The sequence below is a fragment of the Prenolepis imparis genome, unplaced genomic scaffold (assembly GCF_030444845.1).
Source record: "Prenolepis imparis isolate NDT839.2.m4 unplaced genomic scaffold, iyPreImpa1.0 SCAF_8, whole genome shotgun sequence".
NCBI classification, from domain to species: Eukaryota; Metazoa; Arthropoda; class Insecta; order Hymenoptera; family Formicidae; genus Prenolepis; species Prenolepis imparis.
In genome coordinates this window covers 13,090,792-13,667,507 of record NW_028141166.1, presented here as the reverse complement: position 1 = coordinate 13,667,507, position 576,716 = coordinate 13,090,792, and the positions used below count along the sequence as shown (strand labels likewise).

Below are 576,716 nucleotides of genomic sequence, written 5' to 3'. Positions count from 1 at the left end.
CGGCTCGTGTGGAGAAAAGAGACAAAAAGAAGAAGAAAGCGGTAGAGTGCTAGAAAAGCGTCTCGGTACTTCATTCAGCATTTGCTCTAAATATACATGAAGCGCGATAAAAAAATTCTTATATTTTATACGTGCTTCTGAGTTTGAACCTTCCTCTCCCTCTCCGCCCCTTTTCTTCCATTCGAAAAATTGAGTCACGTAGCGCAGAGCTGCGACACGAAGTGCTTTTCTCCGGCCAAACCAATATAAAAAATAATAGCAGATCCGAGACCGCAAATATTTTTTTTTACTGATAAAGTTGCAACTGCATATCGTTGTTTCTCATATAGAACTTTTTGCGTATCAAAATGTCGGCAAGTTTTAGTAAAAAATATAATAATGCAATTTCGAGAATTTCATTAAAAAAGTATTGAAAAATAAAATTGATAAATTGGTTATATAATAATGTATTTATATACGCGCACTAATAACCTCAGAAATAAAGTAAACAACAATGAAACACGTTCAATTAGTAAGATTCAACGAAACTACATAATGTATATAAATGATGAGAAAGCAAATCGGGATGGATGGAACTGTGCGGAGGAGGCGGACAGACGTCACCTGATAGCCTCACAAAAACGATCTGCCAAATCGAGAACCCGACTGGTACCACACCCAGCCATTGTTAACGAGGACACAATGTCACGCTGTATAATGCACAATGCACTCTCGCATTAATGCGCAATGATGCGCGCGCGTTCGCATCCACATTGCGGAACCTTTTTGTTTCGTTGTCCCTTAGTCATCATGCCGAAAAAAAATAGCAATGTATATTAAAACGCTATTATCGGCTGTAATAATCGCTTATCTTAATTAACACACCGCGTGCTTCATCTCCAGTCTCTTAAATAGAGATCCTTGATGATCTATACAATTATTTTACCTTATTAATAATTTTTCATATTTTATAATTATCAAAAACAATTTAAACGATATCTGACAAATAAAAATGATCAACGAGCAATCAGCTGTTATTAGAAGCTCTATATTCACAAGTTTTAATATTTGAGTAGCTGCTGTCATATTTGTCAAATATTATTTATTCTCCACACACTATCTTTTATCTCTCCCTCCTTTCTTCTATCTCTATCTCTCTTTCTTTATTTAAATATAATATTAGAAACTGTGGCTTCAACATAGTAGGCACTTAACCGCTCAAATATTTATTTTACTATCAAACTCGTGTATTCACAGATCATCGGTACGTTTCGATCGTTCATTGTGTGATACAACATCGCTATCTATATATATCTTCCTTTTTTTCCCTCTGAAACAATATTACCGGACAGCATTTAATTTCCTGACCGCTGTACATCGCCGACTCGCGCCAATCTCCTCCGGTAATTTCAACCGCGCGACAGCGTTTCGCCGTGCCGGCTCGCCGACAGAGAATCGAACGTGCGAGAGCTGAACCGGCGCCCGAATGTGACATTATCTCGCGACGCCGACGCCGGTCGTCGTCCCCTCGTCGAGATTCCACGCGGTAACGTGCACGAGGCGCATGTTCGCCCGATAAGCACATTGTCGGGGAACTTCCTGACTGGTGATAACGCGTGCGACACGACGTCTCGATTTCGCAGCTGTTCGCGCAGCAGTAAAGATCCCGAATATTATTCCCATTACGCATTTAACGCTAAATATGATCTCGATGCACTGTTAAATCATCTATCCGAATAATATTTCTCACACGTACTTTACATTTTTTTTTTAATTATGCAATTATTTTATACGAATAATCGAAACACTCGGTATGATCAAAAAGGGGGAAAAAATAAAGGACTGTTGGCGGCAAGAAAAATTCACATCGAACTCTATTTGCCGTCGAGAGACCTTAATCGCGACGAAACAATGAAACGTTCGAAGTGAAGGAAGGAAGGGAGCCCGGTGATTTAAAAAGAATGAGAACAGACTCGTATTTCCTGTCGTGTTTATACCGATGAGGAATGAACAGAAAACCACATCATACTGTCGTTTCGTGCAACAAAACAATGCGGTCTGAAATGCAGACACCGTGACGCCGAAAATGCATTACGTTTCGTATGCCCTCATCTTGTCCAATTAATCACGGACTTAAAGATATGGAGTTTCCGGTACCCTTCTTCTTCGAGAAAGAGGATAAAGACAAAGAGATTCGAGATAGCGGAGAGAACGAGAGTATATAACGTCTGTGTTTTATTTATGTATTATTTAATATTGCGAATGTGCAACGAATTCATTGTCTTGCGTAAGTAAGTCTATAAAGTTTTAAAAAAAAGTTGCAATATTTTTAGATATGCATGAGGAAAATGGGCAAATTGAAATTTGTATCCTTTTTATAAACTTTATGCGATATTTAGTACGATTATTTTTATGGTTATAGAAGAGAATTAACGCTGGAGAAAAAAATGCTCCCGTCATGCTGAATTTAATATTTTATAAAGCCCATCATCCGGCGGAATAAAAACGGAAGACACGCAAGAACGTACCATGCGCAGTAGAAAAATGGACAATGAAGAAAGAACGGGGGAAAGAATGCAGACATGTAAAAAGTGGCGATTGTTAATTAAATCCGGTAAGCCGCGGGGGAACCTGGTCCCGACCACTCGCCATCATCCGTTCTTTTTTCGTATTTGTCTTGCGGCTCGAAATGTTTATTCTGCCGCCGCGCCGGTGCATACATATAAGACGAATAAATCCTATTAAAAGAAAGCTTTTATTCACTGCTACGTGCATACTATCGTAGTTACAATTTCATTCGAATTATAAATTGATTAAATCATTTTTCAAAACTAATTTTTTTATAAAAAAATATTCAGATTTAAAGAAGCTTTCATTTTACTTTAATATATATTATTTTTTTATATTTTACTTGTTAATATATTTTTATATAGCAGAAATTTTTTTCTTATATGTAATATAATATTGTGTGCATAATTTTTGCAGCAAAATAAATATAAAATAAGAGGGGATTAATAATATCTTTTACAATCAAAAACGCAGCAGACATAATCTCTTATTTTTACTCGTAATTTTTATAGAAATTTCAAGTCTTTTGTATCTCTCTTATTTGAGAAAATTATTTCCAATAAATTGAGCATTAATAAAAAAAAAAAATTAACGCGTGCCATTAATATCGAAGATTGTTATACTATTAAATACATAGTTTTGTGTTCGATTAATCAATCCCTTATCCTTATAATAACGAACTTGCTGCTTCAAAGAGCAGAGTCGTTCTCGATAAAAGTTTCGCGCGATTATCGGGTTGACTAGTGCAAGTCCTCGCACAAAGACGTAAGAATGGGAGAAAAGAGCCAGTTGGTCCCCCTTCAGTTCTGCGGATTGAATTACCGTTGTATTCCTCGTTGATTTCACGAAGTGGAAGTGGGAAACAGGACGAGCAGGGATGAAAGCCAAGGGAGAAGGACATAGCAAAAGGCCGGCAATGGACTTCGTTAATTGGACGGATAATGCCACTAAATCCTGAGAACCTAGGAAGGCAGCAACCACCGAGGGTGAAGAGTCGGAGGCGTTTTATCAGAAATTAGAGGGAAAGGAGCGGGGAAAAACGCGTCACAACCGAGACGTCCTGCAAATGCGAGCCTGAGAAAGCGGCGGTGTCAAAGATTGACATTCCCGAAGGGGATCAAAAAAAGTTAATCATGATACTATTTAGAAGAGGCAAAGTTGAAAAAATTAATGTAACATAAATAAATGATTTGCAATGGTTTAAATGTAACTCCTAATAACTTGTAAGATATCTCTCTTACAATATATTTTTTCATCCATTTGATTTAGCGAGATATTTGTAATAATAAAATTGTTTAAAACATATCAAAAATATAAAAATGTAATTGATAACTCAGACTCAAATTAAAAAATTGTTTATATATATATATATATATATATATATATTTGTCCAAAAATTAAAAAAGAATGAATAAATTTTTTGTCGCAAATATATGATAATATATAGTAATAATAATTAATGCGTTAAAAAATATCATATATATTGCTCTTTATATTTAACTTAATCTACTTTGCTTGCAGATATAAACCATATATTTCACACACACAGCATATCAAAATAATATAAAATACAAACCGTATCTGTGTGTATGACGTACTTTCTTAAATTACATTGGTGATACAATAATAAGTATAGTACAGGATTAACTTATGTTTTGTGCGCTTTCATATCTCGTCCGACACAAATTACTTTATTACGATTAACGTGCATTAAAGTGAGTGTATATGTGTGAGTGAGTGATTCTTTGTGGGTGATCAGTGCTCGTTAATATACATATATCAATACTTTTAAATTGCCGCCGATTATTTTTTCCGCTCGCTCCCCTATCTAAACGTGATGTCTATCGGTTGCTTTCGATAGTAATAGATTATAATAAAAATATTATTCTATTACATGAATTTTGCAAATCACACGATATCGTTGATAATAAATACACATAATTTTGTAATTAAAAATCGTATCGACATCTCAATTTTAGACATAGAAAAAGCGATGCAACAACAGAACTACGGAGATTAAATAGAAATCATTAATTTTTTAATAATATATATATGTACAATTTTTTATTATAGTTAACAAATATTATTATATATATATATATATATATATATATATATTAAGATAAAAATAAATTTTAATTATTTAAATAAAACTTCGCGGTTCTTTGTTAAATGCATTTGTAACGGAATGTGCATGTGCTACATTTTTTCATTACGCGATTATTTTGACACTCGACGCGATAATCTTCCGACTGTTGCGAAACAAGCGAACAATAAACATTTTGTCGTTACGCCAATTGAGCGATAAGAGACCAATAAAATTCCCCACAACTAACACCCTCGTAAAAGCGGCGACAATGACCTCATCATATCTAGATTCACACTCCGTGTTCAAAAGATCAAACTATTACTTGCAAAAATTTATAATACGAAATAAAAAGTATTTATCTCTTTTCATCAATACATTAATTCTCTACAAAATAATATATTAAATCAATTTGCACATTTACGTCACAATATTTTGAAAAATGTAAATTGCTAAAGGCAGAAAGTGTGTATCGCGTTAATCGGCTATCTAATTTTTATATTATTTGTATTCGCACATTTTTCATTGAAAAACCTTTATATAATCTGCATTTTGCATTACTCTATATTATTATTTATACTAAATTAAAAAATTTATATCAATCTAGACAATTTATAATTCCCTTATTTTAGTCTACTATTATCACATACTTCGAATTAAAGTATTTCGTGGAAAGAAAAATTCTACGAACTCGTCACGCAAGGGTCCTAACATCAATTTGGTATAGCATATCCAATTCTCCAAATTCTATTACCGCGCATTATCCTAATTAAAACGATGGCGACATTACTTTGTTGAATAAATTCCAAGGAATTCGTAGATTTGAAAATTCGAGGAAAAACAATAAAACGAATGTAGTACCACGTTTACAGCGACTGTAAATAATAATTGTACCGATTGCTTGCAATAATTTCCTACAAAATGTCATTTAAAATAAACGAAATATTCCCATAGCACGCGCCTTCGTCTAATTTGTTACCGCGACGCTTTCAGAGGAAATTTTCCGGACGATTTTCGCGAGCAATTTCATCTTCCCGTCCTAATTGCCGAAAAATGAACGCGGCAAAGCTCCTCTCTAAGCGTGAAGATTGTCGTTGGAATTTCGTAGGGAAGAGATCTCTCCTCTCTTCCTCTTCCTTTGAAGATATCTTTCCTAGCTTTCTTTCTCCTTCTCTCCTCTTCTCCCGCCTCACTCCTGGACCACACACAACGTACACGAAAATGCCGCTTTTCCGAGGAGGCCAGGCGTTTCCTCTCGCCGTGCGAAGCGCACGCCGCGCCAAGAAAACAGAGTAAAAAGAGATAAAAGCACAGGAAGGCACTAGAGAAGAGAGATCTGACCGAGCGCCAACCGCACGAAAATAGACGCGTCACTGAGGATACCGAGCTAAATTTTCACCGGGCCCACCACCGGTGCGGTAGTGAAATTTTCGTTCCGAATTGCCTCGCATACCTCGCACATGCACGGAATGTGCAAATTGGCAAATTAAAATAGCAAATATGCGATAAACAGTTATAAAGCGCTTTTAAACGCCTGCAAATATTCTAGATCAATGGTAAAGTATTTAAAAATAAAAAATTAGCTGAATTAAAATGTGCAACTTCGAGTTTCATTTTTTAAAATAATTGTTGCCTTCAGATTGTTGGCAACTATGAAATATCTTGTAAATATTTCGTCAAATATATAAACGATGAGTTCTAATTTCATCTAGCTTTCAATAAATGAATGTCTTCTCAGAGAAAAGATCATCCGACAAAGTCTGGGTGTGTGAAGTTGGCACCCCTATGTTATGCTATCATAGTTCTGTTAAGAGTTCTGAGTTATTTAGAACCATAGGAAGAGTTCTTGATAATTTTTAGAAATAGTTCCGGTCATTGCGATAACGAAAATCAGTTTCAAAAAATAGGGCTGCCAACTTCACATTTTTTTACACATCGAGTTCTAATAGTTTTGAGCAGAGTTTTAAGGTTCTTTTAAATAGTTACATAGTTGCTGATTTTATTTTTTGAAAGAGTTTTGCAATTTTTATAGAGATAGAAAAACATACTTTTAATATCGAAGATATTTTAGAAATATCTTCGATATTGAAGGTACGTTTTTTTATCTAAAAATTGCAGAACTCTTTCAAAAAATAATCAGGAACTATATAACTATTTAAAAGAACCTTAAAACTCTGCTCAAAACTATTGGAACTCGATGTGTAAAAAAATGTGAAGTTGGCAGCCCTATTTTTTGAAACTGATTTTCGTTATCGTAATGACCGGAACTATTTCTAAAAATTATCAAGAACTCTTCCTATGGTTCTAAATAACTCAGAACTCTTAACAGAACTATGATAGCATAACATAGGGGTGCCAACTTCACACATCCACAAAGTCTCTTATAAAATTTAAAATTTAAAAATTAAAATTAAAAACAGCTTTTACAAAATTAATTTAATTTGCCTAAAACATTCAATTTATTTATATTTAGTAATATCAAATAGTGCTCTTTCAAAAATAATTTGAAATAATTCTACGAGTATAGAAATATTCTTAAAGTATTTTTTAATCTCGTTTAAAACAATCTCCTACAATCAATTTTTTAATAGCTAAAATTGTGTTAGTGTTCATCTCTTAACTTTCGGATTATGCAAGAAAAGACGTAATGAAATAAAACATTTTTTCCTCATCGCGATAGGCGATAAACCACTAGCTACTTTTCCTAGATAGCGGCTCATTCCGACGATAATAGCGCCGTTTCAGCAATAATTCAACGCGAGGTGTAAATTACCCATAAATTTTTCCACATAAGGTGCAATTAGTTCCTCGGGATTCGTAAAACACCGCGTCAAAGCGATGCACCGCAACGACTTCTTATACATATATGCAAAGATATAACGAGGACTATGACACCAAAGACGAAACGACAAAATTGCGATAATGTTCTCTTGCAACTCGACATTTTCTCCAACGCAACAAAAAGACTCGAGATTAAAGTCTTGATCGACGTTTAAGTATTTCCGCACAAATAATCGGATGATGTTGCAGAATTTATAAAAAATAAATATTAAAAATTGAAGCAGAAATAATTGTCTTATAATATTGAAATATCGATAGTTTTTGAGTTAAAATTATCGTATCTAAAAATTAAAGAAATTTATGTAAAAAGATTGTAAACAGATGAAGGGGAATCTTATTCTTTCATTAACTTCGAATATATTTTAAAAGACATAGTCTTCATTTGAGAAACTTTTAGTTAACATCTATTCAAATCTAATCAAAGAATTTGCAATGCAAACAAAATGCGTTATTCATGCGTTATATTTTGTATGGATCTCGTAAATCGAGAAACGAGAGAAATTTGTGCAATGCTCCCTCTTCTCCTCTTCCCTGCTCTCTGCTGAATGTGTGTCTCTTCGTCAAACGTTGAAATGTTGTCCTAGCTGCGCAAATATGTAGATATACTTATTCCGTCACTGAACAAACGCAACGACGATCGCACATCTTATCGAGGATCTTTCTCTCCGCAGCCACACGCGATTTATGCCGGGAAAATGACAAGTCGCGAAAGTGTCGTATGCACATAATGTCAACGAGATGGATTTTTATTGAAGTGAGAGAAAGAGAGAGAGAGAGAAAGACGACCCCCTTTTTTTCACGGTTGTGAACCCCCTTCGCCGACGCGTAAAGCAAGCAAGGTTTACGCCCGTCCGTTTATGATAGTCGGGCCCCAAGGTCGGAGTAAAGTAGCGCAATAAATTAACGCGCACGTCGCGCAATTGCGGGGGTGTTGCGAGCAGTTGACTCGATTGATTGGTAGAACGAGCTTCAGCCTAGTTGGCCGAACTCTCATCGACGCCGTTGATGGTCGCCTCGGATAAAGATAGGAGAAAAGAGAGAGAAAGAGGGGGATGGGGGATGGGGGATGAGGGAGGATGGAGAACGCGAGCGGGAACGAGCGACATGATTATTGCAAGATTTATTGCTTCTCTTTCGTTTCGTTTCGTCTTCGTCGAACGAAGAGCGCGCGATTCGCGAGGCTTACACGGACACAAGGAGGTGCTCCGTTTTCCACGAGTTAACGAGTGCACTTTCTTTTCCTCTCTTCCTCCCCCACCCCCGGAGAGATCGTTATTGTCCGTCTAGACTCTCTGGTCTTCTTTTTGCATCCGCCGCCCCTTTCGCGGTATTGCGCATTACCGCTTCGATATTTTTAGATTGACGCAGACGTGACTCGTCATCCGACTCTGCCCGTCCGCGAATTACATCCTCGGAAATGGAACAATCAATTTAATTCCACGGGATGCGAAGTGGAAAAAAAAAAGATAATTGTGTAGTCAAACATATAATACACAACAATTGATTTTTAAAGCACACATTTTGAGATTAAAGTTTCAATGAAGCACAGTTGATTAGCGTTCGTCTCGTGGATCATTTGACATTAGATTCGTAAACTTGAAAAAAATGTACCAAGAGAATTCAATACCCTGTAATTAAAAAAAAAAAGAAAAACTTCAAAAGGACAGTAATGGCTCACTAAACTTATTGTGAATCGAAAGCAGCTCGTGGTCATTATTTAATTCGAGAAGCTTCCATCGCGCAAACACAAAGCTACGTAGCTATGAGAAGCCCAAATACTCGGGAAATCTGGGAAAAAGACAAATGTTAATTGCAAGCGGGGAGGAGAGTCCTTTTCGATTGAGAAATTGTGAAAACTGTCCAGGGCAGGTAGATTGGAGCCGACGTTAATTAGTCGGCGGAAAGAAAGAGAAAGAAAGAGAAAAAAAGAGAGGAAGAGAGAGAAGAAGGCAATTATATCCTCTCGATATCCGAAACGAAGCCAACGACAGACCTGTGTAGGTGACAGCCGATTATTCTCCGCGAAAAACAAACATGCGGAGCGAGAGAGTTGTTGCAACCCAGCTTGCGTAATCGTCTCGGCTTCGGTAACGGTACCAATAATGAAGGCGCGGCAAATAAATGCAAAAAGAGACTGCTGAATTAATACACGTCATTGATTTCTCGCGTCATTGTGCGTTTCTAAATATAAAAATTCCGCATTAATACTTTGGAATTACGTATCACACGAGGAACTTATTGCAAAAGTGGGCGTGATTATGCAGAAGATCAATTACCAATGCAAAGAAACTTCCATTGTCCTCTAGATCGACCATTGTTATTAAAACGTTTGTGAAAATCAAATGCAATAGTGTGTACATCGAAAGAGAAAAAAAAGAAACAAAATAATATAATATTTGCTAGAGATACATACGTTCATATTTGATTTATTCTATAATCGTCTTTAGATAATTATCTATTTTTGCTCAAAATTATAAATCACATATAATTGTGGCCATCGCGTTTATAATTATTCTATATACTTTATTATATAATTGAATTATTGATTGAAAATTAGGTAATCTTTTTTTACTTTTTTCGGATGAATTTTATCACACAAGAGCTTCGAATCCATGCATCTAATCAAATACCTCGTAAAACGATGAAAGTAGAATAATCGACGTAATAAAACACGAGTTCAACTCCTCCGTGCCTTTATTGATTTCTGGAAAGTTGCCGGATTAATAAAGATCTCAAAGGAGTCAAAGCACAAAGAAGACTCCTTGTGACGATATCCTGGCAATCTATTCGGGATTATTGACACCGGCGAGACAGGCTCTGTGTCCTCTCTTCTTCCGTATGTCTCTCTCTCTCTCTCCCTTTTCTTTTCTCCTAACATAGTCCCAATGACGCGCGCCGCGCCTTCCGATCAATCACGAGTCTGTCTTGTCTTGTCCCATCGCTACAATGAATGCCATTGTACGCTCTTCCCTGCTCTCATCGCTACCCCGATATCTCGATGCGAGTATCGAGACACGAAGATGTCAAAATAGCTCGATGTACAATAAAGTATGATTTAAAAACGTTAATTGAAAAAGTTAGAAATATTTTTCGATCTTCAAAATTTTTCTTTAACAAAGTCAGTACTTAGAGAAACAAGTCAAATTAATTGCCACGTTAATTATTCTGTTAATAGATTGTCTGGAAAAATGACGCAACCGTTAAATATATTTTAATCAAAATCGTGTCTTTATATACGGTTTTGATAACAGCGATATATTAAATATATGTATATATATGCGTGTCGGTGGGGGACGTGACGAACACGACGAACAGTAATGACCCAGACGAGCTGCATCCTTGTGCCACATAAGCGATTCGTGTGCATGGCGACGACTCACGGCCGGGCCCGTGCATAATGCACGCGTGAGCGTACTTCTGCGACCGAAGAGATCGCGCGTCGGAGATTGATTCTCCTGCCTCTCTCAGCGCGGAATGAGAGGAACGACGAAAACATCAACGCGAAGGGTTTCTCCCCCTTCTTGCGTTGTCGATTTTGTCGTCGACATTGTTGCGACGAAGATGTCTTGTGAAGCGCGAAGTTCCGTTCTAAATGATCTACCATCAAATACTTCGCACGTCTCATCGTTTCCGCACCATTATTATTGGCTTGACGGAATAACATTTCAAACGACATGCGACATGATTCAACTCGGAATTGCGCTCGTAAGATTAAGTTTAAGCGATTTGTCCATCGTTTCTACACGATATACATGTATTTGTATTTCATTATATATTTCAAAATGTGGCTAAGAAATTTAAATTAATTAAAAAATGTAAATAATTAAAGAGAAAAGTTATAATTTATATTTAATTTTTTTATACTTTTTTCAAACACTCATCGCATTAAGCGATAAATGTATAAATTTTATTCGCGTAATAATAGATGTATATTTACGTCAGTTTTTTAATAAAAATATAATACTATTTTTTCTATATAATTTCATTTTAATATTAAAGATCCGCGTTAATAAATAATTTATTGAATGAAATCGATGTCTCTCTTATATGTAATACACCTTAAATTACAATTTATTTTTTATTCGACTGCAAACTCGAATCGTGCGCCGTTTATTTGAAGTGTGAATTAATAAACAGGAAAGGAGCCGTGTTTATCCCGTATTTTTCGCGAGACTTTCCACGTGAAACGTTGGAATTTTTCGGAAACACGTCAGCGAACCGAAAATACACGGCGATTAAACGAACTCCGCTGAGCGAAAACGCATCCCTCCCGATCGAGAGAGAGACTCGCGGATCCTATCGAGGGAAAAAGAGGAACATAAGAGGCGAAGAAACTGGCAAGTTAAGAGACGAGAGCGGAGAGAGAACGAGAGACGGAGGCACTTCGGTATATAACGCGAGATGTATGTCTCCTACAGCCATAAAAGCAGAGGGGCATAAATAATGCGTTCTCCGTTTCTTTCCACGAGAGCTGCTGACTGGATGCGAGATTATATACACGCGTCGAGAGAAAAGGGGGCCGCGAGATGAGAGAACGTCGTTCCCCTCTTTTTCCTGTCTTTTCTTGCGACCGAGGCGTCCGTCATTCGGATTGCAACAAGAACGACAATAAATCAATCCCAATATCGCGAGATACTCATGATGCCGATGCACCATTAGTCGCGCGACCGCGATTTTCTTAAATTATTTCGTTCCAAATAAGATAATACGATATATAATTTTTATCGGTGAAATTTTCCGATAAAAATAGCTACTCGATATAAAAAGATCGAAATAAATATAAACGAAGAAAGATTTGATGAATTTCGAGCGAAAGACTAATGGGACCATTTCGCATACTTCAAATCCAGACATTTCTTTCGCTCGGCTCGACTTAACCTTCGCAAATTGCGCTTGGTTATTATTTTCCCGTAGTCCAAATTTCAACGGGACTATGAGTTACAGCGCGTTCGTGGCAAGATTTATGATTGCGTAAATTAGCCGCAACAGAACCTCCTCCACGGCACCGTAACCTTCTCAGACACGAGTAAGAATCGCGCGCTCTTCCCCCTTTGTTTCTTTTTCGCGCAACTCGCAGCTAACAGACACCCTTCTCGGGGAAAAATCAGCAAAGGAGAGAATAAGAAAAGAAGATATCGGGAAGAGAAAGAAGGTTAAACTTGCGCGCTCGTTTTCGCCCGCGTCTCTCGAGAAACGAGGCAATTTGTCCTTCGACAAATTAATTTCTTAAAATATGCAGGCCTGTTGTTGCAGGCAGTTTTATTGCACGAATGTTTTACGGCCGCGTATTTTTTTTCCTCGCCCTTCACCGTACTTCAACATCCTGCGCGCACAAACCCCATCTCCCTCTTCCTCTATATACGTTTCCTCTTGTCCCGACACCGTAGCGCGTAATTAAAAGCGACCCGACATCTGCGAGAATATTTTATCCGAGCAGGAAACGGACATTGCGAGACACGTCGGAAATTTTAGCCGCTAATTTGGAAAACGTGCGTCCTAACTGGAAGACCGACGCATTAATCTAATGATACACGCGTCGGGGGTTAATCGGTAGACCGTCATTAATCATTGCCGCGAGAGCAAAGCAGTCAGCTTTTATCACGATCATCTTTTGCGATCGTCGTCGGGCGATGGAATAGCTTGTCGCAATTCGTTGACAATACATGAGAGAATAAATGGTGCGATGGTGATAGCGAAATAATTGAGATATGTCGAAATGCGCCCGGGAGAGTAAAGTGCGTTTAATGGTGCGCGATGCAATTGCCCCTTCTGTTGTACTATAGCAATGTGTTTCCTGTCCGAGAGAGTCACTTCCTTCTGTACCTTTGGCTGCAGCTCGATTGCCTTGCCATCAACCATTGGAAAAGAGCGTCAGAAAATTTAACAACGAAATATTTATAAAGCGGTCATTATTATTCTCTTGCTAAATATCGTTGTGCGTGAAAATAATGTTATTCTAGGCAGATGGAGAACGCGCGAGAGTAAACAAGATTTTCGAAACGTTAAGTATATAAATAACGCACAATCTGCATATAAAGCACGCTTGCATCGCGAGACTACTTCCTATATTCTTTCTTACTATTACGACGAAAAATAATTGTACGTCGTATTTTCCTTCTGGTAGTGTAGCTTTTTTTCTCGAATAAAGAACAGTCGGGGAATATTGAATTTGAGCGCGCGACGAGAGTCTCTCGCAAATTGCGCCAACTGCACGCGAATATATATCCTACATCCGCCAGTTTCGCGCGGCAATCAATTTTCTCGAGAGAGCAAAAATCTGTCGTCTGATACATTTTACTGCCTCGGGGATCGGAAAGTTCTAGATCACTCCGACGACGAACGCGCGGACAAGACCGGTTTACGTCGAAGATCGAAATCAGGCGAATCGGACCCCATCGTCGCCATCGTCCTCGTAGTCTCGTAAAGGGAATCGGAAAAAAAAGAGGCAGAGAGAAGAAACAGAGAGAAAGAGAGAGCTCGTTTTACCGGATGGCGCGAATCACTGTTGTATCGGCAACGGTACAAGCCGGAGGCTGCCCTTATGAAGCAGATGCACACATACATATATGCGTTACGTGCAATTGGGTCGTATAGAGATATTGCGCACCGTTCGTTCGGAACGAAAACAAATTTGCGTGCCAAACGAGCGTGTTCTGTCGCGCCATTTCATCTATCAATCGTTTGTTTACCCAATATGACGTGGAAGCTAGAGATTAATAATACATTACGCAAATTGACAGAAGCTTTGCTTGCAATATATACGATTTTTTTTATCTTGTTGACTTTAGTAATATATTAAAAATAGTATATATATATATATATATATATCAAAATTTTCTTTTCTCTCTCTGATAAATGATTGTTAATACTATATATATGCGTTAATGTGTAATTTTTCGTAAGAGCTCTCTACAAATGAAAAATATTCGCTCTACATGTAACTTTATATGCGTTCCATAGTCCGTAATATATACGTACATGATTCCACTAGGTTGATTGCCTTGATAAATGGCGCAGTAAGCACCCTCGTTGGAATATTAAAATCCATCATCATGATCGCGCGCGATATAAAGCGAGTATGCACGCATTTCACTGTCGTCGACTTGATTAATATTAATCATTCCAAATATATTTGTCACTGCTAACATAAATTGCGTTACTCGAATCCAACAAGCTGTTACACACCAATTGATCGAACGCATATTTTTTTATATAATAAGAAAGACGAGATAAATGCGATAAAGCCACATCTCGTAGCATAGAAATATATGTAGGCGTGTCATGAATTTTGCATTTAATATGATAAGAGTCGCGCTGCAATCTGAATAAATTTTACTTGTTAACGAAACAAGCGACAAGGCAGGATGTTATTAGTCGCAAAATCAAAAGAGTGGGAGAAGAATGTGAAAAAAGCCAAAGAGTCCCCCCAGGAAAACAAAGACTACCATTGACGAGATGTAGCAATAACATGCACGTCGAGCGTATAACACTTGTAGCTTTCAAAGAGAAAAAGATTTTGAAGATGCAAATTTGATGACGCTCTTCCTTCCCTTCTCTCCTCATTCATGTTCTCTCACCTTAAGAAAACTTTACTTCGATTTACAGTTATTCACGACGCTTGAATACAATTCGTATTATGCATTTTATCGCGACATCAAGTGCTATTACTCGCATACGTGAATGCAAATACAGCTTCGTCATAGTATCAAGCGGGACACAGTTTGCACGCAAATTACGAGAGGATACGAATATATTTATATCCACGCATATATTATACATGTAAAGAAAACGCGTAGGCGGCTGAAGGATATACATAATAACGCGATCATCGATCGTTCTATTTAAAGACTTTGATTCTAAGTTTCTCTTTTTTTCGTTTTTTCCGATAATTTCAAGCGTAAATCAATCGCGGCACCTCCTCTTGTTTTTCGAGATAAAGAAAGCGTCGTTGACTGCACGTCACATTCTTCAAATGCAAAAGCAAAATACATACTTCGGTGAAAATAACCTTCGCAGATTCGAACTCGAGCCGAAGGCAGAGGCGGTGGGTCCCGATCGGAAAAGAAGGGAGAAAAAAAAAAGAAAAAAAAATACAAGAGAAAAAGATGCGAGGGTATACATGCAATACAGCATAGGCGATAGTGCACGCAACGCCCATTGAATTCACGTAGAGAGTGGCTTCTTTTTATTCCATCTCGGCTCGACGATAAAGGAATCGCGCGCGAGGAGGCGAACAGCGAGCTCCATTGACATCGCCTTCTCTTTCTCGCGACCGATCTCGCGCGGTTATAGAGAGGAGAGCTGCACGATAGCAGCTGCACGCGATAACGCATACGTGCGCGCACGAGAGAGAGTACATGCGTAATACATCGAGAGCTGCGAGATACGCGCGTTTATTTCTGCGGTCAATTTATTTATGGAGCCGATGATATACCGGACACACGACGATATCGGACCACATGAACGAGAGCAAAGTTTCCACAGAAGTGCATATACATATGTAAACGAGCGCTCATTACGTTCACAAGGCATTGTAGGAATTCGCGATAAATAGATATTCTACGAGTATGGTTGAATCGTTACCTATAAATTTAGATGGAAAGAAAAAGAAATTGTGTTAAGAGAAATTGATTGACGGCGTGCGCTACATATCTGACATATCACTGACGTTTCAGTCACGATCAGCTGTTCTGGAGAGAATTATACGTAACATCAATTAGATAACGAGATAACGCTTATGTTTTGCAAATATATTTCTGTTTTTCGTCGTAATATTTCATATTCAAGTTTAGATAAAGTTAATAAAATCTCGACTTTTACTTTAGATTTATGTCACTCATGACACCTCGATATAATCGCTACATAAAACGAAACGATCGATATTGATCCAAAGGCACTCGCAATTACGAGCCGCTCTCTCCGAGTCGGGCGAGGAGGCCGGACAAAAAAAAGGGAGTCTCGCGGCTCTCTTTTCGGCTTCTCGGCTCGGGTCGTGCGAGCTGTCGCTGCGAACAAACGAGCGGGCAAGTCGGCATCGGCACCGCGATACCACGCGAAGAGAGAGGCCGTTGGCCTTACGGTGCGATGGTGCAGTGTGCAATCTTTCCGACGTGGAGAGGGAGGACGCGAACGCGCGAGCGCACGCATGCGAGAGTGCGGGCTCACGCGAGTTCTGCGCGAGCGTGTATCGTCCGCCAAGTCATCCGCGTGCGGGGGCACGAGAGCATACGAGAGCCTTGAAGTGCGGATTGCGTGTTCGTCGCGATGCGACGAGAGAGAAAGAGAAGGGTTAAAGTGCGAAACAAAGAGAGAAAGATAGAATGTGCGGGTGCATCAGTCGCGTCTCTGTAAAATATTTATAAAACTGAAATTAAGCTCGCGAATATATTGACAGAATTGACGTAAATGTTTATCCGAGAATTAAGGAAATATCGGGAAATTTAACTTGTCGCCACATTGAAGCCCCTTTAAACGCTCTCCCTCTTTCTCTTTCTCTTTCGTAAAATCTTTCAATAATGAAATAGAGAACAAAATCCGATAAGAGATATTCGATTCGAGAGAGTAAGTTATTTTATCTTGCAAAATTTTCAATTTTTGGAAGAATTTTTGTGGAAAAAAAAAAGATAAAATTTTTCGAATTATTATTTTTCAAAAAATTAATCAAAAGACTATTTCTCTTTCAGATTGGACAGATATCAAAAGAATAAAAATGCGAATCGACAAATAACATGTTACTATTACAGTAGTACGTAGTACAAAATGTCATAATGCAGACATCACATTCTGGAATCGAATTTGCACGTTTTCATAAGCAAGCATGGAAAGAGAGATCGATTCGATGTAACAATTTCCTGACGAAAACCTACATTCCATTCACGATATTTACAGGAGATAAAATGAGAGAGAAGAAAGACAGAGAGCAGTTGTTCTCGATCAAGCGAGGAACGACACGACGGACTGAATATTGGTTTGATTCGGGAAAATGATGGCGAGGTCTCGACATAAAGAACCGGCGCCGTAGGGCACGAGACAGTCATCCTCTCCTTCGCGTTCCCGAGGAACGAGAGAGATGTACGTGAGAAACACACGTAGCCGATATGTGTTCCGGCTGCTGCCAATTTCCTACGAGTCGACCGGGGCCACTCTACGCGCGCGACAATGCTTTCTATTTATTTATTTCCCGTCTGCGACAACTTCTCCGCGGAAAATGCCGCGGGGTTCAAGACACCAGACACGGGAGACCAGATGGGGACCGCGATGTCTCGATATCGTTTATTGCCTTGTTATTCGTTTATTGACAACGTTGTATAGCTTTCTTCTTCTTCTTGGCGCGGAAGGAAAACCTAACTCATCGACGCGTTCGCAATTTTTTTTTTTTACTTATTTTGATCGATATTTATCCGCTTTCCAGACAGCAATTTAAGTTTTATGTTGTAAGCGATTTTATCCACGTCCCATTCAAATATGTGTGTCACTTAAAAATATGAATACTTTAAGATAAACGCACGACTTGATGATAGAGATATCGCATCATCGATTAAAAGTGAAAGTTCCAATTTAAGATCGCCATCATGTCCCCCAACATGTCGAGAACAAACTGACACACATCAACCTTTAAAATTAAATTACGTTGCATTTATATGCCATTCATACGTCCATCTCTCGCAAATAATTTGCCGAGAACGACGGTAATCAAACTCGCAGCCATTATGTTCGACAAATTTAATACGTCAGGAATGGATGGAAAGTCATCTCGAAACGGTCTGGTATCACGACGTTATATATAATAACGATACCGAATGCGATAACCGAAAGATTGGTCGGAAAAAAGCGTGTCGAAAACCGAACGTCACGGTTCTCGATCGCATGAACATCCGTGATTTCTCTTCTCTCCGGGATTATTTCTCCCGTGGGTTCGCATCGGCGGGCAACGCCGCAAGAAAAGTCTGGCTTCTTCTCACGAGAATAAAGAACCGCGCCTGGGTCTCGCGAAAAACTTGTCTGGTGTCTTCCCGCCCCGTCCCCGTTCACACCCTTACCCTAACCGTCTTCCTTTCTTCTTGCCCTTCTCGCACGCACGGTTTCGATTTTACACACGAAATTTAATCGGTGACGGAAACGACCGAGCCCCGCCCCGCACACGACGTCGCATATGTTCGCCCACGTCACCTTCCTCTCGTGCGAAAACGCGAATATGCACCGCGTAAATATTGCACATTGATCGAACACTGATAACAGACACATAGAACGTTGCTTCATCGAGGGATCGTCGCGGGAATCTTGGGAGATCATGTTCGTAATCTCACAGCAAGGATAATCTTGTTTAGGGATAAACACTAGGAGATCACTTTAATCCCCCATTGAGATGTAAAAGACAGATAACTGACATATTTGCATTAATCTTAGTTACAAGGATTAATTCGCTAAATCTACGAAATCGTTATAAAGATGAAGACGACGCGAGACTGCACACTAAGGTCGAAAAAATAAAAAGGAATGCACATTTTTGCGCGAATTCAGATATTCCGATCGGAGGGTGGATCTACATTTCTGTCGCTTACACAAAAAATCTACGGAACGTGTAACCGCATAATACAGAAAAATTTCGAGTAGGCGGTGGCCTTCTTTCCTTTTCTCCTCTACTACCGGATGCCTCTGCCAAACAGGAATGTAACGCGGAGTTGCTGCACCCGGTGCTCAAGAGATCTGTATGGCAGCATTCATTATTAGTGCGGCGACACTCTGCGCGCGACGCTCCGGCACGACGCTTCATAAATATAAATTCGAATGCATAATCGATGAAAGCGAGCCATCGTCGTCTACCGAACGACGGCAGCTGCATGACAAATGGGCACGTCCAAGTCATCATCATCGAGTTGACATCGAAGGAGAAGAGAGAACCCCTTCTCCCGTGACCGCGTATTTTAAAGGAAAAAAAAACCATTATGGCAAAGTAAAAAATCGTGGCTACAATCAATCTTCGAAATATAATTATAACGTATAACGAGCGATAAATGTTCGCTTTTCATTTTTAACGCGTTGTAAAAGATTGATGACTCGTGAATATCACGTTCGTTTTATAATGAGAAGTAGGCGTCCCCTCCCTCTCGTTTTTGTAAAATCGATGGTAATTCAGTTGAAATAATTATATCCGATTTTATTCATCGGTCGACAATTATTTTATTCATGGTCACATATTTATTTTCCCACGCAAATACATCGGGGACAAATAATAATTCACGAATGATGTAAATAAAAAAATTTAAATTAAATTTTTTCGATTAAATAAAATGTGACGGAGGAAAGAGGGGGAGCGGCGCGACACCATTGTTACGAAATTCCAAACGATTCGGCCAAGGCCATACGCGTGCAATGACTGCTCACGATGCGTATCGTTGCACGTATAGCGCTGCATACAATATCGCGGTTCAAGTTTAGCCCCGACACATCCTCCGCGCGTATCCATTGGTCTCGTTCGCCGCTTTTATCGCGCGTCCCACTTCCCGTCAGGAATTCGCTTTTATCTGGGAATTATATTTTAGCAGAAATTATATACGCCCACGACAGTTATTTCAGCGAAGCATCTTGTCAAATTACCGTTCGAGGAAAGTGTTAAATGCCGATTGTATAATTAAAATTATTAATAAACCTTCTTAACGAAACTTTAGTATTTCTCTCAGATATAAATGTAAATAAAAAATATATAGGTAAGCTCTTAAGCTGTTATTAAAATATATTTTTATATATAATATCTCGCAATCTAAATTATTATCAGTAAATAATACAAAGATGCAAGATGCTGCTTGTTTATAGCATTTATCTAGCTTCTGAAATCTATCAGCAATGTATAGATAAAATAATAGTCTCAAAGTGAATAATATCCAATCAAATTGTGTGACGAAAAAAACATGATCGATTTCGCGTCATCTCATCTTTATTCATCTTTCGTAATAAAATTTTTCTACCTGTTTCTGGGAAAAGAAGATTAATTATTGCTCTCCGTACTTCATTTCGAAAAAATTATTTATCCCACTCCATATTAGGCATTGTTCTCGAGTGATAATGTATGTGTCCCATATGCTTGTTGAATTTCCGTAAAAGTTTTAGCCTTGGTCTCGACCATGCAAAAGATCACGAAGAACACGCTCAGAGCGCATACCAGGGCGAAGAAGAAAAGCACCGTGGAACTGCCAAGCGTATCAACTGCGCTTGGAAAAGATATCGTAACTATAAAGGCCAGTATCCAATTGAAGCAAGCCGCGCTGGTTGACGCTGCGCCCTTTAAACGCGTAGGGAAAATCTCGCCCATGTAAGCCCAGGGAATTGGACCTAAATATAAATTAAATCGGCTCGGTAAAGTTTTCTCGTTAACGCTCGCTTTTAAGCCGATTGCTATTAAAAACCTATCAAGAAAGCAATTTCGCTTATTTCATAAAGGAGAAACAAATTTAAACGTAAAGATTTTCTTTCTCTCTTCGTAGACAGAGAAATTCAATTTTAAAAAATATGCGCGAAAAATATATGTAATGGTTTTCGGTATCTAAATAAAAAAAAGAGGATACAATAGATGGATTTTCGCGATTTTCTGAGAGATCGATTTGTAGGAGGAATCTGAATTCGCTCCTCGAGTATCCATCACTAACCCGCTCCGAAGCAGAAGGCAAGTATGTAGACGCACACCGACGTCAATGGCAGCCAATGGATCAAATCTGCTCGGTCCGGATCATAGGTCTTCAAGATGAAGAAACCCGCCAGGGCTGATAGGCAGATACACATTACCGCCTCGGAAATCACCATGAGTAACTTGCGTCCCAGCTGCGAACGTTTTGATCGCAGCCGTAATGCTATCCGGCTAATAGATAAATTATAGATCGCGCGATCTGTGAAACACGATTCGATATCACGGTAATCTCTTTAAAATTAACCTTGTCAATCAAGAGCGCCGCCATCGCGCAAGCTACCACCTGGACGACGCCAAAAATGACTAGTTCGATCAACGACTCCATACGGTCGCCCGTCGACTTGAGAATCGGCACACCATAGAATATTATGGCATTGATGCCGCTGAATTGCTGGGCGAACATCAGGCCGTAGGCCACGGCCAGTGTCTTCAACACGGGCGTGTTCGTGAAGGCCGAGAAACTTAATCTTTGAAGCCTGCTGATTTCCACTTGTTCCTGTTTCCGTCCCGTTTATGAAAACATGGATTAATATCCCGCCATTACACGCGTTATTTTATTTTAAAAAAATTTATATTTATAAATTGTTTTATTTTATTACGAATTTATATATTTTTTATACGTTTTAAGATCACGAAGAAAAATGTCAATTTATTTACTGATGAAACTAAAAAATCTAGATTATAAGACAGAGACAAAATTATAAGGACGTTTTGCAAAAATATATAATTAACCTTAAACACATCCATCTCCGGTTCGATATCGAAATCTGTGCCGCGAAAGAATCGCATGGACTTTCGCGCTTCTTCTTCCTTATTTTTGGTCAAGTAGAACAACGGGCTTTCCGGCATAAAGATCATCGTTATGGCGAACACGATCGGCGGGATGCAACAGAGGCTGGATATCGCGACCACATCTCCCGTGAAACCGGTACAATACGCGTACAGTATACCGAGCACGAGCAACAACTGGAAGAAGACACCGGTCATCCCTGTTACGAGAAAGGAAGAATCGCATAATGAAGTCTGCTACTTCTTGCCTCTCTTCGCGCGCCTAGAGCATTAGCGATGCAAGAAGAATGAGCTCGTGTGATGAACGACGATAGCCGCTAATAACCTCGCTCGCTAAGCTATCTTATTTTCTACCCCGATTATATCCACGATTATATCTCGATCATTATGTTACAGTACACATCATTATTACTGTTGAATTATCTTTTCATCTTACGCAAAAAAATGCATATATCACTATTTCAATATATTTTTTTATACGAATAACATGTTTCAAAAAATGTGCTTATGTCAGACAGCATTTCGAAGTCAATAAAAATAATGATATATTTTTAAAATCATTTTCCAGATACACCCGAAATCGTAAAGAACGACGGAGCCATATCAGTTATTCGTTTAAGAGTTCAGAGATTAATTGCCAGATCCAATATACCTCTGATCTGTTTCTCGGAGATCTCTGCGGAATACATGGGCGCCAGGACACAAAACATGCCGCCGCAGGCGCCAGTCACTATCCTGCCCAAAATGAAGAGCGGCACCAACGAGCCCGCGCAGATGAGCAGGATCCAGCCGCCGACGAAAGCCGGAATCAAGACCATCATCGTCCACTTCCGGCCGATCCTGTCGATCAGCAGGGGCACGACGAGCGTGCCGAGGGTCGCGCCTATCAGAAACACCGAAGCGATCACGTCCGTCGAGAAATCGTCAAAGTTATAGCTGCTGCTCTTCAATATTTGGACGCAAGGCGCGCTCCAACCGAGACCACATCCTAACGAGAATCCACCTATGCAGGCTGCGCGAGGAAAGGAAGTTCGTTGATTCGCAATTTGTAACGACGATAATTCTGTATTTAATATCCGCCCCCTTTTCGACACTTTTTTTTCTCGCTGAATGTTCATTATGACACACGAATTTAATATTTTCAATATATATTCACCGATCTGTCCGTTGCGTTTTCTTTTTCTCAGCTGCTCGTCGTCGCGACGACGCGATTGAGAGAGTGGTCGTAATCATTATTAACCCTTTGACTCTCAACGTCGTGCCTGATGCACCCATGCAGGCGCATGTGTCGCAATATCACGCGCGTACGTAATGTCGCGAATGTCGCGCGGACGAGTTTTTCGAAGATTTATCCCGGAGAGAATTTATCGCGCAGCTCCCGTGAAACCGACTATCTTACGTAAATGGGGAAACCTGTAGCAGCGCCGACGTATTGGCGACTCCTCCTTCGAAACACACAGACGGCAGAATCCCGTTCGTTCTCTGTCATTTTTATTCGGGATCTTGAATGACGATTGTCTCAAGTCTCAAAGCATTCGGTCGAGAAAATGACTGCACCCTCCCTTTTTTGCTTTGCTTCATCGCGCGACGTTCATTTTTTCTTTAACTTTTCTGCTGCATTCGTTCGTAATAATACACGGTGTTCTATTAATTTTATTATTATGTTTCAATATTATTAATTTCATAAATTTCATTAATAATATTGAAATCTAATAATAAAATTAATAGTTTTAATTAATAAAATTAATAATATTAAAATGTATATAAATATTTTATAACAGCATAATCTTTTGGAGTGGCAGAATGATAACGTCGTGCTAAATTATACGTACGGAAGTAAATGTTTCTTATTGTATTATATTATATCAATATATTGAAAAGACGACGAATAACGGCAGTCTTTAAAATTAAAAATAATATTCTTTTTTTTTCGATCTCTCTCTCGCTATGTTTATTTCTTACAATCATGCACATGGTGCTCCATCATTCCGACGTTGCAGTTAAGCGCATTGCACAATTGAGAGCACGTGAGGAATAGAAAATTGATTAATCGTAAACTAGTCGTGTAACTTACTCACGGCCAGGAAGCCTTTTCCATTCTCTCCATTTATATTCTTCCTCGCATTCCCCGTGCATAGTGCAATTTTACTCAAGTGCTATTGCGAGTCAACTTATACAGTCGTTTTGTTGTAAGATCGCTGTGAATTATTGTAACACCGGATACTCTGAATTAGAATAAAAACTTTGCACGAAGAAATCATTCGCACGGTCGAATTTTTGCTAAGTAACAGACAAGAGAAAATGTGCATTCGTATCCTTTTACATGTTCGAATGACTTTCCATACGATTATAAACTACACTACTTTTTTATTTTAATTATAGAAAGTACAAAAGTACACTATGTATCTGTCAAACTCTTCAATCCGCGAGGTGTGGATTCAGAATCAAGAACAAAAAAAAACAAGCGTTTGGAAAAAAATAATATATGCCTAAAATTATTCTTCAACATTTTTAGATATACAGCACATTATTCAGAAATTACGTTAAATTAAGTAATCGTCCTTGCGAGTGCAAGACGAGAGCTAACAACGAAGCAGCATAATGGACATGCTAATTACGGCACCGTGTCCTTGTAAGCTCACAAACAAGCGTACATCGATCCCAAACTACCAAGGGACACGATCGACGACGAAGCTCGCGCATTTTCGTGCTCCAATAAACTCAGCGACTCGTATACACTGTAGGGCGAGGCTATACGACATCGCGGTAATAGGGATAACGTCCCTTCCTTACGCCCGGTTACTTCGGCTAACGACATTCAAATTCCATTAAGGCATCGCGATGTGCGCTTGACAACTTTTGGATTGCAGATCTCTCTTCGGCCAAGGACTCTCTCGGCGATAAAACAGCCGATAAAGATGAAAACAAGAACGAAGACGTTCGCGTGTTAGCGCACGTCAATTGCATTGGTAATTGCATTCATCTACATATCTAGAATTTTTTTCTCCCTCAAATATAAAAAAAATCCTGCAGGTAGATTATGAAATTTATGGAAAACCGTGATGCCATTGTAAAATCCCAAATGCAATATCGATACGTGTCATTAAAAAGCCGTGGCAACATCCATTTACCGAATATTCAATTAACACGCTCGATGCCGTGACGATATAACAGATAACAGGCATTATAATACAGGTGTATCTCATTAATATGCAACTCATTGTAGAAAATTACTGTCAGTAGAAGACAGATTAAACGAGATAACGAAGATATTAATACAAAAATATTACAACGTCACACCATAAAATATATAAATTGTAATGAGATTTTTGCGAAATTATAATCTGCATTTAGTTTGAAATAAAATGATAGAAATTAAATAGATATCGATAAGTATAAGGATGCAATTATAGATTTCTCGATATTGCTTTATAATTGTATGTAAAAGGAGATATTAATCTCTTCTATCAAACATAATAAAAAAATTATAAACTCTGATATTGATTCCACGCAAAAAAAAACTATTTTGATGCAAAATTCAATATATATTTAATTCAAGATTATCATGTTATTCCTATTCTCATTAATTAAAATGTCCGATTATGCATTAGAAATAATACATGGTGTCGATTTAATTCTCAATTAACATTTCTAATTCGTTTAATAAATAAGTAGTTAGAAATGCAACGTTTGTAGTTAGAAAAACATGTTTTCTAGATTTTAATATCGCAACGATCAATTTAGCAAATTTAGCAATTTCCATTTATGTCAGTTAAATGGGGGAAAAAATGCATAGTAAAAAATCTAATTCCCATATTCTTTTTTTGGCGGATGACAATGATTGAGCGAAGAGCGAAGAGAAAGCAAGATAACCAATAAAGATATAAGAACCGGCCGTTGTATGTATGAGTTTTGATCGGCCAGCTCGTACAATGAACATATCATGGCGCGAGGAAGAAAAAAGCACGATGTCTCCAAATGGAATTCCCCTAACGTGAAACGATAAGGGTCGTCGCAATATGTGCCTGGAGAAAAATTCTCCGTAACGTAACTCGAGAGCATATTGTTCCCCCGACGTATGAAGAATTCACCCCGTTACTACTTGCCGCCCTCGTGAATTCATCTATAATAGGGCGATAGTCGTTCAAAAGCCTATGCAGTCACTTTTCTTTCAAGCTTTTCGAGCATCTAAACGATGGAACAAATCTACAAAAAGGAGAATATCGCGTTTCCCTACGTCATAAAGTGTCACATGCGCACGTCGCGCTATTCATATTTAAAGTAGCGTTTCGATTATTTCGTTCCTAACTTGCGTTAAATTGTTAGGTGTTGATAAATTTTAATTTAATTAAAAAAAAAAAGAGTTCGATATCGCGATTTAATTAAAATGGTCTTTAAGGATGCGACACGGTCTGTCATACATATAATTATTCTCACTAAAATTTCCGGAAGCCGCAATTTGCAATTTTATTTAATTGCGCAAGACGCATCTTGCTTTATCGCGGACGATGCATTAATTGTCTTCCGGTATCGCGTGCCGACTGCTTTTTCCCGACGTACAGAGAATAACGCAGAGAGAGAACCGAGCACGTCGCGTTCATCGGCAACGCTGGGGCGTCCCGGGTCTTCCTCTCTCTCGTCGCAGGAAAAGCTCATTTGCATATAAATATAAGTAAAAAGTGCATTTGCATTTAAATGTCCAACCTGGGTACTCCCGCTCTTCATCGTCGTCGTTCTCTCGATCGAAAGTTAACGGCGAATAGACCGTGAGAATAATGATACACGAGGCTCAATAAAGATCTCCGTAATGAAAACGAATGACTGTATCAATTCTTCGAAATAATTATTTCTCATTAAAAACTGTTATCACAAAGGAACTATCACAGTAAAAAAAAGTGAATGATCCATATTCATATATATAGTTTCCTCATTCTGTCTTTAAGTCAAACAAATTTAAAACGTAATTCTTAGAAAAAAGTCGATATTCAGCAACCGCAATTAAATCACACATGACATATATATATATTATACAATTCTTAAAGAATGTATGTACTTACATTTCGTTCTTGCCCATTTTAACCGAGAAGATAAGTATAAAGATGTTGCTTACCTGTAACAAAAAAGTAAAGAAAGAATATTAGTGACGAAAAACGAAAAATATCAGAAAAGAAATTATAAGCCGTAATAAATTCCAGGCTAAAGGATCTCAGATGATTTCTCATAAGTTCTGTTTATATCGTAGTAACATAGCGAAAAGAAACGTAACGCGCGGCTAATACCTTTGATATTCAAAACCGTAAAGTAACACACTCTGAGCAAGGTTCATTCAGATTGCAAATATTTTCTCTACATGGAATCGCATCCGGTTCGCGTTACTTTGATGGCTCAGCCGTTTTAACTCGGCCATCATAAAACTAACGGTTCAAAGAATTCATGCTTTGCAGTTGTTATGTTGTACTATGTTTACTACTGCTATCATTGAGAAAAGAAATATTAATCTTTAATTATAATAAATGTACACGATCGAATCTATTCGTATACAAGAGATGTGTATAAGACATGTACACTTTGCGGAGCGTATAAAATGTTATATATATAAGAGATATAGGAAAAGATTAATTATATTATATGTTCCTCCGATCGATAATTATGACAAATTAACAAAAAAAAACCTGTAAAAATAACCGCAGAAATCTTTTATAAAAATTATTTCGTCAATATATTCGAAAATCGTAAATCTCTCTACAGACTGTAACAAGAATTTGGAATTTAAAATAAAAATGCTGAATTGAAAGGATACTACTAATTGTAAGTCGCGAATTGTCAAAGCGTGTCCAAGCGCGATTGATAGATCGATCATTTCCCTTTTTTCCATTCTAGCAAGCGAAAAGAACGAACAAACGACCCTTTTTGATATCTTTTATAACTACACCTGTCCCAGTTAGGGATCTGCCCTTCTTTCAAAAGAAAACGTCACTGCCCCGCCCGTTCGTCGAATAGAGTAATCTTTAATTACTATGCTTCGATCACAACATAAGTCGTCCCAGTTGATTTTTTCTTTTAAAAACTTACTCGAAGCTTAGAGAATTATTTACCGTCTTTATCTCGTAATCGTTACATTATCTTACAAAAAGGTCTCACATCATAATACTAGTTAATTATGGTTAATACATTTTTCAATCTGTGTTATAATCTAAATGAATATACTCTTCTATAATAAAATTGAGAAAGGGGAATAAGTTTTATAAATATAGTTGCTAATATATAAGTCATTCTCTTATTGATTTTATATTAATATTTTAAAAATAATTATATTTAATTTTTGAAGTCTGTCTTTGGCTCGACATTTAATGTCTATCAATATTAACATAATTATTAAATATATCCCATGTCTCTCTAATTAGTCTCTTTCAAAATTAATAAAGTTTCAATTTAGCATTTGCTGTCGATTTTAATCGAAACAAAATTAATAAATGTCATTATACAAAATTAGATAAAATTATTATAATAAATTATTATAAATACTTTCTTTTCTTTTATTCCAACACCAAATAAAAATAAATACTGCTTAATGATATTATCACAAAATTGTTAGATATTTTATTCAAATAAGATTTTTCGATCATAAACAAAGAATGATTCGATACTGCAATGTTTTCCGATATTCAATCATATCATAGAATTTCGAGAAATAGGAGTATTTCGAGAATAATAAGTGCATCTTTGCATCTTTGCGGTATAGTAGACCGAGACGTTCCGCAACCGATTGAAACGTTATCGTGTTTCTCGTACCGAGACGCGATGCTTTATACTCTGCAAGTCGCGGTGAACGTTTCTCGTCTTACAGCTTCTCGATTCGCGCGACCGTATTAGCTAGCATGTCTCGCTTCTTCTCGCTGACTGTAACCTACAGGGATCCGCTTTCAAGATCTCTCGCCGATCGCGGTTAACGTCGACACGCATGCCTATAATTGTTCGAATCTCTCGAAAGAGAAGTTCGAGCCAGCGTGATTATCTACAATCATCGAATTTTGAACGATTACCTGTGATTACTTTCAATTACCGCGGATATTACCGCGTCGTATTCAGCGACGCATCACAAATCATCTGTATATAAAAATGAGGACCAATCAGAATATAACGATATTTAATGTCGTAACAATTTAAAATTTTAAGTTGGTTGAATTGCAACAGGTCGCACTACTAGTCCATGGAATGTCGATTGAAACTTTAATATCGAGACTTCGGTATGTCGAAAGAAAGAGCAGTTTAACTCTATTTCTATTGACGCCAAAACGTGTTTCGATCATGTAGCGACGTTTAAATGCATTAAATTATATTTCTAATGTAAGACACAGAAAAAAAAATATAAGCAAGTGGTCAAGGAAAATAAATACTCGATCGATTTGTGCCGAATTTAATAATCTTAGCTCTTATAGACTGTATGCACTCGCGCGAGAACTCGTTTATCGCGAATGTCGCGTGCCATGATTGGCAATCGTGAGCGGCAAACCTTCGACACGTATGTCGATGGGAGACAGCGGCAACGACCGACTTCAAGGTAGCTAAGCCGCTTATATAAGTTGTTTGGAAGTCGTTTATGACTGCTGAAAACAGAGGGAGAGAGAATTAAATGTATTCGCTTCTTCTTAGCGGCTTCATTAGCACGTATTCGAGATTACGTTTAAGAAGTTTTAGCGATTATTCTCGAAGTTCGATTACATAATAAATTGGGCCCGGATTTTGGTGCTGCTGATGAATATACCCGGATTATTGGAAGGTTTCAAAGTTTCACAGATTCACAATTGATTCTAATGAGATGTGTCTTATATCGATCTTTTATACATCACAAAGTTACGCGCAATTATTTATAAGCCGATAATTACGTCATTTTTATCGGTGATAATGAGCGGAGAAATAACTTGAATTTTATTTTACGTCGCATATTTGAACGCCCGTCGATTTTTGTTTATCAACGAGAATCGGAGTAACTGTGATTTAAGCGAAGTCGAAGCTCTTAAAAGTTGCAATCTCTCGTTTCGATGAACGAGAAAAGCGAATATTAAATATTTAAGAATAAACCGCCATTAAAGACATCTCGGCATTCGATATGCAGCATGAAAATCAGGAAACACTAGAGCGACACGAAAAATCATTCTCGCGTATTCCGTCGCACGGAAGCGGAGTGAGAGATCTCGTTTCCTTTGTTCTTATGCCTTAAAGCGAACGCGGCGAGGACTCCAGAAGTACGGAATGCAGATTTTTGACAGGAGCGCCCAGAGGTGCGGAAATAGGGTGTACGGAGGGACGTGCGACGACATAAAAGAAGGGAAACGAGAATGGAAAGACGTAAAAGAAGACGCCTCGTGAGACAGCTGTCGGCGTATTTCGCGAGTTTAGCTTCCAGGCAAGAAGCATATAAGAGAAAGTGAGGATGTGCATCGAAATTTTCTCTTGACATTTCTGCTGTTTTTTTAATGACAAATTTATATGACAGTAAATTAATCTAAATGAATATATTCATCTATTTATATATTTTGTTGTCTCTCGATTGGATAAATTTACATTAAAATCTTCAAATTACAATTTTTTTAATTTAACCTTTAAGCAATTTCAGCGAAATAATATATTCAATATTTTTATAAATTAGATAAATTCTTATGTAAAGAGATAGAGAGAGAAATTATCTTTGTTCATCTTTCTTCATCTCTCTCATCATCCAAGATATGTCAGCAGATACGATATATGTATGTGTTGACAAATCCGTTTCCTCGTCCTGCCAACCTTGCTTCCCATTTTTGCTTCCATCTTCGTTGTCTCCCCTTATCTTTCCCGTTCGATCACTTCTCGTTGACTCTCGAGTTTCCATCCTCGCCATGAGGTACATTAGCGATCCTTCGATCGTCCAGGGACCATACTATACTGCTTTCCTCGTGCCTTTCCAATTTCACGAAACGAAGGGACGCGGCCAACATAAAAGTACAGGAGAAGCATTTCCCGAGTCCCACTAGAAACTCGTCTCGAATTACTTTTCAGGAAAAGGGAGAAGAAAGGCGACACATTCGAGGAATCCGAAGAAAAGTACGAGGGTGTTCTTTTTCTTCCTGCAATTTGCATATGGTCCCATTTTTTTCACCATAAAAATCTATAGAAAATCACTCGCCATCGATTTAGCAAAATTATCGATGCTTGGATTTCCCCGCTAAAATCACGCGTATAATTCTCGAAGGCTACTAGATTATTCTCCCGCGTCAGAAAAAAAACAAGATATTAATCATTCGTAGTCTATTTTAATTTCTTAAATTATCAAGTCTATTCTGCCAATTTACTCTCTTCATTTATGTGTATGATTGCATAAATTTGCAAGAATTCTTATACAATTTAATATTTTCAATTTATATCAAACTGTTGTATAATATATGCCGCATCATAGTGTAAAAAATTATATATTATAAATTAACTTCCTTAACAATTCTTCTACAACACATACATAAGAAATAATTAATAATAAAATTATTCGAAACTCTCCGCGATATTCCGTCCGGAAAGTATTATCTGATCATAATCATATCCGAAATAATCAATAACGTTTTACCAGAATAGCTTTGTTCCTCAAGACTTCAAGCCGGTGAAATGACAGGAATGTTAGAACAAAGAGCGTGGCACGGATAAAGCGGTTAGAGAAACGACGACGTCGGGGAAGTTTCGCAGTTACGAAAGTGAATAGAGAGAAGCGAGAGAGTTCTCTTTCAATCGTGTCTCTTTTATCAGTTTCGGTTTCTCTCTGTCGTTCTTATCGATACCAGTTCACCCTTTCTCCCATTTGTCCCCGTACAAACGAATCACGAGAAAACTTTGCTATTAATCAAACACTTGTTCGTTCGTTCGTTTGTTAGAGAAAGGAAGAGATGTATCTTTTCTTCTATCATTCAATTATACAAAAGTGAGATTAAGATAAAGATATGATATATACTTTAAACAAATATGCACATGATAGTATGTTTTAAAAATATATATTGTTTTATGCAACCGAACGATTTTATTAATTTCGATCGAGCAATTATCGAATACAATAAGTATCAGCTCGACGCGACACTTAACGACCGACTAAATAACGAGAGGCGCGAATAATTTCAATTGACGCTCGCGATTTTCGTCTTGCAAAACACATCGATATGAAAATCCACCCTCTTTCGTCTAAATTCTCGAAGGGACGCGAACCGGAAAGAGAGAGATATAGCCACTCATACACACACAATTTTCATTCCTCGAGGACAAAGGGACGTCCCGCGAAGGGAAGATTATGACCGATGAAATACCGCATTAAGGGTCCCGGTACACTCTCAATTCTAGAGACGGGCGCACCTGCCACTCGTCCATCCTCAATCCGGGACTTTTTTATCCTCCTGAATGTCGGGCAGAATGGGATTGTTTCTCTCGTTCTCTTATTTCATTCGCCCCCTCCTCACCCCGCGATGTGAGCATTGGTCACGAATTTCATCTCTCGAGAGAGTAGACAAGCGTATCCGATAGTCGCTTATTGGATTTAGCAAGGAAGTAGTATTTCCCTCCGTCGTATGATGACGGAGGGGTGGATTCTTCGTTAAGGAGATTACCAGAAGAGATAGCGCGCGCGTGGAACGACCGCTTCGATAGGATCGTTCGATGGACATTAATGTGCATTAGAGATGTACATCAAATCAAATGCACAATTTAATTAAGTAATATCGAATGCGAGAGAGAGAGAGAGCGTAAGTCTCGATCGAAATAATTCAGCGATACGAGATCAAAGCAATTGAGTTGCTCTAAAGCGGGGACGTTTTTTTAACACGAGAAATTCTTCATTTAATTATTCCTTTAATAACAACGTAATTGGATATCTATTCCACATAAAAAAATTATCTTGATCGCTTCCTTTATTTCCTTTTATGCTAGTTCTATGTTTGAAAAAGATACTGTTAATCTTAATTCTTGTACTATTGTGTTCGTCAAAATAATTACCGTCTGTTCTTGTTTCGCATTTAGCGCCCTACAGTGTGTTTAATCGCTAGAAATCCATCGTTATTTGACGGATTTTTAAAAATCCAGTTATAGAAGTTTATACACCGATTATGTTACGTTATAGAACGCGATCGCCTTTATCCCCTGCGCCACATGTCCCATTGTAGTCAAAATAAAATATCCGAAAGACCAACGAGCCAGCTGCCAGAAAATACTATGACGAATAAAATACTACACGCAGAAATAGTTGCAATACGTTAACGAGACAAAGAATCGAATGAGATGGATTCTACAAAATTATTTTCGTAGATTGTAATTGACAATATATGTTTACTATAGGTTAATGCAAATTCCCGATGATAGAAACAATCGCAATAAAGCTATTTTTTTTAGCAATTAATTCTTGAAAAGAAAAAAGAAGCAATTATAATATCAAACAATATAAATACACTAAAAAAATTTAATATCATTATAAATACAGATATAGCGCAAAAGAAAGAAAAAAATTAATTTTCAAGAAAGAAAATTTATTGCTTAACTTGTCTAAATTCTTATTCTTGCTAATGAGATAACAATAACATAATAATAAATTATTTTCTTTAAATCACAAATAGACATGCAATGTAAGAGATCATCGTGATCATATTTCATCTAATTGACTGTGAATAAAAAATATATGAATGCAGATAACATACTTATGTTTTTTTTTCTTTTATTATAAGCATATTTCAACAAAAAATATATTATTTATTAGTATTTGAAATATTAATTTTATTTGAATCAACGAATGTTGTAAACAGACTTCCAAAGACGTGAAACAGCACAAATGTATATTCTATATGTGCGTGTATAAGAACAGATTAACTAAATATAAGAATGATCAAAACAAGCTTATTTCATACTCATCATTGTACAAATACAGCAATCGACACACATCTGCGTGACACGTGCGCTGTATTGACTTTCAAGAAAAGAAAGTACAAATATTTTCTTACTCCCAAAATAATATATATAGGAAATCAAATATAAATACTAATGAGATATTATTTAAATCACAAGTAAAAATGTAATTAAAAAATATTGTCATAGCTGTAAATAAAACCGAATCAATAGCAATGAATGACAAATAATGACCTCATTTAAATCACAAATAAATATGCAAGATAAAAGTCACATCATGACTATATTTCAGCTGTATGAATGGAAAATTCTTGTACACAACACGCACATATTTAAAATTATAAATTATGAATGTGCTTTAATAAAATAAATAATATATTTTGTCATAACAATATTCGAAAAAGTTTAATTTTATTTGTACCATTTTTAAATGCAATTTAAAATGTATAAAATATTTTGCATAAATTTCTGTTATAACATTGCAATACAATACTACTTTTTTGTTTCCTACTTTAAATTTTATTCTTATTTCATAATTTATATATATATTCAGTATTTTAATATCTTTACGTCCAATCATTGTTTTTGTAATATATTCTCTATGTTATCTTACATAAAAATCGATATATTTTTGAGTAATCAAGTACAAAAATAATTTGTTTTATTTCTTTTATAGCTGTCAAGACTTTTCCACCAGAGCATTGCGAGTCGCCACCACTTCCTCCTTGTCCATCAAAAAACGGAACATCCCACCCCCATCAAGATGCCCCCCAATGAGATGTACAAGATGTGTGAAACCCCCTGCCAACCATCTTGCAGGAACCCTGATCCAATATGCACGAAGGTGAATAATCTCTTGCTTCATCAATTACTTTAAATACTTTAAATATTTAATAAGTTCTGAGAGAACCTATTCCTTATGTGTCTGTGCGAAGAAGCTTATTCAAAATTAAAACTTAAATCAGAGTTTTTAACAAACTTTTTATATTTTCATTTTCACCTTTTTCAGCAATGCATCAGAGGCTGTTTCTGCGGAGCCATTAAGAAACAAGTGAGGTAAATGCGTTAAGCCTTGCGACTATTAATCGTGATGTTACATTGAGCATTGACTTATATTACAATTTACTGATATTTTTATTTATGTGTATGCTATTAATATCTCGACTACGAAAATAATAAATCATGCAATTTTGAGGAATAAAAAATCCGTCTCAAGCTGATTTCCGAGAAAATTCGCGTTCACCAAAATTCAATGAATCTAGAAAGTTTTCGAAACCGGTCACTCGGATGGCCAGTCCGGCAAAATCAACCCCTCGCTGTATTTATATGACATCACGACCGTCACCACCCTACTACGGGCATCGAAGGGTAAATCAGCGCAGTCGTGTGCTGACGTATTCGCTCGCATTACCGACGTGACCCGCACACGCTTGAGAAATGGTCTGAAAGCTCACGTCGCACGCTCCTCAAACGAGAAAATCCCCGGTCCTCCTAGAATCCCTTTGAACCTGTCGATTCTGCTAAGGAAAGGGAGAAAAAGAGGGGCAAATGCCCCGCTCGCACCCTCGTTGTACCTCCCGACACGTCGACGATTGCCAGGGCGCTCTCTACGTCTCTTCCTTTCCTTTTTTTTCCCCTCCCTCTGTCTGTCTCCTTCTTCTTTCAAAACCCATGAAATCGCGTCACATTCGTACGCAATCAAGCAGTAGTTTCCACCCAGGGGTCTAACTCCTGCGAGACCGGGCCTACGCTATTTTCTCTGTCTCTCTTTCGTCTCGCTCCGTTACCCTCCGGTCGTCAAATCGAATTCATCGTGGCGCATTAACAGCTGTCGCGGCTGATCGTGAATCGTTACCGTTTCTCGCTGGCAATCCCGAAATCTGAACAGCTCGGCAGAAGAGCGGGTGTCACCCGGGACACGGTGAGCATAAGAGAGAAACACGACGTGTACCTACGAGAGCAACGTCGACCGTCCCTTTATCCGTCAACAATACGACGAAATGGCAGAGGCGGTGGGGTATTCGATTTATCCAAAGAATGACGAGATAGAAAAACGGTTAGGTGATGGCGGATAATGGTCGGCTGATTTGCCGGCCGTCAAACGCGCTTCGGCCGCTGACAGACCCCGCAGGCTGAGAAAAAAGCGACAGCCTCAATTGAAAATTAATCACCATTGTAAAACGATCCGATGGTAAAAGGGGGAGCTATTAAACGACGGGATCTTCGTCGACGTTGAAGGTTTGCGAGCTATTCCATTAGTTAGAAGCATGAGCCTGTATATTCGGTATCGCAACGATTCGATTGCCTGAAAGCGACGTCGATTCGTCGGACGGATTAAGATTTCGCGAGCAAGTTTTAATTTGGTGGATAAAACATCATTTATCTCATATCTAGCCAAATCGAATTGAAGATCGATTTTTATTTCCTTTATATTTTCACAAGCCAGCGATCTCGTTTATCGAGCGATAATTTCCAACTGTGAATATGCACATGTATTTTTATAATAAAAAATATTTTTTCTTCACAAAATATTTTTCCATGCTATTTCACACTTTGTTGTTGTCTTTAATAAAGAGTCATCGCGATTAAATGCTGCTCGAGTAGAATTCGCCCAATTATTGCGCAATATAACACACGTATATAAGCTGGTCGCATTTGCTGGTGGACCGGTTCTCTTCGTCTCTTGGCTTGCAAACAACTTACATAATACCGTATATTTATCCGGCGAGAGAGATGCGAGTTTACTGTACTATACTACCGAGAATATCGCGGCTCCTTATTCACTGATGCGATGCGCGTTCGTGTTCGCTCGCTGCGCCGATGGAGAACGTACTCATTATGCGCACTTAGTGTCGGAATCTCATTAAGAAACATCTAACTAATTGATACGAGCCTTAACACCTCGCTGAGAGCATAACGTAATAAAACTATTATTAAGACTAGGTCATACGGCAAATGGTTTACTTATCGATGTATCTCGTCCGTAAATACACGATTCTTTTAATTATTCTCGTCGATAATATCACGTTTTCACACAGAACACGACGCTGAGAAGCGCGGCTTTTAACTCGTTAAAAGGTCAATTCGCAATATATACTTGAGAGTTATTTATTCTCACGAGAATATTCTCAGAGATGTCATTTGTTATAAATATTGTAAGCAGAATTATTATGTTAATATATTTATAATATATGTATATAAAACATATTTTTTAACTTACTTGAAAGTGATTCTTTAAAAAAAAACTTTGCAAATTAATTTATTCCGTAACAAAAAAAATTGTATCGTGTCATGCCAATTATCATTTATAATAATTATAATCTGCATTTTTTTTCTATCTGTTATTGCCTGTTACAAGATATATGTATTGAGAAGAAAAAAGTTCGCGAGTACATATAGCATGTATGTAAATTACATTTGAAAACATTGCTGACGAATTATATAAAATTATCTAGATGTCACGTGAATTGCTAATGTTTTTCTCCGCTTTTGCAATTTAAATATTAATACATCGCGTGTTGTTTATGATATAATTTTACGTATTCAAATTTAATGAACAGATATAAAAGATTATAATAAGAGACTATTTCTCTTTTTTTTTCTTCTCACGAGAATTTTAAATAAAATCTCAACCGCGTGTGCCACGCGATTGTTTCTATTTGCTGTACGCTGCATATAATGCGCATCACGATGACAATGTATTAAGTGCAACAAGAATGCGTGTGTGTAAGAATAGAATCAGCGGCGCCAACGAACGGAACTACTAACCTAGGTCAACAAAGGCCCGAGCATAGTCATCTCGTGCATGTTACAGAGCAGAGCCACGCACTAACTACTCGAAAGATCCCCGGCGATTGACCGACCTCCGTAAGCCGCGCGATCGATTTGTCTTACGAAGAAGTGTCAGCATTCCGAGGACATATCAATTAGTTCACGCGAGAAACTCGTTATCCAATTTGAACATATCAGAATTTATGATATAACCTACTAGTCTGGGATAAATTCAATTTTCTCATTTGCAGCTTCCGTCTCGTCTTTATAATTTGTTCCTCTATAATTCGCGATAAAAGCGCGGTGAAAATATTTTGCTTCATATATTCGAAAATTGATATTCTCGTACGGAGAAAAAAATAAAATCACTCTACTGATCCACGAAGCCGAAAAAAGAGTTCAATTATTAAATTATTATTAAAGATGAAGTTTAATTTTAGCTCTGCTAAAACAGCAAACTGTCTTTCTCGGCGGCAGTATTTTCGAAAATTCATAAAAAAATTAACACATTACAAATACACGTCTTCGCCAGAGGAATAACACTGCATAATTCTATTATAGAAATTATCGCTCGAGCTTAAAATATATATATCGTTTAGACTAGTAGAATTAATTGCACAAACACGTGTAAACATACATATTAAATTGATTTTTAGTAGAGTGTCGTTATAGCAAATTATTTACACCGATTATGCCACTTTAGATCGGATCAGTCAGAACGTATAAGTCAGAAATGATTATGGTTAATGAAATGAATCGACCAACCTGTCGGTTAACCGCGCCTAAATCTCGCAACGCGTTGAACATTGACTTGCGTCACAATCCAGTTTCAGGATCGCGTTTCCTCTCGCAACATTGTAGCGATATATACGGGGCGACGTGGTATGAGAGCGCAGCTTCCCCGCTGGTCCAGCCATCGGAGGTTGCGTGGGCTTCGTAGAGCGTGAAGCGAATACATATAACACACGCCGCATAAGAGATGGAATTACTAACCTACCACGAAAACGTTGCCCGTGTTGCCTGTGCAACAACGCCTGGCAACAGAACCGGATGGCCTTTCAAACGACAGATAACACTTGGCTACACAGTGTGATTACGATACATACGCGAGATACGCAGGCGGTAGATTTTTCGCACGGTAGGATCAAGGTAGCGACAACCGACGCGAAGTTTAATCACACGTTGTTACGAGTCGATATCGGTCGATCGAACCAATTAATCAGACATATGTATACATACGACAGGATAATTATAGTCATCATCGCTAAGCAAGTCGCGCTAACTACGCAATAAAGTCCTTACGTGGCATTTTCACGATTAAATCGATCGGCGAATACGGCTAATCTGAATATAATAGTAAAGCTGTACGTTAAACTTGCGTTAAGATCCACGTTCAGAATCAGATCAAGAAATATATATGATTTTATCTATCCCTATTTGTATTATTAAAATTACTATGTAAAATATATTACGTAATAATTGGAAAACATTTTTTGTTTGGAAAATTTGAATCATCGATGATTGGATTAAAGGTACATATGACACACTTGAATAACGCATCGATAATTTTTTTTCAATAATAAATTTCTCTTTCAATACCACTACTGATCATATTAGCAAAGAAGAAAAAGCGAACTTGATATTAAAATTAAACAATATTACGATGCTTAGACGCACGCACACACTGATCGGATGCCTATTTCTCGTCGGGTATGCTGACGTGTATAAGAATAGAGCTGGTAAATAGCTCTAGCACAGAGAGAGAGGCGATATTACTCATACCTACCTCGACGGCACGTTGCCGAGTCGACCCTGACGCTAAAGTAGCAGCGCGTTTAGCCTAGCGCGGTCGTTGACTGATTATGCGTGTTCGATGCAAGTGCACGCGGAGCCGGCACATTTATCGGTCGCTCTTTACCAACGAGACGCGTGCATTAAGAACGGTACCTCGTTCGACGTGCCTCGAAAAATGTGTCGTAGAAAACGAGAAAAGCATTTCGCCATAAATCTTATCGATTTCGAGATGTAAGGAATGTTATTTTCTCTCTCTTCTCAAGCTACGTGCGTGTAGAAATCTTACATAGAAACGAGAGAAATACGCAGTTTGTACTCGCCAATGTTAAAAGCAGCGTGAAAAAAAATCTCACGGAATTAAAATAATTCTGTAAAATGCTTGATAAAAATATTCGTATATGTTTCTCCTGCGCATATTGAAAAATTAAACGCAATATACTTAACTGTAGACGCAATATACTTGTCTACTACCGCGACATAATACATTCCGTAACGAGATATCCGCGCATAAAGAAACCTTACGTCATGCTATGAAGATTAAACCTATTTCAATGTAAGCGCCTATTATTGCACGTGACGCACCCAACTCTTCAGCTTCAACGATATGATTTATGCATCGCAATATAATTACTCTCCGTTACGTTAAATTCGATCGTACGAATTGATTTAATTTATACAGAGAGAATTTTCTCTTAGAATTTACCCCCTTAAAATCATGGTAATTGTGGGACAATATGGTATGGAAAAAATTTTATGAGAATTTCTCTGATTAATATTTATCACAATAAAAATAATAATATCTATCACAATAAAATATAAAATGTTTGATTAATTTTACTAAATTTTACTGCATAGTAAAATTAATAAAATATATTTTATAATTTATTATGATATTATTTTTATTGTAATAAATATTAATCAGAGAAATTCTCATAAAATTTTTTCCATATAATATTGTCCTATAATTACCATGATTTTTAGGGTAAATTCCAAGAGAAAATTCTCTCAGTGCAATACATTTTATATTTTAATATTTATATATACATATATATTTATTTTTATATTTATAATATTTATATATTTTATATTTTTATTTATATATTTTTTAAATAGCTTTACTTAATAGCTTTATAAGTTAAAGGGAAGGCTGATATTTTATCAGATTTCTCGCCACATGTGCAGTTTTAAATCAGCAAACGCCACCATTAACATTTAATCGTGATTTGCGCGCATGTTCCTTCAGGAAAACCTCCGACGAGAGAGGTCGAGAGAATAGAATAACCGTTGATAAGTAATCCTTTTCTTCCAAGAAACACGCGAGATTCCCGAGGATTTCTTTCGCGCGTTGTATAATGCACTCTCATGCTCCGATACGTGCAAACGTGCGCAAGGTTGCAACTATGCGTTGCAGCTTCGTTCATGATACTGTTCTTATCGCGATCGCCGCCGTTATCGACGCGATATCACGAGAGCACCGAGATTGTTACACGACGAGGTATGAAGATCGGCGTGCGATGAAGAGCTATTTTCCCGACGAGCCTTCACACTTCTTATTGAAGTTACCTGTTGCTTATACAAATAAAATACACACATCGTGTGTACGTACATACATACATGTGTACTACTTGTCTCGAGGTTACGCGTTAAGCGTGTAATTAAATTAATCGGACTGGAGGCTCTACCTTGTGTATAATCGTAATTACACCACGACGAACCTAATTGCTTGCCGACCTCGACTTCATCACGCTTTTATCGCGCTCTCGTCTCTATATTATTTCAACAGATCGCAACTCCGCCTTATTGTAACGGATGTGTAAGAAGATGTAGGAAAACCGATTTATCAGCGACTGGTGGAAATTACTCTTCCTCCCCAAGACTTGTCCAAGTGAAAATGCGCGATTTCCAAGTTCCGTCTAAAATTGCGACGACGACTTTTCCGAGGCACGAAGCGAAAACGGAATTCTAATTCGGGAACGTTGCGGTCTCCTCTTCTCGAGGAAGTTCACCACCCTCGTGGTAATTTATATGTGGGACTGGCACTCAGTGGGACGACGTCTCTCCGTCGTTTTCCTCTCGTAACCGCAAGTCCATCCGTACTCGGGGGGGGCCCCGAGTCGGGGCATCGTCGGGTAATTAATAGAGAGCGAACTCGGTCATTTCTCTATGCGCGAACTTGTATTCGAGACAGTAATCGCTACACACGACGCGACATCAAAGCCCGGCGCTATTGCGATATTAATAATTAAATAGGATTTAATAGAATAATTAATGTGTCCCTGACACTTACGGGTGAATTCACATTACAATTTACAAATGTGCCAAATAGAGATATGTAAGAGAATTGCATATCTCTCTTTCTCTGAATCCATCTATATCAGACACGTTTTATAAAATGGAAAAAAATTAAATATCAATAAATTAAATAACGATGGATTAAATAATAATGATAAAACCTCGATGCTGTACGTCGAATGAAATAAACCTATTGTTTGAAGAAAATTAAGCGATAAGATTTAAACATCTCGGCTAAAAAGTTTAGGCATCTTCGCGGATCGCGTTAACCGCGTTTCGCGAATTACCTTTGCGTTTGGCACGCTTTTGCATAGTAAGTCCTTTAAGCCGGGCGGTAAAGCGCCGCCGTCGACTCGACCGACGATTTATATAGCTCGCACGGACGCGTATATAGCCCGGTAATTAACGAAACCATTGAAACTTTCGCCGGTGGAGGTATAACTTTTCAATGGGAAAACAGTGTAGGCCGCGTAAATTCGTGCGATAGAATGCGAGCGTGGGAGGAGGGAGAATTTTCATCGACCATTGTGCGAGGATCCGCAAATCCAGCAGATACGTCGAAAGTTTGAAATTACCAAGGCGGATGTATAGCTCGGCTTTAACCGAGCCGCAAGAGCGGTTTACTGCAATGAACGTCGTATAACATCCGCTGCTCTTTGCGAGAGGTCGGACAACACGCGCGCGTGCAGCTAAAGTCGAAACAAATTCCGACTAAGTACGGCGAAAAGTTTTAATGGCCCCGCGGTATTTACGTAAAGGCGCGAGAGAGTCCTCTCTTCCTTTAATCAGGGGGGATTTATGAGTCCCCGCGTTGTGTCTCTTGTTGCACGAAATCTTGCGCGCGTCTGGAAAGCGGAAGTTTCGTAATATCGCACTTATATTCATAGTGTTTTGTATAATTATTGTATTGTCGGTCGTCTCGGAGATATGCAAAGAGCGAGGAATATATATTCTTCTCTCTCTGGAAAATATTGTACATTTTCTCGGTAAAGTGAATTTTCTAATCACGACGAGAAGAAGCGGAACGCATTATGCAAAATATTTTTCTCTGCCTCTCTCTCTCCAGACGCGGCAGACGCGCACTTTTACGTAATTTCCATAAAACTGGACCCTCCCTGTATACGAGAGCTTTTTAAAAATAAATATCAAGATCTCGAGACGTGAAACACAAGCGCGCGCTAAACATTTTTAAGTACCCCGGCGCGATATCGGAAGATAAAAGATAACGGGAAACTTGGCGCGTTTGGAAAATATTTCCGAGACACGTTTGCTTTAGTATCGTCCGCGAAACACGGTATTTCGAACATGGATCTCGGTCGAGAGAGAGAAAGAAAAGGAGGTCCGATAAAACGCGTAACTCTCGTCCATGAAGGAACCAAAGCCGTCAGTTAAACGTAATTGAATAGCCCCCCCGAGCCTTAGGTGGCACGTTCCTTCCGTCTGTCGTATCGCGATTGTCCCAGGCAATATGCTCGTACAGCCCACGAGAGGCTTATAGCTTATCGCGTAAGTAAGAAATATAGGGTACGAAAATCTAGATAAATATCTCTCGATAACCAACTGCACCTGGGATCAGAAGAACCCAATATGTATTTCTATACTTTTATTGTATAATTATATAGACCGTCTCGCACGCGTGCGCGCAACTGCTTCCTGTTCGCGATAGACGTTAATGGTGAGTGGTTAAGAATTTTAAAAAATGAATGGCATCAATATTCTCTTGGAAGATATTACGACGTAATATACGTCATCGTCAACCTTAAATATATGACTACTTCATACTAGTAAAATTATTGCCTGAAGGTGTGGAATTGAGAGATATTCCATGTATGTAGCTTCTTTTCTTTTCTTTATTCTATAGAATGCTCTTGATATACGCTACGCTATATTAATGAGTTGAATTTTAAAATCGCAAATCGACATAAAACATTGACGTATATGTTTGTATATATATATTTTTTTGTATTCTTTTTATTTTTTATATTATTACTGTTATTTATAACATAAAAAATAAAAAAAATAAAATAACGAGAATAAATATTGATATCTAATACAGGAGTCAACGATATATTTTAATCCTTTCTTGCGTCTTTATGTCATTGAAACTAAAATTGCTTCCGGATTCGAAACTATGCGTATACTTACGCGAAACGCGATATTAAACGAAGGATAAAGTTTCCATATGCTAATTATACTCGGCAATATTCCATGTGAGATAGCAATATCTCAGCAAGAAACCTAAGGCGAAGTATTCGTACGTGCCTGGCAGACACCGAACAATTCCTTGGCAGTGAACGTGCCCGGCCGTGATTCATGTCGCGTCTGACTGACCTGCGACAATGTTTCCGGCCACGCGACTCTAAAATACATACACTTCGCCAATATATGGTACGGTAGGTGCGTAAGAGAGCATGTCGTGTCGAATATCTCGACGACAGAGTCGCGACACGAATCCACTCTTCTCTTAAAATATGAGAAATTTTTAATGTATCAAAATGGATCATTGCAAGTTTCTTCGATTAACACTTATTATTGATTAATATATATATCTGCTTTTTATCTCTCTAATGCATATATATAACTTTGATCATAAGTCCGATAAATGACTGTTTTTTTAAATATATCACATAAAAACTAATATTATAGATGTTATAAATAGAATTCATGATTGTAATCATCTATAATCTAAATAAAGGCTGTAATTTATATAATATAATTTAGATATATTTATATAATTATATTATATGTATATATAAATATATATATAAAAATCCATAATATAATCCATGATTGTTATATAGGGATAAGAAATATATATATCCTTTAGTAGATTATAGATTACAATCATGAATTAAAAACTATATCATGGATTATATATATTTTCCCTTTTTTCCCTCCTTTATCCATTTTTCATATATACTTTTGCGCGGAATTACCACCTTTCTGTCACGAAAACAAATGAGATCACCAGTGAAGCCCTACTTTAGCGCAAAAAGCGCCCTGCCGCGCGCTCGTTTATATGCGTGTGTCCCGCTACGCACACTCACGTATGGTAACTTCTCTATACCCATCAAGCAGCAACCGCGGTATTTCATCTCTGTACCCCAAGTTCCTTTGAGCCTCTCGCTCTCCTCGTTTCAACGACGTAAAAGTGACAAAACGCCACGATTACCGAGCGGCTATCTCGCGGGAGCGCATCGCTGGATAGCTGATGACACGACCGGGACCTCTTTGGAATTAAGTACCATAGTGAGAGCCGTTTTTCAACCTGACCGTAGGAGAGAGCTCGCTACGCTTTAATATCCGCCTTTTTTCCCCTCCACGTGGAGACGCGAAGAATTCCATCTGTGAGGAACGTTTACATCGTAGAAGAGGAGCACCCTTTAAACCCGTAAGCTAAATTCGGATAGATAACGAAACTTTATTTGTCATTTATCACGAAGTGAATTTCGCTGTAATAGAATTTCAGAGTTTTCGTCCTGGTTGTACAAAGACATAAAATATTGAAGAGAGATGTTAATTTAACTCTTTATGAAAAAATAGTTAATTCATATAATCTATATAATAAATATTTGCACAACGATGCAAACTTTTAACCAAGCATGCGTTATACGTTCTATAAACATTTGTTTTAACATTTATGAAAAATTACGTGATTTATCGTCGGGGGTTTATTTAGACAATTGTAACTTTTAATATAAATATATCACGTATTCTCCACCAACTACGATCAAAAATGCTTCTCTTGAACATGTCCGATTATGTTGGAGGACCCCGAGACCTAACACCGGTGCGATTTCTCGCCGATAATGATAATCCATATCCGAGATTACTCCGCGCAATTACTTAACGCCTTAAGACCCGGAAAGGCGACGTCGTCGTCCTCGCCGTTTGCATATAAAGCAGGCGATACGCACCGCTTCTTCTTCCTTCTCCGTCAGCGGGATTGCCCGGCGACCTACGTGCTACGTGCCACGGCATTCCCCCTTCGACTTACACGGCCTGAGAACTCGATTAAAAGCGACTTAAAGCACGACTTATGCCGTGAAAGCGGGAGCCGATCCCCGAGATTATCTCTCGCGCCGGAGATATCCGCGCATCTCTCGCGCGAGTCACCGGACAAAGGGGGTGATTATTATCGCGATTATCTAAGACGCGCGTGTAAGAAAACGGAGCTCCCCGTAAGCAGATAAGCTGCAGCGATCCTCGATGGATTCTCATCCGAGAGATCTGGCTCGCGGATACACCTACATACGTTTTCGTCGGCTTTATATTCGTTACATCGCTGTTCCGTGATTTTATTCATTCCATTCAGAGTCACGAAGTAAAGATCGACCGATATCTCAAGGTACGAAACACACGAATATGATAGAATTATAAAATTCGAAAACTTGTATACGTAAAAAAATGTATAAATTGTAATAAAATGTATTAATGTATAAATTCTAATAAAAATATGTAATACATTGTAGTAAATTGATAATAAATCAATACGTCTAAATTTATCACCGTAAAGATTCGTTTAACGTTACCGACGTAAACTCAGTACGAAACTCAATTACGATCGACAGTAAATGTTTTCCGTCTTGCGAACGAGATAAATGTGCAGGAAAGATGTGGCCGCGCGATCCATTCTCGAGAAGTTTCATTCGGGACAGTGGTGCGGATGAAGTACCGTAGAAGGACTTAGCGGACAATAACCGCGTCTAGGCCGGATACGAGCCCATCCGATAATGGAAATTTATGTCGTCCGCGTTGTTGGAAGAACACGGTGAGACCTCTTGGAGGATCCACGACGCGATCGTGAAATTCAATAGCGAGCGAGATCTAATCGTCGTAGACGAAAACACGCCGTGTTGTCATTGTCACTCGATTCGCGATTCGTGAAATATCCCGGCCCTGACGATAACGGTAATAAAAATCCATGCCGAGGTATCGATTGTTCCACATCGCTTATTACACAAGCTACGGCCATAAATCTCTCCCTTTTTTTAAAACAAGCTCTCGAGAGAGAAAGCTACTTTAATTTTACTATAAACGCGTCGAAGTTTCTTTTTATTACGAAACTGTCAGTTCTTCCAACGAAAATCCTATTTATTTATTTTTATTTTATACTTAATTTCTTTTCTCTAAATGTGGGATCTTACAGTTCTGATCATAAATTACATAATCTTCTTGTCTGAATAATTATTAAATGTATGTCTGAAAATAAATAATTTAAGTATGCATGTGCAAAATAATATTGTATAAAGACAAATTTAGATTTCATTTTCCATAGATTTATCTTGTAATGTATTATTATCCTATAATTATCATTCATAGAATAATGTAAGCACGTAATATAAAAAAACAAAAAGATTACATAATAGAATAATCTGATGATCTCGCGTCAAACATAGTGTTTAAATGATTCAAAGGATATATAATCACATTATGTCTTTTGTTTCTTGAATCCCATTGCTACTGTTAATTGCGAGAAACTGATGCTATCGGATAATAATTCAGAATAACATCTCATAGAAGCAAGAAACGTGTCTACTAATTTTAAACGAGAAAAATGTCTTCGCTCACGTAATATCTCAGGTTATTTACTACGTGTGCGAGAGATCGTATCTTGCAGTACAATAATGCACCATCTCGGCGGATGCGGACGTTTATCCCGAAACGCCGGAGGTTAAGAATAAAGAGATATATACACGAAGAGATGGACCAGACGGTTCTTCTAGGGGAAGAAAGGCGAGGAGAAACGACGCAGACGAAGTATTTTAATATGACACAATCCTCTTACTACGTTCTATAAAAAGTTTAATATACTCGGTGCTGTCCTGCGGTCTCGTTCCTCTCCGCGACCCCGTTTCCCATAGGACGTCGAGAGAGAGAGGCGGTGAAGAGGAGATACAGTGCTTAAAACCTCGGAAACTTTTGGAGAACGGCAATAAGCCATGTCGATGATCCGCCATCCTCCCTCTATCTCTCTCTCCTCTCTGTAAGCTCCCTATAAATCTTCATTACGGTATGCCAAGAAAACGCGATAGAGGCGGATCGGATAAAGTCAACGGAGCTCGCCCGATGATAGATCGACGAATTTGAGGAAGGAGAAGAAGACCGTTCTACGTCGCGTGGTAGAGATGGTGGAATTTGGCGGCGGATCGAAACGTCGAGACGAAAAGCAGGGCAACGTCTCGCTACTTCGGTACAAAGCCGTCGAGCCGAACGAGATTTCCGAACTAGAAGCTCTGCTCCTCTCGGTAAAGTGGCGAAAAAAAACGCACCCGTTCTCCACGCATGATATGTCTTTCCTTCGCGCCACCACCTTTCGTCTCGTATCAATTTGAAATCTGTCGGCAGCAACGCGCGAACGAAAAAGATTTATATTTTGCAAGATTTACTCTTAAATATAATGTGCATTAAAATCGCCAAAATTATCATTATTAATTTTAAAAATTAGAAATATATATATATGCATATATATTTACTTTCCCCAATTAATAATATTGTACATATCATGTTATATATATGTGTAATATAAATCAATAATAAAAATATTAATTTATAATAAATGTATTTTTTAAATCTAATTTTACGTAATTTGTCCCATTTTTCATGATGGTTAGTGGTCATAAAAAAATCATGAAAGAAAGGAAAACAGCAATTTTTCAATTCAATTATATTTAATTCCGCTGGATTGCTAGCGAACATGCGAGGCGAAAATGGAATATCTATCCAGAAAACACCCTAAGTCACCCTATGCTATCTGTTCGGACTTTATTTAGGAGATGCTGCAGCCGTCCGGGAGAGAATTCGGTAACGTCGCGTGTGTGATCGGCGATCCCGGAGAGCCGCCGAAATCCCAAGACAATCCTTCTACTCGTCTAGTCTCTCGGACGTGACGCTTCTTTCCACTCAATTCGAAACGGCCGGCTCGTTCATGCAAGGTACAACATGCTCAGAATCCAAAACGAGGACGGAGAGAAGAGAACGATTACCTCCTCTCTCCCGGCTCTTTTACGAAAAACGAAAATCCGATTTCTCATATATATGCTACATGACAACCCTCGAACGACCTTCACTGATCACCGTCGCGCACATTTCCCTGGATACTAATTTTAAGAAAAAAACCTTTACGATTTTTCATCCGAGAGAACAAGGTTTAACAACTTTAGACACGAAATTCCACACTAAAGAGAATTTATCGAACAAAGCATCATTATTCGTTTAATTACGATTTATACTCAATGACGTTACGTTTTGTTATTTTTTCTTTTCTTATATTTTATTTATTATAAATTTTAATATCCGTAATATATAAATCGAGAAATTTCTTGCGCCAATATTTAATGACATCTCTGATAAGCGACGAGATATTCCTTTTGCACGATTTATGCCGACACGTGTGTATTCGCGCGTGTCTACGTGGTAGTCTATCTTCCATCAAACACCGTCGTACATCAAGGGACACGACCCTCCCCGTTTGTCGTTTTCCATCTCTCATATGCGCGCGCGCTCTCGCACGACGGAGACCGTCGCTGATGAGCTGGGGAAGATTAGCTTCGGTCTCTGTTTGGGGAGCTGATTAGCCGGCGGCTCTTTGATGCGAAGCCCGGTCGTAACTCTTGCAAATGGCGATTCTCACCGACGATTCTCGCTGTTTTTATAAGACGCGCACGTGGCACAGCGGAAACTCTTTACGGGCGTAAGATTAGAGTGTAAGCGACTGAAAGCCCCTCTCTCTCTCTCTTTTCGCAACTTCCGTGCATATAAATTTTAATAAGACCTACATTAGATGGAATTAACTTTCTATATCTCATTAAAGAATCTTCGAAAGGCAATGTTCAGGAAGAAATAATAAGAATTATTTCACAGTCAATTACGCGATCGTTTCCTATTCCCGTTATATTTGTTCTTTGAGGAAGATAATCGTATTATTCCTAAAGATTTTATTTGTGAATGTCAGAGAATGTAAATATCTATGTAAAAAAATCAATCTTTTTAATTGATCATATCTTTATAAGAAGCTAACTATAAAAGAAACTAAGTAGCTGTATATAAAATATAAGTATATAAAATGTATATGAATGTAATACGATAAATTAGCTACACAATTTTTTGAAACATGAAAAAAATAGCTGAAAGTGTTTAAAAATAAAAAAACGTAAAGTTTCTCGGATAGTGAGATTTTATTTAATCGCTCTTATTAATTAAGAGTATCGAAAAAATTCTAAATATCTCTTTCCCACCCCAAATGCTTATCAGCTATTGACGATTCATCGACAGTTCTCGAGAGCATTATCCGTGATGGGAGAAGGGTAGATGTGAACTTTCTCGGGGCTTTTCCCTCGGTCGAACGCCGTAAACGGAGGCCATCAGCCAGACAGTGTCTCGGGTCTGGGAGCTCATACATCAACTTAATGCGTGGTTGACGTCTCGCAGTCGCGCGCCACAACATTCCCCCGATACAAGCCGGTAACAAACCGAGACAGAGAGACCAGCCGCACAATGGCTTCCGGTACTCCGCAGAGGAGAACGACATTGTTGGAGTGCAAGAGAGGAACCCGTCGTGTTGCTTCACCGCGAATAGGAGTATAGGTGCGCGCCTGTGCTTAGATGTGTTGGTGGATGCACCGAGGTATGTCCCCGGAGGAGCAACGCGCGGTAATCGAGAGGTATAGGGGAAACGGGAGAGGAACATTGTGCTCTAATCACGCTATTGTCTGCCCGATGATAGCGACAGTCCTTGGCGTCGAGAGCGACGAGGATGACGAGAGTCGTCGTTAGTCGGCGCGAAAGACGAGACAGGAACATCGTCGTCGTCGACGTCGACGGCGACGGCGACGGCGATTAACGTTGGCTGTCTGATTTTCGCGTGGATGGAGCGTTTACCTACAAAGAGGTAAAATTGCTGGGAGGGCTGCCCTTGATTACAGCATGCGTCACGCCGTGAAATCGTTGTCGACGACGACTCAATGAGAAAGATAGTTATATATGTATGTATGGATATAAATTCGAATGTGAAAATTCTGATTAAAAAAAAATAAATAATAAAAGTACGTATCGATTACTCATCTCTTTCTTTACTTCAAGTTTGCAAAATAAAAATAAAGAAATGGTAGAAAAATATTAGAAATAAAATATATATTTCTTTTCCAAGGCCGATACTGATTGTCCCTATAGACATCGGAGGTTCGTCGCGTATAAAACTCAGTGTTAAAACGATAGATCATAACGCTCGAAGAGACCCGAATAAAGAGAAGACGAGCGCGCGCGGAAAGGAATCGTTATTTCTCCTTCCGCAAGATTGCGTAACGATACAGGGAGAGAAGGTCTGTGCGAGGCAGCCTCGTGTAAAACGCGATAGGACCGCCTGCGTCTCCCTCGCGTCTCCCTCGAGTTTACTTAAAATGCGCGCGTGTCGAGAAAGAAGATCTGTCGTAAAATACACCTTTTCCCTAGCATTCTCCTCTCCCCCTTCCTCCCCCCGGTTTCCTGTCCCTTGCCACACCCTTCGATTACGGTCGTCGCGTGCGTCAAAAACGCACAAAGCGCGTGGGTGGTGTCGTAAGCGTGTTGAAACGAGAGGGAGACGAGAGATCTTAAGTCGGGGGCCACCGCGTCGAAGAGCTTTAGGTTTCGCCTGTACCCTCGGGCAAAATCCTCACCCTCCCGTCTTGGCTCGACCCAAGTTCAAAGACTGTTTCAGCGTCTCCGTCTCTTTCTGCGAGATACCTCATCATAATCCAGTATATTTCGCCGTTTCAAAGGTTACGACGACTTCTCCCCTTTCTCTCCTTCTCGCCGCGCGTACCATTTTTCCAACTTTCATTTTCTTCACCTGCCGCAACGAGACGAAACGCCGCGAGATAGATAAAGCGATTTATCATGCTACAGACGCGTAAGAAACTGCGCCAGGTTGAAAGAGAGAAAGTACTATATATAGCTATCAGTGTAAAGTTAATATAACAGCGTAGACGAAGTAACTATTAATCTTTTATCGCGACGGACACGAAATCAATTTCGTGTGAGAATTAATTATGTGTACGGTCCGGTTCGTTCACTTTCCTCCGTCAGGGTCGATTTCGCTGAATTTGTTCATTTGTTTTCGTTTGCACTGTATCTTTTTTCTGTATCACAGTCGTGATTAAAAAGAAATACGAAATGACTCGGATTGATTACCATGAGTAATGCTGTAGATCCTTCGCCTTGAAATTTATTTAATTTGATAAATTTTACAAAACGCATACGCAATCGTTATTGCATATATAATTTATAATGTAATGTATTATATATTATATATGATACATATATATATACATAATATATACATATATATAATTTACTATATATTATATATGAAGATTTTCTCGCGTGCAAAAATTATCATTAAAAGAAAAGTTAAGTTGTTATATACAAATGTCGTGCAGAAACTGTTGCTTTAATCGGCATTTCATTCGCGCATTTCCGGTCTCTAAAACGCTAAAACTATGAAACGCGATGTAGGCACGATCTTTCGGTAAGATGCCGTTTCTTCTTCGAGTGTAAAATGGGTTATGAGTATCACAGGCAATCCCATGGCACTAGGGTGTTAAGTACCCGGCGAAAGAGAATCCGGAGGAAAAAGGAGAGAGCGAGGAAGCGAGAAGAGGGAGAGAGGGAGAGAGAGAGAGAGAGGTCGCCGGGTCGTCTGGCGATGTCGCCGGGGTGTCTACCCCGATGGTGGATCATCGGGGAAAGTTGGCGAGCGCAGAGTCAAGGCCGCAGCGCTGCAAGCGCCACCGTCGCCGGTGCCGCAGCCACCGCTTCGTTTCCATCCCCCGCGTCTCCTCTCGACCGTCACCATCCCCGAGGAGAACCACCCACCCCCGCGTCCCGGTATAGAGATCAGCCTGGCCCTGGTAAAGTTGGAAGGGGTAGGCCGTGTCTGTGCTGCAGCGACGGTCGATAGAATTGTCTGCGCGCACGCGCAACCGAACGCTCGTCAGCTGCGCCATTGATTCCCACCCACCCCTTTTCACCCCCAACCACCCGCACCCCATCCGACAGACTTAAAGAGAAGAGGACCGTATAAAGATCGCTAATTTGTGTGACGGAGCGCCTTGGCCAAAGAACATCCCGTGGACGAAAGGCAAGGCAGGGGGAACGCAAGAAGAGGGCGACAAGAAGGAACCCACGGCTTCGATTGAGGGTCGACATTTGGATTTTCCAGACTTTCGAAGATGGGTGAGAGAATGACCAAGTTCGTCGTCTCCCATAAAAGAGTACTTTTATAGGTTCGGGGAGATTTCTTCCAAAATCAAGAGAGCATCGAGAACAAAGAGGGGGAGAGAGAGACAATGATTTTGATAAAGATATTATCCGTCCGAGACTCGTATATTATTCGAATTTATGACGCTATTTGAATATTAATATAGAATAAGGAAGCAAGTTTAATTCGAATTTATGTTGCATGTGAATTTTGAGCAGGATCAACATTCATAAATTTTAAAGCTTCGAGAGTCTCTAGAAAAATTTTATGATTGTAAAGACGCAAGTGCCATAAAATTGGATCGAACGGAATATCTTGAGAAAGAGAGAAAAAAGATAATGAAGAAAAAGAACAAGAATTAAATGTGCTAATTAATTATCTATTAAATGATCTCTTCCAAGGACGAATGAAAAAAGGTCACTTCCGGCCTTTTAGTTAGTTCAGCGAGAAAAGAGCGTTGGCTTTAATATAGACCGCCACGCCCGGAAACGACATAATGTCGAACGGAGCGCACGTCAAAAATAAGAAAAAATAGTCAACGGACCGACGATCAGGAAATTGAAATTAAGATCCGAGAAAAGAAATCGGGCAGATCCAGCAGAGGCAAGACAAAAGTGAGAAAAAAAGAATCTTTATACGGCACGCGTCGGTTTAAGATCGAATGAAGGACCGCCGGACACTAAGGGAGAGACGAGTGATACCGGATACGGTCAATGATTTCATGACCATTGTTGGGAACGACGCGGTATTGATCCGCGGTTGCAAACATTCCTCGCCTCCGTCGCGCGCCGCAGTTCCTCCTCTTTCGTGTAGCTGCGGAACCTGAACCTTCCGAATTTCTATTGCGTAGCGCCGTCTTTTTCTATTTCTCGCTTTTGAATGCTTACGGTTGCTGACCATATAGGAGAAGAAAAATAAGATTTTATTTGGAATTCATGGCGAATCCAACGAACACGAATACAACTCTGGTTCTGGGAAAAGTTTGTTGAGAAAAAAAAATTACGCCAATATTTTTTCACGCCAATAATTTGAGAAAAATTAAATAATATTCGTTATATTATTTTACGAAAAATAAATCAAGTCGCTTTTCTATTGCTATATTTCTGGTAACTACGTCGCTCAATGTTTAACGAGTCTACGTGTTCTTTAGAGCGATGAATACGAAAGTTTTCTCAAAGTTGTGCTCAGAATGTCTGATGTTGTTTGGAATGAATGACGGACGTGCGAAAGATGCGTCCGGGAGAGGAGCGACGCGAAACAAACTCGGTGAACTTAAGCTAACGAGCGAGTCACTCACTTCGAGCGGTACCTTTCTCCGGCATTTATCCTCGCGGCAGTCACTTCACACTTGTTGTCAGGCTTCTCTCGGAAGCAGCGTTGCGTATAGCAGCGAATAAACGACCATCTATTTCACCTTAAAATCCAAAAGTTTTCCTCACGAGTAGATACGCTCGCTCAAACTTCTCACGGAACTTCTGATGCTGACGTGGCAAGAATTTACTAGTCGTAAACGCTAAGAGCATCTCTCGGAGAATGAAAACAGCTGTTGGCGTCAACGTTATGTCAAAATTATTTCGAATTATTTTCGAAATTACTTATCTTCGAATTATTTATTTTCGCGATATTCAAAACTGCATTTATCTAACGAAACGATAATAAATTTTAATTTTGTTTTAACTTTGTCACGATTACCGCTACTAATACAAATTGTCGCCGATCACGTCGCGATGTGACAGTTTGCATTTCCACGACTGTATCAATGGCAACGGAACACTAGTCCGGGGACGAAAGCCACGGTTTTGACATTCCGCTGCCATCAACCTGCCAAGGGTTGCGGCTAATGTCGTTGATATTCAGGACTCAAAGTGCGAGGGTCGCGTTAATGTCACGGGAGAGGGTTCGGTGTCCAAGAGGACTGTGCGGTATCCATCCGGACGTCTCGGTCTACCGAGGGACGAGGGAAAGCGCCGGGGATTGCCCGGGACCGCCCTGGTTCGAGCCCGTGCGAACCGCAACGGATAACCGAAAGGGTTACCATACGGACGTTTGCTGGACGTTGTTCCACGACAGATCGAGCCGTCGTCCCAGACATTCGCACTTAGGTATAACAAAAAGAAAAAAAAAAAAGAAAAGTCTCGTCTGCCGCCGCAAATTCACCCCGCTTTCGAGCCCACCCTCAAGATGGAACGAGACTGATATCTCGCTGTTAAACGGAGCGAGAGGAGGCACGGCGAGAGATTTGGCCGTACTAAAGTTCGCACGAGTGCCTGCCCCTTTTTTTGCGATTCTCAAGCAGCCGATGTAATCTATCGGGGAATGTGTGGAAACTACGTGAGAAAATATATGTGAAAAGAAAATGAGAGCGTCTTGGTTGTGGATGAAACGTTCTTTTTACTGCACGATCTTTTCAGGATTATGGAAGAAATTGGACGAAACGGTTATGGGCTCTTAGGACTGTGCTTCCGATTATCATTTCCAAAAGAAAGAGAGAAAAAGAAAATATATCGTTAATTATATTTCACTAATAACTTTCGTAACTCAATTAAAAGTTGTTCTATGCGTGCTCGCAATATAAAAAAAATCGTTAATTTAAATCTAAAAAATTCTCTGCACACAACACACAGCTACGAGGAGAGAAGTGTTTTCTCACCAATTTGAATTTTAAAACTAGTTTCCTAATCTTCGAGTAGAAAACCGAGCGCAACACAGATAACGGCCGAGTATCATTGTGCGAGAAGAATTCGTTCAATACTAAAATCGTCGTGGGCAATCGTAAATTTGGCTGATCCTGGCTGATTCCAATATCGAACATCGCCATCGCGTCATCCCCTGGCCCGCTCGCTCGCACCCACAAACCGCCAGCCACCACCCCTTGCCCTTGACATTCAGCGCTACGAACGATTACGAGACCGAACTTTCATCCCTTGTAACGACATCGTTTAAAGTTTAAATTACACCCTTGCTAAAGCGTATCATCGTATCGCGAGTATAACAAATATTTTCCGTCTCGTCGCACGATATATACATATTATATTTAATATTATATAACCAAATAAATTAAATTAAAAAACTGTATATCCAAAATAATTTAAAAACTCAGTCCGAATTATTTCTTTTATGTATAAATATCTAAAAAAAATCCTATTAAAATAAAATCCTTTCAATTTTGCTATTTTATAAATAAAAACAGAAATTATATTAAGCAATAACAAATATCTCTATTTGGAGAAAAAATGAACGATATTTAAAAATTCTCAATCAAAAGTTCAATAAATTCCATAATTCATGAATCCCCGATAAATTAATAATTAAAAGGCGGAATAAAACAGCTCTAGCATTCAGACAGTTTATCGAGGCAAATCTAAAATTTCTCTGCGTTTCGGTAGAATACCCACGGTATTTCACCAACGAGAAATATCTATGTCCAGATGTACGAGTCGCGCGAGTATACGATGCGCATACCTGAAACACCGTGCTTCCTGCCCTCCAACTATCTCTGGCACTTCAACCGGGAGAGGATCGGCCTCTATCTTGGTGACTTTAATAGGATGCCATTCTCTGGCTCGGACAATGCGCAATACCATCCGGCGAACTTTCAAGTTTGCTATCGTCATCGCAATCGTCTCACCGTACGAAAGTAATGAAAATTCGACGGTAATTTAGCCCCGCTGCGCTTAATGCATAATTACATACAAGTCCCAAAATTACGATTCCGAAATCCGATTTCAAAAACTTTACGCGAAATCTTACAATTTTTCGGCGAATTAATACTTTTTTTTTTAAGAAATCTAATATAGTCATGTATACAAAGCTGTTATTTGAAGCAGTAACAGAATGAAGAAATGATTGATGTAAATACTTTCTTAATTTTATTGTATTCGATATATTACGATAGACTATAATGTGATAAATGATGATATTAATGCTATTAGAAAAATGTCTGACAATATACCGCGTGTACGTACGGCTAAACTTTCTCACGATCATTCGCTAACAATTAACGACTTTGGCCTTTTCCTTTAGTTAGATTTCCCGGGAACGCATCTTACGCTCCGAATCGCGCGAGTTACAGTCGCAGTTACAGCGAGTTGCGCAGTTAAATGCTAAGTCCGATGATCTACAGCGACTTTTACGACGAAGTTGAAGCTGAAATCTTTCCAAGTCACGTAAATTGCTATGCGAATAATCGCGGTGTGAGGTACTCGATATCTCGCATACCAAGTATATAATTGTTCAACGATATTTCATCAGGGATAGTGCCGAGAGTTTTTTCTTCCCTTGCGCAATAATAGATTCGCAGCTCTCCGTTCACTTGTCGCGAGCAATGTTCATCGACGATTGTAAGGTACATACACTTCACAGTTTACCGATTGTGAACAGATGCACTTACTTAGATACACCATGAGCATTTAGTCCATTCAACGAAGTCGAAGTTAACCGCTCACGCAGAGAAATCGAAAGGTCGACGCGCCTTCATCTCGTGGGAACGCGTTCGTCGAAATGATTTTCTTCTCGCGGACAGTGCGTGCGCCTGAAAGGGAAAGCCGCGTCTCGTTCCTGACCGAACGTTATATTGACCTCCCGCAGGCAAATTTCGGCGTTCTCTCACCCATAAGCGTTCCTTTCCCGACCCGGCCCCCCTATCAACCTCGGTAATAGCATAATAAATCTACCAACTTTTCGCGGTATTCCCCTTACAACCGCAGCCGATGCTTCGAGGTCGTTTCACGCGAGCGACCTCGCGCCGAGCAACGCCAACCCCGGCGAACACGTTAGGGCATTTTCGGGGACACTATTTCACTAGGAAAATTTATATCTTAATTACCGGTACACTCCCGCTGCCAGTAGATACTTCGGCCTTTAATCAGTTCCGCCCAACGGAAATGTGAACTTTCTGCATCAATCATCCCGCTGCTATTGCTCGGTTATCAGCTGTTAAATACCTCCCCCGATTATATTAATCCGCTAACGACGGATATGGCGAATAAATGCGATAAATAGATTTAAAATATTATTATTTGCGTATTAGTAATGCAATATTTGCAACGAGGATAAATCACAAGGAAAATTTTCTCGATGCGAATATATAATATACAAGAACAAGTTTTAAAAACTCCGGCGCGTCACTGGAGGTTTACACGAAGAACGCAGACAGATCGATCCATTGTGCACAAGAACCAAATCACCGCGCGTAACGCCTCGTATTCCAACTATTTCTCTATCAGGGTCTCCCCTTGCTCGGTCTCCCTGTGGGAGACAGCGGGGAAAAAGCCGACGCGCACAGATCTCCGCTTGAACAAAGACGAACCCGAAGTAAATGGAGAGAAGAAATTGGAGAGAAGGAAAAATGTGCTATCAGCTACACACACGCACACATATATACGAAAAGAATGTCCATCGTAATACGTTTCTGCTCACTTCATTCTATTCTGTATTAATTACTCGAGAATAATACCGACAAATTCTGCAAATATCGAGAAATTGTACAGAAATGATCGAAGTACACGATTAAAAAATTCTATAAAAAATTAATATTGTATTCTAATTATAAGAAATCAATGGGGATGTTAAAAATGTATGATATCTTGATTTTTAATTGTTTAAAGCTAGACGAGCATAAACATATAATTAATTTTATATAAAAATGTCAATATTTTATATATCCTATAGGTATTATTTTATTTATTACATTTTCCTTAATTATCATTGATGTCTACTGATATTTCGTTATTCGTTCAAGTTTTAAAAATTGTTTCCAATAAATACGCAATTACAGGTTTTATTTATATTTTGACTTAATTATTCTTTTCGCGCAGTGTTCTTATCTTTGCATCATCACTTTATCTCTTTGGAACGTCGGCCGCATAATTCCAGCATTTTTCTTTGACTGCGAATAAAGAAGCATCCAGCAGCTCGAGAGGGTAAAGAGATTTTCTCGCGATATTGTAGCCGCAATGCGCTTCGCGCATTTTAATATCTCACCCGGCGGCAGTCCTCCTAAGTCTCGACATCGCATACGGTCGATGCGCCGATTCGGGCAAAATTTAGTCCCCGTATTCCATCTCAAACGAGATTACGGAGTCTCCGCTCCGAAATCCAAACATAGGCCACGCGTATTAATCGGCATAGAGAAAATACCGGTTCTAAGAAATTCCCGGGAAAGAAAAACGTGCGCGAGAAGCATTTCTCGTTTAAGGAGAGGAGAAAAACCGGTCGTCGGACACAGGGAAACCCGTTAAAGGCACCCCGAGAAGCGTTTCGCCGCGGCTAAAGCGCGTTTCGCAACGAGAGAACGGAAGCGAGCATCGCCGTCCACCGCCATTATTTTTCGCCCACGAACAGACGTGTCCGGAACGACGTCGTCGTGGTCTCCCCTTATCCCTTTCGCCGAGAAGCTTATATGCGGCTTCACCTTTTTACTCTTAGGCGACATGTCAGGCCAACGACGCGACCGCAGAAGGAGGAGAAACGACATTTGTCTCGCCGATTATGACGTGCTCGTTTCTTTCCTTCTTTCTTCCCCCTCGACGTCGGACTTTCTCACCTCATCCCCTTTCCTCCACGAGAATGCTTGACCGCTCATTGTTTCAGTCACGACGAGGGCGCTTTGTTTCGCGAAACCACGATTTGTCAGAACGCGATGCACGACAGGAAGTGAGTTCCCGTTCCCAAAATATATGGCTGACCGCGACAATGAAAAAGATAATGATTTCGAAGAAAATGTATTCAATATATCCTACGCTTAATAATATATTTTTTTATTATATAATATTAATTATTTTCCATCAACTATGTATTTCGTAATTTATTCATAATCTCTCTCTCTCGAGATTGTATGATTATAAAAATAAAAGTGTGCAACGTATACGTTTAACAGGAAAAAATAATACCGCTTCTTTGAACAGCCTGCAATTATTTGAGCGTGGAATAACACGCCTGACAATTGCTTTAATTTCCGTGACTCTTCAGCTTAATGAGCATGAGAAGGAAGGAGGAATCGTTCCTCACATTATCATTCATAATCCTGTTCGTCAAAGAGAGGTCATCGGTTATTCGTCTCTGTAATGATGATGAAGATGAGGAGAAAGCACGCATCGGCCATTTCAAATCTCTTATTTCCTCTTCGTCATTATTAAAAAAGGATTACTCACGAGAAAGTGACTTTTAAAGACATTTAAAAAAACTCACTATCTCTTTAAATGGCTTTTACGTTTTGATAGATTATATTATTGTAATTACTTATTTACAATCTTATCTTATAATAAATTTATACGAAAATGAGAGAGCATGAAAAAGATAAAAACTTCTTATTTTCGTAATTTTTTTTTCTATTTTTTAGTTCGATACAGAGAGAAAAAAAATTGATCATTTTATACGTCTATTATTCAATTGCTAAACCATGTGAATAAAACATGCACCAACTGTCTAGCCGACCGCGCTCTCTTTTTTTCGTCGTCGAAAAAATTGTCCGTGTATATATCAAGTTCACGGACAAAAATACTAGTGTGCGCGTGACGTGGGGCGAGAGAAGCAGAGCTATCTTGCATCGATCCGATTGAGGTAGGTCGGGTTCTCAAGGGAACCACGACTCTTATCCCAGTTCAGGGATAAATTCAAGGACAAGTCCAGCTGTCTATAATACGATCAAAAGTCCGCATTGACGAGAGCCATGAACTCGCATTATCGTGACGAAAGATAAAAGCGCCTTTCCAAACTATTAATAATTACGATGGAATGATAAATGATGAGAATTAATGTTTAATCGCCAGTGAGAATAAAAATAAATATATATAAAATTCTTATTTTCGACCAATAACTGGCTTAAGTTGCTGATGTTCCTTTATTAATTAAAAAAAGTTATTGGTCGAAAATAAGAATTTTATATATATTTATAAATATGATAAATGTTTCAATAAAACGACAATGATAAGCCAAATAAATATCGCGTGAATAACTGAACCAGAAATAGAACTCGGATCTTTCATTCGCTGAGCAAAAGAAATGGAGATGTTTCATTAATATTCTAAACTTCTGGAAAGAAATTATCTAAAAAATTGAAAAAAAAAAAAGTTTATAATATTATTTCGCATTGTTAATCTTGTTAATCACTTTGACTTTTATTAATCGTAATTAACAAGAATTTTGATCAATGTAAGGATAATCAAAATCTCTAATCTATCAAATCTAGTATATTCATATTTTGATAAAACAAAAATAAATAATATCTATATCTTGAAAATTGATGTTCGTAAAAAATAATTAAAATAAAAAATTTAGAAAATATTTGTTAATCTCAAATATAAATATTGTAATAAAGAGAACTGGGAGAAAAAAACAATAGCAAACATTAAATCAATGTCAAATTAATAATTCGCGTAATTATTTTGCGTTCAAGTACTCTCTTTTTCATTCCCTCTCTCTCTTTCTCATGTCAGTCTCGCGAATATCAGCACGTTGAATTGCACACGAGTTGCGCAACAGGAAGACGAACGTTTAAGCTAATGACCTTTAATGCAAACCTCCATTGTATGCGAAGAGTGTCAAGACTGCAATGAGGTAACGTACAAAATGCGTTCAACAAATAAAAAAGAGAGAGAGAGAGAAATTGTGGAGAAAGATTTTTAAAGAGTACCTATAGAGAAATGAGAAATACGTGAACATATACATAATTCTTTATAAATAACTTTTTCCCATTTAAAATAAATGTACGGAATAATCCTCTTTTATACTCTTAATAATTTCTTATCGATAAATTTTAATTGTATTATCGACTTATGTAACATTGTTATACTTTAGGAAAAATAAATAAGTACAAAGAGAAAGAAGTGACTTTCAACTTTCTAAACGTTAAAAAATTTTAAATTTTAAAACTTGAGAACGCAAAAATGAGAAGCTTCTCCTTCTTCTCTCGTTCTTTTAAAAAACTAATCAAAGTTTAGTAAAAGCTAATGAGATGTGCGAATACTTCTCGTAGTCGCGGCTACCACTTTCTCGTTTACGTTGTAATGAAATTAGTACGGCCCGACTTGAGAAACACCGTTCGAAACTCAAGCCACCAAACTTCCGTTCCACCATTTCGTACTGCCTCTGAATTTAATCAACGCAAGCAACGAGGAGCAGGAAGATTACGTTACTTAGAGAACTACTTTAGAATGACGTGATTGTTCTCGCACCGTCTTGACCACGGAGGGTCAATGGGTTTCACATTACTGCCAACGCGACAAAGATACGATCCGATAATCAATAGTTGACAACACGTGATATGAAATCTACAAGATATGAGTTTTTTACACTAACAATTAATATTGCACGATGATAATGGAAATAAAAAAAATTCTCGTGCGAAAAAAATACTCCAATCTATTTTTCTCTCTCTCTCTCTCTCTCTCTCACTCACTGATATTCATATATATATTTTATAAAAATTTTCTATACGACAAAGAGAGGATAAATATATTTTGCTTTTCGTTATCAAGTATCTATCTTGAAATCAAAAGTCTCGGTGTGTACTAAAGTTTTTATCTCGAAAGTAGCGGAAAGTACCGACCACGACGACACACGGTACATAATAAATCCACACGAACGTTTTCCATTAACTCGAGGTGATCGGAAGCGGTCGTCGTACATCAGCGTCAAGCTCATTGGGAATCAATGTCTATCGAATCGACGAGCGAGACGACGCGATGCGGGGAGACTCGCGAAACACGAGAGAATGCTGAAGAAAGGAAGACCTCGCTGCTTTTCATCTTTTCTAGGACGACTGAATTACGAGAAAAGCTTTTCGACGTCGTTCTTACGAGCGGTCCTTTTAATTAATCTCTGCCCCCTCGAACACGAGTATCATTCAAAGCTCTAGCGCCACTCAGCGTAGACCAACCAAGGGTTCCCCGCGCAATCCTCGAGAAAATTACGCGGTCCATCCCTTGCGAGATCGCTCTCGTCTCTATGACATGGGTCTGTACAGTTTTTATAGTCCTCTTTTGCTTTCTTTGTTTCACGGATTCGTGTGAATGACATAAATATGAATGAAAGAAAAAACATACTGGGAGAAGTTTTATAGACGTTATTCAATATATTAGAAAATTCTTTAGAAGCTCTGTCACCATCAATTAATTAATTCGTCTAATTAATTAATTAAAGCACCTTTACATAATTTTAGCGAAAGAAAAAATTAAGCAACAATCCGAAACAATGCTCGACGGCAATTTACATTTCACATGTATGTCCTTGTCAAAAAAAGCGTAGTCCGCGAATGTTTGATAACAGAACACTCTCTTATCAAAACCGAGATAATAAGACCAACATAATGTGTTCCGCGGCGAAATATAACGCTCGGCATAAGTGTTGACTCTGGTGAGGCACTTGATTCGCGTTCAAAATTTATGTCAAGAGAGAATCTTACTATTTTGTCTAAAATAATAATTGTATATTACGTTGTCTAAAAGGTAAATATATAGCAAGTGCGCGAGTGTAGTCTCTTTCTAATTATTTAAATTTTATTATTATTTAATTGTATTATTATTATTGCATAAATTATTATTTATATTTTAATCTCTCTATTTTATTTCTGCAAAAAAAGGTAGAAGAAACAGAGTATTGTGTACTTGACATTTTGCTCGCTCAGTATTTTTTACAAGCTGACGTCGCTGACATTCGATGCATTTATCTTCGTCACACAGCGCTCAAGAAACAATATTTATCGAGTCGCGAGATAAAGAACCGCAGTTCGCGTTCTGCGGACTGCAATAATAAACTATCGTGCCAATGTAACGCTTAACGTATCGAGTATTCGACGAAATGATAATATTCGGGTCGTTCAACCGCTTCCACACTTGGGAAGAGAAGAGGGAGTTCACGAAGCTACGTAAAAATAAATTACCGCGCGATATTTACATTAAAACAGTGATGTTTCAATTACATAGTTACAACGCTAAAATAAGGAACAATAGAATTTATGATGTTATTTTCGTAAGCGTCAGTTACCGTAATGTGCGCCGCATTGTTAGTTACATTATTATATATTTAGAGTTACAATTTAGATTATATTAGAGTTACGAACATTATTAATATTAGTTTACATATTATATATCTTGATATTCGTAACTCTAATATAATCTTAGTGATAACGTTAAATATAATGTAACTAACAATGTGGCGGCGCTATTAATTTATAAATGTTCGTCGCTTTCGTTCCGAGCGGAGATAGATAAAATCCAGCGCGACGAGACTATGTATAAAACGCATGCAAGCCACTCCTAGTTTCAGTGTCTATATAAGCCACGCGTGTCGAGTTACTGTTACTGCATCGCGACACGCCACTTTCCCATTTTCCCATTGCTCCTCCTGTCCGATTTATCGTCAGACGTAACCCGCGAGGTCGTTGACACGAAATTCGCGAGTTTGTCACGATTTGCACATGCATGAGGTTTAAAAAAAATTATTTTATATATTTTTGAATCTTACAACTCTTTATAAATATTATTCCTGCGGAATCTGCGACTAAAGCAGAAGGATAAAAATCGCGAAAGGATTCGAAACGACGATAGGTCGGTTTTTCCCTCGCCTCGATGGCGACGGAGGGTCTTAACGGAGGTGTTATCGCCATGACTTCCAATTCAGGGCGACAATCCCCCCGGTCTTAAGTGACTCCGGGGATTGTTCGGCGGTGGTGCACATCGGTATTCAGCGCGCAAAAGGCAAACCTTGCATTTTGCAATTCGCATCGCGCAACGACGCAGAAAGGGGTAATCCACCCTCGATACGAGAGAGGGTTACACGAGGAAGAGAACGAAACGATTGCTGCGGGGACGCGGTTGCCATGGGAGGATTTCGCTGCTGGGTGTGTTTCGAGGGTTTTCAACGGAGGGTTTATGACGATGCCCTGGTTCTCTTCATAGTCCCTCCTCCCCGTCCTTCTCTACGAAACCTTCTCTGCTACTGCACAACGCGATGCGTGCACACACATTCGTCGCACACGCGAGATCGATCTCCCTCGAGTTACCTAACGGCTCTCGTTAGGCCGGCGAGGCCGAGAGAGAACCGGTATTATTGAAAAACTGGAATCAGCAGCGTAGCAGCGACCGGTTCGTCGGCAGAACAGGCGCTCGAGAACGGCTACGGAAAGTCTCATTGCGCAATACTCGTCGACGAAAGAATGCAAACGCACCCTGCGTTTATTTTTCTAATGTCACGGTATAAAGCGCGAATGTATCAGAAAAATTTTCGACCAGTCGCTAATTTATTGCGCGAGATATTTCGATATTATTAATGATGGCAAAGTATTAAATATCGTAATTTTTTAATAATAACGGGGATATATTTAGGCAGATTTTTCACAAGCAGTGCCACGTGTTAATGCCGTTTCTGCGAGGCAATTCTCGCTGCGGGATATAAACGCCATGTCGAACTGTAATAAAGCGCGTCGTCGGTAAATCCGAAAAAAAATAATCGAGGGAAGAGTATGTACACACACGTGATTTCTAATAAAATTACCAGGATGGATTTTATGAACGCGTCGCAATGAGCGCGGTGCCGCGCGTAAAGTCGCGGGAAAAATTATTGCTCTTATTTCCGCCATATGTCGATAATAATAGTAACGACAACAAATAATAACGTAACAGATGTAGCGATGTCGGGTTGTTGGGTTGCAGCGTACCGCGTAAAGAATGCATCGCTTCCAAGCTTCGACAGCGCTAATTAATCGCGTCGTTAACTTCTTAAACTTTGACAATTGCTCGCCGGCAGGTCCTAACAAAAATACAGCTCGGGTATTTCTATCGAGACAAGTTGGAACCCCGCGCGAGAGTATGTACCCTAATTCAGAGGGGAACAGCAGCCAGCTGCGGCTGCTGTACTAGTCATCCTTTCTTTCTCCGTTCCCGCAAACAAGCGCCGAAATGGCAGGCAATTTGAAGGTCGAGGTCGGATCGTAGGTCAAAGTTTGTTAAGTATTATGGAACGGGAGTTGGGGCGTGCATCACATATATATAGATCTCCCTTCTTCCACAAGAAAGCTACTTTGTTTCTACTCCATATGATAGATCAAAGATAAACGCAGCATTTTATATGCGCGAAACATTAAAAGCTCGATTCATCGCATCATCGAATCATAATTTCAAAATATAGCATATATTGATATTATCTTTCACAATTCATTTACTATAAAATTTTCTACGCGAAGTCTTACATAATTTATTAAACTCGTCAATAATGCATGTTTTACAGAAGTTTCGCTTACATCTGCATTTGCAATATTTTGTCATAATTTGATACGCATTTTAATTAAATAAATATAATATAGATATATTTATAGATATATTATCAGATCATATTTATAATCACGGAATATCGAAATCGATATTACGTTGCCTCTTCTACTATACTGCAATATGAGAGACGACTAAAGAAGTGTCCATTAATTATAATCCCCGATTAACGATATTCTCCATTTCTTTCTGGATTATAGCGCTATTTGCGATAATAAGCCAATTAATCGGTCAGTTAATAGATAAATAAGTCAATTTAATCGTTAACCGACATCAGTGCAAACTTTGGACAGCGCGAGTTGCACAGGTCAAGGCAAAAGTCGTAGGCGAGTAAAAGTATTCTTTAATACCGACGCGCGTATGTAAACGTACGTGCGTGCGCAAAGAGAGAACACATGCATGCTACTCGGTCGGGTATTGATTTCCCCTCGTATTTAGGGTAGGACGACAGTGTTACAGGACGAGATGCGAAAGGATTCGCCCGGGGGCGTAGCTTATGCCTGATTTACGCATGTGGAAAGGACGGTCTCTCGGCCGAGATTAATTTCACGAGCTACGACGCGATTAAAGCTGGTCACCAATATCAGCTTAATCCTCCATCTATCAAGCTATTTTTTGTACCTTTTGTACATATGGAAATTCGCGTTTAATTATATGCCAGTTATTACGGACCCATCATATAGCCAGTATACAATAAAAACATTTTTTTTATAAAAAGTATAAGGCCCTGCGCACAATGGAGAAAATATTAGGAATAAATATAAAATATTTTTATTCCTAATATTTTCTCTATTCCTAAGGCCCTGCGCACAATAGGAAAAATATTAGGAATAAATATTAAATATTACGAATAAGAATTATTTTAATCGGAAAAACTCTAATATAAAAATACAAATTCGGGTATAAAGGACTCTTTAGTAGTTTATTAGCCCTTACTAGTCCTTTATACTCGAATTTGTATTTTTATATTAAGAGTTTTTCCGATTAAAATAATTCTTATTCCTAATATTTAATATTTATTCCTAATATTTTTCCTATTGTGCGCAGGGCCTAAGACCACAAAATAATTAATTTCTTTCATAATTTTGAATTAAAAGAGATAATTTATTTTCGGCAATACTTCTTTCCTAGTATTTTGTTTTGATTGCTACTTTTGGGCGATATATCATTGTAATCGCCAACGATTCATTTCACGTCAGTTCATTCCGTTAACAAAGCAATGCATCGTAAATTCATACACCTCGTAAGCGAAACTTCCGTTATGTCAAAAAGTAGAGAGATAATTAATTACTCACCTTGATGTGGTAGGAGTTAAGTTTGGTGCGGGGCAGACTGTTGAAAGCGCTGAAGTCTAGACGACGGGAGAAGATGCCATTGGCGCCGCAGCTTTGTCTGCAAGCAGGCAAAACAACAAAATTATTTAGACGATATTAAAAAGACACAAAGAAAAAAGATAAAAAAACAATTATATGTTATGTACATTATTATTTATATTTCTCGCGCGCATTCTATTTCTATATTCGCATCTATTTTCGAAAATTGACACTTGTCATGTTGAATTTATACGAACATTGACATTGATATCAAACGACATGGGTCGCTAAACAAACCCTTTAAAGGGCTTCCAACGGAAAAGTTGACGTTCCAGTGAATTTTTCGCGATTCATAATAACTCCCGGACCCTCGGCCTCTCGCTTGACAACTTTCTCCCCCAAGGATGCCAGTGTATGACTTCGTCGTGCAAGGCAAGCTTCCTTTATACATATGCGATGATAAAAGCGAAACATCTCTAATTGTAAGCGCGTATTCGCACGTATGTGTGCTGCTTTTTATTCAAGTTTATTATGAATCGTCATAGAAAAAAAATCGAAAGTAAAGTTTCCCGAACAGAAAAACTCTATCTCGACAAAAACATTATAGATCGATTACATAATATATGTATATATATATAAGATTCATTGAATAAAATATTGATTTATTTCAAAGAATCCAAGAGCTTTCAATTCCTTTTGCCAGGTTTATTTTTAGATAAATAAAAAAGTTATATTTTTGCAATAAAATCAAAATTAATCCGAGCACGAAATAAATCTTTTTCTTTCTTGTATCATTTAAATTGTATGTAGTTACAAAGATAATATTCAATGTTTCATATTACAGATTTCGTAACAGTTCATAGATTAAGATTAGCGCTCGACAGTATAAATCAATAATTATTTATAGTTGTGTATATTTCTGATGTGCTGTCACGAATAAACACTGGTTTGTTTCTAGTTGCGCAACGCTCGACGTAACGCGAGTCAACGAGACGTTTTTGCCTCGATAGATGTAGAAGAGATTCCCGCTATAGACACGGCAAATTAAAACGATAAAATAGAACGAGAACAGGCGCCAGCGAGGTGGCTCCAGGATACCCAGCGGAACGGGAATTACAACAATGAAGACCATAATAGTCGGTTCGAGCTGTGCAACATAGTTGTGTCACCAGGAAGACGAGCGATAGGCGTCAACATAGTAGCAAAAACCAGGGTGGGGAGACCACGACCTTGGCCTCCACTCTAGCGTCCCTCTATCGCCGCTTGTATTGGTTATGTTTGGCAATGTCAGTCCAGGGTCACGAAAATATTGCGCACTGTCGAAGGCAGGCGATCGTTTTTCACGGAGAAAACATTCGCTTGCATTATGCAACGTACCATTTATTGGATTTCTAGGCCTGCTATCGGAGGGAATTGCATTTTCCTTTGTTGCATTCGTTTTCTTTTTTTTTACTTTTCCTCAATGAAAGTACTTTTGCGAAAATAAATTCAGAGCTGATTTTAATGTCAATAAAGTTATTCTTTTTTATTGAGAGAGACGCCGTAATTGTGACCAGAAGTTGTTGAATATTAATCTTTTAATAAGTACGAAAGCACAAAATGAGTGTCTCTATATACAAAAATATGTATATATTAATTATTAAAAGTTAAAATTGATTTAATTAAATTAAATAATAAAATAATAAAATATTAAATTATCAATTATAATAAAAATATTCTTAGATTAAAGTTTACTCCAAGCATATTATTTAAAAACTCCATATTACAGAAAAATGAAGTTTATTTTCCGTTTCGCCGTTATATAAATAATTATCGGTGGCAGATATTATAATTCTTTTAACCGTCACAACAAAGTGTAGCTAACACAACGCGTTTAAATTTAACAGTCTATTTTAGAATGTATCGATATATGTATAAGTTCGATAAGTATAATATACCCGCACATTATGAGAATTGTTGAGTATTTTTTTCCGCATTCGGTTTATCGCATCGAGCTCAATATTTTCTACTGTGCGCATCATGATGGAATTTAAGCTCTTCATTAGATCCAATGATAGAATTTACATTGGTTGGCTGTGTGTATTAGATTAACGTCGATGACTAACGATGAAAAACACGTTATGTAACATGTTGTTACGAAAACCTGGTTGCGGCAGAGACGTGTAGTGGTAACATCGCACGCACACGCACGCACGTACATATATGCGAAACGTTCACACGAAGTAAATAGCGTTGTTTACTTCGTATTACTGCGATTAGTCAACAATGTAGACAAGAACCGATAAACGCAAAGAAGGCGCCGCGGTGCCGCTTCTTTTTTTTTGCGTTGCCACTTGGCAGCTCGCGACTCACAACACGTTGAAAATACACGTGAATAGTCGTGCGAATCGTCCGAGGAAGTTGTCAACACGTATCACGTCATATACATATAGAGTACCAGCTAAAGTTGAACTGGATAAAAATATCCAGAAAATTGATGGTAAAAAAAAAATGGTTATATATATAATTATAAAAACTTGATAAGAAAATGAGTGTTTCTCTGGCTCGATTGCATGAAATTTTCAAACATAATAATCTAGAAATGTTTCTCATCTACAATTTACATTTTTTTATTTTTATTTATATCTTAGATTTATACATTTTTTTCAACCTTTCCCATGAATTATTAATATCGAGAGTAGTACGTTGAACTAAATAGGCCTTAAAAATATGTAGGAAGTTAATGGCCAACGGCAAACTTTCGTTTTTGGTGAAACATTCTTCGTATTCGATTGGGAGGACGGCCGTAAAAAAAAACCGCGCTGGAACTCCGGAATAAAAATAAGAACCCGGCGGTACACGTGAAAGCCATTAAGTTGGACGTAACGGCGGGAAAAAAAATAGTAGCCCGCAGTCCAATTTAGTGCGCACTAACCGGTTTCCATAGTTAGCATATGCACACACATTCGCCGCGCTATCTGAGAATGGTATCTTGCCGCGTGCGCTGATGCAAGAAAGTTATTATCTAACCTTGACGCGGACTCCAATACAACTCGGACGACTGACTCATATACGGGCCTCCGAATTCTTCTTCGCGAGCGCTAAATTGCAAAACTATCGTGAAATCCTAGTTGTTATCATCATCGGCCGCGATGACGCAAAAGAAAAAAACCGCAGCAGAACTGACGCATTATTATTAACGCTAACATAACCGCGCGAAATAGTTTCAAGCACGTTTATAGATACGTAAAGCGAAACGATTAATCGCCTACTTGACTAACGCCATTGGCGAACCGTAAAATACGTCTTAATCTCGCTCGATTAATCGCAGCGCCGAACTGTTTATGCGCACGAATCAGTTTTTGTAACGATAGTGCTTGACGAAGAGAGGCGTATATCAAATGTTATTGCACGATATCAATGTTTTGCGGTCGTCAGGATTAATCGCGAGATAATTTCTAAGAAAATATATATATTAATATTAAATACGTATACAATAAAATAAAAATACATATACAAGATATAATAGATAATGATTCCCCAGATAACACGGCGTAAAATTCCGATAATGCTTACATAGTTAGCGCGGTCATTTTGCAAGACTATAACAAATATTGTATCTATTTTATGTGTCTGTTATTAGACATATATTAATAAACATTCGAAAGAACCGAGATCAATATCCAAGATCGATTTGCACCTGCCTCGTATACTTGAAATGCTTCATAGAGCGAGAAATAAACATCCAACATAAGTTATAGTTGCAAACATCTGGCTTAGTTAAAGCGGAGAACGTCATATAATATCGTCGCAGTAATGGGACATCGTAAAATGTATGATTTGCATGTCGCGCGTTCAACGCCGCGGGACTTGGATCTAACATTGTTGCGCAAGCAACAAACAGGGGCGTCATATGCGGACGAACGGATAAGTTTTCGTAATCGAACACCGGTGTGTATATATCGAGTGCGGTCGGTAGATTATACAGTGACGGATTACGTTCCTAGGAAGTGTTTTGCACCTCTCTCTCTCTTTCCTCCTCTCGTCATGAATGATTACGCTATCAAGGCGCGCTTATAAAAGAGGTCCACCGGCGGGCATCACTTTGCGCTCTCCTCCGGTCTCTCTCCTCTCTTATCCAACGTTTCCAAGCCGGCCGGCGGCGAATCATTCGCGATTTATTATGTCGGCCGCCGACCGAGAGCCGAGAGTTAGTCAGCGATTCCGAGAATCGCGCCGTCCGTTCGCGGTAATATCGCAGAGGCGTGTTCCCGCTTCGCTGAAAATAGCGCGAAGCGAGCGAACCGCGAGAGCTAATACCGGTCGCGCTTGGGTATCTCTATCTGACTCTTTATCTCCGGCAAAAGCACGGCAGTGCGCGTGCGGCCGCGATAACGATTATTGACGAATGATATTATGTATGAAACTTCGCGAATGTATGGAACTTTGTTATTGTCGAGAAAATATAATCTATGAGGCGCGACAACGCGTGTTTTTTTTTTGTGCGCGTCCGCGACGCAGATTGTTGTACGTGCTGCTCGTGCATGCCGCCGCTGCGGTTATGCAACTCGTCACGTTTTATCGTCGACCGCTCGACATCCATCCTGACCTATCGTAACACGTCGATTGCGCCTCGCCAATTCGTTATCGCAGAATATCGCGGATTCGATATATGTATAAGTTGCGCATCAAGCGCTCGAAGGGGCATCCCTTTAACAAGAACGATTCTTTATTCGAATTTTTATTTTTTTATTATTATTTTTTTTCAGCGAAACGCGAACATATAGAGACGTTGCCGCGAGAACGCGAGATCGATGATGATATCATCGGAAATGTATATAGCAGTAGATGCACGGAAAAGCCACGACAGTTATATTGCAAGGGAATATCATGCGAGATTATTTCAAGCGACTTACGTCAGCGCTCTTTATCGAATGCCTGACCTAGGTCGTGATACCTATTCTACGAAGAGGAAAAGTTAACTTGGGGGAGCCGCATGGCAAGATAAAATCCCTATTTCGGGGAATCTAAATATAAAATAAAATCTAAGGACTATCCTTAAAATGTTTTTCTGAGGTTGTAATTATTTTATTTATATTTTAAAATACGTACACACAGATATATTATATAATAAAAAATCATATCTGTGTGATATTATTGATAAATTCTATATAAAAAAATTTAATGTTATATTAATTTATGTAAAATTGTAATAAAAATTTGTAGTTTTTAGATATATATTTTGTGAAATATTATTTTCTATATATAGACAAAATAAATTCGTGCAAGTATTGTTAATACTTTTCTCCGTCTTACGAAGAACATATGTGGCAAGTTCAAGAACATGTAAAACTACTTTCACGAAACGTTGTTTGAGTCATCGAAAAATTTAGCAACACACATTGAGAAACCCGATAGCAGATTTTTAAACAGGAAACTTCTATTAAATCATCATCTAAACACGAACATGTTATTTACGCCTTCATCATATTCTGTCGCGACGCTGACAAATCTGTTTCTATCGCGTGAGAAATTTGAAAAACAAAAAATCGAATTTTCTGCAAACTTTTATAAAAAGACATCGAAAGAGCAACGTTAGAGAAAGGCTAATTTTTCATCGCTTTAACTTCAACTTCGCTGCAATCTTTTATTCATATTCAAGATCAATCTGTATATTTATGTAAAATCTGTATGATTCATTGATTCGCGTGTTGTATATCGCAAATTAAAATATTCTCTAATGTTTCTGCATTCATAATTTATTACCAACTATGACTGCTTGATATTACGTTTTATTTATCTAGTAAAAATAAAAGTAAAGTCACTCGATGTTATCGTGAACCGAGTGTCACATTCAAGGATAAATGTGAAGTATGAGTACGTGACTTTGTCTATAAACAAGTTAGAGATTGAAATGCTATCATTCCAAGTGTCTATTGATAGATCGACTCGGTTGAGTTTACGTTAATTGGCCGGTTTGGCAACAAGACAATGAAATACATGTATACAAATTTGTATAAACACGAAATATTTTCTTGTAATCTCTTTGTATTTATGCGCAAATATATCAATATATATTTTATATACATATACAGGGTGTCCGGTGGTTCGCGTTTCACCTGTCGTGGGCAGATAGATAGAGTGGGTTAAACCGAATAGAAAAGTCCTGTACCATTTTGCGAAATTCGCAATAGTTAATAAGAAATTAATTAAAAAAGATCGGCCAATTCGCGCGCCTACAAGCACGCGGCGAGAAGAGACAGCCACTGTTTCTTTTCGCCGCGTACTTAGTAACCAGGACTGGGCTGTCTCTTCTCGCTGCGTGCTTGTAGGGCGCGCGAATTGGCCAATCTTTTTAAATTAATTTCTCATTAATTATTGCGAATTTTGCAAAATGGTAAAGGACTTTTCTATCCGGTTTCACCCACTCTACCTGCCCACGACAGGTGAAACGCGAACCACCGGACACCCTATATAATAAAAGTATGTGACTCTATATATATTTTTTTATTGTCCGTATCTAATTATTTTTAGTCTCTTATCTAACAGTTCCAATTTAACGAAGAAGCGACAAAATTTGGGAACAGTTTTTGTGTATAGGCATTTCTCCAAGTGGGAGACGTCTTGTTTACGCTTACCAGTTTGTAATTTACGAGCCCAAAGGTCTAAAAAAAAAAGCCGAAAACTAAAAGTGAAACCTTGGCGCGTTAGCTCTCAACGATATTTTTCTCGCTAGAAGTTTCAGCACATTTTTGCGCAGTTAAGCGATAACACGCTCGTGAGATGCCCTCTTCCGTCACCAGCTTCGCACACAACTATGACATCCGGTGCACACACCTACATAATACATCAGCAAACGAATTACGCGAACGAAACTAAGCAAGCGCCACTGAGTGATCGCGAATGACACACTCTCACATACGCGTATCTTATGTCTGTATGCGTATCTCTTTTATACGTGTGTATATATGTACATGTGTCCTTTTATAAATCGGGCCATGTTATTCGTGCCGGAATGCAGAGCCACGGTAAAATAAAGACCTCGTACGACCGCGAAGAAGCCGATCCGATAAGACTTCGCCGAAGATCTCCAAGGATGCTGATAAATTCCGCGAATTCTTTAATATTCAAGAGCCAAGCAGGATAAAATTATGTATATTTTCCTAGCAAGTAAGTCGAGCGTATTATTGATTTACGATGCATTAAGGCAGATAAGGTTAATGCATCGTTCGATGATTGTTTGATCAATGAAACTCGATTGTAACAAGTAATAAAGGCAAATTAAAAACAAGCCACTTATTAATTGACAAGTGGCTCGCAAAGTCAAAGCGTAAAAATATTAAAGATAAATACTACAATATAAAATAGCCTTATATCGGCTATTATCCACTCTACCACAAAGTAGCGGCATCATTAATTTTCTCCGCTTATAAAACTTGTCTTGTAAGCTGTCGAAGTATAAATTAGAAATGTTTTCGATGTTGTGTGAGTAACAAGATAAGGTCAGTAGTATAATTCTAGGAATTAAGCAACACGAGATATAAAAAAAAACTCGCATATACAACATTGCTAATGTTGCACGTTATTTTAAATTGATATCGATGGTTATTTATTCTCACTCAAACAATAAAATTTTATAAATTCTTTCCACAGACTTATTTCAATAAAATATTTCATAATTAAAATTTTTGTTTTCTAAATCATCTCTTGAGTGTATAATCTTATTATTTGTAATGTAAAGTTGATTTACAGTTAATGCGAATTATTTGTCGCGCGTTGACAAAATATACTATTTTCGCGTTTGTGTTTGTCGAATCCCGAACACGCAGATTGACGAAGTGTTTGAATTACAGAGAGATCAAAGCACGCACAAAGTTCATTGTTAACATGCGAGAGAGGATAGAATGGGCACGCGGATGGTTATCTGTAAGCCGAAAGCGTTCATAAGGGATTGCCGGGTAACGAGATAGCGTCAGAAAAGAGAGAGAGGGAGAGGATCGACGTATGAATAAATAGGTTCGGTGTCTTGCATCCCTGCGATGTCCTTGAGCGTGGCGGATGAGACTCGAATTCGCTTCACCAATTACTTACGAAGCACGTGAGGATCTTACTAAAGACGGAGCCAGCCAGCTGTCACGTGCAATTTCCACGGACGACAACGACGATGATGACACGACGCGTCTCTTACATACGTATACGTGAGCCTATCTATATAGTGGTACAACGAAAAGGAATCTTCTGCGGCTCGGGAACTTAAAATCCCCCTAAAGCGGGTCGCAGGTGTGCGTTAATGAGTCGAGAAACGATAATGGAAACGACGGTACGGCTAACTAAGCGTTAGACACAATGGATCGACCAACCCAAGCCCGACCGGCCAGTTTCTAGCCAGTCGATGTCGCGTGAAAATTTGTACAAGCTGCTTCTTATTCTTTAACACTTAACCCATCCTGGGAAACTTACTTCGCGCGGACAAAGTAAACTCATTTCAATCACGTGCGTTTCTTTCCCACATTCTCGAATGCTGCCGCAATAATCCCTCCGAAAATGAGAGAAAAAAATACACGATAAAAGAAATATCGCACGTATTCCCGAATTTCATTTTACAATTTTATATATGTATTCGTAAACTTCTTTTATTTAAATTTTGCAGTCAAAATTAATTTCAGAATATTAATTCCGCTTTTTGCATATCAAGTCCGCATTACAATATTATTACAATATACAGCATTCTAAATATAGTCTTTTCTTCATTAAAGATAAATTCTTGATAAAAAATGTCATTTCCCTGCCAAAAGTGACATTGGAACATAAAGTCAGAAGCAAAAAAAAAGAAAAAATCGGGGACCGGTTTCGCGCCGCGATTTCTATCTATTAATAGACGGCATAAACACGACAGAATGGCGATACGCAGAGGCTTGCGCGACGAAGAAAAACAAGCTTCACGGATGACAGCCACGAGACATTGATGGCCGCCGGTTGTCGGTTACGTGCGTCGAATCACGATGCAGAATCCCCCCCGGTGCATTCGTTCGCGAGAGCGCCTGCATGTTCCCGATTTAATTGTATGCTAATGCCGCGAGCTCGATCCAAGCGTGAAAGCCGTAACTGCTCCGCCGTGGAGCCTCCCCCTCTCCTCCCCCCACCGTTTGTTAATTAAACGAGGATGATCGAGAGAGGTGGAGACTCAATCTGCGATTCGTTATCGCGGAGATCTAATCTCGCCAAATATTCATTAATCCATATTACAAGTTATTCGGCGCGGCAAAAAAAATATGAGTATAAATCACTCTGTTGACCCTCGAAAGCGACAGACGACATTAGCTGGTTTTTTTTTTTTTTTTTGGACGTGTGAATTTTTGTTCTCTCGAGCAGCTGTAAGATATTGAAACTTTCACTATCGTCGCGCGAGATGTTACTTTCGCCGTTATCAATCTATGTCATACAGTAGCGACACGCGGCAACAACAAGTTGCAAACAAGTTCGCGATATCAGTCGTAATATATTATTTTCTTTCTCTCTCGTCGAGAACTACTAATTTCCCTCATCCCACACGATGTATCGTTACGTGACCCTGTGTGTGCACAAAGCCTGTCATCCCTCGCAGCTATCAAATTATCAAAACGAGAATATCTCAGGTTCTCGAGCGGTACCAGGACAAGAAAACGTCGCGCAAAGTACCGGACTGTTTATATATCGAGGAAAGGATCCGTCAAATACGCCCATCCGCAAACACGAGAGAACCGACTACTCTCCAGTCTCTCTATCCCTTTCTCGCTCTCTATGTTTCGTTAAATCCTGTCCGGGACCAAAACGAAGCTTTTGTTGCCGACACGAGCCGTCTTTGAGAGTCAATGTCAGCGACACACTGTCGATGGCGAGAGCCTAGTGGACGATGTTTGGAAGGGTACGATTTCGGGTGTCATGTTCAGGAACGCGTCTCCCTCTCTCTCTCTCTCTAAATTATTTCGAGAGAGGGGGCCGGGGGGGATATCGCTGAATTGTTGCCATGCTTTGTGCGACATGCACTCGACTGACTCGTCACCAAAGCCGTCAACGGCGAATCAGGGGAGAAAAGCGAACGCGACAATCGTGGGAGACTGCGTCTATGAAAAATATAACTAGTTATGCGGTAAATTGCCATTATTCGCATACAAAGCTACACAGAGAGAAGTTTCTTTTAGAATTTACCCTGAAAATCATGATAATCGTGGGACAATATGGTATGGAAAAAATATGAGAATTTCTCTGATTAATATTTATCACATTTTACTATGCAGTTTAGTAAAATTAATCAAACATGTTTTATATTCTATTGTGATAGATATTATTATTTTCATTGTGATAAATATTAATCAGACAAATTCTCATAAAAAAATTAAATTCTTTCCATACCATATTGTCCCACGATTACCATGATATTTTTAGGGTAAATAAGAGAAAATTCGCTCAGTGTATCAATTAATAGAACTGATATTTTACGAAATAAATTATTTTATGTACGATAAATTTTTTTCATATCTGACGTATTTTATAATAAAATTTACGAAAAGTGTGCATTTTCAGTATTTTATATATATAAATCGACGGCTAAAAAAAAGTTCGATACGGATTTGATTTTATGGCACGTGTGTAATCGCGAAATATATCGGTTCCTCAAACTGCACTTGGATTTAACCAGACTGAGAAAATCGTATTACCCAGTGGCGAGTATCGATGGAAGCTGCACCGGGAGAATCGAGGCAAAAAAACTGTCGAGGACGAGAGCCATCCAATAAACCGAAATAGAGTCGACGGATAAGAAGCTTTTTTTCTCGCCATGGCACGTACGCGCGTGAGAAAAAGGAAGTCGAACGGTCGTGTAAGGAGGTCCTTGTAAGCGGACTTATCCCCGACGCGATAACGGACCTCGAATGAATCTCGCCAAAGAGAGAGGATTACCTGAGAACTCGTCTAAAGGTTAATCCCCTCCCCTCCTTGGATCCCTTCCCTTCTTCTTGTACGTAGTTATATAACGCAGGGAACTACCATCCCGGGATTATATGCTCACGTGCTCCAGAAAGCACAAATTCCTGCCAGATTTTCAAGAGACAGAAACACAAGTACTTCCCAAGCTTCCCGTAGTCACATTTCATCGCGAATATTTGAAATTCTCATTAGTTTGTACCCCTTGTCGGACTTAACGCGTATACATCGTTGAAAATAATGTGGAGATGGTCGCAAATTTTAATAGTATTAAAAAAATACTTAAATCAATTATTTAATACCAAAAATTTTCAAGTTTTATATGTCTAACGCATTGTTCTCAAATTGATTATAATAATGTGCAAAATACAGCAATGAAAAAAATTATTCCGAGATATATCTTATCGAATATATCAAAAACACATTAAATATCTCAAATACATTGCACTCAATTGCACAATCTATTATATACACATGTGATAAATATTGTATAGCTAATTTATGTATATGTGACAAAAGTGTAGGATATTTAAGTTCCAATAATAGGTGAGTAATAGAAAAACAGAAGAAGAAAAACACACAAGAGAGATTCCGTTACCATAATTAATAGTGACTTGCAAATTTTTCTGGCAAACTTTCCCAGCGCGCGTACTCGCAAAAATACATACGAGCGCGGTTGTTGATCATTGTTCAACGAATTATTACGTGTTATGTATTATCAAGCATCTCTAAATATAAACACCGCGTGGAACACACACCCGAGTCGCTTTTTATCGCGAATTATTGTACACACCAGAAGAGAGAGAGAGAAAGAGAATGAGAGAGATACACATACATATATATACAGAAAAGGAAAACGTTTTCGCCGCTATAATTAAATGTGGCTGGTAAAAGTTTCCCCTATTTTCCGACGCGCGTACTCGCAAACTGCATACGCGAACGTCGTATAGGTACGAATAATATAGTGTTATCATGCACGCGAGGAAAACCGAGATGCGTGTCTCTCTTTCATTCTTGAACGAGACGAACACGACGTTAACAAACCAATTAGCAGTAAACCACCCCCAGGCCCGCAATAATTTACACACTCGTGCGCAGAGTTAATACATACGTATATGCGAGAGGATACGCGGCGGCGAATCTTTCTCGTCTCGTTTCTCCTCTTCTGCTCGTTCTCCTCCTTAACTCTCTCGCCTCCGACAAGACGTGGCGAGACGACGGGATGAGAGAAGCGGAAGAGGGCGACCGAGGATAACGGGATCGCGTAAATAAGGATCCCGCCGACCCTGTAGAGTCCGACAAGGCTCTGGCGTTTTTTAGACCGGTGATTTAGCCGACGAATCGTTGCACGGACGCAATACAATGTCTAGCGAGCGTGTTTGCGACAACATCTCCCTCCCTTTTGTCGCATTCGCCGCTGGCTAAGGCGGACGTCTCGTGAAAAGGAAGATATAAAAGACTCGCGAAAAAAAAAAAAAAAAAAAAAACGGATGAGGAAGAGAATAGAGAGGCACAACATTGAGATTTAACCGAAGTCGGGAATAGTTTCTGCGAAAGGAGCTTCTTCGCGCCATCGAGAAAGCTTTAGAATATACAAGACTGCTTTCTTTTTCTCTCGGGAAACGGATGCAATGCAATACGTTTCACTGTGATTGTCAATTTCGATGACGCGCATGTCTATATTCACCAGGGAATATGATCTCGGGGAGATTTCGATTAGCACGTTCGAAATATGTGCGCGATTGTAATATTATTTTACGGTTCATTTTATAGCATTCGACATTTCCGATTTAATAATTTCAATTAAAATCTTTAGGAGAGCTTTAATAAATATAGTTTAATATATCGTAAAATTCTAATCTCATTTCTCTCGATTTTTTTTTCAAATTATATTATATTCGATAAAGCAAATTGAGACATATAAATTATATTATTATGTATAATCGTAAGTGAACAGTACATATTGAATCAGATTCTAACTTGAAAAAATTAAAGGTTGTTTTTTTAATTTTTCAAATTCCATAAAAATATCGTGCAACATATAGTATATCCATGAGTAAAAAAAGATTGTGATATATCCCTGACAGTTGGACGAGAAGTTAGCGTGACACATTCTTAACGCAATCTATGTTCGCGAAAGTTAAGATAATTATATCGCGAGAGGTGGCTACCTTTTGACACTTGACACATATTCCTTACTGACTTAGAAAAAACAGTATATTCCGATATCGAATTACGTATTCCGTAACGCGCGCTCATGTAACGTTATAATATCGCAAAGTCTCCCCTCTGTTCTCCTGCCGAGACAATGAGAGGGTCTGAAGCAATCTTCCATGAGAAATTCGAGCCCGGATCGAGTCACGACGATCGGCACGAATTATGATCGTCGAAAAAACGACCGTTGGAAAGTTTTGCCGATGCGAAAACGATTTCTGTCGGTCATAATGGATAAAATATCCATTCGCTTTTAATCCGTACATATCCATCTTTTCTACTTATCACATTCAATATATTATGATGATGTATTCTGCTTTTAGCACGAAAAACAACTGTTTTATTCTCCTCTATCACGCGTTTATGTATCAAACATAATTATCTAAAATTATATCCGAATTATTTAATAATTGCACAATTTTAATATCGACCGTGTATTTCTACATCAAAAGCGATTTTTAAATGAAGCAGATATTAATATATTCGGTAACATAGTTTTAAAGAAAATCTGCTATTTTCGTGAAAGAAATTATATCGAATGTTATAATAAAAAAAGAAAGTTTTAATGACAAATATTTAACGCTAAATGTAAAGCATTAGCTGTAGTATTAAAATTAACGCTAAATTAAAATATTAAAATCGTGCAACAATTATAAAAAATTGTAAAAAAGCCAAAATTATAAAAAATATATAAGTAATAAATTTTTGTTTGAAATTCACGTTTTCATTAACGCTGCAGCGTGCAATCAAAGATGCGATCGCGAGCCCGACTGATTCTCTTCGTGCGCTAATTATTATTAAGTTTTAAGAAGCGCGTCTCACGCAAAGCGAAATGCAATTCCCTTAATTATTGCAATTTAGCGAGCAGACCGAAAATGTGACGCCGCCCGTCACACATCGCGCAAATTTAACGTAATTAAACTCGCTCGGAGAATGTAATTTTTAAGTCATCACAGTCTTTCTCCGAAAGTCGCGAGCGTGTGAAACTTTCCCCCCCAAGGGACCACGATTATTCGGCTTATCACCTTATTAAATTCCAGTAGAAATTTTACACTAGTTTTCACGGCTAAGCGCTAATTCTGTCAGAACATAACGAATTCGTGTGAAATGTGTTAAATTTCCACATTTAAAAAAACTGTCAAATATGCGAGATTATATAAATTTAAATATAATAATTGCGTTACATGTTCAAATGCATTTCCTCAAATAAATTAAATTAAGATTTATTATTTGTCCACAGCACAGTTATTACATTTTTTAAATAATTCTCTACAATAATTTCTGAAACATTAATATGTGCAATTATTAATTGAATTAACTTATTTAAAACGAATAAACACGAATTTAAATCCACATTGCAAATTGTTTCTTTTCTTCTTTTATTTATTCTTGAAACACTCTCCGACTTTAATAAAAGTCGACTGAGTCAGATTATATGTATATATGAATAAACAGAACTGTCGAAAAAAATCAGATACTGTCGTCATTCGCACAATCGACGAATCGTAATACTTAAAAAGTATTGTATCTATTGTATTTAAAAATAAAACCTCGATTTTTCTAACGCAATTTGTATTCATGGCAATCTTATTGCGGGCTTTCAACATGCAAGCGAGCTCGTCGACGCGATAAAATTTCGCCTTCACGAAAAACTGCGTCGAAAATGCGGAGTATAATAGAAAACCGCGCGAAAAAGAGACCAACGAAAGAAGTACAAAGAGAAGAAGAACCCAGAATAGCTCGATTGCAGTTCATGAATGTTAATGACGTACGAGTAGGCGCGTTCTTCTCTCCCTCCCAACCACCTCGTCGTACAATCCATACGCATATTTGCATGAATTTGGCAAACAGCTCGTTACGAATGCGACGAATGCCATATACGCGTGCATATATAAACGTGAGCGCGCGCGTAAAACGCGTGTGTTTAGGTCAACGTGTGAAGGTCGTTCGGCGCGAAACGGAATTTATTTTTTGACTCGTAATTACCACGCCTTGTCACGGAGCCTCGCTTGAAAATCGTTGACTAGATTCATTATATTATATCTCGACCTTCGCAACTTCGCACCGATTATCTCACATGCCGGAAAAAAGAAAAAAAATATTCCGTACATTACATCATTCGAGCCAAACGCTCTGCTTAACATCCTGTAACGATAAATATCAATGCGAATACTAAAGTACAATGTCGACGACCAAGCGCGGTGAATAAAATTAAATTCATCTCTTAAATTTTATCTCAGTTTTTTTTTCTTTTACATGAACTTTGCCTTGTTGAGGCAGAAGCTTGTTTAGCGAAACATGTGCTTTTAATAATTTCGTATTATTATTAACGCGCTACACCGAGGGAGGGATAAAAGTTTCAAACTTCGGTGGTCCACCGCGGATATTGAACGTAATGAAGTCTAATCCCTTTATAAACTTGCGTCCTTCTCCTATCTACGCCAGAACGGTAAAGAACACGTCTTAGTTTAACAAAAAGTTATTTCAACGCGAGCCGCGCGGAAATTACTTATCGCGTTATCTGTAAAAAAAAAAAGATAAAATAGAAAGCACGTCCTTTTCATCTCGCGTGGCTTTGCGTACAATTGCCGCTTGCAATTACGAATGACAAAACTTTCCGAATATCGAGTAATATTCGAGAATTCTTCCACGATTTTCTTCTATTATCAAACATTTATGAAAAGATATGCATCTCTGAGAAACATTTGTTTTTTGAATCTTATTCGATATTAATTACAGTATGCAAGTTCGAGATAAATGCGAAGGCAGGTAATAATAAAATCCCTAAAATAAAAAAGAACATAAAGAGATATTGAGAAATGAATTGACGATGCTGCTAAAGGAATATCGACATGTTTCTAACCAATTACACATCGATATTTCCGGAATATCGATATTATCTTGACGCCTCTCGTTAGCCGCGCTGCTTTTCTTTAATTGGAATATCCACGGGGCCCCGTCGTTGTGCGCGGAATGTCTTATTCGGGGGAAAAATGAGAAAAAAAAAAAGCGCGACCGATAATAACGCGAGAATTCTGTTGGATTTGTCGACGAGGCGGGGACGAGAGAGTGTATCCCCCTCGGAGAGAATTTAATTAAGAGCAACTTCCACCTTTTCAAAAAGAAACGCGCGCGCGAGAGAGGGAAGAACATCTCGCCCCATCATCTTTAAGGCATCCTTGGGGCGTTCTCGGCCTCAGGGTCGGGGTTCAGGGTCAATCCCCAAACTCGTTGCTTCTCTCTCTCTCTCTCTCGATTCCCCCTGCTGTCGCGTCCTGCCGGCTTACTTCTACCATTACTTCGCGATTCTTTACAGGAGATATCGTCTCCTGTTGCAGGCGGATGCGATTACGAGCGCGAATGACGCAATTTCCTTATAGAAGCATTCCGCGTTAATTGACATATAAATCAACAGCGACATTATGTACATTAAAGAGATTAACTTTAATCGCTTTTAAATACTCATTACTTATCGTGTGAAAAATTGGATCATTTGATCGGGAGAGAAATGCATATATACTTCGTATTATATCAATAAAGCTATATAATAAGAATCATTAAACACAACCTGAATATGAATAATACTTGTGATGTTATGCGTCAAATTTTTCTGCGGACATACGTTTTCCCTAATTTTACGCCAGTCAACGTATAACGATGCTTATTGATATCGATACGTGTGATATATCGCTATAAATTGCACGGACGTGATCGTATGAACGATTATCAGCGTTCGTAATGTATATAAGCGCGACGCGAACAGGCAATTCGTTTGCGAGCGTTAATCCATATACGCGTCCGCTGCAAGCTTGCAATTATAGATAGATTAATCACGATCACGTACGTGCGATCAACAGCTCTGCAATTTGACTACTCCTCCTCTTCGCCCTGTTCCCACTCACTTTCGAATGATACAAATAATATAACGGAACTAATTGCTCGACAATTTCAAATGCAAATTTTCTTGCATACCACACGCGATAATAATTCCGAATATACTTCAATTTTAACTAAATTTCTGCGTAATCGCAATTAGCGCGATATACCTACGTATATGTACATCTGCGTGCTTGAATAGATCTGCGCCTCTTTGCGCAAAACTGAATATCGAGGAAGATATATTTATAAAGGGGCGCGATCGCAAAACCCACATTATTCAATGTAGCGAAAGAAGAATTATCTAAAAAATTATCGGTTACACATTTTTCCGAGAAGTGCAATCCTGTACTTGCCGCTATCCCGATTTAACTGCCACGGACGCAATTTAAGAGATACCTTATCGTTATCTGGTAAACCTAGACTCGTGAACGTACTTGAGAAAGAGCACACATACATATAAACCTAGGAGATACGTCCGCGAGATGAATGCGACGTATAAATTCGCGGTATTATTTTTTTCGCAATGCGTTTCACGCAAATAACACTCGCAAATTCAATGCAAGCTTTGTCGGAGAAACTTTGCAATATATATATCTAACAAGATTAAACGCAAGAACTAGAAACTGTGCACACAAATTAAATTGAAATCAATTTGGAAAATGTGCTTGAAAAAAATTTAATTTTAATTAAAACGATTTTAATTCTTTTTGCATTGTTCATATTTTCTTCGAGTGGAAACTCTGGTCCAACTTGGAAAAGAATCATTCTAAATTTTTAATTTATTTACGAACATTTTGAAATTTTTCTCTCGCAACAAATATGTCTCTCTCTTTCTTTCTCTCTCTGCAGTTTATATATGAAACTTCGTATACTTGTATATTAAATATAGAAGCTATTAGATTATTACGAGGGGAGACTCGAAATATTAGATCCCTTACGACCTTATTAATAGTTTACGAGTGTTCATGCATCTCTGTCTAGACTGGATCGTGGCGACAAAGAGAAGCAAAATACAGATGAAATTTATAAGGCCGCAAAAACTGCCCGATATACGCCCCCCAATAAATATTTACGCATAAAAGATGTCGTACGAAAGAAACATTTCGAGGGGAGAGTAAACGTCTACGAATGGCCGCGTGGAACCTTTTTCGTTCGCGATTTATTCTCGGTTAAAATCCGAGTCCCTCTCGTCGTCGCGCATCAGCTACGGCGGCAATTTATAGAGAGATCGCGCGCCGGTCTTTCACAAAGATGTCCGTAATAGTGGAAGCAGGAGATGAGAAACGAAAGTTCGAAAATAGAGGGAGGAACCGTTATCGTGTATGTATGTATGTATAAATTGGCGGAACGCATTCCCGAGAATAGCGTCTTGATATTGCGCAATGAACGGAAGGGGCGGAGAAGAAAAACACGTTCCTTCTCGCTTCTGCATTGCGTTATACTCATAACGATCCTCAGAATTCGCAATCAACGTCCGTGCGGCCGCGATATCATATCTCTGCTCGAACGAGGCCCCCATACTGCGAGAAGCGAGAACCGGATGTAAGATTTTTTTAGAACAAAGATGAACTTGCGCTTGCAAAGCTGCAGCAGCATTGATAACAATTTCAAATGTGTTTACGCACCGTGCAAATGCATATTAAGCTTTATGCATCGTTCGTAAACTCCTCCTTTTAATTGTAGAAACATGAAACGCGGTGAATGTGTCAGGAGGATCCGGGGATAAGTGGTTTCCGGAATAAAGAAAATTGCGTTATGCGTTCGCTAAATTTTACGCCTTTGCGCTAATGGCATAATTATATTGGAAATAAGAGCGTTAAATGTATGTCGAGATTGTATCGGTACACCGTCTCGTATTATCTTCTTCCAACTTTTAAAATGTAAATAAATGCTCTATCGAAATATAAAGTGTGAAAAATCGTTGCCTAACAAACATTGTTTACTTAATAATGCGATTATTCGTAAAAATATCTTCTCCTCAGAAACACAACTTAATCCAAAAATTTCAGTAAAATATAAATGATTTTTTTTTTAATCTTGTGTGCCAAATGACTCAATCTCGAAAGATACAAGTATAAAAAAAAAGACAGATCAATTAAATCCTTCATAAAAAAAAAGAAAATACAAGCTAGATACCCGAGAAAAATATTCGAAGGAATCTACAAGCCGTCTTTCTTATGCAGCCGAATGCAGGGGCTAACAGAGATTTTTTTCGATGACGCCGAGGGAACACAAATGTAACCGAGCGCCGGTTTTTAGTGGCATCCTCTCGACGTTTCTCTACCTCTTTAAATGCATGGTAGCGTGATTCCATGCAGTTGGCCTTGGAAGCTGCTAGAGCGTTCAGGCTCCTCCTCGCTCGGTGGCCCTGAGAAGGTGGCCACGGTCAAGGTTACAACAAGCATCCTCCCCGTCCCTTCTCTCCCTCGCTCACTGCTGCTTCTTCTCGTCGACCAATGTTAGCAATCACGCGGGTACCACACATATACACACACACGCAACAAACTCGAGAACGGATCCCGTCGTGTTACTCGAGCGCGAGGAGCCTAAACTCGCCGTCGTATCTTGGTGCATGTGCACTCGCCCTGAGCTATCATCCGGTTGCGGTCAGAACGAAAATGAAACCGAGCCACAAAATCCTGAACCTACTAACCGTTGTAATCGAACAATCTTAAATGTACGATTTGAATAACACAAGCGACATTGTACATGCTTCCCATAATAATGATTTATTAGTATTCTGTATTCAAAAGACTTCTGACAATAGACTGTCATATCAAAAGTGATTTTAATATTAATGAAAAGTGATATTGATATTAATATTCATATTAATATAATAGTAATATTATTAGTATTATATATGAAGAATTTAGAGCAAAAGAATTGAATCCACGAATTGTAAAAATGATTCGAGAGACTTTGGAGAGAGCCTTTAAATTTAAATTAAATATAATATTATAATATTATAAAAATTTAATTAATATTATAATTAAATTATAATAGATTTAATATTCTTTTTGTCAAGCTTAATGTGACAGCTCACTATAATAAATTTGTACTTTTAAAAAAGCAAGCAAATGAGAAATTACTGTTTTACAAAGTCAAGATTGTCTGAAAATGTTTTGAAGAATTAGAAAGAAGAAAACACACTTTTGAAGCTCTATTTTGCATTTGTCACGTTTGCATTTGCTCGTAGACCGTACAGGCCTTAGCAAGATATCTCGCATTCGTCGCGAGCGAACTCTTAATCGAACAAACAGACAGCTGAGGTCAGAAGTCTGGAAAAATTCAACGCGTTCAACGACGACCGAAGAAGGTCCATGAGGGTTCCCGACCCATCGAACTGGAGGAATATAAACAGAAATAGGACAGGTTTCCAAGGCTGCCATCTATATATAGGATACACACCACACGGGCAGTGCAAGCGTACTATGGGTGGAGCGCGCTGTCGTAATCGTCGTGGTGCTCTCTCGTTGCCCTTCGTCTTCTCGCTCTCTACCGGAGGTCTAGAGCATATGTATACACGACCCGACAATACATACGTATATATGTATATCTATACACACTTCTACAGCGACGCGCGCCGCCGTGAAGAAAACGGACCAGCGGCGTTCATTCATGTCCTCCTCTTGAAAGCTCGTCTCTAAAGTCGCTTTACGAGACACAGCGGACGCGAACGATCGAGTTCGTTTTCTCTGACGAGATACCGCCCTCATTATTTCTTTCGTACAGTATACACGTCGACGTAAATCTCGTTGCGTTAAAAAAATTATAATTTGACAATTTGCGACGTGTCAAAAACAATGAGAAAATATATTTAAAAATCCATGCTTAAAATCTTTTATAAATATCTTCTTTTTTATTTAATTTATATATTTTTTTATTTAATTATTTTTGTAGATAGATATTCCGAATTTTTGCACGATTTTCTTTTATTATAAAATTTTGACAGAACGATCGACTTTGTTTTCTCTGACGAGATACCGCTCTCATTATTTCTTTCGTACAGCATACACGTCGACGTAAATCGTTGCGTTAAAAAAATTATAATTTGACAATTCACGACGTGTCAAAAGCAATGACAAAATATATTTTAAAAATCTATGTTTGAAATCTTATATAAATATTTTTTATTTTTTATTTAATTTATATATATTTTTATTTAATTATTTTTGTAGATAGATATTCCGAATTATTGCACGTTTTTCTTGTATTATAAAATTTTGATAGAACAAGTAATTATCTAAACAGTATTCATAAAATTTGATTTTGCAAAGAATTGTCAAATTTAAGATTTTAGTACCAAAATGCACAAGCATGCATATCAGTGCAATTCTTATATTAATGGATACAACTTGTGCATTTTAGCTAAAAATCTTAAGTTTGACAAATTTTATGAATACTTTTTAGTTAATTAGCGTGTTCTGTCAAAATTTTATAATAAAAGAAAAACATGCAACAATTCGAAATATCTGTTAACAAAACTAATTAAATAAAAATATATATAAATTAAATAAATAAAAAATATTTATAAAGATTTTAAACGTAGATTTTTTTCTTGATTCGTATCTCTATATACGTTATATAGATTGTAACTATAGGTATACAAACTCTTTCAAAGAAACAAAGTTCCGATAAATTTTGAACACTTTTAAACTTTGGTTTCTCGCAAACTTTCTATCCGCAATAAGACTTCCTTTTTCCTTTGAGATGTATATGCTCTCGAAAAATGCCGCGATCAGGGCGCATATTTCAGAACTTGGATGAGCGCACGAACCGGTTCCACGCCCCTTTTTACGAAACCAGCGAGCAACGATTAATATTAAAAGTCAGTAGAGCGAATTAACCAGGCGATCGGGAGCGCTATCGAAACTTGCACAAAATTTGGCGTCGCGTTTTTGCGGCCTCCTTGAAAAATCCTCGGTGTCGAATTTCACGGGGCAACGAATCGGAATGGATTCGCTTCGAAGAGAAAAAAAAAACCCGAACATTGCCGTATTTCGTATTCTCGCGAGATATCTTGTTAGCAAACCACATTCATCGTTTCTCGGAAAATCCTCGGAGTCGAATTCCACGAAGCGACTCGAACTCGGACTCGATTTATTTTTCAGTCGAGTATTATCGTTTCTTCCGTCTCGTGATCTCACGAAATATCTTTGGCGAATATAATCGAGCGAATGTCAACGGCGATACAGAATTTCGGTCGGGACTCTTTAACTTCCCTTTTTTGTCTCTTTAAAGCTTCCGCCTTGTCCCTAGTTTCGAGAATCGAGCGTATCTTTCGAGAATCTTCGCCGTCATTTGGACACCATCTACCACGACAAAAATCGCGCGCAGTATGTTTTTTTTAATCTAAATATTTGGAGATCATAAAACGCGGTAAGCGACAAACACATAAAGGAAACGGTTGGATTAACTGTTTCGTTGGGATGCGGTTATGTAAGAGAGAACATGTGAAGTAAAATCCAGTTTTGCTGCTTATATATGTATTTAAGAGTGGGATGTGATTTATTCTTATGTTCCGCGCTTAATACGATATATATGCATATTTATTCATATAGATAGAAAATATTCCCAAGTTCTTGAATTTGAGATTATTGATTAGAGATTTATATAGAAGTTGCATGAGAGAACTTTGCTCGTAGCTAAAAAAAAAAAAAAAAAGAAACGTTTAATCTTCGGAAGAAAAAATAATTTTACCTTCGGTTCTTCTTTAAATAGCCACGCCCAGTTTTTACGTCACAAGCACCGATATATTGCAATGAATATCTCGCGTACGTATTTTAAATTCCAATCTCTCTTCTCTCTCTCTCTACATAGTTTCGCTTTTGCCGTGTTTTTCTTTTTTTTATACATCGCGTCGAAAGTCCCGATAGCGTCTTTACGATTTTCATTCTCGCGCGTCTGCTTTAAGGTGCCGTCTTCCCCGGAAGATATACCCACAACGACACGCGACGAAGGTTCTCGCGATGGGAAAACGACTCCCGACACGGTCCTTGTCATTTATCATTCTTATCCGAAGATTCAGTTTCTCTTTTTATAGCGAGATTCCTTCCGAGGATTTGCATGAAACGAGTTTCGATGCATCCTCTCTCTCGCTATCTCGCAACGCAGAATTTTCGTCGAGGAATATATCCACAGTGTCTTTGTTTAAACTCTTACCAATAGCTTCTATTATATCGATTGAAGTAAATAATTAAAGACCATCTCGTTCGACAGAATTTCAAAGTATTTTTATCGATTAAAATAAAATTCGAGCATCGAGACTCATAAAATTAAATTTTATCTGTAAATATTGCGTTTCTAAACCAAAAAAAAAACAAAACAAAACAAAAATATCGGGCAATCGCGAGCTATTCTGATTCATTACAAACACGATAAGGCGATCTCAAAACATTGCAAGTGTCGTATAAAAAAGAAGCGTCGTTTCTCGACAATTAATAATTCCTCGCGATTCCTTATCAGTGAACGTATAAAGAGAACGATAAGAGGACTCACCTCGCGCGATCGCTGAAAAAGTCGACCTTGCTCTTCTTCTTCATGATGGCCTGGGGCTGATGGAGCGGGCTGACGCTGGGCTCGCTGGTGGCCGGCGGTGAGCTGGAACCGGTGCTGGATGACAGGGAACCGGCCCTGCCGCGGCCCGACTCGATCATCTGAGCCTCGCTGGTGCCGCGCCCGTTGGCGGTGACGACGTGATTGCCGTGATTGGGCGGCCCGGCCGACACGGACAGGCTCGGTCGGGTGTTCTGCCGGTTGCGGCGTTTCTTCTTCTTGGCTTCGTTCTCGTCGGGGCGATTGCCGGGAACGTTGCCGAAGCCGGGCGGCAGCCAGTCGAGATCCTTCTTCAGGTGGCCGCGGCCGCAGCGGCAGCCGCACGCCTTGAACGCGAGATCGTAGCCCTTCTTGGTCCAGAGATTCTGATGACGCTGACGCTCGGACCAGCTGCGTGCGCGACCGCAGCTCTTGAGGTACGTGAGTACCGTTTGCTCCCAGGCGTCGAAGCACTCGCGATGCATGAACTGGCCGACCGGGCAGTTGTCGTTGTTACAGCTGACCTTGACCGTGTCGTGTAGAGCGTTGTAGCGGATGAGAGCATCGCCGCGCAGGCACTCGCCGGTCGGCGTGCAGCATCGCGTCGTCTGTGTCGGGTTACCCAGAAGATTGTCCATGGGATCGTTGATGCCGCCACCGGCACAGGCCCCGTTTTCCAGGAGGCCGCCGCCCCCGTGGCCGCCGTTGGCGTGACGCCGCGGTGCCATGGATGCCAGGATTTAGTCAAGGTTGCGCGTGCTTCCTGTACCCTACTCCTCCAACTGCGTCGTTTCTCGATCAACAAGCGCGGCGATATTAGGCGTCTGAAGTTGGCGGATGTCACGGATGATGACCGGCGCGGACGAACGCTCTGCGATTACGACGCGCGATCGGTGTCTACTCCTTCATTTTCGATCGCCACATCTCACGCGATACACCGAAATACGACGAGAGAGGAAAGAAAAGAAACAGCGAAAATCGATCCGGCGTCCGAGCGACTCGACGAGATCAAAAGGCGCCGCCTATCCGTTAGAGTCAAGGTCATTCGTTGTTGCGCGTCACACACTCGCCGGCCGCGCGACAGACACACGCCGTATAAAACTCGAAAAAAACACCGCTCGGAATATGGCGTGACGCCTCCTGCCGCATCCAAGTCAAGGTCACTGCGTACTAGACACAGTAGACACGAAAAAGTCGCGAGTTCCGGCCCGAATTACGTCGCACTACTTCGTTTACACGGGCGATGCGAGATATCACTGCGCGTCCACTACTACGTCACACTGTTCTTCCGCGTTTTCTCGTTCGTACGTTGGTACATATGTACGTGACGTACATACATACGCGTTCGTTCGTTTGTTGGTTCGTTCACCGCCGTCGACTTGGCATAACACAGAACGCGACGATGTTGCTCCTGCGCGCACAAGACGACGAATGTGTCTCGGCTGCCGGCTTCTCGAATGTCAGGGTCACCGGCGCCGGTACGCGTCGCCGGCGTGCGACGCAATTTCCGACGATGTTGGGCGCGCGCGCGCGCACGTCGCGTTTCGCCGACAAACCGTCGCGATTCAAAATCTAAGTACACTTAACGAGCGACGTAGATATATCTTAAACGGTCTATGAGAAAAGGGCGCACAACATACGTTACGACACACAACACACCGACACTGGTTTGTCCCTCTGTCTCTTCCTTTTTTTTCTCTTGCTGCTCTCCCGAGACGAGACGGACGACGCTCAAAACACTCGCTCGCACCTATGGTATACCAGTCACTGAGAGAAGCCGGCGACGACAGCGTGCTAGCTGCCGTAGCGCCGAACGCGGGCGAGCGCGAAAGTGAGGCCCCATTGGGTGAAAGCGAAAGCCATGGTGGGGGTCACGGCTAGCGCGCCAATCGATGCGCGCCGTTCTCGAGTCCCTGCTGCTCCGCGGTCGCGACGTCGCTCCGTCTCTGTCTCGCGCACGACGCCGCTCCCTGATGAAGTTGGCGTGCCTTCTCTCTCTCTCTCTCTCTCTCTCTCTCTCTCTCTCTCTCTCTCTTTCGCGCGACGCGACAGTACCTCGTTGAGTCTATCCTCTTCTGTTTTCCACGTTCCGTGCCTCTCTGTCTTTCACACATTTGCACGTCGTACATGCACGTTTTACTTTTCGAACGAACCCGGCCGGTCGGCCGGCCGAGCGGCGAAATATAATTCGAGATTGTTGCTTGTATATATCGCGTATGTGTATATATCGTGTGCGTGTGCGTGTGCGCCCGGCGAATTTAGCGAGAAATCGTACGAAGGTAAGATACGCCAGAATTTGTGTCTCGTATTTGTTTCGTACCCGGAATCTTTCTCTCCGTCTCTCTCCGCTCTCTCCTCTCTCTCTCTTTCTCACGCGCCAGCTATTGCATTTTAAATAGATACAAAGTAATATATCGCGAGGAGCTCAATGTGATTCTTTCGCCACGAATTATCGAGTTAGTAGAACTAGTTTCTTTTCTAAATTTAAGAGATGTGCTACTATCTTTACATTGCAATTTTCTTGGAGTAAAAAATTGTATCATAACCTCGCATCTACATGATCAATGACTATAGTCGATAGCCGATAGTTTCAAGGCGTCGCGTCGATATTAATAGTAACAGTTTTCGATTCAAAAGAAACTGCAAATAACGTTGCATAGCGAGTATCAAAAGGATTGAGCATAAATATTGACGATTATAAGAATATTACTGTTGAGTAAGTATGGAAATATTTGTGTTGCATAAAGTCTATATAAATAATAATATACCATTTTATTACTCGATACACATTCCAGTTCAAAATAAGCTGAATATTCAATTAGTCAGTAATGTCAAGTTTAACCTATATTTATGTATTTGCCCAAATAGCTTATAATTTGATTATTATTACGTTAAAGTTAGACTCTTTGAACATGTTTGGTAAAAAACTTCCTCAACTTTATTCACATTCTTTTAATATTGACTTATTTCTGTGTCTCTTATTGCCAACAACATAACCACAATATTCAGTATTAGACTTTAATATTTTCAATATTTTCAATTTTTATAAAGAAAAAATTGTTTGATTTATCTCTTTTAAATGTAATAAAAACTGAATACAAAAATGCATATCTAATGTTGCATCTCTTTAAAATTATGATTACCTATTTATTAAACAATTTATTTATTATAATTAAGTTGTTAATTATTATATATTTTAAATACACAAATTAATATAGATATGTTATGCGCAATATCTTTTAATCTAATTATAATCATGATTTACGATTACGATAGTTGTTGACATTATTTCGTGTTTCTTCGATTTTTCACTATATCATTTTCATTATCAATATATGATGTAATGTAACCGCAGCTTATTTATGTCTACGCGACTCTCGAGTCGGGTGTACGTGAACAATTTCACGTTCTCCGCTCCGACGAATGATTCACGATGGACGCGTTAACAGAAATTACAAGTAATAGTTTCCACTAAAACGTCTATAGAAGTCGTTTTTTTCTGCTACACGTCTGTGTGCCATTAAATCTCGCGAAATGTACATCGTAAATTCGCGAAATGCCATGACCATGGATATCTATGAGATCGTACTACGCAATTATACTACGCAAAAAATGAAACGGTCATGTTTAAAACCGAGAAAAATCAGCCGACGAGATTTAAATAAAGCCATAAAAACACTCTTTTTATATAACACGTTTTTTATATTAAAAATATTATCTCTTTCTCTCTCTCAATAAATTTCACTATAAAATTATCAAATGATTTATAGTGTACACTACTTTTTCTTCTATTTTCGTAATTATTTAAAATTATATAAAATAACCCAAACATTTTATTACAGATTTCATGCTGACAACTTCGACGAGGCTTGATGCAGTTTTCGACAATTATGGTGCATTCACGACTGTGGCAGAGATATTTATGCACGGGAAATTGCAGCTCATATCCAAGTAAGTCTCGACAAAATTGTTTCCCGCCTATTTATCTAGGCAAAATCTTTTCCACAGGAATTTTGATTTATGCTAATTGCGCATTATAAAAACTCGCACAAGACATTGACATGATTAGACAAATAAACCAAGCAAATTTTATCGATGCAAATTTTAGTTAAAACTATCGTAAAAATTTATCTTTTGAATATTATTTATTAACGAGAATCTTTCGTTGATTCTTGAAATTTAAAGCCGAAGACATTAAAAATAATATATGATTAGAAACGCCAATATCTTATATTTTATTTTTATTCGATAGAGTTATACAGTTATGACAACAACTAGGCACAAATATAGAACTAAATAAATAAAATGTGTATCGCATATTGATAAAATACACTTGTTTTCGAGATACCAAAGTTATATCTAATATTTGTCGAGAAATTTTTATATCTACAAATTTTTATATCTACAAATATTGCTATTAAAGCAATTTATCGATGATAAATCGAAGGAGCGTTTTATTCGTCACTTCTCGATTCACTTTTGCGAACTTGTGTTATCGCAAGTGTCAGCGGAAAGAGTTGCACAAACAACGTTCTGATTTGACATGTAAATGTTACGAATTATCGAGCATTTAACTTATCTATAAAAGAGAGCATCATTAACAGTAAAGATTTTTTTAATGATTATTTTGTGCTGAATAACATATTTGTAATTGCATACAAAGTGCATGCATCAGCGAATTTTCTTTCCAATTGCTGATATTTTGTCCAACTTGACGATATTTTTACTTTAATCGAAAAAATTATATGCTGGATAACAGCAATCTTTCACAAATTGCTCAATTCTCTTTCTAACAATAAGTTACTTTTTAAATGTGTGAAACTATAATATATGAATTGTACAATATATTAATAACAGGAATGCAACTGAAGAAAGAGATATTTGTGATATTTATAAAAGATATATTTTTTAAAAATTCTGATAAAAAATTAATTACTTTTACAGATAAATTATTTCTTTTATTATATTTGATATCAGCATATCTTATTTAATAGCAAGATAATATTTAATAAAATTCGTGAACAAAAGTAATTTACACATAATATTTTATCACATTATTATATGTAGCCATTTGAAACTTTATAAAACTATGAAACTTGAAAAATATTTTTTACACATCTGCTTTATTTACTCTTGTGACTTCTCAATTATATATATACATATGTATATATGTTTCAATTATATATAAATCATATAAAGTTTGTTCAAATATGATGCTAAATAGTATTCTTCATAACATTCCTACATGGTTCAGTCATGTGGAATCAATCGTAAAAAAAGAGTCGATTCTATTTACCCGAATATAACTTCGCGTGTTTTGGACCGAAACTACGCATCGAGCCGGCTTCACAACGGCAAAGCGAAACGAGATACGTATTAGATTACGTTGCATAATTTTATCGGCGATCGTAAAGCTGTTAGGAAACTTGATACCGCCCAATTCACATGCGACATGAATCCATAAATTGCGGATGTTGATAAAAATAGCGCATAAAAATTTTCGATACTAAAATCATAAATAACATGAAATTTTTATGCTGCTCTACACATAGCATCGCGATCCTTTTCCCAAATATTCGTGTGATTATAAATTGAATCGATCTATCAGATTCGTCTTTGTGATGTCACTTTTTCAGCGATTAATAATAATCAAATTATTTATTCTAAAATTATTATCATCTAAAATTATAGTTAAATTATTTATTTGAATAAATTATTTTCCAATAGAGAGATTAGTATAAATAATGCGTTAAATTTTATCATGATTCATCTAAACGGAACCCTATCAAATTTACGTTTGACAAATCTATTCGACACATTGCGAAGATTTTTTTCAAGGGCGCAGACAAACAATGGGGTTTGTGAACGGCAGATGAATATGTCGAATCACGACGAGAATATTCCGTTCACGCGTGAATTTTCCTGCAATAAATATCCAGGTATAACGATAAATAACAAAAGCCGAGAGTGAACTATATATCACACTCGAGCACATTGTATACGTGACGTCAGAGAGACGAATTTGATTCGCCGGCATGGTGAAGACTCGCCATTTGTATCGGCTCGTGTAAATATTGTACAAGAGCTGAGTGAGTCCCGGCGCGGCGGAAATCCAGGTCAGTTGGTTCCCGAATTTCGCCCGGTCGATGGTTAGACGCGAGGGAACCGACCGTTTGCCGCTGCCTACGGGGTACCCGAGAAAGGATAATCCAGCGTTCTCTCGAGAGGGCTCCCCGTGAAAAAGCTGTTTTGATCGGTTCAGGTTTCTAGGATGGTGACCGTGAATGAGGCTTTAAGCCGGTACATACGACGCTATACATCATAGGGAAGAGCGGAACCGGAGAGGGAGGTGCAGGCAGACGAGTTTACGTATATATAAAGACGAGTTCGGATATATATAAGGAACCAGATGTCACACTGAAAAGAACACGCGTATACCCCTGTCCCCCCATTCGCGCATTAAGAAGTACCCGGGGCGCGCTATTAAAAATCCGCCCTTCTTCGAGGGTGAGTCGGAAGAAGTAGGCCGATAGGAAAATCGTGACAATTTCGCGTCGGGAAGAAAATTTCACCGGCTTTCTCCTTTCTCCTATTTGCTGCGACGATAAAAATATTCGCGCGATGACGTTTGCGCATGATACGGTAAAAAAACTTTGCATTTTAATTTGAATACTCCTCCCTATCGACCGTGTCGCGGTTGCAAATTCGAGCGATAAAATTGTAATGCTTGAACCTCGCTCTCAAGTCACCGTCGACGAAAGTTGCTAGTCATAGACGACGTATAGGTAGAAAAAGACACGCAGATATACGATAATGCATGTTAAATGTCACGCCGGTCGTAAGTACACATAAATTAGGGAAGCACGTTAATTACTCGCGGTAGCGAAAGTCGCGAGAGTCGCATGCAGACGATGCATCTACATCTCGCGATCTCAATTTTTACAAATTCTCATCAGCAATATAAAATTGGATGCATAAAGAGAAAAATAGATTAAAAAAACACGACGAACACAAGGCTCTCCTATTATCGAATCCACGGCATTGCATTAACATCTATTCTCGTCGGAAATGCAATAAAGCGCGTAATCCAAGTCGTCATTGTTACACTAGCTGTGCATTCATTTTTTATTCTTCCCTTCCTCCCCCCTCGTACACGCGTGTCCTGGAGGACGCGGATGATTTTCCTGGGAGCCTCGCTTGCAGCTACACGATGGAACGAACGGCGTTGGGCAGGGGAGTTAGCTGGCTCGGGGTGGGTAGGAAAAGCAACGAGGGGAGAGTGGCGCCCAGTTAGAGGTTGGAGTTTGAAGGTTAGGGGCACCGGGTTGATCGGGTTGGGGTGCCAGAGAAGAGAGAGAGAGAATGAGAGAAGAAGAGAGCGGGGGTGTAGGTCTAGGTTCAGGGGCGGCATTGCCCCGGGTGGGCGTGCACTTTCGGTTTCACTTTCGGCTGCGCATGCTCGTTGCACTCGCAGGCCACCAGGGTTTCTACCCCCTCGGCTGCTTTGGCATCGGTAGCAGGGGTCGTATGTGCCCCCACTTCTTCCCTCTCGCGAAGCTTTTACCCCGTGTAAAGTCCACCACCACTACCCCCGTTTCCACTGCCAGCAGCAGCGGCTTCACCACCACCATCACCACCCCCCGTCGACCATCACCATTACCACCGTTACCGGGCCACCATCGTGTTCTACCCCATGCTCGCCGTGTCCCGGCTACGTCGGGATTGGAAATTACAGGGCGCGTCGTCACTCGCCGAAGAGAACGCGACGCTCTGCTCTCCTTCCCGGATTTCAACCCTAAAACCATCCACGCGTTTCCACGCGAACGTTCTACTTTCCGCGTTCGACATGAACGGGCCCCTTGAAAGCCGCTCGCCGAGCTGTCCCGCCCTCCACGGTCGGATTCATTCTCTCCTCTACGATCGATACCGCTATCTACCTAAATAAGGCGTCATAATCATCATCGCGCTCTAACTGCGATGCGTCACGTATCGAATGGCCCACTGACAATGAATGGTCTTTAAACATGCCGGCTGGTAGCCACACTCTCCAAAAAGGAAAGATGATTTATATCTGCTTATATCTCACTTATATCTGCTAGATCTTTAACTTATAAAATAGTCTACGTGTTTTGATAAAAAGAAAATAATAATAATAATAGTAATTCTGTTATAATAAAACGTGATATTTTGTCCATTTGGATTTACTCGTTTCAATGTTGATTTTTAATACTTGCATTGATTGCGACACGAAATAAGCGAATAGACGACGATAATGGACTACGCAAAGTACAATGTTGCTATTTCCTTCGAACAAGAAAAACGACTTAGCCAATGTATTTTTATACTTCAATCGTTCCTTACAAAGCGCGCTCGAAGTTGTATTCCATGTGTGTCATATAAACAAAAATCATCGAACAAATTGTGAAAAAATTTGCTTTCGTAAAGCAATCGTGGAATTAAGCAAAATATGCAAGAATTTACGTATATATCTTATTACAAAAAGCTTTAATTATGATCCTTTAATGGACATCGTCGCGTTAAAATTGTATAACAGCGATAAAATTGTGAAAAAATTTATTTGGATTAAAATATTATCATCTCTTAAGAAAAATTATTTGTTTACAGAGATAAGTCCTTCATCACGGTCTAAAAATTTAATATATCTAAATCGATTCTTGTGTACAATATTATACGCACAATCTTTATAAATGAATTAAAAATATCGCAAAGAGTATGAAAATACATTGAGATATAAATAAAAGCGAAACAATATAATTCTCTTATCTCTAAGTCAAGATTAATTAAAGTGTGTGGTCTCTTAATCGAAAAGATATAGACGTACATACAAGAGATAGAGATCATAATGTTTATCGTAGATATATCATCGCGCTTTGTAAACTCGATAATCCGTCGATTGAGTGGTTTACAAGTAACACGTCGCGACGCAAAAATAGAATTTTCTTACGCGTCTATAGGAAGCCGAGTGCGTCGACTTGTTCGCGGTAAAGTTGGTTTACGGCCGTCGCTCGCTGGCAGAGCTATTCATAGCATACCGACATGCAATTGCATAAAGCCAGTGGATACGTTGACCCTAAGTGTTACGTAACTCGCGTCTAGTGCCAGCTATCAGCGAAACGATAACGCCGCGGCTTCGATAGTCGGTCTACCGCTGTATATCTATGAGAACGTTTGCGCACAGATCGTCATATTATTCGCAATCACACATCCCCCTCCTGTGTCTTATCTCCCAACTACGTTCACCGACTTTCGAAATAGACATTTGGCTTACGTGGAAGTTAATACCGCGAATAGACCTCTCATGTCCCGCAGACTCGATACATCGCGCGTTATACGTGGGAAAATGGTGCAGTTTGCGGGAAACTAACGATATCAATGATAATGATTTTCGCAACAACACAAGAATTGTTCCAATCGTCTCTCCCTCTCTTCTCCCGAATGCTACAAATTTAAGATAAAGAATTATAAACAGGAGATGATAAATGACGGTCTGATAAGGAATCGTTTGTTGAATCAAGTTTAGCATATAGGTTTATTATCTTTGATATCTCTATCGTAAAACTTTTACAATCTGTAGTGATATCAATTAATTTTTCAAATATAAGTAACGTCAATATTATTGCGATGTAGAGCATAAGATTATTTTCGCGGATAGAAAACAATTTTGAAATTACATTATCCTTTAACATTTACCCTCTCCTGCATTACTCTCGAAATGATTCGATATAGATAAAAGTATAATCTCTCTGTTAAAAAATTATATATCTAATTTTCTTTCTTTTTATTCTTATATTGATCGTACAAGAGAAACGATAGTCTCTACACACACACTTTTGCAATATATGTATATATATATATGTTGCAAAAGGATAACTTATGTTATTTAAATTATTCCTGTTTACGTCAATATTGATTTAGCAGAAAATGCTAGTTTCACGACGGATCCAAAGTTTATACCAATGTATCGCGAGAGCGAGGATATTCGTGATAATTTCTCGTTCGTGCCGTCATCGTCCCAAGATACTTGGCGTGCCGTACGGTAACGAGCAAACGCTATCGCGGGTTCAAGTTGTAGGATAATCTGGTTTGCGCTTGATAGCGTGTTGCGTGAAGTTGGATGGATGATGCTTGGCGTGCGGGCGCGCGTCGACGCGAGCGGAGTTTCTAACAAAGCCCTCGCCGTCGATTCGTCGCCTCCGGCATTTCTCGTCGACGAGAAGCGAAACTAGGTTACCGCGGCAGCGGTTCCTAGCTTTATATACGAAATAAACCGAGAGATCCGCTTGCGCGCGCGACAAAGATGCCACGCCGACGAAGGGATTCATTGTCGTGGCGCAACATTCGGAAGAGCTGCACAGAATAAGAGATACGTGTCCAATCTGGGAGCCTTTTGTGTCGCGCATCTGCGAGATCGCGCGGTGTGTCTCTGTTGTCGCGTTCTTTCAATTCAAAAAACTGCGGAGGGTAAACGCGAATCAATAGGTACTTCAATAGGCTAAAGCTAAATCCTCAAACTGATCTGACGTTAGGATTATCAGCTGTGACAATTTCGCCGAGTACAATGCTTTCCGTGTCACGTCGGGGACCGTCTGACGTTTGTCTCGTGAAACGGTAGCAAGTGCGAAAACATGCACCGGTCGCCACATCTTCAAATAATTCACGCTGTCAGGAGAATACAATACGACAGGGAGAGATGCAGTTTATTCACTGTATTCTAAATATATTAAATAATGATATTAGATAACGCGATGAAATATTTCTTGTCCATTGAAAATCGATTTCACCGCGTTCTGAATAAAAGAATAATTATACATTTTTTATCATCCAATGATTCCCTATACATTTCTAAAGCGATATATTTTTATCTATCAATAAGTTTAATTTACAAAGCAGCATTGCGAGTGTAAAGTTTTCGTTATCCCATATAAATGTTCTAAATGATATGGTTAGTTTTCTAACGCTTTAATTATTCATTGATCGATGGACCTAACTATCAGTCTTTGTTCCGGTTTCAATTTTTTAAAATATATTTATAATGAATCTCCATACAGTGTGCAATACACGCCACAATCGCGTTTTACGCGCGTTAAATGCGCAATATGATTCACGCTCGCGACTAGCATGAAGAAAAGTGATGGTGTGTGCTTTAATTACAAAGCGAACGGATTTATGTACGCTAACGTCCGCGTATCCCGCCGTGACGCGGATTTAATTACAGCCGCGGCTCCCGCGGTGCGCGCACACCATTAATTAAGAAATTCGGTTACCAGCCGATTTAATCGCAACTGAGCTCGTTTCGCTAAAATGTTCCAGAATTCTGACGCTCGTTACGTGTCGTCGTTGTAACGATGCGAAACTACCCGCAGTCGCGTAATGATACGTTACGCCGATAACGTTACGTCAAAATGTTTATTCGCGAATGCGATGCTCGATAATTAATCGGCTGAAAATTTTCCTCGACGTCGCAATTAATCACAAAAATTTTGTCAAAAATTCTACCGCATATCTTGCTCCTGACCAATAGAATTACTCCAGGAAAATCGTATAAAATAGGGCATATAAGCCAAATAAGAAAATAAAGTTTTCATACGCTGTAAGGGTCATTCCACAATAGGTTGCAAATACCCCCGTTGCCAGTTGACAGTTGCGGATTGACCAATTAGCTGACAAGTTGCTTTGCTCTGATTGGTCAATTCGCAATTGTCAACTGGCAACGAGGACATTTGCAACCTATTGTGGAATGACCCTTAGAGTTTCCCTCATCTCGTCGGCTAAGTCGTAAAGAACTTGTTCCGATCAGCACTATCAAAATCTGGATGGCGATATATTGCTCCTCCATCTGCTCTCTTCCGGACATATATATCAGCGTATACGCAGTCAAAGTTGAAACGGTTTCCATGCTCTACTCGTATCGCGTATTTCATGTACCCTCTGATTCACGGTCCGTATTCGTATTTCATTGCTCACATTCATCTTAGCCGCGGTATAAAGCAGTCGCGTATCCAGAATTTTTCAAAGAAAAATACCAAGACGCGGCGCGTGACCGCGCAAGAAAAAAGATATATATTAGTTTTGTTTTTGCCTCTGCACAACCGGATGCATAAAGAATGAAAGATAAAAAATGGACCTAAGATGATCCGAATGAAACAAACGCGGTCTTTTTATTCTGAATCCGTTCGTTCTCTCTGTGTGGCGTATCTTATAATATTAATCTTCATGCAAGATGTATAAGTGACAGCTCTCAATCTTATGTTTGAATTGTGTATCATTTAAAAATCTTTTTTAATTATATACGTATACAGGTTGGCGCGCGTAAGACGCTACTGCATTTCTTGATCCGCGTCCAACATCCATCGTCTCGATAAAGACCTCTCTTAGGTCGAAGCTTACAATTATCGTCGGCGCAGCCGTATCGAGCCGTGCAAAATTCGCGAAAACGTGATCTGGGATCTTATCTGCGGACAGCAATGATTTACGATACGTCCGGATATACATCTCTGGCGATAAACAGCCGGAGCTTCGGCCGCGGAACTTCATGCCGCGAGAGAGAGCCGCAAGTGTCGGCCGATCGCCGATAACGGCGGTCATGAAAGAGCTCTCCTAAGATCTCTCGGCAGGGTCAGAGGGCGAGGTACAACGACGTTTTACAGCATATTATGGATAGAACGATTCGGAGGATGATTAAGGGAGGGGGATTAAATCTTCGCTCGATTATGCCGTATCCATAGCATCGGCGGCGGAAACGAGAGAAAAGACATCCGGGCCCCTATTTCGCGAGATTGGATTTGCCGAGATCTTATTTATCGTATTAGCCGGGGAATTCCACGAACGGACGCGCGCCTCGTACGCCCAGAAAATCGTCTCAATGACTCGTAATTAGGGAATTCGATTCCACGAATGGATTTTAGCCTCGCCTCTCCCGACGAAGTTAAACTACTCTTCGGCCGGTTGGTTGCGTCCTTCGTCGCGCGCATCGCGTATTTATTTCCTCGGACATTCGAATACGGCGTAGTTAACGAGACTTAAAAATATTTGTTCCTCATGCACGCGTAGCTTATTCGCTTTTACGGATTTAAGCACGTTCGTGTATGCCTGGCGAACACAAATATCGACGAGAGCGTGAGTCACGGGAATATATTAGTTATATGTGCGAGATTATTATCCTCTGGAACATAGAAATATAATTGCGGTGATTCGTAAATATCAGTGATTTTAATTAATTATGGCAAAGCTATATACGTTCTTCCATATCCCCATTCTTTTATTAAGGAAATTAATATCACGCCTCTTGTTTAATTTTCCATTTGCCTTTTATAACGTATTCTTTTGTTTTACATTGATAACGTTAATCATAATATATGCTTACAATTCTTTTACTCATTCTTCATTATATCGTGGCGCGCTTTTATCCCTTCCATTCCTCGTATACATTATTAGTAGATCGTTTCTTCTCTCGTAATCTTACAGTTTTATCGCGACGAGAGAAAAAATGAAGTAGAAACCCTTTAATAGGCGTGGACCGCATCGAAAGGGAATCGCTTTTCTCCCACACATTGACTTTTATGATTAGATATCGAGGAACGCTCAACGACTTGCTCCTAACCACCAGTGGCGATTAGATAGGACAGTAATTGCGGAACAATGACCGCCGGTCGGTCGTTAGCACCGTTGCATTTCGTTGCATTGCCACCGAGAGATCGTTGCAAATTGTCTCCGCGAATCGATACGCCGCGTTCCCCACACGTTGATAATTCCACGATAATAAAATACATACTTCCATATTCCCCCATATTGGATACAGTCACGTGTATGTTTTTCTCTTATTGAACCGCATTTCAATTCGCCTCGAAGCAATCGCGAATTCGCGACTAGCTCGCAATGTTATTTGAAAATATATATATGTATATAAAGAATTATATATAAATATAATTTTTTAAACATTTTTGTTATAAGGAAGATTTTTTTTCGAGAAACGTTAATCCGAGGGACCAAAAATATAGTAGAGATTTCTTTGTGAAAGGAGAAACGGTCTGCCTTCTTACTTTTATTCCTTGATTCAGAATTGACCCCTTTTTTTTAATGAAAAGCATCTAATCTGCATATCGGATTAAGGAATTTGAAAGCCGTCGCGCTCTAATGATGGATGATGAATGATATACATTGCGACGCACAAAAGCCTCGTAAAATGTTTTCTATTGCACAGAGGTACGCAAACGCGCCTGCCACGCTGTTAGCGTTTTATAAGCGAATGAGTTTTGCTCGTAAACGGATATGTAGGTACTCGCTTCCAGTGCGTGTACCGGCGTACATTATATACACATACACACACAAACATAATATCCAATATCGACCAGCGTTGGCGGTGGCTGGTAATAGATTGAAAAGTGAAGCAGACAGTTACGGTTGGATGGCGCGTAACAGTCGTTGCATTAATGACCGACTGGAGAGAAAGAGTGAAAAAGAGAGAAAAAGAGAGAAAGAGAGAGACAAAATAATCGAGCTTGCGAGCAATAATCAGTATTACACGACGGATGGATAATCGAATAGATTCCATTAAACGGAACAATGTATTTTTCGCATTGCTTACTTCCAACCAAAACTCGGAATCCATTACGGATATTAAATTGAAATTGCCTAAATCCAAACTTTCGTGCAATCTGTATAATAAATTGCAAATATATGAGAATAAAAATAGGAATTAAATTACTTTTTAGAATTGCCAAAATTCAGCGTATATCTATATACTTGTTTGTTTAATGCTTTTAATCGATAAAAGTGCACACACACAAAAACAGAAAAAAATAATATATATATCAACAGTTCACTTCAACTAATACATCTGCTATATAATCATATAAAATAATTAATTTTTTAATAATAATATAGGAAATATATCAACTATAAATCGAATTCTTTTTTGCATTCTTATAGAGTATCTCAAATACATGTATCTTTTATAATCTTAATTCATTGAATTATTATAATTATTATTATAGAATGTAGATGTAACGAATATATTTATTTAAAAAATAATCAATTAATTTTCATTAATCCATTTAATATGTAAAATGATTTAATTTCTAATTAACGTATACGTTCTATCGGTTCGATAAATTCAATTAATTTATTGAGATGTCTTATTTCACGAATTAGTATAAATTGTTCATTTATCCATAACCGTGAAGGTTGTAGTACTGTTTATTTCTGGATACAATCGAATGAAGAGATTTTTAAAGAAGCGATTCAATTTAATCAAATAATCCAGCACATGTGCGGATAAAGGCTAACAAAAGAATAATTTGTCGGCACGAGTACGATCGTCGAGAATCTATTATATCGAAATAGCATCTCTCCAGACGGTCGACCATGGAGCGACGTTACTCGCGTTCCTCGCGATGGCACATAATTCCACGTCACGGATGTACTCGCGATCGATCCGCGGTCAACCCTTATATCTACAACCCTCGTCGTGGCGGAAATCCGAGTTGCTGCTCGGGAACGTCCCGTGCCGTCATGAAATGGTAAGTGGACGTCACACCACGTCGTATTCTCGAACATTGAATTAGTGAAAAGGAGATTCCTGGGAACGCGCATGAACTACGTATCTATCTACAATCTCGCGGCGTGGTATGTCTGACTGATTTCGTGCCGTGATTCGTGAAAATGTTCCTGGGAATATGGGGGGAAGAGGAGGAAATATCGATGAAATCGGCCATTTCTACAGAGGAGGGAACAGCTGATCGATTCTTTCCGTAGGCGGTCTTTTTTTGCGCGCGAACGGTGAATTTATTATGACTCACGCGTGGTGTCACGTTTCCTTTCGGTAGATCGATGTGCATAATTCTCGATGGATCGATATAACTGTATAAAACGGACGCATGTACGAATACGAATGATAATGCGAGTGTTGCCGCGCACAGCTCGTTTTTTGTTGGACGACGACGACGACGTAAATTATAGCGTTATAGCATCATTTTCGCTTTATGGCAAACAGCTGGCGGAAGAATACGTCGATTTTGCCGCATCGAGACTGCAAAATAGCGCACTCAATCGAAGTGTAACACAAAATTTACACAGCTGGCTAAATGAGTTTCTAAGATCGACATCATTTAAACATTAGAACACTCGCGGGTCGACCGTTAATTTTTTAATAACCCATAAATCCTATATTCTTTTTTAAATTTTAATTAATGACAGTTGGCCAAAATAATTCCAATAAATAATTTTTCTTACAATGAGGTATTGTGACTTTTAATCGTCGTATATAATTTACATGCGGCGCTTCAGACCGCAATATCTTTTGCGCATATTTCGCTGAACAAACATTTCTTTGAGACCTCTTTGAGGATGTGAAATGTTCTCTCTTTCTCTCTCTCTCTCTCTCTCTCGCGTAGAGCGGTTATAAAATTCCAGGGCAAAGAATAGCGAAGTGATATGTATCTCGTGCGAAAATCGTCAAGCTGCTCTCGTGTCCCCGTTCCCTCCCCCTTTCCTCCCTTTCTCCTCAGAATTCATCCCCGGGCTCGTTAAATCACGCACCGGCCGATTTTTCAATCGCGCGCGCGTGTCATCACTTCGATCTCGCGCAGATAAAGAAAATGCGTCGTTTTACGAGCTCGTAAAACACCCGCCGCATCAGTGAGAGCCGCGAGAGGGTTGGTCCCAGAAGTCGTTTTCGGGGGTGCGAGCTGCAATCGGCTGTTCTCTCGGGAGAGAAAGCTCTCGCGATTATTCTCGCTCGCGAATTTCTTGCGCGTCTTTCTTGGCCGGTTCGATGGACCCGCGCTTAACATCGGCCAGTCTCAATCAGGCGGGGCCCCCGGAGAGGTTTGTTTTGGATTTAAAACTAGGCCGACGGGTCGACGACCTCTCCTCCTTTCCTCCCCGGAGCTCTTCGACTGTCTTTTCTGCCACGTCCCCCCTCCGCGTCGCGACTCCTTTCCCTCCTGCCTCTTGCCCGTGTAGCTCTTCGGTTACGCGAACCCATATCGGTTAACTTACGCTACGCGAGCTGATCTCGCTCGCGTTGCGTGACCCACACAATCGCACGTGAGAGAACGCACGCTTTTGTGGCACGCAGGGACGTCGGTAGTTTCGAGGACAAAGGCGGTGGTCGGTATTTCGGTACGTTTGATGTTTCTCTCAGAGTTGCGGCTTGTGTTTCGCCACGGGCGATGGATGAACTACTTCCTTTACGGGGAATTGGTTTATGAAAGAGGGAATACACATTTTTATATATATTATTAATAGATATTATACTTGCCCACATTAAATCTCTTTTTTTTTCTCTTTCTCTCGTTCTTTTTCTTTAAGTAAGAGATATGAATAATAAAAATGATCATCAATTATATTTTATGCTAAAATGATATCTATGGAGTACCTACATATATTTCATTAAAAAATTATATTTTAGATAGATGAAAGAAATGTGGCTGTCATTTAAAAATTGAAACAGACCCATAATATATATGTAAAAAATGCATAAGCAAATGCATAACAAAAATATAATAATAAAATCTAAGTATTAATACTTTGATTTATAATCTGTTATTTATAAAATGTGTAGTTTATAATCCGCTTTTTGAACACGCTTTTTGTAACAGCATAAATAAGAGACGAGAAACAAATTTGTAACGCGTACCGATTTAACGGCGTATTATTCATTAAGAACCAAAATTTCGGGGACGAAAAAACTCTGATCCCTCGGCTCCACCCATCTTTTGTTGGCGTAACGCGTATTGCCGATTGAACGAAACAATTTGAGTCGCTTCGACAACCCCGTGTGTGCCACGTCTTTGTTGTATCAACAGAACTCTGTTTCTCCCGAGCCCCTAACGTGGAACAGCTTTGGCATGCGTTGCGCTATCGCGTCACATATACATATATACACACGCACCAATACACATGACGCATTGGCACACCATCGCTTGGAGCTGACATTTATAAACACTGTGTTGTAGCCGAGGTACACAGAGGCTTTCATTCAACCGGAGCTTGATTACACGAGTTGTGCGAGTTATCGGGGAGAAAAGGGGATTGCGAAATCTCTCTCGGACGCGCACGGGTTTCTCAGGAGAAAGAAGTGCGAGCGCGACAGCTGGACGGAAATTTTTAGGGCTCTAAGAAAAAAGAAACACACTAATTATACGAACAGACCATATGAATAGAATCGCTTCTTTAACGAAGAGAGTGAATAAATTCAGAATCATCTACAAGGCTTTATATTGTATACATAAGATATGTAGTCGCACGTTCTTTCTTTTAAAATGTAGGCAAAGTAATAAAAAAGGTAATTTCTCTCCGAGTGGTGACTCTTAATTCAAATAAGGTGGTCTTAAAGTTGACTAGGCGTTGAATATTCTCAGAATGGATTTTTTTCGAAATAACGAGTATGGACAGCCAATCGTCAAAAGGCGCGAGCGAAAGTATCCGGTTCTATAAAACACGATAGAGATCTCGACCGACATTCTTGCCGGAGTAGTAATGCCCGGCGGAAATCTATTCTCTGCTGAATTTAGATGCGCATGCGGGTATAATTTTACCGATTACGTGGGTCTGCTCGCTCATCGAGGCGTACCGATACGTCGTTGTTTACAGCCTTTTTCATGGTCGACATAATCGAGCTCTTTCCGCGCGAGACAAATTACGACTCGAAGAAAATCAGGCTAAGAAATTGCGTGGGCGTACGCTTTTATATCGTTCTTCGTCTCCGGCTGTGCAAAAGTATATCGATATCGACGTTAAAATACCGCTAGATATCGATCTAACTGTAAATTATCCTCGATAAACTATAATTACGTTTGAGACCGAGAATTAATTAACATATAGGCGCGTTCTCTCTCTTTCACGGAGAGAAAGACATTGGCAATAAACTACATCACGTTGCGTCGATCTTATTGCTGTACGTGCACCTTTTTTCGTTTCCAACTGTCCGCAACACAGCGCCAATATTTATGTAACCACTTTTTATATCTCGGGACTATTTTTATCTTGTTGACATTTATAATGCGCAGCTAAATTCATTGCACGCAAATTCTCCGCGGAAGTTGTGGTCAAAGTAGTGTTGACTCAACAACTCGGTGCCAGTGCAACGCGCGTGTCGCACATTTATTTTGATGACGTTTAATGACGTAGAAAAGTTTCTTCCTTCTGCGAATTAAAAACATTTTTTTAAAAATATATTTCTCAAGCTAAGCGCAGTCTTGCGGGTATTTTTTGCAGCAAGTCGAAGGATGATAATCTCATGATTAACGGAAATTAGCAGTTCTCTTTCTTTCGTCGAAAAGAAAATATTTTCGCAACGAGGAAAGGAAAAACGTCGTAGTTTTCCTACGATTCTTCAAATATTTTTCTTCGTCACAGCGAACGTCTTTCGCACTTAATTATATCGTATGACGATAAAAGCGCGCTAATCGCATTAGCGACTACGAAGTGCAGCGAACGCCGCGCTTGAAACGCAGTCTTTGAATAAGTTTTTCCCTCGATGGAAGAAGGCACACATCTCCACGCGCGCGAAACCGATGTTAACGCTGCTCGGGACCATCGGGGGCCCGCCTTATGTAGGTCCCGTCGTCGCGGTCCCTCTTTTTCGCAGTAGTGACGTCATCGAGGTCGGAATGCAAATAACGGTTGGACCACCTACCAGGTTCCCCTCTTAAATCGTTCTGCATCTTAATGTGTCAAAGGTTGCACACGGCGCGCGTGTACCACGTTTTGCAAACGTATAGCGCTGCAGGAGAAAAATCCATTTACCTCTTCGAGTTTCCGTCTCTGTCCTTCGTGCGAGACGCATCGGATTGATCCATTTTTCTAATTGATTCAACGGCATCGTTATGATGGATGATGGCACTCGGAGTAGCCGGCAGATGATAGGATCCAGTCGAAGCACCATGAAAACCAGTCATTGGCGTTGAATCGAAGCCAAGGTCTAGCCTCATTACTCAAACTGGATCCGCGAGACGTGCAGCGGGCTGACGATTCGCGTCACTCACTCGTGAAAAAAAAATTCAGGCCGTTTGATCTGCGCTTACCGTTAGGCGATGTTAAATCGCTCGCTGATGATCGTGTAATAAAGTATATTTGTATTTTCTTCTTTTTTTATTTCTATAACGCGAATCGATTTTTTCAGGTATCGTATATTCGTCATAAAACAGCTCCAAACGATAGCTAATTTAACGAAAAATCTTTCGCGACATCATTAACTGTTCGAGTGAACTTTTCGAGCTAACAAACGCCATCATTTTTCCTTGCCCCTTTCGCGGCATCTTCTGTCTTGGTACTTCTGTTGAATAAGGGTACGCTCGGAAAAAAAGTTAGGTTTCGTGTGGCTACTTAAATGTACGATTTACCGATAAATGAATTCGTACCGATGAAATGATTGTGTCGTGTACCTTTGCCGAAGAGGTAGGAATAAATCCATTCACAAGTCCCAAATTCGGTGCGTCGTGGTAATCTTGTGCAATCGTCGACGACGTCGCCGCGAGTTTCCTTCTATGGATCGCTTTTACATAATCACGATACGAAAACAGGTATCGTATGCGTTGCGGGAATTTAACGTGAGAGAGAAGGAAGAATCGAAAATACACATTACGGTTATATATATTCGCCGATCGCTTTTTTCGGCCCATTATATAATCCGAAATACGCCACACCGGTTGAACCGAATAAAATCAGACAGTATTATTATTTTATACGAGAAAAAATAAATTGTCTTCAACCATTTCGACCGGGCACATTTCAATTAATTTCAAGGACTCCTTCTTGCCCGAAAGAATACGCTCATCTTTATTTCACAAAATAAGAGAGTCTATCGTTTCTAAAATGTCGTCCAGTCGAAGATTACAACGATTTATGCGATTCGTTATGGAGATTTTATGCGAAGCTTTCTTATGATTTCGTTAATAAAAAAAAATAGCAGAATATATATCTCTCCTCTCTTTTATAAGAATTATTATATTTATCACCCTAACATCAAAATTTTTTATCAACGTAAATGAATGTAATAAAAACGAATAGTTTTTGTAACATAAAGAAATTTATTCAATTTTTTCAATTATTTTATATATGATAATTAAATAACAATTATTTAAATATTTTTCAGAGATCGTTTTCTTCCGAAACGTACGTGGTTTTTTAATCGTTGACTAATCGTGTGAGAATAAAATGTAAAAACATATATCGATGTTTCTCGTATGTAAAAGAATGATCATGACTGAGAAACTAAAAAAGCGATCCGTTTCCGTGAGAAACATGTCTCCTTTGTGCCATCTGTTCTCGCAGAAGTCGAGCACAATCTTGTGTAAGGCCTGCGTCTGTCTGTCGTCCAGTTCTTGTCACGGATGCCTTGCGTCTGACATATTTATGATAGAGAATGCGACATTACGTGAGAAGATGCAGGCAACAGCTCTTATTATCCGAGCACTCGACTCTAGCTTACAATTAGTATAACTGTAAACAGATTATTACCAATAATGTGTATCCAACATCCTCTCTAATCACTGTCTCAAGTGTTAATGAAATCATGCTACGCGCAGCGGTATGTAAATAATGCCGTTAAAAAATATCTCCGAGTTTTTATTAAATTCATTTACGATAAACAATTTTGATTTTAAGATGATAAATATTTTATTCATTTTATCTCTTACCCTCTACTTTTTCAATTCAATTTATTATATAATAACTTATTATTAATTATTAATAATAATTTTTAATAATAATTATTAATAACAATTTATTATATAATAACTTATTATTATTAATAATAAGTTATTATATTGCAAATGTAATCATATTGCTATTCTATAATAATTCTATAATATAATATAATATTCTATAATAATTATGTAAAATAATGTTGGAATTGAAAGGACACGTAAAATTAATGAATACATAAATAGAACATGTGTAGATGTGAGCTTTTAGATTGTTCTAAAGTGACACACACGTATAAATTGCTCCGAAATCTGTAGCGCTCACGATGGACGTTCTTTGTTCTCGGGTCCTCCGACTTATCGATCGTTCGGAAGGGAATCGCCTCGTCGCATATAGACGAAATTTGAAGGCTGCTGCGAGCGACGTCTAAATGGTTTTCTTCTTCGCGGTAAAAGGGACTGCGACAGTCGATACCTAGCGCAAACACTATAATTTCTTCCGACCGTGTTCTTATCTTTTGACATTTGTGCGCTGGGACGCGGGTGTCACACGCTCGCCAGGGCAGGAACGTGTTCGAGATTCTGTCACTCGCGATTAGGACACCCACTATTAAAGCTTTCCGATCGAGGGCTGGAAGAAGAACGGCCGGATTTATCCGTATCACTTATACCATCAATGTGTTTCTCGTATTTTTTAGAAGAATTTATCAATATTGTTTTTGTAATTCTTATCTCTTTCTCTCTCTCTTTTACTTTCAAATATTTTTACATCTTTGTTGCTTGACTTTTCACTTTAACTTGACTCGTATAAGATAGAGAAATCATATAAATACTCGCAAGTTTTTATCTAAAATCAAAGAAACGCGGTTTTCCCAGACATGTTTTTCACTCATATTTTTGTGTTACGTAAAATTTTATTAATAAATCATGATTTTATATATTCTGCGAAGATAATACGCGCTCGCGTATAGGAGAGGATTGAATTGCGTTTTTTTTAGAAAGAATTTCCTTTTTTTACTATTGGAACGAATTGCTAACGTATACTATTTTTAATTACGATGATAAAACATTTATAATTCAGTACGTCTTGAGAGAGTGGCTGAATTTTGAGCTATGTTACTGGTTCGCAATAATCCATTTCAACGCTCGAACGTACTGATATCTTCCCTCTCTTTTATCTGACCCTTCCGTGCGATGCAATTCCCCTTCCCGTACGTTGCAGTTGATCTCTCGTCTTGTGCTTCAGACGGTCGTTTTTTTTTTTCCATTTTTCTTTCTTCCTTTTCGTCCTCTCGCCAACTCCTGGCATATGTACCGGTTGCATCGTTGAGACGCAATTCAAGTCTGACCTTCATCATGTATATTATTCCCTGCCATAGGCTCCACCGCTCCCACCCACGAGCAAAATGATTATTATGATTCGATGTGCAAACACGCCCTTCGAGCTCCACGAGAGGATATTAAAGAGTTTCATTCTATGAGCGAGAAAATTTCGATCTTTTTATAATGTACATTTCATCACACCTCAGGATAAAATGAAAAATGAAATTTGATACATTCTATTTGTGTTCTTTAACGCATTAAATATTAAATATTAATTTAGTCAAATAAAAACGTTATCATAACAAATGATTTTTACTGTTAAACCGTGATAAAAGAAATCGACAAAAAATAAATTGTAACGTAAAATTAATTATTGTATTTGATATTTAATTTTTACTAAAAAAAAATATATTGTTGAAGAAATTTTAGATATGATTGCGATTATCATGAATCACTGTCACACCATAGAAATGTCAGTACTCGCTCTTCAATTATTCTCTTCGATATGCTCGCAACAAGAGATACACGATCTCGATGACGTGTCTGAAGACGAGTGATCGAGAATAACGGGTTTATTCATATGAGTTTAGTATACTAGGGACAAGAGCGCAATCGCTTATTTGCGCACGACTAATCACTGAGATATCGAAAGCCTGGTCATCAATTAGCCGGTCTAATAACAAACACATACGCGCAATGTGATCATGAATACGATTTGTAATGCGTAAATCATTAGCGATCGAGATAAGTAAGAGAGCCCTGGTTGATGGTGTTGCATCGAACGTTACAAAAGTATCACGTCGCGTCGTAGATGCGACTCGATCGACCGTGAAGACGCGTTTTCTACATTCTATTAACTTCGCAGATATATAAATATGGGCGTTAAATAGACACCTCTCGAACGATGTAGCGAGAAGAGCAAAAAAAATTAATGTCGATCCATACGATTTATAAACGACGATAGCGAAATGACACCGGGTATAACGGTATTATTTAGAACATTCATAATCATGTAACGAATACTGATTTAACACATGCCTGCGCGTGATACTTGCACGTTATAGGTATTTTTCAATGGATTAGGCGCGGAGCGTGTTATGCGACGAAAGAATAGACGAAGATTAGATAAAGCTTCGCTATCGCGACAATGTTCATTAATGATTTATCGCTCGTCGTCGAACGTGCAATTTATACAGAGAAATCGCAACATCGATAACGAGTAACACACAGTTGCGTACTGCGCAAAAGAATGCAAGCTTGTTGTAACGTGGCACATAAATTACGTATAATTTTATATACGTAAAATTTCACTTTCAATATTGACTGTTCTTACGCGTAGGACTGCTTCTAGAATATATAAATCAAAGTAACTTTCTATTTAATTGTTTAGCTATTTATTACGTTGATATATTTTTCAAGAACACACGTTGTGTGCTTATTTATAACAGAATACTAATAAAGTAACGCCTTTACGTAATATCTCTCGATTGCGCCGGTTCACTCGTAACTCTTATCTTCCCGAAATGCGGCTCGCGGAATGTAACAAACATCGCGGTCGCGCCCATTACACAACAGATACGTCGCGTAGATCTTGTGCAACATCTCTGCGGATTCTGCGTTAGCAGTGGCGCGTGACGAGAGGGCAGAGGTCACGAAGACAAAGATTGTGCGAATGGAAATGTGATTTGTACGCATCTCTGCCGATCTGATAAGAGTGTATATATCACGGATAAAGTCATCTTTGTGACCGCAACACAAAAAGTGCACGAGATTCAGTGAAAAAGAAGGAAGATAAAAAAAATGCCACGTTTTGCTGCATTGTTTTTTTTTTTTTTTTTTTTCTAGTCAAGTTTTATGTTTACTGCATTAGTTGATCAGAGAAGAAAATTATACGATCGGATAAGATCTTGTTATATTAACTGAATGAATAACAAAAGTCGAAGATTAGTCGATGGAAATTCGCGATATTGGAAAATTGCGTACATGTTTTTTATCTTTAGTTTTTGCGAGATGGTAAAAAAGAAGTATGACATTTTTTCCCCATTTACAAAAATCATATGAAAATCGAGAGCAACAACGATGTTTATGATTCTTCATTAACATTTAGCTCGTCCATGCTAATTACTTTGACATATATGTATACGCGATACTTAGTGGTATCGTCGAAAACTATAGCAATGTGTGCACACGCTTATACATACACGTATATGCAAACCGTATGAAATGTAAATCAAACGCGTTGATACAATGAAAGCCACTTTCGACGATTCTTTTTGCGGGGGGAGAAACAAGCGTCAAACTGCCTATCGTTGAATCGTGTTTGTCTGTTAAATCGACGAACACGACGAATATGCAAACCAACCGCGTTGGTGAACGAGTTATTTTGCGCGGTGGAATTTACAGAATTTGCATTGAAATCGCGTCAAGACAAAAGAACCGTATCACATCGTGTGTCAAGCAAACGAGAGATAAAAACTAACGCCGATAGTGTTGTGTGATATTTCGAAAAAGTAAAATACACAAACCCGTGAAGAGTTATGACTGAAAAGATTTATATGCGAGTGTTTATTAGAGGCGATTACTCGTAATTTAAAATCTATTATGAAATTTACAGATTTTAAATTAAATTTTTTAAAATTAAATTTTTTTAATATAGCTTATATTATAATTGATATATAATAATAGAAACTCTATATATTATATAATATTGCAGACGAGATTGAAAGCATGGTGATTTATTATATTTTACTGAATATGTTATTTATAAAAAAGTCAGATATTGTAAAACTTATCTGAGAAATGTTTATATAGTTGGAATCTTGGGTTATCGATCATTTCCACTCAGAAACCGTCTAGAAATGATTCACTGCCTCTCCTGTTTTCACAACAGCGGTGAACATGAATACTTCTTGAATCATAGTAAAATGCACTGATTAATCATAACTGACAATGAGTATCACCATTATTACATTTATATCACTCTTGAAATATTTTTATTTTATTTTAGAGATATATTATTTATTTTAAGTAGAGGGAAATAAAGCTTGGTTGAGAAGAAAAATAATTAGAACGAATTGCTAAAATATATATAAAGTATTTTTATTTACAATTAAAGTGCGATGTTTTTTGTAAAGTTTATAATGACGTGTAAGAATAATTACGAATAAATGTGTGACTCGCTCATATCTGTTTTTATGAAATGCTATTAAAAGTGCTGATGTGAAAACAACTATAAAAACAGAACGAAGATAAGGAACCTAACGAACTGAAACAAAGAATCTCTTAAAAGTTAATTATAATACAAAAAATACTCTCAGAATAAATAAAAAATGTCATACGAATTACACAAATATTATGTAATTCGGAAAGAATTCATCAATCATCAAAAATTATGATTACATTTTAATAAATTAATTGCCATAGAAGCAACTGCGATGTTACTTCTTGATTATCTATATTATGAATAAAAAAATCATATTGACTTTATATATTGACTTATATAAGTGTAAAGATGATGCGGGATAACTCGCCAAAGAAATATTGTTCCTTTGTACTTTTTGTAAAATATCTATAAAATATCGAAATATAAAATATAAAATATTTGCATCGAAGTTAGCTTCACTATAGTCAAAGCAAAAGCGATTATTAAACAGTATGTAGATGAATATTGTTCAAAGTTTGTACGACTTAGAAAACAATAACAATGACATAACTAATATTGCACATATTATATATAAAGAAAAATACATAAAGAATTTATTTCAACACACACGTTTAATCAAAATATGTTTTTTTAAACATTTCGTTCGACATTGCTGAGTGCACAAGATCTTCGATTTAATTCGCCGATTTTTCGTACACATCACGTACAGTGCGTTTGAATATCGCTCGCACTAACGAAAAATTAAGCACGGGCATTTAAATAGAACCACAATTTCCGTAAAAATCACGTCGCGAAAATGCAGCAGCTATGCAACGATGCAGCGGAGCTATCCAGCAAATCGCAGATGACTGCCGAAGACCCACTGGCCCAGTTCCACCCAGTTTCGCTTCATCCCCCTGCATCGCTGCACTCTGCTGCATCTTGCGTGACGTCACCGGCCACCCTCGACCACCCACGCTTGCAGAGACCACCCCTTCTGCACCGGCAATGCTCCCACTCTCGCCGAGATTCTGCCCCTCTCTCGGGGAGGAAAAGAGGTAGGAGGAAAGACTGCAGTTCCTCTCTAGATGCCCTCTATTTTCTTCGGATATATTTTCTTTCGTGTGCTCTCTACTTTATTCTCTATTTTTGTGATCTCACTCGTAAAATCGTGCGACAGCTTAAAAAGACGCCGTTCAGACCGATTATTTAAAATGCGAACTTTTCGAGACATGTCTGCCCCTTCAACTTGTCCCCCTATCCCACTTATTGTTAGAAAGAAGCATTCGTCCATTTCGAAAAATCACCCCTAGTTTATACTCAGTAAGGGAATTGCATTTTACTGCCGCTTTTTATTGCCGATGTATAAAAAGGATTATGCTTATTTCCGATGTGCAATCTGCCATATCGTGATATACTTTTTTGGGGGGGTAATTCGGAAAAAGCATACATATGTCAAACTATTCTCGCATACGAAACAAAGTGTCATATCAATATTTATTAAAGTACTTTCCATAATAAAAAAAGTTTTAGATTACTGTCATAATTATAAATATATATTTATTTTATCGCAATTTATAGAAATAATTTAACATATTATAGTTGATGTCCTTCGACTTTTATTTAGCTTTGGATATAGAAACTCGTTAATGTGCGTTGGAGTTTATTTCAAAATTGCGTTCATCACAAGTGTTATTGACAAGTGCAGATACGATATCTCGGCTTGCATATTTCCTCGATCATGTAAGGTATGACACGCCAGTTGGGCACGGCTGTGTAAATGAAGAATTAGCGCGTATCAAAGATTTATATAATGCTATCTCTGAAGTAAAAATATAAGTGTACTGATAAAAGTTTGCTTTTCATAGCCTGCTATCTTCATCGCGCGGAGGCGCCACAATGCAGGAATGAATTCAGTTTTTGATTTTACATTTCTAAACACGATTATTATCAGATCGTTATCAGTGTTGATAAAAAAATCAAATAAGTTCTCTTATCAGTAATAATTAAACGTGCGTGTTTTACAACAGTGAAAACAACACTCGAAATATTTTTTAGCTTCCCTATCAGAACTCGTGAAAGAAAACAGGGAAATCCTTCATATATCTTGCAAAAAATATATTCTGAAAAACTCTCTTCTTTGTTGCCAGCAATAATTCATGTTTCTTCGGATGAGCACTTGCGATTTCCGACATCCTTCCCACAGTAACTCATGCCACGATCAATGATGATGTCGTGCATCGAAGTGGCCATTAAACGCACTCCGTCTATTCTCACACATTCGACGTCGCAGAATCTCTCTCTCCTTTTTTTCTCTCTCTCTCTTTTTCGATTCTCCGATTTCCAAAGTTGACCGTGAATCGTCGAGGGAGCACGTTCGTGCGTGCCCGTAAGTCACGCTCGTGAACGATTCGCGTTCGCGCTTTTATACGGGGCACCGTCAGCGAGTGCATGCGTGCGTAGAAGAAAGAGGGTGAAGGCAAACGATTGGTACGTACGTGCATGCAACGCGTCGCTCTTAATGAAACTGGCGAACGCCATGAGCGCAATAATATAAGCTGAAAGAGAAAGGGCAGGAAAGAGAGCGCGAATCGCGGGGCAAGGGAGCTGATTTATGATGAGACCTGTGTGTGTGTTTTAAGCCGGTTGCATACGGGAGCGTGGAATGTGCGCTTTTTATGGTCGAAAAGAATGGCCAAAGTATAAAGGTACAGGGCATTGAAATTCGGCGCTCTTTTATGCGTGCACGTCAGTGGTCGACCGACTGACTGGTTGGTTGCTCGATTGTATCGTCTCTCTCTCTTTCACTCTCTTTCTCTTTCTCTCTCTCGCTGGCATAGGTATGCCTTTTATGGAACCAACACGCTCATTGCGCATCACCGTAACGTTGTAGAACAACAGAAACCGGTACGCAACCATAAGCGAGATGCACGTGCACCGGTGCAAGGACGCCACTGGCAAAGTGCAGGGCTCCGTTGCATAGAACCGAACTGTGAAAAGCGCGAGAGATGCGTTCCCAGGAAATGAGCCCGGTTGCCAGTTGCCAAAGCCTGTTTTTGAATGATGGATAGCTCGCAATTTAAATTATACAATTTAGAAGGACTAAATTTTTTAGATGCTGAAAAACTTACGAGAGTCTCGCATGATTAAGTCTGTAGAAAAGAGAATGTTGTATTACATATTTACCCCTTTTTCAACGATCAATTTCTTGGACGTCAAGTTAAGTTAAGTAACGTTAAGTAAAGTATTGTTATACAGATTAATCTATCTTTACTTTAAAAAATAATATAATCTTTATTTTATTTTAAAAAGAATTTATTTAAAAAGCTATTCTAATTTATTTGCTCTTTTCGCAGATTAACTCAAGAGATTTTATTTGAATCATGTTTTGTAAGCTTTTTACTAAAATCATGGAGATGTTAAAAATATTTTACACAGCTCAATATATATCATGAAAGAATCGCACATTAAAATATTTTATATGTATAATAATTATATATAATAATTATTTCGAATTCCATTTATCTTATTTTTTATTCAAGAGGGGATGTTCTCCTACATATTGCAAATATAACAATCAAAAGCTGCACAGATGCAGTTTATACTACCGATCGTATCCAATCAAGTTGGATAGCGTAGGCGATGAGGGAGAAATCGAGCGAAATCAGCATGTGCACCGTGCACTGGCTGGTGTTACAAACCGAACGGCAAACCGTAGTAGTGCGACGCGTGTCACTAGGTCACTATATTTCATGGCCATGAATGGTTAAGATCCTTTCAGCGAGATGCGCAGAGAGACGCGCGCTTCTCGCGTTTATCTCGCACCACGATTATCTCGCTCCGGGCAATAAAAGGGGCGGGGCAATTTCGCGAATCCCATGAGCCCCGGATCTCGATATGAGCGTACATCTGCGCCCGCAGAGAGAGTGCTCGTCGAGCGGATTATAAAGGGTCGTATGTCCTTCGCGTGCTTCGTCCTATAATACGTTTACATCCGCGCTTCCACGTATCCGGTTTTACTCATCTGCGCGCGTGAATCGAGCGTTACACGTCGCGGTAATGTAATGTAAAGCGCGCAAAGCTGTGCACTTCCGACTCTCCCTTCCTTCAAAGATGAGGAAGACTTGCGTTCTCGCAGATAGTGCATCTTGCGGTACGTTGATTCGGGAAATGTATTAGATAGGTTGCCATATTGACGCACACGGATGTTCTCAATCCGATTGTGTCGAGGGTGCCGGAAATAATCTATTATTTACGACTCTCTTCCGCTCTCATGAATGCAAAAGGGATATTTCATGTCGCTTTTGAAAGATGCGCGCCGAAATTGAGGATACTTAGCGCGAATCGTGCCTAGCTATATTTATTCTTACAAGGGAAAGAGAGAAGATGGGGGGGGGGGGGTATAACATATTTAAGTAATATATCTATATATCATTTTACGATTTTAAATTTTAAAATTTGATAGGACGGCAATTGATTTAATTGATATAACGTGCTCGATGTTATACATATCACTCTGAAACGAAAATTTGACACATTTGACGTTAATGCATCCTGTTCGCGCCCTCGTCATTGACTCGCGCAAAATATGCGGGGATATTTATGCAATTTGGGTGGATATTATGCAGATATGGGATAACAAGCGACGATGTTACTTAAAATCGAGCCACAGCGATCTCCCATTGCGCGTCGACGCAATTGACTTTCGACCGTATAATAAATATCGCGCGTAAGTGCGATACGTGCGACAGGCTGGGAATCGCAAAGCGGGGTGACCCACATATATATAAATTCGCCGCAGATGCGCTCGCTTGCACGCAACCGGCCTAATTTAAATTCGTTTAAAGCCCGCTATTTTATTAACACGCGTCGCATTTTCGCCGCACCTTCTGCGCACGGTGCTCGGCGAACCGAACGAGCCTTTGTCTCGTCGCCGCGGGTGTAATTGCGCACACGCGTGCAACCGTATGTAGACGTGTGTGCGCTCTCTTTCCAAGAGCCGTTAATTATTTTGCATCAAAGACCGCATATAATAGATTTCGATTTTCGTAATTGTCGAAAAAAAACTGTATTATTCTGCGCGAGATTGCAAATTCCATTTTCACACCGCTCTCCACCTTTGATTCATCGTTATATCGCATCGTCTTTCGATCGCAGAGAGATGCGTCGTGATGAGTATTTTTTACGATAGCGATGTACCCCGTCGTATTCCGCGGGCGGTGTCTTTTTATCTTTCCTCCCTTGCCGCTCTGTTCCCCTACGCGAACGGGACCGTGCTGTGGCCGAACAAAGAAGAGGCATAAATAATCCGGAGAGTTTCCAGCGGGCGTACCGATAATTAGATTCCAAGGACCGCCTATTTTGGCCGAAAGTTACGTTAGAAGAATCTACGGCCCCACTCAACTCTGTGCGGGCCCCTTCCTCCTCGGATTCACTTCAGTTCCCCCTTTTCTTGTCCCTTTCCCCCTTATAGCGTCCTCACGACCCACTTTCGTCTCCCATTGCTCCTCTCTTTCCTCTTCACTCCTCTCTACCTCCCTTTCTCCCTTTCTCTTGGCACCCACACTGGTCCCGCACTGCAAACTTCGCCAGCGGGAGCAAACAAAGAGAGGCTCCCACCCTTGCAAATGCGCTCAGCATATTTATGGCGCCGAAAACTGTCGTACACTTACCGGCAAAAATGCTGTGGAGTAGAGGGTCGAAAGCGAGAGCAAAAACACGACGGATGACCGAGACTCTCAACGAGAGATTGACCGCTCTCCAGTTTGAAAAAGAATTGCGTGACCGTCAGATTTGTGGCTGTACACAAAGACGAGATTATTGACTCTCGTCTGGCGTATCTGTTTTAAACCAGAATGCCGACCAGTTTATGATCACACCTCGCATTCATTAGAGAGAGAGTCGCTGTAATCAGTTATGACTATATAAATTTATGATATTTATAATCTATACGAGAAAAATGTCTCCCGAGAAAATTAATTAGACAGAAATCGTAAATGCAGACAAAAGAATATTTTATATACTTGTTAGTATCTATTAGTTACAGTTACAAATGTTTTGCAATTTAAAAACAATTTTAATTTTTAGAGGATTAAAATATAAGTTGTGTGTTAAATTTAATAAATTTTTCAAGTTAGCACGGCATAGTAATTTTGTTACCATTTTTTTTTACTTCTTTTTTTTTTGGCGTAAGAAAAATGAACAAGAATGCTGCAATTGGATGCGACGGCTAAATCGGAAGGAAAAACTGGAGAGAGAAAGACTTTATAAACTGAATCGTCGTTCCGTGGTCCCACATAAAGTCCCATAAAGCGAGACTTTGCGGTACTCCATTCAGAGAACGCGGAATAAAGTGATGGAACTTGAGAACTGCTCCACTTTCACAGACAATGAAAGCAGGTAGCCGAAACGTTTTATCTCTTTCGCGTTCCCATCGCGTCTGCCTTTTTTCTCTCGCTCACGCGTTTTTGGACCCATAAAAAGATGCGCCCATAAAAATAGTACGGCATAATAGGTGTAACGAGAATAGTGGTTGTTACCAGTTGCGGTGCAGGGCGCAATCGTCATAAATTCAACGTGCGAACAGTGTTACAATACACTTTAAATCATCCTCGATCTCCTAAAAAGGGCCCTGAATTATTGCTACGGTGGAGGGATACGCGTCTGCGTATTAATGCATCCCGTTTCATTTTCAAAGAGCTATGAGAATTCCTGCCGAGTGAGAAATAGGGAGGATAAGGAAGGGAAGCTGCAAGCACGACGTATGTTTGCGAAATGCGCGCGATTTACACTTGTAATTTTCGTCCTAATCGCGTTCGTAACAGTCGCATTTTTTTTTAGGCGCGAAATAATCACAACCCTTATACATTCGTTAAATTGTTCCAAAAACATCGCCGACAAAACAAAGCACTCTTCCGATAACTCTTGTCGATGAATCAAATTCGACGACAAGATGAACTTAACGAGGGATTAAATGGGTCTCTTTTCGAGACGAGGCACGGTATTGATTTTCTTTTCTTCGCCGCGAACAGCCGCGGCTCTAACAAAGGACCATTAAAATCGGCGATTCTTCACTCTCGGAAACGTCCTTTTTCCTTCCTTTCCTCTTTTTCTCTCCGTATCACGATCACAAATCTTCCCCTACCGTCTAGGCCTATTGTTATCTGGTAATAGAAAAACTTTGCTACTCTCCCAGGATGTTGCACGTTTTTCTTCCGTATATATGCACGTGCAACATATATGTAAATTGTCGTGACGATCAGATTTAAAACTTGTATGCAAATACAAACAATATTTATGGATTTAAAGTTATTGATTATTTTCATACGTTTTATATTTTCTGGAACCGCACGATTTAAATCTAAAAATGCTAATTAGTATAAGACGGAGGAAATTCTCTTGGCATAAGATTGCAAAATCATCAAATAACAGCATATTTTATACTTCATACAATCTATTTTTTTTGTACTTTTATTACGAGACGTCTCTGCATTTCTCTCTCCGTTCCTTTCCCTTCAAATCGACCGTATCTTTAGGGATGATATCACGGCAGGTGGAGAGAGTTGAAAATATGTGCTGCTGGAGAAGCGACATCCGACGAGAACAAAAGTGATTTAGCCATAAACACACACGCGAGTCACCCCCGCTTCCGGCCCGCCCGAGAAAGACGGTGGAATGAAGGTGGCTTACATGGTGCGCCGACGGGGGTTGCGCACGATATTTCGCCGTTGAAACTCACCGGGGCCACATTTCTCTTGATTTAGCGAAACAATCCGAGCATCTGAATTTCAAATATAACGTCTGCGTCTCTCGTTGTAACAGCCGCGCAGGAGTCTCACGCCCGTATCACGTTTCAGATGACCTGCGAGAGAATCTCTCGCGAATTAGTTAACGGAAGATCTTTTTCCGCACCCTCCGACACAATCCCTTCTCTCTTTTTTTTTTTCGGGGAAAAGATTACGCGTAGTATTTGTACCGAGGGACACGATAGATCTGTCAGAACGTTTTTGATATTAACTAAAACAACACAAGCGCGCGCTACGCGCGCGCCATTCTTCGATTTTATGTTAAAAAGAATATTTAAAAAATAATAATATAAGTTTGTTTAAACTCGATTAATATTTTTTCACAGAAATTAGCTGATTAAAGCGTTAATTTGCTAATTAAATTTTAAAATAATAATATGTTAAAAAATTAAAATAGTAATATATTGTAAATAATATGTTATATCTTATTCTCGATTAATATTTTTTGACAGAAATCAGCTGATAACTGTCAAAAATATTAATCGAGTTTAAAGTATTATAACATATTTTATTTAAAACATATTATTATTGTAAAAATTAATTAGCAAATTAACGCTTTAATCAGCTGATTTCTATAAAAAAATAATAAAGCGAAAATTTGCTAATTAAATATTCTAGCTTATATATTTATATTTATATTGTGTATGTTATAATTTGCTAATTAAATTTTAAAATAATAATATGGTAAAAGTTAGAAAATAGTAATATGTTGTAAATAATATGTTATAATACCTTATTCTCGATTAATATTTTTTCTTTCTAAAGCTATATCTTTTCGAACGAATCTCCTTTGAGTTTTAATTAATTATTAATATTAAGTCATGTATATAGTATCGCGCGCGCTATTAGAATGAAGTTGCCGATGTTTGTAGTGTCGGCCATTACCGAAACGCCGCGAGTATCAGGCAGTTCGAGCTGCGTCCCGCTGTGATTAATTAGTAAGCATAATCATTAGAAACGATTTCTAATCTTTGTATTGTAATATTTATCAATCGCATATCATAATTTCAACGTTAATATGTAGGCGTAATTGTTCGAAACGCATTCTTCGCGAAAAATTCGATGCAAAAAATCTCTTGCCAACATAACCCAACATATCCCAACTTAATCTGTTGTCGCGCGCGCGAATGTGTTGCGATCCGTGGATATATTTATCGTTAATTCTAGTTTACATATATTGTATATGTTATAATGCAAAATAATAAGATTATTCTAATATGTATGTATTTTATTTGTTACAGGTAGCATTGCGATACACAGTGCGATTCACGTGTCGTGTCGGGAGTGTCGTGTAAAGTTTCGCGCGTCGGGAGTGCCGTGTAAAGTATCGGGCAATCGTAATTATTCGTATTTTCGCGAGTGTCGTGAGTGCTACCATGGACCAAGAGAGGAGGAGGAGGCCCGGGGAGGCATCGGGCGACATCGGGGCAACTGTGAGGTATGCAAAAACATTTTTGCTAAACTGCATTGTTTATGAGATTCGACACACATATGTATATATACATAATTTGAATATTTTGTTTTCAGATCAATATGTGCTGTGTACTACAACTCCGCTATTGCACGTATCGGTGAGTGAGAAATTGTTTATTTTATAACATTTCTAGAGCGGTAATGGGGGTATATAATATGTTGATAATATTAAAATAGTAACATGTTTTAAATAATATGTTATAATATCTTATTCGCGATTAATATTTTTTGACAAAAATCAGCTGATAATTGTCAAAAATATTAATCGAATTTAAAATATTATGACATCCCTTTCTAAAAGAGGCATGTTTAGTCGATTCTCGCAAGTATTGTTGCGTCTTTTCCGCGATCGACTTAACATGCCTTTTTTAGAAAGGACAATAAGATTATTTTTAATGTCGAGATTAATTTGTAAATTTGGCAATAATAAAATTTATATAGAAAGGATTTGAAATTACAATCATTGATAAAAAACCATCATAAATAACGATCTTTCTTTTCAATAAATTAATTTAAAAACACTTGTGTAAAAAAAATTATTTTTCTTTATATTTTTCTATTTCTTAGGAACAATATTCTCGATTTTTAATACTTATCTTTATATATCATTTCTTGTAAGATATTGATGAAAAATGGCCGAAGATATTGTACTCAGTTTTTTTTGTCTCATGCATGTGAATTGTGTATTTTGTCTCCAATATCTTTATTCGCGTCTTCCTTTGACGTGTAACGATTTGTAGGACGAATTGGTATGTTTCGACGAGCTGTTCCGATTAAGGGCAGATTCGTAATATCGTCGATCGCCACGTGAGGGATTGCGGGCCATTGAGCAGCCGCCTCCCGTGAAAATAATGATCCAATGCCCCCAGGGTCCTTTCGAGAACTGTTCGTACTGCCATAATTTCAGTACCCTCGATATTTTCGGGTATCTTAGATGAGCGTAGTCTGAGGGCGCGAGACGCATCCGATACAATTCTCTGAATTATGTCCGCTATTGAGGAACGACTTTGTTAAAATGTTTATTTTTGCGTTATCGAACCTTTTCTTTTTGCTTGCATCTTTGTCTTCAGTCGCTTATTTTTGTTTTTTCTAATTATCTACTCGAAGAATTCATCTTACTTAAGTTCATCGAAAGTTCTTTATTTAATATTTCATATTTTCATCGATCTGTTTTCTTTAATCATATGTAGACATCCATCTTCTACTATCTTTATCGTTAAAAAGCCAAGATAACATATCACATACACGAGTCGACGCGATTGAAAATCCGGATAATGCATAAAAATTTGATCGAGAAGCCACTCTATCATTCCGTAAGATTCATTTGTTTAATATATAGCAATGCATAAGATTACGATAACGTTCGGGCCAATGTCCAAAGCGAGCGAAATGGAGTTTCACGAATTTCAAGCGACTAGAATTTTATTTATGTATTAAAATCTTCATTAACCTTTTCTCATCGAACAATGTTAATCTTACGCAAGAAAATAATGACGGCACAGCACGTATTGCGCGTTTAAAATTTGCACGCGGTAAACACATAAGACTGACTGCCAAGGATATACTTAAAAGAAGTTGTACAGAACAATGCGAACTATTTGGTTCAATCGACTTCTTTCTAAAACGGATTATCTGGCCGACTGCGGGACAAATTCTTTCTTGTGTCTTGTATGTACAATAGAACGGCCGCGTATAAACATTTCGCTATAGGTTTTTTTAAACAGGTTTCTTTATTTCAAAAAAGAGAGAAAGAGAGAGAAGTAAATATGTATATGTTACCCGAATGGAATTCTAATTACATGGATTATAAATGCGCGTATCCTCAGCTTCGAACATCCCTGGTACCATGGAGTTTCGAGTTGTATATCCAATTTCCGATTTCGCGGATTCTTGGCTCTACAGATTTTTTTTGCATTTGATCCTTTTTATCCCGAATCTTTTATTTTTTCACATTTCGCGTTTGTAGATTAAGCGTTAATCGCGGACGGATGTTTTGCGTCCTTCGGAAGTCCCCGCACGTGCCGTTTCTGGCAGCCCCAAGGTCGCGATAATTCGCAAGGGGGAAGGACAGAAACACAGGCTCCTCTTGTGCACGAACGACAGCTGGGAAGCAGGCAGTCAGGCATGCGGGGCCCAAGGTCTCTCCTCCTGAGGGCCCCTATTACGACACGCATACACACACACGCATACACACGAGCATTTACATACGATCCTGTTGTTGAACAAAGAGCGAGATGATGCCCTGCGCGACCTTCCGGCGAATTCGCACACGTGCACGTATATATAGGTCAAACTACGCAGCAGAACTAGTTCCCGCTCTTCCCGGGTTTAAATAAAAGAGTGCCGCTGCCTGTGGGTCATTATAGCTTCTATTTCGTTTCTTTATTTTGAAAGGAATTCAGCGAAAGATTGATGTAATACGAACAACCATGTGTTCGACCTTTTGTTTTTGTCATTAAGTGACAACTTAGTTAGAAACTTCGCTGTTTAAAGATATTTATTGGATTGTTGCTTATTCGCGTATTAACTCGCGCGCGTTAATTAACATACTTATCGCACTCGAGCACCTTCTATTTGATAATTTTTTTCGTTTTTTTAGATTCGCGATTTAATTTTTTTTACAATCTTCTTTTTAATCTTAATTTTAGCTCAGAAAACGAGTTTGTGCCGAGAGAACCGCTAGTTCTTTTTGCTCCTCTTGACAAATGCGAGGATACGCCTACATACGGGACGGACGTCTAATTTACCATCCGTGATTTTTGCTCGCGCCCCCCAGGAGAAATGTATCGTCGGAGGGTGAAGCGGAAACTTGTACAGAAAGAGAGAGAGAGAGAGGGGCGATGAGGGAGGAGAAAGAGAGAGAAAGAGAGAATCTATTTCTCGTCGATGAATCTATACTATATACGCATATATAAGCTCTTTCCGTATGACGTATAGCCGTGATTACTCTGATGTAGATCCGTCCGTCCATTCTGGTCCGATAACGCATCGGGAATGTACAGGCTCTTTTCTTCTTTCCTCTTTTTCTCTTTCTCCTTCTATAGGCGAACATATCGATCATCGTTGCGCCCACGATTTTTCATCGGGGTCCCTTTACCAAAAAAAGCCCATCGAGATTGAAAAGCCATTCCGCCGTCTGGGAATGCAAAACGAGGCTTTTTACTCGGTGCGTCAACGGCCATTGTTGTTCAGAACTCGTTTTGACGAAGATAATTTGAACAATCGAGGGATGTAATTCGTGCACAGTCGATATTTCGAAACACATTAATAATATTCCATGTAACGAGAAATTCAAACCATCTCATTTATTACAAAAATATAGATATACAAAGTTTTATGCTATCGATGATTCTCTTGAGAATGAAACTATCCGAGGCTCGCGTTAATTAAGAATAATTCCCAGTGGATGCTTATTTAGTAAGTTTAATTTTCCGACAGACGCTCGGGAATATTAAAACTCAGTAACGAATACTTAGCTTAACGATAGTTCTCAAAAAGAGTAAAACACCAAGATTTTATCATCATAGTCACGTTATTTTTTCGTCTCGAATTATCATCGCAGTTACGTCATTTTATTGAAATTTTTTTATCGTACTTAGATTTTCTTTAGATTTTTATATGCGACATATGAAAAAGTAAGGGCAAGCAGAAAGCGACGCGTGGTCGATTCTTCGGAGTAAAATAATACACCTGGAGCGGAATCTACGACGTTACGGCGAACATCGATCTTTATCCGCGGTTCCGCGAGGCAATCCTCGTCGGTGATTTAGTTGATCGATTCAATTTTACGGCCGGTCTTTTTTTTTTCCTGATGTCCCCGCCCGCGGAGCAATGGTACATCGGCCACGATGGTACCCGGTATTGGTACACGGGCAGCTCGCGAGGGAGACTCCGACCATCCGGAAGCACGCGCCGATTCGCCTCAAATCGTCCGTGGCCAGGAATTATTGCCCGAAATTATATGTTTTGCGTGCTGGCTACGTCGATTCGAACGTGCCGCTTTATGCTACCACGAGAGCCGTTCGTCACCCCCGCGACCACCGGTACCACCAAATGATCTTTCGTTCGAACTACCCTCCAATCTGACGATCAAACACGTGACTCGATACAGGCTTTGTAGAAAATTGAAGTCCTCCTTCCCACCCGAATGACGGCACTCAGTTTGTCAGAGGTTCGTCATCGTTTATCGATAAATTCGAGAGAGATCATCGAACATCTAACTTTGTTACTTCGAATGCATATAATTTCAATTTGATTCACGGAAAAAAAATATTAACTGCCATAGCTAAATTTTAGATGTGTCTCTATATTAGACCTGAAATTTAGTTATCATATAGTAATTAATATTTTTAATTATAATTTAACGGAGAATTCTCCGTTAAACTATAGCTTAAAAATATTTATTACCTAGCTAAAATTTAGGCGTGACAACTAAATTGCAGGTATAATATATTATATTGACATTTAAAATTTAGGTATGATATATAGCTGATATTTTTTTCCGTGATTCATTTTCTGGTTTTCGTAAAGTAAAACATACATGTAACATTAATATTACAAACGCGACGGTTACGAATTATGTCTTAATCCTCTCTTAGGCGTTCATATAGCTATCATCTATTCGAATAAAAAAAGACGCAAATTTTTCGAAGATTTACGACTTGATATCGCATTACTGTCATCGTGCTACTTTGCTTCTTACGCGTTATCTCGGCCTATATGCATAAGGAAGGAAAGGTAATGCAGCAAGGAGACGAGCGCGATAGTAGTAGATATGAAGGTACATGACTTACGGGACGTTCCTCGGAACGGGTCCCAAGATGGAGAGCCATAAGCCGCTCGTTTCCTTGCGAGAAAGATTCGAGCTGGGATCACCGTCAAAGGCGATGCCGCGGAAGCCGTCGACGTCCCTCGAGATTGATGCCCGTAGGCGAATTTAAAAGTGACAGGGTGAAGGATCGAGGATACTTTCGAAACATCGAGGTAACATTATATATAGGGTGATCCGCATTACGGTGAAAATCTCAGAAGGTAGCCAGATAAATGTACGTGATGGTGTGTTTAAAATTGAAATTATCTCGAAAAAGAAAAGTTTTTATTCACTTTTTTTTCCGCACGATCGGATAATAGTGACGCAAATTTGCTATTCATATTTCTTATGCGAGATATGGCAAGGAATTATTCCGCTAACAAAAGTTTCGACAACTCTCGTATTTTTCGTTACATTATATTACATTTTCGTTACATTATATAAATCGCACGCGTGAAGTAAATAAATAAGTACACGCGCACCAAATGCAGAAACTGGTTGAATGAAACCGATGATCGCCCCAGTTTAAATAAATATCAAATTAATCGAACGAATTATATGCTGATGTAATTCTGCATTTTGCGCGTGTGCAATCTTAATCGTTGAATCAACTACGTAATGCGTTGCATCAACGCGTAATTCATTTAACGTGTTATTTGAACGACGATAACCGTCGATTTTGTTCATTAAGGCAATTTCTCTTTTCGATATAAGAAATGCTCACTAGGATTAGATGCTCAAAACCTACAATTACACGAATGAAATATACCGGAAGGCCTATAGTTCTACGCACGAAATTGCCGACCGGCTGAATTTTTCGTCGATCTGCTTTCTTTCAGATCCCTAAAGGTAAAATTACTCAAGTTTTCGAGTAATCTATATCTCGCAATTGGTATCCCTTCAATTTTTGTCCTATCATCGGGGTGGGAACTCGATTGCCTTAGTGGCGAACGGAAGAGGGTGGAACGCTATTATGATATATATTTGTAGGTAACTCGTAATTACAAGCCATTCGCGTGCCGACGAATTTTTCGTTGGTTCCGCCATGGCGTCGTTGGATACATTTGTTAGACACGAATTTTCGTACCCGTCGAGAAACGCCGCGCATTCTCGTGACGAGATGCCGTACATTTTACGAAGCCGTCGTATCCTCGCCTATCGCGGGTATTTTAACCCTCTGTCCCGCTCAATTTCTTTCGCGATTAATCTCCTCGTCCGAGCGCGCTACCCCATTACTGCGCGAAATACTTCCCGTTATATCGATGTTTAACCAGAATTTCGCCTTTAATCGTTTCTCCAAACGCGAACCGCATGGATTCCTTCAATTGCTCCTTTTCGTGTTTCACCACGCTTCCGCAGGTTGTACGCAAAATTTGAGGAGGAGAGAAATTATACGCGTTGCGTATATTACGGAATGTTTTATTTGCGTGCCACGTTCGATCGACAGCTTAAACAATGTAATACGGAGAGAAAGTATCGGGTACAAGTATCGACAATTGCATAATGAGCACAAATGAGAAGTAATATTACAGCGTTACGTGTACTTACACCATTAGCGTAATGTATCTCGCGAATTGTCGCGACACGAAACAGTTTGCTACGCACACATGTGTTAGTGACGGTTAATCCTACGTATATGACAGCCCGTTTTGACGGTATTAATGCGATTTTCACGCGATTTCCGACCGGTTCCGATGGTTAAAGACCCGATGACCGTTGATGCCGGTAATCTTCGTCGGCCGGAGGGTCCCGGAAGAGAAATCGGCGTAATCGCCCCGCGAAGACCCCGTCGTCAACCGGTGTCGCAGGCTTGGGAGAAAAAAAAACTCACTACCAAAAATCTCTATGCAAATGAAGGTCGTCTTTTTAGGGTCGGTGATTTTAGTTTCTGGCGCTGCCGGGCAAATCGCGCGCTTCGTCTCCCGCTGATCGTGATTGACAGCGCTGTATGGAACACGCGTGTCGTCCAACCCCGCTGTCAAAGAAAAGGGGGGCGAGGAGAGGCAAGTTGGTAAAGGGCGAGGAAACAAAAAGAGAGAGATGGATATACATAGATAGAGAAAAAGAGAAGAATAGAGATATAGAGAGCGGGAGGACACAAGCGGGAGGCAGCGCCTGCAATGGCGGATCGTCGAGGGTCCTTCAACGTTGCCACCCCAGTCATTACTTCGGCATTAACGGGGGATGATTCTCTCCTTCCCTCTTTCGCGGATTCACCGGTTCATCGAGTACTCGAGAGAGCCCACGAGAGGCGGACACGCAGCAGGGGAAGGCGGCTCCTCTCCGGGGCATGAATGTCGTGCAAAGTTAAATCGGCGGATTTACGAGCGCGCTTCTTCCATACTGTTCCCGATATTTTGCTTTTTGCATACCTTATTATCTCGGTAATCGTTTTTTTTTTTTTTTTTTTTCCCAGTCCATAGAGAATTCGCTAATACCTAACGACAATTTTAAAGTTCTCAAGAAAAAATTTTTTTAAAAGAATATTTTTTTTAATTAAAGAAATATGTATAAATTACAAAACTATTGAATTACATTTTTGCAAAAATTGAGGTTATTATTTTATATTGTTTCCAATTTTTGCTTTTCCGAGAACTCTAGATTTATTATCTTTAAAAATTGACGTTTGAAGGACATTTGTTTGCATTAAGCAATGAAATAGACAATTTTCTCCAAATGTCTGGTTAACAAAACGTGTGGTTAAAGTTCCGCCTTTAATCTCGTTTGATAAGCGCTCTTCATTTTTGATCACGTATTGTTTCATGAGAACTATGGAACGATCGGCATAGCTTGGGAAGATTTAGCTGCGCATATTGCGCACCGGATTGCCGCAGCTGCTGCGGTTTCCGGACCTGATGGCCAGTTGGCCGAATTATTGCCAAATTGCGTTCTTCCTTCCACTGTCAGCGCACGTGGTAACGCGAATAATTTGCATGTAAAATTCTACGTCTACTCTTCAAATACATTTATACAAGGTTGTATTTAATCATAGACTTTTCGATTTATTTTTCTTACACTTATTCAACATTAATAATAAAGCCAATTACATATTCTTTTATTTTAACATCGATTTGTTATTTTCGTAATATTCTACATAATGAGACATTTTGATAGATTACGTTAATTAATTTTTTATACTTTGTTATCTATGTTATCCTGATTCGTTAAAAAATATTCTTGCTTCGCAGGTGAAATTAATTGTAAAATTAAAATCCTTTGTCGCGTGGTAATCTATACATATTTAGCATTATGCAGTCATAAGAAGGTTATTTGCGTTTGATATATTTGGCTTGTTCTCCTTTCAGAATTTTCTTCTTTTTTATATTATTTAGAAACATAATGAAAGAAGCACGGTTAGCAATGCTACTGCGAAGGCGATAGATTATTGACCGATGCAGTAAAGCGACGCCAGATACGCGTGAATATTGTGTAAGCAGATGTGAAACTGAAATCCTTGGAATCTATTCTGATTCAAACATTTCTGCTCCTTTGACGGTAGCTATACGCGATGACTGGAATATCTGCAATAACCCAGTGAAAGGGTACGAAAATGTCAGATCGCAGCCTTTTAGCAAACGCGCAATAACTTTCTTATTTAACGCTAAATTGATCACAAAATCAAATGTCTTTAAATAAAATGCTATATGCGTCAATCAATGTGTCAAGTCAAATCGCGAAAATGATTATCTAATGATCATAAACGGACAATAGTGAATAATTTAAATTGTGAAACATTAAGTTCTGAAATTTACGATTTATATAATAAATATATATGTTTATTTATTTTTTATAAATTATAAATTAGCTAATATATTTTTAATTATAATTATTTTTATATTCTTTCCCGCTATTTCAAAGAACAGAGAAAAAGAATGGAGAATTCTGTTATAGGTCATATGTTTCTAAATATTTTTAGACATACTTTTATTTAAATGTTAAAAATTATGTAATCCCAATAAATAATGAAAATGTTTACACAAAAAAATGTCTTCAATCGACCAAGAAAAATATATAGAATCGTTAAGCGATGACATAATGATACTTCTACCAATCTTGATTGCGTAATTATTATTGCGTGAAAAATCAAGAGAGAACTACGCAGAAATTCTGAGGAGTTACAAAATAAATATGTTGCGATTGACCTTGATCAAAACAGTGTTGGATCGCGTTGTCAGATATGACGTAATTATATCCATGATTGTACAATCACATATAGGTCCATATGATTTTGCTGACAGTATCGATTACCTACATTCAGATGATGCTTGACAAACTACACAAACACAGAGTAGCTAACAGTCTTCAATTTTCAAACTTGATATGACACCACAAACGAAACTCAAAAGGCAAACACAAAGTTAAGTTTTGAGAATTTCATTTACATATATTAATATGATAAGTATATGCGCGATTTATGTAATATATACATAATAAATCGACGACCGGTTATTTCAAAGTTAAACCTTCATTAATCTGTCTTATCCATTATAAGAAAATACGCATAAATCTATATTACATTTATCAATAATATTCTTGCAATTATATTCACAAATAATAAAAATTAAATGAACGAAGTTGTAAATAATTCACTGCGCCATCATCTGATGCCTTCTCGGGACTCCTTTTTTTCTTATTTACTATTTTTTGTGGCACTTACACAACATTTTACTCGCGAAATGTGATTAATTACGATCACACATGTATTAATCAACAAAGTATGACGATTACATGACACTCTTGACATTAATCATATATTTTATGCGCATTTTATTTTATATTAGTAAAGCAACATGAAAATTAAAATCATGAATGAAGATGCATTCGGCAAAATCGTGTGTTATTTATTGCGGCAATACTATTTTTATCGTCAACATTTTATTATTTATTATGCGATTGACAATTACTAAAACGTGTGATTAAATATTTTGTGGTTATTGAGTAAACTTGTCGAATGCTGAAATCGATCCCTTTTATATTCGTGACTTAATGCTAATAAATGAGAAAATAATATCTACAATTTTATCCTAATACTATATATATATATATGTGGTATTATGCGACTCGAATTATTAACAAGTTAAACAAGAGCAATAATCGGGATAATTAATTGATCATACGGATTGACAATTGTCAATTATAATAATCGCAGAAAATGATCGTCTTTAGGATATCTAGTACTTGTCACGACGACGGTCGGACGAATAATAATATATACATACATAGAATAGGCCTGCTCAACCTGCCGCGCGAATGACAACAAAGCGCGATGTAAATAATAGAGCTCTATACATCGAAAGAAACGAGCGAGGCGAGTTGTAAATACAGAGCATAAGCTTGCGCGGCATATGTTATTGTACTATAATATCATATTTATACACGGTTGACTTGTCATTCTCGCAATGATATACTCGAGCGAGAAAATCGTGTCGCGAATTGCTCCGCGTATCGTTGTATTATCCTTCGGAATGCGATCGCGATAAGTATTATGAGATGCCAAACGCACAATTATTCCCTATAATTAATACAATTAGCAAAATTAATACACTTATCATCAACCCGTGCGGTCAGTTAATTCCTACGATTATCGCGTATTAACTAGCTGTTTACTCGATTCGCGCGATATCAATTTATCTCAATCATTAATAAAAATTCATGAATATAGAATGGATCGAGTCTGAATCGAGCGGCACCGCGATACATTTAATTAGTAATTACAATTGTATTGGACTCTTGCATTGTTTAATAATCGTCAGCCTTTTACGTAACAACAATTCAGAGTTTATCTGCGATTTGTATAAGTACGCGTATTTTATATAATTTATTAAATTAAAATCTATCGTGCAAGTATTCGGCAAAGTAATAACATATTTTTCGGATTTTTCAGATTCTGTAATTTTAACTTTAATATATTTCTTTATATTTATATCATAATACGAGATAGTAATCGTTCTAAAACAAAATGATATTTGTTCTTAATATTCGTTAACAATAAAAGTATCATTAATCATTACCGCTATAAATGACGCTAATTTGGCTCGAAAAATAATTTTCGAGTGTAATTTTACTCTCGCATGATCATGATTTTCGTGTTGTTCTTTCTCTTCAACATAATTAGATGCGCGTCATGTGCTATTAATTCGGGAATGCCGTACAAGATCTCGCGTTATTATCATATTTTGCATATTAGTGAGTGCGCGATTATAAATAATATTTTCGCGAGTATTGTGCTACAAAGATGTACCATATTATTTAAAACATTATTATTTTAAAAATTAATTAGCAAATTAACATTTTAATCAGCTGATTTCTGTCAAAAATATTAATAAAGCGAAAATTTGCTAATTAAATATTCTAGCTTACATATTTATATTTATATTGTTATAATGCGAAATAATAAGATTATTCTAATATATGTATGTATTTTATTTGTTACAGGTAGCATTGCGATACACAGCCTGCGATTTACGCCTCGTGTCGGGAGTGCCGTGTAAAGTATCGCGCGTCGGGAGTGCCGTGTAAAGTTTCGCGTGTCGGGAGTGCCATGTAAAGTACCGGACAATCGTAATTATTCGTGTTTTCGCGAGTGTCGTAAGTGCTACGAAGGACCAAGAGAGGAGGAGGAGGCCCGGGGAGGCATCGGGCGACAACGGGGCAACTGTGAGGTATGCAAAAACATTTTTGCTAAATAGCATCATTTATGGGATATTCGACATACACACATGTCATATATACATAATTACACGACATATATACATAATTTGAATATTTTGTTTTCAGATCAATATGCTGTCTACTACAACTCCGTTATTGCAGGTATCGGTGAGTGAGAAATTGTTTATTTTATAATATTTATATAGCGGTAATGGGGATATATATAATATATAATATGTTGAAAATATTAAATATTAAATATAATACACACATATATTACATGAAATAAAATATTTATAATTTTATTTTTATTTCATGATCTATGTATCTATGTATGCTATTAAACTGAAATTTACGCGGTAGAAATTACGTAGAGTTTACGCGGGATATTATAACTTATAGCAAAACATAGAGACGTATCGAAAACTTACGAGAGACGCTGAGCACGTGCGAGGCGTAGGATAACATTTACCTGCGAGACATTATATCGCTGACGGTACGTTTAACGTTGTTGGTTCGGTGCAACGTCCGAAAGCGGCCATCTAAGCTACAACTAGCTCAAGGAGAAAGAACATTGGCTTCGAAGCCAAGATTTTTCACGCTCCGTAGCCGTTTATAGCCACCGTTCGTACGCTGATTTACCACGATAAACCTCTCATTTTTTCTTGTTTTTCTCTCCCGCTGTGTGTTGCTATTTTACACCTTGCTAAAATCGCCTGTTTATTTCATAGAGCTATAATATTCGCGATTTTACGTTGTTATTAAGAAGAGGCTGATTCCAAATTGGTGTCAGATTTTTAAAAATCTATGAGATAAAACATAAAATATAAAAAATATAAGGAATCCAAAATACATTTTACATTTATTTTATTATGTTCTTGACACAAGGGGTAAAGAGAGAGTTGATTGACGAAAGGAAATTAATTAAGAATCTCGGTTGCACAATCGTGCATATCGTCCATGGAATCGTGCAACCGAGATGTACATGCATCCGTTATTGATTAATTGTCAATTATTCAGCGGCAAATTCTGTGGCAGAGACGCCGACGAATACGCGAATACATATCGGTTAGACTGCCAACCCCTCCGTATCGTCGCAGGTAACCGCGGAGGAGGTAATGCGACCGTGTTTCCGTGGCAACTGGAGAGCCACGCAGACGTTCTCGGAGATACGTGCATGCAAAATTGAGCTGGTAACCTGCGTACGATCGAGTTTTGACGAAACGTCAATGTCGCGTAAGCGTAATCGAGAACGGGCGGCCCCCCGAATAAAAATTAATCCCCCATTTATATTCTTCGATCTCTCGACCGATTCAAAGCTCCGTCATTCTAAGCCGCGTCGGAGAGAGAAAAAAAGCGAATTTGATATTTTACGCCGTTGTAAACGGCTATCGTATTTTTACGTACATGCTCCTCGCGCGCTTCGCTCTTGACATCCATCATATCCGATCGCCCGCTGCGGGGATTATTGTCGTGGACGCGACTCGATGAGAGGGATCCTTCACACGACGCACAGTTGTGCTCGCGTGTTTCCGTGGCAACCGTAAACAGGGGCCCCCGAAATTTTACTGGCGGGCTATCGTATCGTACAAAGCAGGTGGGTCACCCCTTTTACGATCCGCACGTGGAATATATCCAGCGGGGGGTATCTCGGGTCTATCCTTTTCTCCCCTCCCTTTTTCACCCTCTCGTTCCTCTTTCGTCACCGCATCGCGCATTCGACTATCGGACTCGATTAATTTCCAATGGATGCTCGTAAAGAGCGCTTTACTGGCTGTTATACGTGCCGATATGCTTGCGAAAAGGCACGTTCGTTCGCCGCGCCGATACGGTCGTAGACCTCGTTCGGGTCTATCGGGAGAAACTTCCTCGCTTCGGAGGAAGAACGACCGCAATCTCCGTAATGGAGAGAAATCCGTCGGCGTCGGAGGCGTTTTCAGGACCGTTAGTAAATTGTCTCGCTACGAAAGACTGAATTTGTTGTGTCCGATTCCGCGCGTTTCCGAGTGATCATTCCGGCGATCATTTCGACCGGAGAAATTTTTCCGCTTTTTGCGCTCTCTTTCAATACTTTCGAAACTTCATATCAACTCCTGATTAAACTCATGATTATTTATTCAAAAGAATCTATAAATATTCACTGATTTATGGGCAGAATAGAAACATGCATTATCGCCGAATGCATTGACCATTTCAACGTTTCCGCAGGAAATAAATAGTCGCATTTTCTCGCAATAGAGAAACGCCTGATGATTCAATGTATGACGCATTGATATTTGTAGATCATTACGTAATATTAGCGTTTCCATTTTCCGTTATACTATAATATTAATTAACTATTTAATCGAAATAGAAGTATTCTTGCTTATAATATTTTTATTATAATATTAATATTTTTATAAATTTTACATACAGATCTTGATAATTAATCGATAGCGATCATATCGATAGTTATTTCGAAGCACTTAACCGATATTTCTTGTCAATAATCAAGTGCATCAATAAAGCATTTTAAACGATAAGCTATCTTGGATCACAAAATGCATTATCTACCACATAACCGTGCCTTTTTTCCATAAATCGGCGTTCATACAAGATCATGATGTAATCAAAACGAGACCCACAACGGGAGATATGAGAAAAGAGCATGTGAATAGCGCGAAAGTCATAGTTGATTTATATATGACGCGACCGGGTCGCATTTTAATTGAGATATAAATTTCTAGGCGTGAATATACCCATGATTGAAGCCACGATCCAATTTCATTATGGAATTTAATGCCATGCGGTGTCAATAAAATGTCAACGATATCCACTCAACAATCCATCACTTTACGCTGGATTTTGCGCTTATTTTTAGACCTACCATTTCGGAATAATAACGCAAATATTGCAAAACTTGTTTTATGAGATACATCAAATTATTACAACACAGATAATATGACAGTATAATAGAAGCAAAAGTAAAATACTAAAAGAGAGAAAGAGAGAGAATGTGTGTGTGAGAGTTAACTTTAAATATTAAATTTTATATTGATTCACAAGTCTTTCAATTTTTTATTTTCTATTTATTTGCAATTTAAATTGCAGGATGAATATTTTCTACGAAGATTTATTATTTATTACTTTATTTATCTAAATAGATAATTTGACTTTAAGTGCCTAATATAAGTAGATTGAAATTTGTTTGTAACAGATACATTTTTTGTTAGTATTAATTTGTATCTTACGTGACACAATTTAATCGAATTTTATCAGCTTTTACTAGTAAATAACTTATTAATGAAATTTTATAAATAGGCTCGTATATTGTAAACGCAAAATTCAAAATCATAGGCCAACTAAACGAGCAATTATTTGGATGGAGATGGAAATAAAAATTAACTAATAATTATAGATATTATGTTAATCATGAGATTTACAATACTTTATTAAATATATACGTTTCGGCTTTACTAAGCCTTCTTCAGTATAAAAATAGTCGATTGTAAAATAGTCGATTGTAAAATAGTCTTTGTAAAAAACAAAAAATATGTGAAGTACATTCGTGTCCGATGACGCTAGTCGTGCGCATTATTACAAAAATGATTATTAGAGGCCCATTAAATCGTTATCTATAGAGTATCGTTGTTGAAATGGGTAACACTGTATGACGTTTATCACTCGGTTTGTTAGACACTTCATCGTTGGGAAGCGAAAAGGAGCAAGTTCGAAATGACAACGTCCACCGTGTGTGGGTTATTTCGAATGGTATAAAGTGTATAGAAAGATATTTAGTTGTCTAGGGCCTCCTATCTCTACACAGTGTCTAGGTCATGACTGTTCGAACTTATTAATGTTTTTCTATCGATGTCAATTTCAAAGTTCAAGAATACGCTAATGGCAAGGTACAATTAGTATCCTACCTACCGGTTTGCCACTTTACGTTGACGCTTGCTAGGTCGCCTCTGTTAAGGCGTAATTACTTAGTGATGTTCTTCAATCAAATGCAAGTACACAATTACGACGGTGGAGCATAATAATTAAATTAAAGAGAAACATAAATGAGATTTATACTTTATCTCACGTGACACTTTGCACTTTTTAAAAGGATAATTGCTATCTTTTCAGCTTACAGTTCTCCAGGAATTAATAAGGATTTAACATTAAATTTGATAGATATAGAGGTCGAAAAAATGTCGACATAAAGATAACTATTTATATATTTGATATTTATATATTTCACACCTTCCTATAGACATATTTTATATTTAATATTAAATATTAAATATTGAAATTTTTTTATTTTTAATTACAATTATTTACTTTCTTTTCTCTCAATTAAGAATCAATTATTTTTAATCAAATATTTTATTTAATTTATTATTTGTTTTTAATATCTCGTTGATTATTTATAGATATAAGTCATTATAACTTGTGTGTTACAATCTTTGCCAAACAAAATTTTCCATCTATCTGATCAGATATCCTGTTGTTCAATCATTATCTTATTTTTTAACATATTAAGGGAATATAGATTGTGCTTATCTGCTCAGAATATTCTTAGAAATCATTGATTCTCGGATTTAGTGTGCCGGAATAGTCATCTTTTCAGACGATTGTCTAGACATAAGACACACGATCGAATCATGGAGATTTGTGAGTTCCATTATGAAACTTTTCGATTTACGTAAATTCTGATCCACAGTAGAGAAAGAAAGAGAAAGATTTCGATTGGGTTCGGAGTAGATTAAATCTTCATGGAGAAATGGGGCGATCGAGTGCGATAAATCAAGTCCCCTAGGCTTCTCATTTCAGAAAAGACGCGTCTTCTTTTCTTTAAATCATTCTTTCATGCTACATATCAGCAGAGATTAAAATTTTATTTAAGCTTGCAATTTTATTTGTCTTTACTCATTTGTGTTTTATTTGTGATTATTTTTATTGTGTTTCCTCAACACATGTAGTAAAAGTATAAGCCAAATTATTTAATTTATTTAATTTTTTATACATATACATATGTTTTATTACAACAATTAAGAGAATTTATAGAAAAATTGCATGGACCAAGAATTTAAAGAAGCTAAATTAAAAAAAGACATATATTTCTCTTTGACAATTTCTTCTACATAGATATATTAATATAATATTCATAATTTACTATAATGCCTTTTAACCGCGTAAATTATTATTGATACTAATTATATATATTTTGTGAGTCATAATTATGCACAGTGACGGTAATAAATGTCAATCGTATAATTTACATGCGAGTAATGTAGAAATTTTCTCCCTCATAACAAAGCCTTCTAGATTTAAACCTCGTTTGCGAATGGCTGGGCTTCATCAACAGCTTGCTACGCCAAACATATTCCCTTCGTCATTCGCTTCGAATATCGTATTGTCTCTATCCGTATGACATTCTGCTTTATCGGTCCAGCATATTGAAGCAGCCAACTGGAAACGCGGTAGCTGAATATGTCTCAAATTTCCTTTTCTCTTCCTACATCCTACTCGATTGCTCTCCCGCCTTTCTCTAAAACTGACGATTCAGATCTCTCTTTCTGTCCGAGGGTTCTCGACTATGGTTTGAGACATTGGCGATGGGGACAGTCATGCGTATCATCCATGGTATTTGCCGAACGTCAAATATCTGTCCTAAAGGAATAAAATTGGTTATCACACCATTGTTCGTTATACGTCGAATATTTGTTCTACTCGAAATAGCGCGTATGCGTTTATTAGAACATAATTGATACGGTATGATATATGCTTTCAGAGACGTTTATTGATGTTAATGACACACACATTATCGGAAAGTCATTAATACTTCTCTGCTGACCAATGTTAATTATAGCTTTAAAAAAGACATATAGTTGAGATGTTATTTTCACTCATGCCTATTTACGCTTATAATAATATGTGCGCTGTTGTAAAAATAAGTCAGTTCTACGTGAGATTATATTATTGAAGATAACTATCGTATAGGTAATTATTAAGCTCTATCAATGATTTAAATTAGATTATTTATTTATTATTTATTATTTAATATTAACACTGACTAATGAAAACAATGACGTAGTTACATGTTTTGCCGACTCGCGCAGTAACGTTGAATACTATTAAACAAATTGATTTAAGATGGAATCTCGTGTTTTGACAATTGAAAATGGAAAAGTTATAAGATAAAAATTTAAGACATCATCTAAGATATTAATCATTCTTTATTAATCTTATAATCTTATAATCAGATATCTGGTCATGCGCGACAAACTCGATTTTAGGACTAGAACTTACATTAAATTAAGGGATTTCAAGGAATGACATTACGCTTTTATGATCGCATTTTTTAAATAATTTCGTTACTATCAATTTATAGTATATACACACATGCTGAAATTATGATGGTACACATACACAGGAACATACACCGACCTTTTTCAATTCAAATATTTGAAATATCCTATAATGGAAATACTCTATATTATTATATAAAACTTCTATATGTAGATATTTTTTGAAACATTAAATAAAATTAATTTATATATGATAAAAATAAAATGATATAATTTTACATAAACTTGCATCATATTTTGCAAATGTTATAATAGCTACACATAAATATGAGATTAATAATAAAAATGTATTAGCGTATCACACAAAGTATATGTATGTAGATTAACACATGATTAACTTACGATTATCGCGTCAGATATGATTACCAAAGAAAAACATGTTAATGATATCACTAATTGAAACATGAAAAATAACTCGGAATATACATATATGAGATGGAGTAGAAGAGTTTGGACTATATAATCTGCGCTTGATAATCTGCATTGATTACATGTATATTGTTTGTAGATTAGAATCTTAATTGCGTTTTTAATATTTTTTATGCACTTGTGACGCCTGCGCTAAATCGATTTAAATTGCTCCACCATATATATATACATCGCAGCTTTAAAAGCTTGCACTGAAGCGTTTAGTATCACAAGTCGCATATTAGTAACACAAGTAATATAAAAAAAAATCTACAATGGCAAGGATGATTGCTCTATTTCTTCTTCTCGTTGCCGTTTGCGTCTGTAAGTTTTCTAATTATTTCATTTTGATTTCATTAACGAGCTACAGAGAGAAAAAGTCAAATGTGAATAGTCAGTTTTAAGAAAAATTAATTTTTTATTAAAACCGATTAGTTTCGCCGATTAATGCGTAAGGCACAAATTTTTCTTGGTGCGATCTTAATAATAAGTAAAAATAAATTAAATTATATAAAGTAAAGTTAAATAAAATAAATCTCAATTCCAGATTTTTATTTTAATAAATATCCTTTTATTCTTCTCTAAAGAAGAATTCGCGATTCAGTAACTTCGCTCCGATATTTTTCTCGCCTATGTTTTTTTAGAGGGTGGTCAAGGAGGATTTAATAAAATAAAAATCTCAAATTGCAATTTATTTTAATTACTAATAAGTATTGCACCAAGGAAAATAAATAAGTTGTGCACAATTAATCAGTTTCAATGAAAAATTAATTTTCCTTAAAATCTTAAGTTGAAATTTAAATTTGTGTTTGAGAAAACATTGAGTGCCTTACGAAATTCTTAATTGTTATTTTATTTTGATCGTGATATTGATTGATAAGAATTTTGTTTTTTTTTTTTATTAAGAATTTTATATATTTTCTTTTGAATCTAATATGTAAAGTCTAAATCTATTACGATACAATATTGAAGTATTCATATTTTGTCCTTTTCCTGCAAAATATTTTTGAAACATTTAATTATGTATAATAGTGTATAAAAATACAGTTTTAAGACGCGTTCTACATAAAATAATTTAATGTTATAGCAATCATATTTCTTGTATGATTTTATTTTATAATATACACTTAGACGGTGCACCAAAATCTCCTCAGCCATGTGGTCTTAATGAGGAATGGAATGACTGTGCAGTAGTAAAATCTTGCGAACCTAGATGCGGTCTAGATTCTCCCAAGATCTGTCCTGCGGTACACAAATACAATAGCTATGATATTATAATACCATAATAATTAGTTTATTGTGATGATATATATATTTTGAATAGTTTATTCTATATATATTCTATTATGAGTCGAAAATTGATTTCGGTTAAATTATGAATTTTTTTTTCTCGTTTTAATTTTAGATTTGCGTTGCTCGTTGCCAGTGCATAAAAGGATACAAGAGAAATTTAAATACCGATCTTTGTATCCCTCAAGATTGTAAATTTTTCTCGAAAACAGCATAATGAAATTTTTTGAGGAGCGATTATTTTTCATTATTATTAATTTAATTGTTAAATGTTTAAACTGTATTATATGTAGACTCTTGTTATTCAATTATACTCTGTTTTCACTGAAAGATAAATGTTTTGTGATAGTCTTGTTTTAATAAATGCTTAGATTATTTAATTTGAGAACATTTTTATTTTCTTTCATATATTTTATTTTTTTTATATAATTATATTAAGAAGAAAATGCAATTCACTAAAAAATTATTTCTGTAAGTTTATTTGCTTTTTTTCATATCTTTCTCTGTATAACTATTATTATCATTATTATTACAAATTTAAATCATTTTTGTTATAAATTTAATCTATATACAAAAAAATTGTTCTTATATGAGAAAAATTGTTATGTGACATTTGAAAATAATAAATACGAAATACGTAAATTTACATTATCTGTTATATAATGACATAAACTGTGCTTCGAGAGATTATAATTTGTAAATATTATTAACACCAAATTGCGTTAGTTCGCGAAGTGCAAATGTGCAAATTATCAGCTGTGATCATTGAAATCACTGATCGGAAAAAATAGATAATCGATTTCATGAGACACTTCTAAGAGATAAAAATTAACGTTTAAAGATCATTTTTATATAAAGTTTATTTACTTAAATTGAACAAAATTATTAAATTTGATGGAGAATGATTAATTTAATAATTTTATTTTCTTTTTAATGTGATAATAGATGCATATGTAAACTTTTCTTACATATTACCATATAATGAATCATGTACTTCGCATAGACTAAAGATATTTTACTTATATAAGAGAATAGATTATAGTTCTTAAATGATGTTCTATCATATGCACAATGCTCATGCTATATACATATAATCGTGAAACATAAAAAGCAGCGATTACCGGAAGATTAAATTTAATCGTCATTTAGTTGTTGTTAGTGTAATTTAAGCGTTATTTCATATACTTAGTGTCCTAGGTTTTTTCCCGGTTTTTATCTTGATAATATAAGATTTAGGTATTTTTTTGAATGTAGGATGAATTTTTTTTAGATACAATAAAAATATATGTATTTTTAAATATTTTGTTGCTAAAAGATATTAATACTGCATAAAATAGGCTTTTGAATATGCACATATATTATGTTAAAATTTTATTACGTTATATATTTATATAATTCCTCTTTTTTCATGCTCAAAAGTTAACTATGTTTTTTTGTACTTTCTAATTATTTTATTTATTTATTTCCAAATTTATTTCAGAAAAAATACGCTTATAATAACTTGGAAAATATTTAAGAAATTAAAAATAAAAAATTATTGATATATATATTAACTGGAAAATACTAATAAAATATTTTGATATGTATTTAAATGTTTTTTATTAAAAACACATAACATTTTTAAAATTTAACAAAAATAAGCAACTTTCAACTACATAATTATTTAAAGTTAAAAAATTTTGGAAGGCAATTAAAAATATTGTACAACAAATATATTGTAATCAGTAAAAAAGCTTTAATCATTCAGGCTCATTTCGTATTATACATATATTATATCATCTCATTCGTATATTATATCAACATAGTTGATGAAATAGTTTTAAAAACTACATTTGTTTGATTGTTGAATTAACAATCCTGCGTAGATATGCATTTGCTGTTAGCATTTCTCACATATCCTTCTATGCAGTCACATCCAGGATTACATCTCTGAAAACAAAATAAGAAACATTAAAAAATAAGTAGAAATTTTATTTATACAGAATATTATTTTAGAATTCCGTATTCTATTCACACAAATATACTTTTATAAATTCTATTTATTAAAAAAACATGCACGTCCATAATTTTAAAACTGCAAAAATATTAATAATAATATAAGAATTATCTATCCACATTTCTAATACGGTGCCAAATTTATAAAAAAAAGAAATTCAATTTGATTTTGAAGAAATTTAAGAAAATATCTTTGAGATATTTAAGGCAATTTAAAAAAAATTTTTAATGTATTTTATTAAAAAATTCAATACTGACCAATGTGCAAACAGGGGGAATTGGATTTTCACAAGTGCTTGGGCAATCTGAACCACAGCTATTGAATACCTCATTTTGACCACAGTGAGGCACGGCACCTATAAAAACATAATTAAAAATTAATTATTTATCTTTCATTTAATAAAGTTTTTGTGTGTAAGATATTGGCATTTTACGTGGTATATATGCTTACAATTTAATTCTTTTTTTATTTTGTTATTCTACAAACGTATCCTATGTGTGATCAAGCTTTATAACTCTGTCAAATTATATTTTTAGCACAATTCAGAAATTAATTTACGTTTTTATGTACGATGTGTACATAATTCTACTAACTATTTATAAAATCTTATGACAATATCAGTAAATGAAATATATGACATTTCACGTTTGACAATTTAATAGATTATTATTGCTTTGAACTTACTAATGGCAGCAACTACGATGAGGAAGATGAAAATTACAGCACGGGCCATGTTTGTGATTTTCGGTGTTATTCGATATTCGATGCGCTTGAACAACTCGGGCTGGACTGATGATCAGTGTGCCATTTACTGAGCTTATATACAACGTCGAATGACCTTCGCCCGCCACATACCTTTCTCCAGATAAAATTTTTTTCGGCTAACTACTTCCTTTTTGTTTCTCGATGCTTACGCTGAAGTCATCTCACATAACGATTTGTTTTGGAATCGCTATCGAAACGTGTGTCATGAATGTTATTTGATATTTCCTATCAGTAAATAGAAGTCTGGAGACTTATCTAATTCCAATTTTCAAGCAGAAATTGAATTAATGAAATCGGCTTGTTTTAATCTCGATGTTTTAAACCTACATAATTTATTAGAGTAGCTGCAATTTTTGTTAAAACATTATTTTACTCTACTTATAATATTTGAAATCTAATTAGATTAGATTTTAAAGAGAATTACAAGTAGTAGTTAATTTTCATTAAATTTAAGTGTTAAAATATATTTGTATATTTTTACATTTTATATGTATACATATAATGACACATGACATAATCACATAAATCTGATGTAACAGAAGTAATCTTTACATCTTGAAATTCTAGAAGATTATTATATCTTTTTTGTCCGAGCAAATTGACTTATCCTTGAATAATGTAGGATTTATTTGCCATTGTGCTAATCTTAGATTAGACATTGCATTTAACATCTATTAGTTACTTATATTGAATAATACATATCTTCTATATTAGAAAACATGTGATAAACACACAGATAAATATTAGATAAAATACATCTTAAATAACATCGACTAAATTCTAGAAGAATTCACGCATGTAATATATTAACATAAACATGTGTGTAAATAGAAATATCATTTATTGTTTATAAAAAACATTTATATGTTATATAATGATTATTATTTTTTATATTATTAATTACTGATTATATTTATTATTGAGTATACATTTTTTTCTTTCTCTAATTATAGAAAAAATCTAAAACTAATTATATATTCTTTTATTAAAATATTTAGATCTTATTATAGTGTTACTTCAATTGAGAGGTAAGAGAGAGGGAGAGAATAATATATGTAAACCATCTGATTGTTTATCTCGTTTGAAGAGGGAGTTTGAGTAAGACTAAAGTGAATAGCATTTCTGCTAATGAGGTTAGTTATATCTCATCGGAGTGACCCTTTCTATTTAAATTTGGTACTTGCTTTTATGATATATTTCCAATAAATACGTAGTTTTACTTGCAGAGATTTACAACTAATTATGCTCTTGATTTTTTCCATAGATATAAATAGTATAATACATTACTACATTATTAGTAGGACTAATTGAAATATATAAAGTGAAATATATAAAGTTGCTCTTAATATTTCAGGTGTCATTTTACGTATCATTAATATTTTTCTATATTTTTTAGATTTAAAATAAAAATATGTTGAGAAAAATTTTTCTTAGATTATTATGTGTGAAATCTTTAAAATTATTTTATATGAAATCTTCGAAATTAACGGCAAAAAGAAAACGGTTGAGTAAATTCTATTTATCGTTTCCAATCTAGATTTAATCAATAATTGAGTACTTACAAAAGTCGGTTAATCTATAATGTAGTTAGTAACAGTACGTATTGGTATTAAAGTATCATTAAATTAATCACGAGTGGTTGTGCGTAAACAATAGTACGCACGTAGTAACAATAAGAATTATTACACATTTCTGCTCTCTCTCTAACAGATTTTTAATACATATTTCTACAATTTAGTATGTATCAATATGTATCTTTATTTTAATATATATATTGTAATAGCAGTTAATAAAATAAGATAATGTCTTACGCACGATTAACATTGACTCAGCCACAACGTGGGATGAGATTATAACGATTGATCTTTTTCTGTCTTTAAAAAAGATAAGAAAAAATTTATTTTGTTATTGATCGTAAAAGACACATAATGTATGTATAAAATATATTACATTAAAATGATATATAATGTTATAATGATATAAGTTATTTTTATATTTCAATATTTATTGGGTGTGTGTTCTCTTTTGTAATGTTAATTTAAAAAAATCTACTAACTTGATTTTTGCAAATTGAATATGTAATCATAGTTTTTTTTTTACATGTAGATAAATATGCTTATACAAGTAAAGTTACATTTTGCATTTGTATGACTATTTTTCTATTTTTTGTAAAAGATATTAAATATATGTAGATATTAATATATGTAATATAATCAGTCTATTTCTTTTTTGATTCTGTTATCATATCACGTCAAACTAGCTTTCATATATTTTAATAGAATTACTCTAAATGTAAATATAAAAAAAATATCTTATACGTTTTCCTCTTTTTCTTAAATATGTATATATCAATATCACTAACACGCAGTGTATCCATATGCGATATCTCTCTTAACAATCAATATTGGCTAATATATTGCTCGTTTCGTAAAATCGACTTATTTAAACAGCATTGACGTATGAATCTACGCTCAGTTCTTAGAAATGTAACGAGGATTGTAGAAGTGTATATTTTTTTTCTTGTGATCTTTCTTCTCATTTGTTAACGAAAGAAATTATGTTTCTGCCATTATCAGATAATCAGGAAAGAACATGTTTTAATTAATACGAAAAAATCAATTATAAAGAATGTTCTTATCAAGAATAAAGAAAATAATCAAGATAATTTGTGTAATTTTTATATTTTTTTATTTTTATTATCTTTAATGTACATTTTCTCGAAACATTAAAACAAAAAATTTGATCTATAATATTGATCAAATATTAAACATCCTAAATATATTATAAACATTTTAAGTATATATTAATTAATTTTTAGCACTGAGACACGCAATTTCCTTCAGTATTGAGCATCAATCCTGGTTTGCATTGGCAGCCTGGAACGCATTGCTGCAAAAAAAATCATGTAAAATAGATTTTTTAAATCTAATATGATATTTTTTAATTATAAAGTTTTATATTTAATTACGTAATATTTTACATCTGTTTAAAAAAATGAGAATAAGATTTTACTAAAATCATATTTAACATAAATTGATAAATACCAGTGTGCAGGGTCGATTATGGACCCCATTGCATGAAGGTGGACATGCTGATCCGCACACCGTGTATTCCTGATTTTCTCCGCATTCCATTTGATGGTCCTGAGCAATAGTTGTGCCTATACATACGTAATATTACATACGCCATCACACATGTCTACATAATATTAGAAAATTAATATTAAAACTACATAATTAGAAAACTGGAGAATATATTATAATTTATTATTCGTGAAAGTTCTTAGATTAAATTAATCATAGATGAATAAACATTATAATTGTTTACAGAATATATTATAATTCATTATTCGTGAAAGTTCTTAGATTAAATTAATCATAGATGAATAAACATTATAATTGTTTACAGAATATATTATAATTCATTATTCGTGAAAGTTCTTAGATTAAATTAATTACAGAATTGAATAAACATTATAATTGTTTACATGACGCGAAAACTTACTGAGAATCACTGCGATCACTACGAGCAATACAAAACTAATGCGAGACATTGTTAACGTTTCGATATTTTACTCTATCGACTTGTGACTGATACTGTCTGCGAGCTTCGAGCACGCTTTTATATATACCATTTACTGCGAAAAACCTTGATCCGTGGATTGTTTATCTGAAATTATCTATTATCTATTACGTCATCAAAATACGTTCGTGCATTCATGCATGCACACGATAAAAGAGTTTATTGAACGATGATTAATCAAAGAATACATTTTAACACGTGAATATCACTAAAACATTATAATAATGGAACTTATCGATGATAACAAACATTGCCGTGTTCTTTTCGCATGTGTTGTAAACGCATTGTAAATGGAATTTCGTTACACATGTAAATGTCAAAAAAATTATTATCCAAAAAAATCTTTATATAAGCTTTCATTACAAATATTTTTAGCACCGACTCCATACATGTCTTTGTAATTCATTATTTCCTGGATTTGTTATCTTTCGTCTGCATCTATCGTCATTACATAATCATCTCATACTTTTCTACTGGCCAATTTTATTTATAGACCATTAAAGATCGATCAGAGATGCTTACAAGGTCTCACGCAAATTCTATTATGGTTGCAATTTTCGAGATGATAATGTAATAATTAAATCGTTGACTATTGTTTGTGTCCAGTAATTAGTGTACTTTGGGTAAGAATGAAGCAAGAAGGACAACTCTTGTTCGATTAATTGTGAAATTTTGGGCCTGCAAAATGTATACGTTGTGTCCACTTTGTCAACGTAAGCTCGACGGTCAATCCAGCCCGCTTTTACCCTAAACGCCATTTCGCCATCGGCGAAATAGCCCAAGTGAATCAGATTGACCCTTCTGCTCTCCCTCTTGGTACATAGGTCTTTTTTTTATTTCGCGTAAAGAGCGCCGAGAATCGAATATCTAGCGATTCGAATTGAATTTATTACGATCGGGAATTGAATTATTGTCTGCGCGTATAACTTGCTTTTATAATTGGAATATTTTCTTGAATTGAAGCGACTCTAAAATAATTTATTCAAGTGACAGACGCATTCGTCGAAAAATTTTATTCGCAAAATATCTTCTATTTATGCAAGCATTATTATTTGTGTAAAACTAACGGGTTTTATAATTGTGTAAAACCGTTGTGTAATGCTTCGGCAAATTGCTTGGAAAAAAATTGCATGCATTTTATTTGTAGCCAGAGAGACAGAAATATGCAGCTGATTCGCCTGAGACGAAAGTTCAAAGACGCACGAGCGAGCTGTCTCCCTACAATGGCAATGCCTTAATTACTTGGAAAACTCGGCGTATAATTGTGTGATATTCACTCTCTATTCCCATTGTCTCGGCTGTCCTATTCAGCATTTCACGATGCATCGCCACCCGATTCCGACAACGGAAAACTCGATTGGGAGTTCTCGAGATTCCCTGTTCGTTCGCTACGACCTTTCTTTAGCTTTCCGGTCAATCTTCGTATTTCTCTTTTACCTTACGCTCTATCTTCGTTCTTGCTATGCTGTTTTTTCCGTTCAATAAAAAATTATAAAGGTAGGATGGTCAAAAAGTGAATAGTTTACGAGATATTTTATATTTTATTCTTATAAAGGTGGTTCTCGTAACGATCGCCACGATTTTTGGGGTACTTACAATAATCTGACAAAAAATGTCATTAATCAGGAATTTACCAATTTGTAACCGTCAACAAATTTAACAATAATTTAATGATTGCATACAATGTTATTTTATGTTACATTTTAATTCAAAATTAACAATTTTGAAGCTATAGCGTAATTCTTCGCTATCAAGGAAGTTCACTATAAATAGTAAATAAAAAATAAATAGTAAATAAAATAAAAATAAATAGTAAATATATATAGTAAATAAAAATAATAACAAACTAAAATTTCCTGATCAGATTAATAGCTAAGCTACATGGTAACATAAGGTCAAAGTCAAGTCTGTTTACTATTTACGTTTTTAGTGAACTTCCTCGATAGCAAAGAATTACGCTGTAGAAGCTTTAAAATCGTTAATTTTGAATTAAAATGTTACATAAAATAAAATTGTATGCAATCATTAAATTATTGTTAAACGGTTAATATTTGTTGACGGTTACAAATTGGTAAATTTCTGATTAATGACATTTTTTTGTCAGATTATTGTAAGTACCCCAAAAATCGTGGCGACCGTTACGTGAATCACCTTGTATACATTACAAAATATCTAAGATATTTTCTACTCAATTTTCTGCAAACTACTGATTTATATTTATTTACGATCAAACACGGAACTATAAAAAATTAAAAATATCTTTTGGACTTATCTATTTATTGAATTGGATACTTACTTTTCTCTCTTTTGATGTTATTCAATATAGAGAATCTTATGCAAACAGGATGTGCGATAATAAATTTATTTAATGACATCGAATGTGGCATAGTTCATTTTTACCATAGAAATTCGCGTTTTTTAGGTGAATTATTAATAATATTAATTTTTATTATTTTTAATAATTAATTATTAATTAATAATTTATGTAATTATTTTAAATTTAAATATAAATTATATATATACATTTATTTATTTGTTTATATAATAACATTACGTTAAAAAAAACGTTAAGGCAATTCGATATCATGATTTTCCGGTCGAGATAATTGATAGCTCGTACTGTGTTTCTTCATCTCATAAATATAGATATGTGAAAAAAATAATGACTGCGACTATAATTCAATGCAAAATAATGAGAGTCAGGAATGTCTATATTAAGAACGGGGAATCACGAGTCGTCAAAGCATGCAATGTACATATTTATTTTGGATTTCCCCGATCGTGTATATGTCACGTACAGCAATTGAACGAATCGACTTCAAAGAGGAAAAAAATTCCCAGTGCATTGTTATTACTCGTACGGTAACAGATGCGAAATTAAACAATGTTTAAGCAATGTTTTTGCTATTTCAGGTGAGAAAATACACATTTAGTAATAAATTAAAGTAAATTTACATGTGGAAAATTACGATTCTAATTGCACGTTCTCCGATATTTATGAAGATGATATCTATAAAGATGAATCATATTATGTACTTTCCCACTATACAAAATCCACATGGATTTATATAAGAGACGTCTGAAACGAACGAAATTATCAGTAGTAAGTTAGACTGAGTTGCGAATTGTGCACGAAAATTGAAAATTTATCATAATGTCTCGCACAATAATTGTACTGCTGGTTGTATTGACCATATTTTCTACACGTAAATATATATTTAATATTATACTATTGAGATTTTTAAATATTTCATAAAAAGAACATTGACAAAATTTATATTTACATTGATATTAAATATTTATTCAGCGCTGTTTTTCATTCAGCAACTTATTAAACATCAATTTAATAGCAATTTAAAAAGAATTAAATTAATTAATGTTTGTCTAATATTATAATATATCTAAATTCTTATTAAACAGATAATGTTTTATTAGTATCAACGTGACAAATGTATCACACATTATTATTTTAGATGCGTTTGCACATTGTCCTGAAAATGAAAAATTTATCAAATGCGGATCGCCATGTCAAACAACTTGTAGCAACTTGGGCGAACCTTGTCTTATACAGAACTTCGTAAGTGCATAAATATCGCAATCTTTCGAGAAATTCATATAATCTTTATATTTAAAAATTAATTAACTGATGTAGAGAGGAAAAAGAGAGAGTATGCATTTTATATTAAAATTTATTTTATACAAAACTAATACTTATTCACATCAAAGGATTAATTTTTAAAGATTACAGTTTGTTAATATTTCATCTTAAATATTTCTATTTTTATTCACAAATCTTATTTATATTAATCTTCTTTTAGGCATGTAACAATGCTTGTTACTGCAAAGAAGGATACGCGCGAATCGATGACGAAGCAAGTCGATGTATTCCTATAAGCGCATGCCGTGAAAGAAAAAATTGAATATATTCAATACCTTAGGACAGTGAAAAAATAATTGCGTTATTAATTGGAACGACTTTTATTATTCGACTTTTATTTTTTATTGCGATTTGCAATAAAATAAATTATTATATTTTAATCTATCTTACAAATTAAATATACTCATTATACGAAACATTTATTAATCTTATATGTATTATGTATTTTTAAATATATATTATACAATACTATTTTTTAAATAAATCAAATTTTAAATGGATTTTGCATATTGTATAGGAAGATAAATTAATTCTCGCTGTGTTGTAAAAATGATTAGTACATTTTTAGACACGGTACAATACGTTTTCTCATAGAAATGCTAATAAAATGCTAATAGAACTTTCAAAATTACAAAAACACTTGTCACTGTCTACAAGGATACGTAAATTAATGATAAAAACGTTTACATTCCTGTCACTATTGCCTAAAAGATTCGGATTGTGCTGTAGCTTTTACATAAATACATAATTTTTTTTTCTTTTTTTTATATTAATTTAATTTTATATCTATATTTCGTAGATGTTCCACCTTATACATCTTGTATCGCGATCATGGATATTATATTATTATATATGCATATAAATGAATCATAAAGTTGTATATTGTTACTATTTTTTTTTACTTTTGGTACAGAAATAATTAGAATAGGAATTAAGAAACAAGATATTTTTTTTATTTTATCTTATTTTATTGTGTTTTAGATATTTTTTATTATATTATACACTTGCTTTTTTATCAGATTTTTATCAGACAAACTGTAAAGATATGATTATCTTTTCAGTATGTATTGCAGTGATAAAGATTTTATAAGATAATGACCTTGTATAATCACGATAATGATACATTTTTCGTGCATTTCTCTCGGTACGTCAAGCGCAGATTCTAATGAGACATTGTACTTATTAATAAGACCATTCTTTCGGAATGGTTCGCTAACAAGATAATAAAGAGAGCTCGACTCCCAGAATACACACGACGGAAGTCGGAAACCCTGTCTTTCGGGAACGGCTTCGCGTTTGCTCTAAGCCGCTTTTCGGATTAGCAAAGCTTCCATGGTCGTTGTCCGGTTACTGACGATCCAGTACTGCGCCGAACGAAGTAACCGGCTCGACATTCAAACGCACAATCGTGTAAGTCAAATAGTTTAGGTACTAGTTTCGAAGAGGTGCTCCAATATTTGGTTCCAATGGTTGGTAATTTCTTTCCTCACGCTAATGCACGCGCTCAGTGAATATCGTGAGATAATTTCTGACTCGATTCTTTACATAGATTCACTGCTGTATTTATAACTATACAATCGCAATTAAAATGCGTTGGACGACGTACGGTTATGAAACCGGCACTCACGCGCAGTTTTGTTATTTAATACCGCAGGCGATCAACGAACGATGCAAACAGGAAAGATCAAGGTACATTGAATCACAAAAACATATGTGCATCTAGTGTTATAAAAATAAGAAATAATATTTGAAATATTTTACTCGAATATTTTTTTTTTATTTTTATTATTTTTTAGAATGAAACTTTCAAAATTATATAACGATACCTATTCTGAGATGTTACTGTGAGTTTTCCATTACCTTCTTAAAAATCCTTATATGTTGATATGTTCATATATTGAGATATTGAGATATATTCAGAATTATTGCAGTCACAGAAAAGTGTATATTTTCTATTACAACATGATAATCAAGACTGATACGTCAATTCTTCAATTATAAATTCTACAGACATTAAAAAAAATTAAAGATAATGTATAACTTTTAAAAATGGGTATGCATTCTTTTATATGTCACTGAAAAGTTATAATGTAATCGAATGTAATCCATTATAACTTTTGTACGTAAGTGTACGTATGAATTCACGTGGTGAATCCAGTTCGAATTTCGCATGCCATACGACACGTGCGACGATTGAAACCCTCTCGTACAGAGAGAAAGAGAGAGAGAGGCAAATTCGTTGACGTATACTAAGAGAGCAAGAAGAGATGGACGTCGATGCCTGAGGCCTGAGGGGTTGCTCGAGCTCCTGCTAGCATTTGTTTAATTGGGAACCGACATGGTCGCCATGGCACCCCTCTCGATCGACCGTCCATCCATCCACGAGATCTCCTCGAAATTCACGACCCGCGCATATAAAAGCTGTTCGCAGTAAGAACGTAAACATTTATTCGTGTTTCCGTCATATCTTTAATTTTGAAAGATTGAGCAAACATAGGAATTGATAAATTTTTGCAAAATACTATTTTGTTTATCTCCTTTTAGACATATTAAAAATAATATAATTTACATTAATATAATTAATATAAGTTTGTTGGGCTTCTCTGAGATCGTACACACATGGTTTTATAAATTCTAAAGAGATGTACCTTCATGCAACATCATGAGCTTATAGCCCTTTGTTAGTTTACGTGTCGTGCAAGCTGCTCGAAGGTCGACCGCGAAAGGGAGGGGAAGGATTGTGAAATTTTCTGTAACCAAACATGGCCGCCGAATCAACCCTCCATAAAGCATGCGAAACTCCCGCTGCCCTGCCGGAGGTTGCTGCTGCAAGGAAACGAGGGTTGAATTCAAAATGGTGCTTAGTACAGTTATGTATTACATATTACATGCATGTACCATTATTCCTATTTGATCATATCACTGAATTTTGGTGTAAAAGTAACAATATATCATGAAGATAAAAAGATGAATGTCTCGATAAATTTTTTAATAAAACATGGAATTTATAAATGTCAAAAGTATAATCTTGATAACAAAAAACATAAATGGAACATGTTATAAAAATAATGTTAGAATTTTTCCGGAGTTTTCTCTAATAATAAAAAACTTTATTTCCTTTATAATTTTCCTAAGATTCAATAAATTCTGCAAATTTGATATAATTCTGTAAATTTGACCGGCATAATAATTCTGACGAAATGTAAATATTGTCTGCATAAATATTTAATTAATGAATAGTATCTGCCGTTCGGAAATATCTCTATACGTACTCTATACAAGCTATTGAAGACTATCTGCAATTATGAAAATATTCTAGCAGCTTCCATTTCTTTATGCAAGAGCATTTTTTCGATATAACAATATTCTATTAGCAAGCTATTCATGTCGTTCTTTTGGTAGTAATTGTAATTGGTTAATGAGGATTATGTTCATTTTAACAATTTATGAAACTGCAGATATTATTAATCATATTATTAATCTATAACCTATACATCCAGGTATTATTTATCATTTGATAAGGATTAGTCAGCTATATGTGAATCACGAAACGTTAAAATTATTACGTTTTTTATTTACGTACGAATTTCAGGTATTACGTTATGATAATTAAAGCAATATAAAGATTAGATTAGATTAAGATGACTATTTACAATTTATGTGACACAAGATTAGCCAGACGTAAAAATTGATCAAAAAAGAAGAAAAATTTTCATTCCTACAAGTGGTTCGTTATCACGTTCTTCTCTTTTTTAAGAGATTCTCTGCTCCACTTTAAATTTTTTTCTGAAGTGAGCGTTCATTCTTTGTATCGATAAATCGATTATAAAAATGATTAAATTCTTCAAGGTATTCTGAATAGACATACGATTATTTTTAAATTCACAGAAGAAGATGTATATTTTATCACGGAAGCCTTGCAATATAGTTTTCATATATTCCATTCTTGTTAACAAAAAAACTCGTTTTAACAATTTTAACTGCAGGAATAAATTAAAAGTGAATAACAACATTAAATAGTGATAAATGATCATTATTTGATTGATATTTATTTTTGCGTTACAAAATGGCTGTTCATATATTTGTGTATATAAAGTGCTAAATATTATTATCATATATTATCGAAAATGTGCCGCGAGTATTTGTGCGAATTATATAAGGATGTTTTTTGGCTTTTAATTTTGGACAGCTGTGCTATTTGATGCAAGTTTAGGACGTAGATGACAGCGCGATCTTTTTTTATGATATTATTTAATAAATCCTCCGTTTCTCTCTCGGCGATATCACGATCTTGGAAACGGCTGTACACGACATTTACACTGCGCCTACATTATCACCATGAGACACGCGATGTGTAGTGCTACACGGGCGACGAATAATTCACTCTGGTCTCGTACATCTTCGGGACTTTATCTGGAAAAAAGGGTGAAACACGTTTCAAATGTCGCATTGTTTTAGCCAGCAACGGACGGACTATTGTATCTATATAGCTTATAAAATACGTAGAGAGTTGCGTAGTGACACATTTAAGTGAGTAATAAAGAAAATAAAATGATAAATAGCGTGGATCAAAACTTTGTGGAAAGTAGAAGATAAAAAAACGAGATATTATTTCCAATAGCACACACACACACATATATCATATATACAAATGAAACGAGAATCATCGAAATCTGGTCTAGACTGGACGTGCTTAAAGTCGCGTATTTGAGCACGAGTGACGCTAAGAGAGAAGCTCTCGTCAAGCTTGATGTAATCCCGACATTATTGTCTCGATGTCGGTTTAGACTGTCGAATAATCCCGGGATCGCGCGTCCTTGTTTCCCGGTGGGACGCGATAACACCCGAGAATAGCGTGCGGGCCGTAGGGTTAACGGGGTCCGATCCGGTTTTCAATGGGCGATCGACGGAATTTAAAAGCGCCCGTCGCATATATACTCGTATGTTTATATACGGCCGCTCGCATAAATCCGCGTATTTCGGGGACAGGTCGGATCGCGAAACATCGGGGATTAAAAAGCGGGCGACCGAAAAATATCTCTTCCCGCACGCGTCGGATGCAGCTTATTGCCTGGGCATTGTTGCACCCTCTTGCGCACATGAAAACACATGCAGCGAAACTCCTTTGGGTCATTTTATATACATACGAGATATAGCTTTGATGAAATGTCACTTAAACTTTTTATTATATGATTGATAAATTGAATGATTATTATATATATCTAACTAGAAACTTCTAGAATGTACAACTGACATGAAAGAAATTTATTTCAAGTTGTTGGAAGACTATACAATAGAAGAGATTTGAATTTTTCATTAGAATATACATTGCCATCAATAGTGTCGAGAACAAGTTAAGCAAAGTTCAAGTTCGAGTTTTGTATGTTGCACGATGAAATGATCCATTGGGAAAGCTAATTATCTAGATCTAGACATATGCCCGTGTGTAACATGCTGGCGATTCTTCGTAAAGAATTCGAAGAGAAACGGTCGTGAAAGAAATTCAAACGTCGTTCGGAAGATGGATCGGGGCCGGTTAGTTCTGTATCAGAACCGATAACACGTGCCTTTCCTCACGGTATTATTAGAGTTTGGCGCGGAATGATTCACGCATCGACTTAATCGCATTAACGATAAGCGTTCTGCCTCCAAGGACCCCTCGGGCTGTGGATTCAGAGCCGTCGAAGCGCAAATATTAGCGCGCGCGATATTTCCTCCGCGATATTGCTATATATCGCCGAGTAAAACGCGCAAAAGAGACTCCGAGACTCCGCGAGTTTTCGCGATAACGAGACTGCAGTTATTGAATTGATTATCACAGGAACACACTACACAAAGAGTCTTGCACAAAGAAATCGATGCGCAAAAAATATTTAACACCTGTCTGCGCGGTGACTCATCTACCTTGAGGTAACATGAGATTCTTTACATAATATCGCGAATATTTTGCGCTACTGCATTGAAAATAAGATACAATACATTCCAAATACGTGATAGTTTTAAATTGCAAATTATTCGATGAACCGGTAGCCGATTCTTTTACAAAAGATAACCGTCTTTTTTTGCATATGTGTTCAGCATAAATTTAGCATAAATTCACTGCCATGTATAATGTCTTGGACACATATTGAAACTGTTATTCTTTCTATTTAAAAAAAAAAGAAGTTCAATACAATTTATTTAAAAAGCAGAATATTCTCAAATACTCTTAAATCCCTGCAAGAAAAGAAGATAATCGCATCATTAATCACGACTAAAAAAAAATACGGAGAAAGATAATAGAGAACTCGTATAGAAACGTGTACCAAATTAAAACTCTTAGCCAAGCGATATTTGCGTGTGTAAAAAGCAAGCGATTTAAAATTTCCGTTGTCAGCATTAATGGAGCTTCGAAAGAGAAAGACACACAGAGAGCATCGGCAAATACGTCGAGTATTTGAATTTCTACTTGTGTGGACACAGCTGAAAGTGGAAAACATCGGTGACAATGCGAAACGAAAATAGCGACTACAGAAACGTCCTAAAATTAAAACGTCGTTCATTAAAAAGAGAAAAAAAGCGCTGTTAAAAAAATTTGTTTCGGCATATAGCACGAAGATAAAATAATTATAGATACCAATATATAACCGATCGTTTTTTATTGTCAGAAAAACATGATTAAAGCGCAAACAATACGTGTCGCGTCATAGTAGATCAAATAACATTACCAGCATAATTAAACTGCCGCCTTTAATTAAGACAATACTAAAACCCTCCTAAATACAGAAGAGAAAGAGAGAATGACGAAGAAAAGCAAAGTATACAATCGAACCGACCACTGTTTGGCAAGGCTCGAATAACTTGCTGCGTCCCGAGTGTATTTCAATAGGGGGAAAAGTATCTCGTGTAGGTTTACGTAACACATAACACAATAACTGGTCATCATGTTTTTTGTCGTAAGATTCGAAAAAAATTAAATAAATATCCTAGTTAACTATTAAATTCTTATTTTTAGAAATTCTGTATTAACATATAGAAATTTTCGCATTCATATAATTTACACATTAATAAAATAATTAAAAATAATTATACACATTAATATAATTATAGTCAGATATATGATGGTAGCATATAAGATTAAAATAATGTTACGTGAATATGCAATATTATTTTTAAAAAAAGTAATTTTCGAATTTAATAAGGCAATGATAACGCCCCGTGGGCATTCGTGCATAGGGTGAAAAAAATATCTGGTTCAGATACACGTAGTTCGAATTTGGTAGCCGTCCCTCTGTGTACCATCTTCCCCCGCGTTTTTGTTGTAATCTCCCGAGGGATGCGTGAACGCACGTACGCTCGGAACTCTCCGCGTATATCGAGTGACCCTCGCTGGGATACGTTCGCAATATAGCCAGGAGTTTACAATTCCGGAGTTTATAAGTCCTCCCCTATATTCTTACTATTATGCCACATTCTATGATGCATTCTATACGACTTAATAAAAGGATATTTACAGCCGAGAATGTGTGTATATAAGCAAATTTTTCTCGTGCTCTTTACTTTTCCTCGCTTTAAAATATTTTTGCAGAGATATAGATATATCACGACTCGCGCGCGATAAAAAATCTTTATCTAATTTTCTCATTTGAAATAATTTATTTAACTTTATATAATCTATAATATTATTTTTTGTGAAAAGAGTATACACATATATAGTATACACACTACATAACTTACAGAAGCGGCTAACAATTCTTTAATATTAGAATTTGATTATAGCGCGAATTAGCAAATTATACCGATTCGAGCGAAAATATCGCAGCAATGTATAAATTTGCTGTAGCTAGGAAAATGAATTTTGCTCAATAAAATTGCGACAGTTTGCGTGACAGTCGAAGCGTTCCCAAGCGCCAAAAATTGGCGGTTCTCTACGTGATCGGAATTTAGGGTTATCTGCGATGTCAACAGGCGACTACAGTGACACTAACTAACGTCGTAATCAAGTAAGCAGTTTAACCGAACGATCCGGTTAGGACGACTTAGCCCTCCGTATCGACGAGGCGTTACTAATTGGTTTACAGATCTTCCGAGCCGAAGTCGGTGCTCAAAGGTCTCTCTAGTTAGCTATGTCGGCCATCCGACGATCCACCTACCTACCTACCTACTGTTCAAACTCGCCCTTCGCAAATGTTTAATTAATATCCTCGATATACCGGCGCGTTGCCATACCTCCTAGCTCGATCAATATTTCCGACGTAAACAAGATTATGCAATATCTTTTTACAATTTTTTTTATATACAATCAACTTCTGTGCACGCACATACATTTTTCCGCTATCTATTCTTACTCGAGGAAGACGATGCTTGAAAGAGGAATGTGCGCGATATCGCGCGTCTTTGAATAAGATACATTCCGTGTATGTGTCCCGTTGGCAAAATATTAACGAGAAGATTTACAGAAGCTGAAACGAAGAATTATATCTGACACGTGCGGCGGTATCAACGCGTCTCGAGTATCTCTGTATTGTACGTGAAAAATTTTTATCGGGACTTATTCTCGGTGAAGTCTGCTCGGATAAAGTCGTAGATAAAAAGGGATAACTGAAAATATTTTTAGACTTTGTGTGTCACAATAAAATGCATTTTATTTATCACGTTTGTATGTGCAGCGAGTCTCTCCGGTTTTGACACAAGATAATACCATTTTTTTTAAGTTACTTTTTATATACAATCCACTTTTGTGCATTTTTCCATAGCCTATTCTTACTCGAAGAAGATAATTTTTGAAAGAGAAACGTGCACAAATTATATCAAAAAACTGTATTTGATACGTAGAACTTAGGAGATAAATGTCAGGTCATTCTTCTACGAAGTGAAAAATGTCATCCGTATGCAAAACAAATTGCGCGACAGCTTTCGTGGCGTTTCATTATTCCTCTGCGAGCAGGGCGATTGTCTAACCTGGCTTTCCCTCGCCTGAGAAATTTAATTCTAGCCGGGAAACCCGGCCTACGAATGCCTGACGTCCTTTAATATCACGGTCACAAGGAGTATGACGCACCGTCACCTGTGGTCGGTCCTTCAAAAATGATTAACCCGATTAAAGAAGAACGGCGGTCCCAGCCGCCGATGAAAAATGGAAGTCGCCCGGACGAAACAAAGGAACCATTAACTCCCCTCGTGCACAGGACGGTGTGTGACCATGGACCTTATCCTAAACAATACTATTATGCGAATTTTTTGTCGAATAAACAAAGTAGACAAACTTTCCAACAATATTATGCTCGTATATAATGTAATATAAAAAGTATTATACATGTTCTCTGTATATGTGTTTTTCATTACATTAACGAGAAGGAAAAAGGAAACTTTCTTATTTTTATTTATTTTTTATTATTAGTTCGAGATGTTTTGTTATTTATTGTAATAATTATAAATAGAATAAGAGTAACGAAAAATGAGAAATCAGTTTATATTGATTGTATGCAAAAATGTGTTCAAATATTTTATATATTTCAAGTGAACTTTTATAATCTATATAGATTTAGATTTGATTGCACAAATATTTTAAATTAAACTATTTTAAATTAAGTTGAAATATTGAAATTGTGAAATCATAGAATGATACAAAAAATTCACTCATCGTGGTTCTTGTCACGAAGTCCATCATCCGGGAAATTTATCGATTTCCAATTAACTTGACTGTCAATACGTTCGATCGTTTCGTAAAAATAAAAGGGACACTGTATACTGACAACCGATTTGTCATGCTAACGAACATTCATTAACATTCTCGTCTGTCATAACTGCAGACGCGCCATCCAATGTGACATTATACATAATCCTAACATCAAACAGGCTCATTAACGGTGAGATTTCGTTGAATGAAACTGGTTGTTGCGAACGGATGGAAGATCGGAGTCCTTGAAAGGAAAGACTACCTGTTGGTATATGGAATCTTTGCCAATGTGGACTTTGATTCCTTTCGAAGCTTCTTATTTCAAGAACCTTCGTTACCTGCTTCTTATCGGATTCATTATGATAAATTTCGCTCTTTTGGATATTTACTAATAATTTCAGTACGTGGAAAATTTATTTGAATATTCAGATGAGTGATCTGTAGTGTTTATTAATCAATTATTAATTTGTAAATAATAGTATTTATTAATGAATTATTAATTTGTTTTGTCTTTTATTCTACGATGTTGTGTCTAACAATTTGTTTATCAAATTTACTATAACGATTTAATTAATATTAAAAGTTGATGATATATAATTAAATTGTTTGTTATATATTTTGAAATAAGTCGACAAGATTTCAAAAGATTTTATTTCTTTTTTTCTACTTTTATTTTCTCTCTTTGACAACAAAGCAATTTACAAGATATCGCCTAATGAGTGGCTGACGCCCAATTAGACATCGAAGTTTCTTTCGAAGTTCATATCAGAAACGCAAGTCCTGAAACCAGAAGCTTCGTCCCATTCCGCCTGACACACGCGTAACATCAGCTATTCGAGCCGCTCTTACCCTCCGCAACCGTCCAGCGCGGCTTAATGAAAACCGTGATTGAAGCCGGTGCACGGATGCCGATCGATCCGCCACATATCACGGGGAGGGTGTCCAAGAGCCAATCACCGGGAACCGTCAAAGGGACGATAATTTTTTCTCCCTTTCCGATAGGATTCATGAGTTGACTTTGTGCAGATCATACTATTAGTTTTTGCCGCTGTGTGTGTGTTTGAACCATTAGGATAATCAAAACACAATATTAATAATGCTGCCGAAATCTATGGAAAAAAAATTGTTTGATCGAGTCGGGGCGCACGTATAAATCAATCTTAGAACTTTTCTTTCTTCGTTTGTTTGAATTTGTTAAATTTAAGATATGTATGTGAAATATAAATCTGGACATCGTGCAATTTTTTCTCACTGAGAGACATAATAAACAGATAAAGAATTCGATAATCGTGTGAGTATTTTTAACTTCTTTACGATTTAATTACCTAAATAGAATTTTTTTTTTCAATTTACCTTATCACGTAAATTTTGATTGCTTTATTTTACAAGTTTGAAAAAAAAATTGAAGACAATAAAAAACCAAATATCTTCCGCTATTTTCGGGTATTCTCTTCGTATACTTAATAAACTTTTCACTCTGAGAACTACTTCAAAGACATAAATTGAAGCGAGCGAAAATTTAATTTATTCCCCTGACGCAATGTAATTTTGATATTGCACGGTGATATATACTAAAACCTTTGTGTTCTGTATGGATGTATCTCGTATCTTTTTTTTCTCTCCGTATCTCGGGAATCGACACTAAATTAAATTGACCGACACTTTGTAGCTAGATAGGCATCGGCTTTTGTTTACTCCGGAATGCGGGTATTGATCTCTCCGACGTCTTCCGGGAGGCCTCCCATTTCGACGAATGACGGATAATTTCTTCTTTTTTCCTGTCGCGGAAAACTGCGCCGGTTCGTGAAACGGGTCGGATATACTCCTTGGAGACCTCGCGGAGACCTTTCTCCTCCTACGTTTTATTAACTCTCGGTCGATTAGTCGACCTCGAAGTACCCCACCTTCGATCGACCGTTTTGGGATTTGCTGTCGAATCGTTCTCTTCTTTATACGCCGTAATTACGGATCTGTTTCACGCAAACTGTATCATTTTAGCATTGTAAGAGACAAATTTATATCAACCTTATATGTGTAAAAGTGATAATATCTAAACGGTTACTTTGTATGTAAAATACGTAATAGTAGTTTTAAGACAGATATTTTTTTTTAATTTTAATATTGAAACGAGAATACATCGATTATTCTTCCGATGGAGCCTGGTTTCATTTAATCCTAAATTATTTAACAATAAGTACCATGCACAACTCTAATAAAATTTACATTGACTTAATAATCAAAAACTTTATATAGTCTGTATTATATTTTTTGTTACATTATTGATAGACAGAGAAAGAGTTAACGATGTATTTTATTTCAGGTACGATTATGTTGTCAACTTGTCTGTACAATATTATTCAAGCAATTATTCTATTAACTAATTGCTAAACTAACAACGATTATTTTTTTCTTAAGTTTGCAGCAGGAGAGCAACACCGGCTAATGTCCATTTGGCCGGTTTGTCTTTGGTTTTCAAATTGAACGTCCATACATATGTCGGGCCTCGCATGCGTGTCTTGTATACCGGACACTCGTACATGTTCCTCAAATCCTGTTTGTCCTGCGTGATCGCGCGTACATTAATCACGGGAATCGCTGGATATAATTCCTTAGGCCTGGAGTCGACGATGATTCCTGTTTGGACGTCCCATCGCGCGCCTTCCATAAATATTCCGTGGACGTAGGCTCCGTCCCTCGGAGCCGACCTAACACGAACGAATCGGGAAGGAAGTCACTCCTCAGCTCGATGTGTACGACGAATTAAGTTAACGACTGATAACTATTCTGCCCTCGCGAGCGCGCGTATCGTGAAACTTCAACTTCCGTCTAATTATCTTTTCTACTCACGTGAACTCCTCCTTGTTCTTCTTGGTCACGTCGCACTGTAGGCACATTTTATCGAGTGGTAACTCGTGTCTCCTCGCCGTCGATTGCATGATGGCGGTGAGTAACGATTGAGGATTAAAAAAGCCGGCAAGCCACACGGATGCCGGCAACTAAAAAGAGATTAATTTTTTGCAATTATTTTTGAAACGCGAATTATCTTTCTCCGCATCTATAGTACATACAACGAAATCTGTAGACCATGTCTCCAGTTCTCTGATTCTCAGCAGCAGATCGACGAACCAAGCAGTTAGGCCTGACAAAGACGGATAAGCCCTGCTGGCCCACACTGGCGGAACTTGATCGAAGAACAGCGCGTTCTCCAAGTCTTCCATGTCTGATGTTATGGTAAGTTCGCCCTTGAGACCCAGATCCAGCTCGCGCAATGATCGTTTAATCTCGGTCGTCAGGTAATTCATCCTCTCGCATTCTTGAAAAGCGACGATTACGTAAGGTGTTCGTTCCTCTACCTTTCCCATTATTTCCGTCATGTTAAATTCCTCGGGTAGTTTCTCTATTATCTCGTCCAGTACTTGTTTCACCTGCGAAATAAAACAACACGAAAAAGCCATTTATTTTATTATATTTCTAAATGAATATAATAATAACAACCTTCTCTTCTCTGGTAATTGTTTGTCCTCCCGAGCTACCAGTATCTCGGGGTTGCATTTCGAATACTGTTCTGAATAAATTCTCAGCCGTCATCGTCAGAAAACCAATTTCCGCATTCGGATGTAATCCGTATAAATACGGAGATTCCGGTGGTATAGCTTCGTCGATATACGTATGATAACCGACTAAATCTGTATTGGGAGGTGCGGAGAAACCTTGAAAATATAAAAATAACATTCACAAAAAATTCACATATGAAATATTTACACATTAAATTTTTATTTAATATATCGAAACGGCTGAATTCGCGCATTAGTTTACCCGGTGCCAGTTGCAGTTCTCCGTCGATCAAGTCAGGCTGCATTAATTCTTCAAGATAAGACACGCAAAGTCTTCTGTCCCAGTCATCTGTTATATGGCCACCGTACATAATTTCTCCGAAGAGATACCTTTTTGAAAAGATGCATATTATTAAATTTTTTTTCCATATTTTGAGAATAACTTTATTTTCAATTAAATTATGCTTATATATAAATATGTATATATAAATTTTTAATAACGAATATTTTTATATATTTTAATCTTAGAAATATTTTTTACAAATATTTTTATTTTATAAATATATACGTAATTGATTTTGTATGATTTTTTTGCATTTTTTAAAATTCTTGATTTTTATTTTAATAATATTATTATATTGACCTTAAATCTTCCCAAGGCACTTTCGGGCTTGCTTCCAAATAATTGTACAGTACACTGACACTGATGTTCAGATCTCCTACATTGAAGGGATATATTTTATTCCAACCCTGGGGTCCGAATTTACGACGCTCCGCGACGACAGCGTGGAAGTAACACAAAGAGAATAAAATCGCTTTGAACTCAGCTTCTTTAGAGCACATTTCTAAAGTTTCTTGAGTAAAATTGTCTAAAGCTTTATGTAAATTAGCTTGCATGCCAGTAGGTGGTTCGTTTGTAATCTTAATAGACGATTCCAGAATACCCTAAAAATCATTATAAAAAAGTACATGTATTTATATATATTAGAGTAAAATATATAGTACGAATAGATTATTAGGTAAGAATTATATATGTCTGTTTATAAATTATATATAATTTAACATTTTGCGAAACATTTTTACTTGAGGTATTATATGGCCAGCTGGCGTACTAGCCGGTTCCGCGCTCATAAACATTCTGTAATCGGGATGAGATCCTTCCGCAGCTACTTCCAATTTCTTCTCCAACAGCGGAAGCCACTTTTTTACTAAATGTATATTTTGCAGCACCACCCAGTGACCATTTTTGGCTGCTATGTCCATAGCTTGTTCGGCCACCGTTTCTTGTCCTTGACCAAGGGACACGTTATGGAAGTTTTGATTATCCGATGTAAACCCAAGGCGTCGACCCAAGTCTTCAACATCCTAATATTTCGACATATATTTTTTATGTCTTCTTATATCTTTGTTCTTAATATTTTATAAAATACATTTCTTAATATAATATTTATTATATTGATCTTACTGTATATATTTATACTATTTATTGTATTAATCTTACTTTATAGTGTACTTAAATTGTATTACAAGAAAACTTTTAAATATATATCACACATATATATACACACATACAAAAAATTATTGAAAATTCTGCTTTAAAAAATATTATTCATAAAATAGCAATAAGAAAAAATATTACATAATCACTTTTAATGGATTGACTCCGGGCGATAGAATAAAGAAAATAGGAGTACTCGGGCTAGTTTCTTCATAGGATTTTGCAAATTCTACTGTTCTAGCCTCAATGTATTTCGGACCGAGCTTTTCCTCGATAAATGCAGCAATGGCATATGTCATCCTGTCTGGTCTCAAAGCTCTCAACATGCATAGACGTTGTATAGCCGTTTTATTTTTCCACTCTTGAGGAAACTTCTCGCGCTCCGGACATTCGCACTCTACGAACTTTTTCCAACGTTTGGCGGAACTCTCGATGTCTCGATCCAGATTCCTTCAAACAAGCAAGACAGTAGAAAGTAAAGCGCGACACACACAATGGGATAACAGTTTCTCATCCTGCGTACCGAAACTCTTCTCTCGTAGCGAGGCTTCTTATGCCACCCCAGCTAATATTGGTGAGAAAATCGACGGGCGAAGTGACGTGTGGCGTTATAGGAAATCTTAGAAGAAAGTCCAGTTCGCTAGCTGTAACTTCGTTTCTCGCCAGTAAAATTTGGAATGCCATTTGCGAGGCAAAGATTAGCTTGTCGCACTCGAAAAGTCCCCTGCTAGTGTACATGAAGACTGAATATGTGATGCATTCAATTAAATTCTGCACTCTTCTCGCGACATCGGGCGCGGGATCGGCCTTCAAGATCGCTTTCTGGAAGACGACGCTGAACGCCTTCAACGAAAATTGATATATAGGATTAATAGTATTCAGATCATTCAGAATAAAATATAACAATGAGGCCCTTGCTGCTGCTGGTCGATATAATTCTCGAGCTGCGTCGATCTGTCGACTGGTACCACGAGCTTCTGTAACCTTGGACTCGATCTCTGCGGCAGTACGCTTTGTGGTCTCCAAATTCTCCACGAGAGATGTATCTTCGAGGACATTGCTGCCAGCTGACGATAATCTACGACAATGGTAATATAAATAATTAAAATGGCGTTATACATATATGTCGTATATTTTTAAATATTGACAAATACTGTTTTTTTCTTGTCCATTATAGACAAACAAATATTATCATCTATAAATAATTAAAAAATAAATAAAGTAGAATATGTTGTCATCAGATTTAATAATATTTAAAAATTACTGTGTAACCCACACACATTTACATAATATGAGAAATATAATTATTTTTAAAACGTATTTTTTCATGTGGCAAATAGAATCTATATTTAAAAAATGTTTTAAAGTAATTTATCATGTCTTATATATGAATCGTACATTTTAAATAATGTGTAAATAAATTTGTTAATTGGTTAACAACAAAGCACTAATTCATACCTTGAAAGAAGTGAATCCTCGAGACTATTGAGAGTAATCTTAAAATCATTCTGTTGCCTGGTAAGTTCTGCCTTCAACTCCTCCAAATCTGGTCTCTCTGCCTTAACTACTTCCGCAAGCAATTGATCCTCCAAGCCATCCCTCGTTACCGTAAAATTAATCAGCGTGGTTTGCGCTTGCATTTCCGGCTTGTAATGGGGATTAGCCAACTTAGTGTGCAGCAGCAATCTAAACATGGTATTGTATTCCACCTCTTTATCGCCGATCTTAATGGCTCGACCCTTCTTGATTAAATTTCGGCCAAGTAAAGGATCCAGAACAGGATCTACAGTCTCTCCGATGTTCTCCAACAGGACTGTAGATCCGTTCGCCAAAGATAATTCGATCACATCCAAGTAACCACGTGTACCTAATCTAATTACTTTCAGCTCGTCTCCGTATTTTTCTTTAATCCATTTTATTCCTTGAAGCTGTGAAAATTTTTTTTTATTAAATTACATTTATCTTTGGATAATTTTTTTTACACGCATACCTGCGGATCTATCATTAGCGGCCAACGATCGGAGTTTGTCAATATTGTAGCATTCTCTGTCGACATTCGATCGTTCGGTAAACCCTCGTTATTCCATTTGGCGATCTGTGTGTCGTCCGTTAGCAGCGAGAGAGGATCCAGACCTTCGGTAATTGGGACCGTCGGTTCGACGCTACGTATGAAAGGTAACCATTGCTTGTTTAGTAAATCCTGCCGGAATTGTTTTGTAAAACAACCGACGTAGGATATGAAAGCCGTCACCAGCAATACATCGCCGGGTAGGGTCGACGCTTGCTGCATAAAGCTGAAAATATTTACAGTTTTTAATTAATTGTTAACATGACACAATGAGAGACGCAATATACACTGAAATCTCACTTGGCTACCGAATCGGCCCAACGAACGTTTTCAGACGCCAGACCACCGACTAATCTATTCGCTAATGCGATTGTTGAATTAGTGGCATCGGCTTCCTGTTGACATTTTAATTTTTCTGACGTTGCTTGCTCGAAGTCCGCCGTTAATTTCGCCAACTGTTCTTCCAAGGACTAAAAAATCGGATTATGTCGTGTAAAATGTGTCCGGATTATTTCAATGGCGAAAAATTTTACGCATGAAACACAGATATAAAATTTTTTTATTTCTTTGAAGTAAATATAGAAAATTTGAAACGTCTTTTATTCACTTACAGCCACTTTTCGCTTGATACCACTCAGTTTTTCCTGAGCTGCGGCTAATTCTGCATTCGCATGTGCGAGTGCCTTTCGTTTCGGTTCTACGTCACAAAAAACTTCATAAAATTTGATGATATTAATCACCCAGGCGCATAAGCCTGCTGCAGCGGCTGATTTGGACCTTACAAACTCAGGTTCGAATTCAGAATCCTTGAGATACGGTTGTATTGCTTTTATCACTTCAGGATGTATATTCTCTTTGTCATAATTAATCAAGGCATCCAGAAAAGTATCTACTTTCGCCATCACGATCTTAGAAAAAAAAATAGAAAGAAAAAATTAAAAAATGTAACTTTGATATTTATAATTCTGATGACGAAACACAACAAGAGAGAAATTCTCTCGAATCGTTTCAGTCGATTTAATAATACCTTGGCAGCTTTCCAACTTCGATCCTTAGGTACTTTGCCAGCTGGTGCCAAAACGACCATGACTGCAGCAGTGACGTTCGTTACAGCGCCAGGAGGCGAGCCGAATGATTTTAATTCCGTTAAATTTGCCTTGTTTAAGGTATTCAGAGCTTCTTGCGCAGCCAGCAAGGCAGGTTCGGCCTTTAATAAATCTGCTTCGCAGTCTTTTTGCTTTTTCGAAACTTCTTCGGCTATTATGGCCACTTTGGATTCTTCCTCATCCGCTAAATAATAAAATATATTTTTTAGTTTAAATATAATTTATATATTTTAAATATATAATACAAATGTACATAGACATATTTTATTGTAATGCTAATAATATCACACCTATCGCTTTTTCTTTTTGTACTTTCTCCGTCTCAACACCAACTATAGCAATTAGAGTATCCGCAGCCTCGTTCTTCTGCTGCAATTCTATCTCTTGTACGGCCAACTTCTTTTTCAACTTATCCACTTCTACAGCCGTTGATCTCAATTTATCCAAGCCATTCTCCAGTCTAGCCACTCCAGCACGTAGCTCGGAGGTTTTCGTTTTTAACAATCTAGTGTACAAACTTATTTGTTCCAGGAAAGATTTCGGAGTCGTGTAATTATAACGACGTTCACTACTCAAATAATGACGACTGGCTATATTTACGCTGGTGTGTGCATGAGCCATAAACTTGGCAGCTGATTCTCTGTCAAAGATGTGTTTTTTAATATATGTATTAATTTTCTAGATATATATTGTATTATATATACTGTTTTCCTCCATAATTAAACATTTAATTATTACGATTTATACCTATAAGTTTCTGGCAGCTCTTTCAGTTCCTGTAGAAATGTTTTCGATACAGACATTAATGCCTCCTGAGGCCATTCATGAAACCAGTTAATCATCGTACAGTTTATAATTGCCGGAAATTTTCTGGATCTGACTCGCAATGTAGAACCGACCGGAGAAAAGCATAATACTATCCTGAGCTGTCGGCGAACGCGATCGATAAAGAATTTCCAGCAATTTTCACGCGTGTCCAACATACCTGCCCCTTTCACTTCGTTACGGACTCCTGTGTTAATATAAAAAAAATTTAAATATTTTAATATATTTTTACTTGCTAATATATTTGATAGATACTAAAAATATTTTTATAGAAATATATTATTAGATAATTATTTTATATTTTAATATCAAACTTTTTAATTGAGATTATTTTAACAACAAACCTGCTATTATATTCTCCACCTCGTCCTCGGCAAATAAATCGGGAACCTCTCCCGACGCGAGCATGTCGTTGATAAGTACTAAAAATTGTTCGTTCGGTACTTGTGCATCCGTCATCAAGAACATAATGCCGATATTCTTTAAACCTGCTTTCGAGTACAGGGCAGCGAGTTCCAGTTTCAGATCGGTTACGCCATAGCCTTTCTTCAGTTGAACTTGGAAAACTTCCAATGAGCTTATAAAAGCTGCTAATCGTGAAAGACTCTGTTTGCCGGAACCACCTACACCTACTAAGAGCGCACTGCCTCTGGGTGATTCTAGAATTCTATTTACACGACATACGTGCATCATGGCATCCTCGAAAAGCACCAGATTCATAGCCGCCACTAAATCGTTGTAACTGACCATTGCTTCAGATAATAACCGATGTAAAGTTGTCCAATCTTTAACAGCCATATATTTTGGTTCTCCAACGCCTCCTAAATATCGTAATTTTTATTAATATCTTTTTATTAATATTCGAAAAATTATATATTTTTATATAATTTTATATATTTTTATTTTATTAAAAATCATATATTTTCATAGAATTTTTTTTTAATAACAAAATTTAGATATTTATTTTTATCATATAACTTATTGTAAATCAGACATCAATTTTTTTAAAAAATCAGACATTATTAAAATTTTAAAAATATTTTAACAAATAAAATTAGCAAGTATGACAATTTTTTTTTACCTGCAAAATGGCAAAAAATGTTGGGTTTTTCCAGAATTGCGCCTTCGTCTATCTCTTCCACATTCTTTTTCAGAATATCTAGTTGTAATTTCAAAAAACTTTCGATATCTTTTTCATCCGTTAATTTGTCTCCATAAACGCGTTGAGTTTCATGCATCCAAAGTCTAATTAAATCCACCGAAGATTGCAAACATTCATTGCCGCTGAACAATAGACCTTGAAAACAGTTGGAAAGTTCGCGAAGATTAAAAATATAATGGAACTTTACAGCTGTTGGTAGAAACATCTGACTGCAACGATGATGCAGTTGGATGCTGGCTTGTACAATATTTGGACATAGTTCGGTGACATTTTGAGGAAACCTAAGTAATATTATTATTAGTTAATATAATAATTAATATCATAATATAATTAATATCACGTAGTAATTAATCATTATTTAGAGTTGTAACATTCGTAAAACTTCCATTATATTTTGCAGGTGTTATATATTTAATATATAAAGAATTTTTTATTATTTATTTTCAATTATTTATTATTTATTATTTATTACCTGTGCTCAATATTTGCAAAATGTTGCGATAGAATGGACGAATATATAGTTGTCAAAGAATCTATATTCGGAAAACTAACGGCAAAGACAGCAAAGTGCCTCTGCAATCTTGGATTAATCGTAAACGATCCAGCGGTCGGATTCATACAGCTGACATACTGACAATTGTGGATGTCCTTCAAAGTTAATTTCGTACGATCGTACCAATGACCGTAATCTAAGTGCTGTCTAATTAACGTGTGAGGCTGTACAGTGCCGTACGAATCCACTTCCGGCATATTCATGTCATCGATAAAATATATTAGAGTTTTATTTCCGGGCGGACCATAATTTCTGCCCGCTTTCTTCTCCAATGATTTCTCCAGGATCTTCTGCAGCATCTCGGACGAGGTATAAAAATTAAACGGCACGTTGGAGACCGCGTAATTTTCAGAAAGCTGTAAAAGTTTCTCGGCGATCAGGACGGTCTTGCCACAGCCAGCTGTACCGACCAACATTATAGGATGCTTCTCCGGCATTAACAGATCCAGAAAATATCTTATTCTAATAGATTCTGACGTGTAAACCAAAACAGCTTGTAAAGGTATTTCCGGATTTAGTTCGAACTTTGGTAAACGTTCCGTCCAAGGAAAGAAACTCTTGGTTTCATTGTCGATGTAATAATCGAATACCGTGCCTTGTGACGGAAATCTCACCTGTTTGAATTCGTTGACCCACCACTTAGTAAACTCCACTCGATAATCCACAGTTTGATCTTGAAACATGGAGGAGCCGAAGGCCCAAACAGCGGCGAACACGAAATAAAGTTCATAATGATCTTTGTAGAAATCATTTGCCGTCAGCTCCGGTTTCAGAAGACAATGAAGCAGTTGACACAACATCTCGACGTGCGCCATGTCGGCTATGGGCGTTACTTTTTTAAATCTAGTTCTCAAAGTCTCGAGACAAATGGGAATGTATTTGTCGAAGAGCATAACCAGATTCGATTTTTCGTTTGGCAAGGGGCGTTTTTCGATCCAGCTCGTCACGTACGGATTCCATCCTAAATCCTGCGGATTTATGTACAAAATACCGGCTCGCGAGACCGTGGCGGGTGTGGCGGTTCTCAAGTTCGAGATCTCGAAGAGTAATCTCATGGCCGGCGTGAGCGCGATTCGCTCGTTGCTGGCCAACGTCAGAACTTTATTGTCATCCATGACGGTATTCAGAGATTCGATCCACATCGGATCGATGTCGCCGTCCAGGACGATCCATTTCGGATTCTCGCCGCCCAGATTAGCCTGTTCTCGCATGATAACCGAGAAGAGGCCGTCTTTCCACTCTCGCGTTGCTGGATTGATAATGCCGAAGAGCTCGTCATTTGTCACCGCCTTAGGATTGAGATCGTTATATATCGGCTTTCTCTTCATATTATGATAAGTCTTGAATAGAGTCTTCCAAACTTGAGTCTTTCCGGAACCAGCTATACCTACGATAAAGACGGAGTGTCTTACTTCTAACAGCTCCTCGAGTTGCACGACTTTGAGAATGAAACCGTCTTCCGGTTGCAGACTCAGATCTGCAGCCGCTTGTTTAACCATCTTCTCGAACTCAACGTCTCTCTTTCTGGGAACGTCCAATGCTGGAAATAAATCTGCTATCAATCCCATGAAGACTGGTAGATCATCCGATACCACTTTAGGAATGTTGAAGTCTCTCAGAGCTCTCATTAATACTTCTTCTTCCGGTCTACCGGAATCGCCTCTCTTCAAGCTACCGGCGACTACCAAGACCGATTTTATCGCTCTCAATCCCCAGTCATAATGATCTTGCTTAGATAACAATTCCTTGCACAACGTGTATAAAGTAATAAACTTTCTTGCAAGTACTCTGGCATCCTGAAATCCCTCTGCTACTAGCATAATTTCGCATATCAGTTCAAAATCAGGCACCACCATGGCGCAGGGACGAAAAAGTGCCTTCAAGTTCTCCGGTAATTCCGTACGGCCAGCGTAACCGGGATTCATAGTGATAAATATGCCGACAGTTGGCTCAAGAGCTATCATCTCGCCCATGAAATTAAATGTTTTCTTCTTGTCTCGGATGGCATCCTGTATCGACTTTACTTGCACGGCGACCACCGAGAGCACTTCGACGGTGATTCTGTTAAATTCGTCGAAACAACCCCACGCGCCAGTTTGCGCCAATCCTTTGTATATATTACCGCAAGACTTATAATCCATCTGCTCGGAACAATTAAATACGTAGACCATTATGCCGAGAGCTCGACCTAAATCTTTTGTGGTCTCGGTTTTTCCAGTACCGGCTGGTCCTGCCGGACCACCGCCCATAATGAGATGCAAAGATTGCGTCAGAGTTATGTAGCATCTGTCTGTTAACGGCGTTATGACCAACCTACACACAAATAAGCATTATTATTTATTATTTGACATAAGCATCGATCGAATAAATAAGTAATAAACACGATGAGCTCTAACCTGGGAGTATTACCCAGGTATTCGTGAGAGTATTTGAACTGGGCGTCGCAAATATTTGCAAAGCAATCCTTTTCCTTCTCGTCCCACCTGTGCCGCAGCTGACTCTGCCATTGAAAAGCTTGCGAACTTTCGACCTTCGATTGCACCAGTTTCGTCACGACGTCTCTCGAGTGTACATCGATCGTACAGATTGTCATGACCTTCTGTCTCTCCTGCTTGGTCAATTCACCTATGAGCAGCGTGATCAAAGTGCTCAGCTGCGAGATTTGTTTCTTTAAATAATCCTTGATAGAATTATCGTAGCCTTCCTCGAAACGCGCGAAAGCCAAATTGACCTCGGTGGTCCACCAGATTTGCGTTCCGCAGAGAGATACCTGAGCAGGATAATCAAACAGCCATTGCTCACGTGGTTTCTCTTCGTACGTCACTACAGCTTCGCTGAAATAATGTCGGATTGATATGCGCATAGCATTCTGAAGACGATTCAACCAGGCCTCCACGGGTCCTTCGCAAATCATCTCGCAGTTTGCGAATTCCACGTATTCGCCGTCTTTAGCAAACATTCCTCAAATAAAAAAAAATTAAATATTATTTAGAGTGTAATTAATAATTTAATTTTAATTTTATATATGAATTAATAATTAACAGTTAAATTATATTGTATATAACTTAATTGTTTACCTAAGACGCGTTTTAATGAAGCGTTCTTATCATCAAAATTCAAACGCGCCATAGAATCGAATAACTTTGTCAAGTGTTTCGCCACTACATCCGGTTGGTTTCCATTCGAGAGGACATCCAGCAAATCGCTAGAAGAGACGAAGTAGAATCGCGGGAAAGCGAGACGTTTCGTTTCTAGATATTCCGCCAAGGCTTTCTCACATAATACGAGTTCTTTTTGCAAAACGTCTAAGGCGGATACAAGACCGTCCTTATTCGTCGCCTCGACGACATTCGGCGTTTTCGCCATCTCCTCTGTCATCTCCTTAAATTCCTTGTCGATGCGATTGAATCGCTCAGCATCCACCGGCAATTGCCGTCGGATATCTTCGGACGACATGAAAATGCTCTCAAGATGCATCCAGGTGCGCTGAACTTCGAACCATACCGTCGTCACCTGATCGGCAATGCTCAATTTCTTCTGCCATGATGACACTTCTTCCAGAAAATGTGCGATAAATTTCGAGGTAATCAGATTTTGTAATTGTACCTGCGATTAAAAAAAAGTTATCCTTAAATATCAGAAAAATAATATTTTCATTATATGTTTTAGCAAACTATTTTAATGAGATGCGTTTAAAAAAATATTAATTTTAAAGTTAAGTATTACATAATTAATAATTGATTTTTCATTTTTCGATAATATTTTAATTAATGATATTTTAAGCGAGAACACAAATCTACCTGATTTTCTTCTAGAGTTTCGATCAATTCTTCGCTAGCTCTTATTAAAGTAGCGCCTGTCCGAGCATGAACTTCCCGCTCAAATTCCATTTTCGACCATGTAACATTTAACTCTTTCATATATTTCTCCATAGACATTTCCTTAACAGCTTTGTCAACGATATTTTTAACTTCATCTTCGCATTCATGGAGATTCAGCTCGAGCAAATCGGCTAGAGTCGTCGATTCGTCCATTACGAAACGTACCTATATGTAAGAAAATCATCTGACGATATAGATATAGTTTCAGGATAAAAAGCAAAACTGTGTTGATCGTGTCATTTCCTTTAGCTCATACAATAATCTAGAATGGTGTAGGAAGTTGCTAAATAATATGAAATTCATGTGTGATCTCTTGTAATTATAGCATATTTATTAAAAAAAAACTTTACAGTGATTCATACAATGAATGAATAATGAAGAACTTATGTAATGAAACAATAATGATAAACTATAAATAGGTGAATTATTGAATGTGTAATTTAGTGCTGAGTGTGACTATTCTTAATCTCATTCTATTATTAAATGCGAAATTTAAAACACAATATTTAGGTCAAAACTAGCATTAAACAGACACATTTAGCGCTAAATAAGCTTATGAATATGAGTCGTGAATAATTAAAATATGAGTTGTGAATAATTAAAACTTTTCAGCCAGAGCCTTTATCGCATATACTATTATTTTTAGCCATGCTTACATAATATATGTATATTTTATAATATATAAATATCGGATAGAAAAAATACGATACATAATAGTGCACATTTATGAAAAACTAAAAAAGTTATAAAAAATTAAAAAAATAACACATAATAATATGCATTTATAAAAGAAAAAAATGCATGAAATCAATTTTGTGTTAAAACTGATTTTATGAGAATTTTGCTTATTAAAGATATAATAAATATATAGAGAGTTTATGAAATGTGCGCGTATATACAGCAGACTTACGGTCATTTCTGGAGTCATGTTGCCCAATTTCTGTAACATCGATAGCGTATATACAGCGAGGTGCAACTAAATCTATTACTGACGTGATTACACACATGTGATTCGCATTATGGAAATTCTTATATACAATTTCGCAGAAAGGGGATCTCTCTTTGAGGCAAACATCACAGATAACAACAATTAAATATAATAAAAATATCGAAATATAAAAAATTAACTGAGGAGTTCAAATAAATTCGTATTTTTCAGCTAACGATATCAAATATATCCCCTAGTTTGCATGAGTTTGTATCGTAAGAAAATGGATGATACATCCGCTCTGCGATTTCCAGCGATACCTTAGTACTATTCATCAGCTGTAGCCAATGTCTCTCTCGAATAGCTGGATTTTGTAATTCTCCCACGGCGCGCAATGATGTAAGCATGTTTTTTACCGTTGCTTCCAGCGATACATATGTATCCCATGGCCTCATTTCTTTGTCCAATGCTGTTAGACGTAATATAATCGGTGAGTAAAGAATTAAAAATTGTTTCGATATCATCTTCTCCAGAAAAAAATTACACGAAAGAGAGATTTTATAGAGATAAAATATATAAAATATATTTATACTTCGTGCGTAAATGAAGTTACGTGAGAATAAAGAAAAAAATGCAAGAAGAGGAAAGAACAATATTTGACAAAAAATATATTCAAGATATAAAACCATGTAATTTGATAAAATCCTTCGAGACCGTAGACCATTTCTTCGCTACTAACCGCGTATCTCCTTCGCAAACTTCTTGCACTCGATGTCCATATTCTCCACGTCAATTTTCCTCCAGGGTGTCGTCTTCCAACCCTCGATACTACTCTGCACTATATTTACATAATCCCAGAGCTGCTTAAGCATTTTCAGTTCTCTCCTACACTGTCTCAGCTGTTTAAATTCGGGTACCATCACTTCGAACAATGAGGCGGATTCTTGTATATCCTTCATTTGGCGTTCCAACATGAGAATCTCCTTGTGCGCCTCATCTAATAGTTCGTACGAATTCTTGCAGTCGTACTTAAAGAACGTGTATCGCCGAAATGCTTCTCGATACTGACATATTGTAATGTCAAAAGCAGAAATTCGACCACGAATTCTTGATACTTCACCTGATTTGATATGTTATTAATTAAAAATATTAAACATATAGAACACTACTACATATATTATTATACATATAATATAAATAATACATAACATAAATAATATATAATATATAAGTTATATTAATACATACATATATATATATATATATATATATATATATATATATATAATTATACATATGTATATTAATATACTACATATATAATTTTATAAAATATTCAAATATATATTTAATATTTATCCTTATATATTGGTTATATATTGACTATTATGTACATTTATAATTAAATAAGATGATAAATTGACAGTTGTCAACTTAATAATGTTGTCGTATTCATGTTATTCTACAAACCTGCCTGTAATGGCGCAACTTGCTGCTTCACCATAAGAGCGAGTTTTTTTGTGTTTGCCCATTGCTCCGGTAACTCTTGCAGCAGTACGTTTACCTCTTCGGGTATATCTTGATCGTAGAACTTGAGCAATTCAATGGTCTCCTCTAACGGATGGAACATCTCGTCCGTAGTTGGCTGACGTTCTTTTACTTGTAACAGATAGCCCATTACACTGACCAAAGCAACGTAATCACCCGGTTGTACTTGTTGTAACAATCCCTCGTCCGCTAGTCTGGAAATTAGATAAAATATATTTATAAAGATAAAATATTTAAAATAAATTATTATACACACAGACGTTATATAAATTATAAAATAATATATATATATATATATATATATATATATATATATATGTATATAATTTAGAAACTATATGTTATATATATTAAAAAGTATATTTTATTTCGAATTTTATGATATTTAAATTACTATTACATAATTACAATTACATAACAAATTATACATAAAAAAATCTTGATGAAATATTTTTTGCAGATATACCTTATAAATGTTCCCAAATCTGAGAGGCTACTTGTTACACGATCGACCAAATGTTTTTTGAACATGCTCGACCACTTGCACACGGTGTTCAGTACCGACTGTCTGAAGGGTCTTAGATCTACTCTGAACCAGCCGCAAAATACTTTGGACAGATCCATTTCCTCGATCTCGAGATAGAGCCCCTCGTAAAGGTCGATTTGTTCGCGGAATTGCTCCATTTTCGGCGATGACTTCGTCGGACCTTTAGGGTCCTGGGCCGCTACCATGTCCATTTCCTCCGCTGACAATTGCCGGCTGTACTCGAGGAATTGTTGCATCACAACATCCCTATCATCCAGCCATAGATAAGCGTAGCCTAATCGAATTGTTGAATCATAACATTGAGACGAGAAAAATAATGTAATAGAATATCTAAGAATCTACACTTTTTATTCTTTGATTCATTTGCTATGTTATTATATAATGATAATATTTCATTATTAATTTATTTAATTATTATTAAAATTATTAATTTAATTAATTTAATTAATTTAATACGGTATTATTAATTGACCAAAAATTATCGCGTGAATGTAAAATTTATTTAGCCTAATATAATATTGATATTTATGAGAATCATACCTTCGAAATTACTACAGAAATCAGTAGCTTCCTCTACAGCAGTAGCTACACTTGTTAGTGTTTCATCTTTCATTCCCTTGATATCAGCATCGCATTCTAGTTCTTCAGCATATCCTACAGAATCACTTTTTAATCGCGGTATTAAGCCGGCCATACCGGTAATGTCATTTAACACGCCAAGAATCAGCTGATCGAGTCCATCTGGATCTTCAGGTTCCAATGAAGGCATATAATACAGGTCTGGTTCCCTGAGCTCTAATTTTGCTTCAAGTAATGGTTCACATTGACCGATCGGATCCATACTTTCTGCCAAGTAGCCTAAGCACGATAAAAAGATGTTTAATACAAATTTAATTAATTTTTTATAATTGCATATATTATTGGATAAATTAAAAATTGCTTAATAATTAAGCAGAAAGCTTTAATTAAATTTTCCATGCCACTATAATTTTTTCTTAATTCTAGGATGGACATGAACCTAGAGAGCATCCAACTGCTTTTCTAAGAGACTCGATCACGATGTCGTCAATATATTTCACGTATTCCTGCCAAGCTTCCTGTTCGGTCTCGCTAATTTGAAAAAGCGATTCATTTTCCTTCAATATCGAGTGTATCTGCTCAGCGGCTTTTGTGATCTCCGCGTAACGTTTTGATACTTTCTCCGAACGATCTTCCAAGGCAAGCAGCGTGTCTTTACGACGATCCTTTCGTTCTATGAGGGGCGTCTTCGTCCAAGGTTCCAAAATGTTTCTGATCTTCTCCACGTTCGATTGGGCGGTCTTCATGCGTTTCCACAGTCCTTCCACGAGATCGCCCAATTCTGTTATGTATTCCAGAAGCCCGTCTGATCTCCAGCATAACTCGTTCTCTCCACGGGATATCAAGGAATCGATACGCGCCACTTCCAACTCGATTAGGTCAAATTCTACTCGCTTGGTTGTTTTACGTATGTTATTATACGAGTCGACTGTGCTACTTAGCATCGTGCGATATTTTCTGAATGTCTCTACACTTTCAGATACCTGGCGATATAATATAAAATAAATAATTTAATTGAATATAAAAATGTATTTCTTCTTTTAGATAAAACATGTGTTTTAGATTATATGCCTTAATTGCTTCTTGAGGAATATCAGAATGTGACATCTGCTTCAAGTAATTTACTTCTTTTAATACGGCGAGAAGATCGGGATCGAAATTTAGCAATAAAATACCGTAGGTCTCTCTACAAACCAAATGACGATTAAGACCAACATCAACAGTTTGCGGTACCGTTCGCGCCCATTCAATGAAAAGATCGTTTTCCTTATCAGCAAATATTTTTATCAGCCTTTCGTAACGTGTCATTATATTCTTGCCTTCGTCGCCATGCATGATGCTATAAATAGGATAAATTATAAATATGTTTATCATATATTTATTAAGAAATTATCAGAAATATATTTTATTTTTATCTTCCATAAACTCAGATAATTTTTAGATAATCTTCTTCATATAAAATCGTCAACAAAATAATCTTTCAAATAGAGCAAACGAAAGTGAAATGTCAAGAAAAATTTGATGCGTTTTTATACGTACGAATGCGGCATGGCTTTAAACGATTGTATAGGCAAGTCGATGCGTTGTTTCAACATGCTGGTGAACGTTAAGGCAGCAGCCAAAGGCGGCAGATCAATCAGAGCACCTCTGGTACCACGATTAAACAACACTTCCACCACCGAAAGTTCCATGTTCAAAAGCTCGAGGATCCTAGCATATCGATTACTGAATTGCTTTCGTATGACAGGACGCTCCAGAACCGACCCGGCGATATTTATCAACTGAAAGATCAAAGTAAGCATTTGTTGCATCTTGATTTACAAAATATATAAGAGAAGGGATAAATTGCACCTTGAAAACGCTTTCGAGATTGCCACAATCGTCGAAAGCTTGGCATAGAATCGATGCCAATTTGCTGTCAAGATCGGTGATGGACTCTGTGAATTTAGTGCAATCGACGACGAAAGACTCGTCGTCTGGCTCGAGAACGTCGCTGGCTCTCACGGTGAAGGAAACGAAAAGCTGCTGGAATTCTTTGAACACGCTTATGATTCTCGCGCTCAAGGACCGTCCGAGAATGCCGCCTATTTCAATCTTCTCTAACTTGGAAAATTCGAGAACGGTATCGAAGAGCCACTCGATATCCGCCAGCCGTTTCAGGAAAGCGTCGAGACGAGTGAAGACCGCGGTCGAATTAAAAGTCCAAGGTGGGGCTTCCGGTTTCAAGCCAGGCATATTCTTTCTCAATTCGAATTGTTTTTTGAATTCTTCCAGGACTCCTAATTGTAAATGAAAAGTAAGTAAATTAGAATATATGTATATTCTTTATCATTTCATCTGTGCGATATTGCAATCTATAATATATTATAATAATAATATATTGATCCAAAAAATATTTAATGAACAATATAACAGAAGTTATTTGTGTTAAACTCATATCTATTATTAACAAACTAAATTGATTAATTGCAACAGTTTGTGTTTTGCAAGTCTAACGTAGCGAAAGAATTAATTATTCATTATAGTCATAAATTATTAATGGCACAATATCTGCAATTATATTGCTAATAATTATTTTTTAATAGATCGAAATGAACATTAATATTTTGCCTCTTGATATTTTAACACGTTGGAGAGCTTCATCGACGTCGCTCTGAAATATCGATGTTGGATCGAGAAATCGACGTGCTTCTTGTATCAACAGATTGCAAATCTGCCGAAGCATGATGATGAGCTTGCTAGAACTCTGATAACTCTTGCATTTCGCCCATGCTAATCCAAGCGAGTGTATCAATGTCGCCATCAGCGGTTTAGCCTCGGCGAAATCAATCTCCTCTACAGACTTGAAAAACTTCGCTAAAGGCGTCAAGTACAACGATATCTCTTTCGCCTCGGCTAATGAAGATACAACGTTATCGAACAATGTACGGAAACAGGGAAAATATGCGCTATCGGTTTTTTCGAGAACCGTTGCCATCTTTTTCACACGGTCCTCTTGCAGTTGATCATAGATGTATCTATAAAAATATATATATATATAATTGTAGATAGATATTTTTTACAAAATAAATAAATTGTGTAAAAGAAAAAACCATTTGATAATTATAAATATATATCATACATCTTATAAATATATATATATTTTCTCTCTATTATTTTAATTATATAATTTAAAAATACCTCAAATTTGCCAATCTAGTAGACCAATATTCCAGCTCGATATTAGGTGTCGGATTTTGGTCGTTTTCGAACGCGACGCTAGATTCATGAGTGACCACATCATTTACTAAATAAGCCCATTTTATCACGACACCCTCTATAGCACTTTTCAGATATAGATCGACTGCCTGTGGACCCTCTGTGGAAACCAATCTCTCGACCTCCGTCACCTTTTCGAGACCTGCTGGCATCGGTAACACCGTTCTTCCGTTCACTTGACCTTTCACCTATATGCGTTCGAGCGTAATTAATATTATTATATGTATGTCTCATTAATGTTTATCAAAATAAAAGATTTAAGTCTTGATTACTTGATTATTACCTGATACAACGTACCACGAAGAGCGTGTACGTGCTTACATATGTCTTGAATTGCTACTTCCGGCAAGTCCTTATGGTTTTCAGGCTTGGTGAGAAGAGGAGCAAATATATTATCGACTAACGTGGCCAATTGATCGACAATTCGATGCGACAAATCTCCCATGATTAACATGGCCGAACATCCTTCCTTGTCTTTTGGTAGCGGCGCTTGCTTTATCTTAACGGCGTAAACTCCTGCATTGATGATACAAATTTTTCTATTTAATAGTAAATATTCTTATGACATTTACAGTAACTCAATATTGAATAATTACACAATTACACGACAAGAAAGCATTGATCCGGTTATAGCAATATTATAATAAAAATATTATTAAAAAAAATAACTCCTATATAAAATTAAATTTTTCTTTATCATTGAAATATGTCGAAGTTTTTCAGATTTATTACAACAAATTATAATAACGGTGAACTCACCTTTCGTTCTCTGGTACGGTATGGGAAAACTGGACGACGCTATTAATTGTGCATTCGGTGTTAGAACGACGAAAAGGGCGACTGGTAACGATTTGTCCAAAAAATCTAACACCACATTTCGGTACTCTTCTGTCAGTAATAATCTTCCCCATTTTTCTGGCTTTAATTTCAGACTTTTCTGCACAAAACTTCCAATGTATTCGAGTCGAAAGTCGAGCGGTGCATCCGGAGTAGTCATTTCTGCACAATATAAAAAAATGTACCTTCTCTTTTAATAAATCAAAATTTAAGTTTTGCTATTTCTTTTTAGCAACAAAATACTTGCTTAGAAAAAAGTGCGTTATGCATAAAAAGAATATGTATTTTTTGTTTTATATATTTTCATATTCTGCCGATTACATTTATCAATTATAATTACAGTAAAGGCAACTAATTATTATTATTTAAATTTCGACACAACGATTTAAGGATAATTTTACAGTCCCGCGATATCAGAACTTGAAAGACTGAATGATCGACCAACTCCACCTCGAGGAAGCGATGCTTTTCGTAATTTTTATTACGAGGAGGGACGAATATAAACACGAAATTCCGCTGACGCCGCAGTATTATATTCGTTAAATGGTTGCCGTGCAAGCGGGTCAGGAAACCAGGTACGGACTGAACCAGCGACAACCAGCTTGGTATTGGACGATCGTGTCTCTCGAGTTGAAGCTCGCTCGCTTGTTGGCTCCCTATTGTCACGAGGACGCACGGAATATGCTGAAAACTGACATTGCACGCGATATCTACCCTCGGCGCACAGCGGCAGGTACGATCTCATTCTTCCGAAGTTTCTTCAGGCTCGCGCAACCGAGTCTTCCGGTCGCTAGCGTGACGTTCTATCTCGGCTTTTTCTACTTACGACCTTACAGACAACTAGGATCTTCGTCGCGCGTGAGTTTCGCAATGCATTCGCAAATATTGGCACATTGTAGACTGATGTTTGTCGTAAAACACACATAACACACGCTGTTTGCCGCGCTGTTTAATGAAGATTTATGTAAATGATATATAAGAGAGCCCTTTGTTTTATAATGCAATTTCTAGGTTCATCGAGGAGTTCCTTAAGTTTTTTATTCTTCGCGCGGATATTGCTCGAGATTTGCATATCTTTATAAGATGTAATCATATTTAAACTATGATAATGCAAGAGATGCTAGAGATTGATTGCACATACTATGTTGTAAAAAGATATATATACACATATAATTCGCGTGTTCTTTTTTTTTTTTAAGAAACTTTCCAAATAGATTGCAGAGGATTGATAAAAAAATAAGGAGCAAAATTATCTTTTACAAAGTTTTTTTTCAAAGTTAATCTTACTTTCTCTTTGCTGCAAAAACGCAAACGCAATTCTTGCTTTAATCAATATCATAAATAAAACGTGTCACGTCACGGAAAGTTCTACTTAATGCAAAGCACTATCGTTCGGAATGTCACTCTGTGCCGTGCACCATTTCCGCGTACAAAGAAAAGAAGGGATAGCCCCGAATCTCCATCGATCAGTCATAAAAATTATATGGTAAGAGAGAAAACAATTCTCTTTTATGCTGTTATGTATTTCATTATTTTTCTATAATTAATTTGTGATCTTATCTTTTTTTTTATTTATCATAAAATCTCGTAGACTTAAATCTTTAAATCTTTTCTATATTTTGATATTAAATTTTATTTTTAATATAAAAATTTATTAACATGAAAGTAAAATCTATAACACTATAAATAAATTATTCAAAAATACTTTTTTTCTTACATTAATGAATTTTCTTTAATGAATGATACTTTTATTAATCGTAAACGATTATGAATCTTATAAATATTAGATAAATTTTCACTAAGGGGAGCACAAATTGTGTGTTGCATATGTAACTTCTGTTGGACATTTAATGTCGCTACAACGTTTAAATAAGCATATTTAAAATAGCTCCGGTTGTGTGTCCGATCGAGCACGCTGCTCGCGCTATGGGGGTGAAGAGTTTCTCTTTCATCGCTTTAATCCTCGCACACGCACGTGCACGCACACGCGTGACCTTGCATAGGGCGCGTACTGTATCTACGCGCCTCTGTATCTACAAAGGGCCCCGGCGCTTTTCATTTCGCGGATACTCGCCCTTCTTCAAATTAGGAAAAAAAGGGCGAGTGCCCCTGTACTCTGGCCCACCATATCAAATTACTCCGCCTCCTTTCCACCTTTTTATCCTCCGCGCGCGCCCGTACTTTCCACCCCGTCACCGGAGTGTGCGAAAAAAATTCGTCCTCGCTAGGTGGTCGCGGAAATTGGAGCGGCACGGACCAGCATCCGGAACGAGGAGTAGTAAATGCGTTGTAATAAGCGTTCGAAAGCTTTCCTCACATATTCTTTGTGCCACCGCAGAGCCGTCATTCACGACCCGAGAGGTTTGTACACGTACAAAGGGATGCGTGTGATAAATTTTGAAAAACCCGAGTTGACACAATATCTCTATTTCAGAATGATCTAATTGTCTTTTCACATTTATTTTAAACGTCTTCTTCCTCTCCGCAAAAATCGACACAGCCGTCTAAAATCTTTCCGCGACATAAAACAATTTGCAGACGGTGAAGAAAAAAATGAGTCTCGACGTTATCTACCCTATGAGGAAATTTGTCTTCCGAGCCATTCGTCATTCCCCCGCGATTTCCGTCGTTCTAACAAACCGGCGACCGCCGCGGATTATCTCGCGAAACAGATCATCCGACAGACAAGATCGCATCCCCTTCTGTTCCTCCTCCTTTTCGTTCTCCTTCTTTTCGTCGCCAGCGTCGGGGTGTTTCGCGTTTTTGTCTGACATGACGTTGAAATTGATGATCAAGAATCCCGCAGGCCTCTCTGACGCGAGGGTATTTCACTTTAGAGTTTTCGGACGAGTGAATAATAGCGATCGCGCGCCTCCGGGAATGATTTCTTATTTAGGGAGCTTTTGAACTTGATGTCATTTTTCACAACGCCCGGATGCAGCGATACGCGATGAGCATCGCTTTTGAAACTTCCACTTTCGGCTTTCTCACCCCCGAACGTCGCGCGGAAGAAAGAAATATTTCTCGACTCCTGCGGGCAACCGTTTTCCAATTTTCTTTGCGCGCGAAATGCGTTCACGAAAAAATGGAATCTTGATAATACGCACCCGAAACGACGAAAAGCACCAGCGAGAAATATCGAGGAAACATAAACTTGACAGTTCTATGTTGACAGAATCATCTCTTGAGAAATCGTTTAAATATCAAAATTTTATATCTCTTGCAAACTATCAATATCTATTATTTCGTGAAAATAAAAATATCCGGAGGCATATCACAATCAGATAAATATCACGTAAATTCTAGTGTTTTACTCTCGTTTAACCACCGCTTGTTTTGACTGCAAGTATCTCTGTCCAAATATTATAGTTCATAAATACACTTTACATGTCGTTATAATATCACATGACTTATAAATTTAAAATAAAATACAGTGAATTCCGCGTCGTTTTCTCGTTGTAATCTGAGAAATGACCGTATATAAATCAAAGGTGAATAAAAGTTTGAGCGTCTATGGACTCGACCCTAATCGAGTGCCAACTATAAGCGGGAAGGGGACCCTCTCAACGAGAAGGTGCAATGCGGGACATCTGGCAAATCCGTTGCCTGAAACTTTGCAGTAGAGCTTAAAGCACGTTCTGATGATGGGAGGGGAAAGAAAGATGTCAAGCTCGCGAGAAAGCATATACAAGAGCTTGACAGCCGACATTATGATAATCCGAAATCGCATATTGCGCTCTACGTGCCAATTCTCTCAGACGGGAGAGCCGGAAAACGCGTGAAAGCCTTGGAAAATACATTTATTCTCCGACGAGAGGCTACATCCAGATTTGATCCACTGGAAGTGGAAACGGAATACATGGCAGTACATAAGATGCATAAAGAACGCAGCAGAATTGAATGTTATTTGCGCTGGATTATATGATGTCACATATACACGCGAGACTTTTTTTCTGCTTCTCATTTTATCGTACATTTGCACTTTAGAGCGTAATAAATAATGCGCAATAGTAATAAGATACGTTTTATTACATGTAATTATGTCCTGCTGTATGCAGGAAATTAAAAATGTACCGAAAGCAGAAATAATGAAATAACAATACTCCAGAGCATGGCTATGTAAATCTATGCATATAAAATTGAAATTTTAATTAATTTTAATTAATCAGCAATTATTTGAATCTTGCTTAATTAATAATAATATTTATTACAATACTTTATTAAATGATTTAATCTTGCTGAATAATGTTCGCATATTGTTTTTATTTATTATTATTAAAATTTAATTCTCTTAAGAAAATAACATGAATATTTCAAAGATTTATTTATTCTCTTAAACCTTCAATCTGTTATGTAAAAACTAGATAAAAATCTTTTGTTTAATTCCTATGTTAATTGATTATTATTATTTTTACTTCTAGTAATTAATTAAATTGGAATATTATAGATTCTATCGAACTTATATTATCCGTTTATGTTTGCTAATTAATTTATTGCTTTGCGCAAGAAAATCAAGATAATCAAGATAACAAGAAAACGATTGGGTCATCGAATAAATATTCTACTGTGTCAAAAAATTTTTTCCGGACCATCGAAAAATCTCTTATCCAACTATCCCTTGTCTGTCTAATATATGTCTACAGAAAGAGAGAGTTCACGAGAATGAAACGGACCGTGAGATCGAATTGGAACGTTGCCCAGAGTACCTAACGAACGTTACCCTAATAAAAGCTCATCCCCTTCTTTCGAATAGTCTTCTTACTCGAACGACATACGCCGGAATACATTCTCAGTGTGCTCAGCCTGATATTTATATATAATTCAAGATATCGTCCTTTGCAGTCCGAGAACATGTGGGGTCGTGCGGTCTCGTGCTCGATGCAATACTAATTCGGTCTAAAGTGGTTCTACGTATCTCCGAAATTTATTATTTTAATCATGGCTCCGTGCTGTAATTTCCACCCTCCATCCTCCCTTCTCCGAGACGACGCGTGTCTCTCTGCGTACCGGAAGGATGTGGCATTGCAAAACGCTTGTCGGTGCAGCCACCAAGGAAATGACAGGGTACGTTCATAGCAAACTTAAATATGTTACTTGTACGCAATTATTCGAATGTGTGATATGTCAGAATAAGTTGTCAACATACCACATAAATGGTAATTTGTTTCGAATAATTTCCTATCGGAGATTTTCTCGCAAAGAATTTTTCCTCGAATCTCTGTAGCCGCAAAAGTACGATCAAAATCATTTTATTTTTTATAGGACTGAATATAAACCTTTCTTCTCTTTTTTCAGAGACATCGCTGTAATTATTTCTAAGGCGATAAGAGATTACAATATCTCTCGGGCGAGTCAGTTTTAATGCGCCGACTGCCCAGCATTATCCTTTCTTTTTGTACGCAGATGGCTCGATCTTAATCTACCCTTGTGGATCTACCTTTAAGCATGCGCGGGTTGCGGGCGTTTTATGAGTTTAATTTGGGACGCAGACGGTTTCTCTCTCTCCGTCGTGTATGGGTTTCGGTTCTGGCGAAATTTACCGAGACATTTAGGATGCTTTGTATATAAGACCGAGATAGCGTTGCGGTGCAATCGTGGAATCAGCAGTGGTAACAGCTTGCCGATTCCGCGGATTCGGATATTGGATTACGCACTCGCGTAAATCTCTCTTCAGCCGGTAGCAATTAAAATAATTGCCGACTTTACATGGGCAACGTGTGCTCGAGTAAAAGGAACGATGAGACCGCTTTCCTTTGTCTTCCGAATCTCGCTTGCTCGCGTAAATGGACTTTTTTCCCGCGCGCGAATGAAGTTTTGTCAGACAAAGGCTGTCAAATCGCAGCATGTCGGGGATGAAACGGAGCACACGAAATTACGGAGAAGAATGGCTAATTTGCTCGCGAAACTACGGGACAGCGGGATCGCCAAACTTCCAGTCAGCATCTGTGTTCTCGCGAACGCTCGTCAGTCGAGAATGGAATAAAAATAAAGCCCGGGAAATGGCGGGGAAGTGAAACGGGGTTGAGAGAGGGATGAAAAAGAGTGAGACGATTCGAGCGGCGCAACTTAATCCCCGAGGCCAGAGAAATTTTCCTCGCCCCGTTTACCACTGTTCAGCCACTTTCCCTGGTAATGCCCTTGGCGAGCGTCTGGGAAATTCTCCAAGTTAAGCTGCAGCAAGCTTTCCATTTTCGCCCACTCTCTAGAATCTCTCAACGGGCTCACCTGAGTTTTACGATGCAACTTTATCCTCACACTTTTCTGCATCGTCGTTCGAATCGAATGCTAAAGCGAGCGAACGTTTGAAAACGAACGAGAGGTTTTGACTATGCTAACGTTCTCTTATGATATTTCTCGTTTTGAGAATTTTATTTTTTATTTGGAAATTTATTTTGATTTATAAAGAGCGAATAACTTTCGATAATGTTAGAATCAATGAATACAATGGCCTACCTACGATCTTCTTCTCGTTCGCATTATCTTCCTCCTCCAGCTGTTCCTCCTCTTCAGAAGCAGTATGGGAGGCTATCATTGATTGAAGCAGTTCCTGAAATTCTTCAGGCTTGTCTCCATTGTGATTCGGCATCGCTTCGACGATTTCATCACGCGTTGCTGATTTTTCCGAACCGTGCAGACTCACTATGCTACCCTCGGAATCAGACATTTTTCTGCACTCTTTTTGTAACAGCGTGAGTCTCAATGATACATCCCTGAAAAACATATGAAATACATTGCTATGCTTGTTTAAAATATAGCTGATATTAAAGCAGCAAGACAAAAATAATAGACTTTTAATCTTATACGATAAATACATTTATTTGATATAATAATTATTACAACATTTAGTTATATGTATGAAGTTATTGTTGCATATTAAACACATTAAGATAATGTCAAACAACCATTAAAAAATATATAATTATCAAATATTATTATAATAATTTTTAAATTTTTTCTTGTAAGAGTGTATTTGCACGGAATTCAATTGTTAAGCTAGAAATAGGTGCGATACTTGCGTCTATTTCTCGAGAATAGTTTCTCACCCTCAATGGGAGTTGATAGATGCGATCGATGAAAATGATGCATGACAGGCGATGGAAAGAGGGAGGGCACAAGAGAGGAAGACGGGGAGAAAAGAGGAGCAGTTTTGCTTCGAATGTGCGTAAGCGTGTAAAATTGAGCTATCCGCATTCATATCAGTCCTGCTTTACGACCGTGACAGTCCTCGCATAGTGCCTCAATATTCGGATATTATTCGAAGGCGGGCTTTTTCGCCGCTATTCTTAAAACGCACCAATATCGCCGTTTGTGGCAAAAATCGCAGAGCCACGGAAATATATCTCCGATTATGCTGACATAGCTTGTGTCTCTCCGCATTATCGTACCTTCTCTTACGTTTTCTTTTTCTTGCCGCTTATACTTGGCTTTTCCCATGGGCATAATCTTCTACTTTTGATAGCAGAATGATTTTCACGTCATCACTTTTCACGCCGATTATTTGCAGATTTATAGATTGTCGATTAACGCGATAAAAACCCGAAAATTTTTTATCAAAAAGAAAAAAAAATTAGTGATAATTATGTATTTAAATCGTAATGTCTCTTCCTTTTTTTTTTTTATAGAATAGATTTTCTAAACTAGATTTTCTTCACTAAATGCTTCTACCATCTTATGATTTCCACATTGGAGTTTCAACACATCATGATGTCTGGCGTGTCTGTTCTTCTACTTTTTTCTACACTTGTTGTATCTTTATTCTCGATATCTACTCCATCAAGCGGCATTTTATCTTCCCGTTTTCCTGTCATTGTGAATTCTCATCATGTCTCGCGATAAGACAGCAAAAAGGAAGACAAGAAATTTCTAACTTTGATCGAGTGAAAGATTATAAGAATTGTATTTAAAAAAATTTTTTTTATAAATATAGATATTATATTGCATGAGAAAGAACTATGAAACTATTTATATCTGAAGAAGTTTCAATGTATAAAAATAACATCGTACTTTACGAGATATTTATTGATCTTAAGTACGTCTGTTGGTTTCTATTGGCGATATGAATTATTTATTAAGATTTGTTGTATTTTATATATATATAGATCTTATTGTTAGTATAATATGTATGCTAATCGGAAATCTTTCGAATGTAAATGTTGATGATACATGGAAGAAATGCAAATAAATAATAAAAGCAATAAAAAATGATACGACAAGATTGAGAATAAGCGATAAGAGATTATAAAATCATTTATACAATAAAATAATAAAATAAAAAATAAATTTTATATTATATATTATATATGAAAAGATATGTGATATTTTAATATACATAATTAAGTTTTAGTATTACTTCTAGATTCTTTGTCATTTATAAAAACTTATTTAAATGTAATGTATTAGGTATAAATATGGATTTTTATAACAAATATATCTGTAAATATATCTGTATTAAATTTGGTTATATATTTTTATCTTGTTAATTTTAATTATTTGTTCAAATATTTGGTTAGATATTTTTAAAAATGTTTAATTGATAACAAATCTTTAGGAAGTTTGTTTTTAAAAAAAGAAGTCACTTTTTCATAAATAAAAATTGTATGTCATGAACTCACAGCACAAACGCCTACACATACAATAGGCATGACCTACACTATTACAAACGCTTCCTAGCAACGGCTATTGCACCATGACGACGTAAGGGCTGCTTGTTCGAATTCTCCCTATTCGGCTGCATATTATGTATTAATACCTTCTATTGTGCTCTCGGATTTTCTTGTTCACCAAAGAAGCGTTTATTTAATATAGATTTAAGTTTTCCCTGGTGGCTTTTATAAAATATAATATACTCTGCTATTATGTGCAAGTGCATCATTACAGAGATTATAAATTAATTTCAATACAAAGTATTTTACAAGTCAGAATAAATGTAACAGTTAAAATTATTGCACACGTGAATTTTTTTTGCATTTAATATATTTTACTTTAATATATTTTCAAAGAAAACATAATGTAAATGTATATAAGTATTTATATCTGCATTTATTTTTATCTCCACATAATTACAATCTCAAAGTATATAAAATAGCAAACTGAATAAATCATATCATGAAATAATAGATAGATTATACAAAAATGTTCGGGGAAAAGATCGATCGACAGTCCTACTTCTTTTAATCTCAATAACAGTTTCTCTACCATCGTCGGTGCTTACCTTCCATAAAACACAGCGGTGGCGGTGGCGGCTGGAGCCATTCATCAACGTGCGAAAAGGTACTCATTGACCATTTACCACGCTCGTAAATATCCCATAGTCTTGGTCATTTCCCAGTTTTCTCACCCCGTCTCACTTTTCCTTTCTCGTTCACCTTAACGCGTTGTTTTGCACCTGCCAAGGTTGTACGGACTAATCAGGGTGCGGAGGCGTCGCGGATATCGCGGCGCCACTTGCTAATATTTTTAACACGCTTGCATGAAGCTATAGCGAGATCGAGAACTATTCAATTGTCTTTTTCTCTCTCTCTTTGGATATATAAATTACTTACATATTAAAGATAATTATTTTTTATACAATCTGTACTATTTTAAAAAAATAGTGAGATTGTGATGTATTTTATATATAGTACAATAATATATTCTTGTCATTTTTTTTCTTTACAAAATTTCTTTTTATTAGGACTTATATTCTTTAAATATTTTTAAAAGATATATATATATATATCATTATAATATTATATGTATAATTATTAAGATGTATAAATGCACGCACATTTCTTATTATGATCTTCTACTTTTTCACAACTTCTTTCTCAACGATAAGAGGCTTTCCTCGTCGTGCAAATGATGAAGAGGGTCTCTAAGAATATTTCGGATCTCATCCGTCAGATTCGGCAGCGTCTAATTAAAAAGCGTATAATAGATTCGTGGATTTCTGCGTGACGCTTTAAACCACCGGGCGCGGGTCATATACTATATATATATTATATATACGTCATAAAATTTTACATCTTCTCTCATGCATAATTCATAGCTAGGAGTAACTCTACGAGGAAGATAGAGTGAGAAAGACAAAAAGGGAGAAAGAGCGAAGGAAAATTTTTTTACGCGGCACCGCGTGACACGCTCGAGATAACGCAAAGATTTCCTCCGTTTCCTTCCTTCCTTTCCCGCCCGTCGTTTCCTTTGCCATCTCCTCATTTTTTCTTTCTTTTTTTTTCCTTGACATCCTCTCCTCGCGAAATCAGGGAGTCGCCCGCGAATCTCCGATGGCAGGCGGCGCCGATGTCGCTTACGTTACGCCGAGTAATTTCGCCGTGGAATCGCATTATCAGCGAAACATTTGGGTGGCCCGGCTTTACGGCGTTGGCCCACTACGATTCCAGATATGCTGGGCAATAATTCAACTACGACCGCGTTCGTACGAGGGAAGGGAGAGGGCTAATTCTCACCCTGGTGCACCCCCAGCATGGGATAATAGATCGCGCAGATTAAGGGATTCTCGGGATACGGAGTCACCCGGACCCAGCCGCTGCTCTCGTATTAGTCTTTAATAAAGAGCCACGGCAATAACTCATCTTAAGTAGCGCGCTCGCCGAAAGCCCAAGTGCTCGTCGAAGTAATAGATATCCTATAATACACTGACCCAACGCGCGTTCTGTTGTTTCCAGTAGAATAATCCCATGCAAACGTCGATCCCGAGGAATTGTCGGAAGTTTAGCGTTAAATGACTTAACGATATGGATCCTGGAAGTAAAGTGCATAATCAGTAATATATTGTCTTTTATAGAAATGTGATCTGCGTAATCTGACATTTCTTGTTAGGGAAATTGTGATTTAAGGGTAGGGGGATAAGAGGGTGAGTAGATATTATATAAGCAAGATATTTTCCATTGGCTTCTTCAAATATTTTTTTTTAATTTTAATCTCACATCTCCACATTGCTATTATTTCCTCAACAGTGTTTGCGATTTTGTATTTTATTCCATTATGAATTTTATTTATGATTTTGTCCATTACCAATTGCAAACGCTTTTTCATTGAATATTTCATTCAATTTTACATTGAATTTTACATGAAAATGTACATAAAATGTACATTGAATTTTGCCTTTCGAACAAAACCGAAAGGGCAAAAACTCTTTGCAAAAATTGAATTTTATTGAATATTAAAGTCCAGAAAAATTAATATTTAACATAGAATTTAAAATTTAAAATTTTTGTTATATTGAGAGAATGTAAAAAAATGAATCTTATATTTTATATTGTTATTTAAATAAACAACTTACAAAATTTTAGCACAGACACTACATTAATTTTTGCTCGCTATATATCTCAACTATTCTTCTTCTATCGAAAAGGAACGCGTACGTCCTCTTCTCTCGTGCAGTTACATTCACAATGTGATGACAGAAGCCACGTCGAAAATTGCAATAGCTATAAAAATAAAAATTTATCGCCGGCATAATGTCGAGCAAGAGAGAGAAAGAGAAAAAAAGACAAGGAGATGATATAGAGAGAGAAAGAAAAAGCTTCCGTCACACATGATTCGTCGTACACTTCTACGACACGAACTTTTATGACTATATACGACGAACGATCGTATTAAAAATCGTAATACGACGAACAAGATAAAACTGGCGCTAAGGCTGACTTTTCCGAAGTTGAAGATGGCCAACCAAAAGGTTGACGCACTTCTTTTTCATCAAAACGCTTACGGGCAAACTGTGCACGTCCGTACAATAATAACAATAATGATAACACGCAGTCACGGAAAACGGATATGAATATGTATCAGGTACATCTGTTGCCTCGTAGCCCTCGGAAATGAGTGTTGCGAGAGCCGGGAAAGGGTGCAGGAACAATTCAATATAAGGCCAGAGTTTCTTCTTCACGAAACGCGCCAGAAGCCAACGTGTCGGGTGCGAGGCTAATTTCCAGACTGTCGGGGAAATACCGGAGGATTTTATCAAGATTTATGTCAGTTGAATGCTGCTTCTATGTGTGTGTGTGTATATATATATATATATATATATATATATATATATATATAAATATATATATATATATATATTGTGCATTATATTTAACTGTCAGTCAAATCCTGTAGCTCAATGAAACTACTGTGAAAACAACTTTTACGTTATTAAAAGAATATTCGAGGATGAATCAACTGATTTACGATTATAACTGACGAATAATGGAAGTTATGCAATACAGAATCAACATCAGAAACTAATTTTTAGCTACAGGAAATATTATTATTAACATTCTGGCTACTACATTAGTAAAACTGGTAGATGATATCATATTGCATAACTATTTCTTTTGCTGCCAGTGAACTTGACCTTCAGTCTATTCTGAGCACGTTCGTGATGGTTAGACACCGGATAATATGCCTCTATCCACTTTGATTGTCGAGATATTTCAGAGATCTTACGTATGCTTTTTTTCTTGAGGTTCTTAATGGATCCGCACAGAACCAATTATCGTCTCGAGCAGCGTTTACACTGCGCACCAGACAAAGAAAGACTTCATCGAGAAGGAACAGCCTTTCTCGACAACGGCTTTCAGCAACAAATTAAGGATTTTAAGCCGAAAGTAATTAGTTCGGACGGACGAGGTGTCATTTTATGAAAACGGGGAGACAGAGAGTCAGTCTTCATTGTTCCCGGCATTAATCCTTCGGGGACGTTCATAAGTTTTTGACTTGCCGTCTCGTCACGTTAAAAGCTTCTGGCACAAATTCTGAAAGGAGTAATTTACGCATTTTAAAGCAATCTTAAATAATAAAATTCAGAGTTTATTATACTAAAACATCACAAACGCGCGCCATTTCTCGATGTTAAATTTAAAAAATTGATATTAAAAAAAATAACATAACATTTATTTAAACTCCATTAATCTTTTGACAGAAATCAGCTGATTAAATCGTTAATTAGTAAATTAAACTATAAAATAATAAAACGTTTTAAAAATTAAAATAATATGTTTTAAATAATATATTATAGTTATTTAAACACTAATAATATTTTGTGACACATATCAGCTGATAACTATCAAAAATATTAATAAAGCGTTAATTTGCTAATTAAAATTTAAAATTATAATGTGTTAAAAATATTAAAATAGTAAAATAGTCCTTTTCTAAAAAAGGCGTGTTATATCGATACTTGCATTTATGATTTTATGTTAGTGATGAAATGATTGCGCGACGAAAAGGCTAAACGTAGTGAGAAATTGTTGACTCGAACTACATAATCTATCTACATTCTTACTTTGCGTATAATAAAATTATGATATATAAAGTGCATATAATTTTTTATTGTTTTTGATTTGCATTAATGATTTTATACTAATAGCTGAGTGATTGCGCGACGAAAAGGCTAAACGTATTAAGAAATTGTTTACTCTTACTACTTAATCTATCTAAATTTTTACTTTCCGCATAATATAATTACAATATATATAGTGCGTATAATTTTTTATTCTTTTTGATTTGTATTAATGATTTTATACTAATTGCTGAGTGATTGCGCGACGAAAAACATGAATATAGTAAGAAATTGTTGACTCGTACTACTTAATCTATCTAAATTCTTACATCGCCCATAATAAAATTACAATATATATAGTGCGTATAATTTTTTATTCTTTTTGATTTGTATTAATGATTTTATACTAATTGCTGAGTGATTGCGCGACGAAAAAGATGAATATATAGTAAAAAATTGTTGACTCGTACTGCTTAATCTATTTAATCAGTTGCATACATATACATTGCCCTTCCATAAAGTTTATTTGATAAAAATAATTGAAAATTTTTTTAACAATTATTTTTTACGAAAAAATTGTATTTTCGAATAAAAAGATGAGATCAGGCTAAATTTCATGAGTTCTGTTATTTCTAAAACAGTTCTCGTACAGTGGCAACCATCAGCATACCAGCCTACAAACTTTTTGGTATAATACACGTAATATAATTGTCCGCCGTATGGGGTCAACGGCTTAAAAATTTTAATTTTCAATATTTTAAAACGCGCCAAAAATTAATCTTTCATATATTTTAACAGTACATTGTCTGCACATTATGATGGTACCATCAGCATACCAGCCTACAAACTTTTTCGTATAATACACGTAATATAATTGTGCGTCGTATGGGCTCAGCGGCTTAAAAATTTTAATTTTCAATATCTTAAAATGAGCCAAAAATTAATCTTGTATATATTTCAACAGTACATTATATGCACATTTTGGTACCATCAGAATACCAGCGTACAAACTTTTTGATCTATTATACATAAAATGAATCGGCGCCGTATGGGGTCCGCGGTTTAAATATTTTAATTTTTAATATATTAAAACGAGCCAAAAATTAATCTTTTATATATTTGAACAGTACATTGTCTGCACATTATGATGGTACCATCAGCATACCAGCGTACAAACTTTCTGATATAATACACGTAATATAATTGTGCGCCGTATGGGGTCAGTGGCTTAAAAATTTTAATTTTCAATATTTCAAACCGAGCCAAAAATTAATCTTTTATATATTTCAACAGTACATTATATGCACATTTTGATGGTACCATCAGCATACCAGCGTACACACTTTTTGATCCATTATACGTAAAATGAATCGGCGCCGTATGGGCTCAGCAGCTTAAAAATTTTAATTTTCAATATTTTAAAACGAGCCAAAAATTAATCTTTTATATATTTCAACAGTACATTATCTGCACAATATGATGGTACCACCAGCATACCAGCGTACAAACTTTTTGATATATTATACGTAAAATGAATCCGCGCCGTATGTGGCCCGCGGTTTAAAAATTTTAATTTCCAATATTTTAAAATGAGCCAAAAATTAGTCTTTTATATATTTCAACACTACATTATCTGCACAATATGATGGTACCATAAGCATACCAGCCTAAAAACTTTTTGATCTAATATACGTAAAATGAATCCGCGCAGTATGGGATTTGCGGCTTAAAAATTTTAATTTTGAATATTTTAAAACGTGCAAAAAATTAATCTTATATGTATTTTAACAGTACATTGTCTCCACATTATTACGAATTATGCGTGACTATATGCATATATCGCGGTAATATATGTCGAAACTCATTTCTACTGCGCATTCGGAATTCGAATTATATCAAGATTAGCGAAAAGTGTCAGACGAAATATATTTGTGACTCTAATTAAATACATCATACTTTTTTTAATAAAATCGAGGAATGGCACAACGCGCGCGCTTGTGTTATTATAGTCTTTTTCTAAAAAAGACACCAGCGTACAAATTCTTTAATACGATAAACATAAAATAAGGATGCGTCGCACAGGGTCCGCGTCAAAAAAGTATGAATTTCTAATATTTTAAGACGAGCCAAAAATTCAATGGTTATACATTTTAATAGTACATTGATTACAGAATTATTTGGTACCAACCAGACAGCAGCGTACACATTTTTTAACTTGATATACATAAAATAAGCTTGCGTCGCAGAGGGTCAGCGGTAAAAAGTATCGATTTCCAATATTTTAAGACGAGCCAAAAATTCATCGATTATACATTTTAATAGTACATTCATTACAGAATCTTTCGGTACCATGCAGACACCAGCGTACAAATTTTTTAATACGATAAACATAAAATAAGGGTGCTTCGCACAGGGTACGCGTCAAAAAAGTATGAATTTCTAATATTTTAAGAAGAGCCAAAAATTCAATGATTATACATTTTAATAGTACATTGATTACAGAATTATTTGGTACCAACCAGACACCAGCGTACAAATTTTTTAACTTGATATACATAAAATAAGCTTGCGTCGCATGTGGTCAGCGGTAAAAAGTATCGATTTCCAATATTTTAAGACGAGCCAAAAATTCATCGATTATACATTTTAATAGTACATTCATTAGAGAATCTTTTGGTTCCATGCAGACACCAGCGTACAAATTTTTTAATACGATAAACATAAAATAAGGGTGCTTCGCACAGGGTACGCGTCAAAAAAGTATGAATTTCTAATATTTTAAGAAGAGCCAAAAATTCAATGATTATACATTTTAATAGTACATTGATTACAGAATTATTTGGTACCAACCAGACACCAGCGTACAAATTTTTTAACTTGATATACATAAAATAAGCTTGCGTCGCAGAGGGTCAGCGGTAAAAAGTATCGATTTCCAATATTTTAAGACGAGCCAAAAATTCATCGATTATACATTTTAATAGTACATTCATTACAGAATCTTTTGGTACAATGCAGACACCAGCGTACAAATTTTTTAATACACTAAACATAAAATAAGGATGCGTCGCACAGGGTCCGCGTCAAAAAAGTATCGATTTCTAATATTTTAAGACGAGCCAAAAATTCATCGATTATACATTTTAATAGTACATTGATTACAGAACCTTTTGGTACCATGCAGACACCAGCGTACAAATTTTTTAATACGATAAACATAAAATAAGGATGCGTCGCACATGGTCCGCGTCAAAAAAGTATGAATTTCTAATATTTTAAGACGAGCCAAAAATTCAATGATTATACATTTTAATAGTACATTGATTACAGAATTATTTGGTACCAACCAGACACCAGCGTACAAATTTTTTAACTTGATATACATAAAATAAGCTTGCGTCGCAGAGGGTCAGCGGTAAAAAGTATCGATTTCCAATATTTTAAGACGAGCCAAAAATTCATCGATTATACATTTTAATAGTACATTCATTACAGAATCTTTTGGTACCATGCAGACACCAGCGTACAAATTTTTTAATACGATAAACATAAAATAAGGGTGCTTCGCACAGGGTACGCGTCAAAAAAGTATGAATTTCTAATATTTTAAGACGAGCCAAAAATTCAATGATTATACATTTTAATAGTACATTGATTACAGAATTATTTGGTACCAACCAGACACCAGCGTACAAATTTTTTAACTTGATATACATAAAATAAGCTTGCGTCGCAGAGGGTCAGCGGTAAAAAGTATCGATTTCCAATATTTTAAGACGAGCCAAAAATTCATCGATTATACATTTTAATAGTACATTCATTACAGAATCTTTTGGTACCATGCAGACACCAGCGTACAAATTTTTTAATACGATAAACATAAAATAAGGGTGCTTCGCACAGGGTACGCGTCAAAAAAGTATGAATTTCTAATATTTTAAGAAGAGCCAAAAATTCAATGATTATACATTTTAATAGTACATTGATTACAGAATTATTTGGTACCAACTAGACACCAGCGTACAAATTTTTTAACTTGATATACATAAAATAAGCTTGCATCGCAGAGGGTCAGCGGTAAAAAGTATCTATTTCCAATATTTTAAGACGAGCCAAAAATTCATCGATTATACATTTTAATAGTACATTCATTACAGAATCTTTTGGTACAATGCAGACACCAGCGTACAAATTTTTTAATACACTAAACATAAAATAAGTATGCGTCGCACAAGGTCCGCTTCAAAAAAGTATCGATTTCTAATATTTTAAGACGAGCCAAAAATTCATCGATTATACATTTTAATAGTACATTCATTACAGAATCTTTTGGTACCAACCAGACACCAGCGTACAAATTTTTTAACTTGATATACATAAAATAAGCTTGCGTCGCATGTGGTCAGCGGTAAAAAGTATCGATTTCCAATATTTTAAGAAGAGCCAAAAATTCATCGATTATACATTTTAATAGTACATTCATTACAGAATCTTTTGGTACCATGCAGACACCAGCGTACAAATTTTTTAATACGATAAACATAAAATAAGGGTGCTTCGCACAGGGTACGCGTCAAAAAAGTATCAATTTCTAATATTTTAAGAAGAGCCAAAAATTCAATGATTATACATTTTAATAGTACATTGATTACAGAATTATTTGGTACCAACCAGACACCAGCGTACAAATTTCTTAACTTGATATACATAAAATAAGCTTGCGTCGCAGAGGGTCAGCGGTAAAAAGTATCGATTTCCAATATTTTAAGACGAGCCAAAAATTCATCGATTATACATTTTAATAGTACATTCATTACAGAATCTTTTGGTACAATGCAGACACCAGCGTACAAATTTTTTAATACACTAAACATAAAATAAGGATGCGTCGCACAGGGTCCGCGTCAAAAAAGTATCGATTTCTAATATTTTAAGACGAGCCAAAAATTCATCGATTATACATTTTAATAGTACATTGATTACAGAATCTTTTGGTACCATGCAGACACCAGCGTACAAATTTTTTAATACGATAAACATAAAATAAGGATGCTTCGAACAGGGTCCGCGTCAAAAAAGTATGAATTTCTAATATTTTAAGACGAGCCAAAAATTCATCGATTATACATTTTAATAGTACATTGATTATAGAATCATTTGGTACCAAACAGACACCAGCGTACAAATTTTTTAACTTGATATACATAAAATAAGCTTGCGTCGCATGGGGTCAGCGGTAAAAAGTATCGATTTCCAATATTTTAAGACGAGCCAAAAATTCATCGATTATACATTTTAATAGTACATTGATTACAGAATCTTTTGGTACCATGCAGACACCAGCGTACACATTTTTTAATACGATAAACATAAAATAAGGGTGCTTCGCACAGGGTACGCTTCAAAAAAGTATGAATTTCTAATATTTTAAGAAGAGCCAAAAATTCAATGATTATACATTTTAATAGTACATTGATTACAGAATTATTTGGTACCAACCAGACACCAGCGTACAAATTTTTTAACTTGATATACATAAAATAAGCTTGCGTCGCAGAGGGTCAGCGGTAAAAAGTATCGATTTCCAATATTTTAAGACGAGCCAAAAATTCATCGATTATACATTTTAATAGTACATTCATTACAGAATCTTTTGATACAATGCAGACACCAGCGTACAAATTTTTTAATACACTAAACATAAAATAAGGATGCGTCGCACAGGGTCCGCGTCAAAAAAGTATTGATTTCTAATATTTTAAGACGAGCCAAAAATTCATCGATTATACATTTTAATAGTACATTCATTACAGAATCTTTTGGTACCAACCAGACACCAGCGTACAAATTTTTTAACTTGATATACATAAAATAAGCTTGCGTCGCATGTGGTCAGCGGTAAAAAGTATCGATTTCCAATATTTTAAGACGAGCCAAAAGTTCATCGATTATACATTTTAATAGTACATTCATTACAGAATCTTTTGGTACCAACCAGACACCAGCGTACAAATTTTTTAACTTGATATACATAAAATAAGCTTGCGTCGCATGTGGTCAGCGGTAAAAAGTATCGATTTCCAATATTTTAAGACGAGCCAAAAATTCATCGATTATACATTTTAATAGTACATTCATTACAGAATCTTTTGGTACCATGCAGACACCAGCGTACAAATTTTTTAATACGATAAACATAAAATAAGGATGCTTCGCACAGGGTACGCGTCAAAAAAGTATGAATTTCTAATATTTTAAGAAGAGCCAAAAATTCAATGATTATACATTTTAATAGTACATTCATTACAGAATCTTTTGGTACCAACCAGACACCAGCGTACAAATTTTTTAATACGATAAACATTAAATAAGGATACGTCGCACAGGGTCCGCGTCAAAAAAGTATGAATTTGTAATATTTTAAGACGAGCCAAAAATTCAATGATTATACATTTTAATAGTACATTGATTACAGAATTATTTGGTACCAACCAGACAGCAGCGTACAAATTTTTTAACTTGATATACATAAAATAAGCTTGCGTCGCAGAGGGTCAGCGGTAAAAAGTATCGATTTCCAATATTTTAAGACGAGCCAAAAATTCATCGATTATACATTTTAATAGTACATTCATTACAGAATCTTTTGGTACCAACCAGACACCAGCGTACAAATTTTTTAACTTGATACACATAAAATAAGCTTGCGTCGCATGTGGTCAGCGGTAAAAAGTATCGATTTCCAATATTTTAAGAAGAGCCAAAAATTCATCGATTATACATTTTAATAGTACATTCATTACAGAATCTTTTGGTACCATGCAGACACCAGCGTACAAATTTTTTAATACGATAAACATAAAATAAGGGTGCTTCGCACAGGGTACGCGTCAAAAAAGTATGAATTTCTAATATTTTAAGAAGAGCCAAAAATTCAATGATTATACATTTTAATAGTACATTGATTACAGAATTATTTGGTACCAACCAGACACCAGCGTACAAATTTCTTAACTTGATATACATAAAATAAGCTTGCGTCGCAGAGGGTCAGCGGTAAAAAGTATCGATTTCCAATATTTTAAGACGAGCCAAAAATTCATCGATTATACATTTTAATAGTACATTCATTACAGAATCTTTTGGTACAATGCAGACACCAGCGTACAAATTTTTTAATACACTAAACATAAAATAAGGATGCGTCGCACAGGGTCCGCGTCAAAAAAGTATCGATTTCTAATATTTTAAGACGAGCCAAAAATTCATCGATTATACATTTTAATAGTACATTGATTACAGAATCTTTTGGTACCATGCAGACACCAGCGTACAAATTTTTTAATACGATAAACATAAAATAAGGATGCGTCGCATAGGGACCGCGTCAAAAAAGTATGAATTTCTAATATTTTAAGACGAGCCAAAAATTCAATGATTATACATTTTAATAGTACATTGATTACAGAATTATTTGGTACCAACCAGACAGCAGCGTACAAATTTTTTAACTTGATATACATAAAATAAGCTTGCGTCGCAGAGGGTCAGCGGTAAAAAGTATCGATTTCCAATATTTTAAGACGAGCCAAAAATTCATCGATTATACATTTTAATAGTACATTCATTACAGAATCTTTCGGTACCATGCAGATACCAGCGCACAAATTTTTTAATACGATAAACATAAAATAAGGGTACTTCGCACAGGGTACGCTTCAAAAAAGTATGAATTTCTAATATTTTAAGAAGAGCCAAAAATTCAGTGATTATACATTTTAATAGTACATTGATTACAGAATTATTTGGTACCAACCAGACACCAGCGTACAAATTTTTTAACTTGATATACATAAAATAAGCTTGCGTCGCAGAGGGTCAGCGGTAAAAAGTATCGATTTCCAATATTTTAAGACGAGCCAAAAATTCATCGATTATACATTTTAATAGTACATTCATTACAGAATCTTTTGATACAATGCAGACACCAGCATACAAATTTTTTAATACACTAAACATAAAATAAGCTTGCGTCGCACAGGGTCCGCGTCAAAAAAGTATCGATTTCTAATATTTTAAGACGAGCCAAAAATTCATCGATTATACATTTTAATAGTACATTCATTACAGAATCTTTTGGTACAATGCAGACACCAGCGTACAAATTTTTTAATACACTAAACATAAAATAAGGATGCGTCGCACAGGGTCCGCGTCAAAAAAGTATCGATTTCTAATATTTTAAGACGAGCCAAAAATTCATCGATTATACATTTTAATAGTACATTCATTACAGAATCTTTTGGTACCATGCAGACACCAGCGTACAAATTTTTTAATACGATAAACATAAAACAAGGGTGCTTCGCACAGGGTACGCGTCAAAATAGTATGAATTTCTAATATTTTAAGAAGAGCCAAAAATTCAATGATTATACATTTTATTAGTACATTGATTACAGAATTATTTGGTACCAACCAGACACCAGCGTACAAATTTTTTAACTTGATATACATAATATAAGCTTGCGTCGCAGAGGGTCAGCGGTAAAAAGTATCGATTTCCAATATTTTAAGACGAGCCAAAAATTCATCGATTATACATTTTAATAGTACATTCATTACAGAATCTTTTGGTACCAAACAGACACCAGCGTACAAATTTTTTAACTTGATATACTTAAAATAAGTTTGCGTCGCATAGGGTCAGCGGTAAAAAGTATCGATTTCCAATATTTTGAGACGAGCCAAAAATTCATCGATTATACATTTTAATAGTACATTCATTACAGAATCTTTTGGTACCATGCAGACACCAGCGTACAAATTTTTTAATACGATAAACATAAAACAAGGGTGCTTCGCACAGGGTACGCGTCAAAAAAGTATGAATTTCTAATATTTTAAGAATAGCCAAAAATTCAATGATTATACATTTTAATAGTACATTGATTACAGAATTATTTGGTACCAACCAGACACCAGCGTACAAATTTTTTAACTTGATATACATAAAATAAGCTTGCGTCGCAGAGGGTCAGCGGTAAAAAGTATCGATTTCCAATATTTTAAGACGAGCCAAAAATTCATCGATTATACATTTTAATAGTACATTCATTACAGAATCTTTCGGTACCATGCAGACACCAGCGTACAAATTTTTTAATACGATAAACATAAAATAAGGGTGCTTCGCACAGGGTACGCGTCAAAAAAGTATGAATTTCTAATATTTTAAGAACAGCCAAAAATTCAATGATTACACATTTTAATAGTACATTGATTACAGAATTATTTGGTACCAACCAGACACCAACGTACAAATTTTTTAACTTGATATACATAAAATAAGCTTGCGTCGCAGAGGGTCAGCGGTAAAAAGTATCGATTTCCAATATTTTAAGACGAGCCAAAAATTCATCGATTATACATTTTAATAGTACATTCATTACAGAATCTTTTGGTACAATGCAGACACCAGCGTACAAATTTTTTAATACACTAAACATAAAATAAGTATGCGTCGCACAGGGTCCGCGTCAAAAAAGTATCGATTTCTAATATTTTAAGACGAGCCAAAAATTCATCGATTATACATTTTAATAGTACATTCATTACAGAATCTTTTGGTACCAACCAGACACCAGCGTACAAATTTTTTAACTTGATATACATAAAATAAGCTTGCGTCGCATGTGGTCAGCGGTAAAAAGTATCGATTTTCAATATTTTAAGACGAGCCAAAAATTCATCGATTATACATTTTAATAGTACATTCATTACAGAATCTTTTGGTACCAACCAGACACCAGCGTACAAATTTTTTAACTTGATATACATAAAATAAGCTTGCGTCGCAGAGGGTCAGCGGTAAAAAGTATCGATTTCCAATATTTTAAGACGAGCCAAAAATTCATCGATTATACATTTTAATAGTACATTCATTACAGAATCTTTTGGTACCAACCAGACACCAGCGTACAAATTTTTTAACTTGATACACATAAAATAAGCTTGCGTCGCATGTGGTCAGCGGTAAAAAGTATCGATTTCCAATATTTTAAGAAGAGCCAAAAATTCATCGATTATACATTTTAATAGTACATTCATTACAGAATCTTTTGGTACCATGCAGACACCAGCGTACAAATTTTTTAATACGATAAACATAAAATAAGGGTGCTTCGCACAGGGTACGCGTCAAAAAAGTATGAATTTCTAATATTTTAAGAAGAGCCAAAAATTCAATGATTATACATTTTAATAGTACATTGATTACAGAATTATTTGGTACCAACCAGACACCAGCGTACAAATTTCTTAACTTGATATACATAAAATAAGCTTGCGTCGCAGAGGGTCAGCGGTAAAAAGTATCGATTTCCAATATTTTAAGACGAGCCAAAAATTCATCGATTATACATTTTAATAGTACATTCATTACAGAATCTTTTGGTACAATGCAGACACCAGCGTACAAATTTTTTAATACACTAAACATAAAATAAGGATGCGTCGCACAGGGTCCGCGTCAAAAAAGTATCGATTTCTAATATTTTAAGACGAGCCAAAAATTCATCGATTATACATTTTAATAGTACATTGATTACAGAATCTTTTGGTACCATGCAGACACCAGCGTACAAATTTTTTAATACGATAAACATAAAATAAGGATGCGTCGCATAGGGACCGCGTCAAAAAAGTATGAATTTCTAATATTTTAAGACGAGCCAAAAATTCAATGATTATACATTTTAATAGTACATTGATTACAGAATTATTTGGTACCAACCAGACAGCAGCGTACAAATTTTTTAACTTGATATACATAAAATAAGCTTGCGTCGCAGAGGGTCAGCGGTAAAAAGTATCGATTTCCAATATTTTAAGACGAGCCAAAAATTCATCGATTATACATTTTAATAGTACATTCATTACAGAATCTTTCGGTACCATGCAGATACCAGCGCACAAATTTTTTAATACGATAAACATAAAATAAGGGTGCTTCGCACAGGGTACGCTTCAAAAAAGTATGAATTTCTAATATTTTAAGAAGAGCCAAAAATTCAGTGATTATACATTTTAATAGTACATTGATTACAGAATTATTTGGTACCAACCAGACACCAGCGTACAAATTTTTTAACTTGATATACATAAAATAAGCTTGCGTCGCAGAGGGTCAGCGGTAAAAAGTATCGATTTCCAATATTTTAAGACGAGCCAAAAATTCATCGATTATACATTTTAATAGTACATTCATTACAGAATCTTTCGGTACCATGCAGACACCAGCGTACAAATTTTTTAATACGATAAACATAAAATAAGGGTGCTTCGCACAGGGTACGCGTCAAAAAAGTATGAATTTCTAATATTTTAAGAACAGCCAAAAATTCAATGATTACACATTTTAATAGTACATTGATTACAGAATTATTTGGTACCAACCAGACACCAACGTACAAATTTTTTAACTTGATATACATAAAATAAGCTTGCGTCGCAGAGGGTCAGCGGTAAAAAGTATCGATTTCCAATATTTTAAGACGAGCCAAAAATTCATCGATTATACATTTTAATAGTACATTCATTACAGAATCTTTTGGTACAATGCAGACACCAGCGTACAAATTTTTTAATACACTAAACATAAAATAAGTATGCGTCGCACAGGGTCCGCGTCAAAAAAGTATCGATTTCTAATATTTTAAGACGAGCCAAAAATTCATCGATTATACATTTTAATAGTACATTCATTACAGAATCTTTTGGTACCAACCAGACACCAGCGTACAAATTTTTTAACTTGATATACATAAAATAAGCTTGCGTCGCATGTGGTCAGCGGTAAAAAGTATCGATTTTCAATATTTTAAGACGAGCCAAAAATTCATCGATTATACATTTTAATAGTACATTGATTATAGAATCATTTGGTACCAAACAGACACCAGCGTACAAATTTCTTAACTTGATATACATAAAATAAGCTTGCGTCGCATGGGGTCAGCGGTAAAAAGTATCGATTTCCAATATTTTAAGACGAGCCAAAAATTCATCGATTATACATTTTAATAGTACATTCATTACAGAATCTTTTGGTACCAAACAGACACCAGCGTACAAATTTTTTAACTTGATATACTTAAAATAAGTTTGCGTCGCATAGGGTCAGCGGTAAAAAGTATCGATTTCCAATATTTTGAGACGAGCCAAAAATTCATCGATTATACATTTTAATAGTACATTCATTACAGAATCTTTTGGTACCATGCAGACACCAGCGTACAAATTTTTTAATACGATAAACATAAAATAAGTATGCGTCGCACAGGGTCCGCGTCAAAAAAGTATGAATTTCTAATATTTTAAGAAGAGCCAAAAATTCAATGATTATACATTTTAATAGTACATTGATTACAGAATTATTTGGTACCAACCAGACACCAGCGTACAAATTTTTTAACTTGATATACATAAAATAAGCTTGCGTCGCAGAGGATCAGCGGTAAAAAGTATCGATTTCCAATATTTTAAGACGAGCCAAAAATTCATCGATTATACATTTTAATAGTACATTCATTACAGAATCTTTTGGTACAATGCAGACACCAGCGTACAAATTTTTTAATACACTAAACATAAAATAAGTATGCGTCGCACAGGGTCCGCGTCAAAAAAGTATCGATTTCTAATATTTTAAGACGAGCCAAAAATTCATCGATTATACATTTTAATAGTACATTCATAACAGAATCTTTTGGTACAATGCAGACACCAGCGTACAAATTTTTTAATACACTAAACATAAAATAAAGATGCGTCGCACAGGGTCCGCGTCAAAAAAGTATCGATTTCTAATATTTTAAGACGAGCCAAAAATTCATCGATTATACATTTTAATAGTACATTCATAACAGAATCTTTTGGTACAATGCAGACACCAGCGTACAAATTTTTTAATACACTAAACATAAAATAAAGAGGCGTCGCACAGGGTACGCGTCAAAAAAGTATGAATTTCTAATATTTTAAGAAGAGCCAAAAATTCAATGATTATACATTTTATTAGTACATTGATTACAGAATTATTTGGTACCAACCAGACACCAGCGTACAAATTTTTTAACTTGATATACATAAAATAAGCTTGCGTCGCAGAGGGTCAGCGGTAAAAAATATCGATTTCCAATATTTTAAGACGAGCCAAAAATTCATCGATTATACATTTTAATAGTACATTCATTACAGAATCTTTCGGTACCATGCAGACACCAGCGTACAAATTTTTTAATACGATAAACATAAAATAAGGGTGCTTCGCACAGGGTACGCGTCAAAAAAGTATGAATTTCTAATATTTTAAGAACAGCCAAAAATTCAATGATTACACATTTTAATAGTACATTGATTACAGAATTATTTGGTACCAGACACCAACGTACAAATTTTTTAACTTGATATACATAAAATAAGCTTGCGTCGCAGAGGGTCAGCGGTAAAAAGTATCGATTTCCAATATTTTAAGACGAGCCAAAAATTCATCGATTATACATTTTAATAGTACATTCATTACAGAATCTTTTGATACAATGCAGACACCAGCATACAAATTTTTTAATACACTAAACATAAAATAAGCTTGCGTCGCACAGGGTCCGCGTCAAAAAAGTATCGATTTCTAATATTTTAAGACGAGCCAAAAATTCATCGATTATACATTTTAATAGTACATTCATTACAGAATCTTTTGGTACAATGCAGACACCAGCGTACAAATTTTTTAATACACTAAACATAAAATAAGGATGCGTCGCACAGGGTCCGCGTCAAAAAAGTATCGATTTCTAATATTTTAAGACGAGCCAAAAATTCATCGATTATACATTTTAATAGTACATTCATTACAGAATCTTTTGGTACCATGCAGACACCAGCGTACAAATTTTTTAATACGATAAACATAAAACAAGGGTGCTTCGCACAGGGTACGCGTCAAAATAGTATGAATTTCTAATATTTTAAGAAGAGCCAAAAATTCAATGATTATACATTTTATTAGTACATTGATTACAGAATTATTTGGTACCAACCAGACACCAGCGTACAAATTTTTTAACTTGATATACATAATATAAGCTTGCGTCGCAGAGGGTCAGCGGTAAAAAGTATCGATTTCCAATATTTTAAGACGAGCCAAAAATTCATCGATTATACATTTTAATAGTACATTCATTACAGAATCTTTTGGTACCAAACAGACACCAGCGTACAAATTTTTTAACTTGATATACTTAAAATAAGTTTGCGTCGCATAGGGTCAGCGGTAAAAAGTATCGATTTCCAATATTTTGAGACGAGCCAAAAATTCATCGATTATACATTTTAATAGTACATTCATTACAGAATCTTTTGGTACCATGCAGACACCAGCGTACAAATTTTTTAATACGATAAACATAAAACAAGGGTGCTTCGCACAGGGTACGCGTCAAAAAAGTATGAATTTCTAATATTTTAAGAATAGCCAAAAATTCAATGATTATACATTTTAATAGTACATTGATTACAGAATTATTTGGTACCAACCAGACACCAGCGTACAAATTTTTTAACTTGATATACATAAAATAAGCTTGCGTCGCAGAGGGTCAGCGGTAAAAAGTATCGATTTCCAATATTTTAAGACGAGCCAAAAATTCATCGATTATACATTTTAATAGTACATTCATTACAGAATCTTTCGGTACCATGCAGACACCAGCGTACAAATTTTTTAATACGATAAACATAAAATAAGGGTGCTTCGCACAGGGTACGCGTCAAAAAAGTATGAATTTCTAATATTTTAAGAACAGCCAAAAATTCAATGATTACACATTTTAATAGTACATTGATTACAGAATTATTTGGTACCAACCAGACACCAACGTACAAATTTTTTAACTTGATATACATAAAATAAGCTTGCGTCGCAGAGGGTCAGCGGTAAAAAGTATCGATTTCCAATATTTTAAGACGAGCCAAAAATTCATCGATTATACATTTTAATAGTACATTCATTACAGAATCTTTTGGTACAATGCAGACACCAGCGTACAAATTTTTTAATACACTAAACATAAAATAAGTATGCGTCGCACAGGGTCCGCGTCAAAAAAGTATCGATTTCTAATATTTTAAGACGAGCCAAAAATTCATCGATTATACATTTTAATAGTACATTCATTACAGAATCTTTTGGTACCAACCAGACACCAGCGTACAAATTTTTTAACTTGATATACATAAAATAAGCTTGCGTCGCATGTGGTCAGCGGTAAAAAGTATCGATTTTCAATATTTTAAGACGAGCCAAAAATTCATCGATTATACATTTTAATAGTACATTCATTACAGAATCTTTTGGTACCAACCAGACACCAGCGTACAAATTTTTTAACTTGATATACATAAAATAAGCTTGCGTCGCATGTGTTCAGCGGTAAAAAGTATCGATTTCCAATATTTTAAGACGAGCCAAAAGTTCATCGATTATACATTTTAATAGTACATTCATTACAGAATCTTTTGGTACCAACCAGACACCAGCGTACAAATTTTTTAACTTGATATACATAAAATAAGCTTGCGTCGCATGTGGTCAGCGGTAAAAAGTATCGATTTCCAATATTTTAAGACGAGCCAAAAATTCATCGATTATACATTTTAATAGTACATTCATTACAGAATCTTTTGGTACCATGCAGACACCAGCGTACAAATTTTTTAATACGATAAACATAAAATAAGGATGCTTCGCACAGGGTACGCGTCAAAAAAGTATGAATTTCTAATATTTTAAGAAGAGCCAAAAATTCAATGATTATACATTTTAATAGTACATTCATTACAGAATCTTTTGGTACCAACCAGACACCAGCGTACAAATTTTTTAATACGATAAACATTAAATAAGGATACGTCGCACAGGGTCCGCGTCAAAAAAGTATGAATTTGTAATATTTTAAGACGAGCCAAAAATTCAATGATTATACATTTTAATAGTACATTGATTACAGAATTATTTGGTACCAACCAGACAGCAGCGTACAAATTTTTTAACTTGATATACATAAAATAAGCTTGCGTCGCAGAGGGTCAGCGGTAAAAAGTATCGATTTCCAATATTTTAAGACGAGCCAAAAATTCATCGATTATACATTTTAATAGTACATTCATTACAGAATCTTTTGGTACCAACCAGACACCAGCATACAAATTTTTTAACTTGATACACATAAAATAAGCTTGCGTCGCATGTGGTCAGCGGTAAAAAGTATCGATTTCCAATATTTTAAGAAGAGCCAAAAATTCATCGATTATACATTTTAATAGTACATTCATTACAGAATCTTTTGGTACCATGCAGACACCAGCGTACAAATTTTTTAATACGATAAACATAAAATAAGGGTGCTTCGCACAGGGTACGCGTCAAAAAAGTATGAATTTCTAATATTTTAAGAAGAGCCAAAAATTCAATGATTATACATTTTAATAGTACATTGATTACAGAATTATTTGGTACCAACCAGACACCAGCGTACAAATTTCTTAACTTGATATACATAAAATAAGCTTGCGTCGCAGAGGGTCAGCGGTAAAAAGTATCGATTTCCAATATTTTAAGACGAGCTAAAAATTCATCGATTATACATTTTAATAGTACATTCATTACAGAATCTTTTGGTACAATGCAGACACCAGCGTACAAATTTTTTAATACACTAAACATAAAATAAGGATGCGTCGCACAGGGTCCGCGTCAAAAAAGTATCGATTTCTAATATTTTAAGACGAGCCAAAAATTCATCGATTATACATTTTAATAGTACATTGATTACAGAATCTTTTGGTACCATGCAGACACCAGCGTACAAATTTTTTAATACGATAAACATAAAATAAGGATGCGTCGCATAGGGACCGCGTCAAAAAAGTATGAATTTCTAATATTTTAAGACGAGCCAAAAATTCAATGATTATACATTTTAATAGTACATTGATTACAGAATTATTTGGTACCAACCAGACAGCAGCGTACAAATTTTTTAACTTGATATACATAAAATAAGCTTGCGTCGCAGAGGGTCAGCGGTAAAAAGTATCGATTTCCAATATTTTAAGACGAGCCAAAAATTCATCGATTATACATTTTAATAGTACATTCATTACAGAATCTTTCGGTACCATGCAGATACCAGCGCACAAATTTTTTAATACGATAAACATAAAATAAGGGTGCTTCGCACAGGGTACGCTTCAAAAAAGTATGAATTTCTAATATTTTAAGAAGAGCCAAAAATTCAGTGATTATACATTTTAATAGTACATTGATTACAGAATTATTTGGTACCAACCAGACACCAGCGTACAAATTTTTTAACTTGATATACATAAAATAAGCTTGCGTCGCAGAGGGTCAGCGGTAAAAAGTATCGATTTCCAATATTTTAAGACGAGCCAAAAATTCATCGATTATACATTTTAATAGTACATTCATTACAGAATCTTTCGGTACCATGCAGACACCAGCGTACAAATTTTTTAATACGATAAACATAAAATAAGGGTGCTTCGCACAGGGTACGCGTCAAAAAAGTATGAATTTCTTATATTTTAAGAACAGCCAAAAATTCAATGATTACACATTTTAATAGTACATTGATTACAGAATTATTTGGTACCAACCAGACACCAACGTACAAATTTTTTAACTTGATATACATAAAATAAGCTTGCGTCGCAGAGGGTCAGCGGTAAAAAGTATCGATTTCCAATATTTTAAGACGAGCCAAAAATTCATCGATTATACATTTTAATAGTACATTCATTACAGAATCTTTTGGTACAATGCAGACACCAGCGTACAAATTTTTTAATACACTAAACATAAAATAAGTATGCGTCGCACAGGGTCCGCGTCAAAAAAGTATCGATTTCTAATATTTTAAGACGAGCCAAAAATTCATCGATTATACATTTTAATAGTACATTGATTATAGAATCATTTGGTACCAAACAGACACCAGCGTACAAATTTCTTAACTTGATATACATAAAATAAGCTTGCGTCGCATGGGGTCAGCGGTAAAAAGTATCGATTTCCAATATTTTAAGACGAGCCAAAAATTCATCGATTATACATTTTAATAGTACATTCATTACAGAATCTTTTGGTACCAAACAGACACCAGCGTACAAATTTTTTAACTTGATATACTTAAAATAAGTTTGCGTCGCATAGGGTCAGCGGTAAAAAGTATTGATTTCCAATATTTTGAGACGAGCCAAAAATTCATCGATTATACATTTTAATAGTACATTCATTACAGAATCTTTTGGTACCATGCAGACACCAGCGTACAAATTTTTTAATACGATAAACATAAAATAAGTATGCGTCGCACAGGGTCCGAGTCAAAAAAGTATGAATTTCTAATATTTTAAGAAGAGCCAAAAATTCAATGATTATACATTTTAATAGTACATTGATTACAGAATTATTTGGTACCAACCAGACACCAGCGTACAAATTTTTTAACTTGATATACATAAAATAAGCTTGCGTCGCAGAGGATCAGCGGTAAAAAGTATCGATTTCCAATATTTTAAGACGAGCCAAAAATTCATCGATTATACATTTTAATAGTACATTCATTACAGAATCTTTTGGTACAATGCAGACACCAGCGTACAAATTTTTTAATACACTAAACATAAAATAAGTATGCGTCGCACAGGGTCCGCGTCAAAAAAGTATCGATTTCTAATATTTTAAGACGAGCCAAAAATTCATCGATTATACATTTTAATAGTACATTCATAACAGAATCTTTTGGTACAATGCAGACACCAGCGTACAAATTTTTTAATACACTAAACATAAAATAAAGATGCGTCGCACAGGGTCCGCGTCAAAAAAGTATCGATTTCTAATATTTTAAGACGAGCCAAAAATTCATCGATTATACATTTTAATAGTACATTCATAACAGAATCTTTTGGTACAATGCAGACACCAGCGTACAAATTTTTTAATACACTAAACATAAAATAAAGAGGCGTCGCACAGGGTACGCGTCAAAAAAGTATGAATTTCTAATATTTTAAGAAGAGCCAAAAATTCAATGATTATACATTTTATTAGTACATTGATTACAGAATTATTTGGTACCAACCAGACACCAGCGTACAAATTTTTTAACTTGATATACATAAAATAAGCTTGCGTCGCAGAGGGTCAGCGGTAAAAAATATCGATTTCCAATATTTTAAGACGAGCCAAAAATTCATCGATTATACATTTTAATAGTACATTCATTACAGAATCTTTCGGTACCATGCAGACACCAGCGTACAAATTTTTTAATACGATAAACATAAAATAAGGGTGCTTCGCACAGGGTACGCGTCAAAAAAGTATGAATTTCTAATATTTTAAGAACAGCCAAAAATTCAATGATTACACATTTTAATAGTACATTGATTACAGAATTATTTGGTACCAGACACCAACGTACAAATTTTTTAACTTGATATACATAAAATAAGCTTGCGTCGCAGAGGGTCAGCGGTAAAAAGTATCGATTTCCAATATTTTAAGACGAGCCAAAAATTCATCGATTATACATTTTAATAGTACATTCATTACAGAATCTTTTGGTACAATGCAGACACCAGCGTACAAATTTTTTAATACACTAAACATAAAATAAGTATGCGTCGCACAGGGTCCGCGTCAAAAAAGTATCGATTTCTAATATTTTAAGACGAGCCAAAAATTCATCGATTATACATTTTAATAGTACATTCATTACAGAATCTTTTGGTACAATGCAGACACCAGCGTACAAATTTTTTAATACACTAAACATAAAATAAGGATGCGTCGCACAGGGTCCGCGTCAAAAAAGTATCGACTTCTAATATTTTAAGACGAGCCAAAAATTCATCGATTATACATTTTAATAGTACATTCATTACAGAATCTTTTGGTACCATGCAGACACCAGCGTACAAATTTTTTAATACGATAAACATAAAACAAGGGTGCTTCGCACAGGGTACGCGTCAAAAAAGTATGAATTTCTAATATTTTAAGAAGAGCCAAAAATTCAATGATTATACATTTTATTAGTACATTGATTACAGAATTATTTGGTACCAACCAGACACCAGCGTACAAATTTTTTAACTTGATATACATAAAATAAGCTTGCGTCGCAGAGGGTCAGCGGTAAAAAGTATCGATTTCCAATATTTTAAGACGAGCCAAAAATTCATCGATTATACATTTTAATAGTACATTCATTACAGAATCTTTCGGTACCATGCAGACACCAGCGTACAAATTTTTTAATACGATAAACATAAAATAAGGGTGCTTCGCACAGGGTACGCGTCAAAAAAGTATGAATTTCTAATATTTTAAGAACAGCCAAAAATTCAATGATTACACATTTTAATAGTACATTGATTACAGAATTATTTGGTACCAGACACCAACGTACAAATTTTTTAACTTGATATACATAAAATAAGCTTGCGTCGCAGAGGGTCAGCGGTAAAAAGTATCGATTTCCAATATTTTAAGACGAGCCAAAAATTCATCGATTATACATTTTAATAGTACATTCATTACAGAATCTTTTGGTACAATGCAGACACCAGCGTACAAATTTTTTAATACACTAAACATAAAATAAGTATGCGCCGCACAGGGTCCGCGTCAAAAAAGTATCGATTTCTAATATTTTAAGACGAGCCAAAAATTCATCGATTATACATTTTAATAGTACATTCATTACAGAATCTGTTGGTACCAACCAGACACCAGCGTACAAATTTTTTAACTTGATATACATAAAATAAGCTTGCGTCGCATGTGGTCAGCGGTAAAAAGTATCGATTTTCAATATTTTAAGACGAGCCAAAAATTCATCGATTATACATTTTAATAGTACATTCATTACAGAATCTTTTGGTACCATGCAGACACCAGCGTACAAATTTTTTAATACGATAGACATAAAATAAGGATGCGTCGCACAGGGTCCGCGTCAAAAAAGTATGAATTTCTAATATTTTAAGACGAGCCAAAAATTCATCGATTATACATTTTAATAGTACATTGATTATAGAATCATTTGGTACCAAACAGACACCAGCGTACAAATTTCTTAACTTGATATACATTAAATAAGCTTGCGTCGCATGGGGTCAGCGGTAAAAAGTATCGATTTCCAATATTTTAAGACGAGCCAAAAATTCATCGATTATACATTTTAATAGTACATTCATTACAGAATCTTTTTTTACAATGCAGACACCAGCGTACAAATTTTTTAATACACTAAACATAAAATAAGTATGCGTCGCACAGGGTCCGCGTCAAAAAAGTATCGATTTCTAATATTTTAAGACGAGCCAAAAATTCATCGATTATACATTTTAATAGTACATTCATTACAGAATCTTTTGGTACAATGCAGACACCAGCGTACAAATTTTTTAATACACTAAACATAAAATAAGGATGCGTCGCACAGGGTCCGCGTCAAAAAAGTATCGATTTCTAATATTTTAAGACGAGCCAAAAATTCATCGATTATACATTTTAATAGTACATTCATTACAGAATCTTTTGGTACCATGCAGACACCAGCGTACAAATTTTTTAATACGATAAACATAAAACAAGGGTGCTTCGCACAGGGTACGCGTCAAAATAGTATGAATTTCTAATATTTTAAGAAGAGCAAAAATTCAATGATTATACATTTTATTAGTACATTGATTACAGAATTATTTGGTACCAACCAGACACCAGCGTACAAATTTTTTAACTTGATATACATAATATAAGCTTGCGTCGCAGAGGGTCAGCGGTAAAAAGTATCGATTTCCAATATTTTAAGACGAGCCAAAAATTCATCGATTATACATTTTAATAGTACATTCATTACAGAATCTTTTGGTACCAAACAGACACCAGCGTACAAATTTTTTAACTTGATATACTTAAAATAAGTTTGCGTCGCATAGGGTCAGCGGTAAAAAGTATCGATTTCCAATATTTTGAGACGAGCCAAAAATTCAATGATTACACATTTTAATAGTACATTGATTACAGAATTATTTGGTACCAACCAGACACCAACGTACAAATTTTTTAACTTGATATACATAAAATAAGCTTGCGTCGCAGAGGGTCAGCGGTAAAAAGTATCGATTTCCAATATTTTAAGACGAGCCAAAAATTCATCGATTATACATTTTAATAGTACATTCATTACAGAATCTTTTGGTACAATGCAGACACCAGCGTACAAATTTTTTAATACACTAAACATAAAATAAGCTTGCGTCGCACAGGGTCCGCGTCAAAATAGTATGAATTTCTAATATTTTAAGAAGAGCCAAAAATTCAATGATTATACATTTTATTAGTACATTGATTACAGAATTATTTGGTACCAACCAGACACCAGCGTACAAATTTTTTAACTTGATATACATAAAATAAGCTTGCGTCGCAGAGGGTCAGCGGTAAAAAATATCGATTTCCAATATTTTAAGACGAGCCAAAAATTCATCGATTATACATTTTAATAGTACATTCATTACAGAATCTTTCGGTACCATGCAGACACCAGCGTACAAATTTTTTAATACGATAAACATAAAATAAGGGTGCTTCGCACAGGGTACGCGTCAAAAAAGTATGAATTTCTAATATTTTAAGAACAGCCAAAAATTCAATGATTACACATTTTAATAGTACATTGATTACAGAATTATTTGGTACCAGACACCAACGTACAAATTTTTTAACTTGATATACATAAAATAAGCTTGCGTCGCAGAGGGTCAGCGGTAAAAAGTATCGATTTCCAATATTTTAAGACGAGCCAAAAATTCATCGATTATACATTTTAATAGTACATTCATTACAGAATCTTTTGATACAATGCAGACACCAGCATACAAATTTTTTAATACACTAAACATAAAATAAGCTTGCGTCGCACAGGGTCCGCGTCAAAAAAGTATCGATTTCTAATATTTTAAGACGAGCCAAAAATTCATCGATTATACATTTTAATAGTACATTCATTACAGAATCTTTTGGTACAATGCAGACACCAGCGTACAAATTTTTTAATACACTAAACATAAAATAAGGATGCGTCGCACAGGGTCCGCGTCAAAAAAGTATCGATTTCTAATATTTTAAGACGAGCCAAAAATTCATCGATTATACATTTTAATAGTACATTCATTACAGAATCTTTTGGTACCATGCAGACACCAGCGTACAAATTTTTTAATACGATAAACATAAAACAAGGGTGCTTCGCACAGGGTACGCGTCAAAATAGTATGAATTTCTAATATTTTAAGAAGAGCCAAAAATTCAATGATTATACATTTTATTAGTACATTGATTACAGAATTATTTGGTACCAACCAGACACCAGCGTACAAATTTTTTAACTTGATATACATAATATAAGCTTGCGTCGCAGAGGGTCAGCGGTAAAAAGTATCGATTTCCAATATTTTAAGACGAGCCAAAAATTCATCGATTATACATTTTAATAGTACATTCATTACAGAATCTTTTGGTACCAAACAGACACCAGCGTACAAATTTTTTAACTTGATATACTTAAAATAAGTTTGCGTCGCATAGGGTCAGCGGTAAAAAGTATCGATTTCCAATATTTTGAGACGAGCCAAAAATTCATCGATTATACATTTTAATAGTACATTCATTACAGAATCTTTTGGTACCATGCAGACACCAGCGTACAAATTTTTTAATACGATAAACATAAAACAAGGGTGCTTCGCACAGGGTACGCGTCAAAAAAGTATGAATTTCTAATATTTTAAGAATAGCCAAAAATTCAATGATTATACATTTTAATAGTACATTGATTACAGAATTATTTGGTACCAACCAGACACCAGCGTACAAATTTTTTAACTTGATATACATAAAATAAGCTTGCGTCGCAGAGGGTCAGCGGTAAAAAGTATCGATTTCCAATATTTTAAGACGAGCCAAAAATTCATCGATTATACATTTTAATAGTACATTCATTACAGAATCTTTCGGTACCATGCAGACACCAGCGTACAAATTTTTTAATACGATAAACATAAAATAAGGGTGCTTCGCACAGGGTACGCGTCAAAAAAGTATGAATTTCTAATATTTTAAGAACAGCCAAAAATTCAATGATTACACATTTTAATAGTACATTGATTACAGAATTATTTGGTACCAACCAGACACCAACGTACAAATTTTTTAACTTGATATACATAAAATAAGCTTGCGTCGCAGAGGGTCAGCGGTAAAAAGTATCGATTTCCAATATTTTAAGACGAGCCAAAAATTCATCGATTATACATTTTAATAGTACATTCATTACAGAATCTTTTGGTACAATGCAGACACCAGCGTACAAATTTTTTAATACACTAAACATAAAATAAGTATGCGTCGCACAGGGTCCGCGTCAAAAAAGTATCGATTTCTAATATTTTAAGACGAGCCAAAAATTCATCGATTATACATTTTAATAGTACATTCATTACAGAATCTTTTGGTACCAACCAGACACCAGCGTACAAATTTTTTAACTTGATATACATAAAATAAGCTTGCGTCGCATGTGGTCAGCGGTAAAAAGTATCGATTTTCAATATTTTAAGACGAGCCAAAAATTCATCGATTATACATTTTAATAGTACATTCATTACAGAATCTTTTGGTACCAACCAGACACCAGCGTACAAATTTTTTAACTTGATATACATAAAATAAGCTTGCGTCGCATGTGTTCAGCGGTAAAAAGTATCGATTTCCAATATTTTAAGACGAGCCAAAAGTTCATCGATTATACATTTTAATAGTACATTCATTACAGAATCTTTTGGTACCAACCAGACACCAGCGTACAAATTTTTTAACTTGATATACATAAAATAAGCTTGCGTCGCATGTGGTCAGCGGTAAAAAGTATCGATTTCCAATATTTTAAGACGAGCCAAAAATTCATCGATTATACATTTTAATAGTACATTCATTACAGAATCTTTTGGTACCATGCAGACACCAGCGTACAAATTTTTTAATACGATAAACATAAAATAAGGATGCTTCGCACAGGGTACGCGTCAAAAAAGTATGAATTTCTAATATTTTAAGAAGAGCCAAAAATTCAATGATTATACATTTTAATAGTACATTCATTACAGAATCTTTTGGTACCAACCAGACACCAGCGTACAAATTTTTTAATACGATAAACATTAAATAAGGATACGTCGCACAGGGTCCGCGTCAAAAAAGTATGAATTTGTAATATTTTAAGACGAGCCAAAAATTCAATGATTATACATTTTAATAGTACATTGATTACAGAATTATTTGGTACCAACCAGACAGCAGCGTACAAATTTTTTAACTTGATATACATAAAATAAGCTTGCGTCGCAGAGGGTCAGCGGTAAAAAGTATCGATTTCCAATATTTTAAGACGAGCCAAAAATTCATCGATTATACATTTTAATAGTACATTCATTACAGAATCTTTTGGTACCAACCAGACACCAGCATACAAATTTTTTAACTTGATACACATAAAATAAGCTTGCGTCGCATGTGGTCAGCGGTAAAAAGTATCGATTTCCAATATTTTAAGAAGAGCCAAAAATTCATCGATTATACATTTTAATAGTACATTCATTACAGAATCTTTTGGTACCATGCAGACACCAGCGTACAAATTTTTTAATACGATAAACATAAAATAAGGGTGCTTCGCACAGGGTACGCGTCAAAAAAGTATGAATTTCTAATATTTTAAGAAGAGCCAAAAATTCAATGATTATACATTTTAATAGTACATTGATTACAGAATTATTTGGTACCAACCAGACACCAGCGTACAAATTTCTTAACTTGATATACATAAAATAAGCTTGCGTCGCAGAGGGTCAGCGGTAAAAAGTATCGATTTCCAATATTTTAAGACGAGCTAAAAATTCATCGATTATACATTTTAATAGTACATTCATTACAGAATCTTTTGGTACAATGCAGACACCAGCGTACAAATTTTTTAATACACTAAACATAAAATAAGGATGCGTCGCACAGGGTCCGCGTCAAAAAAGTATCGATTTCTAATATTTTAAGACGAGCCAAAAATTCATCGATTATACATTTTAATAGTACATTGATTACAGAATCTTTTGGTACCATGCAGACACCAGCGTACAAATTTTTTAATACGATAAACATAAAATAAGGATGCGTCGCATAGGGACCGCGTCAAAAAAGTATGAATTTCTAATATTTTAAGACGAGCCAAAAATTCAATGATTATACATTTTAATAGTACATTGATTACAGAATTATTTGGTACCAACCAGACAGCAGCGTACAAATTTTTTAACTTGATATACATAAAATAAGCTTGCGTCGCAGAGGGTCAGCGGTAAAAAGTATCGATTTCCAATATTTTAAGACGAGCCAAAAATTCATCGATTATACATTTTAATAGTACATTCATTACAGAATCTTTCGGTACCATGCAGATACCAGCGCACAAATTTTTTAATACGATAAACATAAAATAAGGGTGCTTCGCACAGGGTACGCTTCAAAAAAGTATGAATTTCTAATATTTTAAGAAGAGCCAAAAATTCAGTGATTATACATTTTAATAGTACATTGATTACAGAATTATTTGGTACCAACCAGACACCAGCGTACAAATTTTTTAACTTGATATACATAAAATAAGCTTGCGTCGCAGAGGGTCAGCGGTAAAAAGTATCGATTTCCAATATTTTAAGACGAGCCAAAAATTCATCGATTATACATTTTAATAGTACATTCATTACAGAATCTTTCGGTACCATGCAGACACCAGCGTACAAATTTTTTAATACGATAAACATAAAATAAGGGTGCTTCGCACAGGGTACGCGTCAAAAAAGTATGAATTTCTTATATTTTAAGAACAGCCAAAAATTCAATGATTACACATTTTAATAGTACATTGATTACAGAATTATTTGGTACCAACCAGACACCAACGTACAAATTTTTTAACTTGATATACATAAAATAAGCTTGCGTCGCAGAGGGTCAGCGGTAAAAAGTATCGATTTCCAATATTTTAAGACGAGCCAAAAATTCATCGATTATACATTTTAATAGTACATTCATTACAGAATCTTTTGGTACAATGCAGACACCAGCGTACAAATTTTTTAATACACTAAACATAAAATAAGTATGCGTCGCACAGGGTCCGCGTCAAAAAAGTATCGATTTCTAATATTTTAAGACGAGCCAAAAATTCATCGATTATACATTTTAATAGTACATTGATTATAGAATCATTTGGTACCAAACAGACACCAGCGTACAAATTTCTTAACTTGATATACATAAAATAAGCTTGCGTCGCATGGGGTCAGCGGTAAAAAGTATCGATTTCCAATATTTTAAGACGAGCCAAAAATTCATCGATTATACATTTTAATAGTACATTCATTACAGAATCTTTTGGTACCAAACAGACACCAGCGTACAAATTTTTTAACTTGATATACTTAAAATAAGTTTGCGTCGCATAGGGTCAGCGGTAAAAAGTATCGATTTCCAATATTTTGAGACGAGCCAAAAATTCATCGATTATACATTTTAATAGTACATTCATTACAGAATCTTTTGGTACCATGCAGACACCAGCGTACAAATTTTTTAATACGATAAACATAAAATAAGTATGCGTCGCACAGGGTCCGAGTCAAAAAAGTATGAATTTCTAATATTTTAAGAAGAGCCAAAAATTCAATGATTATACATTTTAATAGTACATTGATTACAGAATTATTTGGTACCAACCAGACACCAGCGTACAAATTTTTTAACTTGATATACATAAAATAAGCTTGCGTCGCAGAGGATCAGCGGTAAAAAGTATCGATTTCCAATATTTTAAGACGAGCCAAAAATTCATCGATTATACATTTTAATAGTACATTCATTACAGAATCTTTTGGTACAATGCAGACACCAGCGTACAAATTTTTTAATACACTAAACATAAAATAAGTATGCGTCGCACAGGGTCCGCGTCAAAAAAGTATCGATTTCTAATATTTTAAGACGAGCCAAAAATTCATCGATTATACATTTTAATAGTACATTCATAACAGAATCTTTTGGTACAATGCAGACACCAGCGTACAAATTTTTTAATACACTAAACATAAAATAAAGATGCGTCGCACAGGGTCCGCGTCAAAAAAGTATCGATTTCTAATATTTTAAGACGAGCCAAAAATTCATCGATTATACATTTTAATAGTACATTCATAACAGAATCTTTTGGTACAATGCAGACACCAGCGTACAAATTTTTTAATACACTAAACATAAAATAAAGAGGCGTCGCACAGGGTACGCGTCAAAAAAGTATGAATTTCTAATATTTTAAGAAGAGCCAAAAATTCAATGATTATACATTTTATTAGTACATTGATTACAGAATTATTTGGTACCAACCAGACACCAGCGTACAAATTTTTTAACTTGATATACATAAAATAAGCTTGCGTCGCAGAGGGTCAGCGGTAAAAAATATCGATTTCCAATATTTTAAGACGAGCCAAAAATTCATCGATTATACATTTTAATAGTACATTCATTACAGAATCTTTCGGTACCATGCAGACACCAGCGTACAAATTTTTTAATACGATAAACATAAAATAAGGGTGCTTCGCACAGGGTACGCGTCAAAAAAGTATGAATTTCTAATATTTTAAGAACAGCCAAAAATTCAATGATTACACATTTTAATAGTACATTGATTACAGAATTATTTGGTACCAGACACCAACGTACAAATTTTTTAACTTGATATACATAAAATAAGCTTGCGTCGCAGAGGGTCAGCGGTAAAAAGTATCGATTTCCAATATTTTAAGACGAGCCAAAAATTCATCGATTATACATTTTAATAGTACATTCATTACAGAATCTTTTGGTACAATGCAGACACCAGCGTACAAATTTTTTAATACACTAAACATAAAATAAGTATGCGTCGCACAGGGTCCGCGTCAAAAAAGTATCGATTTCTAATATTTTAAGACGAGCCAAAAATTCATCGATTATACATTTTAATAGTACATTCATTACAGAATCTTTTGGTACAATGCAGACACCAGCGTACAAATTTTTTAATACACTAAACATAAAATAAGGATGCGTCGCACAGGGTCCGCGTCAAAAAAGTATCGACTTCTAATATTTTAAGACGAGCCAAAAATTCATCGATTATACATTTTAATAGTACATTCATTACAGAATCTTTTGGTACCATGCAGACACCAGCGTACAAATTTTTTAATACGATAAACATAAAACAAGGGTGCTTCGCACAGGGTACGCGTCAAAAAAGTATGAATTTCTAATATTTTAAGAAGAGCCAAAAATTCAATGATTATACATTTTATTAGTACATTGATTACAGAATTATTTGGTACCAACCAGACACCAGCGTACAAATTTTTTAACTTGATATACATAAAATAAGCTTGCGTCGCAGAGGGTCAGCGGTAAAAAGTATCGATTTCCAATATTTTAAGACGAGCCAAAAATTCATCGATTATACATTTTAATAGTACATTCATTACAGAATCTTTCGGTACCATGCAGACACCAGCGTACAAATTTTTTAATACGATAAACATAAAATAAGGGTGCTTCGCACAGGGTACGCGTCAAAAAAGTATGAATTTCTAATATTTTAAGAACAGCCAAAAATTCAATGATTACACATTTTAATAGTACATTGATTACAGAATTATTTGGTACCAGACACCAACGTACAAATTTTTTAACTTGATATACATAAAATAAGCTTGCGTCGCAGAGGGTCAGCGGTAAAAAGTATCGATTTCCAATATTTTAAGACGAGCCAAAAATTCATCGATTATACATTTTAATAGTACATTCATTACAGAATCTTTTGGTACAATGCAGACACCAGCGTACAAATTTTTTAATACACTAAACATAAAATAAGTATGCGCCGCACAGGGTCCGCGTCAAAAAAGTATCGATTTCTAATATTTTAAGACGAGCCAAAAATTCATCGATTATACATTTTAATAGTACATTCATTACAGAATCTGTTGGTACCAACCAGACACCAGCGTACAAATTTTTTAACTTGATATACATAAAATAAGCTTGCGTCGCATGTGGTCAGCGGTAAAAAGTATCGATTTTCAATATTTTAAGACGAGCCAAAAATTCATCGATTATACATTTTAATAGTACATTCATTACAGAATCTTTTGGTACCATGCAGACACCAGCGTACAAATTTTTTAATACGATAGACATAAAATAAGGATGCGTCGCACAGGGTCCGCGTCAAAAAAGTATGAATTTCTAATATTTTAAGACGAGCCAAAAATTCATCGATTATACATTTTAATAGTACATTGATTATAGAATCATTTGGTACCAAACAGACACCAGCGTACAAATTTCTTAACTTGATATACATTAAATAAGCTTGCGTCGCATGGGGTCAGCGGTAAAAAGTATCGATTTCCAATATTTTAAGACGAGCCAAAAATTCATCGATTATACATTTTAATAGTACATTCATTACAGAATCTTTTTTTACAATGCAGACACCAGCGTACAAATTTTTTAATACACTAAACATAAAATAAGTATGCGTCGCACAGGGTCCGCGTCAAAAAAGTATCGATTTCTAATATTTTAAGACGAGCCAAAAATTCATCGATTATACATTTTAATAGTACATTCATTACAGAATCTTTTGGTACAATGCAGACACCAGCGTACAAATTTTTTAATACACTAAACATAAAATAAGGATGCGTCGCACAGGGTCCGCGTCAAAAAAGTATCGATTTCTAATATTTTAAGACGAGCCAAAAATTCATCGATTATACATTTTAATAGTACATTCATTACAGAATCTTTTGGTACCATGCAGACACCAGCGTACAAATTTTTTAATACGATAAACATAAAACAAGGGTGCTTCGCACAGGGTACGCGTCAAAATAGTATGAATTTCTAATATTTTAAGAAGAGCCAAAAATTCAATGATTATACATTTTATTAGTACATTGATTACAGAATTATTTGGTACCAACCAGACACCAGCGTACAAATTTTTTAACTTGATATACATAATATAAGCTTGCGTCGCAGAGGGTCAGCGGTAAAAAGTATCGATTTCCAATATTTTAAGACGAGCCAAAAATTCATCGATTATACATTTTAATAGTACATTCATTACAGAATCTTTTGGTACCAAACAGACACCAGCGTACAAATTTTTTAACTTGATATACTTAAAATAAGTTTGCGTCGCATAGGGTCAGCGGTAAAAAGTATCGATTTCCAATATTTTGAGACGAGCCAAAAATTCAATGATTACACATTTTAATAGTACATTGATTACAGAATTATTTGGTACCAACCAGACACCAACGTACAAATTTTTTAACTTGATATACATAAAATAAGCTTGCGTCGCAGAGGGTCAGCGGTAAAAAGTATCGATTTCCAATATTTTAAGACGAGCCAAAAATTCATCGATTATACATTTTAATAGTACATTCATTACAGAATCTTTTGGTACAATGCAGACACCAGCGTACAAATTTTTTAATACACTAAACATAAAATAAGCTTGCGTCGCACAGGGTCCGCGTCAAAATAGTATGAATTTCTAATATTTTAAGAAGAGCCAAAAATTCAATGATTATACATTTTATTAGTACATTGATTACAGAATTATTTGGTACCAACCAGACACCAGCGTACAAATTTTTTAACTTGATATACATAAAATAAGCTTGCGTCGCATGTGGTCAGCGGTAAAAAGTATCGATTTTCAATATTTTAAGACGAGCCAAAAATTCATCGATTATACATTTTAATAGTACATTGATTATAGAATCATTTGGTACCAAACAGACACCAGCGTACAAATTTCTTAACTTGATATACATAAAATAAGCTTGCGTCGCATGGGGTCAGCGGTAAAAAGTATCGATTTCCAATATTTTAAGACGAGCCAAAAATTCATCGATTATACATTTTAATAGTACATTCATTACAGAATCTTTTGGTACCAAACAGACACCAGCGTACAAATTTTTTAACTTGATATACTTAAAATAAGTTTGCGTCGCATAGGGTCAGCGGTAAAAAGTATCGATTTCCAATATTTTGAGACGAGCCAAAAATTCATCGATTATACATTTTAATAGTACATTCATTACAGAATCTTTTGGTACCATGCAGACACCAGCGTACAAATTTTTTAATACACTAAACATAAAATAAGGATGCGTCGCACAGGGTCCGCGTCAAAAAAGTATCGATTTCTAATATTTTAAGACGAGCCAAAAATTCATCGATTATACATTTTAATAGTACATTGATTACAGAATCTTTTGGTACCATGCAGACACCAGCGTACAAATTTTTTAATACGATAAACATAAAATAAGGATGCGTCGCATAGGGACCGCGTCAAAAAAGTATGAATTTCTAATATTTTAAGACGAGCCAAAAATTCAATGATTATACATTTTAATAGTACATTGATTACAGAATTATTTGGTACCAACCAGACAGCAGCGTACAAATTTTTTAACTTGATATACATAAAATAAGCTTGCGTCGCAGAGGGTCAGCGGTAAAAAGTATCGATTTCCAATATTTTAAGACGAGCCAAAAATTCATCGATTATACATTTTAATAGTACATTCATTACAGAATCTTTCGGTACCATGCAGATACCAGCGCACAAATTTTTTAATACGATAAACATAAAATAAGGGTGCTTCGCACAGGGTACGCTTCAAAAAAGTATGAATTTCTAATATTTTAAGAAGAGCCAAAAATTCAGTGATTATACATTTTAATAGTACATTGATTACAGAATTATTTGGTACCAACCAGACACCAGCGTACAAATTTTTTAACTTGATATACATAAAATAAGCTTGCGTCGCAGAGGGTCAGCGGTAAAAAGTATCGATTTCCAATATTTTAAGACGAGCCAAAAATTCATCGATTATACATTTTAATAGTACATTCATTACAGAATCTTTTGATACAATGCAGACACCAGCATACAAATTTTTTAATACACTAAACATAAAATAAGCTTGCGTCGCACAGGGTCCGCGTCAAAAAAGTATCGATTTCTAATATTTTAAGACGAGCCAAAAATTCATCGATTATACATTTTAATAGTACATTCATTACAGAATCTTTTGGTACAATGCAGACACCAGCGTACAAATTTTTTAATACACTAAACATAAAATAAGGATGCGTCGCACAGGGTCCGCGTTAAAAAAGTATCGATTTCTAATATTTTAAGACGAGCCAAAAATTCATCGATTATACATTTTAATAGTACATTCATTACAGAATCTTTTGGTACCATGCAGACACCAGCGTACAAATTTTTTAATACGATAAACATAAAACAAGGGTGCTTCGCACAGGGTACGCGTCAAAATAGTATGAATTTCTAATATTTTAAGAAGAGCCAAAAATTCAATGATTATACATTTTATTAGTACATTGATTACAGAATTATTTGGTACCAACCAGACACCAGCGTACAAATTTTTTAACTTGATATACATAATATAAGCTTGCGTCGCAGAGGGTCAGCGGTAAAAAGTATCGATTTCCAATATTTTAAGACGAGCCAAAAATTCATCGATTATACATTTTAATAGTACATTCATTACAGAATCTTTTGGTACCAAACAGACACCAGCGTACAAATTTTTTAACTTGATATACTTAAAATAAGTTTGCGTCGCATAGGGTCAGCGGTAAAAAGTATCCATTTCCAATATTTTGAGACGAGCCAAAAATTCATCGATTATACATTTTAATAGTACATTCATTACAGAATCTTTTGGTACCATGCAGACACCAGCGTACAAATTTTTTAATACGATAAACATAAAACAAGGGTGCTTCGCACAGGGTACGCGTCAAAAAAGTATGAATTTCTAATATTTTAAGAAGAGCCAAAAATTCAATGATTATACATTTTAATAGTACATTGATTACAGAATTATTTGGTACCAACCAGACACCAGCGTACAAATTTTTTAACTTGATATACATAAAATAAGCTTGCGTCGCAGAGGGTCAGCGGTAAAAAGTATCGATTTCCAATATTTTAAGACGAGCCAAAAATTCATCGATTATACATTTTAATAGTACATTCATTACAGAATCTTTCGGTACCATGCAGACACCAGCGTACAAATTTTTTAATACGATAAACATAAAATAAGGTTGCTTCGCACAGGGTACGCGTCAAAAAAGTATGAATTTCTAATATTTTAAGAACAGCCAAAAATTCAATGATTACACATTTTAATAGTACATTGATTACAGAATTATTTGGTACCAACCAGACACCAACGTACAAATTTTTTAACTTGATATACATAAAATAAGCTTGCGTCGCAGAGGGTCAGCGGTAAAAAGTATCGATTTCCAATATTTTAAGACGAGCCAAAAATTCATCGATTATACATTTTAATAGTACATTCATTACAGAATCTTTTGGTACAATGCAGACACCAGCGTACAAATTTTTTAATACACTAAACATAAAATAAGTATGCGTCGCACAGGGTCCGCGTCAAAAAAGTATCGATTTCTAATATTTTAAGACGAGCCAAAAATTCATCGATTATACATTTTAATAGTACATTCATTACAGAATCTTTTGGTACCAACCAGACACCAGCGTACAAATTTTTTAACTTGATATACATAAAATAAGCTTGCGTCGCATGTGGTCAGCGGTAAAAAGTATCGATTTTCAATATTTTAAGACGAGCCAAAAATTCATCGATTATACATTTTAATAGTACATTCATTACAGAATCTTTTGATACAATGCAGACACCAGCATACAAATTTTTTAATACACTAAACATAAAATAAGCTTGCGTCGCACAGGGTCCGCGTCAAAAAAGTATCGATTTCTAATATTTTAAGACGAGCCAAAAATTCATCGATTATACATTTTAATAGTACATTCATTACCGAATCTTTTGGTACCATGCAGACACCAGCGTACAAATTTTTTAATACGATAAACATAAAACAAGGGTGCTTCGCACAGGGTACGCGTCAAAAAAGTATGAATTTCTAATATTTTAAGAAGAGCCAAAAATTCAATGATTATACATTTTAATAGTACATTGATTACAGAATTATTTGGTACCAACCAGACACCAGCGTACAAATTTTTTAACTTGATATACATAAAATAAGCTTGCGTCGCAGAGGGTCAGCGGTAAAAAGTATCGATTTCCAATATTTTAAGACGAGCCAAAAATTAATCGATTATACATTTTAATAGTACATTCATTACAGAATCTTTCGGTACCATGCAGACACCAGCGTACAAATTTTTTAATACGATAAACATAAAATAAGTGTGCTTCGCACAGGGTACGCGTCAAAAAAGTATGAATTTCTAATATTTTAAGAACAGCCAAAAATTCAATGATTACACATTTTAATAGTACATTGATTACAGAATTATTTGGTACCAACCAGACACCAACGTACAAATTTTTTAACTTGATATACATAAAATAAGCTTGCGTCGCAGAGGGTCAGCGGTAAAAAGTATCGATTTCCAATATTTTAAGACGAGCCAAAAATTCATCGATTATACATTTTAATAGTACATTCATTACAGAATCTTTTGGTACCAACCAGACACCAGCGTACAAATTTTTTAACTTGATATACATAAAATAAGCTTGCGTCGCATGTGGTCAGCGGTAAAAAGTATCGATTTTCAATATTTTAAGACGAGCCAAAAATTCATCGATTATACATTTTAATAGTACATTGATTATAGAATCATTTGGTACCAAACAGACACCAGCGTACAAATTTCTTAACTTGATATACATAAAATAAGCTTGCGTCGCATGGGGTCAGCGGTAAAAAGTATCGATTTCCAATATTTTAAGACGAGCCAAAAATTCATCGATTATACATTTTAATAGTACATTCATTACAGAATCTTTTGGTACCAAACAGACACCAGCGTACAAATTTTTTAACTTGATATACTTAAAATAAGTTTGCGTCGCATAGGGTCAGCGGTAAAAAGTATCGATTTCCAATATTTTGAGACGAGCCAAAAATTCATCGATTATACATTTTAATAGTACATTCATTACAGAATCTTTTGGTACCATGCAGACACCAGCGTACAAATTTTTTAATACGATAAACATAAAATAAGGGTGCTTCGCACAGGGTACGCGTCAAAAAAGTATGAATTTCTAATATTTTAAGAAGAGCCAAAAATTCAATGATTATACATTTTAATAGTACATTGATTACAGAATTATTTGGTACCAACCAGACACCAGCGTACAAATTTTTTAACTTGATATACATAAAATAAGCTTGCGTCGCAGAGGATCAGCGGTAAAAAGTATCGATTTCCAATATTTTAAGACGAGCCAAAAATTCATCGATTATACATTTTAATAGTACATTCATTACAGAATCTTTTGGTACAATGCAGACACCAGCGTACAAATTTTTTAATACACTAAACATAAAATAAGTATGCGTCGCACAGGGTCCGCGTCAAAAAAGTATCGATTTCTAATATTTTAAGACGAGCCAAAAATTCATCGATTATACATTTTAATAGTACATTCATAACAGAATCTTTTGGTACAATGCAGACACCAGCGTACAAATTTTTTAATACACTAAACATAAAATAAAGATGCGTCGCACAGGGTCCGCGTCAAAAAAGTATCGATTTCTAATATTTTAAGACGAGCCAAAAATTCATCGATTATACATTTTAATAGTACATTCATTACAGAATCTTTTGGTACCATGCAGACACCAGCGTACAAATTTTTTAATACGATAAACATAAAACAAGGGTGCTTCGCACAGGGTACGCGTCAAAAAAGTATGAATTTCTAATATTTTAAGAAGAGCCAAAAATTCAATGATTATACATTTTATTAGTACATTGATTACAGAATTATTTGGTACCAACCAGACACCAGCGTACAAATTTTTTAACTTGATATACATAAAATATGCTTGCGTCGCAGAGGGTCAGCGGTAAAAAGTATCGATTTCCAATATTTTAAGACGAGCCAAAAATTCATCGATTATACATTTTAATAGTACATTCATTACAGAATCTTTCGGTACCATGCAGACACCAGCGTACAAATTTTTTAATACGATAAACATAAAATAAGGGTGCTTCGCACAGGGTACGCGTCAAAAAAGTATGAATTTCTAATATTTTAAGAACAGCCAAAAATTCAATGATTACACATTTTAATAGTACATTGATTACAGAATTATTTGGTACCAGACACCAACGTACAAATTTTTTAACTTGATATACATAAAATAAGCTTGCGTCGCAGAGGGTCAGCGGTAAAAAGTATCGATTTCCAATATTTTAAGACGAGCCAAAAATTCATCGATTATACATTTTAATAGTACATTCATTACAGAATCTTTTGGTACAATGCAGACACCAGCGTACAAATTTTTTAATACACTAAACATAAAATAAGTATGCGTCGCACAGGGTCCGCGTCAAAAAAGTATCGATTTCTAATATTTTAAGACGAGCCAAAAATTCATCGATTATACATTTTAATAGTACATTCATTACAGAATCTTTTGGTACAATGCAGACACCAGCGTACAAATTTTTTAATACACTAAACATAAAATAAGGATGCGTCGCACAGGGTCCGCGTCAAAAAAGTATCGACTTCTAATATTTTAAGACGAGCCAAAAATTCATCGATTATACATTTTAATAGTACATTCATTACAGAATCTTTTGGTACCATGCAGACACCAGCGTACAAATTTTTTAATACGATAAACATAAAACAAGGGTGCTTCGCACAGGGTACGCGTCAAAAAAGTATGAATTTCTAATATTTTAAGAACAGCCAAAAATTCAATGATTACACATTTTAATAGTACATTGATTACAGAATTATTTGGTACCAGACACCAACGTACAAATTTTTTAACTTGATATACATAAAATAAGCTTGCGTCGCAGAGGGTCAGCGGTAAAAAGTATCGATTTCCAATATTTTAAGACGAGCCAAAAATTCATCGATTATACATTTTAATAGTACATTCATTACAGAATCTTTTGGTACAATGCAGACACCAGCGTACAAATTTTTTAATACACTAAACATAAAATAAGTATGCGCCGCACAGGGTCCGCGTCAAAAAAGTATCGATTTCTAATATTTTAAGACGAGCCAAAAATTCATCGATTATACATTTTAATAGTACATTCATTACAGAATCTTTTGGTACCAACCAGACACCAGCGTACAAATTTTTTAACTTGATATACATAAAATAAGCTTGCGTCCCATGTGGTCAGCGGTAAAAAGTATCGATTTTCAATATTTTAAGACGAGCCAAAAATTCATCGATTATACATTTTAATAGTACATTCATTACAGAATCTTTTGGTACCATGCAGACACCAGCGTACAAATTTTTTAATACGATAGACATAAAATAAGGATGCGTCGCACAGGGTCCGCGTCAAAAAAGTATGAATTTCTAATATTTTAAGACGAGCCAAAAATTCATCGATTATACATTTTAATAGTACATTCATTACAGAATCTTTTGGTACCAAACAGACACCAGCGTACAAATTTTTTAACTTGATATACTTAATATAAGTTTGCGTCGCAAAAGGTCAGCGGTAAAAAGTATCGATTTCCAATATTTTGAGACGAGCCAAAAATTCATCGATTATACATTTTAATAGTACATTCATTACAGAATCTTTTGGTACCATGCAGACACCAGCGTACAAATTTTTTAATACGATAAACATAAAATAAGGGTGCTTCGCACAGGGTACGCGTCAAAAAAGTATGAATTTCTAATATTTTAAGAAGAGCCAAAAATTCAATGATTATACATTTTAATAGTACATTGATTACAGAATTATTTGGTACCAACCAGACACCAGCGTACAAATTTTTTAACTTGGTATACATAAAATAAGCTTGCGTCGCAGAGGGTCAGCGGTAAAAAGTATCGATTTCCAATATTTTAAGACGAGCCAAAAATTCATCGATTATACATTTTAATAGTACATTCATTACAGAATCTTTTGGTACCAAACAGACACCAGCGTACAAATTTTTTAACTTGATATACTTAATATAAGTTTGCGTCGCAAAAGGTCAGCGGTAAAAAGTATCGATTTCCAATATTTTGAGACGAGCCAAAAATTCATCGATTATACATTTTAATAGTACATTCATTACAGAATCTTTTGGTACCATGCAGACACCAGCGTACAAATTTTTTAATACGATAAACATAAAATAAGGGTGCTTCGCACAGGGTACGCGTCAAAAAAGTATGAATTTCTAATATTTTAAGAAGAGCCAAAAATTCAATGATTATACATTTTAATAGTACATTGATTACAGAATTATTTGGTACCAACCAGACACCAGCGTACAAATTTTTTAACTTGGTATACATAAAATAAGCTTGCGTCGCAGAGGATCAGCGGTAAAAAGTATCGATTTCCAATATTTTAAGACGAGCCAAAAATTCATCGATTATACATTTTAATAGTACATTCATTACAGAATCTTTTGGTACAATGCAGACACCAGCGTACAAATTTTTTAATACACTAAACATAAAATAAGTATGCGTCGCACAGGGTCCGCGTCAAAAAAGTATGGATTTCTAATATATTAAGACGAGCCAAAAATTCATCGATTATACATTTTAATAGTACATTCATTACAGAATCTTTTGGTACCAACCAGACACCAGCGTACAAATTTTTTAACTTGATATACATAAAATAAGCTTGCGTCGCATGTGGTCAGCGGTAAAAAGTATCGATTTTCAATATTTTAAGACGAGCCAAAAATTCATCGATTATACATTTTAATAGTACATTCATTACAGAATCTTTTGGTACCATGCAGACACCAGCGTACAAATTTTTTAATACGATAGACATAAAATAAGGATGCGTCGCACAGGGTCCGCGTCAAAAAAGTATGAATTTCTAATATTTTAAGACGAGCCAAAAATTCATCGATTATACATTTTAATAGTACATTGATTATAGAATCATTTGGTACCAAACAGACACCAGCGTACAAATTTCTTAACTTGATATACATAAAATAAGCTTGCGTCGCATGGGGTCAGCGGTAAAAAGTATCGATTTCCAATATTTTAAGACGAGCCAAAAATTCATCGATTATACATTTTAATAGTACATTCATTACAGAATCTTTTGGTACCAAACAGACACCAGCGTACAAATTTTTTAACTTGATATACTTAAAATAAGTTTGCGTCGCATAGGGTCAGCGGTAAAAAGTATCGATTTCCAATATTTTGAGACGAGCCAAAAATTCATCGATTATACATTTTAATAGTACATTCATTACAGAATCTTTTGGTACCATGCAGACACCAGCGTACAAATTTTTTAATACGATAAACATAAAATAAGGGTGCTTCGCACAGGGTACGCGTCAAAAAAGTATGAATTTCTAATATTTTAAGAAGAGCCAAAAATTCAATGATTATACATTTTAATAGTACATTGATTACAGAATTATTTGGTACCAACCAGACACCAGCGTACAAATTTTTTAACTTGATATACATAAAATAAGCTTGCGTCGCAGAGGATCAGCGGTAAAAAGTATCGATTTCCAATATTTTAAGACGAGCCAAAAATTCATCGATTATACATTTTAATAGTACATTCATTACAGAATCTTTTGGTACCATGCAGACACCAGCGTACAAATTTTTTAATACGATAAACATAAAATAAGGGTGCTTCGCACAGGGTACGCGTCAAAAAAGTATGAATTTCTAATATTTTAAGAAGAGCCAAAAATTCAATGATTATACATTTTAATAGTACATTGATTACAGAATTATTTGGTACCAACCAGACACCAGCGTACAAATTTTTTAACTTGATATACATAAAATAAGCTTGCGTCGCAGAGGATCAGCGGTAAAAAGTATCGATTTCCAATATTTTAAGACGAGCCAAAAATTCATCGATTATACATTTTAATAGTACATTCATTACAGAATCTTTTGGTACAATGCAGACACCAGCGTACAAATTTTTTAATACACTAAACATAAAATAAGTATGCGTCGCACAGGGTCCGCGTCAAAAAAGTATCGATTTCTAATATTTTAAGACGTGCCAAAAATTCATCGATTATACATTTTAATAGTACATTCATTACAGAATCTTTTGGTACAATGCAGACACCAGCGTACAAATTTTTTAATACACTAAACATAAAACAAGGGTGCTTCGCACAGGGTACGCGTCAAAATAGTATGAATTTCTAATATTTTAAGAAGAGCCAAAAATTCAATGATTATACATTTTATTAGTACATTGATTACAGAATTATTTGGTACCAACCAGACACCAGCGTACAAATTTTTTAACTTGATATACATAATATAAGCTTGCGTCGCAGAGGGTCAGCGGTAAAAAGTATCGATTTCCAATATTTTAAGACGAGCCAAAAATTCATCGATTATACATTTTAATAGTACATTCATTACAGAATCTTTTGGTACCAAACAGACACCAGCGTACAAATTTTTTAACTTGATATACTTAAAATAAGTTTGCGTCGCATAGGGTCAGCGGTAAAAAGTATCGATTTCCAATATTTTGAGACGAGCCAAAAATTCATCGATTATACATTTTAATAGTACATTCATTACAGAATCTTTTGGTACCATGCAGACACCAGCGTACAAATTTTTTAATACGATAAACATAAAACAAGGGTGCTTCGCACAGGGTACGCGTCAAAAAAGTATGAAATTCTAATATTTTAAGAATAGCCAAAAATTCAATGATTATACATTTTAATAGTACATTGATTACAGAATTATTTGGTACCAACCAGACACCAGCGTACAAATTTTTTAACTTGATATACATAAAATAAGCTTGCGTCGCAGAGGGTCAGCGGTAAAAAGTATCGATTTCCAATATTTTAAGACGAGCCAAAAATTCATCGATTATACATTTTAATAGTACATTCATTACAGAATCTTTTGGTACCAAACAGACACCAGCGTACAAATTTTTTAACTTGATATACTTAAAATAAGTTTGCGTCGCAAAAGGTCAGCGGTAAAAAGTATCGATTTCCAATATTTTGAGACGAGCCAAAAATTCATCGATTATACATTTTAATAGTACATTCATTACAGAATCTTTTGGTACCATGCAGACACCAGCGTACAAATTTTTTAATACGATAAACATAAAATAAGGGTGCTTCGCACAGGGTACGCGTCAAAAAAGTATGAATTTCTAATATTTTAAGAAGAGCCAAAAATTCAATGATTATACATTTTAATAGTACATTGATTACAGAATTATTTGGTACCAACCAGACACCAGCGTACAAATTTTTTAACTTGGTATACATAAAATAAGCTTGCGTCGCAGAGGATCAGCGGTAAAAAGTATCGATTTCCAATATTTTAAGACGAGCCAAAAATTCATCGATTATACATTTTAATAGTACATTCATTACAGAATCTTTTGGTACAATGCAGACACCAGCGTACAAATTTTTTAATACACTAAACATAAAATAAGTATGCGTCGCACAGGGTCCGCGTCAAAAAAGTATCGATTTCTAATATATTAAGACGAGCCAAAAATTCATCGATTATACATTTTAATAGTACATTCATTACAGAATCTTTTGGTACCAACCAGACACCAGCGTACAAATTTTTTAACTTGATATACATAAAATAAGCTTGCGTCGCATGTGGTCAGCGGTAAAAAGTATCGATTTTCAATATTTTAAGACGAGCCAAAAATTCATCGATTATACATTTTAATAGTACATTCATTACAGAATCTTTTGGTACCATGCAGACACCAGCGTACAAATTTTTTAATACGATAGACATAAAATAAGGATGCGTCGCACAGGGTCCGCGTCAAAAAAGTATGAATTTCTAATATTTTAAGACGAGCCAAAAATTCATCGATTATACATTTTAATAGTACATTGATTATAGAATCATTTGGTACCAAACAGACACCAGCGTACAAATTTCTTAACTTGATATACATAAAATAAGCTTGCGTCGCATGGGGTCAGCGGTAAAAAGTATCGATTTCCAATATTTTAAGACGAGCCAAAAATTCATCGATTATACATTTTAATAGTACATTCATTACAGAATCTTTTGGTACCAAACAGACACCAGCGTACAAATTTTTTAACTTGATATACTTAAAATAAGTTTGCGTCGCATAGGGTCAGCGGTAAAAAGTATCGATTTCCAATATTTTGAGACGAGCCAAAAATTCATCGATTATACATTTTAATAGTACATTCATTACAGAATCTTTTGGTACCATGCAGACACCAGCGTACAAATTTTTTAATACGATAAACATAAAATAAGGGTGCTTCGGACTGGGTACGCGTCAAAAAAGTATGAATTTCTAATATTTTAAGAAGAGCCAAAAATTCAATGATTATACATTTTAATAGTACATTGATTACAGAATTATTTGGTACCAACCAGACACCAGCGTACAAATTTTTTAACTTGATATACATAAAATAAGCTTGCGTCGCAGAGGATCAGCGGTAAAAAGTATAGATTTCCAATATTTTAAGACGAGCCAAAAATTCATCGATTATACATTTTAATAGTACATTCATTACAGAATCTTTTGGTACAATGCAGACACCAGCGTACAAATTTTTTAATACACTAATAAAATAAGTATGCGTCGCACAGGGTCCGCGTCAAAAAAGTATCGATTTCTAATATTTTAAGACGAGCCAAAAATTCATCGATTATACATTTTAAAAGTACATTCATTACAGAATCTTTTGGTACCATGCAGACACCAGCGTACAAATTTTTTAATACGATAAACATAAAACAAGGGTGCTTCGCACAGGGTACGCGTCAAAATAGTATGAATTTCTAATATTTTATGAAGAGCCAAAAATTCAATGATTATACATTTTATTAGTACATTGATTACAGAATTATTTGGTACCAACCAGACACCAGCGTACAAATTTTTTAACTTGATATACATAATATAAGCTTGCGTCGCAGAGGGTCAGCGGTAAAAAGTATCGAATTCCAATATTTTAAGACGAGCCAAAAATTCATCGATTATACATTTTAATAGTACATTCATTACAGAATCTTTTGGTACCAAACAGACACCAGCGTACAAATTTTTTAACTTGATATACTTAAAATAAGTTTGCGTCGCATAGGGTCAGCGGTAAAAATTATCGATTTCCAATATTTTGAGACGAGCCAAAAATTCATCGATTATACATTTTAATAGTACATTCATTACAGAATCTTTTGGTACCATGCAGACACCAGCGTACAAATTTTTTAATACGATAAACATAAAACAAGGGTGCTTCGCACAGGGTACGCGTCAAAAAAGTATGAATTTCTAATATTTTAAGAAGAGCCAAAAATTCAATGATTATACATTTTAATAGTACATTGATTACAGAATTATTTGGTACCAACCAGACACCAGCGTACAAATTTTTTAACTTGATATACATAAAATAAACTTGCGTCGCAGAGGATCAGCGGTAAAAAGTATCGATTTCCAATATTTTAAGACGAGCCAAAAATTCATCGATTATACATTTTAATAGTACATTCATTACAGAATCTTTTGGTACAATGCAGACACCAGCGTACAAATTTTTTAATACACTAAACATAAAATAAGTATGCGTCGCACAGGGTCCGCGTCAAAAAAGTATCGATTTCTAATATTTTAAGACGAGCCAAAAATTCATCGATTATACATTTTAATAGTACATTCATTACAGAATCTTTTGGTACAATGCAGACACCAGCGTACAAATTTTTTAATACGATAAACATAAAATAAGGGTGCTTCGCACAGGGTACGCGTCAAAAAAGTATGAATTTCTAATATTTTAAGAAGAGCCAAAAATTCAATGATTATACATTTTAATAGTACATTGATTACAGAATTATTTGGTACCAACCAGACACCAGCGTACAAATTTTTTAACTTGATATACATAAAATAAGCTTGCGTCGCAGAGGATCAGCGGTAAAAAGTATCGATTTCCAATATTTTAAGACGAGCCAAAAATTCATCGATTATACATTTTAATAGTACATTCATTACAGAATCTTTTGGTACAATGCAGACACCAGCGTACAAATTTTTTAATACACTAAACATAAAATAAGTATGCGTCGCACAGGGTCCGCGTCAAAAAAGTATCGATTTCTAATATTTTAAGACGAGCCAAAAATTCATCGATTATACATTTTAATAGTACATTCATTACAGAATCTTTTGGTACAATGCAGACACCAGCGTACAAATTTTTTAATACACTAAACATAAAACAAGGGTGCTTCGCACAGGGTACGCGTCAAAATAGTATGAATTTCTAATATTTTAAGAAGAGCCAAAAATTCAATGATTATACATTTTATTAGTACATTGATTACAGAATTATTTGGTACCAACCAGACACCAGCGTACAAATTTTTTAACTTGATATACATAATATAAGCTTGCGTCGCAGAGGGTCAGCGGTAAATAGTATCGATTTCCAATATTTTAAGACGAGCCAAAAATTCATCGATTATACATTTTAATAGTACATTCATTACAGAATCTTTTGGTACCAAACAGACACCAGCGTACAAATTTTTTAACTTGATATACTTAAAATAAGTTTGCGTCGCATAGGGTCAGCGGTAAAAAGTATCGATTTCCAATATTTTGAGACGAGCCAAAAATTCATCGATTATACATTTTAATAGTACATTCATTACAGAATCTTTTGGTACCATGCAGACACCAGCGTACAAATTTTTTAATACGATAAACATAAAACAAGGGTGCTTCGCACAGGGTACGCGTCAAAAAAGTATGAAATTCTAATATTTTAAGAAGAGCCAAAAATTCAATGATTATACATTTTAATAGTACATTGATTACAGAATTATTTGGTACCAACCAGACACCAGCGTACAAATTTTTTAACTTGATATACATAAAATAAGCTTGCGTCGCAGAGGGTCAGCGGTAAAAAGTATCGATTTCCAATATTTTAAGACGAGCCAAAAATTCATCGATTATACATTTTAATAGTACATTCATTACAGAATCTTTTGGTACCAAACAGACACCAGCGTACAAATTTTTTAACTTGATATACTTAAAATAAGTTTGCGTCGCAAAAGGTCAGCGGTAAAAAGTATCGATTTCCAATATTTTGAGACGAGCCAAAAATTCATCGATTATACATTTTAATAGTACATTCATTACAGAATCTTTTGGTACCATGCAGACACCAGCGTACAAATTTTTTAATACGATAAACATAAAATAAGGGTGCTTCGCACAGGGTACGCGTCAAAAAAGTATGAATTTCTAATATTTTAAGAAGAGCCAAAAATTCAATGATTATACATTTTAATAGTACATTGATTACAGAATTATTTGGTACCAACCAGACACCAGCGTACAAATTTTTTAACTTGGTATACATAAAATAAGCTTGCGTCGCAGAGGATCAGCGGTAAAAAGTATCGATTTCCAATATTTTAAGACGAGCAAAAAATTCATCGATTATACATTTTAATAGTACATTCATTACAGAATCTTTTGGTACAATGCAGACACCAGCGTACAAATTTTTTAATACACTAAACATAAAATAAGTATGCGTCGCACAGGGTCCGCGTCAAAAAAGTATCGATTTCTAATATATTAAGACGAGCCAAAAATTCATCGATTATACATTTTAATAGTACATTCATTACAGAATCTTTTGGTACCAACCAGACACCAGCGTACAAATTTTTTAACTTGATATACATAAAATAAGCTTGCGTCGCATGTGGTCAGCGGTAAAAAGTATCGATTTTCAATATTTTAAGACGAGCCAAAAATTCATCGATTATACATTTTAATAGTACATTCATTACAGAATCTTTTGGTACAATGCAGACACCAGCGTACAAATTTTTTAATACGATAGACATAAAATAAGGATGCGTCGCACAGGGTCCGCGTCAAAAAAGTATGAATTTCTAATATTTTAAGACGAGCCAAAAATTCATCGATTATACATTTTAATAGTACATTGATTATAGAATCATTTGGTACCAAACAGACACCAGCGTACAAATTTCTTAACTTGATATACATAAAATAAGCTTGCGTCGCATGGGGTCAGCGGTAAAAAGTATCGATTTCCAATATTTTAAGACGAGCCAAAAATTCATCGATTATACATTTTAATAGTACATTCATTACAGAATCTTTTGGTACCAAACAGACACCAGCGTACAAATTTTTTAACTTGATATACTTAAAATAAGTTTGCGTCGCATAGGGTCAGCGGTAAAAAGTATCGATTTCCAATATTTTGAGACGAGCCAAAAATTCATCGATTATACATTTTAATAGTACATTCATTACAGAATCTTTTGGTACCATGCAGACACCAGCGTACAAATTTTTTAATACGATAAACATAAAATAAGGGTGCTTCGCACAGGGTACGCGTCAAAAAAGTATGAATTTCTAATATTTTAAGAAGAGCCAAAAATTCAATGATTATACATTTTAATAGTACATTGATTACAGAATTATTTGGTACCAACCAGACACCAGCGTACAAATTTTTTAACTTGATATACATAAAATAAGCTTGCGTCGCAGAGGATCAGCGGTAAAAAGTATAGATTTCCAATATTTTAAGACGAGCCAAAAATTCATCGATTATACATTTTAATAGTACATTCATTACAGAATCTTTTGGTACAATGCAGACACCAGCGTACAAATTTTTTAATACACTAAACATAAAATAAGTATGCGTCGCACAGGGTCCGCGTCAAAAAAGTATCGATTTCTAATATTTTAAGACGAGCCAAAAATTCATCGATTATACATTTTAATAGTACATTCATTACAGAATCTTTTGGTACCATGCAGACACCAGCGTACAAATTTTTTAATACGATAAACATAAAACAAGGGTGCTTCGCACAGGGTACGCGTCAAAATAGTATGAATTTCTAATATTTTATGAAGAGCCAAAAATTCAATGATTATACATTTTATTAGTACATTGATTACAGAATTATTTGGTACCAACCAGACACCAGCGTACAAATTTTTTAACTTGATATACATAATATAAGCTTGCGTCGCAGAGGGTCAGCGGTAAAAAGTATCGAATTCCAATATTTTAAGACGAGCCAAAAATTCATCGATTATACATTTTAATAGTACATTCATTACAGAATCTTTTGGTACCAAACAGACACCAGCGTACAAATTTTTTAACTTGATATACTTAAAATAAGTTTGCGTCGCATAGGGTCAGCGGTAAAAATTATCGATTTCCAATATTTTGAGACGAGCCAAAAATTCATCGATTATACATTTTAATAGTACATTCATTACAGAATCTTTTGGTACCATGCAGACACCAGCGTACAAATTTTTTAATACGATAAACATAAAACAAGGGTGCTTCGCACAGGGTACGCGTCAAAAAAGTATGAATTTCTAATATTTTAAGAAGAGCCAAAAATTCAATGATTATACATTTTAATAGTACATTGATTACAGAATTATTTGGTACCAACCAGACACCAGCGTACAAATTTCTTAACTTGATATACATAAAATAAGCTTGCGTCGCAGAGGGTCAGCGGTAAAAAGTATCGATTTCCAATATTTTAAGACGAGCCAAAAATTCATCGATTATACATTTTAATAGTACATTCATTACAGAATCTTTTGGTACAATGCAGACACCAGCGTACAAATTTTTTAATACACTAAACATAAAATAAGTATGCGTCGCACAGGGTCCGCGTCAAAAAAGTATCGATTTCTAATATTTTAAGACGAGCCAAAAATTCATCGATTATACATTTTAATAGTACATTCATTACAGAATCTTTTGGTACCATGCAGACACCAGCGTACAAATTTTTTAATACACTAAACATAAAATAAGGATGCGTCGCACAGGGTCCGCGTCAAAAAAGTATCGATTTCTAATATTTTAAGACGAGCCAAAAATTCATCGATTATACATTTTAATAGTACATTCATTACAGAATCTTTTGGTACAATGCAGACACCAGTGTACAAATTTTTTAATACGATAAACATAAAATAAAAATGCGTCGCACAGTGTCCGCGTCAAAAAAGTATCCATTTCTAATATTTTAAGACGAGCCAAAAATTCATCGATTATACATTTTAATAGTACATTCATTACAGAATCCTTTGGTACCATGCAGACACCAGCGTACAAATTTTTTAATACGATAGACATAAAATAAGGATGCGTCGCACAGGGTCCGCGTCAAAAAAGTATGAATTTCTAATATTTTAAGACGAGCCAAAAATTCATCGATTATACATTTTAATAGTACATTGATTATAGAATCATTTGGTACCAAACAGACACCAGCGTACAAATTTCTTAACTTGATATACATAAAATAAGCTTGCGTCGCATGGGGTCAGCGGTAAAAAGTATCGATTTCCAATATTTTAAGACGAGCCAAAAATTCATCGATTATACATTTTAATAGTACATTCATTACAGAATCTTTTGGTACCAAACAGACACCAGCGTACAAATTTTTTAACTTGATATACTTAAAATAAGTTTGCGTCGCAAAAGGTCAGCGGTAAAAAGTATCGATTTCCAATATTTTGAGACGAGCCAAAAATTCATCGATTATACATTTTAATAGTACATTCATTACAGAATCTTTTGGTACCATGCAGACACCATCGTACAAATTTTTTAATACGATAAACATAAAATAAGGGTGCTTCGCACAGGGTACGCGTCAAAAAAGTATGAATTTCTAATATTTTAAGAAGAGCCAAAAATTCAATGATTATACACTTTAATAGTACATTGATTACAGAATTATTTGGTACCAACCAGACACCAGCGTACAAATTTTTTAACTTGATATACATAAAATAAGCTTGCGTCGCAGAGGATCAGCGGTAAAAAGTATCGATTTCCAATATTTTAAGACGAGCCAAAAATTCATCGATTATACATTTTAATAGTACATTCATTACAGAATCTTTTGGTACCAAACAGACACCAGCGTACAAATTTTTTAACTTGATATACTTAAAATAAGTTTGCGTCGCAAAAGGTCAGCGGTAAAAAGTATCGATTTCCAATATTTTGAGACGAGCCAAAAATTCATCGATTATACATTTTAATAGTACATTCATTACAGAATCTTTTGGTACCATGCAGACACCATCGTACAAATTTTTTAATACGATAAACATAAAATAAGGGTGCTTCGCACAGGGTACGCGTCAAAAAAGTATGAATTTCTAATATTTTAAGAAGAGCCAAAAATTCAATGATTATACATTTTAATAGTACATTGATTACAGAATTATTTGGTACCAACCAGACACCAGCGTACAAATTTTTTAACTTGATATACATAAAATAAGCTTGCGTCGCAGAGGATCAGCGGTAAAAAGTATCGATTTCCAATATTTTAAGACGAGCCAAAAATTCATCGATTATACATTTTAATAGTACATTCATTACAGAATCTTTTGGTACAATGCAGACACCAGCGTACAAATTTTTTAATACACTAAACATAAAATAAGTATGCGTCGCACAGGGTCCGCGTCAAAAAAGTATCGATTTCTAATATTTTAAGACGAGCCAAAAATTCATCGATTATACATTTTAATAGTACATTCATTACAGAATCTTTTGGTACCAACCAGACACCAGCGTACAAATTTTTTAACTTGATATACATAAAATAAGCTTGCGTCGCATGTGGTCAGCGGTAAAAAGTATCGATTTTCAATATTTTAAGACGAGCCAAAAATTCATCGATTATACATTTTAATAGTACATTCATTACAGAATCTTTCGGTACCATGCAGACACCAGCGTACAAATTTTTTAATACGATAAACATAAAATAAGGGTGCTTCGCATAGGGTACGCGTCAAAAAAGTATGAATTTCTAATATTTTAAGAACAGCCAAAAATTCAATGATTACACATTTTAATAGTACATTGATTACAGAATTATTTGGTACCAACCAGACACCAACGTACAAATTTTTTAACTTGATATACATAAAATAAGCTTGCGTCGCAGAGGGTCAGCGGTAAAAAGTATCGATTTCCAATATTTTAAGACGAGCCAAAAATTCATCGATTATACATTTTAATAGTACATTCATTACAGAATCTTTTGGTACAATGCAGACACCAGCGTACAAATTTTTTAATACACTAAACATAAAATAAGTATGCGTCGCACAGGGTCCGCGTCAAAAAAGTATCGATTTCTAATATTTTAAGACGAGCCAAAAATTCATCGATTATACATTTTAATAGTACATTCATTACAGAATCTTTTGGTACCAACCAGACACCAGCGTACAAATTTTTTAACTTGATATACATAAAATAAGCTTGCGTCGCATGTGGTCAGCGGTAAAAAGTATCGATTTTCAATATTTTAAGACGAGCCAAAAATTCATCGATTATACATTTTAATAGTACATTCATTACAGAATCTTTTGGTACCATGCAGACACCAGCGTACAAATTTTTTAATACGATAGACATAAAATAAGGATGCGTCGCACAGGGTCCGCGTCAAAAAAGTATGAATTTCTAATATTTTAAGACGAGCCAAAAATTCATCGATTATACATTTTAATAGTACATTGATTACAGAATTATTTGGTACCAACCAGACACCAGCGTACAAATTTTTTAACTTGATATACTTTAAATAAGTTTGCGTCGCATAGGGTCAGCGGTAAAAAGTATCGATTTCCAATATTTTGAGACGAGCCAAAAATTCATCGATTATACATTTTAATAGTACATTCATTACAGAATCTTTTGGTACCATGCAGACACCAGCGTACAAATTTTTTAATACGATAAACATAAAATAAGTGTGTTTCGCACAGGGTACGCGTCAAAAAAGTATGAATTTCTAATATTTTAAGAAGAGCCAAAAATTCAATGATTATACATTTTAATAGTACATTGATTACAGAATTATTTGGTACCAACCAGACACCAGCGTACAAATTTTTTAACTTGATATACATAAAATAAGCTTGCGTCGCAGAGGATCAGCGGTAAAAAGTATCGATTTCCAATATTTTAAGACGAGCCAAAAATTCATCGATTATACATTTTAATAGTACATTCATTACAGAATCTTTTGGTACAATGCAGACACCAGCGTACAAATTTTTTAATACACTAAACATAAAATAAGTATGCGTCGCACAGGGTCCGCGTCAAAAAAGTATCGATTTCTAATATTTTAAGACGAGCCAAAAATTCATCGATTATACATTTTAATAGTACATTCATTACAGAATCTTTTGGTACCATGCAGACACCAGCGTACAAATTTTTTAATACGATAAACATAAAATAAGGGTGCTTCGCACAGGGTACGCGTCAAAAAAGTATGAATTTCTAATATTTTAAGAAGAGCCAAAAATTCAATGATTATACATTTTAATAGTACATTGATTACAGAATTATTTGGTACCAACCAGACACCAGCGTACAAATTTTTTAACTTGATATACATAAAATAAGCTTGCGTCGCAGAGGATCAGCGGTAAAAAGTATCGATTTCCAATATTTTAAGACGAGCCAAAAATTCATCGATTATACATTTTAATAGTACATTCATTACAGAATCTTTTGGTACAATGCAGACACCAGCGTACAAATTTTTTAATACACTAAACATAAAATAAGTATGCGTCGCACAGGGTCCGCGTCAAAAAAGTATCGATTTCTAATATTTTAAGACGAGCCAAAAATTCATCGATTATACATTTTAATAGTACATTCATTACAGAATCTTTTGGTACAATGCAGACACCAGCGTACAAATTTTTTAATACACTAAACATAAAACAAGGGTGCTTCGCACAGGGTACGCGTCAAAATAGTATGAATTTCTAATATTTTAAGAAGAGCCAAAAATTCAATGATTATACATTTTATTAGTACATTGATTACAGAATTATTTGGTACCAACCAGACACCAGCGTACAAATTTTTTAACTTGATATACATAATATAAGCTTGCGTCGCAGAGGGTCAGCGGTAAAAAGTATCGATTTCCAATATTTTAAGACGAGCCAAAAATTCATCGATTATACATTTTAATAGTACATTCATTACAGAATCTTTTGGTACCAAACAGACACCAGCGTACAAATTTTTTAACTTGATATACTTAAAATAACTTTGCGTCGCATAGGGTCAGCGGTAAAAAGTATCGATTTCCAATATTTTGAGACGAGCCAAAAATTCATCGATTATACATTTTAATAGTACATTCATTACAGAATCTTTTGGTACCATGCAGACACCAGCGTACAAATTTTTTAATACGATAAACATAAAACAAGGGTGCTTCGCACAGGGTACGCGTCAAAAAAGTATGAAATTCTAATATTTTAAGAAGAGCCAAAAATTCAATGATTATACATTTTAATAGTACATTGATTACAGAATTATTTGGTACCAACCAGACACCAGCGTACAAATTTTTTAACTTGATATACATAAAATAAGCTTGCGTCGCAGAGGGTGAGCGGTAAAAAGTATCGATTTCCAATATTTTAAGACGAGCCAAAAATTCATCGATTATACATTTTAATAGTACATTCATTACAGAATCTTTTGGTACCAAACAGACACCAGCGTACAAATTTTTTAACTTGATATACTTAAAATAAGTTTGCGTCGCAAAAGGTCAGCGGTAAAAAGTATCGATTTCCAATATTTTGAGACGAGCCAAAAATTCATCGATTATACATTTTAATAGTACATTCATTACAGAATCTTTTGGTACCATGCAGACACCAGCGTACAAATTTTTTAATACGATAAACATAAAATAAGGGTGCTTCGCACAGGGTACGCGTCAAAAAAGTATGAATTTCTAATATTTTAAGAAGAGCCAAAAATTCAATGATTATACATTTTAATAGTACATTGATTACAGAATTATTTGGTACCAACCAGACACCAGCGTACAAATTTTTTAACTTGGTATACATAAAATAAGCTTGCGTCGCAGAGGATCAGCGGTAAAAAGTATCGATTTCCAATATTTTAAGACGAGCCAAAAATTCATCGATTATACATTTTAATAGTACATTCATTACAGAATCTTTTGGTACAATGCAGACACCAGCGTACAAATTTTTTAATACGATAGACATAAAATAAGGATGCGTCGCACAGGGTCCGCGTCAAAAAAGAATGAATTTCTAATATTTTAAGACGAGCCAAAAATTCATCGATTATACATTTTAATAGTACATTGATTATAGAATCATTTGGTACCAAACAGACACCAGCGTACAAATTTCTTAACTTGATATACATAAAATAAGCTTGCGTCGCATGGGGTCAGCGGTAAAAAGTATCGATTTCCAATATTTTAAGACGAGCCAAAAATTCATCGATTATACATTTTAATAGTACATTCATTACAGAATCTTTTGGTACCAAACAGACACCAGCGTACAAATTTTTTAACTTGATATACTTAAAATAAGTTTGCGTCGCATAGGGTCAGCGGTAAAAAGTATCGATTTCCAATATTTTGAGACGAGCCAAAAATTCATCGATTATACATTTTAATAGTACATTCATTACAGAATCTTTTGGTACCATGCAGACACCAGCGTACAAATTTTTTAATACGATAAACATAAAATAAGGGTGCTTCGCACAGGGTACGCGTCAAAAAAGTATGAATTTCTAATATTTTAAGAAGAGCCAAAAATTCAATGATTATACATTTTAATAGTACATTGATTACAGAATTATTTGGTACCAACCAGACACCAGCGTACAAATTTTTTAACTTGATATACATAAAATAAGCTTGCGTCGCAGAGGATCAGCGGTAAAAAGTATAGATTTCCAATATTTTAAGACGAGCCAAAAATTCATCGATTATACATTTTAATAGTACATTCATTACAGAATCTTTTGGTACAATGCAGACACCAGCGTACAAATTTTTTAATACACTAAACATAAAATAAGTATGCGTCGCACAGGGTCCGCGTCAAAAAAGTATCGATTTCTAATATTTTAAGACGAGCCAAAAATTCATCGATTATACATTTTAATAGTACATTCATTACAGAATCTTTTGGTACCATGCAGACACCAGCGTACAAATTTTTTAATACGATAAACATAAAACAAGGGTGCTTCGCACAGGGTACGCGTCAAAATAGTATGAATTTCTAATATTTTAAGAAGAGCCAAAAATTCAATGATTATACATTTTATTAGTACATTGATTACAGAATTATTTGGTACCAACCAGACACCAGCGTACAAATTTTTTAACTTGATATACATAATATAAGCTTGCGTCGCAGAGGGTCAGCGGTAAAAAGTATCGATTTCCAATATTTTAAGACGAGCCAAAAATTCATCGATTATACATTTTAATAGTACATTCATTACAGAATCTTTTGGTACAATGCAGACACCAGCGTACAAATTTTTTAATACGATAGACATAAAATAAGGATGCGTCGCACAGGGTCCGCGTCAAAAAAGTATGAATTTCTAATATTTTAAGACGAGCCAAAAATTCATCGATTATACATTTTAATAGTACATTGATTATAGAATCATTTGGTACCAAACAGACACCAGCGTACAAATTTCTTAACTTGATATACATAAAATAAGCTTGCGTCGCATGGGGTCAGCGGTAAAAAGTATCGATTTCCAATATTTTAAGACGAGCCAAAAATTCATCGATTATACATTTTAATAGTACATTCATTACAGAATCTTTTGGTACCAAACAGACACCAGCGTACAAATTTTTTAACTTGATATACTTAAAATAAGTTTGCGTCGCATAGGGTCAGCGGTAAAAAGTATCGATTTCCAATATTTTGAGACGAGCCAAAAATTCATCGATTATACATTTTAATAGTACATTCATTACAGAATCTTTTGGTACCATGCAGACACCAGCGTACAAATTTTTTAATACGATAAACATAAAATAAGGGTGCTTCGCACAGGGTACGCGTCAAAAAAGTATGAATTTCTAATATTTTAAGAAGAGCCAAAAATTCAATGATTATACATTTTATTAGTACATTGATTACAGAATTATTTGGTACTAACCAGACACCAGCGTACAAATTTTTTAACTTGATATACATAATATAAGCTTGCGTCGCAGAGGGTCAGCGGTAAAAAGTATCGATTTCCAATATTTTAAGACGAGCCAAAAATTCATCGATTAAACATTTTAATAGTACATTCATTACAGAATCTTTTGGTACCATGCAGACACCAGCGTACAAATTTTTTAATACGATAAACATAAAATAAGGGTGCTTCGCACAGGGTACGCGTCAAAAAAGTATGAATTTCTAATATTTTAAGAAGAGCCAAAAATTCAATGATTATACATTTTAATAGTACATTGATTACAGAATTATTTGGTACCAACCAGACACCAGCGTACAAATTTTTTAACTTGGTATACATAAAATAAGCTTGCGTCGCAGAGGATCAGCGGTAAAAAGTATCGATTTCCAATATTTTAAGACGAGCCAAAAATTCATCGATTATACATTTTAATAGTACATTCATTACAGAATCTTTTGGTACAATGCAGACACCAGCGTACAAATTTTTTAATACACTAAACATAAAATAAGTATGCGTCGCACAGGGTCCGCGTCAAAAAAGTATCGATTTCTAATATATTAAGACGAGCCAAAAATTCATCGATTATACATTTTAATAGTACATTCATTACAGAATCTTTTGGTACCAACCAGACACCAGCGTACAAATTTTTTAACTTGATATACATAAAATAAGCTTGCGTCGCATGTGGTCAGCGGTAAAAAGTATCGATTTTCAATATTTTAAGACGAGCCAAAAATTCATCGATTATACATTTTAATAGTACATTCATTACAGAATCTTTTGGTACCATGCAGACACCAGCGTACAAATTTTTTAATACGATAGACATAAAATAAGGATGCGTCGCACAGGGTCCGCGTCAAAAAAGTATGAATTTCTAATATTTTAAGACGAGCCAAAAATTCATCGATTATACATTTTAATAGTACATTGATTATAGAATCATTTGGTACCAAACAGACACCAGCGTACAAATTTCTTAACTTGATATACATAAAATAAGCTTGCGTCGCATGGGGTCAGCGGTAAAAAGTATCGATTTCCAATATTTTAAGACGAGCCAAAAATTCATCGATTATACATTTTAATAGTACATTCATTACAGAATCTTTTGGTACCAAACAGACACCAGCGTACAAATTTTTTAACTTGATATACTTAAAATAAGTTTGCGTCGCATAGGGTCAGCGGTAAAAAGTATCGATTTCCAATATTTTGAGACGAGCCAAAAATTCATCGATTATACATTTTAATAGTACATTCATTACAGAATCTTTTGGTACCATGCAGACACCAGCGTACAAATTTTTTAATACGATAAACATAAAATAAGGGTGCTTCGGACTGGGTACGCGTCAAAAAAGTATGAATTTCTAATATTTTAAGAAGAGCCAAAAATTCAATGATTATACATTTTAATAGTACATTGATTACAGAATTATTTGGTACCAACCAGACACCAGCGTACAAATTTTTTAACTTGATATACATAAAATAAGCTTGCGTCGCAGAGGATCAGCGGTAAAAAGTATAGATTTCCAATATTTTAAGACGAGCCAAAAATTCATCGATTATACATTTTAATAGTACATTCATTACAGAATCTTTTGGTACAATGCAGACACCAGCGTACAAATTTTTTAATACACTAATAAAATAAGTATGCGTCGCACAGGGTCCGCGTCAAAAAAGTATCGATTTCTAATATTTTAAGACGAGCCAAAAATTCATCGATTATACATTTTAAAAGTACATTCATTACAGAATCTTTTGGTACCATGCAGACACCAGCGTACAAATTTTTTAATACGATAAACATAAAACAAGGGTGCTTCGCACAGGGTACGCGTCAAAATAGTATGAATTTCTAATATTTTATGAAGAGCCAAAAATTCAATGATTATACATTTTATTAGTACATTGATTACAGAATTATTTGGTACCAACCAGACACCAGCGTACAAATTTTTTAACTTGATATACATAATATAAGCTTGCGTCGCAGAGGGTCAGCGGTAAAAAGTATCGAATTCCAATATTTTAAGACGAGCCAAAAATTCATCGATTATACATTTTAATAGTACATTCATTACAGAATCTTTTGGTACCAAACAGACACCAGCGTACAAATTTTTTAACTTGATATACTTAAAATAAGTTTGCGTCGCATAGGGTCAGCGGTAAAAATTATCGATTTCCAATATTTTGAGACGAGCCAAAAATTCATCGATTATACATTTTAATAGTACATTCATTACAGAATCTTTTGGTACCATGCAGACACCAGCGTACAAATTTTTTAATACGATAAACATAAAACAAGGGTGCTTCGCACAGGGTACGCGTCAAAAAAGTATGAATTTCTAATATTTTAAGAAGAGCCAAAAATTCAATGATTATACATTTTAATAGTACATTGATTACAGAATTATTTGGTACCAACCAGACACCAGCGTACAAATTTCTTAACTTGATATACATAAAATAAGCTTGCGTCGCAGAGGGTCAGCGGTAAAAAGTATCGATTTCCAATATTTTAAGACGAGCCAAAAATTCATCGATTATACATTTTAATAGTACATTCATTACAGAATCTTTTGGTACAATGCAGACACCAGCGTACAAATTTTTTAATACACTAAACATAAAATAAGTATGCGTCGCACAGGGTCCGCGTCAAAAAAGTATCGATTTCTAATATTTTAAGACGAGCCAAAAATTCATCGATTATACATTTTAATAGTACATTGATTATAGAATCATTTGGTACCAAACAGACACCAGCGTACAAAATTCTTAACTTGATATACATAAAATAAGCTTGCGTCGCATGGGGTCAGCGGTAAAAAGTATCGATTTCCAATATTTTAAGACGAGCCAAAAATTCATCGATTAAACATTTTAATAGTACATTCATTACAGAATCTTTTGGTACCAAACAGACACCAGCGTACAAATTTTTTAACTTGATATACTTAAAATAAGTTTGCGTCGCATAGGGTCAGCGGTAAAAAGTATCGATTTCCAATATTTTGAGACGAGCCAAAAATTCATCGATTATACATTTTAATAGTACATTCATTACAGAATCTTTTGGTACCATGCAGACACCAGCGTACAAATTTTTTAATACGATAAACATAAAATAAGTGTGTTTCGCACCGGGTACGCGTCAAAAAAGTATGAATTTCTAATATTTTAAGAAGAGCCAAAAATTCAATGATTATACATTTTAATAGTACATTGATTACAGAATTATTTGGTACCAACCAGACACCAGCGTACAAATTTTTTAACTTGATATACATAAAATAAGCTTGCGTCGCAGAGGATCAGCGGTAAAAAGTATCGATTTCCAATATTTTAAGACGAGCCAAAAATTCATCGATTATACATTTTAATAGTACATTCATTACAGAATCTTTTGGTACAATGCAGACACCAGCGTACAAATTTTTTAATACACTAAACATAAAATAAGTATGCGTCGCACAGGGTCCGCGTCAAAAAAGTATCGATTTCTAATATTTTAAGACGAGCCAAAAATTCATCGATTATACATTTTAATAGTACATTCATTACAGAATCTTTTGGTACAATGCAGACACCAGCGTACAAATTTTTTAATACGATAAACATAAAATAAGGGTGCTTCGCACAGGGTACGCGTCAAAAAAGTATGAATTTCTAATATTTTAAGAAGAGCCAAAAATTCAATGATTATACATTTTAATAGTACATTGATTACAGAATTATTTGGTACCAACCAGACACCAGCGTACAAATTTTTTAACTTGATATACATAAAATAAGCTTGCGTCGCAGAGGATCAGCGGTAAAAAGTATCGATTTCCAATATTTTAAGACGAGCCAAAAATTCATCGATTATACATTTTAATAGTACATTCATTACAGAATCTTTTGGTACAATGCAGACACCAGCGTACAAATTTTTTAATACACTAAACATAAAACAAGGGTGCTTCGCACAGGGTACGCGTCAAAATAGTATGAATTTCTAATATTTTAAGAAGAGCCAAAAATTCAATGATTATACATTTTATTAGTACATTGATTACAGAATTATTTGGTACCAACCAGACACCAGCGTACAAATTTTTTAACTTGATATACATAATATAAGCTTGCGTCGCAGAGGGTCAGCGGTAAATAGTATCGATTTCCAATATTTTAAGACGAGCCAAAAATTCATCGATTATACATTTTAATAGTACATTCATTACAGAATCTTTTGGTACCAAACAGACACCAGCGTACAAATTTTTTAACTTGATATACTTAAAATAAGTTTGCGTCGCATAGGGTCAGCGGTAAAAAGTATCGATTTCCAATATTTTGAGACGAGCCAAAAATTCATCGATTATACATTTTAATAGTACATTCATTACAGAATCTTTTGGTACCATGCAGACACCAGCGTACAAATTTTTTAATACGATAAACATAAAACAAGGGTGCTTCGCACAGGGTACGCGTCAAAAAAGTATGAAATTCTAATATTTTAAGAAGAGCCAAAAATTCAATGATTATACATTTTAATAGTACATTGATTACAGAATTATTTGGTACCAACCAGACACCAGCGTACAAATTTTTTAACTTGATATACATAAAATAAGCTTGCGTCGCAGAGGGTCAGCGGTAAAAAGTATCGATTTCCAATATTTTAAGACGAGCCAAAAATTCATCGATTATACATTTTAATAGTACATTCATTACAGAATCTTTTGGTACCAAACAGACACCAGCGTACAAATTTTTTAACTTGATATACTTAAAATAAGTTTGCGTCGCAAAAGGTCAGCGGTAAAAAGTATCGATTTCCAATATTTTGAGACGAGCCAAAAATTCATCGATTATACATTTTAATAGTACATTCATTACAGAATCTTTTGGTACCATGCAGACACCAGCGTACAAATTTTTTAATACGATAAACATAAAATAAGGGTGCTTCGCACAGGGTACGCGTCAAAAAAGTATGAATTTCTAATATTTTAAGAAGAGCCAAAAATTCAATGATTATACATTTTAATAGTACATTGATTACAGAATTATTTGGTACCAACCAGACACCAGCGTACAAATTTTTTAACTTGGTATACATAAAATAAGCTTGCGTCGCAGAGGATCAGCGGTAAAAAGTATCGATTTCCAATATTTTAAGACGAGCAAAAAATTCATCGATTATACATTTTAATAGTACATTCATTACAGAATCTTTTGGTACAATGCAGACACCAGCGTACAAATTTTTTAATACACTAAACATAAAATAAGTATGCGTCGCACAGGGTCCGCGTCAAAAAAGTATCGATTTCTAATATATTAAGACGAGCCAAAAATTCATCGATTATACATTTTAATAGTACATTCATTACAGAATCTTTTGGTACCAACCAGACACCAGCGTACAAATTTTTTAACTTGATATACATAAAATAAGCTTGCGTCGCATGTGGTCAGCGGTAAAAAGTATCGATTTTCAATATTTTAAGACGAGCCAAAAATTCATCGATTATACATTTTAATAGTACATTCATTACAGAATCTTTTGGTACCATGCAGACACCAGCGTACAAATTTTTTAATACGATAGACATAAAATAAGGATGCGTCGCACAGGGTCCGCGTCAAAAAAGTATGAATTTCTAATATTTTAAGACGAGCCAAAAATTCATCGATTATACATTTTAATAGTACATTGATTATAGAATCATTTGGTACCAAACAGACACCAGCGTACAAATTTCTTAACTTGATATACATAAAATAAGCTTGCGTCGCATGGGGTCAGCGGTAAAAAGTATCGATTTCCAATATTTTAAGACGAGCCAAAAATTCATCGATTATACATTTTAATAGTACATTCATTACAGAATCTTTTGGTACCAAACAGACACCAGCGTACAAATTTTTTAACTTGATATACTTAAAATAAGTTTGCGTCGCATAGGGTCAGCGGTAAAAAGTATCGATTTCCAATATTTTGAGACGAGCCAAAAATTCATCGATTATACATTTTAATAGTACATTCATTACAGAATCTTTTGGTACCATGCAGACACCAGCGTACAAATTTTTTAATACGATAAACATAAAATAAGGGTGCTTCGCACAGGGTACGCGTCAAAAAAGTATGAATTTCTAATATTTTAAGAAGAGCCAAAAATTCAATGATTATACATTTTAATAGTACATTGATTACAGAATTATTTGGTACCAACCAGACACCAGCGTACAAATTTTTTAACTTGATATACATAAAATAAGCTTGCGTCGCAGAGGATCAGCGGTAAAAAGTATAGATTTCCAATATTTTAAGACGAGCCAAAAATTCATCGATTATACATTTTAATAGTACATTCATTACAGAATCTTTTGGTACAATGCAGACACCAGCGTACAAATTTTTTAATACACTAAACATAAAATAAGTATGCGTCGCACAGGGTCCGCGTCAAAAAAGTATCGATTTCTAATATTTTAAGACGAGCCAAAAATTCATCGATTATACATTTTAATAGTACATTCATTACAGAATCTTTTGGTACCATGCAGACACCAGCGTACAAATTTTTTAATACGATAAACATAAAACAAGGGTGCTTCGCACAGGGTACGCGTCAAAATAGTATGAATTTCTAATATTTTATGAAGAGCCAAAAATTCAATGATTATACATTTTATTAGTACATTGATTACAGAATTATTTGGTACCAACCAGACACCAGCGTACAAATTTTTTAACTTGATATACATAATATAAGCTTGCGTCGCAGAGGGTCAGCGGTAAAAAGTATCGAATTCCAATATTTTAAGACGAGCCAAAAATTCATCGATTATACATTTTAATAGTACATTCATTACAGAATCTTTTGGTACCAAACAGACACCAGCGTACAAATTTTTTAACTTGATATACTTAAAATAAGTTTGCGTCGCATAGGGTCAGCGGTAAAAATTATCGATTTCCAATATTTTGAGACGAGCCAAAAATTCATCGATTATACATTTTAATAGTACATTCATTACAGAATCTTTTGGTACCATGCAGACACCAGCGTACAAATTTTTTAATACGATAAACATAAAACAAGGGTGCTTCGCACAGGGTACGCGTCAAAAAAGTATGAATTTCTAATATTTTAAGAAGAGCCAAAAATTCAATGATTATACATTTTAATAGTACATTGATTACAGAATTATTTGGTACCAACCAGACACCAGCGTACAAATTTCTTAACTTGATATACATAAAATAAGCTTGCGTCGCAGAGGGTCAGCGGTAAAAAGTATCGATTTCCAATATTTTAAGACGAGCCAAAAATTCATCGATTATACATTTTAATAGTACATTCATTACAGAATCTTTTGGTACAATGCAGACACCAGCGTACAAATTTTTTAATACACTAAACATAAAATAAGTATGCGTCGCACAGGGTCCGCGTCAAAAAAGTATCGATTTCTAATATTTTAAGACGAGCCAAAAATTCATCGATTATACATTTTAATAGTACATTCATTACAGAATCTTTTGGTACCATGCAGACACCAGCGTACAAATTTTTTAATACACTAAACATAAAATAAGGATGCGTCGCACAGGGTCCGCGTCAAAAAAGTATCGATTTCTAATATTTTAAGACGAGCCAAAAATTCATCGATTATACATTTTAATAGTACATTCATTACAGAATCTTTTGGTACAATGCAGACACCAGTGTACAAATTTTTTAATACGATAAACATAAAATAAAAATGCGTCGCACAGTGTCCGCGTCAAAAAAGTATGCATTTCTAATATTTTAAGACGAGCCAAAAATTCATCGATTATACATTTTAATAGTACATTCATTACAGAATCCTTTGGTACCATGCAGACACCAGCGTACAAATTTTTTAATACGATAGACATAAAATAAGGATGCGTCGCACAGGGTCCGCGTCAAAAAAGTATGAATTTCTAATATTTTAAGACGAGCCAAAAATTCATCGATTATACATTTTAATAGTACATTGATTATAGAATCATTTGGTACCAAACAGACACCAGCGTACAAATTTCTTAACTTGATATACATAAAATAAGCTTGCGTCGCATGGGGTCAGCGGTAAAAAGTATCGATTTCCAATATTTTAAGACGAGCCAAAAATTCATCGATTATACATTTTAATAGTACATTCATTACAGAATCTTTTGGTACCAAACAGACACCAGCGTACAAATTTTTTAACTTGATATACTTAAAATAAGTTTGCGTCGCAAAAGGTCAGCGGTAAAAAGTATCGATTTCCAATATTTTGAGACGAGCCAAAAATTCATCGATTATACATTTTAATAGTACATTCATTACAGAATCTTTTGGTACCATGCAGACACCATCGTACAAATTTTTTAATACGATAAACATAAAATAAGGGTGCTTCGCACAGGGTACGCGTCAAAAAAGTATGAATTTCTAATATTTTAAGAAGAGCCAAAAATTCAATGATTATACATTTTAATAGTACATTGATTACAGAATTATTTGGTACCAACCAGACACCAGCGTACAAATTTTTTAACTTGATATACATAAAATAAGCTTGCGTCGCAGAGGATCAGCGGTAAAAAGTATCGATTTCCAATATTTTAAGACGAGCCAAAAATTCATCGATTATACATTTTAATAGTACATTCATTACAGAATCTTTTGGTACAATGCAGACACCAGCGTACAAATTTTTTAATACACTAAACATAAAATAAGTATGCGTCGCACAGGGTCCGCGTCAAAAAAGTATCGATTTCTAATATTTTAAGACGAGCCAAAAATTCATCGATTATACATTTTAATAGTACATTCATTACAGAATCTTTTGGTACCAACCAGACACCAGCGTACAAATTTTTTAACTTGATATACATAAAATAAGCTTGCGTCGCATGTGGTCAGCGGTAAAAAGTATCGATTTTCAATATTTTAAGACGAGCCAAAAATTCATCGATTATACATTTTAATAGTACATTCATTACAGAATCTTTCGGTACCATGCAGACACCAGCGTACAAATTTTTTAATACGATAAACATAAAATAAGGGTGCTTCGCATAGGGTACGCGTCAAAAAAGTATGAATTTCTAATATTTTAAGAACAGCCAAAAATTCAATGATTACACATTTTAATAGTACATTGATTACAGAATTATTTGGTACCAACCAGACACCAACGTACAAATTTTTTAACTTGATATACATAAAATAAGCTTGCGTCGCAGAGGGTCAGCGGTAAAAAGTATCGATTTCCAATATTTTAAGACGAGCCAAAAATTCATCGATTATACATTTTAATAGTACATTCATTACAGAATCTTTTGGTACAATGCAGACACCAGCGTACAAATTTTTTAATACACTAAACATAAAATAAGTATGCGTCGCACAGGGTCCGCGTCAAAAAAGTATCGATTTCTAATATTTTAAGACGAGCCAAAAATTCATCGATTATACATTTTAATAGTACATTCATTACAGAATCTTTTGGTACCAACCAGACACCAGCGTACAAATTTTTTAACTTGATATACATAAAATAAGCTTGCGTCGCATGTGGTCAGCGGTAAAAAGTATCGATTTTCAATATTTTAAGACGAGCCAAAAATTCATCGATTATACATTTTAATAGTACATTCATTACAGAATCTTTTGGTACCATGCAGACACCAGCGTACAAATTTTTTAATACGATAGACATAAAATAAGGATGCGTCGCACAGGGTCCGCGTCAAAAAAGTATGAATTTCTAATATTTTAAGACGAGCCAAAAATTCATCGATTATACATTTTAATAGTACATTGATTACAGAATTATTTGGTACCAACCAGACACCAGCGTACAAATTTTTTAACTTGATATACTTTAAATAAGTTTGCGTCGCATAGGGTCAGCGGTAAAAAGTATCGATTTCCAATATTTTGAGACGAGCCAAAAATTCATCGATTATACATTTTAATAGTACATTCATTACAGAATCTTTTGGTACCATGCAGACACCAGCGTACAAATTTTTTAATACGATAAACATAAAATAAGTGTGTTTCGCACAGGGTACGCGTCAAAAAAGTATGAATTTCTAATATTTTAAGAAGAGCCAAAAATTCAATGATTATACATTTTAATAGTACATTGATTACAGAATTATTTGGTACCAACCAGACACCAGCGTACAAATTTTTTAACTTGATATACATAAAATAAGCTTGCGTCGCAGAGGATCAGCGGTAAAAAGTATCGATTTCCAATATTTTAAGACGAGCCAAAAATTCATCGATTATACATTTTAATAGTACATTCATTACAGAATCTTTTGGTACAATGCAGACACCAGCGTACAAATTTTTTAATACACTAAACATAAAATAAGTATGCGTCGCACAGGGTCCGCGTCAAAAAAGTATCGATTTCTAATATTTTAAGACGAGCCAAAAATTCATCGATTATACATTTTAATAGTACATTCATTACAGAATCTTTTGGTACCATGCAGACACCAGCGTACAAATTTTTTAATACGATAAACATAAAATAAGGGTGCTTCGCACAGGGTACGCGTCAAAAAAGTATGAATTTCTAATATTTTAAGAAGAGCCAAAAATTCAATGATTATACATTTTAATAGTACATTGATTACAGAATTATTTGGTACCAACCAGACACCAGCGTACAAATTTTTTAACTTGATATACATAAAATAAGCTTGCGTCGCAGAGGATCAGCGGTAAAAAGTATCGATTTCCAATATTTTAAGACGAGCCAAAAATTCATCGATTATACATTTTAATAGTACATTCATTACAGAATCTTTTGGTACAATGCAGACACCAGCGTACAAATTTTTTAATACACTAAACATAAAATAAGTATGCGTCGCACAGGGTCCGCGTCAAAAAAGTATCGATTTCTAATATTTTAAGACGAGCCAAAAATTCATCGATTATACATTTTAATAGTACATTCATTACAGAATCTTTTGGTACAATGCAGACACCAGCGTACAAATTTTTTAATACACTAAACATAAAACAAGGGTGCTTCGCACAGGGTACGCGTCAAAATAGTATGAATTTCTAATATTTTAAGAAGAGCCAAAAATTCAATGATTATACATTTTATTAGTACATTGATTACAGAATTATTTGGTACCAACCAGACACCAGCGTACAAATTTTTTAACTTGATATACATAATATAAGCTTGCGTCGCAGAGGGTCAGCGGTAAAAAGTATCGATTTCCAATATTTTAAGACGAGCCAAAAATTCATCGATTATACATTTTAATAGTACATTCATTACAGAATCTTTTGGTACCAAACAGACACCAGCGTACAAATTTTTTAACTTGATATACTTAAAATAACTTTGCGTCGCATAGGGTCAGCGGTAAAAAGTATCGATTTCCAATATTTTGAGACGAGCCAAAAATTCATCGATTATACATTTTAATAGTACATTCATTACAGAATCTTTTGGTACCATGCAGACACCAGCGTACAAATTTTTTAATACGATAAACATAAAACAAGGGTGCTTCGCACAGGGTACGCGTCAAAAAAGTATGAAATTCTAATATTTTAAGAAGAGCCAAAAATTCAATGATTATACATTTTAATAGTACATTGATTACAGAATTATTTGGTACCAACCAGACACCAGCGTACAAATTTTTTAACTTGATATACATAAAATAAGCTTGCGTCGCAGAGGGTGAGCGGTAAAAAGTATCGATTTCCAATATTTTAAGACGAGCCAAAAATTCATCGATTATACATTTTAATAGTACATTCATTACAGAATCTTTTGGTACCAAACAGACACCAGCGTACAAATTTTTTAACTTGATATACTTAAAATAAGTTTGCGTCGCAAAAGGTCAGCGGTAAAAAGTATCGATTTCCAATATTTTGAGACGAGCCAAAAATTCATCGATTATACATTTTAATAGTACATTCATTACAGAATCTTTTGGTACCATGCAGACACCAGCGTACAAATTTTTTAATACGATAAACATAAAATAAGGGTGCTTCGCACAGGGTACGCGTCAAAAAAGTATGAATTTCTAATATTTTAAGAAGAGCCAAAAATTCAATGATTATACATTTTAATAGTACATTGATTACAGAATTATTTGGTACCAACCAGACACCAGCGTACAAATTTTTTAACTTGGTATACATAAAATAAGCTTGCGTCGCAGAGGATCAGCGGTAAAAAGTATCGATTTCCAATATTTTAAGACGAGCCAAAAATTCATCGATTATACATTTTAATAGTACATTCATTACAGAATCTTTTGGTACAATGCAGACACCAGCGTACAAATTTTTTAATACGATAGACATAAAATAAGGATGCGTCGCACAGGGTCCGCGTCAAAAAAGTATGAATTTCTAATATTTTAAGACGAGCCAAAAATTCATCGATTATACATTTTAATAGTACATTGATTATAGAATCATTTGGTACCAAACAGACACCAGCGTACAAATTTCTTAACTTGATATACATAAAATAAGCTTGCGTCGCATGGGGTCAGCGGTAAAAAGTATCGATTTCCAATATTTTAAGACGAGCCAAAAATTCATCGATTATACATTTTAATAGTACATTCATTACAGAATCTTTTGGTACCAAACAGACACCAGCGTACAAATTTTTTAACTTGATATACTTAAAATAAGTTTGCGTCGCATAGGGTCAGCGGTAAAAAGTATCGATTTCCAATATTTTGAGACGAGCCAAAAATTCATCGATTATACATTTTAATAGTACATTCATTACAGAATCTTTTGGTACCATGCAGACACCAGCGTACAAATTTTTTAATACGATAAACATAAAATAAGGGTGCTTCGCACAGGGTACGCGTCAAAAAAGTATGAATTTCTAATATTTTAAGAAGAGCCAAAAATTCAATGATTATACATTTTAATAGTACATTGATTACAGAATTATTTGGTACCAACCAGACACCAGCGTACAAATTTTTTAACTTGATATACATAAAATAAGCTTGCGTCGCAGAGGATCAGCGGTAAAAAGTATAGATTTCCAATATTTTAAGACGAGCCAAAAATTCATCGATTATACATTTTAATAGTACATTCATTACAGAATCTTTTGGTACAATGCAGACACCAGCGTACAAATTTTTTAATACACTAAACATAAAATAAGTATGCGTCGCACAGGGTCCGCGTCAAAAAAGTATCGATTTCTAATATTTTAAGACGAGCCAAAAATTCATCGATTATACATTTTAATAGTACATTCATTACAGAATCTTTTGGTACCATGCAGACACCAGCGTACAAATTTTTTAATACGATAAACATAAAACAAGGGTGCTTCGCACAGGGTACGCGTCAAAATAGTATGAATTTCTAATATTTTAAGAAGAGCCAAAAATTCAATGATTATACATTTTATTAGTACATTGATTACAGAATTATTTGGTACCAACCAGACACCAGCGTACAAATTTTTTAACTTGATATACATAATATAAGCTTGCGTCGCAGAGGGTCAGCGGTAAAAAGTATCGATTTCCAATATTTTAAGACGAGCCAAAAATTCATCGATTAAACATTTTAATAGTACATTCATTACAGAATCTTTTGGTACCAAACAGACACCAGCGTACAAATTTTTTAACTTGATATACTTAAAATAAGTTTGCGTCGCATAGGGTCAGCGGTAAAAAGTATCGATTTCCAATATTTTGAGACGAGCCAAAAATTCATCGATTATACATTTTAATAGTACATTCATTACAGAATCTTTTGGTACCATGCAGACACCAGCGTACAAATTTTTTAATACGATAAACATAAAACAAGGGTGCTTCGCACAGGGTACGCGTCAAAAAAGTATGAATTTCTAATATTTTAAGAAGAGCCAAAAATTCAATGATTATACATTTTAATAGTACATTGATTACAGAATTATTTGGTACCAACCAGACACCAGCGTACAAATTTTTTAACTTGATATACATAAAATAAGCTTGCGTCGCAGAGGGTCAGCGGTAAAAAGTATCGATTTCCAATATTTTAAGACGAGCCAGAAATTCATCGATTATACATTTTAATAGTACATTCATTACAGAATCTTTCGGTACCATGCAGACACCAGCGTACAAATTTTTTAATACGATAATCATAAAATAAGGGTGCTTCGCACAGGGTACGCGTCAAAAAAGTATGAATTTCTAATATTTTAAGAACAGCCAAAAATTCAATGATTACACATTTTAATAGTACATTGATTACAGAATTATTTGGTACCAACCAGACACCAACGTACAAATTTTTTAACTTGATATACATAAAATAAGCTTGCGTCGCAGAGGGTCAGCGGTAAAAAGTATCGATTTCCAATATTTTAAGACGAGCCAAAAATTCATCGATTATACATTTTAATAGTACATTCATTACAGAATCTTTTGGTACAATGCAGACACCAGCGTACAAATTTTTTAATACACTAAACATAAAATAAGTATGCGTCGCACAGGGTCCGCGTCAAAAAAGTATCGATTTCTAATATTTTAAGACGAACCAAAAATTCATCGATTATACATTTTAATAGTACATTCATTACAGAATCTTTTGGTACCAACCAGACACCAGCGTACAAATTTTTTAACTTGATATACATAAAATAAGCTTGCGTCGCATGTGGTCAGCGGTAAAAAGTATCGATTTTCAATATCTTAAGACGAGCCAAAAATTCATCGATTATACATTTTAATAGTACATTCATTACAGAATCTTTTGGTACCATGCAGACACCAGCGTACAAATTTTTTAATACGATAGACATAAAATAAGGATGCGTCGCACAGGGTCCGCGTCAAAAAAGTATGAATTTCTAATATTTTAAGACGAGCCAAAAATTCATCGATTATACATTTTAATAGTACATTGATTATAGAATCATTTGGTACCAAACAGACACCAGCGTACAAATTTCTTAACTTGATATACATAAAATAAGCTTGCGTCGCATGGGGTCAGCGGTAAAAAGTATCGATTTCCAATATTTTAAGACGAGCCAAAAATTCATCGATTATACATTTTAATAGTACATTCATTACAGAATCTTTTGGTACCAAACAGACACCAGCGTACAAATTTTTTAACTTGATATACTTAAAATAAGTTTGCGTCGCATAGGGTCAGCGGTAAAAAGTATCGATTTCCAATATTTTGAGACGAGCCAAAAATTCATCGATTATACATTTTAATAGTACATTCATTACAGAATCTTTTGGTACAATGCAGACACCAGCGTACAAATTTTTTAATACACTAAACATAAAATAAGGATGCGTCGCACAGGGTCCGCGTCAAAAAAGTATCGATTTCTAATATTTTAAGACGAGCCAAAAATTCATCGATTATACATTTTAATAGTACATTCATTACAGAATCTTTTGGTACCATGCAGACACCAGCGTACAAATTTTTTAATACGATAGACATAAAATAAGGATGCGTCGCACAGGGTCCGCGTCAAAAAAGTATGAATTTCTAATATTTTAAGACGAGCCAAAAATTCATCGATTATACATTTTAATAGTACTTTGATTATAGAATCATTTGGTACCAAACAGACACCAGCGTACAAATTTCTTAACTTGATATACATAAAATAAGCTTGCGTCGCATGGGGTCAGCGGTAAAAAGTATCGATTTCCAATATTTTAAGACGAGCCAAAAATTCATCGATTATACATTTTAATAGTACATTCATTACAGAATCTTTTGGTACCATGCAGACACCAGCGTACAAATTTTTTAATACGATAAACATAAAATAAGGATGCGTCGCACAGGGTCCGCGTCAAAAAAGTATGAATTTCTAATATTTTAAGACGAGCCAAAAATTCAATGATTATACTTTTTAATAGTACATTGATTACAGAATTATTTGGTACCAACCAGACACCAGCGTACAAATTTTTTAACTTGATATACATAAAATAAGCTTGCGTCGCATGGGGTCAGCGGTAAAAAGTATCGATTTCCAATATTTTAAGACGAGCCAAAAATTCATCGATTATACATTTTAATAGTACATTCATTACAGAATCTTTTGGTACCATGCAGACACCAGTGTACAAATTTTTTAATACGATAAACATAAAATAAACATGCGTCGCACAGTGTCCGCGTCAAAAAAGTATCCATTTCTAATATTTTAAGACGAGCCAAAAATTCATCGATTATACATTTTAATAGTACATTGATTTTAGAATCATTTGGTACCAAACAGACACCAGCGTACAAACTTTTTAACTTGATATACATAAAATAATGTTGCGTCGCATAGGGTCAGCGGTAATAAGTATCGATTTCCAATATTTTAAGACGAGCCAAAAATTCATCGATTATACATTTTAATAGTACATTCATTACAGAATCTTTTGGTACAATGCAGACACCAGCGTACAAATTTTTTAATACGATAAACATAAAATAAGGATGCGTCGCACAGGGTACGCGTCAAAAAAGTATGAATTTCTAATATTTTAAGAAGAGCCAAAAATTCAATGATTATACATTTTAATAGTACATTGATTACAGAATTATTTGGTACCAACCAGACACCAGCGTACAAATTTTTTAACTTGATATACATAAAATAAGCTTGCGTCGCAGAGGATCAGCGGTAAAAAGTATCGATTTCCAATATTTTAAGACGAGCCAAAAATTCATCGATTATACATTTTAATAGTACATTCATTACAGAATCTTTTGGTACAATGCAGACACCAGCGTACAAATTTTTTAATACACTAAACATAAAATAAGTATGCGTCGCACAGGGTCCGCGTCAAAAAAGTATCGATTTCTAATATTTTAAGACGAGCCAAAAATTCATCGATTATACATTTTAATAGTACATTCATTACAGAATCTTTTGGTACCATGCAGACACCAGCGTACAAATTTTTTAATACGATAAACATAAAATAAGGGTGCTTCGCACAGGGTACGCGTCAAAAAAGTATGAATTTCTAATATTTTAAGAAGAGCCAAAAATTCAATGATTATACATTTTAATAGTACATTGATTACAGAATTATTTGGTACCAACCAGACACCAGCGTACAAATTTTTTAATACACTAAACATAAAATAAGTATGCGTCGCACAGGGTCCGCGTCAAAAAAGTATCGATTTCTAATATTTTAAGACGAGCCAAAAATTCATCGATTATACATTTTAATAGTACATTCATTACAGAATCTTTTGGTACAATGCAGACACCAGCGTACAAATTTTTTAATACACTAAACATAAAACAAGGGTGCTTCGCACAGGGTACGCGTCAAAATAGTATGAATTTCTAATATTTTAAGAAGAGCCAAAAATTCAATGATTATACATTTTATTAGTACATTGATTACAGAATTATTTGGTACCAACCAGACACCAGCGTACAAATTTTTTAACTTGATATACATAATATAAGCTTGCGTCGCAGAGGGTCAGCGGTAAAAAGTATCGATTTCCAATATTTTGAGACGAGCCAAAAATTCATCGATTATACATTTTAATAGTACATTCATTACAGAATCTTTTGGTACCATGCAGACACCAGCGTACAAATTTTTTAATACGATAAACATAAAACAAGGGTGCTTCGCACAGGGTACGCGTCAAAAAAGTATGAAATTCTAATATTTTAAGAAGAGCCAAAAATTCAATGATTATACATTTTAATAGTACATTGATTACAGAATTATTTGGTACCAACCAGACACCAGCGTACAAATTTTTTAACTTGATATACATAAAATAAGCTTGCGTCGCAGAGGGTCAGCGGTAAAAAGTATCGATTTCCAATATTTTAAGACGAGCCAAAAATTCATCGATTATACATTTTAATAGTACATTCATTACAGAATCTTTTGGTACCAAACAGACACCAGCGTACAAATTTTTTAACTTGATATACTTAAAATAAGTTTGCGTCGCAAAAGGTCAGCGGTAAAAAGTATCGATTTCCAATATTTTGAGACGAGCCAAAAATTCATCGATTATACATTTTAATAGTACATTCATTACAGAATCTTTTGGTACCATGCAGACACCAGCGTACAAATTTTTTAATACGATAAACATAAAATAAGGGTGCTTCGCACAGGGTACGCGTCAAAAAAGTATGAATTTCTAATATTTTAAGAAGAGCCAAAAATTCAATGATTATACATTTTAATAGTACATTGATTACAGAATTATTTGGTACCAACCAGACACCAGCGTACAAATTTTTTAACTTGGTATACATAAAATAAGCTTGCGTCGCAGAGGATCAGCGGTAAAAAGTATCGATTTCCAATATTTTAAGACGAGCCAAAAATTCATCGATTATACATTTTAATAGTACATTCATTACAGAATCTTTTGGTACAATGCAGACACCAGCGTACAAATTTTTTAATACACTAAACATAAAATAAGTATGCGTCGCACAGGGTCCGCGTCAAAAAAGTATCGATTTCTAATATATTAAGACGAGCCAAAAATTCATCGATTATACATTTTAATAGTACATTCATTACAGAATCTTTTGGTACCAACCAGACACCAGCGTACAAATTTTTTAACTTGATATACATAAAATAAGCTTGCGTCGCATGTGGTCAGCGGTAAAAAGTATCGATTTTCAATATTTTAAGACGAGCCAAATATTCATCGATTATACATTTTAATAGTACATTCATTACAGAATCTTTTGGTACCATGCAGACACCAGCGTACAAATTTTTTAATACGATAGACATAAAATAAGGATGCGTCGCACAGGGTCCGCGTCAAAAAAGTATGAATTTCTAATATTTTAAGACGAGCCAAAAATTCATCGATTATACATTTTAATAGTACATTGATTATAGAATCATTTGGTACCAAACAGACACCAGCGTACAAATTTCTTAACTTGATATACATAAAATAAGCTTGCGTCGCATGGGGTCAGCGGTAAAAAGTATCGATTTCCAATATTTTAAGACGAGCCAAAAATTCATCGATTATACATTTTAATAGTACATTCATTACAGAATCTTTTGGTACCAAACAGACACCAGCGTACAAATTTTTTAACTTGATATACTTAAAATAAGTTTGCGTCGCATAGGGTCAGCGGTAAAAAGTATCGATTTCCAATATTTTGAGACGAGCCAAAAATTCATCGATTATACATTTTAATAGTACATTCATTACAGAATCTTTTGGTACCATGCAGACACCAGCGTACAAATTTTTTAATACGATAAACATAAAATAAGGGTGCTTCGCACAGGGTACGCGTCAAAAAAGTATGAATTTCTAATATTTTAAGAAGAGCCAAAAATTCAATGATTATACATTTTAATAGTACATTGATTACAGAATTATTTGGTACCAACCAGACACCAGCGTACAAATTTTTTAACTTGATATACATAAAATAAGCTTGCGTCGCAGAGGATCAGCGGTAAAAAGTATAGATTTCCAATATTTTAAGACGAGCCAAAAATTCATCGATTATACATTTTAATAGTACATTCATTACAGAATCTTTTGGTACAATGCAGACACCAGCGTACAAATTTTTTAATACACTAAACATAAAATAAGTATGCGTCGCACAGGGTCCGCGTCAAAAAAGTATCGATTTCTAATATTTTAAGACGAGCCAAAAATTCATCGATTATACATTTTAATAGTACATTCATTACAGAATCTTTTGGTACCATGCAGACACCAGCGTACAAATTTTTTAATACGATAAACATAAAACAAGGGTGCTTCGCACAGGGTACGCGTCAAAATAGTATGAATTTCTAATATTTTAAGAAGAGCCAAAAATTCAATGATTATACATTTTATTAGTACATTGATTACAGAATTATTTGGTACCAACCAGACACCAGCGTACAAATTTTTTAACTTGATATACATAATATAAGCTTGCGTCGCAGAGGGTCAGCGGTAAAAAGTATCGATTTCCAATATTTTAAGACGAGCCAAAAATTCATCGATTAAACATTTTAATAGTACATTCATTACAGAATCTTTTGGTACCAAACAGACACCAGCGTACAAATTTTTTAACTTGATATACTTAAAATAAGTTTGCGTCGCATAGGGTCAGCGGTAAAAAGTATCGATTTCCAATATTTTGAGACGAGCCAAAAATTCATCGATTATACATTTTAATAGTACATTCATTACAGAATCTTTTGGTACCATGCAGACACCAGCGTACAAATTTTTTAATACGATAAACATAAAACAAGGGTGCTTCGCACAGGGTACGCGTCAAAAAAGTATGAATTTCTAATATTTTAAGAAGAGCCAAAAATTCAATGATTATACATTTTAATAGTACATTGATTACAGAATTATTTGGTACCAACCAGACACCAGCGTACAAATTTTTTAACTTGATATACATAAAATAAGCTTGCGTCGCAGAGGGTCAGCGGTAAAAAGTATCGATTTCCAATATTTTAAGACGAGCCAGAAATTCATCGATTATACATTTTAATAGTACATTCATTACAGAATCTTTCGGTACCATGCAGACACCAGCGTACAAATTTTTTAATACGATAATCATAAAATAAGGGTGCTTCGCACAGGGTACGCGTCAAAAAAGTATGAATTTCTAATATTTTAAGAACAGCCAAAAATTCAATGATTACACATTTTAATAGTACATTGATTACAGAATTATTTGGTACCAACCAGACACCAACGTACAAATTTTTTAACTTGATATACATAAAATAAGCTTGCGTCGCAGAGGGTCAGCGGTAAAAAGTATCGATTTCCAATATTTTAAGACGAGCCAAAAATTCATCGATTATACATTTTAATAGTACATTCATTACAGAATCTTTTGGTACAATGCAGACACCAGCGTACAAATTTTTTAATACACTAAACATAAAATAAGTATGCGTCGCACAGGGTCCGCGTCAAAAAAGTATCGATTTCTAATATTTTAAGACGAACCAAAAATTCATCGATTATACATTTTAATAGTACATTCATTACAGAATCTTTTGGTACCAACCAGACACCAGCGTACAAATTTTTTAACTTGATATACATAAAATAAGCTTGCGTCGCATGTGGTCAGCGGTAAAAAGTATCGATTTTCAATATCTTAAGACGAGCCAAAAATTCATCGATTATACATTTTAATAGTACATTCATTACAGAATCTTTTGGTACCATGCAGACACCAGCGTACAAATTTTTTAATACGATAGACATAAAATAAGGATGCGTCGCACAGGGTCCGCGTCAAAAAAGTATGAATTTCTAATATTTTAAGACGAGCCAAAAATTCATCGATTATACATTTTAATAGTACATTGATTATAGAATCATTTGGTACCAAACAGACACCAGCGTACAAATTTCTTAACTTGATATACATAAAATAAGCTTGCGTCGCATGGGGTCAGCGGTAAAAAGTATCGATTTCCAATATTTTAAGACGAGCCAAAAATTCATCGATTATACATTTTAATAGTACATTCATTACAGAATCTTTTGGTACCAAACAGACACCAGCGTACAAATTTTTTAACTTGATATACTTAAAATAAGTTTGCGTCGCATAGGGTCAGCGGTAAAAAGTATCGATTTCCAATATTTTGAGACGAGCCAAAAATTCATCGATTATACATTTTAATAGTACATTCATTACAGAATCTTTTGGTACAATGCAGACACCAGCGTACAAATTTTTTAATACGATAAACATAAAATAAGGATGCGTCGCACTGGGTCCGCGGTAAAAGAGTATCGATTTCTAATATTTTAAGACGAGCCAAAAATTCATCGATTATACATTTTAATATTATATTCGTTACAGAATCTTTTGGTACCATGCAGACACCAGCGTACAATTTTTTTAATACGATAAACATATAATAAGAATGCGTCGCACAGGGTCCGCGTCAAAAAAGTATCAATTTCTAATATTTTAAGATGAGCCAAAAATTCATCGATTATACATTTTAATAGTACATTGATTATAGAATCATTTGGTACCAAACAGACACCAGCGTACAAATTTTTTAACTTGATATACATAAAATAAGGTTGCGTCGCATAAGGTCAGCGTTAAATAGTATCGATTTCCAATATTTTAAGACGAGCCAAAAATTCATCTATTATACATTTTGATAGTACATTAATTACAGAATCTTTTGGTACCATGCAGACACCAGCGTACAAATTTTTTAATACGATAAACATAAAATAAGGATGCTTCGCACAGGGTCCGCGTCAAAAAAGTATGAATTTCTAATATTTCAAGACGAGCCAAAAATTCATCGATTATACATTTTAATAGTACATTCATTACAGAATTTTTTGGTACCATGCAGACACCAGCGTACAAATTTTTTAACTTGATATACATAAAATAAGTTTGCGTCGCATAGGGTCAGCGGTAAAATGTATCGATTTCCAATATTTTAAGACGAGCCAAAAATTAATCTTTTATATATTTCAACATTATATGCACATTATGATGGTACCATCAGCATACCAGCGTACAAACTTTTTGATCTATTATACGTAATATGAATCGGCGCCGTATGGAGTCCGCGGTTTAAACATTTAATTTTCAATATTTTAAAACGAGCCAAAAATTAATCTTTCATACATTTTAACAGTACATTGTCTGCACATTATGATGGTACCATCAGCATACCAGCCTGCAAACTTTTTGGTATAATACACGTAATATAATTGTGCGTCGTATGGGGTCAGCGGCTTAAAAATTTTAATTTTCAATATTTTAAAATGAGCCAAAAATTAATCTTGTATATATTTCAACAGTACATTATATGCACATTTTGATGGTACCATCAACATACCAGCGTACAAACTTTTTGATCTATTATACGTAATATGAATCAGCGCCGTATGGGGTCCGCCATTTAAATATTTTAATTTTCCGTATTTTAAAGCGAGCCAAAAATTAATCTTTTATATATTTCAACAGTACATTATATGCACCTTATGATGGTACCATCAGCATACCAGCGTACAAACTTTCTGATATAATACACGTAATATAATTGTGCGCCGTATGGAGTCAGTGGCTTAAAAATTTTAATTTTCAATATTTCAAACCGAGCCAAAAATTAATCTTTTATATATTTCAACAGTACATTATATGCACATTATAATGGTACCATCAGCATATCAGCCTACAAACTTTTGATCTATTATACGTAAAATGAATCGGCACCGTATGGGGTGCGCGGTATAATTATTTTAATTTTCAATATTTTAAAACGCGCCAAAAATTAATCTTTTATATATTTCAACAGTACATTATATGCACATTATGATGGTACCATCAGCATACCAGCCTACAAACTTTTTGATATAATACACTTAATATAATTGTGCGCCGTATGGGTCAGCGGCTTAAAAATTTTAATTTTCAATATCTTAAAACGAGCCAAAAATTAATCTTGCATATATTTCAACAGTACATTATATGCACATTTTGATGGTACCATCAGCATACCAGCGTACAAACTTTTTGATCTATTATACGTAAAATGAATTTGCGCCGTATTGGGTCCGCGGCGACAAAGTATCGATTTTTAGTTTTTAATATTATTTATTTCAATTTAATTAACAAATTAACGCTTTCATTAACTGATTTCTAGCAAAATTTATAAATAAAGCATTAATTTATTAATTAAATTTAAAGTACTGATATGTCTTAAAACTTAAAATATTAATATGTTTTAAATAATATGTCATAGTTTTTTTAACTCGATTATTATTTTTGACAGTTATCAGCTGATATCTGTCAAATAATATTTTTCGAGTTAAAAGTATTATAAAATATTAATTATGCAAGATGGGATTAATTTGAAATTATTTTTGAGTAATTAGCTGCTGTTAAATAGCATTAGGTCTTAAAATTGATCCATAGTAATAAAAAGTTTTTGTTATTATATAAAATAATAATACGATAGATCGATTGGCATTCCATATAATTTAAATAGCAAAATAATTAGCAGGATTTTAATTTTTAATAAATATGCTCTTAGTCATGTTTAAGGATGAAGTTAATTTGATGGGATTTATCCCAAACAATTATTATAATTAATTAGCTAATTGAGTGTATATTAATTCTTAATTCATAAATAATTTTTTAATTAATCGAAATGGATTGACTTGATATTATTTTAGGGCGTAATTTTTTGCTGTTTTATCGCATTAGATCTTAAAATTGATCCAACGTATAAAAAATGTTTTTATTACTATATAAAATTATAAGACAAATCGATAGACATATCATATAATTAATATAAAGAAATAATCAACCTGGAACTTAATATTTAATGAAGATGCACTCAGTCATGTCCAAATGTGAAATTAATTTGATTGGATTTATCCCAAATCAATTATCATATTTAATCTGCTAATTAAATTTTGAAACAAACCAAAAACTTTTCACTTATATATTTCGATAGTTTATTGTCTGTATATTATTTTTGTACTAAAAACATACGAGCCTACACACTCTTAATAAAGAATTGGACGAAATATATTCGACTCTAAATATTGTCCAAATAATTTACGTGTACTATTACACATATATACATATATTTACACGGAATATTAAATTATATAAGCATTTTAAGTTGTAGGTTAATTATTTATTAAACGTTTGATTTATTACGGAGTTTATTCTTATTTTAATTAGGTACACGATTCTGCATTTGATTACGTGTTTTTTTCAGTATTTTTTATTATCAAATGGAGGACTATTTTATTAGTATTTTCTGATACTTTTAGTCACACTCTTTCATTTTTTAAAGAATTTTAATTATTGGCGGCTGTAATTAATTATCAGATATTATGAAAAATTTATTTACTTTTATACAGATATTGAAAAATTTCAAAAATTATCTGCAAAATGTATTTTATGTTATTTATTGTATATGTATATTTGTTTCTGCGATTTTATTCTTATATAAATGTTGTGATTTGCACAATAGGGTATTCTAAATTATAGCCTTCTCCGTTGATGATTTACTTTGGTCATGAAGAAGGTAGTTTCACGAAAAATTATCGTTTCGAAGAAACGGGATTTAAAGTTTGGAGTTTATGTAAGATAGCGGAGGCAGTCGTAACTTTTTCGTTCTTCGAGTCTTAAAATACGTAACAAAGATGTGAGTATATATACATACTATACGTAGAAGAATAAGTTCTTCAAAAATTCAGATAAAAAAAGGTAGATATATTTTATTAAATCTTATTTTTTACAAATTGAGGCTAAAATTATATTTTTAAAGTCATTAAGTATTATCATATAAATAATTATTTTTCTCTTTCGCAGACTAAAAAAATATTCCGATCTTTATAATTTATAAATATGAATGAGAGAGTATAATATTGACATAATTGACATATAAATGTCTAAATATCTGAGATATATTTTATCTCCAAAATTCATTTACAAGTCGTCCAATTGCTCATCGAACTTACAATAAGAAGAATTTAGCAGACGCAATCTTTTAGCAACATTGCTGGAGCGATGTGACTCGATAATCTTATTTAGCTTTTCACTAGGAAATGGATTATTCTACCATTCGTGGAAACCTGCGAAGAGTTTCTCTTTAGTTACTACACAGGCACAGTTAGTTAATTAAAAAGGTAAAGAAAAAATGAGACAGAGAAGAAGAGCAAGAGAGATTAAAGAGCGATAGAGACAAAAGATTGAAAGCAAGAAATAAATGATCGAAGGAGAAAGGAGATGATAAGAGGCACTGAGATTTGCAGCTCTATCGGAGAGAACCCTTTCGTGCTTCGCCGGGAATATTTTAGGGTAGGTATTTTTAGGGTAGCTTCCGATCGCGCGGGCAAACATTTAGGCCGTTTTATCAGCGATATAGACATAAAATCGTTTACTTTTCTCTCCTTTGTATCTTTATATAATACTTATTCAACGAATTTAATCGAGAGTTCATTATACAGCAGTATATGTATTTTATAAAATATAGAGTTTTTAATGTGTTATATATTACTTATATAAAATAATATTTACATATCTACGTATTATTTGTATGCTTTTAAAAGTGCACGCGTCTGAGGATCGTAATATTAAATTAAACTTTAAATATTCAATTTTAGAGGTAAAGTTACATAATTCTTCGATGGAGAGCGCGAGAGATTCGAGTTATACTCCGCGAAGCGGGTAATCAAATCAGACGGTCTTGCAATCAAATCTCTCCTGCAAATCTCTGCTCCATAAGGCCGTACAGGAAGACAGGAAAGTAAGAAAATATAAATCAGCGGGGAGGATTTAATAATTCACCGAGGCGAACATTGCGCCCCTTTTCCGAAAGCACAATCGAACCATTTAACCGTGAAACATTGTACGTTTTGCGCCACCCCCGAAAACGAGTGTGCATTGGTATGCGCCATCCCCATGGATACTCAACCATCCGATTATCTTGTTACAATGAAAAACTTTTCCTTAAGCTGTTCCAAGCGCTACCAAGATACAGAAAATTTAACAATTTAGCAAAAAATGTGACGCTTTTCTTCTTGAAATAAATTTCTTTTCTTCAATGGAAAAGAAATATTGTGATAAATTAATATATGCATTTGTTTCTATTAAAACATTCTCACTCTTTGCCTTATCTTTCTAATCAAGTAATATATTCGTATAGTCTGTGCAGCATATTTTCTTCGATAAAAGAAGATAGAACCAATCAATGTCTTTTTCTTTGCAGCTTTCTGTTATGGAATTCCTAATGATGATGGGGGAATGTTAGAAGCGGCTGTAATAACAGCTACCAGCTGCTGGAGCTTGATAGATAACGTGGAAAAATATTCAGCGATGAAACGCTCGTCTCTGCCCACAGCCTGATATAAAAAAAATAAAAGAGTCTTTCGTATTTCTGATCTTTCCTATAACTATATAAACATCGGATTAATAAAGTCATTTATGCTAATACAGTTGATAAACATTTGCGCAATTGAATAGATCATGAAAGACCTTCATTAATTTTAAATGCAAAGAGAAAATGAACATTAGTCTCGGAATCGATTACAAGCAACAATTCCCCCAACACTATACTGTGTTTCGATAACATTTACATAATCATATTTTTTTTTACTCTTTCGCAAGATCATTTAATTAGACCGTCGAGATTGGCCTCCGGATGAAATATGCTGAATGAGCGCAAGGAGCGGAACGATATCGATTCTTCCAGACACGATTACAATTTATGAGACATATTTGTTTATTTGCATATTTGCATAGATAATCAAGAATCACTCTATAAAGTGCCGGCATAATATGCCACAGCCATATGACATCACATTCGAATGTTTCACAGTTCACATTAATTATACATATGTATCGACAATTTAAAATACAAATATAATTAGAAAATATTATTTTGAATATATATATAAGATATCTCCTGTCTCTCTCTCTTTCATCAAAATTTTATCCACTTCTATTCTTAATTTGAATAAACGATCAATAAGGAGAACGTGTAAAAGATGGACAAAGAAATTTATCCTTGGATTTATTCAAGGCAGTGCAAGAATTTCACACTTGATGTATTTTAATTATAAAAATATTCAGATGTGACCCATATAATAAAAATTGAATAATCAAAAAATCAAGCAAGTGTTAAATTTTTAATAAAAATGCACTCAACATTACCCAGAAATGTAATTAAAATAATTAAAATAATCCTACATCATTTATTTTAATAATAAAAATATTTACATGTGATCCATGTTATAAAAATTAAAAAATTAAATAATGAAGCTGGAGTCAAATTTTTAATAAAAATGCACTTAATGTCGTCTAAAAGAATCATTAAAATTATTAAAATAATCCTACATAATTTAAATTAATAATAAAAATATTCAGATATGACCCATGTCATAAAAATAAAAAAATGAAATAATGAAGCTCGAGTTAAATTTTTAATAAAAATGCACTCCATGTCGTCTAAAAAAATAATTAAAATTATTAAAATAATTCCACATCATTTATTTTAATTATAAAAATATTTAGATGTGACCCATCTCGTAAAAATGAAAAAATTAGATAATGCAGCTGAAATGAAATTAATCGTATCTCGAAAAATTGGAACAGGTAATTCGATTAGTCGGTTTTTACCGAGCAACAGTTCCTCGAGATTCCCGAGACCACGAAACATGTTAGGAGATAACGACGATATGCGATTGGATGAGAGATCCAGTAAAGCCAAAAGTCTATTCCTCAGGAAAAGATTTTCTGGCAAACTACCAAGTTTATCCGATGACAGATCGCTAAATAAAATAAAATGGAATAATATTAAATATAATCTAAATTTTAATATACATATATATTTACACAATATAGTAACTAAGAAATTAATAGAATTTTATAGCAATTCTTTCGATAAGTCAAAGGTCGCTTTTTAATAGATCGATCGACGTTTAGCGTCGAGAGAGCGTAAATACGGACTCGTTCGTCGTCGCTCTTGAAAAATTTTGAATATTGCATGACAAGGAGACGCAAAGGATCGTCCGCTTTTTAGAATACCAAACGAACGGGGGCGTGTGCGTATATTATCTCTATCCGTAAGCGGATAAGCCGGTTTCTAGATGCAGGATCGATCTGCATGCAGATGCACCCCTCATGAACAGCACAAAGGAGGCAAACCATAGAGAGAGAGAGAGAGAGAGAGAGAGAGAGAACGGTCGCCACTCTGGTTTGAGCCACTCTGAATATTTCATATGCGGCCGTGACCGTGTGCGTAGATTGCTTGCACGCAAATGCAACGCAACAAAGGTGAAACATTTTTACGAAACGCCGATGTATATGTGTGTGTATGTGTATATTCGCCTCTGTATAAATGTTGATACAAACTTTTTGTATCGAACAACCGGGGCTTTGCCCCGGCGCTTTAATGCTCGTAGAATGCTAACAGATTGAAAACTTTCGCAATATCCATTGCAGCTGCTCGACGCTCTTTCCTCTTCTTAAAACATAAAACGAGTCATTCCGGTCATATTCGTCTTTCAAAATGATTTAAATAACAGCTGATTCGCTCGCTATAAAATAACGTTTATGAAGCTCACATTTTACGTTTTACATTATAATTTATTATTATTTAATTATGATTTATTTCAAAATTTAATTAGCAGATTAATACTTTATTTATATTTTTTGACAGAAATCAGCTCATTATTAAAGCGTTGATCCCTTTCTAAAAAAAGACATGTTAAGTCTACTCTCGAAAGTCTCGAAGTATTGTCTTTTTTTTGCGATGAAAATTCTATTTTTTTGTTTGCACCTTCTGCTTTAGATTTAAATACTGAATTTTTATGCATAATTAATTAACATATATATTTTTTTATGCACTGATTGCAATGCATGCATAATAATATGTGAATTAATTAAGCAATGCATAAAAATTCATTATTTAAATCTTTAACAGAGAACAAAAAAAGTAGAATTTTCTACAAGAATCTTTGGATCAAAATATCTGCGCTTTCATTATATTCGTGCATCTGTACACATCTTCCACGCTGCACGTCTCGCGCGAGACTGACCGCAAGACTCTGAGCAGCGGTATCGCCAAATGCAACCTACACGTCCACCACGCTGCGCGTCTAGCGCGAGACTGACTGACGGTCAGTCTCGCAATCGCAATGTCTCGAGAATCGAGAATCGAGAATCAGTCTCGCGCGAGACGCGCAGCGTGGTGGACGTATAGGTTGCGCTTGGTGATACCGCTGCTCAGTCTTGCAGTCAGTCTCGCGCGAGACGTGCATCGTGGTGGATGTGTACAAATACACGAATCTAATGGAAGCGAAGATATTTTGATCGAAAGATTCTTGTAGAAAATTTTATATGTTTTATTCTCTGTTAAAGATTTAAATAATGAATTTTTATGCATTGCATAATTCACATATTTTTATGCATGTATTGCAATCAACGCATAAAAATATATATTAATTAATTATGCCATGCATAAAAATTCAGTATTTAAATCTAAAACAAAAAATGCGAACAAAAAAATAGAACTTTTTATAAGAATCTTTTGATAATCGAGATAATCACACCATCGTGAGTAATTATAATTTTTTGACGAAAAGATTTATTAATATTTTTATTTATTAACTCGGTTAAAATTTTTAACAGTTATCAGCTGAATTTTGTCAAAAAATATTAATCGAGGATAAAGTATTATAACATATTATTTACAATATATTACTATTTTAATTTTTATAACATATTATTACTTTAAAATTTAATTAGCAAATTAACGCTTTATTTATATTTTTTGACAGAAATCAGCTGATTAAAGCGTTAATTTGCTAATTAAGTTTTAAAATAATATGCTATAAAAATTAAAATAATAATGGTTTGAATAATATATGTTATACTATTTCACTTTTAATCTGTGACGATAAAACTATCTTTTGCTAGATTGACTTTCTGAGATATCGATCGATGTAATAAAGAAACCTTAGCTGAAAGAAACGAGCTGAATGAAAAGCGGTACCCTCCGACGAGCTGCGAATCTATTTGAGTTATCTTTTAAACGGAGCATCACGAGAGACGAAGAGAACGCCTCATCCATATCAATGACACAGTTTCTATGAGGTAGTTACTACGAAAAAGAATATCACGCTCGAAGCCGATCACGTACTCATCCTTCCCTATTGCTTTTCCCCTCGAAAAACGTCTTTTCGCCCCGTTGCCCTCCAATTTCAATTTAGGGATGACGAATTCGCAAAATTCGTTGTCTGAAAAGAAGATCGTTAATAATATTGTCGAATAAAAGAATATTTTTAGCGAATAAATATTTCCATCAAATATGACTGTTTTTAAAAAATTTATACTAAGAAAAAACTTTCATATACTTTATATAAAATCTATACATTTTTAATTCTAAAGGGGAACTTATTTTATAAAAGAATTATATTATAGCTATATTAAATAATATAAATATTTATTCATTACTTTGTTACAAAAGGTCGCACACGCGAGCAACAATAATAATTAATCCTACTTGTAAGTAAAAACAGTAATAGTTAACAATGGCTCTCTTCTGCTACTTGTTTTAAAATTTATTTTCTCAATTGTTGTGACAGGTTGGTATAATAGATCGCAAAACTATTTTAAGCAAAACACTTAAAAACAAGCACCAACATATGTAATTATGTAATTATCGTAATTTTTAATGTATTAGTATTACGTGTGAAAGTAGTTATTAATTTCGTCAGTCGTTAACTCATGTATTTGCATTAGTATATGTATAATCAAGTTGAATTTAGCTTTTTCATCTTAAGCAATATATCTTTAAAACAATTAGGCACCGGGTTTTTTCGAGAAAACAATCTCTCGAGAGTTTGTTAAAATATCAGATACTTGCATGAATTCAACTCGACTATTACACATTAAAAAAATTAACTGTACAAAATACATATAATATGTATCGCAAAAAGCACAGACGCATACTTCCTTCTTTACAATATTGCATACAAGAAAGATTGAAATTTTTTGTCATATAAAAGTATTTGTATCTACAAAAGGAAAAATCTAGAAGAAAGACTACACTAAGTGACTATCTAACTGAATTCAACAAAGCATGAATCAGCGTAAAGCTCTTACAAACTATGAAAAAGCATCCTATTTACATGACAAATTGACACGAAAACATTCAATTAATGTTTCGATGCTGGGAAGATTTAATATATATTTTGTGCAAATAAAATTTTGCTCTTTGAGAACATAAAATGTGAATGTATCACATTATTGTATGTGAATATATTACATATATATACTATATGTATCAAATATCTTTCCTTGTACTAGAACGAGTTTCATAAGGCACTAATAATTGCGTCCCCATTAATGAACATGTTTAAATGAGGAACATTGCACATAACTATTGTCTTAATATTAATAAAAAAATATTATATAAAATTAATCCTTTTTTGTGAAAATACAAATCGTTTCTAATCAAAATTTTTCATCGGCAGTAAACTACTTTTATTCAGTAAATATATATTTATATCTCACGATTTATTAGTTGCATCACTTGTATTATTGAAAGCATCTGTATTAATTTTTGTTGTGTAGAAGACATTATTTTACTTTGAAATAGAAAAAATATATCAGATATATTATCAATAAGGAAGAGACGTTAATATTTATAATTTTTTTTGTAACTTTTTGTTATTGTTATTTCTTTTGAAATATCTAGAGTAAAGACGATTTTTTCTAAAGTTTATCTGACTTTTAAATTGAAAAATTAAACCTACAAAATTTCTTAATAATGTATGAAATATATTCCATATATATAAATATTGATTTCTCATATTCTGATATTATGAAACTTTGGCAAAAGTATTTAAAATCTGTAATAAAATATACTCAAAAATAATACATTTTGTTAACATAAATCGTATGCACAAATTTCTTATATAATTGTTTTGTAAAGAGTAATATTAATATATTTTTTGTAAGAAAAATTACGACAGATAATATCATCATGTCATAAAAAAATTCTTTCAAGTTTGATTTATGTCCAGCATAATAGTGTAGCATATATATAATCGATTTATAACATTATGTTTTTATCTCGTGATAAACTAAATAATTTTGTTACGCGCGTGAAAAACAAATATTTTTTACCCTGCTTGAAACTTCAGCTACTAATGATACTCTCTCACTAATAGTGACGGAAAAATAGATATAATTACATTAATCTTCACAATTTCCATTATTTTTCATGTTTTATATTTCATTATTTCTTGCCATATCCTGAGTTCGATTCCTCCCCTAAAATTGTATAAAATAATTAATGCTAATAATTGTAAAATATTTATTTCTATGTAAGCTACTATTAAATATATAGAATTTTATATAGAAAGGTACATTGTTTACCTTAAGTTTAACCTGCGAAGATCATCTCGTGTAACATGACATAAAATATCTTCCAGTGTATATTCCTCATATAGGAACTAAAAACATTTAAAAAATACTTCGTAAATATCATATATAAGATAAATAATATTTAACTAATTTTCTATTGCTTCTGTTTCAGATATCCGCAAAAACTGCTTACCCTATCGATCGATGTATCATCTACCTGAAGATTTCTTAACCAATCGACAAGAGCCATATCTGGATGCAAAGCAGTACTGTTATGTGTATCGGTCGAGGACGTTGATTGTTGAGATATATTTGGCAAGATGCAAGAATTATAACTGCAACACAGATTATATATATATTAATATTAAAAATATATTTTTATACTTGTAATAAACTGCATATAACATATAGTTTATGGGTGTTGCAGCAGTAAATAAAATAACAATGTATTTCGTACCCCGATTCCTGCCTCGCTGTTCTTCTATTAATATTTTCACACAGATGCGTCAACGTATTAATTTGAGCTCTCTGCTCTTCGAGGGCCTGCTGCAATAATGTCTGATACGCTTTTTGGCTTTCTATCAATTCCTGAAGTAGCTTCATGTTTTCCATTTTTAGCGCTCCCATTTGATCTCTATATTCTTTCCAATATTTATTATCAATGGAATCGGCGGTTTTTTGCGATTTTACAGAATTTACTGTCGACACTCCAGATGTTGATCCTTCTTCAGGTCCTTGACTACCAGGTTGCACTCGCTCTTGTCCAAGTAAGTTAGCTCCCAATTCTAGATACACAGTTTGTAACACAAAACACGTTCTATAGTATGAATTTTTAAAATATTTTTCGATTTGGATATATCTGTCTAATCTATTTAATCTATCTATTTTCAATGAAATATTTGCCTAAACCAGACGTGTGAACTCCATTGAAATGCAGTAATTCTCTTACTGAACGCGACGTTTACAAGAGATCCCTTATTATTAGTGATGACTTTCCCTCGAGATATTTTTAGAGTTGACATGATAACATACTCAATCTACACACGTGTATTACACTTGAGATACATACGAACATCACACATCTGGTTTATGTATCACATAATATACAAATATGAGAATTTGATCAATTAAACAAATAAAATGTCTCTCTTGTCTAATATTCAAAATTTAGTTTTCGTTGATTTCGTTCTCTTGAATATATAAAATACGAATACATAAAAACTTATCAAATACATATATATGCATCTACTTCTGTTTTAATGAGAAAAATTATACTCACCGGGAGATAACACGGTGATAGCAGCTTGAACAGCGTTTCTCACCAAGTTATCTAAAGCAAACATCCAATGTGGCTTTATACTGTGCATTCTGAGAACTTCGTTTACTGCCGTTTGAAATAAATAAATGGCCAAATGTAAGTGATTAATAGCGGTTGAATCAAAATCCAATTCCTCTTTCAATGTTCGAATAGCAGTCACTATCACTTCCTGATTTTGCTCTGCGATATAATCCCTCAAACCACGCATGAGCAACACCAGATGACTCTAAAATTATAATAAATAATTAAATATGCCAATATATTTACATACATTATTTGCAACGCGATATAATATTATAGTTAAGTAAGTACCATCTGCAACACTGCTTGTCCCTCTGCTTGATGTATACCTCTCATCCAAACTTCGGAAATTTTTGCCTCATCTTGATTGAGAACCCTTGTTAATGTCATGCGTCTTTGGCTATCCTTTTTTAATAAATAAAAGCCCTCTTCTTGTTCTTCTCCCGATTTTTGTCCTGGTTGTCCTGTGTGCGTGTAATCCAATTATCAATAAAATATATATAAATAAATAATATCATAGCATAAAATAATGTTAGAAGCGTAAATGAATGACTCGTAATTTATTGATCTTTTCGATATATACGATTGCTATGATGCGATATTATGTATTTTTATGATTTTAGTGATTGTATTTTTACGATTTTTATAAGTTTCTATTTTCTATAAATAATTTTCAGTCGCTATATTTTCTTGTAAAATATCTTTCTCTATTGCTGCATATATTTACCTCCTAATTCAACTTCTGGTGATAACAGCCCACCAGATGAACTTCTTCGTGTTATTGAAGCACCTGCTGCATCACTTTCACTAGTTTCTATCGATGGAGTATTCCCTATTGCACTGCAAAGATATAAAGAGCAACAAATTAATATTGTGTTATATATTAAACACTTTTTTACAACATTTATATATAACAAATTATTACAAAATGTTATGTAATTTAAGTGATACTGTGTCAGAATATTGTATTAGCATTCTACATGTTGAGTACATTTGCAAAGGTAATAATTTTGTAATCTAAATAGTTTTAAATAATATCGATATTTTTTATCTAATTTAATAATTTTTTTTAATTAATAAAAACTAACGTAGTTATATCAAACAATATATGACTAAATAGTTGTGTGTGTGTAATTTTATTATATAAATACACAATACTTTTTATGTATGTATATAATTGTATACACATCAAAAAATTTAATTTAAATGGTCCACCCATTTTTAAGTATAAATTGTTACTTAAAGAAGATTATATATAAAAAGCTATGATTATAGGATGAATTAGATGTTAGAGAACTACTTTAATAATATAAATTATTCTTAATATAAATTATGTTTTAATATTGTATTTAGATGTTATAGAGCATATCTATTATATATGATCAGACAAATTAATGACAACATTATACATGTTAGAATATGTAACATGTAATTAATGATCAATATGAGTAGGATTTCTATTGTTTTTAAATGAGACTGCTTTTTATAGATATATCTAATTAACAACTGCAATAAATATATAATTAACAATGTACCATTGTTTGCACAAAACATAAAGGAATCTTGTAATGAATATGATTTACACAAACCATCATTGGATTACATTGCAGCATCTAAACATTAAGTAGCGTAATATTTTGATAGCTAATAATTTTAGACAAAAAATAAGCAATTTAAAGAGACAATGCAATTAAGCATTTCACTCATGTAATATTAATAATAATGATAAATGATTATGTATATAAATCTTGTTCTATACACTTTACTTCTACAGATAATATGTTACCAATAAATTAATTATATTTTTAATTCTACTTTTCTTGCAACGATTTACAAAGTTAGAACCATACCTGTTAAAAGAGAGGGTTGAAGTAGGCATGCTGATGGGAGATAATAGGTGGGCTGGACTGCGTTCCCTCAATGGACTTGACTTCGTTAACCCTCCACTAAATTTAATATTTTACAATTACAATTCGCACAATGTGTATTTTCGCACAAGAGAATATTATACTCTCACATTGTGCTTTTTGTAGAATATTGCAATAGTTTGGAAAATATGATATCAATAGTTAAAAACTCAAAAAAATAATTTAAGAGAAAAAACATGTAATTTACACTATATAATTAATAACCTCACAGTAAAAACATCGAATTTGTTGTGCTTTACTGATATTGTAATGTGAAAACAATCGAGACATTTCCTATTCATTGTCTCGATGCTGATCTAACAATTATACAGTGACAAAAAAATGAGATTGGCGTCAAAACTTGATACAGATGGAATAAATTGAATAAGAGTATATAACATAGCAAAACGAAGACGGAAATGCCACGAATTATTACAAGAATACTAACACAAAACGACACATTGTGATAAAAATAAAAATGTTACTATACCTATCGTCTGATTGAGATGTCTGCATAGGCATAGCAGCAGCAACAATATGGTTGTTGTTCGTTTTATCACATTTCCCTAAGCGTTCCAATCTGTCTGCAGGAACTGATATACTTCTACTGAAATCTGGTGGCGCGGCTAATCTGCTGCTTTTCTTTTTCCTATTAAAAATATAAGTATTATTATATATATATTCATTATATATATAATTATATCTGTATAGTGCTTTAAATTTACATACTCATTAAGAAATTGATCCTCCAATAGTTCTGCAGCAGTTGCTCTGGTATCAGGATTTGGCTCGAAACAGCGCAATATAAAACTTTTCGCTCTTTCAGACAATTCTGATGGTATCTCAGGATGTATTTTGTAATACCCCACCTATAAGAAGAACATATGTTTGTTAGATTTAATAATATAAAAAAAATTCAATATTTATATTCAATATTTAAAATATACCTTAAAAACAGCTGCTTGTGGAGAACCTAGTTCGATGAATGGAGGCTTTCCAGTTGCCATCTCAACTATTGTGCAACCTAAAGACCAAATGTCCGCCTAGAGGTAAAATTTGAGTGATTATTATTTATTATTTTGGTGACACAAGAAAATACATGTTTTACCTTGTAAATTCTCAAAACAAAGTATTTTAACAAAACATAAACTTACAGGCGCACCATATCCACGTTGACCCTTGTCAATAACTTCTGGTGCCATGTACTGTAATGTTCCGGTAAATGTTTCTGTACTTGGGCATAAGCCAGCCAAACGTTTCGACATACCGAAATCAGATATTTTTACCACTCCACTATATGTATTTACCAATACATTATCGCCTAAATCATACAATTTTATTTATGTAAAATTTTATATATGTATAGATAAATAAAAAAAGGATAATATTACATTAATATGAATAAGCATAAAACTTATATTATAAATTACCTTTAATATCTCTATGAACTATTTTTTGATCATGGAGATATTTGAGACCTTCCAACATTTGTTTAGTGTAGTATGAGATGGTTGATTCATTTTCTTTCAAAGGACCCCATTTCAACCTTAATAAAGCCGATAAACTTCCTAAAATTATAAAATCGATCAAATTATTAATCGATATTTGCAGATGTTATTTATACAAGTATTATACTTATTAATTATTTTTTCTTACCGCCAGGAACTTGTTCCATGAAAATTTTGAAATATCCATCCTCGCTTACTGATCCCAAATACTGGACGATATTTCTGTGTCTCAATTGACTGTGTAATTTAATCTCTTCATGAAGAGGCTGTACATCACCCAAATTTCGTTCACGAATTTCTTTTACTGCAATCCTGACTTGCGTATTCAAATCGCGTGCTGCATACACCATGCCATATGTACCTTTGCCGAGTATTATACGTTTATTTTGATCATCCAATTCATACTCGAACTGTAAATATACAAATATCTCATTAAATTTAACAATTATATATAAAACATATCTAATAAAAATAATAGTTAAATAGTTAAATAATTAAATAGTTAAATAATTAAAAATTAATAAAAACCTTCATGCAATCATCAGTCATATAGGCATCCAAATCTGTAACCATGCCTTCCTGATCCCTAGTCATTTCTAAGATCAGATCGTAAAATCTTTGTCTACATTGTACCGATGGCAAGTACATTTGAAAATCATCTGAGTTTTGATGTACATATAGGAAAAGGCATCTCTCGTCCCTTTTGTACAAACTTACACTGCGTATCATATTTGCAGTAAACAACCAATCGTGAACTTGCTTACAGTTATTTCTCATATTATCCAAACACAAATTCCATATTTGTATAGACTTCTCTTCTGCGCCAAGATTTACGTTCACATAACTTGGCATTAAGATTTTTGTTGGTTCCAGCACTAAAATCTAATAAGAACGTTGTGTTTAAGCGTTTTTACTAGACAAATGATTAAAATGGGAAGTTGATGTTCTTTTTAAGAGTGAATCCATAAATCTGCTCTAAAAGCAGTTTTGTATTATTCTTACTTTGACCCAAAATGTACGGAAGTAAGCTGGATTGGTAATACATAATTATAAGCCATAGTCTCCCGAATTGGGAACTGGATCCTCAGTAGAACGATTCCATTTATAAACTTACTGGAAACCGTATACTATCGCCAACCTCCGGCTTTGTAGCTTCGACAAAGTAGTCCATCCAGAAACTAAATATTTGTTCCTCCGGTGCAATTTCAGCTTCCTCATTTTTTTTACGAAATCTATCTATCAGTGATATATTGCCTATTGTCGACTTCAGATACCTAGGGATTAAAAAAAAAAACTTTAATCGAAATAATTCAAATAATATTAAAATAAATTTAAAATAAATAAAATGACTCAATTTTACTACAAGTTCTGCACATCTAGAGCCTTTCTACTACAGTTTAAAATAAATAAATATAAATAAATATAGATAAATAAAATTTATATAAATAAATTAAAAAATTAATTTAAATATTAAAATAAATTTTAAATGTATACTATGTTTCTTTACTGAATACATCATTTTATTGCTCATATACCTACCAATTTGGTGGCTTCAATTTAAACATACATTCAGCTGCTTGTATTGCCTTTGAATAATCTTCCGCCAATACACTAATTTCAAAAAAGGTTGCTACATCCCAATAATCCTTTAAGCTCGGTAAACTGCCTTTCTTGCCAATTAAATTATTTAGTACCATTCCTATGTGTTGTAACTCTTCACTCTTGGAGAATTCATTTCCAGCTATGACCAATAAAGTAGCAAGATTTATACCAGCATATTCATTAGGTTGGACCTGAATATACAACAATTACATGCATTAATAGAAATTCACGACTAAAAAATATTTTTTATACACATATATATATATATATATATATACATATATACCTCAAAACCTTTTCTATACCAGTGGATCGCATTCTTTAAACTTTCCTGATCTGTATGTCTGCTCTCCACAAATTTGTCTTTGTAGATTCTTCCACATAAACACAACATATCTGGAACATGATTTTCTTTTTTTTCTAACGCTTTTTCGATGACTTTTAATGCTTTTTCTCGATCGCCTTCTTTGTTTCGTCGATTTAGAGCAAACGCATACAGATATCTTATAGCTGGAGTATTAATATAATTTTTGTGAGTTGGTATGGTTCTTAAATCATCAACCAATTGTACCATTGCATCGTAATCCTAATATAGATGAAAATGCAAATTTTTAATAATATATATACTCATTTAAATCATCAGTTCTCATTAAAAATTATTAATATTAATCTATTGATATTTTACCTGTATTTCCCGAAATGAAATAAGCACATTTAAAACAACTTCTCCCGATAAAACATTTGGATCATCTAAACGTTTACGCATGTTATTCAGAGCTCTGGAAAGTTCCTCTCCAGAATATGTCTCGCGCGCCTTGCGCAGATCTGCTAGAAATTTCTCCTTCATATGTGCTCTGGAATATTTTTAATATTTAATTTTAATTATTTCAATATTTAAATTTTAATTGTATAATATTTAATTTTAATTATTTAATAGAAATATTTCTCATATTGATCTGTTAAAAATGTCTATTCTAGTCTTTTTAAAGTATTAATTAAAAATTTAATCCAATTTTTATTTATATACTGAAAAGTATTATAAAAGATTTTTCACATTTACTTACTTGGATTGTATTTCCACATCTTGTAACAATTTCTTGAGTTTCAAAGTGAGATGCTGTTTGGGATCTATCGCTTCTTCGCCTGTAATTCTGATGGTTGCTGGGTTAGTAGCTACACATGAGCCACACGATTCCACAACACGATACGAAACAAATGTGTAGCTGCCACAGGATAACTAGAAGATATTTTATAACATTATATATATTATATGCATTTTCTTTAAAAAACTTTTTTATCTTTCTTCTTATTAAATAAAACACACTGATTAAAAATGACATAATTGATCACTTGTATTTTTCTTATATGACATATCTTAACTATTATGTTATCAACAAGACGAGTAATCTTGATTAACAATTGAATTTAATTTCCACAATATTGCTGTTTGTAATCCTTTGTTTCATAATTATTTGCTGTATATTTTACACTAACTTTTAATACACATTCAAACGTCATTCTCTTCTTTTTATTCTGATTTATTAAATTGGAATAAATCGTTCGACATAATAATTATAAACGGAATTAACACGGATACAATACAGAAATCGAACGCGCACGTATCAGTGACAAGTTGTATAGAGCGATTGTGGACAATTGCGCGCGATCAGCGAGCACCGACAGTAACTGCTATATTAAGATCGTGAGCTCATGTTTTTCTACTCCATATCGAGCGGAATTACATATTTGATGCTTGCCTGACAGGCACGGATATCGTTTCATCTGATGCTACCGATTACGTTTACCCCGTGGCAGTTCGACGTCGATCATCCGGTATGTTTTAATATTTATTGCCGACGATAAAGATACATAATCACTTCAGAGCTTTAAATTTAAATGACGATTCCGTAAATAGTTGAATCAATAAAGAAGTAATTATATAAATTGTTAATTAATAATCAATATTTAAGAGATAACTTTAAAAATATACAAATTAATATGAAATTAATTTGCTCAAAATAATTGTATAATAAGTAAGCGAAATATGCAAGATGATGGTCAGTACTTGTTCTCCCAATTTTCGTAAATTATCAGTGCAGTCAATATCGTTAATATCGTTGCAATTATTGATTAAATTGAGTATATTTTTTAAAAAATATAAAAATTTTATATAATTTTTCTACATTACATATAGAAATATAAAAAATAATTTTTATATAAAAAAAAGAGAGAAATTTAGTTAATAGATAATTTCTCAACAATCAAATGTTTAGGAAATAATTAAGATTGCTTGATATACTACAATAATGTCACTTGCATCCCCTCTTCTGACCAATCTATTTATGGAATCTTTAATTGAGATCATTGCTACAAAGTGCACTCTAAGTCTAATAAATAGCCAAGGTCATTTGTGTGTTACTATATTTTAGCATTTAGTAATAAATGCAAGATGTTTATCTATATTTTAGAAGCAAGAACATATATACATACCTTAAGTCTAATTGTAGTCTCTGTATCTACATCATTATATAGCAATATGTTTTCCTTCATTCCAAAACTTTCTCTCACACCAAGATGGTAAAATAATGCAGATTGTTGCAATTGAATACTTAAATCAACAACTGCCACATCAGCATTATAAAATGTGTCCAGCACATTAGTTTCACCAAAATCAAGCTTTTCAAACTGAAAAGAATATACACAAAATTAAAAGAGATAAAAAGATACATTGCAAAAGAAATTCTTTTTGCATGTAATATATTTATATTTATTTATTCATTTTTAAGCATATAAAAAATATTCCTAAAATCAGTGTAGTATCTTGACTTGAGATTGTATTTAATTGACTTTGACACCTAAGAATCTTGACTTGAGCTTGTATTTAATTGACTTTGACACATAAGAATCTTGTTTTGAAACCTAAATAGCCTAAATTTAAAAACTGACACGTCGCAAGTTTCTTTTTCGCTTTTATCACATTTTGCTCAAATTCAATTCAAAAATATGTGGCTTGTTTAAATAGTTAAATTATATCAAAAATATACCTGAATATGATGTATATTAGCGTTGACCAAATTACAGGCTTGTCTAACTTCATCCAATGCTTTCTTTCGCTGAGCAAGATGTTCCGATTGTTGCAAATCTAAGACACAGGCCACATCCATCCTGGGCCTTCCTGGTACAGTCGTGTGTCCTGATATGTCGCTCTGCGTTCCAACACTGTCTGTACTGGAAATGCCTTCCATGATGCCTGATTGCGAGACTATATAGAATTGTCCTCTTATATGTTAAGAGCATTTGTACAGCTGTTATATTGAAGCAGCGAGATACATAATATAACAATACAGATAAAAGTCTATTATTACCAGTTATATCGATCATATCCCCACAAGTAGAAGGCATATTGCTTGAGACTCTCCGTCAGGTATGTGTATACTGTGCTATTATATTCTTGAGTTCTTACTTTATGGTATATATTCCAAAAAAATTGAGTGGCAAAACTTGATGTGTATATCTATTAATAAACAAATTGTCAAATGGATATCCTAACTGACATACCACCTAAATGCTTACAGTAGATTTTCACCTGCTAAAATATAAGAGCAAATGTATATCATTTCTTCTTTGCGCGCTACTGGTTTCCCTCGTTGAAGCTCGACTCGTGATTAAACGTACAACCTCCTGCACTCCTCCAAGAGATCATTGTTCACATTCTTCGCAAGATTGCACAAGGATAAAACTACACAGTGAAGATATACAAGAAAGATTAACATTCACTGAGAGTCACACATCACAAAAATTTATAAGTACTGTCGCGAAATGAGACGATGAACATGGAATCCATAACCGAAAACGAAATTAATTAATGCGACATAGTATGCGAAGAAAAAATACCTGTTGTCGTGCAACATCATAGAAATAACCACCGTCCATTCCTTCTAGAAGACACAAATCCGGAGTCGAGGTCGTGCACAAGCACAAGTGCACCCAGATCCGCGTGTGAAGCTGCCGCTTCACAGATGGCAGCGAGATCAGTCTCGCTCCGCCGGTATAAAAATAGACGTTCTCAAGATAGAGCGAATCTCTCTGTCTCTCTTCCTCTCTCTCTCTCTCTCTCTCTCTCTCTCTCTCTCTCTCGCACATGTCGGAACCTCGACCGCAAGTCAAGTCAGCTAGGCGCTCTTTTGAATCGAGCGTTAAATCATTTGAATAAGCGTATGGATGAGGGAGCATACGGCGCAGATTGATGCGTAAGTCACTTCACCTTGACAAGAATATTACTATAAATCATACGTTATGCAACATGCATGCGCCTAGAGCGAAAACTTGAAGCTGGAATTACGTCTACGGATATATACTCTTCGATTAATTTGCAAACGCGTTCTGCTCTTGAGCAAAAATTTTATCGTGTATATCGCCCACACAGCACATATGTAAATTCTCAGAACGCGTTCTAAGAATATCCGTAAAAGTATATTGCGTATATTCTAGAAACATATACGTATTGCGAGATGCATTAACAATAAGTATATATAGATTAAGAATACTATACTATACATATATGTCCGAGTTTTTCGACATTTCGCATTATTGTTAGTACATATCAAAAATCTTCTAGTAACTAGTACATTATTGTAAGTATATATTTAATATAAAATATCTTGAGTATATTACTATAGCTATAATACAGTAACAATTTCCTGTTGGAGTTTTATAAAAAAAATAATGGATCTTGCACACAGGAATTTTTGCAACTTTTTATCTTTATGAAAAATGAAAATTGATTGATTATCCACGTCGTTTTTTATCAGAAATAATATGCCCTACAGAAACCATAACCAGATATTACACTTTTGATGTTATTAATCGCTTTTATTTTTATGTAGTCGCAATAAAAATTGTTTTACATCTTTATATTATCCTAGATATTTGACCATAAATAAGATAAATTCTTAACACGTATTAAATACATTTTAATTGATTGAATTAATAATTTGAATATTTCGATACAACGTCAAAGTACAAAAGAAAGATCATAGTTTAAAATATCTGGCGATTGAAAGGAATTTTTCCATTCTTAAATATATATATACATATATTAAATAAAAATTTGAATTGATCAACTTTAAACTTGCATATTTTGTGACGATTATCATGTTATTATTATCATATTTGAACATAATTTAAATAAATATTCATGGCTCATATTTTCGATAGGATATCGCACGTGTTAAATTCATCGCATTCTACTTCCATCAATCGTCTTATTAACGCAATCGTATGGGTCAATCAAAACTTCGTGACATATATATATGTAAGTATCTACAGCCACAATGGAAAGAGATACGTGAAATATTTAATACGCGTTTCATATCAAGCAGCATATCATTACTAATTTATGTCTTCGGCTCAATTATATCAAATCTTTTAACACGCGTCGTATATTACATATTAACTTTTATTGACCTTTCGACAAATGTGCATCTTAAATTCTTGAATTAGAGATGCATAATTCTTCTGATCATCTCTCATCACTTCTTTTTCTATTGTCAAAGATAAAAAGAGAAAACGAAAGGTCCGATGATCGAAAAGATTACATAAAAGCTGCGAACGCGACTCGTAATTAATTATCTTGTAATTAATAGATTGGATTTTGTATTTCAGATTTAACAGAAAAATGTATCGCAACGCAACGATATTCCTGCGAAAATTCTAATCAACGAGAAGAAACCTCTCGCGTTTCGCTGCGTTCTGCGAAAGAATCTTCTTCGAGGATTGTCCGACCGGTAGATAGCGAGATACTTTTGTCGATCGACTAGAGTCGACCCTCTACTGGGAGATCATGAACACTCAGACAGTCACACACCTAGTGGCTAGAGAAAGGAGGATAACAAGTTTGTGGGTCATTCGCATTCGGTCGAATCGGGTGCTACAGCACGGAGCACCGTGGAAACGTACCAATGAACTCCATGCGAATAGGTTGTCAGGAACATGAAAGAGTCGCGTGTCTCTCTTGCATACATACGTGCGGATTATTTCTGTAATGAGTCTGTGTGTAACTTTCTTTAGTAACTAAAATAGTTTGTCTCGAGAGATGTTTCTTCCACTCGCGAAATGGATATCGTTTTTTGTTTTTTTTTTCCGACACAGATGACAGATTAAAGTTTTCTGAAATTTGTGGTTCTATACTTGTAGAAGATTCTTCTTTCACAATTTTAAGAAGCGAAAGCTATTTAACGATTTTCTCGTTCTTTACATATCTCATTAATATAACGAGTCATTATTTTTGTTTAATTATAATTCATTATCCAGACATAAATCTCTTTCTCTCGAATGTAAAGAAATACAAATACAAAATAATTCATCAAAATTAAAATGAAATAAGATATATATACATGATGTGACATTCGCATATTGCAATTGTATGTAAACAAGAGAAATGAAAAAAAATCAGACGCAACATTACGTAATAATTGACTCTGTATAAGTTAGGTAACGCTCGTATTTATAGAAGACAGTTGAGAAATTGAATGTACAAGTCATTCGGATCTGCAAATTATGTAATGTGGGAAAGAAACAAGCTGACCACGATCGAGTCAGCCTCCGGCTCCGGCGCGCGCCGCGTTTCGTTCGTATGTACGCGATTTGCGAGTGCGTGGAAGAATAGTGGGGCGCAGTGATGCGCGGAGCGGCCACTCCGCAGCGCTCCCCTTTCAAGAGGATCGCATAAGACACCGGGAGGTGAGTCGCGAGTGCGTCTAGGTCTGGACCACTCGTCCGCATGGGAGCAGACTCCTTGAGATGCTGCTAGCCTGTGCCAGGGGGTCCCCGAGAACTGGCCTGCTGCTCGACGCCAACCAAGTCCAAGTCATATTTGCGCACACGTGGAGGAACATCGTGCATGGGCCGACACGCGCGAAAATATAATTATACACACTAGAAATACAAACGTCAAAATTAAAAACATGTCGAAAGATATACATCAGGTACATTGATACTTAAAATATATAGTTTTTTCCTTTGTTTTCTTTATACTTTATTTTTAATTGATCATATCGATGTGCTATAGAGATGTTTCTCTGCATGCTCTAGCACACAGATAGAAGATCACTTACATATACATATATGTATATACATAATTGTATATATATGTATGTATACATATAAGATATGTTTATTTAGTCTTTTATATTCTTTAAAAATTTTCTTTTATATTCTAACATTATATTCTATTCGAGAGAATTGGTGTAATTATAGATTTTACTACACTCATATTTTTAATTTGTTTCGTTTTTATATCTGTCATTGCACCTTAAAGATCTATCGCTTATCCTACATAGACAACCACGCGATGAATGTTACATTTAATTTAATTCTGGTGATTGTAATTGATTACTTCATCGTTTAAAAAATAATAATCTATAAGTAATTCGAAGATAATGAATTATTATAACGTAACATATAAGAAAGTTCAATGAAAGTCGAAATTTTCTGACATTATTTAATCAAATTATCAATTATTTGTTAGTAATGTAAATATTAATTATTATATTGTCACTCCTAAGGCCCTGCGCCCAATAGAAAAAATATTAGGAATAGGAATAAATATTAAGCATTAGGCCTACTGCACGATACAAAAATATAGACAATAAGAACAGAGAATAAAAATATCCATGCATCAACAGAAGCAGATAGATATTAGGAGATAACAATAGATATTCTTTGCTTCTATTGATGAATATTTTCCATTTTCTGTTCCTATTGCTTGTACTTTTGTATTGTGCAGGAAGCTTAATGCTTAATATTTATTCCTATTCCTAATATTTTTTCTATTGTGCGCAGGGCCTAAGAGAACATACTTGCATCTAAATATTTCTGTACGTATTACATTATTTTCCATATAAACTTTTGTTTCGCGAGACGAGACTTGCTCCAGAATAACAATAAATTCACAATCAGTTTCATAATTCGTCATAATCATCTATTCATCTATTGTATTATATTTACAGAATAAAGCGGCGGCGACAACATGATGCACGAGCTGAGAAAAACGTAGCATGATTTCGAATCGGCGGAACATGTTTCATCTTAGGATGTTCGCCTGATCCTCGGGGAGCCTCGCGGTGTAGAAACCGGCCAAGGAATGCGTGTAACGCGTGTACGTACACGTCACGCCCACTCGTTGTCCCTGTCACGTACGAGGCTTGTGCCGTCACATACGCGCTCCGCCACCTGCGTACATACGTACGTCGTATGCGTATGTTGCACATACGACGAGTGATCTTCGAGCGTTTGCGATGTCGCGACACGCGTGCAGAGAGATGTGTATACGTGTCTAGCACAGCCTGTCACGCTCCATGCACCGACACAGAACTCGCGATAGGAGACGATTGTCGGACGCCGAGCAAGTTGCCAGGAAACTAGCAAGAGCAACAAGATTCTCGCTCTAGGAATTTTACACACTAATGTAAGACTAGCATATATCTTAAAGTCTGCTTAAGACACTGCATAACATGGATTTAGATATGTAGGATGTTTGATTACAAGAGTATTTTTTTTTATGTATACGTCGATGTCTGTCAAATAATTTTTTCTTAACGAGATAAAACAGAAAATAAATTTTAAATTATCAGTGAGTAAAGAAAATAAATTACACTTCAGAGATGCTAATAAATGAGATAATCATTTTTTTCAGTTAATTTTGATGAGCTTTAACAGAATTTTGATTAGTAAAATATTGAATGTTTTGAAGATATATAAATTTATATTCAAATTATATTGATTTGAAAAAAAGTATTTCAGTTTTTTTTACGGCATTAAAGTTTCGAAGAAGATTTATAGATAACATGGTGTGTATAAGTTGCCATGTTTTAATAAGCAATAAAGTAAAAATAATAAATGTAATTTACATTGTCAAAATGTAAGTGTTGTTATATTACTTATACTTTGTTAAATACATTCACGCCAAGTAGATATACTAAACACGGAATAAATAATGTGTCAGATACTTATACATATATCACTATCATTTGTTTTTTTTCAGCGGAAAAAACTATTTCAGTTTTCTTTTACATATATCGTAACACAGAAAAAATTATAAAACATAGTTTGCAAAAGTATTGAGTGCCCGATTAAACAAATCGTTTCCAATGATATAATATAACATTGCGCGATTCCTTTATATGTATATTTATTTAAAAGATTACCTTTTTTCAAACAGAAAATTTCTAGCAGCAATTACAAAAATGCAACTTCTATCAATTACTTTCCAAGAAGTATCTTTCTCGTAGCTCCGAAATTTTGTCCGGCTTGAGTAGCTCCCTTATTAGTTCCAGCTTGCAAGCCAATAAGTCCCTCGCCGGCTCTTAATTGCTCTTCTGTGAAGGATCTTTTGTTTTCCTCCGCTGGTTTCGGACCCAACCAAGGACCGCGCCATTCAGGATGTTTGTACGTCTGCAATAATTTACAGATATAATAGATGTATGTATATATTTTCATTTTTAATAGCTTACTTAATATGAAAAAGAGCAATATAACTGTCATGTAAAACAATGTACTTAATTTATGTCGTTAATTATGCTGTTTGCTTTCAGATTAATTGCAAATCTTGGCTATTTATCATATAAACTTGCAAACCAAAGATTTTTGAAGAAATTTGCAAACTTTAAAAGTTCAATGAACATATTAAATTAACCATCGTATTAGAGAGCTGAAAAAAAATAAAATGACATGATTAATTAATTACCGTCCGTCCAATGGCGAAGATGGTGTTCGTTACTTGAGCGATATTTTTACGTTCCATCAGATCGACAGCTTGGAAGAGATCAACATCAGGTACGCCATATTTTACACATGCCTTTTGGAATCTAAAAATTAAATGTCTTTATTATTAATACAGCCAGATATTCATTAATATTCTCAATAAATAAAAAATAAGTAGAAAAAACTCTCGTTTATAATATCACACATTTGATTTAATGCGGAATGTATTCCAGAAAAATATGAACATCAGATTTCCTATGCAACGAGGAAGATTGCGAGACGCATCATCGAGAACGGCGGCATGTCTGAGGGAAAACAAAGGCGAGGGAGACACAAAAGAGCGGCACATTTAACTCCTTTATACGGCTGCTCGCCTGGGCATCGCTTTCAGCTAGTGACGCGCTTCTATTGTTCGGCCGCTAATCCGACTGGTAGGTAATTAACAGCTTGTGCAGCATGTTGTAGTCTGGGAATACGAGTCGCGATTGCTTTGTTCTCCGTAGAACGTGGAAATGACGTGTCGCGTGTGTCCGCTTAACAGGATAGCAGAATCATCCTCCGCTCTCATCCACATTGAAGACAATTATCATTGTCAATCACCCCTCTCGCGTGATACGTAACGCCTTGCAATCAATCAATCGACTCAAACGAAAAGTTTCACCTTTAATAGGAGCTCTTTAAATTTTATGTTACAATTAAAACAAAAAAAATGCAATATTTAGACCGCGCATCTTCCTGATGCGAATCTTGAAGAAACTTGAACAGAGCGGAAAATATGGAGATGAATATCAAACGCATCCATGCTTATCGATCAGATCCAAGTGTGTGCGTCCGGACTCCGGACACACGCGTTACGCTCGCCGAGCGGAAAACGTGAGGCAGGTCAGTGCTTACGAGCGGTCCGTCTATCAGAGCCGCATGAAAAGAGTCTAGGTCTCGGCGCGCAAACTCCTCGCGCGGATATGCACATACATACGTACATAACAAACGTGATCTTACGCGGCCGCGAAGACGCGCGACATGTGGCGGGGTATCACCTTCGCCGGAATTATGCTGCTCGCGTAGAAAGGGAGTAACGCGGAGTGGCCGCGCTGCGCATCGTTCGCCCCACTACCTCGGGGAAGCGCTCTTAAACATTCAAAACGCGCCAAATGCTGAAGAAGCGCGACATGCGCACGTGTATCGATGCCGACGACGATGCGGGACGATGCGCAATGGTCGGGAACCGAGAAAGAGATGACATGGAGAAGACGCGCGAGGATGAGAAACGCGGATCCGCGACTGTCATCTCGCGTGTGGAGGCAGATACGGTCGACGGACGTAAGTAAGTGCGGCTCCCGAAAATGAAGAGAGGAACGGCTTACAAGGTTTACGTAAAACGTATACACGAGTTTTCTGATAGCTCGAGAAAGATAATAGCTTCGTCCGAACGAGATGAAGAGGGAGAAAGTGCAGCTTCCGAAGGGGTGCATTTCTTTGCGCTTGTCCTAAAATCACCTCTTCGCAGGCAAATATTTCATCAGGATTGTAGCAGTGTGCTACAGGCGTTCGACTCGTATATATATGTATATATATATATATTCTATTTTCGGATTGCAACTGACATCTTGCCGGATGATTATCTATATGCGAAAGTATAAAGAATTAACGCGAGAAAATCTGAGAGAACCAACGAATACTTAAATCTTGAGAAGAAAAATATAATTAGAAATTTTTATATTATATGCTACGTATACAGAACAAATTATGCGAATTAAACAATGTTAGAAAAAGATCGCCTCGAGGAACTCCTTTAAATATTAAATTTTTCATCGAAATTAAACATTATTCGATCAAATCTGCGTATTTTTATTAATCTCATGTATACAATCGGAAAGAGATTATTCGGAGAAAAATGTAGTTATATATTAATTCGTAAAAACATGCGTACGCGCGCGAATTTCCGCTTCTTTTCCGCGGTTTCGTAGTAGCTGTGTGTTGCGTGTCTACATATATCTATTCCGTTTTCACTTTCATCGCGCTCCAATGTATAGTCGATGGTTCCGACCTCAGACTTTGTCGGTTCTCGATTACCAGGCAAACACGACCAACTAGGAGGAAGATCCGCTAACGCGGTGCGTTTCGCGCCGTTTCGATCGGCCACGAGTATCGCGTGACTCTCGAACTCGGAAGAGTCGAGAGGGTCAACAATCTCTCGACTGCGACGACGGTCGTTGATCGGTGTTGTCGATACTCTGCAATCGAGAAATTGACGCAAAACACTGTCGATTGCGTAAAGTCGACGTCGGATTAGAGCAGCATGAGATCGCAGGAAGTCGCTGGCTGAGTCGCCGATGCTGAAGAGCCGAGAGACCGGCGAGATGAGGCGAGATGAGGCGAGATGAGGCGGGAGATGCCTTATTTATTGTTAGGCGCGAATGCACAAAAAATACCTGCGTGTTTTTCTTACAATTAATTCGCGAAACATTGAACCGCAAAAGTACGATTTTGTTTCGTTATTATATTATAATGTTTCATAATTTATACATTGTTTAAATAATTTCTCGTATTTTTATGTGAACGTCACAAATAATATATTTCAATATATTTTCAGAACCATGTGAGATACTCACTGATTAAGATTGTCCATCATCTTATAATCGCCACCGGATGTATTGATCTTGGAAATCAGGCCAGGCTGCAATTTGTTCATGAGCTTGCAAAAGATGACACCATCCCTCAAGGCATCCTCGTAACTCAATCCTATAAATAGTGCGTAAATAGATTTTTATTATTTAAAATGTGTAATTTTAATAAAAAGATAATTTATAAAAAGCACACGTTAAAGCTCTATGATATTTAGATGAAATGAAAATTATTTTCTTTTCAAAATATCGTCTCTCATATCAAATTGGATACATAAAATTTTAGATTACTTGATATGTGATTGATTTAAATGATATGACACTATTTTAATTTGATATTATTTATACGCACATGATTTTTTTACATAATTAATAAATAACATCATACACGGCATACGCCATAGTAATCTTGTGCCGATTAAAAAATCTCAATTACAGATTAAGCATGCGGTACATTTCTTATTTCATTAAGACTTCGAAGAACATCGGTAAAGAGGCATCGAGGAAGGCTCTAATTAATTCATCTTATCAAAGAGATTATCGCGATTTTCGGTCACATTTGCCCAGAGAAAGCTCCGAAAGAAAGGGAGAGCGACCCGATAGTGAAAAGAATGTTGACGATTACCGCGGCACCAGGATAGCAGAAACGACATCCTCCCTTTCCGCGCCTTTCGATGCCGAAATCCGCGCGGTTTCGTGGAGAGGTCGCGCGGGGCTTGCGCGATAGCCCGAACCTTTGGTTTTCGCGGACGGCGGGATCTGGGAAAACGGCGATTATCAATGTCGAACCGCGCTTCCCCTACCTACCGGCCATTTTTTCGCTCGATACTCCGCGTGCTCTGCCCGTCCCACCCATCTCTCCCACCTCCCACCCTATCGGTTTACTCCGCCCCACAACCTCTCGCATCGCTCCATCGCTCCATCGCTCTCGCGGGGACAGAGAGAAGAGAGATCCGCGCGCCGCGAAATAATAACCGCGAGGCTAAACGCGCGTGCAACCAGCAACCAGCGCTCGCTCATGGCGCCCCATTATGCCAAGAGGCGAGCCAAGGGGGCATGGCATTTTTTGTCACGTCGAACGAAGAATCAGGAAAGGCCGGCCGCGCGTCTTGCGAGCGCCGGCGCTCTTTTTGCTCGCCTTGATCGGCGGACGCGACGCCGCCGCCGCGATTATCGCCGCCGCCGCCGCCGCCATCGGCGTCTTCCCCGTCGGTGGCGACGGCTTCGGCCTTTCATCGCCATGTGCCGTCGTCGCCATTCGAAAGACACGATACGTCTCGGGATCCTAGGGTTGCAGCCCGTTGCAAGAGCTGTGCGTTCGGCCGCACTCGGCACTGTCGTTACGTTTTTTTGTCGCTGTCTCTCCCTCCCGCCCCCCCACGTCAGCGATACAACCAGTATGTATCGATGTATCCAATCTATCGGCGCGCGACGCTGCTCGCGCCGCCGCCATCGCAAATTGTATCGACGCACGGCGTCCCGACGCCGCTCTTTCTCGCTCTATCGAAGCAACAGTTGGCATAACTCCCACCCCCGGGAGTTTTCCGATACCCGCCGTATATGGATAGTATTTTAATCAGCTAATGCATTTCCCCATTGTTCTTCGCTGATAGTGAGGCGCAAGTTGTAAAAGTTAGATTCCGAATTGCCGAATTTATAAGCTATCTGGATAGGCAAAAACTTGTGTGAATTCCAGAATTGCTGATGTCGAATTGAGAGACTTTATTTTGACTTAATTTGCTTTATCTTATATGTGTCAAACTATTATAATATAATTACTATTGAAATGTCATTGCATCCTTAGTGCAATAATTTAGATAATAATCTACCTACGATTTAATGAATAACTTGTGTGATTCTCAGACAATTTTTCAAAACTATACATAACGTTTTAAAAATGTCATATTCAACAGATACACGCATGCACATTGAATATGTGTTCTGCGAAGCAGAAAATATCTGATGAGTACAAGCAGTGGAATAAAAATCTCATTAACTCAATGTGTACAAAATTGCGAAAGTGATTAAAAAATTTTATACGATTATTTTAATCCCAAAGATGCATCAAATATAATGAAGCCTGTGATGTATAAATTTGCGAGAATACGAACATCTTTTTTTACTCATTTTCACTTTGATACATATTTTTTACGTGTTTCAATTTTAAATCTCAGCATTTATAATATACGAAGTATAGTTTTGCAAGAACTCTTTGATTGATACGTCAATTTTATTATATTAACATGATAGTATATAATTTTGATTAACGGAGTAGAAAGGTTTAAAGGTCCTTCCTCTCTTCTACAGGAAGGCTTTGTCAGAATCCGCAAGCCCGCGGCGATGTCAGAACGGAAGATTTTCGGGCAAGAGGACACACGTGCCAACTGTCTAAAAGACTACTAGCCTGATCCTGCAAGGACGACGGTCACGTGGTTTTGAATTGGTGGGGATCGCGTTAAACGCCTACCCCGAAATCTGTTCGCCTAGTACGCGGCTGGTCGTACGCTTGAATTCTCGATTGACGAGCCATCGACAGGCGATTGGTTCTGGATGGTCCACTGCAATCCCGATCGACCGCTTAATTATTACATTAAATAATTACGGATCGCATTATCGCGCTATCAAATTTCAACTTGTTCCAGGGGGGAAAAAAGTCTAATTTAAGAGAAATATATATATATGTATATATTGTATGTTTTTTATCTCGAAATAGTCTTTAATTATAATTTCTCCGATTTAATTAAAGCTCGTTTCTTTCTGGAATAATTAAGAGAAAATTGATTAGAAACGAGAGACTTGTTGCTCGTTTTGTAACGCGAATAGTTCGGTTGGTATCAGGAATGTATTACGCGCTTTCGCTACGTTCTCTCTCGCTCGATGCATTTCTGCTTCTCCCCCTCATTTTCATTTCGTTTCCCTAGTCTTGTAGTCGAATCTCTCGCATTCTTCAAGAACCTTTTCCTTAAGGACTGTCAGTTTCATCAGATGCCAAGTGCGAATAAAATGAATAACAATAGTCGAACGTAATATTCGAAGGAATAATTCGATGTACAATTTGAAAGAGAATGTTTGATTTGATTATCAAATGAACATTGATGCAATTTTTGTAGATGTTTTTCCAGAATACATTCTATGATAAAACTATATTTTTCTATGGAATTGTTTATATATTTTATATTGTCTATAAATAATTTTATATTATTACGTAGGAAGAGCACATAACATCTCATCTTTTCTGAACAGAAATAGGAGTAATAATTTTAAGATAGAATCGTAAGCAAATTGAAATTCAACATTCTTATAAAAAAAACTAATACAAATTATATACATCTGACAAAGTATCTAAATTTGGATTAAATCTTCTCTTCCTTTTGTACTCTGTTGTATTAATATTAATTTCAATATCTACACAAATCATTATTACTATAAATTATTTTACGCATTTCGTAAAACTCGTAATTTTCGTAAAATAGATATGTTTCGTCAATAATGAGCAAGGGCATGAAATTGAAATAACACACAATAAGTTTTCGTCTACTAGATGATACTTGAAATATCAAACATCTTGTATTGTATTGTCTTGTAGGAGATATAGAGATACGATAATCTTTTCTTGTTCTTAAAAAAATTTTATGTAAATATACATATATTTCTTCGAGATAGTTTTTAAGAATTGAATAAATGTCAAATAAATTAATTAAATTTAAATACACACGCACGAAGGAAGGGCACGTATAATTTCTACATTAGCACAGATTAAACTTGTATACATATACAGATGGAAATGTCACGCTGTACGACGCCATCGCTTTTGCGCGATATCCAGGCAGCATCCACCGGAATCCAGCCGGCGCGGCGTCCTCTTCGATTCTCTTCGACAAACAAATACGCGCCGCGTGCGCGCGGCGGACCCGGCTTGTCCGGGATAAACAAGCGTGACATGCTGATAGGTTCCTGGTAGTGTCGAAACGCGGTGAGATGTCGTAAACCCGAGAAGATGACAGAAAATCAATAGCGCGCCTTCGCGCGGTCCTCGCCGAGGCTACGTGCTTGTCTTCCGCCGTTTCTTTCGTCCGCCGACAAACGACCGCGCGTGATGCTGGCCTGGTCTTTTTCAGACGCCGTGCGTCTTCCTGCCGTCTTCGGGAAAAAATCCCCGAACGCAACAATATGTATCGACGGATCGAAACTATTCCCGCGGGTGATACTATCCTGTTACGTTGACACGTCATGGTCGTCATGTTTGGAGGATTTGACGTGAAATCGATGGCTCGTCTCCTATACGTCCCGTTATCGTTCGCGGTTGTCGCGATTCAACGTTTTTATGCTACCGATGATGAATTGTGATCTTAGAGCCGCGTCAATGAGACCGAAAGAGATTAAGAGCATTATGCAAATGCGAATGGTAATGAATGTTCCTCGACGTACTATGTATATATGAAGGATGTATAATGCACAGTAATGATATTTCAAGTATCATCTAGTAGACGAAAACTTATTGTGTGTTATTCCAATTCCATCCCTTTGCTCATTATCGATGAAACGTATATCTATTTTACGAAAATTACGAGTTTTACGAAATGCGTAAAATAATTTATAGTCATAATGATTTGTGTGGGTATTGAAATTAATATTAATACAGCAATTAATAAAACTGTCTAATTTTAAAATCGCGCACGTTCGTCAAACTGATCTAATTACAACTTACTCTTTTATCGTGCTTAATTGTCATAGTGATACGAAAAGAAGATTAATATTTTTGGAGTTGTAAATATACATATATAATACATAATAATTCTCTATTTGTCTCACAATGATATATTATATAATATTATAATTGAATCGCGTATTTCGGAATATTTATTTCATCTTTAGCGATATTATGTTGCTAATAAAATTAGTGACTTATCCAGGGATAAGCCAGGCAGCAAAGGACACAACGAATGCGCCTGCGTCGTCGTCATATCGATTAAATGTCAGACTCATGTCATAAAGACGTCACAAGCACGGTTTTCATCAGGACAACATCCTGCGCTTGAATTTACGATCGTCGACATGGCAACAGGTCTCGCGGGAATGTAACGCCGTTGTACGCAGAATCCAAAATTCCTGCCGCGTTGCTCTCATTTCTAATACTATGGGCCATTATACACAAATTGACATAGCTGCATATGCATAACATTATAAGACTGTCTGGACCAATGAGCATATTATGTAAAAATGTAAATCAATATGACGATTTTATGCGACTTTATGTTCGATACTCATTGGTCCAGACAGTCTTATGTTATGCATATGCAGCTATGTCAATTTGTTTGTGATGGCCCTAATGAATCCCCAAGTAAACCAATCGTTATCACGAGATTTTCATTTTTACTTTTCCATGCTTTATTCATCTCTACTTAATTTATTTAAATGCATAAAACACATTTAACAGTTTCATTTTTTCACAATAAAATCTTAAAAACGATGTGTAAAATATTGTTATAATCTGTCTTTAAATATATCTATACATTATACGTATGTGATTCTTGCAAAAGATTGAAATATAATAACAGCAAAGCGATCTCTCTCTAAAGAAAAGTTAAAGAAGAATATACATATATACATAAATTAAATTAAAGATTGCTATCTTAAAAGATGTAATAATTAGCATGAAAAATTACATGAAAGATAATTACTTTTTAACGATTAGAAAAATAAATCGAAGCGACTGGAAGTAAGTCAGCGAAGTCAAGATGTTCCGATTATTTGCATTTATCGAATTGTATTTGGATGCAGTTATGCAATATGGAACCAACAACCAACTACCAATTTTTTTTATTTCAAGATTTTTATTGCAAGTTGTATCTGATACATTCAGACACAATTTGCAATAAAAACCTCGAAATCGAAAAAATTGGTGATTGGTTCCATATTGCATAACTGCGTCCATTTATCTGTCATTATTAATCCTTAATGTTTAATCATCGTTAAATTTACGGCAATACAAACCAAGCTGAATTAAACAATATAATATGGTAATAGATGCTTTCTTTGGACACACATTTAAATAGTAATACGTTCTCCAGAGCGAATGCGCGCGCAAGTGCACTTGCATTATTGACAGCGACCACCTGTTGATCGCGACAACTACCTGTTGATCGCGACAAACACCTGTTGATCGCGCGACGCTCGTAAATCTAGCTCGAGGCTGTAATCCTGGTAGGCTCGTCTCGGAATGACGTCATTGACGATCTTTTGACGGACAACTGACACTCGCGTCCCATCCTCGAGTGATCAGTCGTCCGTTGTCGCGCGTCGAATGATTTCTTTCGTATCGAAGAAATTCTTCTTACAGTTCGGCGGATCGTATCGCGAGTGGGTCCTCACGACGCGTGTGAGAGGAGCTTACCAGGATCCTCCGCGCGGGATGGAACACAATGTAGCCGTCTCCATAAATTCATCTACTGCCTGGCGTTGCTTTCCTAGTAGGTGCGAACTTTCGTGACGTCACGCTGCGTCATATGACGAGACCATCGACGTATCGACAGAACGCGTGCTCGAGGTTAATGCTCAATGAGCGTATCCGATTCAAGAGACCGGGGGGTAATGAACAGACCGGATGGATGAGGGGACCGTGGGGTCGTAATTTAACGAATCGATCCGTCGACGTGTCGGCGGGACACCCTATAAATCCCTCAAACGTCTGCTGATGCCCTGGTGCACCCAAGCGACTTGCGCCACCGTGACGGACAGATGACTGACGTGTTTCTTCTGTTTCAGAAGCACATTTTCGAGGCATTAAGCAGCATTCACATTGATATGAATAGCTCTGTGATTATTCAAATAGGGATGACAGTATTGAGCTGGAGCATTATGCAACGCTGAATTAATTTAATAAATAACATATTTAAAAAGCCTAAATAATAATCTATAAATTAAATTCAAAGAATGTGTACGTGTTTTATTTTATCTAATTATGTGTATAACTTATTTATAATACAATCACAAAGAGAAATTCTAAATTATATCACACAAAACTATTGTATAATATTCGTTTGTATATATATTTCCTTTGTATGGAAAATAAAGCCATGCCCGGCTGAAAAACATTTAAATTAATAAAATTATGAAAAATTTTAATATAAAAGGGGAAATTTTATAAACGAAAAGAAGAACAAAATTGCATCAAAGTTGCAGTCGCTTATTATGAATGCTGCTTGATCCAAGCAATGAGCAATTATAATTATACGCGAAGGAAAGTGAAAGCAGGGGGTAAGAGATGAAAGAAAAGTGGAGATGACATGTAACTAGCAGCATTAGAAGCACGACCATCCAGAGTGTTGTATGTGGCCCTGGTATACCAGCGTCCTTACGACGTAACATGATGAACAGATGACGGTAAATCAATACGCGTCGTCGACTCGATTAATTCTAATGTTTAGTAAGAGAGTAACACGTCCTTGCGCGCGTCTTAAAATTAAAATATTTGTATCAATAACGCAAACTTTACTTCGACTGGCACAACCCTTTTTTAGAAATACTTATTCGTCCATAAAAAAAAATATTAATCCATATTCAATAATTAGCAAATTGATTGTATTATATAAAATGTATTTAATTTTGCTCGAAATCAATGTATAAAATTATTGTATACACATTACAAATTTTGACAACAGGAAAACGTGCGCGTTACTTTGTGTGATCACATTTATGTGATATAAATTTAATTAACGCCATTATTTTTTTCATAAATAATTTCAATACAACTTAACAATTTGTCTATAATAATTATATATATAATATACACGAAAGAAAAATGCATCTTTACACAATATAATAAAAATATAATATCATAATTATATCTCATACTGATTATAACAATCAAAATGATAAAAATTTCATAAATTACTTTACACTTGATAACTAAAAATTTAAATTATTAAATATTTAAAAATGGAATACGTAAAATCCATTCAAGATTTTTCACCTCAAAAATATAAATTTAATTTTTCCTGAAACATATTACGTGTTCTCCAATCAGTATTCTCGAAATTATCGGCGATATGAAAACATTAATGCAATGTTTCACAATTGAGACCTGTCAAACAAGGGTCGTGCCAAGCATGCCTCGCGAGCTTCCGGGAGCAGGCTACCATCTGTATTTGGAAGTCCCACGGGATACCTCGAAATTCCCATCAAATTCGCGTTACGTGAGCATCAGGATCCCAGTGTCTAGGGTAGGTCAGGTCAGGAATGCGCAGGACGCGACGAGAAAAGCGTAATTGAACCTCGACCGTTTAAGTTCAATTTTAAACGAGTCAATAACATCAAAAGCTTCGACTATCCGGCTCGCATCCTCGCATAGAGCTTGAACATACTCTACGTAACGTATATTGTAATCTAGATTACCCCCTTAAATTCGCTGCATAAGTAGCGACGAAGATGAATACCGAATTCGTTCTCAAATTATCAGCAAAAAGAAAGTAAAATAGTAAAGTATTTTTTTAAGATTATGTAAAAATAAATGCGTACAAAAAAATTACACTACTCTTCATAAGAAACTTATTTAAGCTTTCACCGGATTTATTGTATCACGGAATTTTCTCTGCCGTTTGTCCGACATACTATCTAGATTTCAATTGTGTATGTAACTTTCTTTATAAACACATTCGGTTCTGCCTGTTTCCGACAGGTACGCTCAAGGTTTGCTGGCACCAGGCTGGCACTTGCTCAAGAGAGCTTTCTTGCGTGCCGAAGAGACCCCCACTTTAGATGGTCGTAGGAATCGAAGGTTTCTAGTGGGGATTAATTATGTGCTCGAGTGGGGGTGGTTTCGTCGTTTGGCCACCTCCATCGCGTCCTCGACAGAACCAGGATGACAGTCATGGGTGGAGGCTCGTTAAATCTAAACACTTGCCATAATCAGTGTTATCAAATGTCAATGAGTTCCTTCCCATAGCCATAGATCTTAAGCGAATGCGACAAAAACAAAGTTCATATTTTCGAGGTGACCAGACACACGTGACGGGCTCTTGCGAATGACCGAATCGAGAGGGCAAGAAATCGTCGAACGTCAAATATTACAAATTTATACTTTAAATTTAAACTCGTCAGTAAAATCCTTTTTCAATTTATCTGCAGCAAGAATTTGGAAGCATAGTTATATTTTTTATTATTTTATCATTTATTATTATTTTAGAAGCAATATTCAATCTTAATTAATTGAAATGCTGACCATCGACAATTGATATATCAAAGTAATAAAGTTAAATCGTATATTTTTATTACGTATCTTTAACTTTATCAATTATCTTATCTTACGTTGATTATTTGTGCTTCTTCCAATAAATAGATAAGCTATTTAGTAATTTATATGTACAATATAATATGAATGTATTAAACAATTATTAATTTCGGAAATAAAAATTTTCTTTAAAAAATGAAAAATTTGATATATTTCTACTTTATTGCGTTACGTTTTAAGAATAGCATTTCACCATTTAAAAATTGGTAATTTAATTTATTACACATAATATGACGTTCAAGAATAATATTAAGAGTATTAATTGAGATTTTGCAATATATGACTTCTTGGATCTCCATGTCAATTTTCTTCAAAGTATTCATAAGGGATGAAACAAGTAGAAAAATCAACAACGCGCCGCGCAAACGTAAGTGAAGCAACGCCGATTGCGTCGACGCCTGGCGTGTTTGTCACATCAGGGGTGTATGTCGAATCGAGGGTTGTTCGTCGAGGCAGGCTCGATAGGGTGGCTTGCAATGACGTAACAAAGCGCGCGTTTTGCCAGGGGAGTATAATACGACAGGAGGCAGAACTACCCCTAGTAGTTCAGGGGCAGAGTTCAGTGATCCCTTAAAAATCTCATGACACCATTTCGTAAACTCTAATCTTATTTATATCAATTTGTTACTCGGAATATAATTTTCTGGCCAGAAGCTCTCGTGAACAATTGTATATCTAATAAGTTTTGCACGAAAAATTAAAATATCTTTTATGTAAATACAAAAATAGGGAGATGTAAATGTATTTAATTTACATATGCAGATATATAAATACTTATTTAAAAATATATACACATATGTATATGTATGTATATCTTTAAGTAATTATTTAAAATACATTTAAAACATTATATATTTTTTGTGCATTGTATGTACATTACATTTTTACATCTCCTATATATTTGTTTATTTATACGAAAGGTGTGTATTTTTTCAAATAGCTTCGACGATTTAATTTATAACAGTGAGTAAATTTAAAAGTTAATATATGACTCCAGCATATTATAAATGTTGAAAATAAATATTATTTGCTATAACTGCAGGCTATTACGATATATCATACGATATGTGTTTTATATAGGGGAACTGACCTCGACGAAGCTTAACCTTTGCGACGTCACATGGCCTGACATTTGTATCCGGCAATTATGCGATTCTAGTTAGATAACAGCGCGCGCTTCCACCCCTTTGGTTTAACGTCCCCAATGGGGATGAAAACGTCGGAACGCTTTCGGACTCGTATCACCTCCACGGAACAGGAGCTCATATATGTTCGTAGTATCATTAAATGCATAGCTATTATAGCTATTAAAAGAGATAAAATGTTTATATTGATTATTTTTAAGTGTAAAATATCTTGAAAAATATTTATAAAAAGAGCATTTAAAAAGAGATTTGTTTCTATAACACTCTAAAGAAACTCTAAAGAATACTCGGTTGATTCGTCGATCACTCGTTCTTATATATAAATAATTATAATATATTATTATAAATTAAATATATAGTATAGAAATAAATTTAAAATTATAATTAATTAGTTAAATGTACTATCGTGCGTCAAAGTTATATATCTATTCGTTTTATAAGAAATTTGTAAATTATGTGTTTATATAAAAATACGTAAAATAAAACGACACTATACACCAGACAATAATTTCTCATGTGAATTAAGATGCAAGGATTATATTAAGCTTGCAAGTTTTCAGCTACCCTCACATTAGTTTTATTTCGATCAAGATTTTTCCAATTGATAGAATATAGTATAATAATAATTGTGTCTCTACACAAAAATAAATGTTTTTCTAATATCCTTACTTATATATGCATTGAATTTATAAAGAACTAAGACATATTTTCAGCTAACAATGGCCGGTATTCATAGTCGGTTCTTATATTTAAGAATGTCTTAAGTACAATCTTAAGATGTGATTAACCAATCACAGAGCCGTATTTGCATCTTAAGACATTACTTAAGACGGTCTTGAAATAAGAAAGGACTATGAATACCAGTCAATAAGACATGTAATTATATTTTATAAAGTTCGTAATACACGATTCGTATGCTTTCATTTTAATGTTTTCTATCCTATAGGAAATAAGTCTGACTTATTTTTTTATATATTAATTCTATGTTAAATAATTTTTAATTATTTAATATAATTGAACATAAATTTAATATAATTAAATTATTTATGTTCAATGTTTTATTGTCAAAAGTAATGTGTACCTAATTTGACGTTAAAATAATGCCATTTGACATTCAAATGACGTGCACTTAGGAACGATATGTCAGAAAAAGTTTGTGACATCTTAAAATAGTTCATGCACGGCATATTGATCGCAAGTAAAATTGAAATGACATGTATATGAAATATGAATTAATTTATTTTAGAAACTTACCTGGTGGAAATCTCTCGCCGATTACAATCTCGATCCATTGTTGAGCTTCTGCTTCTTGGCTTGCTTCACGCTTGCCAGCAACCTGCAATTAAAAGAAGAGAGAACTATAAATATCTTTAGTAAAAAAGTGTGTCAGGTTAAAAGTTCTTATTCTCTAGTCATAAAAGTAATATTTGCTATCCAACTAAAATCTTCTAAACAACTTTTAAAAAATCTCAGTGACGCTTGGCAACTATAAAGAGACAGAATGATAAATGTTATTAGTTTTTACATTTTTCATCTAGACATTTAATTTTGGCCAAGAAATCTAATTTTAAATCTTTCGTAAACCAGGATATTTTAAGAAAAGGAATAATTTCTGAGAAAATATAAAGTGCCAATTCTCTTCTTTCACTTACAACAATTTAACTTAATTGTAATTGTTATAAAATAAATTTTTCTAACACTAAATAATTATGAAATATTCGCAACGTGTATAACTATTACGAAAAGAATCAAGGTAATAAGAAATGTTTTATATGTACATATATATTTATATATAATATAAAATGCAGGAGAGAAAAGAATAAAGAAAAAAAATAGCTTCTTCTTCATTCTTCTAGAATCTAGAGTACAATTTATATTTGAAATAAATTTATCAGTTTCCGCAGAAACTTTCAAAAATTGCCGTAGCCGATGGTATTTCACATCGTCATGGCGGGGTATTGGTAAAAGTTTTCAACTAGCAATAATCGCACCTCGGTAGAACCTCATTGGTTACGATATCGCCACTGCGCAAAGATGACGAGAGAGCCTGGCGTACCAGTATTCATAGCAGTGAGGAAGAATTTTAATCCCGAGAAAGCTTTCTATACTCACACCACGTAGCGTCTGTTTCACGAACTAAACAGCAGACGAGAGAAAGGGAGGGAAGGAGGAAGGGAGAGGGAGGGGGGGAGAGAGAGAGAGATAGAAGTTTGACACAATGGAAACACGTGACTCCGATGCACTGTCACAAAATGATGAATAAAATTTGCCATTATTAACGGATTTAAATGATAGACTAGCTGGATATTTGCAAGAAAATATATCTGAATAGGAGAATATGACGGCAGGAGGTGCACCTTGAGGAAGCACATGCCCGACAATGTCAGCGTTCGATATCGTTGACTCTCCAGTTCTCTCTCTTGGATTCTACCACAAATTCTTATATTAATATAATTTTTTTAAATACATTATTTAATATTTTAATTATGTTGAATTTAATAATATAAAGAGCAATTTTTAATAGTAACATATCATAATGCTAATAAAATTTTATTGTTACATTTTCAACAAAATAAATCAATAACTTGTATATTACTTAACTAAATGCATTTATAACTACATTAATGATTATATACAATCAATGACAATTTTAGTGCAAATTATCACTTGTGCACCGAAGTTAGTATAAACTTTAAGAAATAGCACTAGATATACTTTAATATACCGAGTAAGTGAAAAATAAACCCAATACAATTATTATATATGCTCAATTATTTTAATGATCACAGACTAATAATAATTTATTATTATTAAATTTATATATAATTATTATACTGTGAATAATAATAATTCATATATGTATATAACACAATTCACATCTTTATTTTATGAATATCAAAGAGAAATATCTAATTTTTTATTTTTCATAATCAATTTTTTGTCTGTCTACTAGTGGATATTTGTTTACGTCAATGTTGAAAGATTTTTTAAAATCCTATTATAAATCCAACGAATCGTGATATTTTCTAAAGAGATTACTGATGATGTGTCATTTATTACCGAAACCGTATTTTGTTTGTTACGTAATTCGAACGAACGCATCACAAAATCGTTCCAGAATCGTCTACACACACAGATCCGTTGTGTTATTTGGAAATAGCGATTGATAAAATCTAAACTCGGCGGTGGCTTCACCCTTCGAAGTGGCCAGAATCCAGAAGTTACGACGTTTACGTATCGACGTTTTCATCTGGCGAACGTCCACGCATGTTGAATCATATATACTTTTGCGTAAAATACACCCACTTGTTTCAAGTTTTTCGCTTCACAGCAGTTACAATGCACAATTATAATATATGATATCAAAAGTTACAAATGACATTTCGTAATATAACTTTAAATTACTTTTTATTATGTGTGTATATCACACTAATTTTTATTTCTTATTGACAAGTTTTGACAAGAATTATTATAATTGAATATGATTCTCTTCCAGCAGTTAACTAATATATTAAATCTTCAACGTCTCTACATATATTAATATATTTAGTATATATTAATATATAAAAATATGTTAATATAGAGACGTTGAAAGTTTAATATATTAGGTAACTGCTGGAAGAGAATCATATTCAATTATAATAATTCTTGTCAAAACTTGTCAATAAATAAAATTTAAAGAAATAAAAATTAGTGTGATATACACACATAATAAAAAGTATATATATTATATATTAAATATGTTAATATAGAGACGTTGAAAGTTTAATATATTAGTTAACTGCTGGAAGAGAATTATACGGAATATAATGATAACAATAAATATTCTTGAAAATGTGAATTGTTTAGCACGAAAATGAATCTCACAGCTAATGTATGATCTAAATTAAGTGCCGGTTGCAAACCATAAAGAAGTGAGTCGTTGAACTAAAATACGTTTATAGTTTAGATTGTTTATGAATTAAATCGCGAATGCTTAATACATCGAAAGTTTAAAATAAGATTTTCACAAAACACACATACGCTAAAAATAGATTGCGACATCAGATGCCATGCAGCTGTATATATCAGTAAGAAAACACTTTCTTACCAAAACAGTTTTATTTTAAAAAGATTTTTTCAAATACTTCTTATTAATACTCATTAATGTTTGCAATAAATTTCATGTATGGGAGATTTTCGTGCAATGTTATATAGAACATATAAATAAAATTATTCAAGCAATTTTCCATCAATCAATTATTTCTTCTTACATTTATTCTCATAAAAAAAATTATCGTTTATATTATTATTTCGCTTTTATAGGTCCCTATATAAAATAGTGTCAAATATTGCATTGTCAGTTTCCTCGCCATCGTCTGTCTGAATGCAAATTGTAATTTAATTTAGGATCACAACGCATCTTGTAAATAGGGACGCAGTGTCAAGATCTGGTTACGAGCGGGGGTGTGGGAATACCCATCCAAAAACTAGGCAGCGAGCCAAAAGCACTCGTTGCTTAAATATCGGCAAGGATACAGCGGAGGGGATGACGCCATATAGCGTCGCGACGCTCAGCATCCAATTTAGTTTCTACTCAAAGTTTCAAAGTCACACTATCCGGGGAAGCTATCATCGAAGAAACGACATAGCAACAAAATGCCGGTACGTTGTTCTTAAAAAAGTGTCATTTTTTATTCTGTTTTTGTTCTGATCTGAATGATTAATCGTGGTATGATTCTGATAGAACGGTTTTAATAAAAAATATATATACTTATGTACATTTCAATATATATTTTTTATACAAACATATACATATACGCGTATATTAAGATCGTATGATTTAACATCGATAAAATGTGAACACGACTTTTATATTTTTCATTTATAAAAAAAAATCATTAACGTAACAATTAATATTATTCATAGAAAAAGATAAATAATCTAAAAGTATGTCAAATATATTATAATCAATGTAGATTGTAACTACAATTGTTTCTTACTGCTTAGTTTTATATATTATAATTAATATATACTATTAATAATTCAGAAATTTTTAACATATGGGTACGTCCTTATAATATTTATAGTTATGATTCAATTCATCATTCTGCATGATACATCGTTTTACGTCAGTACTCTCTTTTGATGTATGTATGTCTTTCTCTCTCTCTCTCTCCTTCACACATCTGATCTATTTATATTCTAACATAAATAACATTATGCAACGCAGACTTTTAAACGTTATTCCGAGAAGTAAAACAGATTTAGACAATATCAATGGATAACGCTTAACGATGAGTTTCAGTTTCAATAAATTTATAGATGTGGTTTCGGGCATAGTTTGATACAAAGAAATTTAGTAATTATCTAACTAAGGGAAGAAATTATAATATTTGCAGTTTATTTAATTGAAATTGTCAATTATTGTTTTAAAATAATAAAATTATTGCATTAATATTCAATTTATTGCAATAGTTAAAGCTGCCTATTATCTAAATTAATATTCATCGATCATGTTAATTTATCGTATTACATATTTGATTTGAAGCAAACAAGGAAACAAAATTAATCAGAATTGTAGAAATTTTTTTAAAAATTGATCTTTTTCTTTTCTTATATTACATTACTAATTTAATGTAAAATTTTGTTCAATGTACGCGGGATGTTATGCTCGATTATAATGTGCAATTCATGCAGACGATACGTCGAAATATGTCTTCAGCACAGGTGTGTGGCTTGATCTGTCGCCAGCCAATTCATTGGAGTGTGTTGCAAATCGTACGGACCCACCCAATTTAACTTTAAATTTAGTGATTTACTACGACGTTGCGCGTCACGTTCGCAAAACGTCCTCGGAAGCCGCTTTCGTCCGAACGGAAGCTGCTCCCTTTGAAAATGGAGCTTAAAATATCATCCCGAGTGGATGCGATGAGAAACACGTTGCCGCAACCACGTCTGACATGTTGTAGATAAGAAGTAAAAAAAATTCATATAGTTTCGCAACGTAGTAAATTTGAAGATATTTATTAATTATCTAGCCAGTATCACTTAACGAGAATTTACTTTTTATCAGCTCTAAGATATGTAGATATTTATTCGCATTATATTTATTTTGTTGATGCAATTTGGTTAAAAAAAAATAGATTTCTTTCACTCGACATCTATTTAATGTTTATTCCGTCTCTCGATTTCATATATATTCTAATTTAGCTTTATATTATCTGTAATAATACTTTGCCATTATTTTTAATAAATATAATATACATTGTCGCGCTAAAATTGCAATACTAAAAATAATCATGTCAATAAATGCGCATTTATTCACAAGCGAATCATATATCATAGAAATACTGCATTCAATTAGAGTCAATTAGAGTTGCTTTCATCATTCAAACCGGTGTTGCATCTTGGCTAAATCCACGTGCCGAAATTGTTATATTCATGCAGTTGAGTTGTTTTCGAAACCCCGATCACGATGTTATTACAAATTGCACACGAGTCCATTATTTATCTAACATTTGAATAACATCACTCTTCCTAAAATATCACACGGTTGAGCGAATCGGAAAGCTCGTAAAACAATCGCTATTCGACGACGATATTTATCGCGCGATTTTGAAAGGCTGCTTTAAAAGATGGTAATTTAATTTTGCTAAATACTGATTTATTGCTTTGACTGAATGGTGCCAGATTTACTTGCCCCGGTCAGCTGTTCGAGTCATAAATCGAATCATTTTAAATGTTAAGAAATTCTAAATGTGAAAGCCATTAAGATGCTCATTATTTGTAAAACCGTGAAACATTTCTCATTTATGAGATTTATGTATCTGCTTAATATCCACTTAAATATAGTTAAGACTATAATTAAAGTAGACTATAATTGGACTATAATTAGATTTACAAAATTATATTCGATATTATAACTCATAATTTTTATTTTTATAATTTATGAATAAATAACAATATTTTTCTAAAGACTTTTTTTTTTTACTCTCCGAAAGACAATTCATTTAATATACGAATTAAGATACAATATATAATGTACATTCAAGCACATGTCCGCATGCAGCTTAATATCGTTTTGACAGTTTTTGTAAAAGCCAAGATTTTAGATGCTGTATTTTATTTTCGATGTTGAGTTTAACGCGCGAGTAATTCTACACCACCACGTACGATCTATTTTTGATACAGCCATTTTTAAGTCATCCAAAAAATACTTACAATCGGCGTTCATTGTATAGAAATGAGTTCTAGACTAAATTCTCGCAATAAAATAAAATAAAAACTAATTGTTCCGTGTGTTAGCACCTATTTAAAAAATAAATTTATATTTATTTATGTATATATCTAATTATATTATATATTATCTATTTCAGGGTCGCAACAAAGAACAAGAGGCTGAAATTCTTGCCTGGATCGAGGCTGTGTTAGGTGAGAAACTCCCTCCTGGAAACTACGAAGATATTTTGAGGGATGGTGCAATTCTTTGCCATTTAATTAACAAACTTGCACCCGGATCGGTTAAAAAGATTCAATCTAAGGGCACCAATTTTCAACTTATGGAAAACATTCAAAGGTGAGCGACATCAAATTATTTTATCATTTTCTAATTTCTATATTATAATATAATTTTTCATCTCTATATAACAATTGGTTTATAATGCGTACGCGTTGTCTCAATAGATTCCAAGCGGCGATTAAAAATTATGGTGTACCGCAAGAAGAGATTTTTCAAACCGCGGATCTCTTTGAAAGACGTAACATCCCTCAAGTTACCCTCTGTCTGTACGCGCTGGGCAGAATCGTGAGTGTTCTATTTTATGAACAATAAATTAATTTACAAATAATACAAGATTAGAAATTAATATATTATTTTCAATATATTTTTATGATAAAAATGTGTAAAAACATCTATGCGTAGTGAAACAATTTTTACATTTATATTTTTACTTGTTTTGCATTTTTTTGTATTTTAAAAAAGACTAGTTTTTTATATTTTAGAAAATACTAGTTTTGGAATTTTTTCGTATTTTAAATCAAAATACAAAAGATAAGATTTACAAGATATAATCTTTCATTTCATAGAAATTATACACAAATATAACAATGACATCAAATTAAATTAATTAATTTTCATCAATATAACAGACTCAGAAACATGATTGGAATGGACCAAGTTTAGGACCGAAGATGGCAGACGAGAACAAAAGAAGCTTTACCGAAGATCAGCTTCGTGCCAGCGAAGGTCAATTAAATCTTCAAATGGGTTACAATAAGGGTGCCAGCCAAGCTGGCCACGGTGGCTTTGGAAATACTCGGCATATGTAAATTTTTTATAGAAGTAAATTAATATACATATGTCTAAATAAAAATGCATATCGTGCATTAAATGCTACTATGACTGGTTAGACTATTAAATGCGGAGTATGATACAATATAAGAACATCAAAATAAATCGCATTTTTTAACTACGCGTAAAATGCGAAGATAATATTAAGCTCTTGAAATATTTTTCAAATTTGTTTTTATTGCTTTCATCAAATTCAAATTTTTGTCGTAAGTAAATAATTATTTATTTTTTATTATCATGATTATTATTGGCATAAATGAGATCAAATAATTTGTGTTGGTACTTCTCTATAAGTCGCTTTTTGCGTTATCACATACATATGCATCTCTGTAGTATATTTAATAACTGCAATCATTATTTTTTAATTAACACTTTAGACATTGATATATATATTTAACAGCTAATAAATTATTTTATCTTTCTTCTTATAACAAATCTCAATAATAGCAGTAATTATTAATTTTCTATTTAGTCACGCAAGAATATATTTTTTATATGAATATTTATAACACTTTTAATTTGCATAAATATAAGTACGAGTTCTTCCTGTCACACATTGATGACATGTAAAAAAAGTGCTTTGAAATAAAATCCTATTTTACTCTCGAATTCACATTTATACACTTACATAAACAAGTTTTACACAATGACACGCAATTATTATAATATGTTAAATACATGAATAAAAATATGTAATACATATGTATTTGCAATTGGATTCATATTTCAAACCACGATAAAATAAATTGTTGCATTAACATTACATGATGTTAATCAAAATGTTAAATATATTAAATGTATGAATACTAAAAATAATTATACATATATTCATATGTACCTGCACATTAACACAATTTGACATATACACATGTACAAATATATACACACACATAAACACGCAATATTATACATTACACTATTATATACATATATAGTAATATGTATATAAAGAAAAAAAATAAATTCAAAAATCTTTAATAAAAGTTATAAGTTTAGAATATTTATAAAAATAGTTATTAAGATTTATAATATGATAAGATCAGTATTAACTTCATGTAATGTTTTGCAATAGACGATTGCATAAATTATATAATTCAGTTCAATTATATATTAACGTTTTATTTTTGCAAGTTGATAAATTAAAAATTAAATCAATAAGCTTTTACAATTTTATTAATATTTGCAATATGTTAATGTAATATTAAAGGCATTATACACAATATGCATCATTTTACTATTTAATTTTACTATTAAATATTTTAATTAAAATATTTAGATATTATCTATTTATCTTCGCGATAATGATTCAAATTTTACATTGTTGTATAATAATGAATATAAAATATCCTGGATTTTATATTTTGATATACTTAGAATATTTAATAATAAATTAATAATTTTTTAATAATTTAATAATAATAAATATTTGTACATGTATAAAATACAATTTCTACATTGTATTATATATAAGAGATATGTAGATATAAAATATTTAATAGTAAAAGAATCTAGGTACGCATTACATATTTAAGAGATATGTAGATATAAATAATTATATCTACATATCTCTTAAATATAATACAATGTAGAAATTGTATTTTATACATATACAAATATTTATTATTATTAAATTATTAAAAAACTATTAAACATTCGAAGTATTTCAAAATATAAAATCCAGGATATTTTATATTCACTATTATACAACAATGTAAAATTTGAATCATTATCGCGAAGATAAATAGATAATCTCACAAATGAAAAGTTACATAAATTATAAATTCTATTTACCCTATCGTTGCTCCGCCGTTGTCCGATGCCCCCCGGGCCACCGACCCCTCTCACTCTCTCTCCCTCTCTCTCTCTCTCTCTCTCTCTCTCTCTCTCTCTGCATCGTTCTTTTATGGTTATGGCATTCACTCGAAACACTTGCACTCGCGTTATTTTTTTCGTTCGACGCGCGGCGACGCCCGGATTTTAGATATCACATTTCGACGCGTTTCGGTAAAACGCGAGAATCGCGAGAGCTTATTCGCACGCGAATAAAACCGAAGCTCCATTTTCGCGTCGCCGCTTTTTTCAAGATCCACTTATCGGAAGGCCTCATCGAACGACGATGATGCGGCGACTACTTCACGACGCACTCAGGAGTCGCCGATATTCCAAGAAATGGACACTACGTTTCACTAAGTTTTATATATCACACAATTCAACGACGTAGAAATCGGATCGACTACGTCGAAAAACTCCGGAAATTCGCGTCGAAAGCGCAACGGTAATTCGATCCGCCCGTGTAATGGACTCGCCTGCGTAATAAACTCGCCCGTGCGATCGCGATCACGATGTCTGTACACGATTTCGCGACGCGATTGGCTTTGTACGATAATTAAGCACGTAAAAACAATAAACTCACAATTGTACTATCGCGGACCGGCGATGAGCGTGCAAACGTTGATCGCGAACAACCGAAAGTGCACCTAACAACAGACAGGCTTGTGCCATTTACGGGACGTGCAGCACGCCAAGGTCGCAAAGTCGTAATGGCGGTGGTCGCGGCGTACGTGCGAGCTCGGAGCTCGGCTCGACTCGGCTCGACTCGGCTCGACTCGGCTCGGCTCGGCTCGGCTCGGCTCGGCTCGGCTCGGCGGCTCGGCAACTCCGACTTGACAGTACTGATATTATTATTTTAATTTTTATAACATAACTTTTTTAAACATTAATTAGCAAATAAACTCCTTAGTCAGCTGATTACTGACAAAAATATTAATAAGGTGTTAATTTGTTAATTAAATTTTAAAATAATAATGTGTTATAAAATGTAAAATAGTAATATGTTGTAAATAATATGTTATATAATGACCTATCTGCATATGTTATATGACCTATCTCTTGTGTTGTCATTATAACATTATTTACAACATATTACTATTTTACATTTTATAACATATTATTATTTTAAAATTTAATTAACAAATTATTAACACCTTATTAATATTTTTTGTCAGAAATCAGCTGACTAAGCATTTAATTTGCTAATTAATTTTTAAAATAATAATATGTTATAAAAATTAAACTAATAATATGTTTTAAATAGAGAGAATGTTATAGTACTTTAAACTCGATTAATATTTTTTGACAGTAAGCTGATTTCTGTCAAAAAATATTATTCGGCATTAAAGTTATTATATTATAACATATATTAATTATAACATTCTTATTTTAATTTTTATAACATATTTTTATTTTAAAATTTAATTAATAAATTAACACATTATTAATATTTTTTTAGAGAAATCAACTGATTAAAGTGTTAATTTACTAATTAATTTTTAAAATATGAATATGTTATAAAAATTAAAATAATAATATATTTTAAATAATATGTTATATATAATTACTTAAACTCGATTAATATTATCTTTCAAAAAATACGACAATATTATTTTTCTTAATTTATATTTATATTCTCTTCTATCAATATATGTATATTTTAATTATGTTTAATGTGTGTATATGTATGTTGTATATATACATACATATATATATGTTAATTATGTTGATATACTATAATAAAATTAATCATAACTCTAAGATCTGCATTAAAACATACAGCATATAAATATATTTTTGAAATGTAGACTAATATTTAAAGTAACGAAGAAATATAATGTAGCAATACAAGAAATACACTGACATTGCAATTTGAGATTAGGCTAATCTCATGCAATGTGTTTGCGATTACCATTTCGCGTATATGTTAATAATTTCTTTTTTTATTAATTAATATTTGAATAATAAATCTTAAACCAATATCTTATTGAAATGAGTTGAAATTATTAATATAAAGATACACAGAGAGAATTTTCTCTTAGAATTCACCCTGAAAATCATGGTAATCGTGGGACAATATGGTATGAAAAGAATTTTATGAGAATTTCTCTGATTAATATGTATCACAATAAAAAATAATAATATCTACCCACAATATAAAATCTGTTTGATTAGTTTTACGTTTTACTATACAGTTTAGTAAAATTAATCAAACATATTTTATTGTGATAGATATTAATATTTATTGTGATAAATATTAATCAGAGAAATTCTCATAAAATTCTTTCCATACCATATTGTCCCACAATTACTATGATTTTCGGGGTAAATTCTAAGAGAAAATTCTCTCCGTGTATTATATATTTTATGAATATATAACAAATACTGGCCAAAATATAAAGAATTTATAATTTCTCGCTCTCTGAACAAAATTTAATTTGTTTCTTTGCCTTACATGTGTTTTGATAGAATAATGTATAAATATTAATTGGAAATTAATTAATTGTATATGAGCACAATTTAAATGAGTGAAACATTTTTTTGCACGACGCCTACCCTGCGTCGCACTGTCCTGTTTATCTTTGCACCCACGCAGGTATAAAAATATCCATTACTGTTTGTAAATAAATTAGGAACCGCAGTCGCGTCATCGTGACACGCTTTTCTGGATTTTTCGAGGTAACACTCGTGCACGCGCTCCAGTATGTTTCTAGTAAAATTTAATTCATATACTTTTGCTTTCCTTGGCAGATCCGAGTGCCTTTCGGTTTATTTCTGGATCACCGTGGTATATACACATAGCAACCATCGCTAAACTCTAGTCGCGGTTCCATATTAGTTTATTCCGTAATCGAATCGATCTTTCCGAAAAATAATTTTTAAATGTTTTTCGAAATTCTTTATTACAAATTACTAAATACCGTATTTCGTTTGGAATGAGTTTTTAAAAATATCACGTTGTCGATTACTTTATTAATATGATTCATAAAGCAATACATATAAAATGTTGCGTAAAGACTTATTCTGAAAGATATCAGAAGAAACGATTATTTGCACATTTCTCTATTTTCTTTATTTAATAGTATGTGATAATTCTAAGAGAAAATTTTCTCTGTGTACTTGAGAATTATTGGCTTGTTTTTAGAGAAACATGAACAATAATAAATTTTGGATGATGATTCATGGTGTTAAAAGTGTTTCCCGAATTAGATACGCGTTCGGATTTACAAAAGTTTCGCAGATTGACGTACTGAGTCAGAGTATTTAAATAGAAGAAAAGTCAGTGTTTTAAACGTCACAGAAACTAAAAATATATAAGCGCAATATATTCAAAAATCTTATTTACGATACAATTTTAACATTCCTGTGTTGTAAAATTAAATAAAACATAATTTCTCGTATTAATAATTTATTATGCTTATAAATGAGTTTTAACTTTATACGCGAGTATAATTTATATTTTAAAAGGTATACAGAGAGAATTTTCTCTTAGAATTTACCCTGAAAATCATGGTAATCGTGGGACAATATGGTATGGAAAGAATTTTATGAGAATTTCTCTGATTAATATTCATTACAATAAAAATAATAATATCATCTATTACAATAAAATATAAAACATGTTTGATTAATTTTACTAATCTGCCTAGTAAAATTAATCAAACATGTTTTATATTTTATTGTGATAAATATTATTTTTATTGTGATAAATATATTAATCAGAGAAATTCTCATAAAATTCTTTCCATACCATATTGTCCCACGATTACCATGATTTTCAGGGTAAATTCTAAGAGAAAATTCTCTCTGTGTATGAAAATGCATATTGTAATATTACATATGTATATATTATAAATTATAATAATATTTATAGAACTTTTCTGTTTTAGTTTATTAATTCACGAAAAAGAAAATATTTTTAAATTTTCTTAATACTTTTCCATTTATATATATATTTATATATATATATATATATATATATATATATATATAATACATATATATTTAAATAATTATTTTACATTAAATTATCATTACGTTCTTATTACGCGAGAAGGACACAGATATCGTTAATATATAAACAAACTACAATTGATTATTATTTTTAATGTTTATTTTTATTTTTTTACGTAGTAAGTTCTTACTACGTAAAAAAAATAACAAAAAATTTAATAAAATATAAAAACCAATCATGAAATTGCACAATATTATATTGATTTTTGTAATATATACATATATATTTTAGTTAAATTATTAAATAATGTTTTCTAATTTTATCATGTTTTTATCTCTGTGAAAAAGGTTATCTTTAAAAGGTTATCCTTAATTAAATATCAACAATTTAAATAACTGTAGAATAAACACATTAATCATAGAATAAATGATATTAATGCATATAGCTAACCAACAAAATGATGTTCAAACCTAACCAACCTAACTAATCGCGCGCACAGGAGAGAGAGAGAGAGAGAGAACATTTCAGTCATGAGAGTATGAGAGATAAAATATATATCTCCGATATACATACATATAATAAAATAATGATCGCAATGAGCAGTACATGCTTGATTATACGATCAAGCAAAAAACTTAATTAAAACGCGTGATTGAGACGATGAATACGACTAAGAAGAAAGACACGTGATATATTGTATCTCATATTACGTCTCGATTTTGAGAAATAATAACGCGCCACTAACCTGCCAAAGTGGGCGTCCAGGCATGGTGAATTTGCGTAATTCGTGTGCTTCTTCTCCGAAATTCCACGACGCGTTTAAACTTTTAACGACTCTCAGCTTTTCACCGACTCTTGAGTTGTTGAGCTGAAGCACAAAAAGAGTGCCCTCCATCGGTTGTGCTGCGTATATATACGTGATAGATGCGCGTCTATGTTGGTGAATGCGGGGGCGCCTCTGTATGAATCACTTATTCACCACTTACTTCAGACCGGAATGCGATCCATCGCGTGTCTACAGCGAGGGACGCACAGTGGATGACGCAGATGCGATGACGATCAATTAACGATTGAAATTTCATTTAAAATATGTAAGTTGCACTTTTTCATAAACTTTTTCAATTCTTACATCTTTCATCTCCTTTGTATCCCTTTAACAAATCGCGAGCGCGACGTTCCACAGGTTATATTCGAGAGAGAGAGAGAGAGAGAGAGAGAGAGAGAGAGAGAGAGAGAGAAAGAGAGTATAATATATGTTATTACTACAAAAATGTAAAAAGAAAGAAAACAATTATGTTTCTCTCTCAGAAACTGCACGCTACGTTTCTCTAGGTGTAACATTTTGCTTTATTCGTCCGTTTTAGACATTTCTCCGCTACCTTTTTTACAACGCGTTGAAGAAGAATAAAAATAAAGCTTGCTCCAGTTTTGCGAGAATTTCGTTACCAGTATTTGAATAACAAATGGACCAGTTGACAACGGTAGCGTGGCCGAGCGGTCTAAGGCGCTGGTTTAAGGCACCAGTCTCTTCGGAGGCGTGGGTTCGAATCCCACCGCTGCCACTATTTTTTTTTTATTCCCTCCGCGTGTGTCAACTACGCACCCCGCGTTCGCGGCTTCGCACTCGAGCTGCGCGACGACCGCGTGGGGTACGATTAGCGAAACGCAGTGGTAGCGTCTCCTTCGAAGGTCCAATGGGTTGCGTCGGCACGCGGCGCCGTGGTTCACACCTATTAGGAGTGCATGTAATGCAAATAGGTAAGCGCGTCACCGAGTACTGTATACAGGCGACATCTGTGGGAGCGAAGGTCTACTCTCTTCCAAAGGGGTTAAGTCGATTGACCGTTTTTACTATTGAAAAGAAAATATGTAATTGGAATTGTACATACATTAATCACTTTCACGCGCGTATAAACATTAATCAATATTATAAGTTAACTTGATTAACTATCTATCTCTTTGCGGAAAGGTAGGTAACTTTCTTACGAGACGTGTCACTATGAGACAATCTGGAGAGTGCAGCAGATTTATGACATAAAATATTATATGCACTATTCAAGCGAAGAATTAACCTATAAATGAAATGGTATAATTTTGGTTAAGATAAATACTTGAAAAGATTTATATAAATGTGTAGAGATTAAAAAGGCATAATTTTATCTTTTATTAATATCTAGAATTTCTTGTGTTTTGTCATATAGGTGTGATACACCATATGAATATTATCTATAGCGAGAATCATTTTTTAGGAGAGAACGAGGTGTAGATTTCAATCTACGAGATACGGAGCGAAGGAACGTGTACTCCTTACGGAAGCTTGTCCACGGAGTCTCAATGCTCTTGCAAGCAGATGGGATCCTGTTGACGTTGTTGTCGTCGGGGGCTCGCCATTCCTGCCCGTTTCGGTCAAAAGGGATCGTTATTGAACGTTTATGAAACGGCGAAGGGGAGAACGGAACGGCCGATGTAATAATAATCATGATATCGAAAAAAAAGGAGAACGGAAGTGTGCTCCGAAGCCACGTGGTATCCTGATACGGGTTTCATTCAAAAGATGCTACCACGGACCACGCCCAATTGACACGGTCTCTACAACTTGAGAGAAATCGCCGACCTGTCAATGCATCAAATGAATATCATTTCACGTCATTGCATTTTACAGATGCGTATACAAATTATTATTACTATGTATATTGCATTACATATTATATACTATGCATATTGTAATTAATTAATACAGCGCATATAATTATTACACATATTTCAAGTCTCATCTTGTGTAAAGTATTGCTTGAAATAAAAAGGAAACTAAAAATGTTTAAAAAATATATATATATATAATATGTATGTGTTTGTGCGAACAATCATAGGAAATATGTGTCTTATATTTTTAGCATTTTTAGTTTCCTTTTTATTTCAAGCAATACTTTATACAAGATGCAATTTATATAGTAATTATAGTCATATATGTATTAATTACATATAATGCATAGTATATATCTAGTAAAAAATTTCTTTTAAATTATGATATATATGTATATATATTTATATACTATATATTTATATTTATACATTTATAATTTATAATGCGATAAACATTTAAAAGAAATCTCTCACTAGATATTCTAAAAAAATTATATAAATTATTATTGGTATAACAATAATAAAAAAAAATCATTAGTATATCAATAATTTATTGAATTTATTATTCTTTGTAATTTTTTGTTTATATAGCGCGTTAAACGATCTTATAACAATTTTTCTCTTTTTCTATTCTTTCACATTATTATTATATAATAGTCTTTTGTGACATAGTGTTGTTTTTTCTAAATTTTATTTGAAGCTTCTTGCAACAGGTAGACGATCGAACGTAGATTGCTATCAGATATCATGAAAAATCGGATGATTTATTGGATGGAAAGACTAGTTATTGATCTAAGGATGCCGATATAAGTCGACTCCGTGGCGCAACGGTAGCGCGTCTGACTCCAGATCAGAAGGTTGCGTGTTCAAATCACGTCGGGGTCAAAAGGTAAAACTTTTGTCGAAAGACAAAGAGATATATCCGTTCTTGTCTCTTTTTTTTCCTTAAAATGCCAATCGCGTTCGTGAACGATGCAACATGTGAATATATATACCTTAAATCTTAAATATAGCCTTGAGCAAAGCGAAAGAAATAATCTTCATCGTGAAATAAATAAATTTACAATAAATTTTAGAATTTCGTAAGAACGTTGTTGTAGCTGCGACTACTAATTTATCGCTGTATCACGTGGGGGAAGAAAACAAGGTCGGAGCGTATGGAAACACGTGCGTTCTACGTTGACGTTTCGCAGACGCTCGACGCTTTGGCAAGAGATACATCAATATTTCTTTCTCTTCGTGTACGTGCACGCACATACGACGAAAATTGTCATCGTCGCGTCACATTTACGGCTTATGGCCGTTGTTCCTTGACCGCAATGAAACGCGGTGCGTGCTCACATCCCGCACATAGGCCGTACATTATCAGGACAGCATGAACGATGCCCTTTCTCCTCTCTCGTACAGTTGAGCGTCATTCGCGCGGGTTGTCTCATTTAGCCCCTCCTCGTACCAGGCTAGCACGCGAGACGAGGAAGTCTTATCTGTGTGGGCGCGTTCTTGTATTACCTATGGTACCTACTTTCGTCCGAAATGCTTTTCGTTCAACAGGATTGCATGTTCATATCGCGAGCGATTATAACGCAATATCAATTGCTAAATCAAAATCTTTTACATACTTTGAACGATATTCTATTTATTCATATATGTATACGTGTTGCAGGGTTCACTCTTCGAGGCTGAGGCTGAAATTATTGTTATCACGAAGCATATGTCTAAATGGAATAATCAATAGGAGTGAAAGGTGAAAATCTTTATTCATATTTATGGAATAATAAATATTACAAAAAAATCATCGTTAATACGTTCATTATATGTATATTTCTAATTTCAGGGCACCAATCAACGGATAAAAGCAAGGTACGAATCATCTTTTTGGATGTTTATTCTATCTATATAGTAATCTACGGTTTCCAAGCTGCCGTTGCTTACATTATTACGCCACACCCATCGATATATCACAATGTTCGCCAGACATCAGACATGCGTCACGTGGTCACGATGACAGAACGGTACAAGCGACTCCCTTTGAGACGACAATGAAGCTTAGCCTAACCCCGAGAGAAATAACCTTGATACGAGAGTTCGGACGACGGCGCGACGTCGAAAAAAAACCTCGCGCGTGTTCCCTCCCTCGCTCGTTCTCCACACGCGTTAATTTACACGTGGCCCGCGCGGTAATCTGCAGTCAACGGGCAGAATGGACATAATCAACAATTTAACCGAGCGGTAAGCAGGAACACAGGAGAATGCAGAAGCAGAAGGCATCTGCTCGTGACAGAAGCGACGACCACGTGCATGCATGTGCACCTCCCGTCACCTCCTGTTCGCCGTGGATCGGAAAGACACAATTTTGAGGAAGAGCCGCGCGGGCCCTAAGCGCGGCCACGACTCAGCCATATCCCATTGGTCCACGACGATCTCTTTCCACTGCTTATTGGTTCATTGACTCCGGAGTGGACGGAAATTTCGGCAGGGCTAGCGGGCCTGTGGCCGCCCGGACGGCGGCGGAATCAACTGGGCTGCGACCGCCTGTCAGAAGATACGCGCGCGACGTCGCCTCGAACGACCGCCCCGCGTAGCCGCCCTGAATGCCGTCGCCAGACCTTCCTCGCGGGACAGTGACACCGTTTTTCCCCAAAATCGGCATTAATAATACGCGATTCTTCCCCCCTCGAAGTCGTCGGCGATGTCGATCGCCGACTCCGACGGTCTCTCCAACCGGTTGCTCGAGAGCTTCGTCGAATCGTTATATATGGTATGCGCGATGTCGCGCGTTCCCTAGGTTTTACGAAATAACTCCGAAATGTAGATCGAACGTTATTACGTTTTCCCCTAAAATTAAAGCCACTATGTGTCGAAGTGGGGACCCGCTACCTGCAAAAGGGGCGATGTGTATGTATATATACAGGGTGACTCGTTGGTGACTAGAGTAAGCGACGATGTTAGTGAATCGCGGACAAAGATGCGGATAATGGAATCGTGCGATCTACGAATCGTGAATAAAATAAATTAAAATATTAATTATTAGATTTAATAAGCTCGTTGAGATCTTAGTCTTAAAAAATTTGTTCCATATAATGCATCTTTTTAATTGCTTTTTCTTTTTATCATAGAAGAAAGAACTTTATTATATATCTCTTGTATCTGTTTCTACTGTAAAGTTTCATGGTTTATGTCGAAATTTGAACAATTACGCTTAATTTATAAAAACATTCATTATATATTTATATACTCATATAAATATTATAAACAGAGATAGGTATATTTTGACAGTTGCGTATTCACGTCATGTCGCAAATCAGATCGATATTAAATTTAGCTGTAACGCGAGTTGTGTTGAGTCCGCGATTTTCAAACATTCGTCATGTATACTTGAGAGTATCACGTCGTCCTCGCGGATAACTTCGCGATACACCCTGTACATAATCGTGCGTATACACATAGGCCGGCAGCTTGTTGACGTTGATACTAGCGCTTCTATCGGTGGCGTCACGAAATTACAGGCGGCCGCATGCGTTCCTGTTGAAAAAATTCCTCACGGGCGAAAGTCAAGGTATGACGGAATATCGCAATCGACCGAGCCAGGCCAGGGGGGCCGGACTTCGAGGGACAGCCTCCCAGTGCGGCGTGCTTTCCTGGTAATAGGAGGGGCTCGGCGAGACAACCCGCGCGAAACTCTGTTCAACGTAGGGAGAGCGGACCACCTCGTATTGGCTCCTGTCGTCGCGTGTTGCTCGGATACCGTGGTGCTCGCATGCGGGATGTGAGCACGCACCACGTGCTCGTCATCGAGCCAAGCCGGCCAGACTGGGGTGACAATCGGCGGCGATCGGGCTCGTCGTCGCATTGCCGGCGAGTCGGTGAGTTCCACCACGCTTCTGCGCTATACAGCACATACGGGAGCTCCTCGAAGAATAGGTTGATCGATCAACGTCGTGTATGTGTGTGCGCGACGCACGTTATTCCGTATAAATCGTATCCCCGCGTCCGCTTGACTCCGAGGTAGTTTCATTAAGAATCATACCCGTAACGATGATCGAAATAATTTAACAAGTAGCAATGAAGAAATTGTTGATGATTACTGTCTCTTTCACAGTATAAAAACTGCTTCATATATAAAGCTAAAAAGATATCCAATGACCAGTATAAAGTTTTCTCTATTTGAATTTTATTTACGAGAACTATAATATAGTCAGAATATTTTACACATGTTCATTAACTACCATGTTTGATAGAAAATTTATGACATATCAAAAATTAGTTTATCCGTACGTAGGTTCTTCAGTTTGTACGAATAAGTACACGTAGCAGTCGTGGCCGAGTGGTTAAGGCGTCTGACTAGAAATCAGATTCCCTCTGGGAGCGTAGGTTCGAGTCCTACCGACTGCGTAATGTGGTGATAATTTTTTTGTCATTGCAATACATGTTTTTGCAATATTATAAAAAATACCGGAATTATTTTATTTTCATCTTCATTGCGTCCATCTGCGTACATATAGAAATAACGTGAGGCAACATTATTATCACAATTTTAATACACACAATTAATATATATCAAATTATAATATGACAATTAAAATGCAATATAAAATTTTAGTTTAAATATTTTGCATAATTGTGTAAAACTCTGAAATATATGTATATACATATATTCACATTATAGATAATTAATGTATAATTAACTATATGTCGTAAATTTTCAACACGGAATTTAAAATTCCTCGATAGTATAGTGGTCAGTATCCCCGCCTGTCACGCGGGAGACCGGGGTTCGATTCCCCGTCGGGGAGAATTTTCTTTTTATTCTTTTGTTACTTTTCATTTCTTAATATATTCTGCATCTAAAATGATCTCACTTGAATTAAACTTTGTAATATAGTTATATTCGTCTTGTGTGCTATTTTTAATATGTGCTTCGATACTATAATTATCTCAAAATTTCAATTCTGTTTATACATTTTAAGAATAATTTTTATAATCTTTATATTTATATATTATATATCATTAATCATTAATCATAGATTATATACTCAAAAATAACTCTAATTTATTTAGTTATATTATTATATTAATAATGTAATATTATAATACAATATAGAGGCAATCAATACACAATTACAAGTTTTAATATGAAGCAACTACTGAAGAAATTAATATTTTCAAGGAAAATTCAAAGGCGCCGTGGCTTAGTTGGTTAAAGCGCCTGTCTAGTAAACAGGAGATCGGGGGTTCGAATCCCCCCGGGGCCTTGTGGGGATCATTTTTGTCATTTTGAATTAGCAATAATATATATTTTTTTGTAGAACTATTTAATTGATAATATACACCTGTAAATATTCTATATGACGACTATAGAGAGATAACTTTATTAAGAATGAAGAGAAAAATCTATAAATTTTACATGAGCTGACAATGAGATGAATTTTATTTCAATGAAATAGTTACAGAGAGTGATTGTTACATAACATGTTTAATCGCTATACAAAATATTTGAGTATATTAATGTATGTGAACTCTCTTACTTATAACATCTTTTACAATAAATATCAGTGCGTTCGTGTTCTGCATTATATATGTTTTAGAAATATAATTAATAATAGTTCTTATCTTATCTTCTAATCTTTATATTTCTATTTCTAGGATTAGAAGTTGAACTTGTATCCATTTCCGGAAACCTTCACATGTGCTACTGATGGGGCAGATGAATAAGCGATTCCTAGCAAATTTTGTCGTTCCAGTTGCTGTTCTTGTCGCTGTTGTAATTGAATCTGTTCAGGTACCTGTGTACAGTTACTATTGACAAAAATCATACTTAACACATACACATATGATAATTATTTTTCTCTAAGCAAAATAATTTAACAGCAATTTTATTAATAATTTAAATATAGACAGGAAAAGGTAACATAATACGATGTTGTTATTAATATTGCGACATTTATTTTAATTTCTTCATTTATTGTTATTATTTTTATTTTGTCTATAATATAAAAATTACCTGCTCTGACTGAACTGCTTGTAACTGTCCTTGTTGAGCTTGTGCAAACTGTGCCTGTCGAAGAGCAAGCAATTGCGCTAATTGCAATTGAGAAATATTATTCGGTTGATATGTATGCAAATATGCTTGTTGTGGCTGCTGCAATTGCTGCGTATATGCTAATGCAATTGCAGGATCTATAGCATTAGCCTGATAAGCGAATGGTCCGGTTGCGGATGCTGCAAGAGTCGGATGTTGTGGAACCGCAGCATAGCCATTCGCGATAGTACCAAGTGGATAATATCCTATAGTTAAAAAATTTCTATCAATTCGTCGCAAAGTTATCAAAAAGTTAATTTTTCGTTTATTTTTTCTACCTTTGATTTTGTAAAATTTAATATATAAAAATTATATATGTTTTATACAAAGTTATTATAAAAAAAGAATTAAATACATTATGTTTTAGTGTACGAACCTAAGCTAGGATTTCTTTGGGCGTGCGCTAAACTTGGCAAAACTTTTTGCGCTAACTGAGGATTGCCGATGCTAGATGCAAAATATTGATGGGAACTCGGCCCACTGAATGCAAATGATGTTTGCGTTAATCCCGGTCGGATAAAACTGAAAGAGGTATGGTCAGAACTTCCTATTACATTCGGCTTCGTACTTTGAACCGGTGGTTCAGCTGTGACGAGATAACATAATGCACCGACAACAATCACGTGTTTCTGCAAATTACAATTTGTAAGATTAATCGAGATAATTGTGACATGAGAATAAATACGGTATTTAATTATTCTTTAACATGTAATAGCCAATAGCCAATAGCCAATTATAAAATCTTGAAAAAGAATAGTTTATATAAGAGAAGAGAGAGAACATTTATATATCATCAATTATCATTTAAAAAATGTTACATTTTAATTTAATTAATGTATATACACTAATTATTAAGAAGCAACACACTTCATAAAGTGTTAAAAAATTAATTATAAAATGATTAAAAAGCCTCTCTTGTAAAAATTACAAAAACTATGAAATGCAGAGCTAATATTTCAATATATTTGATATACATATAATACAAAATAATATACTTTTAAATATTCTCTTCATTATAATCTGTTCGTTACTTACCAACATTATGAAAATTGCAGAAATTACGTCCTAATGTGGTGATGTTCGTATGATAGAAGCACAGTATTATCGTCGACAAAAATCACGATGGTATTACGACGCTAAGAAATTCTGTGGGGAGCTATATACTACGGAAGCAATTGGCGTGAAACGTGAGTAGCATTTGATTGACATCGCATTTCAGTGAACACTTTCTCCAGGATATCAGTATTGAACAATTCGTGAATCGCAATCAGATGATAAATAATAATTTTCTCAAAATATGACAGTCAAAAATCATGAAACAATAAGGTTTGCGCAATATCATTCGTTTTTCCATTATAAGCAGAAATAGAAATTTCAAGTTTGTAAACTATTTTCATCAAGATTAAGATCACTGATAACGGAGAAAGTCGCTTTCAGAATGCTTAATGCGACAACAATGTCGTATGATGAGTATTAATTGCAATCAAGTAGACGATTGTGGAATGTTAAATATTTTATTGCTAACGGTTTTATTTCTCTATGTTACATGAAATTTTTATAAAATAGAATCACCATAGCGATATTGTTTGTACTACAGAAAACTTTAACGAGAATATTACTAACTTAATCCTGTTTTATCTATATGCCATATAAATGGCGTGTTAATATACTAATAACATTTTTAACACGATCGAGATTTTAAGTTTCAAAAAGTTGTCTTCATTTATAATACAACTGGTATTACATTTATTGCCATATGTATTACAAAATCTTACATATAATAATTTTACATAATAATCTTACATCATAATTGTATACCTAATTATTTTGACAATAGACATATGTTGAAATAGATAGTCTGAAAATATGTATCTTAATGGACAATGCTATGATTTTAATAATACATGATTGATGATTTATGAATTAATGGAGATTTGTGCGATGTTTCGAATTTCTCTTAATAGATCTCTTCATATGTTGGAGAAATATGATTGATAAAACATGCCCATAGCGCTAGTCGCAAATAATGCAAAGCAACTCCACCATGTTGCCAATCCTAAGATACCTCTATAAACATCTGTGGTAAAGATCTGTAACAAAAGAGATATATTCTTTTATATTATAAAATAATATAAAATATAACAAGATTTAATATTATCATGTTTTAAGAAAACATTATCTTGTTAATATTTTTGTCATAAATATTTGAGACATATCACCTGCTTTAATGAACTTAGCGCAAGTTGAAGTTCTTCAGCAGTTTCTATAACAGTCTTATCAGTATTATCATTGCTCGTGTGCGATAAGAATGACTTCGGTAATTCGTCTGCTGGACACTCTTCCTCTAGCGTGCCTTTTAAAATACCTTCCCAAGTAAAACCACCTAATTCAACACAGATACATCAGAAGAAACACAATTACATCATTACATGTTGTATTTCATAAAAAATATTTTTTCTTACCGAGCGTTTTGTAGAGAAATGTAAAAAATAGACACATAATTATTGGAACAACAAATTGTAGCGCAACCACACATAGATAATAATATACAGCTGCAATCTGTAATATATAAAATGAAACTCGTTTTTTATTAGATATTTACAGGAGCGAAAACTCTCTTTTTAATTAAGATAATTATTTTTATTATATGACATTGTAGTATACAATCATTATGACGCACCTTTTTCTGCAAATCAACATTAGTTATTCTACCAGCTTCTTTTTTCTGTATTTCTAATCTTTGAATGGCGAGATTTAAATAAGATTGTAAATATATTGGCATAAGTATCATCTTTAATAAAACAGCAACGACGATAATAATCAATCTCATGCTTTCAAAGCTTGCAGCTGTCATTCTGTAATAAAAATCTTTAATTGTTTTTTATATTTCTCTAATTTGATTTAGATATGTAAACATATATTGACTTACAATGGATCAGTCATACCGCTAAATATTCGAACAGTCAAATAATCCCTGCTGATAGGTGTAATCCATAAGCTCACCAATAGCAATGGTGAGACATAGCTGATATTTGCTATTAATAACAATAATTTGTGATCTCTATAATACCTGCAATTATTTTCGTATATAATAAATAATTAGCATTCAATATCGATTAAATTAAATAAAGTTTATAATATGATACCTTAATGTATCCCAATGCATCTTTGATACTCTTAATCCTGGGAAAGTGAATAACGATCCCAAGAGTCCACACCATATAGCGAGAAAAAACTTTACAACTATTTTTGAAGCTGGCCCCCTACATTAAATAATAGTCCTCCATTATTTATTAAATAACATATTAAAAAAATATACAATTTTCAATAAATCTAAAAATAATTATTAATTAATCTTCAACATCTATTATTAACAAATAAATTAATAAATAGAAAATTGTTTACTTTAAATTTTATAACTTTACTAAAATGTCTTATCTATTACATAAATAACCAATAAATCATGCAATAGATTTAAGAAAATTATTAGTAGTGATGAATTATGTAATCAACTCACGTGGAAGAAAGTCCTTGAGTATCTAAAAATCGAGAAGCGCTATAATTAAAACTTGTATATGCCTTTTCCAAGCCGATTTCCAACTTATTTTCATCAACTATAAGTACCATCATAGCAATGAGAAGGTACGCAAATCCAGTAACAATACATGTAGATCTTTCGCCTACACTTTCCTCTCCTTTAAAATATTGTACCCAAAGAGAAAGTAGCACTTTACTATAAATTATGTAAGGAATACCACATTCTTTGAAAAATATGAAATTTAACAAATTCTTTAATAAGGATTTTAATTCAAAGGATACAATGCAAAACCCAAAACTACCAAACACCACAGTACACTGAGATTAATCTCATCTTTGATTGGATATAAATAATTGTATACCTGTTAAACAATAAAAGAAAGAATTAAACAATATTACAAAACATATACCATATGAACTATAAAATAACATTAATTAACAGAAAAATTATTTAGAGAAAGATATATTTATATAAATATAGGTATCCATATATTAGATAAGCAATGATTAAATGAGCACTAACCTCTGTCAGTATATAAACAATAGTAGCATATAAAGAGAAATCCAACAGCCATTGATATTCCGTATAATATTTTAAATGCACAACATCGAGCGCAGTCACTTGTGCACTTTCAAGCTGGATATCTAAATTTCTAGGAACATGAAACACATCTCCCACTTTGCCATTCTCACTGTGTTTTCCTCTCTTTGGTTTTTCCTTTGGCACCCCAGCTAATGCTCTAAGTTGTTGATCTGTCGGATACAGATAGCGTGTCAATCTGTGTAAACAAAAAAAGAGTAATGATTTGAGACTTTATCACTTTAATATTATGCCCAAGATTGTTCCTTGTAAATATGTATGCAAATACATACCCAGTAGAACACAATAGCCACCTTGCGAAAGAAAAATGTGGACTTAACTTTTGTATAACACTGACCATTACAAGAGTGATGACCAATTGTGCTCCTAAAAGAGCCTGAAAAAAATTAACAGATTGTATGTAACACTCTGCCATTACATGGAGAGTAAATAAGAAACAAATGACAAGAAACATAATTTTAAGAAGTACATAGAACATACAATTTCCATATGAACACCGTGGATAAATTAATTTTATTGTTAAGATTACCATGTTTAATTGGACGTATTCTGACTGCTGACAAATTCTCACAAACAAGACTGCTCCATTGGAGAAACAATGTTTCGAAAAATTTTAACAGGTGCTGAAAGGAACAATGACGAAATATATCCAATTTGCCGCGAGTAATGTTTGCTCTACCATCTTAACATAGTCCGTCTCCGAGCTGGTTTTATAAATAGTTATAGCTTGGCGCATAATACCGAATGAATACATCAAACTGCCTTGCACATGGGATACGAGGTTATTTTCAGTTATCACCCTGTATCTGCAAATTTGCAGCGAAGAACAGAACAAATAGTGTCATCTGGTTAAGAATATCAGAGAACTGAAGGATATTATCATGTGCTGATTATATGATATAAATAATAAATTGAACAACATTTTTTATTTAAAAAATGCACACGTTATACATAAGTTAACAATTATTTTTCAAATTATTTTTAAATGCATGTAATTACTAATTATGTTAGTAGTTATTGTTACAGTTATAATAATTTTACGTCACAAAATTACATAATTATACACAAAAAGGATAAAATGTTTTGCAATGTGAAATATATACATATTTATTTCGCGTCTGATCTCTTTCTTGTACAATTATCGCTCTACCCGCAGGTAGACAATAATAGCAATAGTGCATATTGCGTAGTTATTTATATTTGGTCATCCCTGATAGCATATAGATTTCAAATTTTAATTTTTCAAAAAAAAAACAATGCAAAAAAATTATTCTTCTAATTCTTTTTATTATTCTTTTTCCTGTACATACATATATAGACAGAAATTACGGAAGAAAGAAAAAATATATATATTTATATTTAATTATATACACATATATTAGGTGATTTTTCCCCGAACCTTTTAAATTTAAAAAGTGAAAATAAAATAAAACGAAGAAATATTTTTACGATATCTTAATGCTTATTACAAAATCGATAAAATAAAATAAACAATACAATTTGAAAAATATAGAAACATTAATATACAAGATAAAAAAAGAAAACTGGCGATAAAAATATAACACAAATTATAATTAATTTTGAATAATAGAGGATGTTGGATGATTTATGTTGCAGAAAATACTCAGTAGATCATCAGAGAAATTTCCCAGAAACATATTTTCCATGCATTAATGAATTTATTTGCATCTTGGAAATTCCGAATCCTTGAGATTACGTAATGGTCAATATGTGATTCTCCAATGTCTTTTAAACAGGTTTCAAATAGTTTAATTAAGTATTGTCATTGTTAAGTATGTCTACATTAACAATGATGTAGCCATTGGGAAAATTATTTATTATCTTAATCGACAACCATTTGCCTTCTAGGAACACACACGTCATCATTTATAACCATGACATAATTTAATAGAGAGAGTCATTATTAGCACAATTATATAACCAATATAACAAAAATATATTAATTTTTGTTAATTATATTTACACATGTTTTAGTATGTTCCATGCTTTATAAAAATTAACAATAAGTATTTTATTTTAATTGAAGAAAATATTAATTACAAACATAAATTGTGATATTTTTAAATTGGCAATTTCTAAAAGTTGTAAATAAAGTAAAAGTATATACGCGTTGCTCAATTTACTTCTATGATAATCTATTAAGCAAACTTTCAATTTGAAATATAAACATTCTTTAAATGAATGCGGGTAGATGCGGGAGGGATGCGTAGAAAAATGTTTTTCACCCGTATAACGCAAAGATATTACAATTATTGCATTTTATTTTTAATTAAAACTTATATTAGAAAAATCGCAGAGTCTTGAAAGAATAAAAAAAAAACACATCACGCATAAAGATACACGCTAAAAGAAACTTAGATCTTTATATCTCTTCTCTTTTCAGAATGATTATATAATTTTATCGCTTTTTTTATCATATCTTTTCTTATAAATCCGCTTAATGACTTCTCGCGTCATTGCTTCTTTTCTCTTACAAACTATCTAGGAATATTATTTTGTCAACACGTATTAATCACCGATAACATAGTTTTAAAATTTTTGTTTCAGCTTGCCACTGCTATCAGTTTAACCTGTGGAAATACGTCCTTTAAAATTTAAACGCGGAGATGGAGGTATAAAACAATGCGTCCAACAGTTCGCAAGATCATATGCTGTGCAGTGCGCGACAAGTATAGACCGCAAATTAATTGCAGGTTTGTAATATATGTTCATGTCCGTTTTCGTGTCTAAGAAGACTGGTGAACAATATTTATTTTTATTCGCGATAATTCAAACAGTGCGATCAAAGATTCATGAACGTGCGTAATAAAATTTTAATATATCGATTTTTGTGAAAATTCGGGAAAAAATTTCGCGAAAGAATTTTAAACACATCATCAATTTTTTCATAATAATTCTAACATTTTATAATTCAATTTAATTCGACAATTAGTTAATTTGCATTTACTTAACATGTGAACTAAATCGAAGAGGGGGGTTTTTAAATGAAAATTATTATTCAACTTTATTATTCAAATAACAATTTCTTTCATTTCTAATTTTTCTTTACTTCGTAATAATTATTGATGAAAAAAACAAATTACTTTATAATATATTTTTTTTTTTTTAATCGTAGATAACTATGTCATTAATCAGAAATGACAATGCTATACAGAATAATACAAGTAGAATTTCATGGCCATTCGAATGCTATGATGAGTAACATCTAAATCAGATTAACAGATATAAGTTCGATCTACGCGTTTCATGCGCATTATATTTCCGGATACTCGTTTCTGGAATGTCAATAATTTTTATACAAAAATATATCTATGCTAAAAATGCATAACGCAAGTCTATCATAATAAAACTTTATAATTTACATTTTAAATGCACTTATTTATATTATATTTCATATATTTTACTGTTACATTTATTATTATATATTTTATATATTCTTGACAATGTGTCGCAATAAATAATATAATGATTATCTTAATGAACATTTCCCTCTCTTTTGTATTTCTTTATAATTATAAGTTTAATTCAAAGAACTATTTTATCATATCATTTTATTTTCCACAGCTTATCAAGCAATTATGTCGTTGATGTTGAGTGCACTACTACTCGTCACCTTAGCAGGGGCCATCTCTTCCGACTCTTTATTTATTCAAAAATGTACAACTAATTCGGAATGTCCATCAAGTCTTTGCTGTTTGCTAGGTTTGTGTCTTTTTTATCATATTAAAATGCTTTTTATATTCACATTTTTTACATTAATCTGTACTTTCAATTTATATAAGATAGCTTTATCAAAAAAATTATAATAGTTAAGTAGTTCACAAATGCCTTATATATATTATTATATATTTTAATTAAGGATTAACATCTCCACGATTTTGACAACAACGTGTTCAGTTACTGATATATTTTTAGGGCCTTCAAGATTTGCGGTACCAACTTGTATGCCATTTCAACAGAAGGGCGAACAATGCCGAGTAAACGCTGATACTGTTACAGCTAATTTGACTTATCCGAACGATTCGCGATCTTTAGAAATTAAAGAGATCCATTTCATCTTATGTCCTTGTGCAAACGGATTATTCTGCAAGCATGGTATCTGTAATTAAAAGTGCGTTTATCAATTTATTAAGTGTGATATCGAAAATATTGTAATAGGCGGAATTGTTCAGTGAGAAATATATTGTGACGAAGTAATTTTAGTTGCACATTTTTCAATCACTTGATCGTCATAATTAAAACACTATTCAGGGAAATTAATATATATTTACAATTAAACACAATGCGGTTAAGTGCTAATTGTAATTAATTAAAATTTGAAATAAAATTCCTTATTGCGATTAATATTTATTTATAGAAGTAGTATTTTCACAAGACATTTTTAAAAAATATTACATTTATAGTAATAAGAAATGTTTAAAAAATGTGATTGTTGAAAATAGGAGCATATATAGAGAGAAAGAGAATACTATTTTTATAATCCATTGAAATAACATGCATTTTACACTTTAGACACAATATAAATCTCAAAGTTTTTCATGAAATAATGATGCTATTCAATGGAGATCAGAACATACATTAAGTATGAAGATATCACTTATCATGTGACCTGACTTTAGACACACATCTGGAACATGTTTGGGATCGCGTACATACGTCGTGCATTAATCAAAAAGTATTAATTCTTTTAAACATCAGCGAAACATTTTGTTACATTTGTTGCATGAAAATTTTTATTATTTGCGATAAAAATATGAATAATTGCTTCTATTCAAATAATATTAAAAAACAAACACACACCTCTCTTTAAATAATATGTATTATAAAATATATATGTACATGTGTGTATTTACGATATAGTGTAATAATCTAAAAATTTTATAAATGTAAAAGTTAACTAATAGATTCAAGATAATTAACAAATATCTTTGAATCGATAGATAATTGACAAATATAAACCTCTCTTTTAAATAATAAACTATACATTTATACTGATGTTCAAATTTCAAATAATATATGTATGTTGTTTTCACAACCTTCTATATTATCTGCTGAAGAGAAATATTATTTTGTAGAATTTTATGCAAGTAGTTATTATCTTCAATACATAGATGGTGAGAGTAGTTCTATCTCTCACAATCAGCTGATATTCTGTAAATATATTTCAGTGCAGCGTCTCGGAGATGGTTAAAACATCAATCGCGAAGTGTGATCTACAATACTTTTGTTTCTTACACATTTATGAATAAATATATATTTAAATTTTTAAATAAAAGAGATAAGTGTAGAAATATTAATTCTATTGAAAAATGTTTAATACTAAATCTTTTGACGTTGTGAGTTTCAATTCAGAATTGTCTACGACGAAGTAAGTTATTTTACTATTTATGTATTATTATAAAACACTTCAATGTTTTTTTGTTTTAATTAATAATTAAAACACATCGTATATATTTTTTTTCAGATTGGAAACATCCGCAAATGTTCAAACCACAGAAATAGTTTATACTGCTGATGATACGCAAACCACAGATACAAGGAGTATTGGGGTATCCCTTATTATAATAAATGCTATATTTTATTGGAATTTAGAGTTTGATTCAATTTATTTATATTTAACAAATAAAAGGTGCTTTATAAATTGTGAATAAAAGTTGTAAATAAAATAGTGTTTCTCCACATCTTCTGTACTTAATTTTTATATTAAAAACTTCTAAACTTATTGTTTCAATACCATCTATCTTAAATAATTAATTTTATATCATAAATATTATATTGCATTTGGTGAAATTTCTTAAAACATATGCAACATTACTTTTAATATTTTTTAGATTCAAACAATAAATGAACAAAAAACAGACACACAAGTAGATTATGACAAATTGGCAGAATTTCTAAAGAGAGTTACACCAGGGGTCTTAGAAGTCCTCGACGAAGCTTATGGTAGCAATGCTTTTGACGATTATGATCCTAATGTTACGGAAGCTTCCTCTGCTAATGTAGAGATATTGAAAAAAATAAGTGCATCGAAAGAATCAGACACTCAGGTATGTTTTTTTTTTCAACAAGGTTAAATAATCTTATCGTACATGCATTTACTTAATGCCAAACATTTTATAGATTAAAGTAAGTGATCTATCATGGAGCACTGTTGGCGGTACATTAGCAGTAGGCCTCAGTCATATCTATCATGAAGCATGGTGCGATCATCTTTCAACAATACAATTGTATAATTTAACAATAGAGGATAATCTCACTGATGCCCCTACCAAAACGTTAGAGACAAATGGATGTATTGCAACATTATGTTATCACCCAACTGAACCCTCTATTCTCGCAGCTGGATTGTCTAATTGTGAGTTTCTTTAACATGAATTGAAAAACAATATCAAGTTAAAATTTTGTTATATTTAATAAATGTTCATACAATTTCTATTTTTTTCTTTCAGGGGACGTTTTGGTCTGGAATCTTAGAAATGATGATTCTATTACACCCACGCATGTGTGTACGCATAGCGACTGTGTATCTCAAGTGTATTGGAGACCGAGATCAGTGAACGATGTGACCCTATTATTAAGTTCCAGCAGAGATGGATATATACTGATTCACAAATTGACAGCTAACTTTACAACCGTCCAGTTGCATAAACGGTACTACCAGCTGTATTATCTCCCTCTCTCTTTTTTCGCGATATAATTAGATACGATCTTATTTATTTATAAATGTCTATCGTATTTTAGATTCAAGATAGTCAAAGAACGTAATCCTGTGGAAAATGCTAGGCCACGAAGCGCCGGAGGAACTCGCGAACGCGCTGCGGAAGCAGGATTGTGTATCACGAGTTTTGATTTCTCTTCAAGACATCCTAGTATATTTGTCGTTGGAACACTATGCGGTGGAATCTATAAATGTAGTTTGGACAGTGTAACTCCAATCGAAGGTTTGTACCTGTTAACAAGATGTAAAGTTTTTATTATAAATAAAATATATTCTTATCAATTTCAGGAGATGCTACGCTCATAGATCCCGTAATTGACGAATATGAAAGACTCGAAGGTAGCGTTACCTGTATCAAATGCTCACCGTTACATAATTTATTTGTCATCAGTACTACAGATAAAGAGATCCGTATATACAATCTCGACGAGGTAAATCCTCTTCTATTTCAGATATTTCAGTTTTTTTTTTAAATATTACCATAGCAATAATGACTTTGACCCTATGGAAATAAGGGGAGAACTTGATATATACATGCATTTTTAAAGAGGATTTATACGTTTCAAATTTCAATCAATAGTTTGTTGATAATTAATTGAAACATTGAGCTTAAAAAAATAAGTCGTGCCATTACATTATATATTAAATTAAAAAATTCTAGTATATATATTTTTTGCATAAAAAGTTAAAAAAAAATTAAAAGCTGAAGTCTATAATTTATACTATGAAAATATTAATCATTTGCTACAAATATTGCGTGCAACTGCAAAAGTATTCGAACGAATTATATAAATATATATATAAATTATACTTTTCTCTTACATAAATATACCATGACACTAATAAATGCAACATCCGTGTAAGAACGTGTAATTTTTTTGCAAAACGTGACTTCTTCAACCATTTACGGATGATTCATTTATTATTCAAGGTCAAAGATAAGTCTTTATATTCGTTAATAAACACGAGAACAAGAAGATAAAATTAATATATGTGATTGATAAATTTTTAAGGACAATTATATATATATATATATATATATATATATATATATATATAAATCTATTATGTATTAAAATCAATTTAAATTTTATAAATTGTGTAATTGTTTGTTACATGGACATACGTGTAGCACGTTAGTCAGCAAACTATTTCTGTGGACAATACAGTCGTGGGATTAACATGGATGGTTGGTAATCAAGACATATTTGCGGCATATGGGGCAGACGCGTATATAAAATTCTACAACGTCACGGATGCTAAACCGATGACGTGTGCAAAATTCGAAATTATTGGCAAACAAAGCATCAGCAGCTTACGCGTCAATTCTAAGAGGTACGCGCAGGCATAATTAAATTCGAATGACTCATCGTTCGCGGAAACTGCTTTCTCTTTCTAATTTTAGATACGATATTTGTATCTCGCTTATGTTTTCTTGGCATGCGTGTTTTCATTTATAAAGAGAAATATTTTAATTTTTTATTAAAAATATATGTGTCATGACTAGCTGAAATTTATAAAAATTGATAATACAATTATGCATATAAAATAAAAATAAATTAAAAGATCTAGAATAAAATTTGAATATTTTAATTGATTGCGTTGGAATATATGTTTTATTTCTATATATATTTTAAATAGGAAATTGCTAATATGAAAATAACAGAAAACAAGAACTAATGTATACATTATTTTTTATACACATATATATGTATAAAAAAAATACATATATATTGTACATAGAAATGTCTTTCCTATTTATCAAGTCAAATGCGATTGCACAATCATGTATTCATATAGTTCCAACGCAAGATTAAAAAAATATTATATATACTATAGAAATTAATATGTATTTTACTTATTTTAGAGATATTCTGGCTGTTGGAGACGTTCGGGCAAATGTTGAAATATGGAAATTTCCGCGTCACTTGTTTTGAATATAGTTTTGATCAACGCCGATTACTTGCAATATTTGCTGAATGGACTGACACTACTACATATATTCTATATTGCACGTGTGTATCTGCGTTTTTACGCAAATAAAGTATTTGAAACACTGATTTTTTCTCTTCATACGTCATAGCGTGTTTTTTATTCCTCGATGGATAAGGAACAGCAACACACGCATAATTCTTGGAAACATGTTTATCTCAGATTAGGGGCATCGCTATTTTATGATTGAAAATATCCACCAAAATCAAAGCTTATTCCTGAAACAGAGGATAAAAATTAAGAAACATATATTATGTATAATATTCACGTTATTGAAACAATAACAAAAATATATTCTGTACTTTGCAATCTTATTGAGGAATGCATATAGATTAAACTCTAATAACAAATCTATCTTCACATTTAAACTATTTTTAATTTAAATAAAATTAAGAATATTCGAATATCAAGAAAGAGCTATAATATTATACTCTATAAATTATGCGATGCTATATAAATAAATCTATTACCTCTATGTGTATTGATACGATTATACAACTGTAATCTGAAAAGAGATAATTTAATGGGAAAAATAAGGAGAAAATATACTTTATTTCAGGTACGATGAAGATTTGTCCTGAAAAGGACAGTTATATATATTGCAGATGCTTTGGTGTTCCTTGCCCTTAAAAGGACAGTTTTGCGAAGTTTGCCCTGATAAGGACAGTTTGTATGCACACTTCGTGCATATGTTTATTGCTTCAACCAAGAAATGCAGCACCGTCTGTGATGCATTTGCGGGTCCCCGAAGGGATCCTAAAAGGGTGAAAGGATTATGCGGGAGAATCTGGTTTAAAATGGAATACAAGGAGATAGGGAAACGGTGGACGACAAAAATAAAGGTGATTCTCTCGTGAAAAATATCTTGCAAATCTTGAGGACGGCCAAAAGTGTTAAAATGTTTTCTTCTGTTTTTTCTATTCTTGTAAAATAATTTTTTTTTTTTTCTTTTTTGGGAAAGGCATGATAAAGAAGGGAACAGTAAGGATTGGGAGAATAAACTGATGATAAATGAAAATTTCTTCTACTCCATCTTGGTGATTTCTTTCATCGCTTCTCACGTAAATGGAAAGATGTTGACTCCATTCTCTTCGACATGTACAAACTTCAAAGGTCTTTTATCATGTCTTCTAAAACGCGACAGCACCTTTTTACGCGAAACTCGTCAGACGAGTCCGCAACTCATCTCCTCTTCTTCTCTGCTTCTTACCCTATCTTGACCATCAAAAATCCAATCTCTGACATCTTCCTGACATCCCCTTACTTGCTTTTCTCTCCTACTCGCTCCTCTTTCTTTCTCTTTTTGTTTAACAATGATATGAATATGTGTGTCACACATGATTCACATAAACATTTCGAAATATATGAACTCCGTCCCCGTATAAGTAGATGTATAATCATGCCGCGCTGAAATATACTCTGGAAGTCATCAAATATCCTTGGGAACGGAAAGTTCTAGTAAAACTCACTACGATTATCTCGGTACTCTCGACTGTTGCATAAAGATTCCGCTTTGGATGTCTTCGCGTGATCGAGGAATCAAAACTCTATACGTTTGTTTCCCTGGTTCTCGTCGACCGGAATCGATTTACTGCATATTATTGCACGCCAATTTTCTCGACCGCTCTTTGGCTATCAATTTTTTCCGTTTCTTCTCTCCGTCAAGCTTTCTCTCTCTCGCATCTCTTCCTTGGACTCTTTCTTTCACCGCATCTATCGTCATCATTCATACGCGCAATCTCTCTCTCTCTCTCTCTCTCTCTCTCTCTCTCTCTCTCTCTCTCTCTCTCTCTCTCTCTCTCTCTCTCTCTCGCTCTTTCTCTCATTGATTTCACCTTCACATTTATAATTTTTTTTGGTGCCTTTTATATTGAAAAAGACATTTTCTGGTCCGTTTTTCTTCTTGGAAATCTTTACTCACTCGCTCCAACCATTCATTCAGACTCAAGATATCGCTCTGCTAACGAACGGAGAGCTTTTTTCATATATACTTGCTGCTCCGCTCTTTGCCCCGTGTCTTGATGTCATTCACACCCGAAAAAACTTGCATTTTCTTACTCTTCTTCCTACTTCTTTCACTTTCTTCTTCCCCGTCACTCTTCTATGTCGAATCTTTGCTACTTCTTCATTGTTTCTTCCTCGAGAAACGCACCGACATTATAAACGTGCAAATCAAAGTATGATATAAATAGTTACGCTCATAAGCAAGACTCTTCCGCTCTCTTTCTTTCTTTCTTGCCGAGCGTGTTTAGCGAATAACTTCCGGAAAGCTTCCAACTTTATTGTGCCTATATATTGTTCTTTCTTCGAATGCCACGGTCTTTGTCTTCGATTTTCATCTCCGGTCATTTCGATCTCTTTATCTCCATCGATCTTCACATATCTCTTCTTATATATATCAAGAATAAAGACAAAGAAAGTTATGGCGATTCCTGGCGCACAGCTTCTCGATGGAACGCAACAGCGAAATTAGCATCCGTCAACCTTCCGTTTTCTCTTTCTTGCCAACTCTTCATTCTCCTCGTCGGACGCGCAAACACGAGACGGTTGTTTCGCGGCGAAAACAATGGGATGCACGTCGAAAGGTGGCCATCAGCTGATTATCCACATGACCTTCTCCTCGTCTCTCTCTCGCGCAATCACGACGATGCCATCGCCACGATCTCTCGGTACCGCATCTCCTCTTCTCCCTTCGAACCGTCCCGAGCAGATAAAAGGTTTTGTTTCTCGGCTATGTTATTCGTTCTGAAGATAATTGGCTGGAATACTTCTGTTGAAGATAATTTTTTTTGTTGAAAACCACGATTCTTACAGCTCCCGATATATTGTCCTCGCGAATGCGTATCGCGGAAGTGAAGTCTCTTGCAAGAATTGTGTCCGGTACGGATTGTCGGGGATGCAAACCTCGGATTATCGGATCGTCATTGTGGATGGACAGATGTCGATCGATAGATCGTTTTTGCGCGTAACGATGAGAGACCCTTCTCTTCTTTCCCTCGCCACCTTTCTTTCCTCCGTCTTCTTTCTTCCTCTTCTTTTCTATCTTCTCTGCGATCAGTCGCATTGATATTTGAATCTTGAATCAACCGGGATCGCCAATGGAAACCACACTTGCACAGCTTCCGGAAGTCTTTCTTTCTTCTCGCGTAGCAAAATAATTATCTCTCTCTTTGTCTGTTTTCAGACGAGAGTATCCACCCTCTCTCATGCGCATTTTTTTTTTAATTCGCTTATTTACATCTGTTTAAATGTGTATCATTGTCTATATCACTATCCTCTCAATCATCGTCGATCGATGATCCCTCCTCATGTGTAAACCGCTTAATCTTTAATCACGATATAATACATGATGTCTATTACGCTCCGGTCGGACCTTAAAAGTATTTAGCTTTTTGTTTTTTCTTTTACATTGCTACATAGTAGATTACGACTCTATGTCTTATGTACTCTAGAAACCTCGAGGGTTAATTGCATCTCGTCGTGTCCATGACAGAAATTGTCAGAGAAACACGGAGGGGGGAAAATCATCGTCGTTACCATTGTCTCTCAACGTTGTTATCATCATCACAGAGATCGCGACTCGGTATTCTTAATAACTATTATTAACTTCCTCTAATAGATTCGCAGTTCTTTATCACTTTCTCTCTCGCTTCCTTTCTCTTTCACACTCTCTCTCTCGCTCGCTCGCTCTCTCTCTATAGACAACGGATACCGTTATCTCCTCGCAATCTCATATAGACATACATCTTGTATCGACAAAAAAAATGTCATTATTCATGTTTCTCTTACAACACTTTTACATCGATCTGCGCGACCGTATTGTCTATAATCCTAACGTCATTCGTACGTTACTATTCTCTAAGATTACACACGCTTGAATTGTTCGATCACGATCGGTTTTTATATTTTTGCAAATACAAAATGTATGCACTATACTACATATATATATACACGAGTAGTTTCTTTCAAAAGCGTTTGGTATCCCTAAGAATAATACGTGTCATGTCAATTTGCTCCCGCGTCTCATTTATATTCATAGTTTCTCGAAATCGCGCTCATATCTACTTTTTTCAAAAGAAACAACTCGCGTAATATTTATCGAAGCATCACACATTCTCTCTCTTTCTCTATCTCTCGCGCGATAATATGTATCTCTATCATTGTTCCATTAAAGCAGACCAGAGTTTCGAGAAATAATTCAGTACAGCGATGCTCAAGTATAAAGTGTAAACTTACGAACGAACGTAGAAGAAAAGATAGAAATAAAATTGCGTGCTTGAACGAGGGAGGAATATGTACACACACGTACAGAGAATTATATTCTCCTTATCTCATAAAATTCAACAAAACTTTTGATAGCGTCATTGATTTTACTTTAAAAGTATGTACTCATTAAATACATCGTATTCCGAATTTTCTCGTCTTTGTAAGATTAATACCGAATATGTGTGCGAATCCAGTGCTTACATTTAAATATAAAAATATAAATATTTTATTTATATATATAATTTATTTATTATATATTATACATATATAAATCTTTAAAATAAACTCTGAAGTAACTTAAATAAAAAGAAATTTTAAAAATATTTATATTATATATAATATGTCTTGTTCTCGCACATGTTTGATAAAATAAATCAACAATACAATAACTCTTTAAAAAAACTTGATGACAGTATATCTAAAGAATCGTTTAGCGAGTAAAAACAAATATTATTAAGAAAATGAAAAATAGGACAAAGAATATAATCTTTGCCTATATGTTTATAATATTCATGACGGTGCGATATCCTCTTAAAAAATAAGACGTCATAGATCATAGATGATTATAATCGTCAAATCTTTATCAGGACATTATCAGAATTTTTTAAGAATTCGAGATAACTCTTCTTTTCATTAATAATTTGCGACGCCATCAATAATCGAGCGGCGAAATCTCTTTATCAATCAAGAGTCAGAGTCTTTACACACAGATATATTCCTCCCCCCTCTTCTGACGCGCCGAGAAATTAAGAGAAAAAATAGAACCTTACGCTTATTTATCGAATGGGAAAGTTTGCTTTCACACGCGCGCCAAAGAGGATACATGTTTCGCACATGTTGCCGTTTGAAAATGACGATCAAACGTCTTACAATATAAATTTACGCGCGCGCGAAAACAATTTTTTAACCTAAAATGACACATTTTTTCCTGGCAATTCTTCTCCGAATAATTTTTCCAATTACTGCGCCACGTATTGATGCAGATTCATTGCGTTACCAGCTTGTACAAAGCCGATTATTTATCAAGAGATGAATAAAGGCTAATATGGACCGACTGATAGATGTGATGACGTGTAAAAGTACATTTAATGTTTACTTGATAGTACACTTTTAACAGTACTCGTGTCCGCGTATTATCCTTTATTTCTCTCTTTCATTAAACTATTGGGATGTCGATCTTATTTTAAAAAAAAATTCGACGATGGGTCGACAAGAAAAATGTGTCCTTGAGAAGGAAGCTCTTTTGCTCACGCACATACGTACATATATACTCTCTTTTTCGTTCTTTCTTCTCGATTTTGGCACACATTCACTCTATCATATATTCGCTCGCATGCACACTCACACACATGTACACATTCATCGTCTGGAAATACGCTAAACTATATTTATATATATATTGTATATATATCAAGGTACATGGTCTCTCGATTTGCTCAAATAGTCAATGCATTTTCTCGCCGTGAACCGGCGAACAATCTCTTTTCTTCGTTGTCGGCGACACGATCGCCGCGATACGAGAGACAGGGAGGACATTTTCGTGCATTTTCCGCATTTTTAGAGAATTAGCAATCCCCCATCTCATGCGAGACGCTTGCGAGGGTGTCGCATCCTCTCTTCTTTTGCGTATAAGTTATCCGGACGTATCTCGTATCGTCGCGTCGCGCGGCCGCGTAAAACGGCGGCAGAAGGAAGGATAAAAAATATTGTCGTCGACGAGTCGATCCTTCCTCCAGAAGGATATATGCGCGCGAAAAAACGCTTTGCAAAGCGGCGAAGAAACTTCTCCCTCCCGCCGTCGTCGTCGACAAACGTCACGTCCGACCATACACTTGTGTAAAACGAACTACCTAGCGCCTCGAAGTGTCTTTTATAATTAAATCAAACGTTCACCGGGGGGTTGTACGTACATTTTTTAGGGCGCGCGTAAGCACGCGAATGCGGCTTCGCACCGGAAACGCATCGCACGTCATTTACGAAGGTGTACATTAATGCAACTGTGCAGATGAGGACGATACACATTTCTAATGTATGATCCGTTCTCGTCTTCTCGACGCAGCCTGTCAGGCTTTTTGCCCGACGAATTAAAAAGAGAATCGAGTACATTAGAAATGTTGATCGACGATCAATGATTCGTACTATCAAGTTTTATCCGTTCTCTTCCGCATATGATGTATGCGATGCTCTTCCGGAGTGTAAATATGCAAATATATGCCGCGTCACACGCGCGCTTACGCGATCCCGATAAATCATATTTTGACGAGATGAAAAGCTCGTGAAACGATTGAGATCGAAATTCGTGCCTCCAAAAATTTACAATACTTGAAGCTTAAAATTTCATTAAAAAGTTTAAATCGGATAAGACGGCATAAAGAGGCACGAACAAAATTTAACGACGAACGCAAATTCGTGCGGAGAGAAGAAAATAATCGAAGGAATGTATTGTATCTCTCGTCGAGGAGTAAATTAATTAATAATTAATTGATATCGCGGAAAAAAAGAATTATACGCTGTTTTTGTCGCGGTTCTAAAACTGATTCCGAATATAACGTTGTAACATTGGATCATGAAGTGCTTCGGTACAATAATTATACTCTCTCGCTCTCTTTCTTTTCCTCTCTCCTTTCTCTCCTTCGTTTCGCTCTCTGTAAACTTAATCCTAAATTTAAGGCTTATGTAATTAATCGACATAGTGTTTCGTGTGGCTGTGTGTTTTGTGTCCCTGTTATGATCAGTGCTCGGTATGATAAGACGAGAGCGTATGCGAGTTTGGACACTAAAAAGTTTCAAATTTTTTTCTCGCAGAACGCTTTCCCTGGAATTTTCCTCTCTGTCGATCGGACGAAGAGCGGAAAATTCGAGGCGCAATCGTGAGAAAAAGCTCGGCAATCTGTTCGAACACGTTGGCTTTTCTTTTCTCGATGAGCTTCAATATCTTCGCTTTCACGTATTCAAGTAGCCCGCGTTGCTTTCTACAACGGAGATTCGCAGTTTGAATTTTTTTTCGCTTATTTTTGCATACTAAAAACTTTCGATAATATAACAAAAGATTCGTTATGTTAATCGACAAAAATGTTGCTGTTCAAATAATCCATTTCATCTTTCATAAAAATATTCTTTCAATTTTTTGTCAACAATGCGAAATAAAAAACAAAATAAAAAAAAGGATGTACCGCTGCGTTTTATGAAAAAATGAAAACTTATATCAATTGTTCGTCCTCGTGTCTATACAATATTTTCCTTAAAAGGCGTACCATATACTCCAGTAAATACAAATAAAAGATGCATTAAAAAAAACTAATACTCTTTCTTAAACGAAAACGTTATTAATTGCTAAAAAGCTATGCGCATTCAATCTCCTAATCCATTCACAAACGTTCATCGAGAACTAGTCCATTTATGTCACACTGTGTGTTTGTTCAAGAAAGAAACAAGTTTCTTAGAAAGTTCACGAAGCGACCTAAACTAAAATTTAAAAAATCATTAATCAAAGGATTCTTCGTGAAAGTTCCCAAGCGATTTTCTTTATATTGTGTACTTTTCTAAGAAGTATTTGTAAGAAAGTTTAGGAAAATCTGTAAAAAGCACCGTAAAATTTTAATAGCATTTCTTTCTTCTCTTCCCTTTTTTGTTACTATAGTTACTACTACCACTACTATTAGTATTATACTACGATCGAGAAAGAACGAACGAAAGTTTCTTTGAAATATCATCTACTTTTTTTAATTACATACCGAATACGAGCATGAAGCAAAATTAAACTAACGAAAATAGACACATTGATAATTTAGAAATACAAAAATGACGAGGACGGGATATATATAATATATACAAGCAATCGAAATTTTCTATTCTCAGCAAGTGAAAGTCTTAAATCTGTTGAAGACTAATGAAGATTAATTATGTATTTTGTGTTCACCAAAAAATACATAGCTACTGAGGATCTAGAAAGTGAAACGCTTAAATGCATCTCGAGTCTAAATTATTTTCGACGGAATTCGATCTGATTTTGTAAATAAAAACGATGCTTATATATAATTTTTTCATTGTACATTGCTACGAAAAAAATTGCAAATTTGTCGAGAAATTTATACCATTTCAGCGACACGACAGCTTTCTCTTAAAAATCCGTTTTGTGAAAGTATAGTATATTATAATATCAATCACTAGAGAAATGTTGAAGTTATCGAAAGCATCAATAGAATAATATCCCGATGTACGTTTAGCCTTACTCGATTACCAACGAGCATAAAACTTATTCGAGGTCGCCTTGAAGACGATCCTCCCTTATCCTTTTTTCTCGACCCTCGAAAATCTCTCGCACTTAAGCCCAAGCCTATATATATATTGCGATTTTGTACATTACAATATCACAATTGTATGGTTGACCGATAAATGGGTCGTCCCGCGTCTGCACATTTTCTCTCAAACGAAGAAAGAAAAAAAAAAAAAAAATCATTTTGCTCGGACTTTCAGTATAGGTTTTTTTCCCGCCAAACTCTCTTTAAAAAGAGAGATATTATACACGACGATTATACCTCGATAGTTCTTTTCTTCTCCCAGAAACGAAGCAAGTCTAATCAAGTGTTACACTAGATAGAAGATAGATACACGTCAAAACGCTCGAATCTCCTATATCTCCTATGCTTTCTTAAAACCAGGAATCGCCGCGGCGGTGATTCATTTGAATCGCTCATTTAAAAATCGCTTTTCGTCGATCCACGTTCTTCGGGACGACCCAACCGCACGTCGGCACGTTGCAATTATATAAACTACGATTACCAGCTATATTTGTGTGTGTATGTCTTATTATAGTCACGACAATTTAATCGCGTTTTAAAGCCGCGAGCTATAGATAACGCTCGGATCATTGTGCCTCTTCTTTTTCTTCTTTTTTTTTGTTCTTTTCTCTCGATCGCGCCCACTTTCGAGCGCGTCCGTATATTGATATTACTATCGAACTGTCAAAAATTTACGTTTAATTAATATTAAAGCGTGAAGAATACGGAGATGTTATGCTCTCTCTTATGAGGAGAGAGCGAGAGGAAGAGACAAAGAGAGGAGATGCTTCTCCCCTCTCTCTCTCTCTCTCTCTCTCTCTCTCTCTCTCTCTCTCTCTCTCTCTCTCTCTCTCTCTCTCTCTCTCTCTCTCTCTTCCTCCTGTTCGCTCATCTATTTATCATTGTTTTTATCCAACTATTAACATCATTATTCTCATATATCATCTTATCGTACTTAAATATTACTTAATGTTTTCTCTAAATTGGTGCACATGTGTATATACATGCATACACGCACACATACATCACACACACATACCACATACACACACGTATTATATTAGTGTTATTAATTAAAAGTTAATAGTATCTATTGAGTCATCATCACAGCTAATTTCTTATCGACTCTCCTCATTAAACGATTGATTTCTCTACTATTCTGGTGGCTTTCTCCTTTCTCTTACCGACTCCATCTACCTCGTTTGTTTATCGCGTATTTTTTTTTCCGGTTGTACGTTTGCGCCGTAAAATCGATAGGGAAAAAAATCGAGCCTGACGCCAAAAAACCACACAGATCTCTAAAAATCCCGATTACATGTGCGCGTGCTTTCCTCAGGATGTTCAACTTGTTCGACTTCTCGCGTTCTTGATAAGAAATAAGACGAAAATTCATTATCGGTATCGATAATATCGCGACTGGACGATTCGCGCGTGCATATGTACATCAATTTTACAGAGGAAAATTTATACAATCGAAATTACAATTTGTAGCTTATACAGCTGATATTTACACAATTATTATTTCGAGATCGTGATGAGACTGATTGGCATGCGCGTCTTTATAATAATAAATACATATGTTTTCATTTTTAATTTGTCCTCATTTCCTCTTTCTCCCTCCTTTCACCGGACGGCAGTGTTTAATTCGTTTCTCTTTCTCTCTCTCTCTCGCTTAATGAATCTATCGCGAATTCTGAGACCTCGACAATTCACAGACTCTAAAACATATTGATTCCAAGACTTTACGGCCATTGAATAGCGCGATGTGTTTCCAGACGTAGTTTCGCCTTTCTTGACATTTACAGAAACGATCGGGCTAAATCGATTCGCCGACTTTTGTTGATGATCACTATTGTTCGCGAGAAATATATAAATTCACGAAAAGCAATAATTAGCATAAAAAAAGAATAAATATCTTTAAAAAAACTGTACGATTTTTATCGATATTAGTCGTTTTATATGTGACCGAACTATATATTAATATATATACTTATATATTCACAAAATATGCAACTTGTTTCGTTGAAAAAACAAAACAAATTTAAGATGTTAATCAGTATTATTCCGTATTGTTATAAGATTCGCGGAAATAACAAAAATATATATAATGCAAAACGATTGCGTTTTCATTAATGCTATTCTTTTAGTTCCTCGTAATCTGCCACGTAATTAAAATTTCGGCGTGGTGATTTCATTTTCTTCGAATGATTTTATAAACATGTATTTGAATTCATTATCGCCGTTGACGATAAACAAATTAAACTCTGAACGTGAAAGTGCGTATCAATCGTATAAAAATAATCTCTGGACTGGCAATTTCGCGTAATTCTTCGCGCACATAAATCGTCCGTACAGGCAAAAGGAAACAAGTTCCAAACTTTCTCTTCGTATCCTGGGATATCGATTTTCTCTCTCGAGTCGTTGCGCACGGCGCTAAACACCGAAAAATAAAAAAAGAAAAAAAACAAAAGTCTCGCGCACATTCGAGTTTGTATTCGACAAGTCGTTGTCTCTATATCCGTATATAGAAATATATACTTCCTTTCAATAATCTCCGACGTCATAAATGAAATCGATCGTTAGCTCAACGCATGATTGTGTTAACTGCTATAGATACCGTCGTGTTCTGAAGATTACGTCTTACAAAACTATAAATACGGAGCGAGTAATCGAAATTGTATATTTTGATATCATTTCTCTATCAATCTTGTATCATCCTCGCTTGTGAGTTTATTTTTTCGTATCTCACATTCACAACTGTTCCACGAACTCATCCCACTTAAGATTAATAATCGCTTATCGAAGAAAGAATTGACGTAAGCAGAAAAATAAATGTACTGTTGCAAGAAAACTATTGCAAGTTATCAGAAAACTTAAAAAAAGAAAAAAAATAACATATTAGTTAAAATACTACGTCAAATAATTGTATTCAGTCTGTGGCTTGAAATAATTTTGCTATAAAGAAAAAAAAAAGGAAAAAAAAGAATAAATACGAATTTTTTTTTAAAAACTTAAATCAAATCGATCGTATTCTCCACGCTGTTTGTATCGTTAAGGCCTTATCTTACTACTATCATTGTTATTATTTACCCTTAATATTATTGTTATCGTTACTGTGTATTATAGATTAAGTCCATTTACTTGTCCAATATAGATAGAAATGATGCGAGTTTGATATGATTTGCGCCCGTAAAGTATTATGAACAACGAAAAACTTTAGTGCATCGCCCTACTTCCTACACCTGTTAGCATAATAGAACTTTCCGTAAATTCGCACAAAGAAGAGTCTTTAAGGACGGGTTGAGTCAACGTCGGTTATCGTTAAACGCGCGTTGTTCCTGCTTTTTTATCTACTTATGAATTTTCATCCCATTGATAAGGACACAATATTAATTCCTTAGTTAACCCCGTATTGTTATCAGGACCTGTTCTACAGCTATGATTACGACTTGAAAAAAAGACAATCAGACGTTAACCAAGGCTACCAGATAATGTTCTCTTTCCCCTTAAAAAACTCTCGTCCTTCGTGTTTAAATAAAGCATCGAAATGCGTATTTGAATTTTTCAAAAACAATAGAATCATCACGACAATTACACATTAAGAGCATAGATTAAATCTATTATAAATCGATTATAAATAAGAAAAATATTTCGTTTTTATAATGATCAAATTTGACAATATTCCTTCTCATCTCGACAATACTGCTTTATCTCGATTTCTCTGTTTTCGCTCTCATATCATTCTCTCTTGCCATTATAAAAATAAATCTTAAATTTATGTGCAATTTATTAGTAATTTTATTGAAAAACGTGCCGAGAATCGAGCACGAAAAATGTGATCAAAATTTGGATTTAATGCAATGTCGTAATGATTATATTAATATGTCCGAAGCATTCATACAATCATAGCATTCACTCGTAATCATTCGTGTGTAAATCTTCATCTATCAGTCATATTTCCCCTATTATTCCGATCCTTTCTGTCTATTATGTCATTTACAGTCATCTATAACTCCCATCTCCTAACTTGCATTATGAAACTCAAAACTTACATAGTTATACTTATTTCATGTGTAGAATAATGTAGCAGAAAGTAAAAATATCCCCAACAAAAAAAAAAAAAGAAAAAAAGGAAAAAAAAAAGGGTTACTTGAAATTATCTCCCATACGAAACTATATTCTACAATCTGTAATACCAAAATGATAAAGAAAAACTGTTAATAAAGAAGTATACTGATAACGATCATTAGTCGGGCGGCTGTTAAACGAATAGTTATTTGTCCAGCATCTCCGCGACGTCTCCGATGTTGCTGGCTTAAGACGATTGGAGGTTTGACAAGATAAAAACGCGCGCGGAAACACCGGGTACTTTGAGAGCGATGCGAAACGCGGGCCTTGAAAAATATTTCTCGCAGAGTTATCAAACACGTCTTTTCTTGTTTTTCCTTTTTTTTTTTCAACGCGTCGATATTGAAGCACATCTCGTATGACAGAATCGCGAAGCGCAACTTTGCTCGTCCGCGCTTATCGTATCGTCAGACTGAGGCTGTACTTTCTCTCTTTCTGTGTGTTCGGATGTTGTATAGATAATATATGTATGTACGTACATAGGGCTCTCCTTATGTTCCTTTTGAAAGTTTAGCGGTATACGATAATCTAAAATACAGTATTACTTACATTTTGTTTCACAGCGTATGATGGCGCGTGATGAGAGTTCCAAAGAACGCAATACATATACATATATAATGTATGTATCTCTTGCGCGCGCGCGCGCGCACACACATGATCGATCGCGACATCGGGACGCACCGATACACCGCGTTGTAATCTCGCCGTGTGCATAGTCTACGGTTAAAGTCTGTATGCTGGATGTGTAGCTTAGCGTAAAGAATGGATTATGGTATCCACTCGCGCGATAAAATCGAAAACCCGTGTGTATACGGCCTACACACGGTGTCACCATCATCATTCATCGTTATCATCGTTATTATTATATTATTATATTAATTATTACTCTCGCTATATCCTCTCTTGGCCGATGATGACTTTATCGACGATGATTCCCTATCGTACCTGATTCTCTAGGAGCTGCTAACGGCCGCCTCCTCCTTTCTCGAACGGCGCTGGTGGACCCGTTGTTAGTCTTTGGGTATCAGGCCTGGACGTTTAGCACTATATGCAGTTGGCTCGCGTATTCGCTCGCGCTAGTCGATCGGCGACAGTCGTCCATCAGTCTAGTCACCGTGCTCGTCCAACGACTCGGCGGTTTGGGCACGCTTGCCGGCGATGGCGTTTCCGAGAACTTGGCGCCCGCGTAGAAGCTGTTGTTGGTCGGGCTGCTGCTTGGACTGCGCTGCTCACAGCGTTGCTGCTGCTCCTGCTGTTGCTGATGATGATGTTGCGGCGAGTTCCTCGGACTTTTCGACGACGAGCTATACGAGCTATACGGGCTGCAGCTCTGCCGGCCGTCTTTGGTGTTCCTGGCGACGTGGCGGCCGTTCTTGTAGAGGAACGGCGACGATTTACTGTTTGAACGATGATGCTGATGGTGATGATGATTGTGCTGGGACTGATACCCAACCTTCGGCGAGGCCTGTCGGTCCACCTTGGCGTTGTCTAACTTGGGCGCGGAATTCGTCATGGCTCGGATGTTTGTCTTTCTCTCTCCCCGTCTTCGTAGCCTCGTCACTCACCCTCCTCACGAGACCGACCAAACCGTCGGCCTGCAACAGGAAGCGCTTTGTCGAAATACACAAAAATCTTGCATTTTTTTTAATTTCTTGATTTTTTTTTACGGCGATATCTTTGCTGTATTCATAATGATATATACTAAAGTGCTACTTTTTCCTTATTCGGAAAAAGGAAATGCTGCTTTCTTTGTTCGAAAAGAGAACATTATACTAAATATTATACAAGTATATACCTAGTACATATACATATAATTGCAGCAAAGATTGTACTGTAAAGAGTACTATGGTGAATTCTAAATTTAATGTTAAATATTTTACTGTGGAATTATGTAAATACAAACTGAAAATAACAAGAGTAAAAAAAAGTGCTAAGATTATATATAATATAGAGAGCAGATTTTATATTCATTTACTGAAATTTACTATTTATTTTTATTAAAACTTGATCATTAAATTTATTTATTAAATTGCACAAAAACGTTTTAATTAAAATTAAGATTTCGTGAATGTCATGCTGATTCATATTTTAAACAATCCGATTGTGTATGTGACATAAAAAAAATAATCCATCATGTTGTGAATTTCATTCATCCCGATATTATGACGAGTCCTTCTGTAGGAGGGCATATTTGCAGCGTAGAAATATTTATATACTGACGACTTGCTGTTGTTTACATAATAATGATAAACGCGAAATGTGCTGCAACGATCCTCCGAGCTTGCATTTTTCTCCACATAAACATTATTGACCGTTGCATTTTATCGTGACAAAAAATAAACACTCTTATCGATATGTTTAAGACGCGAAGGTACAATATAAAATTTATAACTCTATTGTTATATATCGTAATAAGACGATTATTCAAAGTTGCTATATGCGCAATAATTATTTATTATTTCGTATTTCTCTAATATTTATATTCGTCTTTAAAAAAGAATATTCAACATTTTTTTCAAAGCATCGCGATACGTTTAACACGAATCTCCTTCTTAACGATACGTATGTATGATAGATAAGATTTAAAATAAGAGCAAAATTAATTTTATATTCATTAATTTCATCAAGTATTATTATGGAATAGAATTGCAGCAAACACACATTAAATTGGCAAGCATCCAAGAAACAATCTTGAATCATGGTAGAAATAAAAATAATAAAAATGAAATAGTAAAAATAAAATACTAAAAATAATAGATATAAAAATAAAATAACAAAAATAAAATAAAAAGCAAGAGAGATAACGTGCCTAAGGATTTGAATAAACTATTTGATTACGTTTATGTGAATATCTATTCGGACTTGTGTTTTATTTTCCATAAATCTCAATATTTTGTGAAATTTTTACATAAATAGTTGACACAAAAAAATCATTCGATCACCGATTTTATTCTCGATTTATTCGCTCATTGAGAATTAAGGAGATTAAATCACAATCTTATCAATGCCCGAAACGATATTTACAAGAGACAATATAATAGCTACAAGTCGAAATTTTACATTCATTGAGATTTATAGGAAAAACAACACAAATACGAACAGATATTCGCATTAATAAAACATTGTTTACGTTATTGAGGCAGAGTCCTTACATACGCATTCATATACATTCCTCGCTTCTATCTTATTTCTACGCTTTATTGTGACCCGGCCCCTTTCCCCTTTCCAAAGCCGTTTCCTGGATCGCACAACGAAACGAAAAACGAACGCACAATAATCTCTTGAACGATCCGTTATTGTCCGTCCTTTGTCCGGACCCAGCTTTTGTGTTTCAAATCAAATATCTCGAACATTCGCCAAAGTTCTGAATAATTCTTCAACCTAGATACTACATATTGAACAAACGACTAGGAAAAAATGTTTAAGCTACATTTTTCACAATTCAACACATTTCAAACCAATCAAATATTTTTAATACGCCTGATGCCAATTAAATTCGAGAAAAAAGTTTAAAAAAAAAAAAAATATTTGAATACGATCGAGAGTATAATAATGAGTTTTTTTTACCGGTAATTAACGCGGGTCTGCCTCTCGGAGACGATTCCCCGCGTTTCTCGGCGTCCTCCGTGCTCGGCAACAACTTTTCCAACTGCGCAATAATCACAGTATCCAGGGTAGAGCAATGGTGGGGACGAGGACAACGACGACGACGACGATGATGACGATGCGTAGGAATAATATGCGGCGGAGTATCCCGAAAACCTGTTGGCGCGATGCTACCTCGCTTCGAGCTCCTCTTCTCTCGCGGTCCTCCCAGTGCGCGTTCCTCGCAGATTCGACCACATCCGGTGACCGTTCGCCACCTTAGCGTCTCCTTCCTCCTGCCTCCTTCCCTTCGTCGCTCTCGCGCGGCCTCCTATCCTCCTATCCTCGCGGAGAGAATTCCTTTTCTTCCCTTCTCGCTGACGCGACACGAAAAACACACAACAACGACTTCTCTCTAGCCCAAGATGGCGGACACGAGTTGTTTGGCTTCGCTCTGGCGCTGCCAGATCCCCAGCCAATATGCAATATGTCGATCTAGCACCCGAGCTCTCCGCGAAACTCGGAGATCGAACTCTCGCCGTAATAATAAGCGGAGTGTCCTGGTTTTTACAGAAGAGATGAACACACACACACACGCGCGCGCGCGTGCTTGCTTGCTTTTACGTCTCGGGCTCTCCGTATGTTCACTCGTGTGCCCTGGTTTTTTTTCCTCTCTTCGTCGATCTCTCGTTATCCGCTTCTCTCTAAAATCGTACACACAAATAACTCACTGCAACTGAGGAAAAAGCAAACTCTCGTGCTCTCGTTTATATATCTACATCCTCCTACAACACGTCTCCTCTAACACTACCTCTCGCCTTCTGCTGCCTCAACTTTTATAGATCTCGTTTGCTCGTAACGGAAAGACGAGAATCCCTTCTCCGCTATCGGCTGGTCGATCTGCGCATGTCACTCCCCACCGATCAACTTCGTTCTCTCCCTGTCTGACAAAGAAAATATGTATGTGTATGTGTTTTTGTTTACGTAAATTTAGATAAAGAAGAAGCACACTTACAGCGAGATCAACAATGTTTTATTTTTTTGACATTACCAACACATCCGTACGCAGTGAATTCTTTATAGTATCGCTAAACACTCGATGTTTATAATGATCGATGAAAGATATGCGCAGATAAATTCACGTCGCATATTCATGTAGAAATAAAGGTGCGTTCAGAAATCCTACTCGTAGGGTAAAGTAGCTTTAAGGCTCCTGGCTCCTTTCCGACCATGTCGAAATCGTGAAGTCAGAGGCGAGAAAACACACGCTAAAATTTCTTAGATGCCATTTCAAAATAAAAAAATATTTCGATGAAACAGCACTTCAGATGGCTCACTCTTAAAAAACCCCGAAAACTATCCTTTCCCCTTTATAATCAATCAACAGCTGTAAAATGTAATATTATGAAGCCCAGTCCGTCTGGTCTTTGCACATGCGCAGTCATTCCGCATGTCAAAGTCTGATATCTCGATCATTTTACAGATGTTGATTGATTATAAAGGGAAAAGGATAGTTTTCAGGAGTTTTTAAGAGTGTGCTAAAGCCATCTGAAGTGCTGTTTAATCGAAATATCTTTTCATTAAAAAATGGCATCTAAGAATTTTCAGCGTGTGCTTTCTCGCCTCTGACGTCACAATTCACAATCCAATATGGCCGCGGTGAGCCCAGGAGCCTTAATCAACCAATCAGAATTAAAGGAGCAAAGACGAGTCGGATTTTCGAACGCACTCTGCATAATATTTTTCTTTCCACTGTATATTTACAAAATGAGATAGATATACGAAATGAAAATATTATTGTGCGCAGATTAGATTGGAATAGACCCGTAGTTTACTACGATAGGATTTATCCATCCCTCTATATGTAGAATCCTAGAACGAGCCTTCTCCGTATTAATTTGATAAAAAAAATTAGAGTCAGAAAGAGACTTCATTTTCTCTCGGTTGTATCTCTATCTCTTTTTAAATTATATCATCTGACTTGGACTTTTGTGAGGACTTTTTATTTTTGACGCTGCGCCAATGGATGTATATATTTCTACCAGTTTATGGCTTGATGGATGGATCATTTTGTCATCCTATTGCCAGTAATTTATAAGAAGAAGAAGAAGAAATTATATCATCCGAACTGAAATATTTCTCATGAGATATTTAGCGGTAAAAGCGGTGCGCAACTTGCAGGAAATGTTTTGATTTTGAATAATTTTGATGTATACCTTTTTTACGAATTGGGTCGTTTCCCCATCCTCGAAGTCTCCCTCCTCCAGTGCGTGTTGTAGAGCTCAATGGTCCGTCCGTCTCCGTCGTCCGTCCACCGTGCGTGAAATGTCAAAATGGCGTCTTCTCAGGACGCTTGGTATCTCTCGTTGCTCGGTCTGGCCGAGAATTTTCGCACGTCAAGCCCGCCCAACGTCAAGTCTTGCATCCAGTGTCTGCAGGCGGTTTTCCACTTCAAGCCACCGCCGCGGGTTGAGGCGCGAACTCACCTTCAGCTCGGCAACATCCTGCTCACGCACACGAAAAACATCGATTTGGCGCGATCTCACTTAGATCAAGCGGTTAGTCGTTATTTCGTTTACACGTACCTCGAGGTCGACGTTAAATCCCCGCATCTTTCCCGTCCCGTTACTCTCTCGCGAATTCAGAGCGATTCCTCGCACATTCGTCTCCCATTCGTTCTAACCTCTCCTCGCCGTGTCGACAACATAACAAGTATGGGATGTATGTATAATCAGCAGCTTAATTAGAGCTGCCATCTCGAGTAATAACTAATGATTCTTCGTTTATTCTCTCTAGTGGCGACTGAGTCAGAACATAAATACGTTCGACGACGTCAAGTTCGAAGCGGCCAGTGTGGTTGCAGAATTGTACGAGCAGCAGCAACAGCCAAACCTGAGCAAGCCGATACTGAGGAAGGCGATAGAATTATCTCAGCACAATGTCTACTGGCATTGCAGACTTATCTTTCAACTCGCGGTAAATTCAATAAAGATTATTTTACTTTTTCTGAAAATATAGTAGAATTAGTGTTTCTGAAAAATGCTAATTTATGTTTTATAGCAAATTCATGCCTCGGAGAAGGACTTTGTCGCAGCGAGCAGTCTGCTCGCAGTGGGTGTGGATTATTCTCACATAAGCAACGCTAGTTACACCAGAGTTCTCTTTCTTCTATCTCGGTGTATGCTTCTTTTGATAGACAAAAAATTCACAGAGGTTCATCCTCTTTTAAATTCGGCGGGACATCATGTAGAAAATTGGCAAGGTAGTCCGCATCAAAAGGAATATCTGAAAGTGTACTTTTTAGTTCTCCAAGTGTGTCACTACCTCATGGCAGGCCAGGTAAGAATATACTTATAAACATTACGATTTATATAGTAAATATACTATGCAATATTAATTTATAAAGATATATTTGATTTTTTTAAATTAGGTGAAAAGCGTGAAACCTTGTTTAAAACAATTGCAACAGAGTATACAAACTATAATGTCTCCTAGTTGGCCGACTGACGACGTAGTCACAGGTTCCAATATAGGAGATATGTTTATATGGATGCCAAAAGATCATCTATATGTCTTGGTCTATTTAGTAACTGTCATGCATTCTATGCAAGCCGGATATATGGATAAAGCACAGAAATATACCGATAAAGCCCTTACTCAAATTGAAAAACTGAAAAGTAAATATACAATATACATCTTTTATTCTCTTGTATCAATTTAAAGCTTGGTTAATTAATTAAAAATTTTTATCATCTTACAGTTGTCGATAATAAGCCTATCTTGTCCGTGTTTCAATTAATGCTTTTGGAACATATAGTTATGTGTCGGCTTGTAATGGGAAATAAAAGCGTGGCTCTCGCAGAAATTTCTCAAGCTTGTCAGCTTTGCAGGCGACAGCCTAGATTACTTCAAGGCCATAGACCGCAATTACACGCATTACTAGGTTTATACGCAATGTCTATGAATTGTATGGAAGATGCAGAGACTCAATTTACTGCTGCACTCAGAGTAAGAAAAACTGTGTTATTATCTATCTTTAATGTTACAGATTGTAACGACTTAAGTTCTTATTTAAATCTAAATATTTCTTATATTTTTTTATTTTTACTGTTTTAGTTGTCGCGAATTTGACATAGAAATTTAAATTAGGTTGATAAAATATCTATATCGTTATTTAATAACATTGTAAAAAAAATCGTTTTACCTTCATTTTAGACATCACAGGAGAGGGAACTCTGGACATTCGCAAATTTGAACTTGGCGATAGTATATCTGAGAACGAAAAGGGACGCCGAATTAGGAGCATTATTAGAAAGGATAAATCCAGAATCTCTACCATCACATTCTCACTCCTTGAGGGCAGCTGCATATTATGTACAGGGACTCCAAGCCTTCTTTGGCGCTAGATATAATGAAGCAAAGTAAGATTTTTTTCTAAAAATTTATTGTTATGTCTCTTATAAGTAATATATATATATATTTCAAAAAATTATATATATATATATATATTTAATTTCTTGAAAAGTAGAGAAGATAAAACAATCTAGTTTTAGCAATACGTAAAATAATTCATGCCTCAATATATAAATACGATTTTTAGACGATATCTTAGAGAAACATTAAAAATGGCAAATTCGGAAGACTTGAATAGACTCACTTCGTGTAGTCTTGTGCTTTTGGGACATATATTTCTTTCGTTGGGAAATAGTAGAGAATCAATGAATATGGTCACACCTGCGATGCAATTAGCTTCTAAAATACCTGATGTACATGTACAATTGTGGGCTACTGCTATTCTTAAAGGTACATATTTATAAGTTGTGTACAATATAATTCGATTAGTTACTTACACGCATAATTGATATTACAGACTTGTATAGAATTTGCGGTGATCCTACTCGTGAAAGCGAAGCGTATCAAATGCACTGTACATTTTCTCAAACCCTTTTGAAGGACCATTTTCAGAGTACTCAAATGAGTGAGCATTCTCTTATTCAATGGACAGATGGTCCAGTGCCTGCGCCATCAACCAATCCACCTCCATCTACGTCGCAAGCAATTCTCTAATAACATAAAAAGATATTTAAGTGTGTCTATTTACTTAAACTGTCCAGATTATCTGAAGCGGTATATATTTGTATTACTTATTTATTGGATTGTAAAATGTAAAATTTGTTTCAGCATCATTCAAATAAGAGAATAATTATAATTGGTAATGTTTCAGAAAATCGGATTTAATTGTGAGTGATGAAAAAATGAAAGGATTATTGGATATTTGATATAATATCCATTTTTTTAAATATGATTTTTGCAAGAACATGTGGCAACTAGTTATAGCTGCAGAGCTTGTGTGATAACGTTTACATACAATAATATTTGAGTCATCAAAATTACATGGGAGGGACTGATAATTTAGATTGATATGTTTTGTTTACTCCAAGTTTGTATAATTTAAATTTATTTTTACATTTATAATTTTTGTTTTGTATGGAATTATACTCTATAAGAAGGATACAAGTGACGATTTTTAACATATGATGCGTTTTTAAAACTATATAACGTTCTACCGCACAATGTGTTTAAGTAAGATTTGTACTGCACATAGAAAGTATAGATCACACAAAAATATAGAATAAAAAATTTTATTTTTGTTTAAAAGTTTTATCAATTTCATATTTCAGATTCTAATATGGTCTTGCAAAATTTTCTCTAAACATTGTCAATCCACTATGGTTAGTACGTTAAAACTGTAGCAAATAAAAATGAATATATTAAGTTTTTAAACCCCCCGAAGGAATATATATACATATTGGATGTATTATTTTTTAAATTTATAATTATATTATTGTAAAAATAACAAAATCTTAGTGGAAGAAACACAATCAACTTTTAAATTGTCATGAGTAAAGAAGATGGGGAACAAGTATCAAAATTTAGATTAATTTTGTATATATTGAATTATAATTATGTATAGGGATACGCATATATAACATAAACATAAGACGGATAAAACTGAATTAATTTTCAGATTTGATAAATTATCTGAATGAATTATTAAAATGATTTTACTGATATATTCTGATCAAACTTTCTTTTTATAATGACCAAAGTAAATGTTAATAATTTGGCTGTGGACATAACGGAATAACAGCACGTTCATTAAATGGTATGATAGAGGATGATAGGTACAAAAATTTGCAAATTGATAAGCAATTTTTTTACCTATTATACACCTAAGATGTTTCAGTATATGTATTGTATGAATATATAATAAAAATGTAATTATTATTAGTATTAATTACAGTAAATAAAAAAGGGGCCTTAGAAAAAACGTAGTAACTTAAACGGCAAAGAATTTGTCTGTAAAATTCTTTGCTTTGTTTAAATTACTCTGAACATATTTTGTATATATTTTTAAAAGTAAAAAGTACACATGCAAACAATGGAAAAAAGAATGTAATAAAACAGGTTTATTAAATATCTCATTGTTATCACAACATAAAGACAGTATAAATCATGTTTTGTAATTTGTTTCTTTATACGTTAAGCACTATATTAATAATGTATAAGTGCTACTATTCAAATCATTATATAATTAAAGAGTCCCTGATGTTATACATTGCTTTCTTTTGAAAAAAATAAAAAATATAAACTGATAAATAGAGATCTTTTTTGACAAAAAATAAAGAGATAAAATTTTACACATTATTGCATACAAGTTTAATTATATGTACAGTTGTATCTTCTTTCTTTATTATATAATGTTGAAAAAACTCAAAAATATATATTAAAATTATCAGGTTTAATTACTCATTATTTTGGCTACACAAATTATATGCAATAAAACAAATATATTTGGTTTTACATTAATTACATTTACAAGAATATTAGGCATATTTTTAAAAATTTGCTGATATATTCTATAAAATTGTAACTTTATAAAATCTCAGATAAAACAAAAAAGAACCTTTTTGAAAATATCACATTTTCCTAAATTTTATAGTTTCTCTTATATTTAGCAAAGTGTGATATATTTGATTTATTATATTAGGTATATCCCTTTTTTATTTACATGTCCCCCAAAGTAAGAATTAGTGTAATAAGAAATATTTTTATTAAAATGTGATTTATTTGATCAACCACATTTTTGGACAATCTATAATTTTCTATTACTTAATTATATGTATATGTATATCAATTATATAACTTACAATTTTCAAATAATTTATACATTTATTACACACAGAACTATAGATGTCGTAGATACTGTACATTATTTCCTGTACCAAATTTGTGTGGTTTGCATACGTTTTATCTTTTTCTGTAATTGTAAGACACCATACAACAATGCTTCAGCTGTTGGGGGACAACCTGCAATATTGAGGTTTTAATATAGTAGACATAATAATAATAAATAAATAAAATTAATAGTTGTTGATCGACACAACTAAGCAAATAGATATAAGTTTACCTGGTACGTAAATGTCCACGGGTATAATTCTATCGCAACCTCTGACCACAGAATAACTATAATGATAATATCCACCTCCATTTGCGCAACTTCCCATGGAAATAACCCATCGTGGTTCAGGCATTTGATCGTAGATCTTTCTCAACGCAGGTGCCATTTTATTCGTCAAAGTACCAGCGACTATAATAACATCTGACTGTCGAGGAGAAGCACGGAATACAACGCCAAACCTGTCCATGTCATATCTAGGTGCCGCAATGTGCATCATCTCTACAGCACAGCAAGCTAAACCAAAAGTCATTGGCCATATTGATCCCTTGCGGCCCCAATTTAACAGGTCATCCACTCTAGCTAAGGCATACTCTGCCATATTATTGGGTCGAAATGGACTGTAGGGCTCAACTTTAGGTTTCTCTGGCAACTGAGTCTTTGCCTTCTGCACAGATGACTCCGTTGCCATATCCTTAGTCTGAATCTTTGTGGTAGCAGCAGCACATCCTGACGATGCCACATTGTTGCGCACTAGGGACACCAGTCCCTGTGGCACGTTATCTGTGAAAAAGAATCGAAAGAATGTAAGAAAAGATCAATGTATCACTACGTGTTTACATAATAAATATGAGTTAGCTGCGTTTGTCATATAGATATTATATTTAAAAAGTATCAAAATAAAATAAATTTTAACTAGGCAAATAAACAAGTGCGCATTAGATATTATGATATATATCAGATGCAATCTTATGCAACAACAGTATCAAAACAAAAAGCAAAGACGAGATCGAAAAATTCACTTCAAAATTATCAATCATTCATCATTCTAGATCAACGTAGTATTTTCATCTACACAAGATTAAATACACATATTATGCTTAATAGTGCGTCCGAATAGAATGTAAAGATATTTAATTGACAACTATTGGTATAATTTATAGTAAAAAAAACTCACGTGTAACGGAACGAAACATCTTCGACCTCACGTCACGAAGACGTTCGACGTTCGCCACATCGCGACTGCGCATGCGTCAATCGCGATTAATCGTTCGTCGTTCCGCCAATCAGGGCGAAGAAATCGATGCAATCTCTTCGTTCCGATTGGTCAACTTCAATGCGATATATCGATCTTCAACTCGCAGTACGAGAGTGACGTCACGTGACGTATTCGAGACACTCGCCGTGCGCTAGCGCCCTCTCGACGAGTGTCGCCAGAACGATTCAAGAAGCCGGAGGACTTGGATGCGTCGCGCACTCGGGACAAAAATTGCGGAAAATAATATAATTTAACGGTATGTTCGATATAAAATACATATAATATGATGCAGCGAATTACAAAATACACATATCATATAACATAATGTAAAATTTGCGTAGATACGAATGATATATATTCAATATCTTGGACACACGCGCAATTTCTCTCTCGTAAGAAGAAAACTCGCGGGGATGGACGAGTTCATTCCAGAGGGAATGAACGAATCCATTCCAACGAAAATGGACTCGACAATTCCCGCGTTTTCTTCCTACGAGTCTAGAGAGATGAGGAATAGAAGAGCCAGTTTCACGTCGATTAACTTCATAACCTCCAATTAAACTATATATCTTTGACCCGTGTCTCTATCAACGTCGGTTAATTTAAACCTCCGGTTAAATTATATCTTCATCTCTCTTTATGATGAAAAGAGATAAAGATATAGTTTAACCGGAGGTTTAATATGTTAACCGACGTTGGTGGAAACAGGCCTTTGTCTCTTTTTAAAAACGCATCCGAAAAGAGACAGAGATATAGTTTAATCGGCCGATTGAGTTAATCGGAGATGGTGAAACCGGCCCTAAATAAAATTGGAAACGTTCGTTGAAAGTATATTTGAAAGTTTCTTAGATCTTCGCGCATTTGAAAAATCTGTTTTTACCGTTTCCGTCATATCTAAACAATTACGTGCAACATAACAATTTACGCAGGTAATATATTTGATATACCGAAGCATAAATATATATTGGACTTTCATTGCTGCTTTTTCTTTCTACGAGATTTTTACTTTAATTTAAGACTAAATAAAATTAATAATTTGTTGAAAATATATATTTGAATCTCTTTTGCGCATTTGAAATATCTATTTTTACTCTGTTTTCGTAATATCTAAAAATCTAAACTATTTCCGCGTTCTTTTATTTCTACGAAAAAGGTAATAATAATTAAGATTAAATAAAATTGGCAAATTTGTTGAAAATATATTCGAAACTTTCTTGGATCTTTACGCATATTTAAACAAAAATTATTATATTTTTATATCTAAAAAAAAACAATTAAAAACTTTCTTCTTTTTTTTTATGTATATTATTCTTTTCATGTATTATTTTTTTAACAAAAGGAAAGAAAATTGTACATTTTCGCGCCGGTTTTTGTAGAATATTTTTTTATTGACTCAATTTCTCTTTGTTTTATACAAAACATCTAACAAACACAGATGCTTCGGACTGAATTTATTTCGACCTGCCTTTACGAAAGCGGCTAATCTATCGATTTTGCATCTAATGCACTCGTGTGTTTCGCAAATTTCCGAAGGATACGCTAAGTATACAATGCGATTATCATCGGTTTGCTCAACGGTGCTCAATGTGGATGCATCTAATGGTTAATCTAACGCTAACAATATATTCGTAAATGTAATAAAATGTGATTCATGTATCTGTGTATATGTATGTGTGTGTGTGTATGTTTATTCTTATATGTATGTATATTTGTGTGTGATATTCAACAATTCTGCGCTAAAGTTCAGCCGCGGACGGGGACGTGTGGCTAGGCCATGAAAACCGATTTTACAATCTGCGTAACATTTTTCACTATATACAAAAAACGGTCTCTACATCATCATTTCATTCGTTTTTATTTCTTTTTTTGAAACAGGACGAAGGACAGCTTCGCGTGTGCCATTGCGCTGTATCTCATCGCCAATATAAGTGTCGCGAATTCGTCCTGCATCTGCAGTGCATCCACGTGTCCGAGCTTGAATAAGGACGACCTTACTGAGGATACGAAACGTGAGAGGCTGTGGTGGTGACGCGGATGGTCTCGACAACGTGATATGCCTTCGTAGAGATCTCTATTCAGCAAAAGGTTCGTTTTACCCATTAATGCCTAGAATTTTTATTAAGATTAATTAACAACTTATTATATATTTATTATATATAATATATATATATACCGCAACAACAACAAAGTTTCCTCCTCCGTTTTCGTTGAATTTTTTTGCGCCGATGCTCGCTCTTCAGCAAGTAATCGGATACTTACAATCTTCTCGACTTACAATCTTTCTCTGAAAGAATCTCGCGGTTGTTGAGAGCGTCCTGGTTTTCTTTTTTTTCCGCGATAATCATAGATCGTGTGCGACACTGCGTCATCCGGATTCCATTATAGAGAAGCTGAGGATAATTCAATTTCGGCGTAAAATCCTGACGGCACAAATGGGACGTATTTTTCTCTTTTTTTTATGATTCAACAATCTACGAGCGATCTAAGCTAGGAGAATGTGCCATTTAACAGGGCATCGAATCGATGCGAAATTAAAATTATTGCGATAGATATATTCAGAGCTGTGTTTCGGAGAAAAGAATTTATAATATAAACTTTATACAATATATGTTGCGAACCAAACTGTCCAATATAATTCAATGTTTTAATAATTTATTTATGGTTAATTTAAAAGCTTTCTAAAAATCAGATTAAAAAGTCTTTAAAATCAACAAAATTCATTATTTTATTTATTTATTGGAAAATTAATAGTACATACATACAATCTTTTCGCGTTCTATAAAATTATTTTATTAAATTTTTAAAAGCTTTTTTTCATTTTTTTTATTAAAAGGCCAATATATAATTTGCAATTTTTATTTTATAAAATTATTCTGTCAAATTAAGAGAAATTCGTATTTTTACTCCATTTTTCCTTTTTTCATTTGTCACATTGTTTGAAGCAACACAATATTTGAGAATTTTTAGTTTGTGAAACATTGTGAAACATTATCATAGATTCTTTAAGAATATCCCATATCTGTCTGCTTAATTTTGGAACCGAACCGAGCTGCGGTTCGATGCCCTGAGTCTAGGAATCGCTGTCGGAAGTTTCTCTAAATGAAATGTCTAAGATCTTGTATGCTTCACAAATTGTGCGCCTCTTCTTTCTTTCGATCGCCAAAGTATCTCCTCTCTCTCTCTCTCTCTCTCTCTCTTCATCGCGATTTTTTTCGTCTAAATTTCACCATCGTGTTGGCATTAATGCATTCACGCGTCGCGGTACACGAACGGCTCTCTACGTAGCGAGAAAAACGAAAATGTGTGAGAAAGACAAGTCAAGCGGCTAATGATTCATTCGACGTATTTCCATGGCTGCAATGTCGTCCACGGAGATAAGCTTTTCTATGGGGATGCACGAGAGTTCGCCGCCGACGCAGGATTGCGGTTGTTGCCACCTGGCCTCTCTTTCCGCTTCCTTGGCTTTGAGCTCGGCCTCCCGTGCGCGACGTTCCTTCAATTTCAACGAGAAGATCGCCACGGAGCGCGCCCGCTTCATCAGGCTTTGCTTGACGCGTGTCTTTTTCGCCTCCCGATCCTCCTTCGTCGTCGGTTTCTCCTCTTCCTGACTCGAGATCGTCTTGCTGGAGTCTGACAGACCGCTCGAGTCCTTCTCCTTCTCGGCGAGGTAGGATTGCCGCTCACGTTCGCGTTCGCGTTCACGTTCGCGTTCACGTTCGCGTTCACGTTCGCGTTCACGTTCTCGCTCGCGTTCTCGCTCGCGTTCTCGCTCGCGTTCGCGTTCACGTTCACGTTCACGTTCGCGTTCGCGATCGTGCGTCGTTTCTCGCGGATGATGCTGCTGCTGATATTGCTGTTTCTCCGTCCTCTCACGTTCCTTCTCCTTTTCTGGCGAAAAACGGAATTTCTGGCTTCTGTGAGTCGTTGGTGGGAGCCAGGGTGGTGCCGACCTTTAAGCGTGAAACTGACGTTAGTATCGAAATGTAAAAGCAATAAGAAAAACATAAAAGACTTAAAAAATTTCTATATATCGTGAGAAATAAAAAAAAATATATTAAGATTGCGTGATAAAAGAAATCAACCTCGCGTCTAGTAGAAAAAAATTACGTTACGTGTACAGTACATTTCGAGATTTTTTCTTCCGTACCTGAGAAGATCGCTATCTGAGGAAGATGCGAGCTCTTTGGAAACGATGCAGTCGGTCGATCTGTGCAAAGTTAATTCCTCCTCCCGTCCGCTCACTGCACTGGCACCAGTGATTTCGGAATCGCTGGATTTCCTTCCACCGGACTCTAGACCTAATCGACGTACCCAGTCAACACCGCCGTGTGGTCCAATAGTTAAATGATGGCTATCTGGTTCGTTGGTCAACCAATCCCTCGAACGTCGTCCTACTGAAAGATCTCTCGTCAATATAACAGAATTATCGAATTGATAACGTTTCTGAGCGTGACACATTAACAATTTTAATTAGAATAATTTAAGCAGTTTATTGATCTTTTTTAAATTTATAAAATTGCTCGAATCGAACCTCGTTCGCCTCCGGGTATGGAACATCTCGGCGTATTACGAATATCGCGAGTGATATTGCTGGAATTGCTCTCGGGTGGGAACGGGCTGGTCTCGCTGCTACTTCCGCCGCTGCAGGGTGTCAGGGCCGTGGGTGGTGTTTCCGAGATCCTCGGCACCGACGTGGCACTAGGCGTTGTCGGTCCACTAGGTGTATGACCGGTCGAAGCCAGGGTCGGAGTGTCCGCTTGACTGGACGTGGTCGCGAAACCGGTGCGTTCGGAGAGCAAATGTTGCTCTTCGCTTTCTCCGTCTGCTGGACTCACCACGAATCTCCCTGAGTTCGAGCGAAATTAAATAGGTGATGGGAGGGAGGATGTAAATGCGACAGGCAAAGCGATTAGCACTTTCTTGCTGATAGAGAGCGAATCATTCATGAACTGGCACTGGATAGGCTGGTAGTTAAAAAATTAAAAACGGTTATCGAATCGGAAGAGACGAAAATAGGATACAAAGACATGATTTTCATGAAGTACACATAAAATAATAATTATATGTGTGATGTGTTAGACAATGCACATATATGAATGAACATTATATGAAGATGAATTATGTACCTATCACTGTTGTTGGTTGTTGTTCCGGTGACGGGGTCGAGGATAATCTTCGTACTGCCTCGCGTCGTAAAAATTCGACTTTAGCCATCTCGGTAGCGACCCAATGAGGTATGTCGGGAATCGCGCAAATAATCACAAATCTAATAGCGAACATTATATGTTCCAATGCTACGATTAATAAGATTGTTTGCGTCGCCGACATCTCTGGGAACATTCGTTGTACCTGCCCGCTTAATCCAATCAGGGCACAATTCACTAAAATAGCGACCAGACCCATCGCTTCCATGGCATTCTAAAGTTGCAAAATTAAACTTGTATCATTTGTGCTTAACTTTATTTTTAATTTATATTTAATATGCGAGCATAACTTCATAGATAAATTTGAAACAAAAATAACAATAAAAATTTACGAAGATGTTTATTTTCCAATCTTGTCTCTGAGTTACAGCTATTTCCGTCATTCAATACTTTATTTTTGTTTCTATAATTGCAATAATAATTTTCCAATAAAGATTAATAATAATAATATATTTAAGATTTTATCAAACGTAAGAAAATTATTTATGCACTTTCTGTAAAGACAAATGAGCAACTATGCAATAAAAAAATTAATATATGTTCATGAACAAAAGAGAGAAAAAGATCAGAATAAATAATTATATAAATCTTTCTATTATTATTTTCGCGCGTTAAATTAACTTTTAAATTTATGTGTCCACGTGCATAAGCTGTCAAAGATTGCTCTTCACTTACTTGCCATGTACCGATATTCGAAACTCTGCGCCCGAAAGGTCGTTGAAGCACGAAACATAATTTGAATGCGTCACCGCGTAATTCGAGTAAATTTCCAAGCAAAGCGGCCATCGCAGCTAATGGAAAGGCTGAAGAGAAGAGACAGACATATCCCAGTTGCGATAACATTTCCAAATGCTCCGAAAACGCCCCGTCGTACTGTAAATTAAAAATAATTATTTATTAGCTTGTACAGACAAGCAATCTTATTGTTAGTAATTATCATAAATGTTTTCTCTGACTCGCCTGTCTTATATATTAATAAATATATATTAATAATCTGTTTTATATATATTCGATTATTTCGATCAAAATAAAACAGGTAATTAAATATTTTTTATCTTTAGACTACACAAATATATAGATAGTATATATAGATAAATTTTTTATACATCAATATAAATTAGAACTTTTATTCATATAATATAGTTTGTGGACTTAGTTCATTGCATATACACACAAAGAATTAATAAAAAACATTTAGACAAAAGGCCTTTTTAGATGATATATGTACAATTTACGACAAAATTAAAAACAGAATTCTATTTAAAAATTTTACGTCTCGTGTATTACAGAAAATACATTTAAACACACGTGAAATATGTATATACAAATCAAAATATCTCAGAATACACATATACATAAAACATGATATAGAATTATAAATAAACTTCTGTCGTGAATTTTGAGTGTGTCACAAATTATAGATCGTCTAAATAGGCCTTAATTTGACGATTTGGCAATGTGAAATAAATAATAAAAGTTCACTTAATATTAGAAATATATGATTAACACGATACTAACAAAAAACTCGTCTGTTATAAATACCTGCTCAAAATACAAAAAACACATCCATTGCTTGTCTTTAGATAATTGAAACACTAAAGATTATATATATTGTGTATTGGGCATAGATCGTGCATACATTAAAGGAAATCAAATTCTAGCAAAACACAAATTATAAACACGGGCTTTGCATGATAAGCCATGAGAATTCTGTTTATATCTTTCGGTCACGTAACTTGCCGTGTTTGCAAAAATTTCTATTACGAAGTTATTTTATGAAGAAAATACATAAATATTTAGAATTAAATTAACTTAACTTTTTTTCTAATATAGGAAAGAAAATAATAGATTTGATATATTTAATAATATTTAATTTTCTTCAAAATTATTCAGTAATATTTTGATTTTATTATATCGCTATAATTATTGGCATACAACAATAAATAGCCAAAATTGTATAATATGTATATGAGACAAATGGCGATTGTTCGTGACGGAAAAGATTGAAATTTAATGATAGGACGAGTATGATATTACCTTTCTAGTAGATACCTGTGCGTCGTTGATGGGATGGGTGTAAAACAGGAAAGAAATCATTAAAATTCTGCAAAAAAAGAAACGACCGACAAACGCAACGTGACATTAGCATTACTATTAATTATAATTCAGCTTTGTCGTCATGCAATTGAGTGCACAGAGTGCAATCCGAACGGAGAGAACGAACGGAAAAATCTAAAGGGCGAGATAATTCGATCTGTATGATGTGAAGTGTTTGAGTCACTCGGAACGTCGAGAACGGAAACCTGCTCAAGGAGAAGAAACCTTGACGGGGGTGGCTGAAGGACCCATTAAATATAATAGCTCAATAAACGAGTACCGATGGGCTTCCATTTCGCTTGCGAGTACTTCAAGATCAATATGCATGTGTGGCGGAGTGCTCCGAGAGAAAAGAAACAACTTAAATTGGCTAAATCTAGACCAAACCTTGAACGTAATGTCACTAAGTAGAGAATTAGTGGGATGCCCTACTCTGTAGAGGGAACTCTCCAGTTCTGCCTGGCTGACGTTTCGCGGTTGCTTCGATTTGTTGTCGGGCCGATCTTCTTTCTCCTCGTTGTCCTTATCGCCCTGTACCTCTTCGCTTTTTTGACTCGGAGGCGGCCTCGCTTCGCTAGGACTCAAGGCTCCGAACAGCTCGAAACTCAGCCGCGCCAATCGCAACTGCTCGATCACATACGGTACCGCGGATTCCTTTAGATTACCGATCACTTGACGAGCTATGAGTAAAGCCGCCAATTGCTGAAACGAATATTCATATTCTCAATGTGATTATAACGCTTCGCGAGAGAAATAATTGAATTATCACCTCCTTGAGTCTCTCTTGATCTTGAAGATAGAAGGCGATGTAAAACAGCGATAGGAAGGAGTTTACGAACTGAAACTGAAATATAGGATGGTCGTTATAGATTATATAGAACTGGCAATATGGCATTTTAACATACACATCGTATGTACATAAATTCACATAAAAGCGCAATTATACGAATATATGATCTATGACGTAAAATAATTAAGCAAAAAAGTGTTCTTTTGCGAATAGAATGTTCATGCAGCGACAGAGACAGCCAGAGCAGGCATTAAAACAAAAAACTTAAAATCTATATTGTATTTTTTCATACGTCCATCTCTAAATATACGAGTAATCTTTAAATATCATTTCTAAAATTAACGAAACTTGTCATTTGTTTTCATTTAGGCTATACATGTTTGCCTGGATCGCAAATTATTTTAGATTAAATTGCAAACTGCACTAGCAAAATTGTTTCTATCTCTATTTATAAATGCTTTAATAATTTCTATATTACATTAATTTTTTCCTGAACAAATACTATAAAACTTTAATTTGTAGTTTATTTTATAAGTATTGTATTTTTTAGAGGTATATTTCACAAAGAAAAAATTTCATTATGTCTCTGAGATAAAATTCAAATATATAAGATATCTAATATACTAAAAAATAAATATAATAATAAAATAAATAAGAAATATAAAAATAAATATACATGAAACTAATATTAAGTTCAGTGACTCAGGCAAACTATGATATTATTAATTACTAATAATTATATCGCGTTGATTTTAGATATTTATTCTTAACTTGATATATGACTAATCAATTATATTTTTGTAATATAAAGAAAATAGTAGAGTTTTACACTGATCTAATGTTATTTATTGTGTTTAATTAGAGAAGGATATATGTACAACGTCTAACACAACATTGATATTCTATTAATTGAAAATGGAGAGTTCGTCTTATTACCAGTGCCACTTTGTAGATCAGATGATTCTCGTACTCGGTGTCTAGTCGATAGTTTTCTGCGTCCAACACATAAAAATTACAAATACTATCTACTATAAACGCTCTCCAAGATTTAAATGAAAATGAAACTGTATCTATATTATATATCTCACAGGTTTAGTTAAACAAAAAAACAGAACAACAATTTTTAATGTAAATGTTTTTGTTACATAATCTTCCAATTATTCTCTAGAAGAAGCTAAGCCGTGGAAAAATTATCGCAAGTATATGCTATATGCTCTTGAACTAAACGTGCGTAGTGTATCGTATGTAAAATACACAAATCGATGCGGAGAAGAGTCGGCAAATGGCAATTGTTCGTATTTTGAGTCGCATGGAGATACGATTAGGTCAAAAGAAAAAGAGATAGGGAAAGAGAGAGAGAGAGAGAGATAGAGATAGTTATAGTTATAGAGAAGATGAGAGAAATAGAGGGATAGAGAGAGAGAGAGAGAGAGAGAGAGAGAGAGAGAGAGAGAGAGAGAGAGAGATGTGTTGAAGTGTAGGGAATCGATTATTATATTGGCATACATACCCAAATCGTTTAACCACACCGCGACCTTGAAGTACGCCTCATCCATCAATGCGATGACCACCGCGAGCAAAACCTTTGGCACGTAACTAAGCCAGAATCCGTAACCTCCAGATTCAAGATGCGCGTCCCACCAATCCTGCGATTTTGCAACAAAAACAAATTAAACGATTTATTAGTACAAATTCTATATACATTTTCTTCGTACAATTTTCTATACAGTTTCTGTATCTCATAAAAATGCAGAGTGAATTATATATTTATTCGCTCTGAACTTTATACATTTATTTATCTTTTGGTCTTATGAATCTTAAAATAAAACAATTTTTATATTTATATTGCTTTTCTATATCGAAGTGTTGTCGGATTTTTTGGGGAATAATTTGAATAATTATTTTAAATATTTTTTAAGTAGTAATTAATCGTATAATATGTAGTTTACAACGTGATTCTGTGCGATTCTATACCTGTATCTGTAAACTTAATATCATAACGATGAAGACGAAGAGTAAACAGATTGCGATGATAGGCACGCTCACGAAATACCGAAACATATTCCTACGCCATCTGGGATACGTTGGTTCCATTCTTCCTGTAACCGGTGAGATTTCCAGGGTTCCCTTAACAAAGTTAGAATCGTAATTGAGTATCGAACTTCGAGCTTCTCCTTATAAATAAATTTTCGTTTGTTAAAACCCCTCCGTGGTATTTGCTATATTCTCGGTTAAAACGATAGCGAAAGCGTATCTATTCTCATAGCACTGTGCAAGTGTCAACGCTGAATTAGCACGCTACGGCGTTACCATGCCGATATCGGGGTGCTTAAGAATGTTTGAAAGGTTCTTACTGTAAACAGAGGTCTAGGCTCGACCAATAAATCGTCCCTCTGATCCAAAGTGCCCCACCTGTACGCCAGTTCTGCGCCTCTCCTTTTCCACGTTTCCAAGTATACGGTAGCCCATATCACATTGAACACCGAAAACAGAACGTAGGCCACGTCCTCCACCGCTTGGTTCCTGCCGATGATGCCGACCTAAATAGTCAGAATATGATACTTACTAAGGTTCTTACATTTTCAAGTCTCAAAATATCTTATTGACTGAAAATCAGTTTATTCTGCAAATTAAATTTTGCTTTATTTATTAAATATCAATAAATGTTAGCATTTTACACGCTTGCTCCATATGTACATTTTTATTTTTATTGTTTATTTTATTCGAATTGTATATGCGAAACGCATACATACCCAGTATATGACACCCACTGCAGCTGGAACGATTAAAGCGGTGGTGTAGTGGCCGAGCCAGGCAAAGTACATAGTGATTTTCACCCCGAAGTATTTACAAATGACGTCCAAAGGCTGTGGGCTAAAAAACGCGCGAACCCAGTTTCGTTGCAATTTTTCTAACGCGGGCAATTCATGAAGAGGGAAGACCTGACGAGAAAAAAAATTAAGTAATGAGAGTAACAGTATCTATTCTATTTCGATGAAGAAGAGACTCGAAGAGATACGGATGAGGCAAATGATCGAATTATATGTATATATAAATATTATATGTATTAATATTATTATATGTATATAATAATATTATATATATATATATATATATATATATCGCACCTGAGAAATAATACCGGATGAAATGCACTTTGGAACAATCGCTTGACCTTCCACCAACTTAAGACCAGACAAACTGTGGAGGTCATGCGGGCCCGCTCTCAAGGTGTGAAGCAGATGCAGCACTAGAGACTGTCTTTCTTGGGTACTGAAAAATCGGATCTCGTCGTCACTGCCCTCGAAGCAGTTGGCCTCAGAGCCGACAAACTCTTTCAATCCACCACCAAATTCCTGTCGTAGGGCTTTCGGTAGATGCACTTCCTCAGCAACCTTTAGTAAACTGCGAGCCAATGGAGTTAAAGCTATTCGATTGTACGCTCTGTGTCGCGCTTTCATTAAAGTTTAATCTGAAAATCGGATACTCACACTCCGAAAGGTGCCGTAATGTAAAACCCGTAACTGTCCGATGACGCATGATGTCGCACGTGAACTATTAACCCCGGGGTTCCAGCCCGAAGCCGTCCTAAAAACCACATCAAGCTCTCGTCATTCGCCCCGCTAGGGAACATCATGACTACGTCGCATTCCTGAAAAAAGTCGAATTATTAAGTTTTTTTTTTGTGCGCAGTTTGCGCACTAAAATATAATTGGATTTAAAAAATGTATTAAAACAGTAAATATAAGTTAAACAGGATTTAAATATGAAACTTTATATAAATAATTACTAACACATTTCTCTCGAAATTACAATTTCTACTCGAATTATAATTTATTTCTATGCCTATATTAGAATTACAACCAGTATTACATATATTTTAATAATACTAAATATCTGTTTTTGAGATATATACATATATATGTATATACACATGTGTATGTTAAAATTTCTATTTAATTTTTCTTTAAATTACATTATTAAATATTTTATTTTTCGTACTTAGGTCCTGCACTATGAACTTATATAGCATTTGCTTTTATGTATTATTATTATTTTTGAAATTCCAAAATCAAATTTGACATTATAATTTCATAAATGTCACTTAATGCAACTGAAATACGTAATAAAAAAAGTAATTTTTGCATATATTTATACTGAATAACGAACGATGTTGTAATTTATTAATTTCGGAATTATTTATAATTATTAATTTATTAATTTCAGAAACAAATTTCGATTTAATTTTATGTACAAAGGCTCACAAAGAAAAAAATTTGAATTTTTATTGGATCATTATATAGATTGATTAGATCCGCATACGTTTTTTTAAGAAATAGTTCAACGATCCTTCACGTCGTTTCGTGAAATATTAATGATCTCAAACGATCGAGAAAACCTCTCGAAGGTTTGGTGGGGTGGCCAAGTAGTTACGTACATTACTAGGTCAGCCGTGTTATCGGGGTATCGTACGTGGATTGGCAATAGCAAGCGCTATACAATTTTATTTGGATATCAGCCAACTTATGCTGATTCGAGTGTAAAGATTAGACGTAGAAACTATTATTAGTCGGGAAAAAGAAATAGTTACACATGTGCAATTAATCAACTCCTTGCACAAGAAATTATCTTAATATTTAAACTATCAAAACGAGACATTTATCTCTTACATAATTAATAAGATTAAACTAAAGATCTTATATAATGACGCAATAATTTTTCTCATCTTACTTAATCGACAAAAATCACGGTACATTGTATTATCTACGTGTCGTAAGAAATACGTTACAATGAAAATATTTCAAAAATGTATATGCATGATTTCTGTTCATATGCAAAAATATTTATTCTAAATGGTAAAAACGAATATCGTTAAAAAAATCATTAACTTATGAGTAATGCGTAATATGCAGATTCTTTAGATAACATTGCATGTCACGATACCTGTTGCATTTGCATAGTTTTCTCTTTAAAATTAAGCAAATGACTTTACTTGACATGTGGAAGAATTATTTAATAACGTGGATAGTATTAAGTAAGCCTCATCAGAGTTAACATAAATAATATCGTTAATTTTAAAAGAATCAGTATATTTCTTACGTGAAAGCATTACGTGACAAAATATTATAATGAAAGCTGGAAAAATTTGATATTAATATATCGCAAAATATAATTTCTGAAGCTTCGATATAACACAAACATAACGTTTATTTCCATATGTGAGAGATGCATTTCAGTTTGAAAATAGATCACGCATCACTTAATAACACTGGCAAAGTTACGTGAAATCGGTAAATAGCAGCAACAAAGTGAATGATCACATTTCGCACGCAATAAGTAAGCATGCCTGGTGATACGCGATAAAGTATTGTGCATCACAGTCATTGAAGCTGCAATGCACTATAATTGTTATACGGTGATGACCTACTTGAAAAGACAATAAGAGGGAATCGTGCAGAGACGATACGATACTTATATACAGAATGCCTTATAACGAGTATCAAGAACTTTGACAATTTGTTGAGGACATTATTTCAAGAATGAAAAATATTATAGATCTTAGATTTTTTGTTCAAGGTAGTTATATAATTCCAAGATATATAAAAGTTTTATATTTAATGTTATAATATTAAAACTTACAAACTAATATCAAGAGTGACTCTTGAAAAAATAAAACAAAATACTTGAAGTAAAAATAATATTTTTTATACTATATATATACATTATCTTCTCAGAATAGCTTTTCGAATAAGTTCGATATTGATGTTTCGCGCTGTTTTTCAAAGATCTTTAAAGTTAAATTCTTCCGATTATATATTTTATGCAATGTTAAAATAAACTCATATAGATAATTGATTAAGAATTATTGTGACAAATAAAGCTATTATAAAATTAAAATATTATTTTTATTTTAAATATCTTCTTTTATTTTGTTGAAAATATCTTCTTTTTATTTCATATTAAGCTTCTAATTTGTTAAAGCGTTAATAAAGATTTAAATCTTTTATAAGTAGTTATGTAACTATTTTGAACAGGATTTATATGATACTTTTTGAAAATATATATAACATATCGTTAGAATTTAATACAATTACATTCAGAACATTTTATATTACATAAAATAATATATCCAAGATAAATTCACCTCACATTGTGCTGACACGACAAGAATCGAACCCGCACAATTCAAGACGGGAATAGTAAAAGACAAACAGAATAGCATAAAATCAACAATGTAGCTTCGGAGTAAACGTCGCAGTACACGCGAACTTCTTCGATATCCACTAATGGCTTAATGTGTGTAAAGTCGATATTATTACCTCCATAAAACTACATTCTTTAATAATTGTTACTCACGTTATAATCAATTCAAATCATCGGCATGAATCAATTCAAAAAATTAATTTATTTATTTTTACTTATTTTTATTTATTTTTATATGTAAAATAAAATCTCCGTATTCTTATTATTTGTGTCAAACATTTTCCTTTTCGGATTAGTTGCTATATTTGCGGTGATATCGTCGCATCGCATTATATATTACAATTGATGCAAGATAGTCACGTACACGGAGAAAAAATAGAGATACTTGAATATATATTGTTAATAAAAGTAGACCTAGAACTACCGTTATCGCAGTGATCGTAACAATCGAGCATAAAAAGAATATTTTACGAGTGTGTTATTGTATTACAAGTCGAGAAGGCTAGCATTACTTTTCATCACAAAGCATTCGCGTATCATAAACTCGTAGAAATGATCGGAGTAAAATGTATATAGCGTATAAACTCATATTTTAGTATTTTACTTAAACTTGATAATTGACTTATGTAAATAGTTATTGCAGGGAGTGTATAAAAATACTATTATATACACATATATATAATTTATTTGAAATAATATATAAAGTTACATACCTGAGTAGGAACCTTTTGAATCCATAGGCGGCGGGGGGTCATTAAATGGCCTGTACATGGTATTTTTCGTCTTAGAAGACGGGATGCTGTAAAGAGAAATACATGTGTAACCATTGAGATATGATAAATTCGTATTAGATAGATATAATGTATTTGTATTCAAAATTGAAAATCTTAAAATAATTTTTTCCTGAATTGAATGTTTGATGCTATCAATTGCCACGTTTTTATTTTCACCAATAGATATAAAAATCCACGCGATAATATTTTAAATATTATAAAATATATTATGCATTCCATTATTTTATTAAAAATTTTTGTATTTTTTGTGTAGAATTCCGAAGTATTTTAATATAAATTTTTTAATTATTTTGAAAGAAATTAAATGCTCGTGTATTTGAAATGTTTGGAATGTTATTTGGAATACTATTCAGTTATCGGTGAATATTAGCAATTTCTAATTTCAATTCTTTGTCTGCGTCCAAAATTTAGCTTTTCTGACTATTTATATATAATATGACACGTGCGATATTTTATTTTATTAATTGTACCATAAATCGCTTTAACTTAGCGTAGGTGCATATTTATTTAAAAAATCGACTTTTGAATTATTGCAAACTGAACCATGACCTCTTTATCAAGAAAATAAATTTATGCATATTGCAACATTAAATGGCGGTCCCTGAAATAGACTAGGTATATATTTCTCGATAAAATGTATTAAGAATTTTACAAATCGTTACAGTGATAAACGAGCACGCGCGTATTTTTAATAGAAAAAGAGGATTCTTTTATGAGAATTATCTGAAGGATATAGCAATTATGGAAATTTTACGTCTGAATTTACATTTTTATCCCAAGTTTATATTTATTATTTTTTCTTTTCTTACATTTTTTTTTCTTATAAGCGATATGTTACTATGAAATATTAATATAATGGTAAATAAGTAGTACTGCTAATAGGTAATGATAAATAATTTTTTTTTATATTGATAAAGAGAGAGAGAGAGAGAGGAAGGGAAATATATTTTTTAAACGTTCACATTTTCTGATTAATTGATGAAAATGGAGTGAAATGAAAATTATAAAGATACTATTTTTTATAATATATATATTGTAGTTTTGTATATGGTTCTTCTGTAACAATATAATTCGTAAAATGTTATCTTTGCCATTTCATCGCTTGGATCCGATTCTGCTGACGTCAGTCTAGCTGACTTTAGTTGTAGTTTGATTGCCTCTATAGTTTCCAGAAAGGGACAGAGAAACAATTAAACTACGGTTCAAGTTAATCGACGTTGTAAGAATCAGTTTCTCCAAACATATGTAACGGAAATCGAGTGATACATTACACTGTTATGTAAAGGGATGCGATCATTAATCTCATGTACACGAAAACGTATAATGACTAAAAATCCCTCGAGAAGATAAAGTAGGGTACGTGATTACTTTGGATGTATCTGAAAGTATCTAGCATGGGTTTGAACACAGACATTCATCTACGTCGTCCGCAAAACTTGAAATCTCTCATCAGGGTATATTGTAATGAAACGTGGATAAATTTATCAAGTAATATTAGAATTTCTAAGGAAAGATGAATATATATATATATATAAAATTGTTTTGACGTTATCTTATAATATTCTATTCGTGAAAATTATTTATGAAATATTGATATTTTATAATTATTTTTTAAATTACTAAATTTTATTAATTAAAAAATAGTAGCATTGTATTCTGCAATAGTAAATATAGGTTCTGAACCCTTGTTTCCACTAAATTATTGCTTTTGGAGTCTACCCAAACAATGTAGTGAGACAATGTAACGTAAATGATGGCAGAATTCCAACAGTTGTTGAAAGATTGCTAATGTAAACTCAGTTACTCCATTTTATTTCCCAGTTCAAAAACACAATTTAAATTGGGATTTTCGTTAGTATCAGCTGTGATTTTCATGTATAATAATAAACAAGTCACAGCATCTAGTGTCTTTCAAAAATTAATTTTTTTATAAAATATTTTTTATTCTTTTTATATTCTTATAATAAAATATTTATGTTCTTCTTCTCTCTCATATTTATAGTTCAGAGAAAAGCAGTATAATTGATAAATTAATATAAGAAAGAATATCAGTTCAATATGTAACTTGTAATATTAAACACAAAAAATAGTTCTATTTAAAACATTGATTTATTTATGTACATCTTAAAATTGAAATTGTTTTAAAGTACATTATATCGTATTATATGCAGAAAATTAGAATGAAAAAGATTTTAATGCTAAAACTTATTAATAAGTTTTGTTAATTTTATTAATTTAATTTTATTAGTCGATTATTAAACTCGAGTACGCCGTAGTAACGCGCGTTCGCGCGGAACTATCTGAATAATTAATAACTCGCGAGCACCATCAGGCCAGAAATTCGCACCTCCAAGTGCATCTAGAATATACGCCGCGGTTAACCTGCATCAGAAGGTCCCCATTCCGAATATCTTCGGATGAACCGTTGTTGAAATGCTACCATCGCATCTCATTTCGGAGGGGGATGAAAAGGGGAAGCGAGAATCCCTTTTACGTCACAGCCGCCCGCTATATGTATATACAGATATATACTCTCTCACGCGAGATGCACGCTATCTACATCTCGGACATGCAGTACAAAACACGGAAATTACGGACACGGTCGTTTTGCGAAGTAGAAAATCGCGTTTCCGTTAGAATATTATTTAACATCGTCGCGTTTAACATCAGTGCGTGTATCGTGTATATTGTATGAAATGGTCCAAGGATCTTCGCTCTCTTCAATCTTCGATTTCTGTGTACACTTTTCCCCTCATATAATCCCCAAGAAAAATGTTAATGGAAAGCTACTGCGTCAATAATTCAAAAATAAATTGAGATTTACTTTCTTTTGTTTTCTAAACAACGCTTTTAATCTATTAATATTCTTCATCTATTAATATTATATCTTTAATATAGGTACTCTGTATTTTTTTGCAGGCATACGATTATAGACGTCCGGCATTCTTCGAAATCGGCGATGCATGTAAACGACTACATCGTGAGGCACACAAGAATTTTTTCCTGAAATCGTCATGCTTCATCAACTCGATTTACTCAAAATAAGGTCAGTGCACGAGAACTCTGTATACATTTGCAGTCTGATGATATCGAATAGCAAAAGGTTTGGAGGCGCCAGTGCAATCGTTATAAAAGTTCTTTTCAAGTTACGTAATTTTTCAAAAAAAACTTTATTAAAAAAGTTGCAATAAAAAATATATCACATAGTAAAAAATATAATATTAATACTGTAATGAAAAATTTCATACAAAAAAATACAATACAATAAACTGAATTTAGTTTCTTTTTAGAGTTTGCTGTGTAATGAAACATTATGATAATGAAATGGCGCGATTTTATCGAAATAACAGTAGCATTAATTAAACTATTGTTCAATATATAAAGAGCGCGATATATATGATTTGAAAGGTTATCCTGCCTTATTAAACTATACATTATCCTGTATTAAAGTATTTTTACGACCGTAGTATCATAACTCATAACTGATAATCGAAAATCGATTATATTACGATGTACATTATATTACACTCTCGTTCAGAACACGTTGTGTAGAAGCGTATTTTTTTTGCAATATTTTTTTAACAATGTAGTTACCGCAGTTATACTTTATGAAGTATATAAATCTTCTTTTTATCTATCTTATAGGTATAATTTAACTTAATCGCCATAAAATGTCAAAAGTTCATATTTTTATCAAGTCTTTCGGAATAAAATAAGAAAGAGAAAATTATAATATTACGTAAGATTGGAAAAAAATAACAAAATCCGCTATTATACATATAGAGCTCAATAAACCTTTTGAAAAATGATTAAATTTCTTAGATAACAATTGTTAGATAAGTAATAACGCATCATAAAATAATTGTGTTTGTCTCGTATTATCCAACTTTAGTTGTATTGCAAGTATCCAATGAAAACGATAATCACAGAAATTTATATTGAAATTGTGATATAAAATCGCGGAAATGGCAGCCATCTTCTACTTTCTATCTCAAAGTCAATGTAAATGTTATTTCGAGTTGGCAATCAGTGAATAACGTACAGCATAGTAACGCACAATGTGTCGCATCGTTTGGTTCAATGCGCAATTGTGATGTGACATAAAAACAGGTCGAGTAACCCGTATTCGAGCAGCGCAACTGAGACCGATGTTAACAAACGCTAAGCGTTCTTCTTCGCTTTATATCTTTTAAGAACTGCATTTTCTGAGAGCACACACTGGCGATCTTCCATGCCTTTTCAACTTTACAACCATTAAAATCATCCCCTTTGAATGTTCACAAAATGCAGCAACTCCAAAGTTTGCTCAATGTAAAATCTTCTTCTATAGTAATTAATTCGAATTAATTAAACTGAGATATAAACTTCAGATTAAAATTAAATAAAATAATATTAAAATAAAAAATTGATTAAATTAAATAATCTTAAAATAAAAGAAAAAAATTTAGAATATGTGCATATATAATCAGATAGTATATTTACGTCTCCCTACTATGCATCAAACGAATTCGGGTTAACGTTGTTTTCGATGTAGTTGAGTTTGAAATTTGAAGCTAGCTTCGCGTGTACTTAGCGCTAATCAAATTGGGTTTATTAATAAGAAGTGTTTGAAACAACTGAACATCAGTATACGTTAACATTCCACGTTTGTTATAAGCTAGCTATGATTTATCGCGGTTTTTATGTTGTTCATGAAATTAAATCATCAATTATCATTGATTTTAATGGTTTTATTATTATTATTATTGTTATTGAATTATATACGAATTATTTCGTAAGAAATTATTTAGGAAATAGCGTTTTGCTCGAAACATTTTGGCTATATATAATGTATATATTCCGTCCACGTGTGAGATATTCTTACGTAACATCTTTGATACACCGAATGTTAAAATTGGCAAAGCGTAGGAGAATCGACAAGATTCGGCGATGTGGAGCTGCAGCGTTTCGCAGATTGCAGCTATCTCCGATATATTTGCATTTTTAAATAAACCAGCTTTCGAGGCTTTATTATTTAATATACATTAATATTAATTTAATATTAATTTTAATAATAATTAATATTAATATTATACATTAATATTAATTATTATTAAAAATAATATATGTGTGTATATATGATGCATGGATTTTATAAATTTATGCTATTATTTTCGCATTAAAATAATATATGTAATTACTGCGAAAAAAATTAACACTAAACATCTGCATTTGACATTTCGATCTCGAAAATATTTCGATGATGTATACAATAATATTCACATAAATGCCATAATAGCAACCATTTCGAAAATGCAACTGCAACATGGCGGTCTGAAAACATCGATCGTCAAAAGAGATTAAGATGACATAAAACATGTTTCTTTTGTAAAGATATTCATCACTGTAAATCGAATATGATGTCGTTTTGTCATTTTATCAAAGGCCGCATAAATTCATTGAACTCCAGTTTATGTATTATTTATGAGTCTCAACATGTTCGTAGATACATCATCTAACATATTAGTAGATATATCAACGATAAATAATTCAAAAATGCGAAAATAATCACATGAATTCGTTGAATCCATTATCATGTATCATTCAATAATAAATATTAAATCGACACATGGAACAAATCAAGGTATGCATAATAAAAGAGTCAATGTAAATACAAATAAAACATACAGAAACTAATGAAAAGTTTCATCCAGATATAAAATTCTTACGAAAATTTGATAATGAATGAACGCGCGGCAAGATATTTTTTTTATTTATGACAACTAAATTAGCATTCTGTATAAGTGTCCCAGTGGCACACTTATCATGATATCAGAGACGTGAAATGCGTACGCGATCGAGAGAGGTAGCTAAGCTCGACTCGTGAATTAAACGGTATGGCACGATAATTAACGTCGATTCGATTCTTCGCGATCACCTCGTTGAACGAAAGCAGGTACGGATCGAAGAGCGTTCCGCCTTATCGGGCGGCAGGCGGTATCATGTTGGGGAAGGAGAATCGATCCCCCGATATCCGAGTGCGGTGGAGAATCGACGGGGCACTCGGGATTGGTACCCGCGACGACGGCAGCGGTTGCGCGAGGTTTCGTAAGCAAGGAACGCGATGGTACCGTAAAATAGGGCGACGAAGGGGGCTTCTGACTTACCCTTGTCGAGGGTCTCTCGGGCCGCGTGTATGACCTTTCTGCGCCGAAGACCGTCGCCCGTTAGGGCGCTCGTCATCGTGCTGGTGAAGGTCGCGCCGGTACTCGTCCCGGTTCTGACATCATCGCCGTTCGCGCACTCGTCCGTCGCGGGCGCGCGATGCTGACGATGGTGGTCGAGGAGATTGATCGAGGACCCCTCGCCGCCTGGCATAATGTCCCGGACCGCCAGGGATCGTAGTCCTTGGCCGGAGGACCCTTGCGCCTCAACTGGACTGTGACTGGTCTCGCTACGTCGTTCTCGCCCACCCTCCCTCTTTCGCGCGTCCTCGCCTTGCTCTTCGCTTCCCGCACCCGCCGTCTATTACCCTCCTTACGTCTCACCACTGCTCACTCTTCGCCGCCTACGTGGCCATCCGTGCAACATAGTCGTCTACTCGCACGATGACGACGTACGGGTATATCGGGTGAGACCCCTCCGTGAGCATCCCCTACTACACTTCCGGTGCCGAAATGCCGCCCCTCCGTGACGTGGCACCATCTGCACGAGTTGGGGTTGTACTTTACCGATCGATGGCGACGTAAGGGTGGGTTTTGCTCGACGCGAGAGATAGAGCTAACTTGGACGCGTGAAGGAAAAGTTACTAGAATGCGCGACAGCGCGCAGATCTTAAAACTAGTTTCTATTTATAAACTCGCTCAAAAATTGTCGAGATATATTTGTATCCATTTGGAAGCAATTTACATAAGGCCTTCGCAAAAATCTCTTCCTTGAATAAATAAAAGAAGATCCATCTCGAGAGGATTAAGAATACTTTTCGCTGTGAGAAAAATGAAACAAAGTCAGAGTGTACGATTTCTTGCATTCTCGCGTCTTTATTAAAATACAAAATACTCTTTATTAAAATACTTACACGCTTAATTAACTTACACGAGTATGTGTAATTAAATTAAATAGACTTAACTCTCTATATTTTTTTTAAAGCGATACGATATACGATTACTCGTTCAAGTCGAGCTTTCGCGCTTCGATCTCGCTGGAAGGACGCTCGGCGTCCTTTTTATAAACACGCGTCGCGACGAACGATCGATTTGCGCCAACGACGCGGAATTTCCTTTCCAGAAGGGGAAGTCCCTTTTCACGATTGATATCATGTTGGTATTTCGCCTTTAACCCCGACACACATAATTTGTTGCGACATCTTGAACGATGTTATATCTCCCAGCAATAAAATATCTTCTCTCAAATGAAGCTGAAGAACATTGATTATTCTCTACATGTTTTCGTACAACGTATAAAGCAATTCAGTCGTATAATCAATTCATATTCTGTTATCGAGCTGAATCTTAATTCGCGATCGATATTTTAAATAAAATATCAATTTTTGTGATGTGAAAAAATGAAAAATATTTATTTTTTTGTAATCTTGAATGCGTAAATAATGGAATAATTTGATATAAAATTACGATATTTTTTTGTATTGCATGAGAGAATGCAGAATGTAAAATAATACGAAAACTTAATTATAAATTAACGCGGATTGATGAATATAGCTTTTGAAAATTCATAAGTACGATATATGTCGATCAATAAATAAAAAAATAATTTGAAAAATTCATCAATTAACACTTTTCTCTCTGGTTATATTTTAATTTTTGTTGTATATATTTTCTTGTGTTTTTTACACGATTTTTTTTATAGATCTTATGTTTATATAAAAATAAACAACGTGTATTTCTAAACATTGATATTAAAACATTAAATTATCTCAAACATTATTCGATTCATCTTGCTGCATTTTTCAGCAACGACATTTAATAAAGAGATAGATTGTCGTTCTAGAAATTGTCTTTCATCACCATATTATCTACTTTATATAATAACCGAACAGAAATGTGCTAAAGATGACTTTGCGATTGATTGAATCGGCTTCTCTGACGTCGAATTTTTCTCATCTTTCCATATCGTCGTCCATCTTGGGTCTTGTCATCACGCATCGACCTCTATAGCAAATCTCTGTCATGTGAGACACCTTCGTGGTAGTTGAGGTTCTGAGGACCTTGCCCAGCATTGTCTGGTTCGCCCTAATCACCGTGCCTGTAGCTCGCCTAATCGATGCTGCTGTTTTCGCGGTCGACGTGGTCGTGGAAGGCTCTGTTATTACGCTCTCTTCGAACGATACCGCCGTATTCGTGGTCGTGTCTGGGCTCAGTGTGGTTGTTTCGAAAATAGCATTCTTCGTCGTCGTCGTCTCGGCGATACTTTGCGCTTCTTCAGGATTAGTCGCGCTCTCTTCAACATTGATACTCTGCGTTGTAAAAATATCTTGCGAAGAGTCAGTCGTGCCGATTATTCGATCTGCTTTTTCAAGAGTTTCATGTTTAGCTTCGACCACTTTCGCTATTTCTTCCTCTTCCTGATTCTCGGCACTCTTCATGCTATCAAAGATGGCCTTTACATAATCGGAGATCGTTTTTGCGTTGGAATCACTCTCGTTTCGAGTGACAACATCGGGGATAGGTGTTGTGAGTTGCAGTTTTAACGTAGATTGTGATTGGTCGAGGGTTAACGGGTATCTTACTTCGCTCCACTTAGTTCTGTGATTCTTCGGGTGAGCGTTATTTTTTTCGATATTTTCTTCGTGTCTCTTTAACGTCATTATATGTTGCTTCCCATTATTGATGGCACTCAATTTCCGTATCTCTTCCTTCGTAGTCGAAGAGTCAGTCAATTCCGCTATGGTATCTTCAATCTCCTTTGAAATTCCTGATCTATCAGGATCGTTCGATGGCAAATTATCCTTTGAACTGAATATTTCGACGTTCTCCAAATTCTGCTCATTTTGGTCTTCTTGAGAATTCTTGTCCCAGTATTCTTTCAAATTTGCTTCCTCTCGCACTTTAATTTCTTCCTGTGACAAACGAGCAGCTTCCTCAGACAATGTCGTTTCTTCAGTATCGTATTTCCATCCGGTTAAACTTTTATTCGCCATCGTAACGCGTTCTTCATCAGTATTCGATGTCAGCGTTGCACTACTCTGCGTGTAGTCTTCCTTCAAAGTCGTCGCTTCGCCACTGTCTGAAGCAACGTACGGCGTCGTCATCGGCGTCGTCGTCGGCGTTAATATCGTCCAATCGGGTGTTTCCGCGGTGATTGATGTAACGCGCGTCGGAATGGAGACCTCGTCATTCTTTAGCATCTCTTCCAAAAAGTCCTGCAGCAGAGATTTCCGCGTCGTCTCTGCGGCAATTGCTGTGGTTGCGATGACCGTCGTCGGTTGGACGGTGGTGAACTTCGAGTCACGGACCGTGTTAGACTTGTATTGATCTTGAACCAGGTTGTTCACTGCGGAGTTGAAATGTTGCGATTCGGCACTGACAAAATCATCTTTATTCACGGGCCTTACCCGCACGCGGACTCTTCTTCTTCGAGTCTGAAAGATTAATTTTCAATTTATTTTTTATTATTTCTTGCATATATCACATAAACGAAGTCATCATAATGTATTATTTCAATTGCGATATTATAATAAATTTTTTGTAATTTACATTTCAGTCAGAGGATCAAAAAAATATATTTGAAATATTTTTATGTCTATATCTCATCTGGATTTTTTATTTATTTATATATTAAATTATTATATAATTTATATGAAATCAGAGAAAATATAATAACTTTGAACTTGTAAATAAAGTGACAATATTTGTCACATAAAGATATATTATTTGATTAATGACAAAATATAAAAAATTAGTGTTTTTAGATATAATATTTTACCTTTCTAGAAAGAGGGTCGGCGATTTTTTTCATCTTCGTATCCTCGTCTGCCTGTTCCATAAAGCTATCTTTTTTGTCTTTCACCTGCGCTTCGACTAACGTTTCCTTATCACTTCGAGTTCGATCTTGAAGTACTGTCGTCGTTACATCCGTCGTGGCATTCAATTTCTCTGTGTGATCCTGCGCATTCGTCTTCATTCCGAAAACAGCGCTATCCATCATTGCGTCCGTGCTGCCGACGTTGTTTGGCGATTTCTGATAGTCGGAGGAAACGACCACCGTTACTCCCGAAGGCGCTTCCGGCTGGGCCGTAATAATCTCGGGCGCTTTTTCCTTTTCCTGATCGTCGCGAATCCGTTCCCTCTTCGACTCGTCAGCAACGCGATTCGAGGCGAAGCTCGGTTGGAACGACGTCTTCGACAGCTTCGTGGACCATTGACTCTCGGCACCGTAAATGTCACCGCTAGAGTGCTCGCGATCCGAATGACTATACTTGCTTGATGGAATTATTCGGCTAGCCAATTGAGTCTGATCGTATTCCTCCCGTTGTGACACCTGCTCCGGCCGATTGCCGAAGTTTAGAATAAATTCCTGAGGTGGATACTGAAAAAATACGCGCGCATGTTACATTTCTGCGGTTCAGAAGAAAGTAAATTGCATCTTTTAAAAAAATATTTTAAAGGAGAAATTCGCTATTTAAAATTAATGTAGCACAACCAATTTTTATATCATAAATTTTAAATGAAAAAAAAAATGATTGAATTTCTTTTGAATTCTCTCTCTATTAATAATATTAATAATATTAATTTTTTTAAAGAGCTACGAGATTAGAGGATTTACTTACGTTTTCGCTATTCTCCTCGTAGAACGGTGTCGGTCGATTCGGCACGTTCTGATTCGGCACGTTGAATTGCGGCACGTCGAAATTGTCATCGTAGAGAGGCTGTTGTCTTGTCACTGGCAGTTGTTGCGGGGTTATTCGAGGATAGTTCTCGTCCAACGGCAATTCGTTGCTTACCTCGAGACCGGATTCCGTGTTCGGGCGTTTCTTTCCCGGACGGCGGATTCTTCCTCGTATTCTCGTCTGTTTCGGTTCATCCGGCTTGGTTTTTGGTTTCACCGTATATACGATATTATCCGGCATCGTCGTTGCAACAGGTACGGTTTCCGTCGTTGTCGTGAATATTTTCGTGGTCGGGTGACGGATCGGAATCTGATTGTATTTCGGACGATTTTTCAAAACGTGAGTTGGGCTCGATTCCACTGCCGCTTCGTCGTTGGATATTATATGCTGTATCTGCGATAGGTTTATTCGCATTTATTAATGCTTCCTGTGTGATATAGCACGTTGAAGGGAAGATTGATGGAGTGTTTCACACAAAAGTTTCATAATATGCTTAGTGAAAAGTGACTTTTGCGTAATATTGAAAACATTGAAAAATTTTAGGTGATTGCCGAGAGAAAGATTGATGAGTTACACAACAAGGTCTCACTACAAAATATTTGAAGAGAGAAGTAATTTTAAAAAAGAAAAAGTTTTTTAAATTATATATATATGTTTTTTAATAAAAAATAAACAGATAATTAACCGATGACAAAATTTTGACAGAATATGATTAATAAATCAAAAATATATATTTTAATTGAATATATATATATATATAATACGCCTTTACAAATTGTAATAGAAATTTGCAAAAAAAGAAAAATTAACTACATCTGTTTTTAATACGTGAGAATTTTACCACGGCTAATTGAAATTTTTAACAATAATCAGTCCTTATTCATTTGAAATTACGATTTAAAATTATAATTTATGTCATAAAGGCAGACAAAGATACAGAAAGAAATTGTGGTTTTTTATAATATTTTTATGTGATTTTTGTGTGAAAAGCTATTGTTTTTCGGTTATATTACTGCTGAGCAGAGCAAATATTCTGCGTAATTAGTGCGGGATCTAATTGAAATATAACAGTTCCTCTCTTGAAACTTAATTAAAAATGATTAGACGTTAAAACTGATTTATGTTTCCAAAACTACGCATTTTTTCTCTACATGCGAAACTACGTACCTCGGATAAAGCGGGTCTATATGTAACTGGCGTTTGGAATCTGTTGTCCACCGGATGCACCGGTTGCACCGGACGGAAGCTCGGCGGCCTTATAAATCCGTAATCGACGTCTTCTTCCTCAGCGCGGGCGGTCGTGCTGCTGGTTGTCGTTGTCGACGGTGTAGTGGTGGCGATCAGCCTCTGCTGCTGAGCGGCGTGTATCTTTATGTATTCGTTACCCTCGGTCTGCACCTGCGATCCATGATGCTGCGGACGCGCGCGCGTCTTCGTCCTCGATCCATCGCGATTTCTGTGACTCGAGCCGCGGCTAGAATCGTGATTCACGACGCTAAAACGAACATACTCGTCCTGAGGACCCCGAGGTCGCGTTTGAATCGCGGAATCCTGATGAGTGCGACCACCTAGTCGACCTCGAACTCGCTGGCGTATTATTACGGGTACCGGAGTGGTCGTGCTGGTCGTCGCGATCTGAAATAAAAACAATTAAAATGATACTTAAATATTACATGAGAAAATATTATATTATTAATATTATATAGAAAAATATCATATATGTAGAAAAATGCATATGTTACTATATATTTAGTATAATGCACACAAAATATAGCAATATTATTTCTATATAGCATTTTATTTTTTTCATATATTTCAATAATAGAATTTTTTAAATGTAAGATTTTAACAATTAATTTTATTATTTGTCGCATCTTCTGCAAAATTTCAATGAAATTTTATTTTGTATATATAATAATGCCTCCGAGAAATGCATTTAATTAAAACATTTAGTAATAATATCAATTAACATACTTTAATAATCGATGCTTCTGTAGAGGGAGTCTGCAGCTCGTAGTCTTCTTGCTTGTTACTCTGTTGAAGCGGAATGAAAATCGGCGATGCATTCGGACCGATTTCGATCTTGCTGTCGTCGATATTGTGGAAAGAATTCTGTCCACCGATGTTATAATCCGGCTGAGTTTGCGCCACATTGACTTCGTAAATGGGGGAATATCGATGTTCCTCGCCGGGTCTGACTCGCGGATCTTCCATAATGGCTAGATTGTAGTTGGCATTTTCCTGATAACGCGAATACTCTTTGTGTCTCTGAGGAATATTCGTCTGGTCTGGTGGTGGATTCTCCTTTGGAACTTGATAATTGAATCCGTTTACCGGAGCCTGCTCGAGTCTCGATTGCTCGAAGGCGCCTTTCTGATCGTACGTGGCATCTTGAGGGCGATTTTGCGGGTAATTTTGACTTCTGGAGTAATCGTCGGACATCAAGGATACGCTGTGCTGTATCTCTCTCAACGGCGGGTAATTCTCAGTTTGCGTGGGAGTGGTCGACGGGTAATTCTCACGGGTATAATCGCTTACCTCCGACGAAGAGGTTTCCTTTTGATGGAGATTAGAGGCGGATCCGCTCGTACGTGAGTACGGATCGGGAGATGCATTGTTTTGCGAATCTCTTTGCATTGAATAGTTCTCGTAGCTGACCGCTTGATGAGTCTGAATCTGAATTTAAAATTTAATTAAAAAATTTACTTATATAAAATATTACCTTGTAAATTTATAAAATTAAATTTTATAAATTTTATAAATTTAATTAAGATAATATTTATGTATTAACGGAAGCTTTATGTTTTCCATTTCTAAGGCATTTTAAAGGCAAAAGAGAGAAGGAAATTAAAAATTAATCGTACCGACTGCGAATTTGGTCGATCTCGATTTCTGTGTTTCTGCGTTCTGGACGCTGGTCTCCTGTATTCTATCGCGTTATATTTCTGCGTGGTCTCTGATATTTTTCCCTTTGTGGGCTCGTAAGTGGTTTCGTGATAATCTTCCGTAGTAGTTGAAAATCTAAATTTAGATCTGTTGTACGATGGTCTTCGGGCTCTATCGGTTTTGTTATTAGGTGTCTGAGTAGTTTTGGGTCTCGTGGGTACGGTTCTGCCCCTGTGTGTGTGCAAAAGTGATCAGATGTACTTCTAATTAACGTCACGTTGAAATTCATGACAAAATTGAAAAATTTTTATTGATGCTGTAAAGACATATTTTAGATGGCATAAAAGAAAGTTTTATGAGAAAATGGAATTTTTACGAGAAAATTTTATCTCCGATGATGCATATCATTTATAGATCCTTGATTTATAAATATAAGAACAATAACTGTGTGCAACAAAACCTGAATAATTTAAGTAAAAAAAAGGAGTTATTTTAAAAAATTGTTATACAAAAAGAATTATAAATTAATAAAATATATAATAAAATTAATAAAATTAATGACATTTTATGTCACATATATACACACACGCATATATTTAAATATGTATGCTTACCTTCCTCGGGGCCTGTATGTCGTGGAGCTTACACGAGCAGTTGTTGTCGTTAACGGCGTGGTTGTCGTTGGTGGTGGCGTCGAAGCGACAGAAAGATTCTCCTCTTGTTTATCCAACAATGAGTTCACTAAGCCCGGCAGATGCGGAGATATCGGCGGTAATTCCGCTGGTAAATTGTATTGTGTTGGTCCAACTGGCGCTCTGACGTCATTGGCATCGTATGATTCATCCAGATTAGCTTGGGAGTGATATTGTTCGGCAGCGTTATATTTCTGCGTCTCTATTTGCTGTTGGGCAAGCTCCTGATTGATGAGCGCCAATTGATGAGGTGTCAGATCTTGCTTCTTTGTGGAAGGATCTTGCGGACTTGCCGTTCCGTCCTGGAAACTCGGCGTGTTAGAATAGGATATCTCTTGTCTATAGCTATCTGTTGTATCGAATTTAGGAGGTTGAGTGATCGATTTGGACTCTTGCTCGTAGTAAGACTGCCTCGGCTTCGTCTTCGTGATCGATTGTTCACCATACGACGTGCTGATCGCGGGGGTCGGTTTATTATCGTAATACTGTCTGAATCTAAATCTGGAACCTGATGAAGGCGACTCGTATTTCGCACTGCTGTGTTCAGGGGAAAAGTTCTGAGCGGTCGAGGATTCGTAAAACGCGGTAGTATCGATGGATCCGCTTTGATCGGCATTGTTGTAAGAATTCGATTCGATCGACGATGTCGGACTAGGATTCTCTTCATCTGCTTGTGCGTTCGATTCCGTGGACGTTTCCGACAGTGTGTTGACGACGACCGAACCGATATGCGGTGCGGGGAACGGGATCTTGGCGTAACCCGGTGGCGGATCGAAGCTCAACGGAGCCACGAAGAAAGGTAGTTTGTCGACCTTGCGCTCCACCCTGTTGTGATCGATCGACGACAGATAGGGAAGGTCGAACTTGGTGTAACCGTAAGGAGGATCCAGGTTCGTCGGACCTACGAAGACCTGCGGAGTGCTGGGACCGACGTTGTCCAGAACAGCGATGGTTTTCGCGTCTTTCAAGATCTTTAAAACATCAGTGACTTTAACGGATTCTAGTTCGGAATTGGAACTGCCCATGTAAACGGAGAGGGGAGGTTGATTAGGCGATGGCGTGGTCGTAACTTCGCGATGGTTCGGTTGTTCCTGGTACTGATTGACTCGTTGACGTTGTCTACCACGGAGCTTCTTGGGCCTGGTGCCGTCAGCGAGATGTTGGCGATGCGGTTGTTCGCGGATCAAAGCTTGCGCGTTATGTTGAAGACCGGTGCCTTCTAAGATCCTTTGCTGTTCCAGTTGCTTTTGTCTCTCTTCGCGCTCTCTGGTTTCTTCCTCACGACGTTTCTCTTCCTTAACTCGAAGTTCAGCGAGTCGTCGTCGTTCGAGTTCCTCCTGCCTCTGCTTTTCTCTTGCTTCGCGGATTCGTTCTAATTCTCGTTGCTTCGCCGCTTCCTCCAATTTTTCCAGCTCTTTCCGCTTCTTCTCGGTTTCCTTCTGCTGTAACAATTCATGTTCTCTCTGGAAAGCCTCCTGTTGCAATCGCGTCTTACGCTCGAGTGCCTTCTGCTCCTCGTTCAATCTGTTGAATTCTTTCACGCGCTCCTCCTTCAGGAATTGCGCCTTCTCTTCCTGCTCTTGTTGAATCTGCTGCAACACCTGTCGCGCGTAGGTTTCTTGATCGGGGGAGAGCAAAGTTTGTTCGACGTTTCTTTGGTTTTCTTGTTGATGATACTGTTGGCGAACGGGATATTGCTTTCTCCCGCGACCCCTTTTTAGTTGGCCTGTTTGCGCCAAAGTTTCTGCTGGAACGTACACCAGTTGAACCTACAAGATATTACAGTTAAAACGTATGTGTCTTTGATTGATGGATTATAAAATTGAATAATTAATATTGAATTTAACGAATTGCAAGTTTAGCTATTTTTTAATATAATTTAGTATAATATTCTTGTATATTATTAATTAATGAGATCATAAATATAAACTTAATATTTTTTGCGTTATATTTATTTCATCGCGCAATGATTATATTAAAATTATATCAATTAGGTATGTAAATCAAAATATGTAAGTAATTATGTATACAATTTAAAAGTCAAAATCAAGATTTTATCTACTTATTTTTTTAAACTCTAAAATTTGATGAAATTAATTACTATTATACATCCAATTTTTATTCAACAATAAGAAATTAGATCAATTTATCGCCTCTTGCTTTGCTCGGTTAATGTGCGCATCTTGTATAATTTATGTACGCTCTAATTCTGTTTGATCCGATGATACTGATAATATTACAGAAATATATAAATAGAAATCGGTCAATGGAACTTGTTAAATCACACAGTTGGAAAGAGAACGAATTATTATATTGTTGATTTTATTTATTTGATTTCATTCTTCTACAAACCTCCTCTTCTTCATCGCTTTCGCTCAAAGGAGACTGCGATAATTCTGGATTCGGTCGTCCTTTCAGATGTTTTCCATGGGGTCTTTGATTTCCTTGTTTTATATAAGTATGAGGTCTTTCTTGCGTGTCATCGTGTTCACCGTGTTGCAGTACTACTTGACTCTGATTAGGCAAGTTCGGTAGTTCTTGATTATCATTCAGATTCTGATGGACTTGTCCCGGTCTTCGATGAAGGAAATTTTGTGCGGAATATACCGGTGGAAGCGCTTCCGAGGATGGTTGTGGCGGGACTAAGACTTCCTGCACTAATTCGGGTGTCGTTTGCAAATTGCCTACGGAACTCGGCGGCAACGCTTGCTTCTCGTCTTCGGTGTCAGGCAAGAACGTCTGGGACTATAAACAAAAATAAAATCAATTAAGAAATAAAGGAAAACCGATTGACATTCTCTATACAAATTTTTAAACCGTCGTTAAATTTAATAAATAATCCGCAGTTAAAAAAAATACACGTAATGAGGAAATCTTCATCATTAACTTTATTGTCTTTCAATTGTTTCTCGTATCAAAAGCTTTTACTATAAATATTTGTTTTTGCTATACAAATATAAATTTTTTTTATATATATTATAAAAGAAAAATAGACTAAATATATAAATTTCTCAATATAGCGAGGAATAATTTACACAAAAAAAAAAGAAATTAGTGATATCAAGTCCTTATAATAATTGTTAATATAATCGAAGTCGAGGTGTTTTACCTGAAGAAGTTGCTGCTGAGCTTTGAGCTGTTGTTGCAACAGTAGGAGCTTTTGAATACTCTCCTGTGTCTTTTGCAGCTGAATCAATTGTTGTTGGTACTGCTGTTGAAGGGCGGGTGGTAACGCGAGTGATTGGATCGGATTCGGTAGATGATGCGTGCCACTGGCTACATGGCTGTTTCCCTCATTGTTCTGTGGCAGTTGAATAGCCCTTGGATTAGCCAGGGGGATCCATTCGCTATTGGAGACTTGTCGTGACCATCGTTCGGCCGCACTTCTGTCGAATTCGCCTAACAACGTTAGGACGATGAACACAGCGGCTGGTGCGAAGCACTTCCGCACAATCTAGAATCAACGTTATCGATTAATTGATCGTGGACGCTAAGCAATTAATTCCACCGACGGCACATACGCTATATTGACGGCGTAAAATTGGTTTGATTGACTTTTCACGATAAATCTAGGTCAACATCGACATCATTTCGTTTGGCGTAATTCATATTTTAAAAATAAACCACTCGTGTGTTACAAGTGTGTTATAGATGCAATTTTGAAATGCAGGTTGAACCGTGTATTTTAGTACACAGTACGTAGAATTATACATTAAATTCTGTCACGAATTATATTGAAATGTTAGATCGTTTAAAATGGACTTAATAGCCGAAAATATAAAGTATTTTTCTGTGCTTGGTTGATAATAAAGGAGTTCTCTCAGGATGTATATCGTGTTATTTTATGCATCAAAGAATAGAACAATAGTACTTTAGAGAGCAACAGACAAAATGTGGTAACAGTGTTTGTGCGGTAAATAACAAGAAACTAACCGCAATCTCACCGCGTCTATAATAATACGAATAAATGAGCGAAGTATATATTTATCATAGACCGATGAGACGGTCACGACTTGGTTTTAATGGAATTTGCGGTTTTATGATACGACACTGTTGCGATAAAGAACCAACTCTATTAATTACTTCCAATATTATTGCCCATACTCCTCAAACATTTCATAAACTTTTGATGTGATTAAAAACCTTTGGATAAATTATTTCTTTCTTGCGAGAAATAATTTCATTCTTTCTATGAAATTTTTAGATCGTCAATTATCATTGACAATAAGATAAGAATATCAAAATTATATATTATAAGTAGTATTTTCTGTTAATGGTCAATACAGATGGAATTTTCATTGAATATTTTTTTCTTATCTCATAAAATTTCATTATAAAATATTTTATTATGAAACAAATTAAATTATATTGATAAAATCTAATTATTATCAGGATTACATCTTTGTTTAATTAGAAAATTACATAAATTTAATTAAAATACTCATATATATATATATATATATCACAACAGGCAGACGAGTAATTATAAAATATTGATAATTATAAATTATTAAAAAATAAAATTGTTATGTTTCTTTGCAATACTGCTCAAAATATACATATATATTCCTATATAGCTTAAATAATAGTAAAGAAAAATTAAGTATTACACTTATATATTTATACATATTTATACTTATACATAAAAAATAGATAAAATATTTTTATGTTTCTAGTATATATATGTAGGAAATGTTCTCATCGTGAGACGTTTTCGATTTCTGATGCAATTCGCGATTGACTTGTTCCACGTACATCGAAAACATTATCGATCGATCGTTCATCTTCAATGGAGATGCAAGTGACGTATATTGTTACATCGAAACAATATACAACGGTTTACAATTGTTCCGATATCTGCTTTCGATACAATTTTCCGTTTCGCTTCTACTTGATTTATCGCACGCGACTTTGCACAGTGCCGTTGCATTAATATTCTTTTTCGTTATATTTTTGCCAGAAAAATCGTCAGACGACAAAATAAATCGACAACAAGCATATCCCGTAATATACTTATGATAGCTCCATCACGATGTCCGGTTTTCAATCGATTTGCAAATTACAAATAAATAATATCAAACTAAATTGCAGTTAAAATAATAGTGCTGTAAGCACATGAATCATTAGACACATTTGCGTGTCGAATTAAAGACAACTTTCATTAAAGTCGCTTTCTATTTGACAACATATATATTTACGCGACTTATATATGCTAATCTAATATATTAAGGAAATTTATTAATGATATATAATTTATTAGATATAAATAATTTAAGTTTTATTAATACTCTCAGATAAAAATAAATAAAATCCAAGATTTCTCTTAGAAAATACGATAAGAATTGATTTGCTTCAATCGTATATATGACCTTAATTAAAATATACAACTTTGTAACTGTATATTTTCACAATCTTGTTTCTATAATTTTGTACATGATATATTTTTCAGGAAATGTCTTCATTAAAGTCGCTTTCTATTTGACAACATATATATTTACGCGACTTATATATGCTAATCTAATATATTAAGGAAAGTTGTTAACGATATATTGTAATTTATTAGATATAAATAATTGAAGTTTTATTAATACTCTAAGAGAAAATAAATAAAATCCAAGATTTCTATTAGAAAATACGATAAGAATTAATTTGCTTCAATCGTATATATGACCTTAATTAAAATATACAACTTTGTAACTGTATATTTTCACAATCTTGTTTCTATAATTTTGTATATGATATATTTTTCAGGAAATATCTCCAGGCGGTATCTCGGGCAACATGGTGCTCCAGTGAATGTAGTCGACCTTCTAGTTATGGACACGGAAAATGTACGCATACGTCACTGCTGTCTGCCTAATGATTTTACATCCTCGAGCATATCAATGAGACTGTCATCACATGTAAGTAAATATGTAAAAGAAATATTTGAACAGCTTTTTTTTTATTATTTGAGCTTTTACGGTGTTATAACCAGTATGTCATCAATGATTATTCGGAGAACAATGGCCGAATTATTCTATTAATATTTCTATCGCGATTAATATTTTTTTCCGCTGATATCGATGTCGTCATCGTTGCAATTATTATCATTCAAAGCTGATATCGTTGTTGTACGTTGCCTGCGAATCGAGAAAATTCTGGAGTGTGACGAAGCTAACGAACTGTGAATCGTATCAAATAGCATACGATTTCTAATAAATGCTTTGAAAACTCTTTACCGGATCTTACGAGATCATAAGTTACGAAGCTTATACAAAAATTGATGGATTACACGAGCAGTTATGTAGAAAGCAAACGCATAACAAAAAAATGAAAAAATTTCAAATAAACTCGAGACACATACTAAATCTATCTATAATAAGATCAAAATGTTTTTTATCGTAAACATAATTTAAAAGTACTTTAACAATACTATAGAATTGCCGTGAAAAATGATATCTTATACTTGCTATCGTATAATCAAAGAATTTATTTGCAAATCACATTTTAAATTGAAAAAATGTGTTTAATAGAAAAAAAGGCTTAAGAATAATTGTGTAATAATTCAGTTGTGTTATTCATGTGCGTCAATGAATTGTAAAACTTATATTCGACATTTATGTGCGTATCGATTTCATTTTATGCATGCTTGAATTTTCAATATGATGTATAATTAATATCTCACAATATCTCGAAAAAATGTTTCGAGTAGCTAGAGCATTTTATCGATACTATCTTATTTCGATATTATCGGTGCAATTAATATGTCTATATAATGATATCATCGAGTACGATGATATCATCCATGGGGTGTAAGTGAGCGATGTGAAGTATTCGCGAGTTTCCTGAATTACAGCGATTTTCGAAAGAGCGTCAGCTTTGCGTGCCACTGACATGATTTTGATTACGAGCCGCGATGCAATTTTCATTACGGAAGATTGCGTGTCGGATACGGCGCGCGATTTTTCTGCTTTCTTCGCGATTCTTTCCAGGCGCATTCCGACCGGTCGTTTTAGAAACGAATCCATCGAGTGTAAAATAACGATGCTATTCGCGTAGACAGGGGGTTCCTCGTCGGAAAGAAAAGAAATCGATCCCGTCCCAGGAACGTCCGTTCGCGCATACTGCGCGTAGCAGCGAAATTCCGACAGAGAATTATACAGTTCGATCGTGTTTTTCGGAAGCAACAAAAAATTTGCTTTCGAGAAAAATAATATAATATTGTAAGTACACGCTGATAATGTGTTAGTGTGCAATTATTAATACAAATATATCGAAAACACGTCATTGAAGTTTGTCGATCGATGCATGCTGACATTATAGGTAAGTACACTCTTCAAGTTTCATTAGTACAATATTTTAGTTTTAATATTGAAAAGTGTACGAAAATATAAATTCTTAATTACGTGATATTTATTCGATGATAAAATATCAATTGTCTAAAAATACATATCTGAAAAAAAGAGAGTGCTGTCTCGAGAAATTCTCGAGAGACATTTTTCCAGCTATACAGTTGAAAATATGGGGTGATGATAGTAGCATAATATCGCAATTCCGTTTTCAATCCTAGTCAATAGCTTCCCACGCGCTCCCAGCTCTGGGACTGAAGCGATCTGATCGTCGAAAGAAATGACTTTCTCTCGACGGAGGAGCGCGTAAAGCATGAGGCGATATACTTCGGTCTCGTTTGAGCTTCGCTCGTAGCATCGCCCAGCCAATTCCACCGGTAATGTGTACAATTATCAATCGTTCGTGTTCGTTGCATGCCGGATCCGGGGACGGCGTTAAAAAGGAGGTCGAACACCTTTCTCTCAACGCGCAAGGAGAAGCTAGCTCGTATCTTCGGAAAAAGGCGCGGTCTCGATATCATCACTTTGGTCCGACATAATGTTGCATTTAATGCTTTAAGAGAAAGAGAGCTTCGCGATAAAGTCAAATTACTACATTGCTACAATCACGAGAACTTTCATACTTTGTTGCATTTTTAAATGTTTATTTAAAAAATCCTTTAAAAATATGTAATATGAAAAAACTGTCTGATATTAAATAATTAATGTTGCATCGAGAGACTAAATAATCGATTGATTCGAGAATTTCAGTTGATATTGTCACTTGGGAAATTAAAAATATCGGTTTAAAAACTATAGAATATATATATATTTTTTTTTTCTTTGCTTGTAAGTTGGCAGTAATATCCTGGAATATTAATTCCATTCTAATACTGTGAATCTTAATAGTATATCTTAATAGTACATCTGTGAAAAGGGGATAGAGAATAAAGATACATCAATTTTTAATTTTATCCTGTAAGTAATTAAAAAAAAGGTCGAATTTTATCTGTGAAAAAGAGATTACAAGGCCGACAGTTTTTTCATTCATACATCCGGATGTGTTTTTTTGTTAAAGTATTACCTAAGTTTTGAAAGCCTCGAAAGCGACATATAGTAACTCGAATGTGAGTGTGCGTAATCAGATCGAATGTACCGTAAAAATGCCATATTCGCGGCCTTCGGAATTTCACGCTCTACTTATACATTTACACTATTCTCTACTTACTCGCAAACTTTCGTTTCTTGGGTTTTGAGAGGGTGCGCGCCACGTCTAAAAGAAATATACTAGCGAATGATATAAAGTTTCGAGTGTTTCTTCTAGATAATCTTTACACGCGAACTCAGAAATAGCACTGTACTTCTCGCAACCGTGACTTATTGTAAAATATATTTCTTTGTGAAAATTATGCATGAGCGCGTTACGCACTCCATGCAAAAAAAAAAAAAATTAAATCAATAATTTTTAATTCTGAGCGTAAAATTATGAATAAAAATTAAAATAGCACAATTTAATAAATCAATTATTTTGAAACAAAAGTTTTTTATGAAAATTTAATTTATAATAGTCTCATTTTCCTTATAATTAACTTACTCGCGAGTATAATAAAAAAGTTATAACTTATTAAAGTGTGGAAATTAAATGCGAAAATTAAAATCTTATTAAATTATTAATATCTTAGAAAATTAAATTCTTGTCTATTAAATTATTTAAGAAAATTACTCTGACACGGCATTTCTATCTTTCTCTCTCTCCCCTTTTCTCTCTTTAAAAATATGCTAAATCATGACATTGTTCAATCTTATTAGAATTTCTAGAGGCTATTGTTCTTTCTGCATGTAACCAACTAGCAGTGAATTTATCTGATGAAGAGTCAGGTGCAATATGCAAAGGCAACAAATAAGGCGATTGTTTTCTTTGAGAAAACCAATGCCTGGACATCCGGGTATGTATGGATTCATTTTCTCTACGGGGAACAATCACGCATTCTGCAGACAGTTTCGTACATTTATACCTCTATTAGAAATACAAATTCATCGTTTTATTTAACTGCGAATAAATATAATATTTTTTTTTTTTCGGGTATAGGAATCGATCTACTTGACCAGTTTCCATCATCGGGGGAATCATCGACAAGTTTCACAGGCTCGATTCGATCGGATCGGTCGACGCCTCGCGGTGTGCCACTTTTATTGTCGCCGACTTTCTTTACGATACTCCACCTTTACTTTCGCCTTCGAATTTTTTTCGGCTCCCACTTCGGGTGCGTTGCACCGAGATTCATTCGCAACGGTTGTTGACTATCGCGGAAGATCGCTTACTCGGTGCGACTTCCTACCATAAAAAGAAAATAAATAGCCTGCCGGAAATGAAGGGGCACAAGTTACGCCCAACGGAAGAACCACGTCGCATAATGTGAGATTTACTTAGTCTAAAGAAAACAAGGATCTTTTATCTGATTGTACGGAATAAATTCTGATGCATTCTTCCGAAGACCCTATTATTTTATTTGAACAAATCTGAAATTCTGAATTAATTCGAATATTATTCAGAAGAGATTACGTCGTCGAGACGTATCGCGCTCAGATAATGACATCGCGAGCTCGTTGAGCAGGATGCGATCGTGAGATTCGCATGGAGAACGATTGCGGAATTAATCGCACGTGAATCGCGATTGCGTGAGTATCGTTCGCACGCTGTGGTGCGAGCTTTTACAACCTACGATGATGATTGACGCGGCATATGGAAGAGGACATAGGGAAGTATTATGACGTAACAAACTTTAACTTCGGCAAATGGATCTTCTCAGTATCTCTGCAACGTTTGTTTGAAGAAGAATTAAAGATAAGATGTAGTTTACCCGAAGAATATGTACATTTGAGAAATTTTACCTCTGCGTATGCCAAATGATTATATTTATAATTTATTATTAAATAATAAATATTTCTTATATCTCTCTCTCTCTCTCTCTCGATAATAAAAATATCTTTTTAAATAGTATAAATAGAATTTAATAAAGTTATGTGTATGTATTACATAAAGTAGTAAATTGAAGTTTTTTCCTCAATGAATACTTGTCTAGAAAGAATTTCTTCTTTTTTTTTTTTTTTTTTTGGCGACACCAAACGAGACTTGGTCGGTGGGTGTCAGCAGCGTGACGCGCAACTTGATCGCGGCAAAACGTAATTAGAGTAGTAGAAATTGCAGATTTTTCCTAGTTTCATTTCGCTCGCGCGAGAGCGGCACGCGATGGAAGTATTAACAAGCCAGAGGCGGAGATTCCTTTTCTTCGCCCGGTTACGTGCCACTTAATGTTAGACTTTTGTCAGCAAATACTTCCGCCTACGGCTGGCCTTTCAGCGTAGGAGGAGATCTTTTCTCTATCCAGCATCATACCCGTTTCGCGGAAACTTTGAAAATACTTTTGCAACTTTACCAGCTTTACTTGGATATTAGTAAAGCCTCGTCTTAGAGGCTTATTTTTCTTCTTTATGTGTCATTAACTGCTTAGAAAACCTTAACATTATTAAAATATCTTAGAATTATGATTATATTAATTATTACCCTGTGATACGACTTAAAGTATAAAATTAAATTTCTCAGAAATTTCTGGTATAAAAAATATTTATCTGCAGAAATAACACTGAACATATTATTATATATATATTAGCAAAACAAAATAATTAGATTTTATATTCAGGAAATATTACGTTAAAAATCATTCTATAAATACGTTTGCTTTAAAACACTCGATGCGACAACGAATTCTCTCAAGATCAAATATGGATGTTTAATTAATTATTAAGCGATGTATGGATTAGTATTATCATTAATTAAACATACAAACGTAATTGGAAAGTTACACGGTATTATGCACACATAATAGATTTGATGCAAAATGAGTCCAATTTAGATAAATAAAGCCATTTGACCTAATTGCGTATAAACATAGGCGTAATGTTTAATTTCATACTAATTTGAGGAATACAAAACCAAATGATTTAATGATTATTATCGAATTATTATTATTATAGATGCAGAGAGAATATATCTCTATGCACAATCAAATATGAATATTTCTGTCCGCCTGTTTAAGTTGGATAAATTTCATAATGGATGCAAGTGAATCGCGAATTTATAGCTCGAGCATTAAATTACGCGATCGGGTGGATTGAACGCAAACTTAGATTTTATTCGATACCATGTAGAAACGACTTGGGAGAAAGGAACCGCTCGTGTAGCCACCTTCTCTCAGCGGAAAATCGAATAATAGACAAAAGTCGCGGGCTCAGTTCGCCGACGGGCACGAAATGCGGGTCAGTATGTGAACAGGCTCTTCATTCCTTATGTCGCAATTCAGAAGGTCGGCGACCGTCCTCCTATCTCGATCCTCTCGATCGCGTCACCGGTTCTTTCTTCTCAATTTATCTTTTTTTTTTTTTTTTTTTTTTCTCTCGATGATGAGCAAATATGATGTGCAAATATCTTCACTTTTTTTTAATACTCACTGACTAGCTATTCTTTTATTAATTGTCATTCGCACAAAAAGTATAATCACAGACACGCTTTAGCAAGTATATTTGTTTAAATATAAAAACTACGAAGACTTGAAGAAATAATTATCTTCTAGAGCAATATGAATTACAAAAAATTCGTTACACATCAAACGCTAATAATTTTTATAAATTAAATTGGATTTTGGAGACTGTTTCTTTTTTTCTCTCTCTTCCTCTCTCTTTATGTGTTGGAACTTTTTACTTTTATATAAAGGATAGTTAATCGAAGTTACACAATCTATCCTATCTTCGCAAGAAACGAGGTCCTAATACTCGAAACGTGCTTTCCTAAGGAAAGGCGTCGACGATCATTATCGATACGTGCAAAATGATATTTCATGTAAGAAGTCGCACTACTTTCTCTTTCCATTTTTCGTGTAATTTGGCGATCCTTAACGCTTTTATATTAGCTCGCCATTCGCTTTGAAACTCTAATTACAATTTTATATGGCTTTCAAGTAATTTTGGTGCCCATTATGTATACATTGTATTGGTCGTTTACTTTATTTTGCAGTACGAAATTCTTTCATTCTCTTTAAATAATAAATTCTGCGTTTAAGCATGAAAGCATGAATATAGGCTATAGTCACGATGATTACTACGCGGAAAAAAAATTATAAATTACACATGACATACGACCCAATTATAGGTGATTGAACGAAATAACAATTTATATCTTTATATGCGTAAGTTTTAAACAAAAAATGCAACGTTTTATTAATATTATCTATAAAAAAATACTTTATTACCTAGTATATAGAGAAATGTTTTCAAATCTCAAGCATTATCGTGCGCTATTAATTACTCGATGAAGTATTTCTTAAGTTGTTTAATAGTCGTAAATTATTTACTGTGAAATTTTACAGTATCGACATACAAAGTGCAAATTAGAAAGCGTAGTAACGCGGGAGACGCATCGACACACTGGTCTATTTTACAATTATCTTGCGTCCGAGATAAAGGAATGCAATCGACGATATTCTGAATTACTTACGCATTGAAAGAGATTCTACGTGAATTTATAAATATTTATGGATAAGTTATACATTGTTTTTTTATTGGAGAATATGGAATAATTGTTAGAGTTTGAAAAACCAGAGAAATATATGAAATATTTTATATTATTCTATTCTTTATATAAATAATTTTGTATTTTTATATTATTTTTTTCTTTAGGATATTTTTAAAATATTTTTTTCAGAAATGATATAAATTTTTTTTTAAATAAACGTGATAAAATACGTTTTAGATAAATTTACGTATAATTATGAGTTTATAAAAAAAAGTCATTTATATCATTTTTTCATTTTTTTTAATAATGAAATTTATTGAAAGTATAATAATACATCAATTAAACGATTTAAATCATGTGTGCGCTGTACATGAAAGGTAAATAGATATATTCACTGTAATGAATAGCAATAATCTATTCGAAGCTATATAGTTGCACGTTTTAGTCTTTTAGCTAGATCGAGCATCGAGAAGAAACGTGACTTTCTACTATTGATAATATTTACGTTTCTGTTAATGGAAGGCTAAATGGAAGGCTTCGACTGAACGCGAGCCATTCATACAAGTTTATACAGAACTAAAATATTATTTTTTCCGTCCAAATTTTTCTTAAAATTGCATAGCGATTTATTTCACTACGAAAGATAAATAATAAAAGTTAATATATCAAATTTAAGAAATTAATATCAAATTCATAAAAATTAATATAAACCTCATTTTATTTTATTACATACTTTATATATTTTGTCCATTATGTGAAGTGAAGAAAAATAATCAACGTTTTTATTCGGCTATATTTTAGAAAAATTTTCGTGAAGCTGATTGTTTCAAGCAATTCGTTGACATTTCTTTTAAGCGTAATACAATTATCGAATTATTATCAACCAACGCATATCAAAATTCATTCGCCAAAGTGAAATATGTCGCATAAAATATAATTTTTCAATACATACACACATATATAATATAATCTTTCAAGATATTCAACGTCCACTATCGACTCTACGTCGATTAAAGTCAGGTACATAAATTATCTATGCTAATAGCTGCGAATGTAGGACTCGAAGATTTTGAACGCAGGCTTTCACGCGCGCGGTCTACCGCAACCCCAACAATATCCCCGAACTCACCATTGTGCAGGGTGTGCTGTACTTCCGCACTGGGTCACCGCAGCACCACCCCTCGACCTACTGCCGGTTCCTCTCGCGCTCTTTCTTCTCTCCTTTTCTCTTTCTCACCTACAAACTCAAGACGATTGCCGCTTTGTTTACTGATCGCGTCCTTTGCACTCGCTCACATCGCACCACTGGCACATGTTCCCCGTGCCGATCTTGTCGGACTTAAATCGGACCCGATTTTCTCCCGTCACTCTCGTATCTGCCTCCGTTTATTTTCCGCGTGCTTGGAGCGAAAATGTCAACGAGCGCGTGCTTTTTTCGTCGACACTGTAGTACACGTGCGGTCTTAGGAACACGAGCAGTTTGAACGGGCTGTCCCAGAATGGACAGGCTATATAGAATCCCCTCCAGACGGAGAACTCGCGGATACCACCGGCGGACCGTGATCCAGGAGAAAGCCTCTCTTTCGATTGGTCCCATGGTATCGCTGCACACTGGATATCATTCTAAAAAAGTATCAATTAGCTCAGATAATTATAATCTTTGTTCTCTATATCAGAATTGATTAAAAACTATGTTCAAATAATTAAAGCTTTTTTTATTTTATTATTTGATTTTTCTTTGAAATATAAGATTTTGATATGTAAAACACTTTGTTGTGTAAAAAAAATGAAGAAAAGTATCGCCTTTTTTTATTAGACACAATCATTTTTCAATCGCGTTCCGTGACATTTATCACACGTGTTCTGATTTCTTTTGCGTGGTGATCCGATTGCAATATGTCGTGCTTGAAACTCAAAGCATGTTTTCTACATCAGGCATACCGAATGCCGACACTGCAATGTATCTATTAGACTGATCGATCTGATCGATCAGAACTGATCGAGTTGATGTAATTTCATCAATTTTTCTATTTGTATTATATATTGATATAAAATTTTACAATATCTCTTAATCTACTCTAATAAAGAGAGTAAATATCTTAAACAAAAAATTGGAGCATACAAAATATTAAACTCATTTTAGACGACAGAGAAGATTTAATCTTATAATTTTGATTTTTACAAATGTTTTAGACATATCAAATTATGTATAGAATTTTGTTACACATTCTATCGCGAATTATAAATAGTTTAGAATAGACTTTATGAGAGAGCCGTAGTTCGCAAGGCGAGCGAGAGAAGTGAGAGGCGAGCGCGAGAGGTGCGCGTGTTACTCGTTCTTATGCAACATCTGATTGGAATCGTGAGTCGGTCAGTTCGAGTTTTACGGAAATATACCCTACGCCGTTACGATCCTCTCGCCCATAGGAAGGAAATGGCGCGAACATCAGGATTAAGAAATCAGCCGCATCAGCGGCTAGAACGTCGTATATATCGTTGGTCCTTTCGTCCGATCCGCGCGCTGCTCCTCTCTCAGGATATTGCATCCGATATTTCGCCGATGTTTGAATAGAAGTTCGGTCGGAGGAAATACGCACGACTCCGTGTAACTTTCGTAATTCTCTGCGAACATCGATTTCTTACTCCGTCTTCCGGCGCTTGAATCAAATTGGTTAATGGGAAAGCAATGTAAATGGTCGCATTATTCATGCCACATTCATTCATCACTAACCATTACTCCAGATTGACGTTGATGATTTAGAAATATCTTGGTGTGTCATGTTTCTGCTAAACTTTTGTGCGCAATAAATTCTGAATGATTTTTCGCGCTCTTTATTGATATGTCGATTAAAGTCGAGTCTCTTTTATGTTATATGACTGGATGAATAATAATTCTAGTGCGTTGTATAATATATTTATTAATTATTATATATTAATTATTATTTATTAATTCTTTTTAAATTTCCAAATTTTTGTACTCATGTTTCTCTTTCTCTCTTTAACTTTCAAGTCTGAAATTTGAATTTGATATTTAATAACTCAAATTCCAGACTGCAATACCAGAAACTTAAAAATCACAACCTACTAAGAATATGTATTTAAATATAATAACATCTCATGCAATATGAAAATGCTTTAGAATCTTTTGTTGTATGAACGTTCTCGTATCGTCTCTGAAATTTATCTGGAATTTATTTCTAGAATTTTGATATAAAGATACTTTCGTAAAAATCGCAAAGGCATAGCACTCTTTGGAAACATATCATTTTAATGTCCTCTTAAGTGATGAGAAATAAGGACAAGCAAGAAAGGTAGAAGGAAGGTGAATTGTCGAATTGAATGACCGGATATACGGGGTGCTGATGATTGCGTGTCTTCAGCATTCGCACGGCCCCCCGATACCGGACACGTTTCATGTTGTTCTGCATAGAACGATCAAAAATACAGTAGTCGATAAATTACTGATCTAATAAGTCGATTTTCATATTAGGCGTATGTTGTATATTTTCCAATAAGCTTTGACAATTAGAAATGTTATTTTAATTAAATTTTGAATTATATTTTTAAATTCTTTATAACTATTGAAATTCGAATATACAGAAACCTTTCACATTTTTTGGTTTAATTTCGCAAGACCGTTTGGCTTCTTTTATTAATTAAAATTCGTTCAATTAATGTATTATATTATAAATGCATAAAGTAAACAAATGGCTGTTACAAAATTGAAAGTGAGAGAAATTTACGGTTTGTTTTGTCGAATCTACGTAAACTTGACAAACAACGAGCACTCGAAGATCTTTACATTATGTCGTTGTTCCACAAATAGCTGTTAAATAGCATAAGCATACGTTGTGAGCAACCTTGAGATACAAATCGCAGTCTATATCAATAGGAAAAATATATAATTTCTCGTAGAAAGTATTCATATTTGCGAGGAAAAGCTGTGAAAGTATAGTATGCCCAGTCAATATATTAGTTTTATTGTATATTCGTTATTACTAGCAAAGAGTTGTAGTGAAGAGGTTAAACTTAGTTGCGAGTTGATTAACAAGTAGAGAAAGAATAAGAAAGAGAAAGAGAGAGAAATCGAGCACGGACAAGCAAATATTATGACTACTATTATCATATAATATTTTTAGAATAACTGAGCTCTCTCTCTCTCTCTCTATATATATATATATATAGATATATATATATATACACTAATGTAAATAACAACTTTAATAAATATAAAGAAAAAATATTTGACATTTATCTAAGCTATCACGGTTACCTAGATTTCCACTTACGATACATTAGGATATTTATACAGATAGATTCATGAATTTATTTAGTAAATTAAGTAGAAAAACAACGTGAACAATTCTTACGCTATTCAATTCTTTAATTAAAAAATGTTTTAATTGCACTTTAGTGTTTTTTTACATTACGTACGCGTGTAATATTATTTATACAGGTAGTGGCATAAAATCTACTCTATATGCGTTCCTTTGAAATGTGATATTCTTAACAAATAATTATTATAGCTTGTTTTGATTAATTAATTTTTACACAAGATTTATTTAAATAAATTCATGAAGAAAGAAAAAACCCTTTTTACGGACACTCTGTATACCTATTCTCACGCACTTAGACCTTCACCTTTCCTTTCACTGTGTTACGATTTATAAAAGTAGCTTATGCGAGATTTTCCGTACGTATATTTGTCGTAGGCTTTTTGCGAAAGACAGTCTTTTACGAAAGCTTCTAACCATCTCGTAAAATGCTGAGTGATTAGAATCTTCTTTGAAATGCCACAGTGAGTAAAATATAAATATTACTAAGGGAAATTACCATAAAAATTTACGCAATAGAAGTTTCTAAGAATAAACACTTTTACCAAAAGTTTCTCTTGTCTGTCTATTTGATAAAAAAATAATTGCCAATATCTTGCAAATAATCGGTTAGAATCGTCTTTAAAAAAATTCATTAAGTAAAATATCCTATAAAAACCTCTCGTTGATAATAATAAATGATCGGTCTTCCTTCAAGCCGGATCGTTTGAACAACAATCGACCAAATTTTCATACGGCAAAAGTCGGCCCGAGAACGCGCGGGGGAGTCCTAGAAAAACGAGATTGTCATCACGAGCGACGCTAATTGATAGCAGAAACAATGAGGTCTTATCCTGTGGTCTCGTGCCTGCAGAATCGCCGCAGGTGAAAGCAGTCCGCCTGTAAAGCAAAATGCATTCCTATCTCATGGCCGGCCCCTCATCTCGTGCTTCTCCTATGCAATTATCTTAATAATCCGCCGCAGCCGTATCACCGTCTTTCCACTGTCGCAAACGTCCTTTCCCTTGTCTCGCGGTCGCAACGACGGATATTGTGGCGGCTCAATTTGCGATGATTTGATTCCATTTGCCTCTTGCAAAAGAATTACGCGGATGGAGAAGTGAACGTCTTTCCGGTATAAATCGATTCGATAATCAATAATCTTTAGCCTGCAGTTAGCGAAATATAATACGATAAATGACAAATAAGCGGCGCAATTATATAATAATTAGTTGATGTAAATTGAGTGAAATTAACTGCGAGTCAAAATAATTTGATTTTAATGATGATAAAATTAAATGAGATATAAGCTTCTCAAAAGAACTAAATGTTTAATTGAAGAATACGATTAACGATTCTACATTGTTATTTGCTAAATAATAACTGGTATTTTTTTATATAATAGCGTTATATAATAATTACGATGTTATTTATTGAGGAGTACAGATTTTAATAAACATAATATTAATATGAATATATTTATAAGTGCTAGTTTGCAAACATAGCTTTTGCAAAGCAGGATAAATTAATGTATGAATCAAATCAAAGTAGTCAGATTAAGTGTCTTAAGAAAATAGTGTAATTTCTTTTCTTTACTATTATTTAGTTTCTTATTTATTATTTTATTTTATATGTGCATTTAAATAATATAAAGTATCTATTTTATATTCTTACAAATTTCATAAAGCAATGAGGCTTAAATTCTCAACTTATTTTCTTGTTCTATTTCTCTTTTCCTCATTCTCTTTATTGATTTGCTAGACGATGCAGCATTATGAGTTGATTAATCACAACGCAATGACGTCATAACGTAATACTCGTAGTATTCTAACCATAAGAACTTGTTTCTTTATTAAATGAGCAACTGGGTTCTCTCCACTTTGGTGCTGTGTAATCGCATTTTATACAACTCAACAATCTATTTGCTTACGAAATAAAGAGTCGACAGACTGTCTGAAGTTTCAATTCAAAACCAACCTATTTTTGTATTATACTAAAACGACACAAGCGCGCGCCATTCTTCGATTTTATATTAAAAAGAATGATATTTAAAAAAAGAATAATATAAAGTTTGTTTAAACTCGATTAATATTTTTTTCACAGAAATCAGCTGATTAAAGCATTAATTTGCTAATTAAATTTTAAAATAATAATATAGTAAAAAATTAAAATAGTAATGTGTAAATAATATGTTACAATACCTTAGTTTTGATTAATATTTTTTGGCAGAAATCAGCTGATAACTGTCAAAAATATTAATTGAGTTTAAAGTATATTATAACATTATTTAAAGCATATTTTTATTTTAATTTTTATAGCATATTATTATTTTAAAAATTAATTAACAAATTAATGCTTTAATCAGCTGATTTCTGTCAAAAAATATTAATCGAATTTAAACAAACTTTATATTATTTTTTTTTAACATCATTCTTTTTAATATAAAATCGAAGAATGGCGCGCGCTTGTGTTGTTTTAGTATAAAAAATAGGTTGGTTTTGAATTGAAACTTCAGATAGTCGGCTAATTTCTGTCAAAAAATATTAATAAAGCGAAAATTAAATATTCTAGCTTATATATTTATATTTATATTGTGTATGTTATAATGCGAAATAACTTTACGCAGCATATCACTTTGCCCTACGGCATTTTCCTTATCAGTAATTATCAGGATTTAAAAAATTTATAGATCTAAATGAGTTCTAAAAAGAGTTCTAAAAGCAAAATAGAAATATTAATTAAACTAAAATAAAGACAACCGGATACCTATATTTATAAATATTGAGATGAGACGTTAGTCGATTTTCGAAAATTACATTTATTCTAAAGCTATATCTTTTCGAACGAATTTCCTTCGAGCTTTAATTAATTATTAATATTAAGCCATGTATATAGTATCGCGCGCGCTATTAGAATGAAGTTGCCGATGTTTGTAGTTTCGGCCATTACCGAAACACCGCGAGTATCAGGCAGTTGGAGCTGCGTCCCGCTGTGATTAATTAGTAAGCATAATCGTTAGAAACGATTTCTAATCTTTGTATTGTAATATTTATCAATCGCATATCATAATTTCAACGTTAATATGTAGGCGTAATTGTTCGAAACGCACATTTCGCGAAAAATTCGATGCAAAATTTCTTGCCAACCTAACCCAACTTAATCTGTTGTCGCGCGCGCGAATGTGTTGCGATCCGTGGATATATCTATCGTTAATTCTAGTTTACATATTTATATTGTGTATGTTATAATGCGAAATAATAAGATTATTCTAATATATGTATGTATTTTATTTGTTACAGGTAGCATTGCGATACACAGTGCGATTCACGCGTCGTGTCGGGAGTGTCGTGTAAAGTTTCGCGCGTCGGGAGTTCCGTGTAAAGTGTCGGGCGATCGTAATTATTCGTGTTTTCGCGAGTGTCGTGAGTGCTACCATGGACCAAGAGAGGAGGAGCAGGCCCGGGGAGGCATCGGGCGACAACGGGGCAACTGTGAGGTATGCAAGAACATTTTTGCTAAACTGCATCGTTTATGAGATTCGACACACACATATTCATATACATAATTTGAATATTTTGTTTTCAGATCACTGTGCTGTGTACTACAACTCCGCTATTGCAGGTATCGGTGAGTGAGAAATTGTTTATTTTGTAACATTTTTATAACGATAATGGGAGTGTACATAATATGTTGAAAATATTAAAACAGTAATAGGTTTTAAATAATATGTTATAATATCTTATCCGCGATTAATATTTTTTGACAAAAATCAGCTGATAATTGTCAAAAATATTAATCGAATTTAAAATATTATAACATTCCTTTCTAAAAAAAAGTATATTAAGTCGATGCTCGCAACAATACTTGCGAGAATCGACTTAACATGCCTTTTTTAGAAAGGGTCCGATTTAGCTGCTTATTCATTCTACAAAATGTAATAAAAACATGCGGAAGTTGAAAATAGACACACACAAATATCAATGTTAATAAATATGTAAATGTTTCATTGTCGATTACATGAGCTATAGTATTGATGTCTTATTAAAAAATGATATTTATTCTATAGAAAAATAATATCTTTCTCTATGAAATTAAATTTTATTTATATGTTTATGATCTCTTTGTGAAATGGAATCACTAAAATTCATTCTTATTCTATATAATAATTGTGTAAATTAATAACGAAAACTATATATAACAAATATATTTTTTCGCGCGATATGTATTAACTTTATATATATCATTTATCATATATTTAAATATCATTCAAGTTATAATTGTTGTCTTTCTGACAAAATATTCATAACGCATTGAAACTATGAAAGAGTTACACGAGAGGAGCATTTAAAAGCATGCGACGTGAGAAAGGTGAGTGTGGGAGCTCTTATGGCGGATGAGCAATGAACTTGACCGGAAGTAGGTCAGGGTGAACCTTGTTCGAGCATGGTGACTATCCTCCATGTGACTTCTGGAACAGGATAGATTATTTAAGAATTTTTCAAATAAATATCTAGATTTTTTGATCAGATTAAACTAAACCTTTTCTTAACAAAGCTTAGAATACAGATCACACTTCTTTAAAATCTTCGTGAAACTTGACTATTAAAAGGAAATTATGCTGTAAAATTTAAAAATAATTTAGAAAGTGTTGAGTTATGTTACCACATTAAATCTAATTGTGCAAATGATTTTGAATATATCAAAAGAAAAAAATATTCTGACGTTTTATCTCTCTCTCTTTTAAGTATATCTTCATTCTTAGTATGTCTGTCGAATTTTTATATAATGTATAAAGAATACCGCTTAATTCATATACACACACATACACAGAATCGTTTTTCCTTATAATATCCGACACAAAAAATATTGTATAGGAGCATATTATGTCATAACTAAATTAACGTTTGATATTGTATGGAAATTATATAACTTTTAAAACCTATCCTAATTCGGAACAATAGACAAATGTTAAATTTAAGTATTTTGATTGCATGAAATATATGGTCTCGTTATATAGCGCGAAAGTTTCATAGAAATCTCGCGAAGATGGCAAGTGATAGGATTCAATCTTCTTGTTATGTGGAGCAGATTTAATGCGAACCTTGCATAACTGGCTATCACAGTCATGTTATATACATCAATTTTCGTCTCCCGACGTAAGGCGAATTAGAAACGTAATAATCTCTTTGCACAAAAAGCATCGCGAACAAGTAATTTCTGCATACCGTATTCTCTCTTCCACAATCTGTCTCTGAACAAACGAAGAAATTAACTCCGTGATGATTGAAATCGCGGAGGAGGACAGCTTTCCCCTGTTTAGTTAATGGTGCGCGATAGCGAGGATGTTCACGAGGAGAAATAAAAAGTTTTCAAGGGATTGCCAAATCGCAGTAGACCGCAGACAGAATTCTGAACGCGACTCGGTTCGCTATTGTGCATTATGAAATCACTTTCTGACACGTCACGGTAATACGAGTAACCGCATGTAACTGACGTGCAGGGAATATCAATAATGCTATTATCGAAGAAGAGCCTGTTAATCTTCCGTAATCCTTTTGGTCAGTCTGACAACTTTTTCTTTTAAAGAATAATAGATCTTTTTAAATTAAGTACTTTGAATAAATTTTTAATAAAAAAAAGAGAATAATTAAATAAAGATTTTTCGCTCTTTTATTATAAAAATTATCCAAATGTATATAATGGTTCTGTTAATATTTTATTTTCGGTTCAAACTCTCGCGTTTCTTTCCGGTAGAATTTTAATATCACGTTGTATTTGGATTCACATAGGATAAATATGCTTACGATAATAGCTTCTTACCCACGTAATTCATGTCGCAATGTATATAAATTAGATGTTTTCTAGGTCGAGTTTAAATTCGCAGCTTATTTTGAGATGCGCGTACAAATTCGCGGACAACGCCTATCGCGATCTACTATAATATATCAGTGTCTTAACTTTTACTAAATGGGTGCAGCCGCAATCGATTACATACGGAACCGACGAATTCATTGTTGCATGAGCGACCTTTAGAATCAATCGGGAATTCGCTTTTCCTTTCTTTGAATTTTCTCACGAAAGTCATGGTATCGATTTTACCCATCTGTAATTGAAACTTTCCCCTGCTTCCCACATAAGATGTGTAGTAAGTTAGAAATTTTAATGTTAAAAATTAGAGACATACTCATTTAAGATTAAAAAAAATAGCTTTTAATCCATTTTTTATAAAAAAATAAAAACACCAAATTTTTATTCCATGTTCTCTCTCTTGCCCTCTTTCTCTTTGTCTCTTAAACATTCACTGTGATTATCTTATAATTAAATAGTTGAAATACAAATAAAAACTAACAATATTCCTGTCTAAATCAGTTCACTTCTGTAGTCTTCTTGTCATTCATATTTTCTTACGATCTAAAATAATGATTTATAATACAGAAGACTACTTTTCGCTTGATTTTATGTAGTACTGTAATTTAAAAATTAATTACCATATGTAACAACTGCGTGATCAGGGTCACTTAACGAAAGCAGGGCACACTTTTACTTCCACGTAGATGTAAATTTTTTCGCGTTTTAATTTTTTAGCATTTTTTAACATTTTGCAAGCAACGTGATTACATTTATAAACTTATTGGTTTCTGTTTAATTTATCTATAAAAAATTTTACATGTTAGTAAAAGCGAAATAATAAAATATGTATAATATATTCAAAGAAAGAAGAGAGAGAAAGAAAGAGAGAAAAAGGGAAATATAATATATAATATAAATTACATATATAAAAAAGTATTATACATAACGTACTATAAATAACAAAATAATTGCTATTTATTAGATATTCTATTTGAATATAAAATTTGTCAAATACTTATTGAAGAGAAAACACGAGTTTATATATTTTATTATAACATTTTACAGAATTATGTAGCATATTGTGTCGTTCATGAATAACGTTATCCAGGCGTTACGGAGATGGAAAAACAAGTGTTTCGTGAAACTTGTGTCGATTCGCAACGTGTATGATGCTTCTCGTCAGTCTCATCACGAATATTAAATGTAATACCGCAGAGATTATATAGTGCGAATGTGTTGCATAGACGTAACATCAACTGCTACACACAGAGAAAAAGTGTTTCGCGTTGCATCATCAAAAAGGAAGTGCAGCTATAAAATTCTAACTATCATTTCCCTGTGAAAAACTTTTACAATATGACTCGCGCAAGATTTATTTCACCTTACAATTCACTTCGATAATCGTCAACTATATTTTATGTGTTAAAGTTATCGGTCTCAAAGAATGTGCAATAAAATTAGAAAATATGTCTCGAAATATATGGATCCTACAAGAGTAACAATGTTTCTGGAATAATTAATGCGTTATTGACATTATTATACACAAATAATTAAGTCAGATAAAAATACGTACACTTTGATGAAATTATACTCTATATATAAATTATTCTTATTTTACAACTCTTTTCTTGCGTGTTTAATTATAATTATCAAAATGCAGTATTTAGGCCACGGCCAAAAAAGAAAAGTCTTAATTGTTTCTATGGGAAATTTTGGACCGCCCGTTGCAGATTCGATCGCATTATGCTGATGTAGACAATCCGCCTGCGTGTCACAAAATATGCATATACGTGACGATGAATATGAATAAGAAAAGAGAGAGCAGCGAAATATCTTACTTTCACATTTAGATTTCTGACCGCACTGGTCCAGGATCTCTGGTTCAATGTCATGGGTTCATTTTATAATTTTTTTTCATAATTTTTTATAAGAGACATTACGCTTACATTTATATCAGACAATAAAACGACGTTGCTACGATAGTGAAGCCCAAAAAGAGTTTTAAGATCAAGTGTGATAAGTTATTATTTATTTTTTTAAGATGTTAGATTGGACTTTTTAGATTAGTTTTAGAACTCAATCGTTAAATATTTTTATTTTATATTATTTTGAGTTAAAAATTTTACATCAACTTTTTTATTATTTAATCTAATTACGTTCGAAATAATGATGATCAGTATTAAAGGAAGAATTAGGAATTAACAGAAAGAAATATCAAAAAGAGATTAAAAAGAATGAGTAATGCAATCTAATGCGATAGTGTTTTTTTATTGATAATTATTAATTCACTTTTCTAGATTCTTTTTAACTTTCTTTATAATTTATGTAAATTAAAGCGAATAGGTTAATTTCCATTTCAAAGCTTTTCGAAATTAGCATGCTATATATTTTTCCATATCTGCATCAATAATTATATTTCTTAAGATAAATTTGTTTACTATTTAATTAGAGAAAGAAAGAAAGGAAGAAAGAGAAATGTATATAGAGATCGGAATATATTTTACATTGAGAATACCAGAGACCGGACCATTGACCCGGACAACTGAAATTTTCACGTGGGCACTCCACTGGAAAGTTACAAGTGTAATGGTTATAGCCGGTCCTTCCAGTTTTCACGGTTTTAACAGATCCAGATCGAGTATATGTATCGAGATAAACCAGACCTTTTTGCGTGGTCATCTGTCTTCATTTTTTCTCAAACTCAATAATTCATGAAACTTTCCAGGAGTGATCATTATTCTTCTATAGTGTGCAGGATTGAAAAATTACTAGTCATATTATTTAATTTATACACACATTAGTGAATATTATTTCGTTTTCATTCTCACATAATTCGACAATTAAAATCGCTGAACAAATTTTTTTTAAACGATAATCGAACGATAAACGATCTTTTCTGTTATTCTACTTTGTTGGTTCAAAAATTTGTTTATTTAAAGTAAGAGCGAAAGAGATAAATACACACACATGAGAAGAGATATTCCATTGGATTATGTATGTCGGGCCAATGAACGCTTAAATTCTTTAAGCGATGCTTGTTTTACGAGAAAGTGGTTCCAACGTGTTTATCGATCCTTTGATGCTTGGTCATCCATGTTCTCTTGATGAGGACCCAAATCCGACCGGTTAAACATGACCTCGACTTTCACCCTCGTACAAGGTCTAGGACGTCTCTTATGATTCTCATTTTTCCCATTCATTGGCAAAATAAAATTCTTATTTTTCTCAAACTGCGAAGAATGTGAATTTTATGTGAAATGTAAAAAAATAATTTTAGTTCGATATCAAATAATTAAGGAAATTCAATTCTTAGTAAAGAAGTTTCAGTGAACTTTGGAAATATTTCAAGTTTCTTATTCTACTAATTAAGGAAAAATAATAATTTTTTAAAGAAGTTTATAAAAAAGCAAATAAAAGTAAAAATTCAAATCACGGTATAACTATTAAAATATTGATTTTCAAGAGTTATTTTTAGAACTCATGAGGTGCTACCCGGAAACCAGAAACTCTATCAAAAAGTCGGAAATGCGAAAAAATTTTTTACTTCTCGTGACATAGAAATTTTTTTTTCAAATATACGAAAAATCATGATTGATCGTGAGAGAGGGACATACATCATTTGGCAGACATAAACCGTGTCGAAAAGAATTTAGCACTGAACAAAAGAAATTTTTTTTAAAAGTCTTGCTACTTTTTATTTTTCATAGATTAGTTTTTTCATAGTTTTTTCATTGTTTCTGATACGACTTTCATATCGAGTAGATACGAAAAAGGACCATCATGGCTCGACGCATCTCGATAAAAGCTTTTCAATTTCATTTCGACGGGCGGGGTTTTACTTTCACCATTCAAGGCGGCGGCATTCTTTAATAGCGGCGTGCACCTTACCTCTCTTTCTTTAAGTCGGCTATGGAAAGTAAACCGCGTTTGACACATCGGGGTCGCAAAAAGGATACGAGAGGGAAACTGCGAAATAAACGGCCCCGTCAAGGATAACGCGGCGTTTCCTACTTGTGTAATCTCTAGGTTCGCTGCGAAAAATCCGTGAATGTTGCAGGTGCATAATACGGATATGATGTAGTTTATGCGCACATGATACGTTTATAATGGACGCGTTCCGGGATGAAAAGCGCGCATTGGAATTATTCGCAACCGTACAACGCGCGTGTGAAAGAATTTTCTTTGTTCGCAAGACAGAAAGGGAATTATCCGTTTTATCGCAAGGCGAATTAACAATGACTGTGTGCAAAGTTAAATTGTTTTTACGCGACATTTTTTTGTTATCTACATAAGCTGTAATCAAGCGACATTGGCGCACAAAATTGCAAAATACATTGTAATTATATTATCTTACCAAGTTTTCCAATTTTTTCTCTTTTCTTGCCTTTTTCGCCGCAAATCTAAACTTGTATTTAACTTCAGAGATTTTAATTTCATAATAGAAACTCTTTTTTTTAATATACAGAATACATTTCACATATAACAATTTTTTCGTTACATGTTTTGAAAGCTAATGATCGAAGTATAAGTAAATGCTAACTAAGAAAAAAAAATATACGAAAGAGGAAATGAAAGAACAGCGAATGGATATTAAAAGCTTCGTTTATTTCTCAATATTTCATCCCTTTTCATATATTATATGAATATAATAACGATTCTTATCACGCTTTATCGTAAGTCATCTTATCGGAATATCGAGAATGTTGGTCGAGGATATCGGAGCGAGCTCGACCGATGGTATTCGCGTTTTTTCGCTAAATTCTATATAGTATGACGAGTTTCACATACACGATCGATCGAGATCCTCCGATGAATTCAAACGCGACCTTTCGCCTCGATACGTAACTCCTTTCTCTCTCTTGTCGACGATCATTCTGATTGAATCACATTTGCGTTCTCTATCTAAATTCAGTAAGTTTCTCTTTTTCTCTCTCTTATTAATTAGGAAGTAGACAAATGTGTGCGGAGCGTTTCGACTGATATAAGCGATCTAGATCTGCGGCCGGTGTATAATCGAGAAAAACGCACACGCGGCCTTTGTAAATTTTCGCGATACCTCTCGCATTTTTCCCTTAACGACTAAACACTCGAATGAAGATCCAAATAACACACGAAGAAATTGGAGCATGCAAATTCGAAACGTGCGCGTGTGTGTATATGTGTTGACAGGCGTGTCCGCTAAAGACTGTTCTACTAAAAGATACGTATCGGTGCGTATCGTTCAAGTATGTTCCCGAAGCTCATGCAAGGAAAAATCACTTCCTTGTAGAAAAAAATAGAATTGTAAAGCTTGTTTTTTCAAATTGTCTTAAGTCCATTTAAAATGTAAAAATTATATTTTACACAAAAAAGCTATGGAAATTATTATTTTATGCAGTATTATAAAAATTTCCACAGCTTTATTATGTGGTGCGTATATATGTATATATAATGAATTTCCATATTTTTTAAATTATGGATGTAAGGCAATTTGTGAAAATAAACTCTTCAATTTGGACTTTAAAATTGACAGTTGGAAATTTACCAATTCACAGATGCAGCTATATCTTTTATTCTTCGAATATTTAATTTGAGAATCAATAGATCTCATCGACATTTAGTAGCAATTAAGTATAGCGATAAATAAAGCGTACAGACTCGTGTTAGGGATGAAAGTTTTGAATCTTTAATTCCTTCAAGAATAGAATAGAGTTCTATTACTAATCTAAGGCATATTATATATGTGTGTATACGTGGCTCGTATAAAGTTGAAGTATTCTTGAAAATAGTGAAGACAATAAAATGGGGAAAAAATATAGATTGTGTAGATTGCAGAAGGGGAATTTTATTGAAGTACAAAACTGGAAGAGTAGAAAAGGACTAGGAGTAGTTAAAAAACGAGTTTAACACCTGAAATATCTACCGTATATTCATAATGTTACTCTTCGTTAATACTGATGCTTGGTTTTAATAACAGGTACTTGTCTCGATAATCAGAATCACTTTTTAATTCTGGTATGAATTGTAGATTTGAATAAACATAATACAACCACTTGCAAACGCAAGTAGAATTTAAATATACAGTACAATGTTCGATGAGATATTTAAAAATTGTATGAAATAACTTTCTATATATATAATCCGAGTAAAGTATATAATGTATATTCGAATAAAACTGATATAAATTAATATATGAAAATATATTATTATATTCGTATCTTGTATGTAAGTAAAATATGCAAAATTATATATTTACAATCAGAATTTAAAACAAGAATATTCTTTTATCAAGAATATAATTTCTTCAATATAGAAGCTGTAACTAACAACAAGCTTTAATAAGTTTTTAAGAAAGCATTTCCGAACAATTGAAGATTTTTCGACTTAATATTGAGTTTTCTATTCCATCTCAAACTATTGTCCCTTCAATACACTTTATAAATACAGAGAAATATATATAACTTTTAAAAAATATAATAACTTTGCGAACTAATTATTACGTTTCGATTGTGATAGAGGTAATTTTATTGACTCAACGATTTCCAGATTTGATTTCATCGAAATAATACTGTCGTCTATTATTTAAGATAGAATATAATACGCTAAAAATATTAAATTTTAATTTTTAAGTAATTAAACTCATTTTAAGATAAATATATATCTAGGATATTTTTTACAAATAAAAAAACATAAAAAAGACTCGGTATGTCATATTATATTGAAATATTTGGCAATATATTGGTTACAAATAGATAAAATTATATATATTAAAAATTAATCAGAGAGAATTGGGAAATCTCAGAAACGCATTGGAAATGATTTCACAGGTATCACGAGTGTCTAAGTAAATTCGTTGATTAGATGATGTAAAGCTCTGTTATAATGCATTTGTGTGTGATGTGATTTGCTTTAGCTCGCCCTTAGGCCTTTAGTAACAAAAGAAATACCGTGATTTGTGTGTGTATATGTTCCATAACTAAATGTATAACTACAGCTTTGATTATTTGAGGATTTCTTTTTTAACAAAAATGTCGAGGAAGATCGTTATTTATTGTACGCATTTCTTCAATTTTTAACTTTATATATCTCTATGTATAGCTAAATTCAAATTTTATCAAAATTTACTGAAATTTGACTTAAAAAATATAATTTTATCATTCATATTTTCCATACTGAATTTTTATTCGCCAGAGAGAGGCTATTTCTTCAATCACTAATTACTATATAATACATCAATTATAGATAACTCAATATTTTTGTTAATAGAAAAAAAAATTACAAATCGATCAAAGAATCTGTAAAAACTAAATCTGAAAAAATCCAATAGTCGTGAAATACCCTGTCTGTTATGTTATTTATGTGTAAGTGTTCATATGTTTTTGGGTAAATACGCTCCGCATGTAAGTGCTTCATAAGAGACTGTTTAAAATATTGTGCCGGAAGGATTATCGAGGCGGATATATAGGATGAGAATGAATAAATTGAGGATTTAAAGATTGCAAATAGACATATGCACGTATAACGATTATAGTATATAATTAGAAAAGCGAAAAATGGATCAGCGACTACTACTCTTTCTCTCTCTCTCTCTCTCTCTCTCTCTCTTTTTCTCTATCAGATACTCTCTCTCTTTTTCTCTGACTCTCTCTATCGGCCATGAACCGATAAAATGGTGGCTAGAAATAAATATTTATACGTACTATCCGCCTTCTCGAGTGAGTGCATTTTTGCATAACGAGCCTGCATTTGTAATCATCGCGCGTGACATTTCCTTCAGCTTTCGTGAAGAAACTCCATCTCTACTGCACATTTTCTAATTAATTAATGACTTAACACATTATTGACGAATAACGTAAAACTATATGTTATACGCGTCTTGGAACCATCGATTGTCCTTTCAATCATAGCTACTTCGATCAAGTTATTCGAAAATGATCTTTCCTTAATAAAAACGTTGAGGAAAGACATTATTTTCCGTACATTTCAATTTCCAACATTGTATATTTTTTGCGATTAAATTTTAAATAAAAATTTTATGAAAAGTTAATTGAAGAAATATGATTCAATCATTTTTTTCTTTTCAATCTTAGATATAAATTATATTTTTAATCGTTACTTATTTGAAGTATTATATATTATAAACGATTGTTCTATATATATATATTCAATATAACTCTATAAATTTTGTATATTACACAATTATAATATGTAACATGAAATTTAACATAAGAAAGAAACGAATGCATGTTGCACAGAAAATGTCACGACGCCTACGATTATATAACTGTGTTAAAAAGACATGATAAAGTCGCCATTCGTAACACCAGGTTATATCGAACGTTTTATCCACGCAATAAGAAAGTTATTGCATACCGAGTATGTTGCATACTTTCAGTAGTAATATTATCTAATCGGAAATGCAAATGCAAACATCGTTGTAAAAATACACTCGCCGTGATCTGAATAATTTCTAATAAAAAAAGCAAAGCTTTTCTCACATAGCAATGATTTTCTCAGCGATATACAGAAATGTTATATAAAATAATTTCGTGCTTGTTTCTTTCTCTCTCTCTCTCTTTCTCTCATTTAATTAACAAACGTGTGCGTTGAAATGAAGACTTAAATATAACGTCAGACGCTTTAGAAGAGAACATCGCGCGCAACCTATATAAGCGTGCGTATACAATTTCGCGTAATCGCATGCGCGAATGTATTGAGTTAATGCGGAAGTTTTGCCGCGTACTTCTTATTTAAATAATAACGAAAAAACTACTTTTCTGCATCTTCATCAAATTATTAATTACAATTTCTAAAACGTAATTTCTTAATTTTAAAAACTTCAGTGAACATTTCATATAGATATTTTGAAAGTGATACTTTAATATTGGTAAGAAAAACGCAGCAGAACATCCGAATTTATAATTTAAAATCAATTATAATATTTGCGAAGCCCGGTTATGCGAAATTTTTTTCGCAGGAATATTAATACTTGATTATGTCCTGAAAAATATTTATATATACTTGCTCTTACATCTCTCTAGTCCTCGTAACGATATCTAATGGCTAACTAATGACACCGATGGACGAAACGATCGACATGCGTTCCCATAAGGAAACTGTCGTCGCGCTTTATTTAAATATCTATCCTCATTAATTTATATCAATTTGTTATCTAATGAATTTCTAAGAACATACGTTCCTTGCTCTCCTTGATATGCTCGAAACGCGATCTTTCCTTTAAATAATATTTTTAATATAATACTTTCAAGATTGCCTTGCCTGTGTCACTGTCTCTTTCTCTGTGGCTCTATTTTTTTCTCTATCTCTCTCTTTTTCTGCTTCTTAGAATATTATTGTAAAAAAATCGTTACATACTTTTTGTCTAAATCAAATGATCAAAGAAGAAGCTGTTCTTTTCTCATTCAATTTCAATATCATTAAATTTAAAAAAAAAACTGAAACTTCAATAAAATATTTGAAAAATCTACGAAATCTTAAAATAATTATATAACTTCTTTCTCTTTTTGAGATCTTTGCTTACTTTTTACCATTTATTTCTGTAATTTTCGAAGCTCTGTGTTTTGGCTTATAATCTTATACTTTTTATGCTTTTAAATCTTTGAATCTTCGAATAATAATATCAACATTTTTAACTTTTAAATTTAGATCTTAAAGTATATTATACAAACTTCTCCGCTGATCATACTTTTACATATATCATCATCAATAACATAGAAACCCAGTATAATCCGAATTTCAAGCATTTATTATCGTGGATTTATATCTAAAAAGAATTAGATGATTAGATATAATTTTATTTTCAATTGACTCCTGCTGATTTATTCAAAGATTGGAAGAAGATTATCAATGACCACATGCATCATACGTTTTAAAAAATAACAATAATATCTCCGTTTAGTATCGTGGAGAACTACTATCGACTGCGGAAAAGCAAAAACGACATGATCATATAATATATTTTAAAAAATGGTAATGACAATTTCTAATATATTATACATATTCGCTACATATTCGTAATTCTATATAATTTCGTATTTTATATAATGTTTCACGACATATATAGTATTTCAACGCACGTATTGCGTCTTTTTATACTCTCTCTATATTTAACTTCTTATGTTTGTGATATATACTTTAAGATACATCATATGATCACTAATCGTTTTTCTTATCGCAGTACATAATATTCTTATCTTCCGCGATAAGAATATATATATATTTTTTTTTCATTATTCACGTAACAAATATCTCTCCATCCCGATTCTTTGCTAGTCTCTTTCAACATTAAAATTTTTCATTGTCAATAATTTCTATATCTTTTTGCCTCTTTCAAAGCAATATCACGTGCGATACCTTCGCCAACGACTGACGATAGACAAAATTCTTACGATTTAGGGAGAGTAGAAAATGAAAGTATATTCAGTCTATGTCGATCGCGTCCATATTTTCCGCTGATCCTTTTCGCTGTCGCAATTTCCGGCGCAGCAGGACCGATTTAAGGATACTGGACGACCTTGTAGGACCCGCGACTTCCGGCCGCGGGTAATTCTGCTACGCCGCTTTGTGCCTCTTTCTTTGCTCTCTTCTCGTATTTGAACTAGGACTGCCCGAGCTACTGCCTCTCTCGCAATCCGTTGTCGGCACAGGTTTCAGTTCTCTGCAAAAGGACACGCGTTAAAAGATTCCCTTCGTACCCTTTCGCGGAAACTCGAAAGCGCTAAGCGCAATAAAATCGGTTATATCGAAGATGATATGAAGCTTCGCTGATAAATTCGAGGAAAACATCCATTGCACTATTAAAGAAAATCAAAATTTATTGTGTTAGTATGTTCAGTATATACTTTGTACATATGTACATTTTTACTTCTCTCCTTCCCTCTCTGAGAAGCGGAAGAAACTTTTTCGAAAAATTCAGAATCTGTCTCACAAATGATTTTGACAATAAAAATTTCTACGCAAATATATGTAAAAATCATATAATTTTCAGTAATTTTTTATACTATTTGTTTTTCTTTACTCTCTCTATTGTTATATAATATACTAATCTTTAAATAATCATTTAATGTTAGCAGGTTTTGTTTTAATTTTCTTTATATTCTGTAATTTATAGAGTTTATTTTTTTTATTTATAACAATATATGTAGATAGCCATAAAAACTGTTAATTTTTGAGTAATTTTTTCTGCTTCTCAAAGATACAAAAATATTAGAATATAAAATTATATAATCTTAACCAGTTAAATTTATAATTTTATTTTATGTTTTAATATTATAAAACCAAAGGTGCAGCCACAACTTAATATCAAACATAACACCAAACCATATTATACTTGAGTTTCCCGAAATATTGGCACGGATGTTTTACATCTATAAGCGAAAGAATCTGATTAATTCCGAGAGATAACGATATACGCGCTAATGTAGATTATTGTTAATTACTCACTTATAAGTAAGCAGATCTTCGTCGTCAGGCACTCTAGATATAAGATCGAGGAGCTCGTTGTTGGGCACAGAGTGAGGCCTGAAGATTTTTCTAAAAAATTTATTAACTCCCCAGGCGAGGATCAGATACCGGATAGGAATAAAATAGAGCACAACTGCCGCGGCGATCGTCAGGAGGATCGCCAAATAACTCAAGTAGGGAATCGTGAAGTTGAAGAGATTTTTCACTTTCTCGCAAAGACTAGCTATGTAGCCGATCGAGTTCTGAACTGTTTGCGTCACCTCTTGTATCGCTTGTAAACGCTCTTTCAGACTTTTTTTTTCTTCCTGAAAAGTCGTATATATTTTAATAAATAAAACTAATTTAATATTGCTTAAATATCCAGAAGACTTTTCAAGATATTCTAATTTTTCAGACGTTATTTAAAGATGTGTTCAGCCTATTAAAACCAATAAATAGATTTACAAAATTAGAACTAAATAAAAAATTGATACAAGCAAGAAGCAAAATTGAGATGTAAATGGAAATAAAACATTTTTCGGATCGTATATAAAGTCTAGTAAATATTCCAGGAAAATAAGTATGCTTTCTGGATATTTAATGTTTGTAAAACTATATATATATAATTACTTCTGTATCTTCTGAATGTGAGAGAGTTTTATGCAAGATAACTATGCAGGCGCAGTTAAGTACGATTAAATATACTACGCTGTTGTTTAAATAAAGTTATAAAGATAACATCTTTATCCGGGCATTATTGCGATTCGTAGAGCGTAATGGTATGCATAGAATATTTTGCGGAGGCGCTTAATTCTTAATACTTCAGCTTATTAAAGCTAGCTAACGCGAGGGAGAGCAATCTACGTTGATTAATTTGCATAGGTCGAAGGTCACAATGTTAAGTTTATTGAATGGAACACGCAAATAAGAATTTGCTATATTTATCACTATCTTCGCATTTAATAAGATCACCCTAACAATATCTTATAGATCTAACAGTGTAGCAATTTATTATACATCATTTTTACGTACAATTATATTAATGAAGAAAAACTCGTATATTAAATATATATAAAAATTTTTATCGCGAAAAAATACTTTCTTATTCTTTGTGTCGTAATTAAATTCCATATTTTTTGAAAATAACTTACTTTATCCTTGTCATCCTCGTCATCGTCATCATCCCCTGGCGTCGCCGGACAATCGTCGGACCCGAATTCAGTATGATCTTGAAACTGCGAACTTGCGTAAATCAAAGGTGCACCCGTCACCACAGCAACCTGTCCGCAAATCCAATGATTGAACCCGCTCCTCTCGCCGCTAAGCTAACAGGTAGCAAACAAATTCGACATGCAACATAGCCAATAAAGAAACAAAGCGAACGTAACTTGCACTTTTATGCAGGATAAATCAGTTTATAATACAACATAGAAGATAAATGAATTACAATATAAAATAGTTAAACATTTAGAAAATATTGAAGAATAGTTCAGATAATAGTTGATTTTTATTAATTCTATTATTCTATTGTTCAAATCAAATCATGTGCATTTTTATTTTTAAGATACAATAGCTTTGCAAAGAGATTTTGCTTCTGACATTTTTAAACTCTATGAACTTTAATTTTCGGTCTTTAATTTTTGTATAAGATAAAAGGGAACAAATATATTTTTTTTTAATCATTAAAATGCATCATTGTGAATCTATTTGAACTCGAACTAAATGCGTACGGAACACGGCAGAACATTAAACATTACATAGACATACACACGATTTATACATATATAATTCCAACTATTTATTCTTATGAAATTCTTTTCTTATGAAAATCTATTAAAGGAATTTTTATGCAAAATTAAATCGCAAACACATGGGATATTTTACATATGTAAGATTTCAAAATAAAATTATTGAATAAGGTGAATATTTAAGCGCATGCTTCATTCACTGGATGTGATGATTTTTGAATCAATGATTTTTTATCACTGTACATACTTGGCCGATAGGTCTGCGGGAGGCAATAAGGAGCGAAGAATAAAGACTAAAGAATCAAAAATAGATGTTTAGTTAAAGTATAGTAAAGCGCTTCAGCATAACAATTGAAAGAATTGAAAGGATTTAGAATGTCGTGCTGGCAATAAGTTAAGTTTTAATCCCTTGCACTAAAGAACTTTTGTTTTTTCTTTTTTGCGGATTCTAGATTTATCAATTCAAAAATATATTGCATATATATAGCGTGCAAAATAAATTTAATATTATCATTTTAAAGCAATTTCATGAAATAATGATATTTTATCTTTTTTATAAAAGAGAGTGTCAAGATAATTATATTAACTTTTGGAATTTAGAGATAGTACTTGCGAGAGCGAGGGATTAAAACTTGAGTAATGTCAATAATAAAAATTACGTACCAAGTAATATTTCAGAAGAATCAATAACGCCAGACCTGGTATCATATATGGTTCGAAGTAATAACATCCAAGAACAAAAAGGACCAGAGCGATAATGCTTCTCATCTTGTTTTCCCATTCCCAGCAGCTCCTAACCGTAGGAAAAAGCGAAAAATACATAGCATCGTAAACGATAAAAATAATTAAAATATTAGAAAATCTATTTCAATTCCATCCGAGACTCTTTTGCTAGAAAGCATGATATGAAATTTTTGGAATTATATTTTTTCAAAATGTAGAACATTTTATACATATTTTATCATATAAATCAAAGAAAAATTATATTGAAAGAAAAGAGAGAGAAAGAGAGAAAAAGTTGAGGTCACTCACTGCATATATTTCCCTATGTCAATAAATATTACGATAATAGCCTTAAGCCTGAGAACGTTCCGTAGAAAGACTTGTCTCTTGAATTTCATTTCCGGCTCCATATACTTCTTTTCCTTCGGATTAAGCGTTCTGACGCATGCCCTTAATATATTCCACAGCACGATCATTTCCAAAAGAATCTGAGGACAGTTACCCTTCGCGCGACCTCTAAGTTTCTTATCCTTTAACGCGTACCACCGTTTCTCCCCGTTACGAATTTTTAGTAATGGTATCGCCACTTTTCCTAGAAACTCCACTTTGTGATCCCGATCCTCATCATACACTGTCACCTCCAAGACGGCGTTAATATCCTTTACGTTACTGTTGAAACAAAAATAGAACTTATTTTCGATTACAGTCGAACGGGACGGACTGTCTGATCATATTCCAACTTGTTCTACTTTCATATTTGACAATGTGATAATTCACGTTAAAAATGCTTAACAGCATTCAAATTAAGTTGACTTACAAAGTGAAAATTTTCTGCCAATTCGGTGCCAGAGTTTTATATTCCGTCTGTGTTTGTAATCTGGAATTCACAAGTTCCAGAACACAGAATGGATCGCTCTTACCACCGAGATCGGCCGCTGCCAGACCTTGCGCTCGATATACCTGTAAAAAAACTGAATTAGAAACAGATTCATAATGAAATTCGTTAAAAAGTTTGTTCGTTTTATTTTGAATCATAAATAAGAAATCTTCTTATAAGAAAAAATTATTCAATTTTTTTATTAATTTTATTGTAATTGAGAAATAGTTCAAAAATATTTAAAAAATAACTTAAACAAAACTCAACACGATTTTAAAATATAATTTTTATTAATCAAAATAATTATCTCCGGCTATAATATATGATTAATAATAAAAGCATAAATTTGCTAAAAATTTATTTGGAAAGAAATAAACCCAAAATTTAATTACATTAATAAAAATAAAATTCTGAATGGCAATAAAAAAATTAATATGACTTATATAACAATCTTAATAATCTATTTCAGAAACTCTATATATTAATTATCATTCCTAGATGACATTCTAAGAAAGTTAGCACTCCAGAATGTGTCAGTACATTAGCAATGAATGTTAATTGTTTTTAATTACCTTCACTGTCAGATGACCTACGTCGCGTATCCTCTGCAGAGTGTTTACAAAGGAATAACGCTGAACTAATTGAGTGCGCTCCATCGTCGTTTCCTCGTGTACGGCCAGATCGCTGATTGTCTCGCTAGCCGTAGTACCGCTTATCGTTAAGAGTAAAAAAATATTGCCCGAACCATCCTCGAGTTCGCGCCATAGCCGATGCGTGGTTTCTCGCTCTAAAGTAGCCAGATCGATCACTGTTCTGCCCATAAAATCGTCCTGATGACTCCTGTCTCGATCCCAGACTGTCACCTCCAACTCTTGCCCCAGATACGGATCTTCGTAGAGATGGAGATCAAACTGTTCCAACCAAACTGGATTCAATGTCTTATTAACGACTTTCGACTTGTACTTCTCCGTGCCGAGTCTGCAAATTAGGACGCGAAATTGGATTTTATAGTTGAACTTTTCCATTGTTTGAATGATTGTGACTTGAATTGCAAATATGTTTTCAAAACTTAAAAAATCAAGTAAATCAAATTTAATTTTACAGTAATGTCTAGAGCAGAATTTATTTTTGCACTAAATTTTTACAGTAAAAATAGTAAAATTAATAGATAAATTAATCATGTTGTAATATATTTTCTTTGAATTAAATTATCCAAAGGAAAAGTTAAATTTATATCAATTCTATAATAAAAATAAGTAATAATGTTTAATTTATGTAGTTTCATTTTGTGATAACGAAGATTTACGTACCGAAATTTCACATAAGGATCCGATAAACCATCCATGTCCATGGGTAATAAATTCTTTGCTTCCACGAGCACAATTGTAACCACCGAACTCCATATTTGTGATTTTAATCGTCTATTTACGTCCGCCAATCGATTGGTCTTCTGGAAGTACTGCAACGTAGAAAAATGGGACGCTAAATAAAATTCTCACTAGCAGGATTATACTGTGAAACTGCAATATAATAATAATAATAATGCAGTAACTACAATATAATATTAATATAATGATAATTATATTGGAAATTGGAAACAATAATCAATGGTTGCGTACATGATTTAAATGTCGCAATTGTTCAAGTCGCTCTTTATTAAAAAAGCTTTCAGTAGACTTAACGAAAGAACAAGCTTAATAAAAGAAGCAACGCGTGAAAGTAATTCCCAATAAAATCGATTATTTGACCTTTTAATTTTACTGATATTTCTGTACTTAACACACATGTCTATTATAATTCACATATTATTATTAGAAAACTTTATTTAAAAAGATAATTTATTAAAATTTTTTTTTTATAATATGAAAATATGAAATTAAATTATCCATTCATTTTTTTAAATAGTTAAAAATTCATTTTTTGATTTAAAAAAAATTAGTTTAACTCAAATTAAACAGCTTTAATTATACTCTTTTACAAACATATGTAAAAAAAGTCAAGGCATTAGGTAAAATATTATGCAATTGACATATATAAATATTGAATTTTAAGAGAAAAACATTATTTCTAATACTGCAATCAGTTTTGACGAGATATATTATAAAGAGATACTAGAGATAATTTATAATTTGTTATAAATTTTACACATAAGGAAGAAAAATATTCATTTTACAACTACCCTATGAATATCCTCCATCTTCTCTTTAACGTTGTCCTTCAGCTTATCCAAAAGATCATGGCGTTTGACCTCCTTTACTTCCAAAATACCGGGATCGATTAACACATTAGGATTTTCCTCATGCGAGGGAACAGTTTCTTGCTTCTTCAGCTGTTCGGTTAGATTAGCGGACTCGAATCGATTTGATTTCGAAGAACCGGCCCGATGATTTCGTAGTCTCCGCAAATGCTCAATCATTTTTATCTCGATTTTCGGTTCGTCGATCATAATCGCTCGTCGATTCTCCATCGATTCGCTCTCGATTTTCGACTCCTCGTCCGCCGGCTTGAAATCATACGCAGGTTTCGGCACAACATCCCCATTGACGTCTCGTTGACAATACGTCACTGTGTAGCTGGAGGAAGGCTTGCAATGATCGCCGATCCATGTATCGATCGGTTGCAGCCACGAATGTTTCTCCACCTTTTCTTCCCAGATCCGCTCCACGTGATCCTCCATTATCTTCTCTATCGATTCAATCTTTCGCTCCATAGTACTTCTCAGCTTCGCCTTTTTCTTCTTAATTCCAGATCGCCTTTCGATTGATGCTTCAGCCACTCGTGTCTTCCAAGCACCTATCATCGCAGACGCTCGTTCTAACTTCGATTTTTCGCTTTCAACAATGTTCGATCTCGCCTCTTTAGTTTCGGAAATTGTCTTGGCAAACAATCCTTCAATCGCAGCAGCTTGCTGGATTTTCGATCTCTCGTCGGCGAGAGAGTTTAATTCTCTCGAATTTTCTTCATGTTGAATATTTTCGAAAAAATTGCTATCCGACGTCAAGACGGCATCTTTTCTACTTTCGTCAACTACATTTTCCGTATCAGTGCCATCCGTATCATCCGTCTCGAATTTTTGTTTTGACACGGTTGGATTCAATACGACAGGACGACATTCTCGTTGGTTCACGAAAAGTTTCCGGCGTAATCTTCTGGGAGGCGCATCAATATCGAATGATTTATCGATAGGCGCTCTATCTATTTTATTAGATTCTATATCCATATTAGACATTACGTGAATCTCAGATGCAGCGTCAACTTTAGACGCATCGTCGACAAAGTTTTTCTCCGGCATGCCATCTGTTTCGCATGCGATCTTGGAGGTGACATCAATTTCCGATGTAACTTTGATCTCGGGAATATTAAGTTCGCTCGCGACATTCGCTTTAGATGAGAAATCTTCGGATTCAAAGTTCATCTTGGATGCAAACGATCGCAACTTCGATCGGATTTGATCTTCCACGTAGTATTAATTCTGCGCGATTTGTCGCTCACTGTTCTTTTCGATATCGATTTTGAGTAAATTGACTTTAGATTGAACATCCAAGTTCAACAAACTCAACAATGCAGCATTCCCTCTGCGCAGAAACTTGTTCTTGAGAGTAATGCTCAGTTTTGAAATTTTTCAAATCTTCTTCTACTAGTATATCGAACGAATCGAGTTGTTTATTTCGCTCGTCAAGAAAAAAACCCCTACGCAACGTGTTATTTTCGTCGATGTTCTTCACAAGAGTTTCTTAATCCAAGGTCACTCTATCATGTTTCGTCCGATTGACTTGCATCCTTCACTGCTAATGGATTCACGTCATAACGGAACCAGATGTCCGATATCTCCCCTCTGCTCCCCGTCTTTCATTCGTCAAAATACTGTCATTTAGTTTGTCACGGAAAGTTCCCGATCACGCTCACGCGAACGAAAGAACATGTGTAAATAGAAGGCAAAATAGTGAGACGATTCAAAAAACATATACCAACATGTATCAACAACAAAAAAAAAAAAGAAAACTAATCCTGATTTAAACGCCGTTTTATATAGAGCACGTTCTTCAAAGAACTATCGAAATCGAGTTTCTACGGATAAGAACAACATAAGCAATAAATTATCTCAGAGATCCTGCTCCAAAACTAGAAAAATTCCGTCACAGGACGCACAATGCGTCGCAGCAATATCGTCACACACTAATACACATTCAAAATCCAAACATCTTTCTGCTGATGTTAAAAAACGAAGTTACGAGTATTGCAATGTGGAAGGACAAGATGAGAAAGGCATACACAAATGCTGTGCGTAAGAACTTGGCGGACAAATATCCCAATGTATCAAGTGCAGATAAAGTACGTACTAAAATCAAGCAGAGAAAGAGGGCTGAATGTACTAAAGTGCTGCCTCAAAAAAGATCATCGATTATTCAATCCAAGATAGATCAGATTAAACAAGATGAAAATAGCAAGGTGTCGGTATTTTCTTGGGAGACTGTAATCAAGCATTTACTAACCGAAGTTGTGCCGATTCTACAAGATAACAATTTATTAAATTCACAAATTGATATAAATATAAACATAAACTATATTGCTGGAAATATTCAACTGAATAATACATTGGAAGTTAGTTCTACAACTTCCAGAATGCTTCGGGGTGGTCCTTCGAGCCTACCATTAACTCCAACGAAGGTACGTTACGTGAAACGTGAGGTGACACGCAAATTATCGATCAATATAGAGGTCATCGATGGTATTTATCCGTATGATCATGATTATTTGGACGACGTGCCGTATATGGAACGCCAAAGAGAGGACAATGCTCCCAAATTGTCTTCTCGTTTTCTAAAAGAAAACGTAAACGCAAAGCAAAGAAGAATCATCGTAGAATATTTGATTCGTTTGGAGTGCACTACGAATATTCGTCTAATGTCATTTATCAGACTGTCAAGCTATTCGATATCGCTATTGACAGAATTTTGGTGGAGACGAATAATATTCAATTATTAACTTTAGCGTGTCTCTGGATAACTCACAAGCGAGAAGTAACTAGTTACAAAATGCCATCGGTAACTACGATAGTGCAACTGGCGAAGGATTTGTACATAGATCGGGAGAAAGATTTATTAATGTATGAGAAGAAGATTCTCTTGGCTGTTAAATTCAATTTACGATTCGGTGATCCTTTCTCCTTATTTTGCTATTACATAATGGATGTGACACGAAGTTACAAATATAATATTAATTTAAATGATATCTCATTCATTTACTTCTGCGGTAATTACTTGCTCGATATAGCTATGTTGGATGAAAGTTCATGTGATACATCGGTACGTGTTCTGGCCGTAGCTGCGGCAGAGTTATCGCTTTGTTTTGTATATTCAGATGATATTATTAATATGAATTATGCACGGTGTCAATTATGGAGAAAAAAGTCTTTGATGCATGTATTCAAATACGTTTTTGCATGATGTCATCGGGCAAATTGCATAACGCAGTGGAAATAAACTGTATTTAAAGGCGATGACTTGGCACGCACGATCTTTAAAAGTCCTACTTTTTTCCTTTAAATTAGTAATTTTTTTACTTTATAATCTAGAATATTAATCATGCATTTTATACGCATCATATGTTGTACATCTCTTGGAACTTGAAATGAAACAAACATTTTATATCAAACTCTCGAAACAAATCTGAAGAGCTGTTCGACACATTGAAGCTCACTCGACACACTGATGTCAATTGAAACCGGTACGCACTAGAGTGTGAAAGAAACTGTTGGCGAGAAGACACACGCGCTGACTCACTCCTACTCGTTTACAAAAAGTATAAAGTGCAAATATCCGACCTTCAGTCACTTCAGTGATAACGGTATTGAATATTGCCAATTAGCGGTCGTTGAGTCATGATGAGAGATATAAACGGATCACGTGGCCGACATGGAAGTCTCTTATCACAATAGCAATACCTGTTACTATTGTATAATGGAATTCACTCGCGAGCCAGTATCATCCCATCGTATCCACGTCGTATTGATAAGCGACGATGCACGTATCGCTCGCAAGACTGATGGCAAAACTCGTCCGACTATCAAGTATGCCTCGCCGACAACTGGCATAACATGTTGACCAATTGGCCTTCCTTTCCCTCTCCATTTGAGAAACTGATGTTACGTTGGTAAACATTAAGACATATACTTGATGTCATAACCGCAAAGCACGATATTCTGCCGTGAATGTTTCTCAATTCATATAGAGAAAGAGACAGACACATAACATAATGTGAAATTTGCCTCATTCTCTTTCAATATGCTATCATGGGTGTTTTTTGATTTATATATTGTATATAGAGAGAATAATATATCATATTCCAATGAGAACAATATTAAATTTGCTCAATTTAGAAAATCAAATAATATTATTTACATTTTCCTTGTCTTCGAAAGTCGACTTATAAAGAATCAATGTCATGAGTTATTGTAAATAAATAAAATATTTCATTTCGTTATATGAGTAAAAAGGAAGAAATTAATAATTAAAAATATTACCTAATTATTTTATATTATTCTCTGGACAAATTTTAAAAGCGGATCTTATCTATTGTGTAATTTTGTTACTCCTTTAACATTTTTATTTACCATTAAGTATTTCAATCTAATAATATATTAATTAATTTAATTAATTTAGTTAAATTAAATTAATTAAATTAATTAAATTAAATTAAATTAATTAAATTAAATTAAATTAATTTAATTAAATTTCTAAGACAATAAAGTGCATTTAAATTTAATTATAAAATTAAGAATTTTCTAGAATATTAACATTCTTCAAAGAAGTAAGACAAAAATTAAAATTTTAGTCTAAATATAAACAGCAACTTAGCGTAGCGTAAAGTTTAAATCAACAAAGTGCAACGCTACTAAATAAGTATGGCATTGTTGACTGTGCTCCAGTGTGCGCAAATTAATTATGAATTCCTAAAAGCAGATTTAATGCCCAACGCGAAACGTAATACTCGAGTTCTCGTTTAATTATTTATTGCGACATGACGGAATGGCATTTAATAATATGTATAGTTAAAATGTAAGTGGAGCTCCCGTGATAAGAGGGCCAGGCCTTGCACTCCACTTTCAACGACAAGCCGCCAAGTCGATACCGTAATACGGGCGCATAACTTCCCTCACAACCCAGTTTCCAGATTCTTCATATATACGCTATAAATACACGCACGGCACATCTATCTCTTTACCGCGACCGAGAATCATCGACGTCGCGATCGCTTATTGTTAGTTTATCATCCCTGCTTGTATTCTTTATAAAGCCGTGATGGATAGATACATTTTTGATATATACTATTCTCCAATATTGGCTTGGTATTATGTATGTTTAATTAGTCAATCGTTTCTCCCGAATTATAGAAATAAATTAAAACTTTAAAAAGTTTCAAATAAATTAAAATTGTTTTCGAATTAAAGAAGTTAAAAGTACCTGTTCTTTTTCCTGTTGATTTCTTGGCCATAATGTAGCCGTCAGATAGATTTCGCCTAAATGTTGCTTTGGTCTGCCCGGATCTTTAAGTTCTAATGTTATATCCTGAGAATGTCCAAGGTCGAGTTGTGTTAGATCCAATTGAGCAGCTCCCATAAAGTCATCCTGCAGGCCCCAATCGTAATCGAAAACCTGTCAATATATAGAAAGTGTTTTGATGATCTCTCGTCAGAATATTATTATTAGATAATTCTTCAATAATATTCTATATATTCTAAATAAAAATTATGTTTTAAATGTCATGTATTTATTAAACGAATCAAGTTATTTTAATTTATTTTAATTTAAACTAGACACAAAATATTTTATTTGAATAGACATCTTTAGTTTTATATAAAAAACTTTAAATTATCTTAAAGAGATATATTTATATATTTAGTCTTTTATATAATATTTTATTTATATTCGAAGTTTCGACTTATGTAATAAGAAAACCACTAAAAATACCTTAATAGTAAGTGATTGAAAAGGATCTTCTATGGGCAAGGTCACGCTTTCGTCCCAAACCGGATTTAAATCGCGATGAACGGTTCGCGATTTGTGCAATAGTCGTCCTGAACATTTTACTTTCACGTAAGGATCGCTGGCCCCTAAAATGAAAAACTAGCGGTCATAAATTATAATATTTTATGCGAACTGTGTGTCGACGGATATATAAAGGATACTTTATGCTCTTACAAATGAGTTTGAAAACATCTCGAGCTATATTTTATGTGTCGATATAAAAACGTTGAAACTTTCAAATAACGTTAAATGATTTTACAGGCTTTTAAGATAACATTTTTATGATTTATTTACTTCATAAAATTGTGGGAATTGTTTGCGCATTCTCTTACAAATACGCATGCGTATACAAATATATGTACATTCCATATATATTTTCCGTGACTCTTTTCTTCGATAAAATATTAAAATAGTTAAAAATCTCTTCTTCTCTCTTACCGCCTCTGTCCATCGCAACGAGATTCGCTCCTCTTCTTATATGCAAACGAAGCTGGAAGAAGGCATGTTGCCTCAACGCTAGCTCCCTTTTTCGTGTCACTTCGTCCTGAAGGAACTCGCCAACCTGGCCGATGGAGCCCTGAGGTCCTTCGCTTATGTGTCCTTCCTTTTGGAAACTCACGGATCCTTTCGGGTATCCCTCGCCGCATTTTCCCAGGTTGTCTTCTTGCATAGTCATCACTTTTTCTCGACCACCACGTGCCAACGGAGATTCTGCGCGTATAAAATGTACCATATACGTTATATCAGTGTCAGTTTTGATATTCGGTCACTCTCGACCTTGACGATAACAACATCTTTTTGCCACCAACTTGATTATCGAAAATAGAGGAATCCCATCAATAAATAATGATAAACTTTTTGTTTATTTTTACAAAATATTCTAAAATTATCTGAGAGAAATTCAATAATGTATAATATTAGTTTTTGAATCTCAGTCATCATCGACTACATTTAACATCAATTAATTATTCGCATCATTTTTAATCTTGAAGCACTGAAGTAAAAAAATTGTACAAAAATTATTGTGAGATACATCGATATAAAACTAAAGTTTATATTATTATTAAAATTCATAATATTTTCAATTTCTTATATTATTGCAAGATAATTGGATCAATAAAAAGTCGAGTTATGAAAAAAGTTTGGGAAAAAATTAGACTGTAGTAAAAATAAAGATATGTAATTAAATGAAAACAAAATTATGCGATGGTTTCTCTCGTAGAAAAATGAAGCTTCGTATCAAAAAGTCTTTAAGTATTGACGCCCGTATTATAAAATAAGTGCATGAAAAGTCCTTCAGATTAATCTGTCTAAGTATAGCAAGACACGCCAGCAGGCATTCGTGCTGAAGCATTTTGGATCAATTGATATAATGGGGTTTAAACGTGCCGCACATATCGACTTTCAGGATTAAATACAAACAGCACGCTCGATATTTTATTCGCGCGCTCTCTGCAGATTGGTAATTAATGCTACATTCGAGAAATATTTGCACACGCAATTATATATATACATGGAACCATTCACGATTTCGCTTTTATATGATTTATGTGTGCGTGTATAAAGCGAAATTATTATTTATTAATATATTTCACTTAACACGAATATATTTTCAATTATAAGCGCTTTTCCTTCCAAAGCGTATTTATTTATATTTATCATCCTATTCTATACTGCGAGAGAAAATTAATTCTCACGACATAACTATTTTGCAAGAAGGTTCAATTATTAAATCGAGTGGTTTGTCAATAAACTTCAATTAATTCAGTGAAGCAGCAACTTATTTTCGAACAGTCAGTTATGAATTTAACAAGTATTCATTTTTTCTTGGATACTCTAGATCGTATCCATTTAATCTAGACACACACGCACATACACATACACAAGATTGTAAATGTTAAGTTCTTTAACTTTTTAATAAAATCTTTTTTATTATAAACACGCTTCAATTTTTATTATGCAAAGTAACTTGAAATAAAAAAAAAATGCTAAATAGATTTTTACATAAAAACATGCTTGAACGTAACATAGATTTAAAATTTACAGACACTAATATAAATGAATCGATCAGCTATATGTCACATTTTTTCTCTTAAAAATTTAAAGACACGCTCAGAATTTTTTATAATATTGAGGACGCTTGAAAAATTTCAAGAGATTGATAATGACTAATATAAAACAAGATAAATATTTCTTATTTTTCTTCAAATGTGAATATTTATAAGAATTTATAAGATTTAATTCCTTTTGCGATATTGGATAAAGTACTTGGCATGAGTTCTTTGATATTTTGTTAAACACAGTTTGAAAAGCGCTGCTACAAACGCTTAAAGCGGAAAGCAAAGATGCCACTTAGAACTTCATTGCATAACAGTGATTCAATTCATTGTGCATTCATTCAATGCATAGCGTGCGTGTCATAACACTGTCTACACAATTGTTATGTCATGTGGCGACCGTGAACTTTTCCATTATACATATACACAGATCACGAGATACAAATATCTCGTAAATCCTAAAAATGTTCTATCGCAACTCAATAATACAAGTGTTCATATATGTTTTTAAGTTTTTTAACATTCAAATACATATTTCTTAATTCTGGATTATACTTTTATTTAATAATTTATTTTAATTGGAGATCTTTTTAAAAATTTTTAAGAAATTATATTATTAATAAAAATATTTCTTAAATATATTTTTGTCAACTTTTCGTATTTTTAAATTTAACTAGATGGCACGGAAATGTAATATCAGTTCAAAGTTGGCGTCCTATTTGACAGTCAGACCATGAACTAGTCGTAGATATGCAATATGTAAATATTGGAGACAGATTAAACTTTGCAACCGGGTCATATAAAAGCATATATTGATGATGCATATAAAAGCATCATATTGTTCTTTAACAGAGAATTTATTGCTTTTCACTTTAAATTATATTTTTTATTAGTTATATTTAAAATAAAATCTGTCTGCTCTCCCACACACACAACACAAACAAATTTCACACAAGTCAATTGATCGGTGAAAAAAATATCGCTCACCTGGACGATTGAGGCAGTGCCTGGCCGGGCTCTGAGTGGCCGAGGAGCTTCTGCTGTGCTCGGAAGAGTAATCGGCATAATCGGACTCGACGCCAGGATTCTTGAGCTGACTCGTGTCCTGGGACACGCTGCTAGCATCCTTTGACTTTTTCCGCTCCTTGCTCCTGCTGCGCGCCCAACGACTCTTCAGAGTCGCGAAGAAAGTCTGGGTACGCTGTGCCACCGATATCGTGCCGTGGTGCCGATGATGCCGATGATGGTGAACGACGCTAGATTCACCCGATCCATCACCTCGCCTCGATGGCGAGCTGTTCGCGATCTCGCTGTCCCGGAGCTCCGTGGCGCTTCTCGAGATCTGACGGCTTCCGTTCAGATTCAGTCTGGATCTCTCTTGGGTGCAAGTCTTACCTGCAAATCGAAATGCAAAGTCTCTATCGAGTTACTCGCGTTTATTAAACGAATAGACAAATTCATTGGGCACGTATTTCATGCTATCGTCGTAGCAAATTTTTTTCGTCAATCAGGATCGTTAATTTATTTTATTTAACTGAAAATAATTTTTCAAGGTATTCTGTGACAGTAATTCGTGAAGTGTTAAAAATACAAACAACTTTTCTAAACAATTATAGTTTTGCAGTTACGATACTTTTTTCATTGATGTCGTCGGTATAAACTGCGAATCAAAAAGAAAAAAAATATAAAATAAAATTTCTCATTTTACCAGAATATGTCTCTCGAGATGTGTCTCTGATTTTCTTTGTTTCTAAATCTTCTTGTCTTCTTGGTCCAATATTAAAACTATTCTTTTATAACACATTTTTCGATAAATAAGAAACAGTCTAATTGTAAGTTCGCGTTCTTAACAAGTTGGATGAATACTGACATTAACAATATACTTAATAATATTACACGCATGCGTTATGGACATTACACGAATAATTCATGCTGGAAAGAGAATATGCACGCAACAATAATATTAAACTGATTAAACTGATATGTCATCATTGATGACGCTAGATAAATTTTTTTTCAGGCAACTATAACCAATTATATTAAAATACATTATAAAGAAAAAAAGAAATTAATTTTCAAGAAGAAAAAACGATAAAATCAAGTTTTTTGCATTTTTACATTTTGCTTATTAATTAAATTTAAAATTGAACAATGTCTGTTCCTGAAAATACTTTTACAATAAGAAAATTCACAGATCAGAAAATTATACCTATTGTTAATATTGCAATTTTTGATGTTCTATTATGATATCCATAATGTAATCTATGTATTTTTTTAATGACATTTCAATCTAGCTGTTAATTATTCAACATCTAGATAAGTAAAGTAAAATTAAAACACATAATTAATTTCAGAACATTCAGACAGTAAGCTAACTTTATATATATGTGTATTTCGATGATATATGTGTAGTAATTTGATTTAACGTGGATAAATTCGTTTGAACACGCTTCTTCTTAATAAGCTTAAATGGTACGTATAAGTGTAGTATGTTGTACCACAAACTCGTTATTTTAGAAGAATTTAAAAAAACTTGTTTTTATATTATAAAATGTTTCTGTTATATCCGTTATATAATTTATGTATAATATAGTGAAAATTCACAATGCTAGTTAATAATGCTATTAATATTATTGATAACACTCTCCCATCTAATATACCTTCTATATACCATCTATATACCTAAAATGACGAGAAAAAATAACAAGAATAGATTTATTTCGACCACCTGATTATTTCTTACCCCTAACCCAAATTGAAAGTCGATGTAAGAGGGTAGAAAAATAGGGTGAACATGGATTTGGATATGAAATATATACATACGTCTCTAGAAGAATGACAAGGGAAGTACATTATATGTACTCGCATGTAAGCATATTGATCCGTCTGTATTATTAAACATAGTAATACGCATCTGACTTTGAAAGGCTTAGCATATTTTCCGTTATACTTCAAGAAAAATAACGTGTCGAGCAATTAATATAAGTTTCCAATTTTTATAACAATTGGCTCAATATTTATTATTGTACTTATTGTATCTATATTTCTCATATTATAAAACAATTAAACATTTAACAAAATGAAATGTTTAAATTAATTTGCTTTAATTATTTTACAACAAATAAATTATTGCATCAATGAGTCTAAATACGAATTATAAGTTATATTTTTGATACAATATAACGAATATTTAATCTAACTATCCGTGATCTTAATTTGAAACATTTTCAGAATTTTTCAGAAGTCGATTTTTTGTTAGCCGAAATATTGTGCACAATGTGGAATGTCAGAGCATTTTCCGGACGTGGGTATGATGTCCGGAAGTGCAGAGAGTGCAAATGCATTCGACGTTTATTGGATTTTGTCTCCCTTTCACCGGAAATGATCTTAACACGTTAATGTATCGCGGAAATCAATCTGGTATTCCAGTCATCTAACTAGGATATTGCATCGGATGTTAACATGTACATATAGACAAATAAGAAATTCGATATACGTTTTATCTAACATTGGAGAAATCGTTGAGAATTTTACGATAAGATTTATAATTTCTCTCGAAGTTTTTATAAGAGAAGTTTTAGATAAAAAATAAAATATACAAACTATATAGAAAGAAGAATATAAAGTTAGAAAAGATAGAAAAGTTAACTTAAACATTCTGTGTGTCCTACTATTTGACTTCTTTAAAACTCTTGAATATTATATGTAGTTAATTACACAAAAAGCAAATTTTATCTCGAAAAATTTTTTACTATAAATGCATATATTATTTCTCACTAATTAATTATTATACTAATTTGTAACAGAGAAATATTATTATATTTCGTTAAATTCTTATTAACTGTGAAATCTGTAGACTCTAATTTCTATAAGAACAATTATAATATTAAAATCAAAAATTTGTAAAGAAATAATTTTCAATCAAATATACGCAAAAATGAAAGAGTCCACATTTAACGTAATACATGTAATAACATTATTCACCTGCAGGTGTTGGCTCACTGTCCTCCGATCCAGCGAGTAACTCCACACTTTTGCTCATCTTATCCTCCGAAAACGCGAATTAGTTCTCGAGACCGTTGCTTGCAAGGCTTTAGTCTCTTCTTGAAGTGCACTAATCCACCGCATTCCGATAGCATGATTTCGTCGATGAATTAATGAATTGCAATAACATTGACCAACCAACACATATTCCGACCTCGCAGTGTCCACGTGATGTTCGATGACTTCTGCAGCACCATAAGCACAGTGTTTTATTTTTTCTTGTATAAATCGTTGTAAATCAATTTTATAGCGTGCGTTTTTAATATAAAGTTAAAGGTAAAGATTACAGAAACTTTTCCTTTTCTATCTTCCACCTTTTAAGGCACAGGTGTTAAAGCTTCCGTCAATTGTTGTTACGTTGTTGTATATAAGGAAGATATGTGTGTATACTCGAATAAATACGAATGTATGTTGGGAGATTGTGACCTAAATTGAAAAAGTCATTCGAAACGACAGATAAATAGCTTTGGGCAAAATACAGAATGTCTCGTAACTGATGGTACAACTGAGAAGTTTCTACATGCAAAAATAAATGGAAAATGTAGACTAAAATTTTCTCATGCGAAATTTTATTCTCGCAAAGAATTTCGAAAATTGAAAAATTAATAATATATATATCTTTGTGCGCTTTTTGTAAGTTTGAATGGTCTTCTCACTGATTTTATATTAAATATCATATTTTATATTAGATATCATAATAAATAAATAATGACAAATTTTCCGGCATTAAAATTAAGATCAAGAATTGTAGAATATCCTGTATATAAAAGCATATTTTATTTAACACAAAAATAAAAGATAATAATTACACAAAGAAAAAATAAATATTTTTCGTTCTCTTTTATAACATTTTATTTGGAATAATCTAATATGTTTACTCCGATCTCAAATTGTTATATTCACAAACAGACACCGTTTAACTTATTAAACAAATATTATTATGTTATTGTTTGCTAAATTCAGAATTATAATGGAACTGCTATTTGTTTATCTTTAGCTTGCAGTGATATTTTGCAATTACAATTAAATACGGAATATACGACAACATCCAGGATTTTCGCGATATCTGACGATATATTTGTCGATCGTAGTCCAATTAGCACGTTTGAATAAACTTTGAGGAAACATATTGACTCTGGCTGGACGGTAATACACGGGATAAAATGATAAAGAATATTATCTATGACATATCCCACGTATAACGTGAAAATTTAATGAATAAAAAAATTAGATATAACACACTCACACAGATGTAATAAATAAAAGACAGTGCTACAATTTGCTATTAGTATTTTAACAATACATTTTCTAACTTGCAATCGATTTTTTAATAACAAAAATATCGAAATAAGTCTTTGTTTATCACATAATTCTCCAACTTTTATACCTTTGCAATCAAGATACATACCTTTGCAATCACAAGTTAAAATTTTATTAAAATAGAACTCAAAACTAATTAATAAACTCAAAATATAAATGTTACGTATCTATTCTCTTAAAAAGTTCTTTTTTAATCGATATATTTGTTAAAGCGAGAAAAAACACGTTCTATTCATCTTAATCTCATTCACACAAAAAAATTATAATTCAAAATAATTGATGAACAAATCTTTAAGTTACGCGACGGTACGCGACGTAATTTTGAGAGATTTTCTATATAAATAAGATATATATATATATATTATATATACTTTCTCTTATTATTTCTCATCACGCAAGGAAACTTCAGAGATTTCCCAGAGGTAAAACCGGCTAAAATCGTAAAGTGCGTTAGGGTTGAAATGCATAGATCGATATATACGGTACCATCGATAGAGAACACGCCACACTGTCGCACCAGTCTAATCACATCGATCGTTAGCACGCACTACTAATTACGCTTTCCCACGCGCAATTGCATGTTATACCGATACGTTATATATATGTCATAAAATTCTTTAATTTTGTGCTGTAAAATAAAAGCAAGTAGGAAATCGCCATAATTCTTGGTATCGCTTAAAATAAAAAATTGTTTGCTATAAAAATTTCATTAAAAGACCAATTTTTCGTTCGCAAGAAAATTGGCTCTTTTATAGCTTTGAATTGCCAATTATCCGAATAAATAAAAGTTTCATCATATAGACTTTTTCTGATACTATACCTACATATAATAATTAATAGATAATTGGAAACTTAAATGCTGTCATTGTATAAATTTATCTATTTAAGAATTAATCGTTTGATTAAAATATTTTGCGAATATGATTTATTGCACTTTCTTTCGATTTGATTTTAATGTTTGTTTCAATTAATCTGTCTTCGTGTTAATACCTTTATAAAGTTTCAATCGAGAAGTCTTCATCGATAGCGTTAAAGTAAAAATAGGAATACTAACTTATATATTAGTACATATTTCAAGAGTTTGAAAATATGACGTTTTAGCCGCCTGCATAAATTGCATTCGTGTCATCCGGCGATCCATGTAATTTTAGCCAAACTGGATAACAAAAATACATGCAGTGTATGTTTCGACAAAGAATATATTACAATTTTAAATAGTTTGCATCATTTTAGGCAATAACTTACTTTATATACAGAATATTATAAAATCATCAATATTGTACCTCAATATTATGCTCTATCAAATATTTAATATAAACTTAACTTCCGATACTTTCCCAAAAGTACGCAACAAAATTTTTTTCATTAAAGGAGAAATATGGTTCATTAATTTATTATCCATTATGTGTGTGTATGTTCTTTGTATAATATATTATACAAATTCATGAAGGATTTTCTTGTGAGATAAAATATTAATTTTCCAAAATAATGAAAATCAATCTTTTCTAAAACAGTTTCAAAAACAAATTTATTTTACAATTTCGACGTATATTCTTGCACAAGAAATCACCTCCTTCTCAATTGTATCACGCGATTCTGACCGCATTTTATGTACAAGTTTCTTTTAATCTTGATTTCTCAACTCATCCTCTCTTATGTAAGTGCTGGAATGAATTTTTTAGCGATAACGTAATTATATGCAATACTTGCGCGATGATCTTTAATGCAGGCGATAAACCGCAATCTCTCTTCCGGAGCTATTGGTTTCGGTATGTCGAGACGCTCTCAGAACACAATTTCCTCGGATTTAGCTTTTGCGAAGCTTGCTTTGTACAGTGTGTGACAAGGGGTTTAATAAACTTTCTCCGTGAAGTCGGCGAGTGCAAGTTGAGACGCGCGAACGAATCTTTAGGTGACCGGGATCGATAACGCGCGTCTTGATTGAAAAACTTTTTCGAATGTCTAATAATACTAGACATCTATCATCTTTTAATGTTAAATTTTAACGGTTACTGTATAATGATTAACGATGTAATAACACGTCAAAAAAGATGAATCAATCCTTGTAATTAAAGAAAAAAGATGGATTGGCCACGTATACGTCACACTTAATTGTACTACGTTTTTCTCTATTATAATCTTTAAGCGCAGTGGCACATATTTTCATAACATTAGTTGCAAAATGTAATTTTACAAAAAATGTATATTTTAATATAATTTTTGTTCCAATAATTTTATGTAGGATTTTATAAAAAATCAAATTTTATAAAAGATCTTATTTTATATTATAAAATTAAATTTTGTAAACATTTTTAATGAGATAAAATCAACCAAATGTTTTAAAGGTAAAAGAAGAAAGTTTCTGCATATATTTAATTCGGTTTTACAATTATCCTTACGGTACTCATAACTCATATTTAAAACGCGACCGTTTAAGTTGAAGCTTTGTTCAGAAATTTCATTAGTCAGAAAATTGCAGTCAGTGTCATGAAAATTAAACACCTACATCTTTAATAATAAGTGTGTCAGCATAATATTTTACGGTTCTATATTTTACGTCTATAGTTTGTAACATCGTGACTCTTGCGTATTATCACTTCTTTTTTCAATTCAAAAGCTTCGGTAGTAAGATTCGATAATAAATAAATTATAAGCATGTGCTATATACATACATATAACAAAAATCAGAAAAATATACGAATAGATATCATTGGCCAATGGAAAAATTTATCGAAAAGCTCAAATATTCAGCGGGTTTCCCTAACATGGTTTCATCCATGAATTCATAAATCAATCCATAGCAAAATTTTTTGACAAGAGCATCAGAAAATCAGCAGTTTTATTTTTTATTTACATTTAAAAAGATGCAAGGATTTGAAAATCAATCAATTTTCTCTTTAGAAATAAGTTTAATCTGTAGAAATAAAGAATAAGACAAGATCTCAAAATCAAGTTTTAAATGTTAAATTTAAGTTTTCATTAACTCTAGTAAGATAAATCTATCTAAAATTAATCAAAGGATTTATTTGCTGCTCTTCAGTATCTAATCGTATTTTTTAATTCAAAATAATTATCTCTCTTCGATCATCTGTATATTTTTAAAACCAGGAATGTTTTAAAAATATACCTGAATTTTTTGTTGATTGAAATTTCATACAAAGTATCAACCAACATCTCGAGTCAGTGGTTAAGAAGAGTCGGCTCGAGATTGATCAAAGAATTTCTGTAGATAAAAAAAAAGTGTGGGAAACTTAGAACAGCTTCTTATGTGTGGAACAGCTGTAGACCATCACAAGCTTGTAACGAGAACCGCGCTAACACGGTGTTCCACAACTGCCTTAAACATATTTTTCTCGTGCTTTCAGCGGACTGATATTGACTATCGTCGAGGGTGGATATTGGAGAACGAATAAAAAACTAAACAGGGATACGGAAAAATATGGATTAACATTGATAAACACAGAGAAAATTGCTCGCCATGCTCTCGTTGACTTTGACGAAGATGATGCTTCGTGATCTGTCATGTCACGTATCTCATCACACGCCGAGCATCTTCGCGGTGGATGTTTCTCGAGAAAGCTGGAAGAAGCGAAACATCCCCTAAACAGGTGAGACGGAAATCTGTATCTTCCTCGTTCAGGAGGGAGCGGATAATTTAACAAGGGGAACCGATCGAATGTTCGATTTGACGTTTCACGATGTCGATATGTAAACGCGTACGAGCGACGTCGCGGGACGTCGGCAAGATAAGGGTGGCTAAAACCGGATGCGTTTTCGCCATCGTCGCCTTTTCCGCGCACATAAACGTCCGCGATCCGCGTTCCACGATGATGAATTTACCGTGCGAATCTTGGCGCACGCGGCGATGCCTCGGGCTGTCAAGACGAGGAGAGACGTTCTCGCAGACGTTCTCCACTTTCGACGCTTCCGTGTCCGAGAGGCCACTGACAGAACTCCGAGATCTTCCGTCCTGCTCGGCCGTCCCTCGTCCGTCCCCGCCGTACCATTCTCTCTCTCATTCTGTCCCTCTTTCTCATTAGGATTGTCAGGAAGGAGGCCGTGGCACGGAGAGGGTGCGCGATGTGGAAGCGGGAGAGAGTGAGAGGCTTTATCGACCCGTGACAGGGCCGGTCAAGAGGAGGGAACCCCGTGGCTTCGGGAAATTGAGATTTTATTTCAAGTGACAAACAGTGGAGAATCCGTGAGTAGAGTAAGCTACTAAAGAAGAAATTGATGAAAAACTTCATTTTAGATAACGACTGGATAATTTTTTCCTGCATATTAGAGTAAATATAAATAAGTTTTCAAATGGATCGAGAGATTTTATTGCGGGAAAAGTTATTTTTAAAATTGTTTTAGAGTAATTGAATTATGTATAGAAAAACACTTTCACTTCAAAAGAAGCAATCGTAGAATGATATAACATATAAAATAATTTTATATCTTTATATAACCGTATTAATATTAATGAATGTTTCTGTTTTTTTAAATAAAAGAATTTTAGAAAGTATATGATACAATACTTTCTAAAAGTATTCATGTATTTATGTAATATTAATTTCAACAGCGGAGATATCATTTATAAAGTTTAGCTTATCAGAATCATTTCTAAAGTTTTGCTTATTCCTATCTTTGATTCTTCATTTTTTATTCAAGCGTTATAGATATCTCGATATTCTTGTTGAGAGCACAAATCGATTTCGAAACAGTCAAAGAAACTAAAACAACATCTTGCGCTTCTGCCGTATAAAGCGTAATAATCAACAAGATCGAATAATACCACAGAATACATTCTTACTACAGAATATTCTTACAATACCACAGAAACCTCTTTTATGTAGATTTTATTTATGTCGTGCCTCGGTAAAACTATCAGTCGTAATATGATTTTGCTTCAGAACAAATTGTGTCGTGAGTTTGTAAACATAAAGCGACATTGCAAATAATATTACAAAGTTAAACATCCCTATTAGGGAGTTATTCAGAGTACGTGATACGTCTAAAAATCCAACGTGGTATCTGTGCGAATGGGGGACATGTTTTAATTAATGAGAAACACATTTTAAAATAATTACACTAGTTAAAAACCACGCCTTCACAAAAACTCGCGGGACTCTATTTTCACGCTTACAAACTGACCTGGTTTTCTGTTGAAGATCCACTTTTTCTCTTCTACAATAAATTCGTAAACATCATTAAAAAATTGCATATATATCTTTCGTTGTTATTTCTTTTTTAATAAACATAAACATTTTTTTCCACCAAAATAATATTCTTAAGTCTGAAAGTCACACATGTAAGTAAAATTTGCATGTACATATGTAGACAGTAAGTGTAATGTATAACGTCTGCGACAATTTGCATTTATTTGCGTTTTCTCTCGCACCAGTAATTCTTGTTAAATTATTTACTTTTTGATGACATTTATTTTTCTTTATAAAAACTATAGAATAGATAAATTGGCGACACAAAATATAAGAAATATTAATAATTATTTATTAATTTCAATATTTTCGATATATTCTTTTACTTTTTTAATCTTCTGTTTTACAAAACGAAATAATTTAGCATTTACATACAACATATATATTTAAATGTACTTCTTTTTAGAAGTTTAAAAGGGAATATATAGTATTTATAATAGCATTTACATAAGTTGTAACATACAATATAAATATAAAATATTTAGTCCAAAAAGAAATACATTATGTATAGCATTTACATATGTTATAATATACAATGTAAATGCTAAATATGATGCGCTTTTGGCTAATTGTAAGAGAAACTTCAAACTTTTAACTAAATAATTTCAAAACGACTTAAACTCATCAAAGAATTATTTCTTAAAAAATATATTTTTTTCGTTGAGTTTATTATATAATAGAATATATATATATATTATTATATAAAACCGCACGCATATATCCTATATCTAATCAACGGAAGTATGATATCGCAACATTTGTGAACATCCGTTTTCTCGGATATATAGCTGTTAACGCGATATCGCAGTTATGCAATTAATGAAAAGCATATAAACCTAGGATTAGAATAAACTGAATTAGCAATTTAGAAAGACTCGCGACTATATTAGGGAGCATTTACGAGGAAATTGATGAGAGAGCAGTAGGTCGAGCCTGCGCCTTTTACATTTTCACAATAAGTATTCAGACTAGGAAATTCTAAGAATTCTTGAAAACAATTTTTCGAATTTTAATTTATAAATTATCTCTGTTACATAATTACATTTTACTGATACTTTTTTCAAAAAAATTTTTAATTAATTTTTTTTATTTAAATTCTTAAGAGCGTATCGAATCGAGTGGGAGATGAGAATATAGATAAAGAATAGAGAGAGAGAGAGAGAGAGAGAGAGAGAGAGAGAGAGAGAGAGAGAGAGAGAGAGAGAGAGAGAGAGAGAGAGAGAGAGAGAGAGAAAGAGATCAGAATATAAATATAAATATGATTATTCACGAAAATGAATGTTTGACATATTATTCTCTATACATAATATATATTATATATAATATATAGTATGTATAGAGAATAATATGTCAAACACCCATTTTCGTGAATAATCATATTTATATTTATATTCTGATCTTTCTTTCTCTCTCTCTCTATTCTTATATATATATATATATATATATATATATATATATATATATATATATATATATGTATATAGTTCATTATTATATAAAATCTTATTATAAAATTCATAATTATTTAAGTTTAATTTATGTCATTCATTTCCTACATTATAGTTAATTGATAATATAAATATCACTATTATTGACATTATGTAATTTATTGACATTGATATATATATAATATATATATATGTTTCCATAAATCTCGCATATAAATTAAATTAATAATAAAAAAATCTGAGAAAAACGTTTTTTTCGTAGAACACTATATGAGGCTTATATAATAAATATCTCAATAATTGCAATCTTTCAAACTTTTCTCTACTAGTAAAATTATTGAGAATGGCCGCATTCAGCAGACTCAACCGCTAAGTAGCAATCGAACGTGATTGGTTTCTACTTTCAGATCCAGCCAATCAGCATCGAATGACATCGGAAAATTGCTCAACTGTTGAGTCTGCTGAATGCGGCCAATGCTGCATGCTGTATGCTGCATGCTGCATTTCTAATCTGATGCAAGCGCTTCATATATAGGCTTTAGTCATGGGGATTCACTAGTTTATATACAAAGGTATAGGAGGATATGTAATATAATATCGATGAAAGATGAGACAATAGAAGTTTAAGAAGAAGAAGAGACAATAGAAGTAAAGTTCCGTAAAGGCTAACAAAGACAGGTTCGCAAATAACCTTATGGCAAGATAAAACCATCATTGGTTAACAAAGACCAGTACCAGTACACCTTAAGAAGAAGAGAAGGTTCGCAAATAACTATTGTTATACTACAAATTGTTGTTGAAAGCTAAATTGTGAGTATAAATACGTATATATGAAAAACATAGTATGTATATATATGCTAGGCTTTTATTATTTATTAGGAACGAATAATATATTTTATCTCTCCTCTCTCCATATAATCTTTTCAATGATAAGATTACAATATTTTAAACCTCGTATTTTTTTAAACATATGCCAAGAGAGAGAAATAATAAGATATATAATAAAATGTATAATATTAAACTGCAACCATTTTAAGATAGCATATATTGTACTTTGATTAAGAATAGAAGAATTTAGTAAAATTTGAAGCTCCTCTTACACAAATTACAAATCGTTATTTTTTTTTGTTTTTTTTACTATTTTCTAGGTATGAATTTTAGTTTAACATTACATATAATCATATATTCTTATTGTCTACACTAAATTATAAAACACATTAAAACTACATTAATTTAGTTTTAAGGTTATATTTGTGTACTCTTCTACATAATTGTCAGAATTTCTTTTTTTTTTTTTGTTTTGAATAGTGGCATATATTTCATAGAATTTTGAAAAAAAAATTTACGACAAATATGTTCCTTAAAAATGTATTTTTATTTTTCTTTCTCTCTATCTCTTAATTTATTTCTTTTTCAATATGATAAAACTAAATAATATTATATGTTCACAGGCTTTACTAGAATTCATAAAGTATTATTTTATTTTTGAGATCTATATGATTTAGAAGACACAGTTTATTTGATATAAAATAGTGCAATTGTCACAAAGAAATAATGGGTATTTTTCATACTTTGTTTGTATTATTTGTAGTATTATTTATTTTATTTACAAATAAGTAATATTTCTAAATAAGTTTTGGAATAACTCTAATTAAAATAATATATTACAGGTAATTCCAAAAGTAAAAATGAAGAAAAGTTTCATAGCAGAAGCTCGACAATAACTGCAGATATAAATAGAATAAAGGTATACAAAGATGTCAGTGCTTCAAGTGCAAATAATATTAATTATGACAAACAACATATTAATAATGCATTTTCAAAAACGTATAATGATCACAAAAGTGATCCAAATTCTGAAAGAAAACAAGTTTTATTTCATGAATTTGATAAATCTCATAAGTTAACATTTAATGACACAATTTTTCCTAAATTTATGACGGAGACTTGCGATCAAGAAAAATGCAATAATGAAAATCAAACAACTGATCTGAATAAGTTTGCAATTGCGCCACATAAAATATCTACTAAAGATGACTTTATGACAAAATGGTTTTCATGGAAAAATGAGTTCCTCATATATATGAAATCAATTGACCAAACAGAGAGTAATAAACACAACTGGGGTATAATGCTCTTAAATCGTATGGGTCCTATCGGCCAAGAGATTCATAGAAGTTTCACATTCGATAAGGATTATGCTGAAGTAGATATAGATGCGTTGCTAAAACAATTTGATTTTTATTGCATATTTGGAGGTAGAAGAAGAGGACATGATGAAGATATCGATGCATACGTCAATAACTTAATGGTATGTTAATGTGAATATTTTTATTATATATATATATGTTCACAAACTTTTATATTTCTTATAAAACATTATTTTTAATCATAACTAAATCGCTTTAGAAACGCATTATATTATATTATATAATCATAGACAAAATAAAGTTCACTAAACTATGTAAAATTTTCATGTGCCATTTTTTCCAGTCTTTATTTAAAAGGAATTATAGCTTGTTCTAATTTCTAAGATTATTCTATATAAGTGATTGAAAATAGTTTACTTTCCTATTTTTGACATTAATATAAAATTTCTAAAATATTAAAGAATTTAAGTGTAACGAATATACAATTCTTGGTTTTGTTCTCTATAAAATGTAGATATTTAATTTTTTTATGAATAAAAACTTGATAGTTTTGTTTTTTTCTTTAGGTAATGGCATCAAAACATATGACTAATATACATGAAATAGTGAAAGAGAAAATTCTGATGGAAATTGACAAAGGTAAATTTACAAGAAAAGCTGAAAGTTTAATGGGATTCTCATTTCCATCGAGCATACAGTCGTTAACTGTAAAAGAAATGACATATATTTGGATGTTATATGAGAATACAAACTTCAAACGAAGTGAGGAATTCCACAATTTTGTAGTTAAAAATTGCAATAATTGTGGAAAAACACATAAAATAAATTATTGTTATGCTCGTGGAAAACGATGTAATAAGTGCGGTAACAATAATCACTTTTGGACAAGATGTCCCTCTCAATTTATTGATAATTGTTTATACTGTGGGGAAGGTCATTTTATCCGAGAGTGTCCTGCTTATATGAACGAATGTAACAGATGTAATAGAACAAATCACTTCTCTTGGAAATGTTCGATACCAAAAGTTTTGAATTGCAACTTTTGTGGTTTATCACATATCGCAAATAGATCAGCATGCTCTGCAATAAATACTATATGCATTAGATGCGAGAAAAGAGGACATGTTCCATCAAAATGTTACAAAAATCGTAAATAATTTAAAAGTATCATCTGAATAACATGTTATTTCCATTAAAACAACATTAAAAAGTTAAAGTTTATTATATAAGTTTATAATATATAAATTTTATAAGAACCAAAATTTATATTATATATATATATATATATATATATATATATATATAATATAAATTTTATGAAATATGATACATTGGATATAAATATATTTCTATATGTGTGCGCGTTTTATATTTTTATCTTAAATTATAAGTTTTATATTTTTTTACTTATGAGAAATGTTGAAAAACAACCTTTGTTACAAATTAATTTTTATTCAATAAGTCGCTTCTATCTAAAGTTATATCATACATATACTTTATAATATCATATTTGTATTTTTCTTTACAAGATAACTGAATAGAGTAATATTCATTTCTTCTATAATCCTTTGAAGAATATAAAGATTTAATACATATAGTTTGATAAAATAAAAATAAACATTTCCTTTTTTCTCTTTCTGTGTAAGCTTTAATATGTTTGAAAATTAGTTATAGTTAAGCATAGTTTACTACTACTAGATATGTGTATGTATTATTAAAATTATTTTAATTAAAATTTTCAATATAGAGATCGTTTATTTCTATTATACTTTCTTATATATAGAAATTTTATATGTTAATAGATTTATTTTTAATTTTTTGTTTTTATAATTCAGTTATTTTTTTTAAATAAAATTTGTCTATATAAATATATTCTATCAAAGTAACATTATTGTACACTATACATATATTTAATTTTTCATTATTTTTATGTAAACAACTTTCCTTTCATATACAGTTCGACTTGTGTACGTATTGTATTATGATTAAATGACAATTCTTCATTCTATAATATACTGTTGCCTATACAAAATATTGATTGCTTAATGTTAATATCACAGTATTCTCATTAAATAAGTATGATTAATAATATCTTATTAAATATTGCATTAAGGTGCCTTTTCATGCTGACGCTCGACGCTCATTTTTAGCGTCAAAAGACGTCACGTGACCAAAAATAAAGATACCAATTCGTCAATTTTGGTCACGTGACGTCTTTTGTCGCTAAAAATGAGCGTCGAGCGTCAGCATGAAAAGGCACCTTATATATATTTTCATTCATATATACATATGACGTATATTACAGTCAAACAGCCACAGCTGTTGTGTTTTCCGAACGCAACCATTCATCGATCACTGCGCTCGCTCAACACTCAACGCTTGCAGAACCTGCATCGTTTTCTGAACGCAGTCCAGTCCCAGTCTCTTTCTTCGGGCCATCAGTCATCTGACATTACTACGCATCGTACTTAAGCGAAGGTGGGGATGGTTAGCGTAGTGAACAACAGGCGAAGAGAATCAGCAGTTACTGGCAGTCACTAAAAGGTTTCATAGCGAGTTCCAAGCTCTACCAGTTGATCGGAGAGTCGTATTCCTGAAGAATAAAGGTGTTGTAGAAGTCTTCCTCGATTCATCTACCTTCCACCGGCTCGACTGGATCGATACGCCGATCTAGCTTGGTCAACTATACGCTCGTTTCGGCCGTCTATGTTTACGGTCATTATTCACATCGGCTGACAGCTGTCAATCCCTCATTCGGGTCGCCAGTGAGTCACCGGATCGGCAGCCGAGGGCCTCTTCAGGTGATTCCACGATCGATGGTAGTCCAATTTCTCGATTATACATTCCTACCTGCGTACGTTGCGTCTTTTTTTCCGTTTGGTTTCACAAGGGTTTCACCCGAGGGGTAAACCGCTGAGGGCATTGCGGTGTACAGATTTGGGGAATTAGTGGGCATTGGTGTACATTAATGGGCATTACTAGCCGGGTTTTATTACCTATTAATTAACGTCATTATTATTTTTTTAGAACAGAAATTGTTTTGTTCTAAAGCTTTTCGTCCAATGCGCCTCATAAATAATATATTTTTTATACTTGAAATTTAGAGAAATTTTCATGTTTATTATAAGCGGTTAGGGTTAGGTTAGGCATTATTACGCATTACTAGGGTACAGTAATGCCCAATAATTGGGCATTAGTAGGCATTGGTGTACACAATTTTGCGGTTTACCCCTCGGTTTCACCCGAGCGCGAGCCCGAATTGTTTTTGCAACAAAGCTCTCTTCTCGACTTTTCTTCCTCTCCCTTTTTCTCACAGACGAGTCCTGAACAGTAGCCTAAAACGAGCAAACTTTGAGCCGCACGGGACGATCATCATCCCCATAGGTATCGCACGTCACAACCTATCTACTCTTTGTTCAGATGTCCAGGTATTTTTTGTAAGGACCCATTTTTTTCTCTCTTTGTACAATACACGCACACTCTTATATAGTGATTGCTTTTGTTAGTCCTGCAAATGTAATGTTACAAGTGGAACTTTTGCATTGCAGCGATATCGCCGGCATGGCGTCCAGCTCCGTCAGTCAGGAAGACTTTGACAATGACTTTGAATTGACATCCAGACGATCCAGGATCAGGACCGCTAGAGCTAGAGTGGGTCCACCTAGAACAGGAGATGTGTCTTCCATAAGCTTTCAAAGTATGTGTTTATAAGCAAGTGAGATTAGAATGTTTTTTTGTTTTTTTTTTTTTAAGAATAAAATGTACAAAATAGCTAATAATGTATTTTAGCTGCATTAAATATAACTAAATTTTAATTATAACTGTTTCTTAAAAATAGCGCAGAATGAATAATTAAATTATATAGCTATTTAATACAGTTAATTAATATTAATGATTTCTAGAATATTCTATATAAGTTAATAATACAGATTAAAATGTCTAATAATATCATTTGATTCGACCAAAGAATGACAAGCTAAGAAATTGTTAACAGTCTTATTATCGCGTCTAATGGTTTCTATCACTTCTTTTTTCAGAAAATACACCTGATGTAGAAGAATCGCAAGGTGCTTATGACACAAGTTCCAACCCCATACTTCTATCCGAGCACGACAACTTGCAGAGCAAATCTATAATAAGAAAGCAGGATAAACGCGTAACCGGCCGGTACGTAAATCGCGATTGCATGTGCTTATGAAAGACTATGGAAACTTATTGTCGCGCTTGGAATGTCCATTAGCCAGCAACATCCTTAATACACGGACCTTTAAGTAATTGCCTAATATATTTTCTGCATCTGGTTCTTAGTGTTTTTAGTGTCGTATCCTGTTTGCACAGGCCAACGCATATAAACAAGGGGAAGCAACAACGCGATCGACGGAAACTACGAGAAAAACGACGTAGCACAGGAGTCGTACATTTACCGTCTACAGAGGTCTGCCATTGTTAATTGAGCCATAAGTAATCGCACCGATTAGATTGAGACACGACATAATAATATTCTCATTGTCAGATAGACTTCACTAAAAATTAAAAAATTATTTTTTTGATCTTTAATCATTATCATTTTTCTCTGTACAATTATTTTATTCAACTCACAATGAGATTAAAATATTACGATTTTTTAATTAAGAAGCCTTTTTCATTATCAGTTTGCAGTTGATTATTTTTTTAACAAGAATTTAAGAATATCGAGATATCTTTTTCGAAATTATAAAAATAATTTTTGAATTTTACAATTTGTCTCACTAATTATGTTTATGAATAGAAATACAAAATAATATTATTTTCTTTAATTAATTTTAACTCAAATAAAATTTTGATTTATAAGTTTTAATTGCGGAGACAGTTAGTAACGAGACCATTATAATTTTGTAAAAATTGATGGCTCTCTCTATTAGTCACGTTTTTCTTAAGTAGTAATACTAAACTTACATTAGTATTACTCATTTGTGAGGCATAGCTCACTGTTTTTAATGTTTAAATGTTATACAAATATCTTCGACATTTGGTAAAATGTACAATTCCTCAGAGCACCGGTGGTAGTACGGGAGAAGATGAGGAGGAACTTACTGGCACTTGCCTGGAAACTAAGCACAACACACATCACAATGAATTTCTTGATCATGAATTGATAGAAGTAAGTGTAACCAATATTTTAGTGTTTTTACTTTTTTATATACGGAATGTATCTGAACAAATGTGTACATCACAAAAGAATCATATAAAAAATCTAAAATTATCCATAATCTACATTTCTTTGTTTTAAAGAATTGAGATTTATATTTTATGTCTGACACATATATCTAATATACACATTTTATTCGGGATTAATTTGTTCTTAAAACAGACAGTAATTTATTTGTTTTTTATATTGTCAGTTATAAAAAATTTGGGAAAAATCATTAATTGTAATCTTTGATATTATTTTGAGATGTGTATATATAATTAAAATTATATAAAAATATATAAAAATTTTCAACCAAGTCCATACTTCAAAAAACATTGCTCTCAAAATCTTTATAATGTTACTTATTGACTTATTCTCTTTAAAACTGAAAATATAATATGACAAGAGCAAGAACAGATACTAAAATAACAGTAATAAATATCTCTTATTATTATGAAAGGAGATCAACTTTTTTTTAGGACAGTTATTTAAAAATATTCATATTTTGTAGGATCGGACTGCCAGAATGTACACTCAAAGGCGAAACAAAAGGTATCTCACATATTTACTCATAATTTATGATAATTGAAAATGAGGGCCTTTTATCATGATGCAATAATTGTCTTTGACTGTCTTTTTATAATAAATCATAACCACTTTCTAGGCACTACCGTACTTCATACAGGTCATGTTTAGTTAGGCACAATTGGTAAGTGCGTTATTGTATTGGAAGAACTACGATTAGGCACGACCTGTACGAAGTACGATAGAGCTAGTAGAATCCTGATTAATCTATTAACAAATTACCTAATCCGTCACATCATCCAAGCTCTATGTACATACACATAACAGATAATATTTCAAAAATGCAGATAATAACATGAGTTATAATGGAACATTAATTAATCTCACAAAACTAGAGAGTTCAAACATGAAGGACTTGTTGCGATACAAAAGATATAAAATGCACGAAATATAGAGAGCTGTGAGACACGAGTATATTTGAAAATTGAAAATAATTATATCTATATAATTATACTAATTATATTATATAATTAATTATACTATATAATTATAATTATTCCTCTGGATAAAAAATTTTTGAATGTAATTACAACTATAAAATAATTGAAAAAGATTTGGGACAAAATTATATGTTCAATTGGATGAGATTATCTTATTTGATTGACTATTTTTTTAAATTAAAATTATATAGGTATATGTATATGTATATATATATATAATTATTATATAGTATATTATAATATAATTATTATAATTATAATATAATATTATAATGTAATATAATTATATAGATCTAGTATTAATTATTTAGTATTCTTAATTATATATATATACATATAAAATTAAGAATACTAAAAATTAGTACAAAATTAAAATGTGTTAATTACGTGCAATATTCTTTGTATCCACATCCACATTGACGGTCGTGCCTAATGCAGTTTATAAACGGCATACTATAAAATACTAACTTATGCGATAATTAGACATCGTAATTTACATGCGATCATTGACGTCTGCGTTTTAGTCATTCGGATTTGGAGGCCGACGACGAGGAATTTGATTCTCTCAATCAATCCGATAGCATTAATCAATCGGACCATGGCAATCACGAACCGAAGACGTCTGTTAATGCAACCGGCAGACCGAGATTACCAACACCAACCGGCGACAATCCGCATGAAGTAAGTCATTAAAAATTAATTAGACAAATTATACATATATTCACTGGCGGATCCGGGGGGGGGGGGGGATTAACCCGCTAGTGTCAATATGTATAAATATGGATATGTATATGTATAAATATGAATATGTATAAATATGAATATATATATGAATATGTATGTACATTTATGTTTATGCATATATATGAATATGTATGTACATTTATGTTTATGCATATATATGAATATGTATGTACATTTATGTTTATGCATATATATGAATATGTATGTACATTTATGTTTATGCATATATATGAATATGTATGTACATTTATGATTATGCATATATATGAATATGTATGTACATTTATGATTATGCATATATATGAATATGTATGTACATTTATGATTATGCATATATATGAATATGTATGTACATTTATGATTATGCATATATATGAATATGTATGTACATTTATGTTTATGCATATATATGAATATGTATGTACATTTATGTTTATGCATATATATGAATATGTATGTACATTTATGTTTATGCATATATATGAATATGTATGTACATTTATGTTTATGCATATATATGAATATGTATGTACATTTATGTTTATGCATATATATGAATATGTATGTACATTTATGTTTATGCATATATATGAATATGTATGTACATTTATGTTTATGCATATATATGAATATGTATGTACATTTATGATTATGCATATATATGAATATGTATGTACATTTATGTTTATGCATATATATGAATATGTATGTACATTTATGTTTATGCATATATATGAATATGTATGTACATTTATGTTTATGCATATATATGAATATGTATGTACATTTATGTTTATGCATATATATGAATATGTATGTACATTTATGTTTATGCATATATATGAATATGTATGTACATTTATGTTTATGCATATATATGAATATGTATGTACATTTATGTTTATGCATATATATGAATATGTATGTACATTTATGTTTATGCATATATATGAATATGTATGTACATTTATGTTTATGCATATATATGAATATGTATGTACATTTATGTTTATGCATATATATGAATATGTATGTACATTTATGTTTATGCATATATATGAATATGTATGTACATTTATGTTTATGCATATATATGAATATGTATGTACATTTATGTTTATGCATATATATGAATATGTATGTACATTTATGTTTATGCATATATATGAATATGTATGTACATTTATGTTTATGCATATATATGAATATGTATGTACATTTATGATTATGCATATATATGAATATGTATGTACATTTATGATTATGCATATATATGAATATGTATGTACATTTATGTTTATGCATATATATGAATATGTATGTACATTTATGTTTATGCATATATATGAATATGTATGTACATTTATGTTTATGCATATATATGAATATGTATGTACATTTATGTTTATGCATATATATGAATATGTATGTACATTTATGTTTATGCATATATATGAATATGTATGTACATTTATGATTATGCATATATATGAATATGTATGTACATTTATGTTTATGCATATATATGAATATGTATGTACATTTATGTTTATGCATATATATGAATATGTATGTACATTTATGTTTATGCATATATATGAATATGTATGTACATTTATGTTTATGCATATATATGAATATGTATGTACATTTATGTTTATGCATATATATGAATATGTATGTACATTTATGTTTATGCATATATATGAATATGTATGTACATTTATGTTTATGCATATATATGAATATGTATGTACATTTATGATTATGCATATATATGAATATGTATGTACATTTATGATTATGCATATATATGAATATGTATGTACATTTATGATTATGCATATATATGAATATGTATGTACATTTATGTTTATGCATATATATGAATATGTATGTACATTTATGTTTATGCATATATATGAATATGTATGTACATTTATGTTTATGCATATATATGAATATGTATGTACATTTATGTTTATGCATATATATGAATATGTATGTACATTTATGTTTATGCATATATATGAATATGTATGTACATTTATGTTTATGCATATATATGAATATGTATGTACATTTATGTTTATGCATATATATGAATATGTATGTACATTTATGTTTATGCATATATATGAATATGTATGTACATTTATGTTTATGCATATATATGAATATGTATGTACATTTATGTTTATGCATATATATGAATATGTATGTACATTTATGTTTATGCATATATATGAATATGTATGTACATTTATGTTTATGCATATATATGAATATGTATGTACATTTATGTTTATGCATATATATGAATATGTATGTACATTTATGTTTATGCATATATATGAATATGTATGTACATTTATGATTATGCATATATATGAATATGTATGTACATTTATGATTATGCATATATATGAATATGTATGTACATTTATGATTATGCATATATATGAATATGTATGTACATTTATGATTATGCATATATATGAATATGTATGTACATTTATGTTTATGCATATATATGAATATGTATGTACATTTATGTTTATGCATATATATGAATATGTATGTACATTTATGTTTATGCATATATATGAATATGTATGTACATTTATGTTTATGCATATATATGAATATGTATGTACATTTATGTTTATGCATATATATGAATATGTATGTACATTTATGTTTATGCATATATATGAATATGTATGTACATTTATGATTATGCATATATATGAATATGTATGTACATTTATGTTTATGCATATATATGAATATGTATGTACATTTATGTTTATGCATATATATGAATATGTATGTACATTTATGTTTATGCATATATATGAATATGTATGTACATTTATGTTTATGCATATATATGAATATGTATGTACATTTATGTTTATGCATATATATGAATATGTATGTACATTTATGTTTATGCATATATATGAATATGTATGTACATTTATGTTTATGCATATATATGAATATGTATGTACATTTATGTTTATGCATATATATGAATATGTATGTACATTTATGATTATGCATATATATGAATATGTATGTACATTTATGATTATGCATATATATGAATATGTATGTACATTTATGATTATGCATATATATGAATATGTATGTACATTTATGATTATGCATATATATGAATATGTATGTACATTTATGATTATGCATATATATGAATATGTATGTACATTTATGTTTATGCATATATATGAATATGTATGTACATTTATGTTTATGCATATATATGAATATGTATGTACATTTATGTTTATGCATATATATGAATATGTATGTACATTTATGTTTATGCATATATATGAATATGTATGTACATTTATGTTTATGCATATATATGAATATGTATGTACATTTATGTTTATGCATATATATGAATATGTATGTACATTTATGTTTATGCATATATATGAATATGTATGTACATTTATGTTTATGCATATATATGAATATGTATGTACATTTATGTTTATGCATATATATGAATATGTATGTACATTTATGTTTATGCATATATATGAATATGTATGTACATTTATGTTTATGCATATATATGAATATGTATGTACATTTATGTTTATGCATATATATGAATATGTATGTACATTTATGTTTATGCATATATATGAATATGTATGTACATTTATGATTATGCATATATATGAATATGTATGTACATTTATGATTATGCATATATATGAATATGTATGTACATTTATGATTATGCATATATATGAATATGTATGTACATTTATGATTATGCATATATATGAATATGTATGTACATTTATGATTATGCATATATATGAATATGTATGTACATTTATGATTATGCATATATATGAATATGTATGTACATTTATGATTATGCATATATATGAATATGTATGTACATTTATGTTTATGCATATATATGAATATGTATGTACATTTATGTTTATGCATATATATGAATATGTATGTACATTTATGTTTATGCATATATATGAATATGTATGTACATTTATGTTTATGCATATATATGAATATGTATGTACATTTATGTTTATGCATATATATGAATATGTATGTACATTTATGTTTATGCATATATATGAATATGTATGTACATTTATGTTTATGCATATATATGAATATGTATGTACATTTATGTTTATGCATATATATGAATATGTATGTACATTTATGTTTATGCATATATATGAATATGTATGTACATTTATGTTTATGCATATATATGAATATGTATGTACATTTATGTTTATGCATATATATGAATATGTATGTACATTTATGTTTATGCATATATATGAATATGTATGTACATTTATGATTATGCATGTACATTTATGATTATGTATACATATGAATATGTATATATATAAATATCAGCATTGGCGGATTCTGGAGGAGAGTTTTTGGGGTTTTAACCCTCCTTGCAAATTAAAAGAAATAGTTTTGCTGAATTCGTTTAAAAAATATAAATAACGAAAAACAAACGTTAAAGAGCTATCGACGTCGTTGATTCTGGTATAAAAGCTAATCATGAAACCAAAAATATTAAATAAAATAATTTTGCAAAACCCTTCCCATTATCGACGTCAGGATCCGCTAGTGCATATATTTAAAATATAATTAATTCGTAACAATAAAAAAAATGTCGCACGCATTCTCCGAAAATTTTTTTTTTGTGTAATAATTAATCGGCTAAAAACACCATGCGATTTTCAGCTAATTGAACGAGCGCAAGAGGAGAACAGGAGGCTGCTATCCCTTTTGGAGGACCGGGACCATAAAATTTTGGCACTCGAGGCTCGCCTTTTAAAGCAACAACACGAAATGGCCGTAGAAAGGGAACGGCTTCGCGAGGAAAACGCAACGTTGATTCGCGCAATGGCGGCATTAGCCAGCAATTAATCCTCTTCGAATAATGATAAAAATCTTGCCTTCTTGGCTCTTTGCTCTTTATGATAATCGCCGAGCTGCAGGATGAGCCGTAAGTCGCGCACCGCGCTGATTATTTTGATTATTATTATTATGTATATTTTGTTTCATTCATTCTTTCTGTCTCTTGCATCTCTCTGTCGTAGCAAGAACAATTTATTTATCTCTTTTCATTGAGAAATCTAATATAATCAATTGCATCGTATCTATCTTTCCCAACTTTTCGATCGTTGGGAAATTTGCAACCATTACAGGGTGAACGACTGAAAATCGCATATTGCGTTAACTATTTTAATCGTTGTTGATATTGTGATATACATATTTTTTATGTAGTATATATATATAATGCAAAATGATCAAAGAACCATCTACTTTTTCTATTAAGTAATTAAATTAGTAGAGAATCTTTTTTCGTTAAATGTATTATATTGATTCTTTGAAAATTCATCAAGTTAACTATAAAGCACAAATATTGCGCGTTGCACTAAATATCTTACTGCTTTTGTGATATCTGTATATTTTTCTTGCTCAATATATATAATGTAGACTGCTTCAAGAATAATTTTATTCGTTCTTTGTAGAATTGTTTTCTTTTTGCTTTCGCAACGCGATTTTGCGTCTGCGGTTTATTTTGATTTTTAATTTTATTAACGAAAGATAAAAATTGGATAATGTATCACAAAAATTTTTTTTCTGTGCTATATATATATTTTTTTCTTTTGTCAGCAACTATAGAACTAAACAGAATAAAGTTGTGCATGATGTTGATAATATATTTTTACTTCTTTCTTTTTTATGAAATTAAAAGGCTGAAAACTTAATAGAGAATATATAAACGAATTAGTTTGTAATAAAAGTAGTAAAAGTTAAAAAATTTAAGTTGATATAAGCCTGTTAAACTTAAATATTTAGTTTAATAAACTAAAAGAGTATTTTCACATTGCATTCGTAGTAATTGATTTTTCTATATCCCTCCGATGCATGATTTATGGATCATCCTAGGCAATAAGGAAGATACCTAGGTAAGAATAAACTTAACTTTTAGTGCGTATCGCAGATTGAATCTATTACAAATAAATAGATAATTCTCTAATCACAGTGCCGGCTATACGGAGTAGAAATGTACGATTTTGCAATCTGCAACGCGAGCTACATTTTGTAAAAAGCAATAGTAATCCTCAATCTTGTAAAAATATTGTTAATGATACAATGGTAATTGCTTGCAGAGCTTCAGTTGAAGGTACACATGTCGCACGTTATACATATGTATTTGCTATCTCTGATGCCGATTAATTGCCATTCTTTGTTTTAATGCGTTCTCTCAGAATTGAAGTATAACACTATATATATACATATATAAACGCAAAAGAAATATTGAAACCATGCAAAAGGGCCGATTACGACATAAGCGACTTAATTAATTTTCTATTGTAATAATATATGAGGCAATGATCTACGTAAGTTTTATACTTGCAACACACGATGATGTAAGATTATGAATTATTTTATTATTTTATTACTATTATATTATTAGTAATATTATTATTATTACACGCGATCCGTACAAAATTCTATGTATATATAGATACAAAGATAATTCTGTAACGATTAATTAATGCATTTAATTAGGAAACTTCTGCGGCAAGTGTATATGTAATACGCGAAACGATATAACGAAAAATATGTAAAATTGTTTGAAGAAAAACTCTTTTATTGCCAAGCTTTGGTGATTTGTATCGTGCTTTATCCCTCGTTATCCTTGCATGTTAGAGATAAATATGTTTTATAGTCACATATATAAAGATTAAACGAAACATCTTTTGTATTTTATACTCTTTATCTTAATTGTTCTATTATACGATATCGTTGTAATTATTATTTTAATCTGCAATACGCAAGATTTTTTGAAAATAGCTTGCAAAATTAGCATTAAAAATGTTCAAAGCTGTTTTATAACAATTTTTTTAATTTGTGGTATAGAAAAAGTTCAGGTTGTGATAGACGCGAAAATACGAGGTTGAAACAGCTCCCAGGATGAATCGGCAAAGTTTGCATTTTTATTCATAAAATAACTAAATAAATTTTTAATATAATACAATACTTGCACGCACATACGCAATATAGTTACATCTTTATGCTAATATTTCCTAATCGCTACGTAGCTGTACATTACAAATCGTTGGGATCCGATCATACATTTGGGGTCTCTCTCTCTCTCTCTCTCTTTCTCTTTCACCTCCCAAATCCTTTCCAGTTTTTTTTCACAAGTTTGCTCTTTGCTTTCCTTTTTTGAAATGTACACTTTGATTCTGCTAGGATTTATCTCATTGTCGTAACTTATTCCGCTGAAAGGTCGCGGAAATTCGATTCGTAAAGTATGTAATTTTCCAAAATGTATAAAACTTTGTTAAAATACTTTGTGTCGCGTTTAAAGAAAGATATATCGATTAATTTCAAGAAGATACCTCTAAAAAGCGCAAACAGACATCTCGAAAGGGCAAGCGATACCCTTCGCACGCACGTTAACAATAAAAAATACGACGATGTGCAATAAATAATCGCCAATTTGATTTGCTTACACATTATTATCTAATCATAAAAGACTATTTTTGGGACTAATATTAAGCGATAATTTTTAAGAATAAACTATAATTTTTGAAAGAAAAGATAAAGATTGTTTTTAAAAAAGACTACAACTTCAACTAATAATTAATACAAAAATGTCAATTGCATTGAAAAAAACTAATTTTTAAATAAAATAATATATATATGTATAGTATAAAATTGGAGAATCGAAAGTTAAAGGCGGATCGCTTAAAAAAATTACATTGTTTATTTAAGCTTCTTGTTAAGGGAATAAGTGACAATTATCGCAATAGGTTTATTTTTCTTTCAGTAAAAATCTGACTTTTATCCTCCGATTCTATTCATCCATTACAAATCGCTACGAGTCGCAAAAGTAATAAAGCGCGGAATTCAAGAGTAAACGGCTGATTAATTCTGACCGTTTTAATTGTCGTTTGATTAATGAAAAATGCCATGATTTATCGCAAGTCGTTGTATTAGCTATTGCTAATGCCTCGATAAAATACGTACACATATTTTGTGTGATGCAACAGGTACTCTACATTTCTATCAATCCGCTCCCATTTTTTTTTATTCTCCACTCCCGAACGCTGGCAAGGTAACTAATTGTTTAAATCGTTTAATTGTCTATATCGTACGCCTCTACGACTATTTTATCAGTTCTCTCGTCGTTTCATCGCAAGGCAACGCTTCACTGATATGTACCGTTCTTTGAAAATTGTTTTAATTAATTGAGAATTCGTCGTGGTAGACAAAATCCTATAAGGAACTTGGTTCTTTCTCCCTCTATTCCCCGTCTCGTTCACAACTCTCCTCTCGCGATTCACGCTCACGACATAGCTTCTCCAAGTTATTGTCGGTTAGGTAATATAATTAAGTCGTTAATAAGGCGCCCATGCGACGATTATGATTTTTTTTCTCATTGGTCGAACCGCGAGATTGTGTTTACATGGCACAATACATTTCCGAAAAGTTCAGTTTTTTTCTTCCGTCATCACTTTGCACCTTATCTAATAAATTACACGGTTTTACATTTCTGACCATTACATGGTTCCGTAGATTACAGAGCATCTTCGCGCTTCATATCTCGTTTCATTTACATCGTACGTATCATCATCCCAACAAACGACTAGATCACGATGGTTGGATCTCAACCAGATCCTTAAATGCTAAGGGAGGCTTAACGAACTAAGCTATTTTCAGTGAACGATATATTATTATATATTTTTTATCAAATATATCAACCGCGTTGCAATCGAAATATAGACGCAAAAACAGACGAATCCCCACATTCGATTAATGATCTCGATCGATCCGCTTTATTTATTACATCTTTGCTTTCTTTCTCGCTATCTTCGCGCTCTTTCTTTCTCTCTTACTCTCTCATTATCACTCTTTCATTTACCTGGATGTATTAACTTAAATTATTAACAATCATTTTTATTTTACTTATTAATAAACAGTTTTTTCCTTCCGTAGAGACTCATCATTAAATTAACATTCCGTTTTACTTGATCTCGATTTACAGGGTGCCTCGAGAAAAAATGTATATACTATATCGTTCATATAAGTATTCATGTACTCATAGAATCGCATCTTCCTTTATATTCTGGATATTATTTTAGGATTTTAGGGGGGGGGGGATTAATTTTTTTTTATATATTTAATTGTATTTATTGGATTCCTATTTGAATACTTTATCATATTTTTGAGAGAGAAATACAAAAATCAATATAAAAAAATGCAACATTAAATGATTGCATATGTATTTAAATTACATCGCATAGTTGCTGCAATCTTGTTGAGAGATTTTGCAATTTTATATATCTATAATATTTTTGCAATACTGTACTGCAAGACTGCTGTTATGTTGTTGCAATATAAGCAAATATTTATGAACGATGTAGCAGTAATAGACTTATATCTTCAAAGAAAATTCTCTTTCTTCATTTATATATTTCATATCTATTCAATACATTTAATTCCAAATAAAATATTTTGAAAAAATATAATACGAAATAAACAATTTTTTATTTGTTCATACGAAATAAAAATAGTTGTAGTATAAAATACGTAATATTGATTTTACGTCGAAACATTTATAAACAAATTTCCTTTGAAAATGCAATCATGCCATGTTTAATATTTACCTAGTCCACATTTAACATTGAAAATTAATTAAGTTGTCTTTATTATTACTATTCCCACATTAACTTAAAAGAAAAAGTTGTATCAAAAACAATAATTAAAAAAATATTGTAAGATGACAATCCATCATTGCAAAAAAAACTCCATTAGTCTAAAAATCAGAATCTCATTTTTTTTCTCGTGACACCCCATACATGTTGATTAGACGACTATCTTCTCCGTGCTAAGGATAATTTTTCTAGCAAAAGTTCATGCCTGATATAAAAAAAGTCAATTGAGAGGCAAGCGTGCGATTTTTATCTGTTGTACGTTGATATCGTTGTTTGGCAGAAAGCCAAAATAAAAATTATTGGATTTAATGAATCTTTCATACTTCTTGTGATAAATAATACAGATAAAAAATACATTATATTATATACTGCTGTTTTTCTTTATACTAACGCGTATCAAAATGTGTTATGTTTAACGTTAAATGATATTTCAATTGTAATATAATAATCATACATAAACCTAATGAATATTATTCTTTAGTCTCTGTAAAACTAACATTCATTTGTTAACATTTAGTCTCGAGTTTTCCTCGACATTGCAAGCTGCCTATAATTAATCATTTAAACAGTTACTTCCGTCAACAACGTATCCTCCTCCCTCGCTTCCTCTTGCATAAACAATGCCGGACGACAACACGACCGCTTATTTAACGAGAAGCTCGTTAACGAGCACTCCGCACGTTTTACTTGCCTCTCTGTTGACTCGACCAGGCGTATTAGGGAACACTGTGTATCGTAAGTACAAGTAATGTTTACCGCGATTGAAAATAAATAATCGCGATGCGCTGCTATTCGTTATTCAAGTTAAAAGAGAGCGCACAAGTTTTTTTGATTGCGGAATACGCTCCCTGCCACTTTGCGCCTCTCCTAAATAGAAAATCCGCTCCTAATTTTCTTCTTTAGTTACAAGCATAAAGAAGGTACGTCACATTCGTAATAAGCTTACCCAACTGAAACTGCTCGACTAATGTCAAAGTGATTTATTGTCGCATATGGAGCATATGGATTAACTTTAATATGTGATACGGGATACGGTGGTATTTCACTATATGGAGAATAATAATGTACATCTATTTATAGAAATAAATTATTTGTCACAAGAGTGTGACATATCTTCTTCATACATTTCCTTGCGAGTCTCTTAATAAGTTGATCTGTCTAGGTTGGCAGCTTACCTTTTAACTGGATGGTCGTCCCGAAGGCACAAAATTCCAGAATTTAAAAACATCTCAGTTCTAAAAACTAAAGATTCGAAGGGCGAATATTTTTCTAGGCCAAAAAGCCTTGAGTGAAAAATGCGATAATTCAAATATCGGAAAACGCGAAGATTGAAAAAGCCCAAAATTTCGCGTTTCATAATTTCAAGAATCGATCGAAGGCTTTATATCGTACAATTCTTTCTACAGTTGCGATCGATATTTTTAAACGGTGGACCATCCAATCCCGGGAATTATTAATCATCCGGATTTGTCACGAAGAGGCACAGGAAGAACGCCGACATTTGCTCTCGATGATATCTCAGGATATGTTTACTGCTCGTTTGCGACGCTTCGATGCCGGCGTCGACGATTTTGATATTCTCGAAAAGAATTTAAAAAAAAGAAGATACAAGAGAGGATCTCGGTCTCAAACACTACAACCGGAAGTGACCACCTCTTCATTATTAGGCTGGTGACTCCACCTGCACTGATGACAGCTACTCGTCGTTGTCGTCGTTGCCGCCGTCGACGTCGTCGTCGTCGCGGGATCTTCCGGCGCAGAGTTGATGACGTCGCCAGACGCCCGCAGACCCTGCTCGAGTTCCAACAGCTGACCCATGAAGTTTAGATTCGGGCTGATGATCGGACGCGCGTTCTTCACCAGCTTGTACGCCTCCACCATCGACAGGCCTTTATGCCGCATTATGTAGGCGATTGCAATCGTCGCGCTGCGCGACACACCGGCTTGACAGTGCACCAACACGCTACTTCCGGCTTTTCGCGCTTCCTCTGAAACACCAAGACAAATTGCACAATGATCAATATATTTCTTATTGTGTTAGTTATCGCGTACATCAATGTTTCTCAAATGGAATTTCGCGCAAAAACCTTAGAAATTGTCGCGAGACAAAAACAATAAAAGAAATTGTTTGACAATGTAAAAAAAATTTATTTTATAATAATTAAAGATAACTTCTCAATAATCATGATGAGACTATCCTATTTTAATTTTCTTTTTTTTTTAAGTTACATAAATTAAATTTAATAAATAATTATTTGAACAATTTATATTGTGATTGAAAATTCTGATTTATATATAATTTTATTATATATATATATATAAGATTATAGATAATTTATATATATAAGATTATAGATCGCTATTACAATGTTAAAAAAAGATGCTTTGTTTATGTTTTATTCGAAATTCTTTAAAAAAAAAAGTTTTCAAGACTTATGAAATCCACTTAAACGCCTGCTTTTGAAAAATAGAAACGAGTCGAGCTCGTAAACGTTGAAACGAAGCAGTCATGAAACTCGAACAGTCGACTCGATTATGCAATATATGGGGGACGCTATCGTATCGCCAGTGAGTCACTGCATCGCCCGGATCCTATGCAGACTATGCAGACGTCGCATTACGAAAGAATTCGACTGCATGCGATAAATCGTTCAATGTTATTTTTTGTTCTTTAAAGATAATATTCTAATCGTGCGTTTAAAAATTGTATTAGTACTTTAAAAAGTCTCTGAATTCTTGAATCAATTATAATACAAAAATATATATCTTTTTCCGAGGGTGCATAATGCGGGAATGTGAATATGTGAATATTTATGAGTATCTATCTAATTAATTGATTTAACAACTTGGCAACACACAGCGTTATTTAATACCTCAATTAATAAGCAATCTTCAACTATTTAGTTTTTGTGATATTTATAAGGCAATATATATCATTTGTTTCATTTTATTAATATAAAAAAATTAATGCTTAAAAGATATGTAAGTTATTCTATAAAATGGAAAATAATTATGACAATACATCACCAAAGAGATAATTCAAAAGTGGAATTCGACTATTATATGTATGTACCAAAAACTACAAGCTCTGAACAATAAAAAAAATAAGTGTGCCTTATGAAAGATTCATGCATTCTTGAATTCGAAATTAAATGAATCACAACACGTGAGGGAAAGAATTTTTCAGGAATAAACCTTCGCCAAGAACGGGGGGCCACGACAAGGGTGTAGAATCCGTTTATTCAACCGGCATTCCACCAGTTGCTCGAAGGGGGAGAGCCATCTTTCTTTCTCCCTTCTTCTTCCTATCTTTTCGAGCCCTTACCAGCCCCTTTACAATCCCCACGCACGACTGCTTCCCTTGTACGCACAAAATCCTTCCTTCCCTTCTCGTCCCCCTCCACTCGTTTCATCGCAGATGTGCACACGCATAAGCGCACGAGAGGAGAAATCGACGTCAAGGATAAAGAAGGAGCGAGTGCGCAGGGTCAAGGGGTGAAGGGAGAGGTAGGTCTTTTACGTTTCATGGATGCGCGCGCATGACTCATGCTTTCATGAATGAAAGGTTCTTCTGGTCTTCTGGCGCTCTGGTTCAATGGTCCACCGGAAACGCCTGGTTACACCCTGTTTCCGTTTGCGGGCCCGTTACTACTTGTAGCGAAATAACGGAATGAACACGACCGGAAGAAGAACAGCAGGAAATCTACCATCGACGTAACCGTGGAAAATCACGCTTAATCAACTATCACATGGTTCCGCGATATCAACGATCTGACAATGAGATAGATCAGGGCGCGTCGATATATTTATTATTATTACAATTACATACGAGACAATCTTTTTGATAACATTCTTTGCATGGATTTTGAACGAAGAATTATTTTCCGAATAAAAAAAAATATTTATATATTTATTAAATATTAAATATTAAATATTTTATATTTAATGAATTATATTGTTTAAATTTAATATATATTTATTTAAAACAATTTATTTATTAAATATTATATATTTTCTCCGAAAAAGGAAAATAATTAACAATAAGTACAACAAATCTCGCCCCACTCACCGATGAAATCGAATGCCTCCTCGAAGTATTGCTTCAGGTTCTGATGACCGGAGTCCGAGGCGGGTATCTGTCTGTACGTGATACCCCGTTCCTCGTGGTAGCCGGGCAATTGCGAGGTGACGTTCAGGACCCGGGTGGCGCCGAGGGCGCGCAGTAACTGCAGATCGGCTGCGTCCCGGCCGTTACCGAGATAAAGAAACGGCAACACGCGGGATGCCGGGTGATTGTCGATGTCGGCCGGCTGCGGGGTAGGTGGACCGGAAACGCTCAGCACGGGACAACCCGGTCCGGGACTCGTGCAGCCGCTCACCGTCGTCGTCGTCGTCGTCGAGGGATCGGTGGCGGTGCCGTTCGGCAGAAGCGTGTCCTCGCATAGTTCTCGATGCCGCCTGTGAAACTCCCTGTGTCCACCTGAAATAGATAATCGTCCATTAGTTCAATAAATCAATTTTTTTTTTTTTACGAGATAACGAGATTTTTCTCTTTAAATCAATTAACGTTTACATCTCTCTTAGGAGCTTATACAAATATGGAAAAATGTTTTATTATTTTATAAAATATATTATTATATATATTATTAAATATATTATTATATATTATAAGTCGAACGATTAGGCAAATAGCTTGTCTTTAAAAACAATTTTATTCTTAAATTACTTTGAAGCGAAAATTATTGCGGACACAGAATGTATTTGCTTTCACAAACTTGCATATGAAATATATGCAGCGCTTGTTATGTATCGGTGAACGCTGAACACGCGATTGGTCACGATTCTATATTTGTTAGAAATGCTACGAGAAACATTGAGAGCTACTTTATTAATTTCGATATACATATCCCGTATATTCCAAAATAATTATAACTGGCACAATGATCCCGTCTCCTATTTGTAGATTCTTCATATAGATCGCGTTGTTCAAAGAGATTCGTTTATAACTTTTAAGTATTTACAAATAAGATCAGGGAAATAATATTTTCATTAATCTTATTTTGCGTCATTAATTTGACATTATTTTGTCAACTATTGACATTTTAGTTTGATCATTTATTTCTATGTTTAAAAAAATGTACGCGATAACTCTATAAATTATATATATTCATTCTACACATAAATGAGACAAATTCTTAACAAGTGATCGATTAAGTAAGTTTATTTATCTAGTTTATCAGATTATAAACATTGCGTAAAACGATTATTGCATTCGTATTTAAATAATTATAAAATTCAAAAATTCGAAGAAAATAATTGCAAAAGATCGCAAAACAAATCAAAGATTCGTGATATTAACAATAAGATCTTAACAAATCTGAAATTCAAGCATTTCAAAGGCTTGAAATTCCAAATATCTGAAAACGAAGAAATGTAAAAATTCAAGCGTTTCGGAAACATAAATGTGTATTTCGGAATTTAAGAACCACAAAATTCACGAGATCCAAACAATTTAACTTGAATATAAATTCGAAATCGTGAAAGAATACCAGAAGATCATAAATTTTTGGAAATATCTCTGAAATAAAGAATCTTTAATTTAGAGGATCGCGGAAGAAAAAGGCTTGAGAACACGACTCGTAATCGTTGCTTATACCATAAGGATATACTAGCCAATTAGGCTCTCGTGTTCTTCTTTTTCTCAGCGATCTCTGAAAACATCAATTGTGATCGTCACAGATGCTTAAGCATCGCACAGATGATCTAAGAGGAATTTCAGAGGGTGGTGTCGTCATCTGGATCTCCAGCTCGCGAGGAAGACACGAGGATAAAGGTTGGGATAATGCGATACAGCGTGGAAAAAGTGAGTAGAAAGAGAGAAACAGGCTGAGAATAAACGAAGGTGGATAAAAATAAAGGAACGCCAAGAACGCGAAAAGGAGAGAGAGAAGGCAAGGAAGAAATGTGGGCTAAAAGTGTCTTCCTCTCCTGACCTGTGGCTGCTAAGGCCTGGCCTGGCTTAACTGGCATGACTCACTCGTTATCCCTCCTCGCTCCGAATCGCCCCTCGCCAGGTTGGTTCTCGCAAAGCGGCCACCAACCCCAAACTGTCGTCGCCAATCATTATTCCAATGTTGGCTCCTTTCCGATTTCACGATTTCAAACCGAGATCGTTACAGTATATGAATAGTATTTTTAATGAGAAAAAAAAACACCTTGTGAAATAATATTTTAAAAGACTATAGATATAGTTTCCATAAATTTTTTACAGCTCTTCTATTAATCTACTTTCCATATATCTAACATTCACAGATCTATTTTTAAATCTGTGCCATTACGTTATTAATATTGCACATTGATATTATGCAACTTCTCCATTCCGTAAATAATAATATATAAGTATTTCATAAATTATATATTATTATAATATTTCATATATTAAATTTTACAAAGCAACTTGACAGCATAAATTCCATCTCAATTGATATGTCCTTCATATAAATTATATTTCCTACAGATTGCAATCACTAAAGATCTTTTGCTGCCACAATTCTTTGATTACACAGAGAGTGCGATAATTCAATAATTATTTATTCCACAAAACTTATTTTCACAGCTTTTAACCTACTTTGGATTGTGATGAGAAAGTAGTAGATAAGATCTATAATAATATATTTAAAATTTCATTTAACATTTTAATGATATCATAAAGTTAGTCATAGATTTGTTATCATATATAAAATCTTGATTTTGTTTTACAAATCCCACGTTTTTCTTGAATATGTATTCTGATCCATTGATAATGTAAATGTTAATCCTAAAGTGTAACACACATATTTGCTAAATAAAAAATAAATTAAATTTATGTAAATTCGTAAAGTACATTTAATATAATTGTTGTGTGTGTTATGTGAAAATGAAGAATTTAATGTAGGATATATTATTGTAAATCGCAAAAAATCGGCTACTTTTACATATAAATTTAAATCGTCTCGAATTGGGATTAAACATTGAAAGCGATGTCGCGGAAATCGCATAATCATTATGAAAAAGCCGTATATGTGGGTCACTTGATTTAGGTCGATATAGGCAATCGAGACAGTGGTGCGATTTACGCGATCGTCGCACCCGATGAAAATCCTGTTACTTAAATGTCATGTAAGCAAGAATTCTAAATAGCGGTATCTTAAGAATATTTACAACTATGGAATCCAAGGATTTGCTCTGATATATTTGTATCAAGAATTTTTATTATTATATTTATAATCGTATCATAGAAGAACGAATAACAAGCACTGTGGATTTGTATGAGTAAAAAGTTGTGAATTCAAGTATATTTATGCGAAATAGAAAAACTACAATCATGACGTGTCGCAACAGAAAGATTATTAATATTAAAAGCAATTAAAAAAGTAATAACGATCTATTTTCAATGTTAGGATAATAATGTCTAATTTTAAGATTTACGGAAATAATCTTCGTTTCAATTTAAATTTAAAAAAGCTATATACGATTTGATCTTAAGAAACTAATCATCAAAATAGTTTTAAGATACTGTAGATAAATGAAAATATAATAAAATAAATCGATTAATATAAATTATGTAATAAATCATACGTAATAACAAAAATAAAAATAAGATAGAAACTATTGTCTTTGTAAAACCACGAGTATCAGTCCCAATATTTTATATATGAAAAATATGAGATCGACTTCCATTTAATAAAATAATAATCAGTAAAATTCTTGTTAAAAAATTTTATCTAAATTCTTTCAAAATTATTTCTTATATTAATATGGATTATTTCTACAGGCATGTTTCGAAATAAAGGGTAAATTACATCTTCGCGATTCTTAACATAGACTAGAATTTACAGGAAAATCAGTTTCCTATATTATATAAATATATATATATGTAATATAAATTGTTGAATTTAGATTTAATAATTATGTTTGCTTTTTAACTTATACGGTTTATAATTATATAGTTTAGTTTGAGTACTTATTTTTAATGTTAAATATCTTTTAATATTCGTAATACGACTTGCGTCATCAAAGTTTCCTTAAGGAAAACCGAGTTCTGTAATTCGTTATAAAGATAACAAATAATTGGAAAAAATATATGATTGTTCTGCGCATTTGTATATATATTTAAATATTTCTTCAAAAGCTTAAAAATTATATACAATATATACAATAAAATCGAATCTTTCAATGAATCTTTCTAGAAAGAAATTGTTGGCCCCTATATTTTTTTAAACTTATAAACATAAATTTCTAAAAATCCAAGGATCTATGTATTGAAGGCACAAATATTAAAATTTTTAAAAGATTGATCTACATTTTGTGATCCATAAATGTTTAAATTCAATTAAAGTTTTATTGCAAGCTTTTTGCTCTTATAAATATATACACATAAACATTATGCGCGCTAGAAATATCCGACTGGCACACATACAAATTTCTTTTTTAGGATCTACCCATGGTCTTTTTGCTTTTATAAAATATCTGCTAGTTTAACTGATAGATTTTTTTACTTTATAAAAATAGAGAGGGAAAAAACCGAGGGAAAATAATATCTATTGTACATTCCTCTAGGTCAACCATGACGTCATCGAAACGATGATTCAGAAATACGAAACCAAAATAGTAATCAATAATAACAATCATAGCAACAAGTGGGTAAGCAATGAAAAATGCAACATAAATATAGTACGCGATCTCGACAGGCGAATCAATCAATAATCCAACAAATTGTTTAGCACTGACTCATTTTGTTTTCGTTTTCCCTATTCGAGGGAACTTTGGCCGGTCGATGAATGTCACGTGTACTTAAAGCGCGCGTGAAAAGCATGTGTAAAAACAGGAAAAAAATGTGTGAAAAAAAGCTGTAATAAGAGGAAAGCTGCGAAAGGAATCTGTCCATCGAGCTTACCCCAAGACTCGAGATTCTCGAACGGCGTCAATCGGAGCACGAGGCACGGTGCGTCCTTTCTGATTCTCATATTTGAAATTAATCCCGGACACGGATTCCCCTCTGTGACACAACGTCTCACCTCTCCATTTGACACAAAATTGGAAAAGAAAAGTTCTGGCGCTATTAATAGCACGCCAATAACTCGATACTCCCGACAAACGTTGTTTTTGGCACTGCTTGATCCTGTCGTACGAACACAAGATACAAATCGTACCACGGTTGGCGGGAGACTACGAGCAGAACAGCACGAGAGAGTTTACATGAGGCACTAGCCACGGGTGAGTCATCCTACGACGTGCCGATTGGTCGACCGTCGCCGTAGTTGCGGCTGACGTTAGTGAATCGCGGCCGAACGTTGCCGAGCGTATATATGCGACGAGACTTGAGAGCGCGTACGCGTACGTTTCTTTACGCGCCGCGGCGATCCAGCCAGATGACCAGATGACTCTTTCATGCACGGATATACCGGGTGGCCCGCTGCAGCCAACAACTTGCATCGTGTTTCGCCTTACTTTTCACATTTCGGTTCACCTCGATTCAATTTCGCGAAAACATTATTTAAAATAATTAATCATGATTAATATTTTAATACTTTTATAATTAATATCAGTTTATCGAGTAATTTCAATAGTAAATTCGATTTTTAAAAGAGAAAAATAAAACTGAAAAAACATAACAATTTTGTCGCTAAAATAAGATGTAAAAATATTATTGATTTCACAATTTTTAAAGCTTCTAATGGCGCTTGTATTTGATAAAAAATCTCTGCTAATATAAATTATTTAACTATAGTAAAGTTTTATTTATTCTGATTATTAAATCTCAATATTCAAGTTGGATCAGATAATTCGGATTAAACTTGCGGATTCAGACTCGAGGAATGAATGATCTAAAGGTTTAAATATTGAAAGGATCTACGCATGTGGAAATTTCTTCCAATGACTAACCACTTAGAGCGAAACGTTTATTATGCTTACAATGAAACGTCATTTTGTTCTTTTTTTCTTTCTATCGCGATTTCAAGGTCTTCCGCGACACTAGATCACGATCGGTATACGATCAAGGATCTTTAGGATCGCGTCATTGTGTACGCGCGTGACGTGCAGCTCCAGCGCAGAATTTGTAAACTGTTCCGGCATGCACATTTCGAACAAGTGACACACGGTATATATTTAGATTCTTGAATCTGAATCTGCGAATCTTGACATTCTTTCATAGTTACATGTCCGATTTCTTATTTTTCCTTCATAATATTGAGAGAAGAATAGCTTAAAAGAAGAACCTCAATTTACACAGAGATTCTTTAATTGAAACAAGTGACAGATTATAATTTTTCAAGCCACACTGCATCCGTAGAGAGCAGTAAACTTTAAGATACTTGATTTCTTAAGATTTTTCCATTCTTTGCAAAGTTCACAAATACTTAAGTTTTCAGAGATACTTATAGATTTTCATGCTTGGAAAAACTTAATGAGAGCCGGAAAACATATGCGATAATGATGCAATTCTATTATCAAGAACCCAAGTTTCTATTCTTCGGTTGATAAATTTTATATATTTTTAATCTCATATTTTTCGTTAAAAACAAATTTTAAATATTGCGATATAAAACTTTTCCGAGTTTAATTCTTTAGATTATCTAATTGTTGAAGTTAAACCCATTTGAGGATAAGGACCTATTATAACGTTTTTATCCAAAGTATAATGAGTGTGATAAAGTATATAACGAGACGAAATTAACAAACTCAACATACTCGCAAATTTGCGCATTATTTTTATGATTAACGCGTTAAAATACAGCAAATGCGAAACAAATGTCAAATCATTATATACTAATTGTAAGAATGTATATTGATATTCAGATAAAAAAAGTGTAAATAGAGGGAAGAGGCTTATAATATATGATATGAATCATATACTAATTAATATATATATGTCTTGTGTTTGCAAAAAATTCTGTTTACAATATGACGAACCACCAGTTTACATTTCGTATAGATTGCGAAATGGCAAAGTTCTTCAGTTTCTTAACTACTGTTTTGTCGAGCAGTGACTGCATTTTTCAATTGCAAATTATTATTTAATCATATCGTTCGAAGACTTAATTAACGAGTAAGCAGGTCGAGTGTTTCTATATGCAAATAACTCAGAAGAAACTCGGGGATGACTTGAAATAATTAAGAAACGGAATTTTTTCGTAATTATATTCTCAAATATATATCAATAATATTCAACATATTTTACGAAGCTAACGACACAATCGCGACTAAAAATTGATATCGATGCAAAAATGTAATGTGCAAAAAAAAAAAAAAAAAAAAAAATACATCAAATTAGAAGCATCAATGTAGATGCGCAATAACGTGTCGTAATATATGTCATTGTTGAAAACATATGACAGTAAAGTAATTAACGAATGTCGCGTGTGCACAAGGACACGTTAAAACATATAATGCGGTAATACGATAATAAATGCGATATTTTTTTTTGCAACGCGAGGAGCTAGACACGTGGTTTTAAATCACGACAGAGGAGATTAAGCCATCGATAATCGAAAAATGACTTTAAGTCGGTTCTTTTCCACATATGTCCCCCTTTACTCCCCGCTCCCTCTTCCTCCCGATTTTCAATCGCGCGTCATTCGATGACCGATAGAAGGACGCGTGTCGAACATACGCTCGTAAATGTCGTTGATATCGACGCCTGATGCGGTTAAGTATGACTCATTGTCGGAGCACTACGTACGACCCTGAGGTACCGATTGTCATATCGTCTGTGTTCAATCAAGGGAGTCGCTAACTATCTTTTGCACAACATTGATCCTCACCCTTTTCGTCTCTGTGACACTATACTGCTGGGTTCTACATAAAGCACACTGTTATTGAAGCTCCTGGCTTCTCATTGTAGACACATCGGATTATGATGTCAGAAGCGAAAAAGATCATCCTTTTCCTGCAAGAGGGTTTAACTCATTGCATTCTGAGTCAGAAATTACCATCTGAAGTAATCATCTACTTTTTACTGACTTTAAAAGAAAATTGTTTGAAACATAATTTTTTTTTTTTTTAATATTTGATGGGATTTACCTAACAAGTTGTTCGTTTCTCATCTCGTATTTTCGAAGAATGCAAAAGTCGAAGTAATCTTTGTACTACGCTGCAGAATTGTGACAAATAAATTTTCTATTACAAATATAATATAAATGTTAGCTAGTAAGTAAACAACTATTGCCACTTATCTAATCAATTTATATTTTTTAATGTAATAAGTTTCTTATCATAAACAAGGAATTTTTTTCTGTCTATGCATTCTTTGACATCTTGGTTTTACTTCCTTTTAAAACCAAGATGATCAAAGAGTACACAGGAAAATAAAAAGAAGTGCGGGGAATCCAGAACATTCTGTGTTTCCTATTTAAGAAAAATCTAGATGCAGTCATGAAAAATACTTATCTAATAAAACTGAATAAAATATCGATTTATCTATTTAAAAAAAGCATGCGGATTTAAATTTTAATTTTTTAAGAGCTCTATATAATATTTAAATTTCTATAGAAAAATTAAAAATATAAATTTTGACTGTATATTTCATTGCGTATAGTTTCCAGAATTCATTCGAGCATTTATGATTCTGCAAGTTTTTTATATTTCTTCCTTTAAAGTAATTTTAAAAATGTTTAATCCTTTTGACAATTAAAATAACAATCGATATGTTCGTTGTTTTCTCATTGCGATAAGTCCTGAATTTATTGTCATATGTTATATATATTTTTCCATAAACTTCCAAAATATGACTAATATAACGAATATCGTCATCAGACATCGGACTAAAACCTGTTAATAATTACTATGACTAAGAATGAATGCGTATATGTTTACAATTAGTCGGCTATTTAGAATTCGGGAAACACTCTGTTTTCAAGAATTGTAATCGCTATGGGTCTGACGTCAACTGACTGATCACCGCAAATATAGGTGCTAAGACAATAAAATTGCAATTATTTGTTATGGCGAAGATAACACATGCTTTTAGCATCTACTTCTAATGAACTATGCATCAGCACGCATTTTCTTAGAAAGAGAGACATATAACTCTCTCGATGAGAAAGTAATCAATCTTTTGTTTATCGAGATACTTTAATAGACTTTCTATAGACCGTCTACAGCTATATGTAGAGAAAGAAAGAATTGGATAAATCAGAAGCAGTCGTAGCAATTATAATCTAATGCTAATAACATTAATAAGAATCTCTCTCTCTCTCTGTCGATCAATAATTTTTCACAACTTTGCGCATTTTTAACTAACATCAGTATATTAAATCGGCGTTAAATCGCGATTGGCTGACAAGACGCGTGTTTTAAGGGTGAATCCGCGACCTGGCGGAGATGATGTCTAAAGATGATGCGCGGATTCGGCCGCGGGCCTTATTTTAGGCCGACAGACTTGCGCGGGGAGCATTACACGCTGTCTCCGTTCCCGCCACGAATAACTCGCGGAATCATGCCGACCGACTGACTCATCTGTGTGAAGCGTAGTAGGAAAGCATAGCTCGTTCGCTCGCTCGCTTACTCTCGTCCAGTCTCAAGGAAATTCCGACGAGTTCGAAGGACGTACGGTCGCTCGTTTTGTCTTGTCCGCGTGGCTGCGCTGATTCATCTCACGCTAATAACCCCGCACGACCCTCATTTCTTTCTTTTCTGCTTCTCTTTTTCTTTTTCTCTGTAGCTTTCTGTATCCCTCTTTCCCTCCCACCCTCCTCTCCCTTTCGCATCCGATATTTATTTTCAGAGGGTACCCGAGTCAATGACCGAATGTCTGTATGTGTTGCCCGTGATGGCCGATTAACACTTCGTGCCTGATGATGGTTTATAGCGCATTACAATGTCGGTGGTGCAGAATAGACGTCTGCAAATTACTGCGGAATTTGCTGTGTTTGACTTTAGCGAAATTCGACAGAGACTGAGATTGCTTAAATTTGATGAGAGAAGCTTTATGATGTTTCATCTATGTTTTCATGTTAAATTGGAAATATTTTTAGTTTCTTTGATGGGTATATTTATGCATATGGATATTTTAAAGCTCACCATATGACATAAAAAAATATCAACAGAACTTAATCAATAAGCAAATCAAACAGATACAATCAAATATATCTAAAAGATGAGTAATATGTTTATCATCCTCGAAAAAATTAATTCAGCAATGATTCATCGATCGACTAACAATAAGTTCATTGATTACTGTAGCTTTATTCTTTTTCTTTTAATTTTTTCATGAATTTGACTTTTGACTCTAGATCTTATTGTTAGAAAAAAGAATAACATATGATCTTTTTATTATATCTATAAATAAGAAAGTATATATATAAAGATAAAATCGAATCTTAAATTTAAAAAACTTTTACACAGCTAAGTATTTACACTTGAAAATTTTGACGTCTTTATAGTCTTTAAGCATTCTTAATATATTCAGTGTCACAACTTAAGGATTTTGTTTTTCGTTTCGCAATAAGATCTAGCAAGTTACGCGTCAGTGAAACGTAAACCAGCAAACAATGTAGTACTCTGTGACACGTGTCGTATCATTAACTGTCAATACGCCGTTTACACTTCTCAGCAAATAGTATGCGGATGTGCATTGGTTTTATAATGCTAGAACTTTATTTCAGTCACTGTTTACTTGTATACAAATAAGTGTAAGATGATTCAACCGAGAAAGCGATGATTCTATAATACGTGAAGAAATAAGAGAGTCAAACATGTAGAAGTAGAATACAATTTTTTTACATCAGTTTTTTACATCAGTTTTTGTTCTTTAAAGGAAGTAGTTTGAAAAATCGAAAGATTAATATAACACATTTTTCTTATTTTCTATTTAAGTTTGCATAATTTTTAATCGGTTTGTGATCTAAAATCACTCAACGTATTTCAACACAACTAATAAAATATAAATAAAATAATAAAATATAAAAAATAGTAAAAAATAAAATTAAAAAAAAATAATAAATAAAATAATAAAATATAAATAAAAGAATGTGACAATCTATTAAACAAATAATAAAGAATAATTGCCAAATTATGTATTTATGAAATATTAAATTTTTTACTTCCATTTTCTTAAGTAAAGTTGTACTTTTACCCTATTCTGATAGTGGCTATTAAAATGAATGATTGATTTTGGGACGGTGTCTCTCATAAAACTCATACAGGCTTCTAAACATACAAGCATTTTCGATTCTCTCGAAAATAAAGTTTCATATATAGAAAAATTCTTTACATCTTTGACTTATTTTTATCACAAAAATTATCCTGTTTCCGGAATACCGCAAACCCCCCATTTCAGTCTGTGTCATCAATAACATATCCATACTTGTGTACATTCGTGATGACATTTTTGTTTCACACCGTGGAAACGAGATAATGAGCAGTTACGAGGCGAGGCTAAGTCACCAGATACCCTGTATTTTTAGATCCTTCATCACGATCCTACTAGTACTTGAATCACGCCGGTACGGCACAAAGGGACCGAAGGGTAAGGGGGCAAGAGGGGGCTAGAACGATTGTGAGCTGGACGCGTTAGTCATTGATACATTTTAAAGCGAGCTGTGTATCGGATGACTCATATGTAATAATCGTCATCGACAGCTGATCCAGATGCGTTGTACGTTGTTCTGAGGCGCACGTTCCCCCTCGATTAGACTACCTCCTCATCGCACCCTCAAATGGAAGGGGGATGAAAAAGCGCACAATGGAAAAAATACAGCAACCCCCCGGGCTTTGGAGAGCGATGACTAATTCATTAAGCTTCGAGTTCGGCTTCATTTATTGACTCTAAACGTTCCAAAATGTTTGCTCTCTCATATATAATAAGAGTATATTATTATACAATTAATTATAATTGTATAATCTCAAAATTTATCGCGATTTTATATATATTACCCGCGCATTCTATATTATTATATTTCTTATTATTAATTACATAATAAAATAGCAAATGATGTGATACATACATACATAACACATTATTGATATTATATTATTATTAATTATTAGTTTATTAATTTATTTTAATTTATTATTAAAATTGTTTATGCATCTTCGCAATTATCGTTCTCTTATTATCTTGCATCTATATTCTCTTTCTTGCTTCAAAAATAACTTTATGCAGATCTGACTTTAGAAATAGAGCCGAGTCACAGTATAAGACTCTTACATTAGTTTGAAGTACAACTTATATACACACAATGCAATATTTAAAGTTACTTCCAGAACAAGTACAAAGATATAACTGCGAAATAATTGAAATATTCGCTAAAACGAGACTATAAGTGTCACCTGCAAATTTTATCCGATATTATTAAACAATAATATACTTTACTAAATAAATAGCTTCTAGTGATTAATAATGTCAAATTTTTATAAATTACGCGAAACTGCCCGTACTGTTTTAATGAAAAATAAAATATACAATTTTTCAATAATACGCGCGGTTTTACAGACTGACGTAAAACGGTCCAGCTGATTCTTCTCAATCTTTATGGTTTCTTTTTTTAAGCGAAAGTAAGTTATATCGGAGCGATGAAGAACTGGCACACCTGAACGTGGTAAGGTCTCACCGATAGAGAAAATCTCATAATCCGCGCAACTGACTCATATCTAAATATCCCGAAAAGAGAGCGAGACGCCATGGCGGCGACAACGCGAGGGATACGTTATGCAATCGTGATTTTGACATATGGCTGTTCGTGCGCTTAGCCAGCGTAAACATGCCGTAGGGTCGATATACACGGTGACTCATGCTTTCAACGTCGTAGTCGTCGTCGTCGTCGTCGTCGTCTGAGAAAAATGCGATCAGGACCGACCGGGAGACCAGACGCGCGCATTAGCCTCGCCAAAACGAGCCACGCGATGCTTTGGTCTCGTTGTTTATAGGCGGCCGCGAATCGTTACTAATTATGTAATAACTAGCTGAGACAAATTGATATCAAAAGTAACATACGCGTTGTTGAATCACGAAAGAATAAACGCCTGATAAATTACATTAATTATTAAATTATTAAAATTAAATTTTATGTTTTGAATATATTTATTATTATCTTTTCTCAAATTTTACTATTGTATCTTCAAATCGATAATTTCGATAACTTCTTAATAATTATATTAGTGATGTATATTTATAATAAATAATATAAATAAATGTAAGAATTTATATAGATTTCAGTAATTAAGCATTTATAGATTTATAAAATATAAGGATTTAAAATCTTAAAAATTGGATTCTTAAATTTTCACATATCATTCTCTTTTATTTTAATTAGATATATAATATTATGTGCAATTTCCGCATGATATGTGCCATATATTTATGTTATATATCCTGATGGACTTTGCAAATTTTGTTGCCTGAAGTATTATAATTGTGATATCGTTATCGCGCAATCTGCTTTACGTCATAGACTGATAATTATATGGCCATATTTTAAACGCGATTAATATTTAATTCGACGCGGTTATATCGCGTAAATTCTAGACAAATCTTCCGCTTAGTCCGCTATAATTCATCTCCCGTGTGTAGCTTTGCGAAAATACAGCGAAAGCGCAGATCGCGGCGCGCAAAATCTGTCCGACTATTCGCGGCGTCATCTCCGACGTGAGTCACTCCTATGAATAGATCCCCACCTTTCGCCTTCGTACGCGCCGACGATACGAGTACGATGTCGTCGTCGTCGTCGTCGCCGTCGCAGTCGCAGTCAAGCGTTCAAATGGGTCTTCGTCTACATTTCTTCCTTGATTCCTTTGGATTATCTCCCAATTGCCATACATTATGTCGCGAGATTTACGTGGGATCTTATATACGAGCACATTTCCCAATAAAAGCACTACTTTCTTTCGCACAATCCTCCAATTTTTCATTTAAAAGCGTAACCGAGGCTATTTATAAATCTAAAATTCTATTGTGAGATAAATATTTTGCTTACTGTTGCCCATTGAATTTTAAACATTATTAAGTGACATTTTTGTATTTTGTATATTACTAAGCAAAGACGATATTAAATGTCTATTAAGATTTTTCGTACAGAAAAACTCAATGTTTTTTAATTTAGCTTATTTGAATTTGATATTTTATTAATTTGAGTATAGCCACTCGAATTATATGGAAAGCTGCCTGCGTTATTCCTTAAATTTTCGCAAGCAAACAGTTTTGTCAGAAGGACATGCTTGATATCTAAAATGAAATTATACTGCTATCACTTCCACGAAAAAGAAAAAATGAGAAGCAAAAATATAAACTAGTTAAAAAAAGAAACATATAAAAACTGTAAAATTTATAATAAACAGATATTACTCTTGATTTAAATATTTTGTAGCCTTGCATCCATATAAAGATTTTCTTAAAATAAAATTTAGTGCCAAATTTGAATTGATTCTATGTTGTATTGATATATATTGTGATCTCTTTTTTACAAATATAAACTCTATATATTAATAAAAAAAAACATCTCGAAAATTATTACATTTTTTTCGTAGTAAAATTTCCTGAATAGAAATAAAACTAAAAAGAAATTCAATATATTCCTCCTTTAATGCTGAATCTTGTTTTTAAGCTTTACTATTCTCTTTCTTTTTATTTCAGTTTAAATAATATTCTTTAACAAATCATTTATCAAATTAAAAAAAAAAAATTAATGATGAAAAATGTGAAACTGACAATCGCTACAGGATGCACTGTTAAGAAAACAAACCATAATCTGAAAATAGCGTATCGTGAAAAAAGTACGAAAAATTATTAGCTATAATGAGCGACAAAAATAATAGCAGAGAATGATCTCGGCGTAAAAGTTTCGACGCGCGATTGGCGGCCGGCAGAAATATCGCGCTCGCATCATCGTTATTTCCGAAAACCAGAGACTCACTCCCACGTAGAGGACCGGATAGACGACAAACAGTTTGCTCTGTTTCACGGTCTTTTCGCTTTTGTAAACAAATTCCGCGCTACAAGAAAAAATCAGCGAGGACAAACTCACGAAGATTGATTATCAATAGATATTCGTGTGCAAAGATCATCGTGACAATCTTAAGTTTATATACTTGATAAAAGCCTCATCGTATTAATAAGTTTCGAAGTTTTTGGATCATTTAAACTTGTAAATTATATTTATATTAATTATTGTACAATAATTAGTTAAATTGTCTTGTACTAATTCGTATTAATTAATCAATTATTTGTCAATTATTTGCAAAGAAATTGGAGAAAGTTTCATCCATATATTTTCAAGTAACAATTCATCTTATACTATCTACTGAAAAATTTGTCTAACGATAAGATGTATTGCTAGTATAGATCACACATCTGATATCTTCATATATCATTATCTTGCTATTATCAGTTGTGCCATATTCGATCACGCAAAGAATACATCTGGCTCACAATACATTTAAACCATAGGAAATATAGCGATAACTAATCTATTTGACATATACTACGAATCGTCAGTTTTTTAGTTCGAATCTTTCGTCGTGTGACGAGAGTTTAGATAAAATAATTAATAATTAATAATTAATAATTTATATATCAAATTTTATATTTTTTAAAAATGGAAAGAATTTATATATCCGTTTAATTTTTAAATACTAACCACGCATTTTGGAACCTGCTGAAGATTATATTTCAATGTGTAATTTATTTTAACACGTGTAGTGCAAAAGAAAGAAAAAAAATCGCGTATGATTTATCCTTCATAATATTGAACGTCATTATAGTGAGGAGTTGAGAGCTTCACAATGCAATCCTTTTATCGAATCAGAATAACAGCCAGACGATCAAGAAAAACTGAAGAGTACTTACCGATCAGCAGAGCGGGTTCTCGATCATCATCCACAAGGGCGGCGAGTACCAAAAACAATGGATGTTGAGGAGGCAAATGCTCCAGGTCATCGGTGCAGTCATCGTACACTATAACTTCCTTGAACTGTCTCCTCCTGAGCAACTCTTTGCCCTCGCGAGCGGTTGCAAGATCGGCGAGAGTAGCCTTCCCCAGCTGGAGTCTGCGTCGGTTGAAACGATCCGAGCAGTTGACGTTGATAGCGCCGCGTATATGATTGACGTTGTACAGTATAAACGGTCTGCAGTCCAGAATCACCGGCGAAACGGCAGAGGGTCGCTCGAGACGCGCGAGACGCTGAGCGAGATCGCCGGAAGTGATGACGCGGGTCTTGCTCAGCACCAGCTGACGATGAAGGGTGGCGTTTTCCGCGCAGGGACTGTTGGGCAGACTGGCGGTCTCCAGTTTGCAACGCTTCGTGATTATCGGCAAGTGCTGATGATGATGAAGATGATGAAGATGGTGATGATGATGGTGGTGGTGATAGTGGAGGTGATGGAAGCCACGACGGTGGACGTCGTCGTCGTTGTCGTCGCCGTTCGTTTCCTCGTCGATAATAATCGAGGGAGGTATAGTGGGGTTGCTGTTGTTATTAATGGCGATCGGCGAAGCGGTTGGCGAGGTTGGGAAGGCACAAGGACTTGGTCCTGGCTCGCTCAGGCTGCGGTTCAGCACGAGTTTTAGATTGGCCCGAGGCCGGCCAGCCGATACTGGCTCGCAGCATAGCAAGGTAGACATCGAGGAGGACGATGGAATTCGGTCTTGAGGCCGATGGTCGAGCTGGTTGTGTCCGGGATGATGATGATGGTGATGATGATGATGATGATGGTTGGAGTTCACGTCGGTGATGCTCACGTCGTGGCACGGTCCTGCAATCGACGCTGAAACATCAACAATTGCGATACGTCAGCAATTGTCAAACTTTTTCCCTTACGTCAGTTAATACACAACAGAAGTTCCAAATTCGCGCATTCTTTACTCGCGTGTTTCTCGTATTTCTTGCAGTTTGGCATTTGCGATTGTTTTTCATATTGACAGATTTAAAATTCGCTTATTTGCGTTAACAGAAATAATGAAATAATGGAAAAACAAATTTTGAATAATTTCTATTTTAAGTAGCCCAAAGAAGACTTTTGCTTGTTTGATCTCTTATAATTATTATTTTAATATGAAATAAAATAAAAAATATTACAAAAAATGTATTTTATTTTTTCATTATATATTTTTTTATTTAATCTTTTTTCTGTAACATATTTCACTTTTTCTCATATTCGAGATTATGTTTATTCTAAATTAAAAAGAATAGTTTGAATTAAATTGATAAATTATAATATCATGTCTAATATATACTAATAAATATTAATATCGTGTTCATGATTTTCGACTCCGTTTAAGCGAGTATTGAATTTCAAAATATTTTGCATTCTTAGAATCTTTTGATTTACTAAAAGCATTTTAGATGTTTGAACATTATATTTTAAGAACACGGCACAGATTGTCATGTCTTTAAATTTTCGAAATCCTTGCGTTATCTTATTCTTTTTAGTTAGTTAGAAATTCTAATTTGGCAGTTGGACGACGACCAATGTCTCGAGCATTACGAAAGATCTGTTGTAAGCAACGATGTACTAACTTAGAAATTACGTGATACACCCGGGATTTGCTAGCATGTGATTTGTATATTTTTATAAATAACGCTGCGTATATTTATTATCCGTGTGTTGCTCCATTTGAGATTCCTAAAAATCCTTTCTGTCATTTTCAAATTGTTTTACTTTTGCATTTCTTTATATAATATCTCAAAATATCGAAACCACCTCGAATTCACGAAGGGGACTTGAATTTGTAAGATGTGTGAATGTACTGTTGTCATTAAAATTAAAAGACAAATTTGATCTCTCAATTTCGTCCAATATGAATAATATTACATTTCGTAAATTAGGTTGCAGATTTTTTTATTTCTCTAATTTTCATTTTTGCCTAAATTTTTATACTTTTCAATTTATTTGATACTTTCGTTGGATCGTGAGAAAAATCGTTTAAATTAGATCAAACTGAATAATACTCGGTTAGAATCAACGACCGATTAAACCATCGGTTACTCCGTCCCCTCTTTCTTTCTCTTTCTCTCTCGTCCGACCACTCTCCCACTTCTCTTCCGCCATCGAAGTTTCTCTCCGGCCCCGAGAAGTCTTCGAGAGTTCGTTCTTTCGAATGAGTAAACGTTGTGGAATTCGACGCTTCGAGCGGCAAGTGGGACCTCGTGACTAGCGATGGGCCCGATACCCTCGCAATCTGTCGATATCTCTTACGAATGTAGCCGTTCAAACAGGCATTATCAAACAGTCCGAGAAAGTTGTTAAAGCAACATTTACGCGCAAAAAGCGGAAATAATTACTAATTTACATAAAATCGACATATGGAAACTTTCTAAGAAAGATTTGATATCGCTATTTTTTTAGCACATAAAAATTACTCGCAATCAGTATAATTGTGTGAAATACGAGTAAGAAATATCTAATGCTTGTGACTTTTTCAGCAAATATTTAAACTAGAATTGATATATAATTAGAGTGTTATATATTTCATATTAAAAAACAAGAAACTGTGATTTAAATTTTCAAATTTAAAATCCATAAACGAATAATGCTATTTTCAATTAATTTCAATGAATTTTACTCTAAGAAGAAAAAGTCTACTAATACTTAATTTTGTTGTTTGTAAATTCCCTTATTTTATATATAGATATCTCCTAGTTATAAATAATATTCTGTCATTCGCATTAACTGCTTTTTCATAAATTCATTTTCTGCTAAGCAAAAGTTAAAAGAATTTTATATAAAATTTTAAAAAAATAAATTTTAAATATTAAAATATTTTGTTGTATTTTCCATGTTGTGTTTACTGTTTTAATTAGCTTCGGATATATTTTGCATCAATAGCGTTTAAAAAATTGAAACTTTATTATCCATATAATATTAAATAGCGAAGAGTAAAAAATCGTGAAGAATGAGTAAACGTTTGTAGTCAAGAAAAGTCGCTTCACATTTGAAACCCGTCATTGAAAACTAAGGCGCGATAGTGATAGTAGATAAATTACGATTTAAATAAAGTAATTTATCGCCATACGGTATAAAATTAAGATAAAGGTATTTGTTTCGGACTGTCGCTATTCGTAACCTGACCAAGGCATTCGGCCTACGGACAGGTGTAGCACCGACACCTGCCATCGTGTGGAATACTCTACGTTTTTTCATTCGCTCGAAAAGAATGATAATTTCTTCGAATTAATTCCATCGTGTCCATAATTTAAGTATTTATATCAAATAATTGCATCAGAGTAAGACAGAAATAAAATAACAGAAAATGCACATAACTTTTCAAGAAAGTTTAAGGAAATCTAAAGAATCTAAAAAAAAAGTTATAAATTCATAAAATTATATTTTTTTATTATTTTCAGATAAGTATATCTTCAAGTATATATATTGCTTTTAATTTTAATTTATACATTCATGGATCTAAAGATTGAGAGTCAAGTATTAGATTTCCCAATTAGATTTCTCATTTACATCACAATCATATTCCTGATCTACATTCGATAGCAATTAATTAAAGCCATTAATTAAAATATCCAGTACATATGCAAATAATTAAAATGGTTCGATTAAACATTTGAAGATTCGAAAATTTCAAGATTCAAATATCAGATCGAATTTATATAAAAAATATTATGTCCTACAGAAAATATCCAACATATTATAAACACGTATTCAAAAATCGAAAATTTTAATATATAAGAATTTGCTATCTACATATTTTAAATAGATACATTCAAGAAAAAAAAGATTTAAATCTCAATGACTGAAAAAGAATTGCTGAATTGTACTTTGAAATATGAAAGTATTTATTACATAATTTCGAGTGATGTTTACAGAGATTGATATTTATGGAAAATACTTGAGAATATTATATTTTACTTATACCTATGTAAAAGTACAATAAAGATTAAATGTTTAATTGTTTCAATTTTCAATTTATACGTCTAAGATTGTAAAAATTGTAGGAAATATTTCAATAAAAAAATCTCGATATACAAATCCCTAAAGAATTGAAAGTCCGAGGATATATGCATTCCAATTTCCAATCGAAAACACCTTGACTTTATACATTTTATTATAGCATTTTAGGGAAACTAGAGAATCCCGATTACACAACACACCTTGCATCTACATATCCAGGAACCAAAAAATCCGATCCGATGTTTAGAAATCTAACGGTGGCCCGAGCGTCCCAGTTTTCGACTTACACATTCGAGAACGAAAAAGCCCGAGAAGAGAGTGTTACATGTAAAAAAACAAGCCCGATATTACGCACTCCCGACGCGATACCATCCATAAGAGCGATCTTACGAGGATCAAGGAATTGGATGTGGGAAAGGACCAGGAAGACGAGGATGTTGATGGTGAGATGGATCGTCGGGATGACGTCACGGGGGTCTCAAGAGAGGGCGATCGCGTGGGCCCGAGGGGCCCCGCGATGCTCACGTCGGACCAACATGTTTCCCATGGGAACGGCGAATACGCGATGTATACGACACGGAAGATCTACAATCGCGAGAGCGCGATCGATGTAGGATCCTCTGCCAACGGCCGGCGAGCGAAGACTGAGGGGGAAAAGCCAGGCTAACTAAGCGCGGAGCGATACGCGGACGACGACTACGACTACGACGACGATGACGACGACGAGTTCGCCGGCGACGAAGAGAGCGGAGAACATTAGAGAAGAGTGGAGAACGCGCTACCGGCTGCACGACGGGGGTGAAGAGGGTCATCGCGGTACGTTCTGCGCAGGAGCGTAATTTAACCCTTCATACCAAACCTAGCTTACATTGGAATGCATATTAATCTTTTCAATATCTGTTTTTTACAAAGGAAAAAATTATATAAATTTCGTAAAAAAATGTATCTCATCTGTAACTCAAAGTAGTATAAAATTAATTATGTACACGGAGAGAATTTTCTCTTAGAATTTACCCTGAAAATCATGGTAATCGTGGGACAATATGATATGAAAAGAATTTTGTGAGAATTTCTCCGATTAATATTTATCACAATATAAATAATATCTATCACAATAAAATATAAAATGTTGAATTAATTTTACTATGCAGTTTAGTCAAATTAATCAAACATTTTATATTTTATTGTGATAAATATTAATCAGAGGAATTCACATAAAATTCTTTCCATACCATATTGTCCCACGATTACCATGATTTTCTGGGTAAATTATAAGAGAAAATTCTCTCAGTGATAAAGTCTACGTTTATTTTGAAATTTCGATAAGAAGATATTTTCTTAGAGAGGAGTATATCTTGCAAACTTCAATTTTATTAAGAAAAATGATTAATCGAACATAAAAATTCACAAATAATTTAAGTAGCTTGCTAAAAATTATTTAACAGTTTTTGTGTGTGTGATATATTTCGCAATATGGTATCATAAATTAAGATCGTATATATGTACACTTGCTTTCTGTTTCTTTTCCTTTAGGGAGATATAAACAGTGAGAGCATAAGAGTGATATTTTTCTTCCGGGATTTTAGAAACTTCTGATGGAAAATATTTTTCAGTTATAGTTTTGCCACTAGAGAATCGTATATAAAATTCTGACTTCATTGTAGAATTTTAATTTCGATATATTTCGATATATGTACATATATCCCAGTTAAAATTTCTAGTTTTTCGTATCTCTCTTATTATACCTTTAAATTCATAGAACTCTTACCTCTGGGGTTTCGAAACAACAATCTTTATAAATGCACGTTTTTTGACCGTATATTTTCACACATTTCACTATTGAAAGTCTCTGGAATAGTTCCTCGGCTTATTCTAGATCTTTATAAATTGTACGCAACATTAGCTATCGACGATCGCGAAAAAAAAAAAAAAAAAGGAAGTTCTGCGCCATCGTGCGTGCAACGCGCGCGAGATGACTCATCCGACGACGGCGCGAGCATATATACGCTTTATGTGCACGCGCATGTATTGTGTACACTTGTACGTTCATACAACCGGTGTCTCGAGATACACATTACGCCACGACGGGCACTGCCGTACCAAGAAAAGAGTTCCCGACACACGTTCGATCGATATTAGTCTCGGTATTTTTAATATTAATATAGTATTACTGAGATATCACACGTGAGAACTATAGCAATGCGAGAGAGACGTAAGGAGGCTTCCACGTGATCGATATCAGTCGTCGGCGTCTCGAATATTAATATCGAATGCTCTCATAGAGTTCTTTATCGCGTCAGCATTTCGCGGTCTTTTGATGATTTAACTATTTTAACTTATCGTAATTTTTATAATTTGAAAAAATACGATTCTTTTTATACTTTTATGTAACTCTTTCTGAATAATATTTATATGCTACCGTATGATAAATGATAAGCGCAATTTTGAAAAAGTGTAATTGACACTTCTATGTAATAACAGATTAAAAGTTGTTCAAATATAAAGACTAAAAATTGTTTCCTTATTTTTAGATGATTCTTAATATGATCATATTTCTTATGAGAATTTATGTAACGTACATTATAATGCTCAATGACAACCCAGCGTATAAATATAAATTTGCAAATGAGGGATTTAATTTATAGCATTGTCTCTAAATACTGCGAAAGAATTTTCAATCTCAAGATCTACTCGAAAATACTACAAATAAAAAATGTATCCAAGTCTCCGAAAAGTGTTAGGGATTAAAGTATTTCTTTCGCAATATTTAAAAGTATTTTTAATTTTTCTTTTTTGTAACTGTAAGCCAAATATATTAATCGTTAAAGGTGATTTAAAAAACAGGCATTATCGAAATTCAATCGCATATCAAATTCAAAATCTATTGATAATCACAATTCTGTAAAAAAAAAAAAACTGATTCGAAATTGACTAAAGAAACGCAAAAGTACAATTAATCTAAGACACTCTGTATATCTAGATTATGAGTTTAATTTAAATCGCTGTCACGAAAATAGCCAACGCCGAAATGATGTGATATCTGATGAAAATGTAAATGAAATACAGAAAATACGTCAAAGTAAAGAACAGAAAGGTTTAAAAAAAGCTGTTTAAATGTGAACAGTTTAAAAGAGTTATAGAACTGACGTCTGAATAATTACGAGTATAGTGTAAAGAAGAAGCTATACTTGTATCTCATATGTTTTCTTGATTCGTTCGATAGACCGTGGATTAATTATTGGTCAATTATTTTGGATAATCAATGTTGTGTAGTATTTCTTGGTGTTAATCAACCTATATTTCGATATGCGCGATAATTTTGTCACACATGAAACAATGTTTTTCACATGTTGTATATATACGCAAGCTGATAAAAAATGGCTCGAGGGCACGATTAACACATGTGTGTTGTTTTCTCAGGTGAATCCGCGGCGCATTTTATTTCTCTAATAGCTATTTGAATCTTTTTCTGGATCTGGAGCATTATCTCGTATGTGCGATGATTAATTTTTTTATTGCGAAATTATGAAATCCTCGGATTTGTTTTTTTATCATAATTAATTGATGTACTACTAGATCCTTCTATTGATCTGATTAGGGGAGATAAGATTGCGTTATAATGGCATTGACGCACTCACACTTATATGATAACCAATTCCGAAAATTTAATCGACTATTCTTCGATGCTTACGCGTTGCTTACGTAGACAGGAAACGTAATTCCTAAATAAACGAACTGAATGAAACTGTTTTTATTAGTTTGTGACGTAATTTTTGTCTCTTATTCTTTACACGTTCTAAAACAGAATAATATAATTTGTCTAGAGACTGTATCTCTTCAAGAAAAAAAAATCTTTAAAAAGAATTTACACAAAGCTAATTGGACAGGAAGATATATAGTTATTTTCAATAATTCATAATTGTGAAGTTTCGACATTTAAATTTTTCAAAATATAAAAATACAACATTTTATAACGAAGTCGAATTAAGTGGCATGAAAAATAATTTTAAATTGCAAAGATTCAAAATCCTAAATCTCCCCTCGAAAATATAAACAATTCTGAAATCTTTTAGGTATATTTAAAAAATCTTAAATGTCAAAAAAAAAAAAAAAAAAAAAAATTTAAGGGATCTCAGAATCTGAAAATTCGAAAATTCAAATGTGCGTCAAAGATTGGACAAAATTTAGGAATCTAATTCAATCAAAGACTCAAGAACCCATCCAGCACACCCAAAAAAGATCCAAACATTTAATCAACCCCCTCGCCCTCCGCTAGGAAGTTTACGTAGTGCGTTTGCGTGGTCATCTACTTCGTGTACCAAAGATAGAGTCTGACATCATACGCACGGGCATCAGTTGGATCGAATGAGTGATAAACATATGTATTATACGCACGATGTCCTCGTATGCGGAAAGTTCCAGTTCACCACTCACACGCACAACTGTCGATCGATCGATCGATGCACTCATTGATGTTGCGAAAATATGATCATCTCCTCGTCTCTCTGCATTTTCTCTTATTTTTTCATATGTATAATATGTATCCAAATTATCTTTATTAAACCATCGGCCTTCACTCGTATGCACGGATAATAACACTTTTTAGTTGTAATTATTTATGTTATTAAGATAGCGCCAAACGAGTAAATATTTGTTTCTCCTCTCTTCTTTTTTGACGAAATATTATGCGAAAATGTCGATATGTGCACAAATAGTTCAGTAATTGCGAACATTTGCGTTCTATCGCGCTTTGAAGATATGTAATATCCGCGAAAATCCAAAGATTTATAGATAAGAAAGACACACAGATTCTCAAAGATAAAAGATACTGATATGGAGCAGCCTAATAAAATCATTTAGTTAATTTTATTGTAATGAAATCATTAAGAATTCATAGTTTGAAAAAGCGCAATATTGATATTAATCAATGTGTATATGTACGCCGTATATTCGGCGATTCACGATGATGATTAAATATTGCCAATGATGATATCAGTTATCTTCACTCATGACGTCAGAATCAAGAAAACAAATTAAACAAGTTTCAAGTTCCTTGAAACATTTAATTTTTCTTTAATGAAACTATCGCGTAGCGTGATAAAGCAGATTTATAAAACATGCCAGAAACTTTATCATTAAACCAACATATTACATTCTTCGTAAAAAAAGAAACAAAAGCAAAAAAATATATATATAATTTTCATTATTTTTAATTTTTTCTAGACGAAAGTATAACTTTATGTTTTCCGAATTTTCCGCAATTTTTTCCATGCCTTGTTTCTTACAAAAATCAAGGCAACATATTTTATAAATTTACTCTGTCGATGTTTAACGTTAAAAATGCAATCATGTCGACGTATTATTTAAATATTTATTTAAATTAATGATGAGAGACTATGTTAGGCGAGCAGAAAGTTCACGTTTTTCGCGATTTTTCGATATTTTCGATTGGTGGGTGCCTATCACCATAGAGTTTATTGTTTGCCGAGAATAATGGCGATTTACGAGCTCGGATACGGCAGCTTTATAGTAACACGTAACACCCGCTGCTGCTGCTGATAAGACGTCTTTGTACATATGTACTATATCGGTAGAAACGTCACGAAACCAGCCTGATAAAATACGATTCGCTCAAGTACGATGTATAAGATAACTGCTATATAGAGTGTCTTGCAATTATAAACAGAATGAAACCTTCAAAGTAATGTCCGCTGCGAGAATCTTTCTCTCGCGCGATCTTTCATTAAATTTTTCAATTTACTATATAGATCAAATTATAATTATATTTTGTAAATTCAGTTGACACACACACATAAATAATATTCTAGTAATATGTTTATACTTATGTTAAAAATCTATTTGATTTTTACAATGCGAGATTGTGTATTTGTATATAAAATATCATAAGTTTTGTGAAATTCAATGAACAATGATGGAAAAGTTGGATAAAATTTCGAATGTAATTGAAAAATTTAATAAATTTTTTTCATTTGTCATAGAAATATATAATGGCAGATTATAAAGAGAGGAATCTTTCACATGTGAAATAAAATCGATAAAATATTATATAATTTTTAATATTTGTGTGTGATGAAGATTTAATATTATATTTCCTTAATGATGATATATCTGTTAAAGAATTTTATCAATCGTTTTATAAAAAACACGAGTCATTCTTCAAAGAAAAATCATGATTCAATAAATAATTGTTATTATTATGCCTCAAATTTTGAATAATAATTTTGCATTTTTTAAAAAGTCAAAATGTTTTAAGCATTTAAAATTTTTTACAAGAAAATCCAAAATAATTCAAGAATGTAAAAATCGAAAAATATAATAATAAGAATATTTTATATATAAATATTCATAAATATTTAGATATAAAAATTTTTAAATGTGAGAGAAGATGAGAATCGGAGAAAGAATATAAATTTAAAAATCTTATTTAAAATTTAAAAATATAAAAATTTAGAGAATATTTATATACAAGGATATTATACTCAGGAATGAGAGATTTAAAAATCGATAATTATAAATTAAAAAATTGTCCAGTTTATCCTATTATAAATTTAATAAGAGACTAATAAGAGACTCACCGTCGATGGGTCGAAATCGAAATTTCTTGAGCCTCGGCAATGTTGCAGGAGAACAGACTCTCGTCAGGACTGGCATCTCGCTAACTTCTCTGGGTGACGATCGGCCAGTAATTCCGTCCGAAAATGATTTCAGCTCCGAAACAGCCGCACGCTTCGGCGATTTCTCTGTGATGCCAGTGGCCTCTGCGAAAAAAGAAAAAACGCGAACGTAAGTATATATACATATATATACATCCTTTGTTTGAGTTGATTGACTGCGTGCAATCTCCTGACGTGGACGATGGTGCGTCATCGCAAAGTGTCATCGTATGTGTACTTGTGTACGCGCGAGCACGTCATTAATCCAGTATGCGGATTGCAAAACTTTTCGTGACATTGTTTAACCACGACAGCAGTTTTTTAAATAACCGATGGTGATATCATTGCACAACGATATCTATATTTTCCATGAACCAACAGATATGTCAGACAGATACTTGATATATCTCTACACAATTTTCGTCATCAGATTTTTTTCAGCACAAGTTATCAATATCTAGCTACTTTGTCTAACAATAAAAGTTTAGTTCGAGAACATTGTGTTAAAGGTTATAACTTGGCGATACAATTTATTTCTTTTATGCTCAGATTATTATTAATGTGTTGGAAGAAAAAAAAATTATTTACTGCTTTATATTAATATACATATTGTATACGTAAGAAAGTTCTGAAATTCTCAAGAAATTTCGTATATAATTTTTGATAATTATTTGTTACTTTATAAATTACATTGTTATAAATATAAGACTGTCATTTTAAATTTATCAAATTAATGTAAGCATATAACGCTGTTCCAATTAAATTTGTTATCTCTTATTTTATTTTTTATTTTTATATACTTCAAACTATTCACTTTTCTTTCGACAAATGCATATCCGGTAAATGTCAAGCTATCAAGAATCAGCGGCCCGAAATTACAGCTATGAATCATACGATTGATAATAATCAATCACAGAAAAGCCAATAATTGCAAAATACCTTGACCTCATTTTTCCTTAATATGGCATTTTCTCTTTAAAAAGAAAGATGATTGCTATTAGCAAAAAATTATTTTTCAAATAACTATGTCAAAACATTAAAATAAAAATAAAATAAAAAGATAAAATAATTAAAAAATGAATTTAAAAATAATTATATTTTTTTCTCTTTTTCTGTAAATACTAACTTTTATAAAAAAAGAGTCAAAACATATATAAGATAAACTTTATTAATTTTAAATAATAAAGAAATTTATTTTTCTATTATAAAACTTTCAATATTTTTATTTTTGTTCAATTTTTGCAAAAAAACCTTTTGTTTTTTTATATGTTTATATAATATTATGATATTTTATGCTATATATATGAATATATATAATTAATCATAAAGTAATGTAAAAATATGAATTTTAATTTAAACTTATTTTATGTACTATGTAATATTATGTTATATGGCAAAAAAGTGATAATAATGTATACATACAAAAGTTAAGATATTTTTGTATAAAGACAATTTTATATATTTGGAAATATATTAAATAAAATGTAATACACATTTCTAAAGACACAAAGAATGGTTTACATTCTAATTTCAAAGTTGCATAAAGTGTTAAGAAATGAAAAAGAACATAAAAGGAGAAACAAAATAATAATAAGTTAATCTGTACTAATTTGCAAATATTTAGCTTCTCTGTTTTAAGATTATATCTCACAATTCTCTCCAGACGTTATGTAAATCGCGAATTTCAAATGTTTGACGAGAAAATGATTGTTCCAAATTATAATACATACATGCACACAAAATAAATCATTCTATATACTATATATTACTTTAAAACTCTATCCTCTAAAACTGAAAAAAATAGCACAATGCAGTCAACAATGACTTTACACTTTGTAATAAAAATTGAACTTTATATGCGATATACAGATATGGCAAATCTTTCGCACTTTGACGGTTTTAGGTTAATTTTTCATTTTACGTCATACTTCTCGATAAAACGTGATTTATCTCGCACGTTTTAGTTTACAGTATTCGAACCAACTTCCTCTCGATATGTATGCATGTAATACGTGTTATTTATCAGATGAATTCTCGATATATGTCACACTTACCGGGCGACAGGGATCTCTTGACAGGCGACGCTCTCGCGGCGCGATGGCTCGCAATTGACTGTACCGCGTCGTCGCGGCTCGCCGCCGATATCTTGGCGCTCATCCTCGCCCAGCCGCGCGAGCTCGAGTTCCGGCGATCCTGACTCACGTACCAGCAAGTTCAGTCGTCCCGAGGACGACGTAGGAGCATGCCGAGTCACGAGGTTCGCCGTTACGTTTCCAGGTGTAAGACTTAATTGCCTCACGCTGACCTGCAAAAACATCCGTTAGAATGACGTGACATTGGACCCCTTCGTCGACGAGACGACGACGAGGCAGACGAAAAAACAGTGCATCCCATTCGAGCATGTTGTCTTTTTTTAATGGCCTCTCACCAAAGACCATACTTTTTTATAATTTTGGTCAAATAAAAAGAGAATTAGTCCTTTAACTCTTACTAAGTTTAAAAGTTTAAATGATCGAGAGCTCATTTCTACTCCTTTTTTGAAGCTCGCGTGGCCTTTCGTTTTAAATCCTAAAATATTATCCAGAAAATCGTAAATACAGAATAAAGAGAGAGCGTTGACTTGGGCGAAAGAACCTTGAAGAGAAGAAGGAACAGGAAGAACGCGAGAGAACCAAGGCGATCCACAATTTCTCGTTTCGTTTCGTGTTCTGGCGGCTGAATTTATTATCAGGAACACGCGGAGCAGATCGAACACGGAGGGAGAGTGAAATCAGCGGATTCATCGGACGTTAAACGCGCGCCTTGAACGCGATGCCGGTAATAGCGACGCTCGATATATCTCGATATATAGAGGTAGGAGAACATATATAGTTCTCGCCACCTGCGCGGCACGTACCTATATGTGTCTACGTATGTATTTAAATAGCGTCTCAGAGCCTCGAGGTGAAAACGCAAGGCTGCGGCAAGGACTCGCGGCGCCATATTATCGCGAAGAAAGACAACTTCAGGTTGTCTCTCGCGCGACAGCAAAATAAGTCTATTTTTGTATCGCGAGATAAATGCGCACGCTTATTGCGCGCTTTTATATCGCGTATCTGGATCCGAGTGTCAGATAACGCACAAAAAGAAAAAAATGAGTACATGGAAAAATGCGATCGACTTATACAGATTACAAGACTTAATTTCGAATTGTAAGTCGCGGATTTTACAATTGTCGACATTTCTTCTTCATATTCCGGTTTATTAATCTTAATTATGCACTCTCTCTCTCTCTCTCTCTCGACAAATCGCGGAAATAGAATTTTTTTATTTTTTAAGAATTAAGAGTTGTAGTCGGAATAGAAAAGAAAAAGTTAAGTTTCTTTTTTAAATCGCATGCACCGAAAGAATTGAAAGAGAAAAATATCATGCATATATATATAAAATTGCGTACATGTCACAAACTCGTTTCACACTCCCCGATGATTTTCCGGCATTTACATCTTCGATGTAATTTACTGTTTTCGTAGATCGGTCTCAGGCACTCGAAACTATCATATGGACACGATTGCTTCGGTCCGGACGCGGACGCTCATGGCCCCGTCTTGGTTGCCACCGAGAACACGACTGTGCGAGAAGTGTTGCCTGCAACGCGGCACTCCTCGTATGTACACGGTGTCCTAGGTAACCCGCCGTTGCCTACGCAGAGTTGTAACCGCAAGTCCGCGCGGATACATGCGCGCGCGGATCACGTGTATAGGAGCGAGTATCGAATCGATTTCTTCACCTGCTTGGAACCAGAGTTTCTCAATATACTCTGAGTTTCTTAATATTAATACAATGCAACAGCCGCGCGCGAGATTATCATTAAAACTTATAATTAGTTCCATCATATTGAGGAAAGAGAGAGAAAAACTATACATGAGACGAAAAATCTCCCAAAAAATCTTACAATTATGCATTATTCTTTTTTGTCTCGCAAAATATATTACAAAGAATTTCATTTATGATATATCCGCATATCTTCTCTGTTTTAATTTCATTATTAAATATTCTGTGTACTAAATTTTAGAAGAATTTCGTCTCAAATTTATGAATACTGAATATCTTTCTCTTTAAGATAAACGTGTTACTTTTTTTCTGCAAAATAAAATTTAAATAATATATATTTAGACATTTAGAGAGAAAAAGAAAACGAAAGGGGTTGCGAGATAAAGTATAGAATTTCTCTCTTTTTCCCTCTTAGACAATTAGTTGAATTAAAATAACATTTTCAAAATTCTTATGCATTCAACGAGTTCTCTACATATAGCGAGTCGCTAGAATTTATCTACTTATATTAATTGTAAAGTTACAATATGGGTACCACTGGTGAGCACAAACGATCCAATCTGTTTCCGTATTTAGCGTAGCGCGTTTATACCGTGGCATTACTTCACCCTTTGCGAGTACATCGTATTTAGATTATATCGATTGCCGTTGCGCGTCATAGCTTGACCTACTTGTAACACGTCGAACGTTTCTTATACATATACATATATATATATATATATATATATATATATATATATATATAAAGTGAGGCATTTAACCCTTAACTGTTCTATGACGAAAAAAAAGGCATCACATATCACGCTATGCGAACATGACGTTTCCGATTCCAACAGCAGATCAGAAAGTAAAATATTACATATCCGCGTAATTTTATTCGTGTACTTATATAATAAACATTTGATTAAGTACACATTTTAAAGTAAGAATACAAGAAACTGAATATTTTTATTAATAAAATAGAGAATGTAATGATCTCTATCGCTTTGTCCTGTAGATATTGAATCAAGTTATTTCATTACAAGTCTTTAATTATCCAAAATCTATATTCTGTCTGTTTAAAATAAAATTCAAATTTTCCGACAATTTTCCTGTTTTAATTATATTTCATTCATTCTATAATCTGTATAAATAAAAAAAAAAAAAAGATATATCATATTAATGATAATTGTGAATCTTAATTTCAAAGCATTAAACATTAATCATTAAGTAGTGTATTAAATAACACGTCGAATAATAGTATGTAGTCAATAAAATGCAACAGCAAATTAAACAAATAACAAAATAAAAAACGATATCATAAAAAGATTTTATCGCAAAACCACTGTTAAATATCTGTCTATATTATTTCCAGCGATCTATTTTCGGCAAAGCTTTGCATTCAACACGAAATTAATCGCTCAAAATAAAACTTATCTTTGAATATATATATATATATATATATATATATATATATATATATGTCATTAAATTTGGAGAACTTGTCTCGTTAAACGGAACCTAGGCATTAAAAATTCACGCTTTTAAGCGCAATAATATGTATCGTTTAAAAAATAACTAACTATATAACGATAAAATAATGACCGATAAATAAAAACATGCACGCATGTTTACACAATAAAAACAAACGTAAACATCTAATAAAACTAAACGCAATAAAAAACGAACTTAATTATAATTGTATCACATTTAAAGAATTGCGTGATTTCATACCTTTACAGATCTTATTATGTCGCGACAGTGTAAAATATATTCGCATACGTAGGAACAATTTAATCAGCAAATCGAGCGGAAAGTCCGGACAGGATGGTTTATACTCGACTTGCTGTGCAAACTGCAGCATCTGCGCGCCGAGATTCTCCTCGATGGAGAGTTTTTCAAAGTTGCGCATAAACGTGTCCTCCAGACCGGAAACGTAAAAGCTGAAGGAACTCGACGCGTCTCTATTTGAGTTTTCCTTAACGGCATAATTGACGCACGCGTTGCAATTAACGTGCGTACGCAGACATTCGCTGAGCAGAAATTCGCAGACGCGTTTAAACGCGCTTTTCTCGGGCAGCCGCAAATCGATGTCGCGATAGTTCGTCGCCGCGACGCTTAGGGCTATTTGACTTGAGTCGACGGGTTGTACTTGATCAGTTTGAAGGGAGGATGCCGACGACGCTATCCGCTTGAGCATCCTTCGCACGTTCGCGACGGAATTGTCCTCACTTGAGTGCTCGAGAAAGTGCTTGCTTACGAGATTCTTAAACGCGCGAGTAAATAGGATGGGTGTGGGTTTGACGCGATTTCCGCTTTGTCGTCTAATAGAACGGAAGACGCGCTCGATGCCCTCCTGATTCAATCTTCTCGTGCGAAAGAAAGGGATCTGGTGCTGCTCCTTCAACGTGTTCCATAATTGAATAACCGCGTTGATCGTGATCTGCCAACGATCGAAGGATTTTATCGTTTTCACGCACGTGCCACTTGCATCGATCACTCTGATCGACTTCAGGAAGTCGAGCGTTCGCTGCAAGAAGCACATCTCGTTCATGCTACCCGTGAAAGCTCGACCGAAATCTTTAGTATCTTTAGTATTAGTCTTATTTGATGTAGACGAGTTCAGAATGTCGAAAAGCTGATCGAAAATGTGTACAAACTCCATCGTTCCAATAGCTTTCAGCGGAAACTCGCCAGACGCGATATGCGCGCTCAAACCCGCAGCCATGCTACTGCTAAATATTTGGACGGCATACTTGGTTTCCGTCTTTTGATATCTGCTAGGTTCGAGATGAGCCACGGACAATTTAGGAACCAGTGGTAACCGCATTTGACTATCACGCCTAAACAACAGTTCGATATCCGTCCACGAAGCTCTCTTCTCGCGGAAGCGAAGTTCGTGATTCATGAAGATGTTCCTGGTCGCTCTTATCAGACGAGGAACATCGAAGATGTAAAATATTCTCTCGCCGTTCACCAGAAAGAACGAATGATCCACGGAAATCCCTAATTGTCGCGACAGTTGTACAAATGTTGGCGTTATACCTGTCACCAAGGCGTGGACAGTCGCACCGATGCTATTTAATTTAATTATCGTCTGAAATATCAGATCTTTCAAGATATCGGCATGACACTTGCTACCGTAGAAATAATAAGCGACAGGCTGTTCCCAGTCACCGGTCAGGCTACGCGCTATTATTATCAGGGCTTTTCTCGCCAGCGTGCGCCGTTTCTCCACGCCGATATCATGGAAGCCGATAATTCTGTCACGCGATAGATTGTAAAAGAGATGCGGTCTCAGTCGCATTTCACTTACAGACAGGCAACAAAGCCTCTCTGCAGGTGGTAGCGACTTCACCTTCAGATGCAACGCGTTCAATACGTTATCGTTCAAGCCGGGAGGTATATCCCAATTACGGATATATCTCCACAATTGACGCACAGTGGGCAGCAGGCATAACGGCCGATAAAATCGATAGGCGCCCGAAGCTATGAAAAAAAACTCGAGCGCAGACTGCTTATTCGCGAAGCTTCTTTTGGTCTTGCGTTTTTTTTCGCGAGCGTCAACGAACGCAGATACCAACAGGGCGTAGTTACGCGGCAACAGGTCCGTGCACGCTGCTTTAAACTCGTTCACCTTCACGCAATGATCTTCGTCTTCCGCGTAGAGCATTTTCGGTCGCTTCGGTGTCTTACTATCGATATGAGTTTCGAGATTTTTCATTCGTTTCTTTTCCAAAAAGGAATCGATGTACAACCACGCTTGCGGCGTCTGTGTTGAAATGTGCCAACGTCTTCTCTTTGGAGTTCTACGTAACGTACCGATGATTAAATTGACGTTTTTGCATATCTCGTTAAATATTTTAATATTAATGACCGAAGCAAATTTTCATACAAAACTCTTAACGTCTCGTAATAACAAATAATTCTCAATCATAATAACAAATTCTCACCTGTCACCGTTTTGTTGTGGTGTACTAACTGATACTGCTTTCGATGTCGTTGGCACTAAAGAATCTACAGATGTTAAATCTATGATATCTCTGTAAAAAAGAAAAAATAAATAAATAAATAAATATGCTTTATATATATATATATATATATATATATATATATATATAAAGCATATTTATTTATTTATTGGGCTATTGGGCCAGTTTATATATAAAATCATGTTACATGAGTCTATTTAAAAATTTGAAAATTATAAATATTTAAAAATTATTATCAAACTTACCCATTGTATTTTTCCGAGGATATTCGTGATGTCGATGTTGTCCAGTCTGTGCATCCTTCATTGACGCATTGTATCTCCGCCTTAGGGATATTTCTAGCAACAAAAATATATTCCATGTAATGTATTCATTTTTTTCGAAATTTCTTATTGCTGATAAATAATCGAGAAGTTTTTTTATATGAGTTCTATTAGTAAAATAGATATAAAAATGAAGATATTTTGAAGAACTATATGAAAGAAAATAACTTGAGTGCTTTCAGTAACTATATGTATTAAAACATATGCTAATAAGCATAATAATAATTAAATATAAAAATAATCGAGAAGTTTTTTTATATGAATTCTATTAGTAAAATAGATATAAAAATGAAGATATTTTGAAGAACTATATGAAAGAAAATAACTTGAGTGCTTTCAGTAACTACATGTATTAAAACATATGCTAATGAGCATAATAATAAAATGAATACTAATTATATTCAAACTTACTCATTATTATTCTCCGACTTCTCCTTCAATAATGTCGTCTCAACTGATGATATATTTCTAACAAAATTTACACATTTAAATTACTCATATGATCAGAAACGGAACATTAATATTAATATGATCAGAAAGAGAAAATTAATATTAATATAAATAGAAACTTACTTATCATCATACACATGCTTTATAGATGCTCTTGGAAAAAGTACTTGCAGTGGCGAAATTGTATTTGTGTCTCTGAAATCAAAAAGTTGTATTACTTAATTGATAAATAAAAAAATAATCAGTATAATAATACAATAAAAATAAGCTTTGCAGTATGTTTATTCTACATCTATTATAGAGTATATAATACATATAATTATATATGTGCAACAAAGTTAATTAAATAGAAAATTATTTTGACTGCATTTCAGAATTACTACCAATATGTCGTTATCCTTATCTAACATTTCCTGAATAACAAGAATATGCTGACAGTACTGCCAGTGAACTCCAGAATGCAATCTTTATATTATAACAAAATAGAAACTCACCCTTCCTCAGATTTTATGGGATGTGTCTGAGACAAACTCAATTGCGACAAATTTGATGACAAATTTCTGAGTAAAAAAAAAAATTGGCTTATTAAATTATTGTCCTATTCTTGTAGCAAAGAACAAAATAAAATTCAATGCTCACCTGTTTCTGCTTTCTGGCTTCAAAAATATAGTTACAAACGAAATTGGTTGTAACAAGTCTGTAGAATTATTACTGAAAAAGATTACATTTTATTCTTCTTAAATAATTCTTGTATTTATATAATAATTTTTGTTCAAAATTATTTGTGTAGCAAACAGAGTAAAATAATGTAACTATATAGTAACTGAAAAATATATTTATAAAATTATTTACTCACTTTCCTGTCTGTAATGGTTTCAAAAATATTGATGGCACAGCTTCTTTACTAAGATAAATTCTTCCCTCTATGTTTCGAAACATTTCTACTCGAAAATGTAAGTGGCATAAACGATAATATTGATTAGCATATTCTGGTCCTATTGTTACTAAGTCCATTCTATTGCATGCTTTAAGCCATTCTAGCCATCTAAAAATTATACAAAATTCTAATTTTTAATATAAATTTAATATATAATATATTGTAAATACAGTATATTTGAAGATAAATATATATATATAAATATATTTGTACAGTATGCATAAGCACAATATTCATGTAAACGTAAAATCAGTCTTTCAAGAATTTATAATATTAAAAATGTAAAGATTTTTGTGAATCTATAATTTTGCTTATATAATTATGTTGAAGAACAAAATAAATACACACCTTTTTCTTTCTTTAGGAAATCGAAAGAAATGTCGTTTTGCTATTTTTATATTTAGCATACAACCTGGTGCAGAGCACCAACGAGTGTTACTTTCATCCATCTTTTGGCAAAATTTTAGTAATAATCACACTGTGCAATAGATTGTCTACTTAAAAAACCTAGAATAAAAACAACAAACAATATAATTAGAAACTCATCCTTTGAGATAAAAAAATTTGCACAAATTATTCTGTTCATTTTTATATCAAAAATAAAGCTTTAGCTTATTTATTTATATTAATTTTATACTAACATATGTACATATTTTGTTTTATATTGAAATATATTTTAACATAATTTGATATATTTAATATATTATATATGAACAGAGAGCCTTCAATAACAAAAATATAAGCTTTATTCTTATTCGTAACTAATTTAAAATATAATGCTAAAGAAAGAAATAAAATCTCTTCTTATGCTAAAACAAAAGTTCAATTAAGGCATACAAAATATGCAGTATTATTTTATTTTAGAAGAAATAGTGACACAAATATACATGAAATAAATTTCTTGGAAATTTTGTGTCACTTTCCTAAAATATATAATTGATAGTGCGAATGTTTCTCTTCCAATCATTCATTTATTCGTTATTATTATAGCAAAATCCAGCTTCGCTAAATCCTCATACAATCTTTTACAATCGCAAAAAGAGATTCTACAAACGATCAAATACTTACGAGAGCGATAGAATGGCAGATCCTTGCGAATACATATATGTTTATGAAAGATATAAACTCGTACGATCTTGAAATATGTCAATATTTACAATTCTCTAAATACACAAATAACGTCCTTTGACATACAGATAGATCTTTATTTTCTTCAGCATCCATATATTTCTCTCTCTCGAACGTAACTTTTCAGAGAACGATAAACGAATAAACGAACGAGAATAAACCGAGATAAACGAAAAACGACGAAACAATCTGTCCGAGACCGCCAAATTGAACCATCGCGAAATGTAATAGGATCTAACACGCATGTCCAGTGTCCCGTAATAAACTAATCTAATTGGTTGGATCTGTATACGTATGTACGCCACCAGCCAATTGCAGTCGTTTGCATTGAACACGTGCCAATTCTTAAATTGGCGCGAATTTTAGATTCGCACGATGAATCAACTCGCGCTAAAAGACTATATAAATATGTTTTTAAGAATTTAGAAGAGTTCAGAATTTAAAATTATATATATATATATATATATATATATATATATTGCACCACTTATATTAAATTGATCTTTTTCTATAAAATCGTATACAGCTGTGCAATATATATGTCAGATAATACATTCTCATCTCTGTACTATTTTCTGTAAAATTTATAAAAATTTTATCATTATTAATAACAGAGAACATACGATCTACACAATATGCAGTATTGTGTAATAATTTACATTTTATTATTTCATTTTCTACTCATTCTTTCTACTCTGTAAAATACAAATGTCTAATTACGCTAAAAAATCCACACTGTACTTTCTCGTACTCAAAAATATGCTGAATTTTGTAATAGCATCTACAGCTGGCTCGAGTATTATCTCATCTTCAGCAGACCAACCAATGGTGTCCGCAGCTTCAAGAAAAAAGATAATATTAGTAAAATGTACATTATAATTGCCTCATATGAAAATCTGCTCATTTCTATTTACAGAAATTACAAATTTAATTTTTAAATGTAAGGATGGCACTTATAGAACAATAAATTAATATGATATTTTTGTTTTTGAATAAATAGAGAGGCATATGATGATTAATGTAATAGTTCTTAGGTATTAGAAATCGAAGAATTTTCAATTTTAATAATAATAGTAGAGAAAGAGATAATAGTAATAAGAAGAAATAATAATAGAGAAAGAGAAAAAGTAACACATACTTAGATTATTAATTTGAATCGTAGGCGGCCGAGAAAATAGAGTGACACGTGTTTTCTTCAAATGCTTACTCTTTAAGCAGCCCAATTTAATCAGTATCTAAAAAAAAAATTACTTTCATTAAAAATAAATCTATTAGCATTAGGCAATAGTTAAAACATTAAGTTAACAACAATAGCTTTAATTATAAAAAGAAATCATACATATGTTAGAGTGTACATTATTTATCAAACAGTTGTCGCAAAAGATTTATTTTGCACAAAATTATCTAGATCCAACATAAAATTTATAAAAAAAGAGCGAAACTTCTGAAATCAAAATTTGCAAATATATAAACAATTAATAACGAACCTCGACTAGTTCATGCGTATGGAATGGTTGTAGAGCTGGAACAAATCTACTTTGCACCTTTGCCATAGTAAGTCCAGGATGAAGTAAACAGTAACTCAAAACTGCACCCAACATTCGATCCAGCACTTTGCGATTCAACATGCCGTCTATACAAATCCAAGGTTTTATCACCACTTTTATTTCCTTGACAGTTCTGAAAGATTTAAACAATCATCAATATCGTTTTTGAAGCTCTTTACAAACGAGAATTTATTTCATTATTTTTAAAATTTTAATTTTTAAGATAAAAATCTTAACATACGTACGAGAGATCTAATTGCTGCGTGGGTTTGTACACGTCCTTTTGCGGAAGTAAACACGTTCTTCGCATTTTTGCTTTCATACGCGTATCACTTCTTTCGCTCTTGTTGTATTCCTTCTTCTCATCTTCATTATTTAAAACATTATCCGCTTTCTCGTCTTTCTTCTCCTCGGTTTCTCGATTATCCGATGATGTTGATGATATCGCACTCTCTGTTTCCGTATCTTCTCTGTCTTTCTTCTCCTCGGTTTCTCGATTATCCGATGATGTTGATGGTATCGCATTCTCTGTTTCTGTATCTTCTCTGTCTTTCTTCTCCTCGGTTTCTCGACTATCCGATGATGTTGATGGTATTGCATTTTCTGTTTCTCTATCTTCTCTGTCTTTCTTTTCCTCGGTTTCTTGACTATCCGATGATGTTGATGGTATAGCATTCTCTGTTTCTGTATCTTTTCTGTCTTTCTTCTCCTCGGTTTCTCGACTATCCGATGATGTTGATGGTATTGCATTTTCTGTTTCTGTATCTTCTCTGTCTTTCTTTTCCTCGGTTTCTCGACTATCCGATGATGTTGATGGTATTGCATTTTCTGTTTCTGTATCTTCTCTGTCTTTCTTTTCCTCGGTTTCTCGATTATCCGATGATGTTGATGGTATCGCATTCTCTGTTTCTGTATCTTCTCTATTCTGTTTCATATCCACTTCAATGCTTGCCTCAGCTGCTGTCTTTCCCTGCTGCATTGTGGCGTATACACTATCTTTAAACGGCACTATAGACTCCTGTTCAAGACGTCTTAGTTTGCAGGAATGAATTAGCCAAGGATCCACGTAACGATAATGAATGTAACGCGGATTGGTGACGCCAGATCGCAAAAATATATGATTCTCCGTTAAAAGCGAAACAGCTTTGTACAAGTTTGTTCCTTGTTCATCGAAGAACTTATCCTAGAAAAATTAGAAGATTAATAATACGTATTTATTTAAAAAATAATAATAATTAGATCGATAAAATAATTTTAGAAAAAAAATTGTTAATTTTGAAGTAAAATAATTAATATATCAAGATTCAATTACCAACAACTCCTTTGAACAAACGCCGATTTCTTTCTTCTCTTGGACAAATTCGTACACTGCGTCGACGTATTCCCACTCAACCGCTATTTTCTTCTGCTTTGTTATCATCTCATTCTTATAGTCCGTATAAAAAATACTGTTCTTCGGAAAAATTGCGATCCGCTTCAGTTCGTTGAGAAGATCGTTTACAGTATCGAGCTTCAGTGGTATGAGCTGGCTGGGTACTGAATAACTTTTAAAATTTTCAATTTCGTTTAACGACACAGATGATGATAATGATGATGATGACGTATCCAAGCTGTAGAACATCTTGAAGCTATTAACTACAAAGTATTCGTGTGCGTGATGGCTGTCTGCCACTGTGAGATTGTTTAGCTCTTCTCTCATCTTCAACATATCTATTCTCGTGTACTTCTTCTGAATATCGCCTGTATCGAGCTTGCTGTAAGGACTAAAGTAATTCGTTTCAGACGGCACATTCCTGATAATTTCGTTGACGCATCGAGGAACCGCTGCCACATTGATCGTGCTGTTCGAAGAAACTGGAAGAAAAAGATTTATAGTAAAATACATTTATAATATGTTAGAATAATCGACTTTAAAGTTTGACACAATTCTATGATCACAATTTTATGATCTAATGTTACACTTATTATAAATATTCAGATTAGAGCATTTAAGATCGACAGGGACAGTAAAAGATTTACTTGAAATAATAATTCAAAACTGTATGTGTTACAATAGAGAAATAATTATATAGGAATTTAAAAAATCTTTCTTTCTAAGGATAAGAATATGACATACCTTCTTCATTGACTTGCTTCTTTAATTCTCTCAATGATTCAAGAGATTCAGGGGTATTCTTTTTGATGTTTTCAAGATTCTCGCATAAATTTGATTCTTCATCTTTTTCGATATCCTCTATATCCGTCGAATTCTCGGAGCTTAATCTTGCCCTCTTCGAGAGCGGCTCTTCAGAGTCAGTAGAATCGTCTTCAACATCGATAGACCTCTTTTTTAATGAATGATTTAGACGAGTTTTCTCATTTTGCGTATGGACACTGGAGCTCGACTCTCCGATGGTTTCCTCGACTGATTCGCTCTCTGTTACAATTTCATTTCGTTTAGATTCTTTTTCTGATTTTTCTCCATCACATTCCTCGTCTCTACAAGCGATTTTCGCCATCGGTTCTTCACAATCGTCGTTTTCAATCGATTTTTTCCTCTTCAAAGTGTCTTTCCATGTTTCCATTTCAGATTCGAGAAATCCAGTATTCTGAGCATCAACGTTCTCAAACTTGAAACGATAGAGCCTCGTCAAGATATCCTGATATCTTTGTGCAACCCTAAAGTAAGTCTCGTCCTTGTCTTGGTATCTTGCATCCAGCATAATGATCTGATCCGGCATTTCTATGTCAAAGTCGATCTGATCGCGTCCTAGGAAATCGTGCATGATAGTGACTATGCCGCAGGAAACTGGCAGAATCTTGATACCATTAAATGCTTTCTCCTGTTCTTGCGAAGGGAGGACATTTCTGTGCTTGGAATACCATTGCAACAACTTCACAAAAACATCGTAGGGTTTCTTAAACGTTTCATAAGGCCATTTAGTTTGGAGTTTATGAGTGTAATTGATGCTCAGTTGGTACTGCATGCTGTTCATCGGCATACAATTACCGCTCTTCTTAGTCGCCTGACTAACTTGATGTTTCTTCACTGTAGCCATCTGGTCCGATCTGATCTTGTTCAGCCCCTGTCTTAGTAGAATCTCTGGATACCGTTGGTACACCTTGAACAATATATTTTATGGAAAAGATAGAAGAGATATATTGATGATCTTTTCTTCTCTTGCTTTTAATAAAATTAAAAAACATTTTATTGTTCTTTGTGACAATTTCAAAAGCTTAGAAGCAAAGAGCAAAATATAATATCGATACATGAGTTAATTATACGTATGTTGCATAAGTAAATTACATTTAAAAATGAACGCGATAAATGTCACGAAAAAAAAAGAGTGAGAAGAGAGAGAAAAAGGAAAATAATTCTAAAACAAAATAATGTTATCAATTAACGCCTGTAGATTAAAAAAAATTAAGTTTTTAACAAATCAGAAATTTTTTTTATTCTTTATTCATCGAGCATTTAATCGACGATTTAATTATTATTAAAAATAAACAGGCTTCACAAAGTATTATGACACTTCACAGAGTACCTTTCATATTGATCATACCTTGAAGAGGTGATAAGCCCTGGAGCATCTGTCCGGGCGTCTGTCTTCGCAGCACAGGGCACTATGTATGATAGAATTGATGGTCGCTGCATGAATATCATTTGTAGTTCGTACATCCTTGGTAAAGCCCTGATTATGATGCGGCTTTGCCGGATGGACAATCTCGAAAAGAAGATTAAACTCCTGCGTGGTTTTCGGCATCGCCATATGCTTCTTCGGCTTAATTTCCGCGATATCGTAATACTTTTTGATGATATAACCAACGAGCTCCTTGAAGACCTCCGTAACCCGCTTCTCGTACTCGACTGAACTCGCGCATTCACTTTTTAGTCTGTTCATCGTGCCACCGTACCGTCTGTCGACGAAGGGATCCTGCTTGATCTCCTCGACGCCCAGAGCGACGCTATTCACCGTACGCGGCTGCTTCAGCATGTACATTAATCGGCGTTGGCAAGCGCGGGAGGTTTTGTTGTACGATTTATAGGAAAATGTGCGCAATACATCTCGTACCGCTATGAAGCCGATGATCTGCTTGCGCGAATTCGACAGATACGTTGTCGCCACCTTACACACCAGCAGGATGTTATCCTCGTGCGGTTCCCAGTCTACCCGTAGCTTGTGCATCTGTTGCATGGCTCGGTAATCGTCTTCGTCGTACTTGAGACGCGGTCGGACGCTTTTTTTGCGCGGCATTACTCGTCGTATGAAAGACTTTTGCTTGGGCAATTGTTGTGACGCCAAGGCCTCGTTCTTCCGCCCAGCGCTGCTAAGGTGATCGCACACCCTCTTCCGCAGTTCGGTCGCGCTGATGGTAGACGGCGGCGGCGGTCCAGAAATCTTCTTTAGACCATCATATGCCGTATATTTAACCGGCTTTGCCTGAATCTTTGAGAAATGCAGATCTCGTTGACCCGTGCTGGATTTTTCATGATTCTTGGAGGCCTGATAACAATTTATAATAAGAATATTTCATAATTTCGATATATTATTATAATGCAGAAAAACGCTAATCGCGATATGGTCTGATAAAGATATTTCAATATCATATAAATCTACAAATCTAAAATTTATATTATAAAAAATTGAGCTTTACTAAATAAAATAGGAATTTCTAAATGATAAATTATTTAATATACCACAGGTTTAGAAATTATCTTTTCATATTAAATATATGCATGCAATATTAATTTAAAGAATATATAAAAATCAAAGAAATAGAAAATCTCAAAACACAAAAATGTTTTACTTTCTCTTTTTATAAAATTATTTTCTATCCTGACTTCTTCTGATTTGTTTACCTGTCGATTTGTAGAACTGTGTGACCAATTCCAGTTGCGTTTTAAATGCGCGAAGAAAGCTGAATCGATACCAGCCGCTCCTTTACGATCTCCGGGAACCGCACCTGTATCCATTTCCGCGGTTTGTTTCGCAGTGCGTGCTTGAATTGCTTTTATCATGTCACTCTTCTTAGTCAGATCCTCAAGTATGATATCCTTGCCGTGTACGGCCACCCTCCCACCAAGTGGCGTATTAACGCAAATAGTCCACATATCGTACCAGTATTTCTCAACAACCTGTAAAGATGCCTTATAAGTTTCTAAATTTTTGTAACAATAATTAGCCACTAATAGCGATAGTACCTGCATGCGATCGAAGAAGTACTTAATCACCGGATACGTCTTGTCGTCGATCTTATGATAACCCGGTTCCGAAGAGACCGTATCCATCAATTCCGTGCGTCGATTCAGGTAGATGAATACTTGATCTTTATCCTTCAATCGTTGCGGACCGAACTGCACCAGACCGATGTAGGCCAATCTAGTTACGGTCTCATGGATGTTAAATATATATTTCCGCGTATGCAAGAGAGTATTCCGTATTGTAACCTATAGAAAAAAGATTTATAAAATAAAGAGAGTATTCTTAATAAACAAATTCATAAAAGCCATTGATAGAGCATTAATATAATAGCCTGTCATCTTAATTTTCAAAAATCCGAGCTTATATCTTATTTTTAGCTGAATCGTAAAATCGCAGAATCATAGTCGTTAACTGTCCAAAATCGTTCATTAAAACTTTCTTTTTTTAACTTTCGGCGATACTGTATATTACAGCTTTAAGTTTTCTCTTTCTTTCTCTCTTAAACTTACCGGAAGATTCTTAACGAGGTAATGTTTTCTGATCGAATGATTCAAATAATAATCCAATCCGGGTATCTCAAAGGTGATATTGTGCACTTTAATGAAAATCGACAAAGGCAGTCCTAGTAGAACGTCGCACATCAGCGCCCAACCCTCGGGCCATCCGCTGTGTTTAGGCACAGGTGGGATAAACATCTTCCAGCCTATTTCGGTATTGTAAATAGTACTAAACTCTTGAATGAGATCATTGTCAATTTCATGATTATTAGATTTAAGAATTTCTATCTGCTTTTTCTGAGATAATTTTGGTATGCCAGGATGATTGTATACTAAATAAAAGAGCAAAACATGCATTGTCCGCATCCTAACGAACTTTGGACTGAGACTGTATTGTCTGCCAGTTTTAGCATCATTCTTGCAACTCACAGAAGACGTATTTTTAGACGCTGTTTTGCTAAGTTCTTGCAATTGTTCCTTAGAATCCGACGACTTGTTAACTGCATTTTCTTTATCCTTATCCGCCTTATTCTGTTTATCCGCCGCTTTTTTTGCGAGTAACTTCGCCTTCTGAGATGCTAACAAACAAAACTTGACTTTTGCTTGCTCTACGGCCGACTTGATCACGGTGTGATCAGTATCGATATTTGGATCGCAAATAAACATCAAATTTTTTTCGTGTCCGTTCGCGCTTAAAGTTAACTTGATATTCTTCACTAAGTTATCCTTGGCGAGTTTCTGCAGTAGCCTTATGAGAGATTTTTTGTCAATCTTCACGTCGTAACCCTCTTTATCCTCTTCCTCGCAAATCATCTTCATCAGTTTCGTTGTATCGTCAATCACCTGATGCTCCTTCACTGCCTCGATGATCATGTTGGCGCGCCTTAGCAATCTGCACAGTGACAAGAAACTTAATAAATGATGTGAAAATATAGTAAAGAAATATAAACAATATAAAAAATATATTTATATTTATTATAATAAAATATAAAATTGTAATAAAAATTATAATAAAATATAAAAAATATATTTAATTATATTAAAAAATATTTATATTTCTAAATTATAAAAGAAACAAATATCGCACAAAAAATGTTTCGTAACGTATAAGATACTAATAAAAAAAATACAACTATATACAATTTTATATTTAATAAAAGTGAAATAATATTTTCTTAAATTTATACATGCTTGTATACAGACCTGTATGTAATATTAGATGTGTTTTTCTCACTGTTCTGTACAACTTCCATAAAACCGAAGACTTCGCCGACTCCTTTCCCAGTGTTAATGGGCTTTTGTGCTATTAGATTCGTTTTTATATTATTATAAAATGATGTAGCCTTGGCATCATTCACAATTTGCTGCATAGACGAAACAGGTTTCACTTTTTGTTTTTTCGCTTTAACATCGGAATCTTTCTTCTTTATTAATAAGGACTGTGATAACGTGCGTTTGTATTTAAATCGAAATGTTGGCAATTGGTATTTATGCAAAATTCTGTTGATGGCATAATTTTTCAACTCTATGTCCTTTTTAATACAAGATGTATCTATGTCCTTTTTAATACCACAAGATGTATCTATATCTTTATTTTCCTCTTCACTTTTATCAACAATCGGTGCAACACTGGTTTCATCAATTTGATGGTCCGATTTCTGACTTGTCTGATCATTTTCATCGTTTACAGAAGTCTTTTCAACTTCTACTTGCGAGATCGCTTTGTTTTTGAGAATTCCTTCATTTTCACTAGTTATCTTCTTGGTGAGCTCCTTAATCTTGTGTATCTCCTTATTAAATTGTTTACTCATCTTGCTGCTCTTCTCAAATTTCTTTGACACATATTTTGTAATTCGCTGTCGGCCCATGTCGTTCATGTATTTTGCAATAATCCCTATCTTTACCATATTTCTCAATAATGCTCTAGATTGTAATTTGGTGAGACCCATTTTCTTTCCCAAATAAGCTAAAAGAGATGATGATATATTTAAAATTTATTGATTTTCAATCACTAACTTAAAAGTTGTTTCTATCTCAACAAGAAATAACTGTTGTTCTTCTAATTCACTCTATAATATTTATAGTTTATAGAAAATGCACATATTTTGAAAAAAAATCTTAATTTTGTAATATTACATTATGACTAAAGAAAACATACAACGCACATATAAATATATAGAAATTATTGTTTTGGGCAGTAAGATTCTAAGATGGTTAAAGATTTAAACTCTACCTTGAGATACACCTTCTGATTGACTCGCTTCGACAATAGCGTTTGCTTGTTTCAAGTAAGGAACATTGACTTTATGATTAGAAACATCCAGCTCAAGGACATCTTCATCGTCATCTTTCTCATCCTTGTAACATATATCCGCAATATCGATATCCGGATACAGCAATTGGACAACTCTAATTTTCTTCTCCTTCGAGGGATCCTGTTTTTGTCGCCACTCATTAGGCTCCGCGTTAGGATACAAAGTTCTATATGGCACGCAAAGGTCCGTCTTCACAATTTTTTGAAAGAAAGAAATTCTAAACAATTTTTTTATAGAATTCTCAATTCCAAGTTTCCTCTTAATCTCGTCATACTCAGCTACACCATTTTCTTTGGATCTTAGAATGTCGACCACCTGTTCTGCCAAATAAATCATTTTTGGTTTTCGCTCTACGTAAAAACGTGGCAAATGCAAAAGGCTACCGCTACCGCAATGGCCGGCGCTTTTCTGATGGTGAATTTGCTTCGTGATTAGTTTATGATGCAACAGAAACTTTCGATGATAGAACAAAGTTTTTGGATCCTCTTTGAGCGCTGCTAAGCTAAGCTTGCCTTGAGTAACTTCACCATGATAACGAGCTCTTCCCACTCTTTCTAAGAAGCAATAGTGCATGATTGTCAATTCCAATGTTGGACTCACATCGACATCCATCAAAGCCCGTGTCCTGTTCAATTGAGATGCTACAATCACCAAACTTAATCCATATTTTTCTATTACCTCATCTAATTCTGCATTCTTCACTTTATCTTTTATATCCTTTCTTGTATAATATGTAGAACAAGATCCTTTCACACCTGTCTTAGAATCTTGAATAGGACAGTGAGGATAAATATCTGGTGGAACACTTGCCTAAAAATAGAAAAGTAAAAAAAATGTGAGAAAAAAATGGTTAGAATTTGTCTAAATTACAAATTAACAAAAAATGGAGGCAAATTTTAAAATATAGTTTGACTTAAAACTTTGAATTCATAGACCTAATTAAAGAGACTTCAAAAAACAGATAACTTTTTACAACATATCTTTTATAAATTATTCAAATTTATATTTAAATTATGACTTAGTAATATGTATGTATTAAGACTCTTAAAACTAAATTTCATTACAACAATTGCCTTGTCAAAAGATTGTTCAAATTAAATATTTGTTTCTTAAAATCATCTCTTTTATCAAAGAATTAATAATCTTAATTAATTTCATTTAATGCTCAACTTTTTAACATTTTATAAAATTATAGATGTTTTGTGTATAAAAACTATACATGTAAACATAACAAATTAATATACTCACTGGCTCATGTATAATGCCTAGGTCAGGATGCACAAATTCATAACGATCAAATATCTCTAGTGGTTCTCTTGGTGTCTCCAATTTGTAAAATGAAAAGTCTTTCACCTTTGTAATTATTGACCATATTTGTTCCATAAAAGGTTTAGGCAATGGCAATTCATCATTAAATCTGTTTGCTACTCTTAGCCATAATGCTAAAGAGAAAACACAGACATGTAAAATATTGAAATTATCCCTAACGTAAGTAAAAAATTACAATACAATAAAAGTACAATAAAAAAATACAATAAAAGTCAATTGTCAAAACTACTATAAATATTGTGTGAATTAATATATATTTTAAAAAATAACTAAAATGTAGTTTTTTTCACAAAAAAATTAATTATTTTATAGAAATACTTTAATTATTATTTACAATATTTTTTATAATTATAGAAACTTTTAGAGATTATTTAGAGTATAAAAAGTAATGAAAATAATTGTTAACCTTGTAAAGTGATGCCATCTAATCCTTCCAAAGCAACTTCATCCACGATTGATTCCATTAAATTAAATGACGGAAATGCCATATTTAATTGCATGTAGAATTAACACAAGATCCACAAAGATTCTTTCTTGTAAAGTTTAATATGTTTCGGCACGAGTTGTTTGTTTTGCTAATTTTGCTTGCATTTTCAATCTACACACGAGTCGCAACCAAGAGCCATGTTGTATCGAGAATTGTCAAACAATCGATTATCGTACAATCGATTATTAATTTAACAATCGATTATGAATTTTCTACGTTTCTAACCTAAATTAAAGTAACCTAAATAAAACACGCCTCATATCATTTGTGAAACACGCTACGCGATCTGACGTAGTTTTTTGGTTTCTTACAAAATTTTACATCACATCGATGAAACGATTTACTGAAGAATTCAACAGCATTTCTGGTTATTAAGTACCAAATATTACAAAGAAGTCTATGGTATATATATAAACGCCAACACTCAACAATGACGAACAGCTGGCAAGGCATGAAGGTGCCAGTAAATTCGATGGTAAATATATACGTTTACAGCTTTATAAATATCTCCACATCAAAATTTAAATTTCAAATGTTTTCTGACACTTATATATATATATATTTGTAATTAGATCTCTTTTTTATAATGTAGAATTTAAAGCACAATTATCCATTTTTAGTGAAAACATTTTCATTTAAAATTGAGTAGTTTTTTGAAAACATTTAAAATGTTTGATACCTGGATGAAAACACTACTGCACACTTTTTTCATTATTCATTGATGAACTGAATTCTTTAATGTGTCTCGCTTACTTTGTTACAGGATCTGGAACATAAAGAGTTTTTAAAACGCATAAGAAAATCATTGTACTATTCTAAATTACCAAAAATGAACTGCCTAAGTTTACCAGTTACTGGTTAGTATATTGAATTATAAAAGCATCGTTATAATCTATTAGATATATGATTTCTATATATTTCTATTTTATCTTGTTGCATGATATTTTTGTAATATTATAATGTACAAAATAAACCGGATGCTATTAATTTTAAAAAAAGTAAGAATCACGAATTCTTTTTTCCAGAATTGGCAGCTGAGCTTTTTACAGAAGTGAAGAGTGATCATACATTGGAAAAACTTGATGTGGAGGAGGCAAGCAAAATATCTCGAAATGCATGTGTTTCTCCTTGCTCACTTGTATTAGCTCTGCTGTATATTGAAAGATTAAAGAACTGTAATCCAGAATATCTTCAGCAAGTAGCACCATCTGAGCTATTCTTAGTTTCTTTGGTAATTATTTTGTTTTCATTTACAACTATTACTTAAGTTATAGTTCAATTTTAAAAATAGTTTGCATAGATGTTACAATATTATTTAAATGGATTTTTATCAGATGGTAGCCAGTAAATTTCTACACGATGATGGTGAAGAAGATGAAGTTTTCAACAAGGAATGGGCACATTCTGGACAAGTGACTACATCTCGGATGAATAAATTGGAAAAAGATTTTCTTGCTGCAATCGTAAGCACACATATTGTTTTATATGCCATGTGTTTTTAAATTATAAAATATATTTTTGCATAATTTATAACTAAAATTAACTATAAGATTGATTAAATTTCAAATGTAATATTGTAAAATTACATAAATTTTTTATCTAATTATAACGTGACATTTGAAATTCTCTAATTTAATTGCTTGTTTCCAATCTATGAATTATCTATATTAAAGCATTTTAATTAAATAAGTTATTTAAAGCTATTAAAATATCAAATTATCATCTATACTTATTCATAATCAAACTTATCAATTTAATCGAAAATTATCTGCTATAATCATAACTATGATTAAAATAGTTGTCATCTTATCAGGGGACATTTTATTTTTTATGTCATAGGACTGGACGGTACTAGTGCAGCAGCAAGACTTTTGGGAAAAATTGCAACGACTAGAAAAAGATGTAGCATATCGAGAAGTACAAAAGCGTGGATGGTGTTCATATACAGAATTGAATTGTCTGCTAAATTCTGTTCAACTTATTGCAATTGCACAAACTCTGATAAATGTCTCCTCGATCTGCTTGGCGACCTATGCCGCTGGTTTGGCGACTCTCGTGGGATCCACTCTGATTGCCCATTTCGTTGTACAAAGTTGCTTACCTGGAGCATCGCTAGGTCGGGGACAATCTATGAATCTGCAAACGGATTTAATGTCAACCGATGTATTGATGAATACACAATCCCAAGAAATCAACGCCAGCAATCTTCCGATGTCCGATTCGTTGATTCGGGATGAGAATGTTGATTATTCTGCAGAGATCGACAACGACGATGATGGCATAGTTGGCTGGCAATGGTGGCTCAATTCCATGATGACTTGGCTGCCCGAGTACTGTACCTTGGAAAACGATGTCGAGTTCACGAATTCCACTAGCAGATTAAATATTACCAACGCTAAATTCTCGTTTAATTCCACACAAGCTATAAAGATAAGGAAGATAGAAAATATAGACAAGATGGAGGATTTTGCACCAGAAGACTACCGCGGCAACGTGAATTGGAAGGAAACATTAGGAAACATTGTAGTTTTAATCAGGCTGATGGTTGGAAACGACCGGGCATATTATATCATAAAAGTCGTTCAGTCATCGATATTTTTAAATATTTACTATTAGCTTTCTGATAACGATTCGCCCATTAAACAATCTCATTCAGAAGATATATACATATATCTATATTTTTTGTATTAACTTTTGTAATGTAACGTTCGATACTAACAGATGTGTTTTTCCAAATAAATATCTGATTGCATACTACGAGAGAAAACATTGTGTGTGTTTCTATCATCTAGACATCAAATGCTATATGATTTATTTGATTTTACATCAAATAAATATACGAATGAGCGAACGAAAACGATAGACATTCTTTTGAAAACTGAGATTAAAACTTATTTTTATTTTCTAATTTTATCTCTACATAAAAAATTAGAAAAAAGTCTTCTTTACTTGCTTTTACATAATAGATTCAGTGCTGGATTAAAATGCCAACACAATATCATATGAGAATTAAAAAATTAATTATTTTAATAGTTAAAAAAGAAAAATTGATATTACACACATAACACCTTGTGTTCTCTATAGTCTATATAACATCCTATACATTTATCTATTAAATACATTTGTTGGGACAAATTGTGTTATTGCGGCAGTTAAACGTTAAAATTATAAAAGTCTATAGGCCATTTTAAAATAAAGTGCTTACTGTAAGTGAGATGTTTACGGTCCCATGTGTTAATTCGATTCTCATTGTCAGTCGTTTTTCAAGCAATTTAGCTACTGCGGAAAAGCGCGGCTATCGGTATAGGCGTCATACCAATAAGACATCCAATCGTAACTCCGATGACTCGGCCCTGTATTAAATGAAAAAATTGCTGATAAATATAAGTTATGCTATAAATAATTTTGCTAAATAAAAATTTATGCCAAATTCTAATTATCTCGAAATTTCGTGCACAAGAATGGTTATAATATCATGATACCCTTCCCTTTTATTTTGCGTTTCTCTTAAATTATAATGTAAACTAGAATTTACTCTGTGAACTTTTATATATGAATTATATATGAGAATTATATATGAGAATTATATTGATAATATATACGAATTTTATATTCTGTTATGTACTTATATATATATATATATTTTTTTTAATTTTATAATTATATTTAAAAAATAAGTTTTTTCTGCATATAATTATCTATAATAATACATTTCTATTAATGTTATAATTTCAATAAACAGTATATAAAATACATTTTTATATATCTATTGCTATATTCGTAATAATTTAATAACATAGCAATCATACCATGTTCGCGGCAAACCGTGTCCTGGGTAGATTCAGTTGTCCTAATGTCAACTTGGGTGCTTTAAAGCCGACTTTTTGAGCGAACATCTCAACGTAATGCACCGACCCGATTCCAATAACATCGGAGACCGTGTTGCCCAACGCGGCCGCTGCCATGGTCGAGATAGGAAACCTTCTGTTCAACATCAGCTCAATTTGCTCGCCCTGAAACATTGATCTTAAAATTTCGTATGCAACAGAACAATGAAAACATGTGAGATACATACAGCAACAATCATGATGAAGTTGTCAAGAAAACCAAATCCGACGAACGGAATTGCGTTCGCAATTGCGACTGCAAAAATACAATGATTATCTGAGATTATTTGCATTTTAATTAGAATCTATGAGATCTAAATTATTAAAAAATTTTAATTACTAAAACTTTTGCATATATTTTGCATTTTTACAGCTTTATTAAAATAAAATCTTTTCCTCTAAAATCTCTTTAATTGTTGTATTCAAAATTTGATTTTTGCTTTTAAAACAATATTAAATAATTGTATAATAATAAGCTTCAATATCAGATTCTAAAATTTATTTCAAAGATTCTGACATTTGTATTCACAATTGTAATCTTAAAAATATATAAAATTATCTCAAATATTTATTTGTACGAAAAGAATACAATTTCTAAATAATATAAATAATCATTGTGTCATCATATTGTATATATATAATAGCTAATTTGTAAGTCTTTTTACATAGATTCATTTAATATGTCATGCAAAAAAGCAAGCAAGAGATGAGTAAGAGATAAATACAATTAATTGCTTGCTCGCAAACATGTAATTAAATAGCTGTGACATAGAAAATAGTACATACCTAACACCAGATCTTTTGTAGTTGGTTCTGGAACGTTTTCAACTGCAACGAGAAAAAATACAATATAAGTCTACAATTATTACATTCTACATATGTAACTTACATCTAGAAATTTATACACAATTGTTTAATGAAACTAGCAAGCATCAAATACTACAAGCCGAATTTATTCTCCTCTTTACATACAAAAATTGTATACTTGAAATGTATTTTTTAGCGAAAATATTTTGAATAAAAAAAGATATTTTCTTAAGAAATTTTTAAGTGAAAAGAAAAACTGTTGAACATAATTATTTCTAATGATGTATTATAGAGAAAATAAATACAGAAACAAGAAAAGAGGCTACAGAATACAGAATATCTTTAATAAATTGAAAAAATATATAATCATTTTAGCATAGAATAGCAATAGAAGTACATGTCTGCATGTCTGCAGTGTGGGATAGTTTTAAAATAATCTGAGTAAACAGTTATACTTCAAAGACCAGAAACTTTACGATATTGGAAAATAAAATGTGAAGGAAGATGAAATTAATATAAACTAATTTCCACAGTGGAAAAACTATTTAAAAAGAAGGGAGAATCAGAGAAAAAAGTGTTCAAAGTATTACCTAACTGTGGTACTGTGGTTGACCGTGAAACATCCGAAAAGTTGTGTGAGAATAGAAGAAGTAGGCAAGAAGGTTAGTGTAATTAGAGAAAGAGAAAGAGAAATAAAGAAGAAAAAAGAATGAGAACGAGGAAAGTGTAACTTACAGAATAACATCCATGGAGATCGCATTGCAGGAAAAAGATTCCATTATATCCAAAGATAAATAACAGTCGAGGATGTTAATTTTATTTTGCGACATCTATAGATGATAAATCTAAGTTAATTTTTATAACACTTTATGCATGTAACAGAGACTGGTACACTGCATCAAAAATATTAAAATAAAATTGCGCTTCCTTCTTCAGCAATCTTGACAAATAAACGTGTATGATCCAAATAATAAATAAGAATGTTCTTACCATATTTGCGGTTTAACCAATCATCTGGCATAGGGCAGTAGGTTCCTGTAGGATCCACCTCACCCAGCGATGGTATTTTGCTAGGTCTGCCAAGCTTGCTCCTCCATCGAAAAGCTGCCAATTGACCTAACAAAAAGGCAAAAACTTAATAACATGTAAAACAACATACAAATAAAAATTCAATCGTTTCAATTATAATACATGTGTATATTATTATTAAATAATAAAGATGAAATTCCATTAAAAGAACAAATTTTCTACTAAATATTGATTCTCAAAATAAAATAGTTTTATGTTAAATAACAATCAAACGTTTATTTGACAGTACAAATTTCTTACAATCTCCAAAAGCAAACAATCTGTATCTACCTTCATAACCAGCTTTATCCTCCTCTGATTTGCATTCATTTAATGCCGCCAAGAACAGCTTACGCTCTTCCAAGGTGAGCTTCGAAGTCAATTCCTTTGCTTGTTGCTTCGTCGAGGCTTCGATGACAGTGTCAGAGGAAATCGGAGTTCTCGTGGAAGAGAATTTTTTACTTAGAATTCGTGAAACGTCAACCATGCATGACGACGCGAGGCAACATCGCGATAATGCATTGTTCATTAATATTTCATTACGATTACTAGAATAACGCGATTTCATGTTGAATTGTACGATATCCCTCGAAACAAATCCTCGCCGACTAAGAGTTGTCATCGACACGCACATCTTGTCAAAATTCGGACGCTTCGAACGAGAGATGATTTATACGCCGAATTGTGGAGTAGCACGATCTTCTTAAGAAGGAAGCCTCTTGAAAATTATCTGGAACAAACGGGTGAGCGTGGGAAGAAGTTCAAGGATCCATCGATATCGGACGGAGCTTCCCGAGGCGGTGACGTCAAACGCAAATTTGAACTCACACGTAATAATAGAAGAGATGAATTTTTGCGCACATGCGTCAATATGTCATTTAACACGTGACTGTTTGACAATCTCATAGATATTTTTTCCCTTTGAAAACCATATATTTTTCTCAAGTTAATACTATTTCGTCTCTTATTTTAGTTGATATTTTTAAACACATTTCTTCTATTACTTTTCTGTGACGAACATAGCCTTGAAACTTGAAACATGACTGACTTCAAGATTAATAAAAAGAAGCGTCTGCTATGTTTGGACTATTCCGCATGTGCGAAGGACTTCTTCCTTCCATTGGGATATGTTCAAAAATTTACTCCTTCGCAGCTGGCAGCAGGCATTAGTTTAAATCGCGCAACACGGGACGACGGAGAGAACGAGTGTCAATGTGCGCGGCGCGTTCGACGTTCGACCTTCAAGTGGCGTTGCGTCACGCAGTCGCGCGCGTCGGAATTCGGTACGTGGATAGGGGGGAGAAGGGTGGGAGCGAGATGGGGAGTGGGGATGCGCGCGCGGCGCACGGCGCACCCCCACCCAGCCCCCCACTCCGCCTCCTGCCGCCCGCGTTGCGCGACCTGAAAATCCTAAAATTGGCAACACTTGCTTGGCAGTAGAGTATCATTTGAGTGACCAATCAAAACGGATAAATTTTTACTTCTTTTGTCCTGATTGGTTAATCGAATGCTACTCACTCCAAGAAGTAAATTTTAGAACGCACCTTTGAATACATCCGGAAACCGGAAATACTGCCAATATTAACCGTAAAATAACATCGAGCAATACGGACAGATGTATTATCAGATTTTCTAAAATATTTATAATTTTAATATAAAGACGGACTTGAAGTATTTTGTTTATTGTTGATATTACATGCAAAACATGGTGTACCTGCACTTTCCGTCGAATTTAACGGAGGAAGAGCTGATGTTGCAGACCAAGTACAACAAACTCAAAAGAAAGGTAAACAGCGAGGTTATATTTACATTTTCATGTCAAATGTGATAAATGCATTATACAATTATTACAATAAATTATAGAAAAGATAATAGAAAAAAAATAGAAAATGAAGAAACGTGCTAGAGAATTAAAAATTAATGATATAACAAATAATGAAAAAATCCTATGACGAGTTGAAGATGCAAAGAGAAAAATAATACATCTTTTTTTTTAAATTTATTTAACAATAATAGTAAAATTGAATTTCTAAATAATTGTTATATTTGCATTACTTGAATTATATCTTATTGTCAATTACCTTTTATTTATAGAAAAAGGCGCTGCAAGATTTAAAGTCCCCTAAACAGGAAGTAGAACGTATTCCTCAGGCGCCAAAACGACCGACAGAAGCAAGAGATGCTCGTGAAGTAGCTAAGAAATTAATCAAATCTGGTGTAATCACAGCTCCAAAGACTTCTAAACGACCTGAGCAAACTTTCAAGAGATCTCGTGGGCTGGAAAGGAAATTAAACAGTACAGAAAAAACAATTAGTTCTTATCAACCATTTTCCGCGACACAAGAAGAAGAAGAAACAGAAGTGAAACCAAGAGTAAAAGATTTGTACAATAGCTTTGTTGGTGCTCAAGATACTGGAGATAGAAATGTCGGTGACACGCAATCTCCGTCTAAGCAAGAGATTAAACCACGTGCGGGAAACACAATATTTGTATGTGGCTACAAGATAACAGAAGATTATCTCAAGAAACATTTTCAAAGTTTTGGAAATATTGTTAATATTTCAATGGAAGTAGAAAAAAAGTAAGCACAATTGATTTTTCCTATATATATAACAATATCTACTCAGAATTCAAATATATTAGAGATACTTTTGCAGTAATATAAGTAATAATTTATAATAATTTATATAAGTTATATAAGTAATAATTTCATTCTTCTTACTTTTTTTTAGCCGTGGCTTTATAACTTTTGAAAAAACTGAAGCAGCTGAAAGAGCGATAAGTGAAATGGATGGTAGTATGGTCTCTTCGATTCAATTAAAAGTATCATTGGCAAGAAGGCAACCTATAATAGAACCTGTGAGTGATACTATGTCTAGTTCTATGTGGTCACCGATTGCAGCTAATTATTCACAAAAAAGTGCACATAAAGACAGACGTGACCTTAAAGTGTACGAAGAGGACCTTTTCCAGTAAGCGCAAGTATTTTTGCATTACTTATAATTTTTCAAATGATAATCTTATACTGTTGAATAATCTTGTTATATATTTTTCAACAATTTGTTATATTTGATACTTTTTTTTTTAAATGTACCATTAATTTATTTTTTATATTACAATCGTCCATCTCATCTTGTGACACATTATGTGTCATTAAAGCAATGAATTTGTAATAAGTATATAGCAAACAATTTTTATGAAGTTATGACCATATATATATATGGTTTTTTTGGTCTTACTTGCTTTTTTTTTAAATTGATAGTGCACACAATAACTTTTATATGCATATGCATAATATTAAAATGAATGGAGATTGAAAAGGAAATTAAAAATAAAAAAAATTGCTTAATAACTTAACTAGCAAAAAATACAGATATTTCACTATTTAATATTTTCTTTTAAATTAAAAAAAAATTATGTCATCTAAAATATTCGACAATCCTATACTTAAAAACAACTTATTCATACTTGTGTAAAATAAAATTAGATAAATAAAATAGATAAACTAGACCGAAAATTGTTGTAAATAGTATACTTCAGGTATTAATTGTACATTTGGCACAATGATAAAATTACAATTTATTTGTTACAAACCTGGCATTTTGTATTATTTTGATGCTTGTATGAGAACTATATAATTCCGTTCCAATTCCTTGCTTCGTCCTAGTTTGTAATTTTTCGATTACTTCCTTCAACACAAAATTATTGTTATATAAAACAAATTTATACAATATGAAATTTTAATTTCTATGTACCAATGAACTATATTTATGAATATGTATGATATGATGTAGGCAAACTGAATTGTAGAAAACATTATTGAGGGGGATTAAAATAATCCCAATGGTGATAATGTGTTACATTTCGTGTGCTATTGAAATAATATATCAACAAGCCTACGATCAAAAGTAATAGAGCACATATTGCTAGTTCTACTTCTCTGATTTTCTCTCTTGTGTCATCTATACTTAGCGTGGACGTTAAATACCTTATAAAATGCCTCATGGCTTTTATACCGGCCGATCGAAGAACTCGGAGAAGCTGCTGAGTAGTGTCTATAACACCAGGTTCATCTGTATTAATACGTCGACTTGTTTCATTCAGAGAAAAAAACTGGATTGGAATTTCAGAGGCTGGAAAGGCGATAAAATGAGTCGAGTTTAGAGGAAAGGAAGTTACTGGTGATTCAGAGGACTCCCTTTGTCTCTCTCTAAGGGATTGTCCTGTATCGGAAGAGTGGGAAATGACGGCACGCTGCGGTTGAGCGTCCTTAGGGACACTGTATCTCGTGTCCGAAGAATAGGAAATAACGGCTCGCTGTGGTTGAGCATCCACAGAGGTACTGTGTCTCTGTACGATCGAGTCAGGCGTGTCGGGAGTCACAGAGATGGTTGGTGGTAATGAACGGACCGGGGACGCGGTTTGTCGCACGATACCTTTGCTAGGCGAAGGGGATCTAGACCTCGACTTGCGAGGAATCTGTTCTTTACTATCAGATAAATCGTCCTTGCTGCCATGAAGACTCATAGATGTTGTGTCCGGGTCGACAATAGTAGTAGTAGTTGTTGTTGTAGTAGCAGTAGCAGTAGTTGTAGCAGTAGTAGTAGTAGTAGTAGTAGTAATAGTAGTCTGGACAGAGCTACTCGAAGGTTCGTCAACGCGTTCTGGCGACACTCTCGATTCGGAAGGTCGAGTTGAAGGCACATCCGACGTAGGATATGAAGCAAGAGATTCGTCGACATGAGAGCCCGATGTGGTTTGCGAACTCAAAGTTAGGGGATGTTCGGAATCTAAAATTTGTAAGGACTTATCTTGAATACCTTGAGTAACCGTGAGCAAATGTGTGGTGAATTCGTCTTTGTCCTTGGATTCTAATTCATCTATCGCAAGTGTCTGTGAGGAAGGGAATTCTTTGGCTTGAGCAAGTGAAAGGGCGTGTGATAACGTTTTGTCCTTGACATCTATTATGTCTGTTTTAACAACCTTTTGATCGTCGTCAGCTTCCGTCTTCTTGTCTTCCGCGGACGCCGGTTCGTTCACGATGGCCACGTCGGATTCTGCTACTTCCATCTGCGCATCTTCTTCCAAAATAGATTCCTGCTCTCGAATTTGGCTGTCGTCGGTCGTGGGAATGTCGGGAATTATCTTGCGACTCGCAGACTCCTCGCTTTCGCGATGCCTCTCCTGCACCTGCACCACGGTTTCCAAGTGACTCCTAATCGCCATTAATTCTCTGATGATGGCCGGTGAAAAGCTCTCCTCCAGGGAACTGCTGCCGCCCCTCAATTCCGAGGCCGTGATCATCATCGCGTCCACTTCGGACGCCACAATTTTGTGCGCTTCTATTTGTGATACACTCAGCCGGTCGACCTTCAAGTCGCCGACTTCGAGACTGCTGATTCTCAACGGTTCGTCAGACAGTAGACCTGAAGATCTGATCTGAGGTCGCGGTTGCGGTTCTTCCGCGACGCGTTCTTCCAAATGCGGCGTCGATCTGTGCTTGTCTTCTAAATCTATCTCTCTCATTGGCGACGATGTCGTCAGTGACACCGTGTCAAACGTCATTCGAATGTCTTCTTCCTGTCGCTCTTCTTCCTCTTCTTGTTCTTGTTCTTGTTCTTCTTCCTCCTCCTCCTTTCGCATAAACTGCGATATTGGTAATGGCGGTACAGGCGGCGTGCCTGTCCTACTTGGACTAGGTATGCGCTCCATCGACACCATCACTTGTGATCCTGATCTAGAAGGTGTCATTATGAGCTTCGCCTGAGTGATCTCCTCGATCACCATATCGTCCGGCAATGGATCGGTTTGTGTCGCCGCCGTCGTCTCCATCATTTCCGAGTACTCGAACGGGGTGCGAGGTCGTTCGACGATCGCGTGCTCTTTCCTCGCCCTGGGTGGTCGCGGTGGCGCCGGAAGCGGTCGACCTTGGATTTTGTTAAGCATCCCGCCACGGAGATCTCTGTGCTCGATATCTTCTGCGTCAATCTCGATGTACGGCGCGGAGTCAGTGGGTGTCATACCAATAATCGATTCCGATGCCATGCTGGTGTCCCTCGTTCTGGCGGGTCCCAGAGTGCTGTAGGCTCGTTGAGGTCGCTTAGGCGGGGTTGGTCTTGGTGTCGTAGCGAACTTGTTGCGTTTTCTCCTGGGCGGCGGTGGCCTTGGCGGTTTCTCTCGCTTGTCCACGATCGCGTAACCGTTGAAATCCCGCGCCGAGCCGCTCTCGTCTTCCGGTAGTATGTCCTCCTCGACATAGCCGGCTTCCGGCAAAGATTCCGCACCGTGCGATGTTCTGTCTTCGTCCGCGGCAACCGACGTTCCTCTAGAACGGGATCGTCTCTTCGGTGGTACCGGTATCGATTCCGGTGCGGATTCCGCTCGTCGATGCCGCGCGTCTAGGTTGACAAAGTTCTCGCGACTCGTGGACACTACAATATTGCGTTCAACCAATGACTGTCGCGATCGCGATGCTCTCGTCGGTATCACTGGCTTCTTAGATTCGGCAATTTCGATTTCCCACTCATCGCCGCGATGACCATTGCAGATTGGTGCACTCACGTTGCTGTTTCTTCGATTCATTATTGTCTCTCGATGCGAACGCTTCCTGCGTACCGGTACGACGGGTGGCGGGGCTGAAAGGAGAATGGATGATTCGAGTGTAACAGGCGTCGCGGAAAAGAGTATCGATGTCTCCATCGGCGGCTGCGACTGACTACGTAAAGATGATCTCGATTTTCTTCGCACGGGTTTTACCACGACTATGTCGTCCAATGGTTCCTGTGATGATTCCGGTCGATTTCCTTCCGCCTGGTACACCACGCGATGTCTGGAGTCGCTTCTAGAATCGCTTCTCGTGTGTTCGTGGAACATCTCGTCCACGATCGACGCCTCTCGACTACGTCGAGCCGCCGCGCGTTCTCGTTTTGGTCTAACCGGTGGTATCGCTTCAGTGGATTGCTTCGCTAAATCTTCTTTACGTTTCCTCAAGGTTCGCGTTCTCATGGGACGTTGAGGCGGCGGACTAGGTGGAAGCTCGTCGCCTTGCAAGGCGCTGACGATTTTCGATCTGAGAGCTTCTCGGATCTCGTCGGTTAGGTAATTGTCCAGGTTCACATCGTCCTGACTGATACCGCTCGCCCGGACGACGAACTCGTCGGAATCAATCTCTTCTATGACTCCGTGACGTCTTCGATCGCAGGAACTGCCGCTAGACGCTTGCTGCTCCCGATCAGATTGCATCGAGGAAGGTTCATGTTCCTCTTCGCCTTCCTCCAATTCTCCTTCTTCCCCCCCTTTTTCTTCCTCGGACGCCAATTTACGCAGTCTAAATTGTCTCGGATCTACGGCCATGAATGCTCCGTCGTATCCTTCTCGTTCCAAAACTCGCGGTATATCCTCATCCAACGATCGTGATCTGGGAATCGGTCTGAATTTTTCCTGCAGCATCATTTCTTGATCTATGCGCCAATCGTCTTGCGCCACCGCATCCTCATCGTCTTCGACTTCTCGGTGTTTTGTTTCTTGATCGTCATATAATCTCGGGTCCATCGCTTCTTCGCGTTCGTACGATTCTTCTTGCCGTCTCTTATGGAGTCTCCTCGGCGGAGCGGGATGCCGATCCGATATTTCCGACGACTCTTGCTCATAGTCCATGTACTGTATCTCCTCTTCATCGTATTGTTCCCGTTTTCTCGTATCTTCCCACGGAATCGCGCGAGCCGCCGCCATTATCTCCTCTTCCGTTCTAGCGGACAGCCTTGGCGGTTCTTCTATCGAACTCTGATGCCACGGGGGAGAGCCGTTGCTCGCCGCTGCCTCATCCTCTGGGCGATCCTGGTCCGGAATATGAGCCGAGTGTCCGAAGCGATGGGACCATCTGGCGCTGAAGCGTTTTCCCTTCCCAGCACGAGGAAAAGTCGCGCTTTCCGCGGACTGAGCCCTAGAATCCTTGGGCGAGGACGTCGCGTACTCATCGCGCTTCTTGGACTTCTTGTCGAAAATGCGCGGATACGTGGCGAAATCGAAGATGTTGCGCTTAGAACCAACGGTGGACTCGGTCGAGTGTTGTTGTTGTTGCTCGCGTAGAGAAGGTGGCCGTTTGACGCGAGCAAGCGCGTCTGACAAGCGGATGTTGGGCTTCTTGATGCTGAACTTTGGCCTGTCCGGCAAGTGAAAGCGCGACTTGTCCGGGAAACTGAATCTCGGTTTCTCCGGCAGATGAAATTTGGATCTGTCGGGCAAACTAAACTTCGTTCGATCGAGCGGCAGGCTAAATTTCGCCGTTTTCTCGGAAATGGACATTCTTATCCGGTCCATTCTGCTAGGCCGCTTTTCCACCGATTTGCGGGATTTTTCCGATTTGCTGCTGCTCGCTGCCGTCGATCTCGTCGTCGTCGTCGTCGTCGTTGTGACCGTCGTCGTTTTCTTTTTATCAGGCTTCTGCCGTTTTTGCGGGAACGAGAATGTAGGACGCTGGATACCTCGGAGTCGAGAGCGTAGCTTACAAGCTTGCGTCTTCATGCGCTGAGATAAACCGCGAGCACCGCGTCGAAGCGGCAGTTCCTCTATCGCCGACGAGTCTACCTGGAATGACGAATGTGTTTTCGTGAGAAATGATGCAAATTGAAATATATATAAACATACAATTAAGTTTCATTTATACTTGTCTCTTAGGATATGTTAAAAATTTTCAAAACAAAAACAAATACATTATACATATAATATAATCAAAAGAATTGATGTAAGATTTTTTATTTGCAATCTACGTACTCGACAGAAACTAAAATATAAATATCATAAAATATAAAAATATAAAAAAAATATATGAAAATTAGATTACACTTAGAATTAAATATAATATTGGGCCAAACACAGTCCTCACTTTGAGGTCACAATGAAAATAAATTAGTATCGTGCGAAGCATTCGACATGCAATGCCGCTTAGAAACACGCAAAGCGCATTAAAAGCGTGCATATTTTAAATTACTGTGACGTAGCTAGCCACTGTAATTAATTGCAAAGTAAGCCACATATTGTCAGGTTCAAGAAGTTTCGAATTTATCTATTTGGATTCACCGGAATATCGCATAGACTTTGCGTATCACAACAATTTGCGCGGGCTTAGATTTATGTCTCATTGAAAAATATGCCGGCAAGGTCGAAGGATAATTAATATTTCGACGGCATACATATTCTTGGATCCGATTGCGCAATCGGGATGGAGAGACTCGAGCTTTCTGGAACGTATTGCGAGTAACATCGGACGATTGCACAATCGGACAGTGACACGTTCGTGTCTCCCTTTTACACGCGAGTTTTGCTAAATATAGGCTCCATTTGGCGCGAGTGATGAACCGAAGACAACAAGATCAATCTCACGAGCCTCGTGGCGTTTTTAAATTCCGGTGGTCTCTATCGATTTGCAGCTATATTTAACCGCTTTTTCATGTTATTCTTTTTTATTCAATTTATATGAAGAAAGAGCCACGGTAGCCGCGATTTTCGGGGATGAACTTTCTATAGATTCTTTCGGAAATCACTTAAAAAGGACAAATTAAAATTATTTATGTGTCGTTAACATATCGCTTCATTACAGCTATCAATAATTCACTCTTCACACAGAGATGTTTTCGGACTAAGCAGATTTTTCTGCGACAGCAGAAAATTTTGTTCCCCGCATATGCTTTCCTTAGGAATATTCATCTTCGTCAGACATTACCTGACTGGTATTGACCTCGCCGTCGGTCCTGGACTCGGTGTAAGGGGTAGGCGCGTCGAGGAATCGCTCCTCGAGTCTGTCTTGGAACTGCTGCACCGTGGGTTCCTGCTCCTCGGAAGTATCGCCGGTCCCGCCGACAGCCTCGCGGCCCTCCATCGCGCTGTCCTCGATCTTGCCATCCAGCGGGAGGATCAAATCGCCGTCCAGGATCAGCTCCGGCGGCAACCGACCCCGGTCGTCGATGCTGTCGTCGCTGTCGGCGACGGGCATCACGTCCGTGTCGACGATACGCACGACTGGCGCCATCGCCGGATGCGGCAGCGGCGGCGCGATCGGTTCGTACTCGTGCTCGCTGTTCCGAGAATTCATATTTCTATCTTATTAAGAGTACAATTACAATTCTAAAACATTTTAAAAAATTATAAAATTCTATATTGAAAGGTTCATTTTTTTAATATATAGTTTTGCGATGCCACACAAATGTCAAATATTTGTAAATGTGTCTTCAACGAGGTGCAATGAAATTTCTTTGCACCACGTGAGAGTCGGAAATGTCGAGCGAATAACAACGATCTAAAAGTTCTAATACCATTGAAAAAGTGGCCACGATATTCGTATGAAATAGTCACGATAAAAAATTAATCTTCTTCTTTTATAATCTATTACCATATCTATAATATATATAATAGATCAAAACGCATTGGATTACATCACATCTACATTACATCAAATTCATTCTAAACGTGTCTCTTGCGTATTTTCAAGAGATCTATGTATCTTCCAATTCCTCCCATTCGATCGTATTGCCCCACGTATTTCGATGATCTCTTTTTGATCTCACGAGACCAATGCAAACGAGTGCAGGACGAAATTATACAGGATATCTACATCGGAATGGTCATGTCGATCGAACAAAACTCATCAACCGATATGTCACTGGTGTCGTCATTTTACGTTTTGTTCGTTTTAGAGTCGAGTAAAAATTGATATATTGTAACTTTTAGTGTCTCTTTAGACCGAATAGTATTATTTCTCGTAAATATTATATTTTATATTATTTTTATATTTTCTTAAAATATGCTACTTACAATTTTTGCATTTAAAGAATTCGATTGTAACTCTGAGGGAAAAATTTTTCACACTATTTATTATAAAGCAGAAATTGAATGTGAATTCAAGTAAATTAAATTTTCGATGCTACAGATACAGAAAAGTCCAAAATGACACAAACGTCGCAAAAATATCTTGGAAAAACATCTTAAATTTTTCAGATTTAAAAAAAAATTTTAATTGGACAAACTTTATATAAATTTCAAATCTTTCTTGCATTTCCGTGTTGTTTAAAATACATCTTTTATAATGTTTTTACAATGTTTACAATGTTTTTGTTTCGTCTTCGTGAATGAAAATTAAAATTATTTTAACGTAACATCGAGATAACGTCTAACTCTGTCAGCATCGAGATTCACTGAATCACTTCCGAACTCTGTAAACGCGCTCTATACAGCATCCAATATATGGTCTAATGGTTCCGCGTCCATCCCGGGGAGGTCATGGCGTATACCGGTATTCGAGACGCGGGTCGCGGATGGGAAACTGGACTTGGCAGATTTGGGAGCTGACCGAGCTTTCTATCTATAGCCAGCCGGGCGAACCTTAAATAGCCGCGGTGATCCGCGATGCGGTTTCGCACGGTGTAACCTATACCTGATATGCGCGACGAGGACAGGTGGGTCAGATGAATAATCTTGCGAAGACCACCTTACACCTTATACTCCAGACTCCAGTATCCGTGTGTGGGCGAAGGATAGATGATTAGGTGTTTGTTTAGGTCGCCGGTTTCGCGACATCGGTGTAGAAGAAAGGTATACTGACCTGCAGCGGACCGCAGGTGGCTGCTGCATCGTCCTGGATGACGGTCTGACGAGGAGAGCACGTCGTTCCGGCAGAAGCGAGTCGCTCTGGTAGTACTGACAGCCGCAACGGACCTCGCGTCCGAGGCTCGACGTCGACGAAGCGCGTCGTCCTCGTTGCTCCGGCTCCATCCCCACCCCCAGAGAAACGACGCCGGTGATCCACCTCCAGTCTTCTCTTCCTCTGCGTGTCTACTTGACTTGACGTCGACGATCAACAAACGACGACGACGTTTCGTAGTTCTTCCTGAGACGTCGTCCACGAGACGACGTCCCTTCGTCTCTTGATCAAAGAGAAGAGGAAGAGAGAAAGAGAGAGAGAGAGAGAGAGAGAGAGAGAGAGAGAGAGAGAGAGAGAGAGAGAAATAAAGAGAGAGAAATAGTATGGAGAGAAGGAGGCTGAGCGGTCACTAGAGCAGCCCGCTGCAGCGGCTCCTAGCCGACTCTCTTCTGTACCCTCGGCCGCCCATCGCGAATGCGACCGGAGCGAACATTAAATTATTTATAGCAGCCACCGGTATTCGGTGGACCGCGACACTGTCTCGGGAACGCCCGAGTCACCGGATCACCTGGTGCATCCGCGGTCGTCGTCGTAGTACGCGTGTACTGCGCGTCGTGATCAATTTTATTCGGTGCATCATCACGCGCGGAGGAATATTCCGGAAGCTGATCGAGAGGCGATGTGTTTCCTCTCCCCTTCGTTTAGTTTCGGTTCGCTAGACATAGAAGAAATCACGTCACGATTGGCTAAGTATCAAAAGTAATGTATTGTGTTAAATGCGATATTTGTTGGTATCCTCTAGTTATCAAGCAAAGCGAATTGATGTGACTGTGAAAATATGACATGTACATGATTATTCGAATTCTATTGTCGTTCGGCAGAATTTCTCGACGATAAAAAATAACACGTGCCGCTAACACGGCGCGAAATTAGGGTACAGCTGCGGTATTCTACATTACATTAGCGTCTTAATTATCACTCACCATCGTCTTAATTATCGAAGAAGGTCACTTGTACAATGGCAGCAGTACAAACAATTAAATAATTCTTTCGCGTTATTTTAATTATGTATAAAGTCACAATTTTTTATCGTTATCGTAAAAAGATAAAAGTAAAAAAAGTATCATTCTCTTACTTCTCGAGATCCTCGATTCTTCCAAAATCCTCTACTTTCGCTTATTAATCCTGAGGTCTGTAGCTAAGCAGTATAAAGCAGGAGCGTCTCGATAAATCTGAACAAAAGTTAAATGTGCATCTTCGGTGTTTTCTCGAAGCGACTGCGATGTGAAATGGCAAAAGGCAAAGATCGTGTGACTTGATTGAAAGGTGTTTTCTTCTTGAATAATCTCGCTGCACAATGACACGCATCTTTTCGTAATTTGAGCGTAGTATGAAGAAAGCATGACGATTCGGTACAAGATTGTGTCACATCTTGGCATTCGATGCCAACATCGCGACACAATATATAGTTGATGACACCTAAACAAATATCAAATTTGTGTTAATGCACCTCGGTCAATGTAAAAATAATTCGTAGAAAAGAGCCGCGCAGCTGCGCTGTGCATTCTTCGAGAAATCTGCATTCGTAATTGTACATATTCGTAATTCAATGTATTTATAAACGTGTCTCAAGATTACCGGTATATCTTTCATGTCTTGAAAAATCGATCAAGATTTTTTTTTGTTTAAATAAATATTGATTGCAAAGTCGTTTTATGTGTCTTCAATCATAATATAAAAATAAATAACACAAATCGATATAATAAACTAAAATAAATATCGACGATATATATATTTAAAAAAAAAACAGTTAAATTCTCGAATCAAGAAATGAGAATAGAAACAACGATAATATATATTCTGAAACATTCTGTATATATATTGAATATTCTACTATGAGTGATAAGACCGAGAAGATTCGACACGCAAAAATAAATCGAGATCGATCATCCAAGCTTAAAATAGCGCAAAAATTATTATCAACTTTTCAATTCTCGAGATCTATTTTCTTGTAAATAAAATCTCATATATATAAAACAGTTTTATTATATTTATTTTATTCTACAATCCGGATTTTTATTTTTGCATGTAAAATTATCTATAAATTCTCGGTTATCATTTAGCATGCGAAACATTTGCATATAAATATGTAAATATATAACATTATATCTTTTTTTTTTTACATTTGTGACATATTATACAGAGTGTTTCAGACGTACTGTGTGTGTCGCTTTTAATCATCAATATTAAACTAAAAAAATATGAATGTAGACTCACAATAGTTTCTGAGGGGAGACATAAACAATTAAAAATCAAAAAGTAATCAAGAATTGGTAAATCAAGTTTCGCGTAAATAATGAAATATTGTCATTTAACTAATTTTAAATAAGAGATTTACTTCAACAAACCTTTAATTTAACTGTCAAGATATTTAGTCTACAAAATTGAATGGCGGACGGTGCTTAACGCGATGAAGTTCTCGCAAAGAAAAATTCCGCTCGAAATCCATCAATGACATTCCATGACTGAAAGATGGTCCGGTAGATCTGAAACTCTCCATTCTTTGCAATACTTTATAAAATATATAGAATGTACAGCATGTGTATAAATATATAATACACTATGTATATATGCGTGTAAGTGTGTGTGTGTGTGTGTGTGTGTGTGTGTGTGTGTGTGTGTGCGCGCGCGTGTGTGTGTGTGTGTGTGTGTGCGTGCGTGCGTGCGTGTCTGTATTATGCTAAGAGTTTTATAACGACATTCGCTTGACGTTCGTTCGGCCGCTAAGGTCCGATATTATGGTTGCCGTCCAGGAGGGATGATCACAATGTACAAGTAAACGCGCGAAACATTTTCTTCGATAATCTTCCGACTCGCTCGTTCCGTGCGAGTCATCATCCGTGCGGCTAACGTCAAACTTACAGACCGCGCTCTACTTTTTGCTTATAAATAAACAAGCGGAGGAGAGAAGAAGAGACGTTGCGCGCGTGGGTGATGACGGCGCGGCCGATCGCAAGTGACCACGATGATGCATGAGTCTCTACCTTGAGTCGCGCAAAATTGTAGCGCGATGGAGGATAGAGAGCGCTTTTACGGAGTGCGTGTTTTACGAGACAGAGAGAATGCAAATATCGGGGATTGTGTTATTCGTATGAAAATTATATTGCCACTCCAAATATATATGTATATATATATATATATATATATATATATATATATATATATATATATTTATGTTACAGTTCAAGCATTCGAATTCGCATTTTTTTCATCGAGTATGTAACTTTCTCGAAGAAAACCAAAAGCAGTAGATTTTTTATCTTTACATTATCAGTCCGAAGCGTCGGTGCGTATAGTAGTATACACTCGTTCGATCGCCGATCGTGTATTTAGGGATTTTCTCGATGTTACAGCGCAGCGCGAACGGTATACTCGGACGGTGTAAACAAGTTCCGTCATTTGTGAATCACGTTAAATCGTGATAATAAAGCGATATCGTGCTTCGGCGTTGTATATCGTATAACGTATATCGCAATACTACCATTCGTGTGCCGTATTGGAAACCTCGGGATCATTCTTCGTCTTCCCTTTGAGTCCCGGACCGAGTCACACATACACACGTGGCCGCTATCTCTCGCGATTACTGCGAAGACGCGGTTTAATGAGGTCTCAGTGTAACGATTTTATTGTTGCAATTGTAATTACAGTAGTCGTAATCGTAATCGTGGTTGTGAGATGGTAACAGAGTCGTGTCGGTGGCCGGGCAGGGAAGATGCCGGGGTCAGGCGAGCTCGTTACTGTCCGGGAAGTGCTCACGTGCGTCCAGACAGGCGGCCAGATCGAACACCAGATGATGGAGGGTGGGATGTTCGAGGACCTCCGCATCCGGCAGAGGCGGATGACAACGCGGCCTCTGTTGACGACCTCTGAACGAGCGGTGCAGATTTAGCACCACGTCGCAGAACACGTAGCGTACCAGCAGCAGCCGCAGAAAGTCGTCGCCGAAGAACTGCAGCACGCTGGTCTCTGCGAATTGCGAGATCGTCGATGAAATCATGGGTAATATCGAAGAAAAAAAAGGAAACGATATGCTCATTAAATATTAGATCTTTTTTACTTTACGACATCAAAATAGACACGTATATTTTTCTTTCGCGTTGATTTTTCATTAGTGAAAGTTTGATGAGAAATCGTGCTGCATATTCTTAATTTTCTTAGTTTTAGAGATATTTCTCTCATAAGTTAAGTTTTCAATTTAATTTATTTTTCTAAAGTGATGTAAAAGTGACGAATTAAGAAAAAAATAATCTTATTATTAGACAAAGCGATGTCTTTGAGATTGATTTGCCGCAGCCGTTTAATCTTCGATGACTGACAATGAGTTCAACCGAGGATTTGTCCAATCAAAAGATATTTCGATACTATTTTGAACAAAGCACACACGATTGTTCGGGATAGTTTACGGGATACAACATCGTTTCATCTCTCGGTGAAAACAATAGTTATCCCTTAGCTCAGAAGTTAAAGAGATACGCAGAAATCGAGAACGCGAGTTCGCCAATAAATTTGCTTGAATCTAGGCCAAACGTGTTTATTGTTGTAACGCGATCGTAAGTCGCATTCGGTGAGACCGGCTGCTGTTGCACTAACGAGACTACGCCCTCGTTTTGATGATAAAATCTTAATTTTGCTCGCGCCTTTTTCTTAATATCGCGCTATAACTATCAAACACCACGCAATATTCCGGTCAAGCTAAATAAAATTTTTTTTCGATAACTGTATTTAACAATTTAATCTTTTTACACCGATGAGTTCTATCTAAAATTGTTACGCATATTTTAAACGTTTTCTTAACGCTAATATTTTAGAAAGCCGACGCTGAAAATATTTTAATATTCAAATTCAATGGTTCGAGTGTCTGATAAATTATTAAGTGTTGATTGCTTTTATCTCGAATTGTGTGTGGAGTATAAATATGCGTCTCAATTAAGATCCTATTAAATATGACCAATTTTTCAAAGAATCAGCGAATCGTCTAAAGAGAATTCAATCTCCCAAAGTTCTATCGTTTTTCACTGAGTCCGCTTTTCAGTCGTTTTCGTTTGATCGAAGCTTCAAGACAATGATTGCGTCGAGTATCCTTACCGCATCGGGAACGCGTTACGAGCTGACTGGCCTCGTTAAGGAATCGCTCGATGTAACGCTGGCAGCGCTCCCAATGTTGCACGGGCAGACTCCCGACGTTGCATATAAGGCAAAAGGCGGCGAGGGGGGCGTGAAGAAATAGAGTGAACAGGCTGCCACCGTGTCGCAGGTCGCGCAGGGTCGGCGGTACATCCTGCGGCGACATCAGCACCATCAGAGGCTGGCCAAAGTAGCGCGGTATCTGCTGGAACACGAAGCTGTTGTCCGAGTCGACGACGACGAAGAGCGGCTTCCTGGTGAACGGGTAGAGATCGCCCGGGTACAGACAGTGCGGCTCCTTGCCGCCGGCCGGCCTCTTCCCGTGCTCCGGATCCCTCTTGCTGCACGTGGACACGCCGCCCAGGTCGTACCCCACTGTACGAATGCAACATTTTATCAACATCGTGCAATTCTGCGTTCGCCGATCAAACGGATGTCAGGCAACTTTGAGGAAATCTCGAATCCAGTCCGCGACTTTATTTGACGCGAAATATTTCGCGGATCAAGCTTTAAGAACGAGTTACATTCCGACTAATCTTCCCTTAGCGAATGTTTCTTCAATCTTTTTTTCAAAACTTTTAAATTTTCGATATTTAAATATCATTGATAATTAATGCTTAAAAATTCCAAAATAAAAGAATACAAATTTAATTATATGATAAAAGATTTTGTCTTTCTTTCTGTATATGTATATATTTTATATATGTATATATTACTTTATTTTTTTTAATTAATAATCTCATTTCGTTATGCGAATGACAAATACATAAAATTCCTGCAATCTCATTATTAATATTTCATATTAAAAATTTCAAGTGCTCTTAAATAATTATTTATATTTTATTTATGTATTTCCCCAATGTTGCCATCACCCACCGCAACAAATATTTTTATTCCAAGTCTAAGTTAAAATTTTTATACGTGTTTTTCGAAGCAGTTGTATTAATAAACAACAATCGAGGAATTGATTCCGCATTATTTATTACCAATTATTGTAATCGATGGACTCGTCTTTCTAATACATTGATATTGATTGCAAAGCTAGATTCGCCATGGTACGAATCTTTACTACAAAATAACCTTGATACTAGGACGCTACTCCATTTTCCTTTAAAGACCTTAGTTGCAACTAGCGACTGATATATAACCTTGATCTAAGCAATATGTAACCCTAGTCTAAGTTGCAATCAACTAAAGTTACACATGACATGCGGATAAATGGTTCCTAAGTAACTCTGCTTTTACTTTTATCAGAATAGATGACGTGCAAATATTTTATGGAATAGAATAATTAACTAAATAATTAACTAGACGCAATAATTGAAAAGATAACATAAACTTTTTATAAAAACAAAAGTTTTTTTCAAGACTCAAGGCTTATCGCAATATTAAATCGTAACAAGTGTTAATAGCTAAAATAATGTTAATATATCATTTAAGAAATTTGTATTTTTTTACGATTTAGATATTACTACCTATTTTTTTTACAAGCAATTTCAAAAAAATTTTTTTAAATGTCATAATAAAATATATAGAAAAGCTACGCATATGCATCACGTGCAAGCATCGTTTCCAAAAATTATTTTCGATATTTATAAATAAGAATTGTATACACAAATAAATGTATCCACTCGAAATCGCAATAAATATTTTAATAAATTATTATTGGCATCGTCAGTCAATAAACGAAATAGTATATATATATCTTGCACGAAATCGCGATGAGACTATAAGACAGTTAAATAAAAATACTCTAATTAGATCACGTAAAAAGGATTTTTTTACTTCCTTAATACAAAACTGATGGTGACAACAAATTTAATAAAAAAAAAATTTGTTTTAAATTTATGTGAGAAAAAGTCTTGTCAATCGAGTTTGTCAAAGAGTTTGTCTTTGAAGTATTTTACAGTCGATCTAGAACATCCTACGGTTCGTTTGATACAAAGAGACATTGCAAGAGTGTGAGAGAGAGAAAGAGACAGAGATAGAGTAGGTGATCGCGTACACGTGTACGAAGCACGTGGTTACGCGGTATATCGTCGCGGACATTATCATTGTCATTTCATTATTATAATTATGGATCCAATTGAGGGAATTCGACCAGTCACTTCCACGATGGTATTGGTGGCAAAGTACCGGATTACCGATCAGGGAAACTGACCGAAAAGACCGACGCGCGTACACCTTCGGCTTCGCTAAGCGGGTGATTCGCTTTAACTCCGCATGACTATATAACGGGCTGTTCTGTATCAGTGGTCACTTTTGGATGACCGTCGTTTGTGCTGGCGTGATCGACTCAAGCGGACTCGGAACGGACTTGGTGGTTTACACAAGATTGTAGGGCGTGAAATGCGGGGCTCGATACTATCCGATGCGGGGATTGATGGCTAGCGCAATGAACGATTTTAGGTTCAAACGGTTTTCGTGTGATATCAAAATCCAGATATGAACGATTTATTAATTGCTCGTCACTGTCAATTAAAAATTTTCAGATATATGAAAATCGAAAGAATAATATTTTTGCATTTCCAAAATATAAAAATTTATATCAATACTATCTCCATTTACTTGTTCACTTTTGGTTAGTATAGTATCTACTTTGTATACTAAATAACTTCTAACATTTTTTAATCAAAATTCTCTTTACGCTTTGAAGCATTATAAATATATTCTCTTAAGTTGAAATAAAAATAGCATGTAACAAAATGCAGTCAGTAATTTCGTATGTAAAAACATTGCTGCCTCAATATAACGATTTCTATTTAGTTCAATTTCGTTTGAATCAGCTTAATTTTCTTTGACAGAGATTGCCATTATATATCTCATCACTTATTATTTCCTATAAAAATATCGCTTTCCTGCGTGATATTTATAATGTATTATAAATTAATCCATGGATAATAGGTCACCTTCGCTAATGGCAAAGCGAATGAAAGCTACTTAAACGTTTATTTGCGCGCAAAGCATTTTAATCCTATTTAATTCTAAATTTTTTCAAATAAAATAGAGATTATTTTGCAATAATATAACTCGAAACTATTCATTTTCATTCTATTTCAATTAACGCGAATGAAAATTCGCATAATTTGTAGAAGACGCATTCTATCTTTACTTCAAGGTCTATTTTCAGGCAAACCTTTTATTTAAAATAAAGCTCACGTCTAATAAACTTGCCTATAAACTTGCGACAATATAGCGATAAAAACGGTAAAGGCATCTACGTGAAAAAAAAAGTCGATTAAACACTCACTTTCTTCGGGGTGCTTGACGGTGGAGAAGCAGCCGTCCGCCGACAGGTACAGCAGTAACGCGCCATTGGCCGGTAGCTCTTTGAAGCCACTCGCGAGGAACACTTGTACCTGGTTGTAAGTCGGCTTGTACAGCAGGTACTTGTGCGGATTGTCGCGTCTCGGCGCGCCGTTCTCCGGTCCGGGATAAGGCCCGGGTCTGAAGGGCATCCGGCCGGCGGGCGAGGCGTCGTGCAGGTGATTCGGGTCGTCCCTGGGTTCCCGCTCGAGTGTCTGCAGCATTCTAAACATGTCCATCGACAACTCACTGAACTTCACCTGATCGGCGCAATTACCGACTATTAGGATCTCTTGGAGAGATAGGCACATGGGTGGCGATCGTTCGACAGGTGGACAGGTCTGCGGACCGAGCCTGTGAGTCAGCACGATCGGGTTCGAGTCCGAGTGCAGGACACCGACTGCGGACTCGGCCTTGACGAAGGCCTTGATCTCGTCGAGGACGAGATTCCACTCGAGCTGATCGTCCGGCTCGTACGTACTGGTGTAATCGGCTATCTGGGCATCGAGCTCCTGCACGAGCTCCCGCACGAGCTTCATACGATTCAGCAGGAGGCACACGACGATGAAGCGAGCATAGTACCTGAGCTTCTTCACCATCAGATCGCTCCTGTCCTCCTTAGCTGCGCGGCTGTAGTAGGCGCGACCGCGTATCGCCGCGTAAAACGAATAGGCCTCGTGCAGGTAGCTCGTCTCGCTGGTACGTAGGTAGTAGTGGTAATAGAGCTGGCCGATCTTGCTAGCGATCTCGCCGATCTGCCATCTCTTGAGGCCGTACTTTGTGTCCAGTATCGTCCTAGAAACAAGCGAGACTGTACACGTGAGTGCGCGGCACGTGTTCACGTACGCATGCTATTGAGCGTACTTTCATCCTTTAATTATTGAATTACATTTCTCTGTCTCTGTTTCTCTGTTTCTCTCTCTCTCTTCAATTTTTAAAAATTAATTTTTTTCTAGTAAATTTGTCACTCATTTCATGCCACTGATGAATTAAATAATTTTTAAATAATTTTTAAATAATTTTAAAAATTTGTTGTTTTTGTTTTTGAGAAATCACGTCTGCAAATATTGACAGTAAAATATTTCTACAAAGTTAGTTGTTAAAAGTGATAGTTTTCAAAGTAAAATATATTTCTCGAAAAAATATTAATTTAAATGTAAAATATCAAATAGATTCTTAAAAATGTCATTTACTTTGGATGTTTCAACATTTTTATATAAAAATAAAAACAAATCACAAAAGCAATTTATAATATATGATATTCAGAATTATATATAACAAACGTAAAACACTTTTTTACGATAAAAACTGCTTGTCGTAAAATCAAAATACTTTTAGTACGATAGAATTTCTTTTAGTACGTGCAATGATAAAATAAACATTTCACACTAATGTGTTGTTCATGAAATTCATAAAATAATATATAAAATTAAAAATCGAAACTTTTCTAATATTAGAAATATTGATGTCTAAAGAGTCGAGGAATTTTCAATAAAGAATACAGAGAATATGTATGAGACTTTTTTCCTGTATACATATTTACTCCTTAGTTTATTGCATAAACATTCTATAACATATTACGTGATTCATCATGTCTATCTATGGATAAAAAGAAGTTATGTCTTACAATATAAAAGTTTATGATAAAATATATACAAGTATACATAAGTAGAAGAGAAAAGTAGATATGATGAATGAGTTTTATCACTGAATATAATATATTAAATTGTCATGTATGATGAGAGACGTGTAAATGATGCATAATGTACAATGTAGTTAATAATGAAACAACGAGAAAAGGAGAGAGAGAAAGAAAAATATGAAAAATATAATTGATATTTTCCCACCAGTATAATTCAAGAAATACAGAGAATTTCTTGCAAATTATTAATTAATCTATAGAAACTGGAAAAAAAGATCTGTTTGATCATTTCAACTTAAACTCGTGAGACTAGCTGATAAATAGATGTAAAATCTGAAGCACACAGCGCACGAGGATTCGGTCACGTGGGTCTCGCCATACAGACCTTCATTTCGTCATCATCATCAGAATGTCAGATCAGCGACATTCGCGAAATGTAATACCGTATTGCAAACGTTCGTGTGTTAAAATATACTTTACTTTATATAAAAAGGCCGAGAAAAATATAGTTCAATATTTTCTACGATGAGCATAATTTTGCGGCATGCATTTTACCGAGCGATTACTACTATCAAATCTAACGTTTATTACTATGATTCTGCTCGATCGAAAGAAATCACGAGCGAACATGGAGGTCATCAGAGAAATCAGCGGAAATCGCTGAATACACACACACTTAAATAAATTTACGAAATCGAATCTACATGATTCTTTGCTGCGGACGCTTAGCAGACGTTTGTCGCATCGATAATCTTCGATTGATAAATCTTTCAGAAACACCATATCTCGTCTAATGAAGCCAATCTATGAGGAAAATCGCTAGCAGGTGTGCTCCAAGATAAAATCAAGGAAACCATGCTACAAAGTTATCTCTCTTTTTCCCTCCCTTTCTTATATACGCACACATACACGTATACACACACGCACACACTTTGTCTTTCTCCCTCTATCTTTATCACTCACCTATGCTGTTGCTGGAACTTCCAGAGCTTCGTGTAGACGTCAAAGGTCCGCCCGAAGTAACCCTGCCACTGCTTGTGTCCGTATTGCGGCAGGTCGCGCAGCCCGTTGAACAGCTGCTTGCTCTTCTCGAGCAGGTGGCAGAACTCGAGGACGACTTTGCGCTCGTGGTCGTCCATGCCAGCCATCATGACCATCTTTTCGGCGAGTCGGGACCGCGGCCGGACGCTGGCTGGACGCCCTTCTCGACGACACGGTCGCGGCGGGCCCGCGTGATGGCGCCTGGCGATTCCGCCACCCTTTTGCACGGCGCCTACGACGACGGCGACGACTACGGAGACGGACCAATCAATACTCTTTCCCACCCCGCATCAGGGGGCGCAGTTGTGCGAACCGCCACCACCGACATCGTGACGTTTAGCATCGGCGGGGACGGAAGCGGCGGTGACTACAGCCGCAATGACGACATCCGGGGACATCTGTGCAGATACCGGGGAGGTTTCGCAATATTTCCGCGAATCGATATTTTCGTTCTTGAGGATAAAATTTATCCAAAGTGGAGGCAAATGCTCCCTTTTAAGTCATCTAATGGTATATTGCAATATTATTCAGATATTTTTTATTTTTGATATAATAGTTTTGAATGTCAACTTCTTGCCTCAGAAAAGATGTACGACAAATCTTTTGTTCACCCCAAATCGTATTCCTTCGGTTTATCATGCTTGTTGCTTTTAATACATTATAATGTATTCATTGTCTGTAAAATAATTCATCAGATATATTTATCATATTAGTTTTATATTATATTTTTATATTTGTATTTTATCATCAATTGAAACACACAGTAAAGGATTCATTGCTTGAATTACAAACGTGATATTCCATTGAATGTATTTAATTTTTAATTGAAAAATATTCATATATAATACATTTTATAGAAAAAAACAGCATTTGTTCATTGTTATGTGTCCGGCTGTTATAGAATTTAATTATCTATGGGAGCTATCTGTAGAATTCACTGAACAAAATTCACGTAAATTTCTAACTATCCAGTCGGTGGATCAGACAATATTAAAATCAATAAATTTCTACCTTATGGTAACGAATACTATGGATAACTGCTTAGGGTTGGTCTTCACCAGGTGGTTCGATTTTACCTTTATTCAGTCATAACAGTTTTATTAATGTTTTTGATGCGATTACACTCCACTGATATATAGAACAAGCATAATCAACGAAAGGAATATGATTTAAAGTGCGAATGCTAGAATTAAAACAAGAAGCCACGAAACTGAAGAATATAAAAACTATAAATGTGAAAACATAATATGTTATAGGCATTTTAATAAATTCGTAGGTAATCTTTTTGATGAAAATTTAAAATACAAAAAGGAAAATTTAATGCAAAGCTAGAACAAAATTTTATTTTATATATCTTTCCTTGGAATAGTCATATTATATAAGAGTGAGAACAAATCATCTGTTTCATAATCATAATGCTAATTACATAACAAACTATACATTTGATTCAATTATTCTATTTACACTTCCATCAATTAAGCTTATCAAAATACCAAGGTCAAGTTACTTTATCAAAGTATCTGTATGAATATATCTTTCACATAAGTGCAAATCCGATCTCTTCCGAATATCTCGCAAACTTTCTACTTGTCCGCGCTCTAACGAGGCCTGTCGGTTTTTCTTTCATCGTAATTAAAATTTCCAGGCGAAAAGAGGGTAACGCCACGCCGGCGAATGCAGACCAGGGGGTGGTTGCGGCCGCTCGACACTTTCGTCGCCGCGGCTCGTTACGGCGGCAGCGACGGTGGGAGTTTTACCGCCCCGCTAGTCGACTACCGCCGTCTCGGCGGAGATTAATTAACTAGATAACGGTCGGTGGCTGGGAAAGAGGGCGAGGAGAGTGGATAAAAAACAGCAAGAGAGAAAGAGAAAGAAAGAGAGAGAAAACGATGGACGAGAGAACCGTGTCGGAGCGAGGGCCGACCATGGGGGTCCGCACTGTGGACGGACCACGGGGGTGGCGGTAGCGATCAGGGAGCCGTTTCCAGAGGTCGGACGATATAGAGTCCGGAGTATATCGACTGTGTCGCCTCATCTACAAGTCAATCAGGCTCGCGTGCCGGCGGCTCGTGAGGCCGGCTGCTACACGTAAGTAAGTAGCCAGGCCCCTGATGGGCACCTACACGCATTCCCCTCTTTCCCTCTTCTTCCCTACATGATGCCCGCACCTAATACGAGGCGCTACCGTCGTCGACAACGGGCACCTTCGGCCCCCGGGTATGCAAGTATAATGCGCTATGGCGCATATATATAAATGCTTATGGTAATCCGCGCGCGGTCGGCTTGTTTCGATGCTGGCCGGAAGTCTGCTAGATAGAACCCGCTTCGTATCGCCTATTCCTATCGGTACCACTGCCATAACGGTGCTGTGGCAATGACGTTTACTTGCAACTGTATCGCAAACCAACTGCTAGAAAAATATCTACGATCCTAAGGCAGACAAATTTTTTTAATATCTAAAACACAGAGACAATAGTACAAGAAGATTAAAAATACAGTCTTTTTTTAATGTGTGTGTATCGTTTTGGACAGCAAATATTATTTCTAATCATTCTTTATTCCAAATAATTTTTTTCTTCGGCGTAACGTTTGCATTTAACGTGGGGAGGCACCCCCTTTGATTTTGAGGCGAGTCAATCGTTAGTCACTTAAAAGCCGCGACAAGGTTACCTAATCGCGTATCAAGGATTCGTGAAATTATCAATCCAGGTGTATTCCGGTGAGTCAGCTCGCCGATCGATGGACCCGAATCACGGTCGAATCTACGATCTGCGCGTCGACATGGTTCGAGTCATGACTCGGCTCAAACGACCATCGTTGGCAGCCGGCTGTGCAGCTTGTCTGGGTATAGACGAGTGATCATATCGGGTCGTTAACTGATATTAATAGCAGGGCGCGGTAAACCGGGTGGAGACTGCTGGTTCTTTCTCTCTCTCTCCCTCTCTCTCTCTCTCCTTCTCCCTCATCTCTCACACCTCGATCCCGCATCGATGTGCGTACCCGAGCGGCCCTTGCCCTAATTGCAACAAATTAAATCAAACGATATCGGCGAATCCCTCGGCGGGTCGAATTCACGTGCGTTACGTACGAAGCGTGCCGTGATTGTGCGCGCCTTTTCACCGCCTGGATCCGTCTCTTAAACGTTGCTTCTAATTGGACAGCTTTAATATCAAAGGTGCAAAATAACCATTTCAACTACTTTGAGTTGGAAATATTCGTGAGAACAAGCGGTACTATAACTCACGTGTCCTTTGTTTAAATTTATCAAAGTGTCAAATTTATTTCTATTATTTATTTTTTATCAAATCTATTCTTTATCAAATCTTTTGTATTTAAAAAAGCAATCTGTAATCAATTTGCAATACTTTCACTAAGAAAAAGAAAGAGACAACAACCATTTCTTCATTTTAAAATTATTTCTGTAAATGACTTTGAGAATCGAATTAAAATTTATGATTACATGCAAATTAAAGATCCATTATATACATACAAATGCTACAATTATCAAAATATAGCTTTCAATGATCTTTGATTAATATTCGTTAAATATTTCTAAAATTTTTTAATAAATAGCATCTCTTCAAGAAAAGAAAAAAAACACGTAATAATAGAAAATCGTTGTAACGAAAGTAAATTTGTAGCATTTATATTCAGAAAATACGCGAGAAGAAAATTAATGCGTGTTACTATTTTATACGCCAGTATCTGGTACTGTTCATCCCGGTGAAATATCGTGAGCAAATTTACGAACACGAGACGAAAGAGATTTTTAAGCATGCGAATAAATTCGCATTCTTTTTAATGTGTTGCTTTAACCTGTTGAATGCGTCGCTGTTCGTGACAAACAGTGATTACATTTGCTCTCCCGAGTCAGATTCATTTTTTTTATTTTATCATTTCGACGATCGCGTTTTGTGCACGATAAGCGTATTAGGTCTCTTGCGATCTCTTCAAGTTTGCGAAGGCTTACTGTAAAATCATTGCTTTCCGCTCTGTTGTGTATTTAGTGCTTTTTTACAGTACAAAGAATATAAATGATCACTGTAAATGCATCAGATATCTTTTACACTTTAGCAAATTGCTTCTAATACGAAAAATTAATTGTAATTAGTTGTAATTTAATGTGTGTCTCTCAAGCTCAAATTTAAAAAGCTTCTTTCGCGTGCGCGTTCGTAACAAGGTCTCATCAAGTTATCAATTATTTTCAATACAAGATATAATATTATGTAATAAAAAAACATTTTTTAGCCGCTGCAATCATGAATAACTTTTCATGATATAGCTGTCTCGCCTCAGTTTTTCGCTTTAAACTTAATACACCACTTTAAATCACCGCATCTTCTATCTTCCGAAAGACACGCGTAAAAGCATCCAGCTGCTTGCATTAAGAAAAGAGAAAGAAGAAACGGGAATAAAAAGAAGGATCGCGGAGACGACTTTTGATATTTCCTGCCCTTGCCATTAGCCAAGCAGGACTTGAACGGGACGAAGCGGGGGGTAGTGCGGTGGATGCGAGGAAAGCCTCAGGAAGCTCTAACTCACGAGCAAAGGGGCAACCCACCCCGTTCGACTGTGCCGGCCCCTGCCATTAACATTAACCGAGCACATACAGGGTGTTTGCAATGGCATTATCGATCGGCCTGGGTGAAAAAAGACTAGCGAATCGAGCACTTTGTACGATACGTGCAGGAAACGCCTAGTTTACATTCACGAAAGCCGACTAAACGCCGATAGACTCGTCCTCGCGGTTACACGCGGACCTCGTGCGTGATAAGCGGTTACCAGTTGGTGAAGACATCGCCGAGGACAATATATTTCTCGCGACCGTCTGCAGATATGAAATTTCATGCTGTATGGCAATATATATTTCGCAAAGAGGTGATTAATTTTAAAATGATTAGTGAACGGGATTGCTTTGTGTCTTAATTTGTTTTAATCTAAAAAAATGAAAATATTAAAGATATATGTATAACAAGAAAATATAACGATAATCTTTTGCGCATTCAAAAATTTTTTTATGTATTTCTATATCTAAAATATGTCTATAAAAAAGAATGTTTCGCAAGAACCAATTGTTTGATTTGAGGCCTGGTCCTGATCTCAATAATGTTTGCCTATTCAAAAAAAATGTTCGTGAAATTTTTTTGTTCTTAACATTTATCTAACGTAAGTAGTAATACATTATATAAATAGTAATTAGTATTTTTTAAAAAATTTTCAATACTAGAAAATGTAATTATAAAATTAATACAAAAAGATCTTCTATTTTTTCCACTTGAAAATACAACATTTCGTGTGTGGTTCGGATATGTTGTTGTTTGCAAAGAATAATAAAACTATCAGAACGGCGAGATTTTTACATGACAATGCACTTCGAATCGCGCGGATCACGATCAGTCGTACAATGCATTGATGTTTCTCGCACGATTGACACCGCTTCTCGTCCGACGATCGGAAACTTTACGCATGAACGAAGAGATACGACATTACTCATGAGAGTCATAGGAAGCGGAACAACGGCAATGACCATCGTTAGGAGTGTCTGAAGTAAAGATAGCTTACAACAGAATCGTTTAAACAATCTCACGAAACTTGCAATGTAAGCTCTAATATACGTCAATTCAGATTTATTCAGAAATAAATTGCACACGAAAAATCCTCCAATTTTTAATAAGAACCTTTATAAAATTTTTTATAAATATTAAAATGGTGAGATGAGAAAATAATCAAGCATTAACGAATAATAGTTTTTTGTAACAAATGGTGTGAATCTAATCGATTATCAGTCATCAAAAACAAGAAACTTAAATAAATTTGGTAAATATAATTTTCTTCATTTACAATAACTTTTTTCGGATTCTTCAAGTTCATTAATATTATTTTTTAATAGAGTTATGTATTTCTATATTCTTTGCATATACATTGTAGCTGACATTAAACTTTATCATATCATCCTAAAATAATATTCAGAAATTCAGTAATTTGGAAAATGTATTTAAAACAAGAGAATATTTATGATGTATATAAATTATTTTATATCAAATATTAAAATATTAGAAATATTCAAAAGCTTCTAAATTGATAATACATTTTTGTATTTGTAAATTCAATAGACACAGATTTAAATGTCCTGTTTCGGATGATTTAGTTTATATTTTCAATATAATTTAAAGTTAGGGAATTAAAAATGTCACCGCGATAATAGCACATGTTCTTTCTCTTTCTCTTTCTTCCCCCTCTTTCTTTAATAAACATCTTTATTTAACTTCATTGTTTCTATCGCGTTTAAACGGATGATATATCGGTTTTTCGCGGCATGGAAATTTTTGACATTTGCGCACGTGTATGTATCTATCTGCGATGTGAGTTTATGCAACGCAGGATAACGAAACGGAATTCTATTAAATCAAAGCATTGATTTTGCCGCCGCCGCTGCTGCCGATGGTGCACGAGTTGGTTAACGAAGGTGGCGATAACGATACATTATTATCGCGATACCTATGAATATATGCTACCCCCCTATGCCCGGGCTGCCCTTTGAAAATCGTATACCAGGCACGTGTCCGGCCTGTCGCGCCCCCGTTGTTACTCCACCGCGTGGATCAGATAATTTTCAGTACAAGTAGATACGGCTCGCTATTCGCACGGCCGATCTCGCGCGTAGATCACGCGATATCGCTGATATATTAATCAAACAAATTGGACATTTCAACCGTGTCATCGGTGCGACAGCGACAATGAGTTTCTCTAG

The 576,716-nt window shown here is 34.5% G+C and overlaps 30 protein-coding genes, 2 long non-coding RNA genes, 6 other non-coding genes and 2 pseudogenes across 77 annotated transcripts in view; 19 read left to right on the top strand and 21 right to left on the bottom strand.

Moving 5' to 3' along the window:
- LOC145939919 (headcase protein-like) overlaps window positions 1-92,915 on the bottom strand; it is a 132,075-nt gene extending 39,160 nt beyond the window's left edge. The window contains exons 1-2 of the mRNA XM_083044560.1: window positions 91,052-92,915; window positions 67,502-67,598 (exon numbers count right to left, since the gene is read on the bottom strand). Of these exons, the coding sequence (XP_082900686.1) occupies window positions 67,502-67,598; window positions 91,052-91,815 (861 nt within the window). The 5' untranslated portion in view covers window positions 91,816-92,915. The remainder of the gene's footprint in view (window positions 1-67,501; window positions 67,599-91,051) is intronic.
- Window positions 1-168,882, top strand: part of LOC145939925 (uncharacterized) — a 307,103-nt gene extending 138,221 nt beyond the window's left edge. The window contains exons 1-7 of the mRNA XM_083044569.1: window positions 93,161-93,366; window positions 94,930-95,038; window positions 126,267-126,463; window positions 126,553-126,596; window positions 137,744-137,970; window positions 138,086-138,127; window positions 168,765-168,882. Of these exons, the coding sequence (XP_082900695.1) occupies window positions 94,960-95,038; window positions 126,267-126,463; window positions 126,553-126,596; window positions 137,744-137,747 (324 nt within the window). The 5' untranslated portion in view covers window positions 93,161-93,366; window positions 94,930-94,959 and the 3' untranslated portion in view covers window positions 137,748-137,970; window positions 138,086-138,127; window positions 168,765-168,882. Of the gene's footprint in view, window positions 93,367-94,929; window positions 95,039-126,266; window positions 126,464-126,552; window positions 126,597-137,743; window positions 137,971-138,085; window positions 138,128-168,764 lie in introns of the transcript that reaches the window.
- LOC145939846 (facilitated trehalose transporter Tret1-2 homolog) lies at window positions 19,258-24,941 on the bottom strand. Its single transcript, XM_083044469.1, has 5 exons — window positions 22,583-24,941; window positions 21,776-22,181; window positions 21,400-21,668; window positions 21,118-21,289; window positions 19,258-20,803 (listed from the first exon to the last, which is right to left on the bottom strand). The coding sequence occupies exons 1-5, from the start codon at window positions 23,060-23,062 to the stop codon at window positions 20,514-20,516; spliced, it is 1,617 nt and encodes a 538-aa protein (XP_082900595.1). The 5' UTR covers window positions 23,063-24,941; the 3' UTR covers window positions 19,258-20,513.
- LOC145939226 (chymotrypsin inhibitor-like) lies at window positions 144,813-146,262 on the top strand. Its single transcript, XM_083043454.1, has 3 exons — window positions 144,813-145,026; window positions 145,834-145,949; window positions 146,108-146,262. Exons 1-3 carry the CDS (start codon window positions 144,978-144,980, stop codon window positions 146,207-146,209), a joined length of 267 nt encoding a protein of 88 aa, XP_082899580.1. The 5' UTR covers window positions 144,813-144,977; the 3' UTR covers window positions 146,210-146,262.
- LOC145939596 (chymotrypsin inhibitor-like) lies at window positions 147,706-148,774 on the bottom strand. Its single transcript, XM_083044032.1, has 3 exons — window positions 148,673-148,774; window positions 148,246-148,343; window positions 147,706-147,921 (listed from the first exon to the last, which is right to left on the bottom strand). Exons 1-3 carry the CDS (start codon window positions 148,719-148,721, stop codon window positions 147,841-147,843), a joined length of 228 nt encoding a protein of 75 aa, XP_082900158.1. The 5' UTR covers window positions 148,722-148,774; the 3' UTR covers window positions 147,706-147,840.
- Window positions 151,419-152,394, bottom strand: LOC145939584 (chymotrypsin inhibitor-like). The gene is made up of 3 exons (XM_083044017.1): window positions 152,258-152,394; window positions 151,798-151,913; window positions 151,419-151,642 (listed from the first exon to the last, which is right to left on the bottom strand). The coding sequence occupies exons 1-3, from the start codon at window positions 152,304-152,306 to the stop codon at window positions 151,568-151,570; spliced, it is 240 nt and encodes a 79-aa protein (XP_082900143.1). The 5' UTR covers window positions 152,307-152,394; the 3' UTR covers window positions 151,419-151,567.
- Window positions 155,403-156,493, top strand: LOC145939622 (venom metalloprotease inhibitor-like). The gene is made up of 3 exons (XM_083044073.1): window positions 155,403-155,541; window positions 155,809-155,912; window positions 156,154-156,493. The coding sequence occupies exons 1-3, from the start codon at window positions 155,490-155,492 to the stop codon at window positions 156,253-156,255; spliced, it is 258 nt and encodes an 85-aa protein (XP_082900199.1). The 5' UTR covers window positions 155,403-155,489; the 3' UTR covers window positions 156,256-156,493.
- Dhc93ab (Dynein heavy chain at 93AB) lies at window positions 167,785-194,695 on the bottom strand. The gene is made up of 37 exons (XM_083044570.1): window positions 194,449-194,695; window positions 187,918-188,157; window positions 187,442-187,674; window positions 187,081-187,346; window positions 186,511-186,917; window positions 185,752-186,179; window positions 185,440-185,681; window positions 184,972-185,239; window positions 184,340-184,883; window positions 183,862-184,179; window positions 183,241-183,595; window positions 182,697-182,968; window positions 181,966-182,346; window positions 181,547-181,695; window positions 181,209-181,238; window positions 180,218-180,463; window positions 179,495-180,023; window positions 178,814-179,378; window positions 176,337-178,730; window positions 175,784-176,145; window positions 175,047-175,523; window positions 174,625-174,889; window positions 174,168-174,517; window positions 173,799-174,061; window positions 173,383-173,679; window positions 173,072-173,241; window positions 172,694-172,997; window positions 172,162-172,631; window positions 171,227-171,781; window positions 170,853-171,153; window positions 170,289-170,570; window positions 169,849-170,150; window positions 169,468-169,595; window positions 169,147-169,361; window positions 168,720-169,076; window positions 168,499-168,647; window positions 167,785-168,356 (listed from the first exon to the last, which is right to left on the bottom strand). The coding sequence occupies exons 1-37, from the start codon at window positions 194,657-194,659 to the stop codon at window positions 168,062-168,064; spliced, it is 13,620 nt and encodes a 4,539-aa protein (XP_082900696.1). The 5' UTR covers window positions 194,660-194,695; the 3' UTR covers window positions 167,785-168,061.
- A 93,043-nt stretch (window positions 194,696-287,738) lies between these two features.
- On the top strand, window positions 287,739-291,230 carry LOC145939928 (uncharacterized). The gene is made up of 3 exons (XR_014425920.1): window positions 287,739-288,106; window positions 288,470-288,646; window positions 291,096-291,230. It is a non-coding gene; the product is annotated as an uncharacterized LOC145939928 (long non-coding RNA).
- On the bottom strand, window positions 288,979-301,304 carry Ask1 (apoptotic signal-regulating kinase 1). Of its 4 annotated transcripts, XM_083044553.1 has the most exons (25): window positions 301,174-301,303; window positions 300,866-301,018; window positions 300,645-300,793; window positions 300,324-300,541; window positions 299,770-299,964; window positions 298,344-298,516; window positions 297,965-298,133; window positions 297,566-297,865; window positions 297,217-297,470; window positions 296,792-296,951; window positions 296,206-296,559; window positions 295,826-296,087; window positions 295,600-295,737; window positions 295,324-295,490; window positions 295,117-295,212; window positions 294,899-295,038; window positions 294,660-294,818; window positions 294,113-294,208; window positions 292,990-293,102; window positions 292,554-292,726; window positions 292,203-292,467; window positions 291,381-291,708; window positions 291,117-291,258; window positions 290,936-291,012; window positions 288,979-290,830 (listed from the first exon to the last, which is right to left on the bottom strand). In XM_083044553.1, the coding sequence occupies exons 3-25, from the start codon at window positions 300,679-300,681 to the stop codon at window positions 290,779-290,781; spliced, it is 4,068 nt and encodes a 1,355-aa protein (XP_082900679.1). In that variant the 5' UTR covers window positions 300,682-300,793; window positions 300,866-301,018; window positions 301,174-301,303; the 3' UTR covers window positions 288,979-290,778. The 4 variants fall into 4 exon arrangements, with proteins under 4 accessions (XP_082900679.1, XP_082900682.1, XP_082900680.1 ...); XM_083044556.1 differs by lacking the exon at window positions 294,113-294,208 and having other exon boundaries at window positions 301,174-301,304; XM_083044554.1 differs by lacking the exons at window positions 300,866-301,018; window positions 301,174-301,303 and having other exon boundaries at window positions 300,324-300,558; window positions 300,645-300,791.
- Window positions 301,305-301,393: 89 nt separating this feature from the next.
- LOC145939927 (uncharacterized) lies at window positions 301,394-305,842 on the top strand. Its single transcript, XR_014425919.1, has 4 exons — window positions 301,394-301,529; window positions 302,497-302,593; window positions 302,944-304,265; window positions 305,289-305,842. It is a non-coding gene; the product is annotated as an uncharacterized LOC145939927 (long non-coding RNA).
- A 341-nt stretch (window positions 305,843-306,183) lies between these two features.
- Window positions 306,184-335,126, bottom strand: LOC145939922 (muscle-specific protein 20). The gene is made up of 5 exons (XM_083044565.1): window positions 334,962-335,126; window positions 321,354-321,435; window positions 309,654-309,783; window positions 307,025-307,145; window positions 306,184-306,732 (listed from the first exon to the last, which is right to left on the bottom strand). Exons 1-5 carry the CDS (start codon window positions 335,109-335,111, stop codon window positions 306,541-306,543), a joined length of 675 nt encoding a protein of 224 aa, XP_082900691.1. The 5' UTR covers window positions 335,112-335,126; the 3' UTR covers window positions 306,184-306,540.
- On the bottom strand, window positions 321,995-322,135 carry LOC145940134 (U4 spliceosomal RNA). Its single transcript, XR_014425965.1, has one exon. It is a non-coding gene; the product is annotated as a U4 spliceosomal RNA (small nuclear RNA).
- LOC145939582 (myophilin) lies at window positions 324,601-329,040 on the top strand. The gene is made up of 4 exons (XM_083044012.1): window positions 324,601-324,743; window positions 327,458-327,657; window positions 327,765-327,885; window positions 328,230-329,040. The coding sequence occupies exons 1-4, from the start codon at window positions 324,738-324,740 to the stop codon at window positions 328,407-328,409; spliced, it is 507 nt and encodes a 168-aa protein (XP_082900138.1). The 5' UTR covers window positions 324,601-324,737; the 3' UTR covers window positions 328,410-329,040.
- A 318-nt stretch (window positions 335,127-335,444) lies between the features above and the next one.
- LOC145939315 (uncharacterized) lies at window positions 335,445-339,266 on the bottom strand (annotated as a pseudogene).
- Window positions 335,697-335,778, top strand: Trnal-aag (transfer RNA leucine (anticodon AAG)). The gene has a single exon. It is a non-coding gene; the product is annotated as a tRNA-Leu (tRNA).
- Trnaw-cca (transfer RNA tryptophan (anticodon CCA)) lies at window positions 337,673-337,744 on the top strand. Its single transcript has one exon. It is a non-coding gene; the product is annotated as a tRNA-Trp (tRNA).
- A 1,903-nt stretch (window positions 339,267-341,169) lies between the features above and the next one.
- Window positions 341,170-341,251, top strand: Trnas-aga (transfer RNA serine (anticodon AGA)). Its single transcript has one exon. It is a non-coding gene; the product is annotated as a tRNA-Ser (tRNA).
- Window positions 341,252-341,580: 329 nt separating this feature from the next.
- Trnad-guc (transfer RNA aspartic acid (anticodon GUC)) lies at window positions 341,581-341,652 on the top strand. The gene has a single exon. It is a non-coding gene; the product is annotated as a tRNA-Asp (tRNA).
- A 385-nt stretch (window positions 341,653-342,037) lies between these two features.
- Trnat-agu (transfer RNA threonine (anticodon AGU)) lies at window positions 342,038-342,111 on the top strand. The gene has a single exon. It is a non-coding gene; the product is annotated as a tRNA-Thr (tRNA).
- Window positions 342,112-342,257: 146 nt separating this feature from the next.
- Window positions 342,258-344,059, bottom strand: LOC145939921 (uncharacterized). 2 transcript variants are annotated; one of them, XM_083044562.1, is made up of 4 exons: window positions 343,974-344,059; window positions 343,315-343,567; window positions 342,861-343,144; window positions 342,258-342,642 (listed from the first exon to the last, which is right to left on the bottom strand). In XM_083044562.1, exons 1-4 carry the CDS (start codon window positions 343,977-343,979, stop codon window positions 342,505-342,507), a joined length of 681 nt encoding a protein of 226 aa, XP_082900688.1. In that variant the 5' UTR covers window positions 343,980-344,059; the 3' UTR covers window positions 342,258-342,504. The 2 variants fall into 2 exon arrangements, with proteins under 2 accessions (XP_082900688.1, XP_082900690.1); XM_083044564.1 differs by having other exon boundaries at window positions 342,516-342,655.
- Window positions 344,060-344,530: 471 nt separating this feature from the next.
- Window positions 344,531-347,689, bottom strand: Emei (transmembrane protein 161-like emei). The gene is made up of 11 exons (XM_083044561.1): window positions 347,606-347,689; window positions 347,349-347,452; window positions 346,999-347,254; window positions 346,758-346,837; window positions 346,456-346,671; window positions 346,085-346,201; window positions 345,868-346,008; window positions 345,619-345,793; window positions 345,401-345,497; window positions 345,158-345,321; window positions 344,531-345,028 (listed from the first exon to the last, which is right to left on the bottom strand). Exons 1-11 carry the CDS (start codon window positions 347,606-347,608, stop codon window positions 344,909-344,911), a joined length of 1,473 nt encoding a protein of 490 aa, XP_082900687.1. The 5' UTR covers window positions 347,609-347,689; the 3' UTR covers window positions 344,531-344,908.
- A 2,006-nt stretch (window positions 347,690-349,695) lies between these two features.
- Window positions 349,696-351,441, top strand: LOC145939314 (uncharacterized; the record flags this gene model as incomplete). Its single annotated transcript, XM_083043546.1, has 4 exons — window positions 349,696-349,790; window positions 350,233-350,261; window positions 350,662-350,799; window positions 351,013-351,441. Coding segments are annotated over 4 exons (456 nt in total), but the record flags the coding sequence as incomplete, so codon positions are not given.
- Window positions 351,442-352,250: 809 nt separating this feature from the next.
- On the top strand, window positions 352,251-357,623 carry LOC145939918 (cytoplasmic dynein 2 intermediate chain 2). 2 transcript variants are annotated; one of them, XR_014425918.1, is made up of 10 exons: window positions 352,251-352,465; window positions 352,562-352,646; window positions 352,929-353,144; window positions 353,218-353,452; window positions 353,547-353,748; window positions 353,839-354,038; window positions 354,104-354,246; window positions 354,948-355,150; window positions 355,683-355,830; window positions 356,367-357,623. XR_014425918.1 is itself a non-coding variant. In XM_083044559.1 (9 exons), the coding sequence occupies exons 1-9, from the start codon at window positions 352,407-352,409 to the stop codon at window positions 355,750-355,752; spliced, it is 1,413 nt and encodes a 470-aa protein (XP_082900685.1). In that variant the 5' UTR covers window positions 352,251-352,406; the 3' UTR covers window positions 355,753-355,888. The 2 variants fall into 2 exon arrangements, 1 of the variants encoding a protein (XP_082900685.1); XM_083044559.1 differs by lacking the exon at window positions 356,367-357,623 and having other exon boundaries at window positions 355,683-355,888.
- On the bottom strand, window positions 357,550-374,383 carry LOC145939924 (uncharacterized). Its single transcript, XM_083044567.1, has 3 exons — window positions 374,283-374,383; window positions 372,049-373,010; window positions 357,550-370,076 (listed from the first exon to the last, which is right to left on the bottom strand). The coding sequence occupies exon 3, from the start codon at window positions 369,992-369,994 to the stop codon at window positions 369,506-369,508; it is 489 nt and encodes a 162-aa protein (XP_082900693.1). The 5' UTR covers window positions 369,995-370,076; window positions 372,049-373,010; window positions 374,283-374,383; the 3' UTR covers window positions 357,550-369,505.
- Window positions 374,173-378,549, top strand: Mau2 (Mau2 sister chromatid cohesion factor). Of its 2 annotated transcripts, XR_014425917.1 has the most exons (9): window positions 374,173-374,624; window positions 374,863-375,042; window positions 375,127-375,405; window positions 375,497-375,743; window positions 375,827-376,074; window positions 376,282-376,487; window positions 376,667-376,869; window positions 376,937-377,193; window positions 377,291-378,548. XR_014425917.1 is itself a non-coding variant. In XM_083044558.1 (8 exons), exons 1-8 carry the CDS (start codon window positions 374,400-374,402, stop codon window positions 377,131-377,133), a joined length of 1,785 nt encoding a protein of 594 aa, XP_082900684.1. In that variant the 5' UTR covers window positions 374,173-374,399; the 3' UTR covers window positions 377,134-378,549. The 2 variants fall into 2 exon arrangements, 1 of the variants encoding a protein (XP_082900684.1); XM_083044558.1 differs by having other exon boundaries at window positions 376,937-378,549.
- Window positions 378,550-379,279: 730 nt separating this feature from the next.
- On the bottom strand, window positions 379,280-380,553 carry LOC145939923 (NADH-quinone oxidoreductase subunit B 2). Its single transcript, XM_083044566.1, has 3 exons — window positions 380,484-380,553; window positions 379,538-380,089; window positions 379,280-379,437 (listed from the first exon to the last, which is right to left on the bottom strand). Exons 1-3 carry the CDS (start codon window positions 380,500-380,502, stop codon window positions 379,340-379,342), a joined length of 669 nt encoding a protein of 222 aa, XP_082900692.1. The 5' UTR covers window positions 380,503-380,553; the 3' UTR covers window positions 379,280-379,339.
- Window positions 380,554-381,931: 1,378 nt separating this feature from the next.
- Window positions 381,932-402,240, bottom strand: Wwk (anoctamin 8 white walker). Of its 7 annotated transcripts, none has more exons than XM_083043935.1 (17): window positions 401,800-402,240; window positions 395,573-395,658; window positions 392,147-392,307; window positions 391,784-392,060; window positions 391,409-391,597; window positions 391,010-391,195; window positions 390,630-390,782; window positions 390,166-390,301; window positions 389,592-389,647; window positions 388,635-388,709; window positions 388,253-388,567; window positions 387,806-387,820; window positions 386,444-386,641; window positions 385,691-385,982; window positions 385,096-385,386; window positions 384,712-384,958; window positions 381,932-384,514 (listed from the first exon to the last, which is right to left on the bottom strand). In XM_083043935.1, the coding sequence occupies exons 1-17, from the start codon at window positions 402,008-402,010 to the stop codon at window positions 383,890-383,892; spliced, it is 3,513 nt and encodes a 1,170-aa protein (XP_082900061.1). In that variant the 5' UTR covers window positions 402,011-402,240; the 3' UTR covers window positions 381,932-383,889. The 7 variants fall into 7 exon arrangements, with proteins under 7 accessions (XP_082900061.1, XP_082900057.1, XP_082900058.1 ...); XM_083043931.1 differs by having other exon boundaries at window positions 385,096-385,410; window positions 401,800-402,239; XM_083043932.1 differs by having other exon boundaries at window positions 384,712-384,955; window positions 385,096-385,410; window positions 401,800-402,239.
- On the top strand, window positions 398,223-473,884 carry LOC145939553 (uncharacterized). Of its 4 annotated transcripts, XM_083043952.1 has the most exons (8): window positions 398,577-398,699; window positions 415,808-415,959; window positions 430,548-430,744; window positions 430,834-430,875; window positions 470,396-470,798; window positions 471,440-471,546; window positions 471,659-472,299; window positions 472,705-473,884. In XM_083043952.1, exons 6-8 carry the CDS (start codon window positions 471,543-471,545, stop codon window positions 473,293-473,295), a joined length of 1,236 nt encoding a protein of 411 aa, XP_082900078.1. In that variant the 5' UTR covers window positions 398,577-398,699; window positions 415,808-415,959; window positions 430,548-430,744; window positions 430,834-430,875; window positions 470,396-470,798; window positions 471,440-471,542; the 3' UTR covers window positions 473,296-473,884. The 4 variants fall into 4 exon arrangements, with proteins under 4 accessions (XP_082900080.1, XP_082900078.1, XP_082900079.1 ...); XM_083043953.1 differs by lacking the exons at window positions 398,577-398,699; window positions 415,808-415,959; window positions 430,548-430,744; window positions 430,834-430,875 and adding exons at window positions 466,808-466,944; window positions 467,377-467,537 and having other exon boundaries at window positions 470,396-470,748; XM_083043951.1 differs by lacking the exons at window positions 398,577-398,699; window positions 415,808-415,959; window positions 430,548-430,744; window positions 430,834-430,875 and adding exons at window positions 466,808-466,944; window positions 467,377-467,537.
- Window positions 402,654-424,442, bottom strand: LOC145939544 (uncharacterized). Its single transcript, XM_083043924.1, has 10 exons — window positions 424,065-424,442; window positions 413,166-413,510; window positions 412,409-412,801; window positions 409,979-411,825; window positions 409,343-409,595; window positions 408,453-409,154; window positions 407,646-408,113; window positions 406,419-406,871; window positions 405,575-406,177; window positions 402,654-405,230 (listed from the first exon to the last, which is right to left on the bottom strand). The coding sequence occupies exons 1-10, from the start codon at window positions 424,065-424,067 to the stop codon at window positions 403,749-403,751; spliced, it is 6,549 nt and encodes a 2,182-aa protein (XP_082900050.1). The 5' UTR covers window positions 424,068-424,442; the 3' UTR covers window positions 402,654-403,748.
- On the bottom strand, window positions 437,685-467,273 carry Mctp (multiple C2 domain and transmembrane region protein). Of its 8 annotated transcripts, XM_083043943.1 has the most exons (14): window positions 467,177-467,273; window positions 461,957-462,201; window positions 458,960-459,367; window positions 456,354-456,626; window positions 455,859-456,001; window positions 455,352-455,543; window positions 449,199-449,347; window positions 448,461-448,866; window positions 447,829-447,971; window positions 447,321-447,680; window positions 446,952-447,081; window positions 445,692-445,865; window positions 444,541-444,866; window positions 437,685-443,755 (listed from the first exon to the last, which is right to left on the bottom strand). In XM_083043943.1, exons 2-14 carry the CDS (start codon window positions 462,012-462,014, stop codon window positions 443,650-443,652), a joined length of 2,868 nt encoding a protein of 955 aa, XP_082900069.1. In that variant the 5' UTR covers window positions 462,015-462,201; window positions 467,177-467,273; the 3' UTR covers window positions 437,685-443,649. The 8 variants fall into 8 exon arrangements, with proteins under 8 accessions (XP_082900069.1, XP_082900070.1, XP_082900065.1 ...); XM_083043944.1 differs by lacking the exon at window positions 467,177-467,273 and having other exon boundaries at window positions 445,692-445,820; window positions 461,957-462,194; XM_083043939.1 differs by lacking the exons at window positions 455,352-455,543; window positions 455,859-456,001; window positions 456,354-456,626; ... (1 more) ...; window positions 461,957-462,201; window positions 467,177-467,273 and adding exons at window positions 450,068-451,752; window positions 453,531-454,198.
- On the top strand, window positions 452,101-453,335 carry LOC145939555 (uncharacterized; annotated as a pseudogene).
- A 721-nt stretch (window positions 473,885-474,605) lies between the features above and the next one.
- LOC145939557 (uncharacterized) lies at window positions 474,606-485,801 on the top strand. Of its 9 annotated transcripts, none has more exons than XM_083043963.1 (10): window positions 474,606-474,939; window positions 475,455-475,575; window positions 475,687-475,835; window positions 476,176-476,305; window positions 476,447-476,573; window positions 477,171-477,278; window positions 477,820-477,860; window positions 477,973-478,017; window positions 478,858-479,014; window positions 483,869-485,801. In XM_083043963.1, exons 2-10 carry the CDS (start codon window positions 475,559-475,561, stop codon window positions 484,052-484,054), a joined length of 960 nt encoding a protein of 319 aa, XP_082900089.1. In that variant the 5' UTR covers window positions 474,606-474,939; window positions 475,455-475,558; the 3' UTR covers window positions 484,055-485,801. The 9 variants fall into 9 exon arrangements, with proteins under 9 accessions (XP_082900089.1, XP_082900091.1, XP_082900093.1 ...); XM_083043965.1 differs by having other exon boundaries at window positions 474,606-474,957; window positions 475,455-475,566; XM_083043967.1 differs by having other exon boundaries at window positions 474,606-474,957; window positions 476,477-476,573.
- A 315-nt stretch (window positions 485,802-486,116) lies between these two features.
- Window positions 486,117-530,114, bottom strand: LOC145939550 (dual specificity protein phosphatase 10). Of its 3 annotated transcripts, XR_014425841.1 has the most exons (11): window positions 529,977-530,114; window positions 529,257-529,415; window positions 528,828-529,016; window positions 528,611-528,682; window positions 528,466-528,531; window positions 528,095-528,166; window positions 527,933-527,989; window positions 527,444-527,536; window positions 527,160-527,249; window positions 522,851-527,015; window positions 521,575-521,722 (listed from the first exon to the last, which is right to left on the bottom strand). XR_014425841.1 is itself a non-coding variant. In XM_083043947.1 (6 exons), the coding sequence occupies exons 2-6, from the start codon at window positions 521,572-521,574 to the stop codon at window positions 490,492-490,494; spliced, it is 1,977 nt and encodes a 658-aa protein (XP_082900073.1). In that variant the 5' UTR covers window positions 521,575-521,722; window positions 522,851-523,228; the 3' UTR covers window positions 486,117-490,491. The 3 variants fall into 3 exon arrangements, 2 of the variants coding, with proteins under 2 accessions (XP_082900073.1, XP_082900074.1); XM_083043947.1 differs by lacking the exons at window positions 527,160-527,249; window positions 527,444-527,536; window positions 527,933-527,989; ... (4 more) ...; window positions 529,257-529,415; window positions 529,977-530,114 and adding exons at window positions 486,117-490,853; window positions 492,935-493,345; window positions 508,688-509,605; window positions 519,340-519,522 and having other exon boundaries at window positions 521,472-521,722; window positions 522,851-523,228; XM_083043948.1 differs by lacking the exons at window positions 521,575-521,722; window positions 522,851-527,015; window positions 527,160-527,249; ... (6 more) ...; window positions 529,257-529,415; window positions 529,977-530,114 and adding exons at window positions 486,117-490,853; window positions 492,935-493,345; window positions 508,688-509,605; window positions 512,944-513,645.
- Window positions 530,115-530,650: 536 nt separating this feature from the next.
- LOC145939543 (general transcription factor 3C polypeptide 1) lies at window positions 530,651-541,561 on the bottom strand. Its single transcript, XM_083043923.1, has 14 exons — window positions 541,314-541,561; window positions 540,827-541,020; window positions 539,497-540,388; window positions 538,467-539,229; window positions 537,276-538,155; window positions 536,766-537,011; window positions 536,424-536,699; window positions 535,126-536,067; window positions 533,700-534,684; window positions 532,896-533,437; window positions 531,829-532,766; window positions 531,524-531,716; window positions 531,175-531,271; window positions 530,651-530,874 (listed from the first exon to the last, which is right to left on the bottom strand). Exons 1-14 carry the CDS (start codon window positions 541,405-541,407, stop codon window positions 530,753-530,755), a joined length of 7,164 nt encoding a protein of 2,387 aa, XP_082900049.1. The 5' UTR covers window positions 541,408-541,561; the 3' UTR covers window positions 530,651-530,752.
- Window positions 541,562-541,640: 79 nt separating this feature from the next.
- LOC145939552 (protein CNPPD1) lies at window positions 541,641-544,369 on the top strand. Its single transcript, XM_083043950.1, has 5 exons — window positions 541,641-541,869; window positions 542,158-542,251; window positions 542,420-542,625; window positions 542,729-542,857; window positions 543,234-544,369. The coding sequence occupies exons 1-5, from the start codon at window positions 541,825-541,827 to the stop codon at window positions 544,008-544,010; spliced, it is 1,251 nt and encodes a 416-aa protein (XP_082900076.1). The 5' UTR covers window positions 541,641-541,824; the 3' UTR covers window positions 544,011-544,369.
- A 153-nt stretch (window positions 544,370-544,522) lies between these two features.
- Window positions 544,523-548,411, bottom strand: LOC145939559 (uncharacterized). Of its 4 annotated transcripts, none has more exons than XM_083043971.1 (7): window positions 547,985-548,411; window positions 547,448-547,886; window positions 547,079-547,204; window positions 546,068-546,109; window positions 545,470-545,537; window positions 545,204-545,407; window positions 544,523-544,747 (listed from the first exon to the last, which is right to left on the bottom strand). In XM_083043971.1, the coding sequence occupies exons 2-7, from the start codon at window positions 547,788-547,790 to the stop codon at window positions 544,667-544,669; spliced, it is 864 nt and encodes a 287-aa protein (XP_082900097.1). In that variant the 5' UTR covers window positions 547,791-547,886; window positions 547,985-548,411; the 3' UTR covers window positions 544,523-544,666. The 4 variants fall into 4 exon arrangements, with proteins under 4 accessions (XP_082900097.1, XP_082900100.1, XP_082900101.1 ...); XM_083043974.1 differs by having other exon boundaries at window positions 548,205-548,411; XM_083043975.1 differs by having other exon boundaries at window positions 548,300-548,406.
- A 316-nt stretch (window positions 548,412-548,727) lies between these two features.
- Nelf-e (negative elongation factor E) lies at window positions 548,728-550,574 on the top strand. Its single transcript, XM_083043977.1, has 3 exons — window positions 548,728-548,942; window positions 549,251-549,738; window positions 549,890-550,574. Exons 1-3 carry the CDS (start codon window positions 548,853-548,855, stop codon window positions 550,131-550,133), a joined length of 822 nt encoding a protein of 273 aa, XP_082900103.1. The 5' UTR covers window positions 548,728-548,852; the 3' UTR covers window positions 550,134-550,574.
- Window positions 550,575-550,674: 100 nt separating this feature from the next.
- On the bottom strand, window positions 550,675-561,277 carry LOC145939545 (uncharacterized). 5 transcript variants are annotated; one of them, XM_083043926.1, is made up of 4 exons: window positions 561,201-561,277; window positions 558,754-560,271; window positions 556,879-557,230; window positions 550,675-555,743 (listed from the first exon to the last, which is right to left on the bottom strand). In XM_083043926.1, exons 2-4 carry the CDS (start codon window positions 558,921-558,923, stop codon window positions 550,974-550,976), a joined length of 5,292 nt encoding a protein of 1,763 aa, XP_082900052.1. In that variant the 5' UTR covers window positions 558,924-560,271; window positions 561,201-561,277; the 3' UTR covers window positions 550,675-550,973. The 5 variants fall into 5 exon arrangements, with proteins under 5 accessions (XP_082900052.1, XP_082900051.1, XP_082900054.1 ...); XM_083043925.1 differs by lacking the exon at window positions 561,201-561,277 and having other exon boundaries at window positions 558,754-559,507; window positions 559,928-560,073; XM_083043928.1 differs by lacking the exon at window positions 561,201-561,277 and having other exon boundaries at window positions 550,675-550,846; window positions 552,141-555,743; window positions 558,754-559,064.
- A 751-nt stretch (window positions 561,278-562,028) lies between these two features.
- Window positions 562,029-570,235, bottom strand: LOC145939551 (protein SCAI). The gene is made up of 4 exons (XM_083043949.1): window positions 569,888-570,235; window positions 567,227-568,077; window positions 563,938-564,351; window positions 562,029-562,818 (listed from the first exon to the last, which is right to left on the bottom strand). The coding sequence occupies exons 1-4, from the start codon at window positions 570,079-570,081 to the stop codon at window positions 562,574-562,576; spliced, it is 1,704 nt and encodes a 567-aa protein (XP_082900075.1). The 5' UTR covers window positions 570,082-570,235; the 3' UTR covers window positions 562,029-562,573.
- Between the last annotated feature and the right edge of the window lie 6,481 nt (window positions 570,236-576,716).

What these genes read in the sequence shown, in the direction of transcription:
- LOC145939596 (XM_083044032.1), bottom strand. Translation starts at nt 148,721, where the DNA reads ATGGCCCGTGCTGTAATTTTCATCTTCCTCATCGTAGTTGCTGCCATT. An exon ending in CATCGTAGTTGCTGCCATTA is followed by an intron (nt 148,344 to 148,672) that starts GTAAGTTCAAAG and finishes ATGTTTTTATAG; the next exon opens with GTGCCGTGCCTCACTGTGGT. An exon ending in TTCCCCCTGTTTGCACATTG is followed by an intron (nt 147,922 to 148,245) that starts GTCAGTATTGAA and finishes TTTTGTTTTCAG; the next exon opens with AGATGTAATCCTGGATGTGA.
- LOC145939918 (XM_083044559.1), top strand. Translation starts at nt 352,407, where the DNA reads ATGTTTAATACTAAATCTTTTGACGTTGTGAGTTTCAATTCAGAATTG. An exon ending in CGCAGCTGGATTGTCTAATT is followed by an intron (nt 353,453 to 353,546) that starts GTGAGTTTCTTT and finishes TTTTTCTTTCAG; the next exon opens with GGGACGTTTTGGTCTGGAAT. An exon ending in GTATATACAATCTCGACGAG is followed by an intron (nt 354,247 to 354,947) that starts GTAAATCCTCTT and finishes ACATACGTGTAG; the next exon opens with CACGTTAGTCAGCAAACTAT.
- Wwk (XM_083043931.1), bottom strand. Translation starts at nt 402,010, where the DNA reads ATGCCAGGCGGCGAGGGGTCCTCGATCAATCTCCTCGACCACCATCGT. An exon ending in CCGAGAGACCCTCGACAAGG is followed by an intron (nt 395,659 to 401,799) that starts GTAAGTCAGAAG and finishes TTCTCTTTACAG; the next exon opens with CATCCCGTCTTCTAAGACGA. An exon ending in CATCCGGTATTATTTCTCAG is followed by an intron (nt 391,598 to 391,783) that starts GTGCGATATATA and finishes TTTTCTCGTCAG; the next exon opens with GTCTTCCCTCTTCATGAATT.
- LOC145939226 (XM_083043454.1), top strand. Translation starts at nt 144,978, where the DNA reads ATGGCAAGGATGATTGCTCTATTTCTTCTTCTCGTTGCCGTTTGCGTC. An exon ending in TCTCGTTGCCGTTTGCGTCT is followed by an intron (nt 145,027 to 145,833) that starts GTAAGTTTTCTA and finishes ATATACACTTAG; the next exon opens with ACGGTGCACCAAAATCTCCT. An exon ending in CTCCCAAGATCTGTCCTGCG is followed by an intron (nt 145,950 to 146,107) that starts GTACACAAATAC and finishes TTTTAATTTTAG; the next exon opens with ATTTGCGTTGCTCGTTGCCA.
- LOC145939846 (XM_083044469.1), bottom strand. Translation starts at nt 23,062, where the DNA reads ATGAACATTCAGCGAGAAAAAAAAGTGTCGAAAAGGGGGCGGATATTA. An exon ending in TTTCTTCGTGATCTTAAAAC is followed by an intron (nt 21,669 to 21,775) that starts GTATAAAAAATA and finishes CCATGTTTTCAT; the next exon opens with AAACGGGACGGAAACAGGAA. An exon ending in TGCCTTCTGCTTCGGAGCGG is followed by an intron (nt 20,804 to 21,117) that starts GTTAGTGATGGA and finishes ATTTATATTTAG; the next exon opens with GTCCAATTCCCTGGGCTTAC.
- LOC145939544 (XM_083043924.1), bottom strand. An exon ending in ACGAGGAGAATAGCGAAAAC is followed by an intron (nt 406,178 to 406,418) that starts GTAAGTAAATCC and finishes GTATTTTTTCAG; the next exon opens with TATCCACCTCAGGAATTTAT. An exon ending in CCGACCCTCTTTCTAGAAAG is followed by an intron (nt 405,231 to 405,574) that starts GTAAAATATTAT and finishes TTAATCTTTCAG; the next exon opens with ACTCGAAGAAGAAGAGTCCG.
- Emei (XM_083044561.1), bottom strand. An exon ending in GTAGTTTTGGGTTTTGCATT is followed by an intron (nt 346,672 to 346,757) that starts GTATCCTTTGAA and finishes CATAATTTATAG; the next exon opens with TAAAGTGCTACTTTCTCTTT. An exon ending in ACTCAAGGACTTTCTTCCAC is followed by an intron (nt 346,202 to 346,455) that starts GTGAGTTGATTA and finishes TATTTAATGTAG; the next exon opens with GGGGCCAGCTTCAAAAATAG.
- LOC145939550 (XM_083043947.1), bottom strand. Translation starts at nt 521,574, where the DNA reads ATGAGCGCCAAGATATCGGCGGCGAGCCGCGACGACGCGGTACAGTCA. An exon ending in TCGATTTCGACCCATCGACG is followed by an intron (nt 509,606 to 519,339) that starts GTGAGTCTCTTA and finishes TTGATGTTTCAG; the next exon opens with CGTCGATTGCAGGACCGTGC. An exon ending in AGAACCCGCTCTGCTGATCG is followed by an intron (nt 493,346 to 508,687) that starts GTAAGTACTCTT and finishes TATCTATTTCAG; the next exon opens with GTGGACACAGGGAGTTTCAC.
- LOC145939582 (XM_083044012.1), top strand. An exon ending in CTTATGGAAAACATTCAAAG is followed by an intron (nt 327,658 to 327,764) that starts GTGAGCGACATC and finishes TTGTCTCAATAG; the next exon opens with ATTCCAAGCGGCGATTAAAA. An exon ending in TGTACGCGCTGGGCAGAATC is followed by an intron (nt 327,886 to 328,229) that starts GTGAGTGTTCTA and finishes TCAATATAACAG; the next exon opens with ACTCAGAAACATGATTGGAA.
- Ask1 (XM_083044553.1), bottom strand. Translation starts at nt 300,681, where the DNA reads ATGCCTTCTACTTGTGGGGATATGATCGATATAACTG. An exon ending in GATGTGGAAATACAATCCAA is followed by an intron (nt 298,134 to 298,343) that starts GTAAGTAAATGT and finishes AAAATATTCCAG; the next exon opens with AGCACATATGAAGGAGAAAT. An exon ending in TTTCATTTCGGGAAATACAG is followed by an intron (nt 297,866 to 297,964) that starts GTAAAATATCAA and finishes CATCTATATTAG; the next exon opens with GATTACGATGCAATGGTACA.
- LOC145939553 (XM_083043952.1), top strand. An exon ending in CATACGTCAATAACTTAATG is followed by an intron (nt 472,300 to 472,704) that starts GTATGTTAATGT and finishes TTTTTTCTTTAG; the next exon opens with GTAATGGCATCAAAACATAT.
- LOC145939622 (XM_083044073.1), top strand. Translation starts at nt 155,490, where the DNA reads ATGTCTCGCACAATAATTGTACTGCTGGTTGTATTGACCATATTTTCT. An exon ending in ATTGACCATATTTTCTACAC is followed by an intron (nt 155,542 to 155,808) that starts GTAAATATATAT and finishes TTATTATTTTAG; the next exon opens with ATGCGTTTGCACATTGTCCT. An exon ending in CTTGTCTTATACAGAACTTC is followed by an intron (nt 155,913 to 156,153) that starts GTAAGTGCATAA and finishes ATCTTCTTTTAG; the next exon opens with GCATGTAACAATGCTTGTTA.
- LOC145939557 (XM_083043963.1), top strand. An exon ending in TACATTTACCGTCTACAGAG is followed by an intron (nt 476,574 to 477,170) that starts GTCTGCCATTGT and finishes ACAATTCCTCAG; the next exon opens with AGCACCGGTGGTAGTACGGG. An exon ending in TTGATCATGAATTGATAGAA is followed by an intron (nt 477,279 to 477,819) that starts GTAAGTGTAACC and finishes CATATTTTGTAG; the next exon opens with GATCGGACTGCCAGAATGTA.
- LOC145939924 (XM_083044567.1), bottom strand. Translation starts at nt 369,994, where the DNA reads ATGACGAATTCCGCGCCCAAGTTAGACAACGCCAAGGTGGACCGACAG.
- LOC145939559 (XM_083043971.1), bottom strand. Translation starts at nt 547,790, where the DNA reads ATGTGCGTGTCGATGACAACTCTTAGTCGGCGAGGATTTGTTTCGAGG. An exon ending in TACAAAAGATCTGGTGTTAG is followed by an intron (nt 545,538 to 546,067) that starts GTATGTACTATT and finishes GTATTTTTGCAG; the next exon opens with TCGCAATTGCGAACGCAATT. An exon ending in ACTTCATCATGATTGTTGCT is followed by an intron (nt 545,408 to 545,469) that starts GTATGTATCTCA and finishes TCAATGTTTCAG; the next exon opens with GGCGAGCAAATTGAGCTGAT.
- LOC145939551 (XM_083043949.1), bottom strand. Translation starts at nt 570,081, where the DNA reads ATGGTCATGATGGCTGGCATGGACGACCACGAGCGCAAAGTCGTCCTC. An exon ending in AAGTTCCAGCAACAGCATAG is followed by an intron (nt 568,078 to 569,887) that starts GTGAGTGATAAA and finishes GCTTGTTTCTAG; the next exon opens with GACGATACTGGACACAAAGT. An exon ending in CGTAACGCGTTCCCGATGCG is followed by an intron (nt 562,819 to 563,937) that starts GTAAGGATACTC and finishes CGCAATTCGCAG; the next exon opens with AGACCAGCGTGCTGCAGTTC.
- LOC145939552 (XM_083043950.1), top strand. Translation starts at nt 541,825, where the DNA reads ATGACGAACAGCTGGCAAGGCATGAAGGTGCCAGTAAATTCGATG. An exon ending in AGGTGCCAGTAAATTCGATG is followed by an intron (nt 541,870 to 542,157) that starts GTAAATATATAC and finishes ACTTTGTTACAG; the next exon opens with GATCTGGAACATAAAGAGTT. An exon ending in AGCTATTCTTAGTTTCTTTG is followed by an intron (nt 542,626 to 542,728) that starts GTAATTATTTTG and finishes GATTTTTATCAG; the next exon opens with ATGGTAGCCAGTAAATTTCT.
- Dhc93ab (XM_083044570.1), bottom strand. Translation starts at nt 194,659, where the DNA reads ATGTCTGATTCCGAGGGTAGCATAGTGAGTCTGCACGGTTCGGAAAAA. An exon ending in GAACGAGAAGAAGATCGTAG is followed by an intron (nt 188,158 to 194,448) that starts GTAGGCCATTGT and finishes TATATTGTGCAG; the next exon opens with AAATGACTACTCCGGATGCA. An exon ending in GAGCTGCCAGAAACTTATAG is followed by an intron (nt 174,518 to 174,624) that starts GTATAAATCGTA and finishes CATCTTTGACAG; the next exon opens with AGAATCAGCTGCCAAGTTTA.
- LOC145939923 (XM_083044566.1), bottom strand. An exon ending in CGTGGACATTTACGTACCAG is followed by an intron (nt 379,438 to 379,537) that starts GTAAACTTATAT and finishes TCAATATTGCAG; the next exon opens with GTTGTCCCCCAACAGCTGAA.
- LOC145939922 (XM_083044565.1), bottom strand. Translation starts at nt 335,111, where the DNA reads ATGGAGGGCACTCTTTTTGTGCTTCAGCTCAACAACTCAAGAGTCGGT. An exon ending in CTGGACGCCCACTTTGGCAG is followed by an intron (nt 321,436 to 334,961) that starts GTTAGTGGCGCG and finishes TTTTAATTGCAG; the next exon opens with GTTGCTGGCAAGCGTGAAGC. An exon ending in CGGCGAGAGATTTCCACCAG is followed by an intron (nt 309,784 to 321,353) that starts GTAAGTTTCTAA and finishes CACTATTTATAG; the next exon opens with GATTGAGTTACGAGGATGCC.
- Mctp (XM_083043939.1), bottom strand. Translation starts at nt 451,303, where the DNA reads ATGAACTTTGAATCCGAAGATTTCTCATCTAAAGCGAATGTCGCGAGC. An exon ending in TTCTTCTGAAATATTACTTG is followed by an intron (nt 445,866 to 446,951) that starts GTACGTAATTTT and finishes GCTACCTGTTAG; the next exon opens with CTTAGCGGCGAGAGGAGCGG. An exon ending in GAAGATCTGCTTACTTATAA is followed by an intron (nt 443,756 to 444,540) that starts GTGAGTAATTAA and finishes GTCCTTTTGCAG; the next exon opens with AGAACTGAAACCTGTGCCGA.
- Mau2 (XM_083044558.1), top strand. Translation starts at nt 374,400, where the DNA reads ATGGCGTCTTCTCAGGACGCTTGGTATCTCTCGTTGCTCGGTCTGGCC. An exon ending in GACTTATCTTTCAACTCGCG is followed by an intron (nt 375,043 to 375,126) that starts GTAAATTCAATA and finishes TATGTTTTATAG; the next exon opens with CAAATTCATGCCTCGGAGAA. An exon ending in TCAAATTGAAAAACTGAAAA is followed by an intron (nt 375,744 to 375,826) that starts GTAAATATACAA and finishes ATCATCTTACAG; the next exon opens with TTGTCGATAATAAGCCTATC.
- LOC145939921 (XM_083044562.1), bottom strand. An exon ending in CCAAAGAAATCCTAGCTTAG is followed by an intron (nt 343,145 to 343,314) that starts GTTCGTACACTA and finishes TTTTAACTATAG; the next exon opens with GATATTATCCACTTGGTACT. An exon ending in AAGCAGTTCAGTCAGAGCAG is followed by an intron (nt 342,643 to 342,860) that starts GTAATTTTTATA and finishes AACTGTACACAG; the next exon opens with GTACCTGAACAGATTCAATT.
- Nelf-e (XM_083043977.1), top strand. Translation starts at nt 548,853, where the DNA reads ATGCAAAACATGGTGTACCTGCACTTTCCGTCGAATTTAACGGAGGAA. An exon ending in ACAACAAACTCAAAAGAAAG is followed by an intron (nt 548,943 to 549,250) that starts GTAAACAGCGAG and finishes TTTTATTTATAG; the next exon opens with AAAAAGGCGCTGCAAGATTT. An exon ending in TCAATGGAAGTAGAAAAAAA is followed by an intron (nt 549,739 to 549,889) that starts GTAAGCACAATT and finishes ACTTTTTTTTAG; the next exon opens with CCGTGGCTTTATAACTTTTG.
- LOC145939584 (XM_083044017.1), bottom strand. Translation starts at nt 152,306, where the DNA reads ATGTCTCGCATTAGTTTTGTATTGCTCGTAGTGATCGCAGTGATTCTC. An exon ending in AGTGATCGCAGTGATTCTCA is followed by an intron (nt 151,914 to 152,257) that starts GTAAGTTTTCGC and finishes ACGTATGTATAG; the next exon opens with GCACAACTATTGCTCAGGAC. An exon ending in ATAATCGACCCTGCACACTG is followed by an intron (nt 151,643 to 151,797) that starts GTATTTATCAAT and finishes TTTTTTTTGCAG; the next exon opens with CAATGCGTTCCAGGCTGCCA.
- LOC145939545 (XM_083043926.1), bottom strand. Translation starts at nt 558,923, where the DNA reads ATGGAGCCGGAGCAACGAGGACGACGCGCTTCGTCGACGTCGAGCCTC. An exon ending in CCACCTGCGGTCCGCTGCAG is followed by an intron (nt 557,231 to 558,753) that starts GTCAGTATACCT and finishes TTCTCGGAACAG; the next exon opens with CGAGCACGAGTACGAACCGA. An exon ending in GCGAGGTCAATACCAGTCAG is followed by an intron (nt 555,744 to 556,878) that starts GTAATGTCTGAC and finishes TCGTCATTCCAG; the next exon opens with GTAGACTCGTCGGCGATAGA.
- LOC145939543 (XM_083043923.1), bottom strand. Translation starts at nt 541,407, where the DNA reads ATGCAATTAAATATGGCATTTCCGTCATTTAATTTAATGGAATCAATC. An exon ending in TAGGCATTATACATGAGCCA is followed by an intron (nt 540,389 to 540,826) that starts GTGAGTATATTA and finishes TTCTATTTTTAG; the next exon opens with GCAAGTGTTCCACCAGATAT. An exon ending in TTTGTTCAAAGGAGTTGTTG is followed by an intron (nt 532,767 to 532,895) that starts GTAATTGAATCT and finishes TAATTTTTCTAG; the next exon opens with GATAAGTTCTTCGATGAACA.